At 41.4% G+C, this 576716-nt stretch overlaps 2 protein-coding genes, 1 long non-coding RNA gene, 1 other non-coding gene and 1 pseudogene across 7 annotated transcripts; 3 read left to right on the forward strand and 2 right to left on the reverse strand.

Moving 5' to 3' along the window:
- The first annotated feature begins 18135 nt into the window (after window positions 1-18135).
- Window positions 18136-19100, forward strand: TAS2R1 (taste 2 receptor member 1). The gene has a single exon (XM_016217319.2). It carries the CDS (start codon window positions 18136-18138, stop codon window positions 19033-19035), a length of 900 nt encoding a protein of 299 aa, XP_016072805.2. The 3' UTR covers window positions 19036-19100.
- Window positions 19101-35948: 16848 nt separating this feature from the next.
- On the forward strand, window positions 35949-60037 carry LOC107540541 (uncharacterized). Its single transcript, XR_001603526.2, has 3 exons — window positions 35949-36060; window positions 59712-59786; window positions 59940-60037. It is a non-coding gene; the product is annotated as an uncharacterized LOC107540541 (long non-coding RNA).
- Window positions 60038-72591: 12554 nt separating this feature from the next.
- Window positions 72592-72661, reverse strand: LOC148093445 (small nucleolar RNA SNORD123). The gene has a single exon (XR_015714326.1). It is a non-coding gene; the product is annotated as a small nucleolar RNA SNORD123 (small nucleolar RNA).
- Window positions 72662-75248: 2587 nt separating this feature from the next.
- On the forward strand, window positions 75249-437880 carry SEMA5A (semaphorin 5A). Of its 4 annotated transcripts, none has more exons than XM_087815351.1 (23): window positions 75249-75682; window positions 171910-172004; window positions 217844-218039; window positions 255426-255525; window positions 270952-270997; window positions 319634-319696; window positions 328398-328496; window positions 330098-330311; window positions 344273-344558; window positions 349118-349253; window positions 354642-354846; window positions 372496-372703; window positions 379129-379246; window positions 387362-387543; window positions 391735-391878; window positions 397177-397324; window positions 418237-418462; window positions 421275-421493; window positions 426494-426664; window positions 428162-428317; window positions 429697-429744; window positions 434128-434339; window positions 436512-437880. In XM_087815351.1, the coding sequence occupies exons 3-23, from the start codon at window positions 217919-217921 to the stop codon at window positions 436629-436631; spliced, it is 3222 nt and encodes a 1073-aa protein (XP_087671477.1). In that variant the 5' UTR covers window positions 75249-75682; window positions 171910-172004; window positions 217844-217918; the 3' UTR covers window positions 436632-437880. The 4 variants fall into 4 exon arrangements, with proteins under 4 accessions (XP_087671477.1, XP_016072803.2, XP_087671476.1 ...); XM_016217317.2 differs by lacking the exon at window positions 75249-75682 and adding an exon at window positions 76868-76972; XM_087815350.1 differs by lacking the exon at window positions 75249-75682 and adding an exon at window positions 92221-92241 and having other exon boundaries at window positions 436668-437880.
- Window positions 228790-229095, reverse strand: LOC107540526 (large ribosomal subunit protein eL43 pseudogene; annotated as a pseudogene).
- Window positions 437881-576716: the final 138836 nt, after the last annotated feature.

Here is a 576716-nt window from a genome sequence, read left to right on the forward strand (position 1 = left end):
GTGTGGGTCTCATACTAGCAGCGCTGGCTTGATGGACACCCACGTTCATGGTCTATTGAATCAGGCTCTCTGAGGATAGAGTCTAGTAAGTGGTTTTAACAAATCTCTCCTATGCATGGAAGTGTGAGAACCATGACTGTAATGGTTAAGAGCATGGATCCTAGGGCCAAGATGCCTGGGTCTGTATTTTGGCTATTCCACTGAAGGCTGGATACCCTTGGGAAAATTATTTAATCTCTTTGAGACTCAGGTTTCACAAATGGGCTTAATAGTGATTCTGACCACACGGGGTTGTTATGAGGGTTCACTGAGCCAACACATGTAAAAATGTGTTCTGAACAGTACCTGGCAAACAGGAATCACCTTCTAAGTGTTTTCTGTTATTACTACTTTTATCCCAGGGGTGATAGAGTGAGAATATAGAAGTGTCTGCTTTAGTTGCTCCGATTGGCTGAGAGTTCAGCATCTGAATGGTGGCGGGATGTAGGTGGAGGAGCCCAGGGTGTGGCACCAGAAAGGCTGGGCTTACATGTTGCCCACGCATCCGTGCCAAGGCCTTGAACAGATCATTTAATTGATCTGACCCTGCCTGGCCGGGCATGGCTCAGCAGTTGAGTGTCGACCTAGGATCCAGGCAATCGGGGTTCGATTCCCGGTTAGGGCGCATGCCCGGTTGAGGGCTTGATCAATGACTCTCTCATCATTGATGTTTCTGTCTCTCTCTCTCTCCCTCTCCTTTCCTCTCTCTGAAATCAATAAAGATATATATTTAAAAATAATAATAATAATTGATCTGACCCTGGTTTCTTCACCACCACAGGCCTGCTGGTTTCTGAGATCGCCTTTGCCTTTGAAACTCCAATCCTAAGCATCATCCCAGTCTCTTGTCCTGCTAGGGCCACATCAGGAGGCGAAGTACAGGCCAGTGCTCAGACCACTCAGGGCAGGAATATTTGTAATAGAAGCAAATGGACTCTCAAAGAAAAGAGTGGATCTTGGCCAACTGTGTTTTTTTTATTTCAATCCTCAGTAGACTAAAATGTCAAGGTGAAGCCCATCTAATAGAGATAACAGAGCTTCCAAGGCACATGGTTAGTATTTTTGGTTCTTTAAAATTACACAAAAAAGGCATGTTAATTGAAATAAAAATTAGAAAACACCAGATAAGTGAAAGGAAAAAACTGCCTATACTTCTGTTGCTGGGAGGAAACAGTAACTAATTTTTTAGATGTATGTTTCTATAGGTTTTTCTGCACATATATTATATTGACTGGGTTTTAAAACTTATAAATTATTTTATCAATAATCACAATCAGTGGTAATAACTGTAGGTTATTATACATCACTGTTCACAATTGAATGATATTTCCTTGTTAACTCATGATTTACCTAATTATTCCTTTAGGTATTTTAAAAATATTTTCCCATCCTATAACCAATGAGCAATGAGCAATGAGATCTCATGTGCAAGTATTCATGGACACGTGTCTGATAATTTCCTTAGAACACATTCTTAAAGGCTGAATAGCTACATCACGAAGATAAAGCTTTTAATGACTTCTATTAAATGTTGCCAAATTACCTTCCAAAAGGTTATACCTGTTTGTGCTTCCACCAGTGGTGGGTAAAAGTGTCACAATTTAAAACCTTGTGCACACTGGATATTTTTCTTCATCTTAATCTTTCACAGTATAAAAATGCTTCCTCGCTCAATGAAACGTTCAAGAAATGTTTCCTGAGCGCTGCACACCCCGGGCCCTGTGCGGGGCACTCAGGCTCCTTGCAGAGCTTGTTGCCGTGGTGGTGGCTGGAGGAAAGCCTGGTATTGAGGCAGCAGGGTGAGTGCTGCGCTGGGAAGTGCGGAGAGCAGGGGCTCCCGGTCCGAACTGGGCGTCAGGAGAACCACCAAAGAAGTGGCATCTGAACTGAAATCCTGAGGGTTTAATAGGAGGTTCCCCGACGTGGAGTTGGGAAACGGTGATCCTGGGGAAAGAAAGGAAACCCCAGGAGCAGGAGAAAGCAGGGGAAGGTCAGGACAAGACATGTAGTTGCTTTAATTTATATTTCCTTGATTTCTAGACAAGTTGAATACTTTAAATGCTTATTGGTCATATTTTTTCCCTCATGAGCTATGTATTTATATCCTTTGCCTATATATCTAAGTTTTCAGTGTATTTTGCTTTTCTATTTCCAAGAACCCTTTTACATTAGAGATATGATAACCTGTGGTCAATCACACATTTATAAGTGTTCAGGGCCTATGTACTTCTTTAATAAATTACATTATCATTTTTTTCACTTTTCTTTAAAGGTATAAAGTGGGTTTTGTTTTGTTTTTCCTTTTAGTTTTGAGATTTCTTTCTAAAATAAGGATATTAACTCAGTCTCTTGACATCATTATTTCTTTCTGGTTATTACTTATCTTTTAATATTATTCATGTTCTTTTAGATTCTACAGAAATTTAAATTAAGTAGTTCTATTTGTCAGTCTTTCCTTTTAAATATTAAACCCTTCTCTACTTAATCATTTTGTTAAGCTGTAATTGTCATAAGATAAGGTTTGTAGTTTGATGAGTTTTTACAAATCTGTGCGTGTAATCACCGCTGCTCTCTAGATGCTGAAAACTTCTTTCATCTCACAATGTGCCCTCACGTCCTGTTTTAGTCCATTCTCTCCACACCCTATGTCCTGACCACAGACCCCCACTGCTCTCCTTTCTATCACCACAGACTTACTCTGCTTATCCTAGAACTTGATAAAAGTGCAGACAGTAGGTGCTCTTTGTGTCTAGCTCTTTCCACTCAACATAATCCTTTGAGGTTCATCCATGCTGTTTTACCCAGCGGTAGTTTGTCATTTTAATTCTGACTAGTGATCTATTGCATGTCTGTATTTCAGTATAGTTATCCATTATGGTGGACTTTGGATTTCTTTCACATTTTTGGCTATTAGGAATCAAGCTGCTATGAATGTTCTTTGTACAGGTCTTTCCATGGACATGTGCTTTATTTTATTTCTCTCGGGTAAACAGATAGGAGTGAAATTGCTGGATCACAGGCTAAGCGTGTATTTAACTTTATAATAAGCTGACAAATCATTTTCCAGAGTTGCCATATCATTTTCTCTCCCACTGGCAGCAGATGAGAGGTCCAGTTGTTCCACATTTTCATCAACACTTGCTTCACCTTTAATTAAGTCCTACGTAAATTAGGAGACAATGGGAATCTAGCTTCATCTTTCCCTGGGGGTTAGCTACTTATCTCAACAATATTGTTCAAATAGTCCATAACCTCTCCATTGCTTTAAATACCAAAGTGATTTTGTGTACATTTTTATTTTTCTGGACTATCCATTTATTCCCTGGTGGTTGTTTTGTTTTGTTTTGTTTTAGTCAGTATCATTCTGATTTAGTCACTATTGTTTCATAATATATTTCAATATCTGATAGTGGAAATCGTGCATCTTTACTCTTTTTTTCTGGCTGTTGTTCCAAAAGATTTCTGGCTATTCTTATACATTTAATCTTGCTTGAAATTCAGGATTATTTTTTTCTAAAAATTTGATTTTTATAAGGCAAGGAATGATAAAAGGGATGGAGAATAAACTGAGATTGTTTCAGCCTTCTGTAAAATTTTGCCCCCAAAAATAACAATCCAAAATCTTATTAAAAACACACAAAAAGTTTCAGTAGCTATTATACTTACACAGCAAATGTAAAAATGGTGGGGTTTGTGTGTGTGTGTGTGTGTGTGTGTGTGTATGTGTGTGTTTTAATTCTATACCTACCTGAAGTTCAGGAGTCCTTTTAATTAGAGCTTCAGGCATCACAGAAATTCCTATGGAAAGTAATTTTGCAAGTTCTCAGCTTCCTGGGACCTATTTTTGGAGGGGAATTTACATTTCTTATTAATCTGCTTCTGATATGGTTATGACGCTTACAAGACTTGCCGCAAAAATGGCCTAGCTGAGCTGTCAGACTCAGACCTCCGCTCGGCATCACACAAGCACCCCCCCCCCCCCCCCCCGCTCCCTCCCCGCCCCGAGGAAGTGTCTGACCAGGAGATCATTTACTAACCACAAAGCCAACCACAACCTTACCTTCAAGCTCAGAAATCACCGTGTGACCACAGAGCTGGCTTTTGGAAGACAGGGTGGTTGTGGCTCACATCAAGGAAAAGCAGTGGACTTTGAATGTCTGGGAATTGTTCTTAGTTTGGGACTAATTTTCAGAGATATTGATGAAAATTTAAGACAGTAATTTATGCAATCGCGTGTGATTTCTTGATTTAATCTGGGGGTTAAGATGTTAGGATATTGAGGCTGTGGAGAAATTAGAACCTTTGTGTCATGCTGGTGGGAACGTAAAATGGTGCAACTTCTGTGAAAAACAGTATGGGTGTTCCTCAAAAATGAAAAATAGAATTACCACATGATCCATAAATTTCACTTCTAGATATATACCCAAAAGAATAGAGCAGGGACAGGAAGAGATCTGCACAGCCGTGTTCACTGCAGCATTATTCACAGTGGACAAGTGGTGGGAGCAACTCGTGTCCACTGACAGATGAATGGATAAACAAAGCGTGGTCTATACATGCAATGAAATATCATTCAGTCTCCAAAAGGGAGAAAATTCTGACACATGCTACAACATGGATGAACCTGGAAGACACTATGCTACTTGAAATAAGACAGTCACAAAAGGACAAATATAATTCCACTCATACCTGATACTTAGAGTAGTCAAATCCATAGAGACAGAAAATAGAATGGGGGTTGCCCGAAGCTGGGGTGGGGGGGGGGGGCGGGATGGAGAGTTACTGTTTCATGGGAACAGAGTTTTAGTTTTGCAAGATGAAAAAAATCCTGGAGATAGATGGTAGTGATGGTTGCACAGCAATGTGAATGTACTTCATGTCACTGAACTGTACACTTAAAAGTGGTTAAAATGATAACTTTTGTGTTATGTCTATTTTAGCACAGTTAAAATACTTTTTTTAAAAAAATAAACGAAACAAAAAAAATATTTAGGAATTTTAGATTCTGAGAAACCATTAAGGGTCATTATATTGGTCAAGGTACATTAACTGTGAAACAAACAATCTCAAAATTTGGATGGCTCAATGCAGGGAAACTTCGTTTCTCACTCATTTCAGGCCATGGTAGGTTGGCAAGGGTGGGGCAGGGAGGGTTTCTGCTGCGTGCCATCGGTCGGGTTACCACATCTTTCCATCTGTGGCCCCACCTCCTCCAGCTCCTTGGAGGGCTCTCTGCTTATCCAGAGGAAGAGGAAGGGAGTGAGGATAGTGTTTGAATAGTTTTTATGGCCCAGACCTCAGAAAGAAACTTGTAAGTCCTGGTCCTAGTCTACTGGCCGGAAGGCTGTTACCGGGACACACCTAATGCAAAGGGCACTGGGAAGTGTAGTCCAGGAAGAGGAGGGGTCTCAGATGTGTGAGAGCTGCAGGTCTCTGCTACAGCTGAGTCCCACTAGAAGGGCGTATTTGATAACTGTCTTGCCAGAAATAAGATCCGCAGTATTACTCGCAGTCGGAATCCTGTGGAAAGAGATTTCTGATGGGGAGCAGAGAGATATGTCTACATCATGGGTCCCACCTCCTTAGCATGATAATATGTAGTCCTGTGAATATACATATAATTATTTCAATTAATTCACATTTAGATCGGAAGATAGATTGCCTCTGCAACAGACCTCTAAATTTCCTCCTGACGTTCAGATGAAGAGTGACTTTTATGGTGATGATCATTACTATGATGCCATCAAGTTCATAGACAGGATAGTGTAGAACCTTGCTTAGCACCACTGGTACAGATGGGAGTGTGGAAGCTCAGCAGCCAGGGGCTCAGTGCCAGGTCCTAGATGGCTTTCCTATCTGAGATGCTCTGTCATTAAGTGGAGTGGGAGTGGATGGAGGGGCCTGGGAGGGCTTCAATGAGTCTTGAGTTGCCTTCTGGCTTCTGGAGTGTTCTTTATTCTCAAACCCTCACCAGAAAGACCTGTATCTACACAAAGCTGGAGCTGCACTCACTGAAATGGAATAAGCTATAATTTCACCTGTATTGATATTATACATATGTTCATAAAACTTTGGATGTGGGTTATAATCTTTTAAAAATGAAGCTTTTAAAATGTATAATAGATTTCACCATTAAATATGACTACATTAACATGAAAAGTCTTCACGGATGTGAATCACTTCCCAATTTTATCTTGTTTGTTAGGGCTGAATTTAACATATTGGGTGATTTTATGTAACACTCATGCTATTGAATTATTTCACATTTTTCTGCTGGATTCTTTCATTTCCACCAGTTTCTGGTTTGGCTATCCTTCTACAACCCAAGTTCTTATTTCTCTTTATATCAGCTCCTATTTAAATAATTACTGACCCTATTATTTAAAACAGAAGTCTCTGTACAGGTTTAAGTTAATTACATTTCATAGCTACATTAAGGACCAATTCAGTGATATATATATTAAGTTGGTAATACTGTCCCTCCTTCAGGCCATGAAGTTGATCATTTTGGAGCATCAGTGTGATAGGGTCTGATGATGGAGTGTGGTCAGTTCTTCCTTGTGGGACTCCTCAGCACAGCACAGCACAGTCTTTGATACGTTTCATGCTCTGAGTCTGTCAGAAGCACATAAAAGATACCTTGATGTTTCTAATTGTTCAAAACAATAGCCATTGTAGGAATTATTTCCCCCCAGTCTTCAGGCTACACTTTCTAGTGATCTTTCCACACAGTGTCATTGATGGGCAGATGTATTTTTATTTAAAATATTTAATTACGAGTTCATTCAATAAAGATTTTTGAGTATCTATTATGTAGTAAGTACCATCTAGTTACTGCAGATACATCAATGAGCAAAAAGTGTTTCCACTCTCATGAAATTTTAGATTCTAGGCAGAGGAACAGATAATAAGTGTTAATATGTTTGATAGTGATAAACATTAGCAAAAATAAAAATAAAAAATGGGGAAAATGAAGCAGGGGAAGAGAAGGGGTAAAAACGATGGTGCCAGGGGGTGAGTCATTAGATAAGGCCTTTCTGATGAGGTGACATTTGATCTGCGTTAGCAGAGGGCATGAATCCCGTGGCTATGGAAGAGTGTTTCAAGCACGAGGAACCTCAGGCCTCACAGGTGGCAGCACATGCACCTCATAGGGTCCCCGTGGTATTTGGGGCACTGTACCTAACAAAACCCAATGCAAAACCATAGGCCTAAAGTTGCACTCTCACCAGTGTAACAGCTCTGGAGCTCGGATCTGGGCAATGCTCTAGAAGTGCTAGTGTGGACCCATTCACCCTGCGTGGCCAGCAGTGTGTAGAAAATGCACTGCACGTATGTGATTTTTATTTTGCTTTCCCCCCACCGTTTCTTATTCAGTGTTTTCAGAGGGAAACACAGATACTGGTTTAGCAAAACAAACCTGACTTTTAATTTGGAAAAAAGTTTCTTTTGATGAAGACAGCCATAAACCAGTCCAGCATGTTTATAATTCTTAAGCTATGTTAGAGCAGGTTTTTTTTCTATCATCTTTGTAGAAAATACAAATTTCCCTACAGCTGTCCTCTTTATTTGTACTTCTTGGGTAAGAATTGGCTATCTCTAAAACCCCTTTTTGGCAATCATTGTCTTTTATTCCTATATAGCTAACTAATTTTATTTTTCGTATAAAAATGTCCAGGGCCAATTGCAGACTGTATAACTATCTCCACTTGGGCTGTAAACTGCTTATAATTAAGTTTGCTCTTTAACTGCATGTTTATGAGCAGGCCATTATACCTGGATTAAAACAGATGGGTGCATTAACACTGGTTAACTATCCTCAGTTTTAGATAAGAAATAAATGGCTATTTTCTTTAAAATACAGCTTTTTCCCTGACATGAGGGATGCCAGCAGTGCTGTTGGTTCTGGACCTAACTTTAATAAAATTTCCTTTTGCTCGAAGGCATTGACAACAGTGGATGCAGTTTGCATATTTTGACCTCTTACATGACAGATGCAAAACAAATGTGAACGTGGCTCCACTTTCAATACACTTTGCATAGTGCAGAACAACTCTCCGGAACACGCTTGTGCATATTTGTGTTTCATTAAAAATCCATTTGAGATAGAGGTTGCCCTAGGACAACTGACCTTTGATTGAATTATAGGAAATTGGGGAACTAGGCACCGATAAACTTACATTCCAGAGAGGTGATAGAGAAGCCACCGCCCAGGAGTATTTTGGAAAAAGAAGATGTAGCAAGAGCCTCCCTTTGATACCACACCAAGGTCATAAAATTGGTGTTGGCAAACTGCTGCACAAATATTTTGCAAATACTTCCAACTCTTGCTAACTATTACATGTCTCTACATAACATTATCTGAAAAATAAAATAGTGGCAGATAACTTACTTCATATGCAATTGTCAGCAGTTCTCTGAGGAGCTGTAGTATTTACATTCTTAATCCTGCTGCTGCTTCCACACAGTGCCATGATGCCCCGGAATAAAGGCATAGCTTAGGGGGTGCCCAATAAACATTTGTTTAACGGGGGATAAACAAGTGCAATGCCAAAGATCCAGGTGTGCACAGATACTTGGAACATCTGCTCAGTGAAGTAGTGGACCTTTGAGATTGCTTTTCGTGGTAAAAGTGTTCCTACATGGCTTTGGTGAGGTCCATTTTGGATGAAGACCCTCAGAATTAAGCAAGTGTTTCTGCCTCTCTTTCAGCAACAGGGAACTGTGAGCCTCACATCAAACTCACTCTCAGAACCGCAAGATAAAGGAGTGTTAAATTGGAGTCAGCAATGAGTGGATGGAGCAGGGAGCTTTCCGGATGAGAGAGGCTGGAGAAGAGATCCCTCAGGGATGCCCGGCCCGAGTGTGGCTCCCTCCCTCTCCGTGAGTATATGGCCTCGCTGGGGCTACATTGGCTTGAGATCCAAATGCTTGTTGGATGTCACTGGGCATATATTGTTAGTGTAGATTCTTCCTAAATGATGATACAAGTCCCTAGACAAAAGGGCAGAGGCGCCATAAGAAATTGAAGTTTTCATTTTGGCAGAACCCTGCTGTGCAAAGAATGTGTCATTCCCCGCTGCAGCGCCCCCAGCGTTAGTGAGTACGCGGCCAGTGGAAACCCAGCTGAGGTGCGTGGCCTCTGCTTCTGCTCGAGGTCACCATCGCTTGTCCCTCAAGGCTCAAAGCATTGGGACCTTCATCTGTTCATACAGAGGACCTGGTTACGGCCTCTTCCTGTCAATCTTCAGCCCACCTGAAAACATGCAGGAACAACGCAATTCAACTATATTGAAAATCTGATGGATTATTTGAAGAAAAAAAAGGCATGAAAATAGGTTTCATAAATCAGTTTTTAAAGTGGTTGGAAACTAAAATAAGGCCTAAAGTTCTGTTCTCAGCAATCTGGTCAGCATGAGAGATCTGAGCTGCATTAAATATCCGTCTATGTAATTTAGATCATGTTTTGCTCCGTGTGTTGGATTGCTCTCCTCCCGGCCTCTACCCCATACCACTGTGTTTCTATAGTCACATTTACTTTCTCTGTTTTAGATAAACACATGATGTACTTTGAATATGTCTGACAACAATTACTTTTGGAATACATTTGATCTCATCCTGTTTTTATAGCCTAAATTGTTTATTTCATGATTGTGTGAATTCTTAGGAGGAGGTAAGTTTTGTAAATTACTGTGTTAAGTCATAACTAGGGGGAAAAAAGTGTCGACTAAACCTAGGAAAAACCCTATTTCTGATTGCTTAATTGTTAACATTATCCAAATCTCCTCTGCCGCAGGAGAATCTCTGATGATCTAAATTATGTTTTGTGTCAGGCAGAAAGATGTTTTTAATTGATATGATCTATTTAACTATAACAAGACAATGTGCAGATTGGTGGATAATTGAGGAAGGATAATATCTCAGAAAATGAAACTTCTATATTATCATTTAATATCTATGTAGAAAGCCTTAAGTGTATACAATGATAGTGACTACAGAAAATTAGAATTAAAGGCTTCCTTTATGTTTTCCTTTCTAATGTATTACTGTTGCAATTTAAAATATGTGGGACCAATTTCACTTTATACAAATGGTGGGAGGGCCTTGGGTACCATTGCTGGATGTTCTTTCCTTTTCTCACAGTTTGAGGAAGGATTGTAGATTGTCATGTCTACAATGAACAGTGGTGGGATACAAATACGTGAATGCGGAGTCTGCACAGCTCTGCCTACAAGCATGGTCATTAGACGGGCCTTGGGAGGACCATAGCCATCACTGTCCCATCCATCAAGTGGATCTCTTTCTGATCCCATGGAGGCTGCACTAGGTAGAGTAAGTCCACAGTTTTCCCTCTTCTCTAATACATACCTGAATATTCCCTGGAACAGGTACAGGGGCATTATGCACCTTTTCTGAAATGCTGTTTCCTTTTCCTTCAAGCAATAAGGAGTTGGCACAAGTGATCCCTAATGTCCTTTGCAAATCTGATGTGATGTGGTTCTATATTAAGTTTACTGTATTTTTAAAAAAAATACTTATTGATTTCAGAGAGAGGAAGGGAGAGGGAGAGAGAGAGAGAGAGAGAGAGAAACATCAATGATGAGAGTCATTGATCGGCTGCCTCCTGCATGCCCCCTACTGGGGATTGAGCCCACAACGTGGGCATGTACCTTGACTGGGAATCAAACCGTGATCTCCTGGATCATAGGTTGATGCTGAGCCACGCTGGTCGGGCTAAGTTTACTGTATTGAATTAAAAAGCCATGTTTATGGTTATTTTTATTCCCTCGGAATCAGTGAGATTCATTCTATTGTCTGATCACAGATCTTATTTTTCATCCCACTCACTTGTCCAACAAATGTCCACAAAAGGTGGATGCTAGAGGGTGAGTAGATGGAATAATAACTTTACAAAGTTTATGTAATACTGAAGTTTGACTAGCGACATCTTTCTAAAGATGAAAAGCTTTATTCATTTTTCTCATTCGTCTCACTCAGCAGATGTTTATAGAGCATCCCCATGTATATAGCCACACATATAGGTCTATTCCTGGACACAGGGAATGGGGCCAATGTTCCCAAAGCACAGGAAGCAAGAAACCATGAAGCGTGGTCCCAGCTGATGGGAAAACAAAGCAAGAAAAATAATCTGGGTCTCCTAGGGATTGACAAAATTAAGTCTGGGGCAGGCAGTCTGAAAGAAGAGAGGGAGAAACAGGGTCCTAGGTAGCCTTATGCATGAAAACCTGAAATGCTCAATCTTATTTCATTGTAATTCCTAAGTAATAATTCTACCTCTGAGGGGCAGAAAAAGGAGGTCCAGCTCAAGATTAAAGAGAACCATTTGAGATTGAATTGGGGCAGAAGTGCACTGTGGGTTTCAAGCTCACATATTGCACCTAACTTACATGTAGACTCATATTGAAATGTATTGGGCTGTGCATCCTCTGGACGAGCTCATTGGAGCACAATGCAGGGGATAGTCTGCGTAGTTTGGAATTACTAAAACTTCTATGCCCATATGGTAACCTTATGCTTTGGAAACTCTTCTTAAAGCATAATAAAAATTTAAGTTTTCAAAGTGAGTGTGTGATGGGAAGAGAGCAATTAAATGTATAAGGGAGGCCCCAGAAAATAAATATGTATTTTTTTCTAAAAATTTCTTCTACAAATATGTTTGGAAAACTGAGTTTAGTGAATAGAGCAGTCAACCCTAGGTATATCTCTAAATGACTGACTTCAGGCAAATCGCTTCTCTGGCTCCAGTTCCTAAATGTGAAAGTGGAAAGCACATCTCCGCCTTTCTATGTAGCCCACAGCTGTTATATCATAGCTCCTTTCCTATACCGACCTCAAGCTCCTTTCAGCAGAAGCTAGGAATGTGGGGTTCTTTCGAACGTCAAGGCCGACAGTAAGTAAGGGCTGGCCCGGGGCTGAGGTGTTTTGAGCACTGGCCTGCTCCCTCTCCTCTGGGCACTGCTGTCCTCTGGTACAATCCATTCTTAGGCAGGTCCAAGTTCTGCCTCATGGTGGCAAGACGGCTGCCAACAGCTCCAGACAAATATCTTATCTTTGACAAAGAGGGGCGTTCTGCACCGTCTGTGCAGACAAACATTCTCAGATTCGTTCTGACTTGACAGACTTGGGCCTCGTGCTCATCCCAAATGAATTTCCTCTGGTCAAGTGAGTTATGGGTTTCAAGATCATCTATTGCAACAAATGTATATGCGGAGGCACATTGAAATATATTGTGATGTATCACTGAAGTGAATCAATTAAATGAAGTGTTAACTGTCATACCTGGGTCATGTGCCTATTCCTGGTTTTGAGATGGAGACAGTACCAAATAAGGCACATACATAAGGATGGAGGAGAGGTGGTTCCTCCAAAAAAGTCGGGGTAAAGGGTAGGCAATGAATGCTTATCGGGCAAAAAGTAGCCGTTGTCCAACCTTCATGCCTAAAGCACAGGAAGGAATATTTTCTATCATTGTGAGCCTTAACATGGGAGTCTGCGACGCTGAATGGCTAGGGACACACATAGGATTTAAGTTCAGATTATGATCCACATCTTGGAAATGCTGCTTTTTATCTGCATAAAGGAGGGCACTTTCCAACGTCTGTGCACCTCAACTTAATAATCTCTAAAGTGGAGATACTGTTGATTTCATAGAATTGTCAAGAGGGCAAATGAGACTATGTCTGTCAATTGTGTAGCATTTTAAGCACTAAATCAATGGTAAGCATTCTGCCCCTTCCAAAAAGTCTCTGGACCCAGATTCTTTCACTGAGAATTCTTTCCATCCTTCAAGAAACAGATCATTTCCATGCCATATAAATTGTTTTGGTGCATGGAAAATAAGAAAAGCTTAACAATTGTTTGATAAATCCAGCGTAGCATGGGTAATCAAATTTATCAAATATAATGCCAGGAAAAAAACTACAAACCAATCTTCCTTATAAATAAAGGAACACAGTTTTTAAATGAAACAGTAAATAGAATCAGCCATAGGTAGAGATTAGGCTACCGTGACTAATAGGGTTGACTTGAGGGGTGCAAGTGTTAACTCACGTCCTCTGCTCCCATCAGGCATCCTGCCACAAAGATATGGCATCAGATGGGGCAGTCCGGGTGACGTGAATGCACAAAATCTTCTGTTTCTTATTTATAGTGCTCATACACTCCAGCTGGCAATCTCTTCCCTACATAATCTTATCCAGTCTGTGGCTTTAAATATCATCTCTATGCCAGTAAATTTCAAATGTGTATTTCCGGCTCTTGTGACTCCCCAAACTCCAAATTTATCACCCACTGCTTAAGAACATCTCCACCTGGAGTAGACATCTCAGACTGAACATGTCCACAACAGGGCTCTGGGTTCGAGCCCTTCCTCCAATCTTCCCCTTCTTGAAAAATGGCACTGGCTCATATTGGATAATGCTAATGACCCAAGAGTAATTCTTGGTTTCTCTCTTTCCCTCACTCCGCCATCAAAGCCCTCCCCTCCCCTCCCCTCCCCTCCCCTCCCCTCCCCTCCCCTCCCCTCCCCTCCCCTCCCCTCCCCTCCCCTCCCCTCCCCTCCCCTCCCCTCCCCTCCCCTCCTCAGGTGCTCCCCCTTGCTCATGAGCCCCGACATTGCAATACTTGGCCCTTTGCCACTCTGGAAGACTTGGAGTTCTTTTGCTTTTTCATTCAAGGAGGCAATGCTCTCTCCTGCCCTCTCCACTTGGAGTGCTCATCCCCTAGACCTCCAAAGATGACTCCTTTTCATCCAGTTCTCTTTTCAATAATCACCTCCTCTCCTAGGACTCTGTCTCCCCGACCACACTCTCTAAAACAGCACTTCACTCTATGTGACCTGGAGGTGTTTCTTTACTCCTTTAATTCTCACCTTCCCCACTAAAATATAACTTCCAGGATGACAGAGGCTTTGTCTTGTTTGTTACTATCTGCTCCATGCTTAGAATAGTGCCTGGCCCGTAGTCCCTGACACACACAGTAAACATGTTCAAGTTTGGAGGGAAGGAGGAAATGAAGGGAGGGAAGGAAGAACCTGGGAGGGAGGGATGGAGAGAGGAAGGAAGGAAAGAAAGGTTTGCAGTCCCGCTACTCAGTTTAGAGCTGAAGACAAAGCCGTGGGGCCTGGAGGCTGTCCACGTGCGTCAGGAGCACCACCCTGGGTCCCCTCCTCACTGTAACCAACAGGATGCTTGTTCCTAAAGCACTTCCAGTTCTTCACCTGAAAGGCTTGGATTCATGCACCACGATTCTACATGCTGTGATGCAAATACATTTCAGAATATTGTGAGGAGTAAAGAAAAAGTGCAGAATATATGGCTGCAATAAAAAGAGGAAAAGAAGTGACAAGTAAAGGGGCGAGACCTGAATATTAAAGGCAAAAGCTTCAGTACAAAAGATCAGCTGCGTATCCAAGCGCAGAGAAGCAGATGAATGGGTGTGAAGAGCGGTTAGTCTGAAAGAGTCTGGAGCTTTTTAACCAAAATGTTGTGAATTTTAGGTGGAATAAATTCCACATAGGCTTTCACACAGGCTGAGCTATGCTACAGGGACGGTGCACAAGGGGATCTGCCTCGGGGAGCCCAGGGTCTGCTTCTGTCTCATCTGAATGATCTTACTAGATATACAGTAATGTTACTATATGGGCATGTTTCTTAAAGCAGGAATTGTTCCCTCGATAACGAAGTGGGGAGACTCACGTGGGAAAGGTATTAAAACTATCGCTCACTTTCATGATGACTCTAATCCCAAAGTAAACGCCCGTGTGCCGCCGGAAAGCAGACAGACGATGATTACAGCGCCTACCTGGCGAGAAGCTTGCCAGCGTCAGCCTAACTGCCCGTGGAAAAAATTGCACTTTCTTCAGAGGGGCTGAATGATCTGAATATAAATAAGCAACTCTTTCCGCCTGTCAGTTACTCAAGAATATTTCCTATTGTCTCTTTTAATGACTGCTCATTACAGATGAGTGTGAGTGAGCGCATTTAATCAGGGTAATATGGGATCATCGTCATGTGAATTTCTTCACATCGGGACTTGTTCCATCTGTTCCAAACCATTTGTCCATGTAAAACTGTCACCATTCTGAGCTGATGACTGACAGATGAGGCCAGACATATACGTTTTTCATCTCAGAGCCAGAAACTCTCTGATGTGTCCTTCTCGCTAAAACCAACTGCTTAAGAGACTCAAAGGGCTTCTATATTTAGGAGCGTTTTCCTCTGTTTGGTTTGTTGCATTGCTCATTAAAACATTTAGCTCACTGTCGCTCAGCACAGCATGATGGAGGCCCGTGGTTATTTTGATTGACGAGGTAGAATGCAGGGAGAAGGCTGGATAACATGACCCCGAGGTCCTCACATCAGCACTGAAATGCAGCCGCCCATGGGGTCTGAATGGGACATTAGTTTAGCAGCCACACAAGTGCTCCGCTGCCTGGACAGACATCTCTTATCCAGCCACCCTTCGGTGTAAGAAATACAAGTCCCCGGCGAGTTGGTGGCACTTGTCCAGAAACGGTGTGCCTTCGGCAGCCTTTGTGTGTGCTCACTGAAGGGATTAGTGATGGAAATTATTTAATGAAAAAAATGCAGCTTCAGCCTCATGAATTTTTATTTTTTACTCTGTGGGATTTCTGCGTCAGAAAAGCTGTTCTTCGTGAAACAAAGTTCTCTGTGAAGAGTTGCCTCTACTCCCCAAGCTAGTGCTAACAAAAATTATAATAGAATATTTGAGAACCAAATATCCTTTCTAGATGCTTGAATCCCACAGACAAGTGGCATGTTAATAAATAGGATTGGACACAGTTGTTTCCTTTAAGTCTTTGGTGTACTATGCATTATCTCTGCTAGTTTGCTGTCAGTACAGAAAGACTATATTACTATGCGAGACTCAAAATAGAATTTTTTTCACTGTTCTGCTTAGTTTTACTTTGTTTTGAAATGTTGAAATGCCCAGACCATGCTGAAATGCTCAGAACGTAAAGGTCTTGCAACATTAGAGCAACAGGTAAGAGCTGGAGGCTGGTCTTACGATGTGATGTGTCTAGGAACAGAGAGCTAGAAAGCGAAAGTTCTCTTTCAAAGTAAACTTGTAATATTGATTTCCTTTCCTTTGTTATGAAAACCCTTATTTAATTGAGTTTGGTTCTACCTAACAAATGCACCATAAAGCCGAACACCAAACGAGTGAATGCATGCTGCAGGCCCTGGGGCTGGCCCTGCAGGCAGGGGCTGGTGACCAGCATTTGGCAGCGGAGTGGCAGGCGCCGATAGAGGTTTGATCGAGAAACCACGGCAAGAGTAGTGATTGCTCTTTCGAGAGTTCTTGGCTTCATTATTCCATTTTGCTTTTCCAGCCTGCAGAACGTAACACGGGGAAGCTTTTTGGCTCCTTTTGCTTTGCACCTGAGGGAAAAGAACAAGGCTTATCTTGATGGTCATGCTCGACTCTGGACCTCTTTTGGAAGAATCCATTCATGAGCTGCCTCCCTCAGTATCTCCTTGAAGATGTTCCCGTTTGTTCCCTCCATTGCATTGAAGCTGTGACAAGAAGAACAAAGTGGGTCCCACGCTGCACAGACATCGCATATTCAGAGAAGAATGACAAGTAGCTCACTGCTAGTGCTTTCATATGGTTTTCTTTCCAGTCTTCTAAACCTAAGATTCATCTTAAGTATCCCGTATGACACCTTTGGACAAAGTAACGTGTATCCATAAGGACATGTGCTTCATTAGGGGATCTGCTGGGGACGTTATGGTCTAGTGCTAAGTTGGAAAAGCTTCACTTCCCCCAACATTTAATAAATTCTCCCCCACTTTGTGCTCTGGTGGTGAATTGTGCAAATATCTAATTTAGTTTGATGTCACGCTATACACATGGCTTACTCTGCATTTGGTATCTGATTGCGTGGAGGAGAGAAGCTCTGTTCACCTCAATTCCCACAGTGTTTAAGGACAGTGGTGCTTATCTGGGGGTGATTTTGCCACTCGGGGAACATTTGGCAATGTTGGGAAACATTTTTGGTTATCACACCTGGGGAGGGGGTGTACTATGGGCATCTATCTAGTGGGTAGATGCCGGGGATGCTGGTAGACATCCTACATCGCACAGGATGGCTCCCTCCCCAGGAGAACAAAGAATTATCCAACCTAAATATCAACAGTGTTGAGACTGAAAAAGCCTGGTTTAGCATAAGACCTGGCACAGTATACATGTTAATAAATGCTCATTTAATTTTTCCCCAATAGTCTGTAGACAGTTATAACAACACATTCAATCATGTACCTTTTATCGTTACTTCTCCCCTGGAACAACAAGCTTGTGTCATAAAATTCTCATCGTTTTGAAAAAATAACCAGGAAAGGGTTTCAACTCCTGTATTCTACAGATAACTGCTGTTGTGAATCGTGCCGAGTGATTCTCTTTGCTGTGAATTACCTTCCTTTAGGCCTTTAACCTATTGAGTACACACATTTTTGGTGCTTTCTGTTTGTCATATATATTGTATTATGTAACTGTTTTGAGTTTTAGGCTGTCCTGAATTGCTCAACCACTGCATGTTAGAGTACTACTTAGGAGCCTTACGTTACTGAGTGTGCCGCATCATAAGAGCAGAGGTGACAATTTCAAAAAATATTTAAAAAAAAACACAAACATCAGGTAGAATCTGCAGGCACAATTAAATACTCATGGTACCGATGAAGGATTGAGGAACTTTGGCTGATTATGTAATAGAGGAGCCCTTTTCCTAGCCCTGAAAGTGTCTTGTTTCCACCATTTGCTTGTGATGATAATGTTGAAAGCTAAGTAGACCTGGAAAATGCAAAAGCTGTCACAAAGAAGCAAATAGTTACTAGAGTATCTCTCTCTTATTTGACTGCCTTGGAGCTAAATTGAGAAAACGGTGCTGTAAACACATGCCCGCTACCTTCCTGTCTCACTGCCTTTCTTGTTAGAGCCGTGTACCCCAAACCCGTTCTAATCTAGTGGAAGAAGAACAGAAAACTTGACGAATTCAAACTTTCCAAAAACTATAACTACATCAGTTTTTAAAGTAACTTATTTTTTCTTGTCAACATGTTAGAGATTTACATCATCGCCCATCTTATTTTTTCAGTGATACAGTTTCTTGTAGGAATTTTAGCAAACGGCATCATTGTGGTTGTGAGCGGCACAAACTTGATCAAGCAGAGGAAGATGGTGCCCTTCGACCTCCTCCTGTGCTGCCTGGCAGTGTTCAGGATCTGTCTCCAGATGGCCATCACCTATATGAATCTGGCTACTTTTTTCTTGGTTGAATTCACTCTGGTTCCTGGGAATTTTGTAATTTTCATGTATGTACATGAATCAGAACTGTGGCTCGCCACATGGCTCAGCGTTTTCTACTGTGCCAAGATCGCCACCATCGCTCACCCACTCTTCTTTTGGTTGAAGTTGAGGATCTCCAAGTTGATGCCATGGCTGATTTTGGGGTCCTTGCTATATACAGCTCTCAATTCTATCTTCCAAAGTAAAGATAGATGGATTATTTCCCAAAATTTCTGGCTGAGCTTTTTCTCCGCAAATGCAACCACTCAAATCAAAGACATATCTGTGTTACAGTTTGCTCTCTTTGCCATTGAGGCCTCATTGCCCTTACTTATCTTTGTCATCTCTGCTCTTCTCGTGATATTTTCCCTGGGGAGGCACACCCAGCAGATGATGAACACAGCGACGGGCCCCAGGCACCCCCGCGTGAGTGTCCCCATCAGCGCCCTCCTGTCCACCCTGTCCTTCCTGGTCCTCTATCTCTCCCAGTACATGATGGTTGCTTTAGTCTTCTCTCAAATTCTCAAGATCCCAAACTTCATCTTTCTGTTCTGCATGTTGACGTTTAATTCATACCCTTCTGTACACTCTGTTATCTTAATTTTAGGAAATCTTAAGCTGAAACAAAATGCAAAGAAGTTCCTCCTTCACAGTAAATGCTGTCAGTGAGAGAGAACTTTGATCCATCCAAGAAACCCACGGCTTTATGAGTTAACAGTGCCTGTCCTGCCTCTCTCAGCCAAACAAGCCAGTCGTAAATACACAAAACATCATCTAAAGACTGTTTGTTGAACCTGAGGCATTTTTATGGATTCGCTGCTTTTTCAAGGGGTTAAACTGATTCTCAAAGCATAGCACATGTTGGTGGATTATGTCAATGTCAATGCCCTTATTGATATTATACTAATGTCCTACAAAATGTTACCTAATTAAGGAAGACTGGGTAAGTGGTACAGACATCTTTCTGTATTATTTCTTACAACTGCAAGTGAATCAACAATTGTCTCAAAAGGAAAAGTTTAAGGAAAAAGAAAAACACATTTGAACTTGTGATGTCAGAAGGATGCACAAACGCTGGAGGGTCCCTGTGTGTCTGATGCCTAGCCTTAGATGATTTATCCTGAACAAAAAGATTACTGTTCATCTCTTGTTTTCCTGTACAATATTTCTGTTGCTTGTTAGTTACAGAGAATGGAACCATTCTTCCCCATCAGATCAGAGAAGAAGCCAGGGACAGGCTGGCCTTCTATGCCCTTATAGGCATGTTCACCTGCTCCACGCTGCTGAGAGCCTCGATGCTACAGTGAGATGTCCCATCGACCGATAAAGAGGCAGATGGGTGGAGAAAGAAGAGGAATGCAGGCCTGAGTCCTCACTTTCTGTTTCCCCCAGATGGGCACACGGAACAGACAATAGCCTACGAAGATGTTTCATTTTGCTCTTGTGTGCTCAGCTTTGAGACCCTTTCAACTGAGGGTGGCAGTTTGGAACTCCTATCACATTGCATGTCTTCCCAATGAAGCAACATCTGTAGGTGGGTGGGCTGGGGGTGTCTCCGTCTGCTTGAAGTCACAAGTGCATTTTCTGTTTGATGATTTTGGATGTTAAGATGTATATATTTCCCAAACAGCTTCAGAACCCTTTGCTTCCAGTAAAGTAAAAGATGTCCCTCAGCTTGGCTAAAGATCGTAATTCAGGTGTAATGATAAAATGTGTGTCGGTTTGGATTTGCCAATCACCAGTAATGTGGATTCAAATACCAGTTTACTAGCCCAAGACAGGCAGGCCTGGTTGTACCAAACTAGCAGAGGTCTTTGTCCCTGAAGACGCAGGGCAGTATTTATCTTCTTGGGTGTGGGAATTAGCTCTGAGGATGATCTTCCCCACCCCACAGGTCTCATACTTCATTCCCCAAGGAGCAAAATAATAGCCTCCATCTTCCTGCTCTTTCCTTTTCCCACAGCCCCCTAGGTGGGAAGGTTTATAGCTAACTGCATGCTCAGGCAGCCAGCTCTGGGAAGAGCAGTTGGGTCTTGGAGGTGATTACTACCCCCGCTTTGACAAGGGACGGTGAGGGATCATGTTTATTTCCTGTACATCTCAAGTTCAGATGCCTGCTCCTTGAGTCATGGTGTGTCAGCCTGTAGGTGGATAGAGAGTGGGAGCAAAAACTTCAGGTCTCAAAAACTTCGGGAAGAAACATATACAACTCTCCTGTGAGTTTTTTCTCGGGTACCGAATTCTGACTCAAGTTCACGCAACTCCTGCTTCAATAATGCTAGTTAATGAAATAAATATTAAGGTATGACTGTATACTTAAAATTTACCAAGAGTTATAAAAAATTATTCATGCTAAAGCAACCTATTCTAGAAACATTTTCACTGCCTACTTTCCTAGAAATACATTTCTTCCAGAAATGTTGCCCGGCTATTGTGATGACGGATATCACTAATTGCTCTCTTGTCGAAGCAAAACAGACTCAGCCTTCAGACTCCCCAGAGCCACCCTTATCTGGACCCCTTAACCTTGACAAATTGTTTTGGTCCTGCTCACCTAGCATGCGGTTAGCCTCTGTAGTGGTGCGGCATCTCCCCCCACCCCACCCCTGCATGTTTAGAGATGGACTGAACACTGTGGGCCCTGGGAGCCTTGGCTGTGGGGTCACATGCCCATGGGTCAGGCCAGAGGACTGCTGACCACAGGACATGATGCTCCAGGCTTCCTCCACTTCCTGTGACTCCCTGAGGAGATCCATCACCCTTGGCCAGCCAGTAGCAAAGGAGGATGGGCTACAAGGCAGGCTCCTTGTGGAAAGGAAGCCAGCATAGTATCCCATTCCGTTTCACATAGGTCCCATGAGCTGCCCCCAACCAGAGGACCAGTGTTTCCCCTTTGTGCCCCACTCTCCATTCTGACTCCTTCACCGCCCACTCTCCAGGGATTCTCTATGATTTCCAGTGACCAAAAATGGTGACTCCAACTGAGAAAGCTAATCTATGTGCTTATTGAAAGAGATTTTTAAAAACATAAATGCGGCAACAATTTGAGTATTAAAAAACAAGTTTTAAAAATCTTATTAGCTACAGATGGCTTTTAAATTATCAGTCACTCTTTAAATTATAATCAGTGCTTGATGATAGAATAATCTGGACCTAAAAGTGGCAGGAAGACGTTAGTGTTTAATGCCTACGGGTCTCCCTTAGGCTGACACCACCCGTTCTAGATACTTCAGAAAGCTCAATAGGATGCCCTTTGTAGGTTTAAGTACATTCATACTTGTCAGACTATGAATATTCTAATTTTAGGCTTGGAAAATATGGTTTCCATAACTTTTGTCCATGTAGACCTGCATCTCTTTGGGTGAGAAGAGGGACAGGTAGTCAGAAATATCCAAGAGAGAAGGAAACCAGGCAGATCATCCAAATCGACTTTGGCAATCAGTGGAATAACAGATGTTGCAGACAGATGGCACCCACATTGGAGAAAAATCCAAATGATGGGGGCAGGGAGACCCACATGTGATAAAGAGGGTCTTGTTAGGGAATGAGTTTGGAATTATATTAAAAGTTGTATTAACTCAAACTTAGTATCAGTGGTATATTCTTTTTAAAAAAATATTCTTTTGCCACCTAAGAATTATAAACTGTCATCTGAGACCTTTATGCCAGGGAAAAGGGTAGATAGTGAGAAAATCTGCCTCAATGAGTTGAAAACAAGCTTTGGGGAGAGTCAACATAAATTCAGCTTGTGGGCATTTGTTTCACTGCCTTTCTACATAAAGCTAGCATCTCTTTCTCCCTCCTTGATACATCAAACCATCTGAGCACTCCATACCTTTGCAGGATTAAATAATGATTGTTTTTAAGATGTAATGTAAACATTTGGCTTTATATCTGTGACATCTGGATCTACTTAATCATTTTGGCTGGGGGTCAGGAGTTGCTGATTTTATCCTATAATTTAAAACATATTCAAATCAATGAAGTGTGGGTTTCCTTTTTTCTTTTGGGTGTTTTGTGTCTATTTTAAATGTTTTTCCATAAGATCATCAACATAACATAATATTAAAATGTCAACTCAGATCTCTGAAAACATGTTTATTTTTAAAATGACAACTAACAATTCATTTTGTTTAGGCCTCAACATTATTGAGAAAAAGATACATGTGACTCTGTTCTACTTTTGAAGTTGAAATGTATGTTCTTAAGTGAAATCTTTAGTTTCTATTTACTGAACTCTCTTCTTCCTACAGATTTGTGTAAGTAATTCGATATAAGCATGCGCCGGTGCATAACTGAGTAGAGTTTGAATTTGGGAGCATCTATGGTCCCAGAGCTGGATTGGGCTCAGCACTTAGTAAGCACACTCTGAATGACCTAAATTCCAGATCAACTAGGGAAACTTTAAGTTATTCTGAAGACAAGCAGGTTGAAAAGGATTTGGAAAATAAGTTAAGTAGCTAAGAATGGGATGGGATAGGATTATTGTACTAAATACGTGGAATGCCTTCTGACCATAAACCCACTCATTTGGACAGCAGATGCTGTATTTATGATTATAAATTAATAAGTTTTACTTCATTTGAAACCATGGCAGTTGGCTTCCAGAAAACATTGACCAGACGTGATCAGGAAGCTCAGTTTCATGATAAATATTCACCATTGCTTGTGTGCTATAATACTTGAAATTCTTAAAATACAGATTGTGACTTTGATCATGGAGGCATAATGTTCTTTTTTTTCTCTTTTTTTTTTTCAATTACAGTATACATTCAATATTATTTTGTATTAGTTTCAGGTATACAGCATAGTGGGTAGACAATCATTTGCTTCACAAAGTGTTCCCCCGATATTTCCAGTGGCCACCTGGCACCATACATAGTTATTACAATATTACTGACTGTATTCCCTATGCTGTACTTTACATTGCTGTGACTGTGGTGTAACTACCAATTTGTACTTCTTAATCCCTTCACCTTTTCAGCTTGTCCTCTAACCCCCCTCCCCTCTGGCAATCACCACTTTGTTCTATGTATCTGTGAGCCTGTTTTTTTCTGCATTATTTTGTTCTTTAGATTCTACATATAAGTGAAATCATATGGTATTTGTCTTTCTCTGACTGACTTATCTCAGCTACCATAATACCCTCTAGTTCCATCCATGCTGTCAGATTTCATTCCTTTTTATAGGCAAGTAATTTTCCATTGTATTTATGTACCATCCCTTTTTTATCCACTTGTCTATTGATGGGCATTTGGGCCGCTTCCATATCTTGGCTATTGCAAATAATGCTGCAGTGAATATAGGGGTGCAGATATTCTTTCAAATTAATGTTTTGGGTTTCTTCACATATCTACCCAGAAGTGGAATCACTGGGTCGTAAGGCAGTTCCATGTTTAATTTTTTGAGGAACCTCTCCACAGTGGCAGCACCAATCTGCATTCTCACCAACAGTGCATGAGGGTTCCCTTTCCACCAGCACTTGTTATTTGTTGATTTACTGATGATAGGATAGCTGTTCTCACAGGTGTGAGATGATATTTTAAATGATAGCCTTGCTGGATAGAGCAGTCTTGGTTGTAGGTTTTTGCTTTTTATCACTTTAAATATATTTTGTTCCAGTCCCTCCCAACCTGAAATGTTTCCGTTGAGAAATCATCTGACAGTATTATGGGAGCTTTCTTGTAGGTAACTGTCTTTTTCTTACTGCTTTTAAGATTCTTTCTTTGTCTTTAACCTTTGGCATTTTAATTATGATGTGTCTTGCTGTGGGCCTCTTTGGATTTATCTTGTTTGAGACTTTCTGTGCTTCCTGGACTTGTTTGTCTTTTTCCTTCACCAGGTTAGAGAATTTTCCATTATGTCTTCAAATAGGTTCTCAATCTCTTGCTCTCTCTCTTCTCTTTCTGGTACCCCTAGGATGCAGATGTTGTCATGCTTCATGTTGTCCCAGAAGTCCCTTAAACTATCCTCATTTTTTTTTTTTTTTAATATGTCTTTGTTGATTTCAGAGAGAGGAAGGGAGAGGAGGAGAGAGAGAAAACATCAATGATGACAGAGCCATTGGTCGGCTGCCTCCTGCACATCCCCTACTGGGGATTGAGCCTGCAACCTGGGCATGTGCCCTGACTCGGAATCAAACTGGGATCTCCTGGATCCTAGGTCGATGCTCAATAGCTGAGCCACGACGGCCAGGCTATCCTCATTTTTTTAAAGCCCTTTTTCTTTTTGCTGTTCTGATTGGATGTTTTTTGCTACCCTGTATTCCAAATTGCTGATTCAGTCCTCTGTATCGCCTAATCTGCTGTTGATTCCTTCTAATGTATACTTCATTTCAGATATTGTGTTCTTTATTTCTGACTGGTTCTTTTTTATGGTTTCTATGTTCTTTTTTTATGCTTACTATCTCTTTGTTAAAGTTCTCACTGAGTTTATTTATTCTTCCCCTAAGGTATGGAGCATCCTATAACCATTGTTTTCAACTCTATATCTAATAGATTGTTTGTATTCATTCCATTTAGTTATTTTTCTGGATATTTCTCTTGTTCTTTCATTTGGGGCATGTTTCTTTGCCTTCTCATTTTGGCTACCTCTCCATGTTTGTTTCTGTGTGTTAGGTAGATCTGTTATGTCTCCCAGTCTTGTTAGGGTGGACTCACTTAGTAGGTGTTCTGTGGGGCTTGGTGGTGCAGCCTCCCTGATCACCTGAGTTAGGGACTCCAGGAATGTCCCTTGTGTGGGACTTGTGAGCCCTCCGGCTGTAGTTGAGGCTTGATTTCTGTTTGCCAGTCTGTGAGTGGGATTGACCCTTAGTCTGGCTGTCAATGATGACTGCCCCTGACCAAAGTATACAAGCTGCTGTGTGGGGGCTGACCCCAGCAGGGTCTGTTTCCTGCTGAGATCTCCCTTTAGGTGTGCCAGTTGTGGAGCTAATTAGGTTTGCTCTGATGTGGTCTGAAGCCTGCCGCCAGGTATGTTGGTTCTGGGGCCTCTTGGGAGTGACTCTGGTGCAGGTCAATGTCAGATGCTGCCTGTGACTGGCCCTGGGCTATCTGTTAGGAGCTTCAAACTAATCCACATTTTGTGGCTGCCTCTGCTGAGCCTGGGTGCACATGGGAGGGATGAAGCTCTTTACCAAGGCCAGCTTCCACCAGCACTGAGCCCTGCCAACCACAGCTGTTTTGTCATTCTTTACACCCAGATCTACTGAAATGTGCTGGGAGATGTGCCTATCAGTTATAAGCTGAGTATCACTCCTCACAAAGAATTCCCATGGAATCCCAAGTATAAAGAGCTCTCTGTCTCCCTGCTTTTCCAGGAAGAGAATGAATGGATCTCTTGTGAAGTAACTCTCAAGTGTTCGTTGGAAGTTTTAAATCATATTTGAAAAAGCAAAAATAAAATAAAAGAGAAAAGTGGAGACAAGCCAGCAGGGATTCCCTGGAAAATGAGCCTCGGGCCTATAGAGCTAAACCTTCCTATAGCCAAGGTCAAGTGAGACCTGGGCAATTTCTACCTGTCAGGTGTGGAGAATATGACTGGGAGTGTGAGCTCCAGAGGAGATCCGTCGGTGCCCTCACTGGGGATTTTTACATCTCTAATTAAAAATTTTAATTTATTGTAAATAATAACAAATAACAATAGTAAAGAAGAAAATCACCCAGAATTCACCATCCTATTAAATTAGCAATTTTGATTTTCATGTTTCCATTCAAATGCTGGGAATGAAGTTATTTAATTTTCACATCACTCTAATCATAGCAGAGCCATATTTTTATAAATGTTGTTTCTCTTAATATGTTAAGCATTTTCTTTTTGATCATTTTAATGACTGCAGAATATTCTATTGAACTGATATAGCACAGTGCCCAGATATAGAAGCATTTAGTAAATAACTGTTGAAAAGATGAATTAATATATACTTTAATTTCTACTTCCTTATTTGGGGGAGTTAGTGAGTTTCCATTTTTACTATTCAAATTAATATTTAACGAGTACCTTTGTGATTATTATTTTTCCTACTCTTGCACAATTTCATTAGGAAAAGTTCTTAGAAATTTGATTCCTAGGTCAGTGACTATGAAATTCCTAAGCCATTTTCCTTTGAAGCAGATTGTATGGATTTGGTGCATTGCCATTTATCAATGCACAAGTCTGCTAGTTTTTTGTTGTTGTTTTAATATCATGGCCAGCATTTCTGGTTAAGATTTTTTTTTTTTTTTAACGTTTTCTAATTTAATAGATACAAAGAGAGAGATTTCAATTTGGAAATCTCTCTCTTCTAAAATAATTGGCAGGTAAGTTTTGCTTTTCATTTTCATTTTGTAAGCCTTTTCCTATGGCTTAACACAGAACCTAATTAGCTCTTAAGATTTCTCAATAATCCTCATTTCAGTGAGTTAGAGAATCTTCCAAGCGAGCATGTGGGGCATCCTGCACCCATTCTGTGCAGGAAAGAGGACAAGTTGGAATCACTGGATTCTCTGAAACCACTCTGAGCAGAGAGCCCGGCACATGATAGCTGCCAGTGCATGCCATGGAAGGTGACTGAAATGCTCAGAGAGCAGAGCACCCAAGGGCAGAGCAAAGGCCAATAAAATCTGAAAAGACTCAGGGCAGCTCTGGGCTGACAGGGAGGGCTCCCAGATGGGGTGTGCAGGGAAAGCCACGGAGTTGGTACTGGCCATCCTCCTTGGACAGCTAGTAAGATTGGTGACATGTTTAACATAGCCTGGGCTCCCTCCTTCATACATCATAGAAGCAATTTATCAAATCCTCACAACAGTGTGGAAGGCACCTGTATTTCCATCCTTACTCTCCAATGAAAATTAAGAAAACTTCATTACATAGTTTTTTATAAAGGCAAATATGTGAAAAACCCTAAGTCGCCAGGAGAGTGTTTAAATAAAAAACCACATGTGACCCATACAATGGAATACTCCTGCATGTATAAAAAATATTTATGTTGACCTACATCTATGGACTTGAGGATGTTAATAAAATAATAAATGAAAAAAGATTATAAGATAATATATAAAATTTTATATAAAGTATGTATGTATACTCATACATAAATGTATAGAAAATTTGGAATTACATATTTCAAAATATTGACAATAGCTATCTCTAGACTTCCAAATTCAAATGATTTCATTTCCTCTTTTCTTATCTGTATTTTCTAATGTTCTTATGAACAATATGCATTATTTGTGTAACAAACTAATAATAAAAGCAAAAAAGTACAAATAAAAGAGACTCTCTGACCCTTAACAGGCCTTGTTGCAGCCTGCCCCAATTCTCTGAACTTGTTCCTGTGTTCATGACCTTCTTTCTCCCTTCCCCCTTTTGTCTGACAGTCAAAGTTTGGCCCTGATCTGAGTCCCCCTGACTCCAGGCAACTCTCTTTCACTCTCATTCTTATCAGGGTGCACATCCCATGAAATCTGAACCCTCTCTAAGTTCTTTCTCTTTCTCTCTCTTTTCTGTACTTGGTCTGCACAGAACACATGGCTTCCTGCATGCTGTTCTTAATTCACATACCAAGTTCTCTTCCACCCCAGGGCCTTTGCATTTGCTTCCCTTTGTTCAGAAAATGCACAGCCTCGCCCTTTTCATCGCTTATTAAGGTCTCTGCTCAAATGCCACTTCCAAGAAGAAGATTTTTCTGATAGCCCATCCAAAAGAGAACTTTCCCCCATCATTCCATATTCCCCAGTTCACCTTTAATTCTCCTCATAGCACCTCGATCATCACCTGACAATTAATGATGCATTCCACTGTTCATTTGTTTATCACCTGTCCCCGGCTAGAACAAAATCTCCATGAGAGGGAGAGTCTGGCTTGTTCTTTGTGGTATCTACAGTTTCTAAAGAATATCTGATCTGTATTGGTGGAAAGAAAGAGTGGGAATAATAGTAGAAATTAATAAACTAGAAGAAAGAGGAACAAAATAAACAAGAGCAAATGCTGACAAGGCTAATTAAATAAAAGAGGAAGACATGAATAAATTAGTGATGACAAAGGAGGAAAAAAATAAGGGAAAAGTTTTTTAGAAATTAAGAGACTGCCCTGACCAACTTTATAACAATAAACTGGAAGATTCCACTGAGGGGAGGGCACTGTCCTGCCCTGAAGCCCCAGCCCCATCCTCATGGCCTCTGCAAGCAGTGGGCTAGACACAACCCAGATATCTCAGGGTTTGAAGCTATGCAGAATTAGACAGTGATATAAGAAAAAAATCACACAAATTTTCATACTAAAAAGCTGACAAACATGACAAACATAAAATCCAGAAAAAAATAACAGGAAATCATTAGTAGTAGCAGCAACTGACGGCCGACATACCTCTGTAAAACTCATTTCTCTGGCTTTTTTCCCCATACTCTTTTATTGCCTTTTCCTCTGGCAATAATTTTGTAATATCATTTTCTATACAGAGAATAGAAAGCTAATTCCATCTTTCCTCTCGCACAGTTGACAGAAATTTGTTTTTTCTTATTAATGGGTTAGAAAAGCTCCTTTCAGCGCCAACTGTTACTTGGTAATGCCATAGTGGAGACTTTCTGTGCAGTTTTTTCCTCCTTGGTCCCCCCAGCAGGACTGGAGAGGGGTACAGAGTCAAGGGGAACCTTCAGAGGCCTTGGGTCTTTCTGAGGATGGGGGTGCAGGTCAGGCCAAGCCCTGAGAGGCCTGAAAGCCTTCCTCCCACACTTGCTCTCTGGACGTGGTTTCCCATAGCCACTGCCTCAATGGCAGGTCATTTCCTCCCCCCACATCTGTTTCCCATGGTCTTCTTCAGCTCTTTGAACATATTTAAATAGCTTATTTAAAGACTCTGTCCAGTAAGTCCAATGTCAGGTTTCCCCATATTTTATTTTTAATCAGACATTGAAAGTAATATAATGTGGCAACCCTGAAAATCAGATTTTCCTCCAACCCTCCCTGCCCCCTGTTTGTTTTCATTGTTGTTTATTGTTGAAGTTGCTGTTTTTTTGCTTTGTGACTTTGCTGAAATAACCTACCAAGCTTGAATATATGTATATCTACACGTATATCTATATCTCTATCTCTATCTCTATCTCTATCTCTATCTCTATCTCTATCTCTATCTCTATCTCTATCTCTATCTATCTATCTATCTATCTATCTATCTATCTATCTATCTATCTATCTATCTATCTACTTTTTATTTTCTAAATTGTTAGCTATTTGTCCAAGTATCATTTATCATACTCTAAAACCTCACATATTTTTGGCTTGGTTTCTGGACTCTCTGTTTTTTTGCTCATCAATTTGTCTATTCCTATGCCATAGTATTTTGATTAGAGTGGCTTTAACATACATTTAGCTATCTGGAAAGTAAGCTCCCTATAATGGTATTTTCCAAAACATTCTCAGAAATTATCAAGTTTATTCTTCCATGTGAAATTTATAATCAATATGTCTATAAATTCTGACCTTCAAAAGCAAGATCAGAATACACAAACAGCCACTGGAATTCTGATGGGAGTTGCTTTAAATTTACACACTGGTTAGAGAAGCATTCATGATGTTCAGGCTCCCCACTCAGGGATATGGCATGTCTTCATTTACTCAGGCCTTCTTTGATGTCTTCTGTAAAATATTAATATAAAAATACACATTCTAGTCTTATGACTTCCTTGACAATTTTATTTTTAGTCATTTTGTAGTTTTAGTAGCTATCATGAATGGAATCTTTTACCATTTCAATTTCTAAATGGTTATTACTAGTATAGTGGAAAGCTGTTAAGTTTTTCAAATATTTATGTTCTGTAGTGACATCTTCATGTTTTTTTTCTTCTTCTTTTTTATTAGTTCTAAGAGAGTTTTTTTTAGTTAATACTTCTGAGTTTTCTAGGGATAAAATCATATCTGCAAAAAGTGATGTTGCTTTTACCTCTTTTTCAGTATTTACACCATTCACTTGATTTTGTCTTACTACATTAGCTCTAACCTCCCAAACAAGACTGAAGTTTAGTGGGAGATACCCTGCACCTTGCCCTGTGTCTAACTGTGCTGGAATGCATTTAGGATTTTATAATACTGTCAAATAATGTTTTATAATGGTTTCCAATATCATCTTAAAAAATCATTTTAGGAAGTTTTTTATTTTATCTGAAGTATTCAATCAGACATTTTATTTTATTTTAGCCTATTTAAAGACTCTGTCCAGTAAGACAACTTTAATCATAAAATTTTCTTCTTGATTAGATCAAGTTTTTTTAGGATCTGATGATATGATCATTCTTTACTCAAATTATTTATTAACATAATTAATTATTTTGTTAGAGTCCCTAAAGTTCAACCATTCCAGAAAGTGTAGAATAAAATTTTGTGTAGTAGGTGTAGTGGATGATATCAGAATTAAAATGAAAACTTAAGGGAGAAGCTTAGAGAAAAATATTTGCAACACAATACATACAAACTTCATACCATATATGTCACATATATTACATATATATACAATATTTAATATAATGTTATCTTTACCTGATAAAAATGAGAATGAAAGAGAGTTGCATGGGAGTCAAGAGGATTCAGACCAGGGCCAAACTTTGACTGTCAGGCAGAAGGGAGAAGGCAGAAAGAGGGTCATCAACCCAGGAACAAGTTCAGAGAGTTGGGGCAGGCTGCAACAAGGCCCGTTAAGAGTCAGAGAGTTTCTTTTATTTGTACTTTTTTGCTTTTATTATTAGTTTGTTACACAAATAATGCATATTGCTCATAAAAACATTAGAAAATACAGATAAGAAAAGAGGAAATGAAATCATTCTAATTTGGAAATCTAGAGATAGCTACTGTCAATATTTTGGGGCAAAGGAGAGAATGAAACCTCTGTGACCACAGAGGGAGCCCCGTTGCTCATCATGACAAAGCAGAGTAGACTCCATTGCTCATCCTCATCACTGGGTGCTATTTTCAAGGCAAAAATCTACTTACAAAGAGGCTTCACTCTCCAATTTTAAGTTTCATAGCTCAGCACAGTGCAAAGCTCTTACTCTTTTTGACTGTGAGCATCTGAGCTCCCTTCCTGTGCTTGGACAATTATAGATGCCGTTTCGGTGACTGGCTCTGATGCCCTTCCTGGGCTAGTGCCCCAGATCCTGTGAGCATTGGCTGCTGAGAATTCACTGAGGCCCCCACTTTCCAGAGCTTCTCCTGCCTGAAACTTGTATTGGTTCTAGAGCAACCACAACAAAGTACAAGGGGCTGGGTGGCTTACACCACAGAAATTTATTTCCTGACAGTTCTGGAAGCTGGAAGTCCAAGATCAAGGTGTTGGCAGGGTTGATTTCTTCTCAGGCCCCTCTTCTTGGTGTGTTATCGGCCCTCTTCTCCTTTGTTCTTACACGTTTTTCTCTGTGTGTGTGACTGTGTTCAAATCTCCTCTTCTTATAGGGATGCCAGTCATATTGGATTAGAGCCCAGGCACATGACTTAATTTGACCTTAATTACCTCTTTAAAGGCCCTGTTTCCAAATATATTCACATTCTGAGGTACTGGGGGTTAGGATTTTCATATCTGAATTAGGAGGGAACACAATTCAGCCCCTAACAGGCCAGAAACCTTAAAAAAAGAAAAGAAAAGAAAGAAAAGAAAAAAAAGAAAAGAAAAGCTTTTTCTAAAGCCAAATGGAATGTGGTCATTAACAATCTCTGAGTATTTGACACACTCACCTCTGTCTCCCACCGCCAAGGCAGTTTCCTGATCCCTAAACCTCAAGAAGTGTTCTATTAAAACTCTACCCATTTTCCCCCAGAAGGGGGCATTCTTTCCAGTGTCCACCTAAGCTGTAGCCCTGGAGGAATGTGATGTGGACAAGAAAGCCACTCCCAGGGAGCAGAAAGGTGGTCAGGAAGGCAGAGGACAGGAGAAACCCTCATAGGTGATAAGAACCAGCTTGTCCCAAAGCCTGCTCCACCACCAGGGTAGGGCTGTTCTTGCCCATCAGGGGATGGTGACACATGCCATTAACAAGTGAACGCCTGTGCCACTCATCCCTATCCTTTATGTGAGTTGAAGGTGAATAAAAAGTAGAGACTCTGCCCGGGCTGGTGTGGCCTAGTTGGTTAAGCATCATCCCATGCACCAAGAGGTCCCCTGTTTAATTCTCAGGTAGGGCACATGCCTAGGTCGTGGGCCCAATCCCCAGTAGGGGGTGTACAGGAGGCAAACCGATCAATGTTTCTCTCTTACATGGATGTTTCTCTTTCTCTCTCCCCCCCTTCCTCCCTCCATAAAAAATCAATAAAAACATTTTTTAAAAAAGTAGAAACCCTAGCCCGGCCGGGCGTGGCTCAGCAGTTGAGTGTCGACCTAGGATCCAGGGAATTGGGGTTCAATTCTCGGTCAGGGCATGTGCCCGGTTGTGGGCTAGACAGCCGATCAATGACTTTCTCATCATTGATGTTTCTATTTCTCTCTCTCCCTCTCCTTTCCTCTCTCTGAAATCAATAAAGATATATTGAAAAAATAAATAAATAAATAAATAATTTATTAAAAAGAAAAAAGTAGAAACCCTAGACTGGACCAGCAGAGTCCCTTGGTCTCAGTCTCCCAGGGTTTTTCAGCAGTTGCTTATGAAACTGAAGGTAATATCAAAGCCTTGGTGGTTCCATGTGGGTAGTAGGATGAATATGACCCCAAAAGATGCCAATGTCCTGATCTCTAGCACCTGTGAACATGTTCCTTCATACGGTAAAAGGAACTTCACAGATGTGATTAAGGATTTTAAGATGGGACGATTATCCTGGATCATCTGGGTGGGTCCAGTGTAATCACCAGATCTTTATGAGAGAGAGAGAGGAGAGGGTCAGAGTCAGAGAATACATGACAATGGAAGCAGAGGTCAAAGAGGAGAGAGGATGTTATCCTGCTGACTTTGGAGATGGAGGAGGGGGCCGCAAGTCAGGGAATGCAGGTGGCCTCTGGAAGGCAAGGAGCAGATTCTTCTTTCAGAGCCTCTAAAGGAATACAGCCAACACCTTGATTTTTAGCCCAGTGAGACTGATTTTGGGCTTCTGACCTTCAAACTGTGAAATAGTCAATCTGTGTTGTTTTAAGTCACTGAGTTTTCGGTAATTTGTTACAGGAGCAGTGAGAAACCAATGCAGCATGTAACAGGTATAAGGTTTGTGTAACAGTGCTTTAGTTCAAGAAACATCACATTATTTAATTTCTAATATGTATATCATATTAGAAATATAAAATATCATCTTATATTTGAATCTAGAACTAAACTGGCAAGAATTGGGACGATGGGGAAGTCTGTAATATTAGTCATTATTGGTCGCTCCCCTGTCCCAGCATTGCATAAGTATCCTTGAGGACTTAACTGATCCAGAAAATTCACAAAGGATCTCCTGGCTAAACCCATAGTCCAAGCTAACAGTTTAGGAGTCAGCAAAATTTTTCAGTAAAGATCCAGATGGAAAATATTCTAGACTTTGTTGCTCTGTCATTACTACTGTCTGCCCTCCTGGTGTGAAAGCTATCAAGGACAACACTTAAGCAAATGGACAAGACTAGGTACCAATAAAACTTTATTTTAAAAAGCAGTCTGCAGGCTGAATTTAGCCACTGGCCACACTTTGCTGAGTTTCCATCTAAAGGTAGGCAAGCCTGCTGTTGACAGCCTCCTCTCTCGTGACAAATTTGGTGATTTGGATGTTTTGTGCAGCCTCAAAGGTCACAGCTCTCAGGGGTAAGTCTTAAAGCCACCACAGAAGCTACCTCTATGGGTGTCTACCCAATGGCGTTCTACCTGGAGTCCAGGTCTCCCCAGCAGAACTCCCCATCACTACCCCTCCCCCAGCTCCGGTGACCCCTGCTTTCCCCAGGCTGGTCCACTCTCCTCTTCCTACCCCTCTCTACACCTCTTCTGCAAGAATTCGACTTTCTCTCCAAGAGCCCCCTTTTCCATTTGAGAAGAGAAAAGAAAAGGAAATAAGCTTCTTTTCCTCTCGTAAACACAGGAAAATAATGTTCTCACTCAGGTTATCTTGCACTTTGATATTGTTTACAGTCTGTGGGATCTATGATTAGACTTACATTTATTGCTCAGTAAAATGTAGGTAGTTTTCATCCTATATGAATGCTCAGTCATTTTCAGTCAATTTCTTTCATTGCCTTAAAAAGTCACACAAGTCACACGGTAAAGAACCCTACAGATAGCGCTGCAGATAAACAAACACCTGGACGGTGTGCCGCGTAATTGAAAACTGGAGTTCAGGTTCTAAGGCCCGAGCTGGGAGGCCGGGTGGCCGGCTTTCTTCGCGTCAGGCCCAATAACAAGGTTTACTCCTGCCTGGGTGCACCACTCTGCTGCACCCTTGACCTTTCCCTGGCCCTCCGCTCTCCTCTGCAGTCAGCCTGTCTGCTTTAGGATTTCCCACAGTGTCTGGCTCAGCAACAATTGCAGTTGTAACCGTGAACAAAGCAGAGCTGAATAGGCTTATACCGAGGAGAAAGAAAGACTGTCCCGGTCTGAGCTACCTGCCTTTCCTTAGCACCAAACAAAACAAAAACAAGCTCTTGGGTCTTAGTGAATATGCATCAATTCTTTACCTCCCAGTTCACACTAAACTGGTTGCTAATCTTTAGCATTGGGGCAAATGTGTCCAATTGTTGTGTATTGAGCTTTAATTATATTAAAGAAATGTGTAATGGGTTTATCTTGACAACAAAATGGAGCACTTAATGGCAATTTTAAGAATATTTTTATGCAACTAAGCTTCTTATTTGAAATAAATTCATGGCCTCGAAAGAAAATCTTTCATAAAGGTTATAGAAATGGGAAAATATGCTATTTTCTTTCCTTTCAGTTCTCCAGCTGGTCACCTGCTTCCCTTTCCCACTCATACTTATTGAAGAAGACGCCTTGCCTACTGGCATGCTAGCTTACCTCCCCTGGCAAGAGCTTAGGACCCACCCGGAGAGAACAAAGGCATCTGAAAGTCACAGGTATGTTTGTCATCAAATCATATTTGTTGAGCATCCAGAAGGGGGAAAGCTCTGAGTCAAGGCAGGTAGAAGTTAAGTGAATGGAAAACCTGCAGAGACTCTCAGTGGAGGCAAATTAATCTGCTGGCCAAGAAAACAAGCGAATACTTTCTTCTTCTCCAAGTTTTCCATAATTTTTCAAAAAGAAACAGTACAAATATGATGTTAGCAGAAAGAGATTTTCCTCACATTATATGTGAGAATCTGTTTCAATTAGCTTATCTGGAGAATTTGAAAACTCTGACGTTTGAAAGTAGGAATGATAGACTAGCTACTATTCTTTTCCAGTGCGCCAAGATTAAATAATTTTTCTTGGAATGAATCAGAACAAGACAGTATGAGAGAGTCATACTGACATTACTGATTAACGTTTGTCAGATATTCCTTTAAATTAGGGAGACTGATATTTCATGAAAACAAATAAGCGCTGATTGTCCTATAGAAAACACCAGCAATAAGTCTTGAACTTATTTGTGTTAACTTAAGAAAAAAAACATAGACTTGTCTTCTTTCAGTAATTGAGAGGAACTGCACTCTGCTAGATGCATCGGTCCTCCCCAGTTTAATAGATGTTGTACCAGCAATAACTGAGCAGAAAACCGGAATCGGAAAGCAGACACCGGACAACAGTATTCATTGCTCACAAGGCATCTACCTGGTCACTACTTCAGGTAAAGCACCATGTGAGGGATCCCCATTAAAAGTGCAAAATTAGCCCTAGCTCACTAGTTAGAGTTTCAGCCTGCGAACTGAAGGGTCCTGGGTTTGATTCCAGCCAAGGGCACGTATCTCGGCTACAGGCAACCAACTGATGTGTCTCTCTCACATCGATGTTTCTCTCTCTTTCCCTTCCACTGTCTCTAAAAAGCAATGGAAAAAATATCCTCTGGTGAGGACTTAAAAAAAAAAAAAAAAGTACAAAATTACCCTTTGTCTTCAAAAGAATTATTTTCCCCGTAAGGAAAATAATTCCCCTTGAGTTCTGTTTTCTTCATAAAGTACATGTAGCTGTGGGAAACAGGGTAACTTGTTTCCGTGTGGGAACTGGCCAGCTTTCTGGAATGCCGTGCTGAGGTGAGAGCGAGAAGCCCCCTGGTGACTCAGGAGGCAGAGGCGGCCAGAGGCCCTGGGAGTGGCTGCCCCAGAGCACATTTGCCTTTTCAAGTCCCATGTCATTGTGGATACTCGCCCCCTGCCACACACACAACAAAGAAAAAGTAGTTTGTTCTTTGTTGCAGTGCAGATGCCTAGGGGATTTTAATGCTCCTTGAGAAAAATTAACAACTGGGAGACATGTTTAATAAATGCAAATAACAATTTAAAATATAGCTCAGTTCTGTGTATTTGCTAAATAAGGGAGAGGGTGGACGGCGGGGGGGAATGAAAGTGGACAATGAGAGGGAGCGGGGAGAGAGAGCTCGAAGGAGAAGAGAGGGGGCTAAATGGAAGGAGAAGAGGCAAAGGCACGTCTTAGCTCCTTCCACTGGCTGGGTGGCTAGGACGACGGACGCTGACTTCTTAGTTCTGGAGTTTGGAAGCCCAAGATCAAGGCTCTGGCAGGTTCACTGTCTCCAGTCATTCCCTGGCTCATAAAAGGCCAGCTTCTCTCTACGTCCTCATGGTGGGAAGGTCAAGGGAGTTTGCTGGGGTCTCTTTTTCAGGGCACTAATCCCATTCATGAGGGCCCCACCCTCAGGACATTATCACCGCCCAAAGGCCCCACCTTCTAATGCCATCGCTTCAGGGATTACGTTTCCACGTAGGAATTTGAGGGGCACGCAGTCTAGAGCAAGGCACAGAGGCAACGGGGAGGAGAGGAGAGACTAAATGTGGAGATGCCGGCAGGAGCGAGGGGGGGGGTCAGGGAGAAGGGGGAAGCGTAAGACAAGACAGAGAGAGAGGTTCGTGGAAACTGTACTCTGAAGTCCCCACTGTCTTTGGAGCGGGTGATGACATGTCATTGACCATGACGGCACTGACTGCATGCTGAGTCATTCGACTTGCAAGATGTCTGAGGGGCCCATTCTTCGCCACGTGGGGTTCTGGGCGCTGGGACACACTGTGGCTCACATCCTGTGAGGTGAGAGACTTGCAGATAGTGCTTTTGCCCAAGGAGACACGATCCGTGTTCACTATAAAATTCTGGAGCTTATATTTTAAATAAGGATTATTTTACCACAGATTTCTTGTCTTTGCATTTTTAAGAATGATTAAGGATTCAAAGTGGTAGTTTGGGACATTAGAGAAGTCTCATTTTCGGTAAAGATTAAAAGGCTGCTTGGATATTTGAAAGCCAGATGGGTTTGTGATTTGATAAGGGGTTTGCAGGGGGACAAATCATTTTATGGACCTAAAGGTTACATTTTGAAAAGGCACCCATTTTATTGTCTTGCCCCCCCTCTTTTTTTTCCTCTAAAATGAAATCTGCATGTCTTCCTAGTCCAGCTGAGTCTTAGAAAGCAGAGTTCTTGGCCCTATTTTGCAGGGAATTAAGAGAACCTTTGGGTTGCCCGGCCGGGCGTGGCTCAGCGGTTGAGCGTCGACCTAGGATCTAGGCGATTGGGGTTCGATTCCCGGTCAGGGCACAAGCCCAGGTTGTGGTCTTGATCAGTGACTCTCTCATCATTGATGTTTCTTTCTCTCTCTCCCTCTCCTTTCCTCTCTCTGAAATCAATAAAGATATATTAAAAAAAAGAAAAAAAAAAGGAATCTTTGGGTTAAATGAAGGAGTGAAACTCAGTTCTTACTTTCACAACTGCTCTTATCAAAATGTCAAGCTTCTTTTCTGTTCCAGAGGAGCTGGCCATGGGCTGCCACCCCATATTTGTGACAGATGAGATGCAAGTGAGTTCAGCGAGATAAGGAGTCGATGAAGGCAGATCGTTTCTTTAGTTCAAACTGTGTGTGCCTTATTGTCCGGCGTCTGGGTGTGTGACCCTTGGGCTGGTGTAGGACCTGGGTGATGGTGGGAGTGGAAAGTGGGATTGCATCTTCCCAGAGGTGCCCTAAGTGGAGCATGGGGCAGAACCTGGGCAGTGAGTGTGATTTCCAAAGGAAACCCCCTGTGATTTCCTGTCCCTAGGTTTGAGAAATTATTTCAGTAAGTAACACTGTTTGGTAAAATAATTCGGGAACAGATATTCATTTTCCATGGGAAGCAAGATTGTTTTGAACTCTTAGACGTGTCCAATTTTCATCAGTAAAATTCTGGAACTAGATAGAAGTGAGGATTGCACAACATTGTGAATGTACTTAATGCCACCAAATTGTACACTTAAGAAGGGTCAAAATGGTCAAGTTTATGTTATCTGTATTTTACCACAGAAAAGTTTTAGTTGGTCGATCTTAGTATGAAACACGTTGCAGCAATAATTAGGTATGGGAGGTGGGCAAAGAGGAGGAAATAGGGGGCATCTGAATAGTGTCAACAATAAAAAATAATAATTAGGTATCAATATAATAATACTTTGGTTTTAAATCCATGGGAGAAATAAAGTGAAATTTCACCAAATTTGAAACAATTTGTTATTAGGCCTTTATTTTAGTATGATTTGATAATACAGAAAATTCTGAGTTTTTCTGATGCAAGAATATTAAAATTGGGAGGAAAACAAAGGGACAAAAATTACCAAGAAAAATCCAGAGCTCACCATTATATCAGGAACTAAGAAGCAAGGGCTCCTAGGAGATAAATCGCACCATTTTGGCTTATAATCACTTTGTTTGGGAAACACTCCATTCAGAGGGAATGATATCTGGTAGGAAAAACATCCTTTTAATCTTATCAGAACCAGCTCTGCACCTGGAGTTTGGAGCCCGCTTCCTCTCCCTTCATTAGAGGCTCAGTTTCAAAGCCTGAGAGGACTGTTTGAGGAGAAGCAGAGTTACACACAATCATTCCTCTCCCTTTGCAAGCTGAGCTGTGTGAGTCTGGAGAGGTAGCTGCCAGATCCCCAGGCAAAACGAGGGCTTCTAGAAAGTGCAGAAACAAACTCTTATGGTAAAATAATTCACTGATAAAGTTAACATCTTATATTGATACCCTACCATCTGAAGCATAAAATTAATTTTTCTTTTCTTTACTTTTAAGCTTTATAAACACAGAGACCATGCATGTACTCAGTAGTCTTTTCCTGTAAAGAAGAAGTTGAGTTTATTATATAATAAGCAAAGCCTCAGTAAATGTTTCCAAATTTGATCGGGGTGGGGGTGCACAGGGAATCCCAAAATTAATTCAGTGATACTACATGTACCAGGATCTTAACCTCTTACAAGTTCCTTAGGCCATGCAACGTCAACTATTTTTTAATTTTAATCCTCACTTGAGGATATTTTTTCCATTGCTTTTCAGAGAGAGAGAAAGAGAGAAGCATCAATGTGAGAGAGACACATCGATTGGTTGCCTCCCACACGTGCCCCAACAGGGCCTGAGATTGAGCCTGCAACCGAGGTATGTGCCCTTGGCTGGAATCAAACCCAGGACCTTCAGGCCGCAGACCAATGCTCTAACCACTGAGCCAAACTGGCTAGGGCTCAACTCTTTCTAATGTTTAACCTAAGACGGCTTTGCTAGTAAAGAAATACTTTCTTTATTATAATGTCTCCTTTCTTCATTATTTTTTTAACCCTCACTCAGTTACCTTTATCTGCCGTGTCTGGTTTCTGTTTCTCAAGGCCGTGTTTGTGACGTTCTTCCGCGTGTAGCTGCGGCTGGTTCATCGTCACAGCGGCGTAGTGCTCCATGCGTGAGTGTGTACTGTCATTTATTTACCCGCTCTATTGTTGATGGGCATTTGAGTAGTTTCCAACTTGGGGCTACTACAAATAGCGCTGCTATTAACATTTTGATACTTTCTTTTGATGGACATATGTGTACAATCCCATTAGGTACATGCCTTGCAGTGCAATTGCTGGGTCACAGGGTACATGGTATGTTCCATTTTAATATGACAGCCCAGTGGTGTTCCAGAGTTGTCACACTCTCACCGCACAGCAAAGGATCCGTATCCTTCCTAACCCTGCTGCTTCTTGCCCTTTTCGCTTTGGTCATTCTAGTAGGTGTGTGGTGATATCCTTTTGTAGTTTTAGTTCACATTTCCCTGTTGCCTCTTGAATGTCTTTTTATATGTTTCTTTGCCATTGGAGTGTTCTTGTAAGTGCCTGCGTAAGCCTTTGGCTCTTTTGCCCATTGTGTCGTCTGCCTTTTTCCTTGATGGTCTGTAGGTGTTCTTTGTATATTCTGGATACAGGTCCTTTCCTGAGAGATATTTTGCAGAACTTTCTCTCACTCTATGAGTTCTTCTTCCAATCTGTTTATGGTGTCTTGATGTACAGGTTTTTAATCTAATGTGGTTCCAAGTTATTTTTTTATGATTGTCATTTTGTGGGTCTTGTTTTGAAATCTGTGCCTACTAGGGTCATGAGTATGTTTTCCTGTATTTTTCTTCTGAATGACTTATTGTTTTACCATTTGCAATGAGGTCTGCTCTCCATCTGTAATTGATTTTTGTGTTTAGTGTGATATAGGGCTTAAGAATAATTTTTTCCATATGGATATCCAATTGGCCCAGCCCAATCAGTCAAAAAGGCAATCTTTTCCTCCTGCCTAGCAGTGTCAATTTTGGTGACTGCGTAAGTGTGAATCTAGTGTCCAGACTTTCTATTCTGAATCTGTTCATCTAACCATGCACTGTATTAATTGTCAGTTTTGTAATTATGATATATATTGCATTCTAAAATTATTTTCTTAGTACAAATTCACAGGAGAAGAAGCAATGATTCAAATGATATAGGTCATATTTGGGGAGCTCTTAGCATATATGATCAAATGCCCTCATTAGACTGTACATGCCCTAATAGTGTATATAGTTATTTTACTTGTTTGTCCTGAATTTTGGTTCTAGCATTTTTTAAAAAGTGCACCAAATGCACCCATCACCAGTGATATTAACAGCCACCCTTTACTCCATTATATACCAGGCACTGTGTTAGTGGTTCTCTCAATACGTCTGCATGCTTGAGTTCATGTTCCCCATTTCCCATGGTAGGAAACCGAGGTTCTGTGTGGCCATCTGACTCATTGAAAGCTGCCCAGAAGTAAGTGTCAGAGATATGCTTTCATTCTCTTTATCTGCCTCTCTACAGAGCCCTTTTCCTCACGGTACCATTGTATTAATTTGCAATTCTTTAATTACGATTTAGCAGAAACTGCTTTCTTATTGTGGGCCTCTGTGTCCCAGCCCCTTCTGCTCCTCTGTCTGAGTCTCGTACCCTTCTCAGGAGAAATGACAATTCATGGGGATTCTTACTGGCTGGGAGCCCTGCATATTTTACCTTCCCACCCACCTCCAGCCAGGGAAGAATGATGGTGATGATGTCCTTGCACCGATACCTATTTGTCAGGGACCAGTGGCTAAGGGAACTAGTTAAGCATGATTTAGAAAATTTATTGGTGAATAAACTGCCATTCCTCATGTGTAGGTGAAGAGAAAGGCGTGTGGGTAGCTGGTTTGCAGGGGAAATTGAGAACATGGCGAGAGGAAGCTGTTTGATGAGCATGGGAGATGCGAAGGCTTCTGGAAGGACTGGGCTCAAGGCCAGTGTTGGTTGACCCTGGTGGGAATTCTCAGGGACATGTTGCCATCCTAGAAACAGGCTCCAAAGGAGCCCGAGGAGCAGATTCTTTATCTAACATACATATTCTCTCTCTTACACACAGAGAGGCACCCACAGATCTCTCCCTGTCGCTCCCCTACACACTGACATATGAGATCTTTGCCAACAGTCTAAAAGGAATTTGGTAAAAGAGGCTCCATCTCCTTCCACGGCCTGTGACATATGTGCCTTGTTCTGAGCTGAGTGGGCAAAGGCAGGAGGAGGGCGGGAGGTGGGCTGAGCTCAGCAGAGGCCTAGCGCCCTCTTGCACCGGCTGCTTTGTTATGTGATTACCATGCATTGTGTAATTTTCCCCAGCAGATTTAATGTCATTTGCAGAAGAGGCCTGCGATGTGTAGCTAAAAGTATGGAACATGAGGTGTCTAGATTTGGGGAAAAAGGGATTTGGAAATAATCCCCTGTTGTTGGAGCAGACTTCGAGGGGCTCTTCTGCTGTTTAAATGCAGGATAGTGTTGCCCTGAAACCCAGGTTAGTTAGTACTGAAACCTTTGAGCTCCTCCAGATGCCAAGGGACAGGAAAGGAAGCGAGGATACAGAAGGGGCTCTGATTGTCGCTCATCTTCTGCGTCCCGTAGACCTTACACTCACATCTGTGGACAAACAAGAATGAAAGCGGCAGGCTGCTCGGAAGGACAGGCAGTCCAGCAACGCTCTGAACCTGCAGGCCGCCCTGGAGCTCCAGGTGTGGAGGGACCCTTTACACTGTCATGTCAAGGTGGCAGAAGTAAGCCATGGCACACCTGGAATCCTCCCTCCCTCCCTTATAGTCTGTCCCCTGCACCAGAACATGGTTGCTTAACATTTTCCTTAAATGTCCATGAGATAAGATACTCCTCCAAACAAGCAGAAAGAAAAAAGAGAGTGAGACAGAGTGGCTCAGGCTGGGCTTGATGAGGTTTGTGCTGATTACGGAACTCGAGCTTTTATTACTTAATGCATTTACCAAAATAGGAAGGAGGGAGTCAAAGTTGTTCAAGCAAGAGCATAAAATCCTGCCACGAACCTAGGGGTGTGCCTCCTGCTTGCATGAAGACAACTTCTAAACATGAAGGAAATAATCTTTTGTAGAATTTACGATGTTCAAGCCTAATTGCATTCTGACCAATTATGTTCTTTAACCCTCACAACCCTGGGATGCAGATAATATTTCCATTTTACAGATGGGGAAACTGAAGCTCAGAGAGATGAAGTCATTTGCTGAAGATTGCCCTAGTAGTAAAATCTGAAGGTATGATTTAGTTTAGGTCTGTTTGGCTCTAAAGTTGATGATCTAAGGTGAAGTCAATTTTTGGTCTCAAATATCATAATAGTCTTCAGGACCTAAATTTTCATTAGTCCTGTACACAGTCTATGGTTTGCTTCATGAGCAGCAATAAGGCTCTATTCAAGGTCATTATCGCCTTCACATATTCCCATTCTTGACAAACCTTTTCAAATAGTTTAAAAGGCTGGTTTTCAAGTCATGGAAATGGAGGTAGTCTCATCTGACAGATGCAAATTAAAACCACAATGAGGTATCACCTCACACCTGTCAAAATGGCTACTATCAACAAGTCAACAAACAACAAATGCTGGCAAGGGTGTGGAGAAAAGGGAACCCTAGTACACTGCTGGTGGGAATGCAGATTGGGCAGCAACCATGGAAAGCAGTATGGAGTTTCCTCAAAAGATTAAAAATTGAACTACCATCTGACCCAGTGACCCCACTTCTAGAAATATATCCTAAGAATCCTGAAACACTAATCAGAAAGAATATATGCACCCCTATGTTCATAGCAGCACAATTTACAATAGCTAAGATCTGGAAACAGCCCAAGTGCCTATCAGCAGATGAGTGGATAAAAAAGCTGTGGGACATTTGCACCATGGAGTACTACGCAGCTGTAAAGAAGAAGGAACTCGTGCCCTTTGGGGCAGTATGGTTGGACCTGGAGAATATTATGCTAAGTGAAATAAGCCAGGCAGCGAAAGACAAGTACCACATGATCTCACTCATATATGGAATAAATGAACAAAGTAAACTGATGAACAAAGTAGATCCAGAGACATAGAAGCATGGAACAGACTGAGGGATCTCAAAGGGAAGGTGGGGATGGGGAGTGGGTGGGGAGAGATTAATCAAAGAACTTACATGCTTATAAGCATAACCTACGGACACAGATATTGGTATGGGAAAGGCCTGTGGGTGGGGCAGATGTGGGGTGGAGGGGATCAAGGGGGGAAAAAGGGGACATCTGTAATACTTCCAACAATAAAGAAGAAGAAGAAAAAAAAAGAAATGCAGGCAGTCTCAAAGTTTCTAAATGAACCAAAACATTCTTAGCGGACTGGGTAATTTTTACATGCGTTGTTTTATCTCTGAACTTTATGGTAATAGAGCAATTGACAGCCTCACCGTATGCTCAAATGTGGCAGGAGATCCATTCTGAAAGAGAAGAGAAAACGCACTCGGCACATTTGTGTGGCAGATGAAAACGCCTGCTCTGTGCCAGCAGCTGATAATCCCAGGTGTTCTGCATTCGCAACTCAACCCAGATCTGAGACTTGGAATTGAACTTCCCAGAGCTTTGGTTGAACTCTCTTGGTTTTGTCTCATTCCACACAGAGTGTCCTGAGAAACCTGCTTTCCCAGGCCTTGGCTGCAAATGGGTTATAAATGGGTTTCTTATAATTTAAGTACATCTGAATCCAAACAAGTCCTTGAAGTTTTGAAGGTGCTGGGCCTGCAGTTTCTCAGATGTCTGGAGTGAGGAAGGCATGCCAAGAACAAGACACTCCAAATGTCCTGGCCGTGTGAACAACACTTGACTGTGGGATGGACAGGAATCACCTACACAGGGAAATTAGGGTGGACAGTCCTCAGAATGCGAGGACCTTAGGGGCTGTGTAGCAATTTCCCAATTAATACTTCCCATTACTAGGAGTACATACCCAGTGGAAGTAGCTGAGCTTTGTAGAAAGTGGATATAAAACCAAAGGCTTTAAGTAACTAGCCCGTAGCCACACAAATCAATGCTGGAAGCTGAGAATAGAAACCAGTCTTCTGACCTCTAGCCTGAGACTCTATCCATCATCCCTGTCTCCCTGGGACTAAAATACACCCTTTTCTTTAAAAAACGAATGGAACCAGCATGAAATTGAGTGTCATTACTGTAGTTGTCATAGCAACCAGATTTAGAATTCAAAATATAAACTTTGATTTTGTGTATATTTGGGAGTGGGGGTGGGACTGGGGAGAGAGTGGTAACCCCCTCTCCAAAAAAATAAACTTTAGTTTTTCTATGACTTGAATCCTAATGCTAGTACAAAAAATTTTAGCAATTTGAGTTTTAGAATTTCCAGACAGATAAATATAACTTTCTCTCACAGATTTTTTTGCTGTTTTTCTTACTTTTTAACAAAATGAACATTCTATTTTAATTCTATAGTTATCTTTATAGCATTTAAGGTTCTTTAGAAACTTGGTGATCCAATATGTAATTAGTACATTGTATAGGATTTTAAAGAATTTCTAGCCAAGATGTAATTCTATGTATCATAATAATGAATAGTCAAGGTTCTTCATTTATTTTGTTTCTAGAGTTGTATGATGATTACTTTGAAAATGAAAGTTGTTTCCCAAAAGTAGCCCCTAGTGAAAGGACTTTACATCGAAAGAGATTATAATTATATGCAGCAGAGACTCTTAGTTGCCTCTCAGTGTCTACTTCTCCCTTCTCCTTAGTAATAAGAACCCCAATTTTTAAAAATCTCTTTGTCATCAAGCCCACGTCCATCAAAGCTAAATGTGGCCATTTTGGCCAAGAAAATGTAAGTTGGAGTGTTTAGTGCAACTCCTAGGAAGTATCTCTAAAGAAAGGAGGGTCACCCTCTTCCTCCCTGGACCATGGCTGTGATGGCTGGGGCCCTGGCATCCATCTGGGACTCTGAGGTCATGGGACACATTTTGAGAGGTAGCAGAGGTATTGGCTGGACAAATTCTGTGTCTTGAAGATTTAGGGGAGCAGGGCTATGTATTCCCTCACTGCCTGCCTCTGGACAGCTTTTCTATTTTGTGTAAACCACTGCCAATCTGGGCTTTCTGTACATTTCAGCCAAAGCTACTCCTATGGGATACATTTAAAACAGTATTATCATTATTGATTGTATTATTCTATTAAAATTTAAACTTTGAAGGCTAAAGGAAGGAAATAATCCATCTGGTTTTTTAAGGCTCCCTCCCATCCACATCCCAAACAGCTTCCTGCCTGGAGCCTGCCATGGGAGTGGTTACTCATGGCACAGGCAAGAGGAGTTTGCAGCCATCTCTGCAGAAAGCAAACAGCCTTTGATAGCAAAGATGTACACCTAATAAACTGCCTGTCCAGGAAGTGTGGGGACTGCCAGCTACTTCACCAAGGTGCCATCTCCAGCCACGAATCGTCCCCAGTACCTCGATACAATTAATTTATGATCATTACTGACCTTGGGTTTAGAACAACCACAGGATGGGCTGCCTAATGCAAGTGGGCGAACACAGGCCTAATGCACTTCTTGTCTGCTCGTCACTGTCATTTAGTCCCAGCCTACATCCCCAGAACAGTGCAGGGGAGGCCCAGTGCTAGGTAACTACTTATGTTAACTGGTTATGGCCCCTTGTGTTTAGGAGCTGATCATCTTGGGAAAATGCAGAAGCTATCTTTATTAGATAACAAGTTACAAAAGGGTCTTGTTGTTAGGGAGACTGCGTCTCACATGCCTTTCATTTCCTGGAGCAAGTGGGAGAAACAGAGCCCCTGGCTGTGGCCTGACCTTGGGATAGAGGTGGAGGCGATTGTCCAGAAGTGGACAGTTATTATTAACCTTCCCAGATGCTCTTCGAGTCAAGACCTCACAGGAGCAATTGGCAGCTCTGGCACAGACATACCACTATCCACCATGCACAAAAATTTGAGTCATGCACAGCAAATCACAGGATGATTTTCACTGTCAACACAATTTACCTTTAAGATGGGAAAATCTAACAGCAAGTAACCTTTCAGGTGTCTTTTGGTACAGTAAAAGTGAGCAGCAAATAGGCAAATATTTGCATTTCTTTTGAAATTAAAAAACTCTTATTTCAGAAATAGTCTTTAAGGAGAAAAAATATTTTATCAATAATATTACCTAAATATATGACCTCTGCATGAACCTAAACATGCATTTATTACACAATGCTCTAGAGGTTAACCATTTAAATAGTAAAATGTACATTTATATATGAAGCTATGTTACAAATACTAATACAGAACCATCAACTTAAAAGCTTAGCCTCTAACAATTTAAATAGCAAGAGATTGTTGTTGCAATTCAGTGATCAAGCTGGTCTGATTTTTGCATCTGAGAGATTTTATTCCTAATCATAATTGTGGTTTAAGGGTTTTGTGGGGAGAGATTAATATCTCTTTTCCTTGAAGTCTCCAGGTGATGATTTAACTGAACCTTTTCTCTCTTCCACCTTGTTTTACGCGATTTAGCAAGTGGAATGCAGGTTCCCTTCAAAAAGTGTTTGCTCCCAAAATAAGGAGGCCAACTAGTTGTTACAGGTCCAAAATCTACTGACTTTGGAAACATTGAGCATTGCCCAGTCTCCCAACGTGCTATTTCATAATTCCAGTGCATTGCATGTTGGTTACACTTGCTTAGATACAGCTCTGGGGAGTCCCCTTGCAGGTCATTTCATTGTGTTTGGCTGTTTTTGCTGATTTATAAATGTTTAGAAGAAAAAGAATCTGGTTTCTGTAGAGGCAGGGTTATAAAATGGAAAACTCACCAGGAGGGGAGATTTTTGAGTCAGTTTCAAAGAAGAAGACAAAGGGTCAATTACCAGTCCAGGTTGAAGAGTCCCGGTGACACAAACACAAGGACAGCAGAATTAAGAGGGAGGGAGAAAAGCCTTAGAGTTGGAATGGACTTGGCATTGGAAGCAATAGGAGTGTTGAGGTCAGTGGCATCCTAGAGGGAAGAAAAAGAAAAAGTACAAAGTAAAAATATATTTTGGTCAAGCTTATATTTGAATAAGCATTACTTGGGCATACTTTGTTATTAAAGCTTGTATTTCTTTTACTTTGTGCTCTCAGTGGACTGTGCTGTTTAAAGAACACCTACTTTAATGAATACATGTTTTATCTTCTTAATAAAAGGCATGTGAGCTCCTTGACAGATGAGCTGGGGAAATCACACTCATAGTTTATTCATTCAATGATTCAACAAAATTGAGCAATATGTATTTTTATATCTGTATATTTGACTTCTGAGTGATTTCCATCTTTGCATCACCTTGAGTAACGAATACAATATTTTGATGCTTTATAAAGATTTGTGAAATGTATTAAATTTTGTAGGAAAAAAAGCACACATTCATATATAACTTTGTCTCACTTGAGAAAAGTCTACTGTCGGATTAGACAGCTCATGTGATGGTTATCTAAAATATTAAAATGCATTTGTAGTGCTACAGAGCTCACCTGCCCAGGTTCAAATCCAGGCATTGGAATTTATCAGTTGTGTGACTTTGGGAAGCGTACTTAATCTCTCTGGGCCTCAGTTTCTTCATCTACAAAAGGGGGATCCTTGTAGATGTACATCAGATGGTAAAGATGAAACATTGGAACACTGAGAATGACAAGTTTCTACCTTGCAGGTGTGTCTGGGTTCAAAGCCCAAGGCTTGTCCTGCCAGAAGGGTAAGGAAGGAGAACATTTCTCCATAGGACTCCATTTGGGCTGGCTTTGGGGGAGCTTATGACCTAACGTGGCAATAAGAAAATATTAAAAAATTATGAGGAAAGGTGCTTCTAAATGTATAATGATGGTTATGAGATGACAGAGAACCTGTGATAAGTGTTATTTGTGATAGCTTTCTGAAGAGTAGAGGGTTTCAGCTGAGTTTTAAAACTACAGTCAGATTTAAACTCAGTGTGAGTTGTACATACCCACAATCCCCAAATTTCAAATGCTCCAAAACCCATTCTATATATAATTCATGTGGCTAAAAAAAAGACCTCACATACTTTTTAATGAGAACTTGACATGAACTGATGTGAGGCTATTCATCTTTTTTATTATCCCACGTTATGACTTTCTAATTTCTCTGCAGAAATATTAATGTGTTTGATTCTAGGATGCTGTCCTCTATTGCTGTTATATACCAGTTATCTTATTGCTATACAATGAGTGACCCCAAACTTATGGCTTAAAACAATAATGACCATTTATTATCTTCCATGATTCTGTGGGTTGATGGGCTCAGCTGGGCAGTTCTTGTACTTCACCTGGGGCAAGCTGTGGGCTACTGTCCTCTGGAGGTTCACCTGGGTTGGCCCTTTTGACATGGCTTACTCACTTGGCCGGCAGCGGGGCTGAGCTGGCCCTTGGGCTGAGATGTCTCAAGTCTCCTCCACAGCCTCCTCCACTCCATTTGGGCTTCTTCATCATGGCAGTTGGATTTTGAGAGGGTGAACTATAAGGACATGGAAGAAAAGCTACAGATTTCCCTGTGCTCAGAGTTTACAGTGTCACTTACACTGCCTTCTAGTGGCCAAAACAAGTCACATGCCAGCCCAGGTTCAAGGACAAGGGAAACGGACAAGGTCTCAGTGAGAGAAGTAGCAAAGAATTTGTGGCCAGTGTTAAGTCAAGACAGGATGTTCAGTACTCCATGGTGTAGGGACCATATCACTTTTGTAAAATGTGATATGTAAGAGGTAGATGTGCTTTTAGTCCAATCTGGTGCATGCTAATGTGGAAATACACCAACATCATGACTGGCATTTTCAAATATTTTTCCTAAAATATTTGACTGTTTCCCTTTCCATATGTTTAGGTTAATATCCAAAATGTATTACCATAAATTTAAATAATTGCAAGGCTGTAATGTCAAATGTCCTGTTAAACATTGAAAACTTACAGTAAAGCCTTAATGTTTTCTCTTTTAAATATCTCCAATGTATCTAAATTCTAAAGTGATTTGATATCCACTATCAACTATTTTTAAATTACATGAACAAACTATTTTTGGCAAGAGAGGTTTTACATCATTTCTTTTGCTCATGAAATTTCCATTTCCATTATACTTTTCTACAATATAAATATGGGAATGTATTTAAATTTAATTTTCTAAAATACCACATGATATTTTAAATACCCTGCTCTACATTTTGAATAATAACTTCTGGATTTAGTTATCATTACAATAATTACCATTGCATAATGGAACAAAAATGAAAATATCTCACAAATTTTGATAATTATATGAAAGAACATAACATTTTATTGAAAAAAAAAATCATCTTTAGTTAGATGGGTAATTTTTTTCTTGTTATTCTTAATTTCTTTTAGTTTATATGTCTCTAACTGAATATTATTTATTGCTAAAATAAAAAAAAGATTCAACATCAATTAGGTTTGTATTTTTCAGTTTTATAAGTTCAAGTGCTTAGGAAATTTAACCATGTAAGTAGATGGGAATGGAAGAAAATCGTCATAACAGTGTCAGTCCTTTGAACCCTTCCAAGCTGCACTCCAGAAGCTGTACTATATCATCAACAATTATTTTGAATGTTCTATCAGATGGCAATTCAATTAAGTTTCTCCCTCAATTTGGTTTAAAGCAAAACCCAGGAAACCGATCTGATTTATTATACAGTCACGAATACGGACTTCTCTCTTCGTTTCTCAAAGTGTGGCTCTCTGAGACAGGCACATGGGAGGTTCAAGGAACAGTGACAGGTATGCTTTTGTCCAATAAAATGGCTTCTTTCCTCACTGCAAAAGGACTACAGGAGTTATGGGTCCCCTGAGTGAGTGGAAGTCAGAAGGAGTTGGGGAAAGGGAGGTGAAGACTGCGGTTTCTAAGTCTGCGAGTCACTGCTCCGCACCAGGAAAACCAGCTGAATGTTCTCACTTTGACGCATAGAGCACTGCTGAGGGAGTGGCTCCCTGGTTGACCAGCAAGCCACAGCCCTTTGAAGACATGAGTAACCAGGTGGACATGTTGGAGGTAGAGGTACAGAAGCAGTTCATACCATTTGTTTCCCTTTGAAAAATCTTTTAAAAATTTCTATTTGAAAAGGTTATAGGTAATGAAATTAAATATTTTACACAGGCAGAAATATAAAGTGAGACTTTGTATCTGGCATCTGGTAGGAGAAGATGAGTATTTTTGAAGGAAGGAATGAGACTGTTGGAAATTATCTGGATTCTTTTCTGGGGAATAAGTTTATGAGGTGATTAGATTTAATACTTTTATGGTGTCTGAGAGAAGTGTGTGATTGCCACGACACCATGTTTGTGCTCAGCCCCAAATCTTGAGTATAGACGGAAACTCTGAAAGTGGGCACAGCAGTATTAATTGGATGAATTAAGTGTTTCACAACAATGGCTTGAGAACTAGAGTACCAATTGTTTGTATAGAAAGATGGAGTCAGATGGTTAATAATTCAGTGCTGTATGTAGAAGTTACCCCTTGAATTTAAATAGAATCAACATAATATTGACATAAAATGAAGGCCAGTGTTTTTAAATATATGGGAAACAACTTTTAAAATGTATTATCCCACAAGGTGATTGTGGCAGAGAAAGCTAGCTATGAACCCAGAATGGTGCTCCTTCTTCCATAAGATAGCGACATTTTTTTGGTGGTGGTTGTCCAATTTAGGACAACTTCTAAACTTGGCTTTATATCCAGTTCCGGCCATGAACCAATTCTCCCCAATGAAATGTGAGTGGAAATGATGTGTGACACATCTTAGCCAGGGTATTTAAGAGGCAGATAAGCTTTTTCTACTGTTTCTTGCCTTTAAGAAACAGGATAGATACTCTGAGGGGTCAATCACAGTATCCAGGAATGTTGATGCCAAGGGATGGAAGGTGTTAAGGTTTTCGAATCACAAGTTAGAGGAAAACTGACTACTGCCCAGGAAATTTTCATTGGACTGTCACATGAACAAGAAAAAAATTCTATTATATTAAACAACCAAAATATTGGGTTTATTTGTTACAGCAGCTAACATTGTCTTAATAAAACAGTGGTATGGATTGAAAATATATAGAGATCAAAAGTCACTTAAATAAATTAATGCATAGTAGGTTTATATTTTATATTTAAGGGAATATAAAGTGTTTAAACCTAAGGTATGTGTGTGCTTAAGTTTTTCTTATTAGCTTTAGGAGATTTGAATGTGCTTCCTAACTCTCAGGACGCCACTCAGACATGCTAACTTTCCAAGCACCTGCCATTAAAAATGCCTGAAGCTGGCACAAATAAATTATGGATGACTATAAAAGATTTTTTGGAAAAATGTTGTCACTCCAGCATGTATCAGAGAGAGAGAGAGAGAAAAAAAGCTAAACATGCAGCAAAATGTCATATTATTAAAATGATTAAGAATTAGCAGCAAAGTCAGAGTGATGGCATTGACTGAGACGAAGAGCAGTCATCATCTGACCCTGACATCTGTTAACTGCACTTGGTAGTGCAGCCCTGGACAGCGTGTTGGCATCTACGACTGGCAGTGGAAGAGCCTGACTGGCTGGGGCTTGCCACCCATCCATCTTCATTCAGCCTTCCTTCCCAAAGGCCAAGGTTATTGATGCTCTAACAAGCACACTGACAGGCTTTATCAAACTTCTGTTCAGAGCCCACTGATCACAGGAGGGCAACAGCTTTCCCTGCAATTTATACAAATAACTTTGAATATGTGAGTTTTAATGCTGATTTTTTTTTTTTTTTTTTTTTTAAAGAGGGACCTACTGAAGTCTTCATATTTTAATTTGTGGTCAAAAGAGGAATAGAACATGAGTACCCGTCTGTCATATCCCTTCTAACACTGACCTATCTAAAACAGAAGAGAAACCAAGTACCATTTGAATCAGTTATGGGCAGACATTGCACTCTATATTTACAGATATTCAGCTAACACAGCTTTTACATTTTGCTTCGTCTTTGAAGAAGTCAGTTTTGATTACTCCCAGAGAAAATTACATGCCACACATATTAACGGTTATGTAGAGTGTAAGCACGTTCTAATTACTAGGATTCTCCCAAATTCAAAAGCATTAAGAGTTTTTATAACATGATGATTATAGGCAAACAATAGCAGGGCAGGCAACCATCTCACTTCAGCCCACATCTCAGTCTGTAATCCAGATGTTTTGTTTACATGCCGCCAAACCCTTCATCTTTCAGATTCTTTCAACTTTAATTGACAAAATCTTTTAACCATATTGACCTGATGCTTCCTAGGGCCAGCACTGCTTTCTTCTCCGTATGCAAATAATCAGCTAAACAAAGAGTTGGATAATTCCAGAATCTCTCCATCAGTTTTCACTGTATTTTGCTGCAGAAACAACCCTCAGATCTCTGTTTTATTTCTTACTCACATTTGATGTCATCTGTGGGTTGGCTTCATGTATCTTTATTCTAGGACCAAAGTGGAGGGAGCAGCCCCTTTTGGGGACATGTCACAGGGCATGGCTGAAGGAAAAGAACAAGAGAGGTGATGCAAACACAGCCCCATCAAAGAGAAAAAAACCCTGCTCAGATGTAGCATACCTCCCAGCAGCTCACTGTCAGCACAAAGCAAGTCAGAAAGTCAAGTGGGGGCAGGGAGGATAATCCTTTTACTATAAGAAGGAGCCAATAGTTGGCGATGATAATACAAGCTATTCCAGTGCACTCTTGTGGTGACAAATATTCCCTTACTCCCCTCTGCATGCCAAACACCTTACCCCCTTGCAGAGAGAAATACCCTCCAAGTCCCCTTCGATCGAAGTCCAGGATTTCCTCTCGTCTCATCTCCCTATCAGGTCAGCCTCTGATTCCTCTTGACCTGGCGACTTCGAACAGTAGCAACAACAAACAAACAACAAAAAAGTTATCTTTGGAGAAAAATGGCACAATAATCATGTCCTTTTGTCAAGGGGAAGGAATAGGAGGCACACATTGGTCACATCAGTTCCGCTGGTAAAACTTGCCAGGTCCCCCAACCTGGGGTAGGGAGCTGTGTTTCTTTAATCCTTTAGCAGAGTTGTTGATACACTACCTGAGTGGACTTTAGCAAGGCTCTTTCCAATGCTGTTAAAATGCAGACAGCTTCTTTAGCAAATGTTCCCCTTGTGCTTTAAGAATTCCTGGTTGGCTTTGGGGTGTTTCCTCAGTAGCAGCTGGGTAAGGTGTGCTGATATTTTTAATATTTCCACTCATACAGAAGCCCACAGATGGACATGTTATGTATGGCACAAATATCTCATTGTAACCTTAAACATCCAATGGGAAAATTTGTGGTCATTTTCAGGTAGTGATTATGGTTTTTTTGTTTTAATATGTTGCAGCTCTTTGTTTTAATATGTTGCAGCTTCAAAGGTAGAAATGATAACTCCCTGGTGTGCTTCTCTTTCCATTTCGTATAAAAATGGAGAAGCAGCCATGTCCCTAATCCATGGCGAACACTACAAAACTGGGGAACAGACCCAGAACAAGGGATGTAAAACTGAAGGCTTCTTCACAGCTAGGGCAAATCCAAATTTCAGAATCAGGACTATCAAATAAAGGCATTGACCTTTACGGGGGGTACTGGAAAGTGGAGGTTGGATCAGATGAACTTACTTTATTTCCTTTTTTTTTTTTTTTAATATGTTTTTATTGATTTCAGGGAGAGGGAGAGAGAAGTAGAAGCATCAATGATGAGAGAATCATTGATCGGCTGCCTCCTGCACGTCCCCTACCAGGGACTGAGCCTGAAACCTGGGCATGCGCCCTACGGGAATTGAACCATGACCTTCTGCTTCATGGGCCGATGTTCAACCACTGAGCCACACCGGCCAAGCTCAACTTCTTTTGACTCTCTTATCTTGCCCCAGTAGGCAACCTTGAGAAGGCCCATAGATCAGACAGAATTTTGGTTCAGAACCCAAATAATAAAGGAACACAGTGAGTTCAGTTCCATGGAAGTATAGTGTGGGTGAAAAAAGGGCCACATGCTAATCTGACAAGCTCAGAGAAGGCCCAAATAGTGGCCTTACGAACTCAGAGACCTAAAGTCACCAATAGGATGGTAGGAAATTAAAACATTCTAACTAAAAGCAGTTCATGGCAGGTAGACATGTCCTAGGCCTGTATCTTTCCTAACAAAGTTCAATCTTTACCTTAACCGAACCTGTTGTCTTTTTTGCATCTACAATAACATACCTGATAACAGTAACTTTGGAATATCAAAGTAATTTCTTTTTTCTAGACCCCCCAAAGCACAACCACCACACCACAAATCCCCTCATTGTTATTATTATCCTGTTGTTAACTGTTAAGTATCCTATACGTACCAATGTAGAAGAAGTATGTGTCTATTATTTTACTTTTTATCAAATCCCAGAGATTTCCCCTGTTTCGCCTTCTCCTGCCTCCCTAATCTATCACCAATGGATTTCATGTAACCCCCTTACCCTTATGACTCCTCTTTTGGTTGTAATGTATAAAATAAAGTGCAACACTGCCATTCTCTAGAGCATTTTCTCAATCTCTTGAGATTTTGGTTTCTGGTAATTGTCATCAGTTTGGTTCAAATAAACTCATAAAAGTTCTTACAGGTTTGGGCATCTCTTACATTGACAGTAGATAGAACTCACTCTGCAGGATCAAAAAGGGCCAAATACTGTTACAGGTGGAAGTAGAGTTCTTGGGGTGGCATGAAGAAAAGAATTTCCCAAGGATCCCATGGGAGGATGGGATTTCATGGAAACTTCTATTGATGATGTAAAATTAAGGGAGTTCCCCTCCAAGGTCCCATCTCTGTCCAACTCACCATGGAAGAAGTCCAATCTTGTTTCTAGCAGGACCAGAATAAAGGCCACTGCCCAGAATTTCTGCTCCATATTAAAGTCCAGTCCAGCATTTGGCTAGCTTAGCTTGTGTTCCCAGCTGCAGCCCATTGCATGTGGGGTCTCAAGGCCAATGGCCAAGCGGCTGCTTAAGGCCACATGGCTATGGAGAGACAATGCCCAAATGCCCCCGTGAGTGGGAATCCCAAGCAAGAGTGAGCAAGAGAGCACATGTGAACAAGAGAGTGGGAACTCTAGGAATTTTAACCAGGAGCCTCTTCAAACAAATGAATTAACTTCAAGATTTCATGCGCTTCTGATGGGGTCCACCTCCTAGTCAATTCATTGTTCCCCAAACGTCACTGCCCATGTGCCCATTTTTCCCTTTGTCCTGTCCTTTCCCCCAGTGATGTGCAGGGAATGGACTGGTGCTTCCCTGGGGAGTGTGACACTGCAGCTTCCTGGTGAAGCTGCCCAGAGGACCATGCTTATAATGTCTGGCCTCCCCTTTGCTCTTTTCTTATTATTAATATTCACTAGCTAATTAAGATGCTAATACCATAAAACGTGGCTATCCCAAAAGGAGATTTTCATTCAGCTCATCCCTACTTCTGACGCTTAATATACCTGGAGACCAGAAGAAAGAGGAAGTGACGTGAGACTGCCTTTATCCATAAACCTGAAATGAGACCTGAGCTCCATGTTTCCGAATGAAGGGGACCAAAGTATTGCCACCCTGAAGCTGCCTTTTGTGTTATTGATTTTAAGCTGGTTATTAAGAAACAAGAGACTCAGGAAGAACCTTTGACCCTCCCCCCTTTCTTGCCGAAGAGATTCAGACAGAAAAACCTGCTTCAGGAAAGAAATTTTAGGATGTTCACCATAGTCTAAATAGCTTAATTTGAATTAAGTATGGTAAATAGAGGATTTCTGTTAGGGGTCTGTTAGTTAATACCCCTTTGTCCCATTGTTTCTGAGTCTCCAGCAAGGATTTTCCTGCCCTGTGTTCCACTCTACCTGTAAATGGCCCATTCTCACTTCTGAAAGCTAAGACCCTCCATCCCTCCTCCCTTTTCTCCACTGTCCAAAATGCCTTGTATACGCAATGCTGCCTCACTGTCTTTGGAATTGTCATGCTTGTGTGAATTCCCCATGAGGATGTATTAAAACTGTGATTTTCTCCTGTTAATCTCACTGTTAATTTATTAGCCCAGATAGAACTTAGAAGGTGGGAAGAAAAGTATTATTGTTTTTTAGCTCCCACACTAATCAGACTCAAAGGATCAGGCCTGGCGCTCAGGGGTCTTGGGAAAGAGATAAAATCTGCTTTTAATGCCTCTCTCCTATTCCCTCCCTCCAGGAGCCCTGGGCATTTCTCCGGTAACAGCCTCTTCTTTCCGACCCCCACCTACCCCACCCCCATCATTCCACCAGCACAGGGTCGCTCTGCACAATGCCTGCATCTCAGGTTCCCTGGGGGAGCAAATCCCCTTAGAGCCAATCACTGTCCGCTTTAACAGAGGGAGGGCTACTTGAAAGTTTTCGGTTAAAATGACCCAGGGCCTCTGATGACTGCGTTTGTGAAATCAACTTTCATATGTTGCCTTTTTTTTCTGCTCAGTCACCTTCTGACCTTCACTGCTTTCTGTTTTATACTTGACAAGTGACACTTCCATCACTCTTTCCTTCGTGACTTTTTCTACTGTCTGGGGCCAGAAGCAGAAAGATGCTAAAGCAAACTTAGTGTTAAATAATGTTTAACCCTTGCAAAATTTGCCTTCTAAAGAGGTCCAAACAGATGGAAATCCTTGTCCTTATGAAGCATACTCTCTAGTGACAGTGTTATTTTAGTTATAAAAGTAAAGATAGTTTGTTATAAGGCGATAGGTGCCCTAGGGTGGGGGACAGAGCTCAGTAAGGAAATCTAGGGATTTGGGGAGGGCGCTGAAATTTTAAATTCAACAACCAGGTAGGTGTCACTAAGAAGGTGGCATGTCCACAGATTTGAAGAAGGTAAGAAAGTGTTTGTAATAACATTTCCGACTGCATTTTTTATGTTTGACTGCTGACAGCTCTCAAACCCCGCCACTCCCCTTCTTTTCTCTCTCACCCAGCGTGTGGGTGAGGCAATGGTGCCAGGGGAAGTTCAACCATGTAAGCGCTGGACTCGTGCTGGAATGGCTGTGTGACCTGGGCAATCACACGACGCCCCGTGCACAGATTGTCTCCGCATTTGGTTTAATGCTCCGCTGTCGACATCTTGAAATGCTTAATTCACTTTGAGAGAGGGCCGGTGTTTTCATTTGCACTGGGCCCTGCAGATTATAGAGGCAGGCTTTTCCTTTCTCCAAGATCTGAAGCAGAGCTCCCAGGAGTTCTAATGACAAACTCAAAGCTGGCCTCTCAGGTTATTAACCAAAGTCCCACTTGTTAACTTCTGGGGTAATTGTCATAGTAACTTTTGCGGTATATTTTGCAACAATCGTAGATTCACAAGCAATTGTAAGAAACTCTTCAGAAGGATCCCAGGTATGCTTTACTCCGTTTCATCTAATGCTAACAACTTGCATCAAAAGTGTCTTTCTCAAGGTAGGAAGATAGAGCGTCATTTCTGGAGAGGATGTGGAGAAATGGGAACCCTAGTGCACTGCTGGTGGGAATGCAGACTTGTGCAGCCACTGTGGAAAACAGGACGGAGTTTCCTCAAAAAATCAAAAATGGAACTGCCTTTTGGCCCAGTGATCCCACTTCTGGGTATATATCCTTAGGATCCTAAAACACCAATCAGAAAGGATATATGCACCCCTGTGTTCATAGGAGCATTATTTACAATAGTCAAGATCTGGAAACAGCCCAAGTGCCCATCAGTAGGTGAGTGGGTAAAAAAGTCATGGTACAAATTCACAATGGAATACTGCGTGGCCACGGCATGGATGGACCTGGAGATTATTATGCTAAGGAAAATAAGCCAGCTAGAGAAAGACAAATATCACATGATCTCACTCATATGTGAAATCTAAAGAACAAAATAAACGGGCGAACACAGTAATGCCAGAGGCGTGGATACGTGGAACAGCCTGCCAGATCTCAGAGGGGAGAAAGGTGGGGGGGACGGGGGAAGAAAAATACCTTCTACAGCAGCATTTCTGTAATAGCTTGTTAGTTACATTTAAATAGTTAGTTAACTGGGCCTCTTTATACAGTTTTTTCTGCCCACAAATGTTAGAATTCAAGCCATTACCACTACTCTGTGCAGCAAAACTTTAAAAAAGAGTCTACACTCCTCCACTTCTTCTCTCAGATGTTTGTTCCTCCAACCCCCGTGAGCCCCTGTCATCAATTCACGGGGTTACATCCAGTGGGTGACTCTCTATTCAGCTCACTTCTCAGCAGCGTCCGTGGAGCTGATTTCTGCCTCTTGCCCGACCTGCTTCCTTCTCCTGGCGTCCAGGACCCTGAGCCCTCTCTCCCAGCCTGCCTTCTGTCCCCTTGGCCACCCCGAATCCCTCGCTGGCTCCCCCTTTCCCCTGGGTGCTCAGCCCTGGGGCACACTCCACACTCTGCTCTTCCCCACCCCTCCTCTCATCTCGCCTAATTCCCTGTGGCCTGGACCCCCAAGCCCCTCTTCCGTATTTCAGACGTGCCCGTCCTCACTGCCCACCCGAGGAAAACGTCTGTCCTCGCTCTAAGGCTAAGAGAATCAACTTTGTTAAACCAAGATGAAAAGCGGTACAATATTATTGAGGCGTGATCACCTGGCCTGTTTCCAGTCGTTGCCGAGGACCTGCTAACCTGATTCTGCGTTTCCTTCTAGGTCACTTTTTTATTCTTCTACTTTGAGGGCTTCAAGAATAATTTGAGAGGCCCGTTTCTTCTCTGCCAGCATGAAGTATGTATGTTTAAACTGGATTTTCTGTTTTTGCATTATTTCCAGTCACCTGTAAGGTGTTAACATTTTGAATTAAAATTTATTTTTTAAAATACCCTGCAAATCTAATCAGCTTATAAAATGTGAAAGTTGTCTTTTTTCTTTTCTTTTCAGGCCTATTCTTCTAAATTGAAGGCAGGAGAAATGGTTCTTTTTTATATATATGAAGCCTATTCAATGTCAATTCTCCAGTCTGACTCTTTAAATTGGTGATTCAGGTTAGTAGGAAAGAATTACTATAAAAACAACCAAGTGAAAATCAACCAGTTTGTGGTCCTGTGAAAATGTTGCTCAGAGCCCAGCTAGCCCTGCCCAGCATCACTGCCTGCACAAGGCAGCCAGTTAACCAGAATTCCTGATCAATCAGGAAAAAGATTTTTCACTAAATGGGGAAGAAATGGAATCGAAGTAGGTTAAACCAGTTGAAAGTGGGGTCTATTGTAAAATACTGACAACTATTGGCACTTTCATCTGGTTTAACCTAATACGTAGGGGAATGATATGAAGAGTGATGAGATGCTAACTAACAGAACAACTCAGAAAAAGGTGATTTAGAACCAAGAAAAAAGAGAAACAAAGCAGAAAGTAATGAGAAATGCCATTCCTAATAATGGGGACCCGCTCAGGGGACACCTGGCTGGGAGGGGCCCACCTGGTCACAGAGCCTTCCTCCCCCCGAGCATTTTTCCAGGTGCACACATCAGGGAAATGGGAGAGGAAGCTCTAGAGTCAGGGAAACCCAAGATAATATTGTCATAACAACGGCTTTCCCTGTCCTCACTAACTGTAAAGTTAACCATATGAATTGTGAAACTTTCAGAAAATGCAAAAATTCATAATGGAGAAAGTGATAATCACTCATCTGTGTACATACTTCCTGTTGTTTTTTTCATGCATACTTGTGTAAACTACAAAATTAGAATTCTAACCTTTACATGTTGTTATACAACCTGTGTTTTTTCACCTATGTCATAACACCATGGCAGCTCTGGCTGCTGCTTTTACCTGAAGACCTCCGGTGTTTAAAGCCTTGTTATTTTGGGTGTCTGTCATATACAGCTCAATGAAATCCTTATAACTCTACAGAGTAAGGTTAGGTCATTCCTGATTAATTCTTTCCTGGTCTTTGTGCAATGCTTTGTTAACAGGTCTAAGTAAATTATGAGTTATCTCAAAAGAGTGGACTAAACTAAAATTTATAGCCAAACCGTTGTAGATGATGTGACCCCAACACTGTCTCCTCCCCCCGCCCCCCCCCCAACTCACACACTTTTACTTTGAAGGTGAGGCAGGGAAGGGTAAGTCAGATCCCCTTTCTTGTAAGGAGTTAGTGGAAATAGTAGAGCCTCGGAGTGGGAGGACTGGTTCACGTGCCGGGAGGCTGGGTCTCAGATGCAGTTCTGTCCCCAGCTGGCCCTGTGAATCTGGGAAGGACACCTTATCGCCCCAGACTCTGAGTCTTCATCTGTGTGATGAAGGTTAAGATCAATGATCTCAAAAATCCCTTCTGGCTCTCAAATCTTATCTTGACATTAACAAAGTAATATTAATTTTGCAGTTTCATAATCTGCAATTATACATTCTCATCTTCAACTCCATCTGCTTGCCGACCTCGGGACTGTGAGCCATTAAACTTGGAATAAAAAATGCTTAGAAGTTACGTTTGCCATTTCATTATAAAATAAAATTAGAGTGCCGAGAGTGTTTTGTCAGTTCAAATTAACATTTGGACACAAGAAAGCCCTGATGTGTGTGTACCAAAGACAGCCAGCTGTCTTTTCACACTCCTGCTGAGCTCAGTTTTTCTCAGAATTGGGGGGGGGGGGGGGGGGGAAGAAAAGTCACACTTCGAAACCAAATGAGATTCTCATTTAAAAAATTCATATAGTTTGGAGGACATTTTAATTTCCCATCCATTATTCTAAATAAAGAGAACCCTGGGGCCCTGGGGCCTGTAAGGCTCGGCTGGAGCACTGAGATTTGTATGTAGCTCCTTGCTTTACATCTGCTCTTTACCCCAAGGGGGGAATCGGTCCTGGCAGGTATCCTTTGCTCGAGTTATTTCTAGACGTGTTCAGTCAGCCTGATCCCAACCTTTTAACTCTAAGGTCCATGATTGCCTAGCTTGGTAATGCCTTTTGTGAACCTATACCTTGCAAATCCTTTTGTCCCCAGTCTCTAAGGAACAATATCCTGACAGGCAAAGGTCTCTTCTTAGGAGAATCAAACTCTGAGCAGACTATGTTTAATGTGACTTGGACAAAACTCAAGACTGTCCTAAAATGTAGATTTTCCTTAATGTGTCAACTGGGGAAAATGAGCTACGGAACAAGACAAATGCTTTCCCCACACTAGGTAATGACATTCTCTGAGTTACAGCAATTTACTCAAATCCTTAGTATTTTTGTCACATTTGAAAATTGTTAGAAATGATCTAACACAGCAGCAATACAGTCACTCATTTTCTTTTCATTCTACAAGGAAACATTTTTGAGCACCTGGTAACATAAACCACTATGCCAGGCACAAGAAGATAAAATGGGGTTCCTGTCTGCAGAGCTGACGTTCCAGAAAACAAAATTCCTGAGAATGGAGACTGCAGGGGGAGGAAGTGATAGGGATCTAGTCATGGGAAAGGCAAGCTGTATCTTAACTGTGATTTGCTTTCAGAAGATAAACACGCAGGCTGTGTTGCTAATATCCCTCTAGACAGTGGTTCTGAAGGCATGGCCCCTGACTCAGAGTGTCAACATCACCTGCAGACGGACTGCACGATGCCAGTGTTGGGTGTCCCCCAAGGCCTAGTGAATCAGAAACACAGGAGGCTTTTGGGCATCAGTTCAAGTTTAACAAACCCTCCCAATGATTTTGAGAAATGCTGTAGTTGGAGCACCACTCTTCTAGAGCTGGTATCAGCAACCTGTGGGCAAATGTGACCCTCCGCATGCTTTTTAGTTATTGAAACAACACAATTCGCTTGTGTATTGTCTACAGTTATAGCAGAGACTATGTGGCTCACAAAGCCGAAATATTTACTCTCCGGCCTTTACAGGAAAAGCTGGCCAAACCCTGGGCTAGTGCACAGTAGAGGCAGGGGTGCCATCTGATCCGACCCATGCCTCCTGGCTGTTGCATCATAGGGGAAATGACGTCACCTCTCTGTGCCCAGTGTTGTCATCCAGGCAATGGTGATAATCAGGTTCCCAGCACTTGGAGTTATCGGGGAGGGGGGGACAGGTTAATAAGAGTTTAAACCTCTGAGGCCAGAGCCTGGCAAGCAGGAAACTCCATGCATGTCAGCTCCACAAAAGACATATTACACGACACTTCACTGAGGATTGCCTGAGCCTCAGACATTTGTGACTTCATCGGTGCAGTCACCACATAGGGTGGATGAATCACTGCACGAGGCTCTGGAGAATGAAAGAGAAGACAATCCAGCCCACTCAGAGTGTGTAGCAGTGTTGATCTTGGTGGACACCGGAAGGTGTGGCCCGATTTTCTGGGACCGAGGTACTTACAGGCCATTTCCTTACCTGCCCGAGGTCCTGACATGCTTCCCTGGAGTGAGTTGGAATGACTTCTCCTGAGGGTAGAGAAAGGTGAAATAAATATTATTGCAGCTCTTATGCTGGTGTGATTAAGTAATGGTGTCTCTGCTCTTTGGTTGGGGAAGTTAGGGTAGAAGGAGAGTAAACAGTGGCCCAAATTGTCTTGTGCTACTCTGTGGGGGACTGGGGGACGCTTCCTCGGTTCATATCCCACAGAAGGCTCCTTCCCCTCATGCACAAAGCTGCGAATCTGATCTAGCAGAAAAGGGGTGTGTGGGTGTGTGCCAGAGAGAGTGAGAGGCAGAGTGACCCCCATAATATTAGCAGTCCCAAAGGCAAGAAACTTGGCAACAAACATTTTTCAGATTTTATTACAGATAAGCAAAATATTTTATAGAAATCAACCGGTAAAAGTTGATATTTTAGTGAATCTTGGAGCAAGATGAGCAACTATTTAGGGCATTCTCTGATTACAGAAGATTCTACACAGGAAAACATGCCTCTCAACAGAGTTTAGTATGAAATTAGCTGCTGTATAGGATACTCAGAGCATAACCCTTAGAGATAGACAGGAAAACACAACTGGACGCTCAAGTCCTTGTTCTCTTGGATCATTTCTTTCTCAGGACTGTCAGAACCATTTATGCTTTGAAGGCAGGTGAGCTTTTGTATTGACAATAACCTGAGGTTAATCGTTGGAACAAGGCTATGTATCAGATCATCTGGGGATCTTTTTAAAATCATAGATCTGGATTTATCCCCTAGAGAATGATTCACTAGGTATAGGATCAGCCTGAGCTTGTTTATGTTGAAAAAACTTCCCAGATATTTCCGATTAGTCACACTGGTTAAGGGTCACGTTGGCTGGCTCCATCCAGAGGAGGTACTGGAGATTAACATAAAATTTAATTGTACAGTCATTCAAGTTTACTGTGTTGAAAGTTGTAGAAGACTGGTAGGTAGAAAGAGTATGGAGTTCAAAGTCAAACACTTCTGGGTTCCTCTGGTTAATAGTTTGCACGTTGCTTCAGAGAGGCACACCCTCTCTGAACCACATTTTCAAACTCTATAAAATGATTTCAGCAGTAATCATCTGCTCCTGGCTGCTGTGTGCTGAGCTTCCTGTATCACACCGCCTTGTTCACTGAAGATCCCGCCTGGGAACTTCATCATCAACACTGGTCCCATATCTAAGCTGCTGGCCTTCTGTTCCACGACCTACCTGTCCCCTCTGCTTTCCACACCATTCACTTTTCCACCTCACCCCCCATTGTCATGGACACACCCTGAACCACTGTGAGTCCTCAACCAAACCTGGTCCCCACGGCAACTCCAGTTCACTTCCTCCAGCCTCCCACTGCAGTGATTCCTTGACTGCATCTTGTCCTCCAGTCCATTGACACCATTGTCATTTTTGTCCCCACATCCTTTTAGTTAGCTTGCATTTTACGACCGTCACATTCTTGCAAACACCATTAGCTTTCCTGCTTCTCTCTTTTTCTGTGACCTGGTGAAACCCTCTCCTGGTTGGACCCAGTCATTGGCCTTCTCCGTACCAGAGCCTGAGATGCTGAACTCTGCTGGAGAAAATCCCACTATAATGGATGGAGTTCATTTAGGATGGAGTTCATTTTAGTGACCAAGCCTCAACTGGTCACTCAATGCAGCATGGAGATTACAGTAAGTTTGTTTCCTTCATTCCCAAGATGTTGATTTCATAGTGTTGCTTCTCTAAGGTTCATGCCCTCTCCCTGCTCCCCACTCAGATCTGACCTTATATAGTTAGTTGGCCCTCCATATCTGTGGGTTCCCTATCATGGACTACCCGACCGTGGATAGAAAATATTTGAAAAAAGTGTTAAACTGTTGCTGATGTGTTGCCTACGATTCTTGCATCTGTACTGAACATGTACAGATTTTTCTCCTGTCATCATTCCCTAAACAATACAGTATAACACTGTTTACATAGCATTTACATTGTATGAGGAATTATGAGTAACCTAGAGATGACTTAAAGCATACGGCAGGATGTGCATAAGTCATATGCAAATACTCTGCCGTATTATGTAAGGGCATCTGCAGATTCTAGTACTGGGGGGCCAGTGGGAATGTCCTGGAACTAGTCCCCTCAGATACCAAGGGAAGACTGCATTTCATTAGGAAAACAAACACAAGTTCTCAGAGGGGCAGGTCTTCATCTGCACCAACGACACTTCCATTCCTCCCTGTGCCTGGCCTCCCTTGGTCCTCTCTCCAACGACAATGTGAAGATAGCCCCTGCTGTCTCCAAATACAAATTCTATTGCCTCTTCCAAGGCTTTTTTTCCTGGGATTATCTTGTTTCTCTATTGCATAGTCAATTTCTCTCTGTCCATGAAGGTGTCTCAATCAATGTATAAACATGCTTCCAATGACCCATTTTGAAAACTAGCCGTCTGTGCGCACGTCCCTCCAGCTGCTACCAGTTTCTTTGATGCTCTTCAGGACAAAACTGCTCTAATGAGCTCCCTCTGCCTACTGTCTGCTCTCCTTTGCTTCCCATTCAACTTCTCTATTGAATTACAACATTTTTTGTGAGCATACAGAAAAGGGTAATAATCTAATGAACACCCGCCAAACCAGTTCTATCCAACCTTAACATTTTTCAATATTTGCTTAATATTTTATTTTTTAATGAAAAACACAGTAGCAGATAAAGTTGTTTATTGTTTCACAATCTCTGCCTCCCCCCTCCCCCTCAGATAAACAACCTGAATTTAGTGTTTATCATTTCTGTGCTATTTAACTACTGCGTATGTATTCATATATTATATAGATATGATTTTCGGTTTAATACTTTCTATAACCTGGCAGTATACTGCATGTCCTCTGCAACTTTGCCAGCTGGGTTGTACGGAATGGACATTTTTAACTTGACAAGAGTGGCCAAAATGCCTTCCCAAGTGATTGCACCAATTTACACCTCTAAAGTTCCCCTTGCCAATATTTGATAACAGTTGGTATCGCCAGACTTTTTTTATTATTGCCAATCTGATTCGTATGACATGGTGCCATATTGTTTTAATTAAATTTCCATGAGTATTAGGGAGGTTTTGGTCTCTTCTTACGCTTATTGGCCACTGAGCTTCCAGTTTCATTTGCACACATTTCTACTGCTTCCTTCTTTTCCAGTGGATTGAAAATGTAGGAGTTTGAAAAAATAGTCTGTCTACCATCTTTTGTCAATTGTATGTGCTGAAAATTCTCCCAGGCTAAGGCTTGCTTCTGAGCTGTATTTTGTCATATGGAAGTTCTAAACTTTAATGCTGTTTGCAGTATTGATTTTTTTTTTTCTTTATGGCTGCTCTTTTATTTTGAGAACTGCTTCCCTACCCAGAGGTCATATAGATAGCTTCTTATATGTTTTCCTTAATATTTTAATGTTTTCTCACTTTAGCTTTACTTTGAAGTTATTTCTATGAGTGGCTCGAGGGAAGTTTCTAATTTAGTGTTTTTCCAGCAGGGTTGTCATTTGTTTTAGACCCGTGTGTTGAGTCCCACTTCTCCCCAGTGAGCCCTTGTCACATGTCAAAGACGGCATATGTGTGGGTCTGTTTATGAGCCCCTGTGCCAGTATCTCAGTGTCTTAATTTCTATAGCTTTATGAGCAATATCGACACCTATGACTCCCATCTATGTTGTCCATTTTCTACGGAAATTCTTTAACTACTCTTAGACCTGTGATCTTGCCTTGCTTATAAATCTTATGATCTATTTAAGTTCCATACGACCAGTTGGGATTTTGATTGCATCTGCATTGAATTTATGAATTTGGGGAGCATGGGATTTCTGAATGAATATTTAATATTCACGATATATATTGAATCATTCCATACATAAATGTAGGATAGCATCAATTTGTCTAGGCTTTCTTTAGGATCTTTAAATTTAGTTTTATAAGTTTTCCACAAAGATCCAACATATCTTTGCCAAAATTATTCTTAGGTAACATTGATTTTTTTTGGTTGATGTTATCTTTTCTAAATTATATTTTCTCATATTTGCTGCTGGTTTATGGGAACACAATTGATTTGTGTACTGAGAGTCTATCTAGCAGACTTGGGGAAACTTTTCTTCTAATTATCTGTAGATGTTCTTAAGTGCTTTTACTGGAGACAATTATATTGTCTACAATTAAAAGTTTGTTTCTTCCTTTCGTTGGGGTCTGGCGTGAGTCTCCCCAGAATGTGCACCCCTCCACCTCCCCACCCCTTGACCCCCAGCTGAGCAGGCAGATTATTTCCAGCTGAAAACAATTAAAGCCTAACAAACTCAGGAAGAGTTGTTTTTTGTTTTTGTTTTTTTACCTCCCCTTTACGTGCCTAAAGGAATTCAGGTAGAACTTGAGCATAGTCACTTTAGCACAATGAATGAAGTGTGGCAGATAGGGAGGACTCCAGATTCCCCCCTGTGCCATTGTTTCTGGGCGACACTGCATGCATTTATTTACCATATGTTTGCTTTCTCATTTACCTGTAAATTGCCCTCCTTAATCCAAAGTGACATAGTTACCTCATTTTGCCTCACTGTCTTTGGAATTTTCATGCTTATGTGAATTCCCCCTGTGCATATATTAAAATTTGATTTCCTCCTGTTAATCCGCTGTATGTCGTTTGAATTATTTGACTAGCTAGGAAGAACTAAAGGGAACTAAAGGAAGTAAAGGGAGTTTCCCTGCCCAACACTTTTCAACCAATTATTTCAGTGTTGAATAGGAGTGTTGATCTGTGCACTCTTGCCTTTCAAGTGAATATCTCTAACTTTTCACAATTAAATGTAAAGTTTCTTGTTGATTATTTTATATAGTCCATCAGATTAGGTAAATTCCCTCTTATTAATAGTCTAATAGCTAGGAAAGTTTTTTTTAAGTGATAAATACATGTTAAATTTTATCAAGGCATATTATGTAGCTGATCACATGGGTTGTTTTTCTTGATTCTGTTGATGATGTGGATGAACAAGGGGACACATACTAAACCTGACAAGTGTGGACGAAAAGGGGCCACATGCTAAACCTGAAAGCTCAGGGGAGGCCTGCATGGTGGCCTTGCAAACTCAGAGACCTAAAGTAACCACAAAGGATGGTCTGAAATTAAAACTTTTTAACTAAAAATCAGTTTATGGTGGGTAGTCATGTCCTAGGCTGGTATCTTCCCTGACAAAGGTCAGCCTTTACCTTAACTGAGCCAGTCTATTGTCTTTTTGCATCTACGATAACGTATCTCTGGAATGTCAAAGTAATTGTCCTTTTTCGGGACCCCTCAAACACAAGCACCCCTCATTGTTATTGAGTTAATTGTTGACTGTTAACCATCCTGCACCCACCTAAGAAGTGTGTGTCTCTCATTTTACTTTTTATCCAATCCCAGAGGCTTCCCCACTTTGCTTTCTCCCACCTCCCTAATCTATCACCACTGAATTTCAGTTAACCAACATGCATCTCCCCCTTTGACTGTAATCCATAAAACAAGGTGCAAAACTGCCATTCTCTGGAGCATTATCTCAATCCATTGAGATTCTGCTTCCCAGCAATTGTCATTAGTTTGGCTCAAATAAACTCACAAAAAATCTTCACAGGTTTGAATGTTTCTTCCATTAACACAAGCTCAGGGAAGGCCTGCGGGGTGGCCTTCTACATTTCTTTCCATTTCCCCCCCCTTTCCAGCCTTCTACTGGATTGATTAAATTATCTTTATTTCATTTCCCCCTTCTCTACTGTTTTGGAAGATTATATCTGTTTGTTTTTTTCTTTTTTGCAATTACATTACCATCCTTCGTATTTTAACAAGTGTGTCTGAGTTAAATTCTAAAATATTTCCACTCTTCCCTGGAATCTCACTCCCTTCCCTTATTTACTTGTTAGCCACTACTCATCCCTCAAATGTTAGCTCAAATGCCACCTTTAATGATGCCCGTCCTGACTCTCCAGACTAAGCCAGACACCCCTAAACTTGTCTTTCCTAGCATTCAGCAGGGTTTATGATTACATACTTGTGGGATTAGTCCTTGATTCCTGCCTCTCCCCTAAAGACTGTAATTCCTACAAGGGCAGGTATTGGCTGCGTTGCTCTGATCTATTCTTAACGCGCAGCTCAGCGCCAGGACACGTGCTGTGCAACAAACTGGGCTGAAAGCAGGGAAGCAGAGCAGGAGAGAGGGACGCATGGGTGGTAATGTTGAGAGATGAAGATGCAGGGTGCCGGGCCTGGAAAAGCCTTATACCTTCTTCTGTTGGGAAACACCTTCTCCTGCTAATCCCCAAACAGAAACAGTGATGGACAAAACAAAAGGGATACTTATTTCTTTCTTTCTCCTGTTATGAAGTCTGGAGGTGACAGGCCATGGCTGAGATGGGGGCTCCAGAGGGCCACCGGGGATTTGGGTTCCCCTTTTCAGCTTTCTTGTTCTTTGCTCATGTCTTATATCCTGAAGGTTACCTTACAGTCCTGGATGTTGGCTGGAATTTCAACTATCACAGTCAAGTTCCAGGCAGGAATTCAGAAGTGAGGCGTTACTGGAACCCCAATGCTTTTCCTTGGGTCTGCTGCCTGCACACACTGGCCCAAAGAAATGCATGAGCAGGACTTTGCAGTATAGAAAGAAAAATATAGTTTAACATTGAATTTTCCAACCCGCACACAGGGAGCTAACGCTGAAGATCCGACGCCCAGATGGTGTGCAGGTTACAGATTCTATGTATAGGGCAAAGTCACAAGATACCATTAGGGGTTTGGGGTCATGCTGGGGGCAGACTGATCTGAGGTGAGGTAAGGGTAATCAATCATTTCTTCAGGTCTTGAGGGCAGCTTTGAGGTCTTTTCTGGAGTCTATTTGGTCTCATGGGAATGTAGCCAGGGGGTCATTTCACCTTTAGGCTCAGAAATTGAGACATAACTTAGGTCAAGATACTATCTTTGGCCTGCCAGTGGTCCAGACAGTGTGACCATTAGTCAGATCCAGGCTACGGTCTTCTGCTGCCTTGGGGTTGCTGATTATCTGGGGGAAAGGCTAGGTCTTTGGGGTGTATATATATAGAGAGATATGATTTCTAGAGCTAGGATTTAAACCCAAATTTAATTGAAGTCATATGGACCCTTAGTTTCAGGAGGGAGAGGCAAGAAGGATCACACAGCTGGTTGCTGCCTCCTTTACAAAGCCTTCCTTGGAATCCCACTGATTTACATCTTACTGCTTATAGCTAAGTTCCATGAAAGTTGTTTTTTCTTTAAAGCCAGGCAGATTACAATTCAAATAAAATCAGGTCTGTGGGTTATTGAGGATGATTCAGGGTGGGTGCTGTTTGGGATGATCACTGTGGTATAATGCTATAGACGGGGGGCCCAAGGAGACCTGTAGACCACTAAGAGGAGGTGCTGGTATTATGGGTGAGAGGAGTTGATATTCTGAATTAAGGTGACAATGGTAGGAATGGAAAGGAGGATCTAAAATGAGAATTAACAGAAGGGTGACAGGATCCTTGACAGCTCACCTTCCCACTTATATGCTTCAGGAGACACTTTGCCTACCGGTCAATTTCACTTAGCAGACATTCTTATCAATTACCTCAAGGTCATCACAAGTTAATCTCCCTAGTAAATGATGGAATAAACTAAGACAGAGTAATTTGTATTTCTAAATCTATGTCGGATGAACAGTGTTTTTGAAAATTTCCAAATGTACTTATTTCCCCCCAAATCTCTATTTTGGAAGACAGAGGAATAAAGAGGACATTGATTAATGAGCATCAAGCATATCTGTTATAAAATTAGAGCCATTCTTTGCTTATAGACACTCAAGATATACACAGGCTTCATGTCAGAAAATAACACTCAGGAAACCATATGGATGCTTTATCTCCATGCTACAAACCATCTGAAACTCCTCTAGGTATTCCAAACATCTTTCAAACCCAGCATTTTTCCTCTCCTCAGACCATATTTATAAAAAGACAACTTGAGATGTTTTGAGCACAATTTTATTGTAAGGGAATTGGGTTGCTTGCTAGAAAAATATATCTAGAAATTTAACCATAAAGACAAGGCAAAATACTTCCAGAGGTGGTTTTCACCGGTGGAGTGAGTTCTAGAGAGCTCAAAAGTGAGCAAGCTCACCTGAGTTGGACAATGGCCAGGTCACTCTGTGTCACTCTCCATGGAACAACTGGCAGGGGCAAAACATGCTCCTGGCAGACATGGGAAGCTGGACGCAGGCCCTGGGTGGGTATGGGTGGAACTCAGATTTCAGAGAAGGGAGCCTGATGGAGTATCCAGTGTACAGACGGGCAGAGGGCTGACAGGCAGGTGCCCTTGCCCTTCAGTTTAAGGTCCAAGAGCCCACACTTTGTCCCATGCCCACTGATGCTCATTCTCAGATGTGCCATAACTATTTTCTTTCTATTCTGTTTTAGTGTCTGGCTGTTGTTTTTGAATAAAACTGGCCTGCTTACCTCTGCTATGAGAGTGGGCTGCTAAATGGGGAGTGAGCATTTCCATGGGTAAAAGAACCCCAAAGAACACCGATGAAGCTCAAGTTACTTGAGTTGGGGCTGATGTCTCCCTGAACTCTCCCCACTTGGTAATTCTTCTTTTATCAAGACTTTGGGGAACATCACAGCATTATCTCTAGCCATATCATGGGTCTTTCAAATACTTCAAACAGTATATGAACAAAACCCAGCACTAGGCAATCTTAGTGAGGCATAAAACTATGTATCGTTTTATCAATGTTTAGCCATTTTAAGAAAAAACTAATGGGGCTGATCAGAGGATTTAGCAGGTTTTTTAAAATTCTTAAATGCCATGGATCTGAAAAAAGGAAAACCGGAGAAAAAGGGAACACTTGTGGATAATTGTAATGTGTCCCCTGACTCATTTGTAGGAAAACCCAGTTAAGATGTAAGTGTCCATAGACCATGATTTCACGATACTAATACAATCTCATGAACTGTAAAGGTCACAGGTATCGAGGTTTCCCTTGAAGGTCACTTCTGACCACAGCAGCATCTGCATCTCCACCAGGTGACATTCTCTTCAGCCCTCTCCCTGCTGTTCCCCTCTGAGGCGGCAGTTTATCGATGTAGCTGAATTTCAAGGACAAGGGAGGGAAATAAAGACAAGACAAAACCAGTTAATTATTTCAGAGACATAAGAGATCCCTCGTATTACCACGGAAGTTGAGGTGAATCAGGAAATGGATGGCGTTTTTCAGGTCACATGAATCAGTGCCCCAAAATTCATCATTTTCACCGAGTATTTGTTGGTGTTTTAATCTTTTACATTGTGCGCATGGCTGACATAAAACAGTTTAGGGAGAGCTATACTTTCATTTTTAAAGGGGAACTAAACAGTTTTGTTTTGAAATTGTCACCCCTAGTTCTAGAATGTGATGAGAAGCTTACTGTAGGAAGTTCTTCATTGAACAAAACTTTAAAAAACACACACACCAAAAAACCAGCAATTTCATTTGGGACAAGGAAACACCTGTGGATTCCTTAAAATAATTTTATTGTAGAGAGACAACTTCTGTGGTGGGCCCTGGGCATTTATTTATATCACCCCCTTTCTCTTTCAGTGCTTACAGAGCATACACCTGCCAGCGGGTTCATTAAGCTCCAAGTGAAGAGAGGGCTCAGGAAAGTTAAGGAACTTTCCCTAAGTCACAAGGTGACATCACGACCTCAGTTGAGGGCCATTTTACCTTAAGGATGCACTCTAAATTATTATTTCATTTCTCATCTGTCCTCATTATTACTTTGTAATTCATTATCACTAAACACACATTTTAACAATGCTTAGGTAGGGCCTGTAAACTACGCGTCAAATTGACCTCCCTCCCCCACATACATATAAAGTTACATAATTTATTGAGTTAAATGTTATCTTATCAGCCCTCCTGGATTACGGTGTAGAAAGCTATTTTCTTCCCACTGCTAAACTCACTATATGCCAAGATTTTTTTAAAAGTGTACACGCCTTTAACTGTAATGTTGAAAGGCAAGGGCAAGGTTTAATGACACACCTGGGTCTTAGTTTCTCTCTCCCTTTGCCCTGGCGCCTGGAGACTCCAAAGGCGCCCATGCACCCAAGAGCTGGAAGGCCAAGAGTAAGGTAATGTCCCTTTTCCCCTTGCCCACACCCGCAGGAGCAGAGCAGCGGGGATAGGCTTCTGGCAGCCTCCACCTCCCAGGGCGTCCAGAGGCCTCTGTGCCACGTAAGCAAGAGAATCGGAATGTCAGGAATGGAGCTGGTGCCCCTCGTGCCAAGCACAGAACTGTAAAGCTGTTCAGTAAGGTCTCAGGAGACAGGCAGCTGCCAGGCCTGAGTGCCCCCAACACAACCCAGGGAAGAATGCTTCTCAAAGAGGCACCCAGCTCCTGACACCTCCTCCAGGGTGTCTTTAGAGAAAATCCCAGTGAGGCCTTGAGTACCCAAGCAGCCCACCACTCCTGTGAGAGAGAGACTGGAGATTTTGGGCTGGGCTAGGCTTCCGTGGAAAGCTTCAGGATTGCTTTCATTTAATTCTTTTATCAAAAAATATTTCTACAAAATAAACAAAAATCAATACCAACTTGTATTTCTATTGTTCTCTGGGATATGACCAGCTGTGACACCCCCAGCCAGTGGTGGGCTCTCTGTTGCACAGAGGAGCTCACTGGCACAGTTGTGGGCATCCTGGCCCACTCCCGGCGTGCGTTACCTCAAGGGCCCGCTCTGGAGCCCTGTGTGAACGTGGGCCATGGGGACCGCCTATGCAGTCAGCTCAGAGAGGACAGCCGTGGGGACGTCCACGCGCTTCCTCATGCAAGGGGAACGTTAAGGCCACCCTCGGAAACCCAGATGGAGAAAAAGGGGCCCAGAGATACTGCCCCCACCCTCACCGAGAGGAAAAGGGACGCGCACCGCTCTTCGGAGTCTAAACTGATGCCTTGCTAAAAAGTATCCAATTCTAGGAGTCTTGAAAGGTACTTTAATTTATAATTACGAATCTTTTCACCTGAGTACTTGCTCAATAGAGCCGAAAGATTCAGCAAAAGTGCAACAAGTAACATCTGGCCCCAGAATTGGACGAGCTGACCTAGTCCACCCGGAGCTCCTCTCTTAACGCGCAGCGTACTAACTGGGGAAGCCCCAGGCCTGCCTCCCTGGTTTGACCCCAAGTAGGCGGAAGGCCACCCCCAAATCGCTCCTCCAAGAGTCCCCGCAGCTACCCTCTTGGTCTTTAAGTAGTTTCCAGTTCAGAGCTCGCAAGGGGATGTCACACAAAAAGGAAAAAAATCACGAACTCTGCAGTCCGAGAGGGACCGGCGGCCCCTGCCCACCCCCAGACCGCACGGCCGCCAGCGGGGGGGGGGGGCGCACACGTACCTGCAGCCGAGGCCGGGACACTGGACGCGCCACGTCTAGGTCTCGGCCCGCGCCGTCTCCCGCCCTTTATACTGCGCTCCCTACCCCACCCCCACCCCCAAAGGAGCCACGTCCGAGCGGCGGGACAGGGCGGGAAGTCACCGAAGGTCCGTGGAAGGGAGTGGGGGAAGGAAGCCCCCAAAAGTCCAGGCTCGGGCGCACTGAGCCGGGGAGGCCAGAGTGGGGCTCCTGGGGTGCAGGGGCGCCCTGGGCGCAGAGGGGTCCGGTCTGGGGAAGGGGCGGCGCCGGGGGAGGGGCCCTGGGAGGTCAGGCGCGGGTGGAGCACTCGGGTTTCACTCGGGCGGGGAGGGGTAGGAGGAGGCGCGGCGGGGGCGGGGCGGGGGCGGGGCGAGGCGGCCCCGCGCGCCCAGCTCGCGCGCCCCGCGCCGCGCTACTCCCGGGAAGGCGGCGCCGGTGGCGGCTGCTCTCGCTGCGCCCGCTCCCGTGCACTGCCCTCCTGCCGCGGGTGGGCTCCGCAACCCCGGACCAGCCGCGGCTCCCGCCGGGCAGCGGCCCCATTCTCCGCATCTCCTCCGCGGGGGCAGCCCGGCCCTTGTGACCCATATCGGGGGCTCCCTTCCGGAGCTGGGTAGGACACCCAACTTTGCCTCCTTGCCTGTCGCCCCCGCTGGGAACGAACCTGCTCACTCCCCGGCCGGCCGCACGCCCGGGGACGGTGAGCCTACTGCTCAAGCCGGCACCCCCAGCCCAGAGCGCGGCAAGTGGGGTGCGGCTCTGGGGAAGTGGCCGGGGGCGGCGGCGGTTGCTGCCTCGACTTCCCTCCTCGGGCGCTGAAGAGGACCCTCAGACCTCGCCGGGGCTCGGGGCGCTGGATAACTGGCACGAGGGGCGCGCATCGCACCTGGTAAGTGACCCCCTCCCAGAGTGGCCGCGGCCGCAGCCCCCGCCGCGCCGCCCCGGGGGCGGTGTTGGTCGGCGGGTGGGCCAGGTAGGTCTTGGCTGGGCCGGTCTGCAGGCCTGCGCGGGAGACCGCGGGCGGTGGCGCGCCCAGGATTAGGGCTGCATCAGTGCGGGGCTCCCACAGTTGAGCTAGCGCACCGGCTGGAAGTTTGCGTCTCTGCCTTTGCGGAGGCCTGAGCGTGCAGAGGTAAGGAGCGGAAGCGACCCTATGGGCGACCGGTCGGTGGGCGAGACGGGACCCCTCCCCAAAACCTCGGGAAGGTGCGCAGTGGAGGTCTGTGCCCGCACCCGGCGCGCGTGCAGGCTCGCATCGCCTGGAGCGAGGGGCAGGGGTCCCGGTGGCCCGGGCTTCGCGGTCCCGTGACCGCTGCCTTGCAGCCCCCTGGCTGGGGCGGCTTTTTCTGTTCTAGTTACAGCGGTTTTGAGGCGCGCGAGAGAAACTGGGAGGCAGTGGGACCTGGGCTCAACTCCTCCAAGCGCTTTGGCTAATGAGGGAGACTGAGGCTGGGGGCTGCCCTGAACGCCGGGGCCGGGGTGCACAGGCTTGGGGAACCCACTGCCCGGTGGGCTGCAGGCAGGCCAGTCCCTTTCCGCGGGCATCTCTCCGCGGCTCCACGGATTTCGCATCCTCCGGCTCAGGGTTTCGGGGCCGGAGGCGGATCAGGGCTCCGGAGGGAACCGGTCCTCCCTAGACGTGCGAGGAGACCCCGGTGGGGGAGGGATGTTCCGCGGATCGCTGCCCGCGGCGCCTTACGCGGTGCAGATCCGGATTTCCAGGGCTTTGGCGGGAACGCGTTCACCTCCCAGCCCTTTCCCCGCTTTGTACCTGGATGCGGCGGCTCGGAGTTGGGGTTGAACTTTCCTGCGCCCGCGGCGTCCCGGGGATCCCCGGAAGGGGGCGCTGAGAGCGAGCGCTGGAGCGCGAGAGGACGCGGAGCGCGGGGGCCGGCCCGGCGAGTGCGCGGGGGTCCCGGCCAGCGACGGCGCGACCAGGCAGATCTTGCAATAATCTCAAAGGCGTGGAGGGTGGCGGCAGCTGATCTGTGGGCCGGAGGGAGCTGTCAGCTTTGCTAGAAGAAGGGACAGGAAAGGTTGTTGCCAAACGCAAGCCCTTTAAATAGAAAGGTTCCTTCCAGAGACAAACATATCACCGCAAACTCTTCCCGGCTGTGCATCTGTCTTCCTCCCTGGGACGATAGTCTTTACTCGGAAAAGAAATCGGAATTGAATGCAGGTAATGTGGGTTCTGTTTAATACTGACATAAAGTTCTGCTCCTCAGGAGAACATTAGTTAAAATGCCAGGGGTTACAAATGATTGCTGCAGATTGTTTTTAAGGAAAACAATCGTATGTCACCGTTAGCTTCTCCAGAAGAGCTCTGTCATCATGACCAAGTTTGGGAACAGCAGACAGCATGTTATTAATTATAGTTAGTCTCTAGTTTCTCCTAAGGAGGTACAGAAAGACAAAAACAGATTCTACTAGGGAAGATTTTAAACACCTAACTAGCATCGCTAAAGTAATTGTTAATTAATGCCAGCTTTATTATTAAAGAGAGGGTAAAGTTTATCTTGCTCTATTTTGAGTGACCAGTTCACAATTTCAGTTCAAGCAGATGATACCTTAAGTTGTGTATCACTTAAGTAACTTTTCTGGTCTATGCCTGTGTTTACTCCGGAGGAAACATGGCTTTTTTTTTTTTTTTTTTTTAACCCCCAAAGAGTTTTACCCATCTTGCTTTTAATGAAAAAGCAGTCCACAGTGTAACTGTTTGGGTCACTTGAAACACAGATTTCACTTTGCTTGCGTTACTCTCCTGTAAAAACTTTGCCACAAATAGCAGCTCCTCTTGGGTGTTGCAGGGTCGCACTCGGGACTGTGGGGTGATGGACTGGCACCTGCTTTTACATGCCTTTAGCCTGTATGCACTTTTCTTAACAGGGAGAGGATGGACGATGCTAGTCATTTTATGCCTTTTGCAAATTGTACTAACTTATTTGATGGTTTTAATGGCAAACAGCTGCGAGATCCCTGCTGCGAGCAAAGACTTTGCTCTCTGAGGTGGTCAAGCTTGTCTCTGTCCAAAAGACGTTTTTCGAGATGTTCAGAGTTTGATAATGATGAGCCTGTGTTCCTCACTGCCCTTTCCTTTTAAAATTATTTCTTCACCATGTCTGGATAGAATGAAACATATGAAGTATGCAGTAGCTGTGGGACCCTAATGAATAGATGCACATTCACCTAAATTTTGGCTTAAGTGTTAGAGAGTTCGTGGACTTTCTGAAGCCCCATCCATGGCCTTGCAGTGAGAAATCTTGCTTCACAGTCACTTTAGACTCTTCTTTTTTTTTTTTTTAATAATTCTCACCTGAGGATATTTTTTCCATTCCTTTTCAGAGAGAGTGGAAGGGAGAGAAAGAGAGAAACACTGATGTGAGAGAGACACATCAATTGGTTGCCTCCCCCACGCACCTGAGGGGGGTTGGGGATGGAAGCTGCATCCCAGGGCCTGGATTGAACCTGAGACCCTTCGGTTCGCAGGCCGACACTCTAACCACTGAGCCAAACTGGCCAGGGCACCACTTTAGATTCTTGATCAGGGACAAATGTTAAAACTAACAAACTTTCCTTTCTGTTGTGTGTTAATTCTTTAAAATAACAGATGCCAGCTCCTTGAGACTACGTCAGATGCTTCTGATAGTCGAGAGAGCTGCTTAATTGAATCATCACATAGGTTTTCATTAACTTGGTGATTATTTTTTAATGATTCCAAATGTCTTTTTGTTGTTTTTGTAAAGTCATTGAAATTGAGGCTTTCCTTCTGATATATATAAATTGTTCAGCCAAAGGTTTAGAGGCATTCCATCACATAAACAAGTAATCCTGAATTGTGGAGTTAACTGAGATTAGAAGCTAATCCCTAAGAAGAGGTTTGGATTACAAATCATACAGTTTTTAGGATAGAACAAATCAATTAGTTAATGATATGTCCCAGTCAAGGAATCCATTTCTGTAGTAGCATGTGTCCAGTGTTGGAGAAAAGTCCCACATCCCACAGTAACTCCTCCATACTTCTCGATTCTATAATTACACCAAGTTTGTATTTAAAAATGCTTGTGAAATTGTTGCTATAGTTACTCAAAGTGCTTAGGGTATAATTATAACACCAAGGTGAAAAATTTTTATGTTTAGTGTTAAATAATTTTTAAATGTAAATTCCTTAACAAATTGAGTTACACCAGAGTGCAAAGTGTGTAAGTGGGACCTCGCACATTTCCGCCCGCCTATATCTTTTTTCAAATTTAGAAAGAGAAAATGAGCTGTTTTCTTGAGTCCTAAGATGAGTGTGTATGTGTGTTTTAAGTTGTTTGTATTATCTCTACGTACTCTTATTGATAACACAGACATTTTCACATATGTTCCCAGCAACCTTTTAAAATTGAGACACAGAAGTTTTGTTGAAAATCGTTGGTTTTTATCACTCTGCCTGCTGCCTTGTAGAAATGATCTGCCACAGATAGGGGGCAATCTGCTGTCTCTAATCCCTGCACAAGGTGGTCGCATCCTGAAGTTAAATTCGGCAGGTGAGGAGTAGCTGACAGGCAAGCAGGTTGAGGAAGCACCTTTCGGTTGGCTTGATTCATATGCCACTTATTTCTTTGATGTACCCATCAGGTCCTGGTTATCTGATATATAAAATCAATTTCTAACAGCAAGAAAAGGAGAAAAAAAAATACGCTAGCATATACACAGATAAACTTTTCACTTTCAGCGGGCCTGCCCCAAACTTGTTTTGATTCACAATTTAAGCCAAATGGAACAACGCAAATGAAAACTTGATCCAAGAGAAGGTAGCTTATAATAAGTAATTTATTGTAACGTACTGGTATTGACACAATTACTCTTTGCCATTTGAAGGGTCTAGACCTAAGTTAAACCTGGCCCTGAATTTCGCAGAGTATTTTGAAGCTAGGCAACTTCAAAGACAAGTTGTATTTCACCTGGGGCATGACATTTAAAACGGATTAACCCAACAGTGTGCTCAAGAAAACAGAACATTTCTCAGAGGAGTTGCTGTTGTCTTTTTTTACCCTTCCTTTTTTTGTCCAACATTAATGGTTGTTTGACAAGAGCCAAGATGAGCACACTTTATTTCCCTTTTCTAAGTTTTAAAGTATACTGGCATTTGAAAAAAAATTTCATTATTTATTCTTTTTCACCTCATACACTAAAATTGGTTTCCTGATTAATATTGAAAAATATTATGTTTTAAAAGAACACATTTTTTAGGGGGCGGATTTCTTTTATTTCCGGAAGGCCATGAACTCACTAATCTTTTACGTCTCATCTTTCATCCATTATCTGCCATTGTATCTCGGTGGAATTGCCTCGCCTAGAGTTCATAGATTGATGGGGAAGTATCCCCTGGAACAATTTTGTTTTATGTTGCATTTTTATGTACATCGAGAGTAGATCACATTACTGTAACAGGTAATTCAATTACAGATACGTATGATAAGTAACCAGGAGAGTGGTGCTATCAGAAACCAGCTCTGCTGGAGAAATAATACTGTATTTGCTGAGATGTGAAATTAAATAAGTTCTAGGCAAGTGACAATCAGGATTGAGCAAGGACAAATTGTTCACAGGAAATAGAGCCTCTTTTCAATCACTTCAAATCCACCTAACAGTTGGCAACCATATATGAGATGCCTATGAAAGAGGAGCGGCGCCAAGGAAAAGTCGTAAGAAAAATTCTGCTGAGCAGTTTCCTGTGAGTTGTCTGTAAAACCAGAAAATGACTAGTGCTTAGCTAAAACTCCCCAGAAGAGATGCATTTCTCATAAGCTAAGTCCAGATAAAATTCCACACAAATAACTAACCTCCCTGTAAAAAACAACAACAACTTGGGAGATCTGACACATTTCAGAGAGGGTTCCCAAGCTGTCCTCAGTCAGCCACCACCGATGGTGGCTGCCCGCTGCCGGGGCTCCTCACACACGCTGTGGAGAGAGCACATCGGAGGCCAGGCATGTGTACGGTCGGACACCCTGCAACCAAATGGATTTTAGAATCACAGTTGGCTTCTGCGATTGCTTTTACAGGCCCGAGATTTAGATCCGCCATAAAACTTGACCGATTGTAAAGCCGAGAACGTTGTTTGTGAGTGGTGGCATAAAGCAAAAAGAATTGCTGTGGACATTAAACTCCCTTGTCCAGCAGAAATGATAATGAACCCGTGGTTCATGCCACTTGACATACAAGTATGAACTAAAGAAGGATTTGCTTCTGGGACGCCTGTCTTGTCAATTCTCCTGTTTTCTAGCTGTGGACTTGACTTTAAGAAAGTTAGTGCTAGGAAGCTGGGTGGAATAACTACCAGAAGTCCAGGTTTAATAGAGCTGGTTGCCTAATCGGACAGGGAGCCTGGAGAGGCCTCCTCTTTGAATGAGACACTCACTGGTCACGTAGAGGTCCCCAAGGGACGACAGGCCCACCTACTGTGCTGGAGAGAGGTCAGCAGTGGTGGACAGACTCCTGGCTGGAGCTGGGCAGATGGAGAGGCGTGGTGTGGCCAGCAGCGATCGACAGTGGTGTAGCTGTCCCTGTGTGACTCGGGTGTCGGATCGAGGTCCTGCGAGGGCCCTGGCTGAGTTCGTGGGTGGAATATGTGAATGGGCTTGGAGATGGCCAGATGTCAGCGGTGGGTCAGAATCCATGTGTGCATGGGGTCTGTGGACCTTACAGAAACAGGGCCTCAGAAGATAAGGGGGGTTGTGGAGACAGGAAGCCTGGCAGGACGTCTCTACCAGAGTGGTTAGGATGTTTGGTTACCAGGGTAGGGCCTTGGGAATGATGACAGAAAATACATTCCTGGAACTAAATTAGGATGTGCAGAGCAGATTGAGGGAATGGCAGGGCAGAGTCCCCTGAATTTGGATGTCGTGATAGAATCGAGCTAGCAGGACTACCTGCCTGTGAGTGTGGGTCCAAAGCTTAAGTGCAGGGTGATCCTTGGGCTGGAGACTTGCAGTGGGGACTGAACTGGTTCAACGGGGAACTGTGGGGTGGGGCGAGGCCGCTGTGCACCTGAGGCTGGGACATAGGAAGAGTCCTGTGTGACCATGGCTCCCTGACCTGACTCGGCATGGCTGACATCCCTCCCTCCTCACTCCAGTCCCTTCTGCCTCCTTCCTAGCCTTTGTGTGTTCTCTTCCTTCTGCTTGGGTTGCTCTCCCTCCACTGTCCTTGATGGCTAATTGCTTCCAGATCGCTCTGCTTTGAGGGTGGCTCCAAATCACACTGTCTAAAATAGCATTCCTTCTTTCCTTTCTTCCTTCAGCCTTCACTTCTTCTCTTCATAGCATTTTGCATCACCCACCACACTATTTATTTCTTGGCCTTTCACCAATAGAGAAGAAAGTTTAGGAGACAGGCGAGACTGTCATCTGTGTCTCCGGTGCCTCGACAGTGCCTGGCACACATGCTTCTTGGTCCATGTGTGATGCGTGAATGGATCAATAAATGCCTTTATGTAGAATATAAACAGTACAGACTGCACTGTGGTATCCTAGATAAAGGACTGTGGCCATGGAAGCTAGACACTAATTATATTCTTTATATAGATGAAAAGGTTTCAAAACCCCCCAAGCTGATTCATTAGCCTAGTCTTGAAATACAAATGTCTTTGTAAGCCAAGGACTGTATATACTTCATATATGCTAATTCAGGGCTATTTGCACAGTAAGTAAATGCTTGTTAAATGAATTGATGACCTTGCTTGAGTTAGGAATTAGCATAAAAACACCTTATGTATATTAAAAAATAAAAGAATTGAAATTCAGGGATGTTGTCTTAGTTAAAACAGCAGTCCTCCTCTCCCCTGCCCCCACGCACAAAAATTCCAGGGAACGTATTGTGTCCTTGTTACGTAATTTCACACATTATGGACATTTTAGAAATTTTAGAGTATTTTTGAAATATGGCACGCTCTCTTATTTTACTTCTGTCATTAGGCCAATAAGTCTTGTCACTTAGTTGGATTTATGGATTTAATAAGCTGAAACAGATGAGTGGATAAACACAATATGGTATAGCCATACAATGGACTACTATTCAGCAGTAAAATGAGCTCATGCTGCGATATGTGTGAACTTCAAAACATCGGGCTTAGTGAAAGAAGCCAGTCGCAAAAGACCACGTATCCTATGGTTCCGTTTATATGAAATGTCTAGAAAAAGTAACTTGTAAAGACGACAGCAGATTCGTGGTAGCCTGGGGCTCAGGATGGGAACTGGGCACTGCAAATGGGTGGGCTGGTCTTTTGGGGGTGATGGAAATGTTCTAAGACTGGATTGTGGAGATGATCGCACAACTCTACATTTTCAAAAATCATTGAATTGTACACTTGCAACAAGTCATTTTTATGGGATGTAACTTATATCTCAATAAAGTTGTTCAAAAACTAATCTAGGGCATAATCTCTAAAGGTGGTGTGCATTAAACCGCCACTGGCCTAAACAGAGTCTGCTGCCTTTTATGGGAACCATAGTCTATTTCCATGATTGTCACAAAGCCTGGTGCTGAGGCCACCAGATGCCAAGATGAGCAGCGTTTCTTTGATGCTGAGGAAGTGTGTCAGAGCTGGACCTCTGTTAGGTTGTTTCCAGATGAGACCACAATAACCGAATTTCATCAGGCCATTAAACTAATCAACCGTCCTAGTCCCTCAGTGTTTGGTTCACCCCAATTCCCTGTCACTTGTCAGAGTACATTTCTCTCCTGCCACTTTTATCTGCTACTTTTACTGTTGAAGAGCTCAGGAGGGACATGTTTGAAAACACAGAATGTCCTGGTCTCATTAGGGCTGTGGAGCATTGCTTTGCTCACCAAGCGATGCTGCTCTCCTGTGCAGGGAAAGTCCGGGGCGCCTGCCTCTGTCCTTGTGCACTTTCCTAGCAGAACATTGGCTTCAGCAGGTGAGGGGTAACTGACAGCCAGACCAGGGGCAGGAGGCCGATTTTAAATCCCCAGAGTCTGAGTCCTTAAAGGGGAGTGTGTCGTCTTCTGCTTTAGTAGAAGAGTCAGAGTCACTTCTAGCTTTTTCTATTCTGCTTTGGCATGTTTTGCACTAAGTAAAGCTGAAATGAAGTTGTGGGTAGAGCTACACGTGAATTGCCTGTAACTAACTGTCTTGCTCTTCGACTGCTGTTTCTGGGTGAAAGTGAGTGTCTTTTGTTGTTCCCTCCTGTTTGTTGCTACTTCTATCTGTTTAGTGTGTTTAGATCCTGTCTGCCTCCTGGCTGGGGGCTTCCTCAGCTCTCTTCTGGGCACCATCCTGTCCCCACACCAGTTGGTTTCCACATAGTGACTTTACATGGGTGTGTTTACTTTGGCACAGTGGGTCCGAGCTCCAGATACCCCCGCGTGGCCTTCAGGAGCTGACTGAGACCCACCACCCTTCAGAGCTCTTATGCATCTCCCCATTACTAATGAAGTGTTTTGATCCAGCCCTGTGATGTTTCCAGCAAGCATTTTTGATGATGTCTAATTTATTCAGCCCTTGTATGCAAAATTCAAAAATTCGGTAGTTGTATGCAAAAATTGCGACTGACAGAGTTTAAATCCTTGAGCAACACTTATTTTTGACGTCTTACCAATGTAATTTTGGACTAGCTTGTTCTGAATTTGCCTCATAAAATGGCCATGTTTTTTCTATTAACACCAGTTCTAAATCGTTCCTCACCCTCGGTGAGTGGTCCAGCGTTGTTTATGAGATCGCATTAATATTTAATATTTCCTTCTGCCTTCTGCATGTTAGATGGCAAAGGAGTAGCTCACATTTTTATTTTTGATGTCACTTTTGATAGTTTTAATTGGTCAATAAAACACTGTTTAGGTTGGTATTTTTTGTGTGTGTTTGTGGTTTTGTTTTGTTTTCTTTCATTTTCAATGAGTTAATGTTCTCCAGATTTCAGGGAGAACTAGTTAGGCATTCTATTAAACACACTGACTGGTTATACGATTAGAGAAATTTCCATGTTGCCAGGCCATATATTTAGTTTTGAAACACAAGGAATAAGAAAATGATGCAATTTTCTCTTGTTTTAAGACCTCCTTTAGAGTAATTGTTGATTTGTATTGGATCTGATAGCTGGAGTTGACCATAATTAAAGTAACACGCAGTGTTTTATACAGAATTATTGAAGACATTGTCCTAAGTGGGGAAAATGTATTAGATCATTACTTTAGATGATTTTACTTTTTTCTAACCATTTTCTTTTCTGGAAAGCATCCAAATGTTAACATCAATACTGATTTTGGACACTCTCAAATGGATAGGACCCTAACTTTCCTCTGGCACGCCGGGACTCGGGGAAGAGCCTGGAATGCTGACTGCATAGTCTGGAGGGCTGGTGTGTGCAGTCCCTTCCTTTCCTCTCAAACCTCCTTACCTCTTGTTGTTACTCTGACATTAAAAATTGGAACATCTTTGACAACATGTCAGTGAAGGAAAACTCCTCTAAAGTTTGAGCTGGGAGTTCAATGTAGGCATTTCATTCCTTGAAATTTAATATTTCTGGGCTGTAAATACAGGAGAAAGATCATGTTTTCTGGAGCAGGAGTCCAGTGTCCAGATATTGAACTTTTGCTCAAGGTAAAGTGACCAGCTGACCAACGTGGAAAGGAGAAGACTGGACTGTGGTTGCCTGACCTTTCTGAGAAGGCTGCTCCTCAGATGTCCTTTGATGACTTTCCCCCCAGATCTGAGGAGTTCTCCATTTCTCCCTCCTTACCATTATCCTCCCCTGGTCAATTTCTCTGCTAATCCAGCAGTTTTTTAATTATGTTCCTCCTTCACTGGAAAGATTTGAATCAGGCTGAGCTCAAAATAACTTCTAACTGACCCTATATTTCTAATAAGACCCAGCTCACTCCCTTTCCTTTCCCTTCTCTGTTTTAATACCCTCCACAAGTCAGAGGGGGCTTGCTTGGTTTTATATCTGTGTCTGATAGTGTCTGGTGTCTCCAGGATCTGGTTCCTTGCTTTGGGGCTTCAGAGTTGCTGCTGATATGACAGGGACCACCGTAGGCATGTTCATTTACCTAGAGACTTGTTCTTGGGCTGCTTGCTGTTGGCTCATGTAGACTAGACTTCATGTAGGTGAGTTATGAGTATGGCAGGAATGTGATGGCTGTTTGGTTACATCCCAACATGGGCTTCCCATTTGATGTGCTCTCAGACATGTACCTGCTGTGACTAGAGAACCACTTGCCACAAGGCAGTAGGACCCCTGCATTCCTTGGTCTTGCCTCATGATGAAAAGATCTGAAGCCTTGTAGCTATGCCTCTGGAGGCCCTTCCTCCTCTCCAACTTTGAATCCCTCTCACTTCCTTGGCCTCTGGTTATACCACAAAGGCGGTGCGGGCAGGTGGTGATACCTGAACCTAGGTGCTTAAGATGAAAATATTTCCTGTATTACCTATTCACCCTTGTTGCTTTGTTGTTTGTTTGTTTTATTATAATGCAACTCTCAAACTAATGTTTTTTCTATAGGTTTCTGGACCAAAAATGCCACCCTTGAATGTAAATTGTGCAGTGGTCAGGGGGGTGAGGCTAGGGGTGGGGCTCTGCAAGTCCACGCAAAACATGCTGGCTGTCAAGGCTTTCAAAGCAGACTCCAAAATCAGGCCTGGAGCCAAATTTACCCTCCGCCTGCCAACAGTGATGGAATCCCTAGGTCCTGTTACCAGCTTGTGAAAAGAAATCATTCAGGAAACTGCAAGCTGGCAAGTAAGAATTGCAAAGATTCATTCACTTGAAAGCTTATGCCTGCAAATATTATTTAGCTTTGAACATTTTTTTCTAGGTTCACCTGCTGGGTTTCCATCTCATGGAGGCTTATCTTGGTACAGAGGAAAACCTTTGAAGGTTCACAGTGGGGATCTTAGGGGACATGTGCCAGAGATGATGTCAGAGAAGAGCCTTTGGGGTGTCCCACACCTCACTCATCCTTGATCCAAGAATCTGTGTTGTAAGGTCAAGTCTCTAGAACTTCATGGAGTAAATGTAAATGCTTGGACTTTGGTTGCTAAAGCTATAAACCACAGTTAGGGCGAGAGAGGGGAACAGTTCGTCTTCATAGTCAGAGAGTATTGCCCAGCTGGCGTGGCTCAGTGAATGAACATCAGCCTATGATCCAGAAGATGGTTTGATTCCTGGTCAGGGCACATGCCTGGGTTGCGGGCTTGATCCCCAGTCAGGGTCCTGCAGAAGGCAGCTGATCAATGACCCTCTCTCATCATTGATGTTTCTGTCTCTCTCTCCCTCTCCTATCCTCTCCCTGAAATCAATAAAAACATGTTTGTTGTTTTTTTTTAAAAAGAGTACCTATCGATGGATTAATTGTTTATCGAGGTAGGCTCAAGGATATTAATGACTTGAACTTGGGTCATGTCTAGAGGGAAGACGGACTTGACCAGCGTGGAGGAGAATACAGAGGGTGACACACCTTACGTGTTGGATTGGGAGGTAGGGTATCTCCCAATGTCTAGACAGTATTTAAAAGGAACTTTAAAAAAATCATATAATGGAAATGACAACAGAAAATAACTCACTCCAGATTCAAACACAGTTTAGAAGCGGATTGGATTTCTTTGTTTTAGTTGGTAGAGGGAGTTGTACAGGCTTTGGAGTGAGTTTGGGAAAGAGAACAGCTGACGAACCTTCTTCACTTGGTTTTTGTGACCCTGAGAGCTCCTTCATAATCTTTTAGAAAATCTTTTTCTTCTAGGGGCCAATTACCTTGGTCTTTTCTTTCAAGGGGGAAAAGAATCATCATGACCTCTGAGCCAGTGAGTATTGATTAGAGGAGAAGCTCATAAAGGTGTAGATTTTGTTTCATAATTTCCCAGAGTGTCACCCTCAGGTCACCCAGATCCTTGCCGTCTTTCAGAAGGCCCAGTGTCATTGGTGGGTTGGTTTGGGGTCAACAGGAAGGAGGGGTACAGAAAAGAAAGGATCACCCTGAATAATGGAGAGCCCTCTGAGCTCCAGAGAATGCTGGTTCCACTTAGTCTTTATTCCCCTTCTAATGAAGCCGGCTTTGGCTTCTTGTGCCCTCCTCCTGTGTCAGAGGCAGCAATCATTATTTGTAAAAGCAGTTGCGGTTCTGATCCTTTCCACGAACAAGCTTGTGATCTGCAGGTGAGCATCATCATGAAGTATGGTGACACAATTTGGCATGGGGACACAGCCCTATGGACTGGCATCCGAGCCTGCCTTCCCCTCGGAGTTGTGGCCCATAAAACATGGCTACGAGTTCACCCCCATTACCTGTAATCAGGAATCTCTTTAATTAATGGTGTAGCACATAAACTTGGACACAGTTTTGGATTTGCTGCTAAGTACCTTTCAATGGGCTTTTCATTTGTTCCCTGAAGAACTGGCTTTGGGGCCCAGATTTCCTGCCTTGAGCTTGTTGGGGACCATGCTAAGAGTGGGAAGAAGAAGGGTTGTGATTGGAGGATTGGCAGTCATTCTTAGGAGGCCTGGACCAAGGATGCAATTAGTAAACGCCTCAGGTTGGGCACTGACGTGGGAGGCCTGTAGGGCTGAGTGGCCTTGGTGGTGGGTTCCTCTTTTTTTTTTTTTAAATTATTTATTTACTTTAGAGAGAGAGAGGAAAGGAGAGAGAGAGGGAAAGAGAGAAACATTGGTTTGCTGTTCCACTTACTGATGAATTCATTGATTGACTCTTGTATGTGCCCTGACCGGGGATTGAACCCACAACCTTGGTGTATCTGGACAAAGCTCTAACAAACTGAACTACCCGACCAGGGCCTGGTGGTTCCTCTTTAATTGAACTTTGGAGTGAACTCAGGATTGGCTACCAGGCTTGTTGAAGCCTGCAGCAGTGAACTTATGAAAACAAATCAGATGCACGTTGGGAAGGCTGCCTGCTGGAAAGTGTATGGGATTGATCCTGGTGATCTTTCAGGAAAGGCTGCTGGGTGTTTTAAACCTACCTATTGGGATAAATTTTGACTTTGACAGTTAGCAGTTTTGCCTGATAATGGCAGAGTGACCCAAATATGTCACATTTTAAAAAACCCCTGTGAAAGGGTCATCAGCTCAAGCCAATCCATCTCTGGGTCTTTCCTATATGTGGGAAAGAAAAGGTTTTGTAGGTGTATTTCTATAAAAGAGTTTGGCATTAGACTTCTAAGAATTAGTAGAAAGCTAAAAGAATTCATATAAACACATAATAGAGGTACATAAAAACCTCGTAAAATATACATGTTTGAAATGTTGGGCTTTTTTGAGCAATTGGGAAGTTGTCAGCTGTTTCCTTTTCCCATATTAGCTTCCAGATGATTAGTTAGATGTATTTAATTAAATGCTCCACATTTAAGTGGAGTGGAGGCCCGGGGAGTCCTCCGAAATAATACTGTTTTCTATTGATCTGCAATATACCACATGGCTTTCTTATACCTAGAGAAAAGGCATTCAATTCTATAGTCACAGTCTTTTAAAAAATTATTTACTGTTAGTTCTGAAGTGAAAAGTGTATTTAAAAAATCTCATGGACAATCTCAAAAATCTCAGGTCACGAAATTCTATTCCTTTGCTGCATTCCAGAGGAGCGAGCTGGGTTTGAAACAAGGAGCGTTCTGTGGCTGCCACACTGAGTTGAGATGTTCGGAGGGGTAGCTAGGCTATTTTTAACGACTGCAAATGTATCCTGTGGTGGCCGATTTCCAATGATCCAAAATTAGTCCTGGGATCTTGGACACCACAGTGTCAAGGCTTCAGACAATCAACAAGCTCAACATCTTTGAAACATCAACCTAACTCTCACACCAGGATTGGTGGCTTTGGCCAAGCAATGCATCGTTGGAGAAAACAAGGAAACCTTGTGAACAGGGAGGTCAGAATCTGCAGAATTCGGGGCTAGCAAGGGGGGTGCGGAATACAGTTGGGAGCAATTTCAAGCTATTGGAAGATATCAGGCTCGTAGTGGTGAGGACAGTTAAATACCTAACTTGGGCATTTTTATTTTATTGGGGGGGCATGAAGGAGAACAGCTGAGATTTTTTCTTCTGTTTTGTTTCCATGAAAGAAGGTCAAGGAGCAGGTTGACTGGACCCCAGAGCAGGAAAGGCTTGGTTACCACAGCGGCCTTTCATCTGTGGAGAAAAGCAGGAGAGATACAGTTACCTCTCTTCTTACACATGTTGCCCCCAATCATCCTAGACACAAAGACCCATTTGCTTTGAAAGAATTATATTTACATTTCCCCACGTCTCCAGAAACACTTCATTATTAAATACATACGCAGCAAACAGCTGTCCTTTGCAGTGTTCATTGATTACCAGCTTTCCCTAAGGTTTTTTGTTTGCTTGTAAATGAATCCATAGTTCATAGGAAGATGGGCTAATTTTTAATAGCTTTATTCTGACAAACCCTGGATGTTGTCTTAATTGAAACTGACACGGCAGACGGGAAGTGGATCTGATTGAAAGGAAGGGAGAGATGCACTTGGGTGAACTGTAGAGTCTAATTTGCTGAGTGTTGACTGCCTCCTGATTGATGTAACTATTCCATACATATCCAGAATTTGGAAGCTGCATCGAGGCTGACCAGTGCATCTCTGTCTCCAGGCAGGGCCTTTTCTAAACCCGCCTAGAGTGATGGTGATCTGTTATGTCCTTAAAGAGGGGCTTCCATAGGGCCTCCACTATAATGAGGGCCATTGGTTTTACCATAGTCCTGCTCCAGGGGAGCCTTAGGGTAAAGGATAACATTAAGCCAACCAAGAAGTATTGATCAGAAACTTCCTCTGTGCCAGACCCAGGCCCTGCCCTGAGAATGTAGTGAGTAGAAGAAAGAAATGGTTTTTGTCTTTTGCTGCCTGTTTTCCAGTGGGACGTCCCTTGTCTTGGCATGGATGCCATTTTTCTCTGGCGTTCCCCTGAAACCTGAAATGATGCTTCAGGTGCAACCAAACACCTAGGATTCCCTAGAACCTGCAGCCAGATGCCTGTGATGGCAGGTGAAAGAAAGAGTGGGCGTGGGAACAATTGGAAACGTAGTTTAGTTTCCACGCTTTGGCAAAGCTGCCTCATCTGCTGGGATGAAAAGAGTGGTGGAGATTTGGCAGGTGCATGCCTCACTGACCCATGGCTCTCGGTGGGGACCCTCCACTCACCATGCACAGCTGCACGCATCAGAGCACATGTAGCCAGGATACGGTGTCTTCGGAGATGGTTCTCTGCAAGCAGACAGGGCCTGAAAACCAGAAATGGCTTCAAGATTAAGAAGGAGAAGATAGAATATTCTAGGCTTCCTTTTCAGGATCTTAGAGAATTTCGCAGTTCCTTGTGAGTCCATAGGATCACAAAGAGCCCTTTTTGGTCAGAAAGCTAGACACTGAGACCTTTGCGTGATGAGCCCACTGTCTTGCATGGCCCCAAATGTGTGATGTTTCCTGGTGATTTTTAGGGACAAAAATCGCATAATCTACCATCATTGCAGGACAGTGTCGAGTGCACTGTGCAGTCAGGATAAAGAAAAGAGGCAGACCTTTCCCGACATTGTAGCCTCAGGATGTGAAAAGGAGAATCGGAGCCGAGTCAGGTAACTAGGATGCTCCGTGCCCCTCCTCCAGCCTTCCCTACTAGTGACAGCTCGTCCCGCCTCTCACCTTCTCACCTGTTTCCTTAGCATGGGCTCTGGTGTTTTGTGGACATTTCATTTTCAGTGATTTCCAAGAGTCCTAGTAGACTGTGTGCTTCAGCAGGAGCATCATTCCTCTCTTTTAGAATCTCCTCTGAATCCTACATGCTGCTTTTATCTGACTTGAGCCATCAGCAGCAGGGGACCTAATGTCAGAAGGCCAAAGACTCTTTCAATTTCTGGAGTTTTGTGCAAATGCAGTCGGTTCGTCATTTCTCTTGACAGTTGTTTGCAGAATTAACTCACTCCTATCCTGCCTTCTTCCTTTTGCCCTTTTATGTAAACCCGAGATGCGCCTCGTTTTGGAATCAATTTTAACATATATTTTTGAAAGAAGAGGCTACAGTAAAGGAGGTTTTGTATGTTTATACATTATGAGTGTTGTTTCCTTCTGGGTGTTTAATTTGGAGATGTATACCTGCCCATCAGGCTCTCTGCAGCCGTGAATGCCTCTACACCTAAAAATGTGGCTGTTAGTCTAAATGGGGACATCTGAACTGTCCTGTGGTCACCTGCAGCCCTGTGAGAACACTTTATTTTTTTTTTAAACGCAGGGTCTATGTCTTCATGGATTAACCAACACAGTTGAGATGCACATCTCTGGAAACAGTCACTTCCAAGGAAGCCTGGGAGGGCGGAGATCCAGGACAGCAGGGTGTGGGGAGGACGTGCCTCCGGCCAGCAGATGGCCCTGAGGGCCAGCAGATGCCCCTGAGCGCCTCTCTGCCTTCCCAGCCTGCTCCTGGACTTGCCTGCTTTGGAGGTTACACTGGCCGCTGAGCCTTTTGGATACTGTATTGAGTTTGTCTGAATGTGCACCATTAGGGTTTCGTGTTGCTTAAATTTCAGATAACTGTCCCAAAGGCCCCAGTTCTAGTGATCTGAGGGAGCACAAGCAGTGAGTATCTGAGTATTGAAGTAGAAAAATCTTAGCCATACATCAGTTGCCAAAAATATCTTTTACTTCACGAATTAACCCCACCCCCCACCTTGTCGAAGAGCTTTAAACTGAGTGAATGAATACTTGAAAGCTAGCTTCATAGTTATGTTCAAATATACCCATGGAATTTTATAAGGATTGAAATACTAGGAGAAGGCCAGTATTTGAAAGCAAGTTACTAGTTTTATAATGTGAAGAAATATATAATTCTGGCTCCAAGAAATATATAATTATGTCTTGTTGTTGGTGGAAGCCTTTAGGTCAATGTCTGAAATATTCCTGGCATAAAGAGCTTACACGTTTTATTTTGTTTTAATTGAAGTTTATTGGCCGTACTTTCGGTTCAGTAGCTCACCATGAAATAAAGTCCACAGTCCTGTATCCTGAAACCCCTGGGAAGAGCAGTGCAGCTGGTGGAGGGGAGGCGGGGAAGAGCCAGCTCTTGCTGCCCAGGCAGAGGCAGGCTGCCTCCGGGGGCTGGCCAAGCGGCACCCTGACCTCTCAGGAAGGTGCCGACAAGCCTGGCAGCCAGAGGGAAAGCTGTGAGGACTTCTGCTTAATTGCATGGGGTGGAAGTGATGTGGGGCAAAGCTGGCACACTGAGGCAGGAAGCTCTTCTCACCCAGGCCTGGCCGCCATCTGTAGATGGTTCCTCAGGCTGTGATGTCGCTGACAGCTGGCTGTGCTTTCAAAACTGTGGCAATAGGCAGGACCATCTGGATACGGCACTGCAACAGGTTCAATACTCACTGCCCTCCGCCTGTCTCTGTGGATCCTCCAGGAGTGCCAAGACCATGCAGATAAAATTGCCATATCTTATGAACTACCTAATGGCAAAAAACCAAAAATAAACAAGTGGGACTACATCAAACTGAAAAGCATCTGTACAGCAAAGGAAGCCATCAACAAAATGAAAAGGCAGCCTGTGGAATGGGAGAAAATATATCTGCAGATCACATATCTATCTGATAAGGGGTTACTATCCAAAATATATAAAGAACTCATGCAACTCAATAGCAAAAAACAAAACAAAACACCACACAAATAATCCAATTAAAAATGGGCAAAGGATCTGAATAGACATTTTTCTAAAGAAGACATACAGGTGGCCAACAGGTACATAAAGAGGTGCTCAACATTGCTAATAATCAGGGAAATGGAAAGCAAAACTATAATCGATACCACCTCACATCCCGTGCAATGACTGTCATCAAACATACAAGAAATAACAAGTGTTGGTGAGCGTATGGAGAAAAGGGAGCTCTTGTGCATTGTTGGTGAGATGGTAAATTGGTGCAGCCACTATGGAAAACAGTAATGAGATTCCTCAAAATATTAAAAACAGAACTACCCTATTATCCAGTGATTCTAGTTCTAGATATTTATCTGAAGGGAACAAAAACACTAACTTGAAAAAATATCTGCACCCCCATATTTACTGCAGCGTTAGTTACACTTGCCAAGACATGGAAGCAACCTAAGTGTCTGTCGATGGATGAATGAATGAAGAAGTTGTGGTGTATATATATTATGTATAGTATGTAGCAGCGATTTTAAACTGGTCTGCCACAAGAACTTTTAAAACATGCAATATCTGACTATTTGGTCAGGGGCACTGACCTCTTATCCCTCAGACTGTCAAATAAAAAAATGACAACAGCCAACACAACAATAGCCGCCCAGTATGTATGAATCAAAATTATACCTATTTTTGTTTGTCAGATTGGCAAAAAATATATTTTTTGGCGTGCTGCAGAATTTTGATAAATAATTTGTGTGCCATGAGATGAAAAAGGTTGAAAATCGCTGGTGTGTAGGAACGGACAAAATAAATGTGTAATCACTTGCTTAAGTCAATCACACTCGACTTCATTTCTGTAACGAAAGGATTTGGAAGCGAGCACAGCAGCCCTCAACAAGTACAGTGTGCAAATGTCAAACCTGCAAATCACAAAATGGGTGACCCTGTCACTCAAGTAGATTTTTTTAATGCAGGTTTTCTTTAAAAATATCAAGAGCTTCTAAAGCTTTGCAATTTGATTACAAGGCAGAATAAACGTAGTGGTTTTGGAGCGAGGTGATCAGATTCGTAGTTCACTTTCCTCAGTTCTAAAATGGTAAGAATAGTTCCTGCGTTGTTAGGTTTTAAAAATTGATTTGAGAGAGAGAGAGAGATCTATATGACTGAGAAACATTTATCAGTTGCCTCCCACACACATCCCAGCTGAGCACTGCCACTAGCCCTGGCCCTGACCTTGTGTTTCCTTCTCTTTATTAATGCTCCATGTTACACTCTCCTCCAGATACCTGGGATACCTGGAGAAGTGTACCCTTTGCCCCTCCTGGCCCCTGGATACCCCATCTTCAGGACGATTAGCATTTACATCCGTTTTCAGTTGGTTTTGTGATAGCTGCTCCTGCCAGCCGAGAGGATGAGAGACGTTAAGAGCTGTGGTCTTTACTACTGCCTAGCTGGGTGCATTTTCTTGAAGTCACTGAGGACCCTGAGTGGTAGGCAGCCTCCCATTATTTGAGTCACCTAAAGCTCAAAAGGGGTGAAGCAGATCATGTGACCAGAAATATGACCTTGTGCTGAAATCAGGACCTGGATCCTAGCTCTCTGCTCAACCATGCCTCACTGGCCACCAGGGACGATGGAACAGGGACATGGGCTTGCAGCTTGAAGCCAGGGCGCCCAGGGCTTCTGGGACCTTCACGTGCTGATGGCCCCTGGGGAGAAATCACTTCTGGAGCTTAATTAAGGCCTGATGGTATTTCTGCTAGAAAGTTGCCTGTGTTAGAGGTCTCTCCCCCTCCCCCTCCCCTCCCCCTCCCCCTCCTGCTACCAGCTAGGTAATTCGTGTTTTGTAAGCTGACATCTTTACTGGGCAGTGAACAGCTGGTTTACATAATTAAAGGCACCTGACTATGCTGTGACTTAGTTTTGATAAAATCAGTAAACTGTATTACCCTGGGACAGTCCTCATAAATGTGGTCTAAGATATATTTAATTTTAGATGTATAAACACACACATACCTATTTACCTACTGGCTTATGCACACACATTCAACTTGGCTTTCCAGCTTAATTCTAAACTTAAATGAATGTTATCATCAGCTGTTAGTGTGCTTTTGGGTAATTGATGTTAATGGAAAGGAGGAGAGTGCTCCTGACTCAGACAGATTTCCCTCTTCGTTTCAGTATATATACCTCCCGGGGAAGTATTTGGTAGCAAGAACTTTGCAACTCAATGCAATACAAGATTTAGGGCAGGTCATATTTTGGGTGAAGTATGTGGCTTATTAATGAGGAGGAAATGCTCATTTTGATCATTTTCTATTTGGTAATAACCCCAAATGGGTTTCCAGTTGTCTAAAACTTCACCATAGTCTTTAAAATATAATTAGTGCAATCATTGCAGTAGTTAATCTTCAATATATGACCCTACAAAGAGCCACATAGATGTTCTAAATAATATAATTTTTGCTCTAGATTCAATTATTTTACATTTATAGAACTTAGTTTTTCTAATAAAACACTTTTATTATATTTTTGTCCTGACCCTTTATTAATTTCCTGCTTACACTAAAAAGAGAATTTCTTAGACTGGAGGGACTAGTGTGCAAGGAAATTTGGCCTCTTTGAAAACTGTACCAGACTCTTCTCATTCTTGTTTCACTCTCTCTCCAGGGTCTCAGCAGAGACAGTGCCTAGTAGAAAGGGGGACATTTTTGGATGTCCCAATGACTGGGGTGCTCTTGGCATATGGGTCCTGAAGGCCAGCACAGCCATTATCATCTGTTGTCATCTCATTGTCTCCTGCAGAGCCTTTGTCCCTTCTGGCTCAGAATCCAGCTCTTTCTTAAGTCCCAGCTGAAGCCTGGCTCTCAGGGGACATAGCGCCCTTAACTTGCCTCCTCCTGAAATTCTGTTGCCTTTGTTGTCACTGCCAGTCGTTTGATGTAAATATTAGGTTAAAACAAAGGATGACAAAGTCTTTTTGGGAAGAGCCAAATGGTAAATATTTTAGGCTCTGAGGGCCACATGGTCTCTGTCGTGACTGTTCAGTTGAGCTGTTGTGGCATGAAAGCAGCCATTGGCAGCATGCAAAGGAGTGGGCATGGCTGTATTTCAATAAAACTTCATTTATACGAGCAAGTTGAGGGCCAGATTTTAGACCCCTGGCTTAAACCGTATGAAATAGCTATTTTTGTTGTTCAAAAATGGTCAACTATTGGCAATTTTATGTAATTTAAGCTATTATATCATATACTTCGTTGTAAATCTCATTATCATCTGGATGTGTGTTTCATTTCTATCCCAACTACATCTGAATCTCTCTTTCTTTCCATCTTCCTGTCTTTTTTTGGTTTTGTTTTAGCTTCCTATGATGTGTAAATCAAAGTCTTGAATATTTTGGGCATCCAATTAATATATATTTAGTATATAACTGAAGTGTAGAGCACTAAACTCCAAATTCCTGCACTGGAAGAAAGCTTATAGTTTATTAAATATTCTCTCAGGTACCATAAAATGGGTTTATGTATATATATGGCTACATTAATAGTGATTGAGAATTTGCTGAGTGCTTGTTTTGTGGCCAAAGAGATTTTCATTAGAGTTGTGGAATAGGATCTGTATTTGTTTCCTGGGACTATCATACACATACTTGGTGGCTTAAAGCAGTAGAATTTTATTGTCTTACAGGTCTGAAGGCCAGATGTCTAAAATCAAGGTGTTGGCAGAGTTGGTTCCTTCTGGAGGCTCTGAGTAAGAATCTGTCCCAGGCCTCTTCCTAGCTTCCTGTGGTTGCCTGAATTCCTTACTGTTCCTTGGCTTGTAGACAGGGTCTACCTCAGTCATCGTGTGGCATTCCTCCCAAGTGTGTCCTTGTGGCTCTTGTTATAAGGACAACAGTCATTGGATTAGGTCCCACGGTAATCTAGTATAAGCTTATCTTAACTAATTACATCTGCAAGAAACTTATTTCCAAATATCATCACATTCTGATGTTCCAGGTGGACATGAATTTTGGGGAGTGGCACTGTTCCACTATCCAACCCAATATACCATCTATGGGGGAGGAGGCAGAGTGCCTGGCATTGGAGATGCACCAGGTTGAAATGCTGACAGGTCTGTAGAGACCTTTCTGAGACTGGACATGGTCCAGGTTATTTGATTGGACCTAGAATGGAGAATTAAATTTTTGAGTGCTTAATACACATTTGGTGATGTTGGTTTACCTGTGAGCTTCCTCTTCCAGACCAACGATTTTTTAAAAAAAATATGATTTTATTGATTTCAGAGAGAGGAAGGGAGAGGGGAGAGAATCATTGATCGGCTGCCTCCTGCACTTCCTCTCCTGGGGATCGAGCCTGAAACCCAGGCATGCACCCTGACCAGGAATCGAACCACCACCTCCAGGTTTATGGGTGATGCTCAACCACTGAGCCACACCAGCTGGGCCAGAGCAACTATTGACAAAAGGGAGTTCACCTAGGAGGTGATTATTATGTAGTATTTGATGACAGATAATTGGTAAGTCACTGCTGAAACACTGATTTGTGTCACCTTCCCTTTGGTCCTTGTTTATATCTTTTTGTACATTTGTGTGATAATTTAGACTCTTAGATTGTGTTTGATGACTGATTTCTGAGCTTTTGTGAACAATTTTACACAATATATAGTGGTAGTGATGACAGTAATATTTGAAAAATATGCCATGACGTTTCTCACTTCATAAATATTTATAAATCTTGTAGTTTTATGGGATTTATGAGCATGATTAATTTTGCCATTTTAGACATTGAAACCACCTTCTTCTAAGAGAGATGAGAGTACAGGTGCTTGTGTCTCTGAAGGCACTGTGGTAAGAGAAGGCTCTGGAAAAGGACACCACCTTCAAACATTTGAAATAGCTTCCACAGCCATGGATTTTATTCAGTTCTACTCAAATTGTACTGTTCTGTGTCAGGGCTCAGTCTGGTGATTTCATAGTTCTCTCATGTAGGTTTCATTTTACAATTTCATTTTTCTCTTGATTGGAAGAGCTAATTCCCATTTTATCTAAATAAAGAAGAGATTTTTTTTCATCTTGTAATAGATTTTAAACACAACACTCTTATATTAGCTATGTAAATCAAACTACCTTTATCACTTACTAATGGCTTTATCTTATAAAATTGCTTATATCTTTATCTTAAGCTCAAAATATGCATGTGCATATGAATTTGGAAAAGAAAAAAATTACCTCTGTGAAACTGTTTAAGTAAGAGCAGCTGCATCCGTCCTAGCTACATAAAAGCCTTTGGGAATTCAGTTTCAGTTGGAGACCAATTCGATCAAGAACTTTGAAGAGATTCCACAACTAAAACATAAAAGAGAGAAGCTGAATTGTAATAGGGCTTGTTGTTGGAGACTCAACTCGGGAGATTTCACTTTCTGTTAACTATCAATTAGGTATCATGAGCCTCCAAGACTTGGTTTAACTTTAGATTAAACCAATTTTAGATTAAAATTGTTTTGGAAGCCTAGGAATCAAATTGTTCAGGAGAGTGAGGCATCCTTTGAGACTCACCTCCCGTTATTTGCACACCACCCATTGTCCTTTCCTCATTTTCTCTCTTGTGCATATAACCTGGCTGTTCAGTGGTCTGAGACCATTTATTACATTAGCACGGCCTTTCTTTTCTCCCTGGAAGTGGTCAGCATTCTTGATCAAATAATCCATGGATGTAGGGATGGTGTTAAGCTGGGAAGATGCCCAAGGAAGAAGTGAGGTCTTTTGAGAAGGTTCAATTCATGTAGATGGGACCTCTTATGCAGAGACCACCTGAGCCCATGCCCTGGATCTCTAGAGAAGGAGACAGTGGTGCCTGGGGACAGGTGTGGCAGCAGCTGTACCTGAGCATCTCATATCTATGACCCTGCGTGGATATCAAGCAGGTGCTCTTACTCCTGATCTCCTCCCTGGAAGATGCCAGGCCCCCTCCTTGGAGATACAGCAGGGACAGACATAGGGACACACACAGTTAGTGCGGAGAAGCTCAGGAGTCAGCAAAGGGAAGGAAATGCTTGAATTGAAGAGCATTTTCCCTAAATAAAGACTTGAAGGACTGTTGAGAGGTAGAAAGGTTTTCTTGTTGTTTATGCCTCAGAGGAAAGAGCTAGGACCAGTGGGGGGATTTAATAATTTAGAGTCACAAAGAAATGGAATGGGCTAGCTTAGAGGGTTCCAATAGATTTGATAAAGTACTTAGCAGGAGTATGGTGAGAGACGATAAATCCTGAATAATTAATCTCCAAGTTGTTACATAACCTTCATTTTTTGTTGTTTTGTTTTAGTTCATAGTCTAGAATCATTGTTTCTAGACAGAAGACCATTGCATATTTTTAGCAAAGTCAACTTTAAAAAATGTTAGGATAGTTTTAGATTTACTGAAAAGTTGCGAAGACAGTACAGAGAGTTCCCGTATACCGTGCGTCCAGACCCCAGTTAACATCTTACCTTAGCATGGTCCGTGGGGCCCGATGAAAAACAACACTGATGCATTATTCATATGAACTAAAGCCTGTACTTTATTTGGACTTCCTCAGTATTTCCCTCATGTCCTTTCTCTGTTCTGGGACTCCACCCAGAATTCCACACTCCATGTAGTTGTCTCCTTAGGCTAACTGTATCTGTGACAGTTTCTCAGACTTCCTTTGTTTTGATGACCTTGGAAGGTTGAGAAGTACTGGTCCAAGTATTTAGAATGTCTCTCAATTTGAGCATGTCTGATATTTTTTATGACTAGACTGTAGTTACAGGTTTAGGGAGGAAGTACCACAAGGAGGTAAAGTGTCCTTGTCACAGTGTATGAAGGGCACATGCCATCAACAGGAGTCATCGCTGGTAATCTTAAGCTTGATCACCTGCCATAAACATGAAATTACATATAAATCCAGGGTGTCTAGAGGGGCTCAAGGCCTAAAGGAGGCCTACCATATACTTCCCCTTCCCACCTCACTGCCCAAGCCCCTCTGGCTCTCCTTCCCTCAGTGCTGTCCTACCACTTCTGCTATGCTCTGTCTTCCTCCGTCCTGCACCACTGGCACCCTGTGTAGGTTGATTTGTCTGTTTGGTTGATGTCTGTTCCCTAGAGGGTAGACATTCCCAGGAGGTCAGAGAGTTTGTTTTGTTTACTGTATGCTTAGCCCCTATAACAGTGCCTGGAACATAACAGGTACTCAAAAAATACCAAATGAACAAACAAATGAATGAATGATTTGTAGGAGAAAGGTCACAGCATTCAGACCGCGGTCCTCTACATTGCAGGTTCCAATCTGGGGGTGAATGAAGACTGATGCTAGGCCACGGTCATGGGCCCCTTCATGGTAGCATTCATGGGAACATATATTGCTTGCCTTTTGTCTGCTAACCTTTCTTACACACTTATATTCTGAGAATTGTGGAGTTTGGGGGTACTTCTTTTCTCTAGCACTTTTTTTCATAAGGTTCTGAACTTCTGGTTGCTGTATGCATTGTGAGAATATTTGCAGAAGCACATTGTCTAGGAGGGTTAAAATGGGTTTCAGTCAGGGAAAGGCATCAGAATTGATCAGAAGCATACCATGAAAGCAAAAGGAAGGGGTGATTTAATAGATGTGATAGATGATGTACTAGAATGGAATGACATGGGAGAGAATTCACTGAAACAATTCGAGAGCCACAGGCCTAACACACCTGCCTGTGCTCGTGTGAACAGGGCCCTCGGCATCTCAGCCCCTGTGGTCTGAGCAGTGAATTGTTTGGATTTTGTGATAGTTCTGCTTTGCCAGTTCTTGGCTTCAATACATGCATGTCGATTGGGAACAGAGCTAAGGAATTTTTCCTTCTACTAAGATGTAGAGTGCTCAGTGGTAAACCCCTAAAAGGCTTCTTTCAGCATTAATTATGTGGTTAGAGCAAATAAATGAGCAAATTAGAGCATTAGCACAACTTACAATGACACTGGAATGGTTACTGCAGTGAGTTAAGGTTGTTTTTGCATTTTGGAGATGGAAAGCTTTTTCTCACTTCGTAAACTGGAAAGTTGAACAATGGAAAGTTCAGAGGCCTTGTGCTCTTTGAACGCCACATAATAAAGCAGTATTGAACTTAAAGCTTTTATTTTTCTTTTTTTGGTTAATCCATCAACAATGTACTATGCACACAGTGGAATGCAAACATTTAATTTTGAAAATGTTTTAGAATTCCTTTTAGATTTTAGTTGAAAGTAGGACAGTCACTTGAAAAAAGTCACAACCAGGGGGTCTCTGCAAACAATGTCAGCTTTTGTTTGCACAGAGGCTCTCTGTCAGTGCTTAATGACAGGGTGATGATCAGCAGCGACCTGTCTTCTAGAGAAAGAAGGAAAACCAAACACAGACACAAACACACAAAATAAAGCAAAAACTCACGTTAATACTATTGCTAGGAAGATTAGAGCTCAAAATTGTATTTATAACTTTATAATATGCTAGTTACTAATGTAACCCTGAGTGGTAATTCAAGGAGCAGCTTCCCCCATAGGAACCTTCATTTATCAAGCTCAAGAAATCTTTTCTTTTCTGGGGTAGAATGGAAAAAATAGGTTGAACGATAAACATGTCATTCTGGCCTGTAAAAGTATCATTGAGACTCATGTAAAATTTTTCTGTTTACTGCCTTCTGTTGTGATTCAGTGTCTTCTCTCTCTTTTGTTAATAGAGTGGTCATTTTCTCCTGTGTGTATCCATTAAGCATCAGGGAGTACACAGCCGATTTGAACAGGGAGTAAGTTCTGGTCTGAAAGCGGGGAGAGTGCATCACGCTGATAAACAGGAGAAGCTACAGAAATACACGGGGGAGTTGCTGTGGCAGTGGAGCTGGGCGCTCCTCTCCAGGCAGTGGGTAGGTTGAAGGAGTTTTCCTCCTTCATTTTCTCCCTGTAAATAATGTATACATTTATTTTTTATTTTTATTTTTTTAATCCTTACCCAAGGACATTTTTTCCATTGCTTTTCAGAGAGAGAGAAACACCGATGTGAGAGAGACATATAGGTTGGTTGCCTCCCTCATATACCTGGACCTAGGGCCAGGGATCGAGCCTGCAACCGAAGTACATGCCCTTGGCCAGAATCGAGCCTGGACCCTTCAGTCCGCAGGCCGACGCTCTAACCACTGAGCCAATCCGGCCAGGGCAATAATATATAAGCTTAGATTGATGCTTACATTGGAAACCTAGAGAGGACCAACGCAGCAAATGTATAATAGGCACTCTCCTTGATAATTCATCTTTCTTAGGTGAGCATTAGATATTGTAGAAGTAGTTACATGAATTTCTTAAGTCTCAGAAATTGGTGAGATGCCACCCTACTGATCTTCAGGAGTTAATTCACCTCCCAAAGAATAGATCTTTCTCCTAAGGAATTAGCTGGTGCAGGTAAGGGTCCATTTTATGTTCAGAGTACGTGAAGATCTAGATTTAAATTGAGTCACACCTAAGTAACCCGATTGTACAAACACGTAATTTAACCCTTCCACAGCAAATCAACAGTCCGTGGTGGTACCTGAGTAGCAAGCGTGTGCTGTTGTCTTCTGCGCATTCAGCCATGCCTGGGAAACGTTTCCGTGGATTTGCCTATAATTATTATTACTTTTTTTGGGTGGGTGAAGAGTTGCTCTGCCCTTTGTAAATTGCAAGTCATTTTTGAAGTTTTTGGCTGGTTACCATAGTTACTTATGCTTCTTTTCCGTGGGATGATGCAGATCTTGCTCCTCTTGACCTTTCTCGCCTGTTGCCACCACCAGCCATGTCCAGAAGGGAGAAAACGCCTGTGTTGGTTTGCTTTATTTGTGGTCTAAGGATTCAAACTTGAGTTGCTATGGCTACAGGAGACCAGGTTGGAGGGAGACAGCTCTTGGTAAGGTGCAGCCACTAGATTCTTCTGTGACACTTTCTTCATAAGTAGCTGGCAAAATAACCTATGTAACTGTTAATGATACACAAAAGCTCACCATTTCACAGGTTAATTACATTGAAGCCCTTGCTGTTAGCCAAGGAATTCCGGTCATCACTAGCTTCATTAATGATAGAAGTTATAGCCCACAGTTGGAAAAAGTAAACTACAAGAAGTGACTTTTTTGGTTTTGATTGCACTTGGGTGTTTATGCCACTGCTTTGACTAGTGGTACACACAGAGAGTTGGGCTTCTGTAAACCGCAGATGCTGAGCCAGTGGCTCCGGGGTGGCCCGAGATTCTGCATTTCCAGCATGCTTCCCAATGCTGCCGATGCCACTGGTTTTGGGACTCCACTTTGAGTAGCGGGGACTATGCTACACAAAGCCCTTTCTCCCGCATGGACATTTAGTGCACAGGCAAAGCAAAATTTAAGTGGATTCTCACTGATCTGTATTTAAAAGAAATGTGACTATCAATGGGCATTCACAGAATTTGTTTTCCATTGGTGTTTGGTTCTTCATGTGATGGCAACAATGATGTCCCCCCATTCACAAAGGTTTGGGATTATTTTTTGGAAAAGAATACATTGTACTTTTCCTTGACCACAAAGTCATGGATGTTCCTGTGTTAGTGGGGCTGAGAAGAAAGTAATAAGCAGAAACTGGTGTGATGGTAATGACGTGTATTCTATGTTCACACTGACATTTTTGTCTACTTTCCTCCTAAGCAGCTGCTGTGAGAATACCAGGATTTGGTAGCTGAGAGATTCTTTTTCAACTCTGCAGCAATTATTTTGCCCCCCTTTGGGGTATGATGCAGATTCAGAGTCTAATGGGTGTGTTCCTTAAGTAAGGGTGTCTATACATCTGTGGTTGGCAGATGCCCCCCCAGGGCTTCCGGTGTGTCCTATGAGGTGTCACTCCAGCTTTTCTTGTGGTCACTGCTCCTCCAGCTGTGTGTCCAGGGTAGCCGGGCCTGCTCCCACACAGCTGCCGCTGGACACCCTTCCCCACCTGGAGCTCCAGGATGCTTTGATGAGAGTGCCTTAGGGAATTGCCAACCGTTTAAGTAGGAAGTGGAAGACCGTACAAACCACTGCACCTCTTCACACCAGGTTCCTTTGGGTGGGATGGTAAAGGATTCGCATATTCATTCTAAAGTGGAGACAGTTTTCTAAATTTAAAAAATTCCCCTGGTGTGTGGACTGTCACCTGTACAACTGAATGTACAGATGGGTTGCTGTGAGAGTGCAGAAATGGTAGATAGGAGGAATCTCGTTTTTTTCTAGAGATTCTAAGTGTGACCCCAAGTGAAAGTGCTGCAAAATCCCTGTCAGTTCTCTGTCATTAACAAGGCAGCTCTTGCTCTTCGTGGGCAAGTCAGTGGATGTATGGTATGTTTATATGTGTGTACATATGGATATACATGCATCTTTCTGCATGTGTGTATCTCTGTGTATGTGTGTGGTGTGTGCAGGTGTCCATGTGTGTATCTGCATACACGCGGACATATATATGTGTGCATATATGTGCAATGCATGTACAGCACATGTAGATATGTGTGACTTATGTATATATGTATATCTGCATATGTGTGCACCTGTACATGTCTATATATGCATATACTTGTATGGTATGTATGTGTTTATGCATGCATGTGGTATGTGAATGTTTTGTGTGGTATGTGTACCTGTGTGTTGATGTGTGGTGCTTTATGCGCATATGTGTGTGTGTCTGTAAGTGTGTTTGTATGTGTGGTGTGCATGTACCTGTGTAAGGTGTGTGTCTGAGTGTATATGAGTGCACTTGTGTATATGTGAGTGTATGTGTGCATGCATATGATATATGAATATATGTGAGTGTGTATGTGATGAGTGTGTCGCATCTTGCCTTGCACCCTCTGCCTTGCATTGCATGATGTTTACACAGAGTAGGTGTTCAGTAGGTCTGTTTAGTTAAATTGCATTGACTGCTTGAGTACTAGGCTTGATGGAATAAAAAGAGATTGCCTTCATATTGAATTTATAAATTCAAGTTTCCATGGTTAAGAAAGGAGCACATGAATTAATAAGCGAACGGAACTCCTGCCACCGGTTCATTTGTGAGGCACCACCCTGACTGCCTCTGATGGAAAAGTGAGGTTTACGGTGAGCCTCTGCTGCAGGAAACACAGCCGGATTTTAGCACACTTTTTTTTTTTTTGGAGATCAAGAAATTAAAACCCCACGATTGATGTATCTTCAGATTTTTATACTCCCATTAAAATATTTTCTTCTTGCCTCTGTCTTATCAGCTGCTGCTGAGGACTCGGCTCTGGAAAGTAGCTACTGTTCCTGGGTTATCATTGCCTGGCCAGCTAGCTGCATTGCGCTCTGGCCTGGCCGGGGGCATAAAACACATCTGCGTTTTGTTAGAGCTGAAAGCGCCTCTGTTTGTGTGGTTCTCAGATGAGCTAGGAGTTATTGGCAGCACTGCACATTCTCCCATATTTTCTGTAGCCATATTAAGCATGTATTTTTCATGCTTATTTCAAGGATCTCAATGACAGTTTCCACATATTCTTATTTTCACACAAGCTGCCATATAGCAACTTTTTATGAAGCTTCTGTCCAATTTTCTTTTGCACGATGGACTTTTGAAAATTATATCCTTGCATATATGACACAGTGCATGTGTCTTAACATGCCATGTGATAACATGGAGTGTTAGATGTCCATCCTTTGCATGTTGGGGGCAGGAAGGAAGGGCTTGTTTGTGGAGTGTGTGGGAGGAAGGAAAGGGGCTCTAAGTGTACAGCGAGCAGAGAACCCCTGCAGGGACTGGCCCAGCAGGAGGAGAAGTGGTGTCTGTCCCTCTCCTGAATCTGGAGGAAAGCTGAGTCGTGGGTTCTAGGGAAGCCCTCCTCACCCTAGAATTGGAAATGACTGACTTAAGAGTGAAATTAAGTAGGAAATAGTACATTTTCCCCTCATCTGTCCCCTAGAACAAGAGTGTTGCATAGGCGCTCTGAGATTCCACTGGGCGGATTTGCACCCTCACCTTGTTTGCCGCCCGCGTCCCATTGTGTTGCATTTAGAGATGAAGATCTCCCATTGTTATGCCAGTCAGAGATGGAAATCTGTTAGAGATGGGAATCTCAACTTGACAAGGCTAGAGTTTCCTAAATGGGCACTAGGACTAGGGATCTGTAAGTACTCACAACTGACATTAAAAATAATGTGTTTTCCTGAACAAAAAAGGGGACATCTGTAATTCTTTCAACAATAAAGATAATTTTTTTAAAAAACCATATTTTAAAACTTGAATTAGATTTTAAATGTTTTTATGACAGTTTACACTATTTAAAGAACCTGTTATAAATGTATGTGCGTAGGTGAATATAATTCAAAGAAGAACATTTTCAGGGTGTGTTTTTTTTCTTTTCATTTTTAAAGCTAAAATTTTGTACTGAGGCATTTATAAATAGATTTGTACTTTCTAAATAGATTTTTAGAGAGAGAGGAAGGGAGAGGGAGAGAGAGAGAAACATGGATGTGAGAGTAAAACATCGATAGGCTGCCTCCTGAGTGTCCCCTACCAAGGATCGAGCCTGCAACCCGGGCATGTGCCCTGACCAGGAACTGAACCTGCAGCCTTTTGTGCACCGGGCGGTGCCCAACCAACTGAGCCACATCAGCCAGGGCAATCATTTTGTATTTTTAATCTTGTGTAATAGGGATGACTATAACTCTATATATCTATTTATAATTTTTCTCACAAAATGATCTGTTACGTTTGCTATTCTTTCAGGTTTATATATAATACTTATATTTTATTCCATTATGTAAACTTTTAGAATTTTTTTAATTGCTAATGCTAAATGTGTGAAATAAAGAAGTGGTTGGGGTTGTTGTTAACAGCAGGAATTCTGCACACCCATTGTCTGCACCAGCTCTGCCACTTTCCAGCTTTGTGACATTGGGCAAATGAGTTAACCTGTCTGTGCTCAGTTTCTGTGTCTGTAAAATGCAGGTGATCATGCTTATCTTAGGGATTTTTCTTGGGGTTCAATGAGTTAGTATGGTTAATATAGGAAAGCACATAGAACTTTGCCTAGTGCTTGCTATATACGTATTATTATTACTGTGATCAACAACATTCTCTTATTAAACATTAGAGACCATAGATTACATAAAACATTTGGGATGAGGGGGACTTCGTTTTTAAGCAGCTGTTATATTCTAATAATTATAATGTGTATTTTATTTATTTAATCTCAATTAGTGGTCCCCTAACCTAATGACAGTTAATTTAAAAAAAAAAAAATCTTTATTGATTTCAGAGAGAGGAAAGGAGAGGGAGAGAAAGAGATAGAAGCATCAATGATGAGAGAGTCATTGATCGGCTGCCTCCTGCACGCCCCCGACTGGGGATTGAGCCCGCAACCCGGGCATGTGCCCTGACCGGGAATTGAACCTCCATCCCCTAGATCCTAGGTCCATGCTCAGCCGCTGAGCCACGCCCGGCCGGGCATGACAGTTAATTTATAACTTAGCATCCACATAGATTTTGTCTCTGGTACCTTGGTTCTAGGAACTGCAGGATAAGAAGGTACTCTGAGCAAAATGTATGTCCCACCCTCCAGAACTGACGTTGTTGTTGAAGAGATGGACTGCTTGTTGCAGAAAGAGCAGGGGGCCATGGCTACAGGAGAGCATATCACTAAGGACAAGCAGAGCAACCTGAGGGGCAGGCAGGGACATCTGCAGTAACAGAACGAATGCAAACAGAAAGAATGTCCCTGGGGGTGATGGAGAGGGAGGAGAGAGTTTAGGCAGTGGGCAGAGGCATTCGGACATTGGTCAGTAAGTGGGGTGCAAGGACAGCTTGTCCATCAGCCTGAGCCACGAAGAGAGCAGCTCTAGACTCTCTGGTGTCTTCCTGGCTGTGACCCTCCAGTTGGAGTAAGCTGGGGCTGCAGAGTGGTTCCCACAGCTCACAGCATGTGCCAGAGTGGTTGCTTCATCTGACTGTTGCTGAAATAATTTAAAATCAAAACTGGAAAATTTTATTTCTGTTGACATATTAATTACGAATATAATGGTAATTAGCTCAGCAATAGCTTGAAAATTGCCAAGAGTCTGAGCTCAAATGTCCAATTATTTATTCTGTACCCAAAATATCCCATGATCACAGATGATTGTTTTACTCTTATATCCCATGACTGTAATGTCTTCTGTCAATTCCTTGACACCATAGGCTGGTGTTAAATTATCAAACTCCTAATTATTTTAAACATGAAATATAAAAATTACTTAATAGGATCAATTTCTAGTTGTGCTTTGGCTGCCATTATAAAAATAAAAATATCACTTGGGCATGGGAGAAAAGCATTTTGCATAATCTGACTTGAAACTTTCCAGCATCTCTGTTGGCAGAATGGAGGAACTTCAGGGGTCCTATCCTGTAAGTTTTCCCCAAAGGTTCCATAATGCACAGAGGAGTTAAGGTTTACGTTTCAGCGGAATGTAAGCTAACCAAAGGTTTCTAAAGCCGATTGCTGTGAAGGCATCCTAGAAAGGATATGTTCATTTATGAAGGTGGTTAGGAGATAGTTCAGAGGGATTGATACTGAGAGGTAAACAGACTGATGTGGTAGGCAGAAGAGTGGTCCCAAAGGTGTCCTGTCATCATCCCTGAAACCTGTGTTACCTTATATGACAAAAGGAACTTGGCAGATGTGATTAAAGGTCTTGAGCAGGGAGATGATCCTGGGTAACCAGGTGGGTCCTGAATGTAGTCAGAAAAGTCTTCATAAAAGGAGGCAGATGAGTATTTGCCACAGATGGAGAAGGGAATGGGATGTGAAGATGGGGCAGAGGGATTTGAAGATGCTGTGCTGCTGGCCTTGAAGGTGGCCTTGAAGATAGCTAACATGTGCCAAGAGATGCAAGAATGCAGCTCTAGAAGCTGGGGAAACGAGAGAGAGGGAAGACAATTTCAGATTTCTCACCCCCAGAATCTGGATACATTTGAAAGGTTTAAAGCCACCATGTTTATGATAATTTGTAAAAGCAATAATCTGTTATGTAGGAAATGGATATACCACTCCACTATTTAACTAGTTAAGCTTTTGGTTTAAGGGCATTGAGTTTTAAAAAGAAAATTAATATTCGAATGTATAACAAGCCCATGTGAAACTGGAATAGCTACAGTAATTCATATGGGGAATATTCCAATGCCTAAATTCAGAAGCGGGCTCTGGGGTGCGGATTGTTTGGAAGAGCCATGGAAGTAGACGGAATCAGTGATTCTTAGTTTCTTGGCATTTGTGGCCCAGCTCTGTGTTGTACCATCTCTTAGCGAGGGGCTGCTGCTGCCACAGCTTAGCACAAAGGTGGCTCATTTTGCTGAGAACGTGATGATCTTCCCAGTCTTTCTCCCCCTTCTCCCTGCTGCCCCCCAAAACAAACGCGTCCCCAGGGGCTGAAGTTCCCTGGAAGACTACTCTATATAGGCTGTCCATATTTTTGGTTTGATTTGATTAGCATACCCTAGGAAGAAGAAATATTTTTATTTTTAAAGAAATTTTCTGGAATCTGGAGGGTTTGACCCCTTGGATAAAATGCAGTGATTGGATTCTTTCTGGATTATTGAATTTTTCCTCTGAGGATCATAAAGCTCTTCAGTTTAATAATAATATAGGCATGAATCATTAAAGTCCTTAAGTTTATTAAAATATAGCTTTACCCCATGTGACTGATTTTGTTAATTAAATTTATTGGGGTGACATTGGTTAACAGGATCATAGATTTCTTGAGATGGGAGATTTATTTTCTTAAAAGATTGTAGGGGGGGAATTGTCACTTTGATATTTTCCCTTTGCATCTCATTTAGATGAAATAAGGCAGAACATTTTTACTACGTGATTGGCTTCCTTTGATTCTTGGTTTTCATTAATGCTTTTCTCGATTTGGCACAGAACACTATTTGGTTCACAACACTCTAGGAAAAATGCCTAATTACTGAAAAACTTCAACTGAAATTCAGGAGAAACATGCAGGGAACATATTTGTTCAGTTTAAGTTTATTTGGCTTTCAAAAATAGATTAAAATAATCTGCAACTAAGTCACATTGGTGCTTTTCCATTGAAAGGATTTGGTTGTGAGTGGAACGGAAAGAGGTGGTGTCGAAGGCTTTCTTTAGTTTAAAATGCCTTAAAAGGAGATGCAGAATGCACCCCAGCGCTCCTGCTGGCGCACGACCAGGCTCCTCTTGAGGTCTTTCCAGAACACTGCACACAGTGCAACAGAACTGAACATGACTGTTGACTTTTAAATCCACTCTTTGTGCATTGAGATTGCTCGGTTACTGTGAACACCTACTTAAAATGAGAGAAAAAGGTATCACTGGATAGGAATAGATGACCGGGATCTCTGCTTTTGGAGAGATCCACTTCTTACCCACACAACTAGAAAAGTCCCTTCAGGCACTGAGTGTCCATTTCTTCATTTGCAAAAGAGCAGTGTGTGCTTTGCTTCCCACTTAGGATTGTTTGGAGCATATGTATGTGGAAATAGTTATATAACAGTTATATAATTTTATATAAAAATAAATGATTAATTTGAAGGCGCTTTGAGCATTGTTGAAGTCAGGAAACAGTAAAGTTTTTGCAGGTGTTTATGTTTCGGGTGGTGTTGAGAAGAATCCGCTCTGCTCCCAATCTGTAAGGAAGGTGTGCAGGGAGGAGCTGGGGCTATTTCAGCTCCTCTTCTAGCAACCACAGCTGTGACCTCCTCTAACTTTCGATGCCAGGAACCTGAGACTGTTGAATGCCCCTTTGCCTCCATTCATTCCTAAACTACAAAGAATGTTTCCAGATTCTTCATCTTCAATCCCTGGCGAGGAGAAAAAGATGTCTGTGCAAGGAAGAACAAATGGGAAGAGAAATCACATTTTGTCCGAGGATGGAACTGTTTGCATCTTGGTTGCATGCTATTACTTATAATTTTCCCTCAAATCATTTGATGCCAGGTTTTTTAAAGGGTAATTTAGTTTTGTTTTCAGATTATACCTGGGATCCAGGTATTGGACAAATGAGACTGGAATATTTCCAGGGTAGAGCGGGATCTTCTGAGAGAGCTTGATGTTCTTAGGTTTTTTCACGGGAGCTGTTGTCTCCAGTACACCAGAGATACTTCTCCTTGGATTTCAAGAAGAATGGAATGATAGTTCCCAAGTCATTACAACATTGGATAGTTTTCGCCCTTGAGATTGCATCCTGAATTAGTGAGAGAAAAAGTCAGACTCTGGTAAACAGAACATATCTCCTTGACTTAGTGTAAATTGAGAACAGGACATGTTCCAATTCTACATTGCAATGAATGACATAGATAAGAGAAATGTTCTATTACCACCTCAGGAAATCTCTTGAATGTGGTACACTTTTGACCAGCTGTAGCAGGAGAGTGTTGCATGTTGGGAAACACACCTATAAAATTCACCACCCCAAGAGTTAAGGAATCTGTTTTAATTATTTACTGTACATGAATTCCGTAAGTGTTTGGATGACCTCATGAAGTATTTGATACTTGTGCCCATAGAATGTGGACTGAAATTTGAATGACTTAAGACAATAACACTTCTAATTTTGTTGGAATTGTTAGGCCAAGTGGATTATGAATCCATTTATTGTGTAAATGTGTGTGTGTGTGTGTGTGTGTGTGGTGGCTGTCACAAAAAATATGTTCCAAACTTGTGTAACTCAGTTCCTTGAATTGATATATGAAATTATAGTTTACAACATTCTCTCCTGAGGGGTTGGGAAAATCATCTTAGATTGAAATCTTGAGAGATAAATGGAAGGAATTCAAATATATATCAATATGTGCATATTGTAAACTCTGCATAACGTGGGAGAAGCATCTGAAGTGTAAAATTTTAAAATAACATGCTGTTTTATTTATTTCAGCCATTAGCTTTAAACAGAATGAGATTAACAAAGAATTCCTAAAAATTATTCAGTAACCCAGAGATGAGACTCCTTTGCAGCTAAAATGACTGAAATCTTGTAATGATATATAAATTAGTACTTACAGTGGACTTGAAAAATCAAGTTTCTAACACAGTTTACCTCCCAGTAGTTTGTCCAGAAAGAAAACTTCACCTACGAATCAGATGAAGTTGCCATTTGTAGGACAACATCTGTCAAATATTGGAGAATTTAAGTGTTCAATTTCACATTAATTCTAGTCAAGCAACAAACATTGATTATTTTATGTTGTATATTATTACTATCTGTAGGTTCTTGACATCCTACAAAGCCTCAATGACTGTTGAGGGAATGAACGAGATGGTAAGTGAATGGAAGATTGAATGAATGTGAGTTTTGGGCTATGCATTTGCCACAGGAGCTAAAATGGCATGGCTTAATCTTAAGGTTTCTTCTTTTTAAGTTCTTTCCAGATTCCATGGGATTAATTATTTCTATCATTCTGGTCCCTTGCATGTTACCTTCCAAGAGAGTCCTTCCCTGGACATCCATCTGAAATAACCCATCACTATTCCTATGAGAAACCTGCTGCTTCTTCCTCTGCCTTTATTTCCTTCCTTACTGAAGCCACTATTTGAAGTAATGTGCTTTCTAGTTTACATATTGCTTGTTTTCGTCTTCAGTAAGGTCCATGATTGGAGGCATCTTGTCTTATTCAGTAATGTGTCTGCGGTTCCTAGAAGGGTGAATGGCACTTGGTGGGTCTCAGTAAATACTTCTTGAATGAATGAATGAACCATCTCAAAGAAACTATGATGAGATCTGCTGATTTGTCCATAGTCTTACCCAGAAACTAACTATTAAGGTGAAATTGTGAGACTTCCTACAGAATTTAGAAAATTAGAATGATAAAACCTTGAGTTCTTGTGGAAGGGCTAACGCCACAGTAGAGCAGGGATCCTAGACTCTAGAAACAATATTCATTCGGCAATTTTCTGTTGAATGTGTACTGAGCGCTAGGCAGTGGATACTTAGTAGATCATGGGAGGACTTCCTGAGTTCTGTCCCCCTATCCTGTTTCTCATGTCCTTAGCCCCCAGGGTCACCACCTGCCTTCCCCTGTTAGTAATGCAGCTCTGCAGAGTGGTGGTGGACTGCTCCTTTCACCCACTCCATACCCTCTGCTTTGTCAGAATTGGTCCATGATTGCAGATGACTTGGCCTCTCTCTTTTTTTTTAATATATCTTTATAGATTTCAGAGTGGGGGGTGGGGAGAGAGAAACATCAATGATGAGAGTCATTGATCAGCTGCCTCCTGCAGGCCACCTACTGAGGATGGAGCCCGCAACCTGGGCATGCGCCCTGACCAGGAATCGAACCCGTATCTCCTAGATCCTAGGTCAATGCTCAACTGCTGAGTCATGCCTTGCCCGGCTGTTTTTGAGGCATTGATTTCATTGCCAAACACTCTTTTTATACTGTTGGATCCACAAGGGTTCTGATCAGCATCACCTAGGGTTGCCAGTGAGACTCTATCCTGACCATTTTTCTTCACTGTAAATCACTCTTCATTGTCATATATCTTTAAGCTCTCACTGTGTGATAGGTACTGAGAACATGCTGATGGACAAGACAGACATGGCTATAGAATCTCATGGAACTTCCATTGTGCCAAAGAAAGTGGAAAGACTTAAAAGTAACTTCAGTGAAATGGGAGGAAGATTATGGAAGGTAAAGTAGAGAAAATTCCAGAGTATATATCAGGGAGGAGTTGGAAATTAGACAGGGTTCAGAAAAGGTATTACAGAGAAAGGCCATTATATGGGCACCCATGGAAGGGAGAGGACCTAGCCAAGTGGGGGGTGGGAGAAGATGTCCAGGTAGAGGGAGCTGCGTGTTGGAAGGCCAGAGTGTGCGAAAGCTCACTTTTGAAGAACTGGCGACATTCGGTCCAGCCAGTATGTAATGTATCCCACGGTGGGTGGCATGCATCCATGGTTACAAACCACCCTTTCTGCAGAGTGCAGAATGAATTGGAGAATACCATATTGAATGCAGTGTAGTAGCCTCTTCAGTAGCCCAAGCCTGATATGATGGCAGCTTTTATTAGAGAGAGGTGGAGTGAGAGAGAGAGAGGTCCATTTAACAGGAGTTTAAGATGCTCAGTGGACAGGATTTGGTGGCTGCTGGATGTGGTAAGAAGAGGGGGCTTCATGCTGAAGAGGGAGATGACACTCACTGATTTTTGCTTGATCTTTAGAAGAAGGGGTGCCACATTCTAAGGTAAGAAACTGGAGAAGGGATTAGTTGTTGCTGTCAGTGGGGTGTAGAGGGATGAATTCAAATCTTTGGATCTTACAGCTCAACCCACTCGTAGTGACTCATCCCTCTCCAGTTGCTACCATAGCCTTATAATCATGTTCTAGAAACACTTCCCCATACTGCCTTTCTGAAGTTTCCCTTTGGCTGGAAGAATAGTTTTCCATGGTAGACACTTCTAGGTGGAACCTGAGTCCTGCCTGGGTCATCATATGGCAGTTACAGGAGTTTAGCCTTTCATAGGCAGACTGAGAATTTATGTCATAGACTTTATAGGTGTTGGATCAGATATGGAAACCAAGCAATAAGGAAAGACCTCAGAAGTACATCCTGTGAGAAGTAATAAGCATCTGTATCCGTATTTTGTAGGAGGCATAGGGAAGCAAATTTGACAAGAGAGCCAATTTATTCCTGAAGGTGATTACCGCATGTGTAGGAAACACGGGATGATGGCATTCAGATACACTGTTAATGAGGTGTCGTGCGGGGCCAGATGGCATCTCCTCTCTCTGAGGAACTAGTTGACATGTAAATCTGCACCAAATATTCCGGGATGGTTTTAACCTTAAAGTGACTTGAAAATAACGGAGGTAGAGACCCGCTACCCAGGGCTGTGGTGAAAGTTCAATGGCTCCCTAATCCAAAGCGCATGCTCTTTTATTACAGCCATAAATGTAATTAGATCCAATTGTGATGGAATGCACCCACATAATTTATTAAATTTATTTCAGTTCTCGTAAAATTACACCTATGCTACTTCACTAATTTCATCCCATTTCTCACAAGAATAGACGTGGTTCCAGAAGGAATCGGCACCCATTCCAATAATGAAATTGGAATAAGGTTGTAGCAAACTTAAAATAAGATCAACTTTTAACACATACTCAGAAATTATTGAATTTTAAAGGTTATCTTGGCTCATGCACCAGAGTAATTACAGAGAAGGGCCCTGGTAAGACGTGGTGATCTGGGGTAGCATGTGGGGTGGGTGGCACTGCTTCACTAATGGTGGCTGAGGTCCACTGTGTTTCAGGACCTCATAATTAGGATCTGCTATTCTGGAGGCTCCCTATTGACCTTGGGTTATAAAGACATTGTTTGCATGGATTTCATCACCTTCTCAACATCTCTACTTACCAGTTTTGTTGACAATTAGTAAGGGCACAACATAGCCACACAGGTGTCCCACCCCTGTCAGTCTTTCTCCCTTATTTTGATGCTGCAGAGACCCAGGGCCTTTCCTTCCCCCCTAACCCATGGGGATGCACTTAGTTGTAGTTAAGTATGGCCTCCTCCCCAAGTGAGAATCTTGGCAGTTGTCTCACTAAAAACTGGATCCTGTAAGATTGTCCGATGATAATTATTTGCAGTTTTCAAAAAGAGATGCTTTATATTAATGTTGGGTTTAAAACAATAATTTGGGAGTTGAGTATCTGAGCTATTTAACAGCGTGTTAGAACCTTAATTATGTATTAATATGTTTTAGAGCACAGCAATGTCGATATGAACAAACTAAGAAGCCATGTAATTTTAGCAACTTCTAACCAATGGTTTGAAGTTAAAACAATATGTGTAGCCTGCTAAAAGAGTGTCCCATTACAGCTAATATAAAATTAAACTTTTACAATGAAATTGGAACTTGTCTAATGCTTAATCAGTCTTGAAATGGTTCTGAACTATCTGGTCCCTTCTATGTCGTCTTTCTGTAGCCTTCATGTAAATTATACTGGTTGGATGTGTTAATTTACTTATACTTGGAATTTTTCCTAACCCGTTTTGTGGTCTAGGGTGCCATTTTTCTTGATATCTACTCACTCCGTCTGGTTTTATTTTCGGCATATTTCATCTGGTTCTGTGCTAGGTGAATGTGGAGAATAGCTGCTTGGGTGACAGTTAATCTACCAGGATAAATTTCTGGTTGTTCACTTTGAGGGTGTTCTTATCATTGATCACTGAAAGTATAAACCTGGAAGTCAAAGACAATGAAGAAAAATCGTGCCCCCACCCATGAGCCTGTACCGTATTTCCTTGTAGCGGTTAGAAAATAAATCACTGTCTTAGCTTTAGGAATCTGGTTGTCCTCTTGGGAAAAGCTGCCAGCAGAGGTGTTTGGGTTCCACGTGCTGAGACTCTTCCTCTCAGGGTCCCCAGGACTGGGGTTATTTGTGTGTGGGCACAGGCACCCTGGCTGCTCTGGCTTTCTGGAAAGGGGTGATTAAATAACTCCATTCAGTGCTTCAGGGATGGCAAATGCACTAGAGGAGTGCATTAACAACCTCCACCTTGTAATCAGCAGGAGTGGGGACAATCTGCCCCCTAGCCCCCCAAGGGGGATAGGAGGCTGCTATCCTTCCAGCAGACTGTGTCCTGTTTCCCCAAAGAGTGAGGTTGTACCTGAGATCCCCCACTGGTAATTAGTGAAAATCACTGATGAAGTGAGGTCGTAATTGAAAAGTTTGATTCATAGACACATGATATATAATTAAAAAAAATTATACTAAACCGATTTCTTCATTGGATAAGCCAAGCCCGGTGAGCTCTCTGTGAAAAGCTAGATGCTTTTGTCTTCAGTGAACTAATAAAATGAATGCAAGACCCAGGATGGGGGAAATTGGGTATTGCATTCTTAGTCTCCCCATGTGAAATCACTTAATCTTTATTAGAGCAGTAATGATGTTTTCCAGAACACCCCTCCTCCCCCCACACAAGTTATTATAATTGTTCTGCCCCCATACAAGATAAGCAGGGAAGCTAATTCATCAGCGTTCCGAACTTGGCTGTGATTTTCGGTCAGGAGAAGTTACTCGGTGATGAAGTTTGATTTCCGTTGGAAATGCAGCTATAGGAACGTTGCGGGTGATTGGACATCCCGCTGGTGCACCAAGTCTAGGGGAGTATGAAAACATACTACTATTGTTATTTGGGTCGGTAACTGATGCAGAGCCCAGGTCAAAAGGATCAAGGAAATGTCTCCTCTAGAGGAAAACTTTGTAATCTTGGTGGAGCAGTTTAGTGTTCTCCTGTGTTCCTTTGAGAAAATATGCAGGAATCAAAGAATGGGACACAATCTGTTGATCCCTGACACTTCCCTTCCATCCTGCTTCTCTTTCCCTCTCCTCCCCTCCCTCTGCCCCCAGGTAGAAGCATTTGGGAAGGCTCTGTACCTATTTTGTGGCCTCTGCTCTTTCAAGCAGCATGTCTCTGGTGAATTTCAAAGACTTAACTTGTTCCTCTACTTGAAGTTGAGGACTGCAGTGCCACGGGCCTCCTGCCAGGACTGGGCTCTGGTTTCACTGGGAGTGTGCCAGGTGACAAGCTCAGCACGTGTTTCCTTGCACAGAAGTAGGCTGGCTGACACTTGAGGAGTCCCGTGGAAACTCTGTAAGCCCAAGATGCAGGATGTTTAGAGATACTTGTGGCTGACAGGGCGTCCAGGCTGCCCTCTGCTATTTCTGGCATGAGGTTTTGCTGGGACACTGTCAGTCCCCTCAGGCTCACCATGGTATAGATGTCTCAGGTACTTCAAATCACATGTCCTCAGGAACGTGGCTGTCTCAGCCAGGCATGCTTACCTTGCACCAGATGGTGCCTCTGATATGCACATATATCAATGGGAACCAAGTCCTCAAATACTAGGATAACTTGTCCATGTTGCAGATAGGTGGCTGCTTCTGCTTTTATTTAAATTCCAACTCCTTCAGATGTTTCCACAATATTGTCATTTTTATTTAAAAAATGCTATTTAGGGACAGAGAGTGATAGTTTACTCAAATATGCATGAACAGGCATTTGTCTACTTTGTTTTCTGGGGTAGGTTTCATCAGTTTAAATATTGTCCCACTGCCATGGCAAGAATGCAGACACCTGAATTCCATCATATGTTTAGTAATTGTAGTGGGGCAATGTAGAAATTGAACAGGTTATGTTTTCTGTAGACAAATTAACAGAAAATGTTGTTTCCCATTTTGTTACAGTTTGAACAATATTTAGCTGCATGTGCCTGAAAACTCAATGGATGGCAGAATAGCCAGCTAAGTAGACCTATGTTTTGTCATGTAGCAAGCTGTATGTTCAGAGCTGTTGGGGTGCTGTTGGTGACCTATGGGACTCAGGTTCCTTTTCTCTTTCCCTCAGCCATCCTTGGTGTGTGGCTTTGTCTTCATGCACTGAGAGGGCACAAGAAGGCTGCTCCGTTCCAGCGGACAGCCTGTATTCCAGCAGGAAGAGGGGAATTGCAGCGGATGGAAGGGGCATGGCAGCTACTTACCCTCTTGAAGAGCTTCCCAAAGTTTCACCCAGTGCCTGCTGCTTACCTCCCGCTGGCTTGAAAGATCAAGGGCTACCCTGATGGCAAGGGAGGGGGAGATGGACATGGGGGGAGGTGGACACAGGGGAAGGGAGCCATGGGGGGAGGGGAAAGGGAAACACGAAGGGAGCTGGGCACATGGCTGCCCTGAGTCCAGTGGAGTAGGGACGGTGGTGGGGAGGAGAGAAGGGATATTGAATAGACAGCATCCGTGTCTGCTCCACGATTCTAAACTCCTCCAATTACCGACTTAGCTTTTGGGTGCTCCTTCTGCCTACTTAATTTTTTTTTATTCTGCACATAGCAAAACACCTAGAAGAATGTGTGTCTATATTTATGCATGTATACTTAATAGGGTATTTTATACAAACACACACATACACACACCTGTATACAGTCGTGTGTGGGATAGCAATGCTTCAGTCAGTGATGCGCCACATATATGAAGGTGGCCTCATAAAATTATAACGGAGCTGGAAAATCCCCATCACCTAATGACCTTGTAGCCATCGCAACATGGCACAGCCCCTTACCAATGTGTTTGCGGTGATGCTGGTGTCCACAAACCTGCGCTGCCAGTCCTACAAAAGTGTAGCCCATACATGACTAGGCTACTGGTTTATGTAGTCACTGTGCTTTACTGTTTATCATTATTTTAGAGTGTACCCTTCTTATAAAAGTTTGCTGTAGAACGGTCTGCCGCGTTACACCAGCAGCAGCCTCACACATCTGTTTACCTTGTCTCTCTCTCTCTTGTATTATTTTCTCTTGAACTTGATTTAATCTCACGTTGTTTTGTACAGTAATATACAGTACAGGCTTGTAGCCTGAGAGGAATAGGCTCTATTATATAGCCTAGGTGTGTAGGAGGCTACTGTGCATTTCTCAGAACGGATCCCTATCATTAAGCGGCACGTGGCTGTATTTTGATGTTTGTCTTTAGAGTAAAAGATAATTTATTGGCAATTTAGGTTCCCTTTTCTTCTCTTGACCTTCTATATTTTTAAATGTAATATACATGGGTTTTATTTTTCTAGGTTATAGTTAAATTCTAATAACAGGTTAGGGATTAAATTGTGTTGCAACTATTTTGACACAGTTATGTGAAACTGTGAATGTATTTTGTGAATTAAGCATGATTTAATTGAAGAAACACTGTCTTATTTAGAGTGTTTTTAATTAATTTTTCCCCTCATGATCTTCGTATTAAGTTATTATGAATATCAAGAAAATCAGTGTAAGAAAATCTAGCTTCGCAGAGTGGCCGTTAAATGTGTTAGGTTTTTTCATAAAGGCAGAGATAGTTCTTTCTTTCACTAGGGGATGAATTTAGTTTGATCTTTAATTAACAGTGTAGCTTCTGAAGATATTGATAAAAGACTCTCGTGGAGTAAGGACCCAGCTTATAAGGGATGTGTTGGCAAACGCCAAAAAGGCAAGGAGAGACTCAAGAGAGAGCAAGTGTGCTTGGAACACCTTCAAACATTTTCGTCTTTTGAAACAAATAGTGTGGACTGGGCCAGCCAGGCACAGACCACCGCCCAATGCTCTGTGCATAGGGCTGCCAGAGGTAACAGGTATATTAGTCTAAGTGTATCCTAAATGTTGCGTGGGATGTGGTTACACTAAGAAGATATCCCTTGTTATCTGAAATGCAAATGTAACTGGGCAACCTGGGTTTTTTTCTTGGTGGACCACTGGGCTCCGCCAACCTGGGCCAGCTCAGCGCAGCCCGCAGTGGAGGGGTGATCTGTGGATCAATTGGGGGGAAATGAGTGGTTCTGGTTGTCTAGAGAGGCACGCTTTGATTAAAAATGCACACATCAAGAGCTAGCATGATTAAAACCTTTGGAAGGTTTGGCGTTTTGCCAGACAGCTTTTCACATGTATCTTGTGAGCAGTTTTGGTGCCATTTGGACAGAACATCGCTTCAGAGGCTCTCTGGGGAAGATGCCCGTCCCACCTTCACCATCAGTATGTGGTGCATTTACAAACGATTGAGTCGGAACCGTGCGTTGCATTTAATAATGCATTATAATAGCCCAAAATGAGTTGAGGATTAATCAAAACTTGATAAACTGGTGCTAAATCGACTTCAGGATTTGCAGCTGGCTCTGTGTGGTCGGCCTGTTGACAATAACTTACTGGAAAAAAACGACTTAGCAATTTCTTCTTAATTGCATATGTTGTGCTGTGGGCTGATACAGAAGATACTAAAATATGAGGAACAGATGGGTGCTTGCTAATGGAGCTTCACACCCCATACATTTTTTCATTGTTTTCTATTTATGTCTCTATTTCTGTAAAATAAAACTTTTGCAGGACAGCACTAACTTTGGCCTTTTTTTCTCACTTTTCTTACATTTTATCTCACTTTCTTCTTGTCACCTTACTGTGTGACAGAGAGTCTTTGCTCTGGGATCCATTTGGAGTTTGGTTTTTGTTATTAGTTGATGGAAGTTAATGATACATAACCAGGTTGAAACACTTTGAAGGTGATATGTATTCATGCACTGGTGATGGTGGTTTTGTTATGTATCTGCTATGGCTGTAGTTTTCTAACCTATTCTAAAATAACAGAAACATGAAATACTAAATCATCAAAGTGTCCATTTCTGGATCCGAGTAAAGATGTCAAATGTTAAATGCCGTGCACTTACATTAGCTTATTTGTAGAGCCTCCTGTGTGTTGTAAGGCACTGACTGATAGTCAGAGCTGTAGGAGGCCTTTGTCTTGTTTCAAATAGCTCGAAGTTCAATGGGGGAGGAGCGAACATATATACCGATTATTAGACCAATGAGACACTCTTCATGTTCCACAGGAAGGCTTCTTCGTGCTATTACTAATGGTGCAATTCCTGCAATTTCGTAGTGTATTCATTACCAAATACACATAATTTTTATCCGTTCCCTGTCTTATTTTGGATTTGATGACTTTTTAATATGGGAAATTTGACTCAGGTGGGGACAGAAAGAGAATAAAGAAATGACAATAAACTACTTGATGTTTTCCCTTAAATTTTTTTTTAATTGCCCCACAAAAGTTTGTGAAGTTTTAAGAGTAATAGTAATGCTTTGATTCTCGTAAAACGTCTCCTGGAGGTGGATGGATGTGGGTGTGGGGACTGTCAACCATATTTATGACCAATTGTTCCAGTCTCCTTTGCTCCACCAGGTGGCACCACAAAAGCACGAGCATCTTTCTGGTCCCAGGGAGCGACTGGGACCTTCCTCGCGCCTATTTATCTTCTCCTTCGTGTTTACTCATTTGGTTGTGACATTGTCATTATTGCGGCATGCGTGCATTTTCACTATGTTCCTTTTAGCTTGCAGTAACTAATATGCCTGTTTGCTAGAGTGGATTCTGTAATTGTTAATCATATACACAAAATAAAGACAGAGTGAAAACACATGCTAACCCTGTTAAACCCAACCCATCCCAAACCCTGTTACACATTGCCTTTTATGTTCATGGTTTAAGTTGGACTCCAGCTATCCAGTCTTGAGTCATAACAGCCCCTGGCATGGCATGTTTATTGGGTCAGAGTTGGTTATTGCAGTACTTGGATGACATACCCATGGGAACCAAGCAGCTACAGAGAATTCATGCTGATAATTTTGCGATCTGAGGCTCATCCACTGTTTCACACTCTTTTGCTCCCTGGTGCCATATTGTGGGCTGGGAAATAGACCCTGTGGGCCCCACATCTCCACAGTGGCTGTGCCTCAATGACAAAGCACCTTCCATATTACAACCACCTCAGTGTTCTGAGAAAACCAAGAATAACTGCAACTTGGTCTTTTTAAATGTCACAATCTCCAGAAATTTGTATTAAGGCTTCCAAAATTTACTCTGAACTAAAATAAAATATGACACAGTTTGGCATAGTTTTCTCAAAAGAGCTGAGTAGATGGCAAATGGCAGTCATTTCATTCTTGGTGGCATTGCTGTGTTTTAGACTCTTCATTTTTATTTATGATAATGATGTTCTGAAATGATATTGTCACAATTGTGTTGCTATTCTAGAAGCTCTCTTTTGTATTACAGGTAACAAATGCATCCTTGTGTGTTGGCCCAGAATTTGTACTCTGTGGGCAAGGATTGCACTCAATTTCAGGAAATGGTTTCTCAGTTCTAGACAAATAGGTAAGACGTTTCATCAGGGTTAATTGCATATTAAGCATTGTAAGATGTGCTGGTTGATATCAGGGAGTGGAGGAAAACCTAATTCTGTTTCGGAGCATCTACCATCTGCTGGGTTGTGGAGGGAGGTAAGAGGACAGAAGCCAAGGCCAAGGCCAGGTGCAGGAGCACCTTATTACCCGGTGGGCCTTTGCCCCAACCCTAATTTAACCTCCATTCTCCATACCCTCCATTTCCTCTCCTTCCACTCCAAACCCCTATCCAAAGCAGAGATACACATTTTTGTCTCGATCATGATCTTGACCCCAAAGCAGGCAAAGCTTCCTTCTTCCTCCATTTCCCTGCAAACCTCTGCTTGAATCTTGACCTGACCCCTTCACTATTGAGGAAAGGCCAATTCAAGAAAAAAGATCGACCCAGCCTACAGAAAATAAGCAAATGTGGGAACACAAAGGACCTCCCAATGCCCAGGCTTAGGGGCCGCGCTATCTGGCTTCTCAGGAACCTGAGCTCAGGCAGGCTGTTAGTGCTCTCTGGTTCCAGGGAGGACAGGGGAGCCATGCCCCACCCAGAGCTGGTGGCCTGCACACCTCCCAGGCTGACTTCTGCCCCTATACCTCCTTCCCCACCTCCTTACCTCTCTGACCTAAAGAAAAAGAAGCACTTTCCTAGAGCACAGTGGGGGCCTCTCTTTCCTGGAATATACCTGTTTAAAACACCTTAGAACTGGAGTACTCCCGGCAGGCTAGGAAGGGGGGCTGGGAGGAGCCATGGCTATCTCCAGCCATCATCCCTCACCTTTGTCTGTCTCTGTCCAGAGTGAAGTCAGGTCCAAGGGGTCCATGACAGCCCCGGGCACATATAAGGCGATCATGAATCTCTGATAATGGTAGGATGGTGAAATATGATTCTCCAGCTGTTTAAACATCGAGTTTTTTAATAATAACAATAGAAAAATGTTTTTAGGCAATGGAAACATATTAAAGGCACAGAAGCAATTTTTAGTTACTCAGTAATTTACAAACCAACTGTTGTCTTCCAGTTGAGGAGACTAAAGGGGCAGTTCCATGAACATCACTGGCTACTTACTTGGAGTTTGAATGGACTCCATGACTCGCAGGGTTTTGGCCTCCGCCTCCATGCAGTTGCCTTGGGATGCTATCTTTGTATCCAGTGCCGGACCCAGCTTTGCACATGTCATATCCCCAGTGCTGAACACATGATGTAACCAATGTAACGGTGTGCATCTGCCTCTGGGCGCCAGCCAAGGGTCAAACCACAGGCCCGCGAATGAAGAGGGAAGTGGGACTAATGTCAGAAGCGTGCGGTTTCGGTGAGGAATGAATGAAGGCCAGTCGGCCAGTGGTAAGAGCAGCAGCTTTGCAGAGAGACTCACGGCTGAATCACTGCTCATCACTTACTTCTTGTTTGACCTTGACCAAGATACTGACTTCCCTGTCTCATATTCCTCTTCTGCAAAGTGAGGGCAATGATAGCACTTTCTTATAGGGCCGTTTCAAAGATGAACTGCCACCATCTGTAGCGTGCTTAGATGCCTGGGGTCTTGAAGGGCTGGCTAAATGTTAGCAAACACAGTCTTCAGACATTTGTTACCGGAATCCTATGACACTCAACCTCAATCCTCAGATATGGTGAGGTATACCCAATTGAGATGCACCAAAAGATAATTATCTGAGCTCTTCTGTCTCCTCCATCATTGCCTCTACAGCAGTCTCTATCCCCAACTAACTGTGTCCACACATGGTGGACTCTCTATGTGAAAATATCACCGAAAGTAGAAAGTGTAAAAAATATGCAGGGCTTTTTTTTTTTCTTTAAATAAAAAGGTACTTGAGTGTAATGGTTTTTGAGGCAGTCTGAAGAGCAGTGATGTGTTTCTTGAGAAACTACTGATGTTAAATATATATGGGCCCGTTACCATTAGGAACTCGTTTTACTCCATCAAGTGTGAAAGCTGATTGTCTCCATGTCATTATTGCTTCACTGGCGCCAGTGAAAATATGCTGTTCCTGTAAGTCTCCAGTACATGAGGCTAAAGGGGAAATGCAAAATGCTACCAGGCAGTACTCTTTTTAATAAGGCATTGCATTTGGAAGACGATTCCAGGTTAGCTAGTTTAAAAGACAAATATTGGACTCATATGCCAGGCTACGTTAAGGCCTTCTTACTCATGCATATTAAAACACAAATGAACAGTGACAGTCTCAAAGGGGCTGCTCAGAATATTGTTCTTGGTAGTGGGTTGCAGGATGCACATGGTTTTATGGGCTTTGAAAATATTGTTATGGACTAATCGGAGAATTAGTCCATTTTATAAAAACATATCCCTAAAAAATAAAATAAAAAAACTTGAAGAATCAAGGCAGCTCTAAAAACCCACCTTCTTTAGGTAAATTACCAAGTACTCCAGGACCATGATTTTGGGTTGACTTCTGGCCAGCAGGCGTATGGAGTGGACAGAGCTCATGGGTCAGATTCAGCAACTCTGAATTTCAAATGTTGACCCTTCCGTGTACTGGCTGCCTTAAATTGGACATGTTTTCTGAACTGAAAAATGCATGTGATAATGTTTCTTTTGGCTGTCTTCACTACAACTTCAGTGTTAGGAGCAGCTGCTTCAAAACAGAAGACTGTCCAGGTAGACGTTTCTAGTGCTTCCTTATGGGATAAACTTCTATAATTACATTATCTTTAAGCTTTGTCTAAAATGCATTGTATCAGGCGATGCAAGGATACATTCTTCACCAGTTGATCTTACTTTTACCCAAATGTTTATTCGCCGAAGAAGTGCCCACTCTGTGCCACGCATGCTGGGGATACAACAGCTTGCATTTGAGGGTGTGGGTAAGGAAGGGGGAGCAGATCATGAGTAAGCGACTCTTCAGTATATTGAGGGACACTATCTGTGAGGAACAATTAAGCAGGATGAGCTGAGTCTCTTCTCTCCTCCCTTCTCCAACACTGATAGTACCTTGGAAAACCCTGTTCTCTAATTGTGGAAAGTGCATAGCGTTGTAAAGGATGGTTTAATTGAATGAATTGTGTGAATTGAATGGATGAATTTTTGGTGGATAAAAGTATTTGCATTATTTAGATTGAGAATAACCACATTTTATGCTTGTCCCTATAGGATTCACCAGGGAAAGTCCTGGGGTGTGTTAAGCAAGCCTGATGGCAAAATTCTTCCTTTGCCTTTAAAATTGTAAAAGGACACGAGTGGAGGTGGTGTGATCTTCACCTGAGCGTTGCTACTAACACAGTGATAGATTTGTTTTCATTAGGTAGAGATATTTTGCAAATAATCTTTTCCATCTTATTTAAATATTTCTCCCCCATTTTCCCTCTGCTAAATTTGATATGGTTTAAAATTTGGGAAAACTCGAATTTTTCTTGGATGTTGGTTAGATGGTCTGAGAAAGCAAAGGAGTGACACATTCCCCATGTGGGGGTCAGGGGGGACTGGCCCCACTTGAGGTGAGGCAATGCGTGCAGGGCTGTCCTATTGTCTGCCCTTATAATCATTGTGCGGCGAGCAGTTTGAGGGACACCAAGTTCTGGGCGTGAGCCGAGCTCTCATCTGGTCTTACCTCCTCTGGCTTCTCTTTCAAAGATGTTCCTGTAGCCTGGCCTGGCGGGGCTCAGTGGTTGAGTGTCGACCTAGGATCCAGGAGATGGTTCAATTCCTGGTCAGGGCACATGCCCAGGTTGCAGGGTCGTAGCCAATCAGTGACAACTCTCTCATCGTCGATGTTTCAACTCTCTTCCTCTCTCTAAAATCAATAAAGATATATTTAAAAAAGAAAAAGAAAAAAGATGTTCTTGTAGATGTAGTTCTTGGAGGAACTGTGTGGATCAGCATTACTTTTGTTTGGGAAGGAAACACTAGAGATGAAACCCAGGGCACTGCCTTCTACTGCTCTGTTGAAACCACTTGGCCACCAGAAGGCCTGAGAATGCCTCAGTCATAAGGTGGGAGGAAGAGCCTTTTAAATGGCTTCTCTACTGACATGAGCTCTCTTCTAGTAGGGACCCCATTGTACTCCAGGTATGCCCAAAGGTATGGCAGTCCTGTGGCTTACAAGGAACACAGATTTTTGTTTTGCCTAAAATAGTGGCACCCTCAAAGGGAATAGAAAAGAACTTAAGGACTTTGAAATAGCCTACAATTTACTTTTGTTTTGAAGTAGGTTCGTGCACTTATGTACAAATACTGTTCTTTGCTGAAATTCCTAGCTTTTAACTTTAGAATAAATATTTTAATATATACAGGCAGTTTACAAGAATTTTTAAAGTAAAAAAACATGCCCAAGGGCGCATTTGTTATTTCTTAGAAACTTGAACATTTTAACCGGATCCTTTGGGTAGCATAACTTTTTGTATGTGGATTGATGTCACTGATATATGCCGGTGTATAAGACAAACTACTTGTTTTGATCTTGCGTGATGCCTAAGTTTAACCTGTGGTATATATTATTTACTGGCTGCAAACAAGAACATGTCCTATAACCTGTGTTTTCTCATCTAAATATGTGGCAGTGATCTCATGAGGTTAAAAATTAAGAGGATTAAGGATATCTTGCAAACTCTAATGTGCTATACAAATATTCGGTTGGTGGGGGGAGGGGGGAGGGGGGTTTGAGGAAGCTGAGTCATCAAAGACCTAGTAGAGCTCCAGGGGCTGGGAGCAGTGAATCTGAAGAACAGCCAGGTTGGAGCATGACTGGCAAGCACGTCGACAGGTCACCGGCATAGGTTTTGTTCAGATCAAGTGTCCAATCTTTGGAAACTTACCTGGAAAGCAGAAAGATGACATTTAGAAGAAGTAGATTTCTTTCACTATAGATTTTTGTCAACTTCAGACTGAATATCACACTGCCTTGAGGTTCTATTTCCTTGATTGTCTTGAGTTTGAGAGTTAGAAGATTAACTTTGTCCTCTCTCCCTCCCTCCCTCCCGTAAGCACCTTGAGGTCAGGCTCTAGGGTCTGTGTTTCCTTTTTAAAAAAATTTTATTTTTTGCCTCAGCCGGTTTGGCTCAGTGATTAGAACATCGGCCCATGGACTAAAGTGTCCCCTGTTCAATCCCGGTCAAGGGCATGTCCCTGGGTTGCGTGCAGGAAGCAACCAATCGATGTGTCTCTCTCACATCGATGTTTCCCTCTCTCTCTCCCCCTTCCGCTCTCTCTGAAAAGCAATGGAAAAAATATCCTCGAGTGAGGATTAAAAAATATATATATTTATTGATTTTCCAGGAGAGAGACATTTGTTGTTTCACTTGTTTATGCATTCATTGGGTTGGTTGCTTCTTGTATGTGCCCTGACCAGGGATTGAACCTGCAACCTTGGAGTACTGGGATGCCACTCTAACCAGCTGAGCTACCTGGCCAGGGCCAGGGTCTATGTCTTGAACTTCTTTTATTTATTGTTATTCCTAAAGCACCTGCCTAATTATGCAAAAGGAAAGAGCGCTGAGGATAGTTGCTGAGTTAATTGGGTTTTATTAAAAAGGGATAATTAAGCTCAGTCTTTATGGAGAACATTTGGAAGGACAGATTCAGCCAGGAACATGGCCCACTTATATTTAAAAAAATGTATTTTTTTATTTACTTAAAATAGACACTATTTAGCACATGCCAGAAATAGATATTGCTTATTAAGAGTATGGTAACCCTACATCTGTTGTTTTGAACTGAGGTATCTTGAGACATAAAAACAGATGATTTGTTGGCTTACTGCTAGAAAATATTCTTTTAAAAATTTTTATTTCTAGGAAGGTCAATTCTGAGCTCCTGCTGATGTGTGTGTGTGTGTGTGTGTGTGTGAGAGAGAGAGAGAGAGAGAGAGAGAGAGAGAGACTTCAACAAGTGATGATATCATGCTGACATTGCTTCAAAGCCATCATCTACTAGTTAGCATTTTTCATATTTGTTTCCTGGGAGTGATAGACAATATAGCATGGGAAAAATTTCTTGCAAGGACATAGCACACATTTCTAAGAAGAAAAACCACAATATCAACTTAACTTTGCATATTTGTAGTCTAGAGGAAGACACCTTTAATCTCATTATCAAGGACTATCAGGCCCTAATTAAAATATTTTTTTCTCCTTCCCTGGTCCCATGGTTTTCAGTGACTTCTGTTTTATAAATAGAGAGACTCTACTGACATTCTCCCCATAGAAATAAATAAGTTAATAATTGGTTATTAATGTTACCAGGTCATGAATTCTTGAGGAGTCTTGTAATAATCAAACTAGGCATTGGTGGGTAAGATGGAAGCCTTTTGAAAAAAATTTAGGATTTTGTAACTTTCTGAATAAACATTAATGTGGTGGTGACAGTATGCTTTAAAATATATATTTAAATATGTCATATTAAATATATTTTAATAATTTTATATAAGTAATGTATATATTAAATATATATTAAGTATTTTATATATATAAACTGATAGACTTTTTTAGAGCAGTTTTAGGTTCATAGAAAAATTGTATGGAAAGTACAGAGATTTTCAATATATCCCCTGACCTCCTACAGACTCATAACATCCCCCACAGAGGGGCATATTTGCCACAACCGCTGCACCTACACTGATGCATTATTATCACCCCAAGTTCATAGTTTACATTAGGGTTCACCCTTGGTTTTGTATATTCTCTGGGCCCTGACAGATGTTAATGATGTGGATCCCTCATTATAGTATCTTGCTGAGTAGTTTCACTGCTCTAAAAATCCTCTGTGCTCCTCCACCCGTTCATCCTTCCCTCTTCTCTAACCCCTGGCAACCACTGATTTTTTATTGTCGCCATAGTTTTATTGTCTCCAGAGTGTCATATAGTTGGAATCATACAGAATGTAGTCTTTTTATATTGGCCTCTTTCACTTAGTAACATGCATTTAAGGTTCCTCTGAGTCTTTTAGGCTTGATAGCTCATTTCCTTTTATCACTGAATAATATTCCATTGTCTGGATGTATCATTCACATTCACCTACGGAAAGACATCTTGGTTACTTCCATGTTTTGGCAATTATGAACAAGAAAGTATGCCTTCGGAGGATGTCTCCTTTATGCTATTTTATTTTAAATAAAGATTTCTGTAACAATGAAAAGGAAATGGAATTAGGGTGTTGCAGATACCAAGGAGAAGGCGAGGAGGAGGTGCTTGGGTGTTGGGGAGGCTGATGAGCAGTGGGTCACCTGGTGACCTGTTCCCATGTGTTAAAGTCTTACCCAGCTTACATGGGTGTAGGGTCTGGTTTCCCCATTCCGATGGTTAATGAGGTCTCTTGTAGGATTGCCCAAGTGTCTTAATAGTGTAATGCTTAGACACACTCTCTCTGATGTTACGCAGATGTGCCTTTGAATCCTTGTGCCAGCACCTCCCGTTGTCCGATTTTAAGCAAGTTTCTTCCTGAGCCTTAATTTTCTCTTCTAGAAAAGGTGTCAATAATGGCTTCATGTTAATGCGTGCACAAAGCCCGGCCTAGAAAAAGTGATCAACAGGCAATTATTACTATTATTTTTCTTATTATCATTGAACCTATTTTCCTACTTATTACAACGTTTGCTTGTTCTTTTCTCCTATAAAAATATGAGCTGCATGAGAGGAGATATACTTTCTGACTTGTTACTGATGGATCCCCAGTGCCTAGAAAAGTGTCTGACACACTTAATAAAAGCTGTAGAATGAATGAATGAACTTTCCAAATGAACCTTTGGACTTTATAGAAGCTGCCGTGTTCCTTTTGTCTGTTTTGCAGGAAGACTGGCGTCACGTTTGCCATGGAAGAGCATGAATAGTAGCTAGTAGTGTTTGTCCATGAGTTGAGGATCATGAATACTGGCAAATTAATTTTATCTATGGTTCCTTCTCTAAGTAAATATATTGAATAAGGATCTCTACTCCAGGTTGTAGAACTATTCAATTTATTTATGAGAAATTAGGGCACTATGTCCCCTTCTAATGGGTTAAATGGCAGTGGGGAGAAATTCTTTTCTTGTTCTTTGAAAATTATTTTTGTGCTTACGTTTATTTTTATATTTTAACATCATTTTTTGCAGTGGCAATTTAAGGGTGATCTGATTAATATAAAACACTAAAGTTAATGATAGAAATTTGAACCTGACTTTAATCAGAGAATTTGCCAGTGCAAATTTGTCTGTTTATAAACTTTTACTTCCTTAGATGTTTTTACCTGCATTCGCATCTATTCAAGTCTTTGAATTGTGTATACAGTCTAGGTATATAAATATAAAAGAACCTCAAAGCTCCTGATGTACTGTAGGTTGTTGGCCACCATGAACAGAGAGCTGTGATGGCCAGACAGGCACCAGCTCTCCGGTGGGGGAAACTGAGGCAAAGGGGTGTGTGATACAAGTGCGGCTCCTTCTGTCCAGTGCTGAACCGGATGATGTCATGAGCCAAGCGCTGGCTTCATTTGGGGGACACCTAAGGAGGATCGGACCACCTGTCACAGGGTTGGGACAGGAATTCCATTTCTTTCCTGTTGGCCCTGCCACTAGGTTCTGACAGCTCGGGCTTACAAGCCACTCTTTCTCTAAAAGAGCACACAGTGGAAAGGCGGGCGGTGTGCCATAGCGGGGACAACTTGAGCTCTGTTGTGGGACCCACTGTCACTTTTCAGTCTGAGAGAGAAGTTTGGAAAAAGAAGTCAGGTTTAATGTGAGGTCATTAATGTGAAGTCAAGGACATTGTCCCATGGGTGGCACAGCAGCCGCAGGCCCCAGGGCCTGAGAGGTTCATGCCAAGGAGCCGCGGGAGAGCGGGGCACATTCTCGGGCGCGAGTGGGATTAGGCGCGAGCGTCAGAGCTGCGCAGGCTGCTTATTTTAAGATCTGCACGTGACCCTGGGTGTGAGCACGGTAACTGGACACCGCTGAAGGAGGGATGCATTTACTTATTTCTTATATGTCCACTTTAGTGAATGCTTTTGAAATAAATTACTGATGCCAAGGCATAATTGTATTGTAAAATAAAGTTGTTTTTTCTGATACAGAGAAATTAATGATGGGGCACAGAAGGGAAGGTGATCTTCTGTTTTGCTGTGTTACTCTTAAAAATGTGACTTATGGGCTTCAAAAGCTGCAGTGTAAGGATGGGGTTTTGCCAAACAAATCTTGTGTCAATTTGAGTAAGATGTATTATGCTTGTCTTTGATTTTCTTCTCTGCTGTGTGAGGCCTTCGGTCAATTCAAATTGGGCCTTTTAAATGTTCTCAAATTGCCAACGTTGCCCTTTGTAAATGAGCAGACGAAAGTTGACAATCCTATTTGTTAAGTGCACTTATTTTGAAGAAATTTGCTCAGACATTTTACATATGTTCGATCATTTTGCTGATGCATTCTCACCAAGGAAATCAGTTTGTTTTGGGGAGCAAATAAGAATCGTTCCCTGGATTGTTCTACTTTCTGCTTATAAATGTCTCATTTATTTATTTTAAATAGTCTGCGCTAATCGGCTCACTTGTATATCTTTTCCCTGATCACATGGCAAGAAACAAAACACCAGCCATGTGTACATGAGGGGGAAGTGGTACCAGCGAAAACTGAACATTTTTACAAAGCTAAGAACTGGAAATCCTGAGAGGCGCTTGAAGGCAGCGTGTTTACAGTGAATACTCACTTCAGTGACCTATTAGACAGCAATTTGCACTTTGAATCGTAATGGATGATAATGGTAGAAATAACACATCCTTTGATGAGCAGTTATAGTAGCCATGTGCCTCTCCTCCTCCAAGCTCTGCTTCAAGGACACTCGTTTCTTAAGTTTTAAATACCCACTTCACTGTTTAATTCTATTTGAGCTATTTCGACCATGCTGTTTGGAGAGCAGTTTTTCTCAAAATGCCTGATACTCCGAATGATTATTATGGACCAGACATATTTGCAGTGTAATCCACAATATTCAGCACATTCGATCTAGTTGAGGCAAAATACGCTTACCACCTTCCCCTCCAGTTCCCCGCTCCCTTCCCGTTGGCAGCTTCTCCACCCCTTACATCTCTCCCCTGACAGAGAGCTTGTCTCCTAGGAGGGACTACAGAGGTATATGTTCTACGGAAAGGCTGACGTTTTGTTCCCTTTTGCACAATTTTAATTAGAATTAAAGAAACTCTTGTATCCTTGGCCAAGCACATTTAGTAAGCATTGTTAACAAGTTTTATGAAAAAGCGAACGTTTTCTTCTTTTTGACCCGTTTTCATTGGAACAAAAGGAATCCTATGATTTGTAATTTTGCTTCCTTTAGTTGGCGTTCATTGCCTGAGGCTGATAGGACTCTGTATACACTGTGCCCGGAGTCATTCAAGGCACCTCACTGCTTCTTTGGCCCAAGTACTCATACTGCTTCCAGCTTCGAAGCAGATTCTCCTGCTTGACCCAGGGTGGGGGTGGCAGGCACCAGTGTTTATCTTTCTGAATGGGGTTCCCCAGTGAATCCCCATGGCTTTAGTTTCTCTTGGCCATGCTTCTGTTGCTTCTGAATTTGGAGCTTAGAGATACTGCTGTGTTTTCTAGGAATCTTTTAGTTCATCTTTGAGGTTGTGATGTCCTGTTTAGGTGAGCTGGGTTTCTTTCTGTCTTTCAGGGATTCCTCAAGATTTATGGCCCGCATGGCACACTCTTCTTGTCGGCTAGCCCTTCATGACCATGTTTTTTTATCTGCACACAGCCTTTTGGTCAGCCCAGGAGTTGAGGGTGGAAGAAGAGGCAGCTACTTGTGCTCAGATGGCCATCTTGGTCCCACCCAGGGACAGGACTCTGTAGGGCTGCCAGATAAAATGCAGGGTGCCCATTTGAATCTGAACTTCAGATAAACAGTGCATAATTGTGTTAGCATAAATCTGTCCTGTGTTTACTCTAAAAAAAAAAAAAGAATTATCTACTGTTTATCTGACATTGATATTTAACCTAGGAAACTTTTTAAACCTGCAACTTAAACTCAATTGCAAATCCTGTTGTTTATTTGCTAAATCTGGCCCTCCTACCCATGGGTGTCTGGTGTACAGAATCCCCACTCACTCTATAGGTGTATGTGTGATGGAGGGTGGAGATGGAGGAGAGAATGACCTCCATCTTTAGGGACCCTGAAACACGAGCCTTCCCAGTGCCTCAATTCTGCAAATGCATCAGATATTATCCAGCTTAAGAAATGGATCAAATTTCATGCTAGTTGAGCCAAGACCATGTTGTATAGGTCAGGTGCTTTCTTAACGCCAACTTCACAATTGTCTTAGTCTCCTCGGGCCACTGTAACAAAGTGTCATACACTGGGTGGCTTATAAACACCAGAAATTTATTTCTCACAGTTCTGGAGGCTGGAAGTCCAAGATCAAGGTGGTGTCAGATCCAGGGTCTGGTAAAGGCCCGAGTTCTAGTTCATAGACAGAATCTATTCACTGTGTCCTTACGAGGTAGCAGGGGAAAGGAAGCTTTCTAGGACCCTTATTACTCTTATTACAAGCGCACCAATCCCAATCCTGAGGGCTCCACCCATATGATCAAATGTCCGACCTCCTAACACCATCCCCTTGGGGGTTAGGCTACAACCTAATTTGGTGGGAAAGGGCTGGGCATAAACATTCAGACCATAGCAATAGTTAAGTATATGAGCGATCCAAATAATACTCAGCTGTGAATAGATGAATTTCTAACAATATACTGATATTAATGACAAAGAACACTTAAAATGTGATACCATAAAGCCTGCTGAGTTATATCTAGTATTTGGCTTGAAATGTAAAATAACTTCATAAGTATTATCAAAACATGCTCTTTAATTACAGTTCTTCCATGTCTCCATTTAGTATCATTAACTTCAAAGACACTGAATGTTGACTGTGACAGCTCACTAACTAGCTATTTGCAGACAGCCTCCTGATGACATGCTGAATAAGAACCAGTGTGTTAAAACAAAGAGACCCCATAAGGAATTTTTAGTATTTTCCTGACTGTGGGAAGTCAATGAAATAATGTCAGTGACTAATTATTGTTGACATGGTTGTGAAATGATTGTAAGAGCTATAAACACAGCTTTCGTTTTTATGTAACTGAGGATCATGCTTTCCCTTAATCTTTGGAAAGAAACTCTTTTATAAAATGCCTGTGTTTTAATGGTTTCGAGTTGGAAGTCTGTTCCTTTTTTGTCCGGAAAAAAATTTGTGGATGTCGACAATTCATTTTCTCCTTTCATTATTTTTCTCAGGTGGCAGAATTTTGATTTGGCCCTTCCTGGGACCCCTGCATTGCAGAACGGTTCTGTGAATAGAGACGTAGGTCCCAGGAATGGTCACGTTCTGAGTCACATGGCTTCCTTTCTGTGTATGCACACGTTGGCCATGCAGCCTGTGTCAGGCAGAAAGAAGTAATTGACCTTGACATTATCTATATCTTTAATAGGTTTTTTATTCTTCGTCTAATCCTTCACAGCTGCTTTTTTCCCCCACCCCCTTAAGTCTTTGAGTATTTATTATTTTAAAGTGCACTCATTTTGTAACTTAAGCTTTTCAGTCTTTGGAGCTGATTTGCTTTTTTCTTCCAAACCTTTTGATATATAAGAATAATCTAAGGGCTTGGCAAGTACATACCCGGGCAAGGGGAAACCAGAAAATAAAAGAGAAATAACACTCAGAATTTTTATGGCAGCCTTTTTAGCTACCATTAAGTGGTTAGTAATTTACTCTCCTGTGTGTCCATTCTTTCGTGATGCTGTGCTTGGTTTTGGTACATATATTAAGTAAGGGTAACACGGACTTTTTGACACACTCAGAGCTTCGTTCACGCTTTTGTCATGGGTGGTGCTTTGCTGTGCTTCCATTCATTGATGCTTCCCGTTAGCTCTGCGGTCTGGCATGTCACTCTTAAACATGATCGGCGGGGTTCCTAGGTATTTTACAAAGATAGGAGCAGAAACCTTTGCCATGCTTGGAAATTGAGAGAAAGGGGGGGGGGGGTGCTAAGATGAGGTGGGAGGGGAAAAAGGAGGGGGAAGGAAGGGTGGGATAAATTGAGAGACAGAGATGTGAGAGAGGCATGGAGAAGACAGGGAGGGGCCCAGAAGAAAGAGAATGCAGTGGGAGAGGTGAGGAGTGACAGGGAAGGTGCCTGAGAACTCTCAGAATGAGACACTGAAAAGCCTTTGTCCGTAGATGCCATTAACAGGAAATCTCTTTATAAGTAAAGTGCTTCTGAATCCAAACACACGGCATGATAATTTCATGCAGAATTTAATTTAATATGGACCCAACAGGAAATAAATGAACGGTCCTTTGAGATTTGGATTTAAGTTGATATGTGCTCTTTATGAATTTTTAAATCCCTAAAGAATTTTATAAAGGCAAATGAAGAGAATTCAAGGAGAGAAGCCCCATTTAATTTTCTAGAATAAATGATCAGTAAAGCCCAGTGTGTCAGGAGGGAAAACCCCACAGAGTTAATCTGCAAGCCTGGGAAATGGGTCTCCTGCCTTTTCAGTTCTACTTCCTTGGCCAGTGGCGTGCTGTGCTGGATTCGGTCGTCTCACCTCCTGAGAGCCAGCTGTGTGCATCTCTGCCTGGCCATGGTGGGAGCATTTATAGGAAATGGGCAAACACTGCAAATCAGGGCTCTCTGGAAAACCAGGAGTTAAACTGACCAGTGCACCACTGGATGCTTCTCCTGCCCTTCCAGTGACCTGCATCCATGTGCCTTGTTATTGGATGCCCACAAGGGTCTGTTTCACGTCTCACCTACCTCCCACCCAGAATGCTGACCTCTAGGGATACCCGCCTGGGTAGTGTCTTGTGCTTTTGATTTCTCTCTTTTTCTTCCATCAAAATGTATTTTCCCTGAGTGCCATTGTTGTAATCTGCTGCTCTCATTGCATGGCCTCTGGTCCCCCTGATATAAGGCCCCTGTGCTTGTGTTGAACTGATAGCATATTTTTCCTTGATGCTACATGTGAAAACATGGCAGAGATCTGGATCTTCCACAGGGTCAGAAAATCCATAATCTAAATGGAGGGAATGTCAGACTCTGTTCAGCCCTCAGGTCACAGCACTGTCACTTGCATCCCTGTGTACACTGCTAGCCATGGTGAACACAACCAAAGGCACATTAAAAGACAAAAGAAAAGTGTTGGGCTGACAAATATAATTTTTGGGGTCAGTGAAATTTTATGGAGAACAGAGACTCTATGTTTTCTTTATGGAACCACTCGTTCAATTTCAGTGAAACAAAAAAGGTTTGGAGATGCGATTTCCATTTTGTCTCTGTCGAGGGCATTTCCATGTCTCTATCAGGGGCCTTTGGCGGACCTGGCATATCCAGGGAGACTGACGTAGATGTGTCTGTGCATTAGAAACCTTTCTTGGGGATGGCCCTGCTCTTTGTTCAGATAGGAGGTCAAGTCAGTGATATGGGCACCTTCTTATTAGAATCTTGTCAGTGGCCTTTAGTTGAATGGCTGGTCCCTGTAAGAGCCTGGCCTCCTGTGGCACCTCAGAGCTTTCCGGAACTTCTGTTATTATTACACCTGGCCTCTAAGCCAATGAGTGGACCAAAACATGGAAAAGGAGAGAGAAAGGGAGAAGGAATTGAAATATACTAGAAATGGAAGAGCTAGGATTGTAAATGACCAAAAAAGAAAAAGGAATTTCTAAATCTCTAACAGTTGAAGCAGAAATCTCAAGAATTTTCAGTCATTGGTCACAATGAACAGAACTATATAGGTTTAGTGGCCGTCCTCGGGGTGGTGTTTTGTGTTTTGTCCCCTAAGTTAGCCGTCATCGTCTGGATGGCTCAGAGGCGACTGTGTATGGACTGACAGCCAGAGGGTGAATGGGACACACGCCACATTGTTGGACCAAAAGAAGGCCCCGCAAAAGGTCCACTTCAAAGACCCATAGTGCTTGTACCCTAAATTGTGAGCAAAGTGTAAACATGAATGATCCTGCGTTATGACACCGGACAGATATTTTGTAACAGGTTTTGTAACAGGTTTTCCTGTCTCTTGGTGGTTAAGATGGGACGATTCATCACTAACCATAATAAACTGCCCACGTGTCCCTGGATCTAAATTTTATCTGTGATTCATCCCTGCCTTGCCCTGGATCGAGGTTAGAAAGTTAGAAAGGAGTCAAGCAGGGAAGGCTAAAGCCGACATGTAATCCACACGCTTCTCCCGCGCCTCTCTTCCCGGCGAGGTGGCCAGATCCGAGGGTGCTGCGCTTAGTGGGGCTGCTCTCCCTTCTCCGCGGCTGGAGGACCACTCCTACCGCATTCTCCCTGCTGAAAGGCAGTAAGAGCCCATTTGTGGTGTACTATTTTCCTGATTCATTGAAGAATACACACAGCTTAGTCTTACTCATACTCACAAAAGCGGGGTTTTCGCCAAAAAAAAAAAAAAAAGATTCTAATTGGCTACATAAATTCCCTAAGATGTTATTGCCTGCAGCCTGGATCCGTCTTTACATCCGCAGCAGCTGACAACTGATTTGCCTCAGGCAGAGAATATTGTCCTATTAATTGTAAATAGCCCCATGACTTATTCTGCTAACTTATAGCTTATATTACTAGCTCAACTTTCAAAACAGCTTTGGGTTCAGGAAGACAGCAAAAATTAAGTGACCTTCAGCATTGTAATTTTTTAATTAAAAAAATAGATGTGTTCTTCTATAGCCTAAACCAGGGGTTCTTAACTGGTGCTGATTTTTGCCTCTCAAGGGACAATTGGCAGTGTCTGGAGACAGTTGCAATTGTCACAGCTTGGGGGTGTGTGCGCGCTGGTGGTATCCAGTGGGGACAGGACAGGGATGCTCTCTGGGCGCTGGTAACAAATATGAACGAGACATTTCTCCTGCAATAGAGTCATTTCCAGTCTAACTTGTATACCTATTGACCAAATTAACCCCTTTTTCTATTTTTGGGATCTCAGTTACTTTGTTGCTCTGGACAATTAGGTTAAAATTGAAGTAGTCATTTGGTACTGTGCAGGTGAATTATTTTTCTGCATATTTCTCAAATAATTATTTTGAATACTATGAAATATAAAAAATGGTATTTTAAAAGCTGCATTTTCCCTCAAAACTTAATGTGTATCATGGTCGCACGTGATAGGCTCCAGGAATGTATTGATGCGTACTAAGTACTCGGTCCTTTCTTTTTAAAGTATAGTTGAGGAATCAGGAAATAAATAAGGAACAAAGACTTGAATGTGTCATTCAAATGGAGACAGGGCTGTGGAGGAGACGGGCGTGGTGAAGATTTTGCCAGGCTGTCAAAAGAGCCTCTCTGAGGACGTGACATCTCCGAGGGGACCGAGGAAAGAGCCAGCCATGCGCCATGAGGGGTGCGTTCCAGTATGTGAGCCGGGAAAAGCCGGGCCACGTTGAAGTCTCCGAAGGCAGGACGGACAGGCAGGGCCTGGACGGCAGGGGCAGCCGCCCTGCTCCCTGCTCCTGCCGCTGTGCCCAGGGGAGTAGCCGTTTCTCCCCGACGATGGAACCGATTCTGAGACGACAGGCAGATCTCACAAACTTAGAGGCAGAACAGGGTTAATTCCACAGCCCCTGGCGGGTACTCCTCTCGGAATTGCTTGGTAAACGGATCATCTTTAAAACACAGGTAGGCTCTTTCAGATGAAATACCAGAATGTCCTAGAACAAATTGGCAAGGTGATTCTCAGCTATGCCTGCTTACTCCTTGGTCGTTTTCGAGCCAGACTCCCGTTTCCTGGTGGGAAGGCCTGTCCTTGCCTTGGATGCCTGTCTGCTTCTGTGTGTGTGGCTTCTCCCTCCGAATTCCTGTGCCCTGCAGACGTTTTGGCTCGCACTTGCCTTCGGGCTCAGCCGTACCCCACACTCCATGTCCCAACTTGGCTGCAGCCAGGTGTGCCACAGGTGCCCTGACTCACTAGAGAGTCATCTCTGCCCACGGACGAACCTGGTATCTATCTGATCGTCAGGATGCAACCCCAAGGGACTGAACTCCTCACCTTGGAGAGAGCTTCTCTCCTCGCCGTCCACAGTGCGTTAGCACCTCTCCACCATTGTTCCAGTACTTCAACTTTCATATAATGCACCCTAAAACTGCTGCTTACAAATAGAGTTTTAAGTTCTTTTTTTTGGTTATTTTAAATCCTTTACATGACTAGCTGGTCTAGTAGTTCCCTGTTGACTTTTATCAGTCATGTTTAATATGGGGATACACCACCCCCCAAAAGAAACCAACAACAAAAAAACCACACCAAAACATGAACAACTTAAAATACGGAGCAAAGAAATGGCCCCGAATAAGGAAATGTAATAAAGAATGTTGTGTAAATTACATGAATATTTTGCAGTTGCTGAAAATCACTTTATATGCATGGAACTGTCTTGTATGTAACTTATTCAATAAACACCAATTTTATATAAATCCATGTATTTTATCTATGTAATATATATTTTTCTAAAAATAATTAGAAGGAGGTAAAAGACCGGAAAGAAACACACCAAAATGATAATTGCGATGACTTTTTCTTTATTTTATACTTTTATAAATTTTCTACAGTGGATATGTGCAGACTACACAAGGGAGAAGGAAAGACCTATGGACACATTAAGAACTTATCCGGAAGGCATAAGAAATGCTGCTGCTGCTGCAGTTTTGGGGGCTGATTCCCCCCCTTACCTCCCAGCTCTCTTATCCCCCTCAGATCTGCGGTTTTAGACAATTCCTTTGGCTGTTGCCCCAGGCTGAGCTAAGGATTACTTCTGTGCCTAGAGGACAGGACAGGGAAAAATAGTGATCCAGGCTCCCTAGGACTAACTCTGCTCTTTCAGCGCAGGGCAGGAACTCTTCATTTTATACCTTATGCCCACGGCGCGGCACTGTGATGTTTCTAAGTCGCGTGATGTTATCAGGGGGTGCCATAAAAGAGCAAAAATCAAAACGGAACTCTTCTAGAGCACTATATGGGTGTCTTTCTGTGCTCAAAACTGTCAAGAGGCAGATAGAAGGGGAAAAAAGCCCAAACCAAACACTGCCAAGCTTTTAGAGAAAAAGTGGAAGAAAAATTCCCCAAAGGACAGTTGCCTTTAGAAAACAAAAGACTGGCTGTGTGTGTTTTGAGAGACAAAAGCAATGAGTCGATAGCTTTTTTAATAAATTAAAAATACAGTATGGTGCTATTTTTAATAATTTGCATTAAGATCTTTTAGTGTAAAGAGTACCCCATCATTTTACTAAAAGCAGGTTGTTACTGTGCTGCATTCTTCCTTCAAGTGAAACTGGAAATAAAGATGTACCAGGGAGCACTTAATTTAGAGTAAATTCATTTGCTTGTAATTGTATCATTCAGCTAGGTATTTAGGTGTTTAATGAATCTTGTTACAGGAATACATACAGGCTGATTGGTTGAGAAAGCTTATTCAACATAATACACATGACTTATAAAACTTAGTTATGCTACACATGTTGGATATTTAAAAAAAAAATCTCTTTCGCTTATTCTAATCAAACCCAATCCTGGTTGCTTTGGCAACAGTCTCTGAATTTTCCAGCGTCATGGCTAGTTCTAAATTCAGCACTGAAGCATTTCCTGTCTCTCTGGGGTTCTGGATGGTTGGGAAGAGGCCATGTCATTTTGTCCCTGCCTGACTCAGCCAGTGATACAGAAACCTCAGGGAGGAGGGCTGGGCAGGGGCAGACATGCTCTATCTGCATCTTTTTAAATCCCAACACACTTCTCTCCAGGTGCCTCGCTGGGCAGTACCACTGGGAGATCCACAGGTGGGATCCCCCAGAAACTGAGAAATCAGTCTGGTTGTTTTTATTTTTTTAATTTATTGATGAGAGAGAGAAACATTGATTTGTTGTTCCACTTGTTTATGCATTCATTGGTTGATTCTTGAAGCTTGCCCTCTAAACCATTTGTCTGTTAGGGTTCCAATAAAAGTGCTCCGAATTCCCAAGGTTCTGACAAAGTGCTCCTTCCATTTAAGCCCATTGGGGGTTTAGCGCAGGATGAAGGTTGCTTTGAATCTAGGATTGAAAACTTTTCAGCCATTGGTAACTTGAAGAAGAGGAGGGGAAATAGCCATGAACTAACTACAAGGGCCTCTTACCCACCCTGCCTGCAGTCCCCAGGACTTATTGGATTCCCATTTATATTTCAGTGGGATGGAGCAGATAGTCAAGGGCTGACGTCCTGGCTTCATGACTTACAAACAAGTTAGAGAATCTCTTTCAGCCTCGTTTTTCTCAGATGTAAAATGGGGACACCTTCCTTGCAAGGACCGTATACATGAGATGCTTTCCTTACTTGCTTATTGATGGTGGTGGCTTTTGGGGGATGGAGAAATATTATCTTTCTCCATTCTCTGGCAACCTTCCCTAAATATCCCAATAAGCTTTGTGTAAACATGGCCCTGTGCCAAGTGCACTAGCCATGAACTGCAACCCAATGCTCCTCTTAAGCCCCATCAGTATAGAAAAATTAACCTCTTATATCAGGGGAAAGTGGAAATTGATACAGGAGTCTAGAGAACAATGGTAGTATATAAGAAAAGCTTTAAGTATGTATAAATCTATTACCTCCATGATTTCTCTTCTTCAAATTCATCCTAAGGAAATAATCAGAAAGATTTATGAGACATGTTTATGTGGTGTCAGGATAGCAGTAATTGGAAGCCACCAAAACATCCAGTAGTTGGGGATTGACTAGAAAAATGGCAACTACTATTTGATAAATTGCTTTGTAGCCATTTAAGCCATATTTTTAAATATTCCAGGATTTAGGTAAAATAGATAGAGTAACCCCAATTTTACATGACAGAAGTGAATTTACATGCATAAAAATTTACACAGGTAGGACAACCCCCCAAATGCTACCAGAAGTCATAATCCACCACCAAGAGATTACTCACTACTGTCATTTTTCTTTACTTTTCTGTGTTTTTCAAAATTAATTAATAATAAATATATATTCAGAAAAATATTATAATGTATTTAAAGGAAGATAAAGAAAACACGAAGGAAGGTTAGTACTCATTATAAACTTTTTAGATTGAGATGGAAATGAGTAGAACGTAGGGGCCACTGCCAGGGAGGAGGCCTGGGCAGCTGCTCCTGCCCTGGATGGGATTTCTCAAAACCATGCCATCTATGTCCCAGTAATGGCCAAGTCAGCCGGCATCTCAAGTCAGACCTTTCTAATTTGGCAGAATTACTGTCATTTACTGTTATTAAAGCTGCAACAAGAAACAATGTCTACTTCTTTTATTTTAAATAAAATCTAATCACAAGTTCCTCTGAGTAATGACAGGCTCCTAGTTGACCCTCCCTGCGTTGTCAGGAGCAGCCTGAGTCAGCGGAGCAAGGGGCAGCCTGCGGTTCCCAACATGGACTTGGTCGCTCCCCACGTGTGAGTAACATCGGGCTTCCCATAGCCCCGAGCAAAGCTTCTTACCTCTCTTCTGCGCTCCATAAATGGGGATAATCGTACTCATTTGCTTCCCAGCTCATGGGGGTGTTGTAAAGATTAGTTGGACTTTGTTAGTAAAAGGACTTTGAAGTTTTAGTGCCCCGAATGGTGTTATTACTAAAGGAACCTGTAAAACTTTCAGCTGCAGTGTTCCCTTATTTGTAGCAGTTAGGAATTCCGTACCGGGAACCAGCCTCCCACAGGCTTGACGCCAGACCCACGCTGGGCCAGGGCAGGCTCTGGCCTGCCTAGACCCTCCCCCAACCCCGGCTCCTACCTCTGGGCATGGAGCTGTGCTACCTGCCTTGGCTTGATTTTGGCTTAGTGGCTCCTTGGGGTTTATTATCCAAATTCTGTCAAGGTAGAAAGCCACCCATGCTCACAGCCCTCTAGTCTGTGCCAGGAAACAAAGAAACCTTTTCCATGTGTGCCCACTTGCCTAGCTGTGGAGTTCTGCAATGGAGCATGGCCAGCCAGAGCCTAGGAATCCTCCAGCAAGCGCCCTAAAGCTCTCAGTGCCAGAAGTCACAATCCAGGACTAATCAATGCTCACCCGGCCTCAGAACAGTGCATGCAACTCATGTTCCTGTCCTTGGTGTCTGGGTCTTTTTTTCTACATAGATGAAAGGGCTGGAACTTAGTGACTGGGGAGGAGAATTGATCTGGACAGTTAGCTATGAGGATGCCCTTGCCTGTTTGTTGTCTCTTGGTGCTCATTGAGAATGAAACTCACATCTGCACTGTGATTGCCAAGCCTTTTTCTCCTCTCCCCTCACCTCTGCCCACTCCTGTGAAAATCTGAGACACACAGATCTGAAAACACAGTCTCCCCCTTGGCAGTAACTTGGAAGAGTATTTTAGAAATGCTTGCTGAGTGTGGATGCCAGTTATTTAATGCTGAGTGGGAAGAGGAGGGATGAGTGAAACCACCCAATGACCCAGGTGAAACCAATCCCAGATCATTAACTCTGAAATATTTATGATAAACGTTGAAAATAATAACTTTGTAGTAACATAAGGACAGATTGTATTCATTTAATGACTCTTCAGTAATTGGATTTCCTTATCTTTGTCTATAAATACACTTACCTAGTTTCCTGAGCTAGCAATCTCAGAATCATTCTAAATTCTACCCTGTCTCACATACCCCTTCTCTAGTAGTCACTGAATTCTTGCTCATAAATAACTGCCCCCCATCCCCTCAATATTCCCTCCCTTCTTTTTTTCCTTGACCTTGAGGCATAATTCATTTACTGGCCTCACAATTCCTCTTACTCCTTCCTGTGTAATTCCTGCTTCCAGTCAATCTCCACACTGGTAACCAGATTACCCCTGTAGACAGCCGCTCAGATCCTTGCACCCCCAGCTCTCAGACATCATTTGTGTTCCATTGCCCTTGAGATACAGTAAGAAACAGACTTTCCTTATACGCAGATTACTTCAATAATGTTAAAGAAAGATTGCACTGGGGAAGTTAAACAGGTAAAGAAGACTTTATTCAAGACTGTGTCAATAGAGGGGAGAGATTGAACTCAATTCCACTTACGCTAAGCGCCAGAGCTTTAAGCAATGGAGAGCTAATGGAAAAATACTGGAGGATTTTAGGGGGAAGAGTGGTCAGTGGAGTAAGGCCATCTGTGTTTGCTGACTGGCGCTCACTGATATTAGGCTCCCTCCCTCCCACCCTCCCACTGAGACTGGGAGATAGGGCCCCTATCTTTCCTGATGATTTCATTTCAAAAGGATGGCTTCCAGGTTCCTGAGAAAAACAATCCTGGGATGTAAAACTGGCAAGAGCCTGGGCCAAGATTTATATCTCAAAGGAGCACAGAAAATATTTGAGAAGATAAGTTTTCTAAAGTAAATGCTCTAAGAAAAGGGAGGCCAGGGGCCTAGAGTCAGGAAGAAATGGACCTAAAGTCTAGTCCAGCTGAGGGGAAGGTAAGACGCTCTTGGTCAATAGCCTAGACTGTCAGTTTAACTTGTAACTGCATCTCTGAATCCCTTCCAGGCTTCTCTCCATTTAATTCTCTCTGAACTTCTCCTGAAGTTGTTCTGTTCTCTCCTCTACTCCAGTTCCTCCCACACTCCTCATACTTGAGAACCTGTTCAGATGTCACCTTGGCACTCCAGGCAGTGACTAGCTCTTTTGCCTAAGGACCTGAAGCCGTGTAAAGTAATTACATATCTACATGGCCGTCAGCCCAATTTACGATAATTGAGTATATTAAGTGTATCTTGGCACATTGTGGGCACTTTTTTTGTTTTGATGAATAAATTTCTCCCAACTGTTTCAAATTCATCCATGGAGACTTGGGGACATCTCTAGATTTTTAGCCCTTGGAGAAGTCGTTATATTTTACATACAATTCTGATTTTAACCTGAAAAAAAAAAAAATTCCAAATAAGCAATAAATATAGGACTCACCCAGTAACTTGTTAAAGCAGATACTCTGAGGCCCCATGCCTAGAGATTCTGATTCAGTAAGTCTGTAATGGACCTGACCTTACATTTTGCTGTTTCCTGGTGATTCTGATGGGGAGTCAGAACCCAGAACTAAATAAATGACTTCATGCCACACAGCCTTAGAGTAAGTTCCGGATGATGGAACTGGGACTCCTGAAACTAACAAGGCAACAGAAGGTTTCTGGAGAACACAAGGAAACTTGTGCAATACTCCCTCACCCCTCCACCCCCCACCCACTACTCCACACAGACGGGGGACAAACCTCTGGTCATGGATGGCTGCAAACCAATAGGTAGGACTTGCCACCGGCATTTGTTTCTAACGAGGCCTGAGTCCATTAGTCCTAATGATCTCGTCTGGGGCTAAAACTACCACACAGCAAACGTTCATTTGTGGGCACTTGTGGCACTTCTCATGTTTTTGCCTGATTTCTCACAACCCAGGTGGTGACAGCGAGTAGGTTTAATGCCAGGGCTGACCAAGGCTGCCATCTCCCTCAGTTGAGGCTACATTTTTGAGGTTCAGATAGATTGGAGAACCTCATTTAAACTCTTATTTGAATAAAAAACCCTAGTGGGTTTTTTTTGAAAAATATATTTAGACTTTTAAAAATGTGAAAAGTTATTAAAATTATTTTTTAAATGTTTGCAAAGGAGTACATTAGTATAGCAAACCATTTAAAGAGTAGAAAAGTGTAAACGAGAGCCCCTCTCCAGAAGCAAGCAAGCACGGTTAACAATGTCTGATGTTTCTTTCTAGAAGTTTTCTAAGGAGGTAGAAACATACATATTTATGCATATCCTTGGTAAGTCATGGGGCTTAGGTATGGTTCTGGCCCCTGCTTCTTTTATCTAACTCTTTACCGCAAAGATAGTTCTAGGACAGCGAGCAGATTTTTACCTTATACTTTTCAGTGCCTACATTTTGTGAGTTAAACTGTTACATGGACCTAGCACAGTGACTCAACCCAGGGCGATTTTGCTCCCTGGGGGACATTTGGCAATGTCACAAATTGGGGGGCAGTGCTGGGTGCTACTGGCATCTAGAGTGTAGGGGCCCTGGAGGCTGCCCGTCATCCTGCAGTGCACAGGACAGTCCCCAAAACAGAGGCATGGTCTCAAGTGCCAGTACTGCCAGTGAATGTTGAGAAAACCTACTATACCATCACTGATTTTATTTTATTTTTTAAATCCTCACCTGAGGACATGCTTAGAGGAGAGAGGAAAGGAGAGAGAGAGGGAGAGAGAGAGAGAAATAAAGAAAGGAAGAAACATCCATCAGTTGCCTTCTGTATGCACCCCGACTGAGGATGGAACCTGCAACCCAGGCATGTGCCCTGACTGGGAACCTAACTGGCAACCTCTCTGTGCGTGGGACAGTGCTCAAGCAACTGAGCCCCTCTGCTCAGGCTAGCATCAATAATTTTAAAAGACTTGGATGGATTCTGCCTTCGGAGTGTAGCTGTCAAGCAGTAACAGCAACATCAAACAGGGTCACAATACACACAGTGGAAACACTTCAAGGGTGTGGGGCAGTGCTTTTTCAGGCAGAGCTGTGTGTGGAGCGTGTTCCGTCTGGGCTTGAGTGCTGCATCTGTCGGTTTGGAACGACTATGGTGGTCTCAGCATCTACTACCTGGATATTAAACCTACCTTGTCATTTCCTATCACGTAGCCCTTTGGAGGAGAGCAAGCTGCTCTGGGACAGAGGAAGGCGCGCTGGCAGTGGAGCCCTTGGCAGCTCAAAGCACCTGCGGAACCTATAATTTCGTAGGCAAAATGAGAGCATCCGTTTTTAGCCCCAGAGGGTTTTTTTCATGGTTTATATTCTGGCTGCTTTATTTTTGTAGTGGCTCCACAGTGTTTACTTCATGCCTGGATAAAGAGTCCTTTCTTTAGAGAATGATTGCAACTCACTAAGCTTAGAAAAAAAGCAAACAAACTTGCTAGGAAAATCATGCTTAATTATTAATAATATTGTCCTGACCTCCTGTCCTTCCCCCCAAAGGCTATGACAACCTTTACTATTTAGGCAGCACTGGAAGCTTGTGTGTGGTTTTGTTTCCTTCTGGATTTAAAGCAACTCTTTCAAATGCAATTTATCACCAACCCGCTCGCTCTCTCTCTCTCTCTCTCTCTCTCTCTCTCTCTCTCTCTCTCTCCCCCCAGTTGTTCCAATGAACTTTTATTTATCAGAAGGCTTGCTGCTCACTTGAGATCCTTCCTCTGCTTTTTTCAGGCCCTGTCTTTCCCAAATAAAGTTTTCTTGTTTGTCATAAATTAATCCCCACCATATGAGAGTTTGTGAGAGCTCAGGTATAAGTACATCCTTATTTTTGGAAGACTCACAAACATTTAGTTCAGGCTTGGGGTACAGATGCTGCTGGCACCAGAGAAGGGGAAAGTCTGGTGGTCGAATTGTTCCTGGCAGCCTTCAATGCAGCCATTATAACAAGGGAAATACAGAGAGGAATGATAGACATTTGTGTTTTTTTAACTTTTATGAGGTCGCAGCCCCAGTATCTCTTGGGTGTTTGATTTTCTGATTAGAAAGGCTATTGTAGAGATTATAGGATGGAGTGGAAGCCCCTTTCTTGGCACATAGAATGGCAAATGCTAAGCATTTGGAGAGTGTGTACACATATGGAGGTTTATGCAAGCACAACAAACTGTTGAGACAGCACCTATCTTTTGCTAATTAAAAAGCAATGGCTGCTTGCCTCTTACTTGGAGGTCTGTGAAGTCTCTAGTCCCACTGGGTTCCCCATGTGTAGTTGTGGCATTAAGTATCTCTAATTACACCACCTGCTGAAGGTGCATCTTTCGGGGAAGAGAAGTAGCAAGGTGTGATAGGATGGTATTGCAGTGGTGTTTCTGAGCAGATATTCAGGACCCCAGGTTTGATTCTGCTGTAAAAGCCAGGTGACTCTGGATGTTTATTTGGAAAAGTATTCTCCAGGCCTTTCTCCTGTTGGATCCACTATTACTCTGCAGCAAAGTATTGCTTTTTTCAGTTTCCAGTGAAAGATCTTGCTGTACCTGGGCCATAAGTATGAAGGGGCTAAGCTGAGGTTTTCATGTAGCTAGCTGACTGCGACTACTGTGGACATTTCCATTTGGTGTCACCTAAGCTAGACCTTGGTCATCGCATTTGCTTTGTCCTAAGTGATAACCTTTGGTCCTCCCATGCCTCTATGACACTCTGGAAAATTCAGTGAACTTCCTCTATATGAACCTTGAGGAGAATGAAACTAAGTCTGAAATCACATCTAGAATTCAGCATTTCCATCACCATTTGAGCTCTTACTGCTTTACCCAAATAATTCTCTACCTGGTTCTTGCATAAGAGCCCCTCCCCCCATTGATTTTTAGAGAGAGAGGAAGGGAGAAGTAGAAGAGAGAGAGAGACATTGATGTGAGAGCGAAACATCTATCAGCTGCCTCCTGCACACCCCCTACCAGGAAAGGTTCGGTGGGTGGGACAGTGCCCAACCAACTGAACCACACTGGCCATGGCGCATAAGAGCTTTTAATTATGGAATTCCTTGTTTCATTTCTGTGCTAGGAAATCTCTCTGTGAAATGCATGGGTATAGATGGGAGAAGCGCATGACTAAGGAAATAAGCATTTCCGTGAATGATGGAAATGACAGCGAGACTGTGTGTATTCAGTTTTCTTAGCCATCTTTGGGGTTGGGTCCAAAGAGAAGCCATATGCTTCTTGCTCAGCAAGGTTTAGGGAGGCCTAAGGTAGCAGATAGAAGGAATAATTGTCAGCCTACTCTTTATAAGAATGTCAAAATAGATAATAGATTAACCAACCAAATTTAAGTCTTAAGGCAACAAATAAACTAAACATTTTCAAGACATAATGACAAAGGCTTTTCAGTTTTTTATCAGTAGGGGAATACATGGCTTTAGTAGAGTATTTATTTTCTTTTGACTGTATTGTACACTTTCAGTGACAAGAGAAGATGAATTTTATGAAATAAGGAATTTCAGAATTTCTAGGAGCTAGAAAATATAAACTTGGAACATTTGGTTCTGTTTGAAATTGATAAACATGTCAAGTGAGGAAAACATATCCCCCCTCTTCCCACCCAAAATGAAGATGTGATGGAAAACGTTTTGCTTTGAGTAAGCAGCAAAATTTTTCTACTTGAATGTCTAGCACACTGTTTTATTCCATGAATTTTTAGAATCTTTAACAGAATACAGATGAAATTATGTATTTAAACATACCAACCATATGTAACTTATAAACATAATTTTAAAAATACTTTAATACTTATTGCTATGGACTGGATTGTGTCCCTACCCCATTCATATGTTGAAGCCCTAACTCCTAATATGATGATACTTGGAGATGGGGCCTCTGGGAGGTAATTAGACTTGGTTGAGGTCATGAAGGCAGGGCCCTCATGGGATGATTAGTACTCTAATAAGAAGAGACACTAAGGATCTCTCCACCATTTGAAGACACTGCAAGAAGGTGGCCATCTGATATCACCTAACACTATGATCTTAGAATTCTAACCTACATAACTATGAAAAATAGATTCTTATTGGTTAAGCCACCCAATGTGTGGTACTTTGTTATGCCAATGCAAACTAATACAGTGATGTGGGCTGTTTCATATTGGGAAGTATATTTAATCTCTAGGATGTATTGAAATAGCGAGATATTTGCTTTAATGTGAACTTCTCTTTTCTGTGTAAAATATAAAAGTCTACATTCATGGTTTTATTGACATGTACTCCTGTAAATTCATTGACAACTGTTTTAACCCATGAGCTGCTAACATAACACAGTTTAGCAATAGCTTGCTCATGCCTGTTCAAACAGCCAGATCTTTCATTTATACTCTTGCTAACATAAAAATCAAAATTTCCTAGTGCTGTTTTATAGGACCTGTTGGAATTTTAAAAATATACTTGGACAGTATTTAATATGGCACTTTATAATTGAACTATTTATAGTTAGTAACCACTGATCAAGTCCTGATGTTTTGATTTTATTTGGCTTTATTTCTCTTATTTGGTTAAGGCCCAGCTTCCTTTAGAACCACTTATAGAACAGTGAGTGGAAAATGAAGATCAGCTATCTACAATGCTTCATTCTGTGCTATAGTTGAAAATAAAATTATTAAAATCAAACATTAAAAATATGTAATTATAGTTTATGATAGACAAATTCAGTTGAATAAAATATAACATTTATTTACATAAAATTAGTTGTGCTACAACTTGTGTTTTAATGATCTGCATCAGTTTTTATTAATATATAAAAATGGTACAACATACTGAGTGAGTGGAAAGAACACACATTTATGATCTCACTGTTTCAGTGAGTCTGGAGTCTGGGTTCTTAGCTGGGTTCTTTGCAATGCTGCAAATCAAGGGCAATTGACTGGGGTTGGGGTTTCATTGGAAGGCTTGACTGGAGAAGAATCTGCTTCTAAGTTCAATGGGGTTGTTGATAAAATTAATTTGCTTGTGGTTGCGGAGCTGAGAGCTTCATTTTCTTGCTGGAAACTTCCTTCAGCTCCTAGTGACTTCCCATAGCTCCATGTCATGTGGACTTCTCCAGCATGGCTGTTGGCTTCCTCAAAGCCAACCAGGGATAAAGAAACTCCAGCAAGGTAGTGCTGCAGTCTAATATAACGTAGTCACATTATCACTTGTATCTGGTTACCTTTGCTGTGTTCTATTGGTAGAAGTGGGTCACAGATTCCATCTCTCCTCAGGGAGAGGGATCATGCAAGAGCATGAACATGTGGAAGCAGGTATTGTGGGGGCCACTTTAAGTTCTCTGTCATGCATGCTCCATTAATGGCTTTCCAGGAGACATTTTCAATTTTTAAAGGAAACAATGTAATTATGGATAAATTTAAAAATTAAGATTGTATATGAGATATTAACATATCTCACTAGGTATAGCCTAAAATAAGCACTATTTATTTATTTAGGTATTGCCACTGGCATTGATAAAAATCTTCCCAGTCCATAGTTTATCTTGTGAAAATAGATCAAATCAAGGGCTGAATCTTTAACACTTTAGGAATCAGTTTCCATTCAGCATAGCTTTCCTTCTCCTAAGTGAAGGTGAAAGTAGTCTGAGAGGCTTTAAAGCAGCAATTTTCCACTGGTCTTCCAAGGCAGGTGTGCAGTGAGAATTTTTAAAACGTGATACCAGAGGAGATCCAAGATCCAAACGACACTGACACTCCCCTAGGACCAAACTGGACTTACAACTAAAATATAGAAAAACCATCCTGAATAATCCACTGCAACTGAAGACTGGCTGGAGAGCACCCTCATAACCAAGGACATAAAGTGAAGACTGCATAGAGACTGCTAGGAAGTATGGAGGCATGAGAGGGCTGGCTGGACTCCCACAGGCAGCAGCGGAAAGGTCCTGAGGGATATCTCAGATGTGGGAGTTCCCACTGAGAACTCTGGGGCCTAAACCCCAAGCTGGGCTTCTCGGCCCACAGCGCCAGAAATGGAGATAAGCAATCTATCAGATATAGAGTTCAGAATATTGATCATAAGAATGCTCAACAGGGTGAAAAAGATATAGAAACTATGAAGGAAATTAAGAATGACATAGCAGAAATAAAAAAACCAACAACATTGGAAGGAATGAACAGCAGATTAGGGAAAGCTGAATCAGCGAATTAAAAGATGGTAGAAAAAAATCAATCGGAGATCCAAAAAGAAAAAACAATGAAAAAAACCAGGAGGACAGTTTAAGGGAGCTGTGGGACAATATGACATGTAACAGTACTTGAGTCATAGGAGTGCCAGAAGAGGTAGAAAAGTAAGCAAAGTTTAGAGAACTTGTTTGATGAAATAATGGCAGAAAAGTCACACAAGTGCAGGAGGCACAGAGAGTCCCAAGCAAGAAGAACCCAAAGAGGCCCACGCACAGACACATCATAATTAAAATGCCAAAAATTCAAGACAAAGAGAATCTTAAAGGCAGCAAGAGTAAAGCAATCTGTTGCCTACAAAGGAGCTCCCATAAGGCTGTCAGCTGATTTCTCATCAGAAACTCTACAGGCGAGAAGGGAATGGCATGAAGTATTCAAGGTAATGCAAGGTAAACAAGGATCTGAAACCAAGACAACTCTATCCAGCAAGGCTATCCTTCAAAATAGATGGTGAAATAAAGCGCCTTCCAGACAATAAAAGGCTAAAGAATTTATCACCACCAAACCAGCATAAGAAGTTGAAATAGAGAGAATGAGAAACATAGGCATAAAGAAATAAAATGGCAATAGATAAGTACCTATAAATAATAACCTTAATATAAATGGATTCAATGTCCCAATCAAAAGACATGGGGTAGCTGAATGGATAAGAAAACAAGACCCAAATATATGCTGTCTACAAGAGAGCCACCTCAGAACAAAAGACTCACATAGGCTGGAAAAAAACCCAAAAACACACTTCTGGAGGACTTTGAAGGAGAGATAGACAGCAATACAGTCATAGAAGGGGACTTTAACACCCACTGACTTTACTGGAGAGATCTTCCAGACTAAAAATCAACAAGGGAACAGTGACTCTAAATGACACACTAGATCAGATGGATTTAATTGACATTTACAGAAAATTCCACCTCAAAGCTGCAGAATAAGCATTCTCTCTTCAAGTGCACATGGGACATTCTCAAAGATAGACTACATGTTAGGACACAAAACAAGTCTGTATGAGTTCAAGAAGATTGAAATCATATCAAGCATCTTCTTAGACATTTATACCAGGGAATACTATGCAGCTGTAAAAATGAAGGATCCCTTACCCTTTGAGACAGCATGGTAGGACCTGGAGAATATTGTGCTAAGCAAAATAAGCCAGTCAGAGAAAGACAAATGTCACATAATCTTACTCATATGTGGAATCTAATGAACAAAATTAACTGATGAACAAAATAGATCAGGAGACATAGAAGCATGGAACAGACTGACGAATCTCAGAGGGAAGGCGAGGGTGGGAGACCCAAATAAGAACATAAGAATTTATGTTCATTTAGAGTCACTGTTTCCTTGTTGATTTTTTGTCTAGAAGACCTATCCAGTAAAGTCAGTGGGTCTTAAAGTCCCCTACTATGACTGTATTGCTGTCGATCTCTCCTTTAAAGTCTTCCAGAAGTTTTTTTGTTTTTTCCCCCCCAGCCTGTGTGAGTCTTTTGTTCTGAGGTGTGTCTCTTGTAGACAGCATATATTTGGGTCTTAAATTTTACCCTACATAAGAATTTATATGCATATATACATAACCCATGGACACAGACAATAGTGGGGGTGAAGACTTAGGGGGAGGGTACAGGCTAGAGGGGATCAATGGGGGAAGAAGGGGGACATTTGTAATTCTTTCAACAATAAAGATAAATTAAAAACAACAAAAAAGCAAGCAAACATGCAGTAACTGACTATTTATTTATTCAGGGACACTGACCTCTTTCCCCTTAGACTGTCAAATAGAAAAGTGACAACAGCCAACACAGCAATAGCCATATGGTGTGAATGAATCAAATGATACTTTTTTTGTCAGATTGACAAAAATATATATTTAGGAGTGTCGCAGAATTTTAGTAATTAGCTTATGTGTTCCATGAGATGGAAAAGGTTGAAAATCTTTAAAGAATGTCACTGTTAATACAGATCTGATTGTAAAATGTATACATCTCTGGCACTCCCTGCCTAAGTTTCTCAGCTTCTTAAACCTGCCTGTTACCTGTCATTGGGCCCCCAAATATTGATGCTCACGCATGTTCTGCAGAGTTGACACTGTCACCCTTGGCAATTCAAGGCTTCCTGTGATATATTTCACAGGAAACTTGGCTTTAAGCATGGAGACTCAGCCCTTTGCAGAGCTTTCCTCATTAATCCTGGAGCTTCAGTATGTGGACATGTCATGCAGCCCCAGGGCAGTTTGCAGCTGCCTTCTGTGGTTTGATGGGCAGCCTAACTGTTTGTTGCTTGAATTTTTTTTTTTTTATCCTCACTGGAGGATATTTTTTCCATTGCTTTTTTAGAGAGAGAGGAAGAGAGAGGGAGAGAGAGAGAGAGAGAGAGAGAGAGAAACATCGATGTGAGAGAGACACATCTATTGGTGGCCTCCAGCACCGCACCCTGACCAGGGCTGGGGATACGAGCCTGCAACCAAAGTATGTGCCCTTGCCAGAATCGAACCCGGAACCCTTCAGTCGAGAGCCGACACTCTAACCACTGAACCAAACTGGCTAGGGCAGTTGCTTGAATTTACATCCTGGACCACATGTGGATTGTCCCTGCCATCCCGGTCTCATGAATAGGTTTGTTATTGATGTACTTACACAGTGGAGCAGCTTATAATTTGAGGAAAGTGCCTGGTTTCCAAACGCTTGTCTTGGTAAGAGCAGTTCCTTCAGGTTTAAACTTTCCATTATCCTGCAACATTGAGAAGGACTGCAAGGCTGGTCAGGTCAATTTTAGAAGGTAGAAGGCTTGGCGATTTAGAACAAAACTGCCATCACTAGGGAAATAAAAGGACATCTGTCATCAGCTCTTTGGACTTTTATACTTCGTCACACATCTCTTTTTCCCCCTATTCTCAGATAAAAGCACAGAAATGCTGATTTTTGGAGAATATGTGTTCTTTTCCTGTAATTTATATCAAAAACTTGTCCTGTGACCCTTTTTAAACATGTGGTCCTTGTATACTCCAGAGGGCATCAAAGTGATGTTTTTTAGTGTTGTCATTTTTTTTCTTTCTTTATTTTTTTGGAAAAGTAACTAGGAGGGAAAAAATGTCATGCTCATAGAGTGAGTCTTTGCAGTTACAAATACAGGGGAAGAAACCAAAGTCCCAGACAAGTAGTTTTTCAAGACCTGAAATAGGCATTAAAACAAATAATCCAACACACTAACTGCATTTGATAGATAAGCACCAAGGTCCAGAAAGGTGAAGTTAGACTGAGGATCATAGACTAGAACACAGTGTGTTGTAATTATAGCATATTAACATCAACTTTGAGCCAGAAACTTGTGTGCATAGTTTTGAAATTTCATAACTTCTCTGTAACCCGATTGCTGCTACTATCCTGCTTTTATAGTAGAAGAAACTCAGGAAGCTTTAAAACAAAGCCAAGCAAAATGAGACAGAACAAAACATGCCCATGCTACACAGGTAGAAAGTAGTGACAGGGTTTGAACTCAGTCGCGGTGCCATTTCTACTCTGGGGAGCCTCTTTAGACATTTTCTTCAAGAAAAGGGGGTGCCTTGCAGATTTGCTCGGGCACGACCATTATGAATGGATGACCAGTTATTTCACAAAAAGCTCTGAAATTGGTGCATAGCTGGGCTAATTTGCTAGGGTTGATTTGGAAATTTTAGAGGGTAACATTATTAAGACGCTAGAAACTTTCAGTGTCCTGGGGGCTTTGAGGCATATTCAGGGCGAAGGAAGTTTTCATGGGGAGATAAAAGGCCAGTTTAGTCCTTTGTAGAACAGTCTGAGCAGGGACTTCTGAGGGTTCCTCTGTTTGATCCCATTCTCTCTCTGTGGCCGGCCTCTCTGTTGTCATTTAAACACCTCATTGAAAAGCAGTTTCCAAATGGTTTTAAAAATGATGTCTGGTGAGGTCCCATGCTTCTTGAAGTTCCCCCAGTGCTGGGTTTCCTCCTTGCTTTGAATCCCAATGTTTATTTTTAAAGCTTTCATGGTTCGACCTTTCAGCTTTTGTTATTGCAGCTGGACTGACTTAGATCTCCCTCCTCTCCTCCAGCCCTTTTGTGGTTTGGGGTGAGGTTCTGCCGCATTAGGACCAGGCTGCAGGGACAGGAGACCAGATCCGTGGACACATCTGCTTTTTGTTAGCTCCCAAAGTCACAGGTGTCCCTAATTGTGCTCTGTCTGCTTGCCAGAATGTTCCTCTTTCCTCCTGGTCCTCTCACCTCTCTGTGCTCTCCTTGAATTCCCTGGGAAGTCAGGCTTTTGAATTTTCTCCCATTGTTATGTTTTGTTCTCTGCTTCCAATTACTTCCTTCTCTTCCCCAGCCCAATCCCGATTCTCACCTGCGCTTGGTGCAGAAGCAATTATTTGCAGCCAGTTGCAGAAGAGAGATTAAATGTCCCAGGAAGGCAGTGGTGTGACCGAGACACGCGTTTCCCTCCCTGGCTGGGCCGCGGACAGAGCAGCAATTTGGGTTAGCAAGGAACTCCCACCCTGCTGAAAGATGAAGGTGGTGAGTGGAAATTTTGCTGGAAACGCAGAAAGACTTACTTTAATTAGAATTTATGTCCCCATCGAAGTCCTGGAGCTGCGGGCTTCTCAGAAACAAAGAGCTGGCTCCTGCTGTAATTGGCAGACAGTCTGATGCTCTCTGTGAGCACCTTCTCTGCACGGTCCTCAGACTCTTTTGATCACCACCTCCCCTCGGTGCTGTGTGCATTTGAAGCCCTCCAGAGAATGTGTCCCCTGCTGACCCACTCATCCTTTCCAGAAGGGCCTTCTATAAGTTTTAGTCAAGTATCAATCATTTCTCTTCTTTTCAGTTTAAAATGTTAGTGGTGCTTAAGCCTTCCTTTCAAGCTGCCACCGGATCTCTCTTTTTAAAAATGTTTTATTTTTATTATTTTTTAAAAATATATTTTTATTGATTTCAGAGAGAGAGAGACAGGGAGAGGGAGAGAGAGAGAAACATCAATGATAAGAGAGTCATTGATCAGCTGCCCCCTGCACGCCCCCTGCTGGGGATCGAGCCCGAAACCCAGGCATGTGTCCTGACCGGGAATCGAACCTTGATCTCCTGGATCCTAGGTCGGTGCTCAACTGCTGTACCATGCTGACCGGGTTACCACTGGATCTGTTTAAAGCCCTGTTGCGTTATATACACACATCCTTTTTTAGTATCTAGTATTCTGAGAGATCGGGGACGTTTTATAGCCAGGTTTGGCTGAAAAGCCAGATGAAATAGTCATTTATTTTCCTTTAATTCTCACAATTTCTTTTTACGGGATTGTTTGATCCCAGTTTGAAATCCTTTGCCTGTCCTGGCTGGTTCCTGTTGGCACACTGCCTCCCAGTCTTGATGCTTTTTCTAGAAATAACAGACTGTGTGCTAACCAGGAAACTCCTGGAGAGGTGTGGCTAGTTTGCAATAATCATAGCCTAGGTGTAGGCAAGAGAAAGCCCTGCCTGAGGCTGGGGGAATTCTGGTGCCTGACTCACATCCATAACGCTTGAGCTCGATTTATTGCTCTTAGAGGTTATTGTGCTTTTCTTTACGAGTACGTTTGTGGACCCTCCGAACTTATTTTTTTGTGATCGGGGTAGAACTGCTCTTCTTGAACTTGGGGAACAGGGCAGTGCTTTATCAGTATGCTTTCTTAGCCTGAGGACACATGAACTATCTCTGTTTTCTTTCTCACTTTTTATGGACAACTAACAGTGTAGAGGTGGAGGTGGAGATAGAGGCTCGATTTATTTTTTTATTATTATAGAAGGAAAGTCATTTAAAAGGAAGCCAATTCCATTCCAAAGGTTAGTAGTTATAGTTCTTCAGATTATAATAAAAGGGGAGAAGCTGCTGGAGGGGAAGAGCCGTGAGGCCACTAGGAAGCAAGAAGTAAGAGCTTTGGATCCTTTCATTCTACTGCATTTGTGGATGGCTCTGCTTGTTTTGTGTTTTAATGCTCAAGATCTCCGTGTACTAAAAGTGACTCAGTTAAAATACAAGACTTTACTCGACCGGACAAAACAGTATTCACCATTCTCTACTAGTTTAACTTCTTTATATCCTGCGTAGCAGGAAAACACTTTCCTATTCAACACATGACAGATGAGAATATGTCAGAGGGGCCATGTGTGACGTGTGTGGGTATTTGGAAGTTCAAGTTAATAGCCTGGGTTGTCAGGAATATATTATCAAGTGTAATGAGTTGCAATCAACTCTTTAGACGGTAATCATCCCTTAAATAGAGGGAGCAAGAATCACTGTCAGATGCAGAGACGGGGGTCTGGTTCGCATTATGAGAGCTGAAGAGTCCAGCCAGCCAAAGATGGAGCCTGCATTCGGCAGGCGACCTTGCCTCTGGCCTGTCACCCCTGATACCCGCTCCTTGTTCAGATTCCTCCTTCTGAGGGGTCTAATTTTCACTGTAGGATGATTTCAGAAAACTCTCCCCCCATTGTGGTTCATGCCAGACAGCCAGGTACCGGGGCCCTGCAGCTTGCAGCCAGCACCATGAGTTATGTGCCCCGTTGGAGCAAGAGGGCCGATATTTTGTGTTTCAGGAAAGATCAAGTAGCTTGTGTCATTTGAGTTTCTCCTGCCTGACTCCCAGTCTCCCACAGTCGAGGTGGTTACTCCTCTGAGTAATAGGCACTCAATCCTACAGTCTTGCAGCGGACCCACCTTCCTGTAGTCAGCCTCTGATGACCCTGTTCAGAGCTGGGGGACACTGCTGTGGCATTTTATCTGTGGCTCATGTCCTTCAGTATTTACATGCCACCCTCATTATTCATGGTGCTCATGCTCTCTCTATAGTCATGCAAACACTGAATTAGCTAATACTGAACCATTGCTCCTAGGGGACATGCAGGGTTAAGCTCCTGTGAGCCTCTGGTCACAACATCTTCATTAAGCCATCAATAAAGAACCTTGTTCTAGGCATTTTTCTGTTTAAAGATATCTTATTTAATATGTAGCTGGTTCATTAGCTTTGAACTCACAGCACATTTTGGGGTTACAAATAAATTTTAGCAAATGGGTGGGTTCCCAACTATGGAATTCGAGAATAATGAAGATAGCTGTATTTTCTTCTTCTTTCATGAATATCAGTTACCCTATGAAAGAGTAATGGCTGGAGTTACTCAACCCCTTTTGTGCTCTGAATCCTGGAGGTGCAAAGTCATGTTTAAGCTTATCCTTGGTGGTGGCAGCATCTCGGGTGCAAGACATCACAGGTTCTGAAGCAGCTCTCAGGCCAGGCCTTCCTGGTGATGAACTAGATCCCTCTGGAAGCTTCCTTGCCTGTCGTGCCGACGGCGTTATTGTACCTAGACTTCAGTGTTTCTGCATTGACCTGGAGGAGAGCAGTGATTGTGGGGCTGTTCTAATAAATAGCAGCTTGAACAGCAAGCTGGGTGAGGAAACTGCACACATCTGCATAGCAAGATGTGAACAACAGTGGTGGTTTTACTACGTAACTCTGCACCTCCAGTTTCTCCTTTAAATTTTTGTTTAGTGAGCGTGTGGCTGCAAGCTAAAAGAAAGTTCTGTCTGGTTTGGGGTAAAGAGTGTGGCCTTATTTGTGGGAGCCCCCCATAACTTCTTTGAACATGGCTATGAAACTTCCCCTGAAACACAGGGCCAGCCTCTGTGCCCTGGTGTGTGGGCACAGTCAGGGGTGGGGTTGGAAAGATCTGGGTGGGATGCAAGAGTGTGGACCCTTGAGATCCCTGCGCAGCAGCTTGCTCTGGGAGGCACGCGGCTCCCTGACAGCCATATGTCTATCAAAGCAAATGGGGTTTGAGGAGAGGGGGCTCCCTCTGGTGATTTCAGGAAGAATGAAGATGTCTTCTGAGCAGTGACAGTGTCTGGAGTAAATGTCCTTGATGGAGGAAAGCACATGTCACTGTCATTCTCTGCCCTCCCTTTCTCTAAAGCTCTGTCATGGCATCAGGAGCCCCAGGAGTGCCCATGCTGAGCTTCAGGGCCGAGAAATGGACATAAAGCCAGTGGGGAAGGTGAAGGAAGGGGGTGAGGGAGAGTCTATTTCTATTGACACCAGGTGGACTAGGTGTGGGGCTAAAACCATTTAATTATTCAGGTTTCCCTCATTATTTTCTTCTACTGGAGGTTCAGATGGAACCATCGCCGTTACTCGGTGTTCACACCTTGTCAGGTGGATGTGCCTTGTCTGAGGAGGGGCGTTCCCGCTCCTGTCCTTGGCCGAGAGAAGAAAGAGAATGGGAAGTTGACATCTCCCAAGGTTTATGGCAGAGGGAAATCATGAAACCTGGGCCTTTCCTGACCCTCCCTTTCTCATCTCGGTGGTTACGATCAGTGTGCATTGTTTTAGCTTCTGCTGAAGGAGTCCTGTGTGCCCCAGAATATAAAAATAGGAGAGACCCAATTTGAAGGGCATGGGTAGTTTATGAAAGAATGGTCGTAAACTGCATACTATGGCATCAAATTATGTTTTGGTGATTTACCTTAGGAGTCTTTGTCAGCTGTCACCAAAATTTCATGCCACTTTTCTGATGTCCAGGTCTTTTATAGTATTTAGGAAAGGACATGGCTTGAGAAACTGTCAGTAAGTAACGAATAGCCATGACCCTTCTCCTCTTTGCAAACTGAGGCACGGGAAAAAGGGAGCTGCCAGCAGGGCAAGGCATTTCATTCCAAGTATAAGAAAGGGCCTATCACCTCCCCCCACAATGCTGTCAGCTCTGCATTTGAACGAAGGGTTTTGTTTATGGTTTAATTTCCCCAGAGTTCACAGTGACTGCTGCAGTGATAGGAAAGTGCATCATTAGATGATAGTTTCTCTGATGGGGTGTGTGAAGAGAGAGGGACAGACTTGACATTAGCATTCTTCTGAGCTGCTGGGGGTTCTGCTGATCCGAGAGTGGGGCATGGATAAGAAGCTGAATGTGACAAGAGCATCCTAATTTAACACTTGAGTCTATATAGTGTGAGAAAAAAATACCCGAGCCAGGACAGGTCTGGGTACCGTTGTCATTTTAGTTTATTTTCTGCGTCACTGTTTTGTCTTCGACACTAGAGTTATACAGGCCTTTCTTAAGGTTCTGGATTTAATTATTAGATTTATTGCTCTCATGAAGCTGTGTCATTTCTACAGGCCTAAAAAGTAGTCGGTGAGAATAATAAGTGGGAACTAACAGAGTTAAAGAACCTAATCATGTTGAGATTAAAATGCACAATTTGTGGTCAACCGTAAAATGCTTCTAAGAACATAATGACTTTCTGGTGTTTAATTACTTAAAATCTTCTAAGTTTTGAATTTGGTGAACCTCATCATAATTTCATGTTCATTTTGGCCAGGGCACGTGCATGTTCTCTAAAGCCACATGTGAAGTAGAAACCAGGACTGTGACAAAGGAACCCCTTTAAACTTGTCTTTTCTCTGCAGTTACCAGGGGAGAGGGACACAGGAGTGAGTAGGGAGGGGTGCGGCGAACAGGCAGCGAGCCCACGGTCATGTGCTTTCCGGACGCTGCACCTGCGAAGGTGCCTGAAACCCATGATTATAGAGAGAATGGAAGTCCAGGAAGCAAAACCGTGGATTGTTTTAACCGATGGCTACAGAATTGCTACACGGAAACACTCCAGGTCAAGGGAACCTCATCAAGTCAGAAATTGGAGACCTGGTATCTATGAAAACTGGCTAACTAAGGGAATTGTTAGTGTAGACATGAAGATCTACAAAGATAATGTTTATATTTCTAAAGGAGAAGTCTTTTTCTGACCAGTCACTGTTAGACATCAGATTGGCCTCCTCCTGTTTTGACTGTTCACGAGAGTAGCTGTCCGTCTGTCCATGGGGGCATCTCTCAGGATGTGGGGAGGATCTGGATGGGGAGGAGTGGGCACAGCTCCCTTAGAGAGTCTGTGGAAGGATCCTTGCATCCTCCAGTCAGCTTAATCAAGAAAGGGGAGACTTTGCTATGTTTCCCCAGGGGAGTCTGTGATAAGTTTGGATCTATTTTTCTGGGTGACTTTCACTGATATTAGATTAGACAATGTGTTCTCAAATTGGAAGAGTTTCTCTTGAAGCTGACTTTTGGGTTGTGCCCCCATCTGTTAACATTTATGCAGACCCTGGAGTGAAATGAAGGAAACATCGTCTAATGTCTTCCTTGAGCACGCTTATTTACTTGGCCTGGTCTCGGGGATTCAGAGTTGAACGTGACATAATGACTGCTCTTGACAGGAAAGGCCAGCAGATTAACAACAGAGAAGACCAGAGGCGGGCCTTGGTGTCCTGGTCACAGAGGAGAGGCAACTACATCATATGGGGACACGGAGGACACCTGCAGATCTCAGAGAGCCAGCAGGAATGCAGGACCCGTCTTAGGGTGAACCACTTGAGGGATGAGGTCAAGCCAATAAAACAGTGGAAAGGGCGAGAAAGACAGAGTTCTGGATTCAGAGTCATAAATAAACTTCCTACAGCTCATAAAATCACAGGGAAAAAACAAACCAACACCCTTGGTCATTTGAATACTGTTTTTCCAACAAAGTGGAGGTTTGTCTTCTTGACAGTTTATAAAAAGGAAACACAAACACAAACCCGTTGTTGGGGGTGGGGAGAGGGTCAGGGTAGACACTCATTCCGGGCTTTACCACATGTCAGGCCTCGTCCTATGCGCTTTACCTGCGTTATCACGTTTGCTGTCAGAGCCTGTCAGTGGAAAATAATGAAACACCATTTTGTAAAATATGGTGCATTTCAAAATGGTCTTGTTTTCTTTCCAGTTAGTTCAGAGGAGTGGAATTTTATTGATTGTGGTGGTGAGCGATGAACTGTGGCTCTTTGATAATTGGTAAGCTCAGAAATTTCCTAAGATTACCCAACACTCTCTCCCAGGTGTGATGTTTTACGTCCATGGTGTTGTTCATCAAGGAGGGGAGAGGGGTGCAGGTAGTGTTAGGCTCCTGGGCTGAAATTTTGAAGGCTGCGTGGAGCAAAGAAAATGAAAGTGGGGTCTTTGGCTCACAAGAAAGAGTTCGCTTCCCCAGCAGGTTTGCATCAGGACACGCCCGGCCTTCTGGTTCCGTTTAGTGAGTTGGATTCGATCATACGTCTCCTTGATGGAGGCTGCAGGATGGGCAGACGGGCTTCATGACTAATCCAAGGCAGCTGCCATGGTTGTTTTTAAACATGAGGGAAGCTGTGCCGGTTCTTCATGGGGGGAGGTTTCGGTACAGCCTGTGCTGAAGTGGATGACGTGACTCATTGCCAAATGTAAAAAAAGAGAATCTTTTTATTCCCCCACGCGTGTAAACACTCTAAACACAGCAGTGTTTATAGGAAGGTAATACACCAGCCGGTTCCATGCCTAGTAGCCTATTTCTTATTTTTATCACTAATTTGTATTAAAAGGATGACAAATAGAACAGAATTAGATTTCTGGTTATGCCACAGTAAGGGGGTTAATACAGTGCTAAGGCTTCTGCAGTCTCAGAAGCGTGAAACAAATGCTTGCGGGGAGCGGCCCAGTTGCCTGCTCGCTGTAACTCAAAGATGGGACGTGTCTTCTTTAGGCCTCGGTGCCCACCTTTGACAATGGAAGACCCAACAGGTCCCTGGGAGTGAGTTCAGCAGGATTTAAAAGGCTTTTATTCTTCATGTCTTCAAAGAGATGAATGTTCTGAAATGACTTCAGAGTATTGGCTGGTTTTAAGCCAAAAAACAACACTATAGTTTGACTTCTAAGACCAACACAATTTGCTTGGTCCAGATCACTGTACACCGTGTCAACCAGCAGCATTAACATCTGGGCACATAAAATGAACTAAGTCATGGAAAACCCAGATCTGACACATCTCCAAGTGCATACTGGATTGGCTCGTGTGTTTGTACTAATGTGATTGCCCTTAACGAGTTAAAGGAGAACATCTTTTCATTTCCCTGTAGTGAGCTGGAGAGAGCATCCTTTGTAGCTAGAAATTTCTAAAGAAATACTACCTGTTCTTTTTTGGGGAAAATATTTTTCTGAGTAATTGAACCCATTGCCATTTCACTAATAATTCATTGTGAATTTGATAGTCTGCCATATTTTCAGGAATCAGTAATCTCCCTTTCTCCTTCATACTCCTGAAGCCGACCTTTGTCTTAGAGAGGTTTTGGTGCCAGTGTGGGTTTAACCTGTGGCCAATATTTCCCCCTTCCTATGTAATGACCCCAACCCTTCCTGTTTGCTTTAACAAAAGTTAAGGAACAATAGTAGTTATATACTTTTTTAAGAGTTGTATCTTGATCTTAGTATCTTGAATTTAGATGTAGAGTTAAATCTTGAATCTCTTGTGTGTGCAAGCCACTGTTTACAGGTTAAGTCTTGCCTAATGTGTTGTTCTGAATAAGTAGGAATTGAGAGACCAGTTTTCAAAAAGCCTCAGACACCCTTCTCTTTCTGTGCATTGAGAATGTCATCTACAAAGGATGGATCAATTTAGCTGTCAGAATGAAAGCTGAGGGCCCAATTGCCCATGCAAATTGACCACTTGTACAAGCGCTTCAAAATTGCCTACATGAAAAGCGAGCCTGCCCTTTGAAAATTGGGCACATGGTGGCAGAAATAAGAAAGAAAGTAGTCACTCTTCAGAAACCTTGCTGTCCCCAGAGAGCTGATTTTCAAAATTGCTCATTTTGAGCAGTTGCTGTTTTTTTGGCAACTTGTTTGCTTTAATAAAGAAGTCATTTTGCCCCTCTCTTTCCTTCTTCTCCCTTGCCTCTTAGCTCAGAACACGTCTCATTGTCTGATGTGGGAGTAAAGGCCTGGGAAATATTTTACTCCAGCTTTATTCCAGTTACTGAGGCAATATATCGGTTCCAAGGACAGCAATTCCAGCCAGCTTTATATACTCAACAAAGGGTGATCTACACGAAGACTGAATGAAAAACAATTGGGTTTCTTTCTTCCCAAATGTTGTTAGGATTAGTCCACACTTAGAGAAATAAAACCCCAGTTCTGTCTTTGTTTTCTGAAGGGCTCAGCGCTGTTTAGTATTTCTAAGGCATCCCATTTCACAGTGACAACTAACTGATGGAGAGAGGGGTCTCTGGTGGATCTGGGTGTGAAGGCTCCAAGCAGGAAGCATATTTCTCTTCCTCATTGGATACAACTTCCAGAAGTGCATACCCTTCTGTTAAGGAAGGTAGGATTTGCCTCTGCTGGTCTCAGAGCCCAAAGATTACATCAACAATGACTCAAATGTGAGGTCTTGTGTTCCCATGTGAAGATGCTCTGTCCATGAAACCTCAGCCATCATGGGCTGGTCTCCATATGCTCCTACTTGGGGCCTAAGAGAGTCAGAGATTCAAAGAAAGTAAATTGTGACATCTGGCACTTGTCCCATTTAAATGCACACCAGGTACTTATCAAAGAGATTCTTTTTTAAATGATCTTAAACAATATGTGACATTATTTGTAGAGAAAATAATTAGCTGGTTACTAATTATTCTGCAGAACCCTTCCATTGTAGCTATGGCATTGTGCCACACATCATGTACTACACCCGGATGCAGGAGACAGTGTCTTATCCACACTGATATGGAAAGTAAGGCAAAACATTTATTTACTTTTTTGCGGTACAATATTTTCATATAGTTACAACTCTCAAGAATGTATATTATGTTGGTTTTTTTCACCCCTCATACATTTGTTGTGTCACACATTTTGTGTGTGTAAGATCTCTAACTTTCTAAAGCTACAACCGTTTGCACTGATGTTTCTCTAAGGAAACACTACTTGATTTAGACGTTGTTTGCAAATGCAGAATTTGGCATAGCATCCACAGGCTGGCCAGTGCAGGCAAACCTAGGGTGAAGGAATACCTTTAAAACAGAAGCCATCCTAAGAGTTGGCCCCTGACATCGCATCCCTTTCTAACCCTGCTCTCAGCATTTGCCCATTATAATGTCAAACAAGTTTCAAAATTTAGACGGGGATATTGAACAAATCAGCAGACCTATATTTAAAAAAAAAAAGTTTCAGATTTGCATCCTGGCCTGTGTTGGATATAAAGTGGTCAGCTATATTATATTCGGGGTGACTGAAATGAATCTGCTCCGTGGGCCAGCCTCTGACCCCAGCAGCATCTCCTGGAGGGGAGGGACAGGTGGCTGCTGGAATGGCACGTACAGGCCTCCCTTTTACCTACCCTTTCGTCGTCAACCTCAGGCTTTATGCCCAGCTTGCTTTTCCTATTCACATTGCTTTCTTGAATGCTGGCGTTTTTGCTCAGGAATGTGGGGGCAGCTGGGAGCAGAGGCTCCCTGCTTGCCTGCAGCCCAGCCTGCCCGTAGCTGCTTATGTCCTTGGAAGCTCGCGCCTTTCCGAGCACCGGGTCTACCTCTGCAGGCTGCTGCCTGCGCATTTCTCTCCCCCCCTCCTCTTCTCACGCGTCCTTCCTCCCTTTGCCGTCCTCTCCTCTCCTCTCTATCATTTTTACCTTCACGCCTCATCCTCTGTTCTTACTGCCAGCCCTTCTTTTCTCTTATTGAATGGCTGGGGGTTTCTGATAAGCCCCAGCCCACGGGAGCCTGCCTTTCTTTCAGGCAGCATCTTCCTTTAACCTGGAAGTCCGCTGTGATTTCTCCAGCGCAGCACATGTATGTGAAGGAACGACAGAGACAGTCAGAGGGGACAACACAGGAAGAGCAAAGTTCGGGACAGTGTCGGAAAGGGGAGCAGTGTGTACACAGAGAGTGAACAGATGGCCTTCACCGCCGTTCACCTCTGGGTGGTGGATTCTTCAGACAGAGCCTCCCGACTGAACCAGGGCCTTTGGACCAATGAGCAAGCAACAGTAATACCCTGTACTTATTTTTTATTTTAATTCCTAGTGAGAGAATACTGATTCTCATGGTTTATAGTATTAAGTTCAAAGACATCCATTCCTTATTTAGTACAGGCTCAGTTTCTAGACTGTTTCTATACAACTAATGTTTTACAAATATGGGCTATGATCTATAGCCTTTTTTAAAAAACATTTAAAATCCAAAGTTCTCCTGTGGAGCTTCAGGCCCCTGGGGGCTCCCCTCCTTGTCTGTTCTCTGAAGAGCAATGATATTCATTCTCCCAAACCCCATGCTGGCCCTCCCTCCACGGACTCCTTCTTCCTTTGGGTGAAGCCTCATCTCTTCCTCGAGTTAATGTTCTCTAAGTGTCTGCTTTGTCCTGAAGCAGCTCCTTTGAGCCTTCCTGCCGTTGGCCCTGTGCTGGAGCCCGTGTCAGGCTGCCGGCTGGCCCACCCCCTCCTGGCGCTGCCCCTCCCGGCCCCTCAGCCTCCCACTTGGAACCCATTCTGCTTGCTTTTCTTATTTTCCTCCTTGCACTTGAGTGTGAGGCCAGCCTTTTCCACCTGTGATTCTTGCCGCACTCCAGCCCTGACTTTCCACCTTAGAAGAGTTGCTTTGCTTCGCCTGTCCTTGTTCAGTCCACACACCTGCGAACTCCTGGGCCCTAAGGTTGAGGTTTCTGTTAATTCATCTGGCCCCAGGGCGGGGGTACCAGACATTCTTGCTCTGACTCAGCGTGGCTTTAGCCAAGATAGCTCTTCCTTCCACCCAAGGATTCTCAGGCTCTCTGAGTGATCTACCCTTTGCTTCACCTGTAATGCACCCCACTCAAAGAGTCTTCATCAACCCCTTTAATGTCCTACCCATCCCTCAAAGCCCAGACCACATTTCTCTTCTTCCAGGAAGCTTTTCTTGACTCTTCTACCTGGAAATAACTTCCCTTTCCTCCAATTTCATAGCTTTACTGAATTGTGTAGCACATGGATCAGACAGTGCCTGTATGAGTTACCAAGAACGTAACTGGTTCTTGCATTTGTCTTCTACCTGCCTAGAATGGCCGCGGGGGCGATGTGCTGTGCATGGTGGTTAACTGATGACTTGACTGATGACGAGATGTCTCTCAAACTCCATGGTCACTGGTGAAATTCTTGAAAGTTGGGAAACTTTAGCCCAACAGCTTTTAGGTTTCCTGAACCTGTACTGGTGGATGGGGTTTCTTCCACTCCTCCACTAAATGCCTTCATGATGCCAGCTGGTCTCATCCATTTTTACTTTATTTCTTGTTATTTAACTGTGGTTGGTTCTGTCATATATCTGTAGGGTAATGGCCACCAGCTGACCTTTAATCTCTAGGAGAATGTTTAAGTCCACATTTTTTCTCATTCTGAGTAAAATGGACTGGGGGTAGGTTGCATATTTTAGCAGGAGGCATGTGCTGAGGAGCACTTGGTAAGTTGTAACTGATGTTTAAATTTTATTCATGCATTTCAGTTTAGAGATGATTTTAAGAGCCTGTGAAGGTGGCTAAAGGGTACTTCTTGGAATGGTTTATCACTTGTAAGTTACTACACTTGCAGGGGGCTAGTTCTGCACAAGTGTGTGTCTGGGGCAGGTTTTTTGGGGGGTCAAGGCTGTAATTGAGACTTATGGTGCAGAGGACTTCCAAGATCTTGTCTACTAAAGATGATACTAAGCTAAAAGAGAAAGAATAAGAATGACATGGAATTGGGTCAGATGGAACATTCATATGTTAATAAAACATAAGCAATTTCTTATTTAATGGATAGTTAAATATCCACCTTAAAATATTTAACCCTCCAGCTGAGGCCAGCCTCTGGGGCTTCACCATTTCTGTACCTACTCCGTTTTCTAGAAAATGTGTCAGTGATTTATGATTTTTACATCAGCTAATGTATGACCTCACTGGGGATGATGGGCTAGCTCAGCCTTCAGACTTGAAGGGGCCATTGTCTGTTGCTTTAATTTAGCTTCTGTTCAGGGTCACTGCTTTGTTGCTGTGGTTTCTGCTCATACATGTGGGTGTTGCATTGAGTGATGTATGTGCCTCTAGAAGGTGGAACTCTGCCTGGGCAAGGGTTGACCTTATGGAGCAGAAGGCCCTGATGCTGTTCACTGGGCTTCATGCCCCAGGGTGGTAAAATGTCTTTTTAATCGTTGATATAAGTGCCGGCATAGTAAAACCTTTCAGGGTGTAGTGGCCCAAATCCTGCTGTTGGAACTGGTTTTTGGCTTGGACTTCAGATTCTAAAGGAAGCTTTGTTGTCCCTTGAGCCATGTGGATTCTGTGCTGGACATTCTGTCACCTGAGTGTTGCCTTTTTACAAGGAAGGGACCTGGATTCAGCAGGGATGTTCTTTTCCTGTAGTATTTGTTGTCTGGTTGCATCAAGGACTCTGAGATCTTAGAACGTCCTTTTTGGCCTCTGTCTCCTTCACTGTTTAAGAGGATGACTGTCCTCTTAGGCCTGACTTTTGGATGTCCTAGCTGAGAAGCCTCATCGGCTCATTTGTGACCACACTGGGGGAGGATGGAAACACTCAGCCTCCACACCTAATTACCAGCCCTCGGTTTTTAATTTAATTCTGACACGTGGGAGCCAATAGCAATCTCCAAGCAAACGCATTCATGGCAGCAACCAGTGGATCTGTCCAACTTTATTACTTAAATTTTGATTAAGATCCAAACAAATCCAAGGAAATTTTAGTACTAATTATCGAACAGATTTTAGGGCTCCAGAGAGAAAGTTGGTGTATTCAAACATGCTGTTTAATAAAGAAGTCTCAACTAACATATTTGTTGCCACACCCAAAGGAGATATTATTGGTGTTGTAAGAAAGAATTGGCTGCTCCTAGGAACTTTTCCTGGACTGAGGATGCCTCCTTACCTTGGGGAGAGCTCCCTTACTCCCCTTTTGGCCTCAAGGACTTGCATCTGTGCCTTCTCCTTTCCAAAGGATGATGTCACAAACTTCCAAAGGCTCTGCTGGGAACACATTGGGATCTGGGACGCTGCAGTGTGTCAGCACACCTGGGCTGTGGGCGCCTTCTTGGGCAATTCTGAATGCTTTGCTTTGAGTCCGGTTCCCCCCCCCCCCCATTTCCATGAACTAACCAAAGACACCCCCTGGAAGCAAGAGCCTCTCAGAGAGATGATGTTACCTAACCACTGACCTCTGACCTCTGAACATGGGGACTTCAAAATTGTTCTTTAGCAGATACAAAATTTTACAAATTTCCAGATGCTGTAATTCAGTTTATTTTCTGCAGGCAGATGGCCTTTAGAAAGCTACTGAAGGAGATAGTGGGAATTATTTGCATAGAGGAATATCCAAATGTTCCAGAATGTTCTGGGAAGTTCTTTTCCTTTTCTTGCCATCACTCTCAGCTGCTGCCTAAGTGTGTGTTGCGATAGGCAACATCAGTTTGTTCCAGGTTTATGGCAGCCAGAAGCTGCAGAGTGTGGAGAGTAGAAACAAACTCAAGGACAACAGAGAAAGCATGAGCCCTGCCGAAGTACAGTGTTTGAAGTCACAGGCGTCCTTAAGTAATAATGGACATCTTTCCTTTATGACTAAGAAGTGGGAAAGTGGGAAGTAACCCATTTGCTGGAACACATGGATCTAGAGAAGCTGGTGTTACGTGGTAGACTTTTCATCACATTACAACATCAAGTTTGCAGGAGTTTTTTATATTAAATTGGATAGGGAGAATGGATAGCTTGGCTTAGTTTTAGTAAAGTGAATCATTTTTATGCTTTATAATTTTTCCTATAAAAATACAAACTCAAATTTTTGGTATTAGTTTTGTTCTAAAACTTCTGCCTTTAATCTTCTATTTTTAAAATTTATTACTTAAGGTTTTATATTCCAAAAAAAGGCATGAAAAAGTCATGGTAAAATGGGTAGATTCACACAATCAACCTGATGTTTAAACTGCTTACAGTAATTCAAATGGGTTTGAAATTATGGCCCTTTCCATTGTTTTCTGTTGTTTCCTGAGATTTGTTTTCATATGTTAACAGCATTTGAATTTTTATTTCTCTTTTATTGACGAAAGAAATCCATTGGTGCATGGATTAATTAAGCCAGGACTAAACTACTTGTCATTTTTAAGCTATGCTGTGTCACACTCTGTTTTAAGTCCTACATTGCTAATGCAGCTTCATCTGGTTGTGCATGGCACTAATGGAACTTTGTAGAATTGATAAGCAATGAGCACAGCATCTTTTAAACTGGGCGAAAGGGATCATTTTCTTTCTTTTCTCTTTCGCAGTGTTGGCGTGTGAGAGTTGGGCTCCAGTGAGCAGATGGCTCTGGATCCTTAGGGTGATACATGATCGAAGAAACGCTCCAGCCTTTTCCTCCTTGGTAAGTCACACAGCTAAGTGGGAAGTGAAGGAATCAGCAATTTTACAGATTCAGATACTGCGATAGCTGGTGAGCTTCACTCATCTCCACTGCTAAAAACGGCACTGAATGGGGAAGCTTTCAGAGAGACAGATCTTTCTGGCAAAAGTATTTTGGACTAACCCCTTACTCAGGATATCCAAAGCTCTGACAGGGTGCCATGGACACAGCACCCCTGGCCCACAGTGTGCTCGTCACTTGGTTTCAGTTCTATTTTGCACCCCGGTACATACTGCTACTTATATGTATTAGGGCTGATAATTACATTGCACAAAAGTGTTCTGGTGTCAAATATCCCTCTTTTATTACGAGCAAAAGCAGATGTCTACAAGAGTCAAGGTTGAACAGGACTGACATACTTAAATCATGGGAAAACATGAGGACCCTTGCCACATACATCAAATAAAGCAATTTTTTCCCCCCTACTTTTTCTTAAAAGGGTACTCTGACACCTGAAGGCTCATTTAACAGGTTTTCATTTAAAAGAATGGGCAAAGAAAAACCAATTAATTTGTGTTTCTTTAAGGAGTTTAAGCAGGGAACTACTCTGTTCATCTGTTCATTCATTTATTCAATCATTCATTTACTCATAGAAGTAAATAATTATAGTAAGCCCATGAGCCTAGTATAGCAGAACTTCTGGAGATAAGGCCTTTTTTCAAGAGCCACTGGTTCCTATGTACTTTTTCCATGAGTAATGGAGACGTGTTCTTTACCTTAATGGCAATGATACTAAAAAATAAAATTATGATTTTAAAAGTAACGAAAAGCTATATATAGTACCTTATTAATTGCAAAAAAGAAATTGCAGAATAATATTTAATGTATTCCCATTCATCTTAAAAAATACACACACACAAACATGCAAACATATAATCTCTACCCACAAGTCATGCGTTATAAAGTCTACCAGGTGTATACCAATACATATCAAATTGTAAATAGATTAACTCTGCAATTGAGGATGGTGGCACTTTATGAGCCTTATCTTCATGATCTAAAATTTCCAATTTTATGTTTGCAATCTGAAAGAATGAAAAAAAGGATTGAAGTAGTGAATAGTGAATGCTCATTATAGACAATATAGGGTGGGGCAAAAGTAGGTTTACAGTTGTGAGTACTCTAAACATGGAGTTTATTCTTGTATTATTATTTATTAATTATTATGTTATTTTCCATACGAACAATGGTAAACCTACTGAATGTAAAGGAAGGGCAAAATACACCCACAATCCCTCCACCAAAACCAACTGCTGTTGGCATTTAATGTAATCTTTTATAGTATATTTTTGATTAGTAATTCAGAGTTGAATTAATACTGGACATAAAATTTTGCACACTGCTTTTACACTTGTTATAACATATACTTGTATATTATATGTATATGATAAAATATATTGTTGAAAATTGTTAATGACCCTCATTTAATGCATCATGCTATGTGAAGGTTCTATAATGTAATTTACTGCTTTTTTTTTTTTTTGTTGGACATATATATTATTTTCACTTAAGAAAAATAATAGACAATGCTGAAATAATCATGACAAGCACATACGCCTTACACCTGTTTCCAGTACTGCTTTCTAGCTCTTTGTAGGTCACACTATCTCCTGCCTTGTGAAAAGCAGAAATTTGCTTCATGAAGTACCTGTTTTATCAATAATAGCAGCCGTTACTGTAAAGCTTTCTTTTAGTTAAAGGTTAATTCTTTATGTTAGAATAGCTGTAGTTGACTTACTATTTCAAAGCCAAGAAGTTTTAATGAGACTGCTAATTGGCTTTGGAAGGTGTGGTAGATATTTATGTATATTTCGCCGATACTATGCTGGAGATTTTGCTTTGCTGACACCTCACTGAGTATCGACATTAATTGTTCTGTCAATTTGTTAGTATTCCTTCCTTTTAATATGTGTCACTGTTTATTCATTATGTTATTTGGTTGATTTCTTATGTGATTATTAGCCATTACTTTGAGAAAGTGTGTGTGTGTGTGTGTGTGTGTGTGAGAGAGAGAGAGAGAGAGAGAGAGGACACATGTGAGAGAATTGTTTGTTTTTATTTTATACTTGCTAAGCTTCTGAGATTCAGAATTTTTATTTCAGATTTTAACAGACTTTAAGAATATTAATTCTTTGTTGTATTTTTCTCCACTTCACTTGCAAGAAGTTTATTGCAGTGTTGCCAATTTTTTTCTTCTTTATAATTATATCAACCAGTGCTTAGAAAAATAATAAAAAATTTTTGTTACTTTCTTCTAATCTTATGAAATATACTCAGTTTTTTAATTCAGAAAAACAGTTCAGTTATATAAAAATAGATATTGACTTTTGTGATATTTCTCACAGTTTTATTCTGCCTCTGTTCTTCCTCATTGACAAAAATCAATCCTTATTTTTAATTTAATGAGCATTTTCAGATAATTAAAATATTTGTATGGGTAAAAGATCTCAGTTGCACATTGCTTCATTCTACAAATAGAGACCAAGTTTACTGCCAGGCAACAGAAATTTTTTCCATTCTTTTATTTATTTTTCTTTCGGTTAGGTAAAGAGAAAGGTTAACCTCTTCATTTTGAGATGTTCCACAGCCTTGACCTATATTTTTATAGGTAAAGATAGAGAATTAACTAGATTTTCTTTCTGAGTTGAAGGTTCACCTGAGTTTGGACAGATTGAGCCACAGCTCGGTTCTCCAGCTATACTTTTCTTGGTTTTCTAGATTTCTTGGCTGTAAGAGAAGTTTGAGACTGGGAACAGACAATGAGAAACTGGACTGAGTTTCTGGAGACAGAGACTACATATGAAAAAAATGTGTTACTGACTTGTTGGTGTTTTAGTTGGTGACACTGTGCTGATAGGAATTTCATTTTGTGGTATTTGCTGTTCACTTCTCCACGTATTATTGATACGGGTACATCACTTGCTTAAACATGCTTCGTGGTTGTATTGTGGGATAAAGATTTAGCCTGTCATTCTTAATAATGTCAGAAATACTAAAGCTACCCTATTGTCTAGTCAGCCTGATGGAAAATCTCTGTGAGGTGATCTGAAAGGGCCCGTGCAGATCTGATCTGCTGTGTCACATGCATTTCATTGGCATCAGCCAAGTTCACTCACAGGAGGATGGTCTGCTCCCATTATCCACATTAGGATGCACCGGAATTCCCTTTCTGGAAGGTTTCCCAAAACCTTGCTCTGTTTCCTTCCTTTCTCTTCCATATGGAATTTTGGCTTTCTTTCTTTTTTTTTTTTAGTGAGTATCTGCAAAGTATGTTATTGTCCTGAAGGTTGCTGGCCTTATGAATACTATAAATATTTGTAATTCACAGATGTGTGGGCAAGTTCAGAATCCATTTCTTTCCTTCTCTTTGTGTTTAAGTCAGGCTGGGAATGGCATGTGCGTCTGTTCATTCTCAGACACCCATTAGAGGGGCCGATGTGTGCGGGGTTAATTACTTGGATTTGAAGATTTACATGTGCGTAAAGGAAATTGCCCCCTCCATTAAATGGTGCATAAGATCTTTTTTGGCAGAACTTTCTAAAGGGCATAAAAATGACCTTGTGTTTGGATTTTTGGGTTTCAGGGGACTTGGGGTTTTCCTACATTATGGTCTCGAGATCAGAGCATTGGAGAGGCTTTTATAGCTGCAGGGCTGCCAACCTAGTCAGTTCATGCTTTATCCACTGGGGCTTTCTGGGTGATTTCCATGTGCGCTTGTGTCTCTTTTAGCCTCACAGGCCACAAAGGGATCAGAGTCATTTTGTTTTCTTTGCTTTTGCTTCAAGTTTGGATAGTTACCACTGTTGGTTAAACAAAAACAGAGAATGCAAAGGTTTGAAAGATGGTCAGGAGATTCTGGGAAGTAAATACCACTGTATTTTCATAGAACCATACCTCAGAATAGCGGACAGATCTTCCATTTCCAGTGTGGAAGAATTAGATGGGTGCCCCGAGCTGGCCAGTCACACATCCCATCTGGTGGTGGCCACTCTGACTAATTCTAGTTGGGCCACAACTCCTGCTTGGACACTGATATCTCATTCTTAAACAATTCTTCTCCATCCCTCCCCAGTCATCATTTTTTAATTTCCCTTCTCTACTGGACCTTTCCAATAGGAATACAGACATCTACCATTTTAGTAAAATAACCTGTTGATGCTAATTTTCTCTCCACCTATGACCCACTTCTCTCCTCTTTACAGAAAGACTCCATAAAAGTGCTTGTTTATATCTGTTATCTTTAATTCCCATGTTCCCGTTTTCACTTGAATCCACTTTGACTACTTAGTCATGCTATTGGTAGAATAACTGCTTGACAAGGTCACTAGTCACCACCATGTTGCTAAATCCAGTGGTCGAGGCTCAGTCCCCATCGCCCTTGGCAGCCAGAGTCTGCAGCATTCGTACAGTACAGTGGATCTCGCCCGCCTCCTCGAAGCACTTTCTCCATCTGATTTTAGGACACCACATTTCATAACTATCTGTACAATTTCTGCCTTCCCTCCAACATAGTCTCCGTGACAGCAGGGATTTTTGCCTCTTTTGATCATTGCACCGTCTCCAGGCATAGAGAATGGCCCAAGGCACAAAACCCTGTCAATTATTATTTGTTTCATGTTTGGGTTTGTGGAGGATGGGTGGATTCATGGGTGGATGGGTCTTTTGGGGATTTTCAAACCCAGTGACAAAACTTTATTTCTGATTTGGATACAGAACCGGAAGATAATGAGATTGTCTACTAGAGGAAGAAATGGGACAATTCCCCTCTACCCCCAACCAGAGTTTAGTGTCTTTGGTATGATTTTTCCCATATTGTCCAGTGGGTGGGTAATTGCTTGCTCACCAATTCTCAGCTCACATGTCACCTTCTTTATGGACCTTTCTCTTCTCTCCTGATGATGAGACCAATTAAGTTGCACCTTCTCTGTGCCTCAACACTCCTGTGCATGTCACTTTGAGGGTAATTTAGGGTTGTATTTCTTGTAGCATTTCTTGTGTACACATAGTCTTTCCTCTTCACACAGCAAGGCCCTTGCACTGATTGAGTTCCTCTTCCCAGTAGCTGACACTCTGACACGCAATAAGCTCCTAATGCGTATGTGCTATTTGATGAAATGACTCTGACTGAAATTTCGTTAAACATAACTTCTTTAATGGCCCTTAACAGGGTGATAAAAAGGTGCACCTCTAGCCTTCTGATTGTGCTATGTTTGATTTACTAAGTTTATTTCATGATTTTTTTTAGTAATTCAATAACTAGATTTGCTCTAGCTATTACAGCCTGTCCCCGTATTGTCCAGCTGTGTCCCCATATTGTCCAGCTGAGGTCATTCACTCTTATTGTTTTCCTAAATAGTCTTGTTGTTTTCCATATGAGTGAACATCATTAATAGTGTATCAAAGACAGGAGAGAGGGCATGATCCTTCCCGAGTCTCTTTCTCCAAGCTGGTTGTCTGTGAGTTGTGTGGAGACCTGGGAAGGAAGGCAGGGGTAATCAAATAGCATGTAGACCAAGACCCCTGTGGGCCCCCCTACACTATGAGGTCAGAAGCCAGCTTCTTCCTGGCATTTAGAATTTCTTACATTGAGCATTTGGACCTACTGTCCATGTCACAGTGGAATTTTAGCAGTATCATCTTCAAGGAGTACATATTATTAAACGTAAAAATAGCATAGCACAGCATGACTCTCAGGGCGTGGCGCTGAGCCAAGCTCAGAACCCTGGAGTAATACTTCCTGTAAATTAGTTTTCTGGTATGTACACGTTAACATTGCTGTGTTTGTAAGGAGCAGGGAGGAATTTATGGATCAATTGACTAGATAGATAGATAGATAGGTAGGTAGATAGATAAATAGATATAGACATAGATATAAATATAGATATAAGTATAGAGATATAGATATACACAAACAGATAGATACAGATATTGATTTGATATACAGATGTAGATATATGGAGAGGTATGTTTATAGATATAGATAGCACTATAATTGGGACTCATAGAGGTCACTAAGGCAATGAATGAAATAAATGTCTAAGACAGTGTACAGAAGTCCAGCTTTGCGGCTTAATTATAACTTTCTGGTAAATTAACTGATAGCTGCTGAAGGATCCAACAAATAGGGGAAAACCAGAGCTCTGCAGTGTATTTAAAATAAATGGTCTTTCACTAACTTGGTGCTACAAGCACATGTGAGCTTGCATGATGCGTGCACACACAAATGCACACACATGCACACATACACATTTTCATAGGGACAGTATGAATAATCGGCCACTTTTTTTATCAGCCACTCCTGAACACATACCTGTGTCGTGCTGACACCTGTGTTCATGGCTGTGAGCAGCAGGTAGGAGGCATCCACAGTGAATACAGTAGTTGCCAAAGTAGAAGGAACACCCTCAGTGCTTTCTTAAGCAAATCCCAAATGGTCAGATACACTTACAACTAACATTTCTAACTACAGTTGCATGGTTTGTGAAGACTTTATTGATTTGGATTTGCTTCTTATTTTTTCTGAACCCAGGCCAGTTCTCCAGGTGTGGACGGTGCAGAATGTAAATCTTACTGAGTCACCTCCACCTGCCTGCAGTAGTCACCCTTGTTTGGATCTGAAAGAGGACTGGGACCAGTTCACTGGTAGAAGTCTTTTAACAGCCCCTTGTAATGTAGCAGTGACAATAGAAATTTAATAAATATTCTCCAACATTTTATAATATAAAACATTTTATGAACCGCTGGTAATAGCCTAGTAATAATTCATAGTAATGGATTAAATGATCTGAGCACTTCCTGCATCCCAGGAACTGGTATAACTGCTTTACTTCTATCATTTTATCTTCTCAGCACCATACAAAGCAAGTTCTGGTCTTACTCCAGTTTAGAGATGTTTATACTGAGGAATGGAAAGATTAAGAAGCTTGCCAAGGTCACTTAGAGGTGACCTGGATGGCCCTGCTTAGTGGATAATAGAGTATCCAGTGTGTGTTTCAGACCCCCCTTTTTTTCTAAAGGGCACTAAGGGAGCCCCCATGGTGGAATATTACAGAAAAGAATTATCAAGCAATAGAACCTACCTATTTAAATGTTACTGCAAAATAATGCAGCTATAGGTTTCTGCAAATTGTATCTTGGTTTTATTTCACTGTTCTAGCAAATATTTTGAGGGTTGGAACCCACACTCACTGTGTAATTTCCTTGCCAAAAACACATGATTGGTGGTTCATCTCAACAAGTTCCTCATGGACAAGCATCTGTGTAAACAAATGGTGCCTCTGAAGCATCTCTTCCTGTACATGGGGTCACCAAGGGCTAGCAGGCATCCTGATTAATGTCTGATTGGAAACTGTGTTTTTATTATTGACATAACACACTGACCACTTTTCATGAAAACTGCAAGAAACATGACAAGGAGAAATAACCTGCATTCCCCATGCTCCCTGAATAGATATTTATTAAGCACATACAGTGTGAGACTTTTAGGCATTGGCGATCTATTGGCAAATAGGACAGGTTCCCATTTCTCATGGAACATACATTTTAGGTGGGAAAGTCAAATCATAATAATTATATCAGAATAAGTAACAAAGTAGCAGTAAGTGGTATGTGGTAAGATAATTCAGATAGGATCATGTGATAGAGTGTGAGTAGGGTCCACTTTAGATTGGCTTGTGTGTGGTATGAAAGGGGAGAGTGATGTGAACTGAGACCACAGTGGTGGGCAAGGGTTAGATTGTGTAGAGCTTTGCAAGGCAGGACTCAACACCTGGATGTTCATTCTGGGTGCTGGGAAGCCTTAGGAGAAGCAGTGGTGGAACAGGATTTGTGTGCATTTTTAAATTGTCACTCCAGCTGTCATGGTTACCACTGGGGAAATGGATTGTTGGATAGCAAGAGGGGAAACAGGAAGAGCAGCCAAGTTCCTTGCAGGTGACTGAATTTGGCGTGTTTGAATGTTCCTGGGCATTGGTGGAGAGAGCAGGAAAAATTAAGAATGAACTGTAAGTTTTGGACTTGAGAAAGCTGGGGGAAAGTGGACCATGCACTGAGACAGAAGTCCTGAGAAGATGCAGGCTTTGGAGGGGAAAGCCAGTATTCTAGGGTCATGTTAGCTTTGAGTTGGCAGCTTTCATTTCTCACCCAGCTGCAGAGAGTAGGCAGTTATATATGCGAGTCTGGACTGGGAATAATTGGACCCAGAGGGAGATATTCAGGGGTCATCACCATATTGACAATCTTTCTTTTAAATCTTCATCCGAGGATATTTTTTCCATTGCTTTTCAGAGAGAGTTAAAGGGAGAGAGAGAAACATTGATGTGTGTGTGTGTGTGTGTGTGTGTGTGTGTGTGTGTATGTGTGTGAGAGAGAGAGAGAGATGTGAGATGTGAGAGAGACGCATTGATTGGTTGCCTCCTGCATGCACCCCTACCGGGCCAGGCATCAGGCCTGCAACCGAGGTACTTGCCCTTGGCCGGAATTGAACCCGGGACCCTTCAGCCTGCGGGCCGACGCTCTACCCACTGAATCAAGCCAGCCAGGGCACATTGACAGTCTTTAAAGTCCGGGGCCTCTCACCTGGGATCTACTGTAGGGAGGAAAACCGTACCTCAGAGAGAACTGTGGGTGCAGGAACGCTGAAGGAGGGTGTTGGGGGAGTCTCCCTAATATCTCACTTGGTATAGTAGTGCTTTGCTGCTTCAGAAGCGATCTTAAAAGTGACAAGAGTCCCAGAGGAAATCCCCCCTTGAGAGATTTCGTTCAGCCTCTTAGCAGCAAATTCCCCGCGGTTGGCATGTAAGATGCCACTCTGGCTGCGAGGAGGCCAGATCCTACAGTGCGCGTGATGGGAGCTCGGAGCAGCCTTTGTTTTGTTTCTTCCCATCGGCAGTTCAGCCTCCTGTTGTTCTCCAAAGCACTCTCTTCTTAATTGAGTCTTGGGAGGCACTAGGCAGGGCATGACAAGTTTTCCTTGTTACTAAAATGACATAAAAATTTGCCCCACTGTTTTCTCATCCTGCTCTGTGCTCTTTTAATTATTATAATTATGTGTTTTTTCAGGAACCTTGGGCTCCTGACAGTTCAGCATTTGAGAGGCCTGCAGAACATTTTTGCTAACGGATTTCACGTTCTCAGCGTCGGTTCTGGCCGCAGTCAGCGGCCTTGTTGACTAAACATATCTGTGAATATTTGCGATGTGCTGGGCAGAGACTCTCTGACACACTGTTAATAATAATCCAGCAGATAGCAATGCAGGCAAGGGTTTCAGTTAACACCACTTGCGTTGTTAACACCTTTTGTAGAAGGATCAAAGCTGTGAAGCTCAGATGTCACTGGAGTTTTATTAGTGGCTTAGAACCTTGGTTTTCTATCAAAGAGAAATGCATTTGGCCTGGTAATGTGAAGCTGAAACCTTGCGTCTCTCAAAGTTAGTTAAAATAAGATTTGGCACTGACCATTAAGATTTCCGAGGCAGGTGTATTTTACTGTAAACCAGGCTCTGCGACTGGATGTTGAGAAGCCATGGCTTTGACCATCCAGAATCCACAGAGAGACCTCTGTGAAGGCTCATGTATAATTTTTAAGGCACAGTGATCAAGCATTTTTTAAAACAGGTGAACTGAACTAAAGAATAAGTATTTTTTCTAGTGGATCATTTCATTAGTCAAATGCCAATATAGAAGCTATTTTATAAATAATCTGAAAGGTCTCATTAAAAAAACATTTTATTGAGGTATGATTGACATATAAAAAGCTATACATATTTGATGTATAGATCTTGATGAATTTGGAGATAAGAATGTACCTCTGAAACCTTCAGTGCCACCGTCAAGACCAAAAACATATTCATTCTCCCTCAAAGTTTCCTCTCGCCATTATTATTATTATTATTTATTATTATTATTATTATTATATTATCATTATTATTTTGGTACAAATATTTAACCTAAGTTTGGACCTCTTGGTAAATTTAAGTATAAAATACAATCCTGTTATTAGCACAAGGCACTATGGTGTATAGTAGATCCCATTTTAAAAATTTGTGTTAATTTTAGAGATTGAGAACCACCTCTCATTCTGAGCAAGTCATTTGGGATCAGAAGTCAGCATTCAGCCCCCTAAGTCACAATCAGCCTGAATTTTAATGTTATACGATCTCCCTTCTCTGCTGCAGATGGTGTTTAGATCTCAGGTAATAGAACCCATCCTAGGGGAAGCACAGAGTAGTATTTGCAGCGGAAACCTCCCCAAACCAATGCTTTGCCCAGATTTAAGAATTAAGAGGGAGACGGAGTAGTAATATCCACCTCACAGGGTGGGACCAGCCACGTGACTGGCTTCATGCCATCACGTTCTTCTTGGTCAGGGAAGGGTAAAGATGCCATTTGTGTCAATGATGTAGAATGTGTTTCTGGAAATGTAATTTTACTTATACCGGATTCTTTCCAAGTTTATATTTCAGTGGATGTTATGATTCTTAATTTTAGCAGTTGCAGACTGAATGTAATTTTGTTGTCATTAAAATAAATCCTATGCTAAATGATGACATAAATAATCTTAACAAATCAAGTGTTAGAGACAATATTGACAGTGCATATGATAGGCATAATATCTCATACAAAGGGCTATACATTGATAAAAATTCAAGCAGCCTCTAAGAAAATGGGTAAAGATATGAATAGGCCATTCAGATAAGAGTACTTTTTGATTTCCAGTAAGAAGCTGAAAGATATTCCATCCACTACTGTTATGATAATACAAATAAAATATTATTCTTTTGACTGGGAAAAAAGAAAACACTTTCTGTTGGTAAGGATGCTGATAAAAAGGGGATTCTTACCCATTCCTGATGGATATGGGAATTGTTCATATTTTTGGGAAAGCAGTCTGACAGCCCCTATGAAAATATGCAAACTCTTTGACCCCCTTATGCTAGTAGCGCCCCTTATGCTGATATAGATTATAAAAGTAAAAACACCAACCTACATATATGGTATATGTATTGGATGTTTATAGTGGCATTGTTTTCACTGCGCACCCCAACACTAAAGAAACATCCTGGCACATTGACTATGTATCAATAGATTATAGATTACATATCAATTAGAGTATGAGCATGTCTCAAATCTGATGCAACCATTAAAGATTAATTCACACCTGGCTACCGTGCAGAGATTTTCATACTGTTCAGTGAGAGAAGTAGATCCCATTGTATGAAGCAGAAAGACCCTTGTCCCCCAAGTCTGTATACACGTGTTTGTACGTGGTCCCATGGACATGGAGAAGGAATTAGTAGGAGGCCCACTGGAATGCTAACAGTGGTTTTGTGGGTAGGGGGAGAGGCAGCTTCTAAGAAATGGCCCTGCAGTGGCATCGGGCTGGCAAAAGTGTGACAATTTGGGCATCAGGGGCCCATGAATTTCAACTCTGTTGTTCTGGACATAGCAGATTTCCGGATATAAGTAAGATGGTCAGAGAGCCTTTCCATTTCTCAAGGGCTTAAAATAACTCCTAGGAATATGGGCTCTTCCCCAGCCCCCAGCCATAAGTCAGGGGTCCTCTGACTGTCTTCTGATAATATTCATTTTCCCTTTCAAATGTTCTGTTTTTAGAAAATAAAAATTCACCAGCAGTAGATTAGAAATCCTAAACCTGCCCTTAGGTATTTGCTATAATATATGAAATACCTCCCCTGTCTCCTGCCCATGAGTAGCCCTGGGCATGTCAAAAACACTTCCTCTGTCTCACTTTCCTTTTCTGTGTGTGCAAATGCTATAATTCTCTTGCATATTATAGGTAGTGACAGATGCTGTAATTAAGGTAAATTATAATGGTAAGTGCCTAACTTTTTATTCAAGAGGTGTTGTATAAACAGAAAGATTGCATGTAATACAGCCCCTCCGTACCGCTCTTAGTAAATGCTGCTGCTATTGCTTAAAAGGAGGAAACTGGCTGGGGGGTCGGGGGAGAAACCTAAATACCTTGCACGGGAACATACACACCAGTCAGTACCAGAGGTGGGGGTTTCCACAGGTGTGGATGACTTTCTGGTCCATTGTTCGAAGAGCTCCAGTGCATCGCCCTGGTTCAAGGTGGAGTGCCACGTGTGCATGTGTACCTGCCAACCATGCAAAGGAGACCTGGAGGCTGCAGCCGTGGATCAAACGCCCTCCTGCTACTTAAACAGCATCTGGAACCAATGTGGCTGCCCAGGGCCCAGCAGGAGCTCACCCTGAAGCCGGGGCTGTGACTGCAGGTGTACTAATAGGCTTTGGGATGCACATCAGAAAGTGTCTCCTCGAGTCTTAGCTTTTCATTGTGTGACACCACCGAGCAACAGAAGCTGTTCTTAATTTTCCATTCTGAAACCTTGATTTGTTTTTGCTGGTTGTGGGTTGATTTAGAGGAGTTTTCCCATGTCTTCTCACACACTGATTCTGGAGGAAAATGAAATGCTCCCTAGATGAATAAGCAGAAGTCCTCTGGGTGTCATTTATACAGGTCAGTGCTGTGTGCTTGTGCGTGCATGCAGGCCCTTCTCTGCTTGATGTCTCTGTAGATTTGCACAGCATCAGGAGAGGTGGCCCCGAGGAACTTAGGAGACTGTCTTCTAGATAGTCATCATCTAAGAACTGTCATCACCTTGCCCCCTTTAATCATCAGCTCAGAAATGTACTTTTTCTTCGCTGAGCATGACTGAAATGATTTCCACCACCTGTCCTGTGCCTCTGCATGTCCTTCCTAAGTGAGGCAGGTAGCCTGGCCAACACATATTCTATTTGTCCTTCACTTTGTCCTAAATTGTTAAGACTCTTGTTACTTCCCTGAGCCCCTCGTAGCACCAGCAGGTATCTGGTACATTCTACCCCATTTCTTGTCCTCATCAACATCAGGAGCATATGCACTACAAGTTTATCACTCTCTGGTGTGTGCACACACAGATATCAGAGTTCCTATTCTTAAGCAGCTCATATTTTAGTGTACCCTCAGTATCTGTGATCTGTGGATGGCAATTGTCACCTGGGTGGCAGGAATAGTGAGCAAAGGGCAAGCAAATCGATGGCAGTCATGGGAAGGGCTCTGATAACTACATGCTGAAGCCAAATGCTGCTGCTAATGAGTCCATGGAAAATGTAGTGTGCACCCTCAGTGTGCTCCATCCTGCATGTAGGAGGTGTTATGGACTGATGGCTTCGGCCCCTAAACTTTATATTTTGAATTTATAACCCCCATTGTGATGGTGTTAGGAAGTGGGACTTTTGGAAAGTGATTAGGCCATGAGGGTGGACCTCTCCTGAATGGGATTAGTGCCCTTATAGGAGGCACATGAGAGAGAGACATCTCCCCTCCCCTTCCCTCCTCTCTGACCCTCTTCGGACACCAAATCTACTAGCACCTTTTACTTCCACACCTACAGAAATGTGAAAATAAATGTTTATTGATTAAACCACCTGGTCTATGGTAATTTGTTACAGCAACCCAAGCTAATGAATGCATGAAGGATTGGATAAATATTAAAATGAAGTTATCAGTCAGAATGGCTGATAGGCAAGGGGTGTGCAGGTTTCAGGATCTGTGATGATAAATGGTAGAGAAGGGAAGGAAGATGTCCTGAGAGGAGAATGCAGTTGTGGGATCAGTTGTATTAAACCTTCATTATCATTCTTGTCCCCTTTGAAAACTAAAGGAAGAGTCGGTTCCTACTTTGCAAATCACAGGCATTGCTGAGGAATAACTCAGGTAAAATGATATGGAATATTGAGGGGGGAAAATGCACAAACTAGGACCCTGCTTAAGGCTTAAATAAATGTAGATTTATGTGAGAAATTAAAAAAACGTTTTAGCAAAGCAGGCGATGTGCATAAGTAGAAATGGTAAATATATTCTGCACATACAAGCCAGTGGGATAGCATATTTAATTAGAAGTTTCAACTTATAATGTTAAAAAAATACTCTGATAAACAATTGTATGTGAATTGTGTCCAACTGTTGTAGTGAAACTTTTTATGGGTAAAATGTAAAAGCAGCAGCATCTTAAAATAATAAAACAGAGAGTTGACATGCTTGCTATGAATTCCCTCTCTTATTTTTTACATGGCAGAATAAAGAGAGAATCTGTATGGGTTATAAAATATAATTAGAAACTTGTCCAATGACTGTACCAGGCGCCCTATTTTAGTAGCTGAGAGAAGTTTCAGTGGTAGCAAGCTTACAGCTTAGTGTGCCCTCAGTATTTGTGAACTACGGATGACACTGTGCAGATGATAAACAACATTCCTGTTGGGAGGCAGGGACTGCGAGCAAATGGCTAGGTTTTGATTGGAATCGTTGGAGCAGGTCTGATAATTCCTTCTGGTAATTAGTCTTACCAATTCCTTTCCTCCTTACAGGGCATAATACCACCTAAGTTCGTTCGTTCCTTCCTTCCTTCCTTCCTTCCTTCCTTCCTTCCTTCCTTCCTTCCTTCCTTCCTTCCTTCCTTCCTTCCTTCCTTCCTTCCTTCCTCCCTCCCTCCCTCCCTCCCTCCCTCCCTCCCTCCCTCCCTCCCTCCCTCCCTCCCTCCTTCCTTCTTTCCTTCCTTCTTCCCTTCCTTTCTTTTTCTTTCTTTCTTATTCTTAGTCTAAAGCAGAGTTTCTCATCCTCAGCACTGTTGATACTGGGGATTGGGTAGCTTCTTCTTGTGAGGCTTCCTGGGCATTTCAGGTATTATCAGCATTTTCCAGCCTTTCCACACTAGATACCGGCAGCATCCCCCAGCTGACAGCCAAATATGCCTCCAGACATTGCAGATGTTCCCAGGAGAGGGAGTCAAATCACCCTTGGTTTTGAGCTATTGGTCTAAACACACTCTACTAATTTAAAAGCAGGACAAACCGAAGTCTTCAAGACGTGGTCTTGTGTAGTCACACATGTGATGGCAAGGCCTTGGACGGAATGCACTGTGGTTTGCATGTTGCCTTAGACAGTGTTCTTGAACTTATGCCAATAGCTTCCATCCGATACACTGTGAGGAAACCCTGGGATGGAAGTAAGGCAAGCAGGGCCCGACAGTGACTTCTGCTCTCCCTTCCCTAGAGGCTGTGGGAGGCTCACCTCCACCAGAATTTAGTTGCTGGAAAGTGAGGGGCCAGGCTTTTGATGAAGAGTGGCTTTGGGATTCATCCTGTAGTGAGATCAGTGGTCAGAAATGCTTTAGAGTAACAAACACTGCCATTGGTTAACCTCTATCTTCCATGACCTCCCACTTTTCCAGTTCTCAATGCCTTTTCTTCTCATTTATGTACTCATGGATTTTAGAATGAAAGAGTGGAATAAATAAAATTCAGCCTCCCTACTGAAGGTTGAAGAAATGAAGAGTAAATTTTTTTAAGAAAAGAGCTTTGAGAGTTCATTTATGATCTGATGACCTACTACCAGCATTTCATTTGCCTCTCTTATTTTAGTGACAACTCCTGAAAACATCATAAGAAGTAGAGTAAAATGTATGCTATTTGGTCTTATCCCTCAAACCCACAGAGTTTGTTGAGCTGAGTGAGTGCAGGTTAAGGCTGCCTTTGAAAGAATGCAATTTAAAACATTATTTTTATTATTATTATTTTTGCTGCTCAACTTTTCCAACTGTGTTCCAAGGAAGGAAGTTGCCTAACAATGGAAGATTTCACAGGCTGTATATTTGAGCTAAGTCAGAGATCTGACAGCAACTCTAACTGCACAACATTATGTGAATTTGGGAAACTTTTGAAACAGAGTTAGGCCATAAACCAGTGAGTGAATTATAATGATGCAGACAGTAGTCATTTTGATTTGATATGTGTTCAGCAGGGCTTTTAGTACATATATTTTCCATTTTATTTAAAGGAAAATTCCACCCAATTTGCTTAGACCAACCATCTGGAAGTACTTTTTCCCTTTATTGCCTTTTGACACCTTGCCAACTGAATGAAAAATGATAGATGATGAAAAAATTACAAAAATTCTGTTTTTAATGCAATTGAATGTTAAAGAAAATGCTAATTTTTCATCTTTCAACACATGTTAAATGAAGTTCCTCTAAGTTTTCTTTGGTAATTATTTGTTGGCTGGTATGTGTGACAAAGTGTTTAGATTCCCATTATTCCTCCTGCTGTCATTTTATACCTCTGAGGCCCAGCGTCTCACAGATGTCTGTGTTCAGTGGACATCATCCCTATATTAGTAGGGGAGCTCCATCCTACCTCTGTGGGGCCTGCACACTGACAGTCACGTTCCTATGGTTGGTGCAGTGTCTCTATACAGGCAAAGCTTTCCCCCCATTCTTTAATGAAATTTTGCTTAGAGAAAGCAATTTTCTGAAAGGTGCATCTTAAAAGTAACCACTCATTGGAAGCACTTATTGGATAAATCACGTAGTGATGGACTTATCTTTTGAAAGATACAAGTGTCTGATTCATCTCAGTCCATTCCCTATCTGCTTAATGAGCCATCCTGTCTCATGGTGACCAGATCTTTGCCTATCTTTGTATCAAGTGGACACAAAATTGAAACCCATCTATGAAACAGTGTAATACTTATCAAACAGTCATCTGTGAAATGGTGTCATATGTACAGCAGATTTGCTATGTGTCAGGCACTGCAATAGGTGTTTTTTGAAAGTTATGTCAGTCATGACAGAAACCCTGCAAGGTAAGGGGTTTTATTCCCTTTGAATTGATAAAGCTGAGACATAGACATTATGTTTCTGTCCCAAGGTAGAAGGAGAAAGCTGGGATTCATTCCAGGTCTGCTAGCTCAGAAGGCCATGCCCTGATGCTGGGAAAAAGTCTTCTCCTCTCTCAGTTGTGAGTGATATCTGTGGCTGATGTTTCCCTCTAATGAGTATATCTGATAGGTTTTTGGATGAGTTTGTTGTTGCATTTGTGTGAAGATTTCTAGTAAATAATGTTACCAGTGTTTTTATGTTATGATTATTAGACAGTAAAAGCATCAATCAAGCCAATGACTTGTAAACATTTTAAAAGGGACATATTTTCATCTTAATATTTATGGAGGATCCATGATCTTTACAGCACTGAATGTAGATCTCTGCTATAAAATCTAACTAGAGGGACGTTTTTAAAAATTTTATGCTCATTTAGAGAGAATATATTGGATAGGCATCGGCAGAAAGAGCTAGAGGAAAACTATCATCTTAGATGAAAGTAATTTTCTCTATTCATAGTGAGTTGCTAGATCTTGAACACAGCTGAGTAGTGTTTTCTATCTTATGCTTCATTTATTGCAAATGAAATTAATTTTTTTCGATGGTATCCTTTAAAGTCTCAAATATTATTACAATGAAATATGATGATTGTAATATCTATTTATGCATGTAATATGTGTTTTCCCCAAATAATTACATAATAAATTTTCATTTCACAGTGACAAAAGAGTTGAGTATCCTTTTAGCTCTCACCCAGTTACACAAGAGAGGCAATAGGTGATAATTTTGAATCAGATCCTACTAGATAGAAAAGATGTTAAGAAATGTTTTCTCCTAATTCCTTGAGATGAATTTTACTTACTTTATAGGAATTTTACATACCTATTTTGGTACATACCTTGCTTGCACTCGGTGAAATTCATTTAAAGGAGAAATAAACTTTGTCAAAGCTAGGCGGCTGGGGATGCTCAGAGTACAGGAATGTTTCAGAAACATAAATTATTATGGCTATATAACTTATTCAGCCTGTGGAGCTTCTGCTGTCCGTGTATGACAAAAACACTTATAATATCTGCTGTCATTTGCCTTCCCTGTTCCGTAACTATGTATATTCAACAGGGTGAAAACACTTAGTTATTTCAAGCATTTGTTCTTACCCTTTCTACTGACCTCCCCTCTTCTGTCCCCCTTCAGCCTTATCACTCTGTCCAGTTCATAACTATTTTAAGGCTTATGCTTCTCCCTTTATGAAGCCCCACTGACTCTACTGGAAGGTTTCCGCTCCAATATATCAACTTATACCGGCCTATTTATGTGAGTTCTAGCTCCACCTTGCCCAGTAGAGTGGGCATGCTGTTTAAGCCTTGGATACTCTCTGCCTAAACTTTCTAAATCTTGTTTAAGGCTTTAGGAGCGAGCTGAGTTTCTTACTCTTCTCAGCCCCACTTTCTTATTTCTAGTTTGCCCCACCTGTATCTGGTGTATACTGACTGGTACATTCGCTGTCACTAGGGTGCGTGCTTAAGCACTGCCCTATTTCCTTCCATGGAGTACTAACCTGGTGGTTTGGGGAAAGGTTCTGCCCTCTTTCCGCTTACTATATAATTTTATTTCCCATCCTCCTGGGGACATGCTCATCATTCCTAAAGTTGCCTTCACTCTGACTTCTAGGAGCCCACTACCTAGCTGCCTGACCTTGTGACCCCTACTTGGGAATGAAGATTCTGTTCATCTCCTGCTAACAATCATTCCACATGCATTTCATTTGGTGGGTTATATGGATGATATTATAGGGTAGACATTGTGGATGAAACAGCAGACGTTGCTGATAGATATAGATATGAATGCTGTGTTTTGATTATAAAGTCCTTTCATATAAGAAAACATTAACACTGGACTGTTCAATATGGAAAAGTTAGTTAAGAAGTAGATGGATCCATAAAAGCAGTTCATAGTTTTTGTTTTATATGATACACTTGATCTGAAAGTCTAAAAAATATTGTTAGTCAATCAAGATAGTCATTCCAAAGATAAGTCATTGAAGTTTAGGGTAATCTAGGAAGTAGTAGACTGTATTTTGTTTTTAAGAAATAATTCTCTAGGGCTTAATTAGAACAATCAGAAGAAGGGGGAGATAAAGGCAAAGGCACCTGGAATCCATGACAAGATTGATGATTCTCCCATCATTTACTGGGACAGGACACGGCCTCCTTGACGACCGTCTTTCATTCTAGGGAACACCTTGCATGGATTTTGTTAAGACCCCCTGTCTCATCCTAAAAAGCTCTAGTATTGACAATCGTAATATTATTTAGCCTTAAATTATCTTCCCATAATTATAACTCATGATATTTTCTAATCATGATTGCATATTTAATGTAAGTTTTTCCATTTGGTAAACACAGATTAATTTTATTTCTTCCTTTTTCTATTCCTTGTGGGGAGTTCACCAGCACAGTTTAATTCTTTGGGCTGGGGAAAGGGAGCTGTTCTGGCAGTGGGTGAGGCATGGTAGTGATGTGACTTGACTGTTAGTCTATCGGGGACTTAAGAGAAATGCTAGCCTGTTCTAGTTGGGGACAGTATCCGTGAGACTCAGGTGTTCCTGTGCCAGGATGCTGCTTGGATGTGGGCTAGAGATGCATGACCGCTGATGTGGCTGAATTCAGAGGACACCCACGGTATAGGGAAGGCACAGAGTAGACATGTGCAACAAACACTACTCTCTTGTTGGTCTGCTTTAGCCCAGTGGCTGAGCTAAATGTCCAATTAAGGAGATTTATTAAACTCGGGAGCCCCACAAGATAATCAGCAGCATAGCAGAACACACGCTGGAGACATGCCATTTTCTTTCTGTTCAGTTTCTTCTGCCTGGACTGGCCAAAATGTGTGCAAAGGTTGAGAATAATTTTTGGAATGGTGCTGTAAGCTATTTTATTTACGGTTACACAGTGTACATAGTCTTTCACATTATCACAGAATGAAATGAGAAATGACTTCGTAAAAAAAAAAGTCCAGATGGAAATTGTCATTTGCTGTAACTCAAGAATAAATATCTTAAGTACTGAATGCTCTGTTGTGAAAATGCGGGCAGCTTGTATGCGTTTTTTCTTTACTTGCAGATCGTTTTATTTACTTATAATATGTGGAAAGAATAGCTTGGGTGCTTTGCAAGATTAAAGACCAATGAGATGGAAATCCCAATCCCGGGGAAATGGACTGCTGACCGCCCAGGGAAATCAGACATTAAAACAGCCCCTGGAAATGGAACAAAATGCTTTGAAAAGGTGAATGAAGAAAGGCCCTCCCTCTTTGGAGTCCATGTGACATCAAAAAATTTATCAGTTACATATACAATATTTTTAATAAGATCTTAGCATTTTTCTGGAGCACCTTATTATTATTATTAATTTTTTACTTTCTTAATAGGTAGACCTACAAGATCATGTTGTAATTTCTTTTGTCCTATTATAGGTTATTTACACACTTTCTGTTATTTAGTGAAACCAAATGAACGATACTGAAAATAAAACTAACTTTTAATGAACAGCTTCTAAAAAAGAAAAATTCTCACAATAAAACAAAAGCTAAAAGAGGTTTTTCTTACCTAATTATTTTCACTGGGAGATACATAATAGTTTTTATTAAGATGAAAAATGCCTGGATACAGAAATAAAACAACAGCACCCTAAGTCAAGTCAAGTAAAGGATATAGTGTCACACTTCATGTCAGTATGAAATCAGAGAGCACGAGGGGCCCTCATTCATCCAAGCCGCAGTGTCCCCAGAGGACTTTTCTCTGCGTGGAGACTGGCTTGAGTAGCTGCCTGAATGATCAAGGGGAGCAGCCGGGTGGTGCCGAAGCCGCCCCATCTAGTGCCTCCGTCTCAGGCACTCTCGCTGGGAGGCCAGGTGCTCCTAATATTTCTCAGCACGTCCTCAGGGAGGGAAGTCTTGTTTTCCATGGGAGAAACTTAGTCATGGAAAGGTTTAAGTGTGCAGGTCTGAATGTCAACCTCAAATCAATTACGGAGCTGCCACCGAGAAGCCACTGTGCCTTCTCCACGCAGGTAAAGGCCCCTTCCCAGGTGTGGGCTGGGGGCGTGCACTGGACGCAGATGGACAGAGAGACAGAGGGACATGGGCTTTTAGCTTTTGCTCAGCCATAAACTCAGATCAGTGAAGTGTTTGTTTCACAGTTTCTCCCTGATTAGCTGTGAGATGGCTGCTCGGGTTTACCTGGGAAGGGCTTTGGACTTCATAGATGAGAGATACAGCCCGAAGCCCAAATTTTACACTAGGATGTTTGGCCTTGAAGAGAGGGGCATGTTTGGCTGGGTGGTTATCTTTTGGTTTTCCTGGTGAACCGTTTTCATGTGTTTTTAGCTATGTTTTTAAACTGACGCAAATTAACCTGTATTTTATATAGACCACTTATTTGGCAATTAGCCAGGATGTAATGGCATCGGAATTCCTGGGTTCTACTTTCAGCTCTGCTACCCATAGTGAATTTTGGGCAAATGACTTCCCCTCTTGGACTCAGTTTTCAGGTCTGTGAAAAGAGAAGGTTGAAGTAAAATCACTGGTTTTTAAGCTGTGTTTATAATGGCCCAGATTTTCCCCAAAGTGCTCTTTGAGAAAAGGAACGCCAAGGTCATGGCTTTTGAAAATAGTGGTCTGTTGTTAGAAAAGGTTGAAAAGACCAAGAGTTCCTGGATCTCTGTATGACTCTATGAGATTTATTTAAAAATATAATTGAAACATAAAATTTGGCCTGAAATATTTGCAGTTCTGAGTAGCCACAGAGCGGAGTTGTTCAGAGATTCTGAGAGGCTGCAGCCTGGGTTCAGATCTAAGCTCTGTCATTCACTATGACCCTGGGCACCATTTTTTAATATGTCTGTGCCTCAATATCCTCATCTGTAAAAAGAGGATAATAACTTTGGGTGATATGTAGGTTCATCAGTTGTAACAAATGGACCACTCTGATGGAGGATGTTGGTAATGGGGGAGCTATGCATGTGTGGGGGTTGGAGGTATATGAAGATCCTGTATCTTTCCATTAATATTGCTGTGAACCTAAAGCTGTTATAAAAAGTAAAATCTATTAATAAAAAAGGGAAAATTTAATAATAGTAACTGTCTCATTGGGTTGTTATAATGGCAAGATAGTTAATATTGTAAAATATTTTGAATGGCACCAATGAATACTCATCCATTGGAAAACTTACTTTTCAACTTGGAATTTCTACGATTTATGAACAGTTTTGGTATTTTCTGCATGTTCACTGAATTTCTAGATTGACTTAGTAAGTTGGTAAGTTAAGCATTTGTGTAGAGTGGATGTCACAGGCCAAGAAAATAACTTGAGCAAGTTATAGAAGTTCCAGAAGTAGAAAAGTCTGTAGGGTACGAAGTTTGTGCTGGGAAAGATTGGTGGGCTTTTTTGTCTAAGTTGGGGTTAGACTGTGCTGGAGCTCAATACAGAGTTGCAGTGTTCATTGTTATAGAGCTGAAATTTTCAGCTCATTGTAGTGGTGATGATGATGGTGGTTGTGGAAGTGATGGTTGTGGTGGTGGTGGTGGTAATGATGGTGGTGGTGAGGATGGTGGAGGTTGAAGTAGTGATTAATGTGGTGTTGTTGAAGGTGATAGTGTTGGAATTGGAGGGTATGGTGGTGGTTGTGGGGTGATGATAATGATGGTCGTGCTGGTGATGATGGAGGTGATAGTGATGGTTGAAGCAAGACAGGAGTCTCTTCTCTTTACCTCAAAGAACCATTGTGCTGACTCCTTCAGAACTTAAAGGCATCTGGCAGATGGCTGTGCCAGTTGATAAGAAATGGCTCAGCTAACTCTCAGAACTTAAGGAAAAGAAGCCACTGAGCAGCAAGTGGAGAACAGAAATGGAGGTAGGTGGGACTGAGTAAGCTTTCCTTCCTTCTGTTCTCATGATTGACCCCTGTGAAGGTCATCTAGCCCCTTCCTCAGGTGCACACTTGGCTTGCAACTTTATTACCATCTGCAAAACAAAATAAAAGCAGCCAGGTAGCTGAGGGATCAAAGTACACTTCCAGGGAACGTTCGGGCTTCCTGTTCAGGTTTTTGAAATGGATTAGGTGAAAGCTTTGCTTATAAATTTTGACAGTATTCATTTCATTTACCAAACTCTGCTGTCCTTGTTACTGTGGTAACTGAAGCTCATTCATCTGGTTGCCATTGTATAGCTGATTTGTGAGACCCACATTTCTTTGTGGTGAAATTGTGTGTCGTAGCAATTCAGGATACAGCTTTGATTAGCATGTGCAGCACTTTCTAGCTACAGGATCACTTTGGCATAATAAGTAGACAAGAAAATTGAAGTATGTAAAAGGAGATTGGAATATTCCCTTTTTAGGTACAGTCCTTTTGTTACGTCATAACTCAACTATTTCTTGGAGATTTTAGCTTTTAAGAGTGATTCCCAATGGGGGGAAGGGTGATTTGCCCACCCTCTTGCCTGCCCCAGGACCTTTGTCAATATCTGGAGACATTTTGATGGTCAAAACTGTTGTCTTGTGCTACTGAGTTCTCATAGGTAGAGGCAAGCAATATTGTCAAACACCATCCAGTGCTTTGACAGCTCCACAACAAAGCCTTATCCCATCTAAAATGTCAGTGATGCTGAGATTAAGAAACTCTGGCGTATAGTGTTTATTCTATGAGAAACTGAGGGAATGTATCCGTCATTCTAGAATCTCTTCCTTTCCTTCTTCCAAATTCCATCTGGAATTCCAACTGTCTAACATTTACCTAAAGACCTATTTGAAATCTGTGTAGAAAAGAAACCTCCTTGCACTGGGCTAATTTTATATCTTTTCTGTACATTCTCTTGACACAAACACTTCTAATTTAAGTGTTAATCCTACAGATATCTTATGCTTTCCCACACGGTATTTTTATCAGCTCTTAAAAGTCAACTTATCTATATGTTTCTTCTCCCTAAATTTGGTTTTAAGCTTCTGAATACAGTGTAAAATTTCTTTGAATTATGTTTCAAATGCAGTTTCCTGCAATACATGCTTTACATGGCCAACAAATACTTAGTGTTAAAATTTGATAGTTGATTCATTTGCATAAATCAAAATATTATTTTCTTAATATCCATTATTCTTTCATGGAAAAGAAAAACCACTGTCATCCCAACCCCCACGAAAGAGGAAAGGTATACATTCAATTCTCAGTGGATTTTAATGCTGACACGAGAGCAGTTTGTTTCATGTTTGAGAAAATATTTCTGGCTTTCTACTCTTCTAGGCTTTAATTGTTGTATTTTTAAAAAATAAATCTAAGTAGAGTCTTTATGAGACTTTTCCAACTGGCCAACCTTTTAAACACTTGTGTCTTGCTCTCTTTTTTATGATATTATAAATAGATATCCATGATTTTGCTGAACTTAGCAGTGAGTAAGCCGTTGCCATTAGGAAAATGTTTCTGTTTGGACAAATCCTGCTATTGGGCATGTGGAACCCTTCAAGATAGAGCTCATTTGCTGGTGACATTTTAACTGTCTTCTGTTTATTTGATTTCTAACCAGTTCTTTCTTCCCAGTCCCTTTATCTGAGTACTAAGGCAGCAAACATGTATTAGCATCGTTATGGGGAATTAGAAACCCAAAGTCCTTTTCTTCCTGGTAGATAAAGGAGGTCCCTTATATTCATCATTTTCGGTCATTTCTGCTGGCCAATGTCTAGCCCCTCCTGGGAGTGTATAAGATGCAGATGTGCCTGCTCACGGTGACTGAGTTGTTACCCTCCTTACAGACAATGTTGACCCAAATACGTCTTCCTTGTGTCAAGTCAATCATAAGGACTATTAAGTGACATGGAAGAGAGTCTGGCATATTTGGAGTCCCCCTTTTAAAAGGTCATGCAAACTAACTCATGATTGTTGACCATCAGCAAGGCACCAGGCACCTTGCCCACCTTGGGCAGGTGTTCCTAGCTCACCACTCCTTGCAGTCACCCACAGAGGTGGGTGTGGGTATCTTTGTTGTACCCACACAGAAACAGCACCGCAGACCTGAAGTAATCGGCCAAGGATTTTATTTCTATGTTTGACTCAGGTCTGCCCAGCTCCAAATATGGTATTCTGCGCACTCCGTCTGAACACCAAGTCTGATTGGCTTTTATTATGAACTACTCAGTTCAATGGGGTGAAGGGAGGTGACGCAGCCTTGGAAGGAACGCTTCAGAACCTTGATTTTCAATGTTGCTTTAAATGAAGAAGGTGCTGCCATGTGAATGGAAAGTTTGACAAGCCCCGAGGTAGAGAGAAATCAGGCGACTGGATGGTAGAGAAGGTTTTAACAAGAGCCCGCAGGACTGTCCCTGTTGTGGGTTCCTGTGGAATTCTGGATCTCTGGGGAGTCTTTTTCTGTGAAGCGTTTTCTGAGTGTTACCCAAATTCTCAGGAGGGACAGAAATGCCGTAACAAGCAGGGCGTCCTGAACACCCTGTTTTGTTTCCTGACGTGTACAAACACAGTCTCAGAGGACATTCCTGGAACTGGCTGCTCGGGCCTGTTGCTTCATAGTGGGATAAAATAATGAATATCTCGCTTAACATTCTGTAACTCTAGAAGTTGCTTCCAAACCACATGGCTCCTTATTAAACTGGGTGAGAGAACATGCTTGCAGGACTGCTTACCTTATATTTACCCTTTCTTTGGGTGGCTGGATAATCCGTTCTGGAGTCTAGTACCTGCTCAAAAGGAGGGAAATGACAAACCAGCTGATCACTTTTGGTTTATGGTCTTAATGCTAGTCTCCTCCTTCCGTGAGTTAACTTTTGGAAGTGACCTGAGATGGTCCACCTGGAAGGTCTTCGTATTTATTCATTCATTTCTGGCTGTTTTCTTCCTGTGATCTCAAGAGCTTGCTATTAGAGGTTAGTCTAATCACAATTTTCACTCCTAACATGGGGAAATTATTTGTCCTCAAATTGTGTGCCAGTGGGCCACTGGAAGGATCCTCTGTAAGAGGAGCCTTCTAATCATCCATCATTGCAAATATACATTTCAAAATAATTTGATTAAATAAGGAATCTAGTGATACAGCTCTAGGGACTTTGAACTGTTACCAAGTCGTATGAATGATTTTGCCGTGGCTTAAAGATTTATTGCTGGTATTGGAAACTTAAGGGCACCCAGGCTGCAATTTGAGTCCTGTTTCTCTCTCTCTCGCTCATACACACACACACACACACACACACACACACACACACACACACACACAGAGTGAAGAGTGCTAGTTGAAACCACTTGACATTATGACTTCGATTAGAAAAAAAATCATTGATGTATTTTGCTTAGTTTAACCTCATGGCAGGCAGTTACTGAAAACATGTATCACCATGGTTTGTGGAAATAAGACAGCCCTGGATTTTATAGATGGGAGAATTAACATAGGAATCATATGTACATCTTCTAAAGATGATTCACATCACAGTAGGATGCTGAGCCTGACTTTGAACTTGGATAGAAACACCATGCAGTTTTATTACCAGACCTTTACTGTGCTTCTGACCAGCTCCATTGGCAGGAGAGGAGAGCTGTGTGTGTCCAGTCTGTTTCTTTATCTCTCATTCTCTTTTTCTATTTTATTAAGTTGTTTGTTTCTAACACTTCAACCTCTGAGCACTGACAAGGAATGCTCAGCAAAGAGGATTGGCCCATTTTTCAACAGAGAATGAGATGGCTTAAAATTAGGGGTTGTGATTTTCATTACAATGTGATAGCAGGTATGTGTGAGTCAGTGTGAGATGATGCATGTAAAGAATTTAATATTATAATCTTCACAGCCATGCATGGGGAAAGTAAAATTAATATCCTCGTTTCGCAATGAGACAGTTGAGCCTCAGAGAGATTAAGTAACTTGCCCAAAGTCCCCCAGCCAGCAATTCTGGAAGCCCAGTGGAGGAGCTGGGCTTCTTAACTCTTCCAGTACTTGCCCATTGGTCTCACAAACATTGGCTGTGTCTTAAGGCCTAAGCTCTCTATTATGATAAAATGGTGTACTAACTAATAAGAGTGTTTCTGTCCATGGGTTTGTGTTGTATTGGGGAATTAAGTTTATAAATAATTATGTCATTTTGTTAGTGGAACAGTAAAGCCTATGTACAATGGGTCCTGTGTGCAAGGATGAAGAAAGAATTGATCCTCTTGGAGAATGGGGGTGGGAAAATAATAAAGCTTTTCCAGGCACATTCGAGGTGGGCCTTCATAAGAGAGGAGGAATAGGTGGAAATTCTACTTTGGAGAAGGAATTCTGAACATAAAGAGCAAAAAGGTGTGTTGGCATGAATGTGCTGGTGTCTCAAGATTGCTGAATAATGCGTGGTGCCTGGTGGGAGGTGAGGCAGGAGTTGGGAGTGAGATTGTGTTGCATCTTGCTGGCCACACTCAGGGACTGTCCACAGGATCAAGGGCAGAGGGTCAGGACAGAGTGGTTTAAGCCTTGTTGAGGGTAGAGGAAAGAAAAAGAGAACAGAGCCAGGGATGATTCAGCCAGGACACTTGCCGAGGCAGGAAGAGAAGGGCATTCAACAGGTACCATTTAGTGGCCACTTAGTACATGCCTGGTGATGTTTTGAGAGCATTAAAAGCAGGAGCGTATGTGGTCTTGACAAAAACCTTGACAGGTAGGTGTGGTACTAGTACTTAGATGAGGAAAGACAATTGGCAGAGGTTAGTAGACTCTTCCAAAGTCAGCAATTTAGAAGGTAGCAGAAAAACATCTGTTCGATTCCAGAAATTTCTCGGAGGACCTGTGAAATAGTTTCCTTTGCATGGTAGAATGGGAGATAAAGTCGTAGCTTCTCTTTAAAAAACTGAGGGTGAGACTGACACATGCCACCTCTAAAAAGTCTAGAGAAGTGTTGATAGATGAAATAAGCTGTCAAAGTCCTTTTTAGCTCCGTGGTTGAATGTTTACAGTGGATTTATTACTTACAGACCTTGGCCATGAGCAAAATCACCTTATTTATTAATTGTAAGAATATGTGAGTGTTTTGAGGATCCTCCTTTATGGGTCGGTGTTAAGTGAAAAGAGCAGACCAACAGAATAGGGGTTAGATATCTGAGTCCAGTGTATGTGTGTGTCTGGGTGTAGAGTTAATCGTTTTAAGCATGTGGTTATAGCAAATAAGGACACGATTCTTCATGCCGAGGACAAGTGCAGATGACTGTCTAGTGATTCATACGCAGGGTCCACTTGGACTGGGACAGGCTTGCGTGTGATTTATTGGAGTGTGCTGAAGACAGTGCTCTGGCCTGCTCGGAGACACTGGTATGGAGGGAATGGTGACAGTCAGGAGAAGAGGCAGCTGTTTGCTATGACTATGTTGTGCTTAGCTAGTGACCCTGGGGCAATGCTCATCCTTGAAATTCCTTAGGAAAACTCCATGGGATGAGAAGCTTGCCCAGAAAAATCCCCATAGGATGATAATCTTGCTCAGTGGTCAAGGAATTAATTGGCAAAGAGATGCTTTTTAAAGATTTATAGGATTGCTATTTGGGGAAAACATGACTATTTTGTGATCTGAAATGCTAATTTGACAGTTCACGACACACTATGACCTCAGGCTGTGGGAACTGTGGAGGAAGGGGTGATACTGATATTTAAGAGCTGGGAAGAGGACCATGAGGGACTACTGATTCCAAGTCAATTACACAAGTGTTGCATGATGGAGGCTTCACATTAGGAGGTGGAACCTGTGGTCCCTGGGATAGTCCGAGATTCCAGAAACATTCTCTTGGGCTGCCATATGGCACGAGTCCTTAGTCTTCTAAGAACTCGGTGCTCTGAGCCATGTAATATCAGAGCATTTGTCATTTACACCGAGTTGAATTAATAAGTCCACGTACTTGGGCACCGCTGTTATGGATACTGCCCATCTGCCTTCAGGTTCACTGGTTCTTCCATTTGCTCTTCTTTTTGGAGAATGAGCAGTACTGCAAAAGCTTTCCTTTAGCCATCTGCCTTAATTACTTTAACACTGGGAAAACCCTGGGAAAAGACTGGAAATTTCTATTAAGTGTTTGGGTGAAGAAGTATATATACATAGTCTCCAGGGACTGTCGAAGGGTGTGCACGGCACGCATGTTGGAGACGACAGTTCTTGGGCTTGGAGCCAGGTCTCCACCAACACAATTATTAAGTAATAGAACATAAGTAATATAATCAATTGATAAATAATATAATATAAAATAATTGAGCTAACTTCAATGATAGATAAAATAAATTATAAAGTAATTTTTAATTATAATTAGTAAAAGGTATTTAAAGTTATTTAACTCCTGACGCTGCTACTTCTAGCTTGATGATAGATAACCTGGGGCTAGAAGGTTGACTTCTCTGAATCATAATTTCTTGTCCAGATTAAACTCAGGTCTGTGATTCTCAAGATGTCATATTTTTCGTCCAAAGTTTTTCATGTCATTGCATGCAGAAAATGCTAACAGTTGCATGGTTAACTTTGGTAAATGGAAGAGACTTCTCAAGTGGAGGCTGAAGGGGATGTTCCCTGGTACACCCGAGTTCCAGGTCTTCAGTGTTCTAACCCATGCTGATGATCCTCTCCTCTACTGTGACTCTCTTCTGTTAGGAAATTTTCTCAGTGTGCCTGCACTCTTGCCCTTTCCTGTAACCTCTCTCGTTCCAATCTGTGAGAATCACCATTAACCACTGGAGAAAAATATTGGACAATAAACTAAGCTTTTGAAAGGTTATGATCTCATTGTATTTTATCTTTAGTGTGGTGTATGGAGGAAACTCACAAGATAATTGAAGAGTCTAGTGATGGTGCTTTTGAACTTGAGCTCTGACTTCCATTTAGGAAGTTATGGATGACCACCGGCCACACCTTTCATTGGATCTGGCATTTGACGCCACACTACTGTTAGATTTTTTTCTAGGCTTCTGAGCATATTGTTTTTATTGATTTTTTTTTTTTTTTTTCCTGCACTCACTTCAGTCAGTTAGTCTTTGGTCAATGTGTGGCTTAGGTAAATAAATATAAATTCTAGTTTCCTACTGTGAGTAAAATCTTTGGCCATGTGGAATTTCCTCTAGAGAAGTTGGGTTTATTATCTTGTTCTATTTTATTATTATTTTTATCTGGAGATTATAGCTCTCATTTTCAGAAGAAGACCACTCAGATGCTCTTGAGTTAGGGGCATGCCTTTTAGATCATGATCTAGCTCTGGGGAGATAAAATAATTCTTGTTCCTTTAAAATAATTACAGGTTGTCTTTGACATCATCTTCCCTGTTCCTTCAGGCATCGTCAAGCATGATCACATGTAGCCAATGTGCCGATTCCGGACTTACTAGATAGGGCTGCGTCTGTCCTCTGGTGACAGAAACGAGTCAGCAAGGGGAATAAGTCCCCAATTCATTTGGATTCTTCTCTAGTATTTCTTAGCACACATACAAATTTTGTCTTATAAAATCACACATGCTCATTTGCAGTAAACATGCAAAAACAACCCCCCAAAGTATTAAAAATATGTAGAACCCCATATCTCAGAGTGGTCTAATGACTGGGTGTATTTTCCTCCAGATGTTAATTGTAACAGTGAAGATCCCCTGAGCACTTGCAGTGGGCCCACACTGTTCTAACCGTTTCTCATTGATTAAGTCATTAAGTCCTCAGAGCCTTATGAGAAAGACACAAAGGTTATCCCCCGCTGAAGATGAAAACAGAGGACATATAACCAGCAAGAGGCGAGCTAGGATTTGCATCCAGTGTAGAGTCAGACTTACAGCCCGGGATCCCAGTGTTTGTATGTTTATATTTCAGTATGAGAACGTGTGTGTGTGTGTGTGAGTGTGTGAGCACACCTTTGTGGGTGTGGGCCTGTGTGTGTGCATTTGTTTATAGACCACACACACAGTTTAGTTTCCTACCAATACACTTAATATTGTATCTTGAGCATTTCTCATGTCCTTAGAATTTCTCTTAAAAATACTCTCCTGTCTTCCTGATATACTTAATTTGCATAGAACCGTCTCTATCCCCCTAAATAGAAGTTTCCAAATCATGATTGTAACACATAATAATTCGACTAGAGGAATATATTTCGATGTAAATCTTTGTTAACATCTCTGATGAATTCCTTCAGAGAATGTACTAGAGGTAAAACCACAAGATGCAGTATATAAATACTTGTAAGCCCCTTAAAATGTTTGTGTGTGTGTGTGTGTGAAATCAGAAAGCTGTTTTGTTAAACAGCCATAACCACCATCAACAGCCTCATGTTTGCATTTCAAAAATGGCAGTCATTAGAGCAGCACGGAATTCTACAGGGTGGAAACAAAGTTTTTTTCCAGACTTCTCAAATAGGTAGCTTTCTTCCACAACTTGGCAATTGTGATCCCTTAGATTAGCTGCTGCACTAGATAGATCTGTTTGTGGTTCAAATGGTGTGCTGTGCTCGGGATACATCGGCTTTTCCAGACTGCGCGGTTTGTGAGTTAAAGCACAGCCCCATCACCTCCAGTCTCATCTCTGTGGTTAATGAGCTGCGGCCTTGCTGCTGTGGTTGTAAACAGAGAACTGCAGGAATTTTCCAGAGCAGCGAGATTAAGCATAACATTTTGCCTCTTGTATATGATGGTGGAGAAGGCGCATCACTTTCATCTGTGCACTCAGCCGGACACACAATTACTGCTTATCGACAAAACAAGCAGGTGTGCTAACTTCCCTGGAATGATTTCACAGGTATGTTCTATTTACCAAGCTAAAGTGGTGACTGAGAACAAAAACGCAGTGTCGCCATCTCAGGATGAGCGTGTTTGTCAGTGCCAGGCGTCTGAGCATTTCTCCTCGGTATAAGCAGAGTTTTGCATAGGACAGTTTATCTGTCCAGGCCGATAAAACCACTTTCCTTTCTGTAGGTAAGAGTGAAGATTATGTCACTGCATAAAAGGAATTTAGTAAGGGGGTGTTCCAGTGTCAGAAATGTCCATCATCAACTCAGTTTACACCTGCATGTCCTGTGGTCCCATCGCAACTGCTTTCACCAGCGTTAAGTGAGACGAATAGGAGTTTCTGATTCTGCTTGGAGAAGACCTAGGGGAAGTTCTTCATCCAAGTTTGTACCTTCTGACCATCCCTCCTTTAGACCTCCCCTCCTTTCTGCTCTGCCGGCAGCAGCTGTTTCTCCATTATTTCTGCCCACCTGATGCCCAGTAAGTCAAACCTGCCTGAATCTAAACATAGACTTTAGGGCTCTAGTCTCATTAGTTAATCCATGAAACTAATCTCACCTCGTTTATTTAAACCTCGATATTTTTGCTCACTCTAAATCACAATAAATAAATGGTTGTTGAAAATTCAAGCAAGGTAGAATAGAAAATATCCCCAGTGCCTAGGAGTAATTGCTGTTCTCTTTTGCTTACAAACATGTAAACATAGAGATCCTTTGGCTTGTGTTAGTCAAAAATTGGATCTTTTTCTTTCTTCTTTATCTCTCCATAGACAGATAAATGTCTTCACTTTTTTTTTCACTCAACATTATTACTGGATTTTTATGTCAGTGTGTTGAGTCTTACTACATTGGTTTTACAAGCTGTGTAATATTTAATGGTAGGCATGTACCATAATTCATTTGATCTCACCTCTGACAACTTTGTTCCTTTCATTTCAAATAGGTAATTGCGTTTGCTACTCCCATTCTTGGTAAATTCTACCCTGCAACTTAATTCAATTTTTCTGCCAGAATTGTGGTCTTTTAATTTTCAGTCCATTTACATAATTCCCACTCTTCCAATACTCACTCTTCCCAGCCTTTTCCTGTATAGGCCTGATGCTTCTTTGCATTACTTGTTAGTAGCTGGTTGATTTATACACTCAACAAGTATTAGGTATTTCTTACGTGCAGGAAACTGTGATGGGCTGCTGGGGGCTGCAGCGACAAGTGGTGCTCCTGCTCTCCTGGGTGGCCCTGCAGGGATGCCAGGTGGCAAGGCAGGAGTCAGGTGTTGGCAGAGTGAGCTGAGGGCCACAGAGATAAACTGAATCCTAAGGAGGCCAGGTGGGGGGCTCCTTGCTTCTCACTGGGGAAGAGCTTATGGGAACGGAGGGGCTTGCTGGTGGTGAGTTGGACCTCAGAGGATAGACATGGGGGATGTGTTCTAGGCAGAAAGGTGGACGTGGGAAATTGCAGGGCTTTGGAGGGTTAGTGAATTAATCCATCTGGGTGGTTTGACTCTGGGAAGTCTGTGAAGTAGGCAACTACCTCTGCTGTTCATTCAACATTCAGGCAGTTTCACCTTAGCTCTACTGTGAAGTTGCTGTTTACATTTCCTAGCCTTTTAAAAAATTTTAACATAGTTTTAACAAATTCAAAGTATTGTTGTTTTGTTTCTTTTCCATTTTCAGAAAATATTGATTTATTATATTGTATATTATTCTTGATTTTTTCCTCCCAGCATTATGCTTCTAATACAATATTTATTTGTTGTATGTCACTCACTGTGATGTGATATACCATAACAATTTCCATTCTTTCAGTGGACACCAGTGTTATTTCTAGTTTTGTGGGTTTTTTTTTTCAATTATGAACAAGGCTGCTATGAATGTTCTTTTACATGTTTCCTGGACAGAGGTGGAATTTCCCTAAGATCCACCATCATAACTCTCATTAAACAGTGAACTGATTTTATCATCTCTTTCCAGGAGGGTACTGGTTGCTAGAAAATTTTTTCCCTATAATATTAAAAAAAATATAAAATAATTCTTAATTGTTTGTATTTATTAAAACTTTTTTTAGTGCTTCCTCATTGCTGTAGAGTACTCTGCATCCTTTCAAATTACGCATATAATTTTAAGCCATGGTTTTTATCTCCGTATTACAGATGATGGAACCTCAGGCGTAAGGTCAGTAACATTGGAGCTAAAATTGGGATGCAGGCAGTCTGGGTCCAGAGTCTGTGTTCCTACAGTCTCTGCACTGCCACTTCCTCTAAACCAGTGTTGGTGAGCAGGCGGATCGCTGGGATGTGGGCTGAGGAAAACCATTAGATAGCTCCTAACCTTTTTCCTAGCAAAGGCAGGCAGTCAGTCTGTGTTTAAACTCCTGCACTGCTAAGAGAACGTGCCAGATTGATGCAATCTGACCTTCCTTTTCCTGGACTTATACTTAGGAGTCGTTCCTTTTGTCTTTCCATTAACATATCCGCCGTGGCAGAACTTTTGATATTTTGAACTATGGAATTTAAAGCACTCAGGGATTACTTTTCAGCCATGGAGACCTTTATTGTGATGTCCTGAACGACCTTTCCACGTTCAGGCTAATGAACTGAAGAATAAAATAGCATATGTTCACAGCATGTTTGCATTTCTCAGCATCACAGCTCATGCTAATCATTCGATGCTTATGTGGCAGCTAATTCAAGGTCTTTATTGACTTGTTCTCTTGAAATCTCACCTAATAGACCAATTCCTTGCCAGTGAACTTGTAGTTCTCCATAGAAATTCTCCTAAAACTCACGGCAAGCACTATTCAGTGACACTGGCAGAAAGCATCTAGGTCTTCACAATGGTTTTCCCATCCTTTGGACAAAGACTGTCGGTTTCTGTGCCTCTACTCAGTCAGTCGCTTATTATATATGTGTGATTCTCTCTTCTAGGTCCTGAGGATGTCCAGTGAACAAACCAAGGCTTAGTCCTTTAGTTAGTTGCTTATATCCTAGTGGGACATAAATGCATCCACCTAGCAATTTTTAGTAGTTTTAAATGGCATGAGCAATTTCAAGTAATTTTAAGTGACAAGTGCTTTAGCGGGTCTTGCTGGAGAGTCTTTTTTAAGGAGGTGACATTTGAGGGAAATCTGAATAATGAGAAGGAGTCACCTTGGAAGGATTTAGGAGAGAGAGAGAGGATCTCTGGACCTATGGGCCAGGAAGTGCTGTCTGAAAGGTGATGAGCTCTGTGGGTAAAAACACCAGAGAGAAGGGGTGTGTGTGTGCGCGCTCTCACGCACAGGTATGTGGCCTGGGCACAGTGCATGGGAGCCCTGGGAAAGGTGCAGAAGTGGGTGGGGCCAAACACAGAGGAGTTCTTGCTGATTGCGCTCAGGGATTTGCATTTTTGGAAAGTTGCAAAGGGAGTTAGTGCAGGGTTTTAAACAGGGGAAAAAGTACATAATCTGATTAACTATTTTTATTTTCTTTTAGGAAATTATTTCCTTAAATATCTATGTGACTGCAATTTCCTTTTCTATATAGGAAAGGAAATTGTAGTCACATACATATTTAAAAAAACACACACAAATATTCTATTATACTTGTTTGCTTTTTCACCTTTATTGAGGTATAATTTATAAATAAAAAGTTGTTCATATTTACCTTGTACAGTGTGATGTTTTGATACATGTGTAGGTGTGAAATGATTACCACAGTAAAGCTAATTAACACATCACCTTATGTAGTTACCTTTTTGCATGTGTGGTGAGAACATTTAAGATCTACTGTCTTAGCACATTTTAAGTATATAATAGTATTATTAACTGTAATTACCATGCTGTACATTAGATTTCCAGAACTTATCCTGAGTACCTGACACTTTGTACCCCTTCATCAAATCTCCCTGTTTCCACCCCTCCCAGGCCCTGGCAACCACCATTCTACTTTATGCTTTTGTGAGTTTCACTCTTTTAGACTCTTTACAAAGACTGGATCTGGTTTGCTAGGTCCACGTTTGGTTGGAGGTAATTCTTTGTCAAGTAGAAGTGAAAAGTGATGGAAGTGGCTGTTTCAGGGGCAGGTTGGGGCTGAGATTTACACTTATATCCACCAGCTGAACACTTCTATTCATCATCATGGCCCCCCTAGGAGGGTGTATAGATGAAATGCAGAGGATGACACAAGACATGGAGAAGGCCATCAATAGTTGTCCAGGGGTTGGTTCTCTTTCATCGTTGGCTGAATGAAATCTTGGTCAATGAGGTCTCTGGCTCCAGGATCGGTGAATGATGCTGCACCCGGTTAAGCAGTGAAATTTCTATCCCCAAGGACACATATTCAGGCCCAACACAGGTCAGTTTTAGAAACAGAGCATCTGCTAGTTTCTTCAGCCCAATGATCCGCGCGTCTACTGGGGCTCCCAATTCCTAGTCAGTAAACAGTCATTGCAGATACAAAGTATAAACAAGAACAGGATCTTCAGTACAGCAAGATGATCCTGGGGCTGGGGGCCAGAGTCTTACCTATCAAAATTGTTAGTTCTTCCATTTATCTGTGGGGCTTCCTTGTGTCCTGTCTCCACGTTTGTCAAACAGGAGGGGATGAAAATACTTATTTTACAGGTTTATTTCAGGAAAATAAGAGATGTATTAATATTGTACTGAATCACAGAATCTTTGCAGTTTCTAAACTTTTATTATTCTCTGATGAGTAGAATCTTTGATTTTGATATGATATGTCTCAGTAATTTTTTGTGTGATCGGAACTTTTAAGATTCACTCCTCTTAGCAACGTTCAAATATGCAAAACAGTATTATTAACTGCAGTTAATTTTCTGTTTTAATGAAGATTTCTTATTCTTGCTTTTAATAAACTGACATAAAAATAGTAATTAGTGCACTTAAGGTCTACTTTTTTGTTTTGTTTTGTTTTGGTTTGGCTTTTTCCCTAAACCAAAGATTGTGACAGATTTAAATGGACTCCAGTATATGGACTTTGTCATGTCTGGTCCATTGGGCCTAATAGGTATCATCAGAGATCACACACAAGGGTGACTTCAAACTAAAATCTGAAAACAGGAAATCAGGGGCCTTTTCATTAAATATTCTAGTTTTTCCAAGTGTACTAGTAGTCTATTACCTGTGAATTTACTCGATAAGATTTTAAGGTATTTTCATTTTCATCTTGGAATAATGAATTTGATGAATTTATTTCTGTTATGAATTGTAACATCCTTCTTTTTGTGTCCTTTGACTTATCATGTGGATCCAGGGGATTCTGGTGTGCCAGGGTAAGGTTAACGCACTATGGCGACATCCTCCATGCTTCCGTGCTTTCGTGTTTCCAGGCCCAGGAGACTGCCTCTTTTTAGCTGGTCTAGCTGTAGTAATCCCTTCATCCCTCTGACCGTTAATTGGAAAATTATGACATTTGGAAAGGAAGTGTCTCAAAACCATGGGAATCCTTGCATTTGGACCAGATGGTCAGGGAGTTTCAATAGAGGATTAGAACACCTGTGGCAGTGAAGAGCAGAACAGAAGAGAAAGGAACATGACTAGCATTTTAATGGATGCATAAATATTGTGAAGAAGGTAGAGATGTGTATGTGGCTTTGCGTTATTTTCATTCGTTAGCTTTTGTCTCAGGTAGCGATCGATGGCTTGTCTATACTATGCCTTGTGTTATCCAGAGGTGGAGATTTTCACAGCCCTGTTTAAGAATGAGCAGGTACATAGGTGGCTGTAGTTCAGGGTGATGAAGGCTGTAATAGAAATTAGTATTGAGGTACAGTGGGGCCAGGTGGGGATGGGGTGAAACTGGGAAAAATCAGAGAGGGCTACTCAGAGAGGAAGCCTAAGGCTTGGGACTAGAGGCAGGGAAACCCATAAAAAAATTAGCTGATGTTGCAGAGGTGAGAAATAGAGGGGTGGTCAAGGTGGGGAAGGGGCCCTGATTTCAGATATGGGTGAGGTAAGGATTATCAGAGCATAGTGACAAAATGAAAGACAAACTTTGGGAAAATGAAGGAAAGGGAGATGGTGGGTGAGTCCTCAGATTCTGAGTTGGATGCCTGAGTAAATGGTGCGGCTAGCTATGAGAGGAAATAGGCACCAAGAGACAGCTGGTGAAGACGGGTATTGACGTCACCTTTAGATGACCTCTGGGTTATTTATGTGACAATATCTATTTTGATTTATGAGTTTGGATTATGAAGAGGGTTGTAGATTTGGAAGTCACCAGGTTTTAGAAAATTTGTAACGTGAATTTGAAGAGATCGGCCACTGGGAATGTGTAGATTGAGAAGTAATGAGCCTCAGGAGATATTGGGGTGCACTTTCACTTAAGAGGGCGGCTGAACAATAAGCTTTCTGGATGCAGTAGAAACACAGGGAGATTCGGGTGTTATTGAAACCAGGGAAGAGAGGGTTTTGGGAGATATTCAAGAGAAGAGGTCATTGGGCACACGTGGCACGAGGATGTTCAGTTCATGGGGTCAGCGGATTTGACAGTCGGGAGGTGACCGGTGATGTTGATGAGAGCCGCGAGGATGGAAGGGTGCACCCTTCTCTTCCTGCTACTATTGTGCACTTTCACGTGTTGGCAAAGACACTGCGCTCTAAGTCCTGCTCATCTTAATGAAAAACAAATGGGAGCTATGAATAATAATTTCAACACCACGAGAGTCATTTATAACTTGATTAGCTTATGGTGTCCATATGAGTTTCCTAACCTGAGGAGATGCCTCTGGATAAAACCCTTTAGAAATTGCTCATTGTTGCCTTGAAGACCCATTATTTAAATTTCCTTTTTTAGAAAGGCCTCTTGTTGGTTTAGCTAACACAGAAGTAAATTGAATGAACTTTCACTTAGTTTTAAAACCTGCTGACATATAAAATTAATATTGCCTTTATGTAAATAATAATTTTATCTAATGGACTTCATTTATTTTTATGATTCCTTCAGGCGATCTGGAGCTAAACTAGGGGAAAAAAGGCAAAAACGTAATAACAATTCCTTTTGAAGAGAGATATAAAATAAGGTTACTGGAGCTGAACCATTATTGAAATGTATAAAATAGTTTAGTGTTTGCTTTTTCCCATTTTATACCATGAGGTCATTTTACATAGCCATAAAATTCCATCTCATCTCCATTCAGATATGATGAAAATCTATGAGTAACAAAGCCCACTTCTCGTTCCGTCACCTGAAGGTGGCAGGAACGATGCTTCTGTAGTTAAGGCAGTCGGTGTTTACGTTAACACATTCCTAAAAATGTTTCCCTAATTCATTGATGTGAAACCTCTTTTGGCTGAAACTTGGCAGTCAAGACATGTGGGTTAAAATAATATAAAAAGGATCTAATTTTTACAAAAATGTGTGTAAACACAGAAGATGCAATATGTCTGATGAACATCCTGATTCCCTGTAGAGACTCAGCATCATAACAAGAAAACTTCAATTTCGTCTTATTTCCCAAAGAATAAAATGTTCAGTTATTGTTTTTGAAAAAGATGAGAGAATCTATTTCCTTGCACACTGTGCATTAACTTTATTGTTTTATTGATTCTTCATTTAATCCCATTTCCTGCTTAGTACCTAAAGTATCTCAACTATTGTATGGAAAGAACATAGGTTCGTCCAGCACTTTGATTCTAGCCCTGGCCACATCGGATTGATTGTTCCAGATCATTTCTTCCTGCTGCTTTAAACACTCTTAACTCAAAACTCTTCAGAACCCACAGCTTCTGCCTTCTTCCTCCATTCACAGGGGTTTCCTCTGTCTTTTGGGTTTCCTAAGACTTTATTTCTACTTCTATTTGATAATTACTTGACTGCTCTTAACCGTGACCTTGAAGGGCCCCACTGTGTCTCTTCATCTTTGCCCCCCTGTGTTGGGAGTGCCTTCCCTTGCCCACAGGTGACATCCTTCAGTGTGGCTGGTTGGTTAATGATTCCCCCTGCGACACGGCTTGTTTCCGTGCCGAGGGCCTTTCCCTTACTAATTCTGGAGACAAGGCTACGTTACTGGAGGTGATTCAGACCATCTGACCTTGTGGCCCTTTCTAAGTGTGGTTCTGCCAGTGTGAGCGGGAAGACTGAGTAAGCCTTGCCAAGAGCCAGGGGGTAGGAGCCTCACCCATTTGCTGTGGCTGCCATTACACATTGGATCTTACGGTCGTAACCTGTGAGAGGCCTTTAACCTGAGCCTTCGTATTTCAGCTACAAAGTGAGGAGAGCAAGTGGGTGATTTCAACCTTCCCTTTCACCCCTCGAATTCACTGAGACACTGACACATGTCCTGTCTCATATGTGCCAAAGGAATGAATAAACCACCTCACAGGGGTGTTTGCTCAGTGGCAAGGGATGGGTGAATGCTAAATGCTCAACAGATGACTTCGGAATCGTTGAGACTGCACATTCAGCATGTTGGGACGCATGAACTTGGGACCAGAGTGTTCAACCTGTAATTGGTTTATAATGAAAAGGAGAAGTAAAAACATAGGAATATGAACGGTTGCGTGCCTGTACGTACAACCTTTGATGAGCAATCAGACGCTGTATTTGGTACATCGGGGTTCCTGGAAAAGGGCTGCCACCGTGAACCGGAGTGGGCGGCCTCGTGCGTACAGAAGGTGGAGACCAGCCCGAGCCAAGCCCAGTGGGAAGATGGGGCAGGGGCGGGGCCCGTGGCATCAGCAGCGTGCAGCTGAGTGCGCGAGGCTGACTGGGGACCCTGACTGGGCCAGAGGGGCTGGAGGGATGCCAGTGCAGTGGGAGTAGTGGAGGTGGAATTGGAGGAGATGGTTGTTGGTGAAGGGGCACAGTGTTTTCTTTGGACTGCAGTGGAGGAACCCTGGGGGTTTTTGTACAGGGCTGGGCTGTTTACCTGGCAGCAGCTGCCAGTTGTGCAACAGGCACTGTATTTAGCTGCGCCAGGGTGTGCAGGGGTGAGACCAGGTGGTTTGTTTGGATGGTGGAATGATTTTTCATTGGTTCTGCTGCTTTCGGTTTGGACTGGGACTTAATCTGGGGGAGTGGTTTCATCAGTTACCATGGAATAGGGTCAGGAGATGGGAAGGGCGAATGCAAATACACACGTTTCAGAAGAGCTGTCCATCCCTTCTATCAAACCTGGCCATTGTGTGTCCCTGACGTTGCAATGTGCTGTAACTTTGTATATTTAAGAGACACACATGCAACAGTCTCCTCAACTTTGGCCTCAGCCCTTTGATGCTAAGGACCCTGCAGTGGACAGGTGTGGGGCGCGGCTTCCTGAGTCTGTCTTAGCCCACCTGGCTCCACTGTCCTCTCCCTGGTGGAAGTCCTGGTTTCTATGGACTCCCTGAGATGTGCCAACAATGGATCCAGCCATTTCCAGCTTTACAGTAGATCTGAAGCGCAGAAGAAACCCATCCTCCTCTGAACAGAAGTACATAAAGCTTATTTTGGGTCTGTGTTTATTAATAACTAGTTAGACTTTGTTTCCTAAGTAGACTTCTTGTGTAAGCGCTCATTCTTTTGATTTCTTTTTTTATCTGACAACAGTTTTTAAACTAAGAGGAACAGTTATTTTCTGTTCCCCAAAGCCTATTCATTTGCGGCGTGGGTGTGAATGGGAAATGTTATTTATTGCACACACACACACACACATATACGCAGAGTTTTGCTTATTTGATGGAGCTTATAGAGAGATCCTCCTACATCAGGAAACTAAAAGGAAGGCCTCAGGGGATTTGAAACAGATGCAACAAAAATGCTTCTATTTTGTATCCCAAATTGGTCTGCTGTAATAAATCTTCTGTTGGCAAAATTGTTTGTTTAGTATTAACTCGTCTAATACATTTTTGATTTTTCAGAGGTAGTGGGATAAAATTAGAACAGCTTTTATTTAAAGTGATCCTTTGAAAATGTCTTCATAATATATTTCCCAATGTAACAAATAGTTATAATTAACATGACTTTCATTCTTATTGAAGTTTTGCTGACATGACTCAATACAAATTCAGCTGGGTGATTTATATAAGTGTATTTTAAAATAATCTTTCAAGGGATGATAGCTTATTTAATATCTAAAGAGGGAGAGGTATTTTGATGAACACAAATTGGAGGTTCTCAACCAGGGGCGATTGGCAGTGTCTGGAGACAGTTTGGGTTGGCACAGATTGGGGGGAGGGGTGCTACTGGCATTTAGCCAGGGATGCTGTTAAATGCACTGAACAGTTCCAAGAACAAAGAATGATCTGGCTCTAAATGTCAGAGTGCTGAGACTGAGCAGTAAAAGCCCTGATATAACTATGCACCACCCCCACCCCTCACCTTGATCACTGAGAGGCCAGGGCTCCCTGATTCAGTGGAAGATGGAATTGCATAGGCTAGTGTGGAGGGGCCTGCTGTTTAGAGGCAAGACTGCTTAGAGTAAAGACATTCAGGGAGTTAGCAGTGCCTGGCGGATGCTCAGAAAAGCCCACTCTGTAAATGAAGATGGTGACTACCCTTACCCGGCATCTTACCATGAGGATTGTTTATAGTAGTTTATTTTAAGAGAAAAGGTAACATGTTATGTAGACTGAAAATTATAAACTTCTAAAAATCACCTGTTCTCATTAAATGTGCTCCTCTAAGTTTTCCGTGGCCAGCATGTAATTTCATGTCATCATCATGGACCCATGTATCCCATTTTAGCTGCTCTCACACTGAACACGGCACCTCCTCCTTCTCTAACGGTCACTTTCCACATCCCAGGGGAGGGGCATTTCAGTCACTTGTGTTATTTTTCTCTACCTTTCCTTCAGGAGGCAGAGATGCTAGAACTGAAGTGAGAGTTTATGGCTCTTGCTGATGCCGGACAGTTCCAATGGACAGTTGCTCTGGAACCCATTTCATAGGGGGGGGGGGTCTCTGTTGGCCTGGGCCTGACACATTGGAAAACCACGTGCAAGAGAAGAATTTTCTCCCAGTCCCTAGTTGACTTGAGCTCAGTCCGGGAGGTCAAGCCGGGGCAGTGCCCCCACCCAGCTCCTGATGGAATGCTGCCCAGTGGGAGACCATGCGGCAGAGGAACGGCTCTGGGTGTCCATTAGGTGCCAGGCATGGTATAAATGTGTGGTGTGGTGCCTGCCACAGAGCTGGCACTTTCTGAGTGTTTCCCGGTACTTTCACTATCCTTCTTGCATTATTTCTATCATTGATGATTGGTTTTGACACAGGAAAATGATAGTCTACGTCCAGGGGGCTGGTGAGGGTGTTCCAAATGCTCTTGCCCTGAACAGAACTAAATCACACCTGAAGCCCTTCTAAAGAGTGTTACTCTGAGTTAAGATATGCCATTTGATGAAATTTCCCCTTGTTAAGTCTCAGGTCAGAAGGGTAAGAAAAGATGGGCTGCTTCATGTGTTTACCTCTAGACTGGAGCCCCAGAGCATTGCCCTGTTTTGCAGACCATGACACCCCTTCCAAGAGTGAAATTAATCACGCTTTTAATTTTGTAACCAAGGGAAAAAATGACAACTGTGCCTTCATTGTCCATTACGACGCACTGTGCCTGGGCAGGGATTACGGACCCGTTGGACAGAAGCCCCCGGCTCCCAGTTTTCCTCTGCATCACTACCTCCACCTTCATGCTCAGGGTCCCTCACTCCCACAGAAGCCATGCTCTGGCCTACTCATGATTTGCGGTCCCTCCACTGTCTCCTGCTCAACTTGAGCATGTTCATCAATGGGAGCATTGAGTCAATGGGACTGAGAAATATAGAGACTGAGAAATCTGATGCACCCTAAAATGTATGTCTCTTCTTCGTGAAATCTCACCACATATTCATAGGCAAACTCCTTTAGAAAATGAGCCTCTTCCCTTCTTTCATAACCACCATCTTTCCTAGGACCCTAATAGTTTCCCACCTTTGCTTTTCCTGGATCTTCTATCTGATACCTCCTCTCCCTCTAAATCTACAGTCTCTTCCCCACTCGTCACTTCTCAGAAAAGAAGCCACATTTAATGATGTTTTCTTTAAACTAAAATTTCCCCAGCTTTGTTTAGTGCTTCTGTGATTTCATTGAATTTTCTTCGGTTACCTGGCATTCGAGTTAGCCGTGCATGTTCTAGCCCGCTTTTGCTCCCTCCGTTCCTGTTTGGTTCCTTGCTGTATGGGATTCAGTCTGTTTTGCTGAAACTGTCCCCCGCAAACTGATCATTGTCTGTTCACTGAAGCCACTGGTCTGACTCATTGGGATGCAGTTGACCAGATCTCTTTTTTTCAAAAGTGTTATTTTTATATTTCAGCCGAACTTGATCTCCATTTTCACTTGGTGAGCTGTCTCTGATTTCCTTCTCACCTTTGTGTGGTGACTGTTCAACTTGCAGCTTCTAAACAAACATACAATTTTCCTTAGCTTCCCCTTTTTTCGCCTCCTGCTTTCCCCTGGTGAATTTAACCACACCCGTGGTTTTAACCCTTCCAAACATTGTATTCAGTCTCCGACTTCAACAGCCTGCTGCTTTTCCTTAAGTATTCTCTCAGCCCCTTAGACCCAATGTGCACAAAACTAAGTGGTCATATTCTCCTCTAAACAAAATTCTTCTGTTGATTATCATAGTAAGGAAAATGTCATTTCCATTTTCATAGTCTCTTATATTCTCTGTCTTGTTCCTCTTTGCTTTCTGTTCTCCCAAATCTTGCAGACTTGAACAACAATAATTTTATTTTGTTTCACATTTTGGGGTTAGGCATTTGAACAAGGCTCACCTGGCTGATGCCTTTGCTCTCATCCTTACTGAAGTCGCTCAGTGGCTTCCACATTTACTCACATGTCAGGTGCTCTGGTGGGATGGCTGGGATGCTGGGCTCCATGGGAAATGTCCCTAGAGCTCCTCTGTGTGGCCTCTCTAGCATGGCAGTCTCAGGGTAGCTAGACTTCTTACCTGGGGTCTCGGTGCCCAGAGAACATGTGCTAAGAGATAAGAAGTGGAGACGCCAGTCTCTTAGGGGCAGGGCTTGGAAAGGAGCACACCATCGCTTCTGTTGTCTTCGATTGAGCCACACTCTCACGGAGCCAACCCAGGTTCAAGAGAGTGGCCAGAGTTTCACCTCAGTAGGAGGAATTTCAGAGAATCACTGGCCCTCTTTAATTTGCCGTACTTTCTCTAACGTATCACTTAGAATGTTTGCCTGAATTTTCATTCACATTGACACCATTCAAAGTCTCAGCTTCATTTATTTCTCTTCTGAACAATTGCAGAGGCTTATAATTAACTTCTCCACCTCTGTGCTCCTTTCTACCCAGTTTCCTATGTACACTGTTGTAAGAATAATTTTATTAATATTTCACCTAATGTAATATTAATATACTATGGTAGCTCGTCACCTAAAAATAGAGACCTCAGGCCTCCAAATCTGAACCCAGCCTACTCTGTAGGCTGCCGCCCACTATATCTCCTTTTATATCTCCTGGCGTTTGGGTCAAGTACAGTAAACCATTCCCCAGACACGTTGCCTGCTCCTTCCTCTTGCCTCTCAGGCATCTGTTCGCCCTCTTCCCGTGGCATGGACTGTGCTTCCAGAGGCCTCCATCTGTGGAAGTCCTCTTTATCTTCCAGGGTTTAACTCAGGCGTGAGCCCCTCCGCAGACACGCCCTTGGTCCCCCTAAATAGCAGCAGGACTGTCAACTCCTACTGCACTCCTGCTGCTTTTTATGGTTTTCTAACAACTTGGATTATAGTTATTTTTACAAGCCTATCTTATCTTAAAGCTTATTCATCTTTTAAATTATTCATAATCTTTCAAGTATCAGCACTCCCAGCATAGTGATTTTGTCTCACCCAGTAGGTGCTCAATATAGATTTCATTGGATTTATAGTTGGTCTCTAGCCACAAACTTGTGCTGGCAGGCTATCTATAAATTTCAAAGGATAGATTCACCAAATATGGGCAATTTTTAAGAGTCAGGTAGCATATTACTAATTGGCTTATTAGTAAATGACAACGGTCAAGGCCTTGTTAAGTAGTGTCTTTTGAATATTAAAAAGGAAGGGCAGGGCTCTTAGGGTTCCCACGTATAGATCTGGGTTTGCACGAGGCACTGAGGACTATGTTCCAAGGGAAAACCAATGGGTGATCATAGCCCTTAAGAGTGACTGTGGTGTCTCGGTCAAACTTAAACTTGAACGTTTCTCCTTTTATAAGAAATGGGTTATCTCATAAAATTATTGTGAGAAAAAGAGGTCCTTATGAGACACATACACTCATGCGTATCTGACATATAAGCTAGAAGAACGTCTGCTTGTCTAAGCCCGCGAAGCCTTTTTCTTTTGAAGGTGGTGACAGGGCATTACTAAAAGACCACCTCCAGAAAACCGGAGCTCGTTTTCATCCAGTTGTTCTCATTTGTGTGTTTTAGGCACGTTTCCCACATGACGGGAGGACGAGCTTCTGGTTAGAAGACAAGCGCGCAGAGTCCAAGCCTCCTGCCACCATGAAGGGCACCTGTGTCATCGCGTGGCTGTTCTCTAGCCTGGGGTGGTGGAGACTCGCCCAGCCCTCAGCAGACACGCCTCAGTGCCAGAGAGCAGAGCACCCGGTCATTTCTTATAAAGGTAAGGGACAGGCATGCTCAGAGTGCCCAGGCACTTTCCACACTCAGGCACAGAGGATGGCAGTGCTTATTGTTCTATTACCCTGTGACTCTTGTTTTAGACATTGTTTAAAATAGGAGCAAAAATATAAAATCCTTCATTGCAAGAATTTCTTATCCAGACACGGATCACTATCTCAAGAAGAATCCAAGACCAGAGTCATCACAGACAGGGAAGTCCCAGTGTCGAGACCACCTTTATTTAACAGGTGCTTCAAGCACCCTGGGCGTTTGAACCAGGGAATGAAACCGTGACCCATAGAAATAACACCCAAATCAAGGAAAACAAAAAAATTCTCAGGTCAGCATTTCCCAACAAATCGCCCTGGGCACTCAGCGTTGAGGAAGAAAAGTCAATGTCTTTACCCCTGTCCTCCAGGAAATCACAGATATCTGATCAAGCTAACCATGACTGTCCAGTCATCGTATTTTAATAACCCATCCAGTGGCTTTATGTTTGAAGGGATTTTTGTTGATGATTCAATGGATATAGGAGGAAGAAGGAGGTGCCGAGTATGATCCCCAACTTCTTGGCCATTCCTTCCATATGGAAGAAAGAAAGGGGAGCCGATTAGAAGGATTTGATGATTTTAGATGGAGAAGCTGACTGTGTACCTGCCATCAGGTGGAATTATCTGCTTGAGAACCAGCCATCATGGGAACCAAGAACAGAGGACTTCTCAAGAGGGAGGTGGCCATCGGGAGTATTCAATGATGCAGAGAGTTTGAGGAAGATGTAGGCCAGAAGGTGGAGTGACATACCTTGGTTTGCCTGGGACTTTCCCAGTTTAGCACTGAAAGTCCTATGTCCGAAGAGAACTGGAACACAGGGTCACCCTCCTAGAAATTCCACAAGCAATGCTGTATTAGTTTCCTGGCACTGCTGTACCAAAATTCCACAGACTGGGTGGCTTGAAACAGCAGAGATATCTTCTTTTACAGTTCTGAAGGCTAGAAGTCCAGAGTCAGGCCATGTTCTCTCTGAAGAATCCTTTTCTCCCCTCTCTGTAGCTTCTGGTGGCTGTTAGCAGTCATTGGCCTTCCTTGGCATGTAGACTCCTCCCTGCAATCTCTGAGTCTGGAGCCACATGGTCTTCTCTCCATGTGTCTGTCTTTTGGTTCTCTCCTCTTCTTATAGTGACACCAGTCATACTGCATTTAGGGAACCTCCCTGACCTGGCATGACTTCATCTTAACAAATTACTTCCCCAGAGGCTCTATTTCTAAACAAGGTCACATTCACAGGTATCCAAGGTTAGGATTTCAACATGTCTTATGGAAGGACACAGTTCAACCCATAACAAATAGCATTTATCAGAGCAGGTTTGGGGCAGTGCCGGAGGAGAAACTAGATGGTGATGAGCGGAGGGATAAACGTGGGGTGAAGAAATAGCTATGAAAGGAGAGAACTGTTGCCTCAGCCAGCAGAGACTCGAGGACAGGGGGTGGCTTTTAAGAGAACATTACTTCACCGTCCTTAAATGGTGATGGGAGGGAGCCCGGTGATGCAAGAGGCGAGGGGGAGATAATTGATTAGGCAAAGTCCCAGGCTGTAGGAGGGGGTAGGACACGGGACCGAGGCGGGGATTAGCTTACAGGAAGCCCACCCCACCTCCAGTGGGGCTGGAGGGCCAGTGGCCAGGGCACCCCGGATGCAGGAAAGTTAGCGGGTGGGTGTGGCTGGAAGGCGAGGGAGCTCCTGAGAAGCTCCCTGTCCGCCGAGGAGGAGTAGGCAGGGCCCGGGCCTGGAGGATGGGGGGTTTAGGAAGGAAGTCGACCGAAACACAAAGGCCCCTGTGGGTGCCAGCAGCCCAGACCTCCTTGGGCTGGCTCATGTTACAGCTGAGCAGGTGGCCACTGATACCCTCCGTGGTCACTTTCCTGTAACGCACGACTCCACGAGACAGTTTGAGAAAACAGGATGAAACACTGACAAGGGAGAAATAAAAGGAGGGCCGGATAGTGTTCACTTATAAAATCTTGACTTCTGTGTACATTTATGATTTCAGGATTTAGTGTGGTAACACGGGAGGCGCTCTACACAGAGGCTGTTTGAAGTGAACGGATGCTATAGTAACATCTTAATGCAGCAAGCACGTCTTATTGAAGTCTTTTTTTAACATTTTATTTATTTAAATATTTTAGAGTTAATTAAATTTATTGGGGTAACGTTGGTTAATAGCAGTATTATGTAAATTTCTGGGGTACAGTTCTATAATACAACATCCGCACGTTGCATTGTGAGCTCACCCCCCCCCCCCCCGAGTCTAGTCTCCTTTCCTCGCCATGGATTTGACCCCCATTATCTTCTTCATTCTCCCCCACCCCCTCCCTTTCTTGAAGTCTGGATTCGCTTCACCTGCCCGGCGGAAGATGCTGGCAGGACTATTTTTCCCAGCCTCTGCGGGCTTCTCTCGTCTGGCGGAGTTCATTGCTCAACACGCGCTAACAGCTTGCTGTGCTTGCAAGGTTGCTCCCTGGCTGCATGTTCGGGAATATTTATCCCTGATTGTGCAGGGGCTGCTAAACCACCCTGACCCATTACAGACACACCGTTCACACTTATGTCCTTGTCGTTTGCGTAAATGTCTGTTCCAGTTAAGAGGGGAAAAAAATAGTGACCCTTTGAGACAGCCTGTTTCTCAGCATGGTTACTGAGTCTCCTAACCATCTCTGAAATGAGTTTTAAATGTTTAATGCTCACTTAGGCGATCGTGCCATATTCTGCTTTTGTTTGTTTATTGATTAAAGTTTACCCAGCTATTTCGAGAGCATGCTCCAGTTATAGGAGTTGGTTAGTGGGGAAGAATTTTACTTTAAGCACAGAGGAAGACCACTGGTGGGGTGAGACATGTCGCACTCAGGCTTTCTTTGCCTTGGGGCCTTAGTATTGTGACTAATTTAATGCCTTACAGTGTCTTAGCTGGCAGCACTTAGTATTAATGCCTAACGTCGCTCCTGCCTGCAGAATCAGGCAGGGTACCATTAATTCCAATCCCAGGCCCCTGAGATCTTTATTTCTGACTCCTTGGTGTTCCTGTTGAGTGCCTTCCTATGTAGGGACCATTAATTGGCCTGAGAATTGTTTTGAAACTTATTTCAGAAGAACTATATGGACAGTTGATAAAGGATTAGCAATTGGTCCCAGATCTTAGGAAGGCCATCTGAAGGAATCAAAGTGGGTATCCTAGCTTGGGCCATCACTGGGGCAGGACTGGGGCATGGCACTTGTTCCTTGAATTGAAACAGTTGACTTTATCCCCACATGTCAAAGGGGATTGAAAGATCATGACTGAAAGGGTCCAACATAGGATCTTAAGCTTGGGTTCTCATCTGATACCACAGGATGAATGATTATTTTTCATGAATCCAATATTTTTCTATGGAATCATACAATTACATTTCACTGTACTCATGTCTGTGGTAAAGGCATTAATTTGTTAAATGTTTACAATAAACGCACATGACGTGTTCTGTAACTCTCTGCTGACTCCTCTTTGTGTTAACTGCCTGGGACCCCCAGCCCCTCTCCCACCTCTGGAAGCTGTCCTCTACCAGTTGGCAAGGTGGTCGTATACACGTTTCCTTTTGCTCTGTTAACTGCCAACCGCCTCTCACTGTTCCTCCTCACAGTCCCCAGAGCACTGGCTCTACTTGGCCTGCCACCTGCTCCTCTTTGGGCTGGGAAAGGCGTAACTTGGGCGGCCTCAGTTATTCTCGAAGGCACAGGGAACTAGCCTTTTAGAAGACAAGGGTGAAGATGCTGAAGGAGCCCCAAGGAACTACTTCTGTGCCTTGGCTCCACGTATGGTGCACGGCTCCATGCAAGCCCCATGGTTCCATACCTGCCCATGGCTCCCTAAGTGTCCTGTAGCCCAGGAACATCCTACAGTTCCATGCATGCCCCATGGTACTGCATTTTCTCTCAGGTTCTGGCTGTCTGGTGTCTAATGCCCCAGACAGTTATGTGGTGTCCTGGCCCTGGTTGGATGTCTCCTCTAATTTCTAGGACCCCCACCATCACAGCAGGAGCTGCGGTGATTGATTTCTAGAGTCGCTTCAAGTGCTCAGAGTTGCCTAGTATGTAAACCTTGATTAAAATACTTTCTGGTATTTCTCCCTGTAATCTATTCCCAGAGCTGCCGTTTGACCTTTGTAAATCACCATGTGCATGACTGCATGACAGTGGCCTACTTTGTCCAAGGAAGAATTAGGAAATTTACTTTAATTAAAAATAAATGGTATGAAATTGATTTTACTATTTAATTTTAATATTTTTATATGAATCCAAATAAAACATAGCAAGTCGCCACAAATTGTTGAAAACTCCACACTTTTCTCTGTAAAAACTAAGGAGGTGAGTTATTCTCCTGTGAGTTTACTTGGGAAAGAAAAGTGTTGTTTGGACCCTTAAAGAGTCCATCGCTCCATAAATATTTTGATTTCTGTTATGCATATGATTGAATGTTTCATGTAGGTAATGTCAGAATCACACGGGCGAAATACTCAAAGCAGTTTGCAAGTGAAGCGAGCAGGTACAAGCCTACTGCCTGTTTTTACTTTGAAGATGGCATTTGGGAATACATTTTTTATTTTAAATTCTGTTGCTGGTTTGCTATCTGAAAAGAAATGGAATATTCAAAAAGATACCAGTGTTCAATTCTATAACGTATGTATATCATGATTATTCATAAATGCGTAGAGGCGGTAGTGGTCTCATCCTTCATTTTCTTCTAACACCTCTGTGCGCCTCATTGAGTAAGCTGGTTCCAATACCTGCCTTATACTTTGCTGATGTGATTGATCTTTTGGCCGACGGGACCCGAGAAGGTCCCTGTTGCAGGTTTTTTATAAATAATGATTAGGTTCTGTAAGTGATTTATTGAATTTTGAGAATCATCCCAACAAAACCCAAAAACCTTTTGTGTTCTAGGGCCACCGTTGAAATAATTTATGAGCGAGCATCTATATTTTATCTTAAGATAAAATTTTCATTTTTTGATTGACCTGTCTCGGTGGGGAAGTAGTTTTTATTATTTTAAGGCTGCAAATGGAATACTTGGTAAGTAAACTAGTTCAATGTGACTGCGTTAAAACTGGGATTAAGGTTTTGCAAAGCTAGTGTCTGGATACTGATTGAAAACATTCATTTCATTCGGCCTCAAATGGTATGTTATTGTGTTTTATTTATTTTTAGGCATATTATAGTCTTCCTAAGCATTAAATGGGCAATTCATCTGTTTCTCACACTGAAGGTAGATAAAAATCTTGCCCTTATTTTATGCACGAAGGAGGAGTTGGAGATTAAACGAAGGGTGTATAAAGTTTCAATTAAGCAGTGCTTTTCTTGGATTTATGACCTCTTGTCTTCTAGTACGAAGGCAAGGTAAGCAACCGTTGTTACATTTGAGAGGCAACATTAGGCCAACTCCAGTGGACAGCAGTGTTGACATTCTTCTGCTGCATTGTGACAAAGAAAAGACTCCAGTGAGGTTTTTAAATCTCATTTAGCTTGCCGGCTGACTTAATCAACGCCTTAAGTTTTAATTCTCCGGAAGGTTTTTTATTCTGGAGGGAAAATGGCCAGAGGTCACTTTGGGAGGAGTTAAGTTGGGCTTCTCTTTGCTTTCCCATTTCCCGCCTGTGGCTCTGGGACGGCCTCAGGGAGCTTGAGCAAGAATCTTGCGTGAGGCAGGAAACATTCTCTTTCCTAATCAAGGGCTCAGCGCCGCTGTGTGCTAACCTCCAAACAGAACAGATTCCTCCAATCCATGGTGTGACAAGTTGCAGTAGAGCAATTTGACTGTTCCCACCTGGAAAGCACCCTGGGCACGCGGGAGGTAGGTGACAGACCCTATTAGCTGAAATCGATGAGGCCACATCCTGACGCCAGGCATGGCTAACCGGGTGCTCCTCGTAGCTCTCAAAGGCACCTAAAAGTTGCCATCCTCATTTGCATTTTTGAGTTTTGTGCCACTGTCTTCCTAGCTTCAGCCCCCAGAGTATTTTGGTTTCTGTTTGTTTGAAGATAAAAGCAGAGGTCCAGTTCCTTAGTAATTCATTCGCTATTAACTAAGTGCCCATTATGTGCCAGAAATGGTTTCAGTCACTGGGGTTGCCGCAATGAGCACAACGGGCAGAAGTCTCGGCCGACGCTGAGTGTACATTTTATTAGGGGAGACAGACAATAATAGGATGATATGATAGAGGGTAGGCCATCTAGTGATAAGGGCTGAGGAAAACGACAAAGCAGGGAATGGGCTAAGTGGGGGAGGGTCTTCAGGTGTGCCAGGCGTTTACCTGTTGCCTCTCAGCCCCACATGTGCCCCTTTTTAATCTCTGTGCAACTGGCCAGAGTCAGAAAAATTCCTCAGGCTCCTGTCCTAACTGGATTCCTGTTTGGATGTGCGAATGGGATGAACCAGCAGTTGCTGAGCAGGCCGAGGAGCGCAGGGCAGCCAGCAGGGCTTTTTGGCAATTCCCGCTGGAGTCCCAGCTGCTGGAGAAGAGCTCAGCACAGGACAGGCATGGGCTGCAGTCCAGCTGGTGGGCAGCTGCTCGTCTCTGTGCGCCATGCGTTCCTCCTCTTGGCTTTCCCAGACCCCAGCCTCTATTCTTACGCTTTGTGAGTTCTTGCAATACCTTTACAACCTATTCCCTCTGTTGAATTTTCTCTGTTTGAGCTACCTAAGTTGATTTCTGTTCTCCTGGCTGGATTGTGACTTATACAAAGGACCCATTGAGTGGAGACTTAAAGGAGGTGAGGAGGCAAGACCTTTGGATAACTGAGGAAAGTGTTCACGGCAGAGGGAAGAGCAAGTGCAAAGGCCCTGAGGCAGGGCCATGCTTGGCAGGTTTGAGTAATAGCAAGGAGGTCAGGATGGCCAGAATGGAGTGAGCCTCAGGAGAGAGTAACGGAGATGAGGTCAGAAAGGGTAAGGAGGGCCAGGACTCATAGGGCCTTTAAGAATTTTGATTTTTATCTTGAGTGAGGTGGGAAGCCACTGGAAGATCTTGAGTAGAGAAGCAATGCAATCTAACATGGTGTAAAAGAGTCACCCTGGCTGCTGTACCAGGATAGACTGAACTTCCCTGGCAAGCAATTTTGGCTAGAGGTAGGCATTTGGGAGTTATTAACATACAGACATCATTTAAAGCCATAGCCTGGATGAAGTTTCTAGAGGAAAGAGTGTAGATTGGAAAGAGAAGAGGTCCAGTGAGTGAGCCTTGGAGCCATTCAGTGCATGGAGTTTGGAGAGATGAGACAGCAAATTAAAATGGAGAACGGAGAGTCAGATTTCCGGGAAGCTCAGTGAAGAAAATGCTTCCTCCCTTTACAGTGGCCTAATGGGCTAAAATCTAGAGAGTTGGCTCTGAACACCAAAAAGCAGGAGGCTGATATTAATTTGCTAACAGGAGAGGGATACTAAGGCACTGAAGGGCCCCAGAGTTTCTAAGCCAAGACTGGGGTCCATTTGGCAGAAGAATATCTGTCAGATACTTCTGATTATCATGGCACGTGCCACATATGTTTAATATGAATATCCCTTCAATAGTGGCCGAAGAAAGAATTGCCCTAGTAATCTTTAAGAAACAGTGTTGTATGAGGTTTCTACGTCTTTTAGAGACGTCTCAGAAGTTGGTCTGGCTCCCTTAACCGAGGCAGTGTCAGCCAGCTGTTGAGGAATGCAGAGAGCAACATGGTCAGGAAACCAGGTGTTGGGGTTGTGTCTTGTGACTTATTAATTGTCTGACCTTGGGTAAGTTGCTTAATAATTCTGTGCCACCATTAACACTTAAAAAATGGGAATGATACTGCTACCCTCATAGTATTACTGAGTAGGGTAAATCAGAGTTAAGAGTATGTGTATTTTTGTGTGTATGTGAAAGTACAGAGAACTACAATCCCAGAGGTCATTATATCCAACATTAAAAATAGCGGACTTTGAGCTTAAATGTAGTTGTTTAATACTCTGTGAGGCACAGTAATTTGAAAAACCAGCAGTGATGAAGTGAACAAGAAATGTGAATATTTGGTCTTCATGATTTTTGTCTGGGTGTTAGTGGTAATCACTGTATAATGTAAAGGTTTGTTGAGATCTTCTCATTTAGAGGGTTAAAGGGAAAATCTCAGTCATTCCATAGCTAGTTCAAGCCAGATTTAAACATTGTCTGAATTGAAAAAAATGGACTAGAATAAATGAAAGCATAATCCATTCAAATGCTTTTATTTTTTAATTTTAAAGGATCAGCCCTACTAAAAAAAATAGTATCTATAAAAATAAAGCTCCATCATGGAATCATAAACCCTCCGTTTCACTGTGGGGACACAGAATCTTAGATTGTAAGTCCATGAATCCAGGTATAAATCTGAAACCCAAATCAATAGTTTTGGGACTAAAAATGCAAACCAAAGAAGAATATATGAATGTGAATTCTTTTTCCGTGAGAGTTTTAAACTATAACGTCTAGTACTAACTTTGGAAATTGTATACAGATTGTCAGAGAGCTTCCATTAAATATGTCTCTTGTTTCACCAAGATCTGATAAACAGATGATTGTTTATTTTAAATGGAAAAATTACACAGGGGACTTTACCATCTAACCATGATGGAAAAAAGGGGGGTGTCTTGATTTGTCCTCTTGTTTTAAACAAGAAAACCAGACAAAATATTAGAAACTACAGTTTTCAGATAATGTACCATAGGTAGAGGGCATAGCAGGATTGTAATTACTTAGAGAAAGGAAATAAATGAGTCCTATGATTGGCTCAGCTCACTGGAAGTAGTTTCTAAGATATAGCACAGTAATAGGGACTGCAAACATAAACCAGCATAAATCAAGTCTCAATACATTTAAAAGGATTAGAATTATGCCTGTGTGTTTTATGAGTACATCAGAGTCAAACTAAGCATCAATAACCAGATGACATATGGAAAATCATTTTGGACTTTAAGTAATATACTTCTAAATCACTCATAGGCTGAAGAGCAAATCAAAGGGGAAATTCTAAAATATTTCCGACTGAATGACAAAAGTACAACTTAATCTAAATTTTTGGTATGCACCCAAAGCAGAGCTTAAGGAGAAATTTATAGCAGTAATCACTTATATTAGGGATGGAGAAAAATCCATTATAGTCATTTGGGGATGCTTCATAGGGAAATAGAAAAAAAAAAAGCAAATCAAATCTATGGTAAACAGAATAAATAAATAAAATGAAGATAAGAGGGAAAACCAGTTAAGTGGAAAAAGGGGAAAAAAACTAATGAAGTTCAGTGAAACTAAAACATAGTTCTTTAATACAACCAATAGTATCAGTAAACTTCTAACTATACTGATAAGGAATTAGAGAGAAGACATATTTGTCAATATTCGGAATGAATGAAACATCACTATAGAACTTACAGAAGTAAAATGAATACTAATAGAAAACAATGAACAACTTTATATCAATAAATTTGACAACTTAGGTGAAATGGACAAATTTTTTGAAGATACAATCTATCCAAGTTTACTTAAGAGGAGATAGACCATTGAACTAATTCTATATATATTCAAGGAGTTAAATTTGTGGTTTAAAAATTTTCAACAAAGGAAATTTCAAATCCAAAGCTCTCCAGTAGTGAATTTTAACAAATATTTAAGGAAAAAAAGCACTAATTCTATTCTTCTAGTATAGAAAAGGATGGTTACTCTTTTGAGTGCCTGAATTCAAGATAATGTGGTGTTTCCACAAGGATAAACATATAAATCAATGTAATAGAAGGCAGAGACCAGAACTAGACCCACGTACATATTGTCAATGAATTTTAAACAAACTGGTCATAATTCAACAAAGAAATAATAGTTCTTTCAACAAAGTGTACTGGAAAAATTGGACATCTCTGTGCCAAAATGAGCTGAAATGGATCATAGACCTAAAGAGCTAAATTTATAAAACCTCTAGAAGAAAACCTATGGAAAAAAAATGTCTGTGATCTTAGATTAGGCAAAGACACAAAAAGCACACAAAGGTAAATCTGGTAAATTGAACCACAGCAAAATTAAAAACATTTGCTATTCAAAGACACCATTGAGTAAATGGAAATGCAAGCCAGAAGCTATGTGAAAATATTTACAATACCTATGTTTACTAAAGGTCTTGTGTCCACGTATATAAATAAATTCTTACAAGTTAATAAGAAAATAAATAATTCAAATTTTAAGACATGGACCAGAGATTTATACAGTTTGTAAAATACTAATGACAGCCATGATGAGATATCTCTATACATGCAGCAGAGTGACTAAAATAAAAAAAGACTGATAATACTAATCATGGTGAGAATGTGGAGGATCTGGACCTCTTATGCTTTGCTGTTAATAATTTAAGATGGGCAAATACCTATGAGCAAACCTGCTGATAGGTATTTGCTCAAGGGTAATGAAATGTTAAATAATGTCTACAGAAAGATTCATACCCAAAGGTTTACAGCACCTTCATTTATACCAACCAAAAATGGGAAACTCAAAAGTCCATCAGTGAGAGTAGACAAGTTAATTATGTAAAATGGAATATATGGACAATATAAAGAAACAAACTATTTATATAAACAACAAAATGGATGAATCTTCAAAGTATTATGCTAAGTAAAAGATTCCAGATACAAAAGACTCCATATTATGTATTATTCTTTTTTAAATAGATAAATGAACCCATTTATTATAGGCTAGCAATATTTCAAAGTGTGGAGCTTCCACTGGTCTTTCAATTCCTTCAGTCTTCTGATGGCAGACTTCACCGTGACAGCAGAAGTGGCGTTGCAGGTCCAGGCACCACCAGCTACTGTTTTCACGCAGGAGCCACAGTGCCAGATCCCCACAGCACGTCTCTTCATCTTGGTTTTGCCACAGAAGAGGCAAGTGTACTTGGCATGCTGGCTGATTCCAATTTTCTTCACCATTTTCCGGAGGGAGGTGCCATAACGTGTCCCGCATTTACCGACGATTCCCACCTTCTTGGTGTGTTTGGCCATCTTTCCGCAAACCCGGTTGGACCTCAAGAGCTGTATTATTCTTTTATGTGAAATTCTATAGAAGACACAGCTAAAGTAACAGAATACCTATCAATGGTTGCCTGGATACAGGGTAAGGGAAAAAAAATATCACTGCAAAGGTTTGTGAGAGAACATATAAGTTAATACATATATTTTATATCACGATTGAGGAGGTGGTGACAAGCTTTATACATTTGTTAAAAGTTGTTGAATTTAAGTCGGTAGATGTTATTGTGTCTATATTATCCCTCAGTGAACCTAACTTCAAAAATTGTATAGGCTCCAATTGTAAAGGAGTGGAGAAGCATGGACTTTTCAAGAATGTAGGATCCAGTAATCAAATTGCTTGTGAAGTAGCCTGAGTTTGTCAACACACAGTGCTACTTTCCTTGGCACTAAGGCCAAACATGTGAGAACTCTACAATGAGAGTAGTGATGAATCATATGTAATGTAACATTTAATAAAATGTGTAATGGTGTGTATATCATAAAAGCTACCTAAAATCCAAAATATTCAGGTCTTTAATGAAGACCCACCACATAAACTGTTTAATCAGTCAAGTCCCCCCCCCCCAAGTTATTTTGAAAGATAAAAACCCTAATAATCCAGGTTAACTTGATGTTAGAGAGATAATTTGTATAGAAAGTTTCTTCTTTAAAAACTGCCCCTGCCCAAGGGTAATCTTTGGAGGAAAATATTTCTGACTTAAATGTGCTTTGAGACGATGTCATCATATCTGAGCATTGCTGATTTGTATGTTACTTGGAAGGAGACTTAGGGTGGTGAGCACACCATACAATATACAGATGATGTATTACAGAATTGTATGTCCGAATCCTATATAATTTTATTAACCAATGTCACCCCAATAAATTCAATAAAAATGAATTTTAAAAAAGAGGTAATAGTACCTCTTGGAATTAACTGTCAGAACCATGGAGAGGAAATGGGAGAGGCATTTGTTTAGCCACAGTACCTTTGGTTATAATGCATACAACTCTTTTTTCCTTTCAGGACTAATTTTCTGTAGGTGGTCTTTTACTTCTCACTACTGCAAAGAGAAATGGGGCAGTAAGAGGCTCATTAGCATAAAGCAGCATTATGATGATGGAAATGTTCAAATTCTGTGCCGGCAAATGTGGTTGCCATGAGCCATGAGCAGCTATTGAGCACTGAAATGTTGCTAGTGCAACTAAAGTAATGAATTTTTAATTTATTTAATTTTACTTAATTAAAATGAAAATATAAATAGCCATCTATTGGTGGTGACTCTCACATTGGAAAGCTCAGGTATGGACTGTTGGCTTCCAGCACTGTATAAAAGTATTGGCACAGGTTGCCGTTCCTGTGTTTTGGAAAGCATCCTGGTTCATGTTTTAAGATAACTGGGCCAGGAAAAGGAAAACTTTTCCTAGAATTACTTTTTATACGTCTGCTATTAATTACTTCTCTGATGTAAAGAAAATATCTTACTGTCTTTCTGGTTGGTTTCAATTTAAGTGAAAAATGGGTATATTGGGTTATATATGAAAGGCTTTACCACAGTGATGATTCTATTGCTCTTTAAACTTGGATAATCAGGTAGCCCAAGGGACATTTGGGCAATTCTTTATCTCTTCAAGATAACTCCCTCCTCCCTTAATCATCAAACAATAACACAATCAGATTCTGTTTCATAAAAGCAAAATAGAAATTGAGATTCTCTTGACATTGTTGACATTGACAACATTTGTATCACAGTTTATTTAGTGGGAAAAATTAATAGTTTATATGAAGACTGGTTTGACATTTTCATACATTGCCATAGTTAAGTAACATAGAGTTTAGAATCATATTGCCCTTTAGACTTAGCATTTTTTCTTGCTACCTAGAAGGAAACAATTCAGAGATGAAATATTAACATATATTTTAAGTCGTCAGTGCAGTGAAATTCAGAAACTCTCTCTCTGAAAGCTGACTGGCTATTAGGCTTCCAACATCAATTAGAAATATCTGGACTGTAAGTAACAGATAACCAACATATAGTGGTTTAAAACATCAGGATACTTATTGTTACCTAACTAGAAGTAAAGAATTAGTCTCTTCAGGGCTGGTTGGGAAGTGTCAGCAAGACCCAAGCTCTGTCATTGTGCTCAGTCATCCTCTTGCCTTCTGTGTTTATTTCATGGTTGGATGGCTGCTGGCAGCACTGGGAGGCAGCCAGCGGTGGGCGGTTGGAGGGTACCCAACTTCTTTACTCATCTGTTTCATGTCAGAAATCAACAACAAAGGCAGAGCTTTCATGTGAAGAGTTGTTTACGTGCGAGTGGCCAGAGCTGTGTCACATGACTGACTCTAGGTACAAGGGGAAGGCAAGTGTCTGCCAAAGGGGAATGGAGAAAATCCTAATTTAGCCCCTGAGTCCAGTAGGCCAGGGACAAGGGTGAGGTGTGGAACCAATTTGGAATGCAGTGTTTAAGAGGTACCAAAAATTTTAGTGATAAAAATAAGTAATATATTAATAAAATATTTAAAAAATCAATATTCATGACAAAATTTATAATGAACAAACTATCTGGATTTTAAATCAGGATTGGATCAGTGCAGTCTCCTGCCAAGCCCTATTGGAGCTCTAATGTCTTTATTTAAAATATGGGTAGTTTGTTTCTTAGGGGTTTTGGGGGGGCATAAATTTAGATCTTTAAAAATATTGCATTAAAGTGTTATTTTGATAGGTGAGTTTTTTGGCCCCCTCTTAAATTTGACACTCAAGGTGAGGACTTCACTTGCCTTAATCTTGTCCCAGTCCTACTGTTTAACAAAATTGGGTTTTGTTAGGAAGGAAGAGTTGGTGGGCAGCTAACCTTGTCTCCACAGCTGGGTAATTGGTTCTGGTGTATCTGCTCCGTGAATATTCATAAGTGTGTATCCTTCTGTCTGCTCCATGGACTACGTCTGTCTCTCCTCTTATATTCTAAAACCCTGCTTGATAAACAGTGTCTACTCTGTCTTGTGTTTCTTTCTGAACAATGATTACTCAAGATACTCTCTTTAATTGAAACACTGACTAGATTCGCTCTTGCCCAGAAACAGAAAACGTACCCCTAGCACTGTGGTTTTCAGCTGGTGTGCTGCAAGAATTTTTAAAACATACCTGACTATTTAGTCAGGAACACTGATTTCTTTCCCTGTAGATTGTCAAATAAAAAGACAGGTAGTACAGCAATAGCCCTCCCTTGTGAATGAATCCAAATGATATCTCTTCTCTTGTCAGGTTGGCAAAAAGTATAACCTATATTTTGGTGTGCTGCAGAATGGTAGTAATTAGTTACTTGTGCCATGAGATGAAACAGGTTGAGAATCGCTGCCCTAGCAGATCATTCCCAACCAAATCTGAGATTCAATGAAGGAGAGCAAGAATTCTCCATTCATGTATTTTCTCATTAAAAAAAAAAAGTATTCTTGAATGGCTTGAAATTTAAAAGATGATGCATGAAAATGTGAGGGAATAGAAAAATCCGTTGGTGCCTTTTCATGTGTCCTGAAATGGGCAATGGGAATTTGACGGCCTTTGAAGATGACTGGGTAGGTTCTTGTTCTCAAGGAACTCATGTCATAAAATTGTAGAAATGACAATTATGCAACATGGAAGCTGGCACAGAAGAATCCATTCTTCCTGCAATTTTAATCTCATTCTATATTTGCTCTGATTAACTACTAGTAATTGATGCTGATAATTTGTTTATTTGAAACCTCTTAAGCTCTCCTTCCCCTCAAGGGACATGATAAAGGCAAGCCCTCTCTCAATGGGAAAGCTTTAAAATTCTATCAGGGTGTTTTGTGAATATAAGTAACTTTCTTCCAATGAAAATTTCATATGAAAAAATTTATCTAGATCTATGAAACATGACTGATATAGACATGTAGTAGGAATTTCATGCAAGGCTATGAAATATGTTTGTATTAAGGGCCAAATGTATTATTTACACCATTGAAAATATATAAATTCTTCAGTCTCAAAGGTGTCCACACAAAATGCTCAATGTCTTCTCTGCTCAATGTCTTCTCTGATTCAATTCAGTTTTTAAGAGTTCTTGAGGCCAATGTTTGGAATTTAGGGGGGAAAAGGGAAGAACATGTGGAAATAATAAATTTACATGGTTGGTTGTTAAAGATGGCCACTATGAGAAAAGTTAACGTATGCAGCAGTGAAAGTAAAAATGGAAGGATCACAGTGAGCTTTGCATGTGTTTATCATTACTGTTCTTATTTAGGACTTCCCTTTCCTCCTGAGCCAAACCTGAGCGCCCCGGTTTTTATGGCAACCTTTTTCTTTAAGCAACCAATGAAATATTGTTTTTCTCTCAGCCATATCCTGTTTCATGCCCTGCCTACTTCCGTATACCCCCGTTTTTTTTTCCTGGCCACTTGAGATGCCTTTTTATTTCATTTTATGTTTTGATTCAGTCACCCCATTGCATGGATTAATAGCTGTTTTTGTTGCAACCGAGCAGCGGACTCTTTGCAGGTCTGCATCTCTTGGCCAGAACCATGTAACTGTTCCTGGGCAGGGGGCTGAGGGGTGTAGCTGGCTAATACTCTGTTTGTGGTTTGTTTTGTAATTCTCAAACACTCTGGGGTTCCTCTGCCTCCATACCTATGTGATGCTTCAGTTGATATCGCCAAGAATTTCACACTCCAAGTGAGACAAAGATATCTCCCAAAAGATGTGTAATTCTATTATGCAGCAACAACTCTTTCTAAGACTTCAAGCCAAGTAAAAACATTTGCTAGGGCTGGAGCAGCTCTTCAGCCAGTGCAACCATGTGACCTTCTAGATCTTCTCTCCTTGCAATTTGCTTTTGACCCCTGCGTGCCCTGCCATAGAATCGTGCCCCCCTCTTCTGCTGCGGTAGGTGGAGTAGCGGCCGTCCTGTTTTCTAGGGCAGACCCAGCACATGACCGCATCTGCCTCCCTGCTCTGTTTGTTTTTATCATCTGTGGAACATTAACGGGCCAGTGTGCATTTTCAGATGGAGTAAAACAGAAAAGATTATATCAGCGCTTTGCAATGATTTCCTGTGTGCTATAATTGTTCATCGTAGATTAGAAGGACTTATGCCTTTTATAGTCTGAGATGAACTCCTGGCTGCATAACCCCACAAACAAAGCACTATTCGAAGAAGCACACACCACTGTAAGAGCTCATGAAAATTCTGCTCTAATGAAATGGACTGTGGAGCACTGGAATCTTTAATTAGCGGGGTTTTCTAACTATATTAAAAGAAATAAAAATGCAGAACAAAAAAATGAGACACAACACAAATATCATGCCTCGATTTCCTGCTGAGGACCCCCCAGGTGACGTGCTGAATGGTTTTGGGGCAGGTCATGATTTTTGTAATCATTTTCAGATGGTTTTGCACATAAACATTAAGATTTGAATTGGAAACTAAAGAATTGTTTTTTTAAAAAAATATATATTGATTTCAGAGAGAGGAAGAGAGAGAGATCGAACCATCAATGATGAGTCATTGATCAGCTGTCTCCTGCATGCCCCCCCCTACTGGGGACTGAGGCCGCCACCCGGGCATGTGCCCTAACCAGGAATTGAACTGCTATCTCCTGGATCCTAGGTTGATACTTAACCGCTGAGCCACGCTGGCCAGGTGCGACTAAAGAGTTTTTGCTTTAACCTCAGTTACTAACCACTGAAATCATCTCACATTTGGTATTTCTCTAACATGGGGCCTAGGACAGAGGTTAGGATGTGTGTGGGCTGAATTCCAAAACCATGGGGCAAGTAGATTAACTGTGTTTACTTAGTTTTTATGTTCTCTTTTTTTGGCTATAATTAGCAGTTAAATTAGATTTACTTTAGTAGTTTAAATTCTGTTTCGAAAAGGAAGATGTAGAATAGAAAGTAGGGATTGAAAATTATATACTTCTTCCCTGAAGATTTAAACTGTTAATATTTGTCAACAGGAAAATGTTGGGAGAGCATTCAGCTAATACTCTGTTTGTTTAAGGTGGTATTCCTGGTTACTGAGAAACTGATGAAAACATAATGAAGACAGTTATTATAAAAGATTGCCAGCAAAACAGCAGACTGAGTTTATGGGAGAAGTCCCTCACTCTCATATAATGGTGTTACCAAATACAGAGCTGCCCAGAAACTATAAAGGGAAAATCCCAGGGGACAGCTATTGAAAACAGGAGTCAAGTCTGGAATCCTCAGTATGAATACACATTGAAGGGCCTTAGGGGCTAGAGTTTTCAGACATGCTTAGAGATGGGAGAAATGGGTGGTGGGGGTGCTGATAGGCAGGGAGAGCTGGGGCTCAACTTCCCGTATAAAGCTACACCCCCAATGGGCTGTCCTACCTGAGAAGTGGAAGTCTGGAAGGACTGCATATCATCCCTATAGAAGAGGGAAGGAGCTGGCTGTGGGTGGAAACAGACTCATGAAGGAGAAATTGCAACACCAAGCCTGCTCTATGGGCTCCCATGGGGGACCCAAACTTGCACTATCCTTGTCAGGGAGGAGCCCTGAGTCAAGAAATAGACAACTGACATCTAGACACAAAATCTTAGACTCTAAGAGGGCCTTCTAGTCTTCTACTCTCTAGCAGTGCTCCTGATAGTTGCTGGATTGTGGGCTCTTGTGAGAGTTATTCTTACCGAAGATGAGCTCAGAGTTAAAGACTAAACCTCAACGAGACAATCAGTGTACAACTTACATCCCCCAGCCCATATGATAGACCAATTCCCACCAGATTTTAAAGTGTATAAAAGAGAAACACAAGTAGAATCAGGATGGCCAGAGCAAGAGGCCACGATACATAAGTGACAGAGAATAGATGTAGTAAAGAAGACATGAGCTGGACAAAAATTCTGAGGAAAGCTGTGTGAATGTAGTAGTTAGAGAGGCATAGATCAATCCATATTTGAATTCAAAGTAAGGAATTCATTTAAGTGTTTATCTACAAGTCATAACATGTAAGAAATATAGGAGCCAGTCTTGGATCACAGAAAAAAAAAAAGAGGTCATGATGGTCTAATTTTGATCACTCCTTTGCTTTTCTCTCAAAAAGAGCCATGTATTCTTCCCTTATTTTCAGTGAGGAAAGTGCACGGTCCTGCATCGACTTGGGTTTTTGGAGGGCGAGATTTCTGCTTTGTTTATTGTTGCACCCTAAGCAAGGACTTCACAGGTGCTGGTGGAGAGAATGCCTTCGTATTTACTTCCCTGCTTCCCAACAACTTACTCTCTCCAATAGGATGAAGGAAAAAAAAGGCATTCAAAAGATAAATCATAGACGGATAGAGAAAATTGTACAATTAAAAGCATTCGTCATTTGTGTTTCTTGCTCTTCTTTGCCTTTTAGCTCCTTGAGTTCTAGTATTCTTGCATGAATCATGTGAATAATAATATCTGTGTTCAAGGCTTTTGCAAAGATTTGGGAATGTATATATAAAATAACCACAGGGTTGCTTGGCTTAATTCTTAGAATATTGTATGAAATCAATATCTACCCATACTGGTGTTATTGTTTTCATCTCAGTTTTATTATTTTCACCATCATCTGAAATAAAATTCCTGAAGGGCGTATGCTAAAGCTTCATTACTTTTGATAGCTATTGTCTTGTTATCTAAAGCAAGGTATGGGATGTAATAATAATTTGTTTTGGGGAATAATATTGAAATAGGTCATCTTTCCTGCGTCTCTGTCTCTTAATCTAACCTCTCTTTATAGATGCCTTTATTTTCTCAGTGTAAGTATTTTGAAAAACACCTTTACTGGTATTTAGACTATTGACATCTTGTCTCTTTTGAAATATATTCAACCTCACAAATTTTTTAAGATTGTGAAATCTGTACTCTATCTGGGTCTGTAACAGAATCAAAATCCCATTCTTGTGGGTAATGCCCTATATGTTATCTAAGTGTGTGCCCATGCTCGATGGTGACTTCTAATTCACCTCCAAACAGTGTAGATCAGAGATATGATGACCCACTACCGAGGTGAATTGTGGTTTATATGGTGACTAGTTCATTGAACAGCCTAAAGGGCTCCAAGGCAATTGCTGACAGATGATGTCACTGTCGAAATTCTTGTTTATATTGAATTTAGAAACTAAACAAAAACAGTCTCTTGTTACCATCCTAAATTCTGTTACCCTGACCCAAAGTCCTTGATACAGTTAGAGCCCAAAGTGCGTGTTGGACAGCAAGGGGAAAGGGGTTGGAGCCAGATCGGTGTGGTTTGCTGAGGTTTCATCTAAGGGTGCTGATGTGAAGTCAGCGGCAGGGGACACTGGGTGGCCCAGGCACTGAGAGAGTGACTATTGGCATAGCCAGGTGAGCAGTGGTGCAGATGAGAGAGAGAGTGGTGGCCCGAACCAAAGTTGTAGCAGAAGGGACAGAGGGAAGCATGTTCAAGAAGAGGAAGTAACAGGGTTCTGTGAATGGCTGGGGCGGGTGTCCCTGCTCTGTGCTCCAGGATGATTCACTCTCTTCAGGCAAGTTAACTGAAACTCGACTGTCCCTTCTGTTTTAGTTGAATTTCAGTACTGAAAAAGGTATTCTCATAATTTCTGTCCAAATAATGTGGGTTGAACAACTTTAGTTTAAAAAGTGAGATTAGCGATGTATCCGTAAACATTCATCCATATTAGACTATTTGACCTAGAGATAAATAATTCTACCTTATATATTTTAAGACCTGAGAGACTCAGACGCCCTTCTAATCTTTGCACAGGGTACCTGATCAGCCTGATCAGTCCTCAGTCTGATCAGTCCTCTGTGTGTCTTCTTTAGTGGGAGCTACTTGCACAGTCAGGAGAGGGCTCCCCTGGGGCTGTCATCTTGACATCATTGAAATGACAGCTTCTTGGGTAACAGTCCTCCTACCCTCTCTTGTCACCCTAATCCTTTTAGCAGACTCAACATTTGAAAAGAGGTTTATATCTACCCCAGAGTTTATAAAGATATTGCCAGGTTCTCCTATTCCAGGCATCTTTAATGTAGTAGTGTTTATGTTTAGGGTAGAACAGAAATAGAAATGTTTGTACCCAGTGGGGTGAAAAAAAAAACTAATGCAAGCTGGCGTCATCAGCTTGGTGGATCCTGTTTGTGCAAACAATTCTCACTAATCATAGCCCTTCCAGACAGACAGCCTTATTATACTGACCATATGTAATTAACTTGACTTTTCTTTCTCTAGTTATGAAAATAGAAGCCATTGCAATTTCCCCCTTACATGTTCCTAAGCAAGGACTGCACATCCTTTAGTGGACACAGTCTAGCATTCATCTTTTCTCTTCAAAAGTTCTGAAATCTCTGTATGGCATTAAATTTAATAGGCTTGTATATCAAAAATAGAATTATAATTATGAAAAGCCAGTTAAAAGGAGGGTGAACAGTAAAATGAAATGAGATTTTTAATGGCTTGTCGACAGTTATAATTAATGAGATGGAGCTTGGGCCATGCATGTGACCTTCAGGTAGGAATGGGACTAAGCCCTGTGTGAGTGGGCCCAGGAAGGAGAAAGATTTTTCAGAAGAAAATTCCTCTCTATATCTTGCTAGCCTCAGCCTCTGCCTCCCCCTTGTTCAGGATTTTTTCTTGAAGTGGGGCTCATAGGTGTGGACAGGAAGCTGTGGTCATATCACTGGGTGTATGAGAGCATCCCTGGAGGAGACAAAGCAGGCCCCGCCATGGAGGCCGGGAAAGAAGGCAGTTCTATAGCTAGATGCGACTCCTGTATTTGAGAAGCCACTTGATATCTTGCTCATAATAGGAAACTCCTTTTCATGACGATGTTAATTCACCGGTTGATCCACTTCAGTATATGCTTTACACAGTGAATTTCTTTGAACAGCAGTTGCAAACAAAGAGAGTAGGATACAAAGGCATGCTGGCTTCAGTGCCTGATACCATCCAACTGCACAACTTCCTCGCACACCAAGTGGGTTCCCGAGGCTATGAAAATTGTTTTTGTCTGATTAAACACAGGTCCCTTTGAACTTCGTGGGGGTTCTTTTCCACTGGCACTTTCTTATAACTATATGCAAAGTCTTTTTTTTTTTTTTTTTGGTCTGATTTGGAATCCAAAGAGCCTACACGCCAGCCTCTCCACCTCCTTCCCTTTGTTAAAGCATGAAGCATTGTAGTTACTGTAACATCTGTTACATTTCATACCCCGAGGCACAGACAGGCAGAGCTAAACGGTCTGCACACCACACGTGCACACACACGCCCGCCTCTTTTCCTGCTCATGCACATACAATGGGTTGACTGGAAGGCAGAACAAATGAGAACAACTGTCTAGTAACTGGTTCACAAAGGATGTTGGTTACCCATCTGATTACTCCCAGCAGCCTCTGTCTTGCAAGGGAGCCTGCGGAGAGGAAGTGCGCGTTCGGTGAGGCTGGGATTTACCTGGGATCACAAGCCGTCCCTTCTGTGGCAAGAGTTGGGGTGAGAGGGGAGGTGAGAACTTACATTTATGGCACGAGGAACAGTATCCAATTGGGACACACGCAGATAAATGGCTTATTGGTCTCAGGAATGCGGTTAAACAGTGAAATTAATTCTAAGATCAATAGCATTGTGGCTATTAGCTCTGAAATTCTGCAGTGACCTCTAGGAGTTGGAGAGGGTTGGAGAGGAGTAACATGACCCCGCTCGGGAAGAAGAGGGAACCGTTCATTCCTTCCTACCCGCATTCATTGCTCCTTTGCTCGATATTCCACCAGTCTTCCGTGCCGGACCCGTTTCCTTCCTGTCCTAACCTGCTTCCTTTACTATCCCAATCAGAACTGTATTAACTGTCATCTGCGTGTTGACGGCTGTCACATTTTTATCTCCAGTTCAACCGCACCTGAGCCACAGAGCCACCCTGCACCTACCTACTCGTCTCTCCATTGGGATTTCCAGAGGGCATCTCCACTTAGGATCCATAAAAGAACTGTTGGGTTATTTTCCAAACCCCCAAACCCCCAAGCCCGTTTTTCCTCCAATCTGTCCTATCTCAGAACTCGCCTCAGAGATTGAGTTGCTCTAGTAGAAAGCTTGGGTGTCATCCTTAAGGCCTCCCGTCTCCTTATTTCCCCCATCAGTTAGCTCAGACACCTCCGAAATGTGCCCGGAATTCCCTTCTCCCTGGACTGCATTCTGTCCCCTGTGGTCCATTCTCCACACAAGGGCCACAGGAGCTTTTAAAGACGCCAAGTGCCCTGGCAGCTCGGTGGGTCGGAGCGCCGTCGCCTTGTACCTCGCAAGGTTGCGGGCTCGATCCCTGGTCAGGGCACACGCCCAGGTTGCGCGGGTTTGGTCCCCTGTCACGTCCTGTAGGAGAGGCAGCCTGTCCATGTTTCTCTCTCCCGTCCATGTGTCTGTCTCTCTCTAAAATCAATAAATGTATTTTCAGATGAGAGTAAAAAATGAAAAATAAAATAAAAAAGCAGAGGAGCTCATGCGCCCCCTTCATCTCCCCCTCCTGCCCCCCACACCTCGGCCCGCAGCCAGGCCCCCGTCCCCTTTTACTCTCAGTATCTTCCATGGGCGCGCAGCACAGCGGCTCCCTTACATTTGTCTGCGGAGGGGGTCTGTGACAGAGGCCACACGGTCTGCAAAGCCTACAGTCCTATTTGTCCTTGTACAGCAAGGGTTTTCTCATTGCTTCCACAAAAGAAGATCTAGACGTTTCCGCCTTGAGCTGCAAGACTCTATCTGAAATGTCTCTGCCTCCCTCTGGGCCCCCCTCAGCTCTCCTCTCACACACACCTGCCGTGTTCCTGCGGCTCCTGATCCGGGCTCACCCCTAGCTCGGGGCCTCTCCGGAGCCAGCCCCCCTCCTGCAGTGCCCTTCTCCCGCTGTGGCTTTTTCTTATCACTCAGACCTCAGCTTAATGTCTCCTCAGCAGAGCAGTCTTCCCTGGAAACGGCATAATATCTCTCCGAGCCACACTCTAAAAATCAACCTGTTTTATTTATATCGTGGCACTCATTCTTGTATTGATTCTGTCCTTGTCAGTAGAATAGATACCTAATGAGAGAGGAGGAACCTTCCCTGTGTCCTTTCCTGCAGTGTCTCTAGTTCCAAGCGCAGGGCCAGACACAGCATCGTTCAGCGTGTTCGCCAAAGCAGGGCTGTTGTGCGCCTGGCTGTGGATGGCCCAGTGAGGGGACATTAATGGGATCGAGCAAGTGATTAGAGGTAACCATGATGAATGACATGAAATTGGGCACAGAGCGGAAAGGGTCTCTGAAGTCTTTTGGGGATAACATCAGGAAACGAGTACAAGAAAAATTGAAAACAAGATTAGAAGTGTGGCTGTGACACTGAATTCACAATTCGCTGCAAGGAATTCATAAACACAGCGCCTTCTTTGTCTACACAGGGGCCTCGTTGCCTGCTGGGAACGAGAGCAGCTATTAGACAACTGGGTTCTGGTCTGGGTCAGGTTAATACCTGGAAATGCAATAACCACAACTTCACCAAAATGAACCAAAGTGGGCAAAACAAAAGGAAAGCCAGCATATATTTTCCCTGTCTCCTGTGACCATATACCACCTGTGAACCTGTCCTTGTCAAGGTTGGTGATTTGAAGGTGCGCACGGCAGAGCTCTCCTGGGGATGCTGGGACATTCACCTCTGTTGGCAGGAGCAGCCCTCAAGCCATAAATGTCAGCTCGTGTTGCTCATTTAAAACATACGCTTTTAACATCTTGAGTGTTTGACTTGGGGCTGCTGGTACCTTAGTAAGCCTGTGAGTGAGGCCTGTAAATTTTATGAAAGCATAGATAGTTAACAGGCCACGCTAGGAATTCCAGAAGGTTCGCTTTTTCTCCAGGAGGAAGTGGAAGTATAGTAATTAGCTGGGGTTTCGACATGATTTTGTGTGACTGTGTAAAGAACATTCAACATTTGTCCATGAATTGGGTAATGATTCCCTTTCCGTTTTAGTGGAAAGAAACTAGGGCCATATAAAGCTAATGGAATAAAATATTCTGGAAATGTCATTACTTATCAATGCCAAGTGATATATTGTAAATTGTGTACTGTGAGGGATTGGGCTCTGTCTGGACCAGACTAGGCTAATGTCTGGCTTGGTGAATGTTAGTATTAATGTCTGGCTCGGTGAATGTCAGTAAGTCCTTTTGCTCTTCTGGACTCCACATTTCTCATTGATAAAATGAGGCATTATGTTCAGAGGTTCCTTCTTTAAGGTTGTTTATTATTTTTGTCTCTGTTACTAAAGGTTTATACTCAGTATGTTTGGTGATCTGTAATACATATTTTTAAAGCTCTTACTCTGATATTCTAGAGCAGAGAGTCACACTTTTTTTTTCTCTTTTTTCTTTTTTTTTCCTGTAAAGGGTCAGATAGTAAATATTTTAGACCTTGGAAAGTAGACAATCTACATTAGATTATGCCAGTGCAGCACAAGTGCAGCCACAGACTATATATAAACAAATGGGTAGTACTGTGCTCTATAAAAATTTATTTACAAAAAACAGGTATGGGCTGGGTTTGTCCCATGGCCCATCATTTGCCAATCCTTGTTCTAGAATCCAGGCTAACAATTATATTCTATACATATTAAAGATGACTTTTAAAATTAAATTTACATTATTTGGATCTAAACTCGTTCACATGTAAACCACTTAGAAGAATGATAGAATATGGTTTGTAAATGCTCCTTAAGTGTAATCGCCGATCGATATGTATTCTCGATTGAGCAGAGGGATGGAGCATGGCGAGTGAGGTCATTAAGGAAGGATACAGGTAGATTCTGGGACTGCCTTGTGCCTTGAAGCTTTCAGCATTATAGTCATTGCATATTCATTCAAGGCCTGTTGCACTACCTATTAGAGCACAGATATTAACAGACATACATGATACTCTTAAGTGGTTCCTGCCTGTTGTATTTGTTAGAGAGCAGGAGGGATGCAGGAGGGAAGATATTTGGAAAGGGTGGAATCATGTTAGCAATGTGGGGAGGTGAGAGAGTGAAGAGCTGGCCGTGGGGTGACTAAGGGGTCTGAGTTGAGGAAAAACAGAAGAGAAGTGATGAGCAGGTGAGTTTGAGAGGGACTGGCAGCCAGGCTGAGGCAGTTCGAGGGCCCATGGAACCTTACAGGCAGAGCACAGCTTTGCCACTTGAGATTGGATCGCTTTCCAGAGGCTGTGGTTGAGTCCACATGTCTGGAATTTCACAGGGACACTGTAAGCTAAGACTGCACCTTCATCTGTGTGTACAAATTTCACGAGAACTGGGACATGCATGACTCTGTCTGACTTTTCTGAAGTCTTCCTAAAAGATTTATCCAAAGCAGATGGCATTTTGCCTTTCTTCCTTGATTATCACCGTTAATTATTCAGTAGAACAATGTATAAGATAATGGGATGTCCGCCGCATTTGTTAATCTGTTGGCATCTTGTTGGTTTCTGGTGCAAGGTAAATATTCTTAAGAGAATATTCTTAAATAAGAGAAACTTCTTATGCTTGCTTAGAAAAAAAATGAGGTGGCTGTGGGCTATAAGATATGTAAGGAAAGATCACAGTGAAATGGACTGGTTGTATTATGAATGATATTTACCTGTTTTCCAGCCATATGTCTCTTACAACTTGTATAAAGAATTTGGCAAGCTTGATCCTAGGAAAGAATTGCCTCTTTGGACAAGCTGTAGACTGGCCACCTGGGAGATTCTGATGCTATCCAGGGGATCTCTTCTCAGATAAGCAGGTTAAATAATCCCCTGATAAAGAGACAGTGATCCTGTCTTTCTGACTCATCCAGACCAACCTATCTGAATAGCTTCCAGGAAAATGTATATAGGTTTTATTATTTTACTCATTGGCATCACAAGGAGAATAACCTCTGAGTTAGGGGTCCCCATAACCACCCTCAGGTTCAGTGATTACACTAGAAATGTTGTTATACTCATAGTCATGGTTTATTACAGAGAAAGGATACACATTAAAATTAGAAAAGTTGAGTGCATAGAGCAAAGTCTAGGAGAGTCCAGGTGTAAACTCCTATTTGTTCCCTCATAGTCGAATCATCTGGACAGCACTCAGTTCTCTTGGCAATGATGTGTGACAGTATGTATGGAATATTGCCAACCAGAGAATGTCACTTGAGCCTTGGTGTCCAGGTTTTTTTCCCTCAGTCAGTAGGCCTGGGATGCCTATGTGGCTGACCTTACTTATTCAGTCTCGAACCTTTGTAGAGGTCAATCTGATACAACATAGTCCAAGGTCCCACCATCAATCACATTGCTAGCATAGAGGATCTGCCATGGCCCAGGCCCCCAAGTATACAAAGGCACTTTTATCAGGCAGGATATTCTAATGCTTAGAAATTATCTCCCAGGAGCCAGTCAGAGGTTAAACTTTTCTTTGAAATATGCAGGGTTTGAACACCCCAGACCTACGGAATCTCTCACTTGATTGATTGAGTTCTGCCAAAGAATGGGACCTTTCCAGATAGTTTTGAATGGCTTTCCTGATTTGGTAGGGCTTTTACACCCTCAGCCGGTAGACTGATTTACATGAAATTGTATGCAGACTAAGAGGAGGTTGATGACAAATGTTCTGCCTGATACTTAGGATGTTGTCAGAGATATACTAGAACTCTCGACATGGTACCACTGTGGGATAGGCGAAAACCCCTTTACTGCCTAGAGTGGCGAGGGTGGGAACTGGTATTGCTTGAGGACCCCTCCCCCCCATGCTTTAATTACTCTGATTAATGCTTTATGGGAATTAATTTACATATTCTCAACATCAACTATTGTTTTCTTATTTTCCCTCTGTTGTATAATTTGTTAAGAAAAAGTGAGGCAACTGGTGGTGACCTCACAGTCCCACAAATAAAAAAGTTCTGCATCTGCCTGGCCAGTGTTGTTCAGTGGTTGAGCATTGACCTATGATCCAGGAGATTGTGGTTTGATTCCCAATCAGGGCACACTGAGGACCAAGTTACTTTCATTAATTATTGGGTGAATGGGGGACAGTTTTGTTGGAATCAGCCTCTGATTTATTTGCAGTGTTAATGGCAGTTGGTTCTGAGAAGATCCAGAGTTCATTTGTTTCTCAGTAATGGATATAATAGAACAATGTCTCTATATTACCAAGGCAGCCCTGCTCTTAGTACCTTAGATATGTGCTGTCCAGTAGAGTAGCCACTAGCCATGATTGCCTATTGAGCACTTGATATGTTGCTAGTCCAAATTGAGATGTGCAGTAGCATAAAATACACATTGGATCTTGAGGACTTAGAACATACTCATGGAATGAAGGTATCTCAATTTTTATTTTAATAGCATGTTGAAATGATATCCTGGATATATTTGGTTAAATAAACGATACTGTTGAAAATTAATTGTACTTGCTTCTTAACATTTTCAATGTAGGTACTGAAAAATTCAACATTATCTACATAGGCCATATTACTTTTTTATTGAATAGCATGCCTCAGAGCATTTATCACTGCTCCCACTTCCCTTGGGAGCAGCTAGCATTTCTCTTCTTCAATTTAGCTCTGAGTGTGTATGTCACATCTTTTTAGCTAAATTATTAATACCTCAAAGGCAGAGTTGTGTCTTACATTGCTTCCTAGCCAGTACCTACAGTGGGTTCTTCCATGTAGCAGGTGCTCAAAAAACGTTTGTTGACTAGAGAAATACATCACTGTGCTGCCCAGCATTCTTGGTGCATACCACCCTAATGCTTAATCCTAGAGTCCCTAGAAAACCCTGGCTCTGTCTTGGAAAACATTCTATTTATGACGTATAAAGTCAGTACTTCTGCAAAAAGGCTCCCTTGGGACTTATTGGAATTTCTTTGGTAAGGAAACTTTTTTGCACAACCCTGGCTTGTCTCCTGAGTTCTTGCAGCTTCATCCCCCCGAACCCTGAGGTCTGCAGAAATAGTGGCTTAGGTGAGAACATAATGATTTTCCACTAGCAAACAGAGACAGAAGAAACTGAGTGTGAACTGTGAGAAAGAGGTATTAGCTTCAGGAAATAATTAATTTTTTAAAAGCCAAGGTCTGGCAATTCCTGGATGTGTGGCAGAACCAAGTGCAAGAATATTTTAAAGCCAAGTGCCCTGAGGTTCTAAGCGATTCCTGAAACTGTCTTGTGCAGTCCCTGCAGTTACTCAAGGCCAAATGGTCATCACTGCAAGCATGTGACCACTCCTGGAAGAATCTAAGTGCCTGTCGACTAGAAATTGTTCATTTTTATATTTTTAGTCATATTAGCACCATTTGTAATTCTGAAGTTATAAATCCAAAGGAAATTACTTTTTAATGTCCTCTGGCACAACATTAAGATTTTGCAATTAGATTTTACAGCCTACAGTCATATGCTGCAGGTCACAAGGCAAAATTAAGACTCTTTGCACTAGGAAAGTTTCCTGTAGGTGGTGCAGGTACTTACAGGCCACACAGCGTTTAAGGCAGCACAGCCCTGGCACCAGCTTCGTAGCCTGGAGGGCAAAGCTGGTCGTAGCCCAGGAGTTTTGGGGTCTTGGCCTATGAACTTGTATAATCTTTTAAGGAAAGTCTGTCTCGATGGATGGATAAGTAGAAATTGCTCCTTGTGTGAGTTCTCCAGCAGTAAATACCAGCCACTGATTAGCTTGGTTCTTACCCTGGAGTTACCGGGAATGATTGCTCCATGCGGTCTAATGAAACAGGAGGTTTCCAGGATCTTAAAAGTTACAGACAAAGGGAAGGCAGTGCCAGCCGGCCAGGAGGAGTTTGAACCTAGCTTACTGACAGCTTTCCAGAAGTTTCTTTTACACCTTGTCAGGTGTGTCTCAGGTAACCTTGGACAACTCAGAATTTCTGAGTTGGGCTGGAGTAGCCTGAAACCCACCTAATATGGACATTTAGATTTGGAGATTGAACAAGTGTTTCTAGCATGGCCAGAAATTCACAAAAGCAAGTGAAAACTTGGGGAAATAGTGGAAATCATGAATCCTACTCTTATATGTGTGTGTGTGTGTGTGTGTGTGTGTGTGTGTGTGTGTGTTCATATAGATTTCAGAGAGAGGAAGGGAGAGGGAGAGAGAGATAGAACCATCAATGATGAAAGTCAATGATCAGCTGCCTCCTACATGCCCCAGACTGGGAATTGAACCACGATCTCCTGGATCGTAGGTCGATGCTCAACCACTGAGCCATGCCGGCCGGGTGAGTATCCCACTCTTGATTCAGAATGGGAGTCCATATCAACTGGTCATGGATGGTTGTTGATTCCAATGAAATTTTGTTTCCTAAACAAAATTCCCTTAAAATACATGCTTGGGAAATATATCAAACACATTTATTTAGTTCTGTATTATCCTGCAATAATCTTAACTTTGAAAAAACGATATGCCCGAAAGTCACAAGAATCCCTTGTCTGAGTGAAGGCTGCCCCCAGCCTGCCCCAGCTGACCTTTATCTAACCTCAGCTTCCCATGCAGGCTTGTTGCTCCTGCCCCTTCTGGAGTAGTGTAAGCATTCTTTCCTATAATTTAACAGATTTGTGGCTATTATTTTGTGCTTATTTATATTCTGAATATATAGCATCCTGTGTTTCCAGGCTGTAAAACAGCTTAAAATGAGACTTGTGGTTTTCAAATTATGTTTGAGTTGAGAAGACCCAGATCAGGAACTCCAAGTGAAGTGAACTCTCACAGATTTGGTTTCTTAGAAATCCAGCAGGCAGGCTGTCCAAGCGGAAGCGTGAACTTCAGAAGAACCAATTCCAGAGCCCAGGTATTCTGCAGAACTTGCAGGATGTGGGTTTTTCCACGTGAAGAATGGATGAAGTGTGTTCCATGTGACTGCAAAGAGAATATGAAGGGACCTGACAGAACACCTGACTCAGAGCAGATGTGCCACTAAAGACAGAAGGATGTGGAAAGGCACTGTTCGCAAGTTAAAAGACTCGTTTAATGTGTCATGTTCACAAATAAAAATGCCAGTGAAAGATGCTCTATGCGTCCTTGATATGTCGTGTCCTCTTTCCTTTTACTGATATAAAAACATTCTAATTTTTTTAATTGGTTATTATTGAATAATTTTATTTGAAAGAAAGAGTCACATCACTGGAACATTTTGATCATTTCCTGTAGCAAGATTTTGAGACCATTTTCTGACTCCACTGTAGTCTTTAGTGCGTGTTTTATATATGCAAAATTTATATATGTAATATCTTGATATACACTTATGCAAATACACATGTATACAAGCATATATACATATATGAATGAACATACTGATGACTGTATTTAGACATATCTATGTGTAACTATATACACATCTGAATCTAGATATGAATATATGTAATATATATATATACATATATCTATTTACCTGCGCATGTGTATATGTGAATAAACATATATACATAGATTCATACATACATATGTGAATATATTGTACCTAAATATACATACAGATATTTTAGTCCCTTAAAATACTACATTTAGAGAGTTGTATGTGCTCTGGTGGAGGCCACCCCGTGGCCTTCTCACTTAGTCGTGCTGGGAGGGGGAACATACAAAGTCACAGGACAGATTTTCCACTGTGCCTCTCATTGGCACATGGCTTTAGGAGGTTGTGTAAATTCTCTGCCCTCAGCTTTATCAACTGTAAAATCCAGGGGGTCGATTGCGGGATGGCCAGTGTCATGTCCTGCTGCAACTACTTTGATTCTGCTAAGTCCTAGATAAGAGTTATAGTGAAAATAATTGAGCTCAAGCATGTGGAGGAACAAAGCTGGTTTGATATTTTTCAGCCTTTCCACAAAGCTAAAGTTAGGCAGAGTGTGTTTGCTTGTTTCTAAGTGAGCTGATGTACCCAGGACCTATCTTAGAAAAAACATGATGAAGGAGATAAATTCTCCCCCGTTGGGATCTTCTTCCTCTGGATGCCTCGTTGGGTGTGGTGGGCCCTGGTTTCCGTCTGCTTTGCTCTGGGACCTTTCTTTTTCTAGCCGTCCCTGCCCAGTGGGCAAATTGGACTGTCCTTTCCTGTCCCCGTCTGAAAAACACCACCAATTTCCTTCTTTCCAATTTTGCTCTCTTTTGGTGGGTGGCAACTACTCTTTTCAATAAATTATTCCATGCTGCTATATTACTAGGTGCTAAGGATTAATGTATTTCCTACATTCCTTGGAACATTGATTTTAAATTTGGAACTTATGGGAATATTTCCTTCGTCCTGTCCTGGGTTTGAATTCCAGCTTATCTGCTTACCACGTATGTTACATTTGGCAAGGTATATAACTTGTAAAAACCTCAGGGTTTTTAACTTTTATTTTTTATTTCTACAAGCAAGATGATAGATCTGGCTTTATAGGATTATGGACCTTAAACAAAATAGGAAATTGTTAACATGTAAAAATATCTAACCAGTTCCTAAAACTAAGTCAACACTGAAAATATAGACAGTAAGAAAAAAGTGATTAAGACACATTGGTTATCCTGATTTATCTTTGTTTTACAAGCATCAGTGTTTGTGAATGTGCATATTTCCTCTCTGATGAAGTGTTTTGCCTTAGCCTGTCACTCACAAACACAGAGCTTTGGGACTGTTGATGTAAGAAATGCCAAAACCTGTAGAAAAAATTGTATAAGATTTTATTTGAGCCAAAGTCACAACAATTGCCAGGAAGCAAGATCTCAAATCCTGCATAAAAGAAGTTTTGCAGCTTCTTTTATGCATTTGAAATTAAGGAGGGAACGGAAGGAAGATTCCATGGAGGTGGGAGAAACAAGGCGGGGATTGGGGTACAGGGATGTTAACAAGATTACGTGCTCTCTCGAGGGTGGGTGCACTTATTTCAGAGGCGTGTTAACCTAGATGCCCAGAAACAATGGGCAGCGCTTGACTTGCTGGGAGTTTCTGTGGGCGGGACAGGCCTGGAAAAGCAGTAGGCAGGCGGCAGTGCAGTAAACCACACAGTCCTGCCGGGCTGTCTCCTTCTGGTGGCCTCTGAAAATGCCTCTCCTTTGTTTTCCTATCATCTTCTTAGCTCAGAGAGCATTGGCCGAATGGTTTATGTAGTGCACTGAAGCCGAAAATGAAGCCCGTAGAAGGGAGGTGCAGGGCAGCTTTAAAGAGTAATTGGTATCTTTGAGATTGGACGGTTCCTTTCACCACCTGGGGAAAGGGCAGGCAAGGAGAATTTCCAGAATGCCCCCCAGAGCACACCCTGCATTGCTCCTCCTGCCCCCCGGGCCCCGGCACAAGTGCCCTTCTGGAGGAATGAGGGCCCTGCTCGTGCATTTGCAGAGCAGTGTCCTGCCCGCCCAGGTCACCGCTGGTGGCTTACACTGCTTAGCAGTCCAGCCAATGCTCCTCTCCTTCTCATTCCCCCTTTTCACTCCAAAATGTTCTTCACGCCAATACAGCAGATCGGCGGTGATACTGACATTTTCTTCCCCCTTACTCACATAAAGACCCTTAGATCATAAAGCCTTACACGGGAAAATGGTGAATGCTTTTTCTTATAGAGTTTAACAGACTTGTAGATTATGGTTATTAATAATAACAGTAAAAACAATTAATGTTGCATTTACAGGTCGACAGAGTAGCTGTCTGTGGGAAACTCCGCCTTCTGATACTGTATCGTACTTTCTCTGGTCCTTAGTTCAAAACCCAGTGGGTGGCAATTTTTAATTCACAGTATAGATCAGTGAAAATAAACTCACTTTCCAATTGAAGAAGGCATAGATTTTTCTTTTTCCCTGTTACTTTTAAAATGTGTTGCATAGGGAGGTACATTTTTTATTTACTGCAGTGTAAGAGTGTAGCATAGTGGCTAAAAACACCAGCTCCGAAACGAGGAGCTGAATTTTACTAGCTGTTGACCGCGGCAAGACTTGGTTTCCTCACCTATAATCGGGTGGGTGTGAGAAATGCAGGAATTAAAATGTGTAAAGTACGTGGAATAGCATCGAGCAGATGGCATGCACTGGTTTACGTGTTAGCTGTTTTTGTTAGCTGCTTTACCAATAATCATGTTGTCAACTTTATGATTATCTCCATGAACGGTGTTAAATCAAAATATAATTTCATGAGAATTGGAAAGAATAAGCTTTGATTTGCACTTATATTTTTTATATTTTATTGCTGCCTGTACTTCTGTGGCTTTCCCCGCCATCCCCAGACCCCTCTTAGTTTAACCTGTGACTCAGTTTCCAATATAGGTTTCAAGTTTCCCAAAGAAGTTTTGTCACCCTGCTTTTTGGATTCCTTAATTGACTGAAGTTTGAAGGAAAAAGAATGAAACTCAGGCTACTCAGAGCCACCCTGACTCCACCAGAGGTTTTCCCGCCCAGTGTTTGCCCACAAATCAGCCGGGCCCCAGACGATCAGCCCAGCCTGTGCGGAGCCATCCGTCTGATTTTTGGAACGACTGTCAGGTTTTGGACAGGTGCCCTTCTTTATCAGCACAACCTCCTGTGATGCTTACTTATCAGCCTCTGAAAGGTTTTCTTGACTTATAATCATCATTACCTTGGATATCTGTAGAGTGCTTTTTTTTTTTTTTTTAAGTAGCAACTTTATTCCTTTTCTTTTTTTTTTGAGGTGGGGGTGACTATTTTGAACCTGTTAAGCTAGTCTCTAGTTTATATATGCCAATTACTTGGGCCACATTTATTAATACTGGATATATGTATATAAAAGTAATTTTCCTATAGCTGTGACACTAGGTTCTTTTAAAAATTGAATCAGTATACTTTTGATAGATGTTGCTAAGCAATCATGTTGGTGCCCATATAAAAGTAAGAGAAGGCAATATGAATCATCGCAGCTTGTTTTGCAATAGAAAATCATTGCCAGAGGCATTGCATCTTTCTTTTAAAATAAGTTTTTATTGACTTTTTTTTTTTTTTAGAGAGAGAGAGGAGTGGAGAGGGAGAGAGAGAAAAACACTGTTGGGTTGCCTGCCGTACGCACCCCTACCGGGGGATTAAACCCGCAACCTGGATGTGAGCCCTGACTGGGAAACAAACGGGATCTTTTGGTGCATGGGCTGATGCTCAACCCACTGAGCCACACGGCCAGGGCTGCCAGAGGCCATATTTCAACAATCATGTTTGTGTAATGAATGGATTGGCTAGGGTGGTTACTATCAGATATTCAAAATTAGCTACAAAATATTCAATTCAAATATATAGGTTTTATGTTACTATTTAATTTCCAAACAGTTAAGTTCCGTTTCACCATGTGGTTCTTTCAGTAAGATCAGAAGAGAGGGATAGGAGGAAAAGGTGAGCCCATTATTTGGAGGAAATGAGCAGGTATTAGGAAAGTCAATGTTACTGCCTGGCTGGCGTGGCTCAGTGGTTGAGCATCGACTTACCGTCCAGGAGATTGCGGTTCAATTCCAGGTCAGGGCACATGCCTTGGTTTCGGGCTCAATCCCCAGTCAGGAGTGTGTAGGAGGCAGCCGATCAATGGCTCTCTCATCGTTGATGTTATTGATAATTACATGTCCCTAACCCACCACATTCTGTGTATTGTTCCCTAAGCTCCTCACTTTTCCTGACCTTTCTTTGGCCCCTGATGAGCTTATTCAGCACCACCTGCCCTGGTACTCTCTCCTCTCCTTACTCTGTACTCTCCTAGCTCTTCTTTTGAGCCGATAACTATTCATTTTCTGATTCCTTAGAAAGCAGGATCGATAAATCTTCATCCTACTATTGAACCTGGTTATTGTGGTGGTGAATTCTACTGATAGCTCTTCTGACGTTGAGCTTTTCCGAGCCATCCGTGTTTTTCTGAATTACGCCTTTCCCATATGAAAGTGTGTGTATGTGTGTGTGTACACGTATGACATACTAATCCAGTTATCCTTAAGAGTGTTTTACCCGTGTTCTTAAATGAGATGGCCTCAAATTTTTCTTCCTCATCATGTGTTTGTCTAGCCTGAGTATCAAGATTATGAAGATCATAATAGCCTCAAAGCTGCAGGAAGAGAAGCTTTACCTCTTGGTCTATTCTCTGAAATAATTTGTGTAAAATTAGGACTATATGCCTCTTAAGGAGTTGGTGAAACTTAATGTGTAAAACCGAGCCTGCAGCCCTTTCTGATCTACTGTGCCTGGGAGTTTCTTATGTATTTTGTTTGGGTGTTAGAAACTCTAATAACAAAAGAGTGTAATGAAACAGTATTTTAAATGTGCTTTTTTTGTTCCTTTTAATGAGGCGGGTGCACATATTCTTATAGGCGTAGGGGAAGGGGCTTTGTGGAGGACCAGAGAGGTGACTTAGGGAAGGGAGGAGGTTGGACTGAAACCAAGTCGCAGGGAGCCGACCGATCCTCGGGAAGAGGGTAGAGCACGGCGATTCTGATCTCGTAGGGAAAGGGGAAGCGGTGGGCGCCGATGCAGCTGTATTTGCAGTGAGACACATGGGCTGATCCGGGAACTTCGTCCGAAAGCCCTCCTGGGATCCAGTAAGGCAGAAAGAAGGCCCTGTGACATGCAAAGCTGAGCTGGGCAGACCCTGTGGAGGATGCATCCCGAAATCAAAAGGGGAGAACCTATGCAGATCATCCACCTCAGATCTAGAGTCAACCATAAAAATACACAGCTTTAGTGGGGAAGCTACTTAGCGATTTAAATAAGGACGGTTGAACCGCATTGACACAACTATGTACTGTTGATTCATTTCTCCCTCTCCGCATGACTCCTCTTATTAGCTTAGTGTTTTAGGAAGTAGTTTGACTGTTGCTCAGGGCAGGTTTTAAAACCTGAAATATGTGTCTTCATCCTGGGTTTTGTCGGTCACTCTCTTTCAATTCTTTTAAATGGAAAGAGAAATGCATGGGAAACAGGTTAAATCTTTCCCTTGGTTTTACCTAAGCCCCAAACCCTCTCTCTTTTCTATGTTTGAATACTTCCTGTAACAGTATAAACACCCGTAAACACCTGTATTTATAGATACTGTGTTTAAAGAAGATACTAGTGCTAGTTCCCTATCTGAATTAATAAAATCCTGGAAGGAACTGTTTATTAATAGCTTTTTATAGCTCCCGTGCCTTTTATATACTTTCCTATAAATAAGTATTTTGTTTCAATCGACTTGCTTATAAATGAAGAAATTTATATAAAGTACTAAAAAAAAATCAAGATACTATACACATGAAAAATTTAAAAACCAAATACCGATCTCTACATAGCTCAACCTTGGTTTCCTTTAAATTTTCAGGTTGTCATTTTTTTCTTCAATAACCGATAGTAGAGAAATACCATGTTGTTGTACAAGCTTGAAAATAATCCACTTCATTTGCATCAACAAGGGCATTGTTACAGGACGTGTTACAGGACATGGGTATATTTCCGCATAGATCTACTTTAGCATCTGCTTTTCTTGAAAGAGATTTTTCCTGCCCTGCACATTTTTTCCTTGAACCAGTAATTTCGTTGATTTGATAGTTATGTGCCTATTTAATCAGTGTGATATCACTCAATGTTTAATCCGAGAAAAAGAGACACTCAGATAACATGGTTAACTGTGAAGGCTGATGACCAAGTATGGCACAAATGGCAGGTGAATCGAATATTTTTTCAGTGTCAGAAATGAGCTAATGAAATTTACAAAAATGGCTCAGGAAGCACCATTCGAGGCCTCTTCAAATCCTGTCATTTTATAAGAATAGGACTCTAGGCTGGAAACCCTTTAATAGGATGTATTAGTGCTTGTAAATAAAAGCCAAAAACCTGTCTCTAAAGAGTAACTGTTCCCTGATTTCCCTTAGAAAAAAATGCAAATGAGGCCAGAAGTAACTGTGGATATCTTATCTAGGAAAGACACGTCTAATCAAGGGGCCCAAACAGGAACGCGGAGGGTGGGATGTGGAATGGCACGTCCTCCCTGAAAGGAGGCAGATGGTGCTCTTGCGTTTGTCTGTGTTCCTATGGAGAGCTTTTGCGATTTTGCCAAGTCTTTGGCTCTTTCCTGTCAAGTTGCACAGGAAATGGTCTTTTCTGTGAATACCGTGTTATTTTCTGCCCAGCACAGAGTCAATGGGAAAATGCACATCTGGTTCGTAAATCACAACCACGCATCCACGCCCTGCTCGCTCTTTATTGGGTGGCCGTCCACGTGCTTTACACATTCTCTTTGTGGATTATGTGACATCCTGATGGAAACCTTCAGTGGCCCCTCAACAGTCACATCGGGGAACCTGTACATCCTTTCTGAAATGTAATGTTTGCTACCTGAAGTGCACTCTCTGTGGTCCCCAAAAGAAAAATCATTCATTTTTATCTTTTCATTTATTTATTTTTCCTATTTAGAAATTGGCCCCTGGTTACGGGAGTTCAGAGCGGAGAATGCTGTGGATTTCTCGCAGTTAACATTTGACCCAGGACAGAAAGAACTTGTTGTAGGAGCAAGGTGAGAGATCTTACGTTTTGCCACCACAGATATGTTCGGACTTCATTTTATGTCTGTGCAGTTACACATGGGCTGCTCTGCCACAGTTGACAAGTGCTAAGTAATGATTCTTCCAAGTATGAAGTACAGTGTGAGTGTCATGCAGTAGACTACAAATGGTAGGACCACACAGCAAGCGTTCATTGGGCCCTCCCCGTGTGCCAGGAACTGTTCTAACCTGAATTCACTCACTTTTTCCTCCCAGGAATCCTGAGAGGTAGGTATTGTCAACATCCCTACTGTAGCGATAAGGAAATTGAGGCAGAAAGTGGATAAATACATTGCCCCGGGAAACATTTATTATGTCTAATAAAATATGGACCCAGGTTTCAGAGCCAGGTAGTTAGACTCCAGAAACCTTCTTAACTTCTCACTAGATTCCTCAGTAAAATTCTGGAGATCAACAGACCATATTGTCCATTCTGGCTCATGTCACCTTTCTTTGTGACCATGATTAGGCCATTTTCCAGCCAACTGAGAATTCAAGGAAGTTGTTACTATTTATATCTCTTAAGATGCACAAGTTCCTGTTTCTAGGTCAACATTTGACATTTCAGTTTGACACTGAAGCCACCGGAACACAGTCAGCACAGATCTTGTTTCCCCGTCATATTTACCATGACTTCCTTAGAAAATGTGCATAATTCCTGCACTCAAATCATCTCCCCTGTCAGTGTATTTTGAGGATGATGTATAAAAAACACACTACGTCCGTCCCTTAGGGCTCACTTAGTGTGCTTTTTCTTACTTCAGCCCATTGGGAATACATGGCGGATTTCTGATGCTAATTTCCATTTAAATTCCATCACTGGAAATCTGGGCTGTTTATTGCAGGGATTGTTATTGGTTAACTGGCCTTTAGATTTTCTCTTCCTTCTTCATACTATGGCCAATGTCATCTTTTTAAGTATCCCCTTACAGTAGCTCCCATTGCATAAATGCTGGCTCTTTGATGTGGTCCACCACACCCAATGCCTTGTGGGCCCACATCTCTTACACTCACCTTTTTTCATTCTCACATAGTCCAGGCATGTGATATTATTTATGTTCCCCGCAAAGTAAAAAGTTCTCTTTCTTGCCTCTGGTATTTGGTTACTGGAGTATTAGCTACCCACCCAGCCCACCCAAAGTTATCTGCTTGATGAACTTGTAGTAAGGATCTGGCCCAAGGCTCCTCCATTTGGCCTGAGCTGGTGCATTCCCTGGTCTATGTGGTCTTCTTAGAATTTCTGTTAGATGAGACCTGTCATCTGCCTTCATTAGTTCACTTAATGTATTATTTCTTGTCCAGTTTCCTCCAGCACCCATGATCAGATAGTGACTTACCAAATGGTGGAGCCATTTTTTCTCTAGAATATAGCAGTTTCTCCTGGTAAAAGCTCAGAGATGTCCGTTGTTTCAGTGTATATATTTCCAGGATTTGATTTGTATGTGCGCCCCTCTGCACCTGAAGGGAACTTAAGGGAAAGGGGTTAGGGGTCGTAGCGGGTTTATTCCAGACACCTACGTTTAGGAAAGGACAAAAGGGAGTGGCAGTCTCTGTACCCCAAAGCCAACCCTTTGGAAGGTGACCCCTTTCCCTTAGCCAAGGTGGAAACATGCCCCCTACTGGGACGGCGCGTGCAAATATCACCCCCACTAGTGTAGCTGGCTCACAATCCCTCATGGAACTCTAAAGAACTTTGGAAAAGTTCTTGTGAGTTTCACTCAAAAGACTCTCCAATGTTTCTGGAGGTTGAACAGGCAGCACCCCACGTGCACATACACTTTGTCGGTGGTTGGCATTTGGTCGATGACACACGGTCTCCTAGTGAATGTGAAAAGCCACTGAGCAAAATGGGACTTAGATATCTCATGGTCCCTCTTGGCTAGAGGCCGTGTCTGAGAATTCTTCCCAGGGGACACCCATCCCTGAAAGTCTCCATCCTAGTGGCCCTGGACGTTTCCATCCCAGCATCCCTACAGATCTCCATCCCAATGTTCCTGGAGGTCTACCTCCTAGCATCCTTGGAATTTTCCATTTCAGTGTTTCTGGAAATCTCCATCTGCCTCATCTCACCACAGTCCCAGCCCAGCCAGGCCAGGAGGGATTGGACTAGCCATTGAGTCAACCTAGCATGTTATATGGCATGGTGACCAAGAGCAGTGGGATCTGCACACTTAGCACATAAAAGTCCAGGATACACAGTTAAATTTGAATTTCAGATAAGCAATCCTAGGACATGGGCTATATTTTCTAATCTCATACGGTGCATGGTGCTTTGTAGACTCTTGGTAAGTAAAAGAAAGGATAGACTGGACTTGCTTAGGAGCGTGACCTTGAGCCCATTTCAGAGTCTAATTTTTTCATCTTTAAATTTGATGTAATTATTTCTATTCCTTTCAGCTGTTGTGAGGATTAAATGAAATAATCCATGAAAAGTGATTGTCACAGTAATAGGCACCTAGTAAGCACGAAGCGCTAGGGAGCTCTGCGGATATCTATGGGTTTTGGCATGCATGTGCATATGTATTTTGGCAGATATCACTGAGTAAGAATAGGAATTTTACCTAGAAAACTTGGTGCGATTAGGCTCAGAATGTTTTGGAGGGAGTGTGAGCCAATTATAAAACTTTAAAAATAGCCCAACCCTCAGATTCCTGTTTGGGAGGGCTTGACCCACCAAAAGAAGTTTAGATAGCAGGTGTATATTCTACAGATCTGTAAAGGTTTAAATATATGCTTGGTAGAAAAATACAATGAGAGTAGGTTTTTGTTTTGTTTGTTTTTTTTCATAGTTGCACTAGGCATTGTAAAATTGTTTATTGGATGGTTTCACTTTATACCAGCGACACTTTATCTTCTGAAATGGAATTCAGTTCAAGATTCTTTGTGCTCTTTGCCAAAGGAACCTCATTGTTGCTGCAAAAGAAAAACCTTTCCACAGGGGATTTGGGTTGGGTAACGCCAGAAGGTCCTTGCATCTGAATTCATATATTTTCTGGAAGGACCCCTAAATCTACCATTTCTAAGGATCACATTATCTTTCATAATATTTTTTTAAAAAAATATATCTTTATTGATTTCAGAGAGAGGAAAGGAGAGGGAGAGAGGGAGATAGAAACATCAATGATGAGAGAGTCATTGATCGAGCCCACAACCCGGGCATATGCCCTGACCGGGAATCGAACCCCAATCGCCTGGATCCTAGGTTGATGCTCAACCACTGAGCCACACCTGGCCGGGCTTTCATAATATTTTAAAAGCATTCACATTCATATCCTGTTTGCCCAAGCCTCTTTAAAAATTAATAATTTTGGTGTTTTTAATGATGAGACTCAAGCATTTTTATTCTAGAAAATATGGAAAATACAGTAAACCATAAAGAATAAACACAATTTCAGAAATAATCACAGTTAACCTTTTTAGTTATTTCCATGAAGTATTTGATTTCTATTGGTTTATGTTATTGTGATAATATTTTATGACTGATTTTGATATTTTTTAATCCAAAAACCTACTAAAAGCAGCTCCCAGGATATATAGACAAAAAGAACAATTCCTTAATGAAAGGATATGTTGTGGTTAAGAGCTATTTGAATAGATAATTATGAAAATAAATGATAGTACAAAACTGACACAAGTGTAAATTTCCTGCACTTAGAATTTAACACCAGATGCAAGGGAGTGTGTTTACATTTTAATTCTCCAAATGAATCTTATGATCTTTCATGTTTCAGGTCCATTGTAAGGATGGCAGGAGATTCGGTGGGGCATTTAAATATTATTCCAAATGGGGACTAACTTGGTTCACACACAGAGCAGGGTGTTTACAAATCAGCCATGTTTTTATAAAGCGTAAGGCCATATAGCAGTAATGAAAAGAGTGTGTCATCAGCGATAATAGGGGTTGATTTCAGCTTTTTTTGTTTGTTTTTTGACCTTTGAGTTATTATGTTCCTATAACTTTATTTCTGATTATTTTCATTATCTCTGACAAGGTCAGTGTCATATAAACATATAAATTGAAGGGCATACTCACCTGTAACTCTCACACATGGAAGCCCTTACACCCAATACTTGGGTCAGGTAATCATCATAATTGATGACAAGTATAACGATTTTTGTCACTGGAAATTTTAAATTTTAATTCTATTAAAATTGCATCACAAAATGGGAGCATTATACGGATATCAAGAGAAAGGGCAATGGGGATGCCCGAGTCTCCTTGCACACTGGCCTGATGTGAGTACCAGCCCACCGTGCGCCTTGCATGGAACTTGCCGTTATAATCAATGAATTATTTCCATTTATTGGGGGATATTTCTGTACATGTGTTCATACAAATAGTATAGATTTATTATCAGCATGTTTCTTACCAAAAACTAGAAGTAAAACCCAAGTGCTTCCAAGGCAGAGCTTGATATTTCTAACAGTTACAACAAGCTTGTTTTGAAAAATTTTATTGTATTATTTTGAATCAGTGTTTTGTTCATGGTTTGAATCTACAAAACTAAAGATAAAAAGGAAAGATAAATTACTTCTGTTGTGCTGGGACTGTATTTGCTTTAAGTATTCAAAGAGTTTATTCCCATAAGAACGCATGGAATGAATGGGCAGGCTTCTATTTAATTCAAATGAGTTCCTTTATTCAAAATGACTTTGTCACTGGTTCTAAACAAAGGACGCTAAATTTTAGATTCATATAAGTCATTTTTTAAAAAGTGATACAATTCTCTCCTTTTGGTGGATATAATTCCTCTACTCATTTTAAAGTTTTAACTTAGAACTAATTTGTTGGAAGCAGCATGCAATTAAAAGGAAACTGGAGATTTTTATGAGATTTCTGCCTCTAGTAGCCACAGCTTCTGTTTCCAAGGGCTATATTTTAGTCAAGTTTGTACATTAAAGGTAACTCCTGCTGAATGGAATGAAATCAGCAATTAGGAGTGAATCCAAAAAAGCAGCAGAACCCCATTGTGCAAAGAAATCCCAGGTAATGGTGATGTTTATATTGTATTTACATTAATTACAACTTAGGAGAAGCAGCTGGTGATGAAGAGACAGGCGTGCTCTTCATTCCTGCTCTGCTTTTCCACCCCAGCCACCTGGAACTGCTTTTAACCTGTATTTCACGGTTTAGCTACTCCTCTCTAGCCTTCCCTTCTCCATGTTGGCCCCAGGCGTGTGTTTTTCTCTTAAGATTCTCTCTATGTATCTTTCCCCTCCTTCCACTGGCTCTCCCCCTTCTTCCAATAGGCCTATTTGATTAATTCCCTGAATCTATGTTAAAAAGTCCGCTCTTTGTCTGCTGCCTTGTGCAGTATTTGCCACGCAGTGTACCTAAGTATCACCAGGGGCGTTCACTCAATGTTCAGCTTTCTCTGCTCCCCACTCCCTTCCCCTCTGATTCAGTGGCTGGAAGGGGGTCCTGGAGTGTGAGCTTTTAACAAACAGGTGGTCTACAGACACTCTTGCGGGAAAGACTTCTAACCATGTGTTCCCTTCACTGTTGTGAAAAAATCATCTCTTTCCTTTGTTCCCTGCTGGAGCTGGAGAGTGCATAAGCCTAGCTGTGTAGTTATTTAGTTAAAAATATATGCAGTTTTCCGTTTTCCAAATTACATGAATAAGCCAGCATAGGAGTGTGATAAAAATGAACCAGCCTCTTTACTTTGAGTGTGTGTATACGATGCAATATTTGAGTGTTGAGACCTTTTCTCCTCGTGGGTCCCACGTGGCGCCCATCAAAATTTATTAGTTCATTTGTTGCTCTTTCATTCATCAAATATTTATTGAGCCTACTTTCTGTCAGGAAGCATCTTAGGCATTGGGAAAACAAAGATGAAGACTTTATAGCCTAGTGCAAGGGCTGGCAAGCTAAGGCCCAAGTCTTTGTAAGTAAGGTTTATTGGAACACAGCCACACCCATTTATATGTATCTTACCTATGGCTGCTTTAGAGCTTTTGCTGCAGAGATAACTACTTACAACTGAGTCCACAAAAGGGAAGTCTTTGCTATTGGACCCTTAACGAAAAAGTTTGCTGACTCCTGGACTAGTGGGGTAGGTCAACACAAGAAATTAAATTCTCTCAGGGAGGTCTAAGTTAAGGGCTCTGGAAACATCAAGAGTAAAGGAGCATGATGGTCCTTGGGGGTGAGAAGGGTACACGGAGAAGGTGCTGTACCCATTGGGCCTTGAGGATGAATTAGGAGTCTGCCAGAAGGACCACAACACAGGGAAAGACCCAGATCATGATGAGGCATGACTGGACCTGTTGGTAGCTGAGAGAGAACTTCCAGTAGGTGAGGCCAGAGCTTTAGGTGAGGGCAGGTTATGGAGGAGGTTGGATTTAACCCTCTAGACCCGTAATTCCAATTCCAGTGGTCACGAGAGTTTTCTGAGAGGCCCTTCGAGAAAGCAGATGCCCAGGCTTCTCTTCACATCACTCAGATTAGACTTTTTGGAATTAATGTTGGAATCTCTCAGTGATCTGCTGGCCTGGCAAATTTGGGAACCTCTCCCAGAGTAATCTGTTACTCGGGAGATATCTAAGTCTACCTATTAACTAGCTCAGATTTGCATTAGAAAGATACTTTGCCATATTGTGTGCAGAGTGCCCTGGAGTTTGGAGACTTTTGGAGGTAAGGATAGCAGTTGGGGGCTGTGGATCAGGTGACAGTAGAGACAACTTAAACTTAGTGATAGTGGAAATGGAGAGAAGTCAGATTTGAGACCTAGTTCAGTGCTGGGTTTGACAGTGATTGATAGTGAATAGAATGGGGTGGCTCAGGGCAAGGGCCAAAGGTCAGATTTGAGAGCAAGATTTGGGAGTGTGGCTTGTGATGGCATTAGCTGAGGTTGATCACGTGGGGAATGAGTTGTAATTCTTTGATTATTTGAAGAAACATTTAAAAAAAACACAAAACCCTCAGATTTTTCTAACTCTGAAGATAACCCAGAAAAATAATTGTATATGGAGATAATTTGAGCAGTGAATATTTCTAGGAAAACAGAAGTTAAAAGAATCATAGGACAATTCCCTTGGTATTTTGTTTTAAAATGAAAAGTGACCTCTATTAACTGAAAAATGGAAAGGAACAAAATACCCAGTGGACATACAAAAAACAAAAGTCACCAGTTAAATTTAGAGCAATAAGTCATCACCTGTAATCCTCAAAGCACTTAGAGATTTGCAAATAACATTTAGAGCGTAGTAAAATTTAAATTATCAGTGTGATTAACAGTATTGATTAATAACTATGTCACTAAATTTGCTCATGGGAAAATGTTTTTCTGATTTTATATCTCTGAAATTTGCTAACAGCATTGGTCTTAATTTTAGCATGCCACTAAAAATCCATCTTTGTTTTTCATTCTAATTGCCAAATACCAAGAGGCTATCCATGTACTTCTGTGACTTTTAATCTTGGTATTGAAATGGACCAGGGTGCTGTTGAGACTGTTTGATCGTGATTTTGATGCATTCTTTGAAACTTATTTCTAATAACCAGGACTTATAAAGGGCTTGAAATAGGCTTTTAGAGAATGAAATAAAGAATGAAATAAGCCAATAAAATTCTGGGATAGTGATTACCAAACACATATGGTAACAGCAACAACAATGAAATCAAAATTATTTAAAAAAATTTATAGTCCAAAGTACATATATTTATTACTTTTGAGGAGAGTACGAAAAAGTTGGACAAAGGAGGTAGCTCATAACATGAGTATATTATACATCTGTCTCCATATTTAAAAGTATATTAGTAAAGGAAAAAAAAAAATTCAGCATTCAAAGCCATGATCTAAATGGGATCCAACTACTTAAACATTGTGCTATATATTTGGAATAGATTGGTAATTTTAAAATTTAATCAAGCTCCCCCAAACTTGTGGAAAATGTACATGAGCGAGGTAATTTTGGAAACGTCATAACCACCACAAAAATAAAGGCTTCTGGAAGGTGTTTTGAGTCAACCAGCGTAACGAAAATCTTAGAAATAGCAATGATAGCTAGGTGGGTGAACTATATAGGATGGTTGCATGAGGAAATTAAATCTCATGTTTCTTAAAGCTATGGATATGATTGACATAATAAATATTTACATTTAAGCAATTCATTTTTTAAGCAATTATTATAAAAATTGTTTTTGTGTTTTAAAGGATATAGCTGCTACTTTTCCTTAGCTGCAAAGTCACAGGCTTATATTATAATCTTCAAGTCTGTCAGTGCCATTGAAAATTTGGGCGTCATGCAGGATGTCACTGTTTTAAGCTCTGTGCCAGTGGATATGGGTAACAGTTAGAATGGAATCTGGAGCAGAAAGAAATCATGAGGGGATGAGGCTGGCGCAGGTCCAGGTGAGGCTAGCTTTTCGCTGCTGTCAGCTCTCAGATTTACCCCAGCGGTCACAGGTTTCATACAGTGTGTGTTTTGTCTTCAGACTGTTTCATGATCAACCATGGTCTAAACTTTGACATAAGTTTTTCTCATCATTGCTTAAAACATTTTCTTACAGATTTACTCGCTTTCTGTCTCCATTCTCCTTTTGTGCAAAATGCACGTCCGTGTTCCTTATTTGGTATTCTCCCTGTCCTCAAGAAAGCCTCTCACCTACCTGTTCAGTAAGAACTTGGAATTTCATCTTTGATTTTATAGCTATATTCATCAGAGACCAATCGAGTTATTCTAAGAGAATGTCATTTTAAAACACCTGTGTCTTTCATAATTAATGGAGGTCAGAGTTAAGTTTTATAGTGTCTCTAGATAAAATGAGTCATTTAGTTAATATGCTCATGATGGCTCAACCTTTTCTTTAATGCCAGCTGAATTTTATTACTTTGCACGAGGACACAGATGAACTTCGACTATTAAGGCCCATACTGCTCCCTCAGAGAATATCTTGTTGTGCTTAGTGATTTGCTGCTAATAGGCCACTGGGGGATGTGATGGGACACAGGAATGAGTTATTATTCAGTCCTGCAGTCAATAAGAAATAAACCCCAGTGAAGAGGGAGGCAGTGCACTCAGATGCCTAGTGAGTGAGGGATGTAGGGGCTTCCAAGCTGTCACCTGGTGTCTGCTAAATTTAATGGCTCTGTGATTTGAGTTTCTCAGGCTATTGGGCCTGTGTATTACCCATATATTAGCACTCCTAAACGTAATACGGTAATTACATGTGAATGGGCAATGTCAAATTTTATTCCAGAACATTGGCAAAAGTAGGTCCATACCTAGGGGAGAAAAGCTCATATTTTTATTTACCGCAGCCATTAAAGTGAACCTTTATAGCCCAGTAAACACTTGCTTTGTACTTCCATAATGAGAGGGGGAAATGGAAATGGAGAGCAGCTCCCCTAAGCTGTACAACGATACACTCCGAGAATCTAATCTCTGAACCTCGTGCACCACTGCCTGTCTCCCTAAAGAATGCTAATATTCCTCCTCGCTCCCTGGTTGCATCTAGGGGTGTTATGAAGATTAATGAGACCACTTAAACGCTTTGGGTTGCTCAGAGCATTGCCCTGCTAGAGAAACTGACCCTGTGTGAAACATTTGGTTAGCATTCCCTGTTGGCGGGGAGCCAGGCGCAGTACTCCCTCACGCTGGAAAGGTTGGTAGCCTCTCTTGTGAACCTCACATATATGATTTTCCTTCCTCTGTGAGCTCACAACTGCAAGATAAAGAGGTTGCCTCTTCTGTAATGCCCTGGAGAACTGCCACTTGCAGGGGACCATAGATCTTACTCTACTGTGTGAGTGGCCCAACATCTGGTAATATCAATTTTTTATTCCCTTTAGAAGATTTTCTTTCTTTTTGTAACCTTTAACTTCATAGGTCGTTGACCTAAACTCCAACGGATCAAGCTGTCTGGGGAGATTTCAGGTCCCTCATCTTGCTAGCTGGATTGGAATTTTTCCAACAGCAAAAATGCACTTTTACTTGTACTTGGAGCCAAATAGTTTGAAGAAAGAGGTTTGAGAATAGTAGAATCCACACTGTGTTTTGTCAGATTCTTAGATTCCAGCAAGGAGACTAGGGAATTCCACAAATGTTTCATTTTTATTTCATCTTTTAAAATATTTTTCAAATTGCTGAAAATTATGATGGATAAAGTGAATCCTGAAATGTGTAATATTACATATTTCTAATATGAAAAGATCCAGCAAGGCATTAAATTGCTTCCTTGGGGTTTGTGTAGACCACAGTCATGTATTAAACAAATATTTGAAAACATGTACCAATTCTTTGTCTCCAAAATCAAACAAATAAAAAAAAGAGGCAAAAAAATGTACCCAACCAATGGACACACAAATAGGTATTGACGCGATGCAAGTTTATGGATCTGGTAATTCCAGTTTCAAAACTTTCCTATCAGTGTAATCGACTGGCTTATGATTAGCAAACATTATAGGTAAGTACTTATCAGATACATTTTCACTAATAAAGAATTACCTTACTTTTTTATATGCTGAGATTTCAAGTAAGATTATTTTGAGCCCTAGGCAGTGTGGCTCAGTGGTGAGAGCCTTGGCCCTCAGACAGAAGGGTCCCAGGTTCAGTTACAGCCAAGGGCACGGGCCTCGGGTGCAGGCTTCACCCCCGGCCCCAGTCGGCCTGTGCAGGAGGCAGCCAATCCATGCGTCTCTCTCACATCGATGTTTCTCTCTCTCTCTCTCTCTCTCTCCCCCTCTCCCTCCCCCTTCCACTCTGAAAAACAATGGAAAAAATATCTTCAGGTGAGGATTAAAAAAAAGATTATTTTGAAATGTGGTGCTCATTTGCAAAAAGTAAAAACACTTGAAAAGTATTTTTCATGAATTTATTGAAATATAGCATAATAATGCCCAGATGGCCATGGCTCAGCGGTTGAGCATCGACCTAGGATCCAGGCGATCGGGGTTCGATTCCTGGTCAGGGAACATGCCTGGGTTGTGGGCTCGATCCCCAGTAGGGGGCGTGCAGGAGGCAGCTGATCAGTGACTCTCTCATCACTGATGTTTCAACTCTCTCTCTCCCTCTCCCTTTCTCTTTCTGAAATCAGTAAAGATACATTTAAACAAACAAAAAGAAATATAGCATAATAGGTCTTTTGAAGCCTATCATTATATGGACCTATATTTATCCAACTCTGTCGGTCATTTCTATATCTAAAAATGGTGACAGTCTTGTAGCAATTTGTGTTATTTAAATATACAGGAAGATTGCATAGTCCCTCATTTCATAAATGAAGAAATTTGGGCACTCTTAAAAATACGTCTGGGTAGGCAGTTTCAGGAAGCGTTTATGAGGAACGGGGAAGAAAGGAGGCACCATCTAATCAGGCAGGCCAGTGGGTTAACATGTTCTCTTAATGGGCAGACACACAGATCATAGTCCTAGAGATAAGAATCAGTGACCTAGAATCAAAAGGGTGTCGTTAGCAGTGCTAGGCCTTGAATCATCTCAAAATGATTTGTAAATGTACCGGTGACTGAACAATGAAGGCATGAAATAATTGTACTGTAAGAACTATTGCTCTGTGTGTGTGTGTGTGTGTGTGTGTGTGTGTGTGTGTGTGTGTGTGTATGCATGTTTAGTGCCAGTGAAATTAGGAAGGGGACATACATTGGATGATTGATTGGTGAGGCCAAGGGACACTAAGGTGGGGGGCGGCCCTTGTTTCTAATTCTAGGACTTTCTCTGAATCCTAATAATCTTGGATAAGACACACTGAACATCTTAATTTGAAGACGTTTCTCCCTCTACAAATTGAGGGGTATATTCTCTCTAATGACAACCCAGCTCTAGAATTCTTGGATTCTGTGATTTTTATTAGGTAAAAAAAAATTGAGGATGGGTTAAAAAAATTACCAACTTGCATATTGTAACCCAGAAGATACCAAAGAAAAAGTTTAAATCTTTGGTGCTCCTCTTCTGTAAGATGGTGGTGGAGGTGGAGGTGGCTGTGATACTATCTCATAATTACTGCGATATTTCTCCTAGTAAGAGTGCTCCTCCTCTCTGCCCTTTCCATTCACCTACTCAGTGCCTCTCCCATGATGATTCTTTACTGATGAGATGGCTGTGAGGGCACCGGAGTCTTCGGGTTTTTGGTGAATGCAGAGTAAATATTAAAATCCACAGGTAAAGGCTGAGGTGGAGAGCATTACCTTTATAGACAGTTGGGGCCTCGGGGGGCAGGGCAGAAAAAGATGGTCAGCAGAGTTAAGTTTGCTTGGGACCGAGGTGTCATGTTCCCCATCATAAATCAGTGTCTTCCTATCTAGTCCATCCGGGCTGCTGTAACCAAATACCACTGACTGGGTAGCTTATAAACAGTACAAATGTATTTCTCATAGTTCTGGAGGCTGAAAGTCCCGGAGCAGGGTGGCAGCAAGGCTGGGTTCTGGTGGGGCCCTCTTCTGAGCAGCCGATGGCCAGCCTCTAGCTTTGTGTTCTCACGTGGTGGAAGGGTCTAGGGATCTCCCTGGAGCCTCTTTTATGAGGATAATAATTCCATTTATGAGGCATCCACCCTTGTGGCCAAAACACCTCTCAAAGGCCTCCCTCCAAATACCATCACCTTTCCGAGTTAGGATTTTTAACATATGAATTTTGGGAGGACTCAGATATTCCAAGTGTAGCACTTCCCCTATGGAAAACACCTGAAAACTGAGCCCAGAAATCAGTGAACAATCTCTGTACCTTCTCCAAGCATCTGCCCAAGTAGAGAGGCCTCTGAGTGCTTCTCTCCGGTTGTCTTGCCCAGAGCTCTGCAGAACATCAGAGGCACTACCGTCCCCTTTCCTCAATGGTGTCAAGGGACTTTTAGCTATTCCTCTGGGTGTGAGAGCTTCATTTCTCGAAAGTTCCCAGTGATAGATACTATAGTGTGGGCATGCACATGTGTATGTGTGTAGGTGAGGGTGTGTGTTTTTGTGGGGGGGGCGGGGAGAAGCAGGGATCACCTTGTAATATCATCAAAATCCTCAGGTAATTCACTGATTGAAAATTTGAATGGTTTCTTTCATAGGAAATATTTACAGAGCCAGTGAGTTGGAAAGAGTGTGATGACTGGGTCCCAGAACTGAGACAAGATAAACAATGTTGTTATTTTTTTTCTAAAAATCTAGTCATGATAAATCTGTTGAAAATTTCATTGTGTCTGGAAATTTTAATATATTTATAAACTGTCTAGCAGTAGCTATATTAATTGCATTTTTACAATGTGTCGGACACCAGTCTAGGTGATTTCCTTATATTTAAACCTCACCACCATCCCAGGGGGCAGCTATGACTATTAAACTATTAGCTCCATTCCACAGATGAGAAGACTGGGGCATAGAGTGCTGCATCTTCCTTCCTGAGGCTGTGTGGTGGTAGAGCTTTGGCACAAATATTCTGAATCACTGGGCAATGCTGTCTCCCGTAACAGGAGAGCAGTAACCACTGGCAGCTTCCTACAGCCAGGAGGCCACTTAGAAAACCAGCCTGAGAGTCAGAGTCAGGGTCAGGAGCCCTGGTACTGTGTTATGGCCAGTAATTGCCTCTGGTGCCACTTATATGCTCTGCACCTGAAAGACTTACTCTCTGTGTGTATAGATTTCAAACTTCTCTTAGAGGAGTCCCTGCTGGTCTCTATTTAGCATCAGGTGAGATCTTGGCAACTCTTCAAATGCAAGCCAGCCTCCAGGGGCTCTTGTCGGGCAGCTGGTCTGCAATCTTCCTTGCGTGCACTGAGTTCATGTTCCTCCCCTGCAGGGAGATACTTCTTTTGGAAACCTTGCCTCTGCAGTCTAAATAAAAATAGACTCGGCTGCCATACTCCCTCCTTAATCTGATTCTTCATCGCGGGATGCGACTCAACTGTAAGAAAGAGAGGGGGCGTTTTCCCCAATGGCTCTGTGGTAAGGTGTCAGGTGCCAGCAATACTTCCAGGGTTATTTTCAGAGGTTAACTTGGAGGGACACAAAGAGTGTGGCAAAGAGGCCTTCGTAGTGGTTGGAGGAGGCAATTTTCACTGAGTGCAGAATGGCTGTGCCCCCATGGTGGGGGACACGTTGCGTTGTGAGAAATCCGAGCGTCCAGGTGCAATCCCTGGGATGCATGAGACTCCCCTAAAGGGGAACTTAGTCCCATTTCTTCCTCCAGCGGTGTGTGCTCCTGCGCTATTGGATGCCAGCTTCCCTACTGCGCGGTCCTCCTCATCTTGGTCCACCCCATAGGCATGTCGCTGGGTCCTCTAGGCTTGCCTTTGGCCTAATTTAACCGGCACTTGTCACTTCTACTGAGACAGCGTGTCTGCTTCTGACATCTATTTACCTCCCCATAGAGTTGAAGTAATCTACGTTTGCTTCTTGCTGGTGTTAGAAAAATTTTATTATTTTAGATATAACCTGGGGCCAGCTCATTATAACAACCTCAGCTTCATCGGGACTCCTCCCCACCGCCCTGCATCCTTGGGGTCCGCTTTCCCTGATTTTGTGCCAATTCCTCCTGCCTTTACTGTCTGCACCTGGGCTGACTCCTCCCTGCGCCTCCCTGGAGTGCTGCTCCGCGCTCCAGCTCCTCATCTGCGTGATGTTCCTTCCAGCTTTGAGTGAGAGCCCGAGGCATCGCCCATGAGGGAGGCCCAGCCGTTCTTTCTAAAAGCCGCAGCCCTGGGGCCTAAAGCCTAATGCGACCGATACGTACGGCAGTTTGCCCCTGTGCCCTGCTGGCCCCGATTGCGTGTGTATTCCACTGTCCTGCCCCCTCACTGTTGAAAGCTGACAGTTTCCTTCTCTCTGGTTTCCTGTTTCCACTTGGGCAGACAGGGCTGATTCTTCACACCCTTGATGCTGGACCGAGTTTCTGCTTCTAAACTTCATACACTAAATCCACCTAACGAGACAGAGCACTCTAATACTCGGACTGTTGTTGAATTCAAAACCTGGGCATGTTCTAATGATAAAACCTGGCAAATGCAGGCGACCTGAAAGAAGGCAGACTCATGAAGAACGGTTTTGTATCATCTTACTTACATTCAGTTCCTGAAGGGAATGCCCATGTCCTTTTGTCCATTTCACATAGATCTAGATAGCCAATTAGTAATGTAGGTTTACCTGAATCTCTCTCTCTGTCTCTCTCTCTCTCTCTCTCTCTCACACACACACACACACACACACACACACACACACACACACCCTTGTGCCTGAACTTTCTCACCGATCTCAAATGTGTGGCTGTCGTGTTCCTGAATGCCCTTGTGAACTCTGAGGTCCAAGGAAAACTGTGCTACCCTCATTCTTTGCAGGAAGATGCTTTGGAAGCCAAAAATTATTAGTTGTGTGTTTTTTTCCATTGTTCTCATGATTTTTATAAACTGCATTTCTTTGGATCTATTGAAAATAAAACTGCTTTCTTTTTGTATTTTGTAGAAACTACCTCTTCAGGTTACAGCTTGAGGATTTGTCTCTGATCCAGGTAGGTGCAATTTATTTTCCTCGAGCTTTCATTTTCCGCCCCAATTAGCTCACTGTTCGAGGGCATGAAGACAGATGTGTGTAAAGGTGTTCATCAAGGCCCTGCAGGGGTTCATTGCATCAGGAGGTCAAGCTGCTTGGACTCTTGGCTGCCCTGTGTGATAGGAGTCACCACCTGCTTTATTTCGCAGTTGGCCCTTTTCTCCCTCTGTGCAGCTCCCTCTTCCTTTCATGGGCATCATCTGACTTTCTCTTCTTCAAATGATAGACCACTCAAAGGACATTTTCTCAATGTCCTGTCCCACCCCAGTTAGAATACTCATTGATTATTTAGTTTGATGCTTTTAGCTGTCATATTATAAAAATCAACCCCCTTAGAAAATCATTGTTTCCTCTTTATAATTAAGTAAATATGAATATATGTGTTCAAAACTATATATAGCAACAAATAAGTGATGATTGATAAAAATACAATTTACCCACATCTATGTCTATTGTTTGGAGAAGGGGTCTGAATGGAGTGTTTATTTTATTGGCGGAGCTGAACCACAAAGGCCCTCTTTGCCCTCCAGGCTTTTAGAAGGGTCTGATGACCGAGGTCTCCTCAGAGAAGGAGAGGGTTATGGCACAAATATCTCCTTCCCCTAGGTTCTGGACCTCCCTGTGGACATGCCAGGATTTTGGGGCTCTGTAATTTGGGAGAAGTCCTGCAACCAGTTTTAATGCCACCCTCATGTACTAGAGTTCTAAGAAGTGATTGGAGACAAGTTTATATTATTTTATTCTTTTTGTGATGCTGGTGTTAATGAACATTCAAGAAACTTTAGAGCTAGGGCTCAATATTAGATCTTTAATTTACCAGGGCCTTGAATAAGCCAGTCCCACAAGCAAAGCTAATGTTGGTAGAAAGCAAGGGCTTTGAAGACAGTAGACTTGGTGGTCTGTCTAGCTCCACGACTCCCAGCACTGGTGGGTTTCCTCATCTGTGAAATGGCCACAAAACACTCCCTTTCCCATCCTGTCACTGCTAAAGTGAAATAAAGTAAGGCATGCCCAAGAGATAAGGCACAGTGCTTTCTGAACAAATGCCAGTTGCTTATGTTTTTTAAATGGAATAATAATAAATAATGTATTACTATCCTACTTGTTTCATCATGCTGGGCAATGAATTGTCTTTCCACTAGCAATTTAGATATAACTAAAGTCTTTAAATGAATTGATTGGTTGGCAAAATTATAATGTATTAATAATAACTCAGAATGATGAGCAGTTTAACCAATATACTTTAAAAAAAATTAAAGTTATTGGGGTGACATTGGTTAATATGATCATATAGGTTTCAAGTGTGGTTTTCAATGTTACAAGTTCTGTATATTAACCAAAATACTATTTTAAAGTTCTAATTTTGAAATCATCTTTTGTAAAAAATATAGACCTTTCAATAGATGGGCTCTGTATACTATGATCGTTGTTATTCTCATAGTATGGTAATTATCTGGCATATCATGTGTTAGAAAAGTAGAATGTGCAGATATGTATATGTACAAGTGTATTTGTGGATTTCCTAATCTCCTACCTCTCTTGGGTAGAGGGCCTGGAAAGCAGCCATGATCATACAATACACAGGACTAGCTTCCCAAATTTCATTCTCCCCTGAAATAAACCAAGGTTTTTCATAAAAGTAGCTGATTCTAGGGCCTTGGGAATGAAAGCCCCAGCTAAGCCTAGAAGGTTTTGTTGTTTCATAAATTAAGGAAGTATTCAAAGAACTATGAGAGCATGTCAAAGGAGCTAGGGGCCAGCTTGTAAACGGCTCACTGAAGAAATGTGGGACAATTTGATTGTTAAAATAAGGGATGATCATAACACATTGAATAAACTAAGAATCCATGAGTATATACTAATATAAAAAATGAATGAATAAATAATTGAGGCAGAAGGGACTGCTTTTTCTTACTGTAAATTGCCAAAATGAATGCTACAACTGATGGATAAGAGATTGTTGATGACCATGATACCTATATATTCTCAAAGTATTTACCTATAGAATACTTATTAATTATAAGGGGAAACCTTGTGACTTGACAGTGAACAACCTGTTCAATCTCACCATAACCACTTAGTTGAACCTACTTTCACTGGCGATGGGACAGAGAGCTAGTGTAAACCTCCTGATTCAATGCACTGAGAAGGACAGTAAGATTTCCATAATACTTCAGCCAGAAATCGTAACAAATTTCACCATGAGGAACCATCACACAAACCCAAACTGAGGGGCATTCTACAAAAACTTGCCTCTACTTTTCAAAAATCACCAAGTCATGAAAAGCATAAAGAGAACGAAGACCTATTCCATTATAAAAGAGAAAAAATTAGGCATGACAAAGAAATGAAACACTTGATCCAAATTGCATCTTGAAACAGAAAAAATAATGTTTGTGTTCTAAAGAATGTTTGTACTATTGGGACAACTGGCAAAATTTTAAGGTCTGTAGATAAGATAATAGAAATGTACTAATATTCATTTACTGATTTTGATATCTGTAGTGAAGTTATAGAGGAGAATGTCCTTGTTCTTTGAAAAAACCTACTAAGGTAAGTAGGGGTAAAAAGTATCCCTGAATTTCTGAAAATTATTCTGGAATGATTTTGAAAGTTACAATGTGTATGTGTGTGTGTGTGGAGAAAGAATGATAAATGTGATTAAAAGTTAATACAAGGACTCATTAAAAATAACATTGAATGTAAAGTATAATTGAAAAAGCAAAAAAAAAGTTAATAGAGGAAATCTAAAGGTCTGGACGAGTAGTTTATGAGATTCCATTGCCCTTTTCCTGCAGCTTTTCTTGATGTTATTTCAAAATAAATAGATGCAAAAAACTGGGAGATGCATTTGCCATTAGCCCATGTATGACATTGTTGTGGGGAAGGGAAACCTCTTTTCTCATCCTTGCTTCCCATCGTCACGACTGCCTGTGGTGGAAGTCAGGTTTAGGTTATTGATGGAATTGAACTGTTACTGAAGTATGGAAAACCCATCAGCATCACCACCACCACCCAGTCAGAGATTATAGTGTGTGACACAGAGCCAAGCAAGAAGACAGGGCCTTTCTGAGTGGTCGCCTTGACAACACAGCCCTAATAACAGATGTCAGACATCACTCAGCCCTAATATTGGTGCAAACCGCTCAACTCCCTTTCGTATTTTTGGTTGTGTGTGCTGCTGGTACCCTACTGTTAACTCAGTGTGGAGAGAGAGAAAGCTGGCAGGTCTTCCCATCAGACTAGTTTTTTCTTACATGGCTCCAATAAAGTTGTCTTGTTGAATTCTATGAATATTTTATTTTAATCTGCATGACTGTTTCCAAGGCTGACAAAAAAGAGTAGGCACTCTGATGAAGAAAGGGCTGTACTGGCGTTAGAAACTGTCCAGTAGAAACACAGTGTGATTCTCATTGGTAATTTAAGATTATCTGGTGGGGCTCACATTGAAACAAGTACAAAGATACAGGAGAAATTATTTTTAATAATATGTTTTACCTAAGTCATTATATCAAAACCATCATTTCAACATGCACCCATTACATTACAAGAAACATTCTTTCTTTTTCTTCTTTTTTTTTTTTTTTATATTAAGTCTTCAAACTCTGGTGCGTGTTTACTCTTGGAGCACACTCCTATTTGGACCAGCCAGAATTTGAAAGCTCAGTGTGGTTAAGTGCGACCCAGTTGGACGGTGGCGTCCTATCTAGATCATGAGTAGCAAAGCATTTATGAGTTGGATGCCTTCAGTTGCGTTATAGAAATGTTATTTTCTGCAAAGGATCATCTGGATTGATTTGGATATATCAGGCTAATAATTTTCTCCTTCTGTCTCTCTCCAAAAATAGAACATTTTTTTAAACATGGGAAAATGAGGAAACTGAGTCCAGGGAGAACAAGCAGTGAACAAAAAATGGAGAGCATCGGAATTGAGAATCAGCAATAGCTCTTTTTTTTAAACACCAGACGAGCTTTATTTGGTCTTGCCATTCTCTGCCTAACAGCAGGACCCACGTCCTAGTGGCAGCTTCCATGATTCCTGTCTCCCCACCAGCTGTACCACCTTGGGACACTTCCACCTTGTCTGGAAGCTGCTGGTAGCTTCCTGAACTGCAGGTTATTCCCAACTCTAAGAACTTGCTCTTGCTGTCCTGTCTCCCGGAGACACTTCTACCCTCTCCTCTTCTCAGTCTAGAAAAGAATGGCTGATCCTGAGTCTCACGTTAGCCGTCCCCTCTTTGCAGCCCATCCTGAGTCTCTTTGGGCTGATGACCCTCTGATGTATTTTATAGTCCCTGAGCCTTTATTTCTGACTAGAACCTATTGCCTCACATTGAAATTCACAGTGTGCGTTGTGAGGAGCGTTGTATTTCTCTGTCTCCTCAAAACTAGGTTAGAGCAGGTCATTAGATTAGGTTACCTGGCAGGTGGTAGACTCCAAACAAATGCCTGTGGATGTTTTCACCCCTTGATATTTAGTAACGTGTTCACCCTTTACCTTTGTAAACTTACCATTAGTGGAATGTGGGTAAACTTCATATTTTTGTCCCTAAAATGAGCAAGGATTGGGTTAGTATACCTTTATTCCACTACTCCAAGTGAACATTATCTGTGTGAGTTAGATCTCTTGATATCACCACAAAAATATTCACAAATAAATATACCACGAAGTAAAATGGCTGTATTTGGAATATGTACCATGCTTTTTGCTTTATCAACAGCCATACTTTAACGTATTAAAGTGAAAGACCAAGAGTTGCTTTTATTTTAAAGAAATAAAACCTGGTTTTCATCAACCACTAGAGAATCAGGTATTAATGCGATATCATTCATGAGGGAAATTCCCTCGCAGCTCACAACCACGCGCTGAAAGTTACCCATCACATCTCAGAAACTGGTCATTTTCAGGCACCCTGATAGAAGACGTGGCCGTTTACTGTTATGTTTCTCTCCTACTTGTCATAGTAACAGATTCAACTCTTCAGTATCACTTTTCTTCTTGCCTTGATCATGGAGGTTATTTTGCAAGAACAAAGCTTTTTGAAAAATATCAAAGTGCAGCTGATCTCCAGACTGGTTCCCATTTGCCCATCTGGGACTGTATCCTAGATGGCCCTGTACTGCCTCCTTGAACAGCCTCCTGAGAACACAGAGGGACTGCAGCTCATTTAACCTCACCATCTTTCTAACGTTCTTCGGGGAAATAGCTCAAAATCCATTTCTATATTGTTTTGTTACTGAGGGAAAAGAAATTCACAGCCTGTTTCTCACTTACAACTGCAGGAGTAAGCGGAAAAATTGAAATCTGTGTTCCACTTTGCCACCTGCCTCTCTATGATTTCTAAATTGAAAACTGTTAAATCTCTACCTGGTCAATATCGGTAGAGAAGTCTCTGGAAAGTGAACATAGGTGTTAACTTTGTTTCCTGTATATTTGGGCTTGGGGAATTGAGTTTCAATTTCTAAACCAGTGTTCCTCAACTAGGGGCTATTTAACCCACTGGAAACATATGGTTGTCAACATAGGCAGGGAAGTCTGCTACTGGCATCTAGTGGGTAGAGACCAGGGGATGGGGGGCATTGCTAAAAACCCTGCCATGCACAGGGAAGCCCCTCCATGTTCAACTAAGAATGTCCTGGCTCCGAATGTGGATAGTATCAAGGTTCAGGCACCCCATGTAAGGCTATTGCAAACTCAGATTCCACGTATTTTGCACGAGCCACTTTCCAGTTGGCAGGGTTAATATCACTTGATTAAATCTATACGATTTTTGATGTGCTTAGGGAATTTTCCTCTTTAAATTTCTTCATATATTTAACCAAACACATGTATAAATCCTTAGGGCCATTTCTAAAGAAACTGCTGGGAGCCTTGAGTTTAAATTGCTTCCTTTTATTAATATGAAATTATATTTAAAATAAATTGAATGAATTTATTATACCAATACTCTCTAATGGTTCATAACGATATAACTCCCCTCTGTTGGAATTCATCTGTATAATTTAAAAAATGATATATTAATTATTAATTTAAAATAACTTCAAACGAGATAATCACATTATTTCACTTTTAAAATTAAGTTTTATATTCATATTGAACAAGAGGAGACTGGTCTCTCCTGTAATCCTCAAAAATCATGATTCTAAATTTTATTTAATTTCTACCTTTCTTTATTAAATATATTCTTAAAATTATAGTGTTGTAGAAGTAGAAGGGATCTTAGAGATAATCTTTATTAAAACCTTTTAGGGGTCTGCAAACTAAAAGCCTGTGTCTCAGTTAAAATTTTACTGGATCACAGCCATACTTTTTTCTTTGCATATTGCCCACTGGTGATCATAGTTAATAAACTTCATTGGAACAGAGACATACCCATTCCTTTATATGTTGTCTGTGGCTGCTACATCAGCAGGGCTGATCAGTTGTAGCAGAGATTTTCTGACCCATGTAGCCTAAAAAGTTGGGCACTTGTTATGGTACCTAGTGCAGTTCAAGCTCTCAATGAGTGTTTCCTGAATGGATGAGTGAACTCAATGTGATGCGGGATAATTCTCTGTTTTTGTTTTTGCTTTTTTCCGACATCGTCGGGTTGATGTGTTCATTTTGACTCCCTGTGCAATAATTTCATGGTCTCTGGTAGACCGTGACTCATGGGTTGGAAACCTAAGATAGTGTAGCGATTCGTCCCCAGATTCTTGTCTCTTACATTTGCTTCCTTGGTGAAAATTCCCTGTCAAGAGCTATTTTATCTACTCATTTGTTCAGTCACATTTACTTTCCATTTCTCATGACTTTCTGGAAGATTTAAAGGTGCTCACATACATTTTATGTAGGTGAAGACTAAGGTTTTACTAATTTCAGAGAGTATTTGTCAGGTTGCTAACTGCTGTTAACAGAGCCCTGCACTCTCAGTGGCTAAACACACAGACAAAAGCCTTACTCAGTCGAGTGACAAACCAGTGTGCAGAGTCTGGGGCTGTGTTCCATGCTGCCATCCAGGGGCCCAGCATGTTCTTCTTTATGGTTCTCCACCTTTAGCCCACCCCTCCAGGGGCAGCACTGAGGATGATGCAGAGGAAATTTGTATGGGCCATGCCAGGGAGTGGCACACCTCCCTTCTGCCCAAATTCCAGTGGCCATAACTTAGCCTCATGGCCTCAGTCAAGTATAAGGGGGCTGAGAAGAGTAGTTTGTCTGCATACCCAGGAAGAGATGGAAAACTTAGTCATTTAGATACTGGCAGGTATTAGCATTTTGTCCCAGACAGCACAGAGAAAAACAAGACTAGCCCCTAGGGATGCACTCAGCTGTTCCCTGTCCTCTCCTCAAGCTCTCACAGCCAGCCATTCCAGCCATTCTAATTTCCTACTACACACAAACAGATTTATTTATGCCTCCAACATTTCTGTAAATAACAAAGCGGGGATACTTTGAACAAACCACTTAACCTCTTTGGACCTCAATTTTCTCCGTGGTGCGTTTTGGAGAGGAGAGTCAGGAATTATCCCTGAGGTTCCTTTCGGCATTAAAATCTTAATGTGCACCATTCTTCCACTTACTCTCTCTCCTGCCATTGCTTAAATGCTCCTGGATTCCTCCTTCTTTAAGGGAAACTTACCCTATAATTGGAAACCTGGCATTATGCTTATTTGATGTAACTTTAATGACCTAATTTGTCATAAAATAATGGTGACTCAAGAATAGTAACAGCAGACAGCATTTGCTGTGCCCTTACTCTGCACTCAGCTGTTCTCATGCATCATCCCATTTTTGTTTTCTCAGCAGCACCAAGGGGGAGGAATTTTTTTCAATATTTTACAGAGGAGGAGTTGAAGCTTGGACAGTTTATGTGACTTACCCAAGATCACCCAGTTGGTATGTGGTAGAGCTAGGCTTTGGACCTGGGTGTGCTGAGCTCCAGAGGAAAGCCTGTAATCTCTAACCAATATGCTATTTTATTGTACTCATCCCTGCTGACTGCCACACCACCTATGGTTGACGATGGGCTCCCGGTGGATATAGTTGTTAATTTATAATGTAATTTATATCTGGGTTTTAGGTCAAGTTTCCTGTAAGCCTGAAACAGGGATTCCTGTGTTTGTGTTTTGTTGAGAGCATGTGCTCAGCAGAGGAAGGGAGGGGGCAAGGGTTTGCTCTCAGCTGGAGTCCAGCGTCAACCTGATGCCAAGGGCACTCTGGAGTGTGAATAGAATCTCATTTGGTTCCCCTTTGAGGCAAGGGGGGTGATTTATACCCAACCCTTCCCTTGCCCTTCAGGCGTTAGTTAAAGCTTTTACAGTTTGGAGGGTGTGTTGACATAATCTCTTGATCAGCAAAGAGCAGTTCTCCAGAGAAGAGCACAGCCTTGAGCTGGTATCAACCAACAATGACAGCAACCAGAGGAAGGCGCATCCTGCTGTAAGGAGAGCTGGGAATGGCACCAGAGCGCCCATTATGGTGTGCATTACTTAGTATTTTATTTAGGCTTGTCCTGATGTTCTAGACCCTGACTATTCCCAACCTCTGAAGAAGTGAAATGTTTTTACGTCTTTGAAAAAACATGTAATACATGCTTGGTTATTGAATGCATTCTGTTGTTTGTACATGCCTTAGTTTTTAATAGTTCCACCTATTCATTCCTGAATGTATGCTTCATTTCCAGTCTCAAGAACTAAATTGAAGATGTATGAATATTTTTCTCAGTCATGAGTATCATTTGGTTTCATGAAACAAGATCAGGAAATTTCTGTAAGACAATAGCAAACACTGTCTGACAATCACAGGCTGCTAGATAAATGGAGGGTCCATTTCATTTATCTCAAATACAATTCTCTTTCTATTTCATAAGTGGCCCCAGAACCTGACATAACTGGTGAATGATGGGCATGCTTAGAATTCTCTGCCCTGCTTTCACTTTCCTTATTTGTGCGCCTCTTCCAAAATGCTGACACAAATAGATAAACCAATGTGCCAGAAAGTCCTTTGTTTCAAATATAAGTAATGGATTTCTTGTTTGGGTAAAAGATTATGTATTCTGGAAGCTGAAGTCTCCCAATTACCTCGGGACCAAGTGGAAATAAATGGCAAGGGAGAAATAGAAATGAAAAAATGTGAGTCACATTGGCCTACCATTCTCTGGAGTGAATGGACTGAAACTCTAGATTTGATGATTCTTTAACATATAAGCCATTTGTCATCCTGAACTTATTCAGTAACTGTGATGGAGTTGGATAGAGTAACTGTGGATACAACTAGGACGGGCGCTTCCTTGTTTAATATATGTCCATCAAACTCTCCTTTTGCTATTCTCTTGTAGCTAATCTAGAGTTTATATATTATTACTTCTTCATTATGTCACAGTGTTTAATCTGTTTGCATTAGTTCTTACTGGCCTTGAAGCTACCCTCTTTCAAATGATAGCATATGACCTCTGCTATGATTTTACATGGGTTGACAGAACAGTTTGATTCTTGGAGTTCAACTTTATTTTCAGTTTTTGGAGATACTCAATTGTTCCCTAGAAAGTACAGAGGAAAGTTGCCCACTCAGATGTTTACTATTAGAAGTAGACTATTTAATAAGAAAATAGATGTAACTAGGTATGAAATTGTGTTAATAATTGCATTCCAAAAACCTCATAAAGTTTTTTTGCTGTAAAATTATTAATCATTTGAACAAAGGAGCTTAAAAGGACTAATCAAAAGTAGTCTTAAAGTATAGCCATTAGTTTCTGGGTCAAGAGGGTGAAGAGAATCCTGCATATGTAAAAAACAGCACTTATATGACAATAATTATATATTTAAAAAAACTATGAATACTAGAAATGGAATATTATATATACCCTGATTTGTACACTTGTGTTTTTTTTTTTGAAAGAGAGAGAACACCCTTTATTTGAAAATTTGAAAATATACAAGAACAGAAAAACAATCCAAAATATGTTGATTACAGCCCAAAACAACTAGAACTAATTACTTCAGATGAAACAGTAACATTTCAAGGAGTACAGTATGACATTATATAAATTTTACATATTATATTCAGTGAGAATTAAGAAAATATTGTAGATTTTCTCTAAAACATGGAAGATTGAAACACATTCCTGATTACCTCAGCTTTTTCCTGAGACATTTTGAGGACAGAAGGCTATTTTTAAATGTCATAAGCCCACAAGAACAAGTGAAATGCAAGAGAAGATAAAACTGCTTTGGGTTTAGCTGGAGGCTGAGCCTCCAGTGATGACTGCTGCTCAGAGAGAGAGAAATGGGCAAATATTTTGGCAGTTATACAAAGGTCTGGTTACAAATTAAAGATTTAATGAGCTTCAAACACATGGCCAGTCTTCTCCCTGAAGATGTTTCCCAAACTTTGATGATGCGTGGGTCATGGAGCTAAAGATCTAAGCTAATATAATGTGGAATGGATCTCCCATAGCCTTAAAGGGCTGAGGAGCCAGATTCCCACCAGGTTCCTGATCGAAAGCCCTAGAAGACATGTCCTAGAAACAAAGGCGAAATAGAAGTTGATTGAATGTTTCCAGATTGCACCTCAGCCCTGACTCAGCACAGTTTCTGACTTAATATACCCTGAAGGAAGACCTTTTGGTAGAAGTAGCAAAATTTGGTGTCTCTACACTTCTTTTATCCACAATTGTCAGCAAACAATAACATAGGAATGCAGCAGCCACCAGAAGCTGGAAGAGGTAAGGAAGACTCTCTCCTGGAGTCTTGGGAGGGAGCATGTCTTTGCTGACACCTTGATTTTGTCCCAATGATATTGATTTCTGACTTCTGGTCTCCAGAACTGAGAGGACAGGATTCTCTTGAGTTAAGCCACCAAGTTTATGACAATTTTATGACTGCAGCCTTAGGAAATTAATACACATGCCATCTATTTCTTGTATTTTGCAGGCAGGCCAGTGACCCAGGAAGACTAATTAGAGTATCCCATCTCCTTGGTCAGGGTTCTGTAGGTGATCCAAGTGTAGTTCTTTAGTATAGCCTTTAAGGACTTTGAAACATGAACTGAGAGAAACAGGGCTAATCTCTTTTCTTTTCAATTTTGAACTCAAAGAATGTCAATTGTTGGCTACTTGCAGCCGTCTTGTCACCATGTGGTATCTGCTCAAGAACAAGGCCCCACAGAAGCTAAACAATTCAAATAGATTCATGAAGAAGGAAAAAGGGGCCAAATTTTAAAACCTGGTTTCAAAACTTCTTGCCATAGAATAATTAGCATCAACACTCTTGAATTTTTGTAGCAAACTTTGACTCCCTTGGCTAGTCTGTGCTTGAATCTGGTATTTTCATGTATTTCCCAGTTACTAAATATTTTTAAACTTTTCTTTTTGGCTTAAATTAGTTGGAGTCGAGTTTTTATCACTTGTCACAAAGAGAGTCCTAAGGGCTTGGTTAACATGATTGTACTTCTGTCTGCTGCTCACATTTAAACTTTTCAAAACACGTCTGCATGCCAGTGTACACTTACTTTGAGACTCCTGGTACTTAGGGATTTGCTGCCTAAAGTTTGTCTGCCCTTTGGGAGAAGAGGTGGTCTTCAGAGTGCTGAGTCTGATGCATGTACCAAGTATGTTTTTCTTCTATTTAAAATAAATGTTACCATTGCTTGAGGGAGTCATTTAGCTCATGAGAAACATACTTGGGTTATAAATACAGATCTCAAAATATCCATTTGGAAGTCACATTTAAGCCAGGCAGTTCTTTCCTTTAGAATGGACTCAAATTAAGTCAGAATGTATTATCCTTTCGGTAGTGTGTGGTTTGCTAGGGCTGCTCTAACAACCACAAATTTAGTGGCTTAAAACAACAGAATTTTATTCTCTCACATTCTGCATTCCAGTGTCTGAAACTGAGGTGTCAGCGGAGCCACACTCTCTCCAAAGGCTCTAGGGGAGCATCTTTCCCCTTCCCCCAGCTTCTGGTGGCTACTTCCATTTGTTCAATGGTCGGTGCATAACTCCAATCTCTGCCTTTGTTTTCATATGACCTCCCCCATGCGTCAGATGTCTCAAACCTCCGTAGCCTTTCTGTTCTAAGGACACTTGTCTTTGGATTTAGGGCCTACTAGATAACCTGGGGTGATCTCACTTTGAGACCCTCATTTGGATTGAAAAGATCTTTTCTCTGAATGAGGTCGTGTTCACTTCTGGGTAGATACATGCTTTGGCAGGCGACGCTGTTCAACCCAGTGCAGTACTATTCAGGGTTCTCTGTAGAAGAAAACCTTCCTGAGTTTATGCTTTTTTTTAAGTAGCTCTTACCTATTCATAGTGTCATGAGGCTTTTCCTGGTATTATGGCTGCATGATTTTTTAAATGACTACTTAGCTTTTCCTCTGTCTCAGGGATTCTTAGCCTCAACACTAGTGACAGGCAGACCAGATAATTCTTTGTTCTGGGGCCTGTGCTGGGCGTTGTAGGATGTAGGACAGAGGCAGAGGCTCTGACCTCTGTTCCTGATCATTCCCAACTTGCCTGCTTCCTGAGTGTTCCCCTGATCTCCAAACGAATTCAAACCTCCCACCAGTGTTTCTACCTGCTGTCTCTCCTGCTCAGGTCCTACCGCCTTCTGTCTATACTCCCAAGGTCAGCCCCTGGCAGGTATTATTTTAATTGTCCCCATCTGTGGCAGGCTGTTTCTTCATCAACTCTCCTGCCTCTGTTTTCGTTTACTTTCCTCCATCCCACCAGGATTAGACCAGATGGGCCGGGCCCCTTTCCGCTCTAAGATTCTGAGATTTGCACACCCAGTCACTGTGGATGTCCCCTTCTTCTGGACAGTCACACTTACCCTCAGTGTTAATTAACATTGAGGGTGCAGCAAATCTAGCTCCCTCTGTGTCTTTAATGGCCGGTTGACTGTGTCCTTGATTATCAAGTCTGTCCAAATGACTAACTGGAGAGAGTCCAGGCTCCTGACACACCCATAAGGGAAGAATTTACTCAGGCTAATGACCTCCATTCAACAGTGTGCAGAAATGAAGGCTGAAATGAAGGCTGTGAGCTCAGTACTAAAATATTAAGATAATGATTGGAAAATCATACAGTAGGGCCATTTAAAGTGTTTGAATGTCACCATCCTTCTGTACTAAAGATGTCACTCTAGGTATTTAAAGCTGCAAAAATGTCAGCTACTGTCAATCTTGGACAAGAATCGTCATCATAGATATTTTTCTTTAAACCCCGTGTTCAAAATTCTGTGCCAAACAGAGTACAGACCTTATGTTTAATATGCTTAGCAAAATAGAATCAGTACAATACTAGGATATTAAACTATGTAAATCTTTATTATTTATATATTTTTATTTATTTAAGAAAGAATTGTTCAAACACTTTAGGAAGACTCAATTGTGATGCTTTTATTCTAACTATTTGTGTTAGTTTCTTAGGACTGCCATGACTGAGTGGCAAACACTGAGTGGTTAAAAACAACAGAAATGTATTGTCTCACAGGTCTGGAGGTCAGAAACCTGAATTCAAGGTGAGGGCAGGGCCTGCTCTCACCAAAGGGTCTTGGAAGGTTCCTTCCCTGCCTCTTCCAGCTTCTGGTCTTGGCCTGCAGTCCTTGGCTCTGCTGGCTTGTAGCTGTGTCACCCCAGTCACATGGCCTTCTTTTCCCTGTGTGTCTTCACATTGACTTCCCTTAGTGCTTACCCCACTCCCTGTGCCAATTTCTGCTTTTTTACAAGGACATCAGCCAGACTGGGCTAGGGCCACCAGAAGAACCTCGTTTTAACTTGATTACCTCTGTAAAGACCTTATTTCCAAATAAGACCACACTCTGAGATACTGAGGGTTAGACCTTCAACATATCTTTTTATTTGAGGGACACAATCCAACCTATAACACCATCAATATAATTTTTAGTGAATAGATTACATTTTTGTCACATAACTTTATATATTCTTTAATTTTGTGTGTGTGTGTGTGTGTGTGTGTGTGTGTCCCATGTAAGTGTATTTCCTCCCTTTGTGGAATGTTTTAGCTGATGATATAGAATATGGGAAAAAGTTTTTTTTTTAAGGTCAAACTTGTCAATTTTCAAAACTCAGCTTCATTAGATTTTCTAAGTTAACCACATGCACCTTGATGTTCACCCTTTCCCCAACCCTTTACTTTTCTCACAGTGGAGCATCAGTGATGCTGATTTTCTGCTATGAACTTAAGCTGAGCCTCTTGCTCTTTCCCCATCGTGTGTTGCTTCCCTGTATTGTCTCCTGTAGGGAAAGCCTGAAGCTTCTGCCAGAACTCAGGAGAGCAGGAGAGGCCAGTGCTTTTACATATATATTTTTAATTGATGTTAGAGAGAAGGAGGGGTGGGCGGGGGGAGAGAACCATTGATCGGTTGCCTCCCATGTGCACCCCGACTGGGGACAGAACCTGCAACCTAGGTATGTACCTTGACTGGAAATGAAACCCACGACCTTTTGGGGTATGGGGTGATGCTCCAACCAACCGAGCTATGCTGGCTAGGGCAACCTTTACGTATTTTTTTGAGCCCACGTGGTTTGGAGCCTGATGTCTTTCACTTAGAAAATACTCTTTTCCTCCCCTTATCTTTTTTCCTTGCCCAATATTGTTATTGTCCATACTAATTCTGAAATTTAAAAATATAAACATTTACAGAGGTATCATTTCATAAGCTAATCCTGAAATTCAAAAATTATAAGCTATTAAATCTGGATCAGGTTACTTTCTATATGATGTTTTCCATGTATATTTGGCCCCAGGCTTTCTAAAATGTAAATTTTCTTTTGTAATTGTAGAAAAACAAGTAACTAAATTAACCTTGAGTGTAAAAGTTGTAAAATATAAAATTAAAAACACACACACAGGCATTATAAGATCTGCCCAAGCACATAATAGTACGATGCCTTTGGCAACTGAGTATAAAATGGAATTACATATAACCATAGGTGTAAATGTGTTCCCTGAGTCAGAAAAGAATTTGAAATTTATTTACCTTGGTAAATGGAGATTTTTACATTGATGGCTTTTTTATTAGCCTTGCATGTATGACTAACAGGATAGTTCTAATAATAGATGATATTTTCCCTGAGGAAATCATAATTACAATGACCCTTATCATTTTGAAGCATGATGGGGGTAAATATATATAATTTTAAATGCATTCCCATGGTCAAGGACACAGGAAGGGTTTCTACAAAAAAAGATGATGTATGAACCAGGATCAGTAAACTTGAGAAGATAGGATCTGCTTGAGGTAAATTGGAAAGGAAGGGAAAAGGTGATTCAATCTGAACAAAACCGTCTAGTGTCTATGCATCTATGCGGTACGTACATTTCTGGTGAAATTACTTCTTAATGTAGCATTGTTTTCTTCCTATAAATTTCAGTTATTTTTTTTACTCTTTTGTTAGATCATAAGTCAAATTTCTGGCCCCAAATGATTAATTTTCCCCATAGCATTCAGTTTTCCCATAGTCATTAGATTAGAGGCTTACTGGCTTTTTAACACAGTGACACTAGAATCTGTTAGGTCATCAGATTCAGTTGAACAGACTTTTAAAAATAGAAATCCCCAAATCCTTCCTATGCCTAGTGAATAAGGGTTTGGGGTCATGGGGATTCCAGCTTTCAACATGAACTTTGGGAAACTAAAATATTGGTGTTAGTCATACTTTGTGGGAATTGGTCCAAGCATGGGTTTTGAAAATAGTGCATTTGATCCCAGAAACGCTGGGGAGGAACAGGGAGAGTAGGGCTGTGAGTTGCTGGGTATTTGGGTGGGTTGAGGGGATGGAAGGTAGGAAGTTTGGCTTTGATCCTAGTGACCTTAAGTGATGGTGAGGCATCCAACTGCCTGTCCATTGGGTATTTGAAATGGCAATTTTTTACCCTGGTAGGGGAAGAGAAGGAGGGGAGGGAAGAAGGTGGAAAACAGAGCAAGTGAAAATGGAAGAGTGGGAGAGAAAGAATGAATAAGTGAATGAATGAATGAACCGTGGTACCCGGTAGGTCTAGGAATGGTGCCTGCTCAGGGGCGAAGTGTCTAGGAGCCAGAGTCCCTGGACAAAGCAGATGACAGGGGTGGGGTTTGCAGTTCTGAGAGGTTAAGCAGGTAACCTTGTCAGTGGGTCAGTGAAGAGCTTTCTGTCAAGTATCTGGACAGCACCAGTATTTGGATATTCCAAGCAGAGAGTTTGGTATCAATAGGTGTTGATATGAAGGAAGCATCCTATAAATCTTTGTGCGAGGAATAGCAGAAGGAATCCAGGAAAGAATGGGTGGAACTGAGTCTCAGTGTCCATCTCATGGTGTCTGGCAGAGCTGCGACTTTTAGCCACAGGAAAAAGCCCACTGTCCCAGCAACTTTGCTGATGTCACTGGAAAAGTTCTCATGGGTGTGTGACTCCTCAAAGTGACGCAGGTTGCATGTGCCAAGGCTTACACTCCAGGCTTAGCACCTACAAGAAATCATGACACTTCTAAATCTCAAATCCTGGGCAGCTGCAGTGGAGCTGAGCTGGGCCGCGATTATGTGCAACAGGGCCCCTGCATTGCAGATGTGTGGCCAGAAGCCCAAATTGTTGTCTGGCCATGTTTCACAGACAGAATGGCAGAATTTGGGGGTAATTCACTGCCGTATGTGATCTGAGCTTCTGTTCCCAATTTCACTTTCTTGTCTCATCCCTCCCTTCAATTCTATGGTTAATTAAAAGCCAACATGTTGTCAAACCACTTATACCTCTGTCAGTAGAGGTACTACAGGTGTAAGACAGAGAGGTTGAACTATAGAGACCGTAATTGTGATATTGCAAATAAAGGGATCAGTTGCTATATATATTTCTCTTTGTTAGTATACAGCTAACACAGATGCCAACATTAATCTTTTTATTTACTTATTTAATGACTTTTTGCAAAAAATACAAATATCCCCTCCACTTTCACGTGAGTATCAGTTACTAATCTGGGTTAACAGCTTCTCAATTCCAAATAATGGGTGTAGTAGTGCTAACCCAGGCATATGGCAGATCGATAATCAATCTAAATGAACCTAAATATTGGAGGAGGAGAGAAAAGAAAAGTGGAATAAAAGAAAGAAATTAGATGAGTAAATATCTAATTTCAAGGAGGAGCAGACTTGGAGGAAAGTTATATAAATACATATTGTGATACACTGGGACCAAGAGCAGTGTAGAATTTAATGACATGCCTTAGATTCACCATTATTATTGCTGAAAAAGCAGCAGTTACTGGTTATCCATGCAGTAACATATAAAACAGCTGGAAATTCGGTAACTAGATGTTCAAAAATGCACATTTGTGCTTCTGTGATAATTTTCTCTTGCAATTTAAAGTTAGAGAATATTTGCTTTTCATATGCCCTGGCGGGTGATGGAGAAAAGACTGCCTAGTAAACTCTTAAGAGGTAAAATGCTGTTTAATGAAGACATGTTCTCAGAAGGAAGCAATTACCCGATTGTTTTGAGTCTTTCAAGTTTTCAAGAAGTAGAAATTATGAGGTAAATCATATTGACAAATAGATATCAGGGACTGACTGCGCTGCATTCTGCCTGGAAGGAGGGGCCCCGAGTGCACACTGGAAACTCATGTCCTAGTTGACAGGGTAAGATTTATGCTCCTGAAATAGTAGCGATAGTGGGGGGCTGTTCCAGGCACTGTGATTAATTGCCGGAGTGTAACATATACAGTGTTAGAGGAACTCAGAGCAGGGAGAGAGGATGGCCAGGGACAGAGACAGGGACGTGCGGAGCAGAGAGGGCGCAGCTCTGATCACCTCCCACGCCAGGCTTTTCCAGCCTCGGGTTGTTGATACTTTGGGCCACATAATTCTTTATCATGTGGGTGCTATCTGTGCACTGTAGTATTTTTAACAATATCCTTCTTGACTTCTACCCATTAGATACCAGTGGTCCCGCCCCCTGCCCCCAGTTATGAGAACAGAAGGTGCCCCCAGACATTTGCATATGTTCCCTGGGGAGCAACCCCTTGTTGAGAACCACTGGTCTACACCAGCAGCAATGGCTTCACCTTTCGAATTACCCACGTGATACAGTTGGCTACATTTTATATTACTTAGGAATTTCAAAAACGTATTTTCCATGTCAGTTTCTGTTTAATAAATAAAGCACCATGAAAACGGATTGTTTCAATTTAACAAGCAATTCTAGACTCTTTAATTTTTTTATAAATTCACAAAGTTTAGTTATCTGGCATTCTATCTGCAACTTCTATATTCCTGAAGGCAGTGAAGGAGAGGGTTTCAGAAAATATTCTCTGGGTGACCATTGCCTCAGCTAACTATATGTGGTTTTGGACAAATTACTTAAACTCACTGTGCCTCAGTTTCCTCTCAGGAGTAATCATAATTCCTTCCTTCAGGTTTTTATGATGGGTAAATGAGTTAAAGCAGGTAACGCTCTGAAGACAGCCTGATATATCAGAAGCACTGAATGAATGTTACTGTTATTCTGTTGTTATGATTATGAACTTTACAAATGAAGTTTATACTGGTAAATGCTGTAATTTAAGATCCAGACCATAAACGGGCTGGAGGATTCACAGAATCCTTTTGTAAATGTGGGGCAGCAGGCATTTGCTAAGGGGAAAAGGGGCTTAAACATTTGCATGCATTTACAGAAATCATTATTGTTATGTTTGGCATCTTCCAAAAGCCACTGTTGCCCCCACACCAGTTCTCCTCTGCCCAGCTGGGCAGAGGGAGCCTGAGCGGGCTGATGATTGCGGGACAAAGGACAGCCTGTTTCCAGTGCTGCAGCTTGAGTCACAGATGCTGGTACGAGAGGGGGCGCGATGCATATGGCACGTGTGATGAGCAGGGAAAGTGTCTCTAGTAGGCATCTAGACTCGTGACAAAATAATTACTCCTTGTTTGGGTGATCAATTGCTGCTTAACAAACTACCACAAAATAACTTTTATTTTGCTCATGAGTTTGTGGATCAGGAAGGGATTCTAAAAAACCTTGGCTGGGGAATTCACTTAGGATCATGGTGGCATCTCATGAGGCAGCTGGGACTGGAGGTTTCATATTCAAGCTGATTTATCAACTCCTATGTCTGCACATCAGTGTTTCTTGGGCTCTACCTTCTGTCTGTGTGTCTATCTATCTGTGTCTGTCCATCCATCCCTCTCCCCACCCTTCTCATCTAACCCCATTCTCCCTCCTTCAGTCATTTTATCATCCAGACCCCTTCTCCTGGGTAGGGTTCTTATGAGGCAGCTGGCTTCAAGAGGCAGGAGCTAGGTGTAGGCTAGTGAAGGCTGAGCATGGAACAGGCGGGGTCGGGGGCACCTCTGTCCTATTCCGTTGGTCATAGCAGTCACAGTCCTGCCAGGGGAAGTGGTGAACTAGGCTCCAGGGCTGGACGGTGATCAGCTGATGACACTGAAGAACGCCCGTGCAGGGGGATATTGTGGGAGTCATCTGTGGAGCGCACAGCTGGCTGCACCCCAGAGCTGACTTGAGTCCTATGCTCTGTGACTCTCCCCCCATGCATCTTGCTCCACCCACCAAGCACCCTCATTTCTAACAAACACCTGGAGGTGAGTCCCATGCAGTGAGCCTACAGTCAAAAGCAGTGATTTCAAAAGTGGGTGGGTAGAAAATACGAGAATTCCCGTTTTTATTATTTTTTATATAAAAGTCAGCAGTGTAAAATTTACTAATATTAACACACAAGTTGATGGCATCCTCAGAATGTCAAGCTGCTGACAGGTGTCAGTCAATTTCTGGGGCTGAGGGAATCATGGACAAATGGGGAGGATTTGGGTTTATAAGTGCCAGTAAAGTGGATGTTTGCATTATGATTTTTAATAGCGCAGGGTCTTTAAAATGTTCTGTAATGAAGGGGGGCGGGGGGAGACCATTCCATTTTGTTCCATACAGAGGTTCTCTAGGCGTCACTAGTCAGCATATTTAAAGAGTTGTATATTAATCTAACATATTAAAGTGTGTCAAACTTAATATGTGGCTGTGTGTTTATGTATATACCCACATATGAATGTGTGTCTGTCTATCCTTTTTGAAGAGACTAGTGATCCAAATTTGCTGAACTTTCTGTAATTTTTAATGATATGATAAATAGTAGGCACTTGAGGAAAACGTATTTTTTTTAATTTCATGAATGAGTGAATAGAATCTGTTTTGTAAGAAATCTCATGCAATGGAAAAGTGATTTTTCAACCATATGCTTAAATATTTGTGAATTTGTGTTGAAATTGACATAGAGGTGTCACTATAGTGATTTTATCTATACTTCAAATTTGAAAATTTAGAAAGTGTTTGAAACATTTTTTTAACCTATACTTTTTACCTGGTTATAAAAGTTTCTATTGTAGGTTTTCAGTGTGTTTTCTGCTCATTTTAAACTTTTCTTAGGAGTTTTGAAGTACAACATTTTGACATCAGTGAGGATGGAAATGTACTATGCAAATTTCAACAAGAAACTGTCTAATTGGAAGATAGGTTTAAAAAAATAGAGGAATAGTCAATGATACAGTTAGGTTTGCATATCTCTTTGTGGTATCTCCTTCAGTGGTAACAGTTTTAATCTAAAAATGAAAATAAAATGAATGTAAAAACAGACTTTCTAAACAGAATTTTAAATCACTATCACTATATCATTAATTATTAAACTAAGATATAAAAAAAACTTGTCCCATTAGATTATAAAATAACATTTATTTAAAAATATATTTTATATGATTTTTAAAAATATGTGCATTCTAAGGAAAATATGCACATATACATCCACATCTGTGGGTGTATGTAATATAGAAAGGAAGAAATAAGTATACATGGACAGTGAGTGAGTGCTAGTGGCCTTACTGATAAGGGTGTATTACCAGAACATTTGGGGAGATGCAGTGGAGTCCTGCTGAAGGTGTTGTGTGAACACCACAAGGCTCGTCTCTAGTGGGCTTAAACTATGGATTATAATAGTCCTGGAGCTCGGAGTCTCTTTTCAGAGAAGAGTCATTTAATTGAAAATAGTTTTGTTTTGGAGAATAAAGCCTTTGTTTGGAGAGCTTGATGAAAGGGTTTCCTGCTCTTCCTTTGTTTTGTTTCTCCATTTCTGCTTTTGTCAAATACCACCTGGTAAGAATTAGATCTAGGGTACGGCTTATATATTAGCTATTGCCATGTTAATTGGGACCTTATCCAGGCTACCTTTGGGTTTCAGCCGCTTCATCAGACAACCAGGTTTTGGTAAATTTGTTTTTTGTTTATTGTTGGAAAAAAGAATCACTCTTAGTCTCACCCTGGCTTTAGAAGATAAATTTCATTCATGAGACCGCACTGCTAGTCTTATTTTCTCCTGCCCCGTCACCCTTAACAGCACACGTGCCTATGCTAGGCATCTTCTCCCGCCCTTCCCATACACCTTCCCCTTCTCCATTGGGCCCTCCTGTGCCGTTAGGTGCCCAGTTGGATGGGCCAATGGAGAGGGTGCATGGAACTGCCAGAGAAAGGTAGGGGAGGTCAGAGTTATGATTCCCTTCTCCTGCCCCCATAAAGTCACCTCCGACCAGCTGTGGCCCTTGACCAAACGTCAGCTCAACACAAGGACACTGCCTCACTCTCTCTGTATGGGCCCAGTCTTCTCCTGTTGTCCCTCTTGACCCCCTGGTGGCTACTGGGGACTCCTGTTTCATAGTTCTTTGTTTATAGTTCTCCCCTCGATTAGTAAAGTGTCTTATAAATGCATCCTATAAATGTATGTTGAGTTTCCTCATTTTTGAAAGTATTTTAGAGCACAGCATGTATGTGCTGTGTTTCCTTTACATATGTCAGTGGATTTGAAGAGAGACAGGTTTTAAGAATCTACATGTTTTTTGCTGAGTTTGGTTGAATATGATGATGTCATTTCATTTTTCTAAGTTAAGGTTTGAGAAAAACGTGCTTTGCTGTGCTTGACTAGAGCAAGGCTTGGCAAATTGTTTACTGGAAAGGTTCAGATAGTATAATTCGAAGTTTTGCAGGCCATGTGACCTCTGGTGCAGCTATTCAACTGCCACCTTGGTGCCCAACCAGCCATAGACAATGCACGAATGACCAGAGATGGCTGTGTGCCAGCAAAACTTTATGTGTAATATCGATGGTGGCCAGGTGGCCTGCTGGCTGTACTTAAGTCCTGTGCTATAGTCACACAAATTAGAAAATATGTATTATTTCTTTCAAAAGTATAGGATTTCTAAAGGTACATAAATTATAAATCCTTAAAGTGGGTGAAATTATAAATTTTTGACATTTACTCATTATTTAAATTTTCTTTAGTGAAAATTCCTAGTTGTATTCACCTAAAAAGAATTACAATGTACAAGGACATACTTGGCTCTAAGAATTGTATACATATGAAATAACTTGAGTGTCTAGCCTGTTTGAATTGAATAGTACTTAGCGTGATGCCTAGAATTAGAGTCTGATACCCTTGCCGATTCTAAAACCTCTTAACAGACACTTAATTAACATTAGCAAGTGCTGATACAGATGGTTTTTCAGATCCTCCTGGCATCTAAGTTAATGCAGAAATGAGTGTCCTTGTTCGTTCTATACATGTGTGTACATGCGTGCACATGTGCTTGACGAGGGACCAGGGAGTGGCCCGCTGACCCCTGAGTTCCTGGGCTCTGCGTTGCGGGCCACTGCAGAGTGTACACCCTCTCCTTCCTTGCACAGGGTGCCCGTAGACAAAACCGGTGGACTGCAGGTGTTTGGGACGGTGTTGACTGCAGCTAAAGAAGGGAATATATTCCAAGACTGAAGGGTGTGCAGGAGGGCACTGGTCCAAGGCAGACCTCAGGAGGCTCAGGTTTCTCATCATGTATTGTATTTTCCTCTGCTGAAAACAAATAACTGAAGAATATCCTATTGGGACTGAAGTGGGTTACCTGTCCATCCCTGGTGCAATCAGCTAGGACTCGGAAGCATATGGTAGTAAGACCATGTCCTCCCCCTGCCTCCCCTGAAGGGGTGCTTCCCCGGCAGTGATCATGGTGAGCTGAGGTCTATCTACCCTGTTGCCCAAATCATGCTGCAGAGAATGCTTAACCTTACTAATTGATTGGACTGGGAGATAGAGAGAAGGGTGAGGGTGGGCACTAGATTCTTTGGAAAATTAAACTATTAATAAATGTTAGGAGAAGTTTGTCCTATAACATATATTTTCAAATGAGCTCTTTCAGCATTGTAGCAATTTGAAAATTTGACTTTATGTTGGAACAATCACGTGAAGGAGCGTAGGTAGTCCACTTACATGTAACACAGGTTCATTTTCAGATACAGCTTCTTAAGAAATATCTTTGTAATTTCTTTTTATTAAAATATTACAGATGGAATTATATCACCTTAATTTATTATCTGCATTTGGTCAGGATGATGGGACAAAGTCCTAGTATTCTTGGAGGCTCTATACAAAAAGATAAATATCATTCAGTGCCTCTCTTTGAAGATTTGCCTGACAGCTCCTACCTCCTGCCTTGGTTTTCTTGCAGCCATGCATATCTTTTGATAGTGTTTCTCCCACTCCCCATGCAGCAGACCCCAACAGAGCACCCGGGTCAAAATTCATTATAGGGCACCACGTCTCATGGGTGAGGAGGTCGACCTGAGACCTTCCTGGGATTGTGTCCTTCACCTGTGCTCCTGAAATCAGGCCTCCCTTCTTCAGAGGGTGCCACTGCCCTGCCCAGGGCCTACTGTTGGGCAGAGTGGTGCATTGGCATCAGAAACAGCTGTTGTGGAAACTTGCAAGCTGATGTTTAAGTTTGACTTAGAGAAGAACCGAATCTGGCTGGTTTTGAGTCTTACGGCTCATGGCTTTAACAGGGTGACTGTGGTTTGGGTTAAAGGATGTGTTTAATTTTGTGTGAATATGTTAAGAGACTAAGTAAGGAGTCCCTTCTTAATCCCATGCCTCTTTGGGCAGCTAAGAGCTCTAGGTATTTTGGATCTTTCAAGTCAACTCACAGAAGCCACTGTCTTGGCTGGTTCTTGGCCCAGTGGTGGACCCGTGGGATCTGCTCTAAGGTGGATTGCAGAATCCAACACTCTACTGTGGAGTTAGGTCAGTTACATCAAGAAATGCAAGCCTTTTGCGGACAGAAACACTTTCTAACAAGAAATGTTAGAAATCCTTACTAGAGCAGAAGCCTTCCTAGACAGTGCATGGAAGGAGAAAGGGACTGTGCAGTGATGCGAAAATGCTTCTAATTAAAGGGAGGGGACTTGAGGAGTGTCAGAGGCTTGAGGAATTTAGCACATAACCACAGATGTTCCTTTCTCCCTTCCTCTCCTTTGGTGTTTATTATTAGAATGGAAGGATCTGTGAGTGGCCTCGCTGTGCCAGCTGCCCCAGACTGGCAGAGTTTCTGTGGCTGTCCAAGGGGTGCCCTCTTCTTGCGCGGCCAGCACATTTCCTGTCCCGGGCCTGGCTGTCAGGACCGAGCCTTCACTCCTCCCCCCTTGCCCCGTGTTGGAGTAGAGCTTAATTGAAGCAATGTGTGGTGTGTTGGCACAAGGAGAGCGGGATATTAAAGCAAATCCAGTTAGTAGTGGTAGCCAGGCTTCTTGCAGTTGAAACCTGAAAGAACAAGTGAGAAAGCTGTTCCTTATTTTATATAAAATCACTGTAGGTACACAGCGCCCATGGTCAGGGAGTCCATTCCATTTGCAATTTTCTAAAAACTTTACCCCGACAAAGAGATCTTGAGTTAGAAATAAAGAGGGGAAAATCCATCACTGGTGATTGTTAAAAATAATTGATAAATAGTGTTGACTTGGAATTGGCCCAATCCGTCATAAAAAAAGGAATGGAAATAATTATATTTTCCTCTTTCCTTATTTGCCGGCCCATTGTTAACTCCCACATGGCCGCTTTCTCTACATAATTCATTCAGGATGTGTCTGCGTTGATACTTTTCAGGCAAGCAAATCTAGGTTTGAGTTTACATTATGAAAATGAAGGTCTTTGGCTTTCCCCTTGTCACTATTACTTTGTTTCAGAATTCTCTATTAGCTACTGCTTATAGCCTACTGAACATTACTGCATTGCTAGATATTCATTATGATGTGCTTTCATTCAGAATTGGGATATTCAATCAGGAAAACATTGGCAGACAACATCATTACATATACATATGTAGTAAATCTGGGGATCATGTGCATTGAAGTGTATAGTAAATAATTCCATGCACCCCACGTTCTGTGTCAGGGACCGTGACCATGAAAATGAGATGAAGTTTGAATTCTTTGAGACAGGTAAGGGCCAGCTGGGGATGCAACCCAAGGGCGATCACTGCAGAGAGAAGAGGGCATCCTGAGGTTACACGCGTTCTGTGTAACAGTGAGCATTTTCCAGGCAGTGCATACAGCTCCCTAACTTGCCTCTGTTGAGGGATTTGGTGAAAAATTTGGTGTGTTGGGGCAAGCTGCCAAATCCCCTAGTTTTCCCAGCCAGGGAGTATGGCGAATAGTGTTCTAATATGGTTCTCAGGACGCTGCCCCCTGGGGACCTGCCCCATGTAATCATCTCTCCTTGAGGGTGGGCAGGACTGGTAAATACGGTGGGGGATTCGCATCCACGATGAGGTCACCTATATGCTAAAGGTGAAGGGATTTTACAGAGGTAATTCAGAACACTAATCAGCCGAGTATAAGTTAATCCACAAGGAGATTATTTGACCAAACCATTTGAGCTCCTAAAAGGTATGCCAAGCAGCATCAGAAGCTCTGCTGTTGACCTTGGAGAAGCAAGCTTCCATGCTTTGGAAAGTGCACGAGGCAGGGGTGGATGGGCAGCCTCCAGGAGCAGAGGGCCTCAGTCCTAAAATCACAAGGAACTGAATTTTGCCACAAGCTGTGAGTTTGGAAGAGGGTCCTGAGCCTCAGATAGATTTCAGTTCTAGTGGACACCTTGACTCAGGCTGGTGGGATCCTAAATAGAGGCCCCAGCTGGACTCCTGACCCATAAGAACTCTGGAATAATAAAGGGGTATTGCTTTAAGTCTCTATGTTTATGCAACTTCATAGAAAACTAAATCAAGGTGTGCGTTGGTTCCTTGTTGCTGCAGTAACAAATTACTTAGTGGCTTAAAACAATGTAAATTTAGCGAATTTATTATCTAAACATTGTGGATGGCAAAAGTTCAAATTGGGCCTCACTGGGTGAGTCAGAGAGTGAGTGGCTAGCGAAGGCCCAGGATGTTACTGTAGAGCACTGTAGACCTTATAAACACGGTACACTTAGGCTGTCCTAAATTTATAAAAATTACTTTTCTTCAATAATAAATTAACCTTAATTTATTTTACTATTAACTTTTTCAATTTATAAGCTTTAAATTTTCTTTTTAACTTTTTGACTCTTCTGTAATAACACTCAGCTGGAAAAACTCAAACACATTTTACGGCTGTACAAAAACATTTTCTAAGACACAAACACACCCATTAGCCTGGGCCTACACAGGGTCAGGATCATCAGTAGCACTGTCTTCCACCTCCACAGCTTGTCCCTCTGGAAGCTTTTCAGGGGGAGTGACAAGCATGGGACTGTTAATCTCGTAGGACTGCAGCTCCTTCCTCCAGAGCACCTCCTGAAGGACCCGCCTCGGCTCTTCTTGAGGGGCTGTCACTTAGAAAAATGTCCATGGTGATTTGCTTGGGTTCTTTCCTTCTTCTTTTTATAAATCATAGACTTGCTTGTAAGCAGATCAGGCACCATGAATATTCCTCTCTGTTAATGAAGGATGGCCCCAGGTGACAGGAATTTGGAGCTCCATTATGATCTTGTGGGACCACCCACTGTCATTTGTGGCTTGTTGTTGACAGAAACATTGTATGTGGTGCGTGACAGTATTTGTTGGTCTTTGTGATTTTATTGTATTCATTATTATTAAAGGTGTGTTGGACATTAATCTGTTTGCTCAAATTGAACTTCATTTAACCTAAATTTGATGATGTTCTTGTGTTAAGAGTGGGGAGAAACTGAGACATGAGCCAACCGTCTCCCATGTTACTTAAGAGGCCCCTGTAGTCCTGATGAAAGGTTAAGGGACCCGACAGATGTCAAACAGCTGTCTTCTCCCGTCGGGGCCAACAGTGTATCTTAGTCCCATTTGAGCAGGATCCATGGCTGCATTTGCCTTACCCTTTTTAGTGATCTGGAAGTCTATAAGAATCCAGATACTGCTCAGTATCCCTCCATAACCCTATCTAGAAAGTCAATAAAATTATATGGATATGGCTTTGCGTTTTGTATAAATTAGAGTTTCTCGTCTTTGGTGCAGCTCCCAGATACCAGCTAAGGGCCATCTTCGCAAGCACGCCTTTCTAAGGATCATTGAGCATCGGCCCTGCTATGCTGATTTTTTTCTGTATAGTTACTTATTCAAGTGGGACTGAAGTTCATTTTGATGTGAAATTTAATAGCACTGGTTGCCTGAGTCAGGAAAGACCCTTAGAAATAACCCTTATTTTTTGCCCATGCGGATTTATTATATTTTGATAATGTATTAGTAAAAGTAGAGAGTGTAAGTTGAGAAGTCTTATAAAATTTATAGAAACCTTAAGATCGCCCTTTATCATACAAAGTCATACATTCTGTATTTTTTGCCTTTTGTGCTACTCTTAGAAAGGTTATAATGAAAATGTTTCTATTCTATTTTTGTGTTAACAAGAGTGTTTTCATGGACATTATCTCCTTTGAACTCTATGGCACCACTTATTATTTTTTCCATACTTCCAATGAGCAAACTAACTTGACAGGTTAGCCAGTTTGCTCAAGGTTGCGTAGCTAATAAAAACAAAGGCAGCACACAGATTGTATTGTCATATTCTTTTATGAATGACACAGCCACCTCTAGTGTCTCGTTACTGAATCAGAATAGTCACGCCTCCAACACAATAGATTGTTATCATTAAGATCCATTTTTATAGCTTCCGTGACTATAGAAGATAGCATTACACTTTCTCTCCTATGTTTACCTGGCTACCTCCTCTCCCCTCCCTGCCACCAAGGTGTCTCTGATGGGGGGTGGGGATTCTGTCCCAGGTAGTTTGTTGCAGGTGAGGGCCTGGGGTGAGTCAATGTGCATAAGGCTCTCAGCTCTCCATCCAACGGTTTTCCTCCCTGTTTAGTTCCCTCCCCATATGACCTTCTCTCATGTTCCCAGGGAATGCATTTCTAGTAGTTTCTTTAGTCTAACGATCTAATCTTACAACTGGAGGAAAAAAAATTGCATTTTTGCTTAGCATCCCAGGAGGTAATTGTATGATGCAAATGTTGTGTGCCTTGCCAGCTTATTTGTCATGAAGTTGTCATCATTTCTAAAACAAATTGAAATATACCTCCTTCAAAAATAAATTAATATGTTTAAGACAGAGCTTAATATAATTTATCCCCTAATTATTAAGCAATTACAAATTAAACAGTTGGTGCTGATTATCTTTATACAAGACAGCATTTTAAAAATTCATGATAAATTACAGCAATCTGTCGAAGTGTTGAAGGTGATTATTTATAAAGTGTGATGTAAACGAAATTTGCCACTGCAGAAGGAAAATAAATTCTTTATTAATATCTAGTTATCTATTTCTCTCACTTCTGGATTCAATGCGTCCTACCTCTACATCAAATCTTATTGCCTGGGGGAAAATATTTATTAAGGTGGCATTTTTAGGCATCATTAAGGTTTTTCAAATTCTAGATCAGTGTTATCACATTACCATTGACTGACAAATTCTGAACTTTATTGCAAAAAGGCATAAAAAATAAGCTTTACATTTCCTTTGCTCAGGGTTTCATGACCTCATATCTGTTTTTCTCAATAAATGGGTGATTTTATCACCGTTTGTTTAATAATCACCCTTTCAGACTGAATTGCTGTGTACATTTTCCACACAAAGAAAATATTTTGCAAGTTCCTTCTCTGCTTCTAACCTCAGACTATCTCCATATTTTTATCAATGATTCAGATTCAGATTTAAAGGGCGAGCTGAAAATATTGGTGGATAGTTGCAAGTGAATAAGTTGATTGACAGTTTTGACAGTTTTAGGGTCCATTGGCTCTGAACAGGTGAAATCTACCAATATAATATTTTCAAGGACAAATAATCAGCTCTTCAATGGGAGCTAAATCCATCAACAATAAAAAAAACACACAGCAAGACTCAACAGTGTTAATCAAGAACGGGAAATAGAATAGGTGTATCGGAAAACACAGCTCAACAGATTTAGGTGGCTCTAAAAAAAAATAATCATAGTTTCCAGTAATCAATATTGTGATACCAAATGTAGTGCCCTAGCTTTTTCTAACTAATCTTATCATATCTGAAGTACTGTGCTTGAAGTAGCATGCTTTTTCATGCTATACTTTTAAAACAACTTTTGAATATGGGAAATTTCAAACATCAATAAAGGTAAAGAGAGTAATATTATGATTAAAATTTATCAATATTTTTGCAAATCTTGTTTTATCTCTTATCTTACCTACTTCCCCCATGCACGCTCCAGCACCAGGTTATTCTGCAGCAAATCTCAGACATGCCGCATCACCTTTGAGTTGTTAAGTTGAATTCTATACTTTTGAGTTATAGCCAATCAGAGGGAAGAGAGAAGAAAGGGACTGGAAGAGCCCAAGGCATCCGATACCATGTCACCTGAGAAATGGGCAAAGGAACCTGTGCACACTGGCCCAGACAGGAGAAGATCCAGGAGGACGGCGTAGGGGCTCATAAACAGAAGGAACCATGATGTGGAAGAAGGTTTAGACTGTGTGTGTCTCCAACATGTAGAACCAGAACTAATGGGTAAAAGCTATAGGGTGGTAGATGTCAGCTCAGATTAAGAAAAAGCTTCATAAAGTCAAGTGGACCAAAAATTCAAAAGACTGTCACAAGACATTGATGTTTTTAACCAATTGGATTTACCGAGCTGACTGGACAATGGCTTGGCACTGTGATACAGAGGGGAAGGTAGAAAGGGTTTAGGCCAGATTTGATGTCACATGGCTCTCTCCAAATCAGAGAACCTGGCACATGCACTTGGATTCTTAGCTCAGCCTCTTCTTAGTATATATGAAATGAGAATTAATTTTTTTCTGAATTTGACAGCCATGTAAGAGCTTCATTCTACTGTTTGTAGTGTGGACACACAGGGCCGTGGGAAGATCCTAGTGTTTTGAGCAGTAACCTGGGGTCCCACCTTGATTTTGCCATTTTTTAGCCGGTCAGAGCTCAGTGAGGTGTTTACCCTCAACTTGAACCTCAGCCTCCTAATCTGTAAAACAGGAATCTTAAGGAGTTCTCTGAGAATTAAGTAAAGGATCGTAATTAACGTCTCTCTCCTTTATTCTCTTTTCTGTTAGTTTCTTGGTAATAGGTATTTGAAGCTATTGTTCAAATGTTCAGAACCCAGCAAACCTTCCATGTTAATATTACTATAGAAAATTTCAAACATAGACTCTGAACCAGTGCTACAAAGATGAGACACACATGGTCTTTCCAGAACGAGGCTAGAGTTTGGGGGCATTTGGGAGCATTTGAAATTCTCTTCATTACCCTAGAAGACATAAGGATATTCTTATTCAGCCATGCTTGCTGCTTCCCAAAAAGAAATACTTACAATCGTTTCATTGCTATGATCTGCCTACAATCTTTCTTAAAGGGTAGAAGAAGTTGTTTTAAAGATGAAATATTGTTTTTTAGGACTGTCATAAGGGACCTGATAAAAGTTTCCAATGTAGCCTAAAATTACACTAAAACTAATGACTTATTCATCTAAGTGGAAACATCATTATTTTGATAAAGACTGTATAAATGTGTAATCAATTTATGGAACAATAGCCCTCTAGAAATTGTCACAAATAACAGGATACCCCTCAAATCATGTTAGTATTCATCCTCTTTATTATATTAATAGAATTTACCAGTAGAGGGATGTCAACAGAGTCTATTTATAGGATACCTAGAAAGTACAGAAACCCTCTTGTGCTTTGAAGTATGCCCTGGCTGACTCTGACATCTCACGTTACCTGAAATATCAAAACGAAACACAAAACTGGACAAGACTGTTCTCTCCTTGGAATCATCAGCCTGTATTCAGAGACTTATACCTCAAATCCATGTTATCCTAAAATGCCCCCAGGGAGACCCAGAGCCAGCAGCATTTGGAGAGCACACAGTGTGGATTTGAGCACTGACACCCTCTGTTCGTGAACAGGTTGGGAAATGTGAGATAAATGGATTTTTTTGTGATAGTGGGAGAAAGTGTGGGAGAGGCTGAAAAGGAGGGGGCGCTGGGGGGCAAGGAATGTTAAAACTTTCACAATTTCTTTTTGGTCTTCCTACGCAAAATACTGCCCTTTTCCTTCCAGCATTTTTCAAATGCCAGGCCCTCCATTCCCCTTGAGCGCGGGGTGGGGAGCTGGCTAGTGTTTGCTGCGCCTGTGTCTGGAGCCCAGATTCTCAGTGTGGGTAGAAACCAGTCCTGTGCTGGCCTGAAAGGAAGCCCAGGGGACAGCTCCCTTGAACCTGGTTTAGCATAACCCAGAAGCTGTATTAATTGCCTTTTACTAATCCAATGGTGACAGAAGGGATCCTGTGTCATAAGGTTATGGAGATGGCTGAACACAGAACATTCGACACTGAGCAGATGAGATGACAGCAGTTGGTCACATGTACTCACAGCTGGTGAAGGAGGACACCGCACACCTCACAGGGCCACATGGGGAACAGAGGGAACAAGCTGGGATGTGGGCGGCAGGCTATGTAATATCAAGAGGGCGGGGTGCCCCTTGGTTCCCAAGGGAAGATGTAACTGGATTGTCTGAATAATTGCAGGGGCTGGCAGAGAACTGGAGCCAGCACTCAGTGCTGAGTAGGACCAGTACCTGGTCCTGCAATCCAGCAGGGCTGTTTGGCTCAGGGACTTTATTTCTGGGGACAGAGCATGGAGGGGAATGCACACTTAGGCTATCCAAGACCCTTCCACTGTCCCCCAGATATCCAGGCAGCACAAAATAGCGGGCCTTAGCTGTAGGCCTGACGCTACTATGTATGAGAAGGAAAAAAGAAAATGTACTCATCTGTAGTCACAACAGACCACTCGCCCACTGTTCCGGCCACTCGGCTCACGTCGCATTCCTAAATATTGAAGTTTCCGGACAGTATAGGAAAGAACCCCCAGAAAAGATGAGAAGGGATTTCCAATCAAAGACAATTCCTAGCCGCCGTTTGGAACTCAAAGGAAGCGATAACAAATTACTTAGTAGGTAAAAGATTCCTGGCCCCACACCCTCCTCCCTTACCGACCCCTCGTCCAACCTCAGGGCAGCAAGGAACTTAGGTGGTGCCCAGGGTTCTTCGTTATTCCTGTTATTAGAGAGCTACGGTCATGACCGGGAGGAAGATGGCTTTCTTCTCCTCAAGCAGGATATACAAAATTGTGGAACTAGAGATAGGCTTTCTGCTGTGCGTTTCCGTTCTTGGGCCCTGGGTCCACGGCAGCAACCATGGATGGTGCCCGCACATGCACAGCAAGGATGCGACACGAGGATGCCACGCTCTCACCGCCCGGAGCCACAAAGCTGAGGCCTTAGGGTATTTTCTGCTCCAGGGACTCATTTACATCAATTTTGACTTCTTTGTAAAGTGGTTCCCTGAATGCATGGCCATATTTGAACTTTAAGTACTTAGAAGATTATTCAGGGGGTTGCCTTGAACAACACTGGAACGAGATGTGGGCTTGGAGGTTGTGCTTCAGCGCTCTCCCCTGTGTCCTCGCCACCACCCCTCCTCCCAGCGCACCCATTTCCCTGCCCTCCCTGCCTCTGTCCCCTCCGTCACCGCCCTGTGCCTCTATTCCCCTGCACAGGTCCCATTTGTCTTGGTTTACGGAAGCGTGTTGGGCAAATGTGCAGCGTTTAAACAGGAAGCAGCAGAGCTAAGCTAAAAGTGTTCTGTTTTAATGATATGCTTTATTCCCTTCCAGTCTTACAACATGATTCCCCCAAATAGACTTGAATTTCAGTTTGTTTACATCTTTCATTACAGGCCATATTTCCTACAAAGAAACTAGGCACTTAGCCACGATTCCAGTTTCCAAGCCTAAAATTAGCCTAAAGACAACAACAGAAATAGATTTACAAGCTAAATTCACGTCTTGTCAATCTCTGCAGGGGAATTAGGGAGCTGGCAGGATACAAGTGTTCTGAGGACACCAGGGAATCTGGGGGACAGAGTGAAAAAGCAGGGGGCAGTTTTATTCTTTCCGTTGTCCAGTTCGTTTCTCACGCTTCTGACATCAGATGAAGGTGTTTTCCCACACCCCTCAACTGTCCAACTCTGCACACTAACCGGGAGTCCTACAATGCCTTTCAGTTCTGACACTCTGTAGTTTCTCTGACCCACAGATTAAGGTACTAGTCTCACAAGGCTGATTCCCACTTCAGACATCAGTCACAAATCCAGATAGTCACCTGTATTTCTGACTAACTGGCTATAAACCAGGGCTCCTCCAGCCCCACCCCACCCCGACCCCCAGCTCAATAATTCTTTAGACTGGCTCACAGAACTCAATGAAACACCTTCCTTACATTTACCAGTTTATCATAAAGGATGCAACTCAGGGACACCCACCGAAACAGAAGAGATGCACGGGACAAGGTAATGGGGAGGGGAGGGTGTGGCAGGCCATCCGTGCTCTCTCCTGGTGCACTCTTCCAGCACCTCAATGTGTTCACCAACCTGGAGGCTCCTTGAACCCCTTCATTTTTAGGTATTTTAATGGGTGTTTTATTACATCAGCATGATTAATTAAATTATTGGCCATTAATGATTGAACCCAATCTCCAACCCCTCTTCCCTTCCTGGAGGCGCAGGGGTGGCCTGTAAGTGCCAACACTCTACCTAATGAGGTTGCTTCCCCTGACAACCAGCCCTGATCCTTAAGCTATCTTTGGTGTCCACCAAGAATCACCTCATAAGCTTAAACTCCAGTGTGCTTGAAAGGAGCTTGTTTTGAATAAGGAAGGAAATTGCAAGCGTTTCAGAGCTCAGGGCAAGGAACTGAGGGTGGAAGAGGGTGGATACACAGGCATAGTTTATATATTTCACTATATCACACATGAATAAGAACTTTTCAATGACTCCTTCATGTACATTCCTTAATGGTTGTTTCAGCTTTCTCCAAATATTGCAATAAGCAGACATCTGTATCTTTCCCCCCACCTACTGATTGAATGGATTTAGCTGTTCAAATTATTTGGAATTTCTTAGGCATTTATTTGAAATTTTATTTTCAAATCTCCCCTAAAGCAAAAAACAATTTCTCATCAACACGTGTGGACATACTTGGTACTGTGAGCCCTTTAAGAATATTACAGGCCACCTTCTGCTCAGTAACTGCTTGCATTTTTCCTTCCATTATAGCTGCACAGTAGTTCCCCCTTACCTGTGGTTTCACTTTCCACAGCATATTAAGTGGAAAATTCCAAAACTAACAATTAAAGAATTTTAAAATTGCATGCTGTTCCGAGTAGTGTGAATACACCTCTCCCCATCCCACTTTGTCCTGCCTGGGACATGACCCATTCCTGTGTCTGTCGTCTGAATGCTGTAAGAGGTATAAGCTACCTGCCTATCCGTCACCCCTCGTCACTTAGTCACCTGGATTATCAGATTCACTTCCTAGTACAGCAGTTTCAAGTAACCCTATAGTAGCCTTACTACATCACAATTCCTTTATCATTCACATCATTTCTTTTCACCATGTAGCCCTTGCGTCATCTGACATCATCACAGAAGGGTGAGTGCAGGACAGTAAGATATTTTGAGAGAGAGACCATATTCACATACTCTTATTACAATATATTGTTATAATTGTTCTATTTTATTATTAGTTATCGTTAATCTCTTACTGTTCCAAAGTTATTAAACACTATCATAGCTATGCATAGATTGGAAAAATACGGTATATATAGATTTTAGGCATCCATGGAGAGTCTTGAAAGGAATGGGTCATGTCCCCAAGGATAAATGGGAACTACTCTTATTTCCAAATTAAAAACAGGTACCTGAAGGATTAGAATGGGGTTAAGGAGGATTTTTCTTTAAAAAATTGAAAGCATTAGTTAACTTTGCAGGCTTACTATGTGCAGGCTTTGTATGAAATCCATTGATAAATTCTTTTGTATTTTCCCCAACCCTTTGAGGTTATTGCTATTTTCTATTTTAATTTAATTTCCAGGATTTTTTTTTTTCGTATATACAGAATTTACAATAGAGACCGAGAACTGGTAATAACTAGTTTGTCTAGTGAGTTACAGAAATGATGATATAGCTTTGCAGTGAACAACAATATGGCTATTAGCTGAGTTCAGCTAAACAGTGTTCCCTGGGTGGCCTCTCCATGCCAAGTTCATGATGTGCAGAAGATTGATGAGCCCGGCCCCTGCTCTCATGATCAAGATATTTATGAAGTTTGTATAACATCAGGAGGTTGTGTTATAATGTAAACCAGAATAGAAGATAGGAAATGAGATACACAGCATCATCACAGTCAAGGGGAAAATGCACTTGAGTCAGAAAGAACAACCCTACCTTCCCTCCAGATAGGGGGGCGGAGGAAGAGGCAAATGACCTGCCTGTACTATAGTCACATATATATTTTTATTGGGCATTGTTAATAACATTACATGGGTTTCAGGTGTACAATTCTATAACACATCATCTGTATATTGCATCGTGTGTTCCCCACCCCGAGTCGAGTCTCCTTCCATCACCATCTATCCCTCCTTTCCCCTCCTCTACCCCCCCACCCCCTGTCCCTCTGGCAATCACCATATTGTTGTCTGTGTCTATGATATATATATATATATTTTTTTGCTTAATCCCTTGACCTTTTTCATGCAGCCTTGCTACCCCTTTGTCCTCTGACGGCTGTCCGTCTGCTCTATGTATGAGTCCCTCTCTATTTTGTTTGTTAGTTTATCTTGTTCATTAGATTGCACATATGAGTGAAATCATATGGATGTTGTCTTGCTCCGACTGGCTTATTTCACTAAGCATAATGGTCTCCAGGAATAATGAAGGAGAGAGAAATGAAAAGATTCAACTAAGTCACATAGCCAGCATACAGCCCAGTTCTCCATATGCCCAGATAGGCCCACAGGTAGTTGGAGCAGGATTCTTATTGTCTTTTACAAATAAGGAAAGAGGGACCTGATGATGTTAATAACTTGGCCTTTGACCCCGAAAGTGGAGAAGACAGACTGACAGACAAACCTGCTGTCTCTCCGTTCCTCCTTGATTAGCTGAGCTACCCCACCAGGACTGATGCACCCATTTTTTAATAGACTCAATTAAAATTGGGTAATTAAAAATTATGTGTTGGCTGAGTCACCTGGTTTATATATTAATATGAACACAAATCTAACCAATTACGAATGACATTTGTCAAAGCACCATAGAAAGTAAACCAATCAAAATGGTATAAACAGACTGATAAGGTCATTGAAGATGCAAAGGGAAATGATGAACACACTGGGATAGAGGTAATTCTCATAACCAGAAATCATTCTCAAATTAAAAAGCAATTAAATATTTTATAATTGTTATTTGAATGTTTGTGGCTTGATTTTCGCAGCTACAATAATGCTAAGAAAATAATTTAGAGACCTAATGATCCATCACCACAATCCATTAAATCAGTTGGCCTTGACTGAGAGTATATATAGACATGTATGGGGAAAAAAGTTATCCTATTTAGAAAAACAAAGAAGGAAAAGCAGCTTCTCAATTATCCAGCCTAATCAGATCTCTGGGCCTTAGGAAATGAGGGGATAACTGTTAGCATTACTTATTTCAGAGATGTTAGAGCTCCTTTAGGATTTGACTGCCCGAGAAAATACTAAACTTAAAGCCCAGTGTTTTTCCACAGCTTGTGTGATGGCTTCAGAAGGTTTGTTTGGCTTCCCCCTTCAATACTGGCATTATTGTCAGCCTTGAGACCATTTAGGAAGACTGTAAAGGCCCAGATCCTCCAATAAGAGGATAGCGGGGGGAATTGTAGACCATTTGGGGGCAAGGAAGAGTGATGTTCTGGGAGAGAGCAGATAGGCTGGCTCCTAGCCAGTGTAAAATTCCAGAATGCACCAGCCCCAAGGGCTCCTAGTTTGTCTTTTCCAGGCTTGGTGTCACCTCTTCAGTGGTCTCAGACTGTGCTGTGCTGTGTTATGGGAGAAAGGGGTTGGCCGACTCCCTTATTGCAGGTGGGGTGGTGGGGACCCACCTTTCACTTTGATAGGAAAGACATGGAATCTTAGAATTTCATTGGCTGTGCCTGCATAATGGGCGGGTCTGTCATATCCAGGACTCAGCTCTGTTGACCTGACCTATGTGCTTATCGCCTGGCATGGTATCTCTGTGGGACAGTTTTTCCTTTATTTCATCAAATCCAACTTATACACTCACTTTGGGAATATAACCCAAAGTTTGAATGACCTGTTTGTAGTTTAATAATCTTGACCCAAATGTGATGTGTCAGAAGATGGTATTATAGATGCACCCGCACATACTTGCTGTTTGTCTTGCCTTTGATATTATTTCAAGCAGGTTTGAAGGATTCCACAGAATTTCAGAGTGATAGACTATTCTCAGTAAAGTTACTTTTGTGCTTTTCATGTACTTTCAGAGCTCAAGCAGGAGATGAGACTGGGGGAGTGAGTGCCAGGTAGCCAGGTACTCCTTTCAAATGAATGAGTTTATGGAATCAACATTGAAACCTTAACAGTTCTGTCAAATTCTCAGTAACGATGAAATGAAGAGGCATTATTTCTTCAGACAAACCATTTTATTTCCTATTTCCCCTCCAAGGGTCTTTGCACCTTTTATTAGAAAGAGAAAGCAGCACATTTTATTTCCTCTAAAAAGTTCAAAGCAAGATGACCTTTCAATGGGACTTTGGTGAGGCAGGAAGGACTTAGAAATCTTGCAAGTTCCTGGCACCCACTCACTGAAAGAAAGGGCCATAGTACACGGGCTAAGATTCTGTATGCTGAAGCTGTGTGTCCTGGGTTCAAATCCTGGGTCACCCGTTTAATAGCTTGGTGACTTTTGGTAAGTTATTTACCTTTCTACCTGCTATGTGGGACAAATTTAACACCAGTGCCTGATTTGCTGGGCTATTGGAAAGGCAGCGTGTGTAGTGATGGGCAGAGAGTGTAATGAAGTGCACCAGCCATCATCCCATCGAGAATTCTGGAATGTTTTCCCCAATATATCTCCCTGGCAGCTCTTTTAAGGTGTGTGACTGTCACACATTGCCTAATTTCTTATTCCTGTTGTTGCATTGCTCCTGTATGTGCTAGTCACTCTTGGAACAGTGTGTCAACTCCAAATGACTGAGTGCTTTCTGCCCGCCTCATTTTTGTGTCTGGTTGATCTCAGTTTGTTCATCCAAAAGGTGGGCCGTGGTGATTACATTCAGAGTCACAACTGGAAAAATCAGAGTGAGATCCAACATGTTCCCTAAAAACAGCCTTAAATTTCTTCTGTTGATATTGAGAATTATAGTTGAGACCCAAGTATACCTAAAACTCTAGTGTGAATTCTGAATTTGGCTGGTTTGGAAGCAAAATAAATATTTTGTTTTTAATAGCTTGGGGTTTTTTCTTCAGAATTTTCCACATATGTGAAAATCAAAGAGTCCTGAGCTGCATGCCAACCTGTAATGCCATCTTCCTCTTCATTCCCTATCCCAGTGACTTCTTAGTTTCTCAAACAGATGCACTTTCTTTCCATTACAGGCCTTTCCACGGCTAATTCCTTTGCTTTTCATGAACACCCATCCCTCCATTCACTAAGCAGTTATTTCACAGTCCAGCTCACGCCATCAGTACTCCTCATACCACAGAGTAGATCTCTCTGAGAGCTCTTTGATATCAGGGACTATGAGCTCAGATGTTTGGCAGGATGTGGAGGTGAATTTACCCACCTGATGACATTAAAATCATTTGTGTGTTTGCACATATGTGCATAATTCATGTGTACATATGTCTGTATTAGTTTTCTGTGGCTGCTGTAACAAATTACCACAATCTTGGTGACTTAAAGCAAACAGAAATTTATTCTCTTGCAGTTCTAGAAGCTAGGAATCCAAAATGATTCTGTGGAGCTAAAATCAAGGTGCAACCTGGGCCAGCTCCCTCACTGCCCTTCTAGGAGAGAGTCTGTTCTTTGCCTCTTCTGGAGTCTGAGGCTTTCCTAGACTTGTGGCTGCATCACTCCAAACTCTGCTCCGTGATTGCATTACCTTCCCCTCTCTGTGTGTCAAAGCTCCATCTGCCTCCCTTTATAAGGATACATTTCATTATAATCCAGGCTAATTTCCACATCTCAAGATCCTTAATCACATCTGCGAAGTCCTTTTTGCCTACAGGTAGCATTCACAGGTACCAGGGAATAGATGTGATTATCTTTTGCAAGGGTCATTACTCAGCCTGCCACAATGGCCCACCCCCCGACATATGCAATTTGTGTTTCTGGATACTACTCAGAGCCACAGAGCCAAATAATTGACTTCAAAATCAAATTCCTTCCCAGGAATTTAGGTAAAGTTGCAAGATTTGCCAGTTACTTGTCAGCTCTGTCTATTCACATATCAGAAGATCTGCTAATACTACAAGGAGAAGGGTGGAAGAGACTGAGTGTTGTTCACTTCCATTTATTGTAAAGTATAACAAAAATATCCATTTTCAATCAAAATATCTTAAACATTATAAATATCATAAAATCACCAGCTATTATTGTCATACTTAACACTTTTGGACTTGTTTAGTAGATAGAGCTCTTTTTCTTCAAGGAATTTAGGAAGGATAATATTTTAGGACTTGCCCCTGGCATGTAAATAAACCGATTATACTATAGAAGAGAGAAAAATGTTTGAAGGAACAAATGACAAAATCACAAATTGATGTTTAATGTTAAATTATGTAGTTGCTTTAATAACTTCAAGCAGCTAATCCTAAAATAATGAGAATGTTAAATATTAACTGAAAAATGAATGTATCGATAACGTTCATTAAATCCACATTTAACATTGTGATATTATAAATAATGCTTCTTGAACAGAAGTATAGCATCTTGTTACACATTTTATTTAAGAGTGAAATGTAACTGCCCAAATGTACAGCAGAAAACAAATTTGAATGTTCATTTCTCTCCGCTGCAAGCAAAAATTTATGGAAATAATACTGATAAGGCTCATAAAAGGCTTTTCAATATATCTTGTGATCTAGCAAATAGCTCAATATGTTCTAAAGTTGGAAATAAAGTTAATCTGTGTAGTGGTAAGATGAATCTTAGGAAGCAAGTGTTTATAATGGAAATAGTAAGTACATTCTGAATGGTCCTGTGAGTATAAAAATCCTCAGTGAGCATCTAGAACCTGAGCTTTATGAGCGCTCCAGTGGTTCCAGCACACATTCAAACTCAGGCCTGCCGAGAAAGTCAGGTATGAAGTGTTGTTTGTTTTTCATGATGCTCGTTTCAGGAGATCGGAAAATATTGATGGAAAACTAAAAACAAACACATGTATTTGCATCTCTGTTGGCCGGTCAGCTGGCAGTTTGTATAGAATGTCATTAGCATTTAGCCAGGATAATGAATAGCAGAGCCCAGACTGATGACTCCAATATAGGTGACCATACCCTTCAAGCAAGAGAAATCCAACACAAAATCACCATAGGATAGTCACTCTTGAAGGTGTAAAAATATTTTATTAACATCAGTAAAATGGAATTCTAAGGCAGACAAAGAATTACAGGGCATCTGCATCCTCATTTGCATCCATGCTGCAGTTGCTGGGGTCCCTTTATCCATTTGTTTCATGTTGCTTCACAATAGAAATCCTACTGCTTTGTGTGACCTGTGAGGTGCAGTCCCTTTCGAACTCTTTAACTGTATTTCCAACTGAAATCTCATCATATGACTAGGAAACGCACTTCTGTATTAGGGCCAGAGTAGTTTCTCTTCACTTTCCCAATGGTCCTAGAATGTGATTGCCAGTAGTCAGGTGCTCTGTGCAAGAAGAAAGCATTGGTCAAAGCCATACTACAGATTTAGTTTTGTGGAGACATTTCCAAGAAAACTTTCATTATATCAAGTTGTTCGTCCGCAGAGTTGGTCAAGGTCCTACTAAGCATCGCATGCCAAAATGCTCTTCCTCCCTCCCTCCCTCCCCCTCCCCCCCTTTTTTTTTTGCAAAACTTCATGTCATTGTTCCATAAAGTCTTCAAATAGCCTTAACAAGCTCAGCACAGTCTGATAATTTTCATGACATTCTATAATCAACTTATTCCTTTTGGGGTATCTCTTTGCATATGCAAAATAATTGGTGCATCAGCTAAAATGTCTAATTTTAACTTAATTGGGATATATCCACTTAGCTTCTAGAGAACATCATGATTTCTGTTGACCATTACTGATACTGTGATGCTGGAATGACATCTTCTCCATAATTGTATGTTCTAAAAAATGGAAAATATGACATTAGAAGCAATAGTTTTCTCGTGAAACACTTTTGGGAAATATTAGGCAAGTCCTTGAGAAGTCAGTCCACGCTGATGGCAACACTTCTATTCTATGCTTGATTGACTTTGAATTGCATTCCTTAAACACTAAGACTTTAGGAAATTTATGTTGAAAATAAGCATTCCTCTAGTAATTGGATTTTTTCACTACATTTTGGCTAACAGATTGGACATTAAGCCACTTTTCAAACCAATCCGCTTGGATCCATGAAAGTGATTTTTTTGAACTCAAGAGCAGCTGCTCTTACTAACCTTACTTTCACACATCACTTTCATTAATGGCAACATTTTTGAAGTGCAATAGTTGTTTGAAGCCTCATTGTGACAATTATCATTGAAAATTATACCAGATATTATAATGTCCTTTAATATTGGACTCCTTTCTAATGCATTGTTTTTTCATAAAATCATCCCAGTCGGGCACATCTATGCTCAGGGCTATTAGAACTCTTCCTCCATTATTTTGTTTTTCTCCACCCTTGGGTCCATTCCAAACCCTTGCAATTGCTTATCAGACACACTTCGTCCCTTAAAACAGTAACTTGTTAACATTTGTTTCATATAATCTCAAGATTCTAGAGGTGCTCAGGGATTTTATATGTTATACACATTTTAATTTTATTATTTAAAATAGAATTTACACTGATGTAGACCATATACAGCATTATGAACACATTGGAAATCTTTAGTGAAATAACTTTTATTATCATATTACCTGGATTACGTGGTTCATTGTAGAGCACGGGATAAAGTGTCAGCTCTCATTTCTGATTATACTCCAAAGTAACTGAGATTCAAAGGTTGCCTTATTTATTACTTAATTTGTATAATCAGTATTATTTCAAAATTAGGCAACAAAACAAAATGTAGAAATAATTACTGAGAGCACTATGACTCAGCAGTCACTTGGGTTCACCCTTTTTAATGATTTAATGTTATCATCTTGCCCTTAAAACATAACTTTAGTAAATGCCATGTTTATCTTCTTTTAGATGATATTATGCACAAGAATTTTCTTAAAGAAACAAGTCTACTGCTGAATAAGTGTGGAAGTCCCTGTTCGCATCCTTCCTGTCCCTCTTTAGAGAGATGCCACCTTCATCGTTTCTCTTCACACTTCACGGCAACATGAAGTGTTTAGAAGAGGGATCCTTGGGGGTATTTACCGTAGAAGTGTGGCTCTGCTCGGCTCACCCAGCCACTCAAAGTTTCCAAAGCCTCACATGCCCATTCCGCATGGGGGGGTCATGTAGGGACATCCCGGAGCCAGTTCCAAGGCTGTGTGTATGGAGTATTCTGTTTTCATTCATTTATCCAACAACTGTCTGTGGAGTTCTTGCCTCCTGGTGGGGATTGAGGAGGCAGATGTGGCTTTACGCACATACTTACACACATAGGCCACAGTGGAGAGATAACAGGTGAGCAAAGGCATACAAGAGGCACGGCTGTTAGCCAGGTGGGTATCTGGGACAGGAGTGTTCCAGGAAGCGGGGCATGTGGGACGTGTCTGCGTGCTCTGAGGATCACACCAAGGAATCCATGTCTCCTGGAACAGAGAGAGAGAGAGAGAGAGAGAGAGTGTGTGTGTGTGGTGGGGGGTTACTAGGAAACGAGCAAGTAAGTGGCTGGAAGGCAGAACATTGCAGGCGGCTTTAGTTTGTACCCCAGGTTGCTGAGGGGCCCCTGCAGATTGTAGCAGAGAAGGGGATGGGTGATACTTCAAGATTCATTTTGAGAGCACAATGTTGTTGCTACATAAGAACAACTGTCTTTTCCTGTTCGAGATTGTTTAATTTCACAAAACCAACCCGGGGGACCCAAACCTGTGGACACTTTGAATTTAGACTTCTGGCCTTGGCAACTGAGAGAGAATAGATTTCTACTGTTTAAAGCCACTTAGTTTGTGGTACTTTTTTACAGCCCTAGGAATCTAGTACACTATCTACTCAATTAGCAAACAGCTCTCACTTTAAAAACCCAATTAAAAATACAGAAAAGCCCAATGAGCATTTAACAAGTTGGGAGCTCCCTTGTGCAGTTCTCAAAGTAAATTTGATTTGGTAGTATTATGTGGAAGAAAATCTTGGGCTTTAAAATAAGGTTTAAAAATGACAATAATACATGTTTATGGGATACACTAAGGTTAAGCTTTATTTCTAATTCTGGAGGATATCAGTGTAATGAAAATAAAAAACCAGTAGTGAGATACTATAACTAAAATCCCCTCCCAATTCTCTGATTCTCAGAGGTCACCCATAAGAATGGCATGGACTTTCCTTTTTTTGACATGGTCATAAATGCAAGTATATGGCAAATTAATATTAAAAGTAAACAAGCATGCTTCATATCCACTCAGAAGTGAAAGCAGAGAGAAAAGTTGGACAGATTCTTCCAAAGTGACTATAGTCACTCTATGCCTTTCAGTGCACAGCATGCCACCTGAAGTGCCACTTGTTTTAAACCTGTCACAGGTGGCCACTGAAGGTAATTAGCAATGACGTCTCTGCTCAAGGAGAGCTAGATCAACACTTTATTCAAGTCTCATAAAAACCATGATTATGTCAAGTTTCAACTTGTTTGTGTTTGCTTCCGTTTTGAACTAAGGTATAGCTTGTGCTCCCTGGCAATTTGTTTATAATCGCCCTGACAAGTTGGCATTTTCCAGCATTTCACAGAAATGTATGGCATAATAATATGAACGCAAACATATTAAAAAAAAGCCCTCAGGTGGTTGTTAATTTTTGGCACTGTGTAATTACACTGGGTTTCTTAAATGTTATCTTTTGCCAGCATCTAATTAGCAAAGCCATCTGCTGAAAGAGTAGTGGCCCATCTGCCTAAGAATGTTGTCTCTTCATTTTTATGAAAAGTATCTGCCTTTGCTGGTCGCTGTCTAATTAACTTCTCTCATCGTGGAATGTGATATACACAGCTTTGTTTATATACTTCTGAGAACGGTGGATTTATATGTATGTAACACATACATAAAAAGAGACAATCATTTTTCTTTCCCACACCTGCTTTGCTCCTTAGATCTCAGCTCAGTTACCTGAGCCTGGGTGCGTGTGTGTGCAGGCCAGCGAGGCGTGCACTGTATCAGGAGACACTAGGTGCTCCCTTGTATGTTCAGGGCTTCTGCATATAAAAAATGACTTTGGGTAAAGCCACTCCATTTCCCTTTAGGTCTGTTTGTAACAGTGTCACTTCCTGGAAACCGATGATGTAGTAAGTCCCAGTCTATCACTGGATCTGAGATGAGCATGGCTCCTGTAACAATGCAAGCGAGCACTGTTGCTTTCTCATGATCTTGTCTGGACTCATGGGAGACACTGATATTTTATCTTAAGCTAATATCTGATGTGTGCAAGTCTTATCTATGCCTCTGTTTTCCCCCCATCAATCATTATCTATCACAATGCCTTGCACTTGCTGGGTACCTACTGAATATTTATTGCCTGAAAGAGAGAATGAATGCATGCGCATAAAGCAAAGCCTTTGTAAGTCGTTGAAGACCACAAATGTTATTTGTATCTATTTACAGACAAAAAACTGCACCCCAAACAGGAATCTTCATGTTTTTTAAAATGTAGGCGTTTCAAACTCTTTGCCTTCGGTGTATAGGCTTTGGCTGCCCAAGTAATGGCCATATCACTGCTACGAGGCTGCTACTGAAAAATATAATGAAGACTAAATGCAGAGTGGAATAGGGCGTTAGGATCCCTTTTCTCTCCTGGGCTGTTGGGCAATGGAAAAAGACAAGAGATGAAAACAATTAAAGACTAAAACATCCAGAGACCCTGGAAATTAGGTCATGAGTGCTGTACTAAGACCTGGAGTGTAGAATGAAGAATATTTCCCCTTTTGGTTTGATAATGAAGATAGGTTTGGGTAGGTAGAAAAGTATCTTAAAAGGAATCCAGTCAGTAAGATGGCTTCACAAATTGGCAGTGGGATACCTTCCAAAATTATGGCTCATGAAAGAATAGTCGAGAATCTCCACTGAGAACAGAGGGTGGAGGCTTGATTACAAGCTTAATTGATTTAGAACAAATCTTCTGGAATGAAAAAAGTTATGACTAGGTTCAAACGTGATCTGTTTTATACAGCATAGTGAGTAGCTTTGAGAACTAAGGTCTCCTACCGAAGGGTTTCATTGATATTTATATTTCTCTCCAATGAAGCTGGGGTTTTTTTTGTTTGTGTTTCCCCACAGTGGTCAAACGGGTAAAGTCTAGTTCACTTAGGGAACACCCACTTTTAGGCCAGTCTGGAAAAGATACATTTTCCCACTCTATTCTTTCCCAAATTCTGTGATACCTGCTTTTTTTGAGGTTGTTCAGATCCGCTGCTGATGGAGTTTCCCTTTATCCTACCACAGATACAAAGTGAGTCAACAGAAAAGCTATACAGTCATGGTCTTTAATTAATTCTGGATTTGAACATTGTTGGGAAGTTGGTGATAGTGTAATGAAAAGGCCTCAGGAAAGTAAATTTTACTACTTTTAGAAACTGGCTTCAGAAAAATCTGTAAGATTTGCCCTGTTTTCTGTTGGTTTGGTAAACTTCTGTGAGCAGTGCTCTTTCTCAGTCAGCTGAATAAAGTAATGAAATAGTTTTGAGATTTCTCACATTCTTTTTCCTATTACTTTCCCCTTCCAGTCGTTGGCCAGTATTTATCTTGAAATTGCAAAGGTTACCTGAGAATTAGGTAGCCGTGGGAAGCTATTTGCTTGCCATTTCAGCAGAAGGATCTGAACAGTTTTGATGCCCTTTGATAAATAATATTCTTCTCATGACCCTGAGACTACCCTGCTCCTCTTAGCTCTATGTTTACTGAAGAGAATATTACTATTTAACGTTCAACAAAATCGCTAGACCACTGAGGGCCACTATAAATACCTCTTTATCTAAAGCATTTCACTGTATAGAAATTAATTTCTCTCTGTGATATATAACACTAAATCCTCTTGGTAGTATAAAATTGCAGTTATAGTGAGGTCTGCTTTGCTAAAATAATATATCATAGTGGATCAATTCTGTTTTGAGTTTAAATGAGGGCAAAGGCATTGGTATCTTTATTTAAATAAAAACAAGCGTAGGCTTTTATAAAGAGTTACAAGAGCCCGGCTGGGCCGTGGCTCAGCAGTTGAGCGTTGACCTAGGATCTAGGAGATCGCGGTTCGATTCCCGGTCAGGGCACATGCCCGGGGCTGCGGCTGGATCCCCAGTCGGGGGCGTGCAGGAGGCAGCTGATCAATGGCTCTCTCATCATTGATGTTTCTATCTCTCTCTCCCTCTCCCTTCCTCTCTCTGAAATCAATGAAGATATATTTTTAAAAAAAAGAGTTACAAGAAAGGAAAGCTCCACTCAGGATGACAGCAATGTATTTATTCTTTCTGTGCTTCGTGGATAGACAGTTATGCAACTGTACGTGAAGCTCTCATCACTTTTGGAAGTGCCGTCACATTTCATGAAAGTATTTGTCATCGTACCATGGAATTCAAGTCATTTGTTTGCATGAGATGCTGATTGACTGTGACTTTATTGTTGCCATGAAATCTTAGGAACAGGAAAACATCACAGAAAGAATAAAATTCTCTTATCAGATGCTGACACTGACAAACATCTCTAAGTCTGCACCAGGGAAACAGTTGTAGGATTGTTTCTCTTTGAAAGGCACTGAAGTGTTCTCTCTAGAACACTTATCTTATGGACTCCTACTTGCCAAGTTAGATAAGTTATACAAGATGCCATGTTTCATGTTTTCATCTTTGCTATGTAGCATTCTTTGGAGGACAAGTAGAAATTAGATAATGGTGTTAGCACGACTTTGTTTTTCTCCTAAGTTTAGGAGAATTAGAAGAACATCCTTTCTAGAAGGAAGTAAAGTCACTATTCTTCATAATATTTAACATTAGTTAATTTCTGGCTAATTTAGTTTATTATTTAACATTAGTCCAAATTAACAAAAAATTGCCCCACGCTTAATTTTTTTCTGATTTTGATTTAACCAGTTCTTCAGAGACCCTGAATTCTTCAGAAATTCAGCTCTAATATTAAGACAGAGCATATCTATAATAACATGTGTACAGATGGAGAAAACACTTTTACCCCATAGTAGTCCACACTCCCTGCGGTAATAGAAAAGATAAACTGCTCAGATTCATAACTGTGTTCAAGGAATGATTCATGGCCTCAGCACAGAGCTCATTAAGGTTTGCAAGCATCATTTCCTACCCTGAAGTAAGCCCCGTGTGTTATCTTAGCTAAGCACAGGCTCCGTGTGTGAGTTAGCATCCGATGTGCAAGTACCCACATCGACTTGATCAGCAAGAGTTAGATTTGGAAAGTCTAAGAAAAAATACTTAAAAGTTTAGCTATAAATATTTAGTCAGAGCTAATAATAGTGTTAAGATTACTGGGATTTGGGGGAGGAGAATAGTAGATGTGCTTTTTGCAAGAGCTATTTATTTTATTGACTACTTACCATTGATATGTATCTTGGGAGTAATGATAGGCAAAATCGTCCTTCATTATGAATATTGATAGATGACATACTGTTGAAATAAAATGCAAACACCTGTGAGCATGTAGATCATTTTGTTTGCAGGCTCCTCTTTGAAGCGTGGTCCTGGTTTATTCTGTGATGTCGCAGAAGTGACATTTTCTGTAATTGTGCACTAGCTACCAACACACTGGATGTGCCTCTTGCACAGTGACTAGACCTAAATATCACATGATTACTGCTTCAAGGCAAATACTTAGGGGGTGAGCCCTTTAAAATTCTTCCATTTTAAAGCTCATTTTAAGCCCATATGACTGAATTTTATGTACTTGGTCTAAATTCTATATTAGTTTGAAAATACCGTATTGATGTTATGTTGTGCCCACATTTCCTAATATGGTTACTGGTGTCTTATTTTTTTTTTCTCCTTTATTCAGTCAAAGTCATAACAGTTGCTGTCATTTTTGTGTTTCCTACAGGCTGTGGAGTGGGAGTGTGATGAAGCGACCAAGAAGGCCTGCTACAGTAAGGGCAAATCGGAGGTAAGGAGGGCGCGGTCATGGCGGTCACCAGCTTTGTGAGGGATGGAACATAAAGCATGTTAATGTGAAGGCTGATCCTGATTATGGTGCCATATGAAAAAAGCAAGCTTTGAAATATATGTGCAGTAAATTCTCCAGGTTTTAACATTACATTAGTTTCCAAAAGGGATTTAGAACATAAGATTGGATCTACTTTGCACTCTCGGTCATTAGACTAAGCTGTGAAATTAATTGGTTATGATATCATTTAGAATAATATGGGCCTGAATTTTTTAAATAATATTTTAATTTCTCCCAGTTGCTATGGCTAACTCCAGAAAATAACTATATGACATCTAAAATAATGGCATCAAAAGTGATTTGAGATTTTTTTATAATTTATCTTAACATGTTTTTAAAATAAGCACTTTCTCCACAAGAAAATTTCCCCCCCTTCCAACCCCCAAGTTCCTAGGAAACTGGAAAGAACAGATTATAGTTACAGCTGGAAATGCGTGTCTTGAGCATTGATGCCTGTGGCAGGGTACTTTCACACAGTTGGGTGCCCGAGAAGAGTATTGTGGTGAGTCCTACTTCCGAGGAAGTCTTGCGTTTCTGAGAAAATGATACAGGATCACCCTGAGGAAGTCTCCTGCCATTGGCTCTCAGGCTCATCTGTCTCGTTGTATTGGTGATCTTTCTTTATTGGAGCAAGGGCTTTCCAACATCAGTCACGCCTCAGATTCTGGAAGAAAGTCGATCCACAAAGAGCAGCGAAGAGGGCTCTTTGCCAAGTGTGGTCCCAGGGCAAAAAAATATACATCTGGGAAAACATCCTCACACCAGCTGGGTTTGTAAAAACCTGTGCTGCGCTTCATTTTACCCAGTTGCATTGCCTGTTTCTCTGTCTTTGAAATCAACAGTTTTGAGGGTCAGACTTGGGGGTAAGTCTCAGCAAACTTAGCCATCGGGCTCCCCAAAGTTGAATAAAGAGCCAGGAAGAGGGAAGAGGTGGAGGAAGAAATGCAGCCATAGCTGGGGAGCACTTGCAGATACAGAAAAAGAAAGGCTATTTAATGAAAGATCTCTAACTTCAGAAACTGCCTCTAAAATAAGTCACCAGGGATACAAAGGCACAAGAATCAGAATACTGTCTCCTAAAGCACCCCGAAAATAAGTCAGTGCATAATAAATGTATTTACCTCAGTTCCCTTACTGAGCTTTTATAGATTATACATAAGCCTCTTGGAAAAGTGCTTTCTAGGTGGCTTTCTTTCTCCTGCCTGTGACATCTGCGCGTCTCGATGCGACAGGCGACTTGTACTTTTGCCCCTCATGTGCGAGCACAGGAGGTTCTTCAAATAAGATCACCTGTGCTCAGGAGTAAAATGCGGGCAATCAGATTTACCTGGGGCTGGGGTGGGAAAAATCGGCTTGCTTTCACTCTACCAGCGAGACTCACTGATGCAAAACATCCGCCTTCCTTCCCATGGTCCTGATGCCAACACCCTCTCCTTTGCCAGGTGACGTCGGCTCCTTCCAGGGTCCCAGGGCACTGCCTGATGACCTCAGGGCACTGCCTGATGACCTCTTTCTCTTTTTTCAATCCTCACCCTAGGATATGTTTTTCATTGGTTTTAGAGAGAGGAAGGGTGGGGGGGGAGGAAGAGAGAGAGAGAGGTGAGAGAGAAACATCCATCGGTTGCCTCCATATGCGCCCCAACCAGAGATCAGGGATCAAACCCACAACCTGGGCATGTGTCCGGACTGGGACTGGAACCCACCACCACCTCTCAGCGCATGGGATGGTGCTCGACCAACTGAGCCGCACCAGCCAAGGCTGCTTTTTTAAAAAAAATCCTCACCCAACGATATGTTTTTATTGATTTTCATAGAAAGGAAGGCCGGTTGGGGGAAGAGAGAGAGTAACATCGACGTGAGAAACATTGATTAGCTGCCTCCCATATGCGCCTTGACCAGGGGGTTTGAACCCGCAGCCTGGGTGTGTGGCCTGACTGAGAATCGAACCTGCAACCTTTTGGTGTATAGGGAGGATGCTCCAACCAGCCGAACCATCCAGCCAGGGCTCTGCTGCTTTCTTAATAGAGCACCTGACACAGGAACCTTCTGCTGCGAGCCCCGAGCCCAGCTCCTGGGCATAGGAGGGGAGCAGCGAGGTGAAGCGCACCTGCCCACGGGCTCACCCCTGATTTCAGAATTCAGACACCCCCAATTTCCGTGCTCTGACAGTGCCAGGGACCAAATCAGAAAACATTCCTGAGTCAATTTGACTAAAAGGCCACATGGGCTGAGGGGAGTGCAAGTGAGACTTTTCTCCGTAGCCTTGAATTTAGAAATGAGAAAGTGACTGTTTCATATCTCTCTTTGTGCGGTAGTATTATGAAACTTGACACAGAATTACAAAGTGTCCCTTCTCCCTAAAATAAAAAGAATAATGTGAAACGCGACATCTCAAAAATGAGAAAAATGCCAGTTATTCTGACTGAAGTAGTCTTTTTCCTACGCTAAGAAAAGTGGTCTGTGCTGCTCCACACAATGGGCGTTACTGCGGAGCCGGGAATGTGGAGCGTGGACGAGGGCTGGCCTTGCGGGGCTGTGTGGCCCGCGCCCACTCGCTCCCATGAGAGCCTTCCTCAGCGGCTGCAGAGCAGGAGAGGGAAGATGACATGTGTCCCCTTGCTTCCCTGGGGTTCCTGGACTGACACGGACATCGTTTCATGTATAGTCCATTCCAGTGATAATTTAGGGACTCAGGGTCAAGGGAATGTCACCAAGTCTCTGATTTAGGCCTGTTTAGAAGAGAAGTGAGGCACTGAGGCCGATAATTCCTCCTGAGGTTTGTGTTCTATTTTATTTACCCAATTTTCAGCTCACTTTGGAGAAGGAGGGGGTTTTCTATAATGGCTTAAACATTCCATGTATTAAAAGGGGGGGGGAATCTGTTTTTATAAATCCCAGAACCTTTTATAATAAATTCTGTTATATTTAGTTCCTCTTGAAATACCATTATAGAAATCAGCTTTGAGAACTATTTAAATGTCTTTTACACAAATATTATTTTAAACATAATAGTCAATTCTCTATGACCTAACAGGAGCCCCTTGTCTGTTTGGGGTTATTATGTCTGAGCCAAAGCCCTTCCCACCATGACCTTTAGGGACTTGACAAAGGAAACACAACTGATTATTAAGGGAATGAAAGAGCTGCTTTGTGTATGTGTTGCACTTTATAATTTTCAGAAGTTTCTTGTTCATGATCTCATTTCAGTCCTTTCAACACCAAGTTCCTAGAATTATTTTGCTAGTTAGTGGGAGAGTTTTGATTAGGATCCAGGGCTTTGTGTACTGTTCCCTCTGCCGTACCCTGTCCTGCTCCTGAGTTGTTAGCCTGTGCAAGTAAAGAGTTAACCTGTACCTGAGTGACCGAAGAAAAACATGACACCATCCTGCCTGGGAACCTGGTGACTTGGGAGTTAAAACTTGGCATTTCCACTTGAACTAGCAGTATTTAGAAAGCTAGGCGTTAATCAATGCCTGTGGCAAACTTCAGCCCTGCCTTTATCCTATATAACTGCTGCAAAAATTGAGGGTTCTGTAGGTGAGCTGCTAACAGCCTGTGCAGTTCCCACACACCAAATTTTGTTCCTTTCCTGTTGAGGTTTCCAAGCAAGCTTCCTACGCAGTCAACTTCACTGAAAATAGTCACGTTATGTAAACATAAATATATAAATTACATTTTAATTTATTAATACTCTATGCATTATATAACAATGTAATTTTAACATATGTATGTGTATATACATAGCTATGTATTTATAGATGTACTTCTATATCTCCATTTATATGTATATACAGGGCTGGGCAAAAGTAGGCTTACAGTTGTTCATATGGAAAAAAACATGCAGGTGATGATTATTACAATAGTTTTATTAACTCAAAAGAATGTCACAATGGCACAGTCCACCTAGGTACAATCTAGTAAGTGCTCAAATTGCTGACCTTCATCATTTTCGCATTCTTGTAGTCTTGAAAATCAGTAAACAAAGCTGAATTTCAGTGTCTTGGTGGCATTAGTCCCACTGCCTCCTGACGTGGTTGAAGTCAAGCCTACTTTTTCCCACCCCTATGTTTATATGTGCTTCTGTAATATGTTTGCACATTCATACATATGAAATACACAAATATGTTTTATATACTGATATATATACATCCGATTTGATCAAGATCAAGATCAAATCGGATGTATATATACATACGGTTTTTCAAGATCTACCTGGTAATCATGACTTTGGTTGGTGTACATTGAACCTAAAAGGCACATGCGATTACTCTAAATTGCTCCTTGGATGCTCACAAAGGTAATGCATCATTAGGAGACAGACACACTGCTTTCAGTGGGAGCATTGTGATTAACATAAAGGCTGTCAGGCTCCTGGCCCTCCTTCCTCCTCCCTAAAATTGATGGGTTTGGTGATGGGCTGGCTGTTGCTGAGGCATCTACCTTGTTTACAGTTTAATCTTTCTACACAATTACAGTTCTCCTTCAAGCAGAACATAACTGTTTGAAAGGAAAATGATGAAATGCTATAAGACAAAACCAGTTAATTCATTAAGAAGATGATCCTAAAACATGTGTTTTCTCTTCTGGGGCCAGACCTTATGTCCTTGAGACTGAGCAAGCCTTGGCCAGTCTCATCGAAAAGCTCTCAGTGAGTCAGCAACTATGCATCTTGGCTTTCAATTCAAATAAGAATTGCTTCGAAGTCAAGGACAGGTTGACCAGCCTGCAAGAGCACAGGCGCACATGGGTCATTTTAATGTCCAGGTGGTATTATCAAAATGTAGATAGATGGTTCTCATTATCAACAGCAGAAGCCATGTGGTGGCAGGCTGCTGGTGGCCATGGAAATGAGCACTATGGCTTCTTGGGAAAACAGAATTCATTTAATCCCCCGCAACCATTTTGAAGATGGGATAAAGGAAAAAAATTCAAAGACATTTAGATAAGCTGACTCATAAGAGAAACCGGTAACAGAATCTCCTAAAGGGGCTTCTATATTGTGTATATTTTAAAACAGGTGATTCCATGCTGTCCTTCAGCCAACCCATGTGAAGGCCACAGATTTTAGCAGAGACTTACAAAGAGGTTTACCAGGAAGTTTTCTATAGGAGAATTTGGGTCTCAGGGTCACCACCAGCAGGAGACTAATTATTACAAAGCCTGGCACACAGACCGTTTTCATTCATTCTTAACTTTTGACTCTTTTCATTCCTAAATGTGTCTTCTGTTCAAAAGCTAAGCGCCTCCACTTTCTCCCATTTCTATGTTTTTACATTCTTTTTTGTTTGAACTTGCCCCAATTCCTCTTAAAAAAACACACACACACCAAAATAACCCCCAAGAAATTATTATTTTAAATGTATTTCTTTATTTAGGATTCACACTGAATGATTCTAGAATCAGTTGAGGCAGTCTGTAAGTTCAACCTAAGAGAAGTTCTAAGTCAGCAAGACTAGGGAGTCCCTGAGATGAGATGAGCCACACTTTTGGGCAAATGAGTTCTGCTCTTGACAGTTAAGAAGAAACAAAATGCCACCTGCCTCCAAAGGTTTCTCTTGTAGGATACCGTGCTCCCTCCGATCTTGCTTATTGGACTCATCTAGAACATTAACCTCCTGAGGTCCCACTTATCATAATCAGCCTGGCTTCCATAGGGTTGTGTCCTTTAGAAAGGACTGCACAGGCCTCCGTGTCTGACTGTCCTGGTTCCTGACGTTTACCTTCTTTGTACACCCTCACGGATTGGGGGAAGCCCATCACGGGCACATGGCCCTCCTCAGGTAGCAGAGCTGCCCAGTGTGTTCTCTGGTGATCCTGATGACCAGAACAATACCGTTTCCCCCTTCATTTATTTTTTCCAAGATTAAAAAACAATTACCAGCCTGGCCAGGCATGACTCAGCGGTTAAGCATCGACGTAGGATCCAGGTGATCAGGGTTCGATTCCCGGTCAGGGCACATGCCCAGGTTGTGGGCTTGATCCCCAGTCGAGGGCGTGCAGGAGGCAGCCGATCAATGACTTTCTCATCACTGATATTTCTCTCTCTCTCTCCCTCCCCTTTCCTCTCTCTGAAATAAATAAAGATATATTTAAAAACAAAAAACAAAACAATTACCAGTCGCAGTTGTCCTGCCTCCCTGGCACAGGTCTCTGCCCTAACCCTCTCTCTCCAGTTCTTCCTCTTGTTTGGGATGGGCCTTCGGGAATGTTAAGGACCTAAAGTTCTATTTTCTTTCTTTGGGGAGATTAAGATAAACACCACCTTAGTTATCTTGATTGTTTGCCTTCCTGTAAGTGATTAGAGGCCTTGCTTCCTCTGCAGCAGGTCAATAGAATTCAGCTTTGAGTTTTCATCCTTTCAATCTGGATGATTCGCTCCGAATAACTTGCCCTTGTCCTTGATCACTGTTAACAGGAGCTGCCTCTAGCACATTTCTATCCTGAGTCAGTTTCGTGCTTCAAAAAAATAAACAACATCTCCACTCATTCTTGAAAGACTCCTATAAGCAGCAGCAGAGAACAAACGGGACCCCGCCTCTCCCCACGTGTGATTCTCCGTCTCGCTCTCTATTATAGCCGCGTGTTTGTATCTGTTTTGTCTGTTAATGCGTCAAGCCCTCTGGCCCTGTGTTCTCCCAGGTGTCTTTTCGGACTCCCCCTCATACAAGCTTCGATTTTGTGTTTTCCTACTCGTCTGGATCCTGTCTTTGTAAACCCTGTGCCTCTCTGCTCCCTGAGGTGGCCGCCCCACGCCCTGTGCTCTCTGTGTGCTCCCAGAGCCCAGGAAGGGTGACCATGTGGTTCTTTGAAGTCCTGTTTTGTTCTTTCTCTCTAGAACTCTTTTGCCCTCTCCCCAGCTATAAAAACAAAACAGAACAGAACAGAACAAAACACAGCACACCTCCCCATCTAGTGCACCTTTTGCACTTACCCAATTTACTGTCTGCTGTTTACCTTCCTTTCTTAATTCTTCTGATAGTTACCTTAGATCTTTCATTCTGCGGTCTTCCCTCACTTAAAGTGGCACCTAGTGATAACGTGTTACTTTTATTGCTAATACTAGTATTAGGAGACCTAGCTACTCTTGATGTTTCACTTTACATTTAGAAAGCAAATTCACATAGCCCAGCTCTTCTCATCTGCACAGCCAGCCCACCCGGCCGGCGGAGTGGAGACGAATCATTTCCTGGAAACTGGGGTTACATCTGGATGAAGGAGCTTTGCTGTCCCATTAAGTCCAGATCTTCCGACTCCAGACAATGTGTGATTCAAGTCATTATGTCATCTTCTGGGTCCAACTGGTTGGTCAGGGCCCACATCCTGTTGATCGGCTGGATCCTGGCTTTGCCTTTTCACACCTCCCACGTGGTTCAGGCTCAGGATGCAGAGGAACTGAATTATGGAAGTGGTTTCCTTACCTGTCTCCAAATTGTAGTCTCCCTACCTCCAGTTTAACTTCCATATTGATTCCCCAGGGGTCTTATAATCACATGTATCAGATCAGGTCAGAACTTCAAGCAATAGCAACACGTAATGGGTCCCTTCACAATCAGAATAAAGTGCAGATGTCTCCGCCTGGCACAGCTGGCTTGTGTCTGGGTCCCCAGCTTGTGTCACCTCCTCTGTACAAAATGAAAGCACCATGATTTCTCTAGCCAGCGTGCCTTGGCACAGTCTGTTTCCCTGCCTGGAGTGTCTTTTCCCTCCTTTGCTCAGTAAAATCCTGCATATGTCAGATAGTACCTCCTCCAGGAAGCTTCAGTAAATTCTGCTCTTCCTTTGGAATTTATGTAAGGTGCCACCTCCTCTGGGAAGCCTTCCTATATCTCTTTCCTTCCCCTCCCCTCTGGAGTTAGTAACATGCTGTTCTTCTGTGGATAACTCTAAAGTAATTGTTATGGCCCTATATTTTAATTTTTCTGTTAAGAGCCTAGATTGTGACCTTCAGCACAGTGCCCACCAAAGAGTATTGGATCAGTAAATGCTTTCTCATAACCCATGCATTCCTATGGCCATGCAATTGTAAGAAATATTCAGCTCTGGGTGATTCCCCAGCATTGGCTTTTTTTCTCATATGTTTTAGACATCCTTTCTTTGTTAGTTATATTTTTACTTGCCCATCAAAGAATCTTGCTATGTGTATAACGCAGTTAGAGAACTGAATATAAAACTCGTTCCAATTTGTATATAGAGTTTCACATGTGAAACCTTTGCCTCAGGAGAACCGTTCACAATGTTTTTCAAGGTCCTGGGGAAGTTTTCCAAGATACTCTTTTATGAGCAGCATTGAATATGTTCCTTTTATTTACTTTCCTAATACATGTCAAAGGCAATTTAGGGTTTGTATTGATATCAGATATCATTCAAATGAAACCATATTCATAAGCAGAAGGCACCGGCTTCGAGATTTTAATTGAACGTAGTATCCTCTGTTGGACAAACATGCAGATAGTCAGATTATTTAATAGCTTTGTTATTTTTTGCTCAATATCCAAGAGTTTGTGTGTTGTTGTTTTTTTAGTGGTCAGTTAACATGTCCTTTGTTAGCCAGACAGATTGTATTTAGAGTCACTATTCCCTTTGTGCTAAGGCCTTGTTAATGTATTTCTTGTTATTTTATTTATTTTTCAATTTTTTTTAGGATGAGTGCCAAAACTACATCCGGGTGCTTTTGGTGGGCGGCGACCGGTTATTTACCTGCGGGACCAACGCTTTCACCCCTGTCTGCACCAACCGCACGGTACGGCTCCCTGTTGAGAGTTGACTAAACCAATACCAGGGAAATCCAAACCTTTTATTAAAACGCAGGTGGTTTTTTGTGTTTTTTTGTATTTCTGTTCTCCAACGAGTTGCTCTTTAATTAAAAAGAAACACCTTTCGTCAAATTGAATAAATATTTGATGTATCGATTCATTCCTACTCACCGCTCTCAATTATATAAAGAACTGGAAATAACATAGCTTATATAATTAAATTGAAATAGGTTTCAAAACTCTTTCTGCCAACTTTTTCCCCACCAGTGACTCTAAACATTAATCGTAAGCATGTTCTTTCTTCTTACCTGCTTTACTCCAGAGACACTGTGTCGAAGGGCCTTAGACCACAATCCCCATGAACAGAGATATTGCACATTGGATATGAAGCATGACAAAGCATTAAAGCAAGGACACAAACAGCTGGAATTCTAGGCCAAGGAGTTAGAACCCATCCTCTTGGTTTCTCTCAAGCTGTCGTTCCCGGCAGGGTTTTCAGCACCCGTGTCTTACGCCAGGAGAGCAGCAGGGTTTTGGAGCACACCTGTCATCTTCCCAAAGTGGGCTGTTCATTTGATCTTCCTCAGGGAATATAATGGAGAACTGTCATCAGGTTAATTTCCTGGTTGCACAACTTCTCTCAAAACCAGAATTTATCGTCAGCTTTTCGTTTCATTATTTTTGAATTAACATTCAGTTACTGGAAATAAAGGCAGGATGATGGTAATTAGAAGTGATGCTTGTTGAGATCTCCAGATGCCATGCCCTGTTCTAAGAGCCCTATGTCGGCTTAATCATTTAATCGTCACATCTGCCCCATGCAGTGGTTATCCTTTGGGTCCCCGTTTTATAAAAGAAGAGACTGAGGCATAAAGACTTTGAGTAACTTAACGGGGCTACAAGTCTACCTGTAGAGCAGGCAGTGGCCCGGGGTGTCCCCCTCCCCTCTGCTCTCTTGCCTCTCAGGAGAGAGGGAAGGGACAAATGGACCCAAGACTCCCTCACCACCCAAAGAGCTTTTCTCATTCAGTGATCGACAGGCTGGATTCCCACCAGATGACAGCAAGAGCTGGAGTCATCTCTTTAAAATCTGAATAAAGTTTTGGAAATTTGGGCCACATGTTGCTATAAATATTCACACATCCTCACCTATGAGCACAGTTTTGGACTCTTCATAATAAGCTTATGTTGGTAAAATATTACTTATATTGATAAAATTGTACATAGTTCTTTATTGTGGTTTATATTTCTGTAAGTATTGAAATCGGCCTTTATTCAAGCAGAGGGATCAGCAGTGCCCCATGCATTAGGGATAGGAGCCGTATACGATAATCTCCAGGTTTTATGAGGACTCCCTGGCACGAGCTTCTGTGACTCTAGTGGGATGAAGAGAGAGATCGATTCCTTGGCCCTTTAACCATGACTGCAGCACACAGTTTCCTCGGAGACAGAGTGTGAAAGTTGGCTGTGTCTTGTCACGAGCCCCAGAAAGCTTGTTGCCCACGCTTCATTAGCAGTTCAGGCGTTAACGCTATTAAAGGGCTTGTCCAGGGGATAATTGGTTTCTCTCTCCTGTCCTCACCCACAGTTGAGTAACCTGACCGAGATCCATGATCAGATCAGCGGCATGGCCCGCTGTCCCTACAGCCCCCAGCACAATTCCACGGCTCTCCTGACAGCCAGCGGGGAGCTGTACGCTGCGACGGCCATGGATTTCCCGGGACGCGATCCTGCCATTTACCGAAGTCTGGGCGTCCTACCTCCTCTCCGCACAGCCCAGTACAATTCCAAGTGGCTCAATGGTAAGTCCTACAGTCTCTCCCATTTCCCATCTCCTGTGTCTGCGATGCCTGGTTACATGGTGCTCAGAACCAAACTGTCACATTTTCTAAAGAAAAGCAAATTATTCTTTTTCTAGAGAAATCAAAATGTAATGTGTTTGGTACTTCTGTGTAAAAGGGTATCATTATGGCTCTTTGGTGATAGAAAGATGAGTGATATACCCAACAGTGTAGACCATGAGAATTGGATATTCATCAAACTTATGCTGGTTTTTAATATTATTGTTTGTCATTTGGAAAATGTGATATTGTGTCAAAGATATATGTAGACTCGTGCATTTTTTCTTAATGTCTTTATTACATATCTAAAAAGAGATTTATAATATATAATATCTATGTAAAAGAATGTGTGTGGCTACTGGTAGCTCCAAATAGCTTGTCCAATTTAAAAAGAAGGCTATCGAGTTATATAACTAGATGGTTGGGGTAGATGTCTTTGCAGTTGCTTATATCAGTGGTTCAGAAGTTAATAAGGACCCTGGTCCTGTCACTGGTCTCTCTGGCGTCCATAGCCTGTCCGGTCAGGTTGGTCCTCAGGCAGGCTTTGCTCATGGATGCTAATTCACTGCTGCAACTTCTGGTCCTGCATCCAGACATGACAGTATCTAGTGGAAGGAAAAACCACATTCCTTGTATCTTTTTTTCTTTTTAAAAGAAATCATAAACCCCCAGAAGACTTCCCTTCAGTCTTGGGCTAGAACTTGGTCACCTGTTCACTATTGAATTGGCTCTGTACCAGGTCCTGAGATATGGCAGCCAAAATTCAGCCCTTTGTATATGTGTATGTTCATGTGTGACTGTGGACATACACACTCACACACAATGCTGTGGATAGATATCTGTACCATATGTAATCCATTCCCTCATGAATTTGAGTGTTGGCACTAAGATGAAATCTTCAAATTGCCATTATCATATTTGCTATTTTGAGCTTTCAAGTTCTACAAAAATTTACTGGCTGTTTGCCAAGTACAAGCTAATTTTATATAGCAGTTTCTCAACATCAGCACTATCAATGCTTTGGGCCATATAATTCTTTTGGGTGGGGGAGGAGTTGTCCTGAATATCCTAGGTTGGTTAGCAGCATCCCTGACTTATACTCACTGGATCCAATACCTCTCACCCCCTGGTTGTGACAACAAAAATTTCCAAAAGTTACTTTTGATTGAGAACCACTGGTTTAGACCTATTGCTTATGAATATTTACGTATATGTGTATATATACACACAGCACAGTATTTGGTCAAATAATATAATCAAACCAACCATTACAATTTGCCTTTTGAAGACTCCCTTGTAGAAAAGAAAATGTTTTCATCAGATTTCTCCAGGAAGTTGAACAACTGTATGCTTTCAAAGGGTGGTATGGATTGATTTTCCAAACCAAGGAGTAACTGGATTCTCTCCATTGGCATTATTTCTGTTGAACTGGCTTCATCTGAACCCATCCACTCTCTTTGGAAGGTCTGCTTTGATCCCTGAAGCTTTCATCTCCTACAGCTCAGAGATTCTTCCTATTTATTTGTTGATTTGTACTAGTCAAGCAATGTTTCCAGTTAAAACTCAAAACTCCCCACCCAAAGGCATTGCAATTAGAGTTTGCTGAAAGCAAAGTAAAAAGTAATTAGGAGCAGAGTCTCTTTCTTTTCCCTAAAGTGAAACCCTTAAGAATATCCTGGAAAAATAATTTAGGTCATAGCAAGAGTTATAAATACTGGCTGTTTCTTTACACATGATTGATACCCACGGGCTGATCAGATGGTCAGATTCTCCTAAACCTCTGGATGGCATCTTTTCCATTTGTCAGGTGGTAGAACAAGTCCCTGGAGAGCTCACCCCAGTGAAGGGAGGCGTGCCATCATAATTTGTTGAACACAGGAAGTTTTAGATTCTCAGCTCATAGTGGCCCTGCTTTCCTCACAGAGCAACACTCCCCACCGCTCCCCTGGCCACACAAGGGAGGCCCTGACTCCTAGGGCAGCGAGCCCAGAGCCTGACTGAGGTTTCCCAGTTCTTGCATGCTGGCTGTTTGTTCCCTCTTCTGGTTTCTGCTGGGGCCGTTCCTTCTTCCACTGAACCCTGAGATACCAGTTCTACTCCTGGTTGGCTCGCCCTGGTGTCTGCTCCTATCAGTCCTCTATCCAGGACAGATTCTGGCTTCTGTGCCCCGCTTAGCTCTGCTCTGTCTTCCCCCGAGCCTGGGTACAGAGCCATCTATTATCACCGACCTAACTGGAATCCACACGTTGTACCCCGTCTGTTCTTTGACCAGACACTTGGTCTCAGTTCCTTCTGCCGAGTTCTGGAGTAATTGTCTTTCAATAGATTGTTGCGTTATCCATTATCCCTTCTTTTTGGTCATGGCCTTAAATTTCTGCCACTCTAATGATGATCGCTCTCTTTTTATAAAAATGCTCAGATTTCTTCTTTCTTAAATGAGACAAGAACAAATAAAGAAACCCAAACAGGCTGAAACAAACACCCTTAGTTCTGCCATGTCCAGGAAGGCTCCCGTTTTCCATATTGATTTTAGGGCCGCAGTAAATGATGCTCTTATATCCTCCTGAGTTTTCAACTGATTGAGAATCAATGCCCTTGAGCCAATGAATGGAGAGCAGAGAGTTGGATTTCTTTGCTCTGAATAGAGCTTAGTGGGGAGCAGGAAGCAGGCTTCATGCGGTGGACCGGTGAGGCCTCCTTCGTTCCCCCTGCCCTTCCCTGTGTTTAAGGTCTCCTCAATTCTCTTCTGAAGTTCTGCACTAGGCCCTCTCAGACCTATTCTCCACTTACCGCCCAGGGTGGTCCTCCCACACTGTTCTCCAGGTCATGCCAGCCTCAGCCTTGGACCTCCCGTAATGCCTCCCCTCTTGTGGGAGAAGAAGCTGCCTGCTCCCTTCCATGGTGCTCCTGGGCCCTGTACGCCTGCCCTGGGACTCATCTCTCCTGGCCCTATCTCCCCTTACTCCCTCATCTGCATTTCTTCTCATAGGTTGTGCAACCCCCACCCCTGTGGTTAGGGACTGTGCTCGGCCTGGGTTTAAAGCCGCAGCCTTGCCTGCCAGCTTCCCATCACCTCCGTGTCCTTACTGCAGACCCCTTGCTCACTCTGCTCCAGCCTCTTAAATGTTGCATAGGCCACTGGCTCTTCCCTCTCTCCAGAGACCAGCAAACTTTTTCTAGAGAGGACTAGAGGGGAAGTGGCTTAGGCTTTGCAGTTCATATGGTCTCCGTTGCAGCTTTTCAATTCTGCGATTGGAGCATGAAAGTAGCCATCACCAATGTACCCATGCAGGCAGGGCTCTGTGCTCACAACACTTTATGTGTAGCCAGTGGGTGGGATTTGGGCTGTGGGCTGTAGTTGCCCAGGCCTGTTCTTTCTGGAAAGGTCCTTCTCGCACATAATCCACCTGGCCAGCTGCTTTGGCTCCTGCCACTTCTCAATGGGACCTCACCTTATTTGAAATCACACCCTCCCCCACCTGACACTCTTGATCCCTCTTACCATGTTCAGGGTTGATCCTTAGCTGTTATCCTCTTTATTACATTGTCTCTTTATCTCCATTAGAATGAAAGATCCCCAGTGGCTGGGTTCATCTGCTTTGTCCACTAATATATCCCACATGCTTTCAGCAGTGCTGGGCACATAGTGAGCACCCAATACATATTTTTTGAATATAGGAGTTAATAGATGAGTAGTTCTTTCTCTTCCTCACAAGCTCGTGGATTTCCTTGAGGGCAGGGATTATGTGTGAGCCATATTTGTGTGCTCAGCATCTCACGTAGTGCCTGAAACACACCTGAGTCTTTATGAATATTTATTCAGAGAGCAGGAGATGATCACACTTCACAAGAAGCAGAAATATGAATGATGGGCCTGGCCGGCGTGGCTCAGTGGTTGAGCATTGACCTAGGATCCAGGAGATTGTGGTTCGATTCCGCGTCAGGGCACATGCTCAGGTTGCAGGCTCCATTCCCAGGAGGGGGTGTGCAGGAGGCAGCCAATCAGTGACTCTCATCATTGATGTTTCTATCTCTGCCTCTCTCTTTCCTCTCTCTGAAATCAAGAAAGATATATTTTTAAAAAATATGAATGATGGTGTTTAATAAAGGGAACATTTTTTACTAGTTGTAATCCAAAATTTAAAAAAATAAAATTTGCGTGTTTGAAACCGAGTCAGGTCTAAATATTTTTAAAAATCTTCCTTTTGCCCCCTTCAATTTTCAACTATTATTTATTCAGTTAGTTATCAAAGGCAATATAATCAATTGGATAATGTTCAGGAGGTTTTCAAACATTGAGTTTATGTGTTTGCTAATGAGTATAAATTTTAAAATTACATCCCCCCCCTGTGCAAAAATCACTCTTAAAATAAACATATGTGTTTAGAGAAATACCTTAACAGCTTTAATGCATTAAAATACTAATTAATAACCCTTATTAAATGATTATTGTAAGGCAGGATAATAAATGTTTAATGGCTGATGCTTAAAATAGAGAAGCTGTAAAACTTGCCTTTGAGAAGTTGGCAATCACATTGGGGAAACAATAAACCCATGAAAAGGGGAAAAAATGACATTTCCAAATTAATAGTGTGCAAATTGAGTTTGTGGGTTCTGAGGGAACTGTATGCTTGCACATAGAATAAACCTCAGTAGGAACTTAGAAAAAGTAATTCATAAATTAGCCTTAATAACTCAGCGAGGACATCTGCACAGACATAATCTCATTAACACTCAGCGACCTGCTTGTTTCCTTCTCTATTGAAAATGTTGGCTTGTCTACCGGGTTGTCCTGATGAACTTTGCAGCTTCCTCCATTCTCTGAGATTCCAGCCATGACCTCAGGTGGAGGCAAAGGCACTTGGAATCCACAAGGGTTCTCATTTTAATAGTGTCACTTTTTTTGAGCTGTTATGATTTTAGTTAAGGAAACTCTTACTGTAACAATCTCAAATTCTGTTGGTGCAAAATCCTTTAATGATGTTTTCCACTCATTAAATAGTCTTTAAAATACAATGATTAACCTATTAATGATTAAAGGTAATTCACTTGGAGAGAGAAAGTCCTCTCTGTGCTTAACTACAGGAGAAATTATTTCGCCTCATCATGAATACATGGGCTTTAGGCTTTGAGGAGTTGGGTGCTTCTCCCTGGGAGGAGACAGCACCCTTCAGCAGTCCAGGCATGGCCAGTCTGGGGTGACTTTGTTGGGCTCTGTCCTGGGGAGGCTGGGGGTCCTTTTGGCAGATGCTGCACAGCACCTTCTCTGAACTGTCTGTGAGGCACTCGCTGGACAGATGACATTTGTTAAGGCAGGAAATTCATCCATGAAAGCAGAGTTCACAGAACAATCGACAACAGACAAGTGGGGCTTGGGAATCCACTATGTTTGTGTAGGAAAGTGAAAGTATTTGTCAAAGAAAAGAAGCTTGTAAAACCAGAACAAAAATAAGACTGCATAGTCAGCAGCCAAGTGTTGTATTTTACCAAGCAAGCGTTTGGGGAGATGCTTTAAAAAGGGTGTCCTTGTAAATGGTGGGAGCTTTTCGGTACCGCAGCTGCAAGACTGAAGTCTGGCACCTGGCTTATGGGGCTGAAACTTGCCCAGTGACGAGTCATGGACTTCTAGCATGCCGAGCAAAGCCTGGTGACATGTGACCCAGCACGACGAGCCCTTCTTTTCTAACTTTCAGGCTTTGTCCAGCCCATCAGAGGGCATGGGAAGGTTGTCTGTCTTGTCTGGGATGGATGCATTTGAAAGTTGTGTTTGTAACCCAAATCTGATTTTCTTCATAGGGTCAGAAAAGATTTTAAAGAAACAGCCTTCCTGCCTACCATCTGCCTGTTCATGCACCTGCTGGTGTTTCTGTTTTACCTCCAGTTATTACTCCAGGTGCAAGGGAGAATCACATGGCTATTTATAAGTTGCCAGGTGCATGAGAGACTCCATACACGTTATATGTAACCTTTCATGCAGCCTTCCACAGGAGATGGCATCACCTTATTTTACAGATGTGCAAGCTGGGCTAAGAAGGATTAGCCACCTGACCTAGAGCCACACAACTGATGCATACCTGAGCCAGGATTTGCAAACAGGTCCCACTCCAGAGCTTGAATCCTTCCCCCTCTACATGCTCCTGGCCTCCCCTATGTTTAGTCACCAGCTTGGGAAACACCAACCTCCTAACCTGCCTCCATCACTCTCCCCTATGTCTGTTTTTATGCCCAATCTGAGGTGGAAGAGGAATAGAGGAACTTTGGAAACGGTTGAGAGTATTTTCTTATAAAAGCTTATAATAAAAGCTTGTAAGAGGAGATGGAATAAACTGAGATTATTAAACCCAAATCAGAAGAGCCTGTGGGCTAATTTCATACAGCCCTTTATGGGCACAAAAGTTTGGCAAGTGACATGAAGCATCACTTCTTGCAGTGCTCTTTGAAAATAGTGCCCTGCTCTGTCTTGGTCATTCAGCACTGAGTGCCTGAAAGTTGGGAGCCTCAGCATCCCTCAGTCTCTATACTTGCCAGTAAGTCATTTGGAATTTCAGTTTACACATTTCAAAAGAGAATGGGTGAATGAGCTCTTCCCTCCCCCACCAAGATATTATGAGGCCAAAGGCACCAACTATATATACTAAGTCCTATAGGGACTTGTATTCCCCATCCCCCACCCCCAAAATAAAATAAAGCCACACAGAGATGACCTGCCCTATTACAGAGAACACAATATATTGTGTAGAAGTTTACTAGTACTTATATAACCACTCAGGAAAGTGGCTTAATGCTCACTGCCTAGAGACCATAGCAGCTTCCTTGTGACAGTCCTGGGTGACCCTGGCATCCTGGCATGAATATTAACAGTGTTCTTTTCATCTCAAAAGTGTTGCAGTTTGGACCATAAATCCTACTGTCACCCAGTGTATAAGATATTCAGTTCTGTCTTTCAGTAAATTTGTCTTCATATTATCCTGTGAAACTTAATTTTTTCTCTGTCAGTGGCCTTTCACAGTTTTTCACTCACTGCTACATATTGGGTAGTTCATTCTCTGTGTTTTGTCTTCTCTCTTTGCCTGGCTCAGATCATCTCAATAGATAAAGACCAAGCCAACATAAACATTTAGTTATTCCAACTGCATGCTGGTGTAGCCCAGTATCTTCTTTCAATTAAATTTTTCTTTTTTTCTTCTTAGTCTTTTAAGGTCTTTTTCTGGATACTTTATAGGTATCAAAATATTTCTAAAATCTTTGAATTCAAGTTAATATTCCAATGGAAAAACTCCTAAGTTCTGATTCATGATTCTGCAGGTTAAATGATTAGTTCTTTAAAGAAATGAAGCTATACATTTAAAATATAATTGAGATAAAATGAACATGGTCAACAGACGCTTCTGTTTTCAGAACGTTCAGAAATACATAGTCGTGAAGTCACTTGTAACTAACTGAGCCGAGGAATGTGTGATTTGGTGGAGTCTTACTGGAGACTGGAAAGGGCCCTGGGGGCCTTGTGCTTGGATGGGGTGAGAGCAGAATAGACAAGGTGTCTGTGTCCCTTTGAGCTAGAAAATCTAGACAAAGAGCCGGTTAATGAAGCTCCTACAGACATAAAGAGAAGGAGAATTCCGGGTGAGAGTTTTGGGCTCCTAGGGTGCGTGCTGATACAGAGGTGCCGGTTCTCATTTAGGGAGACAGCATGTGTCCCCGTGGTACCAGCCACTCCTACTTGAATCAGCAGATCCATGTAAATCGCTCATTTCAACAGGGCCATTCCCCTTGAAGAAGGAAGGAACCTAGTTTCCTGGAGCCATGTTTCTAGTCCTCCGAGTAGGCAGTGGTTTTGGCAATGGCTTTCTTTCTGCCAGGTGCTTAGGAAGAGAAGAACCTGGGATCCCAAGCTTACTTTGCTGTGTCAATGACACTAAAGACATGCTTGGGGCCACCGCTCCCCCCCTTTACCTGACCCCTGCCACCACCACACACACAGGAATTTGGATCATGCACTTTTCTTTGAAACCGTTCAGTGTCTCCCATGGCAGTGGGAATTCAGTCTCCTCGCTATGGGTGGCTGGCCTGGCCCTCTACCTCCTGTCCCATTGATTCCTTCTGTGCTGACACTGGCTTCGTTCCATGCCAGGCCACCCTTGGGGACTTCCCTCAGGTTGCCCTTTCTCCTGTTCTTGACCTGGTGGCCCCTTCACAGCATCCTATCAGCCCTGTCCCTGATCCCCGCCTTTCTGATTCTCAAGTTCACCTGGCTGCCCCTTGGCGCTCATTGTCCTCATCATTGTTATTGCTTATTGGTCTGTGTCTGGTTTGTCTGCTCACACTGTCCTTGAGGGCCTGGGCTGTCATGTTCTGTCACTTTACCATGGAATTCTCGGTGTCCAGGACAGCCCTCGCTGTGAGTGGCCAGTGAGCTCCTGGTGATACAGGAACACTCTGTGTGGCATCAAGGCTCCATCTATAGCATGGTCCCTGCACCTGTTTAGGTTCCAGATCTGCCGAAAGGAGCACGGACCCTAATTTGACATACAGGATGCCACACTGATGAGTCAGCTTGCTGATTCAGTACGGTGACACGTTTACCAATGTGTGTGTTTATGTTAACTTATATATTTATGTATATATTTATTACTTATGTATTCTTTTATGTAATTGCATAAATAGAGATCTATGTTGTGATAAATAGCAGTCAAGTGCTAGGCACCTGGCATGTGTTGCCTTTGATCCTCACAGTGAGGCTGCACATTGGGCATTGTTACCTCCATCCCAAAAAGGAGGAAACTGGGAATCTATGCTGTTGAATAACTTGAAAAGTTCGTGCAGCCAGTAGGTGGAAGTATTGAGCCATAGATACATAGACTTCAATGCTTTATGTCTGTGTCCTGAACACACACACACACACACACACACACACACACGTGTCCACGCACGTCTGTATATCTATCCATCCAGTACTAGTAATATTAGGGAAAGAACTTTAGTACACTAATGGCTTTTAAACCGCATTGCACTTAATGAAATTTAATTTTAGTGTAATCATCCACTCATAATAAATGCCTGAAGGAAATGAGAAGTACTTTGTTAGCCTCTGCAGCACATTTTCATGTAGCTATGACAAGGGAAGCAATATGCTCAATAGGACGGGGTCTGAACTCTAGGACTATATATGGGAATGGTTTTAATAGTGACTGACACCAACACAGTAGAGAACAGAAAGTCAATGGCTAAGTATGAGTCCCATGTAGAAATTGTTTCCACTAACTTTTTTTTTTGGTGGAATAGCTTGCTGTTTTAAAAACGCAGCATGTGTGGCTGTATTTATGTTCCTTAACTTCTGATCACCTTTAAGCTTAATATCTGCATGCTCAATTATTATTATCTGAAGTTCTACTAAATATAAATTGTTAAAAGGGGAATCAAGAGTAAAAAATGAAATAGTTATAACCACTATTCATTAGAATTTTACTACGTAGTCATCTTTTTAATCCTTATAGCAAAGTAGGTCTATTATGCCCTAATCATCAGGATAAAGGAGCATTCTGGATGCCAGTGGTCCAGCCCCGGGTTTCAGGCTGGGGTGGGTGGAGCCACACCCACATGGTCTGCGTGCCAGGCATTGGCCAACCTGCCTCTGGCAAGCATATCACAAGATGGCCTTTGTTTGCAGAAGAATTCATGATAGATTTTGATCCTAGTAAGATTTTTGTAGAGTTGGAAACTGGAATTCCTTTTTGTCTTTAATATTCATTCTCATTAATGTAGACAAATACGTCTCTATCAAGAGCCTATCAGTGACCTGGCCAATCATGCAATTGATCCATTGGACCTGGTGCACCTCCAGGCCCATGCGGTGGCACTGGGATGGAAAGGATATAGAATGAAAGGGTGCTTTTGTATATTCAGCGTCTGGTGGTTTCATGTGGTCAATATCTTCTCAAAAATATTGATGCTTTTGTTTTTCCCATGTTCACTTATATTGTGGGTACTCACCTCTGCTGGGTCACTCTTATGTAAGAAAAGGTGTGAAATCAAAGTTCTTATATCACGAAACATGATTCTTCTGATAACATGACACATTTAATAGAATACTGTAGCCCATAACAGTATGTTTTACAAACATGCGATAAAACAGCTCTGTGCATGTATCTATAATAACCTGACATATACTCATGTTTGTTTTCATTTCGAATTAGCAGCACACCTCCTGTTCCTTTGTAGCTCTGATAATAATAGTAATGAACAAAGGACCCCTCAGGTCTGTCATCCACGTACTCCTGCACGCGTATTCATTGTAGATGATCAGGCAGTGCCTGATTTATGACTTGTTTAGCTCACTCAGGAGTGACAGATACTGGCTGGTGGTGAATTGCATTTTAACCAGAGACAGGATGTGAATATTGCAAGAGAAACAATATGCATCTTATTATCCTGCCTGATGAGAATCACACGTCCCCTCCCTCCCTCCAGATTTATCTCTGTATCTGCAGGAGATACTTGGCTGCCTGTTGAACAATTATTCCTGCTCTTTTTCTGTCTTTGGAAAAGAAACAGGATGTGGGCTGAGTTTCAAAAGGCTCTGCTTTCCAAGAAATGGAGCTTCCTGACTGCAGCAGGTCACTCAGTCCTCAATCAGGGACCCATCAGCATCCTGAAAGGGACTCCTGCAGGGTGGCAGGCTGTGTGTCCAAATGAAGGTTAGCCCCTAAAGTGCCCCGTGCTGTGTGGTGAGCTAGAGAACCGCATACACTACCCACTAGGCACACATTCTCCCCTGCTTTCTCCGCAGATGATATTTGGACATTTCTGTGTAAAATGTACTTTGGCACCCTATGGTAAAATTGGTTCAGGGCAGTTTGCAGAGACTGAGGGGTTGTCTGTGGGAAGAGGAAGCTGTGGGCCGATCGGCTTGACATCGCTCTGTATCCTTACATGGGACACCTGAGTGAGATTGTTCAGCGGGTTGGACACTGAGCCTGCAGTAGACGCCCTAACAGTCACTCCCGGGCACTCTGGGGCTATGGTGGGTTCCCTGTGGAGCACCATCTGGGGCCCGGGCTGTCACTTCCCAACCAGATTCCTGCTTTATAAGCCCCTGCTTGGATTGCTGGCTCCTTCCTGTGCTGCTTCCCGGGTGGTTCCCGTGTCTCTAACAGCTGCAGGGCCAAGTTTCATCGGGGCATTTCTCTCCCCATCTAGTTGGTGATGAAACCCTCCTCATCTTGATCCTGTGTCAACATGCTCAGCATTTGGGTTTCTAAAGCATTGTTCAGAATTCCAGGTCCTCTTCTTGAATATTGTTGACACAATCGATTGTCCCCACGCAGCCCGTTTTTTGGTGCAGCCTGAAGACAGGGGCAAAGCTGTGAGGTCAGACTGGCTGGACTCAGGACATAGCCCAGGCCTACCCTCCACTGCCAGTTGTGTGAACTTGGGCAGATTACTCACCCCTGGGCTTTAGTGTCTCCATCTATGAAATGGGAAGAATGACCCAGCATCTGCCTCTGAGGTTCCTGTGAGTTTAAGGGGCACATGCGTGTGAAGCTCTGAGCACAGAGCCTGGCACGGCAACATCAGCGCCACAGATATTGTTAAACTGTAGACCTGACCTTGAGCTGGAAGGAACCACGACAGATCTTTTTACCTTTGTCGCTTCTCATTTTTCTGCCCGAGACTTCCTGCATTCCAGAGGTGTTTACTGTGTGGTTTTCAGGCTATCTGTCCCCAAGTTGGTAGCAGAAGTCGGTGGTTGGAGGGTGTTTGATGAAGCCTGTGGTCTCTGCCTTACGCTTCATCCGCGTGTGCTGGTTACTGCAGCCCTGAGCCAGACGTAACTAGTCCTAGACCTTCTTTCTTTGTTTTCTCTTTTTCAGATAAGGTCTGTTGTTTGTTGTTTTTGTTGTTGATGATGAGGATGGTTTTCTGTTTGTTTTTCAGTGCAATGATCAAATTGTAGCCTGGGTCTAGGAGCCTGAGTGCAGGACTAATTCTGAAATGATTTAATTTGTAATTGTTCTGTATCTTGGTTTTGCGGGTCTGCCTCAGAAGTAATTCTGATTGGAGACTCATAGTGAACATGGTTTCAGATTCTCCCCCAATATTTTGCTTTATGTCCTAAAAAGACAAGTCAGAGATATGTAGCCTCCTGTTTCATGAGCCCCTCTCTAGGATATAAAAGCATGTTGTAACAGTAAATATATTTAACTTCTATCTCATACATTGTAATGCAGTCCAGGGTTGGTTGTTTGTTTGTTTGTTTGTTTGTTTTTAAATATCTACGTCAGGTTAAAGCAACAGTTATCTAACAGTATGTTTGGTGGTTTATAAATTAAAATAATTTCTTATCAAATTCTCTTTTGTATTACTTGATATTCTTAAATGACTTAAGAACAATATAAAAGGCTGAAGAGAAAATACATCACATACATAATTTAGAATATTTGTTACATTTTTAGAATGTAAAATTCAATTAAACTGAAACATTTTGTAAGGACATTGAATGTATGCCTTGATTGAAAAATAGCAACAGTCTTTCTGGACAGAATAGTAGAGTCCTTGATGCCACCTTCACGTCAGTCTCAGAATCAATGTCTGCATTTCAGATCTCAGGTGAGCCTGCTGTGTGTCTTACTTTTAGCATTAATGGGCCCTGTTGTAGCCAAACATATTTTTAGTTGTCCTGGCAATAACATGTCTATTGGTGCAATCTGATTAAATTTGGGAAAGTACAAGGCTAATTGAATTGTCCCCAAAACTAATTGTCCCTGAAATGTGTACTTGTGGACAGTGGTTATGTGAATCTTTCCATTAATTTTGACCACCAAAAGTTACTGCTATGTTATTCTTATTGCACCATAAAATTAAAACACTTTCTGATTGTATGAAAAGCTCTTAGCAGTAGGGGAGAGAATAAGAATGAAACCTGTTTATTAGAGTTTTTAAAGATGATTATTAGGGCATATCTGTGTCTGAAAGGGTATCATCTGTATTACTGATGGACTTAAACAGAGAGTGATAAATACAACATTTCCAATGCTGTATGTCAAATTCAGTGGACAATCTATATAATTCCTAAATTCCTCATGAGCTTAGTGGTTATGTAAAGGTTTTGTCATACTTCTGTTATTTATAAATCCCTGTTTTTAAGCTAATTATGATACCAAAAAGTGCAGTGTGTCTCAGCACACTGCCTTTCTCTAAGAAGAAAGAAAATAAGAGTTAATCCTCACAGTTATGTGCTTACCATAGTAGTGGGAACTGCTAAAGCTAATTCAGGACACTAACCTTACAGTTCCAGTTTTCACAAATAAAAAACATCTTTAAGGTCCTTATTAAAAGCACGTAAATTATGCCAGTCACACATGTGTATATTAGTAAAATTAAGGAATTTTGTTGTCCTATTGCACAAACATGATACTAGACTTCTATACAGGGTGAGACAAAATTTACAGTTGTTCATGTGGAAAATAATGCAATAATTAATAAATAACAATATAAAAATAAACTGTGTTCTCATACAACTGTAAACCTTCTTTTGTCCCATCCTCTATTCTGATTCACATTTCATCGTTTTAATCTTATTTTCTCTCTGAAGGTTATGTAAGATTATATAATTCTGTATTATATACAAATAAAGTAACAGGTATTCCTTTAAAGTGTACCGCATATCTTTGCTGCCCATTTTTTATGGCGTTAGCGTCATATCAGCTTGAGCCTGCATTGACTGAGGATGCTCACCTGTGGAATTATTATGGTCATTTCTTGTCATATAGGACTTGTGTACGGAGTTCCACCCAGGAGCACAGCCCCCTACGATGCCCCTAGGGCCCCCCATTCATCCTATAAGATGCCTACACAGAAGCAAGCAAGTGATAAAGAAATATCATAGCGATGTTGAGACTTTTCTTCTCTCCTGCTATTTCCAGAACCAAACTTCGTGTCCTCCTATGACATCGGGAACTTCACCTACTTCTTTTTCCGAGAAAACGCCGTGGAGCACGACTGTGGGAAAACCGTGTTCTCCCGAGCCGCGCGGGTCTGCAAGAACGACATCGGAGGGCGGTTCCTGCTGGAGGACACCTGGACCACGTTCATGAAGGCCCGGCTCAACTGCTCGCGCCCCGGGGAGGTCCCCTTCTACTACAACGAGCTGCAGAGCACCTTCCTCCTGCCCGAGCTCGACTTGATCTACGGCATCTTCACCACCAATGTGTGCGTACGAAACCGTCGCTTTCCCTGCTCTCCCGCTCACTCTGAATGAGCCTATTGTTCTTTGACCCTTGTGGCTTAAAAGTTGCTTTAAAAAGAAATCTTTCTTATTTTACTGGGCTAACAGCCCAAAATAATTTTTTTTTTTTGAGTAAGAATTAAATGGTACTCTAAGATCTGTGATTTCTGAGACTGGTATTAGGAAAATAAAGCTGATCGAAAAGTTTTGCTCGATCCTTATTGTAAGAATAGCACCCAGTTGTTCTACTGTAAGTTTTTCCTTCCTGATCTGCCAGTGCGTTCTCGGCGCTTTCTGAAATGCCGGTATGCGTTAGATGTGTGTGTTTTTTTCTGTTTTTCAAATGTTATGCATTTGCGCATAATGAAAGCACTGTTGTCTGGAAAGTCTGATCTTTGAGATAATGTAACTCTTGACTAAACTGCTGCTCATATATGAAATGCACGTTCTCATTTCCCCAGAGTTGCATTTCAAGCCATCGTTCTAGAAAATGGCTGTCTGAGGCAGGCAATTCTAAAATGATGGTCATGCTTTTAAAATATTTTTGAAAAAAATGATAGCTTTTTTTTTTTTTTTCTTTTGTGGAAGATACTCTTAGCTTCAGAACCGACAATATTTGGTGTGTGAAGTTTTCTGATCTTTCATTCATTCTGGCCTGGTGGCCTGTAGCACAACCCCATGCTTAGGAGAGGTGCTGTGATGAGACTCAACAAGATCACACCCAAGCCCAGGAATCACAGATGGCACTGCCACCAGCCCCCACCTTTCTCAGCATTGGCAGTGAGGAGGAGGATTCCTGAGCATGGCCTCTGGTTTAGATCACCTTTGAAATCTTTAAACTGTTAACGTAAGAGTTGGACAAAAGCTCAATATTTGTATCCAAAGTAAATGATCTGAATCAGGATGGGTTTAAAGTGCTGATAAGTGGGGCAGGATGACCAACCATCGGGTTTGTCTGGGATTGTCCTGCTTTTGGATTGGGGAGAGCCCTGTATCCCAGGAAAACCTCTCAGTTCTGGGTGATCCGGAACTGTCCCCCCCATGATGTCTGCTCGGCCTCTAAGTCTTTTTACTTTTTCAGCTCTCTGAATCAGAAGCCTGCCCATGAATGGTGTTTCTAAAGAGTCACTTTATCTGCATCTTACTTCCCTGTTGATCTTTTCCTTCTGATCTTTCCCCTGCTCAGCTGAAGTGTTAACATTCACTTGATAATAACGTTTACTCCGTGAAGAGTCTTCTTTCTGACATGAAGTTAGAAAAATAAGACTAACATGGATGGGTCCCCACCCACCCCCACTCCACCGTGACCATCTTTATTGTAAATCTGGTTTTCAACCCCAGAGGTTATTTTCCCTCCATGATAAGTTTCTTTTAAAAAATCAATTTACAGTTTCTCAAGTCGATTTGCTTTCCAAAACCTTTTTTAAGAAATAGTGTAGGCTGCACAAGATGAATGTTCAGTTGTTCAGTTGACATCAATTTTATACACAATGGGACCTTAGCTTAGTTAGCTGTTCATTCCCCTGGCTCGGGGCTAAAATGAACAATTTAAAAAGTTAGATATGTACTGTGCCTGGGCCATTCCAAGGTGGTGAACAGTCAATTTAGAGACTCACAAAAATAAGTTTCAGACGATTTGTTTTGTGTTGTAAACATCCCTCATGTTGGAAATGGCCTGGTATTTAGCATCTACACTAGCAGAGGCACAACTTCTACACCTTTCCTTTCTTTATTGAATACTGTTCTCGCTCGTCTTGGGAACAGCTTTCCAATACATCTGCCTCTAACCCCACAGTGTGTCCCACTTCTCCTCCCTCTCACATCTCAGCCTTGATCTTACCCACTCAACCGATGACCACATTCTTGACAAGACTCGTTTCAAACAGGAGTGAAATGATGATCGGGGGAGCCAGTTATTTCCTGTCTCTGAAGTGGATGCTTGTAAACACTGGGGCTAAACTTTCTGGTGCTTTCGCTCATAGTACAGGTGTGGTTCGATTCTGTGTGTTCGTCGAGGCCTCAGCCCTGGGGAGTGGGGATAGAGGCCACTGTTCTCACTCCCTCTGTCCCTGTGGGTGTGTGGTTTTCTCAGTCCCGTGGGCCCGAGTTGGCTGAAGGACATGGCATAGTGTTGCAGTGGAGTTTCTCAAGGTTTTTCCTTTGTGTTCTGGGATACCTAAAAATGGTGGCTTACAGATAGTAAATGATAGGGGTAGGGATGGGGGACTGTGAAGGCTTTGATATCTTTTCCCTCCTTAGGGGGTGAGGAACTAGGAGGAACATCTCTACTTTTCTCCCAGTGGCTTTCAGCACACTACGGAAGCCAACTTTATGCACCACTATTGTTGGGCTCATGAAGGAGGACCTACCTCCACCTTCACCTGCCTGGGCTCTGTGAAAGTTAAGGGATGAAACTAGCATTAAATGAAGGCCATGGTATGACCGTGATTACTGAGGGAGGCCAGGTTGAAATATGTGGTTGATGGTCTGTTTGCCAACCACAGACCCAGTTGATGGTACTGATCCCAGCTTTAAGGACACTTATCTACAAGGTCGTGATAGGCTAGGCCTGGCATGGCCTCACCTGCCTGCAGGGATGGGGCAGTGAAGGTTGGTACGTAATTTCAGAAGCCAGGAAGATGGGGAGGAGGGTCTACCTTGTGCCCTTGTGCCCCACCCCCTCACAGGAAGTAAAAGGGAAGAGGGAGGTAAGAGGGTGTGTGTATAAGTGCATTATAGCAATGGTGCTTTGCTTACCAGGGGTTTCAAGAAGAAGTGTCCCCCAACACCTGTCATGTATGCCCAGACTCGCTGTCACTGGGCTCACCCCAGACACAGATCCCAGCCCTGTATTGAGTCATTGAATGCAGTGAACAGAGAAATGGGATGCCAGCAGGAAGAGGAGAGAGCACAGCAATGGAGTCATGGGTGGGAACTCTGGGGCCCCATGCAATGCAGATGCCAAGTCCTCAGCCTGTGACTTGGGTTAAGTGACCTCCCTGTGCCCCTGTCTGTTTGTCGGTGAAATCAGGCTGGTCTCAGGACCCATAGGTTCCCTGTGAGAAATGAGGTGACCCTTATCAAGTGCTGAGCAGCATACTCAGGGGACAGTATTATTATTAACACTCTTCCTGGCCCCACGTGGCCTCCCCTGGCTCCTGGCACACACCATGCTCTGCATGCTGCTGTGCTTGCTCTAACACAGCCCTTTTCTTGCTCTCAAGCCCAGTCTTGTGCAGAGGCTAATCCTTCCTTGCACTTTTTGACTTCTCACGTTCTCCTTTCCTGAGGAGAAATAAGAAAGAAACAGCCACATGAATAGTTCGTATTTAGCGTCTATCACTTCGTTCCCCAGCAGTGGGGACAGGCCTATTGCCAACCGCTCTCTCCTCTGTGCTGGAGCTTCTGGAAGGAACACATGTCCCTGCCCTCAAGCTCCTACCCTCCCACAGGGTGGTTTAATACTGTCCACATGGAGCTCTCAATAAGCATTTAAAATCCTGGTCTTTGGAGTCAGACAGCATAGGATTCAAGTCCAATTCCCCCACCTAGTAGCTGGGTGACTTTGGGAAGGTGTATTAGCCTATGTCCCGTTTTTCTTATCAGTGACTGTCCCTTACCTTAGGATGACTAAGTGAACTGGAATTTGTAAAGCCTCATGAATGGTGTCTGGCAACAAGTCTGTGTTTGTCAAATAAACCAAGTGTAAGGCAGATATTTATGTTTTAGAGTTCCTATGAAATTCCTTTGATTCAGGAAACTCAATTGATAAATCAACTTATATTGGCTAAGACTATTAACAAGAAAATTTAAATCGAAGCTGGCCTCAAAATGCAGATTTATTTAACCAAAAAATTTCTGCTGTTTCCACGCTAGTAGAAGGCCACTGAACATCAGAGGGCCCAGCATGTAAGCACCTCTGCGGAGCCTGAACTCTGTATTACAGCTTCAAGATGTCAGTGTGTTCTCAGATTTTTCTCTCCCATCCTTTTTAAATTATTTAAAAAAATACATGAAAGGTGTCTGGCAGGCACTTTTTGCCAAATGCTTTTAGGTGATTATTATTTCAAGGTTTGCAAATGCACACAAATATCTGGGGATTGAAACAGAAGCAGCAGCTTGCCCCACTGCCCGCTAAAGTAACCAGATACCAATGGATAAGGACCCGCATGGGTGCTGAGGGACACCAGCCGCTGGCAGAGAATCTGGCCTTTTTCCTCCAGAATTTAAAAGGCGTAACATAGCCCATCAAAGTCCTTGTCACTCCGGTTGTGGCTGAGTGAATTAATCCCATCTGGCAGGATTACAAGTGTCATAACTGCTAAAGAGCCTTGTTTTTGTGCTGAAGTGTTTGTTCTTCCACAAAGAAACCACAGGGCGTTCCAGCCAGGGCTCCCTCCTCATGCCTGGGGTTTAGGAGGCTGGGACCTTGAGGTTCTCTAGAAGACCCTTCCACTGGGTGGTGAACGAGCATCTGTGGGGAAGGCAGTGGGTTCTTTGGGGACTCTGACCTTCCTTCTCCTTGCTCTTCCTCTGCCCCCAGGAACAGCATCGCTGCATCAGCTGTGTGCGTCTTCAACCTGAGTGCCATCACGCAGGCCTTTAACGGGCCTTTCAAGTACCAGGAGAACTCACGCTCCGCCTGGCTGCCGTATCCCAACCCCAACCCCAACTTCCAGGTAATTTCAGGGCGCATTAGGGCGCGGGATCGGTCATCCCCCTCGGAAGCATGCCGAAACCTTGTGGAGACGGCTGGGACAATTTAATCCCCTGGTGGCTGCACAGGCCTCTGTGAGTTCCCCAGGCCCCTCATGGACAGTCCCATGCTGGGCTTGGCTCATGTGAATGGACTGAGCTTTTTGTCAATAGAGGGCCCTGGACCATAAAGGGCGTTTTATCAGCTGTGAAACCTCCGGCTGGACTGGAAAAGGCCGGCATAATGCAGCAGGTTGGGAAGCAAAGCTCCAATTAGTGCTAATGATGGTGGACTCTGTCCCCGAAGCTCTGATCCCTAATGAATGGTGCTCCTGTGAATGGGCTCCAGGGCACAGCGGTGGAGATGCACAAACAGAATTTGAGCTCTAATTGGCGAATGTGACGAGATTTCCTTTTGGGGTAAATGGGATGGCTTGGGGCAGCTGTGGGAAAAGGAGAGCAGGTGGAGACCATTCATTCATAAATCTCAGAATTACAGGGTGTTCAACCAATAACAGGCCCTGTACGTCATTTAGTCCCATCTCCCAATGTACAGAGGAAGCTGAGAGACCCAAAAAGATTTAGCAATTTACTCTTTGGTTGGTCGGTCAGTAAGTGTATGTGTTTGGTGGGCTGCTGTAACAAAATACCACAGACTAGATGGCTTGAACAAAAGAAGCTTATTTCCTCACAGTTTGGAGGCTAGAAGTCTATGTTCAAGGTTCTGGCAGATTCTGTTTCTGGTGAGAGCTGTCTCCCCAGCCTGTAGATGGCCATGTTCTCGCTGTGTCCTCATGTGGCCTTTCCTCTGTGCTCCTGGAGAGACACTGAACACTTATGACCTCACTTAACCTGATTACCTCCTTAGAGGCTCCTTCTCCAAATACAGCTGCACCGAGGGTTAGGGCTTCCACATAAGAATTTGGGGGAGACACAGACCTTCAGTTCATGACAGCAGGCTTCCCTTGAGGGCCCCTCCTCTGCTAATCTGTCATAGGATCATCACCCCCGTGGGTGTGTGTTTAGTGCCATCCAGCTCCAGACGGTGCTCAGTGCCTCACTGCATCATGCCACATGCTGGCAGCAGGGCTCTGATGCCTAACAGCTTCTCCGGGGCAGTGATCCTACCAAGTACACTGGGGGTTAATGACCGCGCTGGCTTCCCAGCGCAGCCCTAACCTCTTCCCACTAAAGGACTGTTGGTTACCCCGATTAATCAGTGCCAGACCTGAGTCCCCTGCAAGGCCTCCAGATTCTGGTTGGTTTATCATCCCAACACATAACCTTTGGCCTTGAGAAAACAGGGGATGTGGAAACATTCAATAGTGTTACACTTTGGCAGGGACCATTCCATTTTAATTGCTTTGAAACTGGTGTTTTTAAAAATTTTTTTTAAAAGATTGGGATCGAGAGTAAGAAGGACGGTTTACACGCCCTCTTCACCATTTACTGCTTTACTTGGACAAATCACTTAGCATCTTCCATCCCGTATTTTCATCAATAAAATGAGGAGGCAGTGACACAAATGCACAGGCATACATTATTTAGGAGTAAAATGTCATAATGTCAATTAATGTATATTGTTTACTGGATAATGTAGACGATGAAGATGACTCTTAGGGACCATTTATTAGGTGCCTTCCTCATGTCACATATTGTAAGTGCTTTATAGATTTTGTCTTGTTTTCTCCTCTCAGCAACTCTGTAAGGTGGGCATCTGTATCCACACTTTATAAGTCAGGAAATTGAGGGATCAGATTTACATTTATTTTCCCAGGCTTGCTAATGGGAACATTCAGTACTGGACAGAGAAATTCATACTGTGGGTCAGGCCAGCTAACCATTTAGGGGGAACCAAAAATGCAGTAGTCACTTTTCCTGATGGCATATATAGTTTCTGTTAATTATTAACCCATCACTGACTCTTGGCCTCTTTGTTGAGTCTCTGTATCTAAATCCCACCCATGTTCCTGATGAAATATAACTGTTAAAGAAGGCCCTTTGTAAAACCCAGAGGTGAAATATACCATTCCCTTTAAGAAAGTCATTGTAAAATCCTGAATGTTAAGTACTTTTAACAAAGATGTGCCCTATATTTATAGTGTACTTTTAATTCTTGATGCTGCTATTGCAAAAGTGTTCACAAAGAACAGACTTAATGAACTCTGTGAAGCCTCACTGCCTCTGGCAGTGAGTAACTTTTAGCTCCTTTGTCTGGATATATTTGTAGCCCATAGCAAATCCGTTCATTTCCTAAGGCCTTGGGCATCTTATAAAGCCAGTGTCACTCTGAAGAGCTTGTTCACATTTATGAGATGGGAGAGGTCCATGGCTTTCACTTCAGGCAGGAAGCTTGCATAGCTGAGCTTGTTTTCTTTGGGTGGAATTTAAGATTTGTGAGAGGCTAAAGTTATAGATTATGGTGGTTCTTTGTTAACTCCTAGTACAAGTAAATGTTTTCTTCTGGTTTACCTTGTTTGAAACCATGCTAGCTTAGGCTTTTTCACTGACATTCCTGGAACCATCCAGGCTGGCATAGAGTGGAATAGGTTTTGAACTAAGGATCCCTCTACTAGTCATGTATAAAGGGCCTTCTGTTTGCAATACCAACAGTGAGAAGTAGTTAGCATTTTAAATTGAAATTGAAATTTTTATTTTTAATCTTGTTTGCCTACCAACATTTGGAATTTTATGCAACATGTACACACTAGAAGTAGCAATTAATTAGAGGAGCAGAAACATGATTCAAGTTCAGGAAGAAATATGGGTTAGGAGGACAGTGTGTAATCTTTCAAGATTTAATACAGAAATCTCAATTAAAAATGATAAAGAAACAACAAAAACTATTTATTTATCAATTACACTCTAGAAACCACTGTAGGTGGTGCTGTAACATCCTGCCCTGCAGTCCCCAAAGCTATCCAGACACTTCCTAACAGACAACATCATCCAGACCCAGTGACACAGCTGCCGTTGTACAGACTGGAATTTTCTGTGCAGTTTTAGTTACCACCCATCAGAAATGATGGAGCGGAAATGGACAATACACCCTCTGTGGTGGCCAAGCAGATAAAGACCCAAGGTTCCAGCCCTCTAATCACAGAGCTGTTTCCTCTGGCATCCAGCTCACATCCTTAGACGCTGTCCAAAAGTCACCACATTAACATACCAAAAGACACCTTGACCGCTGTCATCACTTAGGAAATTCCTATGGTTTTAGGGGCTCTGTGCCAGAAACAGGAAGAAGACCAAATGTATTATTCTTATTATAAATCATAATATCACAAGTTGATGACTTAAGTAGGATATGGGGTCCAGGACTAAAAGGAGTGGGTGGTGTTTCTGCTACTCGGCTCCTGTCCAGAGGCCTCTTGGTCCCCCAGATATCCAGATTCCTCAAGAGCAGCAAGCTCCTCAACTTCATGTCTCCAGATTTTTATGATGCCAGCCTTTAAAAACACTGTGCACACAAAACAAAACCTGTGTGCAGAACCTCCCCCAGCAGACAGATAGTAATTGCCACCTGTACCTTAAATACCACCACTGATTTAAGGAAAAGTCAATGCCAAACATGAAGTCACTCTCAGGACTAGAACTCACCTGGATAGACTTTAGACCAAGTCCAGCAGAGCTGTCTTTCAGTTTGCAGCACATTAGTTAACAGGCAATGCCCTTGTCTTCCAAGTGTTACTACTGAGTGTGATAATTATATAAAATTTCCAGCACAGCCCCCTCTGGCTCAGTAGCAACTGCTGGTGTATTCACCCATAGATTCCTTCCTTCCTTTATTTATCCATTCATTTCCCTCTGGCCTCTGCTGCTCAGTGAACCAGAGAATTGCTGTTCTGCTACAAGACAGTGCATTGACCATTTACTGTGCCAGGCACACTGTCTCGTACCGTGGCATTTACAATCACTTGCAATTAATTTACAAATGCTTCCTCTGGTTAACTTGGTCAGTCTCACTGTGAAGTTAGCACAGTATTTTTCTAGTGACTTTGTAGGCAGAGACAGGCTGAGAAGCAGTGCCTCACCTGAGACCCCATGCCTCCGGGGTGGCTAAGCTGAGTCCTTCACCTGAGCGCATGTGGTCCTATTGCAAGGATGTGGCTTTAAGCATTGGACCAAACTCAAATCTGTTTCATTCCAAGATTCTCCAATTCTACAATCCGCCTATCATTTTATTCCATGTAGGACATTTTTTCAAGAGCTACAAAAATATCATCTGTTTTTAAAAAAGCAATTTCCATCTTACACTTTGCACCTCTAACCTGTTATAAAATCAGGTATTAGAAATGGCATGTTACAAATGGTAGTTCCAGATGATAGGAGCAGGGAAGTTTATTTTCATCAAACCGACTTACATGAAGTTCTGCAGAGGATCAGCCTGTATTGGTACTGGGATTTATAGTTTGTGAAAGAAATGAGAAAGATCGGTGGTATTTTTCTGATTCTGTGCTCTGCCCCAGGTAAGCTTTGTTGTCTTCCCCACTTTTTTATCTCACCCTTGCCAAAAACCATCCTACCTAATACCCCCTCGTCTCTTGCAGCACATCTCTGAATTTAATTCTCAGCAATTTTTAGGCCCTCTTCCCCCCTGTATATTCTAGGTTCATCTTTATATATTTTCATAATCTGAAAACCTCTTTCCTCACTTCATTCTTCCTTCCCTTTCTTCTTTCCCACTTCCCTCCCTCCCTCCCTCCCTCCCTCCCTCCCTCCCTCCCTCCCTCCCTCCCTCTCTCCCTCGCTTCTGGTCCCTCTTTATTCCCTCTCCTTTTGCAGATTCGCCAGGTTATTTCTCATCTTACTAGGCTCTATAAACAGCTTTGTTTTCCTTCTAGCTTAGAGTATGAGCACAAAGCAGTAAGTCCAGCACAGGTTCTCGCAGCCCTTGAGAAAGACATTAGAGTAAAATCACACAGTTTTCAGATTGAAGTGGCCTAATTCTCTCTCCATGGAATCCATGTCGCTGCCCCAGCAAGAAGACTAACACATCTGCGTGATGTACTTGCTGGCTGCGCTTTTCATCTGGGCACCTGCTTGGCGGACAGATAGAAGAGGGTGCCTTTAGCCAGACGGCTCCCAAGTGCCTCAGCAACGATGTGGACTTCTCGTGCATACACTGTTCAAATTAAAGTTAGCAATGCCTTCCACTTCTGATCAGCCATTTATGATGAAGTTGAGAGACTCCTCAAATGTAAATTCAAGTCTAAATGGAGAGAGACACTGAGGGTGGGGACTTGGAGGACAATGGAGGCGTGGGCATGTTTGCACAGTTCAGTTAGTGTCCAAGTCAGCCCCCAGCCGGGTGGCCGGGATCAGTGGGCGTCCAGGTGGTGGCTCCAGCAACGGCCTGTTTTCCCTTGCAGTGCGGCACAGTGGACCAGGGAATGTACGTGAACCTGACGGAAAGGAACCTGCAGGATGCTCAGAAGTTCATACTGATGCAGGAGGTGGTGCAGCCGGTGACTGCAGTGCCCTCCTTCATGGAGGACAACAGCCGCTTTTCCCACGTGGTCGTGGACCTGGTACAGGGCAGGGATGCCCTCATCCACACCATCTACTTGGCCACAGGTAGGAGCTCTCGCTTACCTTCCTTCCTCACCCTCTGTGCTGCTTTTGAGAAATCTTGACTTTTCTCTCTTTTTTTTACTATATTAGTCGTAATTTTAATTGGAAAAACAATGTTTCATTTCTTACCTGTTGTTCTTTAACTTCCTTTAAAGTAAGTCTTTTTTGGCAAGTTTTAATTTGAATAACTTAAGACAATGGAATTTGTTGGGGTACATTGCTGAGTGAAATATTATCTTAGAAGCTTCTGCCCTCTTGGCAAGAGCCCCCTTCCTGGCTTATAGATGGCCATCTTCTTGCTGTGTCCTCACATGGTGCAGACAGAGATCATCTCTCTCAAGTCTCTTCTTATAAGGGCCCTCATCCTATACATGAGGACTCCACCCTCAGGACCTCATTATCTCCCAAAAGCCCCACTTCCAAAAATCATTGCTTTGGAGACTAGGGCTTCCACATGAAATTTGGGAAGACACACACATTTAGTCCATAGCAATGAGCAGTTTGTTCTACCACTACTTAAACTTGCTCACGGGAATGAAATATGTACTATATGTTTGAACAGAATCTAAATCAAATCAAAATAGACCAACTTAGGTAAATTATAGATCTGAGGTGAAATTATAGTCAACATCCATGGCTTTTTAAGCAGTACAGCCTTCAAGAAACTTGCTTGCCCAAGTCTGGAATGCTCTCTCCCTACCACACTGTAGCCAGGGAATTCGCTCAGGCTGCGTAGGTCCAGCTGTTTCCCGCTGTCCTGTCCTGTCTCCAGGTTGGCAGTTGTGATCCTGTAATGAGACACTATGTGCCATTCAGCAGATATGTCTTTCAGAGATTCACTTTTTGTTTTACAAACCTTATTTTTTGCTGTTTTATTCTACTGCCTATTTACAAATTGAATCATGAAATACATGGTATTGCTCCCTCGAGTCACGGGTTGGGATATGGGGGAAGAGTCCATACATGGAATATTTCTGCAGTTTCCATGTCTTACTAGTCAGGGTGTTTGTTAAACTCAGGGGAAGAGGAGTCTGCAGTGGGTGAAGGTCCCTTCCAGCAGGGAACAACCATGGATACTTGGGTCCTAAAGAGAGTCCTGCTGCAAACCACATGCAGACTCAGGCAGACACACAGATTCACTGGCGGCCAGATACACAGATGCCATTTAAGTTTGTTTAGACTAGTTGGGTAATTCTAACTTCAGGACTTCTATAAATTACGAATGCCATGTCTCAGCCGAGTTCTGGATCTTCTCATTTATATCTGAGGGCACTGATTAATACATTTAGAAGGAAATTTCTTCTTTAGCAAGTTTTAATTCATAATAAAATTTAGTTTTAAAGGATATATTTTTTTAATGATTCAGCATATAAATTTCTTCTTTATTTCCAAGGTTTGGAATTATAAAAATGGACTATTTAAAAGAATATCTGAAAATCCCAGTGAGTTTTAATTAAACCTGTTAAGAGCTGCACAACTCCTGACAGTAGGGACCACAAAGACTAGAGGTTTTGATTTTTAAAATTCAAAAGGCTGATGTTTACATTGACTTTTATTTATATCTTGCCCTAGTAAAGTTAAATCAAAGCACACCAGGTACAACAGGTCCTGGAATAATGCCATTTGGTTTTGTTTTATTATAATGATGAGAAAAAAATTCAATTCTCCCCCTATATTCATGAGTTTTCTTTAGATGTTCTGGTTTCCTCCCACACCCCAAAGATGTAGGCATGAGGTGAACTGGCTCTTCTCAGTTGTCCAGCCTGAGTGAGTGTGGATGTATATGAGCAGCCCTGTGATGAAGGGGTGTCCTGTTCAGGGTGGGTCCCTCCTGCACCCTGAGCTACCAGAAGAGGCTCAGCCACACATGACCCTGAACTACAATCAGCAGATTAGAAAAGAATCATTTTACTTATTTTTATTAATCTTTCTTAAATGTATATATAGCTCACATTTATGTCAATGTTTAATATTAGAAATTATATTTGGGCCTCTATTTAGAAGTTTAGTGATGTTTTTGTGACCAGAAATATGCCATAGGCATTTGGTTTTGTTACGTTGTTTCATTTAAAGTCTGTTTCCAGGAACCTGTCATGGACTTTGAGGATGACTGTGTAATCATCTTCCTTGATATCAAAGCTGATATTGAGCTCACATGGCTAGGCTCCTTCCAGTCCAATTGCACATGCTGTACCTTTTCCAGGAAATGATAAATACTCAGCTGATAGACCATGAGTGCGACATTTACCGCAGTGAATGTCAAGCTATAGTACTTCCTAACGTGATAATAAAATCAGTTTATTATCGTGGGTTTGGGAATCCAGATTTGGAGATAAGTTTATTTTCTCCCATCTTAACTTTACTTGAATAAACACAAATTGGAGAAAACCTATCAATGGCCATTTGAAAGTTGGTTTATTTGTCATTATTATCTAGATGTCAACAAGAAATAGACCTCTGTTAATTGTGCAGTTCCTGGTGCTTCCCACCGCTTGAATGGGTTACCCTGCTGGCTACTACCCTGAGGATCCAAACAGCCTTTTCCAGACACGTCCTGCGTCTGATCTCTTGCTACTCCCATTCTCTCTCATGGGAAATCCAGCCAGGGCTAAGCACATTATCTGACCATTATCTGTGCTGATATTTTATAAGTTATTTCTTTGAAGGTCTTCTCAGATCCGGAGTCAAAATGACAGATGGTAGCTCCTTTAGAATGTTTATGCCGGGGGTTCTCTAAGTGACTGAGTCTTTTATCCAAATAGCTACTCAGATCCCCTCTACAGAGACAGAATCACAGAGGTGTTGACCATTCATGTATCTGGAGATCTTCTCCTTGCTTGCTATGCAGAGCACCGTCTCTCTGCTGCTTCTCCTACCTCGGTGCTGTTCCTTTGCTGGCTCCATGTATTCTTCCTGCCCCTCCCGTGTGGCTATTGCTCTGGTTCTGGCCATTGCTAAGGTTGTTCTAATTCTATGTTGCCCTCATGGCCCCTAGAAATACCACTAGGCTTAAGAGTTTCTTCTAGGATGAAATATATTACTTTTATTTTCACTTTGCCTTAATTCCCATGTGTCTGTGACTGAATTTGTATCTTTTTTGCACAACTCTGATGCTTCCCGATACTCTCTCTCACTATTGTTCAGGCACCACATCCTGTAGATTTGAACCATCTGTCACCTCTGCTAACCACTTATTTTATTTTTCTATAACTATTTATTCTTAATTCAAACCCTTATTATTTCTGGAGTACTATTTTAGATCAGTGTTTGTTCAGCCTGAGCATGGATAAAATTCACCTGGAGGGCATGTAAGATACTGGTTCCAAACCCAACCCCATGAGGTTCTGGTTCAGTGGAGAGAGCTGCTATTTCTAAGAGGCTCCCAGGTTAACATCACTCTGGGCATTTCTGGACCATATTGAAGTAGTGCTGTTCTAGGTGAAATAATGATGTTCTTGACCTAGAATCTCTCTCTAAGGGGTGCACCTTGCCGCTCTCTGTGGTTAGCCACTTACATCATTGTGATGCAGATAAGAAATCTGTTATGGGACATGAGCCTAGTAGACATGTGTACTCTTCATTTCAGTAGTTGCTGGTATGAATTGCTATCTAGGTGGCAAAAGAGCTGTGACTTGAAACAAAATGCTTTAAGATGCAGAAAGCTAATACAGAATAATTAAAATATATCAGGCTAAAAAAAGTGTCATCTATTTTCAGTAATAGAAATTGGTGATCTGGGCAGGGACAGGCAAAGGTTCCAGGAATGATTTCCCTGCAATAAAGGAAGAAGTGAGTCTTCAAATTTCAAAGCACACCGCATTTCAACAATATTGATTCAGAATAAATAAGCACTAGATGTAGCCAGGCTAAGTTTTTAAATTCCAAGGGTAAAGAAAGAATTATTTAGACATTCAGAAGACAAGGAATTATTTAGGCATGCAGGAGAAAAAATACCAAGAAATGGAAAAAAGTAAGATGGTCTCTGAATGCTATCACCTACATAAATCTGTGAAACATAGTCTAAAATATAATGAGAAAAACAATATGAATTAAGAATATTATACTCAGCCCGGAATAAAGAAAACAGGCAGATATTCCTCAAAATGAAAATCTCAGGCAATAGAATACCAGGGATCTCTTTTACAAACACAAAACAAGACTAATTACTGGCTACATGCAGCCCCTTTAGCATTTGTTTGGAGAAGCTTTGAGAAAGAAAGGGTAAAAAATAGTGGAGTACCACTTGAAATACCAGATTTCAAGTAAAACTATATATATGTATTTTAATTGGGAAGTGTGACTCGAGAGTTTTATTCTAGGTTAATCTATCCTTTAAAAAAATAAAGGCACATGGAAAATTTAGGAATATAGCAGTTGTGATTCCAACTTTAAAGACAGAAAATTGTTATTTCTAGCCAAAAATGAAAATCAGAACAAAAATCTCAGAAAAAAAGTCATGGAAAAAGGATGGGTGGGGAGCTGAGAATTCATCTTAACTTCATATACAGTAAAGAAAAATTAAGGTGTCTATAGAACATGATGGAAGGTAAGGGCTCAGAGAGTTGGTGGAGCACAGTATGTTCAGACCCATGGAGAAGGTCTGTGAATTTGACATGTCTTAAACACCTCCTCAGACTCTGTTGGCCTTATGTTATCCTGGGCCCTCAGCCATTTGTTCTGTCTCATGTGCCTCCATGGCTGATAGATTCCTTTGCAGGACTGCCAATTGATGCCAACTAGCTGGTGGCCAGTCCTCTCCTGCCACTTCTGGACTTGGGTAAGAAAGCACCCCGCTGGCGTGGGATCTGGCTTCTCAAACAGATGCTAAAGGGGTGTGAGATGCAACCCAGAAGTGCATAATCTGTGAGGTGAGCTTCAACCGGTGAGAGGCAGAGTATGAAAAAAAAATGACTAAGAAGTTTTTTTTCTCTCTCTGCCTCCCTGCACCCCAATGCACTGTTCAAGGCGATCTTTCCCATGTAACCAAGCAGATGTCCATTTGTGCCTCAGCATAAAGGAGTGGCCCTGTGATGACACCTCACATGGCATTACTTCCCATCTTTCCCGCTCCCTATCTTCCTCACTCACACAGCCTTGGGAATGTACCCTAGTAATGCATGAGCTCTTAATCCTTGCTCTCCACTCTACTTCCTAAGCAATCACAGTAAGGGATAATTGACTCATCCCTGTAGAGCTGCATGAAAAAATTATAAATCAAGGAAGTAAGATGAAACAATAAATATTTTTGAAGATTACTGTCCATTATTCCTAGAGAATGAATTGGAGGGTAGCACAGCAGTAGAAACAGTAAAAACTGAGGTAAAATTTATTTACAGCATCAGTGTGATTTTGCTGCAAGATTTGCCAATTATAAAAATAAATAAGCATTGTAATGACATGTCATTGCATTGTAATTATGTGTTGCGGTCTAGTCTGTCTGTGGTCAAGGCTATTTCAGTCATAAATGAAGTCCAGAAGGAGATGTGTGTGGTGGGCGTGGCTGACAGACAGTGTTGTAGACTAAAGTATGCATGCTCAACTGGGTGATACTGCCTCTAGGAGGCAATAATTAGTTCTTGAGGGATAAAATGTGTGTAAAATATAGACATACATGCACTACACAAACAAATATATAATTTTTAGTATTAAAATTTCATGGGTGCTAGGATAATTCCAGGAAAAAAATGCAAAAAATCTCTTTGTCATATAGATAATGAAAAAAGTTTGAGAAATACTGTTCTTGGGCATTTTCATTGAGAGATGGGAATCTCACTGAAAAGGAAGTCTGACAGAGCAAGAGAAAGGGTCCCAAATAGGTGAGATTCTGAGGGTCACCATGGGTCAGAGGTCAGGGATGAGAAAGGTGGTGCCTCATAGATGCAGATGGGAGCCTAGAACTCATGCCTGCTGCCTTTCACTTGGCTGTGTCAGGAGCACCATGGTGAAAATAACCCATGGCGCTCCCCTCCCCTCCCATTCTTCTCCTCCAAATATATTTTTAATACAGAACACAATATTATTTTTGCTACTTGCTACTAGTTATTGTTAAAATCCAGAAATCAATTAATATTTCCAAAATGAGCAGGTAGAAAAAACAAATAGACAATCTTCTATGTAGTCTAGAGCTTTCTTCTGTAGTAGTAGCAATTGGCAACTAGCTCCACAAAAAGTGAAATCCCATTCCTGACTTTATCTCTCTGTGTATAGTTTCTTCCAGCACCTAATTCTCCTCAGGCCTTTCAGCTCCCTTTCTAAAGGGAGGAAGAGCCTGCCAAGTGAGGGACAGACCTCAACATTCCCTTGGACTAAATACATAAGTTTTGAGAAACCCTAAGGAGATCCTTTTGGGCACCCAAACTTAAGAAATATATTTCCTGTTGCCATTATTAGCAGTGATCTACCTCAGTATTTATAATCAGTTTGCAACTACCTAAGGGCCCCAAGCAAGCATTACATTGTGAAAATACTATACTGCAAATATCGTTTATAAAATTCTGTCCTTCTCAGTAGAAATTGGAAATCTAAACCTAATTTGGATTTGTTCTGTATGTGCCTGTTTATATAAGGTGTTCCCATAGTCTGTTAGGTAACATTATGTAGTTTGAATGCTTACTTGATAATATTTAATGAATGTTGAATTTAATGATAGTATAATTTCAGTGAAGGAAAATCTGTTATCTGGTGTTATGGATTAAATTGTGTCCCCTCACCAACAAAAGATAGGTCTAAGTCCTAATATGCCAGTATCTCAGAAAGTAATGTTATTTAGAAATAGAGTCTTTGCAGATGTAATTAGTTAAAGGTTAAGTTATACTACTGGAGTAAGGTGTACCCTTAATCCAATATGACTAGTTTTCTTATAAGAAGAGGAGAAAGACACACACACACACAGAATGACATATGACAACAGGCAGACATTGGAAAGCCATTGACAGTAGCTTGAAGAGACAAAGAAGTTCCACTCAGTCTCACAGGAGCATGGCCCTGCCACCTTGGTTTCAAACTGCTGGCCTCCAGAACTGTGAGGTAATAGATTTATGTTTCTCTAAGCCATCCAGAATGTGGGATACTACTCCAGCAGCCCAACGCCACTAATTCAGCTGGGTATATTTTCCACTTTGCATCTGGTCTTGCAGCCAAATTTAAAGTGTAGCCTGCTTTCTGCTGTTCCCCTGACATTTCTCAGTGTCCTGAACCCAATAAACAAGACTAGTTCTTTAGTATTAGTTTATGTCAGGTCCAATTAGAATGAAAATTCTACTCTTGAAAACAAGTTAATATATGCCAAACCACTTAAAATGGCATAAACACAACTAATTATTTTATTTTACTAAATATAGGAATATAAATTCTTGCATTTTAATGTGTTTTGTTTTTAACTATGTTTTCCTAATAATTTTAATAGCTAATTCCCAGTTCCCTAACCACAAAGTAATATTATGAAGTTATTTAATATGAATCAGTAAATATACCAATTTACTCTAAAAGTGATGCAATTTTCTTCTCTTTTTTTTAACGGAGTAGCTGATTTTACAGTTTTCTTGGTCTGCCCTCTCTGTTCGTTTTCTTTTGTTTTAGAACCATGTATATCTTTCTGCTTTCTCTGTTGTGTTTCACATGATCAGTGTTAATTGAATGTTGTCCCAGGTATAAAGCAGTGTGGTCTGTGGACAAAAGAAATACAAGCCGTTTATCTTTACCTCGTCTTTTCATATAAATCTTGCCTGGTGCACATGTTTTGCTAGAACTCCTTTAGGTACCATGGAAGTTATTGGAGTTTAAGCACAATAGTCTTCTTTTCTGGACCTGCTGTCCTTCTGTTTATACAAAAACCTATTAGTATATTTTTGTTTCTGTGTGAAATGTTGATGTCATAACTCTAAAGAGATTTTAGTACTGTCCACACAGTGCCCCAGGTTTTCTTGTTTGGTGATGTCTGAACCTTCATTTCTGCAGAGGGACATTCAAGCCACTTTCTACATGAAAACTTAAGTCTGATGGAGAGCTCTGTTATTGGAGCACATAACTGAGGAACATGCTTAAGAAGTTTTAGCTGATATTTTTATGATGGACAGTTCAGTTATGAGAAGATCCACTTGTCTGATAATTTGATGATGCATCTACAAGTGTTATAAGAGAATTTTTCTTATTGGTCTTACTGTCTCCATTATTATTCATTTCCTTGGCTGTGGTAAATATATTAAATACATTTCACAATTATCATTAACACTTGTTAACTGCTCCTTTTCATACAAAATACTCATGTCTTAAAATAGATAGATTTTATGCATACATGTTTTACCCTAGGGGTCGCAGTGGTAAGATCAGTTATACTGAATAAAACTAAAAGTATTTCCTGTATCCAGTACAGGATGCAAAAATATCAAGAGAGGAGATGCTATGAGTGTTTGAACTTGAATAGTAAAATTCTGTGTTTTTTAAAAATATTTTCCATGATGATCATGTGATCACCTAAGTAGTAAAAGAAAAATAACTTTTAATGAAATAAACCCAAGTTATGTCACTATGAGACCACCAATTTTATTAGTAATGAATGCGGCAGCCTACAAGTTTCAATTTATCTGATTTACCCTCATGTAAACTCAAATTTATGTGAGATCTTTGGGGTATTTATGGATAGCAGAGCTGGAATTCAAATTATACTCAGAAACATAATAAATCCCTAGTGCTGGATGCTTAGATGGGATTGCAGCCCTGTGTGCTCTCCCCTAGGAGGCGCTATCTCTCTGACACCCAGTTACTCCAGACCCTTGGAGAGCATTCAGGATTCCCACAAGGAAAGATTGTCCACTGCTCACAGTTGATGTGGACCTCCGTGATGAGGTTTTGTGTGGGGTTTTTTTGCGGGGGAGGGGAATGCAAGGAGCAGAAATTTAGAACTGCACCACACCACCACATCGCTGGTGGGCATTAGAATAATATGTGAAGTTGCTGTCAACTGGCCCCCTCACAGCCTTCTCCAAGCTGTTAAGTCAGAAAACAAAATTCTTCCTAGTGCCATAAAACCTGGAATCATTTGATTGTTATGATGTGTTAACAAATTGAAATTTGTCACTAGGAAAACCAGATTCCTCTCACATGGCCAGAGTGCTGTCTTCTCATCCCTTGAAGCGAAGTCTGTCTTCAGAGTAAATCTTTCTGTAATGACTTCATCTAACATTTAGGATGCAGTAATGAGGGCTTTGCAAAGGTGTCAGGTTGCTGGGGCCAAAGTGGAGCCACGTCTGATCATCTGAACACAGGAGACAAATTATTTGTAGGATTGTTAGTGTCTTAGTTTTGAACACCTACCTTTTTTATTCTTCATTCAAGCACATTCCCCTGTCCTTGATAACTGGTATGTATGACCCTTGCCTGGCAATAATGACCAACCATTACTAAGCAGATTTAGCCCTTGGCCTCTAGGTAATTGGATTCTAAAGCAGACAGCCATGCACTCAAGGACTGGGAAGGAGTAATTGCAGTGTCCACTGCCTGATGAAATATCATCAACGATTTTATTCTGTATGGACTTTCTTCCAGAACTTGTTACACAGCAGGGTGATTGGAAGAAAAAAACCATCATTTCTTTGCAAATAAGCCTTCGCAGAGGAGATGTTGGTAGAGAAATCCCTTATTGTCCAAGGAAGAGATTTGACAGACCTGCAAGGGCACTAAGGTGTGGGCACTAAGTGCGGGCACTAAGGCATACCTATTAATGGGTCCCACCTGGAACCCATTAGATGAAATGGGTTCTCCCCAAACCATCCTAGTGAATTAACACAGTGCATTTCCTTCCACCAAGATGCCTGCAGCTAACTGATTTGGATCAACAGCTGATGGTGGTGCAGTTATTTACAGTGCGTGATGTACAGAAACAGTATTTGCCATTTGCAGAGGTGTCAACATCAGAATTTCTTTTAATTTGGTTCATTGAAAAAATAGTGTAATCCCAAAGTGAGGTTTAAAAGCTGTCCAATTATTTGTTGGTTTATAATATTATCCTCCCACTTTCCTTTCTGAAACAGAGATGGCCAGGTTGATGTTTCTTAAGTAGGGTATTTTATGGTCTTTATACAGAATGGTCTTTACAGAAAGATGCTGCAGAGGCTCTTTTCAAGGAACCACACAATGCTCAGTGTTCAGAATGGATGATGTTTTAAGCTAATGTCCTTAGAAGCTAATACTGTTTATACCTGATCCTATCTGACTTACCTGTTGGATAAATAAGCATTTCTTAGGAGAAGCTGAGGGTGTGACTTTTGCTAATGACGTTTTATATGAAGAATCAAGGCGGCCTGAACTTAACCAACTCCTGAAGTCAAGAATGCCTGAGATTATAATGATGGAGTGACAGTTACTCTTCTAGACCAAAGAAAAATGAATGTGAAGGGAAAAAAAAGCCCCTTTTCCCTGTGTTGCATCGGCCAACCTCAGTGAGTGCTAAAAAAAATACTAAATAGATGGGTAAATGGAAGGCAGAGAGCCACCTGCCTGTCTGTCCATCCAGCCATCCTCCCAGTCATCCAGTCCCATTGTCATTATTTTGACTGACACCAAATATGAAAGAAAAAAATCTCTGAGCCATTTCAGAACATTCAATGCAAATGAATTAACTTCCCATCCAAGTGAATGATTATCATTACCTTTGGATTTCCAAAGGCTACAAAAGCTTAACTCTGTTTGAAATTATTAAAGCATTCTGAGATTAAAACAATGCTTAGAAGGGCAGTCTTGTTATCTATTTTTAGTCCAGCTCTTGAATTCAAACTGAGTATAAGGAAACTGATTAAATATGTGATTTTTTTACTTGAGAAATTAAACTTGAGAGGAAGGAAAGGAAAATTTGCTCAAGAAAGATTTCTTTGTTTAACTAGAAATATGTGTGAGGCTAAAATATTGAAAGTTGTCTATAATTAGTAAAAATCCCTTTGAGTAATTCTGAGTTAAAATCAGCAGAAACTGAGGTTTTGTAGGCTTCGATTTTTATGTAGTTGTGCCAATGATAACAATTCCAATAATTGTCTAAATGCTCAAATGCATTTATGGGATTTTGAAATAATAAAAAATTTGCACCCTTAGTACTGAAAGTGACCCCTAAGGTAGGAGCTTCATTTAGGTCCTCACTGATATAATCACTTAATTAATTTGTAAAATCTGACCTTGACCATAGAAAAAGAGCCCTGACTCAAAGTGCAAAACAGCCTCAGCCATAGAGGCCTTGAATTGTCCTTGGTGAAATGGGTCCTTTAAGGCAGTCTTTATAATGAGCTGCTGTTCTTTGAGTTAAAGTATAATTTTTGCTCTCAATTAGAAATTGTATTGATTACTCAATGTTAGTGTTGTGTTTTAATTTTTAATATTTGTGGGAAGCAATAATTTCTCTTCATGGATTGAATATGAGCCAGCTGTCTTGGTCTTCACTGAATCATTGGCCTGTTGTGATTCACCAGACAGCTTGTCTTCAGGACTTAACCTGCACCTTTGGGTTCTCAGATTCTGGGGGCCCTCCTGGCCTTGAGCACAGAGTGTGCCAGAAGCACCAGGGTGCAGGCCGAGGGCCAGCTCACTTAGTCCTGACTGGCCTCTGATCCCTCACCTACTTTTAGTGATGAGACCTTTGACATCTCTGCTGACTGGTGATCTCATCTTTTCTCCATGTTTGAGTTTCCATGTTCTGTATCCTCTGACACACACCTTGAATGGCATAGCTTAATTTTATACGCATATTCTCCGGAGACTTGCCTTTTGAAATCGTGCAGTACTTTTTATGAGTGACCCATGTTCGCGTATATAACTAAAGCCCCTTCATCTTTACTGCTATCCAGTTTTCCCTTGTTTGCCTGAACTTAAAGTCATCTTGTTTGGCATTCAGGTAGTTTCCAGTATTTTGTTGTTCTAAGTGGTGTTGCTAAGATGCTACCTTGAGGCATTTCTTGGAGTCTGTGTATAGGACTTTGTTCAGGGCAGGGCTTCCCAATCATGGCAGCCATAGAGAATGACATTCTGTATATGTCACACTGGGGAAATCAAGGTCACTTACTGCCATGAGCGTCCAGCCCAGCAGGACCTACCTACCCTGTCCCATGAGTGGGGGAGATCTATGCCAGTGTGTTTATAACCCATTCAGAGTCCATAGGTTGGGAAGCTGAAGTTGCTACTTCAGAGTACTAGAATCTCTAACTCTGCTACCTTATTGCAAATTGCTGACCGGCAGCTTTTTGCAAAACCCAGCACTTTTTTACCCTTAATGTAGTTTGTAGCATTGGATGAGCACAGGTAAACTGGACTGTTTCCCAACTGGCTCCAACCCAATGCCCCACCCTTCCAAGGAACATTAATCCTGCATGTCCATGCACCACAATCCCTAACCTTCCCTGCTTTGGTCCAGCCACCCTGCCTGTCTTCCTCACATGCTCTCACTTCCTTCTCTGCATGGCAAATGCCTGCTCATCCTTTGAGGCCCAGTTGAAAAGTGTAGTCTTATTCTTTCCCACCCTTTCCACAAAGACTGGTTAAGCATTTCTTCCTCTAGGTCCCAGAGGCATGGGGATTTGGGACCAATGACCTGAACTGGGAGAGTCAGGAATCCCCCCCCCCCCCCAGGAGAGGTGTGGGAACTGGCTCTTAGAGATGGGGCGATGGTTGCCTGGTGGAGCAGGTATGGATGGATGTTCCTAGGAGAAAGCACAAATTAGGCAAAATCTGCAGATACAGAAATGTGTGAATGTTCTGAAAGGTAAGAAATTTAAATTAGCTGGAGTTGTGGGTGGAATGACGGGAGATAAAGATGAAAGATAGGGATAGGTCAGTTTGAAAGTTTTATTCTAACACACGAATTCAGGATTTCAGCTAAGTTCTGGGTATGCTCAATTCCAATTGCAGGTGTATGTCTGATAGCTGGTTGGAAATCCTCTGAAGCTAAAGGAGATTTGGGTTGGTAATACAGACCTCAGATCAATTTGAAGCCGTTAGAATGAATGAAATCATGCCTGAAGAAAGTGAAAACTCTAGCTACCAAAGAGCTTAGTACCTGAGACAAGCTGTAGTTCATAATTGTATAAATATGAACTACTAGTTCATAATTAGTCATATAATGTAGCAATTCAGAAAAATGACAAAATAATTTTCTTATTCCATCGAGTAAAGAGCTCTCTTTTTCTTTTAAATTAATGTTGTGAAAGTACAAAAGCGCTTAGCATAGATTTTTCTCAGCCATCTCAGTCCACACCTAATGGGAACAGATGCAGTATAAATTTCACCCCTGGGGGTGAGAGGGTAATTTACACTCTGTATTCCTGCCTGGTGACTGTCAGGGAAGGGCTGCCAACGTTGCCAACTGGGTGGCTGTTTTGTAATTTAGACACTGTAAATCTAAGGCAAGTAATTTCCTTCTAGAAATTTGAATTGCCTCCTTAGCAGGATGATGAGAGTTAGCTTTGAGCTGTGGGGTTAGATGAGAGCTTTAGAAAAGATACCCAGAGGACTCTATTAATTGCACTCTCATTTTAAACGTAATATGGTTTTTATTCACAGGAAACTTCGGTGGTAAATTTCCTATAAGCATCAGCTTATGATTTAGAGGACTGAATGGTGCTTTTGAGGTTTAGTTCAGCAGGCAGTAGAGGCTGTAATAGAGTGATCACCTCCTCTCCTGCTTCGTGTGTGCAGGGCTGACAGGGACAGGGAGCTTGCTTATGTTGGAAAAAATGTGAGTAGGGCTTATAATCCATCTATAAGCTAAAAGTAGCCAGAAAATAGTAATAACCCATTTTTACATAGCAAACCGTGTCTGGCACCATCTGAGCCCTGCATGAATGCACTCCTTGCATGACCCTGGGCCTGTGAGCTGGGCCCCAGGGTGAAGAAGACACAGAGACGTGAGTCACCTGGAGCCAGGAGTCTAACCAGGGCCATTGGGCTCCAGGGTCCACACACTGAACCATGTGCTCCGCTTGAGCACCTACTGTGTGCTAAGAACCCTTCTAAGGTGAGACCACAGCAGACTATGGCCCTTCGGCGCCTGACTCCCTGAAGCTTATATGCCAAGGGTCAGGATGTGGGAAGATGATTTAAAATAATACTTGAAGTAAAAGAATGTTGCGTGAAGTTTGTGACTAGGATATTTAAACTGGCTAACATATGCTTTTGGGGAATAAGCCATTAGTTGCATCTGATAAACGGAGTTCATTAAAATCTTCTTTTCAGGCATACACTAGCCAAGAAGACCTGTTTTTTTTTTTTTTTTTACTATATAAATGTAATGCTGAGCTCCCAGTGCCAAGACCAATTTAATTCATTTGCTCAATTACAATTTAAAAGAAAGAACTTTCGTAACATATTAGCTGTCTGCTACTTTGGGGTAATAACTGGCTGAATTGATGAACTTTATATAATGATCTGTTGCTGTGGCAACATGCTGCCCAGTGAGTGGAAGAGGGCATTTCATCATTACCTTACAGATAATGGTTGGAACAGCAAAGGATGCGTACACAAAAGTTTCCTTTTACGCGGCAGTAACTCTGGGTCAATGAGACAACACTAAGAACGGCTCTCAGACACAGTGTAGGGGAATCAGAGGCCGATGCACAATTAAAATAAAGTAATTTAGCTTCCCAGGTGAGCAGCCTTGGTATCTGCCCTGACTCTCCAGCCTGCCACACGTAATACCATTGTCAGAATTGCTGCTTGGCTCTTCCAGAGTTTTAATTTCTGTTCTGAATTCAGCATGTGGAAAGCTGAATAATAACCATTTCTTTAAAATAGGACAAAACTAAGAGAAACAGTAAGAGGAAAATGGAGTCAAGATTACAGATTTCACTGTCTAATGCTTTGCAATAACCCCTATATCTTTATATCACATTTTCCTGAATTAACTCTGTTACTCTGTGACTTTTCTTTTCTTATAAAACAAATTTTATATAACAGGTATGTTGCCACTCCACCCTCTAAGTTTTTTATTGCACATGAAAGGAAATGTATATATTTATTATGAGTTTTGGAAATGCTTCAGGCTGCTGTTCTTAAGAAGAATTAATTTCTCTGCATGTTTTTTCATTGCTCAGGGTTCTCAGAGTTAATAGAATTGGGGTCACTCTACACATAGGGTATGATGACTTTCACTTTATTGTTTGTTTCATTGTTGAAGCTATAGTGAATGGCGGAAAGCTGTCCGATCATCTCCAAGTATGAAGAGTCAAAAATTACTTAATTCACAGCAGTAGTAAAAATTTTATTGAGTTGACCATGTTTTTTCCCCATCTCTCCCTCCCTCCTTCCTTGCTGCCCTCCTTCTTTCCTACAAAAGAATTTTTTTTTCTCTCCAAAAAATCTCAAATTTTGGTCAGATTGAAATTCTACAAATCTTCCACAAAAAATAATTCATTATAATCAGCGACCTTTTCCTCAGATACTTGAAAGTTCATTCCTGAGCGTTCATTAGTTCTCTGATTTCCTCCAAAGATCACCAGAGTCATTAGTCTAAAGGTCGTGAGCAACAGCATCAGCTATATGAATTATTGTGTAATGTTTATTAAAATGCATCAGTTCTTCACAATGTTACATGTCCTGTGTTATCTCCCATTCTTTTCTAACCTATAGCCATATGCATAGGTTATAGGCACTAAGTAAAATAAATGTCAGTATCTGAAAATACTAATCTGTTAATAATGTACATCTTATGTTACGACCATATACCGTAAAAAATTTTAGTCTAACATATAATTTATGACACTTTTGCATTAGAATTTGAGTCATAATATTTTAGGGATATAGGGAAAATAATATACAGTGTATTTTTGAAATTGCTTTGAGCAAATTATCTGGATGGCAAAATCTATTTTTTATTTCCTACTCTTGACCTGGAGTCTCTGTGTTAGTTTGCTGGGTGCACATGTCTGTATCCTAATTTCCTCATCTTATAAGGACACCATCCACATTGGGTTAGGGCCCACCCATATGACCTCATTTTATTTTATTTTAATTACTACTTTTAGGGCTAAGTACAGTCACATTCTGAGGTACTAGGAATTAGAACTTCAGCATAGAATTTGAGTTCATAGCAGAACCTCCCTCCCCTCCCCTCCCCTCCCCTCCCCTCCCCTCCCTTCCCCTCCCCTCCCCTCCCCTCCCCTCCCCTCCCCTCCCCTCCTCTCCTCTCCCCTCCCTTTCCCTCCCTTCCCCTCCCCTGTTCCATGGGCTGCCCCTCTCTCCCCCCTCCTTCCTCCCCTTTTCCCTTTCTCTCTCTCTTTCTGCTCACAAACACATACCCCCCAAAGACAGGTCCTATGTTTTTAATCATCCCAGCATAGAGCATAATTATGCTTTTTGTGCTTGAACTTTCTCAAACACATTTAACCAGCTAGTTAAAATAAAATTAAGCAGTGGTTTACTAATGCTGCACATTACTTTGTAGTCAGTTCATAATCAATACATGTTCAATGGAGATGTTTCAGCTACCCATTTTTAAATAAAGTCAGGATAATATATGTCTGCATATATATTTTTCTTTAAATGTAAGCATCTTTTCTCTGTAAATGTAAACAATTTTAAAGATTTTCACAAAAACCAGAAAATTGAAAGGTATTTTCTGTCCAGAGCCTTCCGAGATTAATGATTGACAGGAGGCTTTGGAGCCAAAGGTTCGTCTTCACTCGCTTCTGGTTTTAGGTCGCTTCTTAGCCTCATTTTCTGTGTGTGCAGAATGAGAATATTGGAAACTTTGGTCTCTGATGGTTTTATTCAGTCAGTGCCTGAGTGATGATTTAAGGACCTCACGTGTTGGGGAGGTGCTCCTAGAGGGTTGGGTTCATGGCCTGGGCTTGCGGGCTGGTAGCAGGGTCCTCCCCCAGGGCACCTGGGACAGCAGCGTGTGTTTCAAGTCAGTGTCCCTGACACATTGCATTGACTGTGCTGTGCCCCACACTGGCTGAAAGACCCTTCTTTGCCCCTCACAGCCCATCTGGGGAGTCTACATGGTTCAGAGATGCTCATCCTTGGGCAGTGCATATAAATAAGTGAGCAGGAAAACTTCGGATGGGAGGGGTCCAGGTCAGCAATGGATGTCTATTGTACAGGAAAGAAGAATTTGTGAAGTTGAGACCAAGAAATGCATCCCCAAGAAGAACATCAGAGATAAAGAGGAGGGAGGTGATATAAACAGGGAGTTGAGACAGGGCAGGATGGAAAAGGGGCGGCTTCGCTGTCCTGCATGTTTGCAGTTGCCCGTGGCGGGGTGTCTGCCCTGCTGGGACAGCAAAGTCAGCCCCTCTGACACTAGACATCCAAGATTGTCCCTTAAGAATTTCTGGCTCCTGATGTTGTGCATGGGATGGCACAAAGCTGGCTCCTTTGAGCCACAGTAAACCCTGGTGTCTAGACTTGTGCCTGGACAAGGCAGATGGTAGCTGAGTGGGTGGTTCTCTTCTCTGGGTGCCTGTTAGGTCTGCTGAGAGCTCAAAAAGTGACTGGTTCCTGGGCCCACATCCAGCACGGCTGCCTGACTAGGTCTGGGTTGGGGCCTAGGCATCAGCATTTTCCAAGCTCTTTGGATGATTCTCTGTGGGGCCAGACTGGAGAACCACGGCTGCTTAACGGGTCGGTAACCTGGGAGACCTGCTGGCTTATTCCCTTCCTCCCCTGTTGCCTCTGCAGATTACGGCACCATTAAGAAGGTGCGGGCGCCCCTGACTCAGACCTCGGGGAGCTGCTTGCTGGAAGAAATCGAGCTTTTCCCCGAGAGGCGGAGGGAGCCCATCAGGAGCCTGCAGATCCTCCACAGCCAGAGCTTCCTGTTCGTGGGCCTGCGGGAGCACGTGGCCAAGATCCCGCTGAAGAGGTGCCATTTCCACCGCACGCGCAGGTAGGGCAGCCCCGGGCCATCCCGTTCGCTGGTGCCCCTCGTAGCTGTGCCACCAGAGAGAGGGCACAGGAGGAGAGGTCTTTAAATTCCCTGTGGTCGAATGGCAACAGGGCCTAAATGTCCTTCTGAGTCCCGAATCCCAGGACGCAGAGTTTTGATGCTGTTTGATTTACTGTGATGAAAATGACCCACCAGTGTCCAGGGAGGAGCAGCCACATTATGACATCCGCTAGTAACTGTCAGGGTTACAGCAGATTATTCAGTGCCTTAGAATACTCAGTGATAGCGCTGGTAGTTGGTGTTCCTGCATTAATTTGGCACAACTTTAATTTTATTTGCATAATGCGTGTGTGTGTGTGTGCGCATTCTCTCTAAATATGTGTGAATATATATCAGACAGAGAACAATATGAACGGTATGTCCCTTTAGCCCAAAGCTAATCCCCCTGAAGAAGCAATGACACCCCTTTGCTGGTAGTCCTCACTGTGCTGTCCTGGGCACCAGCTGTCTTGGATGGATGCTGTCTGTCTCCTGGGCTCCAGGAACACCCAGGCCGCTGGGAGGAGGGAAAGAAAAGGGAATTTCTGCAGGTTCAGGGAAGCCCACATCCATCACACTTTTTCTCAACCCTAGGCCAGTCTGTTCATCTGCCATGCTGTGTCCACTGTTGACCCAGTGATGTTTGAAGCTCATTTTGGAAAAACGTAGGCCCACATGCTTGGAAAACTGAAAACTTCTGTGTATACCATACATTTGACCAGCACTTTAGCGTTGGAATATCGCATGAATGTCTGGCCCCTGATGCAAGATTGCCCCCGGGAAAATCATAACCTTAAACGTCCTTAGGCATCAGGGCTCCTATTAATTCCAGTCCTCACAAGGCATCAATACAGACTTGTTGTAGAAGTTTGGATATATCACTCACAAACACCATACATAGGCCATTCTTTCTCAAACAGGCACCCAGTGACACTAGCTTTGGGTTCAGAGGCTGGGAGTCATGTTACAGACCTCCACATGCCGTTTCTTCACCTGGTCACTACAATATTGTAAACCTCACTTTCTTATCTAACACACAATTACTGTAGAATAAATGGGATGATGTTAGAGTGCAACATTTAAAGTGCTCTGCCAAGTGGATATTCTTATGTAGAAGGAGTGTTTTATGTATAATAAAATTATTACACTGTCTTCTTCTGGATGATTCTAGAAAATGACATCTATATTATGATACGTCCTTTGGCATTCGGATGTTGAGATAACATCAGGGACCTCCTAGCTAATCACAAAGCTATCATGAGCATAATACCAAGTGGTGATATTTATTACCAACTATCTTTTATATAGCACATTTTCCTAATTTTAACCAATGGTTGCTTAAAACTTGTTTGGAATTGTGTTCCCTGAAGGACTAATTTAGGGCAGGAATTATTCTTCCCAGTTGCAGATGACTCGGTGGGGGACAGGGAGGGTCGGAATCTTGCTAACAGGGATGTCACAAATCAGAATGCAGTTAGAAGGGCACCCATCTTGCAACTCCATCCCAGTGAGCTCTGAGTTCCAACAGCGGCTTGTCTGGGGGCATGACCCAGGTTGCTGTGCAGGAAGACACAGGCCTGTGCTATATGTCGGGTGTTTCTGGTGCGGGAGTGGGAGACCATGGATTGCAAAACATGAGGCCATTGATCCTTTCATGGCTCTTTCCTTCATTGGACCTGGGTTACAGTGCTCAGCTCCTTATAGGTTAGGAAGCTAAGTCCTGCATCAGATCCAGGAAGCCAGGCCTCATTGGGCCCACCCTCACCTCTTATAAGACTGCCACTAGGCACTGTGGCCAGGGAGCAGTTCATAGCTCCCTGTCAAGGAAAATAAGGTCTCTTGTCTATCCTCATTAGGCTCCTGTGGGGAGAAGATTTTACTGTAACATCCAGAGCTGCATCTCCCTGTTTACTTGTCCACTCACTCAGAGGAAACAGAGAGATTATGACTTCACTGATAACCATGGTCTGTGGTATCTGTGCCCACAGTCAGCGTGGGGCACTTTGTGTCTGACCCTTAACAATTCCAGTTGAGAAAAGGAAATCTTTATTTTAACTCAAGAGTTTCTCTGGAATGTTTTCAATATGTTTCTCTGCCATCCTTCTATAGAAAGACAAGAACCTCCCTAGTGAAAATTAACTGGGGCAAATAATCCATTTCTAAGAAACTAGTATCTACGTGACCAGATTTTCTTTTTATGAATTATGGGGGGAAATTGTGTTTTTTTGTTTGTATGTCTGTTTGTTTTACAAAAGCAATGTTGATTTTCCAGAAACATGTCTAAGGAAGTACACTAAATAGGAGTAGAATAACAGTTGAGTAACACGTCGTTACAGATTTCTTCTTTAAATATACTTTCTGTAGTAGAATATATAAGTAATTTTAGCTATTACTAGAAACTCAATTTTACTAATGAATTTTGAAGTGTTTAAGAAGAAAAATTGAGCTTGACTAATCATATTCCCATTTTTTATTTTTTGCCATATCTATTTTTGAAAGGCAATGCACAGTTTCATGAATATTTATAAATGATTACTCTTGATACAATTCCACAAGTTTCTCTTACATCTCCAGCAGTGTGCTAGATTTTATCTCCACTCATCATCTTACCACATCAATCAGATATCCTGAGTATAAAGTCACATATTATCTCAATTTTTCAAATGAAGAAATGGTGGCTTAGATTTTTGGTGTCCGGCTCAAGGTAAACATGACTCTAGTGACATGAAACCCAGGTTCAGAGCTGAGACTTTCTGCAGCTAAGGCCCAGGCTTTGTCTTTGGTTCTCTGCCTCTTTCCTCTCTGCTATTTTACTTAATAAGCTCAAAAGAAAACCTGACTTCTTGTGCAGCAGTAATACTCCCTTTACAGAAAAGTGTAGTGAAATGAAACATTAGCCAGAAGATTGAAAACCCTTGGGCCTTAGGTGTTTGTTTTGTTTTGTTTTTGCTTTATTATAAAAACTAATTGAGGAGAGAAGAAAAATCTAAAACTGGAAGAATCACAGCCTCTATATAAAACAGAAGATACGTGCCTTTTAAATTTTGCTTGATAAAACTGGAGGGAAAAATAAAACCATTAGCAAAAGGACCTTGGCTCTATTTGTGACTTGGTGTCTGGTTCATTCTTAATTCATTTAACTTGCACTAGCTATCATTTAGTTAAAGAAATTAACACCTCATTAAGAAAATTAGTATGGAAATTAAGATATTTATTGCTTGAAAGGGCAAAATTTTAAAAGTAGGAGTTAATTGGTTGGCACCTTTATTAATTAAATATTCTCTAAAGACAACATCTGCCTGATGGGAGAAATATACACTTATAGAGAGAAATTGCTGAGTCCCCCTCTGTCCCCAGCAAGATAACCTTGGTCATTCAGCCATGAATCACAAACATTCACAAAGACGTTTTGACATGTATTCATTTTACAAACTATTCTCCCGTTGATATCAATTTTATATTTTCCAAATCTGAATGTCTTGAGCTTTTGTTTGTGTTGGCTTTGGTGTGGCCTCTAAAGACTGTGGATTTTCCTTAGTTAACTCATTGCTAGTATATTTCTTGAACTTAATATGCTCCAAGCACCAAGTCAGGCCCTGAATGGATGAAGACAGATGAGGCTGCCCTGACCCTGTCTTCATGGCGCTCAGAATCTAATGAGAAATTCGGGCATAAATAAAATCTCCCGAATATCTATTGTGATTCGAGCCAAAGGGCCTTGAGTTACCTTAGACTGTAACTCACAATCGGTTCATCATTACAGCTCATCTTGGATGGGCTACACTAGGACTTAATCTCTGAGCCTGACATCCAATTACTTTTACAGTTATATCTGAATCACAACCAGTGTTACAGCTCTAAATTTCCAATAGTAAAGGAATTAATCCACAAGTTCTGATACATGTATTCAATGGCTTATTTGCTCAGTGGGTTATTCTGAAGCCATTAAATGACGACTACGAAGACATCTGTGTGACATGATAGTAATTGGAAAAAGGAAGACGCGTATGTCATCATTACAACTGTTTAAAAAATAGAAGGGGAAAGACAAAGCACATTCATCAACATGCTAACGATGATTGTGAAGAACACATTCTAAAAGGGTCTAAGGTAGAGCTGTGTTTACTGACAAGAAAAATGTGTCGTGATATATAATTATGTGTAAAAAGTAAAACGTGAGGCTGTGGGTATAGTCCCCTTTGTATGCGTTACATACAATTGTTGTATATATAAGCAACAATAACATAAATATATATGTTGAATGTATTTAATACTTATAGATATATCCACACATGCTCACTTATTTGTATAGAGACTATCTCCAAAATATATGTGTGAATAGTATCTACTTCTGAAGAAGGAAGGCTATTACTTTGTCCTTTATTACTACCTTGTTTGATTTTTATTTTATATTTTTCATGAAAGTAATATATGGGTGTTAAAGTAATAAAACAAGGAGGCCTTTGGACTGGAGTGGCACTAATGCCTTGGTAATCTGTTTAGCAAACCAAAACCTAAGCCAGAGTCAATGTGTTGGAAGCCGACACAATGAAACTTAAGAACAACCTGTCACACACAGCCAACCAGGCTTCCCCAAACAAGGCAACCATTTAAGCTAGAGCCAATCAAATAATTTCCTTGCTTTGCTTCCATGTTTTCTCTATAAAAACCTCTCCCCTAGCTCATGTATGTGGAGCCTCTTAATCACTGTCAGTTTGATGCTGCTTGATTAGAATTCATGTTTGCTAAAATAAACTTGAAAATTTTAATATACCTTAGTTTACCTTTTAGCATGTGCCTCGTCACTTACGAAAAAGTACTGTTGAGGTTGTGGTGACAGGTCATTGTTTCCCACCCCTTCCCACTTCAGCTTTGTCCTGCTGTGAGAAGCACCCTTTTAACCATTCCTGTTTGAACTGTTTAGGTGGTTAATAAATAATAATTGCATAGTAAGTTAAATAATAATTTTATACCTCTGTTGCTTGATTTATTACCTTTATCTTCCCCAGCTGTAGAACTACCTTTCTCAGCTTTAGTTTCTTTTTTTTAAAGTGGGAATAAATGTAGTAACTAATTGAGGTATTATATTTATAAGGTTCTATGAGTTTTACTTGAGTTAATAGAAGTAAGGTTCTTATAACAGTGCTTTATACATGGTTAACATATTTGGTGTGCTAATTAGTATTATTTTATATCATTAATGTTAACCAGATTATTATTTATACTACCTCACTGGTCCTATGTTTGACTAATTGGTAACTGTAACATTCTCCCCTCTAACTCTATAAAGAAATTAGACTTCCACGCTGTACACACACCTTCCTTTCCTCACATCCATTTCCTACATATCTGACCTCTTGGTCCCTTCAAAAAGAGAATTTCCAGGTGTTCAATATCCTGTTTGCCTGTGGGGTGAACTTGTTTATAATTTTGGCTCTCTCACTGTTATCTCTGTCTGCTTCCTATAGCCCTCCATCTACCTTCTATTGTGTTTATAACGTTGGAGCCAAAATCTTCATCTGATAATGCCCAGGTTGTTATGAACTCCTTCACTGAGATAAAGTTAAAAAAATATATCCACTGTCCACAATACTTCTGAATAATATGGTGAATATTGTAGACAACTATATTAAACTATTAAATTAAATTTTAATACATTTTTAAGCTATGGTACTGAAAGGAAGACTTATTTATTAAATCTGAACTAACCACATTGCATTATTTTGGTATATATGCTTGTCCTTAAGCCAATTTCATAAATTTTGTTTGTTTTCTTTGGTGTTTCATTGATACCTCCCTCGGTAGAGCTTCAGTGTCTAAAGGATCTAATAACTTGCTATATCACAGTAGGTGTCCAACAAATAATACCTGTTACTAAGGTGTTGATGATAGTGATGATGATGGTGGTGGTGGTGATGATTATGGTTATGATAAAGAAAGTGATAATAATAGCACTACCTCCCTGTCAAAGTTTTTGTGTCTAAATGAGATAATTTGGCATATCACAGTAGGTTTTCAACAAATAATACCTATTATTAAGGAGATGATGATGGTGGTGATAACAACTAGTATTTTTGAACATTGTAAAGTTCTGACTTCAGCTCTGTCGATGACACCAAAAGGCTCCTGTTGGCACAGAGAGTCATTTAATTGTCTGCCTTCTATCTTTAAAAAAAAAAAAAAAGTATTTCAGTGAAAATTAGTTATTTAATTTTACTTGGATACTTCCAGGTGTGTGGGAAGAGCTATGTTCTCTCACATGCAGACTGAAACTTTATTTTTGATAACTACTTCCCATGACAAGTCGTAAGGGCCAGGCTCGCCTTAGGTTGCATCTTTGTTTCGCTAAACTACCTGTCTGGTGACCCTTGGGTGTGTGTTCCCAGTGCCTGCATCGGGGCCCAGGACCCTTACTGTGGCTGGGATGTGGTGATGAAGAAATGCACGAGCCTGGAGGAGAGCCTGAGCATGACTCAGTGGGAGCAGACCATCTCCGCCTGTCCTGTAAGTATCCACGTTCTCGGTCCTCTGAACGCACTGTCCTTAGTCACCCGCGGTCCTACGATCCTAACCAGCGCTTTAATGAAGTCCACGCATTTTTATCTTAGAACCTTTCCTGCACACCTTGTCTGTGCTCTCTTAACTTATTCAGCTCTTAGCTTGCACAAGAGCCACATAGGATACTGGCATAGGCTTTTTGTCTGTTGTTGTTGTTTTTAAATATGTCTTTATTGATTTCAGAGAGAGGAAGGGAGAGGGAGAGAGAGAGAAACATCAATGATGAGAGAGTCATTGATCGGCTGCCTCCTGCACGCCTCAAACTGGGGATGGAGCCGCAACCCGGGCATGTGCCCTGACCGGGAATTGAACTGCGATCTCCTGGATCCTAGGTCGATGCTCAACCGCTGAGCCACGCCTGGCCAGGCTTTTTGTCTGTTTTGATGAAAAGTATCTTAAAGAAAACAGTGCTGGTTGGAGAATGGGGTATAATATCTCTGTTTTATTCTTGGATTTTTATCTCCAGAGTTTGATGTGAACTATTGTACCTTTTGTAGCATTAATAAAATAGTACCTTCCACACCCATCAGTTTCCCTTGGGACCTATAGTTCCAGAAGCCGAGAGAAGTGGAGCTTTTAAAAGAATGAACTAAAGGCTATTACCATGGGAGCCCATGTGGGACAGTCTTGTAGATCCTGCTCAGGGTCACAGCAAGGTCTGGGAGAAACAGCCCAATGTGCATTCCCACAGTGAATTCTGCAGAGCCAAGAGGAGCTTGCTTGCATTTGAAGTCAGACTCTGAATCCAAGAAAACAGTTTCCACTTTTCTGTTTTGCCAATTTATTTGTTCGGGTCCTCACTTCTACAAACCAGCTGCTTTTTTTCCCTGTTGTCTTTTTGATCCTCAGGGAATATGATTAACCTCTATTAGCTTCTATGCATTTGCACATTTATTAAGTTTCTTTGCTGTCACATAACTGCTGATCTCCGTGACTGTCAGCTCTGGCATTCTTCTGCAAGACAGGGCTCAGAAGGGAAGCGACACGTCCTGTGATTTGAAATCTGGGCTGTTTCTTCCAAACAGAACTGCCTGAGGCGTGTGAACTGGGGGTCTGCCTCCTATCAAGGAGGCTGCTAATGCTCTTATCTAAAGCCTTGTCCATGAAGACTGTCCTTCCATTTTTAAGTGGGAAAATCAGGCAAAGTGACATGAGCAAGGCCAGGGCTATTAAAACCCGTGTCCTTCCCCAAGTGTTGGCAGTAGATCAAGGCTTTTCACTGCAACTGTGAATGTATAACCCCATCCAGGCTGCAAGCAAATCTTTGCAAGGGGGTTAACTGCTAGTCCTTGGGGGTATAGCTTCAGGTCTCTGATTTTAGAAGGAAACTTTTCTGCAGTGCCCCTTGAAATTGATTTTAAAAATGCTGGCGTTTGAAGTCCCTTTTCATTTCTGAACAACCCTCAAGAAGTACAACGGTGTTCACCTTCCATTCTTTTTTTTGCTTTTTAATTCTTATCTGAGGATATGTTTTTGTTGATTTTAGAGAGAGTGGAAGGGAGGCAGGGAGGGAAAGAGAATGGGGAGGGGGGAGAGAAACATTGATCTGTTGCCTCCTGTATGTGCCCCAACGAGGGATCAAATCCACAACCTAGGCATGTGCCCTGACCAGAAGTCGAACCTGCGACCTTCCAATGCATGGGACTGTGCTCCAACCAACTGAAACATCCGGCCAGGGCTCACCTCCCACTCTTTGCTGCTAGAGAAAACTGCAATCTCTGAAATGCAGCTCTGATGTACAAAGTGTACTTTAGAAAGAGTCAGCACACCTTCTTCTAGATATTTTGACCTTGACATTTTAATGGTACAAAGAGCAAACCAATGTAGTAACAATTCTTCTTAAGCAATGAGGCCATTGGTCTAGGACCCATGGTTGTTTTATTAGACATGTGAGACATACTTACTTATGTAATGGAAAATGCACATGCCGCCACTTGGTTTATAGTAAATATGTGTGACGTGTATTTCTACCTTCCGAAGATGGAGATGATCCAATGTTTAAGAAGTGACCAGAGGGTTGTTACTAAAGTTGTCACTGCTGCTGAGAGGAACGTTTCTGTTGTACACTCAGGAAGGGCAGAGGGCAATGGGGGTCTGTCCTGGGGTTGGAGCTGTTTCTCCGCCTCCTCTGCTTCAAAGTTATAGCTGAGAGGTGACCTCTGATTCACTGTCCAGAAAACACATTACAAGGTCTTTTTTTTTCTTGTTTGAGGTGATTTCTTTATACAAAACCATCCCTGTCCTCTCACTCTATATAATGTGTCATATTCAAGCTACACTTTTAATAAGTTAATAATATGGGAAGCAGCCAACAACAGAATATAAATTATGTCACTTTGAGCAACACTCAGGAAATAAAACAATGTATTTTTCTCATATGTGAAAGCTACCATGTAGAAAATGGGAAATTTTGAATAACCCAGGAACTATTTTAATTATATATCCTTTCTAACAATCTATTTCTTAGAAATGAACTAGATGAAAATTGTTAGCATTTATATAGAGCAGTCTTAACTTAGGTATTTTTAAAGGCTATTAAAAATGTAATTTGCTTCTATGTTATTTTTTATTTTTGACTTAAATGGAAGAAAGGCTTAATTTCATTTCCCAAATCTACCATATTTCATCATTTCTGATATGCTATTGGCTGAGAAGTATACTACTGTTTTATAAGAAAAAAAAATGCTTCCGTGGATTACAAGATGCCAGTTGATTTTAGAGATGTTAAAAATACATAAAATCTTATAATGAGAAAAATACATTTCTTTTTTTATCTACATATATTTAGTTGAAAGAAATTAAGCTTTATAATCTGAGGGATTTTTAGAGACCAGTGCATCTTATATCCAATATAAAAGCCCAAGTTGAATAATGAGAGGAAGTCCTGTTCAGGGGAGCTCTAGGTTAGAGGGATGATGAATGTGCTGAGATTGATATCACACCCTCTGTGGGAACTTACCTTTTAAATCTTCACAAACCATGAGCAAACAGTGTAGCATGGCTGAGTTCCCCAAAGTTAGTTTTCCAGTCACACCTCACACACAGGCTGCCCTCTGCTGCTTAGCTGCTCTCCTCTCCAGCGAGTTGAAGTTGCCCATGAGACCCCCAGAACCTTCCCAGGGACTTAGCAACTTAAGATCTGTTTTCCACTGAATGGTCCCTATTTAAAAATATTTATGGATTTCTGTTGTCCAGGAGACAGGGCAATTGTTGACTGACTATTGACTAAAGTTCTGTTTGCTTTTGTAAATGTCATTGAAAACATTGTTCTCAGTTTAATAGATTTGAAGTGCTTGAGCAAGATCTAAATCAACATTTCTAGCGTGATTCAAAAAATACAGACATATGTCCTGCATAACTTGTCATGTTGCTTAACAAGGGTAATATAGTTTGAAGCATCTACTTGGGCTTTCTGCATGAATACTGTCTACATCCTTTGTGGGTACATGATTACCAGCACATTATATCATATGGTGAGTTCCTGTTCCAAAATATATCATGCAATAACTAGCAAAATGCAAAGACCAAATAAGTCTCACAATTACAGCATTCTTCCTGGGCTATGGAGTAATTAGCATCTTCAAAGTGAAAGGGGACTTTAGCAATAATGGAATCCAAAGCCCTCCGTGTAGAGGGCAATATCATAGATCAGAGTCTAAAGAGTTTGCACAGGTTCTAAAACTACATCGGGAAAGGAATCAGATTTAGATCCAGTACTTCTGATCTCCAGCGTAGTTTCCTTCAAAGGTGCTGTTTCCTTTGTGAAATTCGTTTATAGAGAGACTGAGGGATGATATCAAGGAGTTTATTAATATCATGTTTTGTTCCAATCTCTGACAAAAGGTACAAGGAACTTTGAAAATAAAGGAAGATCTTTTAACTTCTGAAAATATGTTTGGATAGAAACTATGAGACTTTGATGTAGTTAGAATGATGTCTGGAGTACTGTCAGGACCTAAACATGTGCTCCAGGGACCTCTATACACATCAAACGCATCTCCATTCTGGGTCATTTGGGAATCAATTTAATTGAACATGAATGAATTGAAGTGGGATTTTGCTTGTTAACAAAACTTGGATCTTCCTTAGCTAGCTCTTGGAAATCTGTTATTTCCTAGGTGAGGGGAACTTTTCTGTTACAGAATTGGGGGTAAAAGAGCGTGAAGCTGATGCTCATGAGACTCCTACCAAAGAAGGGTCTAAGAATCTCTTTACAGAATGAAATAGCTGAGATCACAGTCTCTGGACTTAGTTTGTTTAGAATGATCTTGGTTCTTTTAAAACCAGTGTGACTTTGAGCAAATTGAGCCTCATCTGAGTTTCAGTTTTCCTACCTATAAAATGGGATGTAGATAGTAGGATGTTGGGCAGATTCAAGGAGTTAAAATGTGTGCATCACTCAGAACAGTGGCTGGCCTACACTAAACTATCTACATACATACCTGCTATAAGTTTTACTATGACTTAATATTTTATAACATAAAGCACATACCCCAAATTGCTTGGCAGAAACCCAGAAGATAGCACCACTACAGAGAATTTATTCTAGATAGCTTTATTTCTGATGTCTGTTTAATGACAGCTAAGAAAATATAAAAATACCTGGAAAAGTAAAGTCGCAGAACCTACCCCATTATTTATGGATCGATTTCCGAGGCAGATTCTCAAGGTAATATACTCAGGATCAAAACAAGCCTGTGGTTAAATGCAATACAGAGAGCCCACGTGCTTTTCTGAATATTGCATGCTCTTCTTGCTCTGAATTTAATAGAACCAACAGCAATATCTGTAGATTGAAAATATTGCCCCTCAAAGTGTACAGCTACCCTACCCATGGCTGAAAAATAAAGCCCACATTCTTACCCTGCAGAATTATATCGCTGTATACTCTCAGCAAGGATTTGCTGAGTGCAGTTGCTTTCCAGTGTTTGCCTTACTCTAACTGTTCTGTTTTTTTCCACTTCATTTCTCTTCCTTCCTTCATGAGCTGTCACTTATTTCAAACTCATTGTCTCTTTTCATCTGTCATTCATATGAGCCCACGTCTGCCCATCCATATGTTTGGAAGAACTTTTATACCATCTCTTTGCCTAAGACTCTGTTATCTTACACCAGTGCACAAAGGCACATAAAAAGGGATATCTAATGAAAGTAGTGGTTCTTCATTGGAGGTGTCCCCAGGGACCTTTAGCAATATCTGGAGAATTTTTAGTTGTCACAACCTGGAGCAGTGGGACACTGGCATTTAGAGGGTAGAGGCCAGGATGTCAGTAAATATTCTGCAATGAATGGGGCAGCCTCCACAACCATGACCCAGCCCGGATGTCAGTAGTGCTGCGGTTGAGAAACCCTGGTCTCGTGGTAAGGGAAGAGCAGACCAGCCCTTCCAATTACATCTTCCAAATCCCTACTTGTGCAGTCTTTGGCAATCTCCTGACTATTTCCTTAAGTCTTAGTTTGCGTTTTCTGTAGAAATAGTATGTAAAGATTTTGTCCAATAGGACAGCATTTACTTAAAAGAAATTGAATTCCCTGTGAGTAGGGCCTTAAAAATGACTCTCTCCCTTCTTCTATGATGGGAGACAGCAGCTTCAGGGCTGATTCTGTTCAGTTTGGGGAGGCGCTGGGTGAGCGGGTCTTGTAGTCCCCGAGCCTTCTCTGCCTCCCCCCAGGAACGTGAAGAAGCATCACGGATGAGAAGTTGCAGAGAGTTTTTGTCTTATCTGGAGGAAAAGCATTTCCGGAAGCCTTTCCCAGTCTCTTGTCCTGTTTCCCAGGGTCAGGTCACATGTTCATTCTCAGACCCAGCGCTGGCCCAGGGAGTGGGGCTGCCCTGACTGGTTTAGACCAGGCGGGATTAGCCCCCTGACCTGGGGCTTGTCCTGTTCCAGGGCGAGGCTACTGGTGTCAACACAGCCCTGGCCTGGATGCCTCTTCTCCCTGGGCAGTGATAAGGAATGATTCCCTCCATGACTGCAAAGCCTCCAGAGCAACCTTCCACCCTGCTGACATTCTTGCCTCAGGCTCTCCGGGCTGCAGAAACTGACAGTCTCAGATTCCCTGCCCAACAGGAGATTGGTTTTAAGGGAGCACATGGATTGGAACAGGAACCTCAAAACTGTCAGGAATCGGGGCAGCGACTGTGACTCCTCCCTGTGTCTGTCTTTCCTTCTCACCCTTGGTTTCTACTTCTACCTTCCCTGTATTCATTTATTTCTATGCCCTTATTGATCAATGCACCTGGTACCAAGGCTGACCCATGATCTTGTAGTTCCCTTTCCACAAGTCATGGCCTTATTTTTTCAGTTTGCCAATTTCTGAGTATGTTCCCATCGTCATGTGTCCTCTTGGAACACTCTGAATGGTCCGTTTCCATCTTCATTCATTTGTCACCGTATTATATTTTCTCCTGGCCTCACATTCCTCATTTTCCAATATTCAGATCTCATGACTTCTTATAGCTAAAGAGATCCCAACAGTCTCTGTGCCCATTTCCTTTGGGTTTTGATGAAGAGATGGAGGCCAATCTGCTAATCTGTCTCCAAATAACCTGATGTTTCAAAAGTCCCAGTCAATATTGGGAGAGCACCTAAATCTTCAAAAGTGACCACAGCGTCCTCCTCAAAATCATGGGGCACAGCTCCTGTTTCCTGCCAGGGCCGTCCTGTATGTGGATCCTTAAGACTTATATCTTCCTCCCTGGGACCCCACCTCTGCCATAAAGAAAGCCGTGTTATTTTATGCTTTGTGGCTTCTGGGGCTCCCTTTCCCTGACACATCAGTAACATTCAAGAGGCTTCTGGCTCCTTCTGAGTGGGGTTGAAGGCTGGTCTGCAGAAAAGCAGGCCCGTCGAGAAGGAGGTTTTTTACGAAAAATGTTAGTGTCAGCATGATGTGTTAAAATACATGGATATTAATATTCTGAGTAAATATGCTATTTTGGTTGTTTTTTATGTCGTTTTGCTTTCAGAATTCACTTTTAAGCTCTTTAGGTTTTTGCACCATTTTTAATGAGCTGTGCGTGTGTACGTGTGGCGTTAGGAGGGACAACCGCCTGCTGATGTGTCATACGCCGAGCAGCCCCACGGTGCCCACCTGACGTAGTCCAGTCCTGTGCTCTGCAATCCATTCTTTCCATAGCTTATCGGTTCCCCAATAACTGGCTCAATAGGGAAAATATCATCCTGTACAAATCCAGCCACTGAGCCCAACCTGTCAGCAATTTGAATAAAAGTTGTGAAATCTTTTCCATGTGAAAATGCCCCAGAAGTCGAAACTTCCAGTCTTCTTATGCCTTTGTGAGAATTTTTTGTCCCCAGTTCCCCCTTCCAGACAAACACCTGTCTGCCGGGAGCAGGAGGGAAGGTTACATATCTGTGGGCAGCCGAGGACTGAGTTCCTTGTCATCTGCACCTGGGTCTTGTCTGAGTAGAGCATTGTTTAAATGCCAGAAGGAAGGCACATGAAATGATATTTGGGTTTGTGAAACCAAAATGGAACTCAGCATCATTTCCGCATGATCCATGCAACACTTATTTCTAATGGGCCCTTAACAAGCCTGTAGTTACAGTGCCAGCCACTTGACAAGTAAAATAAATGTTGTTAGTTTTAAATGACATTTGAGCCAGGCCTGGTCCTAAATGACAACCAGTTGGTCAAGCTTTCATTTTTTTAAGCTACATAAAAATGCAACAGGATTATACCTCTCTGGTTTTTCACTCCAGTTATTCTTGCTCCTTGCTTCCTCACATTAGTGGACAATTCTGCCATCGCCAGATTGTCAAGCTCTTAGCACCCTTGGATCCCACCTTCCCCCACTCCTCCTCCTGCTCCCCCTTCCCCTCTCCTGCCCTCTCCTTTCGCCTCCCCACCTTCTCTGTCATTATCGGCACTGCTGACCTCTGCTGCTTTACTTTGAAATATTACCCCATTCATCCCTTTTTATTGTAATACTACAAAATCCTCTAAGTGGGTTCTGACTGTCTTGTGAGAGACCTTCATTTTTTCTTCACGTTTGCAGCCTTAACCCTTTCTGACATCCTTCTCGTATCTGCTCCCTAGACGAGGAATCTCACTGTGGATGGGCACTTTGGCCCGTGGTCCCCATGGACACCCTGCACTCACACAGATGGCAGCGCCGTGGGAACCTGCCTCTGTCGCACCCGCTCCTGTGACAGCCCGGCCCCCCGGTGTGGCGGCTGGGAGTGCACAGGCCCCCGAATGGAGATCACCAACTGTTCTAGGTACGTCACTCCCGACACTCGGGCCTACTTTCATGTGTAAACCCAGACTGTAGAGGAGTTTGGGAAATCATTCCTAATATATACCTTTCCACCTCAAGAGAGGCAGAAAAAGACAGGGACACTTACCACTTCAGGATTGCGTGATCTGTAGCAGGAGGTTTTAAACTTCTATAAATTTGAACCTATTCTTATGTCCCTCATTAGATTAGAAAAAATCTTGCTCCTGTCTACAATATTATTGGTTTGTTTGAGGGAAACCTCCATGTCAAGGACATACTTTTTCTAGAATATGTAGACTAGTAGCCCCTTATTACACAACTCAGTGCATTTGTTGTGCGCTGGCCTAATCCACTTGGCTCTTCACAACTTCTTCTTTCTTTTGATGGCATCAGTGATCCCCAGTGGTTAGAAGTGAGGGCTGTAGGCCCCACCCTTCTAACTTTGCCATTAAGTGGTTCCTGAGAATGAAAGCAAGTCTCGGATCAAATTTAAGCAGACACTGGAAACTGTGACATTGCCTGTTCTTGTAAATGATGGTGTCTCAGGTCCCTATCCCTCTGGCATGCTGAAATGCACGCCCAGGACAGGTTCACATAGTGCAGATGGGCTGCTCTGGCAGCCGGTCAGCCAACCTTCTGGTCAGACCAGGGCAGGCGCCCTCTGTAATTAGGCAGACACTTTATCAAGGGTGGCCCAGCTTTGCACCCACTGTGTGCATGAGCAGAGATGCACTCATAGTATATCAGCTTATCTCTTGGGTGCCAGTTAATTTATCAATCAAAGATCATTCCTAACTTCCCATATACTAGTTAGTGACCCTCTGGTGGAGATTTAGAAAGCAGTGTGCACTTTTTCAAGCAGCGTACCCTGGGGTGTAAGCACCAGTATCACACAGTTTTCGTAGATTGAGAAGCTACCTACCTACCCATGGAGCTGATTTTTCTGAGTCTGGAAGGGACACATCAAAGGGAGCAACTAAACCTCACATGTCCACATGTGTCCCTCGCACTGTGGGGGACAGTTCTCATTGGCAAAGTTTGTACTTGGACAGGAGGGTTTCCTGGCACAATGGTATTCACAACCCATTGCTTACCTGGCCCCTAAAATAATCTTGATAAATGAGGTGTTCCCTCAAGTATCTATAGATTAGCATCAAATTTATTTCATCAAAAGGTTCAATATTTGCAAAGATATAATTTGTTATATCACTCTTTAAATGTGTAAATGGAATCTAACTACCATAGTCATTTGTTACCCACCTTCCCCTAAAAAAAAAAAAAAAAAAAAAGATGAGCAGGCTCTAATTTAACATTCAGAAATTTTGTCTGTATTTCTCTTTAACTTCCTAATAGGTTTGTTTTTATGCCTGAAGCCTTATATTGCTTACCCTATTATACTTCTGCAACTACCACAAAACAAATTATATGAAAGGAATTGTTTTTAAAAATTATTTCTGACAGCCAGAGGCTTTGCATTTTAAATATGTATTTCAAAAATTAACACACAATTAATCTGAACATCATGGATATTACACATTTTGCCTAATAATTACTTAACATTGAAAACTGAGATTTTATTGAAATTTCATCTCTTAATGCTGTTCTTTTTAATTCCCAATTCTTGTTACCATTCAGGCATAAACGAAGCTTCTTGCCTGAGTCAGGCAGGAAGCACCAGTTCCATTGAAATGTTTTATTTTTCTAGTTCTAAGTGCTGACAGGTCTTAATTATGTAAGTAGTTGGAAATAGAAGATCATAGCATTGTCACTCACTTCTCTAAGTTTTCTCAAAATTGTCTGCCAAAATTATGATAATCTGACATCAAAGACTTTTTAAATGTCCTATATTAATGGATAACCTGTTTATGTTGGCCTTCGATTTTGTTGGAAGCAAAACATTGGAAACCACCTAATTTGTAAACTGAATTTTTTGCTCAGTCAGTACTGTCAAATGCTTTCTCAGTTTGTGCAGAGAACATCAAAGAGCCTCTAAGAAGGCCATTCAAATGATTCTAAATTCAACCTGCTATTCTTTATGCATAGGCACCTTGTTTAACCCAATACACTCAGACAGTGCTGGAAAATTTGAAATATTGCTAATTTAATACATTTTAGGAGTATAATGTTTTTGTTTATACACTTTATCTCATCACATTATTTAAATATGTTTTCTCAATACCTTGGAGTAGTAGGACTAAAAACATTCACTTTTTGTAAAGAAATCTACAATATAAATTAATTAACTAAGCTAGACTTGATTATCAAACCAGGGCCAAGCCAGACTTATTATTGATCAGAAAAATATGGTTTTATTTTATAATTAAAATAAACATTTGAATGTGCATCCTCATGGCATTATGTCACTTCTGAATTCCAATTCTTAGTAGGGAGCGATGGAGGGAGAAGAGGAAGAGAGAGAGAGAGAGAGAGAGAGAGAGAGATCTTGATTGATTGATTGATTAAGAAATATAACCAGCTAATAGGAAGGTAGGAGATCAAGGGAAGGCCCAGAGTGTTGTTGTTGTTTTTTTTTTAATATATCTTTATTGATTTCAGAGAGAGGAAGGGAGAGGAGAGATAGAAACATCAATGATGAGTCATTGATCGGCTGCCTCCTGCACGCCACCAAGTGGGGATTGAGCCCAAAACCCAGACATATGCCCTCACCAGAATCGAACCCCGATTTCCTGGATCCTAGGTCGATGCTCAACCACTGAGCCACGTCTGGCCAGGCCCAGGCCCAGGCCCAGAGTCTTGACAAGAGTTTATCATCTAAATGCACTGAGCCTGGCAGCCTTCCATTTTTCCTACACAATACCTTCCTTTATGGAACTTCAGGAGCAAAGCCTGTGTTTGTCCTGGGATGGTCAGGAGTGTCACTGTGACAGGCGATCTCTGTGCAGGAAGGAAACTGGAGGGTGCGCCAGGATTAACACCTGTGAGGACTGGAAGGAAGAGACCTTGGCTGAGCGAGGACTGACCTGTGCTGCAGGCCCAATAAGGGACGCAGCTGAGTTCTATGGGGAACTCCGTAGCTGGGAGGACCCCTGATGGCTGATAGAACCTCTCAGAGGAGTTATAGCCACCAACCTTCTCGGCAGCTGGAGGAAGGCATGCTCAGTCGTCTGGGCACGCCGTGTGGCATCCATCCACTGCTGTGTGCTATGACAATAGCTGAGGGGTAGGAGAAGCCAAATCTTCATCGAAAGGCTCTCTGCTCTATAGTATATCTGAGCTCCCAACCCCCAGCTCTGTAGCATATGATCCTGGGTACCCTGAGACCCTTTCAAACAGTGTGATCTATTGAGTAGGTTTCCTGTGTCTTATGCTTAGTGTTCTGTTGTTTCTGGTTGATTTTCTTTTATGATTATGCTCAATTTTCTCCTCCGTCCCCTGCCCCTGTGGCACCATGACCACAGTAGTATCTTATATTTTAAAAGCAGTACTTCATATTTTATAAAAGTGGTTTATTTTACTTTTATTGTATTTTAATATATCTCCCTAACTTTATATAAATATTTAAATAACATAAATAAATTCAGATGAGCACAATGTGCACTCCCTATTTATACTCTATATGTTTGTCAAATTGCAAGAAAATAGCCAAGAATCTGAGTTTAAAATATCCTTCCTTCATTTTTAATAAAGGTTTTTTAAAGCTCTAGACATTATTGTGTTTGATATCATATGAATACTACCAAGAGAATTACTGATTTTCATTGATTTTAAAAGTAAGCATTACGTATAGTCTTGGATGATTATTTTGTTCATATGTGCACTTTAATTATAACTGAAATAGTGCAAGTCAAGTAAAAGCATATAGTCTAGAGGTTCAGGGGTTCATCTTTAATTGCTTTTCAATGAATTAACATTTCTTATTAAATGTATATTTTTATAACTAAATAGTTTCTTAATAGTTTCTAATATTGCCCATTTTGAATTATTTATAGAACACTTAAAATGTTACTCTTAAATTTCCTACCTTGACTTTAAAATCAGGTACCTGGGAGATAAATCTCACAGTAACTGAGATTCCCATCATGCAGTTCATTCAGCCCCATTGCCCCAGTTCACTTTTTCTTCACAGCCCGTAATGGGGTGGCCCGCGTGGGGAAGCCCCTGAAGTGGGAGGTGGGTGCCAGCTGGCCTTCGAGCCGGTTTGACTCAGTGACCGCATTGCTTCCTCCCCCAGGAATGGAGGCTGGACCCCGTGGACCTCCTGGTCTCCCTGCAGCACCACCTGTGGGATCGGCTTCCAGGTGCGCCAGCGGTCCTGCAGCAACCCCACGCCCCGACACGGGGGCCGGGTGTGTGTGGGACAGAACCGCGAGGAAAGGTATGGCCCGCTCTGCCCCAGCATCGCCATCCCCCACCTACTGTCATCCCAGTGCGGTCGGAGAATGTAGCTTAACCTATCTGTGGCATCCCTTTCTGTTGAGCTGAATTGTCCTCCTCTTATACTGACATCCTTAAATTTTGACCCAAGCCTTGTGTTGATAGATAGCATCGCTGGGCTGTTGTGGCCCCTGTGTGGTTGGCTCAGCTGAGCAATTCCCAACGGAGTGGAGATCCAGGGACTGGGGGCCCCCTGTCCCGATCTGTGCTGGGCTCCCTGGAGACTCAGCAAGTGAGTCTGCTGGATAAAGCTTGTGTTCCTTAGAATCCAGCTCCACCAGTCTCAAACCTACAGTTCTGGGTAGGACCGAAGGCGGCCCTGGGTCCAGATGAGTTGGCCAGATGAAGTAAAGTTCTCCATCAGAACTATATTAAGCAGCTGGGGCTTAGGTGAGGACATATTCACTCTTCTACTGCCAGATACCCTCCGTGAAGCTACAGTATCACCTAGAGTGAGGCCTTCTTTTCCATGTGTATTTGAAGCTTTCAGCATATCATGCATTTGACAGTTTGTTAGAAACAGATTTATAGAATCAGACGTTTGATTTTGGCCTCATGAAACTACCCTCGTGATATTTCACTCTTTCTTGCATATTTAAAGTACATTTTCATTTATGGTTGTTGGAGAATATCCAAGTAGGTAATTTTCACATCACTTTCAGGATTCTTATTCTGCCATATTCCCATAAACTTATTGTATTGATCCCATGTGAAAGAAAATGACTTTCAATACCTTTTAATTAAAATGTAGTAAGGCTCATATCTAGGGATATGGATTCAATGGGAGCCTCATAAAATACTGTATGCAGTCATTCACTGTGTGATATATATTTATATAGACAATATAATATTTATATATTAGATTTATATACATTCTTATTGTACAGATAGTTCTCTACTAAGTATTTATTACAACCTCAAAACAACCAGACAATCATTTTTCTTTCTTCACTGTTTTCCTAAATTACCAATTAAGGTTTTATTCCTCTCACCTCAGAGGGGATGAAAGATGGTTTTTGCAAAGCAGGGTTGGTCATTTTTGAAGTAGTTCCCCCATGATACTCTTGCGAAAATATGTCATTTCTGAGCTGACGCTAGTTGATAAGTGAAAAGGCTGACTATAGGAGAGCAGTTTCCCTGCTATTTCTAAGCCTTGCAAGATTTAAAATTGGTTGAGAGTAAGCCAGTCAGAGAAAGACAAATACCTCATGATCTCACTTATATGTAGAATCTAATGAACAAAATAACCTGACAAACAAAATAGAAACAGAGGCGTAGATACATGGAACAGACTGGCAGCTGGCAGATGGGAGGGGGATTGAGGGACTGGATGAAAGAAGGCGAAGGAATTAAGCCAAAAAACATATATGTATAACCCACAGACACAGATAACAGAGTGGTGATAGCCCTTTCACATTTTTATGTATTTCTTACAGTAGCACCACATGTCTAGGTACCAAAATCTGTTTTACTAGTTATTATATAATAATATTACCACAAACTCAGCTGCCTAAACCCCACATGGTTATTAGATCACAGTTTCTGTGGGTTTGTAGCCTGGACACAATTTACCTGCATCCTTAGCTTCAGGATCTCATAAGGCTGCATCCAAGGAGTCGACCATGGCTGTGGTCTCATCTGAAGCTCGACTGGAGAAGGGTCTGCTTCCCAAATCCCATGGTTGTTGGCAGCATTTGGTTCCTTGTGTGCTGTTGGACTGAAGCTGTTAGATGCTGCTCTCGATTCCTTGCCACCTGAGCCTTTCCAACCTAACTCAAAGCCAGCACAGGAGAGTTTTCCTGAAATAAAAGCATTACAATCTTATGTAACATAAGCATGGAAGTGATGTCCTTTAATTTTTGCTGTATTCTATTAGTTAGGAGCAAGTCACAGGTTCCCCAACACTGAATGGGAGGGCATTATACAGGTGTGAATTCCAGGAGGTGAGGATCATGGGCACCAGGTTAGAGTTAAGAGTGAAAGGATTAAATGGGGGTTATTATATGATTATTCTTTGTCTTCGTGAATAATATGATTATTCTTTGTCTTCATGTTTTTACTTAATCCTTAGTGAGCTCTTTGCAAGTCATTTCTCTCCCCTACTGGGTTCTCTTACCTTTTTCTTGGGGTAAAAATAAATAGGATGGTGGACACAATGTATATAAAGATTCATCCTCTGGTACCACAAAAGATACCATTATTTCAGTGTGGCTCAGCAAAGGGACAATCACTTAGAGAGACCAAGTTGAAAATAGTTCTGACGGGGCTCCGACTGATTCCAGCTAACACAGGTTGTAGTGAGAAGCTGCCGTGGACCTAACCAGAACAGAACACAACTTATAGCATAAAGAAATATGAAAAGAAACATGATACAGTGTTGAGAATCTAGTCTGTATGAGTTTATGAAAAGCATTTCTTTTCCCAGAGACTAAGTTTGTGGGAAAATGGTTAATTTATGGAGAAATATTGCTGGGTTATTAATTAACTTTTAAATGCAAAATGAGAATGAGCAGTCATGGGCAAAATTAAAATCTTAATTTTTAATGCATAATGAAATGCATCTGTGACCGTCAGTGATTTAAGATGCTAGAGATCCAAGAGAGCCCATAAAATTTCAAAAATATGTTATTTGGTAAAAGCCAGCTGCGTGTAGAGAACTAGTGCGATGAGGACCCAACAGCTGGCCCACTGTGCAGGTATCTGATCCATTAATAAAATTCCTTGAACAAGCAGAGTTTCCAGGATAACTAACCTTCAATTTCCACTTTTGTTTGTGACAAAGAAAGAGTAGTTTAACAAGGTGCGTCTCTTTGGAGCATGTGTTAGTTGGGGTGGGAGTCAAGAGACCAGGGGGGCACTTTTTCCTTGACATGGCAAAAAATCAGAGGTAGGGGCTTGCAAGGGTTTTGCCACTAAGCAGGCTCTCTCTGCTGGATTTGTGAATAAAAACCCAGACATAACAGGACAGAGAGAGCCTATGAATGTTGCTTTCCTTCTTACCTCCCTGGCAGAGGGTGACACAGTCACAAAACCATGGCGTAGCTTTTCTCCTGGGACCACTGTAGAGGGAGAAGAGAAAGAAAAGGAAGACCACGTTGTGGTCTACCTTCAAATACAGCCAGATGTGGGACTGAGTAACACTGGTTGAAAGTTCTATGCTCCATGCAGTTTTCAGATTCTCCTGAAATGGATTTTTAGCTGTAACCACACGCGGGGCATTCTCAAAGGTGGCCTGCTACAGGCAAACGTGAGAAAGTTTTGTACACTATGTATGATTCATTTTGCTATGGGGAAATGGTAGCTCAGCTTTGTGCTTCTTATTAAAAGTCAATGGTCTTATATTTCCTTTGCTCTCCCTACTCTTTTATTGTTTGTTCGTGTTTTTGAAAGCTGAAATTAGGGCCAAGGCCCCTAGGATCTCCATCCCTTTTAAATGTTGGTGGATCGGCGTGGAAGCAGGAGGTGGTTATCTACTTCTCATTGAGAGAAGCTGCACGTGGAGATTTTGAGTTACATGCTGAGAGTTCTGATGTTCTGAGTTTTCTTGACTTACTGCTTCCAAATATGTTCTTAAAATAAACGGCAATTTCCTCTTGGAAGAGTCCATGCACTAACACATATGTTAGTAATCTCTAAGCAGCCAGGTTCCTTTACTTATTGTAACTCTACACATTTGCACGGGCTTCCTAGGGTCATATTCCTTTAATCTATTGTATCTTTAATAGGATACAATATTCCTTTAATCTGTTGTACCTCTTTTATCTAGAGGTCACACGCTCTCTTCATTAGAAGGTCCTTCCCTTCTATGTCCTTGACCCTGAGCTCTGAGAACCAGGGCTCTGGGAGACTGTATGTGACTTCTTAAAGAGGGAAACCCAATGTTTCTTTTTGCCTCAAAAGTGGAAAAGATGAAAGAAGAGTGATGACTCTTCGGTTCCATTGGCTATTCTTTTTTTATTTTTAGGAATATTTTATTTATTTTTAGAGAGAGAAGAAGGGAGAGGGAGAGAGAGAGAAACATTGATGTGAGAGCACATCTGTCAGCTGCCTCCTGCACGCCCTCTCCTGGGGATCAAGCCTGCAACCTGTGGATGTGCCCTTGGCTGAAAAGCAAACCTGTGACCTTGTGGTGCACAGGATGACACCCAACCAACACTGGCCACACTGGCCAGGGCCCATTGGCTACCCTTTTGTGTGAAAATTTAGAGAAACTAAACCCTTTGCCGGATTGGTTCTTGTCTTTCTGGAGGTTTCTTCTGCCAGGACCTAGCAACGCTGTCTCCTGGGAAGTAAGCATGCCTCCCATTTTCACTTGAGAGGCTGACTGCTGACCCTGCTGTCTGCCACTTTTCCTGTACCTTCACGCAGGTGCTGTATCTTACTCTCACTCTGCCGAGCCCCGTGTGCATCCCTTCCTCTCCTCCCGCCACCACCACCATGTCTGGCTGACTTGGACTGTCTCTCTTCAATTATTCCAATCTAAATTCTCCTGGCTGTTACTTGCTCCATCATATGCAGCTTAAGAAACCCTTGTATATTGGCTAAAAATCGGCAATATGAATGTATATGTAGAATTATAGAGGTACATTCCATCATAAAAATAGGACCAGTATTTGTAAATAGCAATTCAGCTCTTTTTGGATAACAAGTAGTCTTAAATTAAGGTTGGACATCATTCTGGGTGTGCGTAAATAAATTTTAAAATGCAGTAACCTATGCAATATATAGCATGAAGCTTTATGCTTAAATCAGGCTCTAACTTTTCTTTAACTTATTGTATAATAAAAGTATGAGCCTTATTTGCTTCATGGATGAGAAATGAAATCCAAATACACTTGGGCTGATTCTATATTCATAACCTGCTTTATCTTTCAATGTTTGTGTTTAGAAGATAAATGCCCTACCTAGGTATTTTCTATGTGTTCTCATTTTTGGGTGTCTATTTGAAGGGTTTTGTTTTGTTTGTGTCTCCTTTAATTGGCTGCACAGGAAGATCCATTCTGCATTGTGAGTTTAGCATTTTCTTCATTGTCTCCCGTGCATCCCATTGTCTGTGCACACACGGCATGGCCAGCGCCACATCTGCCCCCTTTACTGAGCAACCACTTCAAATGCAAACGCCCCTCCACACCGAGCATGCCCATGTGTCCAGCATCTGGTGCAGGGACGGAGCCCGGAAGGCCTGGGGCCTCACGTTACACTAAGCAGGTTGCTTTTCGTCTTGGTTTCCCCATTACAGATACTGCAACGAGCATCTGCTGTGCCCCCCGCATGTGTTCTGGACAGGCTGGGGTCCTTGGGAGCGGTGCACCGCCCAGTGCGGTGGCGGCATTCAAGCTCGCCGCAGGACTTGCGAGAACGGGCCTGACTGCGTGGGCTGCAATGTGGTGAGTAGAGCCCCCCTCATGCCCAGCCCACAGCCTCGACCCGCGGCAGCAGAGCCGGCACACACTGGATGTTTTCATGCCCCAGTGCCCCGAACACACAAGATACACGCAAGCGCTTAGTGCCCCACAAATACTAAATGACCCGACAGTGGATGCTTGGTACACACTAGATATTCTGCAGACATCAGGTTTTCAATAGACACTAGATGTTCTGTAGACACTGAATGCCCTGTACACATGACATGTCCAGGCACTAGGGGCTCTGCACGCACTAGATGCTGTGAGTCAGACAGGCTCCTCTGGTTAATGAGAATGTTTGCAGGGAATACTGGAAATTCAGAGCATCCTGGAAGCTTCTTGAATTAAATATTCTCAGATGGGATAGGCTGCCGCAGGAGTTTTTCAGTCCCCATTTCTGAGCCATGACAATAGCTTCCTCCTGCTTGACTCTGGTCAGTATATTTGGTTTGGGGACAGGAGATGAGGTCCTTATACTGAACTCACACTGAGGTGTAGAGTGCAGGGTGAACCCAGGACCCTGAGGAGTGACAAACTCTGTGGGATCATTGTCAGAGCCCAAAGGTGCCAATTCAGAGGGAATGAAAGATAACTCATGGTTTTGTTTCTCTTCTGCCTGAGCAGGTCATATTTCTTTTAACACTTTAAACTCTCAAATAAAATTCCCCTCACACGAGCACCTTCCCAAAGCCCTGTTACTGCTCCTCCTGCACCATCTGTCGGGGTGACTGGGCCCTGAAGGCTGCTGGGCTTGGACTTCATTTGCCATCCCTTGGGGCTGACACCGCAGAGTGGATGCTGAGATGGTGGGGGCATCTGGGAAACGTTCAACATGAAAAGGTCTGGCTGGGCATCCCTGCGGGCTGATCTTCCCAGGTGGTTTTTGCAGCAGTCTGGTCCCTTAGCTGAGACGCTGAGCGATGCTTCTGTGCTGCTGTAAAGCTTGTTTTTGTGAGAAGCAAAACCCACGCACCCCAGACAGCCTTGGGAAATTCGGAGAGAGGAATAAGGTTATGAGGCGCTTTGTCAGATATACTCCAACCCAAGGAGACCTCTGTTCCTGGGCCTGGCAATTAGATTTCTTTCCTCTGCACTGGCAGATGCTGCAGTAGCTTTAATAGAAGCTATTACCGATTACAGAGGCACTTCTTTCCAGGTCAGCCCCAACTAAATGTCAACCATGAAAGATCTTAGTGTCCAATTTGCGATGATATGTTTATTGATAATTCAGATGCTGATATTTAAAATTATGTATTAATACATAAAGGGTAAATCTGTGAACATTCTCTTGTTCTTGGAAAACAGTTCAAATGTGGTAGCTCTATTCTTTGCTGAAATATATTATTTCCTGTTCCCAGAGGCTTGGCACCAGAGCCTGGGATCTTCATGCCCTTATCAGGCTGTGTCCTGTCTGCTGGGAAACCACAGGGATGCAGACCAGAGCTGATCTTGCAATTTAGTTTCTAAAACTTTGCAATATAAACAACTCAAAAAATTTCAAGTCATTCATTTTCTTATCGCCCATTCACTTCAATAATTCCATTTAGAACAGTTTAATGAAAGAAAAATTATATTAAGGAAAGTGTAGCATATCTTCAATGTAGTCACTGGATGGTGTGTGCATGTGTGTGTGAGATATACCTGGGTATAAATGTGAAAATTGAGTGTTTTCCAAAAATGTTAATGTACTTATTGCTTTATTTGTGTCCAAGTTCACAGAATTATGGTTTATGAGAAAAATATAACACAAATTTTCAAATCCAGAGAAATGTCATGCAGATCTTCAGTGAGCCTAATGTCAGTTCTTCAGTAATTAATTAATTAGTTAATGCATTCATTCATTTATATTTCCCACCAAAGTTACTCTGTTGGCTGTGTACTGCCAGGAAGGCGTTGTTTTGGCACAATCACACAATCTACTCTTTTATGGTCGAAGCACAAACTTTATTTTCCTTCCCACTTGGCTTTTCCTATTTATCCCAGTGTCTATCTCCTCGAAGGCAGGAACGCCAGCCCAAGCCCATTGGGGAACATAAGCAGGGTGAGGGAGGGGCTTGGTTTCTTTGGATTGCTTAGAAAATGTACCTGATCAATTAAATAATAGCGATTTAAAGTGATATGTTGATCTTTGCATTCTAGCTGCAATTTATAAAGTTTTGGCCACAAAGTATGCTTCCTTTTAATGGAGGTGTTTGTCAAGATTGTAGCTGTAAGTATAAGTAACATTGATTTTAGAGTCATGAAGTTGATTATCTGTTGTCAGTATCTCACTGGATGACCAACAGGTCGGCTGGTATTTCTGAGTCTCAGTCTCCTCTAAGAAGGTTGTGACAGCTCCCTCCCTCCCATAACTGCTTAAGTGTCATATTCGGTGAAGGCGTGAGGTTCCGGCTAATGTCTTACCTTTCCAGCCTTTCCAGCTTATTAAAAATGGTAGCATGCTAATGAAATGTTATTTATATAGTAAAGGACATGTTTGTGGAAAGTAAAAGAACTTAAATTTCTTGAGTGTTACAGCAGCTTATAGAGAAAGAGTTGATTTTAAGTTCAAGTATGAACAGTGTACTTGTGAATCTTTTCTTGCTCCGACATTTTAGAACAAATTTTACAAAAAGATTTTCCAAGTTTCACCTGTGAAACTTGTATGTCCTGTCTGAACAAATCTCCAAGACTTTATTTAAACATCAGTAACAGAGGTTCAGTTCGGACAGTTAAGGACCCTCATTGAGAGCTATTTGTTTTGTGTGTGAAATTCTGCTCTTTAAGTGCTAAATGTTGATATCTCCTCAAGATCCTGATTTCATTTCTTTTGGATAAATATGCAGAAATGACCTTGCTGGTTCATATGGCAGATCCTTTTTTAATGTCTTGAGGAAGCTCCATATTATTTTCCCTAGCGGTGCATCATTTTGCATTATTGGCATCAACACACCATTTCAGGGGAGGAAAGTTCTATTCTTGAATGATATTACAATAAGGACAACTGACATTTTATATTTTATTTAAAATTATTTTAAAATTAATACTTTATATTGATGTTTTATATGAAATATAAATATTATTTTATATTAATTACATTTGACATTGTTTTGATAATATCTAGAAACGTAATGGTAATTGTTAGATCAAGTCTTACATATCCTGGCACTGCATAAAAAACTGTAATTGAGTGTACTTTAGTTATTATTTAGGCCTGTTATCTTTGTGTTATCCTGTTTCAGTTTACATTGAAATCTTGTGTTATATAGCAAAATACTTAACTTTTATCAAGACCTACTGTATACCATACACTCTACTAAGAGCAATTAAAATTTATTATGTTTATGCTTCCTGTACACCTGCTAGGGATTGACACTTTTTACATTATTACTTCTACTTGGGGGTGGGAAAACTCAACTTGAGAAAGGTTAATGAGCTTGGCCAGTAATAAGTTGTTAGTAGGTGGCTGGGCCAGCCTTTGAGATCTGGATCCCTGGGCACAAATAGAATTTAATTACAAGACTCCATTTGCATAACTTTTGTGCTCAGTGTTAAGTAATAAATGATAGGTCTTTATTTTATTTATTCTTATTGACTACTAAGTGTTTCTTAAAAGAAAGAGGAACTTTACTGTCTTTGGAAAGCAGTTCTCTCATTCATTAGCACCTCGATTTTCATACTATTGTGATCATGTGTTCTCAGCCAACCATGAGAGTACCAGTAAGAGACTGCTATGAGCATGGAAATTAATCAAAGATAAACTCCTAACAAGTTTAATTTGTATGTTTAGCCTGAACATTACAACACATGAAAGGGAAAAAGACGTAAAATGTTATGTTATATAAATAGGATTGCTTCTGAGGTTAATGTAACTCAAGATTTTCTCAAAGGCTTAGCGGATGTGTGAAAGAATAGAGTTGAAACCGTGTCAGATACAGCAAAGGTCATTCCAAAACAGAAACAGACTCAGTATTGCCAGCCCCAGCCCCATATTTATGACTGAAATATCACACACAGTGTAAAACCATTGACCAAAAACTATGATATACGATATCAACAGGCAGCGTAGGAGAGATACCTAATTCCTACAAAAGATCCAGTCCACAGAAGGCCCGGAAAGGTCAAGGAGAAAGATATTAAATTCAATACACGTTGTCAAAGGGATTCTATGGAGGTTAAATCAGAGTTGACATAATGTACTAAAAATTGTTTATGTCACTATGGACAAATTTAAGAGCAAGTGAAACCTGGCAATTGGAAGTTTAAATAGGTTAGGATGTATAAAAATAATGACAGTGTTACAGAATACCTCAGTTTGTGCAGGACATTGGAGATTGCAAAATATTTTAGAAATGTCATCTCATGCATTCCTGATTTTCCAAACAAGAAAATCAGGGCCCAGAGAAAACTAGTTACATACCTAAAACTCTGTGGCTAGCAGAGTAAGACCCCATAGCCAGGTCTTCTCCCCCTAAGGTCCTTAAAGGTCCAGGATACTGTAGCTTCCTCAGAAAACACTGGGGCAAGAACTGTGAGATTGACCGTCAGTAGCTAATATCCCACACCCACAAAGCCAGATGGATTCAAAGAGCAGTTATTAGAAAGACTCATTTCCTTTCCTCTGAAATTGATAAAGTGATCTCTGATGCCCCCTTTATTATTATTATTATTATTATTATTATTATTTTAGTATTAAAATTTCTTTAAGAAAATCGCAGCTTCTTGCAATGACACCTACTTCTATTCAGATGGGACAGCTGGCATCTCATTTCTGCATAACATATAGAGGAAATATAAACTGTGGGGAATGAAAGTTTTTAAAGCTGAACAAGTAGTTTTTACATTGGCTGCATACTAGCTCTGTCTCTCCATTTCTTTTTTATTCATAGTTAGTGTTTCTTCAGTTCCAGACTGGTTTTCTCGAGCCCCATGGTCTTGCCATGGAGAAGGGACACATTTCTGTGCGCAGGTACCTAGGAAGTTCTCTGCTTGTGCAACTTGTGCAATGAGTTTTATTTGCTTTTGTTCCCTTTATAAAATATAAGCCCAGCATATGCTAGACGCCAGGTACTTGAACCTTGCCAGTTTCTCACTAAATTATGTGGTTAGTTAAAAGTGTTATTATTTCACTTTGGGCCAAGATCCACTTCCCCGCATTTACTTGCTGCCCCTAACAGTACCCTGAGAGCTCAGTCCCAGATGCTGGCCTCTTGCCGGGCTCCTTGCGTGGGCTACTTCTTGAGGTGTCTACTTTCTCCTTTCCTTCCCGGCTATGGAAGCTGCCTCTCCAATGCCACTTCACAACTGACAATGAAAGGCATGCTCTTCCTTAATTGCTGTATCTGTTGGCGACGATCTAAAACTTTCATGTGATCCGTTACCAGCAGAGCTCAACAAAGGACCTTGATCCTCATGAAGAATGTCACAGTATGAGCTCTTCCAGGGCACTGTGCTTGTAAAATGCATTTGCTTATATTTCCAAATATTCTTCTGCCTGGGGAAGGATTGGTCTCCCTGGCTGAACCTTGCTATGATACCTTCATAAGTGTGGGAATGAAAATTTGCTTTCTTTTTGTTATATGTCAAAAAGAATGAACTTCAGTTATTAAAGATGTTCAGAGTAAAAAATGTCACATTTTGTTAAAAGAAGCTTGATTATCTTGGAAGAATTAATATCAGTTCATAAAATCAAGTGGTCCAGCGGGTAGCCACAAAAGTGTAAGTTTTCTGAAATTCAGCACTGGAAGTCTGGCAATCAAGTTTAAGAATGATGCATGATGCAGAGGGAGAGGAAAGAAAAATGATGGATTATAGGAATTAATCCATCAAAAGCCTGTCTCTAGAACATATGAATTATCTGCAATCTTGGAAATTGCAATTGATATGGAGGTCTGGAGGATTTCACAAAAATGTTTTATTTATACAGTTTTAAGAGTCTGTTGCACAGATTTCTGTGGTTCTACAAAATAACAGGCTTGTTTCTGCCTATAATAATTCCAATACAGTAATTGCAAAGTTAATTGAAAGGAGACGCTGTCATGAATAGAGGTCTTATGCTATAAAAGTGACTTAAGTGAGACACAGAGAAAGATTTTTCTTTTACAGTTTACCAATAGCTTCCCTGATAAAGCTTTTCCTATACCTGACACTAAAACACCTAAATGTACTTAGGGAAACACCAAGTCAGTATTCTTACTTATAACAATTTCCACTAAATGGCCATGAGTTTAAAAATCTTTTGTAGGTCTACATGAATACATAGTATCCACAGAACAAACAAATTTTTTAAAGGCATAACAAGTGCCCAGTTGTCATTATTTAAAAGAGGCAACCCCAGGTCTCTGTTTTAAATTATGCCAGATTTTTAACTGCTACAAAATGAATAATTAAATATGGCTTTCTAAATTTAAAAAGCCTTAGTAGATGTTCCTCCAAACACAGTCAGAGAATATTCTTTTCTAAATGCATCTTCCATCTTTAACTGTAGCCCTGCTGACACTATTGGGCTAATCATGGATTATCTATCCATAGAGAATGTTCCTTCAGTCGTCTGGTTGATTTGATGTCCCTGCTAAATTGGGCACTTATTTTGGTCAATTTCGGTAGCTCACCTTGTCTGCTTCTAGTTGCGCTGAGCATTTGCCACTACAATTAAGGAGAAGGCAGTCTTAATTTTTAAAAAGCAATTTGGTTATCCAGGCAAATTGGCTTTTCCATGATGTGCTAAGATGCTGTGTCTCTCACTGGAAGACAAGGGCTTCCTGTGGGCGGTGAAGGGGAAATTTGCAGCATCAAGTTGGAGCTCTTTCATTGATTTGCTTCTTTGGGTACTTCTGTCTCCCCTCCAATTTTTAAAAATCCTATTTCAGTCCAGCACCACACTGCACAGGCTGGAGCTATGTTTCCAGGCATTATCATGCATTACAGCAGCTTGGGCTGTGACTGTGTGAGAACATTCTCCGACTCGGCCATCCCAATCTGAGACCTGTGGCTCCACATTGGTAGTAACTGCTCAGCCAACCTACAGAGAAGGTGGAGAGAAGCAGGGAGCTGACCCATTATAGGTACCATGTTAGAGAAGCCAGCATTGCATCAGCTCTAAAACCCTCTAAAATCAAGGAAATATGCAAGCAAACAAAACCTGGTGAGACATCCCTTTAAGGAAGGCTGTGTCATTTATTTAATTGATTGTGCTGCTGTGGGGTGGTCTGCCTTTGGTTTACTCAGGCTTGCAAGATCTGCATACATCACAGTCTGGGACGATGTTTGCCTGAGCTCACGCTGATATAACCAGAACCTGAGCATCTTGATTTTTTACCCATATCACTCCGTCATTGTTTAATAAGTATTAAGATTAAGCTTCTCGCCCCTGATGGGCCTTGTGGATGGCAGGGGGAGTAAGGGAATCACGGTGCGTACTTAGAACTGAGGACAGAGTCCTCACTTGAGGAGCTTGAATGGAATTGGTCTGTGTATCACTTTGTTCAATGCCTTGTTTTTATTTTAAGTGCTGTTGTTCACAATATACTTTAATACCAATTTCCACATGGCATGGAGGGGCGTGTTGTAGAATTAGTTCACATGTATACAGGTGCAGCCAGAAGATTTTCAAATGAGCTTCGATCACATTATACATGTCTTTTGGTTTGGCTCATGGCAGGCAGTTCTTCCTTTTGGAGAGGTAAGCTAAGTGTTTAATTACATCAACGATACGTTTTAATTAGTGTTTTACTTAAGATTTGCATTTCACATTTTATTATTTCATCCGAGTGCCTCCAATGAAATTATTGAACATGTATAATTTCAGTTGTTAAAACAATTCACGCACGTAATAATTTTCAAAGCAACTTGTAATTAAGTAAAGAAGGAAGTGACAGATGTTGGAGCATGAAAAAGTGGTTTAAAAACATTGAATATTTTCACAGATACCATCATTTCTTTCTTCTCAAGTGCAATCCTCTTAGTAATCCTAGAATTTTCTAAGAGCCTTAGCCTACTTCAGACCTCTTCTGTGTGAATACAAGAGGGAATATAAGAAGCTCGTGCTACACTTAGATATTATAATCTTTGTGAATGGAAACACAGTGCTACAATTAGAAGCTTTCAACATTTGTCAGAAAAGAATAAAAGCCTAATTATTTTGCTCTGTGGTCCGACGATGTGCCCCAAAGAGACATTCTTTAGAACAGTTGTCTCTTCCTTTCACTCCACGGCATGTTTTTTCTAGATCTCTTTGACTTGCAGAATCTCATGAGGTTCTGGTTTGAAAGAAAGAGTTGCAATAAAGACACTTAAAGTTGGAATTGGCTCAGACCATGTCACATTCTCGCATTACTTTATAAGCCGTGCTGCGTGAGAAAGTAACATCTCACACCCTCCTCTTTGGCATCCTGCTCGTTGCATGATGTGAAACATTTCCCACATCTGTTCCAGTCCATCCTAGTCCCATGAAACCGCGCAGTTTGAGGCGATTAGAGAGCAGTCTTCCAAGGAGCTCTAGTGTCATCCTGTGGGGGAGAGAGAGGGCAGGGGCTGCAAGAAGGAAGCTGTGGAATCTACTCATAAACGGATTCAGGCTCCGCACATGAAACCAGAAGCACAGGAGCCATAGCTTCTCAACTGAGAGTGAGAGAAATAGAGGAGCAACCAGATGGAATCCAGGCCTCATGAGGAGCCCTCTGATGCTCTCCAGGCAGTTTCCCTTATGAAGCTTTTTAAATTGATTTCTTTCTCTTATCCTTTTGCAACTGCTAATACCATTTAGTACGAGGACCCTGACATCTGAAAGGGAAAGGAAGGAAAGAACTGCCTGCTGCGTGAGCCTTCTTTGAGAATTAATGTGTCTAATACTTGGTGTGATCTCCTATGGCATTGTTCATTTCTAAATAGTTTTACATATAGAAGGAAAAAACATCCCCAGTGACTTCGGTTACTGGTCCATGTCTCTCACCCTAGTCTTTGTAGAATTTTCAGATCTTTTCACCTGTGTACCTAGTTCACCAAAAATGCTGAATACCTATTATGTGTACACAACTGTCCTACGGACTATAGAGGATGCACAGATGCAGTCACTAAAACTCCTAACCTCAGAGACATGACTTTCTAGCTTAAGAGAAAAAATATAAATCAAATGCCTAGAATGTAAGGAAGAAGCTAGGAATGCCAGTGGAGCAAGGAAGAGAAAACAGCTAGTCCGCAGGAGGGAGAGAGGTTATCTGTGGCTGGGTGGGTCAAGGCCACCCACGAGGTGTGGCCAGGATTTGGCCAAGTTGAAAGGGGAGTGGGAGCTTCTGTGCCAAAGGAACATGAGTGGAGAGTGTGGATCAAAGGATGTGAGGTACACACTGAGAGCCCTAAGTGGCATCGTTTGGGTGACTTGAGGATCTGTAAAATTATGTGGCCAGACAGATTTGGAAAATCAGTTGTTTCATTTCTAAAGGTCTTGAGCACCAGGCTGCAGGGTGCATAGTCATTCAGCTCTCACCGACTTGCAATTGCAGTTACATAATTAGAGATATGCTAACTTTCGTCGGTTAATACTTCCATGGTGCAACACTATCCATGATTTCAAACATGCAAGCTCCGGCATGCTTTTTAATTTTTTTTCCCTTTCAGGGGGATAAAATCATGTTGGTTTTCTGAAGGAAGCTATCTGATATATACAAAACCCTAAAGACTCCTCTAAAAAACTATTAGAAACAATAATCATACACAGTTAAGTTGCAGGATGCAAAATCAATACACAAAAATCCACTGCATTCCTATATACTAACAATGAAACTTCAGAGAAAGAAATAAAAAAAAAAAATTATCTTGCAATTGCAACAAATAGAATAGAATACCTAGGAATATATTTAACAAAGAATGTGAAAGACATATATACTGAAACTACAAAGCATTATTAAAAGAGATTGAAAAAGACACAGTGAAATGGAAAGATATTTTCTATTCATGAACTGGAAGAATCAACATAGTTAAAATGTCCATACTACCCAAAGCAATAAACAGACTTAATGCAATCCCCATCAAAATCCCAATGTCATTTTTTAAAGAAATAGAACAGAAAATCATCAGATTTGTATGGAACCACAAAACATATCAAATAGCCACAGCAATCCTGAGAAAAAAGAGTGAAAACAGAGGTATCACACTATGTGACTTCAAATTATGCTATAGAGCTACAATAATCAAAACAGCATGGTATTGGCATGAGTCACACCATGAGGGGATTCTGGTCAAGAGAAACCCCATTTTGTCTTGAACCAAATTGTTAACTTTTAAAATTCTGGCACTTGACCTTTTACTTGTATCTTTGCAAAAAAATAATATAATTAATGGGAGTTATAAGGTCTTTCCCAGTAAACATTGTACCTTGTTCCTTCAAACGATTCACAACTTCCTTTTTGTTGCTTTTAGGCTGATATTTGCGTAGGAGAGGCCTCTGAGTAGGTGTGGCTATGAGTTTACTATAAAATTACTGGGTTTTACCTCATTTGCTTGAAAGGAATCTGAATTAACTTCCAAAAAAGTGATAAAGTTTAAAAATACACATTTTCCACATAAATATTTACAACAGGATGAGTGCTCACAAGAAAGTTTTGCAATCCTTGCCCTTTGTGGACATTTTATTTACATCTCAGTGGAGGGCACATAATTTGCTTGGCATCATTGTGAATTGCTAATCTTGTCCTCCTAACTGTCAGGGTGAAATGAAATCATTGGTGAGCCTGAAGCTAGAGAAAGCTGGAGGATGCTTTTCCACTAGAGAGATGAGGTGCCCCAGCAACTTGGGGACATTTGCAGAGTGCACCCTGGGATTTGAAGTGCCCAGGTACAGGCGCTCTGTCTGTGTGGCTCATCACTGCATCCTCAGCAGCTTCTCAGTGACTGGCACAGAGTAGCTGCTGAATGAATAACATAAAATGCATTGGCAGCATTCAAATTAAGGGAGAACCATCACAAATTCTGACAAGTGGCAGAGATCAAACATTTGCTCAGGAAGTCCCTAAATGATCATCATCATTTTTGTAGTAACACATGCAGAGAAAGGACGGTTCTTCAACATTTTAAATTTTATTTGTATCTCTCTCCCTCAAACATTTGGCTGCCTTTTCTCATGGCCACCTTTTACAGAGGGGACAAGTATCAAAAGCTAGAGCTGGATAGAACGGCAGGGGGCCTGAGCAGTAGACCAAGAGGGACATTTGTTTTGAAGCGAGGTTTTCTGTAGCAAGTTCCCCCACGCTCATGTGTCCAGTGGTTGAGTTGTTTGGTGAATGATGTTGACCCTGAGGATAAGAAATGGTTAATATCCAGGAGCACAGCTAACCAGTAAGGTATTTTTGTGTATGAATCTGAGCAAGTTTTCCTTCTGAGGGTCACAATGCCACAGGCTCAGGCCTTGGCAGACAGCCAGCATGATTTTATGCATAGAACGGTGCCCCTTCCTCTAAGTGCAGGCAGCCCCGTGCCAAGGCTTGCAGTTAGGAGAAGATGCCGGCAGAATTGCAGCCCTCACCCCCCCGCTGCCAGGATCTTTTGTGCAGTGGGTATATTGTGCAACTTTGTGCAACGTTAATTCATTAGGATTTAAGTAGAAATGAAAATTATACATAATATTTACATTTCACTTATGTTCATATGTTCATATTCATAGTATGACATGATCGTCAAGTGGAGAATCTTGTAAATAATACACTTTGTATTAGGAAGATTAGGAGAGAAAGAATGTCATAGGCATTTCAATAGATGCAGAATAAATGTTTGATAAAAACTCAACAGTCATTCATAATAGTTTAAAAAAGTGAACAAACAGAGTGGATGGGAGCGTCTCTAACCTTTTGAAGGTTACTCTTAAAGCATTACAGCAGACGTCATAATAGGTGGTGAAGCATCAGAAGCCTTTTCACTACAGTCAGGAAAGAGCTGAGGGTTTCTCCCAGCCCCTCTAATATTCCCTGCTGTACCAGAGACCGCAGCCAATTCAATATAGCGAGGCAAAGAAATAAGAGTTATGAGGTCAAGAATGGGAATGATTTACCCCAGGACTGCTGCCAGCTCTCTTACCGTGTGTGAAAGGTCAGGCGCTGGTACTTAATGACTGATGGCTGGATCTGGCGTGGCATCCACAGCAGTGCTGGGCAGACAGCACCGTGCTGAGCCCCGCGGGTGGTCCTGCGGGCACTCAGGGCGCGGGCCTCCACCCCGCTTGCACCTTAGCCCCCTGACCTTTACCGCTTTGTACACTGTCTACGGATGGAACGGTTATTCAGTACTTACGAAGATTCTGAACACCACTGAGGAAAAGTTCAAAAATCACACACGAGACTGTGGCATGTTTCTGGTGCGTGGACCCCGCTGGCGCCCGTTCGAGGAGGTGCGGGGGTCCGGTGCTGGGGGAGTGTGAGACCTGACAAGTGTCCGGGGCCCGGCGAGGGGGCGAACAAAGGCATTGGCAGCCGCTGTCTGCACAGACCTCACGGTCTCAGGAGGGCCCTGTGCAAGCCAGTCACTGCAGGGGGCATCCTTCATCTGCCCCCGCCCAGGGGGCAGCGGCGGCACCAAGGAGGAGGCGGCGCTTGCGGGTAGATTTAGGAGATGGCTTGCAGATTGCAGGAAAGGCGGCAGCCGCACGGGCAGAGAGAGGCCTGAAGCCGCAGCACATGTCTCACGTCCGGGACGCAGGCTGTACGGTGGGAGGGACTGAGACGGGGCCTTTGATCCGATTTTCTGAGTTACCTGGAAAGCTGAACGCTTTCCGGTTTACTCTGCCAGTAACATGAGCCGTGGAAATGCAATGAGACACGCTGATTCGCCCAGCGTTTTTCTAGATGGCACTGGGACCCACCATTCCCTAGAGCCTTCTCGGGTACTAGTTTGATTAGAATTTCATGGAATTATATATATTTTTTATAATTAGGTATTACATATTGAGGCGCCTAGCTGCTGGGGCCGTTCCTGCCTGCCCGTGTAAACTCCTGTTTGCACAAACCTCACGCCTCGCTCCCCCGACTGTAGTGTTCTGCCTGGATACGGGTAGAGCATTTCATGGTGTAATAAAGACAAAGAACCTCTATTACTGAGGGGCAGTCTAAAAGAAGAAAACAACTCTTTTTCCATCTCATTGTAAGAGAAAAAGTTAGATGTCTACAGTCACCCTTATATCACTTATTGTTTTATTTTATAGACTAATATTTGTAAGAAAATAAAGCAATTTAGAGACACTCGAGTTATATTTTAGAAGAGCAGGCACTTTTACTCAGCCACCTTATGGAATTTTTTTGGCTAAATGAATAGAAGTTGAAGCAGAAAGCAGTCAATACTCTCGCTTTAATTTTTTGCAATGTGTCCAGAAGAGAAAAGTGAATTTTAATGTCATCCACAGTACAGAATTCGAAATATGTGAACTGGGGCATTTTCTGTAGGCCTGAAAGATGGCTTTGAATAAGAAACGCCCTTGCCTTGTTGATGGAAAGAGGCAACATTCTTGAACAAGAGCTTTGTGGCTGCATTTGTAGATAATCTTAATATATGGATTTCCAAATAAGTGATCTCCATTCCGTGTCCATGTTTTCATATATGGAAGTGCATTTATATGGTGGTGGTAGTGGAAACAAAAATTAATGTAGTTAAAAACTAAGGAACGGCTGTAACAGCATGTGCCTGTGACCCAACTATGGATTTGGAAGAAGCTTGCCCACTTCATTATTTAATCACCTTTTTGTATTTTAGGAATCTATAGTGAAATTATTTTCTAATCACATTTAAGTAGATGAAAATTCGTAATGTAGCTCAGTCTTTAAACATTGATCTGGGCATTTTTTTATTTTTATGGGAAACTTCTAGATAAACCCTATTATATCATTGCCATATGTTAAGTATATTAAAACCTAGAAATATTTAACTTAGAAGTTTGATTCCAACATCTTGAATATTTTAATTCTACTGTAGACCTCATTTGTGGGAAAGCAGCCATACAGGGTGGGAATTTTGAGTACAAGGAACACAGAGTTTATTCTTGTATTATTATTTATTTATTATTGTATTATTTTCCATATGCACAACTTAAACCTACTTTTGCCCCACCCTATGTTAATGCTGGCAGCCAGGCTCAGGGCCAAGCTCAGAAAGCAGGTGAGTGACAGGGATTCTGCTGTTCACCTTTGTGACAAAGACTTCGATAGCATTATGATGTCTGACTGTTCTCTTTGATACTTGTTCTAATAAATTTAATCATCTGCTTTCTGAACTATCACATAGATGAAAGTAGAGAGAGGACCATGATAAGTGGAGGCAAAGAAAATAGCAGAGTTGTGGCCCAAACTTAGGTTAAAAAAAAAAAAATTCAAGCAGATGTAAGAAATGTTTTTAGGCTGTGGGGGAAAAAATTCTAATGCATCAATAGTATTGTCAGTAATAAGTGAATTTAATTATAACCCCAAGACATTAATAAGCCATAAAATTAAATTCTCAGAGAGAAGGCTATAAATCTTAGAAATAAATCCATCAATAGCGGTCATAGAAAAATTACCGTGTTATGATGTTTTTACTTCATTTAGACAGAATATTTGCTTTTGTGATAGTTTGTTGGGGAAGAATCATATGAAAGCCATTATATATTTATCTTACCATCAAGATGGTGATTCTGCAAAGAAAAGACAAAGCCTTTATCTTCAGGTTGGAAACACATCTCTTGTTGGGAGAAGAGGGCTTCTGGTTAATGTTTCTCCCAGCTTTTGGAGACAAGCCAATAGAATGGTGATGGCAGACAGGGAACCCCGCCCAGGCCTAGGCCTTGGCCTTGGGATTAACCTTGGCTATCAGTTGTGGCCACAAATTCTCAGCACACCACCTTCATACTTTACTCTTTCCATTAGGATTATTGCAGGGACCCTGTGCATACATTTGGAACATGGGTAAAACTGGGGCACAAGCACTTTTAACTGTATTTAAGACTGTATTAAGAAAAAAATAAGGATGGTACTCAACTAATTTAACAGCGTATATTTTAAGCAGCAGGTCTTTTCTCTGATCAAGACTTTAAACTTTTTTTAAGGTGGCTAAGGTTGCACTAGGGTTTTTTGTTTTTTGGGGTTGTTTTTTTTCTATTAACAATGACATTCTATAACTAGGGCATGGATCATTTTTCCAGAATTGGTTACTCAGGCAACTAGATTGGTGGGTGTGTCCCACCTTCGATGCATGATTGAGGAGGACAGTGCACCTTGGTGTGAAACTGGTCGTTCAAATAGAGAATCCCAGAGGAGTGACTCACGAGATTGACCACAGTGTCACTTACTGTGCCCTCTTATTGAAGGTCAAGTCCTTCTAGCATCTTAACTCTCATAAGACATAGTTGGTGTGGGGCTGATGGCACGTTCATGTCTCCCTTGAACTTCATGCGCTTATTTTTATCATTAATATTTGAGATCCCCTGAAGAGGTATAGATGCTCCAACAATGATTATTGAAAAATGGACAAATGACTGAGTGGATGGATGGATAACATGATACTTCCATTTTCATAACTTTTGTTAATTGAAAATGTCATTTGGACAATAGTATTTTGACTTTAGTTTCAAAAATATAAATGTTTAAATTAAGATATTTAGGTCAATACCCATAAGTTCTGGCAGGAAACATTTATGAGGTAATAGGAATCTAATTAAATAATTTGAATTATAAAAAGGAAGTCGTTTAAATATCTTTATTTAAGAAGAACATAATTTCCCACAGTAAATTGGCCAAAAGAAGAGCAAAAAGTGCAATTTCTTGTGAAAGATGCTGATAAAACACACATGTTTTTCATTTCCCAAATCCATTAAATGATGGGATCCTAGCTTAGAGAGCCAAGAAAACACCCAAGAGTTCCAAATGTTTCCCTACTGGTGAAATGAAATGACAGAAGGACTTTGGCCTTAACAATGAATGTTCCAAATACATCATACACGATATCGGGATTTTAGATTACATAAATGTTCTTACTGCTATCTTTTAGGGCATGAAATCTTAGCTAATTATTTAAGGAATAAGAACTGATAAAAAGTCAGTTTGATATAAACTCAGATAACGGCACATTTAGAAGATAATTTTCACTAGATGATTATATTATAGAGGGAATGAAATAATATACATGGAAACTTGGGTACTCTTTTCACCAGTTAGATACATCCATTCTCCTATATGTAACCCTGCTAGGATAATTATGGGTTCTTATGACCATCTGAATTTTTTTTGGAGAGAGATTGCTAGCAACCAACTTTGGAGAACTAATATTTTTGTATTCTGTACCCATCTTTGTTTCCAGGCTTCTGTGCAGACCAACAATGTCCCATATACCAAGCTCTCTGATAATCACTATAAATGCATTACCTGGTTTAACACTCCCAAATCATCATGATGTGTTTCTTTCTGTGCCCATTTATCAATGAGAAATCTGAGGCACTAGGTTATGGACATGAGGGGAGTAGACCCCCTGCACAGACCTGGTAGGCCTGAGAGGTGCGGGGAGCGGGGCGGTCAGTAGAGGGAGAAAAGGGGACATCTGTAATACTTTAAAAAATAAAGACAAATTAAAAAAGAAAAAAAAGAAAATGTCAAATAGTTTTCAAAGTGATTGTGCAATTTTACATCCCTACCAGCAGGGTGTGACTCCCTGTCGCTCTGCAAGCTGACCAGCATTCGGGAGTGTCAGGTTATGGTTCCTTGGGTTTTGTTTTATTGTAGCCATTCTAATATCTAATAGGTGTGTGGTGACTTACTTGTGGTTTTAGTTCACTTAAAAAAAAAAAAATCTTTATCATTATTTTAACATGTGCTTTTTTGCCATCTGTATGTCTTCTTCAATGAAATGTCTCTTCATAACACTTGGAAGTTAATAGTTGAGTTTTAATTTTTCAAACATATAATGAATATGAGTCTGTTATCAGATAAATGACTTGCAAACATTCTCTCCCAGTGTGTGGTTTGTCCTTCGTTCTCTTAATAGTGTCTCTGGAGCAGAACTTCCTGATTTTGATTAATTCAACTTATTTTTCCTTCTGGCATTGTATCTAGGAATCCTTTGCTTAACCTAAGGTCGCAAAGATGTTCTCCTGTTTTCTTGTAGGTTTATAGTACTAAGCATTGTCCATTTGTGATCCATTTGAGTTTATTATCATTGATAAAGCAAGTTATTGATCAAAGTTATTGCATACGGTTATCCAGTTGTTCCGGCACCATTTGCTGAAAAGACTCTACTGTCTTCACTGCATTGGCTCTGCACCTTTATCAAAAATGAATAAGCCACATACATGCAGGCCTATTTCTGGGCTTTTCATTCTCTTCCTTTGCTTAATTTTTATATATTGATGCTAATACCACAGAATCTTGATTTAGTTTTTTTAAAGGAAAAATCAACAGCAAAATGGGTGACTCCACTTAACTATCAAAATTTGTTCACAAAATTTATGCAGATTCCCTTTGAATGGACTTATTTGTGAATTGATCAATATGGTTTATCCGTTCACCAAAAATGTGTTACTATACTTAAGGTTGGTAATGTGAAATAAATATGACAGAGCTCTTGCTCTTGACAAACTTGCTGCTTATTAATAGAGGCAATCTATAACTAGACAACTAAGCCAGTATAATACAGGCTTTGACTGTATGAAACAAGCCTGCGGTGATGGGTGATGGTGGCCTGACTTAGAAAAGAGGCAGTTAGAGTGGGGAGGAGAGAAGGAACACAGCCAGTCCCATCTGTAGCACTTGACCGAGAGGTAAGGGATTAAACTTTTAAATGGATGGTCTTATCACTGTTGACTGACACAGAGACTGGGGAAGATATTTGGAGAATTGTTTGAAATTGCTTTCGTAACTATTTTTTAAATTTGTTTTCCTTGACTATTTTTTTTGTTCTTGCATCAGTTTTAGTTTTTTAAACTTTATTCTAACTTTAGTGAGATAAACCACACCTTCTTTATCCATTCATCCATTGTTGGACACTTAGGATGCTTCCATATCTTATCCATTGTGAGCAGTGCTGAAATGAATATGGGAGTGCATATATCTCTATGACCTCCTGGTTTTATATATATATCCCCAGAAGTAGGATTAATTTCAGCAACCATTCTTACTTAACATTTTCTACCAGAATATTAAGAATCCTATGTGGCAAGTAATAGTAATTATCTTCCTAAAACTACTTTTAAAATAACTTCTTTCTGTAACATTAAGTGTAATGCTGCTCAAGTTCCATTCAAATGTGGGGACTTATAGCAACAGTTCAACAGTAAGTTGTAGCAAACAGACTCAGTTAAGTCATAATTGCTCACCATTGACTTGAATAGCTTCATAATTTTGGTCATTGATATAAAACAGATTGGTCATATCATTCTCAGCATTTCATAATATGATATTTTAAGTGACTGGATCATATGAAACCTCAAAAAGCAGTTGAAAAGAGAAAGTCCTGTGTATTGTGTTAAAATCTGTGCTATGAGGAGTTATGAACAAAAGAACGGACTTGGTTATCTGAGGTTTAGGTCTAATGAGCCTGGTTTGACCTTCATCCTTGAGCTGTGTCCACCTCTGGCACATGTGACCTCTGCCTGCTGAGCATGTCGCCATCACACAGATGCCAACTCAGGCACATGAGCCAGCTTTAAAGTATATTTGTCACTCATGTATTTCACAAACAAAACTTCATCTCCATAGAAAAGATTAAAGCTAAAGAATCATTGGAAATATCCTCTGTATTTGTTTGTTAAGATGTAGGATGATATGATTTTACAAGTGATATCGAACTTATTATTACTTAAAGACCCTCGTTTTTTAAGCAGGGGTCCATAAGCAACATATGCTTTATGTTCATTTCAGCAAGGAGAGCTGGACAGTGGCCCAGCAGGCGGGTGCAGAGTCAGGAAGGGGAGGACAGTGGCATGTGGCATTTTCAATCTGGGGATGGCAGTGCCTCCACACGACAGGCCTGGGAGATCCCAGACAAGGTTTATTGCATCCCCATCATGTGGCTTCCATTTCGAGTGAAATAGAGAGAGCTCATATGTGTCCTGTCTAGCTTCTCACACGATTGGGTTTATGGCCTGAATTGGGGCTATTTTTTCATTCAGATGGCAGCATCCAAAAGATGCCATAATAAAAGATGCTATAAAGAGAGGAAAATGCCGCCGTCTGTCTTCCAGGATGCGTTGTTGGGGAGATGAGCAGCACCCGTGGGCCAGGGAAGGAAAGGTGAAGGGGGCATTACATCGGAGAAGCGGCGATGATCCCTTCACATGCTTTCTCTTAAAAGCCTTTGATGTCACCAACATGCAGAACTCCCGAGTATTGTCCCTTGTAAAAATAATAAAAAGAATGGATTATGAGTAAAGAAACCTAGTTAGAATAATTAGAATAGTGACAAAATCATGATTTTAATAGACATTCAGGTAAAGCTGGTTGTGTGGACACACATGGCTACTTTCTCTCTTATTGGAAGTTCACTAATATTAAAGTGATAATTTTTTCAAACTAGAAACTTACAAAGACAATTCTTATTGTGTCTGAATACATGAGAGGGGTGAACTAGTGATATGCTCATAGAAACTAAACAACCACCCCCCAAAAACAGAGAAGCCCTTGACCCAAATTGGAAGGGAACTGGACAAAAAACAGAAACCAATCATGGTTTACACCACTCAAGTGTGGATAGTGTTCCCCCAGTGCTAAGTGCAAACACTGGATTTTGACCTGACCAAAAGTGTAGCTTAACCATATTAGGATGACGGGAGATGGGGGGCTGCATCAGTGTTGAAGAAATGGGGGAGTTAAGAGCTAAACCCTCATTTTCCATAGTGCACAGTGACTGGACAATGCCTGGTGGAAAATTCTTGTTAGCTCTGTGGGATAAATATCAAAATGTTTAACTAAAAATTGATGGGGGAAGGATGGAACAGTCCTCTTTTCATAATACAGCTTAGAGGGCAGTTTAACTCTTATATGTATGTTTAACACTGGTAAAAATCATTTTAGAAGTATGGCTATAATTGAGTGTATTGTGTGTTGTGGGTTTTCCCTCTAATGAAACATCCCTTGTTGTCAAATGGAGGAATTGTGCTGTTGTGCTCTGTCCAGAGTCAAACCCAGTACCCCTTGTATTTGGCCCTATTCCTGGAGACATGCTGTTTAAAAATTTTACCAAATAAATATTTTAGTGCTTCAGATGGATCTTCTTAATTGTAGTCTTAAATTTCAACCCCACAACACTCACTGTGCCCCATTTGCCAACCTTCAGATCTCTCTGCCCGGCTCCCAGGACCTTCCAACCTGTGTACAAGGGAGGTAGCTGGTAGTGAGGGAAGGAAGGAGAAACCGACAAATGTCATTGAGGTATTAACCAGGGAAATCTTGGGAAATCTTCTTGTCCACTAAAAGTTATTATATATTGTGTTATCACTGGGATAACTACTAGTCTATCAGTCTGAATCTGTGATTCCAGAGCTTAAAATATTCATTAATCACAGACTGAACATACTGTGGTCCAAAAAAACAAGTGATGGTTCCATCATTTTAACTTTAATCTTTCAAAGAAGACAGCTAAATTTAACATGGGAATAATGATCATTCTGGGTTACTTATTATGTGAAAGGAAGATGATTTATACGGGAATCACGATTTTTATTCACATACAATTACATTCATTGTCTCATTTTCATTGTTGACGCAGGAGAAATTGTGCAGATCCTTTCAGAGTTGAGTTGAAAATGGAACATTCTCTGAAATGCCTAATTTAACAGAAATGTGTTTCAGACCTCGTACAGCAGCTGAGGGGTGTCTTAAGATGTGAAGTTTTAGAGAGCCCTGCCTTGCACTAGGAACAAGACCCCTGGCTCTATTCATGCTGTTTGCTGAGCACACACCCCACGTTTTCTCTCCCAGGAGTACCAGCCCTGCAATACCAACCCCTGCCCTGAGCTGAAGAAGACCACGCCCTGGACACCCTGGACCCCTGTCAACATCTCTGACAACGGGGGCCACTATGAGCAGCGATTTCGGTACACTTGCAAAGCCCGCCTCCCTGATCCAAATCTGCTGGAAGTGGGGAGACAGAGGATCGAAATGCGCTACTGCTCCAGCGACGGGACCAGCGGCTGCTCCACGGATGGTGAGTAGGGACTCTGTAGGGACTGTCCCACTCCCATGGACAGGCATGTGGCCTCCTCTCTACATTCATAGGAGAGTGGGGAGAGGGTGTTGATTTTAGATTATTATTATTTCTTTATCAGAGTGGTGTAACAATCTAATAATGATCCCTCTAGAGCAGAACCGGCTGCATAGCAAATTGATAGTTAACAGCCTTACTATAAAAATTTAGTTACATATTGAGATGGTCCTGTAAATTCAACTCTCAAAAGAACACTAAATTTATAGCAGCTCTGCAATAGTTTGTGTGAGATTTATTTAGTATCAGAAAATATTACGGAAGGGTCAGTTACCTTCCATAGTTCTTTTGGCACTAAGATTTGCAATAAGCTTTGTTTCATTCATGTCTAAAGTGGACAAAGAAAACAGAAGTGCATCTCTGTGTTTATATATATAAAAGAATTTTTAAGAGCACAGCAAGTGAGAACCCTTTAATAGTCTTTGAAGTTGCTTTGGCCCTTTTATGTGTATAAATCCCTTCAATGACATATTAATAGCGTGGGGTAAGCTCTAGGGTAGACCAGAAAGTCCACCCTCTGCCTGGGCATCTCTGCATCTTTTTTCATCTTTCCTATCAGTTTCATCTAATGTAACAAAATCTGGCCAATTCTGAAAAGAAAACAAGTGCTCACAGATGGGTCCTCACAGCATGGTTTGATATGGTTTGATGAGAACAGTGATAGTAATATCTTGCACTCGACCACCTCCCCACATTTCTCAGCACTTTTCTTTATAATTCTACCTTATTTTCCCAATATCAATGTGATAGAGAAAGCAGTCACCAGCAGTGTCATTTTAGAGAAGGAGCTTTAGACCCAGGGTGGTTGGCCTTGAGGCACCACAGAGCTGGTGAGTCGCCACGTTGGACTAATGCGGGTGGAATAAATTCATGGAGGTGCAATAAATCTCCTCCCTCACTGCCCGAGGGAGGCTCCTAAACAAGTGGCTGTGAGTGAGGGCCACCAGCTGCACACAGGTCGCAGAACTCCAGGCCTCCTTCTGGGAGCTCAACAGCCAAGACAGCTCAGAGCTGGCAGCCTGGATGCTTGAAGGACCAACGCTTGCCATCAACGTCCACTTTTAGTCATATTGCTTTTGTTGACATTAACTATCTACTGAGTTGATGATATTAACTCTCTCTTCTGCTTAATGTTGTTCAGCAACTAGCAAGCTTACTCATTGTTTCTTCGGGAAAGGAAGAAGTCTGCGTTAGTAAAGAATTTTGTATGAATAAGTCTACAATTTAAATAAGACAAATAAATACCATTCACTTATTCTCTTATTTCAGAGCTGGCTGTGAACTATCTCATTTTTTATGACATCAAAGTAAAAAGAAAAGAAAAGAGTAACAGTGTTTCTCTGTATAATAACTTTATTCTCTTTTCTGAAAACAGATTTTGTATTCCTTCCGTTCTCAGATACATAGAAAACCAAAGCTAATAATTGTCTTAAATGTTAGTCATATAAACTAAGGATAAATTTAATACACTCATATAAAATATATTCTATATTTCCTCCAAAAGTGTATCATAGGCATGGCTTGAAAAAGAATTCGTCTTTCTTGTGTCTTAATGGCTTCAGGTTCTAAAGACCATCTGCACGTTTTTGGTATCGATATCTTGAAAATACAAAATTGGACTTACTTGCCTCTAACCACCAAGATGAGGCTTAATTGTGAATAGCTGTCCTTTATTGATTAACCACAAAGTGCTGGTTCGTCATAGAAAGTTCTTCTAATCCATTTTCTCTAAAGAGCATCCTGCCTTGGTTTCTGGTTCAGTTTTTAAATAAACAACAAAAGTATTTCACAGTGGATAGAACAGTTGGCATATATGCCTTCCACACTTAAACAGACCTTCTGCGCATAGTTTGAGAGATTTTTTGTTAAAACCTGTTTCGCTCTGCCTACATTTGAGAAAATTATTGAATGTTTTTTAATATGATAAGTGGGTGGCATGTTCACTAAAATGAATAGGAATTTTGACTCTGGGTAATAAAGTGACTTAGGTGAAAAGCGCTCGGAGCAGACCTGACACACAGTATTCAGGGTCTGTTTCTACCAAGATGACACCCTGCCCCCAAACTTCCACCACAGACTGCTTTTGCCTCTGCATTTACCTTTGTTCCTGGGGCCACATGTCTTGCTAGTAAGTTCACTCTGAACTTCATGGGAGCATTTGCCACATGACAAGGTCACTCAGGGATGTGCCAGGTGCCGGGCCATGAACTCAGCCCCGTTGCAGGGTCCTGGAGCAGACACGTATCTCCACGGCCTGAAATTCAGAAGCATTAACTCCACATCTTCCACCAGCCTCACTTCACTTTGCAAAGGTGAACAGGTGAAGGACCAGGCTTAAAAATGTCTGAATCCTGTTCTATTTTTCCAGACTACATTCTCGACAGTGAGTCCAAGGGCAGTGCGTTGTAGAATTCCCACGGGAAGTGAGAAACTTATGTGTTCTTTGTTAGAAGTTTCTCAGAAAAATGACTGAACTACAAATACAAGGCCCAGAACCTGTGTGAAGACTTTGCCACATTCACAAAGTGGGTTCTCATTTGCACCCGTATTTAATAGCATCTCCAGGGAAAGATGCGTGAGTTACGGGAGGCTATCACTCTGCTTCTTTTTTTAATATTGGGTTTCGAAGTACAAAAAGTGTTCAACTGAATTTGAGGTGTAGTTATAGAAGCAAGGCAGGCTGCTGATGCACAGTGAAAGTTAGCTTAGACTCTGGTTGCCCTGAGAACTGACACTTCAGCCTTTTCCTTGGCAGGCCTTTCTGGTGATTTCCTGCGAGCCGGGAGATACTCTGCCCACACTGTCAACGGGGCCTGGTCAGCCTGGACGTCATGGTCACAGTGCAGCCGTGACTGCAGCAGGGGCATTCGGAACCGGAAGCGCGTCTGCAACAACCCTGAGCCCAAGTACGGGGGCTTGCCCTGCCTCGGCCCGTCCCTGGAGTACCAGGAGTGCAACATTTTGCCCTGCCCAGGTGAGTGGGTTGAAGAATCTGGAAAAGATCTGAAGAAATCAAGTGCCTTGGAAGACCTTCTCATCTAGGGAGCTTAACCATCTTCCCTGGCTTTATGTTTATATCATATATAAATATATATATAAACATATAAAAATATGTATCTCATATATGTGAGAGAGAGAGAGAGAAAAGCATATTTTGGAGATATTAAGGATTCAGCTCCAAACCACTGCATTAAAGCAAATAACACAATAAATCAGGTCACATGCAATTTTTGTTTTCCCAGTGCATATAAAAGTTATGTTTACATTATACTATAGTCTATTAAGTGAGCAATAGCATTAGGTCTAAAAAAAACTGAAACATTGTACATACTTTAATTAAAAAAGACTTCATTGCTAAAAAATGCTAGCATCATCTGAACCTCAGCAAGGTGTAATCTTTCTGGAAGAGGGACTTGCCTTCAACTTGTAAGCCCAATAAAGGCGAAGAACAATAAAATGAGGTATGCCTGTATGACACATACACATACAGATATATAATTCAGAGGTTATATCTTCCAACTGTATTGGTATAAAAACATATAATCTAGGCTGCATTATATTCATTTATTTCTTCCAATTTAAAAGAAACTGAAACATTCTCATGAGCACCTATGAGGATCATGGGCCCTAGGCACTGTACCTAAGGGTTTCTTCTTTCATTCATTTTACCAGCAAACATTTTTGGATAGCCCACTGTGCAGCACTTACAGCGTAAAGAAAGGTCCAGGCCAGAAGGAACCTACAGTTCCGTGAGGAGGCATCCTGTGAATAATGCCAACTCAGTATGGTCACCAGCTATTGGGTTGGTGAGAAGATGCAGTGGTTACATCAGCCAAGGACCTATTGAGCTGAAATCAGCTACCCTGAGCAGGTTGCCCCTTAGCTGAGTCTTGAGGGACAGAGAAAAATTGGACAAACAGAGAAGCAGGGATCAGAAATGGGGAGGGAGGTCATTCCAAACACGAGGTACAGTGTTTTTAAAGATAGAGAAGCGTGGAAGTGTAACATCTTTTTCAAGTAGGTAAAAGCAACTTCCTGAGTTCTTTGAACATGAAAATGGCTTGAAGCAGTGCTCAGTGAGCATTTGGTGGATGGATAGATGGATTGATGGATAATGGAAAAAGGATGGATGGATGGATGGATGGATGGATGGATGGATGGATGGATGGAAGGAAGGATGGATGATGGATGGGTGGATGGATGGATGGATGGATGGATGGAAGGATGGATGATGGATGGGTGGATGGATGGATGGATGGATGGTTGGATTAATAGATGGATGGTTGGATGATAGATGAATGGTTGGATGGATGGACAGATGAATAGTGGGTGGATGGGTGGGTGGATGATAAACGGATGGATGGATGGATGGGTGGGTGGGTGGGTGGGTGGGTGGATGGATGGGTGTGTGGGTGGATGATGGGTGATGAGTAGCTGATGAATGGATGGAGGTATAAATATGCATGTTAAACTGAAAATGAACAGTTCCCAGCTTCGTAGCTGTGGCTCTCAGCAATGTCCCTGCTGCTCGTGCAGCTGCTCTGCTCCTCCTGGGTTGTCTCTGCCAGAACTTCTCCAGCCTCAGGAGACTCCTCTCTGACCATCCAGCTTTCCCAGCCAAGTGGTGCTGAGGGGTTGGGAAAGGTCACAGAGACAGCTTTTTCCCACAGCCCAGCACCGAGAGTGGAGGGTTCCTCCCCCAGGGCCGGGAGGGAGAGCATGGGCATCATTAGATTAGGGTCCACGCTGCAAACTGAGCGGGCAGGGTGACATGGGAATGTCAGGATACCTCCACGTACTCTGGCCTCCCAGGCTCCAGACATGAGTCCTTGTTGCCGTCAGCAGAACGGGCAGACTCTCCAGATGCCAGCACGCCTCCCTGTCCTTGAGACCAGGCTCAGAGCCCATGTCAGAGACACCCATTAGCATGATCTGGTCACTGTTTTTGTTTTAGTTGAATTGATGGTTAAGACAGTATTATGTGTATATAACCTTAATGTCCTGAAATAGCTCTATCCTTATTTTCTTGATGAAAGCCAAGATTCCTAAAGGGTTGTGAAAATATTCAGAGTGGCCCTCTTCACATTCTACTTGGGTGTGGGTGGGTTTGAGGGACTGAGTTGGGCAAATGTCAATTCTCTGTCCCACCTCCTAGAAAATTCCTGAACATGTGACAGCGTGTATTTCATTGTGGAGGGTCAGAGCCTCAGGGCTCTGGATGCAGAGCTGCTCAGCCACCAAGAGGTCCAATTATAGGGCTATTTTTACCTAATTTCAGACACTCTCCTCCCTCTGAATTTACTCTCCCATAGCCCTATTGGGTCCATAGTACACATGTGCAAACAGGCACTGTATTTTATAAAAAAACAAGCTTCCTCATTATGATTAAGTTTAAAAATAAATCTAAGCAAACTAGGTGAATGTAAAATATCTTTTAAATTTGCTCTCCAGTTCTAATGTGTATGATAAATTGCAACAAGGTAAAATTAGTTTTTTCAATTTCCTGTGGGATGATCCTTCTAGTACCTTCACCTACATAACTTATCTACAACAGAGAGAAACAGCTCGGTGTTTCTCCTTCACTCCTGTCCAGTCCATGTTTGATTCAGAACTGTGGATACCAGACCTTGGCCAACCAAGGCAGAGACTACGGGTGGTTCTTTTTACTAAGTAATATTCAAATTCAAGTAACATAGTTCATTATGTCTTTTTTATTAAAAAAGTAAGTGTGAGTGAGAAAGAACAGAATGAGGGTCTAATGTTTGGATCAAAATGTGTTAACAATAGTGTTGGAGCTCTGGGCACAGCCTTGCACAGCAGATTCATGCTGTATGACAGACGTCATACGTGTTGAACAGCATCTCTTCATTCCCCCTCCCCCAGCTCCTGGCAACCACTATTCTACTCTCTGCCTCTATGAGTCCGACAATTTTAGATTTCACATATAAGGAGAACCATGCAGTATTTGTCTTTCTGTCTTTCTTTGGCTTATTTCACTAGCATAATTTCCTCCAGATTCATCCCTGTTGGGAATATGACAGGATTTCCTTGGTTTTAATGGAATATATCGTTGTACATATATTCCCCAGTTGCTTTACCCATTCATCTGTCAGTGGACATTTATGGTGTTTCCACATCTTGGGCATTGTAAAGAATGCGGCATTGAACATGGAGGTGCAGATTTCTTTCTGAGATCTTGATTTCAATACTTTTGAATACATGCCCAGGAGTGGGATTGCTGGATCATATGATAGTTTTTTAATTTTTTCATTTTCATTTTCACTTTTTTAGGAACCACCACACTGTTATTCATAGCAGCTGCACCATTTTACAGCCGCACCAACAGAATACAAGGGTTTCCATTTGTTCTCCCCCTTGCCGACACGGCTATCTCCTGTTATCTAGCATTTGTGTTATAATAGCCATCCTGACAGGTGTGTGGTGATATCTCCTTGTGGTTTGGATTTGTATCTCCTCACCTATTAATGATGTTGGCCATCTTTTCATATGCCTACTGGCCATTGCTCTGCAGGTTCATTATGCAATAGAAAAGCGTAGGATCTTCAGATCACATGGTTGTGTCTAAGTCTGGTTCCAACACCAATCCAGATGAGGCAGTAGACCCTCCTGAACCCCAGGCTGCCTTGCGTACATTCAAACATCTGAGCTCTGTGACAACTGCTGTTCGAAGGCACTGTGACTTATCTGTGCCTCAGTGTGGGGTGTGCACGTGTACCCACTTAAGACCAAGCCTCAGCTCGACTTACAGATAGAGGAAACCTGCCAGCAAGTGTTCCCCCAGTGAGAATAGACATGGCAGTGGGTGTTAGAAAAGTTTAAATTTCTAGGCAAAACCATACCCGCCTTGTTTTTCTGGTATTGCAGCCACTGTCAGATATCACGCTTATTGCCTATTGGGGAAAATATTAAATTCTCCAAAACTGAATAAATGATCAAATCACAGAATTCCCAGTTACATGTCAAAGGTTTTTTTGCTCTGTTTTTGCTTTTGACAAATTAAAATGTCATCATAAACATGGTATTTCTACCTATGCCTGTATCTAAAGAGACATATAACTACATAAAGATGCATTAAATCACAATGAGTGTATTGAAATATAAACTAGGTCATTCTAGCCAAAGCAGCCTTGTGTCTTTAACAACTCTGGCATTCCCTTTCCTGGTTGCTTCTGTTTTATTTTGTGTAGGACATGGAGAAAATAAAGCATAATACTATCTACATATAGTGAAAGTGAGTCTTTCATCAGCTATTTTATGTAGTTTGCTGTGGTTATAATTGTTTTTGCTAATTGGAGTCTAATGACATCTTGACAAAGTCCTGCAGCTTTGCTCTGGGACCAAGTAAAACAGGGCAGGTGGCTGGCAAGAGGGAAGGTCAGCAAAGAGTTAGACAAAAGGCAGATCATATCTGACAATGACAGAGCCAGCATGAGGTCTCAGTTTAACAAAGTCACCTAATGTAGGAGGGAGCACTGAGATCCAGGTGGGTCAGCTGACCCAGTGCTCAGGAGGCCCGTCCACAGATACCGGGAGCCCAGCCTGGAGAAAGCAGGAGAACTGCACAAAGTCACAGGAAAGGCCTGGCAACAGTTCATCAGGAACTAGTTCTGCCTAGTGTTGGAGTTACAAAACTCCCTCATATCCAGCCTGAAATCTGGCTTCAGGTAGCAGCAGGTCCTCTGTATAGTCTGCCACATAAACATGCCAGGGGCTGCATGGTGTGAACTTAGTTTGGCGCCTGTATCAACGGAGAGTTCCCACAGTCCTTCCTCACAGGACCTGCTACCGTTTCTTTCTCTCTGTCCTGGAGCAAATCAAAACACAATCAGTAAGGGAGGCTGTGAGTGGTCAGTGGCTTCATGGATGTGGTCCTGCTGCACCTTCTATCTGCAGCCTCATGAGATTGGTTAGATTTGCATTTCAGAAGCAATGTGGCTTTGTGTCTTTTCCCAGTGGATGGCGTGTGGTCTTGCTGGTCCCCCTGGTCAAAATGCTCGGCGACATGTGGAGGTGGACACTACATGAGGACCCGCTCTTGCACAAACCCAGCCCCAGCCTATGGGGGAGACATCTGCCTGGGGCTGCACACGGAGGAGGCGCTCTGCAACACGCAGCCCTGCCCTGGTAAGCAGTGGGACTTCTGGGCAAATGTGCGTCTCTCCTTGACTGAGAAATGGTGACATGGATGATGCCATATCACAGACTGAAAGAGGGGAACACATCAACCCCTCTCTGTCACCCTGGCAGTGACTTCCTAACACGTGCTCTGCAATAAAATGGTTCTCATCTGCCATGGTGAGAGGAGCAGAAACTGGTTAGAGCAAAGCTTTCATAAAATATTTAACCTCATAATGAAATCTGAGATTTTGTAGTTGAGAATCAGGGTGAGGAGCATGGAGGTACCGTGCGAAGCTGCTTCACAGGAGTGGCCTCAGGGCCCTGGGGGTGGGGGTCCGAGGCTGCCTGATGCTGGTGCCCACTGGATGAGCGACTGCAGCCTCCCCATTCAAGAATCAGCTTCATTTTATGACATGTGAGAACCACTTGGGATAAAAATGAGACCTACCTTTGACATTGAAAACACTTTTACCTTTTTAAAACTTGTTCCTACAGATCTTTCTAGAGGGTACCATTTATATTGAAAAGTGCCTAGAAACCAGATTCTCAGAATCATTCTGAAAACTGGCAGATTTCTAAGGGAAAATTGTACCCTTTATGTGGATCTCTCTTCCCACTTGATCAAGGAACAAGTGTGATTTCCAAATGTCCCCAGAACTGCAAAGATGATGCTTATATCTTGCCTTTAAAAAGGGGTGGGGGGGAAGCAAGCTTCATAGGTAATATTTTTATGTTGATTAATATTTCATAAATAATATTGAGAGTCCATATTTATAAAGACTTCAAATATGAGTATTTGTCTGTCACACTTCTGCAAACCTGGGCAAATTTAACAAATCCTAGAAACTCACTTCTGGGAGAAGGGTCCTGTTATGGCTCAGCTCTTGGCCTTCACGCAAGACTTGTGCATTGATCTCATGAGCTTCCGTGACAGCAAACAGGGACCGAGATGAGTTCTGCCTCAAGTATAGCCCGACTTTGGGATATTGATAGTGCGGAATTGTTTTTATAAGAGAAGAGACACTTGCAGTGTGGGTTTCTCGTGAATGCACTGCTTTCCTCGCCCGAGCGCTGAGGGTAGGGGAGTCTCTCAGGAAAGCCTCTGAGGGCTGCTCTTGGCAGAGGAGCGTGGCCCTGGCAGAAACAGTGTCTGTCTCGATGATTCCTGTTCCCCCGCTGCTGATGGTTTGTGCACAGCTGGACATCAGTGATTAGCTTATTGATTGTCTAATTCAGTTGCTTTAAAGCATTAAAATAATGTGGTTTTGGCAAATGTAATTTAAGAACATTATTTCAGGTCAGTGATACACCAGTTCTTTTATTCTTGCTCATGTGTATCTTATCTATGGGACTTGTAAGAAGATAGGAGTATGTCTTATTTATATACAGATCCATTAAACCTGGTAGGAGGACATCAAATCATATGTGAAAGTCACACTGCTTCCCGGTTGACTGATCTGAGCGGGTCTTGTTTTCTCCTGTCCCCACTGGCGGTCACTGCAGAGAGCTGGTCCGAGTGGTCAGACTGGTCTGAGTGTGATGTGTCCGGAGTCCAGGTCCGAGCCCGCCAGTGCATCCTTCTGTTCCCCATGGGCAGCCAGTGTTCTGGAAACACCACGGAGAGCCGGCCGTGTATTTTTGATTCCAATTTCATCCCAGGTAAGGGCAGAGTATGAGCAAAATCACTGCCCACATTCGAATAGGAAATGAGTCGTTGGTTAGAGTTTTAATTGTCCTTTGAGGTCCCTTTTGGTGAAACAGGTGATTCTATCAACTCTTGTGGTTTCAGGGTGATTAATGTTTAGATTTATAGATAACTGTGTTTTAGACTTAAATTTAGTCTATGCATTTAAAAATTTTTTTAACCCTGGACATATTTTTAACACAGCGTGGTCTTCTACAATTTATTGACTGTAATGCATGCAGAAAATTTTGCTCAAAAAATGAAGGTGGTGTGTTTGGTTTTTAATTATTAAGTAAAGTGTTTTGATGATGCTTATGTGCATCTGTTTGCATGGAGAAGGACCATTCTCTTTATGAAGCCTTAACACATCTGGGAAAGGGTAACCCATAACCACTGCTCTTATCTTGGAGAAGAGGTCACTGGCCCTCTTGCCACTGGCTTTCCATGTGAAATTGATGTTTAGTTATTAGGGGTAGGAAGTCACCTGTCACCTGCTCACTGTAGGTCTGGTGTATATACTGACACATCATTTCACGTGTGCCCACTGTGTGGGTTAGGGCTCAGACATGGACCAAAGCAGAGACCAACCTCTTACAAAGCAATAGTAGGTAATAACTTACTTTTCTCCATTTATGGAAGAAAGAATGTTTTAGAGAAAACTATTAGCCCTATAGGGTACTTTGATCATGTGTGGTATAAAACTGCAATATTTATTATTGCTGTTCCCCTTTTTCATCATAGATATATTTTCAATTCTTGTTATCTAATGAAAAATCAGTACAGGAGAGGATAACGTTTCTGGCCTCCTGAATTGATGTTTCATTGTTTAGGTGGATTTCTCCTCATATTGGTGTCTCATGTGTGCCCGGAGAACATGAATGGTCTTTGAATAGGGACTTTATTTGTTCTGGCCATTTCCGTGGAGCTCTGGTGCATTGGTCCCCTCTGCAGGGAATGTGACACCAGGGGCTTTGATGAAACAAAAGATCTGAGGCAGGCATACCACAGGCCAACACTGTGGGGTTCCACAGCTGGCAGGATGTATTGTAACAGAAAAGCAGCACATTCCCTGGCCTTCTTTTGAAGCTAGTGCCCTGGCTTTAGCTCTGGGGACAATTGCATTTTCTATCTGTGATAATGAACCTCACCCCTTCCCAATCAAGATGACCTTGACCGAATACAGCTCAAGTTGGTTAAACAAAGAAACAAATATAACTTTATTTGAAAAATCAGGCTTTTGGAACTTTGACTTACATAAAACTCAAAATCATTAGGTGTTTTGTAAATGAATCAGTAATATGACCTTTCTTCCCAACACCCTTTACACATTGTGATTGGATTTTTGTTTTTCCAGAAGTATCTGTGGCAAGGTCCAGTAGCGTAGAAGAGAAAAGGTGTGGAGGTAAGTTCTTTCTTTTAACTACATTCTAATTGATTTATGATATTTTCTGCTGTTGGCCGAATGATATTTCTGCTGTTGGCAAACACACACGCACACACACACACATACACACACACCAGGCTAGAGAAACCCCTGGATCCCAAGGATTAGTGGATCTCAAGTTGAGTCCCTATACAAGCATCACCAGCATCACCAAAGGTCCTGAGAGTAATATAGATTCTCAGGCCCCACCTTGATGTGCAGAATTAGAATCTCTTTGAGTGGACTTTGCCCTCTGTGGTTTAATAAGCCCTTCAGGTGATTCTGCTGAATACTAAGCTTTATGAACCATTGATCTTGATATCTTGGTACTATATGGGTAGTAAATATAGGTATTGGAGTTCCCACGAGTAAAACAGTATTCAAACATTTTGTTTATATTTATAATTCATGGCAGCCAGCCTCAAATCTCTAGACTGCTGGAATGACAAAATTTTAAGGGAGCATGTTCTACCTCTATCTCTAGACGTATGTTTCAAACTTCCCAGAACCCTGAATGACAAAAATCACCATTTTCTGGTTCAAGTCTATGATAAATTTGGACTTAATTATCTATGACTATCTTGTCTGGATGGGAAGGACTGACTGTCCAAGCCCAGTTCTTGTCCACTGGGCTCAGGTCACTGAGTTCACAGACTGGCAGTCACTAACTTGGGATCCAGCTGTAAGGTGAGTATATGCCACTTTAAATAAATGTAATCACAAGAATCCCTTCATATTTTGAGATCAGTCACTCTGTGCCAAACACTGTATTAAATGACAAGAAGGAACCTATCTGATCCTCACAAAGAGCACCCATGTAGGTGCCAAAGTCCACAATTTTTTTTTATGTAAAAACAAACAAACCTGAAGATAGGAAAGGGTTTTGGAGTTGAATACTTTTCAGGGTATAGATGGGCCGAATGGGGCATGTCCTGTATATTACATAATGCACCTGCAGGGTCTGGGGCCACACTTCATAACCAGTTCCTGTAATGAAGCTGCTGTGACGTGGGGGTCTAGTGAATATGCTGATGCTTCTCCTGGCAGTTCTGGTCAGTTCTGCAGCAAATGGTCAGGTCATGCTTTGCCGCTTGGTAAGTGATGAGAAATCACTTGTCAGAGATTTTGGTTTTGGGAATTGTAGAAAAGTGTTATCAGCCATGGGTTTTTACCTGCATGTTGTAAGTGGGGGTTGTGAGGGTCAGAGAGATGAGATCCCTGGCTGAAGTTCACACAGGCAGTCCATAGAGGAGCCCAGGCAGTGGGATCACAGTGTGAACTTGAAGCTTAGAGCGCAGGAAAATAGGATTGTGTCTGGGGGCTGGAGCTACAGCAACCCTGGTCAGGGGACCCTCTTGGACAACACCAGAGTCCATGATGTCTGCTGCCCTCAGGAGGCAGTGAAGGTCCAGAGTGTGTGGTGTCTGTAGGGAGTGATCCTGTCCTGAGGGAGGCCACCAGCTGATGTCTCTACAGAGTCGGCAGTCCCTTCGCCTCTGCCACAAGTTTGAAAACCACTTTCCTCAGCTGGCCTTCTTGGGGTTAGGAGATGGGAGTACTTCCAAGGCTATGAGTACCCAGGAAAACATCATGCAAAGCCGATTCCAGTCCTGAAATGCTACTGTTGTGTGTCTGAGCCAGCTGTGCCAAATGACTGCATAGAATTGAGCCTTGAGGCGCGATTGATTAAATCATAGAAGCTTCAATGACTCTACAATATTCAAAACTAATTTTTTAGATCTCTAGGCTGCTGACATTGACACACCAGAATAGTTGAGTAAGAGGTCAGATGGATTTGATTGTTAGGCTGATAGGTAAAAACAAATACGTCACAAGGATGTTTGGGGAGATAACATGGATATCTTTTTTTAGTCTGTTGCAAAAAATCAATCACATTTTGCACAGGAAATCAGGCAGTTGAACCAACTGGGTAATTGGTTTCTGTTCCAGCTTTACTGACCAAAAATACCAGCCTAAAAAGCGTATTCAAAGAAAGAGTCAAACTAGGCAAATTGAAGAGATTTAATAGGCACTATTTTCCCTTATGCAGAAAAATGTGAGTCTGTTGAAATTTTTCATCTTAGAGAGCTGTTTTTACTTGCATGAGACACACGGACTATGTAATCGTCATAAAGATGTCAGTGGCCCCAGGCTTCCCCAGGCACCTGCAGGAATGATTCATTTGACTAATGACGAAGTATCTGCATGTGGATAGAGTCATACATCTTCCCTGTGTTATAATAAAACATGTTATCAGTGCAGCAGAAAGTACTTAAATCCATACCTGGAATTGACCTCAGGGAGTCTGAACTCTAAAGCATGAAGAAATAACAACACTATGAAGTCTGCACACAGGGGAACCTGCAGCACGGCTTCTGTTACAGTAAGACCTGTAGTGGTCGCTGGTGGCGCTTACCCGGGGCTTTATCCAACTGTCCCCAGTTGGGAGCTGTCCACCCTAGAGGCTTCTAGCAAAATCAGGAAAAGCCAAAGATTTAGGAAGTCTTTTCACTTTGTCAAACCACTGGCCAAATAATCAAGAAGTGAAAAACTGAGGTGTATGGCGGGAGTGGGTGACACCTGTGGAATGTCCTAGTGACATCTTCCTGGATCACCCAGCCTGGTGCTGAGACTCTGGACCTCTGGGGTGGGGATGCCTGTCCTTTGGAGTCTCAGTGGGGGCAGGAGCACGCGGATTGTGCTCACAATGAACCAAAGAGGCAGCCTCAGTACAGTGACCATCCACCTCAGAAGGAGGACCCACCTCTCAAGGCCCTGGATCCCCAGAACGCAGTAAAAGTGCACAGCCTAGAGGAATAAGTCAGGGGTTAGGGACAGGTGAGAGATATTCAGCCTCTGCTGCGGATCACAGGTGAGGTAAAGGCTGCTTGAAAAGTCCTTGGTGCGGAGCCGGGGTGGTGGGGACAGACCTGCATGTCTCCTCTCCCTGAGAGCCCTGGGGGCCTCAGTTTTGCATGTCTCCTCTCCCTGAGAGCCCTGGGGGCCTCAGTTTGCAGCTTTGCAGACTCACCTGGGGTTGATGGTGCCCAGCGGGCATTTCCTCTAGTTACATTTGGGGCAGTGTGGACAGATTGGGGAGGAAGGGGGTGTTGAACTTGAGTGACAATGCACCCTTTGGTGGCCAATGGAGGGGACACCCTGGGGGAAAGCCAGGTCCTCAGGATGGGACTTGTGCAGGGGAAACAGTTAAGGCCAGTAACCCACAAACAACTGGCTAGCCACACGGGGCCAACACAGCAGAAAAATCAGGTTGTGTTCTGATTTACCTAATTTTCCCAAAGTGCAGCTTCACCAGCACTGCCCAGATGTTGTCTTTAGTCCCCAAAAGTCTTCAAACTGTAATTGTAAAGTGTCTTATAAACACAACATGAATACTTTTTTTTTCTGTTGTTTCTCAGACTTTATGCAGTTTTTGCTTATGTTACCTGATGTCACTCAAGCCAGTGCTGTATTAGAGTCATAAATCCATGCCCGCTCACTTTGTCAACACTGTGTACTCATAACTCAAGGAAAATAACTCAAAGATTCTATCAAAAAGAAAAAAATGTAAAAAGAGGGCGATTTCATGACCATTAAAAGATCATATTTTATTCCTTTGACACAAATCCTTTATTTCTCCAAAATACAATGTAAGTGAAAAAAAAGTGGTACCCAGGATAATATGTATGCACACACACACACCACCACCACCACCACCACACACACACCACAACACTGCAGAGAATCTCGGAAACAGCACACCAGAAAGGGGTTATAGTCATCCCTCTAGGAAAGAAAAAAGACTTATTCGTATGTTCCCTTTTACACTTTCTAATGTTATATAATGTGTTTATATTCATAATAAAATTATAATGAAAACCATGAGAATTATGTAAGTGGAACACATTTTAAAATAAAATGAAATAATAAAGGGAAGGGAGAAATAGCCTGGCTTGCAGGCGAGCAGTGCTGGAGGCAGTCAATGCCCTCTGCCTTTGTGGGAGGGACCCCAGCCTGTCCAGGAGCTTGGGAAATATGTTTCCTAGAAACCCCATAGACCACAAAGCTGCACTTGAGACAGAAGAGCATTCTTGTTTAGGCCTTTAAGTAAGAAAACATGATTCTGCTAGCGTATTAGGAGATCTCCAAAACTCTGATTATAGTGCATTAACTTAAAATATGCTGGGCTCACTTTGGAGAAGTGTCCCGGTGGCCATGCCATTTTAAAGGAATTGGCATATGGCTTAATTTTGAATGGCTATGGGGTTTTCCATTCTGTCTTTCTCTTTTCACCAAAGCACTGAGCTGTTGTGTAGCGTGTTCCTTTCCAGTGTAGCATCACTTTCGATGCTCTCTTCCCAGAGTTCAACATGTTCCACATGGTCGCCGTGGGGCTGAGCAGCTCCATCTTGGGCTGCCTTCTCACACTCCTCGTCTACACCTACTGCCAGCGGTACCAGCAGCAATCCCACGATGCCACTGTCATCCACCCCATCGCACCCGCCCCTCTCAACACCAGCATAACTAACCACATCAACAAACTGGACAAGTATGACTCAGTGGAGGCCATCAAGGTAAGGGATGGGCAGTGACCACAGCAGGTGGACCCAGGGACTGTTGGCAAAGTACAATGGCAGGGGTGCAAGTGACATGGGGACAAGGTAATGGACTCTTGCTTTTGATGAACTGCCTTTGTAGCATTGCTTTGCCTGTGAAAAGGTGGCATCCCTTACTGGGAATGTAGTTAAAAATGGCATGGAAACAGCAACAAATAAATGCTAGAAAATATTAGGTCATTGGCTAGGGTCCAGGTCTGCCTTCACTGTGCCTTTTGCATCCAAAGGGAGGTCATGCCAAAGAGAAGAGCTCCAGGCAGAGGACCAGTGCACACTGGGCAGTGTAATGAGAACCAGGGCTGGGCAATCGGATATGCAGGTCCATTTCAGGAATCACAGGATGACAATCTGAGAAAAATTGTTATGGCATTATAAGGACTGTCTTCAAATAATTTTCAAGCACACTGAAGCTGTGCATGATGTAAAGGGCTCTGACTGGTGGATTTTGTAAATTTCCCCAACAGGTAATTAACCTGGTGTCTGCCCCAGAGACTTAGGGTGAGTGACCAGGCTCCTCATTCCCAGGAAGAAGGGACAGGAAGGGTATCAGCGTTGGAGCTGGCAGGCCTGGGTTCCTGAGTCACTTACCAGATGGCTATTCACACTCACTGAGCCTCCGTTTTCTGCTCAATAAATTGGAAACAATACCACTGTTGTGAGGTCTAAATACTCTAAGGTATTTGAGGCCCAGCACCCAGCAGATAGTAGCTCTTGTCCTTACTGTGTCTACACAGGAGGTCAGGGGTGTAACTGGAAAGATATCAGGGGCCCTTATCTACTCTTGCCTACTGCACCCAGCCTCCTTGCTACCCATGTGAATGAAAGAAATTCTCATGCACTCAGTTCCCTATGTTTTTATATTCCCCTTAATGTGGTGATTCCCCTTCACATTGTTAGGGAGTATTTTGGTGCACTCTCTCTGCTATGATGGTTTCCTTTGAAGTTCCTTTTCCTTCCCATGTGGGCCTATGGAATATCTTCAGCATCAGGTGGCTGAAAGGTCGTGTCCTGAGAGCCACAGTGTCCTCACTCGTTCCCCCTGCCAGGAGGCTCATGTTCTCCACCACTTGGACAGAGGCAGAACCGATGACTTTCAGCCATGGACCCTGCTTACACCACACCCAGCACCCATCAGCACCTTGTCCTAGTCCGATGGCAGAGGTGGGGAGGGAAGCAGCAAGAATTAATAACATCCCCTCACATCCCTGCAGAACTGAGCTCCCCAGCATGAGGAGGAACCTGGGCTCCTTCTGTGAGCAAGAACCTTTCAAACAGTCCTTCAGAACCAAAGAACGGGGCTTCTCTAACTTGATTCCAACCTTTCAGCTTATCTGTGGTCACTCTTAATACTTCAAGCATCTGAAGAAAATTAATTGATCTTTTTTAAGATCCAGTAGCCACTTAAAATAATCAGAAATCTTGCTGCTATGAGGACAAAGGACCTGGAGCACTGACCACTGCCTAGTCACTAATGAATCCTCCTAGAACTTTTTTCTGATGCCTTGTCCATCTAGTCCTGGACAGTTAGCCTCAGCCTACAGTCCCTCACCTTTATTTTGGTTCTCTCAATATTTACCCTCCACCTGGTGTACTTCAGCTCTTTGGAAGTGCAAGTGTCTTTAGTAGCTATTAATAAGGAAGAAACATCTGTGTCCATGCCTGCAGCAGCCACCTTCTAACAAGTGCAGAAAAAGAAAGGAAATTGTCATTTGAAATTCCATGCATTTACTTAAATAAATTCCATCAAAACGTCTTACCACTGTACCTATCCACGGTAATCAGAAAGCCGCTTAAATATGTACTCAGTTATGTGTGATAACATTCCACGCATTGTTACTTTGAATTCACTATAGTTTTAGGCTTCTTTGAGATTTAGGTTTAGGTTTTCTAACTCTAGGAAACTTCCTGCCTAAAACTCAGAAATAGACTGGAAGATGCCAGAAATTGCCAACCTCATTGTAGGTGTGAGGCAGATCCTCTGTAAGGCCGATAAAGTTAAGAAGCTGTAAGCGAGGAAACACACTTTCCAGTCACTGACCCTTAGAAGAAGCTCAAATTCATCATAACCGTCTCCTAGTTATATTCTCTCTCTGAAATAGTACTTCAATCTTTTATTTTTATGTTTTACAGGCATTTAATAAAAACAACCTGATACTAGAGGAAAGAAACAAATACTTCAACCCACATCTCACTGGGAAGACTTATTCTAACGCCTACTTTACAGATCTCAATAATTATGATGAGTACTAATAGCTTTTATATTTTTGGCTTCTTGTAATTCCCCAGTTCCTCAAGGCCTGTGCTCCATGACTGCCCATGTCTCTGAGACTTCAGAGATGAAGTTTGGATACATTTCAAGTGCATTTCAAGCCACGAGTGTCCCATTGCTGCCAAAAATAGATGTCCTTAAAAACAACAAAAATCTAAATATGACATTGTGAAAATCTGGTCTACACTATTTGAACATTGTTGAGTGAACCATGGTGTGGAGTTTTTTTATTGTGTTCAGTCCATTTTTCTAACAAGTCAATTGTTTCCTTGAGCTTTTTAATAAATGTACCACCTACATTGGAAGGAGTCTTTAGAAATAGGAGCCTCTTCTTGCTCTTGAGCATAAGTCTTCATGATGTTTTAATTCAAGAAAGTAGTCCCTTTACATATGAGAGCCCCCTACACACACACACACACACACACACACACACACACACAAGGAGTGCTTCGGTCCACAGTATTGATTAGATGAAGAATATGATGTAGCCATACAGTGGTTCGCCATGGATCGCCCGCCTTCTCAGTCTGGGGAATACTGTGGAATTCTTAGAAGCAACTTGTGTGTTTGGACGTGGAACGATTCCTGCCTGAGGAGGCCCAGGATGCAACCTGGCCTGCATCTGCAGAGGCGATTATCTGAGGTCTGAGACACTCTCCCCTTGGTCTTGATGCATTTCCTGTGTCACCGCTCGGGGAGTTGAGCGAGGAGAGCAGAGGCACAGACACGATGAAGGGGAAATCATCCTGCAGGTTGCTGCGAAACTAGCCTTATTCTGACTTCTGGATTTCATGGCACTCCAGGGAGCTCCTGGCCACCCACTTGGCCTGGATGCCCACCCGTCCGGTCCATCGTGACGTTCCTGAAGAGCCAGTCTGTAAAATAACCATTTGTTCAGCATTTGGATAGACTGTACACCTTCTCTCACCCCACAAAGAAAAAACCTTGAACATTAATGATGCCACTGAAGAAAGTATTTACAGTACTGACATATAATTGAAAATAACTTTTAAAAAATTTTCCGTGTTATGGAAACTTGAGAGAACTGACGTTTAATCCAAGTCGACTTTTATTTCCCATCTTTCTGATAGAACTCATGTGGCGGCACGCCCCTACCAAGAGCATTAATGGTACGTAGAGCTCGCTTCCTGCTGCCCGTCGCTGTATATAGTGAACTGCTCCCCAAGTTCCGAGCTGCCTCCGGTCAGGTGAGGAGGAGATGTTTAGCTCTGGTGCCTTTTGGTTTTAATCTAGTGTTGCCTTCCCACCCACTAACTCCCACTTCTCCCTGCATGAGGCGACAGCATTTCAAGATGTATCTTGAGAAATCAGGGTATCTGGATGTAAAGTTTTTAATGATCCTGTGGTTCTGAGCATTTCAGAGTGTTATACAATTCATAGTGGTCCCCATTAAGGAAAAAAGGAAGATAAATTACTCACCAACAACTGATACATAACACATGACAGTTGGTTGAATAATTATTGAAAGTAGGAACAAGATTGAACATCTTCATCGAATGCCTCAGGGCATTGCAATAAAGGCGTGGGTGGACATGGAAACACATTCTTATTGATCAATGAACCTTCAGATCTGTGAAAATATATAGATTGGGCATTAAGGAACATGGACTTATTAGCATATATGTGTTTGTACCCTACCCAATTTGAAGAAATGTTGAGATAATCTTACGTTCGGCATTATTGAGTTTAAAATATTCTTATATCTCCAAATTTGCAAAATGGCTCTGGAATTAAAATTTAAATGGCAGGTGGGCACTGGGAGGCCTGGTAGATTATAAATGAAGTGTTCGGGGTCGCTGCAGTGGGGAGTTGGGGTTACAGCCCTGCGTCCCTTGTGTGCTGTGCGGGATTGCTCTGTGTCTACGCAAAGTCCACAGTCTGGAGGTGAGATGTAGCCAGATGGTTTCCTAATTGTTCCTGGATTGGATTTTCACTGGGTGCTTCCACCCATATCATCACTCTCCTATAAGAAAAATGTTCTCAGTGTGTATCGTGTTAGCCGCCCTTTCGAATACCTCCCACCAATATTTTCTAAGCTTAAAAGGTCATTCTATTTCCCTGAGAGGAGGAAACTAGTATTTCAAAAAAGCATCGCTGGGCTTCAGGGGAAATGCCTCCTAAATGATGCCTTCTGAACGACATCAGAGCTAGTCTGTAATCAGCCTTATACAGTGACTGGGGAAAACGCCCTTCGCCTACCCCAGGATTTTCATGTTGTTGATTACATAAGCCTTTTTGATTATCACTGCAAAGAATCCACTCACATTTGTTCCCTGACACTCTATTCAAGGGAAAAGTATTCTGGCTTTTCTGGCTTCTCTCTCTCTCTCCCTGTATCTCTTTCCTCTCTTTCTCTTCTTCTTACATAACAGATTTTCAGTTGGTTTAGAGTAATTTCAGCCTTAATCTAAGTATTTTAATTATCTGTGTAGTAACTGTTTTTCTCTCACTGTAGAGCTCTTGCTCACTGTCTGTGCTTCACCTCCACGCCCCTCCTCCTGGCAGGAGCCCTCCTGTGTGGGCTGTCGCAGGGTCACCCACCACTCCTACTGGGACCGCCTTCACACAGCAGCTCTTCTTTAGGCTGAGACGTTTGGGATTCCTGCCAAAACCTTCTGGGGACACTAGTCACATTTTTCATTTCTGTGTGACTTTTTTAACTCTCTCCTTGTTTCCTTTTACTATAAGAAGCACACTTATAAATTAATATTTCACGCTACACCAAGCAATTTAATCCCACTAAAGGAGCCTGATGTCAAATGACATTAATCACAGGTTAATTTTTAGGGTTATTTCTGGATGCAGTTAAAATCTGGCTGGTTTTCATTAGGAGATGACTTTTAGCTTCATTGAAATTCTTTGGAAGTGGTTCCCAGCACTGTTCCTTTCTCTAGACTAGACTGGTTACCATCTATCCATGCTACAGTGCACCCACATTTTAGAGGAAGGAGAAAAACAAAATATCTAAAATGACTATTCCATGCCCCCTTTTTTAAAGGATTCATGTTACAGGTGCATCATACATATTTTTTGGAGCAAGTGGATCAAAATTTTATTCAATGGTCATGTTCATTATCACAAATCTGATACATGTTACAGAAGCATCAGAAATGGAGACCTGGTCTCTTTTGAAAATATAGTTTCACTCTGCCCAGGGACTAACAATTTTATTAGGCAGGGAATAAAATGTATTCCACCACGTTTAGTCAGAAATATGACTATGTGTTTCAAACGCAATCGTGTTCTTTCTCAGCTTATTGGCGATGTAACTCCAGGGGGTCCAAATATTAGATGAATGGTAGTTCGAATGGTTCACACATTAGATAAATTCAAGCTCAGAGCAAGATCTGAATTCTGGAACATCCAAGCTATTCAGTCATGTCACTAAGAAGAGAGCTTTTTTAGCCACCCCCTGTAAGTTCAGGTATAGTTTAATTTCCTATAGAAAGTTGCCAGTGCCTTGCTTAAAATGATTTATCATTTCATCTGGGTGTGATTGGTTTCAATTCAAAGCAGAGGATTGCCTGGCTATTTCTCTTTGAACTCAGGAGCAGAAAATGGCTAGGAAGCAAACCTTGAGATGTGATTTTCACCCCCACTGGAGGCCGGACCCAGCCCCAGCCTTCCGGTAACTGATATCACTTTAATCTTACATCTTCCAGGAAACACCTTAGCGTTTGCCCTGCCGTAGGAATGTCAATGCAGTTACAGGTTTTCATTACTGTCCTTCTTCAGGCAAGTCCATAGATATAGGAAAATCAGACACAGGCTGGTGACAGTTGCCACAGGTTAGGTGAGTGCAATGAGAACCACCTAGAATATTCCCTCCCCTCCCTCCCTCCCTCCCTCCCTCCCTCCCTCCCTCCCTCCCTCCCTCCCTTCCTTCCTTCCTTCCTTCCTTCCTTCCTTCCTTCCTTCCTTCCTTCCTTCCTTCCTTCCTTCCTTCCTTCCTTCCTTCCTTCCTTCCTCTTCAGTGTCAAAACTGCTTCACAAGTTCACAAAATTGTCACTCTTAATTCAGGTTGAGAAAGTTAACGTGTTTTCTCTGCTAAAGTTGATTGCTTTTCCTCTATACCATGACTATTGGCCAAAATCAAACTTGACCTTCCACACTGAAAGAAAGCACAGTATGAACCTTTTATCTAAGCACCTACCTTCACCACCAAACACTCCTGTCATCCGCAAAGAAAATGCACAAACTTGGTCCAGTGTGGGATTCTTCAAAGGTGTGTAACAAAATGTTTGTGTTATGCTACTTAACGTGACTCTTGAAAATGTTATGAAGTGTTAAAAGCCTCATTCTGTATTAATTTGCTTTTGCTGTTTTGTGATACAAAATAAACTTATTTGGGATTGTTTCATTTTTTAAAAGGCCATATATATGTATTAATCGTAATGGAGCTTTTCTAGAATGAGATAGCATCGCCTTCCTTCATTTGAGTGAGAAAGTGGAGCTTTGGTTGCCCTGTTGGAATGTTTGTGGATTGCTGAGTGTTTCCTCACCGGCCAGTGAGCACAACCACCCTTTTCTTTCAGTTCTTACACTCAATGCGAAATACAAATTTCCAATGGTCTTCACTTTTTTCTGGTCATCAGTTAGCCAGTCTTAAATGCTCACTTGAGAGCTGTCCCGGTGGATATCTAAGAAAGTTGTTTAATGACACCTGACAGATGCATTGTTTTCAAAAATCAGTTGAAGACACCAACTGTGGTGGCCCAGGCAGGGAGCTCATGGCCTGTTTCGTTGGATCAATTATGGGAGTTTAGAGAAGGCAGGGTGTTACCCAACTAATCAACAAAAACCAACTCGCTTCTCTCCCAGCCTCAGCTCTGAAGAAAACAGCATATAAGTGTAAATGAGCTGTTGTTGCAGAAGTGAAAATGCCGTGCTCACTCACTGCTCTTGGTGAATCGCCAATTCCTAGAACCCAGACTTATTCATCTTTTTTTAAACAATAAATCCGTGAAGAATGATCCCAAGTACTGCTAACAGTGCCGCAATCTTCCTTTCATAGCAACCCCCTCCTCACCTCTGTCTGGGACAAAATAAGAGAATCCTGATTATGTACAGTATAAATTGTATTATATTTTTTGTACTTAGGTTTTATGTAAATAGTTTGTCTCATTCAATTGTATGTGAGCATTGAAATAAATCCTACCATTTAGGAAACAACTTAGTGGTATTTTTCTTTGCATGGCGTCAAAGTCCCCTCTGCCCCCAGATGTGCTGAGGAGCAGTCACTACTCAAAGGAGAGTGTTTCGGGAAAGAGAGACTGGAGGAGCACCTGGGTAAATCTCATAACATACTCTCGTTGGTTCTTCAGACGCTGCAGCTCTCAACTGGTGGCGAAGACAGGGCCAGTAAGCGCCGTGATTCTGTGCAGCAAAGAACTTTTAGAAACGTTTATGTGGACAGTAGCAAGTGTGTGACAAGGAAAGCCAATCAGGTTTTTAATTTACAAGTAGTTGTCATCACATACTGCTGCTGATTGATCTGTTAAGCTTTATTATGCTCACCTTCCCTCCTGCACACCATATTTCATTCTTCTTTGCATAAATTAAATTTTCTCTGCCATGAACCACTGTCAGTCAACATGGATATAGCTAGAAAGATGCCTAGCCCAGGAAAACTACTGAGTGAGATCTGTATTTCAGTATTCACACACACTCTCTCCAGTATATATATCTAATATATATACACAAAAATGTATATATAAATGTGTATATAAGTTCATATATATGTGTATATATATATATATATAATTTTCATTTGAGCAAAAAGCTGAGAAGCATTTAGTATAGAGGCCAAAAATGAAAATAAAACTGTAACATATAAACTAGTGAAGCATGTTATAATAATTATACTGTTTAATCACCACTAATGAAATATTACTCCTTTAATTCTGTGTTTGCCCAGATGACCCAGTCTGACTATACTGTTAAGACTTCTCTCCTATTGGAAGGTTGGATGTATTTTAGTGTTAACAGGCTCCCAGACGAATAACTTCCTACAGCTTCATGGGTTGGTCTATTTCTGACCCACTGCCCCATGTCCCCATTGAGCAGGCTGACAATCCAGGGGATTATTGGCACTGGCTGCATATTAGTATTTTCTGGGGATCTTTTTTTAAAAAATATTGCCCAACTCCCATGCCAGACCAGTTCAATCTGGATTCTGAGCATCTGTAGTCTATGAAATATTAAAATTTTTATTCCATGAAGTACATACATTTGGCTGGTAGTTTAGAAAGTGGATAGAATAAATAAGTACCACAATTTCCTTTCTTGTTATTTTTTTTCTGAATATGTATTTATAATCATATTCTAATATTTACATGTTCTCACACATTGCTATGTACCCAACTCCTTTTTATAAATATCACATGTTCTTTAAAATTGAAATATGATTTAAAATATCTTTCCAGACCTATTTGAATTATACATTATAACTCTCCATTTCAAGTGTCTCCTTGAGCCCAGCTTTTGAAGATATAGCAGGAATGATTGAGTGTATCGACTGCCGAACTGTAGATATTTAATGTAAGAAGAAATTGTCCTTAAAATAATACCTGAAACAGTATTATTTTTCTGGAATTTTACATGGTTTATTTTTTAAAGTGATTTGTTTATAAAATTCAACAGAAAATAATGCCTGAAATGGCTTTTCAGTTAGCTTGGCATATGTTTTCCTTGGAAAATTTGAGGTTCTCACCCCTGCAGTCGCAGCCAGAACCAGAACTGAGAGGAGCAGGACGACGTTTAACATACACCTGATGGTTCTCGGTGGTGCAGAACTCTTAAGACTAGTGGCTAAAAACATAACGGAGGAAATAAAATGAAATAACCCTTTGTAAAATGATTCCTCATACAATACACAGGAACTGCAAGAGTTCATCCCTAGTTTAAAAAACTTAATATTTTGAAAATGAGTCTTACCATAGAACACAGAGAAAACATTGGTGAATTATGGTTTTTCATTAATGTGTGTGAGCTTGATGATATTAGCCAGGTATTTGTGATGGCCTCTGCCAGAGGGTCAATTGTTTATCACAGTGGGGGCTTCATGGGCCGTCTTTCCTTAGAAAATTAGGAATAGTAAAGACAGCAAGCGCTTCAGGGCTACGCAAATGCCTGTCCTCAGAATAGCTGTCCCTTCTGTTTCCTGCTGGTCGTTGCAGTTACGGGATCTCTGTGCCCACTTCTGAGACCTTGTGTCCCCTGGTGTTCAGGAACCACCCCTCCCTCAGAAAATGATTTCGTGGTGGCAGCAACATGGCACCAGGGGAACCCATCAGGAAGACAACGGGCAGCTATGACCAGCCGTTCAGAGAGGATTCGCGTGCGCACGCCCACAGGTGAGCAGGAAAGTCACTGTGAACCTAGAAGGTGCTCCTGCTTGCTGACGGGACAAGGGAACAACAGCTGCAGGGCTTTATTTTGAATTTGGAGACACATTTTCCATGGGCTTCTAGTCATTTCAACTTAACTTACTGTGACATGCATTTTTTAGCACATACTCGGGATAGATCCCATTTTTAAAGCATCTGAAGCTTCTGTAATTTGGAGGGACTTTGAAAGAAAAGGAGTACAAAATACTATGAAATCAAGTATGAAAATATTCAGATTTTGAACATAAGTCACTACAAACTAAAAAAGTATGATAGAAACCACATATCTAATACATTCAAGAAAAATAACGGAACACTCATGTTAACTACGAAACACACATCTGGAATATTTCTCCTCATGTTTCTTGTTTGTATGCACTTTGACCCATCACGTGATAACACTTCTATAATATATTTTTCTATTGCAAGAATAATTGTTAATTAAGGTTAATTTATGTTTATCGATAGGAACTTGTTATGTGTAATCACATGTAAGATTTGAGGGTTTTAGTCAGATTTGGGACCAGTTCTATCAGCCTGCATTTGTGTACACACAGAGCTATTAGGATGATTACCTACGTAGACCAGTGTATGGCTCTGTGTTTCCAAAACTCTCCTCCTCTACCTGCAGGTTTCTGGGGCTGTGCACCGCAGTAGAGCCTTCCAATACCACATCTTCATGCCAGCACATGGATGACATGACAGAGGGAAGTGAAGTGATTAGCAACAATAAGATGCCTACAATAACACTGTACATGGAAGTGACTGCAGGTCAAACACTCTCATTTCTATAAGCCCAAACTAAATGCATCATCCACTTCAGTTTCCCTATAGAACCTTCCAGAAATGCCCACAGCCACTCCATCATCACCTAATACGACGGAAGATGTAATGGAGAGAGAGGGAGCCAGAATGGAAAGACAAAGGGGTCTTTGCTGCTGTTGAATCATTGATCCGATAACCTTTTAGAAAACCACATGACATGCAAAGCGACTGTCCTGGCACCCCACCTCTGCACTGCTAAGTCTGGGGTTTGGGCTGGATAATGAGAAGACAGAGTTGGCTGAGACAGCTGTGCATGTGGTTCCCCTTCCAAGGACCTAGAAACCCTGATGGCAAGGAGGTGGTTTGGGGCTGGGTTCTAGCAGTGACTCTGCCTTCAGTAGCTGGTGATCTTGGGGCTGTTCCCTTCTCTGTGCCTCAGTTTCTCATCTGTAAGTAGAGATGAGTATCTATATTGTTAGATAGCAAAAAGCCTGGCCACATACAAATAAGTTGTTGCTGTTATTGCTTTTATTATAAACGAAAGAATCATGTGAGTAATATTTAAATAAGCACTATTTCATTAAAGACTCCTTATGGCAACTGGATGTTGAACAATTAAACAGAAAGAAAAATCCCACAGCATTTGAAGAGGGGAGATATGCTTTCAAACCAAGTGATTATCAGAACAGATATGTGTCCATTACAGGGAGACATTGATTCAGGTTGGTCAGATGCATATTTGGTGGATTGTTGGAGGGTTCAACAAACTGAGTTATGATTTTCCACTATAGAGGTGCCAATGGAAAGGGAAAGGTTTAGATTCTCGATTGCTCTGTTCTGTGGAATACAGAGCAGCCTCTCCTCACATTATGGGGGAAGGACTTGCTCAAACACTATCTGATAGCTCTTAGGAAGGAGGGAAGGCTCTCTGTACATCTAAGGTAATATTCTCACTGTTAGTATGTAGTATTAACCAAGGAGCATGAGGTTCTTTAATTTGTTCAAGAATTATGGAAAAGATATATTTTCTGTGGTCTGTAGTTGAGGTTGCTAATTAACGTAGACTCTGAGAGGATCAGAAAAAGAAAAGTTTTTAAACAAGTTGTTTTGAGTGTTTTGGTTGTTTCCAATATATTTTTCTTTTGTTGAAAGGGACGATTATGGAAATCCCTAAAGGGTAAAAAGAACTGAATTCCAACCTTTCAGCTTCTCTTCAGAAAATGGGGACCAAGGTCCTCACACTGCACAGGCTTCCCTGTAATGTGAGAGGAAAACTGCCAGTGGAAATATATTTTATGACCAGGATTATGTTTCCTCAGTTGATCTTGCAGTGTATTTTTTCACTGTTTCATATTTTCGAAAGTTTTATGGAAAATAGGATTGGGAAAAGTTGTAAAACCACCATTCAGACAGCGTGGGTCCTGGAATTTCCCAGAAGCGTTTTCCTGGGTGGAGGGAGGAGCAGGTAACGGGGATACGTGAAAAATGAAGGGCAGCTGGAACAGAAATGTGCAGGTCTCATTCACATAGGACTCAAAGACCACGTAGGAGGATTTTACTTGCACACACTAATGTAAATACAGAGTAGCCTTTGCCAAATTCTGGTGTTTGAGAGCAGTGGAAAAGAAATTTTGTAGATAACAAAACTAAATGTAAACAAGTGCTTTTAGCTATTGTGATTCAGTCCAAAGGAGAGCCACCAAGAAAAGATCAAAAATCTAGAAATTCACAGCCAGCCAGGATTGCAAGCATGCGGTGGCTCACTGCAGACGCCATTCTCACCTGAGGACACAGCCTGGTCCAGACCCAGGTGGGTGACTGGGAGCAGCACCAGCTCCAGGTGCAGAGCCAGTCGCCAATCCAGTGGTAAGGCCTTTGGCAAATGACCAGTAGCTGGGAGATGAGATTTCTTTAAAAGGAGACTGATGTACCCATCACACCTCATGGGAGATCAGTGTGGGAATGCAGGTGAGAGCCCTGATCCAGTACCTGGAAGGGGGCCCATGGTTGCTCTGAAAGAAACAGGTAACAGAGGTAATACTTTTGGAATAACTCAGTTTGCATTTCTTCTCCCCATTATTGCGGTTTTTTCCCCTTGTCTTCTATTTCTTTTGAACTAAGGTTGGGCTTTGAGACCTATTGGTCCAGCCAGTAGGTGTGTGCAAGCAGCAAGAGACCCTTTCCTTTCCGTGCCCCTTTGCCCATGTTCATCTCCAGGTGCCTCACACATCGGTCAGCGTGCTCTTTGAAAATAACTCGGTGTCCCTTACACTTTATCCTGTTTCCTTTTGCTCATGCTCTTTCATCTGGAATGCTCAGCATCCTCACCTCCACTAAGAAAGCTCACACCTGTTCCTTCTGACTCAAACCAAAAGCTTCTCTGGTTACTGATCTTGGCAAAGATGTAGCATAACCATTATCACCCCTGAGTTGTAGGTAGAGCTTGGTGTACTGGGCGGACGTGAAAATCTGCATTTCAGTTGCTGACTCTGCCCTTGGGGGATTTGCCTGTACATCTTCATTGGTAACTTAGGAACAGGAGCATCGACCCTCTTCTCTTCCACAGATTTGTGGAGAGGATCCACAAAGTCAGTGCTGACGAAAGAGCAGTGTGGACCCAGAAGCACTGCTATGCATATGCTGCTCTCAGCGCATTGTTTGTGATTATTTCTGGGGCCATCAACTCTCACGGACTGTTACTCTTCAGAAGAAAGACCGAGGTGGCACCATCCTTAAGTCATCTCATAGAGAGTGCCTTGGACACCCAAGTGCCTTGGGACAATCTATTGCATCAGTAATTGAATCACAGAAGACTATTACCAAAAAGGAGCGACATCTTATACCTAAGAGTGCTGATATTTTACACATAATAGGTTTTAGGGATGTGTATCTTTAAAAAAAACCTTAAGTTCAAATTATAGGTTACAAAAGTTTTATAATCATTAGGAAGAAGAGATTGACATCTGTAACAAAATCAATGTAAATTGTTTAAAATGCTTTAAAATGACCAAGCATATAATTAACATATTTTGATAACACTTCTTTGATTTTTTCTATCACCTTATGATTTTTCTCCTGGATTTCAAGCTAATGCATTTTAAGGAAACTAAAAACCTTTCTCCTTTTAAAATTAAAAACAAAAACAAAAAACGCAAAAACAAACAAACCTGTATTTACCTGCCAAAATTTGCATTCACAACTCTATTTCAATAATTACTCGGTACCTCCCATTGTGCTGCTTTGGGGCTCACCCCTCTTTTTTCTGTTGAGAATAAATCTCTGAGCCTTGGCTTCTATAAGCTGTTTGGAGGAAAACAGGATTCCTGGGGTGCTGTGTGCCTTTGTTTCTCCTCACAGGCCTGCGATCATTGCAATCACCCACAAGCTTCTCAATCCCTGGCAACTCTAGCTGCAGTTGCACGCATCCCATTTTAACTGTCTTAACCTCCTAGACAGAGACACACCCTTTACAGTCATAAGACTCTTGGGCATTGGACAGAACTCAAGATGACCTGTGTTTATCCCTAATGTTTTTAGAGAACAAAGTACCAAAGCTTGCACTGTCTTTGGAGCTAAGCTAGGTACAGTCCTCTCATTCTATCCTTGAGGAAACTGAGGCAGGAGTGGCAAAGTGACTTTCATGTCACAGACCTCTCTGGGGCAGAGTCAGGACTGGGACCCCAGTCTTCTGTTCAGTGTCTTGAGTGAGGTCTTCTGAGTGTTAGGAGAAATGCCCATTCGGCAGCCTGTGTGTGAGAGTCCATGCCGTTGTCTCCCTTCTGCAAGTGTCACGTAAGTCCCTAAGATTCCCTGTTCCCAGTTTAACCAGGATATGAAGTGCTCTGAGCTGCATGAAGCCACAGTCACCCATTTGTCATAGCCTATGCTGGGCCCTGGCATAGTCTTGCCCTAACTGTTTACAGACAAGACTGATCTTCCAGCCGGATTAGGGAGATGTATGAATACAGGTCTCTCCCTGGGTCATGCCCGAGTTCATGGAACTCTGCTGCACTTGGTGTGGGTTTGGAGTGTTAGAGAGAACAGGAGCACTGAGATAAAGAGATGCCATCAATAAAAGATGACAGGCTGGGCCAAGTATATTTTATCAGCAAAGCAGAGAGCAGATCTTTACTGCACAATTGTGCATTATGATCAGGGAAAATATCAGCTTTTTTCCCCCATGTCCTGGAAGAATTTCATTGCTTAAATTCAGGGGAACTGTTCACAGTGCTGCGATTGCCCTGCTGAGGGTGGGGATGGGGATTACAGGCATCACTGAGGATCCCAGGACTAATCCTTTCACATTCAAGAAGCCATTTCGGAGAGTCAACCTCGGGCAAAGCTTTGTCATGGGGGTTGCTCGGGATACGAGATGATGACAGGGACTCATAATTCATTATGTGTTTAGGTAAGAACACCAGGGAAACATCGATCTGTTCCCAGAGAGTGGTTGAAAGTGATGGCTTAATTCAGAGGAGGCGAGGGACAGCCAGCTTCCCACTGGGTCCTGCAGAAGGAAAGAAGGACCATTTCTGCATGTCTTTTGATTTCAGCAAAGTGATGTGAGTAGCTTATTAGACAGGGCTAACTTCACACTGTGTGCTTTCCTGTGACTCAGTGGGGAAGAAAGGTCCACCTGTGCATTTCAATTTCTAACACTGAAATGGATGGATGCTCATCACAGTTCTAGAAAGTCATCGCTTCACTTAAGTATAGTTGTTCCTCTCTTGAAAATGATTATCTTCTGGAAGTCTTGTATGAGACTGTGAATTAACATAATTTGAAGTAAACAAACATTAAATACTTAAAAATTAGGGAGTATATTTTAATAAATTGAGATTTTTAAATATTAAGATTTTAAATTTTAAGCTGGATTTGAAAAGAATATCCTTTTTTATTTGTCAATTACAATTGACATTCAATATTATTTTATATTAGCTTGAGGTGTATAGCATAGTGGTTAGGCATTTATATAAATTACAAATTGATCCCCCCAATAAGTCTAGTACTCACATGGCCCGGTACACACTTATTACTATATACTGACTATATTCCTTATGCTGTGCTTTACATCCCAGTGGCTATTTTCTAACTACCAATTTGCGCATCTTAATCTCTTCCCCCTTTTCACCCAGCCCTCTCTCCAAACCCCTCCCCTCTGGCCACCAGCAGTCTGTTCTCTGGATCTATGAGTCTGTTTCTATTTAGTTTTCTACCCTCAAGGTCCACCCAAGTTGTCACTAATTTGGCTTCTTTCATCTTTAACCATGATTTTCCCCCAGGCTTCTTTGGTGACCACCCCATTTCCATCATAGATGTCACTCTTTCCCACCTTTAATAATGGGCCATCCGATGTGTTGGAATTAGGTTACAAGGACCCCTAACTCCGCCTAATCTGACCTGCACAAGCGCGCAGGTGGATGGTTTGTTCCAACTGCTGCACTCGGCTGGCTGCAGACCCCTGGGGCGGAATTGCCAGTGGTGCACTTGGTACTGGGCAGTAGCCTGCCTTTTTGTAAATAAGATGTAGTTATGATATTCAAAGTTTCCAGATTTTTGTTTAATTAAAGGAAAAGAAAAACGGAAGCATGAAACAAAGAAAAATATAGAAGTCTGGAGAAAATTTAAGCTGACTTGTCAAGAGGCCAGGACTACAGACAGTGAAATGGATAACTTACCACAGGGACGATACCTAATTAGCCACAAAGAAAGACCCTGTTAGGCATTAGAGGGACATTTTATCATACAAATTGGGAAACTAGAAGACCAGGCTTCTGAACACCAAGGACAGCTTGACTTTCCCTCCATCTTCATGACTCCGATTAGGCTCTGCAGGTGTTCAATCAGATCTTACTTTATATCATCGTTTCTGGTAAATTACAATACAGTGACATTAAATGGGCCTCACAGAACCCATAAGAACCATAAGTCAGCACAGCACTAAAACTTACCCCCTGAAGGCTGCTCGAAGGAGACTGTGTCTCACATGATTGTCTGTGAAAATCCATGTTTGAGTGAGGACAGCAAATGGACACGATGTGTGAAGTCAGTGGGACAGAGAGAAATCCGAGCGTAGAGAAAAATACTAAAAAATACAGGCGTGAGGAGCAATCGAGAGAGAACCACGGTATTGCTGTTCGTGTTGCCATCTTGATGATTGCATTTGTAATTTGGCTTCAGGAAAAAGGACAATGAAAAATTGCTGAATGACGCCCCAGCTGTTAATCCATTCAGAGAAATAAGCTGCCAAAGATGCCTCCAACGCGTTTCCACCACGGCAGAGCTGATACAAAAGCCTATTGTCAAGCAAGCGAAAAAAGAAAGAAAACTATGCATTCAGACTTGAGCTGCGTTCCACATACAGCCTAATTTCTGGAAATTACTTAGACTTGATCTTAGAGCTTTACTTATTTTGACAACGAGACTTTATCTGTGGAGCCCGGCCGGGTGTGGCTCAGCGGTTGAGCGTCGACCTAGGATTCAGGTGATCGGGGTTCGATTCCCAGTCAGGGCACATGCCCAGTTGCGAACTTGATCAATGACTCTCTCATCATTGATGTTTCTGTCTGTCTCTCCCCCTCTGCTTTCCTCTCTCTGAAATCAATAAAGATATTTAAAAAAAAAAAAGACTTTATCTGTGGAGGGAAATGGCACATCGGTGTGGCTAGGGCCCCGGGCTGAGCGCGAATGTAGAAGTAGAGTCTCATTAAACCTTGGACTTGGGGAGAACATGCAAACAGGTGTGAGGTCACTCCAGCTCAGCTACACCTCACAGATATAATATAGCCTGAAACACCCTGGAGAGGAAAATGCCTACAACCTATTTACATAAAGTTAAATAACAAGTGCATATTGGCAGATGATACCCAAGAGAAAGGTCAGTAGAGCGAGGGATGGTTGGTGTCTGTTTGCATGGTTCCCTAAGGAAAAAAAATATTGAGGGAGAAGTAATGTCATATTCTTGTTCTGAGCTCTAGAGGCCAAGGAAATCAACATTAGGTAAATTATAAAGAGATAAATTGTGAATGGTTATGAAAGACGTTTAACAGATGCCCTAAAACTCAGCAGCGTACAGCAAACATGTATTAGGATCATAGATTCTGTGGGTTTGGAATTCAAACAGGGAACAGCAGGGACAGCTGGTCTCTCTGCTCCATAATATCCGGTCCCCAGCTGGAAGACCCAAAGGCTGGAGCCATCTGAAGACGCGCTGGCTCACATCTGGGCTGCGTGAGGCTGGCTTGCAGCTGGGGACTGGATGCTACGGAAGGGGAGCCTTTCCTGCGGTCTCCTGGTGGGGCTCAGGTGGGCTTCCTTATGACGTGGTAGTGGGACTGCAAGAGCATTTTCAGCTCCTGCTCTTGTGTTTAGTGGCTGTTTCTGTAATCAAATCATATTTGAACCTCCCTCTCTTCTACTTCTAGTGTTCTTTAGGCCTAAATATTTGGCTCTACTCCACAGATATATTCACTGATATTTCACCTTGTTTTTAAGTGTATGTGTTGTGTCCAGTCTTCCAAATTTTTTTTGAGTGGAGAGCAAAGTTATTTGGCCACATGCTGTTCTTTTGACTAGAAGTATAATCTTATAAAACATAATGATTCACTTTAGGAATGTAGGGGGAGGAAAGAATGGCTTTTTGAAGGGAACCTGAAGACTATCCTCAAGGGTGGATCAAACCTATAAGGAAGTTTTCCCTCCTGTCAATGTAGGAATGCATGCACAGATTACAGACCAGAAGATTCAGTAGTGCTTTATTGCCAACGCTCTCTTGTTAAATACATTGGAGAGTGATATAATGAATGCCTCAAAGTGCTGGTCAACCCATTTTAGGTTTTGACTGTTGGGTATTGAGTAGCACACCTGTGCAAGTTTAGAGATGAGCTTCTTTGCAGCATATTAATGAGAAGTAATCATAGCCTTGTATATGTAAGTGGTAATCCACATATTAAACTTTATTGTTTTTATTTTTTGATAACATAGATGTAATAAAATAGCTAAACCCACACACAGGCCAACACAAACACTCACATTCACATATTCACTCACTTTGGAACAAATAGATAACCACATGATTTTAGTGCCTGTATCATATTTACAATTCAGTGGAATTCATCTTTAATAGTGACAGCATAAATAGTGGAGGCCAAATGTCAGGATTCGAGTTTCAGCAAAGAGGGGACAAATGATCATCAAAAGCAACAACAATCTTACATTATGTGAATATTTAGAATGCTTATTTTTAATTTTTGGAAAATGAATTTCCACTAGATCATAATGAATTTTACCAAAAGAAATAAGTAAAAAAAAAACACCATTCTGTTCAATTGTGTGTTTTTTTTGTTCTCAGCAGTGAACAAAACAGCTGTGGCCTGGCAAGTAAAAGTTGTCCAAATGACTGTGGAATAGAGACTATTCCATGGAACATAAGGTATCATTTCAAGTTTCCTTTGGTGGGTCAATCGTCACATGAATGAATGATTGATAGAAGGGGGCAATGACTAGAAGCAGGCCTCCTTAGAGCAAAGGTGAGATAGGTTCCATTTTGTGTGTTTTCTCGATGTCTAGTTTTATTTAACTTATTTTATATAAACAGAGGCAGGACAGACACAGGTCATTGTAGGTTCCATCTCATGCAGTGAGCAAGGTGAGCCCTTCCAGCTCTCCACTAAAGAGTCTTCTGTCCTAATCCAGCAGTGTCCTCAGAAGGCCCGAATTAAACACAAGGGATAGTTTCTATGGTCTGGAATGATAACAGGGCATGAGAAGGATCACCTTCAAAACAGACAAAAGACAATCAAACTTATAGGGACAGTGTATTGGCAACAAAGACCCTGCTGAAATCTGGAGAGATCTGTCTTCACACTTCCGCAGTTGTGGAAGAGAGAGTTGGAACTGACTTTTCCTGAATATTAGGAGGTCAGGGAAACTCCTTTGACAGTGGATGTCCTCGTCTGCGTTAATAACCTGATCACAGTCAGCCATCTAAGTCCCATTAAACTCAGGGAGAGTCGCCATTGACTTCTCCCTCCCCCTTGCCCTGCACCGCTTCAGCGCTCTATCTGCTGTTTCCCCTGACCCTTCAGGCTCATTGCCATGTGCTGGAGCAAATTGCTTTGGGCATTTTAAATACGTTCCTTCCTCACAAGCTCCATGGATTTCTGGGCCGAGTCCCTAACGATTGTGAAAGTGCATGCAAATGGATTCTTTGGCAATTCATTCCCGTATTTTTATTGACTTTGACTTTATGCCTAGATTTTTTGAAGGTTTTCCCTTTAGCCATCTTTTTCTTTTATGAAAAACTGTATCTTTTTCTGTGCTTTTAGCAATCTCATGGATCCTATATGCTTTTCCAAAGATAATTGCTAGAGACCACACAACTATGTTTTTATAGGGATTATTGTTGGCAGTCTCACAAATCAATGTTCACTTGGGGCTCACTGAGGTTCCTCAGGTATTATATGCAGGTGAAACCCTAATACACACACTCCAGATGCCCCACAGGTTACCTTTTCCACCCCAAGTAGTGCTGTCTTCACTTGGACTGAAGTTATCTTCCAACTTGAAACAATCTGTCTGGCCCCTAACTGGCCGCATGACTTCCCACCATGGAAAGAAGAGCAAAGAACAATTTGATTACCTTTTAATCTAACACAATAACCTTTTCTGCCTCCCGAATCCCAAAAGAAAACAAAACAAATCACTGAATGTGGTTTTGACAATTGGTTCAGAAAGTGTCAAATTAAGGTTGGTAATTTTCATCAGTGATTTAGTTAAATGGTTCTTAACAATTAGGCACAGAACCAGGTAAAAGTGGCAGTGATGTGGCCTGTGAACTGCTGTTACATTTGACTAAGAGCCAGCTGAGGGAGCCTGGTTGCTGGAGAACGTTCTGGTCAGAAGGAGCAGCTATGGGAGACACAGGAGATGATTAGGAGGAATGTCTCATCGTATTTCATGGTTATTATGATTGTGAGTTTGGTAAAAAGGAAAGAGATATTAAAAGAAAATGGAAAACTTTTCTCCCTATTTTCTTTTTAGAGAGATCAAAACAGAAATGGCACGACAAAATTAGAAAGTACTAGCCTTCTTATAGTTATCTTCACTGTCAAATGCTAGACTGAATGATTTTTCCATTTGGTTCTCTTAAAGGAAAATTGTAAGGATCAGTGAACATTGGTAATTGAGGCATGAAATGGAGGCCATTTTTACCTGAATTATCCATTTTCCCAATTATCATCTTCGATAGTAATTGCATGAGTGCAAAATTTCTCCCTCAATTTGATCTGGATAATTATGAGAAGTCAATATGAATTGATCTGTATGAATTGATCTATATGATCATAAATGTTTAATATCTTAACTCATCAACCAAACATGTTATTAGGATTCTTTGTGCTACAATCACATAGGGACTAATCAGAGTGGCTTCTGTATTTAAATTAGTTGAGCAGATTTTACCATTCTGAACACAACATGAATCAGACATGAGTAATTTTTCAGCATGGGACTTTCCTTTTTATCTGTGCTTATCCCCTCTTTTCTAAGGATCTCCTGTGAGGGCTGAGGGGATAGAATATTGAGCACCAAAATGCGGCATCATGGGTCTCTCCTTTTTTGTCTTTATTTTCATAATGGTAGGGGTTTGGAAGAAATAACAGTGATAGTTCACTTTTGCATACCCCTACCCAGGAACTGCAGGTGTGTTCACCTCACTACAACAAGCCATCCTGGGCAGATCATAATCCCAAGTATAAGCTTAGATTTCCCAGTTGCTCGTGCTGTGTTTTTTATCTGCATTGTCTGATAGAGGAAGGAGTGTCAGGGAGACGGTGCTCTGATTTCTGCTTCTCGAACCTGCTGCCTTTCTCCTAATGGGCAGTGTCCAGTGACGCAGGTGGTCCCAAGAAGCCCCTTTCTCTCCAGGAGTCTCAGAAACCCTGTGGTAAGTAAAGAAAAGGTAAATGCCTGATTCTCATGGACACTGGGGACTGATGTTACAGCGTGCTGCTCAGTTCTGCTCCCCGCCCCCCACCATCTAATATGGAGAAGCAGCAGAGGGACACTCATCAACGTGACAGGTCTACTCAAGTTGGATACACTAGAAGCACCTCGCAGTTCCCTAGAAAGTAAGGCTCCCTGCCGAAAGACTGACTAAAATCAGTAACTCTGAACTTCATTGAGAAGTGACATAGTGTCCATCCTAGAATAAACTAGTAAGATACTCAGGGATTTTCTTCAGCCTGAGTAAGACCATAACTCATTGGCCTTATAAGTCTCTACGCAGCCTAAAGGCTAGGTCTAGATGATGTTGATATTTCATTATTGACGATTTTGTGATTTTCTACCATAACCCTGAGCTAATTTTATCTGATTGTATTCAGCATATATGTATGTAGAGTTAAAATAATGTATAATGTGGGTATATTCCATTGGCAAACCAAACTTATTCAAAAGCATCATATAAACATTTAGATTGTGTGCAAACCAACCGACGAGAAGTTGTCATAACAGAAAGGAAATGAGCCAAGGATTAAAAAATGCAACCCCCCAAAATACAAAGGACAGTGGCCCTGTGGGAAAAGATTCAAGTCTCACTGAGATTCAAAGATGTAAAACACCATTTTTTCACTCACCCAATTGGCCCGGGCTAAAGAGAATGAAAGTATTGCGATGGTGCAAGGTTGGACTTCTGGACGCTTCTAGTGTCGTTATAAACTGACACAACGTTTTCACAGGTAAGTGGCAAGCGACTTAAAAAGCATTGAAATCGTGCTTAGCCTTTACCTCGCCCGGTGCTCCTCGCCAGGTCTCTGGCTCCCACAGCTGCGTGGAAACGGTGCCACTGGGGAAAGGATCAAGTTTGGGTTGGGGGAGATGGGGACAGGCAGTGGGGACGCCGCATGGAGTCTCTGGGGCCTTCGTGCAGTGGGAGAAACGAGGCGTGTGAGTTGAAAACGAGCGAGAAACAGATGTAGGCAGGTTCTTAGGAAGCCTTTGCTTTCCAATGAGAGGTGCGTGGGTAACGGGAAGAATTACGTAGGGTCAAGGGCAATTTTTTTTTTTTTTTTAAGACAGGAGATTCTTGAGCATTTTTAAGTGCTGACAAGAAGACAAAGAGAGCATTTAACTGCAGAGTAGAGAGAAACAGTTGCTAGCTCAGGGCTGCTGGGAGCGAGGAGGTGGTGTGCATGAGGCCGTGGGGAGCCGGGGGGGAGCCTGGCTGAAGGCAAGGACACCTGCCCCACGGGACAGGAGGAAAGAAGGAAACGATGAATGCGGATGAACGCAGCTTCTGTGTCAAATTGGTGATAAAAATACGACATAGATCAGGTAATAGTTAAATCCCCAGAGATGAGCTTCTGTAGAAATGGAGGTGGAATTTTAAGACAAGAGACATATTTGAAATAATCCACAGATCATGGAAAACGGTTGCAGTTTATAGAGAATTGTTATAGTTTAGAGACTTAAATGAGTTGGGAGGAAATAAATTCTCATTCCATGATAGAATGTTTATTTTAATCTAAAGATATCTTCCCTGCCTATTTGCTATCTTTACTGTAAAAGAAACTGGTTGTTTAGTTTATAGAGTTTCAGCAATGATCCTGAGCAGAGAGAGAAGCTCCCCCGCAGAGTGAGGCGGCGTCTGTGTCCACGGTGACCCCTTCTCCCGTTTGCTGTTTCTGTAAGAACCCTGTAGCGCTTGGTTTGCATGCTGACTGCCGAAGCCCTGGGGGTTCACGAGACAAACACGTAAGAGACAGAAACAAGACCGCACAATAACATAGTTCAATCTTGAATTTGATTTGGAGGAAAAGCTTTTTGGTCATTTTCATTCCTCATCACTCCATATTTTAAAAATGGCAAAGGGAAGGGTGTTTAAAAGAATAAGGAAAAGTAACTTTTATAAAAGTATTACTCACAGTATTCTAGTGAGAAGCACTGGAACTTGTATGTATTCTCTATGTTATATTTTGCTAGAAATAATCCCAATCAATGCTTGACTTCTGATCTTTAAAAACAATTGCTAGTGAGCTGTAAACTCATTTTAACTGAGTCTTGCACTTGGGATAATGTCCCAGGGGACATAAATTTACATAAGTGAGTAATGCTGACATTGTTATAAAGATGACCAATACTGCTCTAATTGATAAAGTGAATTTTGAGACACTTTATGTAACATATACCAAATGTATTCTAACTTCTTTATACACACAGCTCTCGAGCAGGGAGGCTTCCTCCATCCAGCTCACACAATACAATCCACACAGGTCCTCAGGCTTCCTGTTCAACCTCTTGCTTCTGCCCTCCAGCACCCCAGTAAAATATAAAATATTAGCATTGGGAAAACACGTACGAACTTGCTGGAAGAAGTTTAGGGAAAGCAGATATTTTAGGTCAGTAGAGTTTCCAACCTGGTACAAATATTTCTACCTCCTGAAAAGGGTCACCAGATATTACTCTGGGAACCAGGGGCCACAGATTTTTATTACTTGCTTGTTTTTAAAGATATCTTTTCTTTCTTTCTTTTTTTATTGGAGTGTTCCATATGTATAGAAAAGTGAAGAACTCATAGGTGCTCAATTTAATGAATTGTTACAAAGGAAACACACTCATGGAAACCTCACCCATATCAAGGTAGAGAGCATGCCCAGCACACCAGAGGTCCCCCTCTACCTTCCCTTTCTCTCTTTCCCTGAGTTCCAATTATCATCATTTCACATGTCATAGTTAAGCTTTAATTTTTGAAACTTTATAAGGAAAATCATGAAGTGTGTTTTCTACTGTGCTTTGCTTCTTGTAGGTCTATGAGATTCATCCATGTTGTCCATTCTCACCCATTGGATCACTGAATAAACCATCCTTTGTTTAGACATTCTACTGTTGGTGCCCATTTGGATTGTTCCCAGGTTTGGTTTTTTTCTGTTATAAATAATGCTGCTCCTACATTCTTATATATGTCTCAGTGTACATATGCACACATTTCTGTTGGGTATAACTCTAGGTGTAAACTTGTCAGGGGATAATACATGCATATTATCAGGTTTTTTTCTCTGATCAATCTGTAGTGGATACTACAGAGCAGGTTTCTCAATCTCAGCACTATTGATTGACATTTGGGGCTGAAAAATTTTTTGTTGTTGGGGGCTGTTTGCAGTGTAGAATGTCTAGCAGCATCCCTGGCCTCTACCAAATAGCAACTAGTAGCAACCCACAGTTGTGACGCCCCAGCTGTGATGACCACAGATGTCTACAGAAATGTACATCTTCTGGGAGGTAAAATGAGCCCTGGTTGATAACCACTGCTTAAGAGTTTACAACCTGAATCTGTGATTTCTACTTTTACAACTTCAAAGTTGTTAGAATACTTAATCACTTTGTGCTTTTCTTTCATCTTTTGTGCTATCGTTGTCAAGTATTTTAATACTACAGATATTTAAAACTCAAAAAAACACTACAATTGTTTTAAAATGTCGATATTCATTTAGATTCCCCCCAGATATTTGTTATTTTTCCTGCTTTTATTCTTTAACATTAATATCTTGGTCTCTGATTTTTCCTCTTTACTTTCTTACATTCGGTCTTATCTCCTCGTGTGCTAAGTAAATTTTTAACTTAATGCGACACATATTTTTTTAAAAAGTTGTAAAGATGATTTGTTATCATCCTGATAAAGGATCAGCTTTACTTCTGACAGGCAGATGATTCATCTTTAAGCACCTGTTTTTCCTCTTAGATAGCTGTGAATTAAAAATCTCAGAGCCTAGTGGCACAGAAGCCAACCATAAACTGAACCTGATCATGGGTTGACTGGTTAGAGGCTGGACTTCATTATTCTTAGGGTTCGGTCCATTTTTGTTTACTCTTACTTATAGGACGTGACCTTTTCAGGGTTTCCATTGCATGCCTGGGCTAATCGCTTTGTGGGATCTAAACTTCATTTTTGGTCTCTCTAGTGCAATGAGACTTCTAAAAGCTCTATTTAGCTTTTTTACCTCCCAGCATTAGCTTCTGAGCCAATAAGAACTAGCCTTTTAATTCAAAATGGCTCAAGGGGAAAATGGTACTTCATGGTGAGTTTACTTCTTGGTGCTTCCTTTATCTCTGGTATCTTGGGTTCTATGGCCTTGTAGCTCTGCAAAGCCTTCAAAGAGGTATTTCCTTATATTTTATCAGTGTTTCCAGTTGTTCTTGGTGGTTAGATTACAGCAAGCTAATCTACAAATATCAGAAGAGCGAAAATCCACTGATAACTTGTTGGAAAACCAGCCAAATCAACACAAAGAAATATAATGAAAATAGGTATCAATATCATTTGAATAAATTTGTGACTGGCACGTACCTTTTCCCTTAATCCAATAGAATTTACATGAATTCCCTGCTCTGAATCACTCTGGGCCGATGGGCAGTAAGGAGCAGTGAGGAGGCCCTTGTTGCTGTGGAAAGAGCAGAACCAGAAGTCAGAAGTCTTAGCTTAAATCTGACTCTGCCACTTTTAAGCATTGAGCCCTTTAGAGAATCACACATATTTCCTGTCTGATGTTTCTCATGTCTGAAATATAGCCAATAACTATTCCACCTTTCTTACAGCATTGCTACATGGATACAATAAAAATGAGAGATTCAGATGAGGTCTGTACCAACTCTGCAATTATGCGAGGGGCATTCATAATTTTGATCTGTATCTCCAGTAGCTTTATGTCTTTAGCAGAATAGAAACTGTACAATGTGTCTCTTTATAATTGGGTTGTTCAACAGAGAAGATAGAACTGTGAGAGGAAACAAAATTGGATTTATTTCCCAGGTACCTTTATTTTATTATGGAACCCGCACTACTTAACATGCCCTATTCTTACCCCCAGTGTTTGAATTACATGGATTTTAAGGGCTCCAAGGGATGATAAACACATATGGCATCATAGCCCTAAGCAGGGTGACTTAAGGTTCAGCCGGTTCTGACTAATCTGAAAATATCTAAGAGAAGCAAAGAGATATCATTTTCTGGTTCTTTCTCCCCTGAGAGTGCCCCTCGGGGAAGGCTGAGCGGCTCAGCCAAGTCATGGGCTGAAGCTTTTGGGCATTTGGAAGCACTTTCCTGCACCTTAGGGGGCTTCATGAGAGTCCCCGTAAATAGGATCACTCATCTTCAAAGAATTGATTGGCTCTTAATTATTTACTGCTTTGGCCACAATTCAAGACCTTGAGACACACGAAGCTGACATAAAACCTTGTCGCTGTCGCTGCTATCGATGTATTTTACACGAACTGGCTGATAGGCAGCATCTCAGTGGAACCTAAAGCCACGCGCTGTGCCCGTTGCCGACGCCGTGGAGCAAACTGCGCGTTACCTTCCCACGCGCCTGGGTGAAGGACAGGCTCCCGCGGGAGGACCGGCGGCTGGTGCGCTGAGCGGGAGGGAGCATATGGGGACATCGGCTGCGGGAAAACCCCCGAGACGACGAGGGTACAGGAGGCTGGGTGCCCCATGTGAGGGACAAACGTCCTCCGCCGGCCCGACTCCCCAGAAGGGAGAGACACCCGGGGAGCCGGTGGCGCTGGAGGAGGGGTCCTGGGATCTTGTCCGTGATGCAGCGGAGGCGACGAGATTAAATTTGGGGATGACTGAAACCTGCAGACCTTTATCCCAGGTGCTGCTAGCTGGCCAGCTTAGTGTAAAATTCTGTATGATTTATGTGCATGAATTATGTATGATTTCTTCACTCCCTTCCTTGGCAAACTGGTCCTAATGCTATTATTACTGTATTAAAGTTACCTAGAAATATCATCCTACATATACCTACTTTAGAATGGTTGTGAAAACCTGCCATTTCTTGTAATGCCCTTCACATAAAAGCAAATAATACAAAAGAAAATCGGATAAAAATGCAAGTGGAGGTGTGGGTAATATGGGGTTCTTCAGGAAAGTAGAAGCAGCAGATCAGAATGTCCAGGGTAGCTGCTGAAATCAAATCACGAAACCTTATAATGATAAAAATAATTATGTTAGAATTAGGATAATAGAAGCTCAACGTTTGGATAAATGAAACAATAATATTGAGTAAAATGATTATTGATCATCTCTCTTAGCATTACCCAATGCTTTTATTTGTTGAAAAGTAGCTAGAATTTCACTTTTTTCTATGAGGAGAAGAGAGAGTTATTCAAACTTTTCAAATCATATTTGCAAATAACTTTCAAAAGCCATTAGTCCATCAAAAGTTTCTTTTGAAGATGATGTGACTATAGTTAACAACACTGTATCGCATATTTAAAAGTTGTTAGGAGAGTAGATTTTAAAAGCTCTCATCACAGGAAAAAGCATTGTAACTCTGTGTGATGATGGGCGCTCACTGAAATCACTGTGGTAATCATTTTGTGGTATGTACATGTATCACATCATTACGTTGTACACCTAAAACTGACCCAATGTTACGTGTAAATTATAGCTCAATGAAAGAAAAGATTCATGTTATTTCTTCCTGCTTGTACCATTTCCTTGTCCACAGAGGGAGGTGAAGGTGCCGCCTGGCTGTTATCATTCTAGCAGACTGACTGGCCATTCTACCTGCAAAACAGATCCTGACTCCACCCACCTCCTTCCCCCTTTGCGTCCAGTCTTCCCCCCTCATTCCCCGTGCCCAGGATGCCGTCCTCCCTGTTCCCTTCCCAGTAGAGATGCTGACCTTCCTCCCTCCCACCCCGTGGCTGCAGATGCCATCATCACTGCCATAAACCACAAGATTAAAAACGGTATTCAATACTTGGAATATTTCAGCACCACTTAAGTTTTGTGCCAAGCACTTACATACTAGGAAATATTTCTTGATCATCTGGCGTTCATATTTGACACATGTAAGGCAAATAAGCAAGTCCTGCCATATCTACAGATCTAGCCATGTGTTAGGCAAAGTGCAATTCTGTCTGAGATATTAGCTCAGCCTTTGTGTTTGTAGCAAAATGTGTAAACCCACAAGTTACTGTATTGCAGGACAGTGAGAGTTTTTTACGTTGGATTTCGCCCAGCAGGCATTCGGTGGCGTGTGTCTCCACTATTGCTTGTGGCCTCCAGCCAATGCAAGGCCATGGCTCACCCTGTGCTTCCTGGCCTTCCCCTCTGTGGGGTCAAAGTCTGTAACAATTTGTTCCTCTTAAAGAGCTCATCACATCCATGTTTAGTATATTCAATTCTGCTTTCTTTAAGATTTGAATGATTGGACTCAAAGTGATGCTGCAGCTTCTCTGGAACCATGATATTATTCAGTGTTCTACTACATAAGATGGCCTATGGTAACTATGAACATCCATGAAACCAGAGGAAAACTTGTTCCCATTGTGTTTTAATTTCTTGTATATTGTTTTACCCAGTTCCTTTAGGTTAAATTCTTTCAAAGTCAGAGAATGCTCTGCAGTGTCAGCTCCGTGTTTTTCAACATCTTTAGATGTAGACAGTGCTGCTGTGGGTTGAGAAAGTGCATCTTATAATCCCTTCCTAAATCAGTGATCAACCCTAAATACAAGGGCAACATAATATAAAAAATTATCTAGTATTTGTAAATAATACATTGTCAAATTCTAAAATAAATAACAATATAAATACAATTTAAAAATTTTTATAGGTTTCCCATAAAATATAAAAATATGTTGCAAAAGAAGACAAGTTGTACTTGCCTCTTGGTGCATTTCTGCACATGATTAAGACATATTCCCAGATATTAAAATAACTGCTTATTGAACAATAATGAGGTTGAGGAAAAGTTAGCTGGTGTAGTTGATAATAGTCAGTAACAGAGAGTAGGATTACTGAAAAGAGACTGAGCTCACCTCTGAAAATGCACATATTTATACTTACATACTAAATGCACTACACTATGAAACTCTAGAAAGCACAGGAGTACAGAAGCACACGCTCTCTTAGTGATCAGAGTGATAATGACATCATGTCACGGGGCTTCTAGAAAACTCAGCTCTGCCTTAACCGGAGAACGAGAGTGAAAAAGGCAAAGAACGGCTTAGAATTCCTGTGAAATAGTCTCCACCTTGCATACTGCCCAACGTGGGTCCCCCGGGGCCCCCAGGTCCATTTCCAGGACCCGTCATATACACTCCTGACCATCTCCACTTAGGGGTGAGGGGTCAGCCTCCTCTCGTGGGGATGGTGTGGTCCAAGTGAAGACAGGTTTCACCTAGGGAGCAGGAAACCTGCGTGTTGTGACACTTTCCGTGCAGCGTTATAGAAAGTCCCAGGCAAGGAGTCGACAGGAACCCAGGCCACAGGATCCTCTTTCTTAAGGGACAAGATAATTCAACTGCCCAAATTTTTTCAGATGAGGAAAATAAGAGTCCCCCCAAAAACCGAGTATCCCAAAGTTATAGCTAGTTAGGTCAGGAGATGAGATACTGACCCAGTTTTGTTTTTGGTCCAGCTTGTATTATTTGTAGTATTAAAAACACTTGAAAATACACTCATGATTCCACCCACAGTATGGAGGTCTTTTGAGTGCATATGCAAAGAACTACAAAAAATTAAACTATCTCCCAAAACAACCTTCGCCTGCCACACACAGGAATGTTGTGTGACCTACATGTAAAAAATTCCTCAGCTTCTGCTTGTATTAACCACAGGCCCAGTGGAACCTATGACAGAGTAAGAACATGCAGAGTTTCATGTGTGTGCTCTAACTTTGGGAAACGGTGGAGGGCAGCTCAGGGAGTCCTCCACTTCGTTTTATGATCCAGTCCTATTTAATTCCCTCTCCTCCTGAGTATGTTTTCTCTGTTCATTTATTATCCCCATGCCACACTAATTTACAGGTTGCTCAGAATAACTGAAACTCTTTGAGTGTCCACCAAGAAACTCTCACTTTGCAGAAAATTCTTCCTAGAAATAGAAGGTGTTCCTCCAAAAGGTATACACATTTTAACAGCTGAGAGCTCCATTTTGAAAATGAAATGTATTTTAATAAACACTGCCTTTATAATTATTCAGTGTGTGTATAAAATTTGGAGGAACACCCTATATATCATTTAATCAGGCGATGGCAGGGAATGTCTTGCAATTATGACATGCTAATTTTCGCTACCCCCTCATTAAGCCAAGTCTCAAGTCCCCTGCTCCTCCTTGTTGCTGAATCCCGCCTTTCTTTCTCTGAGAAATCCTAAAGATTCAATGAGGCATTCATGTAAAATCCTCAGCACTGTGCCTGACACATGCTAAATATGCAATTTTCATGCACCATTACTGCTTCTTTTTTTTCTGAAATTGCAAAGATGACTGCTCTCATCTCTCCATAGGATCAGCACAATTTCTTCATGACTTCGACAAAGATGGCTCATGTTTCATGTGCCATAGCTTTTCCATCCTGGGCATACCTTTATCTGTTCTTTCTGTTACCTGATTTCATATACCTTAGACTAATATTAAAATATAAAACTCCAATGTCAGATGTCTTATTCCATTGTATTCAGAATTTATTTTAAGCTGTAAATGTCACCTCTGTGAAATCACAGTATTCCAAAACTCTATGAAAACATTTATGCCATAGTATCCAAATTGTCTTGTGTTTATTTTACTCTCTTTATGAGAAGTGTTCCTCAATGCATGCAGCTGAGATGCATTTAAATCAAGAATTCAATTATAAATGTTTAATAATAATATATGGATGAGACAATTGATTGTCAAGTTTGATTTATAAACCATTCTGAGGCACAGTATCTAACCACAATCCAGACTTTGATTGCAATTTACTAAACCAGGACTTCTGAATTTGGCTAAGTTACAAATCATAATATTCTTGGTTTGAAAGACTTTCATTGCTGCCAACTAATGGACTCTATATAGAAGATAATTTCAACCGGAAAATAAATTTTCCCATAAGAGTATTCTCTTGAAACATCCAGAATAAATTTAGTTTTCTATGATAAATGTTGAAATGAATATTATAAATTGGCCAATTTTCTGTCCCATTTTCTATAGTTTCAAATTCACTGAATTAATATTTCTTTTGTTCCTTTTCAGCAATGAAAAAGAATCTCTGCAGTAAAGATATGCACTTGTACTGGCCAAGAAATGTTTTGGCAAAGGCTAAGGCATGACATATGGTGGAGGAGGCAGCATTTTACCAGGTGAATGGTTTGGCTGAGACGCATTTCATCAAAACCTTCCCCTCCAATGGGCCACCTGTCAATTAGGTCTGAGCTACAGGAGCTGGGCATCCCTCTGCTGGTTCTGAATCCTCTGTTGGCTCCAAGTTCCAGAAGGGAGGAATGAAAAAGACCTTGAAAGGAAGAACTCTTGCCTGTCCCAACAAAAGAGATACTCCCCACAAGCACAAGCTTTGTGGCTCCACAGGTAACATGGTGCCTGGGTGTGGGCTGGTCGCCTCCTTTTTCATGGAGATCTGAGGTCTTCAATCTACCCTGAACCCAGCCACCCATGATTGGTGTACACTCTCTGTGGGACTGTTGGAATGTCACTCATCCCTCCCAATTTCTTCTTTCCTGAAGGAACAATAACCTCACTCAGAGTGCCCCTGGAGAAGTTTAACCAAAACATGGAAGTAAGTGTCTGGTGATTATAATTCTTTCCATCCCCTTTCTTGATCCCCTCTTTACTCTCTACTGCCTCCAGCAGGAAAAGGCTGAGCTGCTCCCCAGTCCCTCACTCGGCAAAGTCCAAGAAGACGCTTAAGCGTGGTATCCTATGAACTATGTACTACCTAAAAGAAAGGAGCCCTCATGGCAAACATGCAAATAGACGACAAGCTTTTTCATAGCAGATACACCTTTTGACACCTCTCCCAGCACAGGGCATCCCGGAGAGTCCAGGGCCTGCAGTCAGGGAGTCTGTGTCTAGGGAGGTGCAGAGGGACTGGGATGCAGGCACAGATTCCCCATGGCACTGTCTGTGAATTTTCATTTAATCCTGATGACAGTGCTGTGCAAGATGGTCCCATCACCTCCTGTCATACACGAGGTAATGGAGGCCTGGAGAGTTCGAGGGCCCAGCCTCCACAGCGACTCTTCAGGGGGCAGCATGTGAGCAGCACAGAGACTCAAGTGCCCTGCTTTCCTCTGACTTCTCACCATCTCCTGCCTCACGGTCCTGGTCACAGCAGGTCAGTGTGACAGAACCACACAACTGCTGCACTCCTGTTCTTACGGTGCGGCAGAAATTTTGCCGGACACAGAGAACTGAAAAAGGTAGTAAGACTTAAAGATCTAGAGCCATGTGCATTTTTTTCTGCCTTTTTAATAATTGTTGAATCACTCTTTTCTAGCAAAAGCAGGTGTCTTTTCTCTGTGGTTTTCCCAGAAAGCCTAGACATTAGCATATATGGCTCTGTGTTTTGTTCCTACACACAGACACACAAGTCAAAATTGATTTTCTGATCATTAATTTTAAGGAGATTTGAAAGGAAAAAGCCACATTTTATTTTATTATCCAGTTTAATTTAAATGTGAATTCCAAAAAGCCAGCCTTGTAACTGGACTGTAGTAACAACCCCTTACTTTGTGAAAACTTTGAGCAGTTGACACAATGAAAATCTGTCTCCGGGACCATTTTAATTTGGTGTAAATCTAGCTTTCTGATAGACCTTTGTGTTTCTCTGATAGGCCAATGTTCTCACACATCTTTCACATAAATTATTTCAATCTGAACTCTTAATAAATACACTCGGTAGTGAAAGTAGCTCTTTTATTTGTGTTGTATTAAATAAAGACAAGGAGGCTCTTGAAGGGAAAGGACTTTTTCTAAGTTCATGCGACCAGTAATTTTTCAAGCTGAAGTATCTCAATTTACTAGGCTAATCATATCACTAATTAAAATACAAATGGAAAGAAATCAAGTCATAGCATATGAAATATAGAAAGTAGAACGTATTGTTTGGAATATGTTATACTTTCTGGTTTGGAAACTTCTTTGCTGTCAGTGGGACAGCTGTGGGATTTGCTTATACCAGAAGATGCCCATTCCCAGATTTTTCCAGTCTGTTTCCCTGTTTGAGAGAATTGGAGTAAATAATCCGTTGCTTCGCCCCCTAGCAGATAGCCCTTGTCATTGCACAATGCAGGGCTCTGACGTTAGCGAGCATGTGACACCTACAGGGCTCTGTTCTAAGCATTTTAGGGGTGTTCATGCCTTTGATTTTCACCCACAACAAACCTATGAGGCAGGTATGTCATCATCACATTTTAGAGATAAGCGTATGAGGCTCATCAAGAATAATTAAGGAACTTGTCCAAGTCACACGATTAGTAAGTGGAAGAGCTCAGCTGTAAACCAGGTGGTCTGGACCTCCAACCCACCCGGTTAGCGTCAGTGCTCCCTGGCCTTGCCCTCACAGTGAGACAATGACACGCTCTGGAGGCAGGCCCGACGCAGGGCTGCGGCGTGCGGGAGAGGGCTTCAGAGGAAGCAGGCTGCCTGTTGGGTCGCCAAGGTCTGGAGACCCCAAGAGGAGGAGAAGCCTGCAAGGGAAGGGGAGTAGTGGGGACAGAAGCATGGCTTGAGATGGCAGCACACGGTGACTGGGTGATGGTTCAGAGATATTTCTGGGTAGAGTGGAGAACTTAGGAGAAAAATTCAAGGTGAAGTTCAAAATTAAGCTGAAGTCAAGTTGGGGAGAAACTTGAGCACTAGAGCGAGCAGATGTTAGTTTAGGAAGTCCGTGAGTAGCAAAGGAGGGGAACACAAGCAGTAACTACACACCACCTTTGAGACAGTCTTGGTACTGGGTATTGTGACCTGATCTCACTGAACTCCAGAGATCTTGAAACTGGTAGGTTGGTCCCCATTTTGCAGAATGGAAAGCTGAGGCATCAAGGTGAAAATTAACTTGCTCCCGGTTCTCGACAACTAGTAAGAGCCGTGTATTGAAGCTACATGGTTGCTTGACTTTTTTGCACTGTTGGAAGTTAAGAGATTTGACTGTGACTTTGGGAAGATGTATATTACTTCAACGAGTTCATTGGAAATACAGCCAAACAAGGATCAACAGATTGGGAAGCAGAATTTAAACACATTTTCTTCCAAGGAATTTTGCTGTTATGCAGTTTGAAAGAGGCCTATGGAAATGCGAAGTTATTTTATCTCCTCTTACTTTCGTAGGGGAGTTCCTCTGGCTAGCTTCCAAAAGAAATGCATTTTAAATCACAGCCATTGGCTGGTTATTAATAGTGTTTCAAGGGAAGGATCTGGAGACCAAAATTCTAGAAGTAATTCAAAGTTGTGTGGAACTCTACCATCCCATAATGAATCAGACCAAGGCAGAAATGTGATAAATTTAATCATAATTGACTTTGTGTGGATGTTGCCATTTACTTGCATATTCATCAAGTCTAATGGATAATTTTTTTAACCTTCTTCAGTGTTAAGACTGAGGAAGGGCTAAAGCACAGACAGGGCAAATAACAAGTTTGCTTATAATTACAAAGCATGATTTCTCTGGGACCAGATCTCTTATTTAAAATAAGAGCAAACTTCCTAGACTTAGTACACAGGCCTTTCTCTTTACAATGTACATGGTGTATTTAATTAGAAACAACCTGATTTGTCTTAGCTTGGAGGGCCTGTGAACATGTGGGGGTGTTTCCAGCAGCTGGAAGGAAAAGTCCACCCCTAACTGTTCAGTAAGAAGCCCCAGGCTCACTCCCTGGAAGGACAAGGTGCTGCCAGCCTTAGTGTTGATGGGTCCCCTGGCTCAGTGAAGTTACCTGGAACCCAGGCTCTCTGTCTCTCTAGTCCCTGGTCCACAGACCAGCTTCTGTCAGGAGTGGTTCCCTGAAGGTGGATTCTCTAGGATTTGAGGCTTTAGGATTCCTCACTTATACCTGGGAATGGAGATGGCTGCTCCTGGGAGTTTCCCAGGACAGTAACAGGAACTTCCTTTGAAGCCGGTGAAACCTCTCCTGCTACTTCATTGGTCCAGATGATGCCATGTTTCCACCCTAGATCCAAATGCTAGCCGTGAGGATGGGCTGAGCCTGATCAGCTCAGGTCACTCAGGGGCACGTCTGCAGATGAGGGTGAGTTATTGAATTACTATTTCTAAAAATACCTGACACAAAGTAAGGGCTGTGGAAGCAGTTGGTGAGTGAACGATAAATGAATGAATGAATGAATGAATGAATGAATGAATGAATGGGTGGACAGAGTCAGCTTCTGACAAAGGCCCTGAACATAATGGCCGCCTGGACAGAGCTAGAGTTCTTTTAAGGAGGAATGAATAAAGAAATAGATACCGGGCATGCTATTCATTAAATGTATATAGATGTATCCATCACTATGTGCATGTGACTGAGTTATCATAGAGAAGAAAAACTAACTAGTGTTGTTTGTATGGTGGTGGTACTGGGAAGCTGGGAAATAACAAAGCAGCAGGATCCCAGCGAGCAAAGAAGAAATGTTTGCAGGCTACAGCTTTAGTATCACAGAGAAAGGCAGAGAAGACTATTTGGAGCTGAGGAGCAATAAAATGATATATGAGCAATCCTTTGGCTTCTCAGCTTCCGTACGCACATATCTGAACTTCTGTACAGCAAAAGCACAACTCCGTTTCCATCTAAAAAGGTGCAGCTGTCCTTTGTATAGCTGAACAAGTTCTTGTCCCGGCTCTAACAGGAGGAGGCACACAGTTCTAGCAGCCATTGTGTCCTCTGCTGCCTATATTAATTACTCCTCAAAGTCAGCCACGACATCATTAAATATTCTGTTGCCTAAAGACTATATGGTAAAGTTACCTCCAACAAGATATCCAAAAAATCAAAAGGGGAAGGGTAGAGAGCAGCATATACAAATACTGTATCTCAAATATGAGGAAAAATGCCAATATATGATAATCTTTATTTTCTAAACTGGTCATATGATTGTAGTTGATATCTGTGGACTTTTTCTTTCAACTAATCATTTCACATTTTTTGGCCTTTAACCATAACCTAAGCTGATCATGGCTTCCTATCTAGTGAAGTGGTGGAAACGTTCATTTCTGTATAGTATTGATGCTCAAAAGTGCTACCATTTTGATTATTGTAGCTTTCCTTTAACTTTCACTGGTGGGCATGGAAGTATTACGTGTTAGCCCAGTGAATCCTTATGTGTTGTAGACTCAGTCTTCCCTGTCTGCCATTGTGCAACAGTGATCTAATTTCTCCTTGTTAATGAAGATCATTACCCCTTTTCTCTCTGTTGCTTCTATGGCATGAGAAGACCAAAATGTCCAGATGGCAGTCTTATTTTCTAATTCAGTGAACCATTTTTGTATTCTCTGGTACAGCCATTATGTTTTGGGCAATAAGACCTCAAAACTAGTAGAGCTCACAGAAAAGCCAAACAACCTGATTTAAAAATGGGCAGAAAATCTGAATAGATATTTTACCAAAGAAGACAGACAGATAGCCAATAGGTACATACAAAGATGCTCAACATCATTAACCATCAGGGAAATGAATATCAAAACCACAATGAGATATCACCCCACACCTGTTAGAATGGTCATTATCAAAAAGTCAAGAACTATCAAGTGTCAGCGAGGGTGTGAGGAAAAGGGAACTCTTGTGCACTGTTGATGGGATTGTAAATTGGTGTCACCACTATGGAAAACAGTATGGAGGTTCCTAAAGAAAATTAAAATAGAACTGCCATATGATCCATCAAGTTTCAATTCTGGGTATTTATCTGAAGAACACAAAAATATTAACTCAATAAGATATATGCACACCCCATATTCACTGCAGCATTGTTTAAAATAGCCAATATAGGGAAACAGTAAGTGTTTATTGATGGATGGATGAATGGATATCTAATTTTGCTACATACCTATGATGGAATATTACTCAGCCATAGAAAGAATGAAATCTCACCATTTGTGACAACAGGTATGAACCTCTTGAGGGCATTATGTTAAGGGAAATAAGTCAATCAGAGAGAGACAAATACTATATGATCTCCCCTATGTGGAATCTAAAAAAGAACAAAATGGAAACAAACAAACATGCTCATAGATACAGAAAACAGTTTGCTGGTTGCCAGAGGCAGGGACAGGAGGTGGGAGAAATGGGTGAAAGGGGTCAAAAAGGTAAAAGGAACAAATAAACCAAAACAAAACCAGTAGAGCTCAATGTGTCTGGGACAGAGAGCATATTTGGGATAATATTGAGAGGAGACATACCGACTTCTACCCCTTAATTCCCAGACTCAATTATTCTGACCATGGGGAAGAAAGCAACACACAGTGGTCTCTGATTCGAAGAATATATTGCAGCTTGTAAGGAAGAACAAAATTGTCTGTCGGGTATAGTGTTCAAACTGGTGCCATAACTGAGTCCCTAGTAAACCATTCTGCTATTTAGTTAGGGCATCTGCTTCCAGGTGATGGGTTATGTGATAAGACTAGTTAATTCCATGTGATAAGCCCATTGCTATACTTACTGCTATGAAGGGAGCTGCTGATCAGAAGCATTTTATGTGCAGAACACCATAATGATCGATAAGGATTCTGTGAGTCTGGATGGTGGGGCTGGCAAGGCAAATCCAGTCCAGAATATGTCTGTTCCAGTGAAGATGTTTGCATCATTAGGCATTTATACATATTTTTATAAAGATGGAGCTAAGTACTTTTAACTGTTTCTCCTCTCTTAACCTTGTACTTGAATATGTCCTATGCAACACACTATCAGGTTTTCTTTTTCTTTCTTCCTTTTATCCTTTCCTTGAATTTTGGGGGTGACATTGGTTAATAAAATTTTATAGGTTTCAAGTGTACAGTTCTATGATACCTCAAGTCTCCTTCTGTCACCATTTATCCCTCTTTACCCTCCTTCCACCTGCCCTCACCCCCGTTTCCCTCTGACAGCTGTTAGTCTGTTTTCTGCATCTATGAGTCTGTTTCTGTTGTGTTTGTTTCTTTTGTTCATTAGATTCTACACATAAGTGAAATTATATGGCATTTGTCTTTTTCTGGCTGGCTTTTTTCGCTTAGCATAATGCTTCACAGGTCTATCCATACTGTCGTAAAAGGTAGGTTTTCCTTCTTTATTGTGACTGAGTAGTATTCCATGGTGTATATGTCCCACAGCTTTTTTACCCACTCATCTACTGATAGGCACTTGGGCTGCTTCCAAATGTTGACTACTGTAATCAACACTGCAGTGAACTTAGGGGTGCATATGTTCTTTCGAATTAGTGTTTTGGATTTCTTCGGATATATTCCTAGAAGTGGAATCACTGGTTCATATGGCAGTTCCATTTTTAATTTTTTGAGGAAACGTCACACTTTTCCATAGTGGCTGCGCCAATTTGCATTCTCACCAACAGTGCCCTAGGGTTCCATTTTCTCCACATCTTTGCAACACTTGTGCATTGATTTATTGATGATAGTGATTCTTACAGGTATTAGGTGATATCTCATTACAGTTTTGATTTGCACTTCCCTGATGATTAATGACTGTGATCATTTTTCATCTGTCTGTTGGCCATCTATATGTCCTCTTTGGAGAAATGTCTATTTAGGTCTTTTGCCCATTTTTTAATTGGATTGTTTTTTTGGTGTTGAGTTGTTTAAGTTCTTTATAAATTCTGGATATTAACCACTTATCTGATATATCATTGGCGAATATGTTCTCCCAGTCAGTGGGTTGTCTTTTCATTTGCTGATAGTTTCCTTTGTTGTGCAAAAACTTTTAGTTTGATGTAGTCCCATTTATTTATTTATTGTTTCTTTTGTTTCCCTTGCCTGAGGAGACATATCAGAAAAAAATATTGCTATGAGAAATGTCTGAGATTTTTCTGCCTCCATTTTCTTCTATAGATCAATGGAATAGAATAGAAAGCCCAGAAATAAACCCATGCCTTTATGGTCAATTATTATTTGACAAAAGAGGCAAGAACATACAATAAGGTGAAGAAAATCTATGCAATAAATGGTGCTGAGAATATTGGACACATATGTACAAAAAATAAACTAGACCATCTTCTTACACCATGCACAAGAATAAACTCAAAATGGATTAAAGACTTAACTGTACCAGGCGGGGCATGTCTCAGCAGTTGAGCATAGACCTAGGACCCAGGAGATCACTGTTTGATTCCTGGTCAGGGCACATGCCCGGGTTGTGGGCTTGATCCCTACTTGGGGACATGCAGGAGGCAGCCGATCAATGACTCTCTCATGATGGATGTTTCTCTGTCTCTCTCTCTCTCTTTCTCTCTCTCCCCCCCTTCCTCTCTCTAAATCAATAAAGATATATATATATATATATATATATCTTTACTGTCCTTTTATATATATGTGTGTGTGTATATAAATATATATATAAATATAAAAGAAAAAAGACTGAACTGTAAGACTTGAGGCCACAAAAATATTAGCTTTGCTTCTTCATCTTAAATGACTCCCTAGTTTTCATGTCAAGAATGTAAAATCTCTGTGGGAAGTTAGGTGGTTTCCAAGTGTCTTATCACCAAAAGGGCTGTGATGACTATCTTTGTAAGTATGTCTTAAGACATTTCCAGTAAATGAAGTTACTGGGTCAGAGTTAGGCATGTATTTGAAGCTTTTGATTTGACTTAATTTGTTCTATGGTAAGGTTATCTAATTTAAATTTCTGTTCTGTTTCCAAATACCTTAATTAACGCAAGGAGGATCACCTTTTCTTTTCTTCTTTAATCTTTGCCAATTTTAGGAGTGGGACCCTTCTGAAACTGTGAGGGATGCTAAGAGCATGTATGTAACTTAAGAGAAAGTGAAGCCTGTTTGTGTAAATTGTATAAACCATCTCAACCAGGAGATCACAGGAACTGCTCATGGTGCAGTGTGATGGTTGTGTGAAATTATGACATAGAGAGTAGCCGTTGCATTGATAATTTCCTTCTTTGTTGGAGATGGAACATAAGTCATCCCCAAGGGTCCTCCAGTTATCTCTGGAGTTCTCAGAGGGTGTCCTGTGTGTCCCCACAAATACACAAGCCTCCCCTTTTATCTGTCTTTCTGGGTAAGTTCCCTCTGGCTTATGAGCTCTGATTGCAAAGCCTTCTGGAGCTCTCCAGTCTCATGAGAACACTAAACACCCACAGCAGGCCTCAGAGCTGCTGGACATGAGAGCGGCTGGTGCTGGTAGAGGCCGAGAGGGAGAAGGAGTACTCCCCAACACTCAGAGGTGACCTTGAAGGATGGAGGTGAACTGTAACACTGTAGCAGTAACTTTCCTGTTTCCAGTATACTGTGTGGATCCATTTGTAAACGAGGCTTGAGTGTTTGCTTTCTCAGTTAGCTGGTCTTAAGAAATTACCCAAGAAACAGTGGGATTGAACTGAAGGAAAGGAAGTGATGCAACAGAGTCAGGGATGAAGGATTCTGAGCCACCAGCTCTTGGGAAAAAACTATTGTGAAAAAAATTGTTACAGAAAATGGTAGTGACTCATTAAATGAAAATGATGTACAATACTCTGCAGTCTTTCAAAGAAAATTCCAAGTCAATTAAAAGGTGAGCAAAAGTAGCCTATACAAAACAATTCTTTGAAAACTAAATATCCAAATGAGGCCAGTTGTTAGGATGAAAAATATTACCCACAGAAGGAGAGAAATGCACATCTCTTCGAACATATAATACTGGTTATTTCCTTCTGTACCCTCCCACTGGCTCTGACCACACTGTGACCGGGAGCATTTGGAGAAAGGGCTGATTCTTTTCAGGAAGAGGCAGAGGACGGCTTGAAGAACAGTTAAAAATATGACGCTCATCTCATTTCCTAGATCCCCCAGGCAGGCAGGACATGCCCTCAGCACCAGGTCATAGGGAGTAACAATGGTTCATCTGGATATCCTTCTGAGTTAGAGAGTCAACAGATAACAGCAAAAACACAATTATCCCAGTAAACGGCAATGGTTAAGCTCTGAATTAGGAAGCAAATGTGACTCTTGTCGAAATTGGACTGGAAAAAACTATAGGCAGGGAAATGAAAGACGTGCAGGCAAGTTCAGCATGGAGAATTTTTCTCTTTACTTCATTTTAGAGGGTTCTGTTTTTGTTGGAGAAACAAGGTAATGCAATGCAGTGGTCTTTAAAATGCAGGCCACTCAGCGGCTGACTGGTGTCTCTAGTTCAAAAAATCCTTGACAGAATTCCAGGTTTATACGTGCATGAAACAGAGTCAATGCTGATGGGTTCCAGGCAAGGCAAGTTCACAGGCCCCTTGAATACGTTTTCTTTTTAAAATTTAAGTATAGTCAGTATACAATATTGTATTAGTTTCAGGTGTACAATATAATGATTCGACATATATATACCTTACAATGTGACCACCACAGTTTAAGTCTAGTAATCAGCTGTCACTGTGCAATCTTATCACAATATTATTGATTATATTTCTCTTCACTCTTTTCACCCATCCCCCCGACCTCCTTCCCTCTGGCAACTATCAACTTGATCTCTGTTTCTATGAGTCTAGTTTTGTTTTGCTTAATTTCATTTGTTTGTTTGTTTAGATTCCACATATAAGTGAAACAATATGGTATTAGTCTTTCTCTGTCAGATTTAGCATAAAACACTTTAGGTCCATGCAGATTGTTGCAAATGGCAAGATTTCATTCTATTTTATTTCTGAGTAATATTCCATGACATCTAGGTTGCTTCCATATCTTGGCTGTTGTAAACAATGCTGCAATGAATTTAGGGGTGCATATATCTTTTCAAATTATTGTTTTGCCTGTTTTTTGATAAATACCTAGAAGTGGCATTGCAGGAGCATATAGTAAAAGGACTAGGTTTTCGAATTCATTCTCGTTTTATTGCTCTCCTTGTGATTTGTATGGACACTGCACCTGAATTTTCCTGTTGTTAAGAGTTTCCCTTTTCCTAGATGGACTGCGATAAGCTCAGCTATTGACTGCTCCTTATGTATATTACATTATCTCTAGATTTTACTTTTAGTCTTGGCAAGAATATCCAGCTAGTTTTCTCATGAATCTCATTTAATTGCTCCCAGTTTGGTTTTTTTGTGGGGTTTTGGGGTGTGTGTGTGTGTGTGTGTGTGTGTGTGTGTGTGTTTACTGCTGTTTGACCTTCACTACCATTGTATTTGTTGTGGGTTTCCCTTTTTTTAATGTAGGCAATATCTAAAGACTTAAAGTATACAAATTTAGACTGCCATTTTTCCATAAGTTAAGTTACTTGGCAATGAACTCATCTCACATCCTCGACTTCGAATGGTGTAGATGTGCTATCAATATGTCAATCACCTTGTTCCTGGGTGGAAAGTACTCTCTATACTAACGTCCCACTCAGAGTCCATTAGCTCAGAGTTCACAGCAGTCAGGTGTGCTGTGCTCAATATTCTTACTTTTACAGCCTCTGTAAGAAAAGGAGCCCCTGGGGGAAAATAATGCAATTAAAGAGCATTTTCTCCAAGTTAATAATGACACCATACAAGTTTACCTGGCTTTGCTTTAATAGTATCTCAAATTCCAACATGGAAGCATAACATGAAATAGAATGTGAATGCTCAACAGGGGTAAACCCCAAAAGTTTGCAAAGAGTTGATTATATCCTTGGCACTATCCTAGGCCCTGGGAATACAATGATGAAGATCACAGCACCCTCAAATTTGGGGGGATCATATTCTAGAGGGAAAATCTGACAGGTATGTCATTACTTAGAATACTTTCGCTGGCCCCTTTTGTCTTAATAGAGCCACTGACTTCTAGCAAATTGGTTGTGGGCAGATGTAATATATGCTTTTCCTAGGCCTGATCCTTAAAAGCTTCCAGACAGAGAGACCATCCATTCTTTCCTTCTATCAGCTGAGCGGTCATTAAGTACGGGGTGACCCCGGGAGCCATGCGCTGCACGCATGGCTGAGTTTCCAATGACATGGACCCCTGAGTGGCCACACCAAGTTGAACACGCCTCTTATCCTCTACAGGAGCAAGAAATAATTTTCTGTTATGCAGAGTCACTGAGATTTCAGGTTCATCTCTTCTTCCCTAAACATTTGCTTGTCTTACTTGACTTAGTTGTAAATGGCTCGCTCAGAATACTTTCTCCTTTCTCCTTGCAGGACCTTCCATTTACACAGCAAGGACTCCATACATTACCCTGCACTGGCTAAGTAGTCTGTCCCTGAGTCAATCATTGTAATCTACAGGAACCTTCAGACCTGTCCACTTAGTTAAAAGCCTTTTATTATCTTGCCTGGTAGGTAGAACAAACAAACCTGCCAGGATGGAGAGAGCCTGGCAATGGGTCAGCTTCTAGTCTCCCTAAATGTGCTTCTGCTTTGCATATTTCTTGGGTGCAGCAACAGTTAAAGGTGAAAGGTTGGTGGGCATCTGTTCTCAGAAAGGGCACTGACCTCTAAGTAGTCCATGATCCATAGTGATTCTGATCGTTAAAACTCTGCTGGCGCATAAAACCTACGTGTGGCATGCTGGTGGGAAGTGATGTGTTCTGCCATCAGATAGCGTGTAGCTGTCACAAATAAAGCCCGACACAGCGTGCTCCTGGGCATGCTGCTTGGAAGTTCAGCAGGCGGTTGCTGTGCCTTTCAGCAGAACTCCGGGGCTGGGTGGTGGGGACTTTCTTTAATGAGGAAGGATTTTATTTCTCTCCTCATTAAATTCAGTCCCACATGACCACTGAGCTGTGTGATAACGCCAAGCCTGCCTGCTCCTTACCCTTATTGGTTTTAGATCTATTCGAAAGAGGAAAGAATCTTAAAGGACACTAAAGTAGTTCCAAATTTAACTTAGCATTTTTTTTCCAACCAGTACATCTAACCCCTAAAGTGACTATATTTGGAAGGAGGGCCTACATGTATGTAAATGAGATTAAATGAAGTCATAGAATGGGGCTCTAATCATTATAAAAAGAGAAATAGAGACCAGAGATCTTGCTCTCTCTCTGCACATGCACAGAGAGAAGGCCATGTGAGGACACAGTGGGAAGGTGGCTGCCTACAAGTCAGGAGGGGAGGCCTCACCAGGAACCAACCCTGAGGGCACCTTGAATTTGGACTTCCTGCCTCCAGAACTGTGAGAAAATAAACTTCTGTTGTTCAAGGCACTCAGCCTATTGTATTTTGTTACAGCAGCCTAAGCAGACCAATACAGTGGTAATATTAGTGTCTCCTTCCTTTTTCTTTTTTTATTAGTGTATCCAGAGTTTTATAAATTTTATTTGTTATGTTCTAAGATCCAAATTTTGGTTTTATGGTTTTTCTCTACTGCTTTTGTTTCCTTTTTTATTGTTTTAATGCTTTATTGTTTCCTTCAGTAGTTGGTTAAACTTGGTCTTGTATTTCTAGCTTTTTAAGGAAGAGGAAACTTAGATCATTGATTGTAAACCTTCTACACTAAAGTACTTGCTGATATTGTTGGGTTCATGGGCATTTTTCTATTATGTGTTTTCTACTTGTACTGCATATTCATGTTTCTTTTTACTTTTATTCCTGTCTTCTTTGAGAGTAGGTGATTACTTTTTTACTATTTGGTAAATCTGTTTCATTCATTTTCAATAATTGCTCAAGGGTTTACAATCTATATGTTCACATTGTCATGCGCTACTTCTAAATTATATTATATCATTTCAGGTATAGGGGTACATCGTGTGTGATAGTTCAACAGAATACATGGGAAAGCAGATATAATACTTTAGCTGTCTTTTATTAAATTTGGCATTAAAGAAGTTTGCACAAATATAAAACAATCCCACCCTGTTCACAAATTTTTTTCTCTTTTGGAAAATGTAGTTACTTTTGTTAAAAAATGTTATTTTGTTACTATAAGATGAGTACTTTAAAACAAGTTAATAAAGAAACAAACACCTATTAATCTCTATTAATACATGTATGTCTTCATTTTAATATCTAACCTAGCAAATATTGGTAGATATAACCCATATAAACAAAGCTCTCAAAGGTTCTCAATAATTTTTTTTCCTTTTAAATTCTCCTTGGAGGATATTTTTTTCATTGCTTTTCAGAGAGAGTGGAAAGTAGAGAGAAAGAGAGAGAAACATTGATGTGAGAGAGACACATTGATTGGTTGCCTCCCTCACACACCCCGCCAGGGCCAGAGATCAAGCCTGCAACCGAAGTACGTGCCCTTGGCTGGAACTGAACCTGAGACTCTTCAGTCCACAGGCTGACACCCTAACCCCTGAGCAAAACTGGTCAGGGCCTCAATAATTTTTTTAAGACTGTATAGGTGTCCTGAGACAAAAATGTTTAAATTTTTAAAAATCTCTATTTGCTCCGATGTTTGCCATTACCAAGGCTCTTTATTCCTCTTTGTAGATACAAGTTTCCATGTAATATTTTTTCCTTCAACCTGAAAAGTTTCTTTACCTTCTGTTGTAGTGAAACACTGCTTGCAAAAAAATGTCTGTTTTTGTTTGACTAAACATGTCTTCTTTTTGCCTTCCAATGGGAAATTTAGCTAGATATAGATTTTTTAAGTTGGCATTTTCCCCATAGCAATTCATGCTGTTCATTGTAGCATGCTCCCCTGGCCTTCTTCTAACTTCTGGGAACAGTTATTTGAGAAGGTCAATGTGAACTGCATGTTAAGAAAAGAACCAGAGAGTAGGTTTAAAAAAAAAAGTATTAACTCCACATTTAATTCAATGTGAGAACCTGCCCTTTTTACCAATTCATGTTCCATCAGCAGAAGCTAAAGTATTTCAAGTTGAATTGTATTATTAAGTTTATAATTTTCACCTAACCTCAATTCTTTAAAACCTTTGTTCAACCGTCCAAAGAAATTTTTAGTTGAATTAAAAACCCTATCTTAGTTCGGTGGCATTATGCATTTCTGTGAAAAATATATAGAGAAGCAGTTGGGTCACCTTTCTAGTCCCTCCACCCAGTATTTATTCTGCTAAAATAATATCAGAAAGCCTTCTAGAATATGAGAATTCTTTATAGAACATCACATTATTATACAGTTGGCATTTGAGCATAGAAATTTTAAAGGGGACTGACTTTTCTCCTTTGATACTGGCAACTTTGAACCTATTCTATCAGTAAATGCAAATTCCAGACCTTTCAGAAGAAGGAACACAAAACCGTGTCCTGAAACAGAAGTGGCACCTACCCATTACCACCAAACAGCAACCAAATATTATGAGAAATGTTTAGTAAAGTGTGTGATTTTAAATAAATGAATGTTTAATAATTTATATGTATGGTGTATATTGGAGCTTCAGACTCTCCCTTTAGAGGAAGCAGAGGTGCAAAACCACTGTAAAGATAAAATATATACATATTTCAATGAGTCCCTGTTCCATTTCAGCTTCATGTTCTGTGTTGTCCTGGTAACAGCTGTCCCACTGACATGTCTATTCCTAGGGAGGCTGTGGCATAGACTACTTAGGTTTACCCCTGTTAGGAAGGGCGAGAGGGCCTGGCATCAGCCTGTTCTTCTGTTGAAATAACTCTGATCAGCTAAGTCACCTCTGTGCTGAGCTCCCCAGGAAAAGAGAGTATACACCTCAAGGACCACCCAGATGTGGCTCCTTGAAAAAAGGCTTTGGCCTTGTTTATTTTTATATCTTCAGTCCTAGCACATAAGCACACAATAAATGCCTGTGGTGACCTGAGTGGATACCAGGATCCAAAATGTCACTGACTCTGCTCCTGTGGACAGAACCCTGCATGCAGAAGCACAGAGCTAAGGTTTAGGACTATAAAAAGCCTTTGATATAAAGTTTCATAAGATGTTTCAACAGATTCCTGTCTGAATAAGTACCCAATGAGTGAGGCTTCACAATCTTTGTCCTTGGACTGAGACCTATTCCTGTTACCTCAACATGCCATGTCTGTCCAGTGCCACCTCATTGACTCAGTTGGCCTTTCTGTATCTCATAGAGTAAATTCACACAATCTTCCTAAGATATTATTTGTGATATATTACATATTATTTTATATACTATATCAGATATTTTATATATTATTTATTATTGAGCTTATATATTAAATATATATAATATTAAAAGACATATAAATATAGAAATTATCCAATCTGAAGAATAGAAAGAATAGATTGAAAATGAATGATCAGCTCTTTAGAGAATTAGAGATAATATCAAATTATCTAGAATACATGTAATTGCCCCTCAAAAAAATAAAAGTATAAAATTGGAAGTGAAAAAGTATTTAAAGAAATAATATCAAAAACCTTTTGAAATTGATGAAAAAGTTTACTTTTATGTATGCAAGAATCTTGGTGAGACTCAAGCAAAATGCATATTAAAAGAACCATACCTAAGCACACCACAGTCAAAGTGCTCTACACCAAAGTTAAAGAAAAGGAAAGAGACCTTGAAATCAGACAGAAATAAAGGGTTGAATAGCTGCTAATTTCACAGAATAGAAATACATTTTCTTTTTTCTTTTTTTAAAATTTATCTTTATTGTTGAGAGTGTTACAGGTGTCCCATTTCCCCCCCCCCAATTGACCCCCTCTACTTCACTCCCACCCCCTCCCCAGGCCTTCACCCCATTATTGACTGTGTCCATGGGTTATGCATATATACGTATAAATTCTTTGGTTAATCTCTTCCTATCCTCCACCCCCCTCCCCTCTTTCCTGTGAAATATGATTGTCTGTTGCATGCGTCAATGTCTCTGGATCTATTTAGTTTGTCAGATTCTTTTGTTCATTAGCTTCTTCTTAAAGAAGACCCTTCAACTTTTCCTGTAGTGCTGGTCTCGTGGTGATGAACTCCTTTAGCTTTTTCTTATCTGTGAAGCTTTTTCTATGACCTTCAGTTCTAAATGATAACTTTGCTGGGTAGAGCAATCTTAGTTGTAGTTCCATGTTTTTCATCACTTTGAATATTTCTTGCCACTCCCTTCTGGCCTGCAAGGTTTCTGTTGAGAAATCAGCTGACAGTCGTATGGGTGCTCCCTTGTAGGTATCTAATTGCTTTTCTCTTGCTGCTTTTAAGATTCTCTCATTGTCTTTAACCTTTGGCATTTTAATGATGATGTGTCTTGCTGTGGGCCTCTTTGGGTTCCTCTTGTTTGGGACCCTCTGTGCTTCCTGGACTTGTAAGTCTATTTCTTTCCCCAGGTAGGGGAAGTTTTCTGTAATTATTTTTTCAAATAGGTTTTCAATTTCTTGCTCTTTCCTCTCCTTCTAGTGCCCCAATAATACGAATGTTGGGCCTCTTAAAGTTGTCCCAGAGGCTCCTTATACTATCTTCATATTTCTGGATTCTTTTTTCTTTTTGCTCTCCTGGTTGGGTGTTTTTTGTTTCCTCATGTTCCAAATTGCTGATTTGATTCTCAGCGTCCTCTACTCTACTCTTGATTCCCTGTAAATTATTTTTCATTTCAGTTCGTGTAGCCTTCATTTCAAATTTGTCCTTTATTATGTCATCAGTTTTCTCAGTTATTTCCCCAATAGTCAGCTTAAACATCCTTATAACCAAAATTCGGAACTCTGTATCTGTTAGCTTGCTTGGATCTATTTCATTTAGTTCCTCTTCTAAAGATTTCTTCTGTTCTTTCCTTTGTGACATGTTTCTTTGCCTCCACATTTTGGCTGCTTCCAGGTGTTTGTTTCTATGTATTAGGTAGAGCTGCTATGTCTCCTGGAATTTGTAGAGTGGCTTTCTGTAGTAGGTGTCCTGTAGGGTGGAGTGGCTCAGCCTCCCCAGTCACCTGAGCTGGGCCTTCTAGGTGCTCCCCTGTGTGGGCTGTGTGCACTATCCTGTTGTAGTTGAGCCTTGGTTGCTGTTGGCATCACTGGGAGGAACTGACCCCCAGGGCAATCGGCTGTGAGGACCAGCTGCAACTACAGCCAAAGAGCTGCTGTGCTGGAGACACCCCTATGGAGCAGGATTTACTTCAGTGGGGCTTTGGTGTTCACCAAGTGTGCCCCTTGAGTGTCACTCGTGGATGTGGTAGGGTTGTAATCCAACGTGGTTGAGTCCGACCACCAGGTGCACTGTCTCTGGGGCCTCCTGGGAGGTGCAAAGTCAGCCTGTGCCAGTGCCTTGGCCAGGGCCACCCAGCGTGAGCTACACAGCAAACCATAGTTGGCTGCTCCGGCTTGGAGGTGCCCAGGAGAGGCCAAGCTATGAGCCAGTGCAGCTGCCGCTAGTGCCAGGCCTGGGGCCGCTTATCAAGCCATGTGGGGCAGCTGCTGCTTGTTTGAGAGATTCTAGGAAAGTCCTAAGCATGAGGCTCCAGAGGCCACTTGCACAGAAAAGCCCCTGGAAATGGCCTGGATGAGCTGCAGGTGGGGAGGGGCGGGGCCTCCGGGAATCACGGGGCGGGGCCAAAGGTGTGAGTCAGGTGCTGGCGATTCAAACATGGCGCCTGCCTGCCCGCTGTGTGCGGGACTCAGCAAAGAAGCCATGGCCTCTGCCAACCCTTCTGCCTGGGAGGAAGCCGCCCTCCGCCTCTCGCCCGGATCTCAGGCAGGTTAGTTCCTCCCCGAGTGTCCCGGGTCCTTTCCGGCTGCTGCCCGGCGCTGGGCTCAGAGGGAGCGTCCGAGTGAGTCCGTGCCGGGCCCTTTAGAGGAGCTGCTGGGGCTCCCGCAGCCTCCGCGACCCTCAGGGACAGTCCCCGCTGGTTTCACAGCCCGAAGGTGTGGGGACATCTCTTCCTGGCCCTGGAGCCCTGGGCTGGGGGCCTGCTGTGGGTCTGGGACCCCTCACTCCTCCAGGACACCCCCACCGCCCAGATTCCCTCCCGGGTTTACCCGCGGCACCGGGTGTGGGCCCGCGGCCGCATCTCCAGGATCCAGCCCGGATCCTCCCGCGTCTCCGCCCCTCCTCCCGAGGTCTCGGTGCTTCCTCAGCTCCCTGGTTGTGGGGCTTCTGTGCAGCCGGATCTCAGGAGGCCCTGAGTGACGGTGGGTCTGTACTTCAGGTGTAGTTTTGATGTGGCTGCGGAGGCGGTGGGCGCACCTGTGACCTGCGCCATCTTGTTTCTCCGCAGGCACACTATTCAGAAATACATTTTCAAGTGATGGAAGTTAAAAAGCTAAAATTTCTCAGCCTAAACTATCCTCCAGGAGTGAGAAAGAAACACGGTGTCGTCTGTTAACAGGAGCCTGGGTGGTTTGCTGCCAGCCGACCTGCCCGGGGGAGCCGACGCCGTCCTGCAGGCTGGGGGCGTGAGGCCGCCTGGAAACCTGGACGCTCAGGTAGGAACGACGGGCGCTGCGAACGGCAAAGGCACGATTCAGTACGAAAGGCAGCGTGTCCTTTCTTCTTGTATTTAATTTAAAAGAAAGTTGCCTTCAAATTACAGTGCGAAGTTGGTTTTTAGGCATATTTAGAGGGAAAACGTATGACAAAAGTAGCAACAGTTAACAATCCTCTGAGGTGAGTACTTGGTTATCCCCATTTTCCAGGAAAAGAGAGTCAGCAGCCCGAGTTCAGTGGCTTATCTAAAATCACACAGCAAGTAAGCGGAGTCCAGACCAGAATCAGACTTAGCACCTCGGATACCTCACTCTTCTGCCACTCTCGGTGATTAGTGACTATAGCCATTGTGTGATTAAGTCCTCACATTATGTTCATATGGTGAACGTGGAACTGTCAAAATACTAAATGTCACTAAAGGTATTTCGTGTATTTCATTGGTTATATTTTATACAACATTATCTATGGAAAGGAGTGATATTTTTCTTCTGTTTCACTAAGCATTTTCAATTCTTCAGAGCCCTCCAGAATTCACTAAGATTTTACTATAATATCTGTTACAGCTTGAATTTCATCCTCAGAAACCATTCAAGCAAAACAGAAATTCTATAAGCCAAGGAAGCCTTTGATGGGAAATATTTATCTACATTTGTAAATCATAGAAAGTAATTTCTCTCAATAAGGACTTATTTCAACCAAAGGAACAGTAAAGGGAACATTTGCTCCCTTATAGGTGTATAATCAGAAGTCTTCTGGCAGTTAGTGACCATTTTATATTACAAGAAATATAGAAAAATGACCCTTCAATTGATAATATCAACATCTAAAAAAGAGCTTAAAAGTATTCCATAAATCCAAGTTCTTTGGCAATTTTTAAAAAATACTTTTGATACTTTCATGTATCAAAATATCTTTACGGTGGATTCCTAATGAAACCCAGAGCTGAAGTTTCAGTGATTGCTTGAGTTGCTTAAAAATATTTTTGCCAGTTTATTCCTTTATCTCTCATGTTTAACCTTTAATTAGGCTTAATTTGTGATTGAAGCTAATTGTTCTGCTAGTGTCCTACTGAGTAAAAGTGGTGGTGGTTTGGCGGAGCCTGCAGATGTGAGGCTCTGCTTTGTCGTAACTCCAGATAAGTGAATGCAGGTGGTGGTAATTTATGAAAGAACAAGCCTTTATCTAGAGTCTTTGGTTATTACGGTTTATTTAGTGTAGTGACTAAAAGCTTAAATTTCTACAGTATTTAGAAAGGAAGTCCAAATCCTTAAGTGGAATCTCATAAAAGAATCTATGTAGTTTAAAATACTTTATACATTTTATAATACAGCTTTCTGCTCCCATGTCTTAATATTAATCTTGAATATTGAAAAAATTATCAAATAAAAATGGTTTGGGGTTGAAAATATGGCAGTGACTGATTCTCATCACTTTCTTAAGTGTAATGATGAGTATTGTGAATTAATTGCCTGTATAGCGTGGGCTATGCTCACTTTATTTGTATTTCTCAACTTGGGTTTAGATTAGAAATTAATATCTCTGATGTGTTATATCTTACACTGTGTTCTTACCTGGATAGTCCTAGTAAAAGAGAAAAACAAAACCTATACTTTTTCAGTCCTTCCCATTTTAAGGAGCATTTATTTTTTAAATAAACATTTAACTTTACAATAGTTTTATATTTTGAAAAAAGTTGCAAAGCTAGTTGGAACAGTTCCTTTAAACTCTTATTCTGCTTCTTAACATCTTATGGTCTATGGTATGTTTGTGACAACTAATGAGTCAGTATTGATACATTTGTATTAACTAAACTCCATGCTTGATCTGGATTTTCTCAGTTTTTCCCCAATGCCCTTTTTCTATCCCAGAATACCATCTAGGATAAAGCATCAGATTTATTCATTTCTTCATATAAAGCAGGCTCTTCCTACTGTTGAGACATAAGCTTCCTTCGTGAATTGCACTCCCTGCCCTGGTTTTGTTCAGTGGAAGAGCACTAGCCAGGAGGTGTGCATGGCAACTATCTGGTTACTTCATTATCTCAGTATAACTGTAGTTAGGTGTAATCACAAAATCTTAGAGGCATCTAAGACTTTAGAAATCATCTAATCATACATTTGAAATATCTTAATATATTCACATATTAAGAGTGAAAGGTATTTTTTCTCCATCTGCATTCAACATGCTAGTCCTTATAGAGCATTTTGGAGCATCACAAAACAGACCATCTTGCCCTTCCAAGCACAGGTCCCTTTAAGTCTGTGATGTCAGCTGTGAAATTCTTCTTTAGTCTCTGCTCTGGGTGAACAGATCTCGTGTTGTAACTGCTCCACTCTAATGAGGCTTCCAGACCCATCCTGGTGTCCTGCCCACCTTCTCTTGAGGCACTGTAGTTGTTAATGATCCCCTTTTATATGGCGGAGTATTTCTCCAGGTACATTCTAATTTCACCTCATTAGCTTTTGTCCCCATAAGAACCTACATTTCTGTTTAGCCCAAATGACACAGACCCCAGTAGGGAACCTATTTTGGTACTTTTATTGGATTTATTAGGTGTATTCAGGTTTTGAGCTAAGATGCTATGACAGTTTCACAGCATCTCTCAGAAGTGGCTATTGAAACTCTGATAATTAATCTGGTCTAAAAACCTGAGTGCACCTGGCTGCGCATGGCTTAGCGGTTGAGCGTCGACCTAGGATCCAGGCAATCAGGGTTCGATTCCTGGGGTTGTGGGCTCAATCCCCAGTTGGGAGTGTGCAGGAGGCAGCCAATGAATGACTCTCTCATCATTGATGTTTCTATCTCTCTCTCTCCCTCTCCTTTCCTCTTTCTGAAATCAATAAACATACATTTTTTTAAATAAGTAAGTAAATAAATAAATAAAAACCTGAGTGCATTGGTCAGTGCAACAATGAATGTCACACCTAGGCAACTAAATGCATGTGGAAAAAGAAAGTGGAGAACTCGTATGTGAAAATAAAGACTGACCCAAAGAGAAAAGCACAGGCTATTAATTCTGTTTCCTACGGTAAGGGAGTCAGCCACTATCACTTGCATTTTGGCAGAGACTCAAAGGCAGCCAGAGGAGTAGAAAGTTTTCTAGTGGAAAACAGGAAAGGTTGGGGGCTGCCCTGACTGGAGGCTGTTTGCCTCAGGAAGCTGAAAGGGGGCCAGCTAAAAGTGGGGCATCCACTGTGATTGGTTAGGGGAGAACATTTGATTTTCTCTGGTTGGTCCTAAATTGGAACTGGGGGCAAAAATTAGGGAAGCTGTCAGTTATTAACCAAGTTCTAGTTGTTTTTGACCAATTGTTACCAGGGTTAGTGGTTGGCTTCTGGGATCATTCACTAGGGGTACTGGTCTGACTTCCTACATGTCTGACTTAGAGAGAGCAGACTGGCTTCCAAGGCTGGTTATGGAGATAAGCGGTTGGTTTCCTGAGCTGGTGGCTGCAGGTTGTGGGTCAGAGTTCTATTTTTATGTATCATCTGACCATTGTCCACTTGTACATTCAGTCTCTCACATAATTGACTTCTAAAAATATTCTTGTGTCCCTTCTTTTCGATTGTGCTCAGAGCTGAGGATCATGGAGGTTTGTCCGGCTCTCTAGTGACACCCCAGGTGCTGAGGTGATAAACAGATCATTCCCAATCTCTGATTCTTTAAGGTTTGCTCCACCCTGTAGCATTTCATAGAAGATGTGGGTCACAGCTTACACTGCAGTTGGCTTTTAAATCAAATGAAGTATTGTATTGGTGGTATCCAGATACATCTACAAAATATCAAATTTAAATGTATTTCTGCTCTGGGTATATTCTGGGAATAGGAAAAAAGAAACACATAATGCACTCAATTTTAAACTAGGTCTTGCTATATGGCTGCTCTGGCACTTTTGGCAGAGTGCACACTTATTTCTTGTATGATAAATCAAATTAACACAAAAACATGGATGCTAGTCCCCCAACAGCTGGGAGAATGCAAGGCTGGCAGGACCAGGCATCAAACAAACTTAGGAAAGTCAAACAGAAGATGTATAAAACAAGAAATTTCAGTAAAAGTAAATACACAGGAGATAATAAATATTTAAAAAAAAACATTTCTGTGTTTTTAATGAGAAATGACTGTGGGGTCCTTCCTTCTCCAGCTGGCATTGCTTGTGCATGGGGTACAGAACCTGGCTGGAGTCCTAGTAATTATTTGTTTATTGTCTCCTGCAATTGAATCTAACCTCCTCAAGGAATCATATTGGTTGAAATACAATCTCCAAATGGAAATACATTTCCTATTAGGGTTTGTTGGGGAATTTGGCCATAAGTAATTTATCAGTGAAAGTGTAAACAAGAAAAAGGAAACCATTCTGTGTGTTTAAAACAGAGATAATTTAAACAAATGTTGCTCATATATGAGATGGAAATGTTGAGAATCCCAATGAGTTGGTGAGGCCACTCAGAGATGGACCACACAGGATGCTACTAACCTCAGACTGGGGGCTTAGAGGCAGGAGGCAGTTACCTGAGCTCCGGGTTGGGGTGATCCAATGGCAGGGCCAAGCACAGAATTCTGTCTGGATACACAGAGGAGACTTTGTTTCTGCCAAAGACTCCAAAGACAGGAGGAGAGGAAGATGCTCTGTTTTTTCCCTTCCCCTCACCGTCCCATTACTTGGTGGAGCCTCCTATTGGCAGGATACTGCCAGAAAAGGCTGTCGCGGGAGACTGGGGCATGCAGCTTGCAGGATGGACCCTGCGATGGAAAGTAGGGCAGGGAAAGGGTGAAGAATGGATGAAAACCAACAAGTCCAGAAGCAGTCTGGGGCGAAGAAGAGGGAAAAGTCAGCGGTCACTCACCCTGAGTCTCATGTAACTCAGATGGCTGGCTGAGATAGGTTATTAACTTAGATAAGAGGATCCACTGTGAAAGGAGTTTTCCTGACCTCTTAATATTAAAAAAAAAAAAAAAAAAAAATTGATTCCAACTCTCTTTCTAACAACTGTGAAAGCCTGAAGACAGATCTCTCCAGATTTGATCAGGGTCTTCATTTCCCCCTGCACCTTTGCAGTTTGGTCTCATGTCAGTCTTCAGCTTTAAGCTTCAAGCAATCCCCTCCTTGCAAGAAAAAGGCTGCACAACCTGGAGAACAGCTTTTCCTCAAGGACCTCTGAAGAGCCACGTGAGCTCTGTTCTTGGATAAATATTGTCTTTCCAACCGATGAAGGGAAAAGCCAGGCAAGGGCCCCAGGGAGCTCAGAGGCTTCTCAGCTGGGAAGTAGGGGCCCTGCCTTCAGGACTCAGCACTGTCCCCACTAGCTGGGTGGTCCCAGGCATGTCCCCAGTGCTTCTTCCTGTTTATGTCGAGTCTGTGGTTCTCAAATCTGACCTGATGAGAGCACTTAGGATTGCCCTTGACATTCCAGCCCTCTCCCTGATGATCTGATAACAGCTGAGTGTTCTGATGTTCTCTGTGAGGTGGGGTCTCGCTCTGGACCTTTGCCCATGGAACAGGATGACAGTCACCCAAAGCTCACTCTGTGCAGAGAGCTGGCACCTCCTACAGCAGACCAAGTGGCAAAAAACTCCGGCATAGAACAGATGAAAGTCCAGAGGTGACCCAAAAGCGATGCAAAGGAAAAGCTATGACAGGAAGCTGTGAATATCAATGCGGAAGTCACTGCCCTGAGTTGGCTCAAGTTTATCACAAGAAGCTCTTCTGTTGTGATTCACTGTCAGTGGGATTTATGACACAGACCCCAAAATAGTGTCTCTGTGTAAAACCATTAACTAAATAAAGGCCATGTTGTGGTTGGAGTTCTTTGTTTCAGCAAACAGGACATCATTTCCAACTAAAAGAAATGCATGGACACCATTTTGCCAGCTGGGAAAATTTGATAGTAAACTCCCAGGACCTCAGTTCTTCTCATTTGTACACCTCACACAGTTATGAGATGATCCAATGCACCGCTGCACTGAACAGTGGCTGGGGATGCTACGTGTCCTGTGGAGGGCTTGTCATGCTTTTTTTAATGTTTCAGGTTTGGAGGAATAATTTAGACATCTAAATTTCAGAATTGAATACTATAATTGTCTCAGGGTTTAATAACCTGTCCAAATGTGACAGGGAAATCAGTGGGACTTTGGTCTAGCCAGTCATCTGCTGAATGTTTCATTGAGTTCCCCAGGAGCTGTATTGAGAGATGCTGGTCATACTCTCATTATCACATGAGCTTTGTGAGTGTGGACTCTGACCATTTCATTTAGCTCTTCTCCTGGAGAATTCTTTTCTTCCTTCATTTGGGGCTTTTTTTTTTTGTTTCCCCATTTTGGCTGCCTCTTTGGATTTGTTTCTATATATTAAGTAGATCTGGTAGGACTCTCAGTCTTTTGAATGGTCTCTGGTGCAGGCCAAAGTCAGACGCTGTTTGTGACTGGCCTTGAGTAGCTTGTTTGAAGTTTTCCACACTCCACAGCTTGTGATTCCCTCTGCTGGGGCTGGGTGTGTTTGGACAGGACCAAGATGTACACCAAGGTCTGCTTTTCCAAGCGTTGGGTCTAGAAGCAAATCAGGCAAAGGCTCAAAGCACCCAGAGGCTGTTATTCAGTCTCTTAATGAGCCTCAGGCTGTAGAAACTCCACAGCTAGGGAGAGAAGTTTTCCAGCAGGGTGGGGCAATTGCTTCCCCTTCAGGCAAAAGCTGTTTGGAAGGTAAATGTCTGCCTCTGCAGTATGGGGGAATGACTCGGCACAGGAATCCAGATGGCCTCCTTCTGAGCTCTGTCTCTGTCTCCATAGCCCACAATCCTAGACTCTCCTCAAACAGCTCCAGTCCACTCTGCCCCCCCTCTGCTGGAGCCCAAGGCGAGTGGCTGCACATGAAACTTTGTGCGTTGGCTCTTTAAGGGGGTGCCTGCGTTTCTAACCGTTTCTCCCTGGCAGACAGAAACCCAGCTGCTTTTCACAGCCTGATGCTATGTGGGTACCTTTCTCAGTTCTGGTGCTCTGGGCTGGGAAGCCCAGCCTGGGGTTTAGGCCCCAAATTCCTCACTGGGAACCCCCCCAGCTGAGCTATTTCTCGAGACCTTCAGCTGCTGCCTGTGGGAGCACAGCCCTCTTGTGCCTCCACACTTCCTACCGGTCTCTATGCCGTCTTCACTTTTCCTCCTGGGTTATGGGGGTGCTCTCCAGCTTATCTTCAGCTGCTGTTGATTATTCGGTGCAGCTTCCACTCAATCCGCTGCCATCTTGGAATCTCCTGGTGAGTTGTTTTGAGGGGGATGAGATCCAAACAGATGGAGTGAGCAACCAAGGCTGTGAGGCTGTCAAGTGTCTGGACAGCACGTCGTGAGGCCCACTGCTGTGCTCTGTACCCCTCCCTGCCCTGCTTTCTCTGTCCATCCTGGGAATCTTGAGACTCACTGGCAGTGAAATAAGGAGACACAGGACCTTGATTCTACACCAGCCAGAAGCAGTGATGACTGTTCACTGATGGGCTCCCCATGCTGTGAACACTCCTTGTGCTTACAGAGGAATTTCAGAGCCAACCTTAGGACTGTTTCCTGAGGCTGTGGTCTCTGGAGTGGCCTTGTTTTGCCTGAAGGTGTCATTTCACTACCATGCTTGAAGCCCCCGGTTGAGGAATGAGGGAGACTGGGCCCTTGAAGGTGGGTCAGGACCCCAGTGCATTCTTCCACAGAAGGTGACACAAGGTGTCCCCTTCACCCAATACAAAGAGGACTTTTGTGAAAAGGGAAATGAGCCCCACTGCCTGCCCTGCCTGTGGCAGCTCTCCTGTGTGTCAGGTGGAGATGGGTGACCTGCCTCAAGTCCCTGTTTCTTTGGTTAAACTACTTTTAGTTAGAGTGAGTTAGCAACACTCATTTTATAAGCATGAATCCCTTCAGACTCCTAGAACTAGCAAAAAAAGAAAAAAAGAAAAGAAAAGAAAGAAAGCTCTTATGTTGCAGGTGGCTAATCTAGTGATTTTATTATCTCACCCTTTGTTTCCAGATCCACTGTGAGTCTCATTCCCTGAAAACACGCCCATAAATTAGCACCCACTCAGATGATTTGACCTGTGCCCATTTGTACCTTCCTCTTGTCCTAGTGCTTGTTACTGAACATTCCTGCGTCTTCAGTGGCTCAGCACATGGTAAAGCACAGACCCCACTGGCCAGCCCATGGCCAAGGCCTCACACAGAGCATCTAATCCCTGCTCTTCTTGGGCCTCGAAGCCTGGTCTCCCCTTCTATAGAGTTTGAAATTGTCCCTGCTGCCCATGGAGAGTCCCCTGCCCTGAAAAGGAGCTTTGGTTCTGCAGAGATTCACAGATTTGTCTGGCAGCCAAGGAGATGCTTTTGGACTATTTTTGGAATTGTCCTCTCTCTTGGGAAATTCAGCTTTGTAATCATGATACTTCAGATACCCTTGGAATTTAACACAAGGCCACAGAGCTTTAGAGGTTTCTGGAGTAATTCCTTTGTCCACTTACAACCAAAGAACAAGGTCAGAGGGGAGAGACAGATCCCTTCATTGTGGATAATTTATACCAGGCCGCATGTTTTACCACATCTCAAAGAGACACCTTTCTTATCTGTGATAGAGGCAAAATGACATTTCTGGTTTCCAAATAAATCACTCAGTAGTTTTCTTAATTGCTGGTACTATTCAAGGGTCTTATAGATTCTAAGCACTGGCCTGGCCCCCCATTTCCTGGCAGTAACTAACAGTTCCTGAAATTTCTACGCAGTAAATTTAACCTACTGACTCCAAGAGACATTTCAATTATTTAATCCTTTCCTGGGAGCAAGAAATAACAATGTTCATTGCCCATCTTACTCCCTGGTTCCTCCCAAAATATTAATAAATATTAAATAATAAATGAGTCCCTTTTGTAATTAAGCTGGCTTCCTGTGCAGTGCCTACTCGATGACATATCACAGCTCTGGTCTGCTGTGTAATATACATCTCTCTAATTCAAGGGAGTTGAGCTGAGAACACCATTAAATTAAAAACCCAAATTTATGAGATTCTCTCATTTCATCCTGCTGTCTTTATTTAGTAATTAAAGAGAACAAACATGGGCATTTATTGATGGATTCTATCTCCCCAAGGGGCCTGGTGCATGTTCTGTTATATACAAACTTTGCCTTCTTTGTTGTATTTTAAGTATGTTTAATTGGATGCCCTTTATGTGATATTGTATGATTTGTACACAAAAGACTGAGAAATACATGTTTAACTTGATAGCATTCTCATCAGTTATCCATGAGCCAGTGATTTCCATTCAAGAGAGCTGGTAACTACTCTAATATTGAACCTCTGCTCACATGGGCTTGGATGGGGGTCCATGGAGGGGGGCTTGTCACTGCAGAAAATGAATGTTCTTATGACTTGCCTCATCTGTGACAAATGAAAATGTGGACTTGATATCTCAGAAAATTATTGCAACCGTGAGTTAGTTGATTTCACTCCTATGAGCCTCCTTAAGCTTTAACACTCAGTTTATAACCATGATTCACTTCAGACTTCCAGAGCTAGACTTTAATGGGAGCAGCAGTGTAACAAAATAGGTAAAACTGTGTCCTGGGTGTTACATTTGACACTTTTAGTCACCCTTCACCCCTTGTTGATGTCCATTTCTCATACAACCTGTCAAACACCCCAAGGATTCCTAGCAGATCTGTCTCTCTTGGGTGAACTCTCTGGGCTGAGGCATCGCCCTCTTCTTCATCATTGTTGGATAGTACTCAGTGCAGAGATCTGCCTGTACCCAAGTGCAATGTGGGAGCCAGACTGGAGCCTGGACTTTATGTCCCCTGCCCAGCTCTTGTTGTGGAGTGCAGAGCCTTCTATGTTCCACACCCTCCCTAAGGGTAAAAATGCACAACAGTAGCACTGAGCATTATGTACTTGGTGTCACAAGACTGAATTACTATGGGCTGGGGAGAGAGGAACAGACTCGCTGGGCAGTGTGTGAATAGACATAAGCAATGACTTGGGAAGCAAAGCACTGTACCTGGAAATGATGAAATTTCAGACATATCTTAGCAATACAAACAGGAAGGCCAATGCCACACACTCACCCCTGTCCTCCAGTACTCTGCTTCTAGGTAGCCATGAAGTAAAATTGTATTTCCTTGGAAGCAAAAGGATGTCTCTAATTTTACAGGACAATTCTGATGTATCTTTTAATCCCCATCATGTAAATATTTACACATTTCATTTAGAACACTCTCTGTAAGTGGCCAGAGTGAGAACTAGACCATCCCATTCCAATGTTTTTTGTGGGGTTTTTTTTTGGTGTAATTATTTTTGTATGTGTCCTGGAGTTTGAGAGGTTTTTAAAAAGCCTTTCTTATCCGAGGAGTTCAAGGACCTGTTGAGCCCAACAGGCGATAAAAGAATCTCTGTCCACGACATTTATAGACGTGTTACAACTTGGTGCGCTGCCAGGGTAACAACTTGGCTGATAAACACTGTAGATGGCCTTTCTTTATCTCCGCTGAGATTCAGATCTTAACAGACAGGTTAGTGTCTCTTCACAGTGTGGAAGAATTGATAACAAGTAATTCTTCTGCTTTCCATCACATGTAGAAAACTAGAAATTAAGAAATGGGTTATAGGAGAGAAAGGGAAGCAAAAATATCCCAGCAGAATGTACACACTATAAACCCGGTTTATTTTCCTGACTTTCCTTGGTAGTTTCCCAATAAATTCTCCACTTGGATTCTGGAAGAAGGTCTATAGAGAGGTCACAGGGCTACAGAAACTGCATCAACCCAGCACTCAATTCTGTTTTTGATTCGAGCCAGGTCCTGCTCCTAACTCCTGAAGGCATCAGTACAAAACAAGTAATTTCGCCCCCTTGTTTCAGAAAATGAGGCGGGTGTTTGGATCAGCAAGTATCTAGCGTTCTTCCTGTCCTAAAATTGTGTGCATCTAAGTCAGTGCCTTTTGACTGATTGCTTATGTTTTTCCTCCCAATTTTCCCCTTTCAGATAAATATCAGGAGCTGTAATTACTATGGCAAAGATAAAATAGCAATAATAGTTTATCGGGTCTAACTATATGCTCACTATTATTCTAAGCACTTAAATGTGTGACAACACAAGATGGTGGATACTACACATTGTGCCCATCTTAGAAATGACAAAGCTGAGGCACAATTTTGGGGCTCAGCAAATTGCCCAAAGTCCCCTCCAGAGGTGATGAATAAAGATTTCAACCCTGGCATATCTCCAGAGCCTTGGTGCCTCTCCTCTGCTGCTCCAGCTTTGGGAGCAGGAGAGGAAAGTGACCTGGCTGACATGTCAGGTTTGGAGGGTTATTGGTTATATCACTTACTCTTGGCTTCTTTAGATTTCAGAGAGGGGCCTCAGACACACCAAGTCCCAAGAAGCCATGTGGGAGTCAGGGATAGTGGGGTCTGTGGATACATTCTCTGCTCCCGCCCACAAGTCTCTTCACGAAAGGGCATAGATGTGACCCTGCGTGTCCTCCAAAACCACCTTGTGCACCTCTTCTTATTATTCACTTCCTCCTTGAGATTGAAGCTGTAGCTTTATGTACCCCGTCCTCAGAGGTTGTATGAGCTTCCAATCACGGCTGTAACAAATGACCGCAGACAGTGAATGGAAACAACACAAATGTATTGTCTCACAGGTTTGGAGTTGAGAAGTCCATAATAGGTCTCTGGCCTAAAGTTTTGGCAGGGCTGCGTTCCTTCTGGAGGCTAGAGAAGAGACTCTGTCTTCTTTTTAGGTTCAAGAAGCTGCCCATATTCCTTGGCTTGTGGTCCCTTTGTGTTATAAATTTTAAAAATTCATTCTTTTCTGCTTCCTCAACCCCCCCCCCCCCCCCCCCACACACACACACAGGCTGTGAGCACTCCTACTGGGTTTCCAGATGCTAGTCACAGGCAAGAAGGGACTTAGAAGATGCCCCCCTTAACTGCCTGGTGTTGGTGTAAGACATGCCGAAACCTGTAGAGAATTTTTATGAATTTGAGCCAAAACTAACAACAATTTCTGGAGAGCAAGATCTCAAATGCTCTGGAGAATGACCCTTTGTAGTTTCTTTTATGCATTTAAAATTGAGGGAAGATACACAGAAGTGGGAGAAAGCAAGGCATGGATTGGATTACAAGGTAGTTAAAAAGATTATGTGATCTCTTGAGGATGGTAAAGCTTATTTCAAAGGTGCCTTAACTTATAGTCACAAAATCAATGGGGCAGGGTTTGTTTAACACAAAGATAAACCTTTTACTAAAAAAGTTATCTGCCCAGGCTTGACTACCCACTGAGACTTGCCCATTTAGTGGAAGCTTTTTAAGCAACACCAGTCTGTTGTTCTTGTGTGTCTAGGTTAACACACCTTTGAAATGCCAGAAGTAATACTCCTTGAAGGTGTATACTTAAATAAAGCTTAAAAGAAATTACAAAAAATGTATCCGTTAAAGTTCTTTAGCAAAGATTGGCGGATGGTATTTTTCTCACCTTTTGATCATGTGAAATATATTTCACTCTTATTTTTAAAAAAATGCAGTCTTGCTGCATAGACAGTTCCAGGATGAGATTCATTTTCACTCAGCATTTTGGCAACATAGTTCTCTGCTTTTTGGCTTCATTTTTGTGCCTGAGGAGCCATTCTTAGTATTGTTTCATTAGGTGATCCTTTTATCTTCTTTTTTCCTAAGAAATTTCTCCAACTTGTTTTGTATCTTTCATTAAAAAATGAAAAAGGTACATTTTCTTTATTTTAAATCCTTATTGGTATAGGTTGTGATTCCTGTGTTGGTAGGTTCATGAATTCCATCCCTGTGAAAAACCCTCAGCCACTTTCTCTTTGAAGATTGCTTCTCTGCCATTGTCCTCTTTTCAGGGATACTGATTATTCATATGTTAGACTTTTTCAGTCTCCTCTATGGAATTTAACCTCTTGGGACAGAGTATGTTTTCTGAAGATGGCACAACGTGCTCTTCCATAATGTGACCTTGACACTCATGCCGGCCAGTAGTGGGATGTACTTAAGTTCCTCGCCTTTGAATTTGGATGGATCTTTGTGATTGAATCAACCAACAGAGTATAGCAGATGTGATGCTAGTGACTTCCAAGGCTAGGTCGTAACAATGACACACCCTTTTGGAACACTTGTTCTGGGAGCCCAGATTCCACAGCACAAGAAACACCAAATTGTTTTTTCTTGGGGTGTACCAGTAAAACCCCATGTATAAAGGCCACATATAGTTATTCGGGTGGACAGCCCAATTTGGGTACAAGCTGATAATCATTATTATTACCCTTCAGACACGTGGGTGAAGGTGTCCTCGTATGAATTCAGCTACTAACTAAAATCACCCCCAGTTTTGGGTCTTCCCAACTGAGGTCCCTGACATCCTTGATAGGAAACAAACCATCCCACACTGGCTGGAGTGGCTCGGTTGGTGGGAGCATTGTCTCATACGCCAGAAGATGGTGGGTTTGATTCCTGGTTGAAGAGCATGCCCAGGTTGCGAGTTTGATCCCAGGTCTGGGGGCGACTGATCGATGTTTCTCTTTCTCTCTTGCTCTTCCTCTCTCAAAAATCAATTAAAAAAGAGAGAGAAAGAAACAAATCATCCTGGCTGTGCCTTTAACACTGATCTTCAGAATCCATAAATATAATAAAATAATAGTTTTAAGCTGCTAAGATTTGAGATGGGCTGTTAATGCTGCTATAGAATCTGGAGCACTTCTGTTTTATCCCTTACTATGCCTGGCCTCACTATATTCTGCATAACTTCTTCAATTCTATCTTCAAAGACACCAGTAACTTCTTCAGCCTATGCCTAATTGACATTAAATGAACCAACTCAAGTTTTATTACTAGTCAGTATATTTTTCATCTCCATGTGCTTTATTTAGTTATTTTTCAAATCTGCCTTGCCATTTCTGATAGTACATCTCTGTTTATTATTTGACTCTATATTTAATTTTAGATATTTTATACATAGCATTAATTTTATAATTTTTATATCTGAAACTTTTGAAGAGAGTTCACTCATTGGTGGTTTGTTTCTTTTTGCAATTAGTGATATAAAAGTTCCCCCCCTTTGGTTAAACTTAGCCTCAGAAATGACAAGGGCTTCCAATGTACAGCGTATCTTAAAGAAACAGTCTTATGTTTAAGCCTTGACTTTTTGCAGGTACTAGGCTTAGTTTCCTAATACCAGGGCTAGGGTTAGTATTTTTTCTCAGGGCAAACCCAAGTTTAATACTCTGAGATATGTTTTTCCTACAGTTTTTAATTCTCTCTTTGCTCCTTTAATATTTGCTTGACATCCAGGAGCCCCAGAATACATTTAAATTGTATTTGTTTCAATTCATCCAAAATCCAATTGTGTTCTTTTAGTTTGCCATATTGCTAGGAGTAGAAGTCCAAGGAAATCATTAATATAGCTGTAGACATATAGATACAGGTACAGTTATAGATAGATATAATCAATACAAAACCTTTAAAAGTGAGTGTTATTTAGATTGGTTTATAGCTTTACATCAACAAGGAACATGTAGAAGAATTTTCTAATGCATTTAGCAATTACAAATTAAAGTTCAATAGCTTGTTCATACGAATTAGTAAAGGATAAGAGTTTTAATCAATAAAGACAGAAGGCTAAAAGCTTGAAAGTCCACAGATTAGAAATTTAATATCAGCTTTACTCTTTAATGATTTCTGATTCCTTCCTCATAAATTTCTAAGGGAACTTTTAAGAGAAGCTGAATTGGATAATAAAAAATGGATTATAAGACTCACTTCAAATGTTCCTCTAGTTCATGGTTTAAAACAAATAATTATCTTCCTCCCACTGTGGCATTAGACAGTTCTCTTTTAACTTATTTGTATATTTTATAGATTAGCTTTTAATTGTGCATCCTATTATGTAAGATATTTAACAATTCTTTAATTTAACATTTCAATTATACAGGAACCTAGAAGCATTAGTACTGCTGTTTGGGGAGATGTTTAGTTTGTTATTATAGAAAATACTGTTCTGTCCATTACATGTAGTTCTGAAGAGTAAAGGCTGTTTCCTGCCTAAAATAATAAGTAATAAATTGCAACAGTTAGGGTTAGATTTTCTTTGCCCATTTCAGCCTTCCAGAACCACTTACAAAGCAGAATGGCTTTGCGCTGGCATTAAAGAATATAGACAGTTTCTCAGGTAAGCTGGAAGACAGAATTCAAGCTATAAGAACTACATCTGCTCCCTCCAGAAATCACCACTAGAACGCGTTTTAAAGTACACAAAACACAGGAGAGGCCACAAGAACAATAGAGTTTTGGAAGCTGGGAAAAAAAAGCCAATTCGATACTGGGGACAGCCAAGCTTCTAGGTTACACTGTGGCTAGAAGAGACGTGTTCTGCCTGGGGTGATGGGGACAAGAGCTGGACTCCAGCTTATTCCATTTGCACGGCAGGTTCTTCAAGTGGCTTAGAAACTGGCATCACCCAGTATCTCAGAACAGGAGGCTAAGGGGGCAAAATAAGGAAGGCTGAAGGAAAACTTTCGATAAATAGTTTGTATTCTATTAATATAGACCCATGCTGGACACTCTGGTGGGAACTGTGGTCAGAGAGCCCCAGGAGGACTGTCCCCAGGGGAACCTGAGCTGCAGAGATGGTCTGGGAGTCCTGAGCCCATGTAACACCATATCAAGAAGCACATTAAAGGCTATTGGAGAGTATAAAAATAAAAAAGCAAAAAATGGTCCAAGAAGAAAAAATATAATTACAGCATCATCTTTGGTTGAGCAGCAAACAATAAGCAATAAAGTTTTAATAATGAAAATTCAATAGACAGGGATATAAGTAAGTGAAAGCTTGGTTATAATCAGAGGAAGTTGGTAGATAACATGTGACAGTGATGAAGTGAGCTGGGAAGGGACAGAGGCACAGGGCAGGCCAATACCAGGCCCAAGACCACACTGTGAGCAGCTGAGCTTCCACCCATCCAGCTTGGATTGGGCCAAGTCTGTGTTGAAAGGCGAAGGTCAGAAAGACACAGCTCAGACCAGAGGGAGAGGGAAATCGGGTGGCGCTGAGGGGCGAAGGGAATTAGTCTTTCTTACCCCATCCGCTTGTAAAGCGAATGAATTTCATGTAAGAAAAAAATAGACCCATGCCAGGCTCATCATTTTAGAAGGGAAAATAAAGACTACTAGAGCTAACGAACAGAGAGAGAGAGAAGGAGGGAGGGAGAGGGAGAGAAAGGGGGGGAGGTAAATTGTATATATACACAGACACACACACGAAATGCTATGGCCCATGAACAGACTTATTTTATCTGTGTGATCCACATGGAAATTGATAATTATCCAGAGAGGCCACAAGGTAATAGTGATTCAGTTGCTGCTGCTCAATTTTACCCACCTGGATGTAAGCATGAATAGTGAAAAAAAAATTATTTTTTAAATCAGACTGCAACCATGCCAACTTGAGGGCAATTCAATGGAAACCTTTTCAGGTTACTCATAAACAAAAGTATTTCAATGTTATACTTTTTATCTCAATGTATGAAGAACCATATTGGTTTAAATATTAATAACTGAAAGTTTTTTCCCCTTTAAGCTTTCCAAATAAAATTTATTGTTGGCATGAAAACAACAAGAGAAACTTTAGGCCAAAAGCTATTTTTGTTTTTAAAGAAGTAATAAGTGGCCAAGAATGAGAGCTTAGCACGAAGGTAACTCTGCAAACATAGTCGGTCATATTCCACAGATCTTTCCTGCACTTTAGTAGCATACGGTAGACAGAAAATTAAACTAGAAAAGAGTCAAAGGAAGAAAACGGACCATTTTTGTTATAGAATGAATGTTTTAAGATTTGCTGATATGTCTAAACTCATGTCTACCTCTGTGTTGCAGAAATGTCACATTCATTTTTCCAATAATAAGTAATGAAATTCCATTCAACACAGAAGAGTCTCTTGTAAGCAAGAAGAGCGCACTCTGTTAAGCATAGTATCCTACAAATGGGGTATGGAAACACCACTTTCTAGAAGCTAAAAAGCCCCTTTTTTTTCTTTAAAAATATTTTATTTCTTTGTTATTGTTTCTTACTGAATTCATTGGGGTGACATTGGTAAATACAATTTTAGGTTTCAGGTGTACAATTCTGTAATATACCATCTGTATATTGTACTGTGTGTTCCCCACCCAAAGTCAAGTCTCCTTCCATCACCATTTATTCCCCTTTACCCTCTCCTACCTCCCCCACCCCCTTCCTTCTGGTAATTGCCATACTGCTGTGTCCACGAGGTGTTTCTGATATTGTTATACTGTTGTTGTGTTTTGTTTTTGCTGCTCCCTGGTTCTTTGTGGTCTTTAATGATCTGATTTTTCTCTTAGTGCTATTGCGTTTTATTGCATAAATGTACAAAACACTTTTTTAATCAGTCTCTAATGGGAAGACATTTAGGTTTCTAATTTTTGCTGTGATTGAATATATTACAATGAAATCATTTTGGAGCAATTTGGGGTACTTTTTCAATTAGGTGACTAGAAGCATAATTTTTGAGTCAAGAGTCAAGTACATTTTTATTTTTATATTGGAATAATATTCATCTTGTAGTTTTCTTCCAACCTGCTGTCTCAACCTTATCCACCCTACCCCCCCAAAAAACACAACCATTATAGTGGTTTCAGATGAAAGGTCAAAAAAACCTACAAGACAATCCAGTTAGAAGCCAAAAACTCTGTCTCTAAAGAAATGTGATATATTTATACAACTGCGGCAATTTCCGTATGTACAAAGGCCAGGGGAAACCCAGGAAGCCATGGGAGGGCTGGGCTGAGGTTGCAAAAGATAACAGAGATGAGCAGATTATAGGTTTTTCCATGCTCCATCATAATACTGATTTCCCTCTGAAGTCTAAGGGGAGACTCAGCAGGATTGTCTACTCCAAGGGTCATGATGCAACGTGTGCTTTAGAAGCACCACCTTGGCAACAGTGTGGAACATCATTGCTGGTGATGGCTGTGGGGGATAAGATGAAGGGCAACAAGTTGGGAAGAGCCTGTTGCCATAGAATTGATAAGGGATAGGGACCTGGAAGTGGAAAGACCTAAGACATTTTAGGTGAAACACCCACAAGCACCAGATTACATCACTCAGAGGAGAAGACCTACCTTATAAACCCACAGAACACATGACTGAATATAAACTGAGGTGGTTTTAAGGCTGTAAGCTTTGGTGTGCTTTACTGCACAGCAATACCTAAAATACAGGCATTGCTGTACAGTGGGTCAGGTTGGCTCTGTCTTACCCTCCTTTTGTCATGGAGAGAAGAACATTCATATTAACAGTCCCACCAGGCACCCTGGGGTGGGAAGAAGGGAGTCCCCCATGCGGAGGTGGACATTGTCATCAAAGATAGAGGAAAGAAAAAATAAACATGGGACTACATCAAACTAAAAAGCTTCTGTACAGCAAAAGAAAACAGCCTCAAAATACAAAGGAACCCACGGTCTGGGAAAACATATTTGCCAAGGATGTATCCGATAAGGGGCTAATTTCCAGAGTGTACAGAGAACTCATATTACTCAGCAAGAGGAAGACAAACAACCCAATTAAGAAATGGGCAAAGGACCTGAATAGACACTTCTCCAAAGAGGACATACAGATGGCCAAGAGACATATGAAAAAGTGCTCAACATCGCTAATCATCAGAGAGATACAACTTAAAACCACAATGAGGTATCACTTCACACCTGTCAGAATGGCTGCCATCAATAAGTCAACAATGACAGGTGCTGGTGAGGGTGTAGAGAAAGGGGAACCCTAGGTCACTGCTGGTGGGAATGCAGACTGGTGCAACCACTGTGGGAAACAGTATGGAGGTTCCTCAAAAAATTAAAAATGGAGGTGCCGTTTGACCCAGTGATTCCACTCCTAGGAACGTATCCTAAGAATCCTGAAACATTACTGAGAAAGAGTATATGTACCCCGATGTTCATAGCAGCCCAGTTTACAATAGCTAAGATCTGGAAACAGCCCAAGTGCCTGTTAGTAGATGAGTGGATAAAAAAGCTGTGGGACATTCACACCATGGAGTACTATACAGCTGTAAAGAAGAGACTCTCATACCCTTTGGGACAGTATGGATGGACCTATAGAAAATTATGCTAAGTGAAATAAGCCAGGCAGCAAAAGACAAACATCATATGATCTCGCTTATACATGGAATCTAAAGAACTTAATAAACTGATGAATGGAATAGATTCAGTGACATGGAAGCATAGATGAGACTGACGAATGTCAGAGGGATGGAGGAGGGTGGGTGGGTGGAGGGGGAGAGAGTAACTAAAGAATTTATATGCATATATGCACAACCCAAGGACATGGACAATGGTGGGGAGAGGGACTGGGGAGGGGGAAGGAACGGGGTGGAACGGGTCATTGGGGAGAAAAAGGGACATCTGTAATATTTTAAACAAAAATAAAATTAAAAAAAAAAAAGAGATGCTGGGTACACAGAACAAATGTTCACCACCTCGTGGAGAGTGGGAGACAAAGAGGCCTGAGGATCAAGTCCTATACTCAGTAGTGCTTAGGTGGCAGAGACAAAGAAAACAATAGAAAAATAGAGAACATACAGTGATGCCCTCAGAGAACACAAATCCTGAAATAGAAGATAATATAAGCTCCTTAAATTGTGTATAGCAGTGTGTCCTCATCAGAACAGCCTGTGACTCCTTTCCTTTTCTATCATTCACTCCACAAAAAAATGTGAAAGTGAGAAGTGGGAAGGTGGGGAAGGTGCCCCTACGTGGAGATCACAGGAATTTTTAATGTACTTTCAGTAGCTTGGTAGACTGAATTGAATCCAAAGATGCTCTCTAAAGACATATACCCATAAATTCTGTAAACATAGATTAATATAAAAAGCATCATCTAGGAAACCTTCAGTTTGAAAAACACAACCTATATTCCCAGACTTTGTGGATACCCTGACATGTGCTAAGTAAAATATAACAGAAATGACCTTAATCAGTTGCTTAGCTCAAAAGCAAGGGAAAACTGAAGCTGAACCCTCAGCAGCCACGGTGATACAGGATCTGGATACAGGCACAAGGCAGATGGGATTCTAAATTCTATGGGAAGGCAGGTTTTGTGGCCTTGATTCTATTAAGAAGGGGCAAGAGAGCTGACTTCCTGGCACAGGGCCATTTCAGTGCTGCCAATCTAAGCAGGCAAGGAAAACCACCACCATCCAGGTGTGGCAATAGAGCTGCTTGCTATCATCCTGTGACTCCAGGATAAGAGCTGTATTCCCCTCTGAAAATTTAAGCTGCATGAGGACACTGTTTATGACCCTTTGGGTCACTGCCACATCCGGCACCTAGAACAGTGCCTCACATATCATAGGTGTTAAGTAAATTGTTGAATCATTAAAAACTATATATTGAGTCCTTGCCACACAGGGCTTTAGAGTCTAAATTTGCATTACGGCATGGACCAAAAATGCCAGCCTAAAACAATACCATAAAACATGGCCCTGGGTTGATGGAACCGGCACCTCTAGTAGAATCAAAGGTGAAACCCCTCTGAGCAGGCCACAGACACTCATTAAGAGCTTGGAGGTAGGCGAAAACGCCATGGCCTAGTCACCTCTGCCATGGCATCCTGGCCCTTCTATGGTCCTTGGGTGGATTCCAGTGGTACAGGCTAATCTCTTGTGAGACTGGAGTCCAGGCCTGGTTATTATGCAGTTGCCTCTTTATTAGCCAGTGTGCGGAAGATGTGGTAACACTTCTGTTACACTACGAGTGAGGGACGCCATACTGGGTTATCAACACTGTGCCATCTGTGTTTTCATCTGCAGTTGGACCACATGAGAGCATTATCTTTTTCCCATGGCCCCTCTGAAAGGGTGTGGCATGTGCCTGGAGGGGCTTTTCTGGGAGAAGTCCCAACACGAGTGGGCAGGCTCTGTGTCCTTGCTCCCACGGTGGACAGGGCAGGTCTGATGGCCCCCTCCCTGTAGGCCTCAGGAGATTAAGGACAGTTTACCCGCCATGCCATCTATACCTAGGCTGAGTTTCTAAGAATTCTGATTTTAATCAGGATGTGAAAGTTGTTCTTTAAAAAAAGAGGGGAGATTTTAGCTGACCCTCTCAAAAAGATTCCATTTTGGGGTTATCTTTTGATGACTTACTAAAAGTGGCATTTTGCAGATTGATTATTTGGATGTTTTTAATAGGTTTTCATCATGTGTGATTTATTTTTCATGATGCTGTGAAACCTCTGGCTATTAAACTTCTGCAAATTAGTCTAGATAACACATCAGTCCCATAAAAAGACACATCATGGGCTTGAGAATCAGTCACAACAATGTCTAATTAACTCCCCTTTAATGCTCTCAACAGAAGTTGTGAAATTACGAGTCTTAGGAGACTCAGCAGCAGCTCTGTTTGGTGGCATTTCCCTGTCCCTTCCCCCCTCTCTCTGAGGTGACAGGCTGATGGCAGCGCAGGCGGCCCTGCTGAGGGAGGGGGCACCCCGGCCTCTGAGGCTGGTGGAGATGCACCCACTGTGCTCCCGCTGGGGAAGCTCTGGGGCCCGTGGGCACCCACGGCTCCTGAGCATGTTCAGTGCCAGAGAATGATCGGAGTGACAGTGACAAATTAGGGGGCTCCTGCTTCAAGCCCCCCGAGTTCAGTGTTCTGTAGGAACCACTGCAGCACAGGGCCTTTCCAAATGAAGCACAAGGCAAACCGCCCTCACCAAACAAACGCGACACTTTCCGGAGTGGCGTCTGTCCAGTTCTGAGCAAGGACCGCAGACATGCAAATGTAGCTGTGTGGAGGAAGGACAGTGTCTCACAGCCACTGCTGTGGCTTCCCCCCCTCCGCCTAAACCCTGACACCCACAAACGGAACAGGCTGGGGCGACATTACTCTTTTCTTAAGTGAATGTATTTCCTTTCTATTGCTTAACACACCAGGTTGTTATAACAGAAAACAAAATGGTAGCAATGGGGAATAGGGAAGTTTCATTTGTGTTTAATATTTCCCAAGCACTGTAATTTTATAGTGGAAATAGAATATGACTGTGGGAAAGGAATCTGTGGAAAATGCGTGAAAAGGACTTTTGGAACCTCCCTAAAGTAATAGCATGAAAGTGATTTAATCGCAACACAGGCTAAACTCCCAAGGTCAACGATTTCATTTCCATCACTGTACAGGCTCACCACCTGGAGGCTCCCAGGCAAAGGAAGCGCCCCGCCACCCCACTGAATCACAACTGAACTTTTTTGCTTACATTTCAGGAAAAAAAACATGAAGTTCACAACCCACTCACAGCAACCCTTTCCAAGAATAATTTACTGAAATCTGTTCAAGATAACTTAATATGATGGATACAGAAGGAGAGTGACTTCTGATTCAATTTAATGTGCAGAAGCAAAACTCTGGCTGAACCCAGGGGACCCCTAATGCGCCACCTCCTGCTGCCCCCAATCCACATATTGCATGAACCTCCAGGAAAAACACGGAATAGCCACTGTCTGGACGTTGACAGAAGGAACACGTGGACTTCGGAGGCACTGGGGGTGAGAACAAACTCTCCATTGCCTTCCTCCTCGTCCAGCCCCAGAGCATGAACTTACTCCCACGGCATGTGTCCCTTTAGGAGAGTCATGGAGCGGCCAGACCTCATACAGTAGACACATTGGCTGAGAATGTTCACAGCCCCAATAGTGCTTTGTTTCCTTTTTTCAAATGGGAACCTACAATGGCGGATTTAAAATTTGATTTAAAATGCAAGTCAAAGGAAATTTTGCTTAATCTTTTCACATTTTTCACTCAGTCCCCCAAACCCCCCTCCCCTCTGACAGAAAAATCAATCAAAAACACAATCGAAAAGCCTTGTAGACACAGCAGTATGGTGCCTGCCACAGGGAAGAGGGGGATAGAGGTACGAGAGGGTAAGGGGGCGGTAAATGGCGTTGGAGGGAGACTTGACTTGGGGTGGGGAACACATAATACGAGGTACAGATGATGTTTTATAGAACTGTACACTTAAAACATAATTTTATTAATGTTGCCCCAATAAATTCAATAAAAAACAAAATTTAAAAATTTTTAAAAGAAAAAGAAAGTGACTTTTTAAGTCATAGAAAGTGAGTTCTCATACCCCATTTGTAGGATGCTATACTTAACAGAGGGGTAAGCTTTTCTTGCTTGATCTCTGAGCCACTCTAGCAAAATAATTGAGTCCAGTAAGGGGGTTGTTGGGGATTCTAATCTATAACCAGTTCGAAGCATAGGCGATAATCTGGATTTGAGATTGGGGTCTGAAGGTGGGGGGACAATCTTGGAGGACAGAGCCCAGAGGGCTTACCCTGTGGGACCTGACATCCAGGTAGATTGTCTTAGAACTGAGTTGGATTGTAGGACACCAGCTGGTGATGGAGAATTGCTTGGTGCGGGGGAGAACCTCTACTTTGGAATTGGTGCAGAATTGCGGCCACAGCTTGAGAAGGTCTAGTGAAAAGAATTTTAAAAGTTTGTGTGTCATCTTTAACAGAAAGATCGCCAGTATCAAGAACACTGTGACAGAAGGAAGGTTAAAAATAGCACATAAAGTTTCCAGTCCCTTTGTCATGTGCTACATTCTGATGCTGGCCCACTTGTGTTTACACTAGTCCAAATCTGACTTTTTAAATTTTAAATTCTTTTAAAGAAATATCACTGAAAAATAAGAAACAAAGAACTAATTAGGAGGAACACTCAGCTTCTGCCCCTCAGATCCTTTTGTTACTAAGATCAAAAGATAGGTGAATGATGAAAGCTTTTAGAATTTCAAAAATAGTACTCCATAATAGCATATGCCTCACATGCTATGAAAAATACGAGTTATCTGAAGTTGCTTTATTCTAAAATTTCTCCACTTTATTCCCTTAATGTTTGCTGCTCAGGGACAATTGGCAAAGATTCTGATCAGTGCTGTTCTGTGCAGAGTCAAAATGAGATTCTGCCCCGTTTCCCACAGCAAGAGCGGGAGCATGCTGCCTGAGTTAAGTGTCCACCAGCATCAGGCCCGCCCATGACCCCAGCCCTGCCCGGCAGCCTCTAGGAGCCTGGACATTCTCAGGAGCCTGGAGTCAGTGAAATGAACGATCCGTTTATCCCTCTTCTCCTCTGTGTTCTGAGTTCAGAAGGAAAACCTGTTGTGATCCGTTTACCCTTGAGAGTGACTGTTACTCCCGGTCCTGGCCTGGTTGCCATGGTACCCAGAGCTCAAGGAAGCTTCCAGATCTGCAATATTCTGCTCTGTTGTCCCCAACTGCTTCACTTTGGACAAAGTAATATCTTATTTCCTGACTGACACCTGAAGTCCTATTTATGATTTATTGTCCCACAACTCATCTTCAGACAGAGCTCGTCTTCATTGACAGGCTGGCATTTGCCTTACACTCTTCAAATAACTCGCTCCAGCTTGTGTCCTTCTACGGGCTCCCTGGGGCCCAGGTTCTTACCTGCTGTTTTCCTTGGAGGGCCTTTTAACCCAACTATATTGGAAATATAAAAAATCCTCTGGGGGACACAGACATCTCTCTTGAGAGCTTCCTCACCACACTCGGGAACTGCAGTGTAGAGGAATCATCCAGTAAAAGGAAAATACTAGCTGTGGAATTTAACTTCCAGGCCAGTGTCTCCATCCATAAGCTCTGACTATTAGTAAGCATTTATTAAGCTTCTGCTGTGAGGATGAAACCAGTAGGCAGGCCTGTAATCATTCAAAATCTTTCAGGCATTGCTCAGTGCCGAGTATCCTATATCCAAATGAGGTCTGCTGGCATTTTACACAAGAGAGGAGAACATTATAACATATTTTATCTATTCTAAACAAAATAACTTATTTTGCTTAATTTATTTTTATCACTAAGAGTTAGTCATATCTAAAAAAAAAAAAATGCAATTATTGAAATAGAGATTTTTCAATTTTCCCCAAATAACTGGTATCACAAATTAAACCATTGGATGGTCAAATGAGTGGCTGCATGGGCCACAGAACCAGTGAGGTCAACATTTTTTCCTACATTTCTCCTCCCTTACACTCTGGCCATTACTGACTCAACAGTGAAACAGTACAAGGTTACAAAACTCCTTGAACCGATTAGGAGGCAGACTTTTTTTGGAGGAGTGTGAAAGTCCAGTTCATTACATAAATTATGGAAACTTAGCATCCTTTAGGACTTTCCAAGGGATTTCCACCCAGACCCTTGTTTGGATAAAAATTGCTGACTTATGTGGTGAGCTTATCTCCTCAACTGTGCCATTGATTCTGCCAGGTGAAGTTAAACTCATCTCTCACCCTGTCCTCTCTAAGCAGGGCACAGTAACTTGATAAAGATCATGGTGTGGCATTATCAGTGAAAAATGACCTGGGTTCAGTCACAATCACAGAGAGGTGATTTTCCATATATTGGCAAAACCAGTTTCACAACCATCTAGTTTTATACAAGTAGAGTTATAATTTTGAATTTGTAAAAATAACATGACATTATTCATAGTATGATAAACTTTCTGAGAAAGATGAGAGATCTACCTTATAAAAATAAGCTCCCCAGTGCAATTCAAAAATTTACACATCGTGATTATAACCAAAGTCTTATGTGTAAATGTGTTCATTTGATGTTCTATTTCTTGTTTTTATAACTCAGTTCTTTAATGTATGATTTCTTTTATATAAACTGAGGTGCTTACTTTTTTTCTTGATAGTCTGACACTTACTAACCACTCAAGTGTTGCCGAGCAATTGAATTGGTATGACCAATGTCTCTTCATTTCCAGGTGCCTAGTGTGCCTTTTCTCTACTAAATCATCTATCCATTAGTCATGTCATAAGTGCCTTTTTGTGAACCAGTCCTTGGTCTTTTAGTGCTGAGGTGCATCACCACTGTTCAGATTTAAGCACTTTGGTAGACAGAAAACATAAAACAAAAATATGTGAGTCAATAAGACACACCAAAGACAATTCCATGAAGTCGGTTGTACCAGTCATCAATTTATTGAAGCTCTTCTCCAATGCACCCTCTGTGATAATTAACTGATCTCACCCTGTCACTGCCTGCCCGTGCTCCGACTGTCTGTGGTGATATTTTCCTTGATGTTTCTCATTTGCAACTCATGTCTACATATGCTACATTATTAAATATTCTCATTTCTTATGTGGCCTTTTCAGCAACATTATTTCCTAATCACTTCTCAGGGTTTGATTCCGGAACCTAGAACATGCACACCCACATATAATAGTTACCATCATGGGTGCAGTGCCTCATGTGTGAGATGCCTACAAGGTTGTCAACTCTCTGGGTACAAATCCCCATGACTCAGATATTTCTTTACAAGAACTTCCTGACAAAATAGAGGAGGCAGCAACAGCTAGAAAATACACAGTGGAAGCACATATTCCTCATGGTTATATTAAATAGAACATTATTTCAGAGTGCAAAAATTTAACAACTTATGGAAAACACAAATGAGAGGTCAAGGCAAGCATGTTTTACATCATCAGTCCATGTGGTTCTTCCCATATTAAAATACTCTATTTAGTAGGTGTATTGACCTTAGAAGAGCAGTTCTCCAGAAGCACTGACTCAACTCAGGGACTGCCCTGGTTTGTGATGGCCTTATTTTTTCAATGATATTAACCTTCCAGCCCCATCGGCAACTCCTCTTGTGGTAGGCAGTTAGATGGGTGTGAGCAGAGCAAGGATGATAGACCAGGTACAGAAGGTCACCAGACCAGAAAGGCCTGGGTGCCTAGCAACAGGCAAAATAGGGAAATCAAGGATGCCCAGGGTGACCTTTCCTCCCCTAGCATATCACTAGTCATGTGGTTTAGACTTCCTGACCTTTCATCTCACTAGTCATGTTCAGACCCTCCCCTTACTTTTCCTCCCCTGGCATGTTGCTAGTCATGTGGGTTAGACCCCCTTAGAGGGAGAACGAAGGGGGGGCTGGAGAATAGCCCCTAAGCATTCAGTCCCTAGGACAATGAGGTTCTGAACCACATTAAAAACATCTAGGCCTCAGTGTGTTTCAGCTCCAGACCCAGAAAAACAGCAAAACCAGATAAGCTGAACCTCAGCTGCATTGACTAACGACCCCTTGCCCTGGCGCTGACCCATCAGTAGAGACCATGACCCTGAAAAGACATACCTGAAAAGCTGATGCATATTAAACTGAGATCCTCCCCTGAAACCTCCCCTAAAATCCCCACCCTTAAAAGCCCTTAAGATAGAGGACCCAAAAACCTTTCCTCTCCGGAGCACACCTCTATCTTTTCCCTCCCTCTTAACTCCCCCCATCCCCAGGCATGTTACTCTTACCCTTCTCTCTCCTAAGCTCCAAGAGCACCTCTTTTTTTTTTTTTTTTTGCCTCTGTAACTTGTTTCCTGAGCCCATTTCTTCTACTGCTCACTTTTTCTACCTCTGTGATTTTCTAAATAAACTCTCTCTTATAGTTTGAGTCGTGGCTCTGAATTCTTCTCTAGCCAGAACTCAAATATCAGGGTTGCTGAATGGAGGTCTAGTCTGACCCCACTGGTCTAACACCTGGCACAGTTCTTGCCGCCATCAACAGTTTTAGACTAACAAAATGTTGCAAAGGTAGTATAGAGGGTTTCTGTAAACCCCAGCCTAGTTTTGCATATTGGTAACATGTTATTTTAATTAATCACAACTAATGACCAGCATTAATAGATTATTCTTAATGTTATTTCATGCAAATGTTCCATTTTTACAAAAATTTCCTTAGTTTTTATCTAATGTCTTTTTCTGTTCCAGGATCCCGCCCAGGATACCACACTTAGCCCTCATGACTCCTTAGGCTTCTCCTGGCTGTGGCAGTTTCTCAGACTTCCCTTGTCTTTTGATGAAGTCGACCGTTTTGAGGAGTACTAATCAGGTAATTTGTAGAATATCCTCAGTTTGTGTTCGTCTGACATGTTCCTCATGGTTAGACAGGGGTTATGGGTTATTGAGACAAAGGTCACAGAGGTACAGTGCCATTCGCATCACATTGTATCAACGGTGTACAATATAAACACGGTTTATGGCTATAGATAGTGACCTTATTCAACTGGCTAAGACAGAGTTCGTCAGATTTCTCTCTCTACTATAAAGTTACTCTTGTATCTCCTCTTTCTAGCCTGTACTGTTTGAAGGAAGTGGCCATAGGACATTTCATTGTTCAGAATTTGGGGGAGTTTTTAATATAATAAAGTGAAGTTGATGTTCTATAAAATCATAACTGTCCCAAGATTATTAAGTGCTATAATTTAAAAGTTTAAGGAATGACATTCTTGATGAATAGTTTCATCAGTACTGTGGGCTTCATCTCCATTACCCCGTAAGCATGTGCTTGGAGAGGACATCTGAGAGGCTGTGCCTGGGGCTCTGCAGACGTACTTATCCAGCAGGACAAACAGGGCCAAGAGGTATTTATTATGGTGCAAGAGAATCTTGACCAAGAGATAGTGAAACAGTTGTAGATAATTCTTTACACTTCCTTACTACACTGTAGCATGTGTGTGCAAGCTGAGTCCTCTCCTCTAGTTGCCTAAACCACGTCCACAATTAATAGATCCTAGGAGTCCTAGGGCGTGAATCATAAAAGATTGTGAATTTCTTTTTAAGTCTTAGGTTTAGTTTTGTAAAAATTACAAGTTATTTGGATACTAGCTGCATTAATAAGAAAAGATTCTAAAATTTAAAAATATCAGAAATTATGTCTAAGAAGATAATTGAGATAGTTATATGACTCTCTTTAAACAGTTTTGACCTATGTTGATAAGTCCAGGCTTCTCTGTGTCTTGATGCACTAAAGTTTTTCGGTCAACAGAGAGGGATCTGTTAGCCACTTATCAAGGATTTTTTTTAGAAAAACGCAATTGTGATGACATATTTAGGTTAAAGGTTTTACTGATGTTGCTAAGTCCACATTTTTCAAGAAATATTCATCCAACACACTTTTATGGAGTACCCACAGTGCACCAGTAGCTGTTACATGTAATTGGAAAAAAATTGGTAGAAGTCCCAAACCTCAAATCATTTAAAATATAATAAAACACATAAACTATTATTTATGGCTTCATTACAAGCACCTCTCACAGATACCAGAGAGGTATTGCCTGACAGCCCCCTGAGTCAGAGGGAAAGGGCTGTCTCCACCTCGGTTCTTGCCATGCTCGTATAAATGAATTCAAGTGAGAGACCATGATTGCATTGTGATAAAGCCAATTTATTAAGAAAGTAATTTATTAAGTAAAACATGCAAATTTATTAAAGAAGCAAGGCAAGCAAATTTATCATCTAGCATAACTCACAAATAGGCTCTCAACTAATCTGAAGAGCTAGTGTGGTGGGGGTTTCTGCTTTGTATACCCTCCTGTCTATAGTGTTGTTTATTTTAATTCCTCTGCTAGATATCCTGGTATGGATTAATTCTGAAGGTCTCCCCTTTTCTTTGTTATGGCTTTTCCACAATTTATGAGAAGTACCTGGCAATTAAATCCTGAGACTGTTGGCTTCTCTGTTTAAACAGTGGGATGAGATAAGACTGCACTCTTCCTTCCCCCTCCTCACTCCTCTCTGCAGTCTTTTAGTTGGTTTTAGGGTGATTTAAATGATGTATTCTCTAGTTTCATTAAGATTATTCCTCCTGTCCCCCTTCCTTCCCCCCTCTCCAGCATTCTTTTGTGAGAAGTTTTAACCCTTTGTTCTTAAGATAAGGTCCTGCTACAAGAGGCCTGCAAAGCTTTTTGGTTTTGTTGAATTTTCCTGTCTCAGTTTTTCTATTCCACTTGTCCCAGAATTTTCTTAGCTTTTCGTTTTCTTACATTTCCCCCTCAGAGACTTCCATCCCTAAAATATTTTAGGGTTGACGAGGGACCACAGTAGCTACTTACTGCTGGCATTTGGTCTTAGACCCTGCCTGTGTTAGGGTCTGATCTCCCTGCCTGATCTAAGGGAGACAAGGGGATGGGATTTGAGACTGGAACAGAGGCCATTGGTTGATTCTTCTACAGTAGGGAAGGGCTGGACTCCCTACATCATTTCGACATGGAATTGCTGTTTCCTACAAGTAACAAATTTGTCAAGAAGATTAGAGGAGTGGAGGACAATTATGTTAATGCCCAGTCATTACATTACTTATCTGTAATAGGTTTTTGTTTCTTGAAGAAAAGCTTGAGGTCCTTGATGGGTTCATAAGAGTAGGTCTTAGGTACAGGTTCCTGTGGGGACTTACAAAAAATAGATTTAATTCGAGATAAGAACCTGTAACTTTTCCTTGAGGTGTAATTCTTCTCATGAGACCTGTGGGTAGCATAGATGCCTAGGACTTTGAAGTTTTGGGCATAGCTTGGCTAGCACCCTTTTTTCTAAAACCTGGTATCCACAGGTGGTAGAAGTCGGCTATTCCTAAAATTCCTCAGTGCTGTTACTTACTTTGTGGGACCCCTAGAGCCAGTATGGCCCATTTCCTTTGGGGAAATTGGTCCTGGCTCTAGAGGTAAGTAAGTACCCTAGATATTGGACCTGCCAGGAGGTTATTTGGGCCTTTTTGTTAGTACTAGAAATGAATAGGCCATTAACATATTGTAGGAGGGTCCCTTTGGTCAGTTGAGGTTTTCCTAATCCCCTTGGCTAAAGCATTTTTAAACAAATTGGGAACCATCCCTAAAGCCCTGAGGGAGTACAGTTTGCATATATTGACAAGTTTTCCTAGTTTGGGGTTTAATCCATGCTAATGTGAACAAGTACTGAGAGTCAGGGTGAAGAGGGGTGTGGAAAAGACAATTTTTAAATTTACTATAGTAGAACACTTGGCTTGGATATTTTAGCAGCGTCAGTGTAAAAGTGTGTCCTCTGTTTTTCCTTTTACAAGGGGAGGAGTGTGTGCCCTTCCACCCCCCACTGCGGCTTTTGTAGTCTGCACAAGGGCACCACTTTATTTCCCATCCTTGTTAACCCATAAGGAGGCTGGAGAACAAGTTGATTCAGGAAGCACAAATAGTTCAATATTAATAAAGCCGTTAATGTGAGACAATATTTGACAGTTTACATAAAAAGCACGCTATACCCATTCTTGCATGTAACAAACATTAAAAAACAAACAATCCTTCTCACCAAGCCAAGAGTATCAAGAACATAAGATTGCTACACTAAACTATATCTAACTTGCATCTCCTCTTTGGAGACCTTTTGCCATAGAACCCACACCTGGGATTGTCCAGCTGCAGTTTGCCTATAAACAGAAGTATCTATTCTCAGCTACATGAATTGAACTGCACACCAGGTCTCAATATAAGAGCACAAGTTTGCATCAAACCCACATTAATAAGAAATAACTTTATCCAAACTAAGTTAAAAACAACATCTTACAAGTCAATTAAAATATATAAATTTTAATAAAAATGTACTACATTCTATATAAATATACTAAGTTTTAGTAGCTTTATGATATTTCTTTATTCATGTGTTGATCATTTTATACATCAAATATTATGCTAAATGCTGAAAGAGGTCCTTTCGATTTGGTAGTTTCCATAGCAGATACATAACAAATCTCAAACTAGATTGAGAAGACTATTCCCAGATTTCTTTCAGTTAACTTATGAAGAAAATATTCAGACAAGTTGTGGATTTCAGATGGCTCAAGGAACTTCAAAATCTTTAGAGAATCCAAGACTCAGATAATACACAAACTTAATATTATTATTTTCATTATAATGCATGAAAAACTACTTTGGCATGGATTTTATGAATTTCAGAGTGTTAAGTGAACTTTCCCCTTGGCACAAAAATATTTAAATGGGTTGAATAAGTTAAGTGGATAGTACTGCTTTGGGTGATTTAGTCACTTTATTTTAATGGCAGATTCAGTGCACTAATTATGGGTTTGTGGCAAAAGCATGTGGGGAGAAACATGCTAGCAAATCATGAATAATTTACACTGTTGTTACTGAGAACATTATTACTTCCTCTACAAGAATATCCATTTAAAGGGCTCCATATTTCACTAAGATGCTCAAGTGCTTCATAAACCATCTATTGGGAAATCAACAGCTATTAAAGAAAATTAATTTCTATGAGTTGTTGACAATTTATAACTACTTAATAGTCCAGTCACTATAAACATTATGCCCTGCATATAGATAGGTATGGATATTTTAATAAATCTTATGAATAAATAAATATGCAACTTTAGGAATAAGTCAATTTACTAGGGTTATTGACATGTTAAAATATTAATGGTCCAAATATGTTATAAATCACTGGTGATGTACTTTCTTATTGCTGGATATGATCAATTGACTGCTAATAAAAACATATGCAAGTCATACTTATTGATGCTATAGACCATCTTTAGTTCATTACCATTTTTGGCAAAAGTAACATATGAGGTCTAGCATTCTTAAAAAGGGCTTAAAATTATCAAAGGAATGATTTTTTAAACCACAGTTTTTTACAACCAGGTTTGCAACCTAGATCTGGAAAACTTTTTTCCTATAATAAAATGAAATATTTTTTAGAAACCTTAATATTCTCCAAACATATCTTTAAATCTCAATACTTTATTAAGAATCTTAGTGAAAGAAATTTGTTTCAACTTTACATTCATTTTCATTATATATGCTTGTCTTTATCTCTTCAACATTGGTGTCCACATGGGGAATATACTAACGGCAGGGTTTTTCCTGGAAAGAGTGTTGATGAAATGGGCATGAGGGCTGCTGTCCTAGCTGTCATTCTGGTATGTGAAGTGGTCTTATGGCTGGAAGCTTTATGTTAATGGTGGCAGATAGATGGAAAATTACAGTACAATTTGTGGAGTGACAGACAACTTTCACTTTTCTGTGAGAAAATGAACCCTTATGGGCAAGACCTCTGAAGTCAGGTTTTGGTTGCTAAGAACTAAACGTAAATTCTAAGTGATATAGAAAAGTCAGAACACTGTATATAGAGATTCATGTAAAATATGATCATGACTGAGCCCTAGCCAAAAGGTTGCAGGTTTGATTTCCATTCAGGGCAGGGCACATACTGAGGTTGCAGGTTTGATCCCAAGTCGAGGTGCAGCCAATTGATGTTTCTCTCTCTCTCTCTCGCCCCCTTCCTCTCTCTAAAAAAAATATATGATCATGACTGAGATGAAGTCAAGATATTTTCAATTAGGAAAGAAGAGAGGGAGAAAAACTAGAAGCTAATTAAATAAGTGCAAATCACTGGCATATGGTGGCCATAAGTCACTGAAATCATCAAACTAAAACATTACCTTGTTGAACATAAAATGTCATGACACAAAAACCTTGAATAAGTACCCTAAAAATCATTTTTACCCTGAATTTATAGTGGTTATATGATGCATTCAGCAGTTAGATTGTTTCCCTTCATTATTTTGGAAAACTATAGAGTATCTGTTCAGAGAGACATTACTCACTCACTAGGGGGAACTTAAAATGCTACTGCAGGAGGAAGAATTACAGAAGAGATTCCTGCATGGACATCCTTTGATGACATTGCATTAAAGGATGGCGGTGTGGGTATTTATTTTCTTACCCCAATATACAAAGACTAAGGTGCCTTAGCGTGTTCCCTGAAGACAAAGGAGTGAGGCAGGGAGTTTGACATTGCCCCGAATTTCAAAAGTATGTAGTCTAAAGAAAGATTTTATTTTGAGTCCTAGAGAAACAAATGATTTTTGTCCATTCGCTAGCCCCTCTCACTTTGCCATTAAGAGTCATAAGAAAGAGCAAACTTTTATGATAGCACATAGGATGGGAAACATCATAAGTATCATGTAACAACCTGTATATAACCTCATTTGAGCATGAAAAACTAAATTACAGAATACCAGTATTGAGACACTAAGAAAAATTTATAATCCAGCCATTTATTGAAATTTCAGTCATTTCTGTATATGTCATTCTTAAATAATTTGAAGCAGTTTACAGCAAACAATAGCATTCACAAGCAAGTTCTTAAAAAGCTAAGTATAGTGTGTGAGAGAAAAATTGAACATTTTATGAAAGGAAATATCTGCATCTGAACACAAAGCTTTGGTCTGTCATCAGGGCAGTCGGAAATCTAGTTAATTTTTTACTCTTCTTGAATGATTTTTCCAAATCAACCACTTCCTAAATTCAATTTTAAATTAAGTAATAAATCTTATTTAAGAAGAAAATATTGAAAAATATATAATTCTAAAAATATGTAAAACATTAAATATTTCAATATCTTTCTAAGGAAAACTAATAGAAAATCAATGAACTAATAATATACCAAAGTGTTCAGATTTCCATTTAAACATCTCATGGTGGTTCATTAAATGCATTTATTTTGCTGTTACAATGGCAAGATCAATCTTTGAAAAGATGATTTTGAAAGTAAAATTACATTTTCGATATCTTGGCAAATAATATAGAATAGGAATCTCTTTAGATAAGAGCCATGTGGGAAAAATTGTTCTATATGTCTCCAATAGGCAAAACTTACCTCACAAAAATAATGCATTCTAAAGAGTTAGACTGATAATAAAAATAATAAATGCACACATAGGGAGGTATTAAACTCAGTAGATCAGCCATTTGCAGTTAGTTTTCTTCAGTTTTAGTTTGCAATGATTTCATGCAGATCAGAGATGACACTGGTATTGATTCTGATACAGCACTTACAAGCTGAGCTGCTCATTCTGTCTAGACATTTCTGTAGACTTTCAATCACTTCAATTGATTTGTTTGAAGAAACCTTACTAGTTTGTTTTATTATGAAAAATATAGAACTATAATAAACACTAAGCTACTATTTCATTAATCTAAAAATCTGCCAAAGAACAGAAAGTTGGAATATTATATTTTAGTGTAGTAATGGAGTTAGGCAGAATTTTCACTGATATTTTAAATATCACCAAATGTGGATAATATGTAGATCAACAATTTGGAGTATTAAAAACATCAATTTCCACTTTTTCTTTGAGACAATATTGTTATGTTCTATATGATGTTATGTGATTGCATAAATGCAAAACATATACCTTGATGGACAAAAATCAATTTCCTACGCTTAATTAATAGATAAAATAATCTGTTGTAATGTTTCCTATCATATCTATATTTCCTTTATTAAATTTTCAAAATGCTTAGTCATCTATGAAATAAGAGGACAAGACTTAATTATTACTGTGAAAATTCTATAATAATTTATTTTTCCATAAAATAATTAGGGAAAAAGCATAGGATGTCTCAAATCTGAGGCCATGGAGGCCTAGTGACAATTAAAACGTGTGTCAGTGAGAGAAAATATTATACATTATTTTAGGTTAAAGTAACAACATTAATTATATTTTAATCTACTTAATACATTATTATTTTAAAATGCAGTATTTGTTCCATGACCAAAACTTACATTGTTGTAATTCAAATGGAACAGCTGATTAGTACCGTTGCAGGAAAGTCAAGGATGCTGCCGTCTATCCTGAGAAACTACCTCTGTGACTGCAGGTCACAATGGAAAATACACTAGGAAACCTACCCTACCTGAGAGCACAGACCTGAGAGGGCTGCAGGGTGCACCTGCTCTCAAGGTCTGAACATACGCGTGCACACACACACCCCTCATGCTCTCCTCTTGAAGAATTCCACTTAATCTCTATTGCTACCTTTAGTCTAGGTTTCCTTTACAAACACAAGTGGCAAGTACTCAGTGTTTCCCAACTACCTAAAAGCTAAGATCATCCCTGACATCACTATTCACAAATCCTCTCTCTGCCACTTCCATGTGGCGTTGTGAGTTGCATTTCACAATTCCATTTGAAAATCCCCAGTATGAAAAGTTGCTCGGAAGAAAGGAAATTATACTACTACTCTAAATCTTAAGTTATATGGAAATGTGCTTTTTATTATCTCATTTTAATTCACTTTTTAATCCACTTTTTAATCCACTTTGCCTGGACTTTTTAGATAACGCATCTACAAGACGAGCTCTTTTGTCCTAAGCTTGTTTTTAAATAAGTGAATAGTTTGGAAATACATGATCTGTAAAATATCTTTGTCAGAGCTGTAATTATTGCCTAGCACAGTGCCAGCATTTCTGTTAATTGTTCTCAAATTTTAAACAAATTGCAGATAGTCCCTGAAGAAGCTATAATTCAGGCAGCTACTAATATTACATCTATTTAGGTAGTAACTCAGATGACTTGGAGACATACAATAAAACTTTTCTTCTGCCTTCAAATAGTAATGCGTCTTTGGGGAAGCATGTTGTAGCTTTCTAACTTTTTTCCTGCAATATAAATGCATGTGATGTTGCAAACTAAGTATAGAGTAGGTGACTGGATAATATTAACAGTATGAATTTCATTAGAATATTAACAGCATGAGGGGACAGTAACATAAGGGAAGTAAATTGGTGTGATGGGAATGTGTAATTAAGATCCTTTGCAAGAAGAAATATTAGCATTATCAGTTGAGAAGAAGAGGGCTGGTCAGGCACACATGACCGTCATTTCTACTTTTATTCAGTCACAAAAATGAATGAGGCCGGTCTTGTTAAATGCAGGCAATACAAATATCTGATTTTAAGAGCCTGGTATAGAGACTGAGATGTAATCACATTGCACAAATAATCTACTTCATTCATACATTTATTTAGAGACTATTTAATGAGACTTATTTAGGTGAATAAAATGTGTATCATGATCCTACTTAAGAAATTCCTCAAATCTCCTTCCAGGCTGAAGTTAATAGAAGGTGCTTCAGAAAACATAAATGTGTTCATTTTCTCATTGCTCGCTACAAGTTTCCAGCAGAAATTCTGGTACCTTCTAATATTTTCACAATAACGAGTGAAAGCCAAGACTCTATTTTCCAGCCAAAACAAGGTTAAGAAAAGCATATGTTTGTAAAACTTCACATAACCTACCACGTATGATTTGAGTGAAACTCAGCAAGGTCCCCTCCTATGTTTGTATAAAAATTGTGTTTTACCAGCAAACTTCAGATCCTTCTGCATTACTTTTCAGCAGAGGTCGGCTCTCAGAGAGTCCCCAGCAAAGTGACCATTACTTTCAGGACAAGACCAGTGTGACTGTCAGAGAAAAGTTAAAATATTAGTTCAATACTTTCATACAGCAAAATTAGGTATTATTTTGGCATTAATATTTGTATCCTAGAAAAAAAAAACCTGGCATTTTCAAAAGTATTGAAAGTAATTATTAAGTAAATAAGAAACTCTAGGGTGACAACAGTGTTATTTATGTTGATAGACTATTATTTCATGTTATATACTGCACCCAGTATTCATCTTTTCAGTTCTAAAGGTTAAGTGAAATTTTATTTCAGTTCTTTACTTGTTAAGGTAGCTTTTCACCCACTGACTATTCCTCCTAACATCATACGCAGTCCCTGAGGCAGCTCTGGCTGTAGCTGGACGGGGCCGAGTGACCAGTTCCTGTCAACGGAAAAGGAGTGGAGGAAAGTGAATGCAAATGGACATGGAAGTGACATCTTCACCCTCCCAACGACCAGGCTGCACACACCCCGTGGCACCTCCAGGTGAGTGCAGCCTCTCTGCTGCCCCCCTCCAGGAACGGCTCTGCGTGGCCGAAGCAGAGAGCCCCCCGGCCTGTCTGGGTCCAGCTGAGTGGACCTGGGCCTCGGAGCCAGCTGCGGGCAGACTCGGGGCACATGCAGGGTTCTCTGGGGTTTCCCAGTGGTTTCCCGGTGACCTCCAGAGAGGCCCCCTCCTCACTGCCACTGACTGGGACAGCGGACGGAGCTTCTTGGAGATTCGTGGGAACGGCTGCAGCTTCCAGGTGAATCTGAGAAACCCCCACTGGGTTGCATCAAGCCGACTGAGACGGCGTCAGCTTCCCTGACCTTGGGCGGCACTCTCCAGATCTTCAGAAGTCACGTAAGATGCTCTTTCTTATGTTAGACCTTTTATACACCAAATTAGTGTGGCCTCTGTTATCCTGACTGAGCCCTAAAATGCATGAACATATTTCCATGGTAAGCTATTTTAGGTGTATTGGTCATCACCTGTAGCACTAATCTAGTAAAAAAAATCACATTATTTTACAAAAATTATTTTAAAAATTGAAATAAAATGAAAATATTTACCCTGTTAATACTTAGCATATCTGCTTTATTTTAATTGTATTCTTTTTAATACTCAACATTAGGTGATTGATATTTGAATTTGAATATTTCTCCAAGCCATGTACTTAAACTTCGCTTAATAGAAATGATTTACGTTAAGCCTGAATCTTTAATTTATGAACACCTAGTTTAAATTCTTAACACACATAAATACACTTACCATTTTTATGTTACAATCTATTTTTGAATATTTGTTATTCAAACATAACATATTTAGCACTATGCTAAATTTTAGTACTTATGTGAAATTTCTTTCTTAAGCAGTCTTAGTTATTTTAAGAGAATTATCTTATAGATTTGCATGATACTTTTGAAGTAGAAAAGAGCTAGGGAAGAGTAAGGAGAAATTCTCAATGAGATTTAGAAAATCACAATTTTCTAGCTGACATGGTAAAAATAAGAGGTAGAACCAGAGTCCAATGAATTTATAAAAATGATGGTTGTCATAAAGCATAAGGTTTTATGCTACATGCATACTGAAAAAAAATTTGGAAATAGGTATCTATGAAAGACATGACTGTGTGGAAAGATAACACAAATATTTAAGTGAAAATATTTCAATAAATAATAGAATTTAGTAAGGATTTGGGACACAAAGTTAATATGCAAATATCAGTAACTTTCCTAACTAAAAACAGCAGCTAATAAATAATAAAATATTAGAATTTATTTTCAAAATCATCAAAAGTAGATAAACGTCTAGGGATAACTTTAACAACATATATATACAACCTATAGGAATAAAATTTAAAACTATTTCTGAAGAACATGTACAGGATTTGAATTTTAAAAGGTATATTTTATTCTTGAAATATGAAAACCTTGATTGTATAGAAAGTATGTTTCCATAAATTAGCCCATGCATTTCATGGACGTCAATAAACCAAAGAGGATTGTTGGAGTGTAGAGGTTAACTGGTTATAAAGAACTTATGAAAATAAGTGTGTATAAATACATAAAACATTTCTAAAACTGAAGTGAAATGAACTTGAGCTAGACCTACTGGTGTTAACCACATAATAAAAAGAAACAGTGATTAAGACAGTGTGGTACTTGATTTCTGCTTCTGGCCAAGATAGAGCAAAAGGAAGGAGACTTACCCTCCTGCCTAAAACTATCAAAACTCTTAAATAAAATATGGTGAAGTAAAATATATAAAATTGACACTGAGAAACTAATCGCAAGGCTAATATTTACTGGTCTTTCCTAATATTTCCTCTACTCTTGTTACCTAAACATAAATTATTTACTAGATCAAACTTTGTCTTGACTGCTATGTAACATTCACCTATGAAACCAAAAGTTCTTATGAAACTCAACCAAAATCTACCTATGAAACCAATAGTCTACAGGTAGACTTTTAATAAGTAAGGAGGGGTAAAACATGTCTTCTTGCCCAAGGTGTGGAGATCCCATGAAACAACTAAGCAGGGCACCAAGGGGTTTGGGTGCCTGTTCAGCACCTATCAGTCAGATGAAAACCAGCATCATATGGTTTGGCTTTGCTTGGAGACCACCTTGATGGAGACAACTCAGATGTAGAACTTAAGGAAAGAGCAGCTCTGGGAAGAACAGAATCTATTACAAAGTTAGGAGCCCCATCTTCATAAAAGTTCAAGGAAATGAGAGACCAGTATGGACTGGAATTTCAAAGAAAGGCTGAGAAAAAGAAGGGGACATTCAACTGGAGCATGAAGATGTTAAGGTTGCTCCGAAATGGCAGGAACAGCAGAGGTGAGGGGGACAACTTGAATGATAGTCAGCAACATGGGAATATAGGTAAGTCCTTTGCATGTTCTGATTCAGCTCATCTTTTCAGCAGCCTGGGAGACAGGAGTTATCATCTCCTTCAGACACTGAGAATTTGGTTAACTGATTTGCCCAAGGCCACACAGATGGTGACTGGGTCAGAGCCTACACGTGTAAGAAAAAGTGGCCCATGGTTATCATATCAACACCCAACACAAATTTCAAGGTTGGGCAAAGATGCAGAACAGTGATAATGAGGATGAGGTATGGACACAGCCAGGGGAGCCTAATGTGACTGTGACTGAGACAGTGACTTCACATCAACCCTGAGGAGGCTGTAGAGCAGAAGTCGAAAGACGACTGGATGATACATAGGAAGATTCCATCACAATTTAATGAGCTGCCCCTTTTTGAAGCCATCCAAGCTTATTAACATATTGCATTCATACACAAGGTGAGCACCCAGCACCATGCGTGGCAGGGTTAGTCCAGAAAAACATCCAGAAGCTAAACCAAAAGGATCGGGTGAACAGAATGCAGAACCTGGGGCAGGACCATTGAGGATTAGTGCTGCAGTAAAATTGGGATAATATGCCTGGTTAACTACCTTCCTCTTGGCTCATTCAAGAGAATTAATAGTATCGAGATGAGCGGAGTACCCCATTAACTCTATTTTTTTACTAGAAAATTTCTCTCAGCAATGAAACAATCACCAGTGAGAAGTGCTTCTGACCATTATGCTGCTTACACAGTTTATTTATTTACCCCAGCTGACTCTATCTTGAGGTAGAGCTCCCATGTAGTGGGGCATTCTAAGCAAAATCCTTCTAGCAAAGTCATGTGTAAAAGTGAGGTTACATACTTAGCCCCATTCTAATTTGGATTAGGAGTGAATACTCTCAGGTTTCTGTAGACAGTTGCTCCCTTAGATCAAGATTAACATGCTAAAGGGTAAATTACACAGTTTAATTTCACTCAATGGGTTCATATGTCTCCAGTTTTATTGATGGAGGTTTGGTCTTAAGATGAATAAAAGGTGGTGCTTAGTACTCCATTTTCCTTCCTGCTTTGCTTGCAGTCCATATAGGAAAGTGACCTTCCTGAGTCTATAGGGATGAAGTGTAGATTTCCAGACACAAGAGCTTTGCAGGAATAGTCACAAAAGTTAATTTCATCAGAAAGGGTCAGGCATTGCTCCCCTGCCCTTAGGCTGGCCTCCTCTTGACGACTGTGCTGCTTTTCCTGGACGGACCCTTCATTATCACCAGAGTTGTCATTAAGATCCTCAACCCAGGGGCAGGTCAAGATGGAAAGGTGTAAAGGAAGCAGCTCAGGTGGCCCCAACCCTGTCTCCAGCCCTGAAAAATATGTCACATTTCCAGTTCCTAGAAGACACTGGACAATGCTAGGACCTTGATATGTTGACTTTATGGTATAATAAGTATCCTCTTACCAGGATTGTCCTCTGCAGGTCCACAACTTTCTGCATCTTCTCCAAGTTGCTGTGAAGAGAGTTGATAGGATCAGGAATTGAAGAGCTCCATGACCATCTGCAAAGAATTCACTCAGTAGAGGAGCTGCATCCGAGAGATGAACTCGGGCGGCCCCTGGCTAGGGCGTCCTTTCTAGGTTTAGGGAGGAGGCTGAAAACAGAATAATCGGAAAGTTCAAAAGGATCCTCTTGGAGATTGTTAGCGCTCACAAAGACCGTCAGTGTTGAAAATGCCTCACGCCCTGGGTCCTTTTAGCTCAGGGGCCCGAGAGTATCACGTGGTTTTGTTTTTACTATAGACACTTAAGCCTTTAATTTATTTTATTAGAATTGAAGAAAGGAAAGTGAACTAATAAAATGCCTAATAAAGTTTCTAAAGATTATTCTGAGCAAAATTGTAACTACATTCTGGTAACTTTGCTTGAAAACACCGTTAGTTAACTATTCAGTCTTTTTTCATAGAAAAGTAGTGAAACAGAAATGCTGATAGCTTATCAGAATTTTACCTTGTCTGGGTCCCCTTTTATCTCTTGGATTACTTTCATATATTTCTTATCTTTTCAGAGTTGCTTTTAATGTGTGATAAAAGACTATCTGATAAGGAAAGTTGAAATTTAGAATATGACACCAGGAAGACTAAGCATTCGTGAGCTACGCTGAACTTGACTTGTTTTAACTTTGCCAAGAGCCTTCAGTCAGTATCCCATTCAAGGACCATAATGCGAAAGTTTAAAATTACTCTTATTGCATTACTTTTTATGCATTTGTTATAACAGCTCTAATAAAGTAAGCTATGAGAAACTGAGGTGTACTGTAACATTGCTAATATCTCTAGGGGAAGTATCTAAATGGTGTCCATATTTAGATGTAATTAATTGCGTGAAAAACCCAAATATGAACATAATTACCTTTTCCTGATATGTTAAGCACAGAAGAAAAAAAAGTCAAGGAAAAATAGAGTGAAATTGGCTCTACACTCCTAGTTTTCAAAAGCTGATTAATTTGGACCATCTTTTATTCAACCAGAGACTGAGCTAACATTTACTGCATTTACATGGTTTTATTTGCAACAATCCTGTGCTGGGGAGGTGAACATTTAGCTGATGTAATCTACTTTTTGTTACTGCAATAACGAGTAAAAAATGCATCGTTATACTGTATTTTAAAATATTAATCTTTAGTAATCTGTCATTTCTATAAAAATTTACCCATAAATACTTTTATAGTTTACAGTACGTATAAGTAAAATATATTAATTTAAGCCGACTTGAATCTCTCCTTAGTCTCTGAAGAATTTATGGTTGGTAGTAGATACTAATTCTTATTAAAAAAGATACAGAAACACAAATGACCTAATTAAAAAGTGGGCAGAAGACAGGAATAGACACTTCTTCTAGAAAGACATACAGATGGCCAGTAGACATATGAAAAGTTTGCTCAACATCACTAATCATCAGAGAGATGCAAGTCAAAATCAGTGAGATACCACCTCACACTTGTTAGAATGGCTATCATCAATAAATCAACAAACAACAAGTGTTGGCCAAAAATGTGCAGAAAAGGGAACCCTAGTGCACTGTTGGTGGGGATGCACATTGGTTCAACCACTATGGAAAAAAATGTGAAGGACCCGCAAAAGATTAGAAGTGGAATTGCTTTCTCCAATTCCTAGTAAAGTTCTTCTAGGGCAGTCTTTAGGACACTATTTACTTTGGAGAAGGCTTCAGAAATCATCTTGACAGAGGTCTTATCTGCTTTTGTTTTATCATATTTTGGCTGCAGGATACATTAAATTGTCATCCATATACCATCAAATTGTGGGCTGTGGCCTTAGACCAGGGGTAGGTAAATTGCGGCCTGTGGGCCAAACCTAGCCACACACCTTGGTTTTAGATTCCTGGTCTCCAATGGCTTTGAATGTTGCGGTGACAGAGTTGAGTAGCTGCAGTAGAAACTGAATGTGACTCCCAAAGACTAAAAGATGTACTATGTAGCCCTTTTCAGAGCAAGTTTGGCAAGCCCTGTCTTAGATCAAAATGAACCATCACATTGCTATCATTATTACCAGCACCACCACCACTGCTTCAAAGTGAATGTGGGCAAAGAAGTTATTATTTTTATTTTTATAATAACTTGCACATATTGGAAGGTCAATTAATATTTCTTATTTACTAGCACACACATACATATAATTTAAATTAGTTGGTCATTAGGTCGTAGAAATGAGTTGCAGGGGTACTGGCTTCTTGGAGTATGGCTGGGAAAGCATGAGGGACAATGGTAACTAAATTGCTGTAACTAGTGCTATAACTAGGTAAGCTGATATAACTAGTGTACAACTAAAAGAGAGTGAATGTAAAAGAACAGAAAAGGGAAATATGTCAGTATTTTAAAGCTTTTGGTTCTTCTAGTCCAAACTGCTTTCAACAGTTCTAAGTTTTTGCTTAGACTTTTTAGAACAATAAACATCTGATTTTTCCTAAGCATTTAGTAATAACATATGAGTCAATATAAAAAACTAATTTGAGACTTTGATTACTTTAAAAATAATATTTTACCCTTTTTGCAATCACATAAATTTCACAGCTTTTTAAGATTCACGATATATTTGAAATTTGTACTTTAATTTTATTTTCTTTAATAACCTGAATATAGTTTCCATTGGATAAAATTAAAAGTAATTTAATAATGGAAAATCAATAAAGTTGTGTTGGGATAGGCAGGAATTTAATCAATTTTAAAACTTTAAAGATAGTACAGATAAAAAATAAGAATCCAGGGAACTATCACTTTGCCATAAAAATGAAAAGTAATTTCATGGAAAAAATATAAGATTTTCTTTAAAGTATGCAATTTGTTTTTTGAGGGATTAGGAGTGCTCTTTTTAGAAAGAAAAAGTAATTTTGCCATAAAGTGAAGTACTTGGCATGATATTTTAAAATTTATAAACCTACGTCCCTTCCTCTATTTCACCATGCAGAGTTTATTGCTTTGGGCAGGGAAAGAGAGTTCTCCAGCTACACCTCTAGACAAGTCTTACCATTGCTCACCTATTCATCATCGTCTTAATGTTAAGTTTTCTGTCTCTAATTGGTTCTGACCAATTCATCATTTTACTAAATGACCACTGCAATTTGTTTCACTCTAATTACCATATCTGTGGCTGTAGTACTTTGGGAAAAGTAATTTATTATATGTATACTAGAAAGTACACAGGAAAGTACTACAAAGACATTCAGGTTTGAAGATAGATGTGCCAGTTGTAGAAAGTCTTATGTGGTCTGTCTTAATTCTCCTGTGAAAACAAGAGGAATGTAAGTACAGGCCCAAATAAATCATGTGTTCATGGATTGCCATATATATGTTAATTTTCCCTACAGTCTATGAAAACTTAAAATTTACTTTGAAAAGATTGAAATAAATGCTGACTACCACATGCCTTTGAGCATTTCTTTCAGTGATTCCTTTTCTATTCCCCATCTCTGAGTAGGAATATAGTCTTGTAAAAGCTCCTAAGGAGTTCATTAAGAATTGTAATATAAATCATTTGTTCATTTTAATATTCAAATTAGTGGGAAGGATTAAACTGATGTCCCTGAATTTCCATACAATAAATACTTCACAGCAAAGACCTTAGTGCAATTAAGAGATTCCTGCACTAACATAATAATGTAGGACTTTAACCTGGGTCTCCTCAGTATTTTCTAGACTATTTTTTCCCACTCTCTTTCAAATCTGTACATATATATTCACTTAAAAAAAAGGGTTAGTCTGAATATTGCCCCCCAAAAAATCATATGATGGTTTCATTTAAAATTTCTGTTAAACAGTACATTACTCTTGTATGTTAGAATATTAATTAAATAATATGGAAAATTAAACCCAATTTATACATTTTTTTTCTGTATTTATTTTAGACTTACTTGCCTATTCTTTGAACTCTCTGAAATACATGGAAATCTAAGATACTGAGATCAAAATACTTTGGGTGGAATACATGCTGGTGATGATCCCTTGTTCAGGAGGCTTTGGGTTCTTTATGGTTATCAAAGGCCCAATCCACATGCAGCCAGAAAAGTCCCTCTCACTATAAAGTTAATGTCTATATTTTTATTATTTTATTAATGATTCTAGAAATGTTTGCATTTCAAATCCTTGTTTCATATGCTGTGCTAGATATTGTATGACCTCATGCAAGTTTCATAAGGTAATTGTTTTATTTATTTAAAAAGAAAGAACAACTTTGGACCAATAAAAAATATACCAGAAATGACGTAGATATTAGACCTACAGCACAGATGGCAAATACAATCCTTAACCATTTCCAGCCCCTCCCACATCCTAATATCTAAATGAGACCAAATCCCCCTCTGATTCTGAATGGAACATCAGAATCCTGCAGAACCACAGTCACGTCACCCACATCTAACTGATCACACCAAGAGGCTCTGGGAAAATTTGTTGGTGAGCCCAGGCCAGTGTGACAGCAGAGACTTGGGGAGTAAGCTTTCTTGCTAGTATTAAGCACAGGGAAATTTAAATCAATAATCATAACACAAGTATCTGTATATATTAAAGAAGATCAGGTAGGCTTTATGAATGTTCTATTAATTTTTTGAATATTGTAATTATAACATTTCTGAACTTCGGCATCTGTCAGATTTTACTGTATCTTTAAAATGTGAGATGTTTCCAGATGCTTACTTTATGAACTCTGATTTTTCAGCCCTTCACACTCACCTGAATTCACCAACATTTAGCTCAGTGAGGAAACTCATATGCTACCTAAAAATGTACATTAAATTCAGTGCTCACCACCAACTCATCTGATTTTCTTTTGCAAGGAGGTTGTTGAATAAAGATCTCAGCTTTTCATAATGTTTACTTAACCAAAGTTATTATTCTTTTATTATTGCTTCCATTTTTCAGATCTTTATAGCTAAAAATGACTCTGTCATTTCTGGTATATTTTTATTTATTGGTCCAAAATTGTACCTTCTTGTTTTTTTCATTTATTTTTATTATTATTATTTTTTTAAATCCTTACCTGTGGATATATTCATTGATTTTAGAGAGAGGAAGGAGAGGAGAGAGAGAGAGAAAGAGAGAAAGGGAGAGAGAAAACATCGATTGGTTGTCTCTGGTACAAGTCCCAACTGGGGACCTAACCTGCAACCTAGGTATGTGTCCTGACTAGAAATCGAACCCATGACCCTTCAGTGTATGGGACGACACTCCAACAACTGAGCCACACTGCCCAGGGCCTTCTCATTTTTTTTAAATAATAAAATGTTATTTTACCTTATGAAATGTGTATGAGATCACAAAACTGAAATGTCAGGATCATTCATGCCCTTATTTTTTATTACTCTCAATACATAATATTCTAGATTTACTCCAACTCAACCACAGAAATAAATTATTGTATATTCTTTGACATCCTGCTTTGAACAGTGAACAATAATATAAAAACATTATTATAAACAGCTTCATCTGAACTGAATATGAATCATTCACCTTATTTATCTGACTGCTGGAAATAACTCCACAATATTTGCCTGGATATATCTATATCAAAAAGGAATGAAAATAACATCTGGTTTACATTACACATATTTTACAGCTTTACTTTTACTTTCTGCTGAAAATTGATGATATTTTTCTTTTCCTGGGTATTAATGAATCTTTATGATGAAGAGCGTAATCATTTAGTCATCAGTGATGCTCATGTGCCTGATCCAGGACAGCGACTGGGTTGGCAAGAGTTGCACTCACCCCTAGGATGTATTACATACAGCAAGAGAAAATTAAGCAAAACCAGTAAAGGTGAAAGGTGTAGGGAAATAAGCTTGGAAGAAACCAGGCTCGAGCTTTGAACAGCCCTCTCCCGTGATGTCACATAGGATGTGCTTAATTCCTCCGGCAACAAGTTGGGATAATACGGAAGTGCGAAATGCTGCCTATCAAGGAAGCAAATTAGAGGCTCAGGGCCCAGGGTTTTTATAAGAGGATGGTCACACACGTGTTCTCTGCCCTGCACATTTAAAAATTCCTGACTCCCAGAAGGAAAGAAGTTGTACAACATAGACCATGCTGTTTGTGCACGTAGCATAGGCACAGTGATGCACTCTCGTTATTATTTTTTTAAATTTTTTAAATTGAATTTATTGAAGTGACACTGGTTAACAAAATTATACAGGTTTCAGGTGCACAATTCTACAACACATCATCTGTAAACTGTACCCTGTGTTCACCCCTGGACCCCCACCCAGTCACCACACCATTGTCCGTGTCTATAAACATCATGAATAAGTTTGATGGATCCTAAAATTTGAGAATGAAATTTTTTGATAAACGAGAACTATATAAACAAAAACTGTTGTCATGTGTCTCATTACTAAGGGAAAGTGTATGTCAGTGTAGGGAACTGTGTACAAGCCCAATTACCAGATGCCAGCCAAGAACCAACGTGGCAAGCGAGTCCTTCTAAGAACAGCAGTCTCAGGTCTGCTGTTAATGTCTACACAGTGAAAGACAGGAAAAAAGGGTTGGTGGCTGGATGGCCCCGAGGGATGAAAGAAATTGATAAACCGAAGGTGATGATCACGAATTCAAAGAATAATACCAAGGCTTCGACCAAGCATAATGGACTGAAACTGTGTCATTAGGAAGAGGGAAGAGCGGGAGGGGAGGGAGTTAGACAAGGAACCTGGTTCTGAATTTGGTGAACTCTAGGTGAGGGCAGTAACCCGAGTGTGAACATCCAGCGCTTAAGTGCAGCTTTGGTAAGAGAACCAGCTGAGGCTGGGGCTTAAGAACAACTAGAATGCTGTGAGGCACCGGCATCCGTGTTGGCTGAAGGAGGCGATGTTCTCATTTGTTTACATTCTGTTTTTAATACTCTTCAAATGCACTAATGATTATTTTTGATGTTCTCATTTCAGTGATATAATTGGTGGCAATTAGCCTGGAAACGGATTTTAGCACATATCCAGAAAGAGCCCTTTGAGGCCTAAGGCCTAAGTATAGGCTGTAAGAAATAAAATCAGATGCGCACTAATGAATTGTGTTTGTTCAGTTTCCTTTTATGTGTAAAGAGATCACTTAGGTACTTTTGTGCCCAAAAAATAAAGAAGGCATTCAGTGTGTATTCCACTTACCAATGAATTAGAATTGCATACCGCATGCGAAAATAAGTATAAGGCAACAGAGGCAATATCTTGTGTTCCCTTAAATTTGTCAAAGTTCTTAGGGAGAGTCAAAGCCAGGAGAGTTAGTTCTAATTTAAGATTCTTATTCAGAAAATGATTCAGAAAGTAGACAGTTTGGGAGCTGAGTTCATGAAAAGTTTCCCTTGAAGCAAATACAGGGACTATGCTGAAGAAATGGCAGAATTCAGCCACCTCTCAGGAAAGATATTTTGCTTTTGATCCAGCAGCAAACAAGGGAAATAGTCGCTAGATTCTTTAAAGCTTGGGAGTGAACCTTGAAAGAGCCAAGAGCTTTGGCCCATTGCTTTTTATTAAATAGTGGGCTTTTTCTCCAAGCTCTGTTTATGGTTATCTACATGTGCAGCTGGGTTGGCAAAGATGGCACCCTGAGTACTGGAATTTTCCCTGCTATTTTCCTGGCCCTTTTTTTTGTTGGTTAATCCTTGCCCTTAGGATATTTTTTCCATTGACTTTTAGAGAGATTGGGAGGGAGGGAAGAAGGGAGGAGGTGACAGAGAAACATCAATGTGAGAGAGACACATCAATTCGTTGCCTCCTATATGCACCCCGACTGGGGCTGGGGTCAAACCAGGTACATGCAACCCAGGTACATGCCCTTGACCGAGAATTGAACCTGAGACCCTTTGGTGTGGTGGCTGACGCTCTAACCACTGAGAACCACCATCTAGGGCTCTTGGCCAGTTTTTTAATTAGCTTGTTTGGTTTCTTATTGTTGAGTTTTAAGAACTTTTTGTCTATTTTGAATAAGAGGTCTTTATTAGATATGTCATTTGCAAAAACTTTCTCCCAGCTTGTGGCTAGTTTTCTCATTCTCTTGACATTGTGTTTCATGGAAACTGAGAATTAATATGTACCTCTCAAGAGACATTATGGAGGAATTATGTGCCTTTGATTGACACTGTGGTTAAAATGCTTTAGAAGGCTATTATACATTGTATCACTGCTTAATTAATTTAAGAAAAAAGAAAGTTCGGATCTTTATATATATATATATACACATATGGAAACATCTTGTCTCATGGTTCTGCTACTTTAAAACGAGTAGATTTTTGTTCAGGGAACTTTTAATACAGAGAATCAAAAATTATTTTATGTTTACATTTATGAGGAGATAAAGTCCTATTGTTCCCTGTCATTTAGCTGTTATCATAGGCTTAGAGCCATGAACTGACTCTGTCAGGTGATGAGGGTTCTTACATGCAGACTGCTATAATAATGATGCTGACATTTCACAACAAAAAAATGCAAGAGAAATTAGTTTGAATGTCAAAGGAATCAAAATAAGCAATGTTCCTGATAATTAGGCAATAACAAACACACACCTTATCTATTAATTATTTACAATTAGTTGTCCCATATATTATTATTATTAAGTACTCTCATTTCTCTCCAACTTGGCCAGCTAATGTATCAAAACAGACAATTTCATAGGCACTGCAGGAGAAAAGAGAACAACAGACTTGCCCAGGGTCTACAAAATAAAAGTTATTTTCTGGACAATATGTGTCTCTGAGGGCTTGGAAGAAGTGCTTAGATTCTACTGTTCATCCATCATAGCTAAGGTGGTGTGTAAGATGCTTTAATGTCAGCTAAAGAAATCTTGCATCTCAAGAGAAATCAGTGAACTTACGCTAATGAAGAGCAGGACTTTGCAACCTGATTGCAATATGGAAGGACGCCAGCATGTTAGCATGACAGGTGGTGCTCCAGGTGACTAAAGTGCCGAATGCCGACAGGCTGGATGCTTCCCAGCTCATGGGCCATCAGTTGGATGTGCCAACACACAGACATTGAAAATGAACTACACAAAAGACCTTTCAATTCCCTGGGCTGATTTAATGCAGCAGCTTTGTTGTAAATGATGAGGGCATACATTTGAGAGAGAAAGGATTATTGCAAAGTCTTTAAGAGAAAGAAAATGGCTTGCAAAACAAGATATATAATCTAATAGTATTTAATGTTTTAGAATTGCTACTTCAGGATATGTGATGGATAATGAATTAGATAGTTTCTTCAATTCTAATATGAAAATTCCTTGTAAATTATTTCAACAGAAGCAATTGCAGGTATTTAAAATTGCATTACTATTTCCAAAAGCATTGTACTCATTGTTTTTTTGAAATAATCTGTAAAGCTTCTGTAACTACCTTTCCTTGGAAACAATCTTTCCCTGGGTAATTTCTTGAGAGAATAAATGCAATACCGTATTCATAATCTCTACTCTTTTAAAATAAGTATTGAAAATACTTAAATCTTATTTTCCAATCATAAAATTGTTAGATTTTTATTTATAACTCATTTTGACTTTTTACTCAAATACTATAAGAAAAAAATGTACTACTATCTACTAGAATCAGGAACTACATGTTATAAAATTCCAATGATGCTACCTAGCTCTGAAACCTTTTTTTAAATAATTTTATTTTGAAGTAGTTTAAGATGCATAAGGATTTGCAAAAATAGTACAGAGTTCCTGCATACCCTCTACCCCACTGCCCACAGTAATAATCTCTAACATAACCATAGTTCAATGGCAAACTTATAACAGTGAGATTGGTATAGTAACATTAAAAATGGCGTAGACTGTAACGATATTTTTCCAGTACTTTTCCATGTCCTCATTTTTGGGGGTGATATATAGCTCTCTGAGAGTTAAGCACATGTATATGTTTGATTAATCCCAAAATCAAGAGAAAGACCTAGTACATCACCTAGAAGAAACTCGCTTGAATTATCCCTTAATAGCCACAAGCTTCCTGCAGTTCTAATCCCTGGAAGATACTGCCCTGTTATCCATCTCTGTAATTTTGTCACTTTAAAAATAATACATCAATGAAATCACACAATATGTAATTCAATGATAGTGGTTCCCCCTTCTCAGCATAATTCCCTTAAGATTCATCCAAGTTACTATGTGTATTTATGTGGTTCAACATTCCTTTTCAAGCCCTCATAAAATTACAGCTCAAAGGAACAAGATCTTGGTTTTATACAGTAAAATTATACACAGAGGATCATAAGGATTTAGGAGAATTAGACCTCATGTAGAGATCAAGAAGACAGAAAGGAGATGGTCTAGGATCACACAGCTCCCTTTAGTCAACTTAAAGACTTGGGTCTTTGTCCTCGGATGGGTGGAAGCAGTTTAAGCAGGAGAATGTTATCAAGCTTGCATGCTAGGGTCACTGGTAGCCTGTGGAGAATGGTATGGAGGAAGAGCACGGAAATCAACACTGAGAGATACTCTCGCTGACAAGGTAGGCGGGTGTCATCTTCCCTGACAGCTGACTGAGATGAAGAGCACCCAGGGCCTCCCTGGTCTTGGTGGGAGACTGTGTAAGTGGCAATGCTTGCCATGGCCACATACATTTATCACCTGTTTGTCATTCCTGGACTAGGAATACCAGCATCCTCTCATTACCATGGTCTCACTTAAGTGCTGGTCACTCAACCAGTGTTGATTTGGATATTAACCCTTATCAGATTTCTCATTGGTGAATATATTCTCCCATTTAGTAGGTGCCACTTGGATTTTATCATAGTAATCATCTCTCTTCTCTCTGTATTGCACACTAAAAAGGCCAGATGGGTTCGTAAGTCTCTGTTTAGTTTCTGAGTGTGCAAACCTATCCTCTAAAGATTTTGAGATTTAACTACACCATAGGAAATATAGTCAATAATATTGTAATAACTATGTATGATGACAGGTGGGTGCTGGAAATATGGGGGGGACACTTTCTAAGGCATATCTTTAACCACTATCCTGTACACCTGAAACGAATTCAAACTAATATTGAATATAACTTATAACTGAAAAATGAAATTAAAAAAAAAAAAATCGATACCATGGAAGAAATAAGAAAAAAAAGCCAAGTGTTTATAATGAGGATGCCAGCCTAAAAACCTCCTTAGAGAACTCCCAGTTATAAATATGGAGATTCCTAACTTGAGCTCATGGGCCACTGAAGGGTGTTTATAAATGGAGAGCAAGGGGTCTAAGCCCAAGCTGAAATCCCACCCAAAGCCCTGAGTGAGTGTGGAAGCATTTTCCACAGAAGATCGCCACTGATTTCCATCAGGTTCTCAAAGGGGTCCAACATGGAAATTAAAAACAAAAACAAAACAGGTAACAACTTAGTTAAACAGTAGTGTGTTTAGTTTTGCCACTGAATTTATCTGAAAGTATTGTTGTATTCACTTAAGCTTTTTCTGCTGTTTTGTATAGAAATTGTTTCTAATTGCTGTCAGGCATACATATTGCCATTTTGAACTTCCGGCTGCCAGGCTGTGAATGTACAGAAGAGGACCCTTCTTTAAAGAACCCAGCTGCTGCTCTGAAAATTGGCTTCAAGGTTTCTATAACCAACTTGGAATAAGCCTGATATTCTTTTCCTGCTATATATGTATTACTGTTTGAGTTTCCTATACCACTAACATTAAAATTTTATAAGTCACCGAACAGGTAAATTGAAAAGGGAAAGCGAACTTCTCCAGAAAGTGATAAAATAGTAATTGCATTAGGGAACATATAAATTTTCAAGGTGTTTCTGAAAAATTTCTTCTCTGAACATCTTTTTGTCTCAGTTTATATCTTTTTAATTTGAGCTAGCTCAATTAAAACAAATGGGATATATGAAGTAACACATTCTCTTATTACACAGAACTGTATGCATCTGCTTCAACAGGAAGCTAATTGCTTCGACTCTGCTTGCTTAACCTCCTAAAAAATATTACCCGTGTTTTACATTTTTAAAACCTCCCTTTACTCTACCTTTCCTTCTGCTACTGTCCTACTTGCCCTAATATCCTCAACTAATCTGCATGAGAGTTGTCTACGCCTTCTGTCTCTATTTCTGCATTTTCTACTCCACCCTCAAGTCATCACCACCTGGATTCTACCTCTCTTCCCAATGCAACCACTCTAATCAAAGTCACCCTTGTGTCATTACACCCCATGGACACTTACCCTTTTCCAAACTCAGCCTCTTTGCCCCTTCGTCTCGCTCTTTGGTGGACTCTGTCACCATCCTTCCCTGGTCTCTTAGTTACACGCCCCATCTCTCCATCTTTTGCTTCGCCCTTTCCAGTAAATGTTGAAATTCCAAAGGTGTTGAAATTCTAAAGGCTCTTCAGTCCCCACACACTCTATCTAATCTCAGGAAACCCTTTTGCTTTCATTATCATCTCAATGCTGAGATTTCTCAAGCACCCATTTTCACGCCAACACCCTGAGTAGCAGACACACAGGCATTGACTATCACCTATGTCTATTCAAACTCAAGCCATGCAGCACTCATCTCATCACTTCTCCTTGTCACTGCTACCCCTACTCATCTACTTATCACAAACCCTGAATTCCCTCCACCTGGCAGCAAATGGCACGTTTGCATTTGCCCAGGACAGAGACCAAGGCACACTTTTTCATTGTTGGGCTCTCAGTCTCTGCCATATTGCACAGCTTCCTGAAGAGACTCCCATGTAGATGTGATGGTTGTGACACCCCTGAGTTTCTCCGTGCACAACCTGCACAGCTATATGGGTGTATTGGTTTTCTCCTTTCCCTTCATTGTCACCAGTCTTCCTCTCCAGGGTTTGGACTTGTTGACTTCCTTCACTTGTCCCAAGGGCACCATACTCTCTCTCACCTTTTCCTATGACATGTGCTCACATCTCTCACTTCCCTGTGCTTCCCTCATTATAACACTATTGAGCTTTACAGGGACGCCAAGTTTCATTGTCTCTCCCCCAAGAAGTCTCTCCCCCAAGTCTTGTTCAACCTGCATATCCCCAGAATCTGCAACACTTGACACATAGTAGATATTTAAGAAATCACTGCTGTTGATGAAATGTGTTCTGTTATTTCCTTAGAATCTCAAATATATGTGGAAATCACAGAAATAAAAACTCTCAAGATTTTAGGATGCTGTAATTTCTAAGGTATTATTTAGATGGCTTAACATGATTTTTTTCCTTAAGAAACAATGGCTTCTAGAAAAATAATTTTAAAAATTAAAAATAGCTGGTGTTTTAAAAGTTAACATTTACAACCTGCAAAGTCGAGTCTGCAGTAATGTGTTTTTGCTCATGCAGGGAATCGCGTGGCAGCTTTTCTGAGGAAGATAAAGTGACGTCCTTTTTCATTTTAAAATGTGCTACCCATTGAAATCTGTGAGATTAACTTTCCCCGAGGGAGGAAAGTCTAGATTAATAAGTGAAAAGACTCATCCTTTACAAATGTTGTGAATTCTAGCATATTTTTACTGTGGCCTGCAGACACCTGGCACTATGGTGACGCATATGGTGCATTACCTCGGGGTTGCTCTGCCCTGTTTTTCCTGGCCAGGGGGAAACTGCTCGTATTTTCTGACACCTTCTCTCTCTTACTTCCTTCATAAACCATGCTCAGAATCTATAAATGAACAAATGTAAAATTGCATCCTTGCTGAATACCGGATTTTAAAGGGGACATAACACACCTGCCTTAAAATGCAATAAAACATTTCTCAAATGAGAATGATTTTTTAATTTAAAACCCTTGGGTAATTCTGAGCTTCAGAAGTGTGAACGAAGACTGGAGCCAATCACATGTTATCTAAAACAAGTGTATATATATATTTGAATGCTTTATTTGGATTCTGACATTATTTCATCTCATAAATTTTAATGAGAGCCTTGTTAGATTCCCAGGCTCAGTGTGAGCTTCTAGTTCAGAATCCTCCTGGCCATGCTGTTGTGCAGAGAAGACAGGCTAGTACACAGGGGCCCCAGCTCTTCTGTTCAGGGCTGCAGGTGCCCAAAGGCCTGCCCTTTCTAGATATGATCTAGCCACTCTGACAGACAAGAAAGACCTGGATGGACCACTGGAAACAGTAGAAACTAAAAAACAGCACATGACCTGGAACTGGGTTGCATTGGAGTAACTGTAAATGCTATAGAAATTAATAAAAGTAGGGGATATTTGGGGCTGGAATGAAAAGGCATTTTGGAAAAAGACTCTTCAGTCTTTAATATTTGCCTTAGCTCACCAGGAACAGTGGGATGCATTTTCAAGCAACTGGTTTGGGGTATGACAGTGACTGGAGCGAGGTCAGGAAGTGACCCCAACCTTAGCTTGGAGCGTGGATGCAGCAGCACTGCAGGGAACTGGCAGTAAGAGAGGAGGGTTGGAAAATAAAGCTGTGTGAGAGTGTTGTCTAATGAAGTGGCTCAAAATAAAGGGTTTCTATTTCTACTGAGAACTTGTAATAATATTTTAAAATAGGCAACTTTGTGTAAAGCTCTTTAAAACTGGTAAGAAGTAGGAGTATTCAAGTCTCTATTCTGAATTCACTTTCCAGAGTGAATTATGGAATAGAAAAACAGGTGGCTTTTTATTTTTTATAAAGGAATAAATTACTGAGATTATTTTTGCAAAATATTTAGAAATAAATAGATCTAATAAAATTTAAATTAATTTATTTACAAGTTGCAGAATAGAGCAGTAGTATTGAGGCTAATTCTGGGAAGAACATCAGCCAAAGCATTGGAACAAATCTGACACAAAATACGAAAGTCAATAGAAATCACGTAATGACATAGGATGCAAGGCTCACTCCCAAACCATTCAGGCAAATTTAACTGGCTGTTTGCAAAGCTGAAAAAAGTTAACTTTCACCTTCATATTCTGCATAGATACATATTATTAATATCTGCATGGGAAAGAGAAAAGACCATATTTAAGGCCACTGTTTCCTGTAATTTAGATATTTGTGACTTCCAATTTCTATGAAATTATCATTAACCACTCCATTCACTCTCATTTTTCTACTGGAAGAAATTCTATACAGGGTGGGGCAGTTGTTCTTATGAAAAATAATACAGTAATTAATAAATACTAATAGAAGAATAAACTCTGTTTTGTGTACTCAGAACTGTAAACCTACTCTTGCCCCACCTTGTATATTAACATCTGTTTCTTAAAATTGACAGTTACCTACTCATCACCAAACTAAGTCTATATTTCTACTCTTAGAAATAAAAAAAATATATATATAAAGATTTTTTTAAATATTCCCTATACTTAGAATACATATTTTTGGCATATTAACTTTTATTTATTTTGTTTAATATAATCAACCATTGAAGTGGCCTATGGTCATTATAGAAAATTCACATTTCATAACTATAATTTCTCTAGCTTTGTAAACATGTAAATTTAGTATTAATTCAAATTTTATTTCTATAGTTTTTAAAATATCATATGAATATATTTTTTGCCATTTTTAAATGAAATTATTACTCAAACTTTTATGTTTTCTCAGTCTCTAAGCCATTTATTTGATTTATTTCTAATTGAAAGAATTTCATTGTTAAGTCAGTTTTATTTTCAAGGGCTTCTAACTTTTCCAGATCTATTTCAGGTTTGGCTATGCAGAATATCCTCAAGTCACACATACCCAGAACTTCATAGGTATTGCCCCTCAACCAATATTCCAATCTAGACAAGTAGTCCAGCCTTCCCCCTGAATGCCTCTAGAATTCTTCCTTGAAGTTTAATCATTTAACTTGACTATGAACTGGTATTTTGCATTTTGAATCAAAATACCTTGGAGTATGATGTTATCAATTGACTTGCTGATTTGGTATTTTATAATTTATGGAGAATAATTTAATGTATCTTTAAGAATATCTATTTAATTTGTTTAAATTTATAATGTAGGAACAACAATCACCTTTTATGTTTCATATCTACCCACATTTTCTTATTTGTGGTTTCTATATATGTTCTATTATATCTCAAGTCTTTATATTAGTAATTTTATATTTAATAGGACTACTCTGTTCCTTGCTCTCACAGTTTTGACCTATAATCATGATATTTTAATTCTAATTTTATTTCTCTCATTGGAAATCTCTATTTACATTTCATTTTTCTATTATCTACTATCTAAACTCTTTTTTTTTTTTTTTAAATACATCTTTATTGATTTCAGAGAGAGGAAAGGAGAGGGAGAGACAGATAAAAACATCAATGATGAGAGTGTCATTGATCAAGCCCGCAACCCGGGCATGTGCCCTGACCGGGAATCGAACCCCGACTGCCTGGATCCCAGGTCGACGCTCAACCGCTGAGCCACGTCCAGCTGGGCTAAACTCTTTTTAATGTGAATATTTTTATTGGGCTTCGTATTATGAAACAATTATGTATGTTTTCCTTTTATCTCTTCTGACTTAAGTTTTCTTCTAACTGGTTCTGCTGTCCCCTGTCCCCTTTGATGCCCATTTGCCTGGGTCCTATGAGTTGCATATTCAGCATTCTGTCTTGTCCCTGATAATCCAACTGGGCAGACATTCTATTGGTTCTTTTAAGGTGATAAGCCAACTTCCCGACTCTCTCCCCATCCTATTGGGTAGCAGTTTACTATCTCTCTAGAAATGCCGGGCACTTGCATGTAGCCTGTGGGCATGACTGGGTGCTGGAGGTGAGGGAGCCCCAGTGTTATGGTCTCTTCTTTATTTAGATCACTTGTCTTCGTCTTTTCCTCTAGACCAGGTTCATCACCATATATTGTGCTGTATGTGTGAGTGAATGTGTGTGGGTTCCCAATGGGTAATATTCTAATATTTTCGATCATATCTTAATTCACATGGAGCTATAGAGTCTCAAGTCAGAAGAGAGCAGTCTTCTTGTCCACTTTCTTTAATTTCACCCATTTTCCTCCACTCAGAAGACAAAAGGTTCACCATGAACCTTCAGTGTGACTATTTCCAAGTCTGGTGTTTTAGTGAGCACTGCTAGGATTTAATCAATTCATAGTACAGCTCTGTGACACGAATGGGGTTGAGGTTAGGGAAAAAGCCATGTCACATTATCCGCTCCCCTCCAGATGTCTTGTTCTTTTCCTTGGTCATATTTTTTAAAATGTTATTATCAACATGAGGTTATGTCCCTTCCCTGGTTCAGCTGCTGCAGGTGTTTATTTTCTTCTCATTAACCTTATCTCAGTTCAGAAACATCCTTCACAAGTAGCTCAACATAGAAAAGAAACATAAACTCTGTCTTAAGGATTAATAATATATACTCTGAAATAAGGAAAGTCTGGGTAAAAGCAAGTGAGTCTGTAGAGGTAGATTTATGCCCATTAGAATTCCTTTTTTATACAATAATGGGAAAGCTTCCCTCAATGAGCTTTCATCATTCAACATTCCTAATATCCTCTGAGGTGAAAACTGCTATTTCAGTACCTCAGTATCATCCAGGTGCTGTACACCTGGAGTGCCTTGCATGATGATGTATATTATCAGCTGGCAGCTAAAAAGAACAGGAACTTCTGCCAAGATAAGCAGCCCAACAGAAGTGTGCCACAGTTTAGCAGTTAGCACAAATGCTATTTTTCTGACTTCCTTGCCATTATGCACATATGAAAGGTGATCCACAGGGCCCACATTTTAATATGCAAGGTGTAAATCATGCACTACAAGGCATGGGTTAATGCATGGATCCAAATATCAGTACTGTCCATTAATGACAATTAATAGCAATGGCAGATACATAGGTGAGTTACTTGACACAATAATAAGAATAAGCCCAGCCGGGCGTGGCTCAGCAGTTGAGCATTGACCTAGGATTCAGGCGATTGGGGTTCGACCCCAGTCAGGGCACATGCCCAGGTTGTGGGCTCGATCAATGACTGTCATCATTGATGTTTCTCTCTCTCTCTCTCCCTCTCCTTTCCTCTCTCTGAAATCAATAAAGATATATTTTTTAAAAACAACAATAAGAATAAACATTGCAGCATTATTCAATGGCCAAGACATGGAAACAATGGAAGTGTCCTTTGATGGATGATTGTATAAAGACATGGTATATATACACAATGGTCCATTGAGATGAGGGTAAATCCAGTAATACTTGTGACATTTGTAGGTCTGACCAGAACCTGACTGTGCTATCCTTCAAGGGGTATTATTTCTACCACTTAACATCTAAAATATACTCTAAATAAAAAGTCATAGCTTTGTTAAATTCTCATAAATTCAACTTTGCTAGATTCTTTATAATATCCTTACCCTCATTTATACTGCCCTTCACACATTGTCATGCACTTTATCTAACTTTCAGTTCTATTTTTAATTACTATGTTAAAATCTGCTTGTCTTCATTAATTTAGAATTGAATCTCTATCATCAACTTTATTTCTCACTATGGCATACACTCTCATCCATCAGTTCATGGACAGCTTTATTTTTTGTCCTTTGCTGCATTTAAAATTTTTTTTTAAAATATGTTTTTATTGAGTTTTAGAGAGAGGGAGAAGAAGAGAGAGAAACAGCGATCAGCTGCCTCTTGTACGCCCCCTACAGTATACCGTCCTCTCATTATTAATAAACATATGAAGAGATGCTCAAACTCATTGGGTATTCTGATTTTTTTAACTATGATTTTCCTTTTCAAATATATCAACAATTTATCTACTTGATCATGTTTCTTGATCCATGTTGATTTTAGGAGTTACTAGGATATTTTAGATAAGCCATTGGTCCATCATATAAGAAACAAATACAGTAGAAATTTCTGGTTGATCACTTGACTTTTTTTTCTGTTAGTTTTGTTTGCTTATGTGTTATGTTGTGCGTTTTTTTCCAGTTACAAAGCACTGAATCTCTAAAGATTTTTATTTTAGATACTTTTACTTAATACCGTTATGAAAAAAAGTAAACATCATAAGGAATAGGAGGAAAAAGGCAAACACTGTCATTATCTGCAGGAAATATTTAACTATACATATAAAACTCAGAAGAATCAACAGGAAGACTAATGATAAAATGTGAGTACAAAGTGACTGCAAAGATCAAAACAAACCTAAGGCGATGCATAAAACATACTTAGAAAATGCAAGAAGATAGTGTTTGCATACACATTAGGTTCTCACATAGCCAGAAATTACCCTAGGTAATTGGCTCCTTAGAGAGTAAGTTTGAAGCTAATTAGTGAAATAAAAGAGTAAATATACACAGACAAACATTGTTATGATATCTACCCTGCCCAAACCAAACAAACAAAACAATGAATGTGACTCTGATAGAAACCAAAAAGATTTTAGGGGGGGATTGGACAGTTTTCAAAATTTATGATGGTGCAAATCTCGCTGGATTTATAAACCAATTCTGAAAAAGAAAACTAGAGGGCTTATTCTACAATATAGAAAATACTACAAAGCCAAAGTCTGGCATTCTGGAAGATACAGATAAATAGAGCAGTATGAACGAATAGAAGGAGTCTAGATTGCAAACCAGAGTAGTCTAGAGCCTAGACACTATGAATCAAGTTAGCGAGGCTGGGAAAACTTGCCCACCGCATAAACAAAATTAGATCAGTATCCCAGTCTAACATTGTTATAAAACCCTCCAGGTAGAACATGGTAAATGCACATAAAGGGAAAAGCTATGACACACTTGTGAAAAAATATAGGACAATATTTTTAAGAAATCTTCCCCATCTTAAAGTCATAAACAAGTAGCAAAACAGAACCTAGAGAAATTGGCTGAAACTGTTATTTATCTTATCACTTCACTGAGAACAAGGCTTTGGAGGTATCTCATTTCCTACCGGATTAAGTTAGAAAATTAAACCTATTTCTACAGAAGGAACTAATGTTCCAGACTTGACCCCGATCTCAGAAGGAATGAGCTCACTGTGGTTGTGAAACTCTGAGCCCAGCAGCATCATTTCCACACCAGGCCCAGCTAATCTATTTATTCCCTGAACCATATGCTCATTTCTTAGCTGAAATAACCTGTGAGAGGTTGTCAAGAACTAAGATCTGCTAAATTGTGTATTTTTGCCTTTCTCTTAGCTCAAATTAGAAACATATGTTCATTACCTTCTCTATGGATCATTCAGCGTGAAGTGTTTTCCTCATTTCAGTCAGAGCAGATCAGTCAGTTACTTCAAAGTTGACCTGCAAAAAAATAGGCATGCAAAACTTTTTATTGTTCCTTTGCAAACTAGCAAATAAACGGAATTAACTGAGCTGTGTCTGACATCTTAGTGCTGTCATCAGAGCTGCCTTCCAGTAGGAGATGCTGATGTGTCATTAAGGTGTGGGAGCCACATGAAGAGCCTTCAAGTCCCAGGGGTCATGTTTGAAGTAGGGACTGGAGATGGGATCCAGGCCTTTTCATCTCTAAAGTTCTGTCCTTAATGGGGCCATGAATGCCACAAGAATGATTACTATCTGAAGACAGCTCCCAGCAGGGTCCCTGAAGGGCTGGAGGAGCCCACACCAAAATCGCGCCTGCGTGGGCCCAGTGGACACTGGGAATTGAGCACAGCCTGGAAACAGGTGCTTCTCTTCAGGGCTGGGTAACCATGAGCAATGGAAGTTATCAGAAGCTCAGATGTCATTTACGGGCATTTAGAAAGGCAGATGGACACACTGTGGTTTAAAATTGGTGCTATGGGTGGAGTGGTCGTTTACAAAGCTAGGACTCAGATGACTTAAGAGTTAGACAGTAATTATCCTGTCCAGGGGCTGAGAAGAAAAGAAAAAGGTAAGTCAAAGTTATCTATAATGAACTAACTTCTTACGTGCTCAATCTCTCTCTCTCTCCCCCCCTCTCTTTTCTCTCTCTCCTTCTCTCTCTCACACACACATGCGCACACACACACACACAAACACAAACACACATATTAGTAGTGCTCCCAGAAACCCTGCAAACCTTCTGGATAAGCATTTATATATCTTAATTTACCACCATGTGCCTCAACAGGACTACTTGCTCTCATTATTTCTGCCCTGGATTATACATTCCAATGAAGGAACATTCTTCAACTGCTAAGGCATCACGGGGCTGCCATTTCCCTGCTATACAAATCAAGAATCTGCCTACCTAACCTCTATTATATGACGGGGCCGTGCTTACAGGAAGACATCCTACAGGAGGGTATGGCATAGACCCTGCTGTCCAGAATGTAGTATTCCCTCCTGGAGCTAATACTGAGCACCTGCCACACAGAGGGAATCATGCTGGGTGCTGGGGACACAGCATGAAAAGCACCTGTTGCCTTCAGGAAGCTTCCATTCCACTGGTGCCTGTTTCCAGCTATTTCAGCACAGCCACCTCTCTATGCGATGCATTTGCAGAACACATAAAATTCAGCAGTTTCGAGTATTTTCAGGACCTGTGTTGGTTGTCCTTGTCAGAAACTGAGATGAAAGGAGACCTTGAGAAGTTCTTTGATTTCATAGAGCCTCTACCACTGAGACATCATGATAAATTACTTTATCTCTTCACTTTAATACTATTTTGGGTTGTCAGTTATTCTTACAAAACCCTGCGAACGCCATGGCAAATCTCAATGGAATGCTCATATACTGTATAAATTAGCTTTTCTTCTCTTTGGAATTAGTAGAACACCATTCATAAATCTCCTGATAGCTCAGGGATATTTGAGACATGCTCAGGACTTGGAATGTGACTGCTACTCCATAGTCCTAACTGAACGAGTCACAAAAACACTAATTAAAATATAAGCGTGACTGTGCTGTACACCTGAAACTAATACAAAATTATATGGAATATAAACTGTAATTGAAAAATATTAAAAATTAGAAAACAAAACTGAAAAAAATAAAAGTGTTGTGTTAAGTGAAAGAATCTCTCCTCTGCCAAAAAAATTAGCATTCCTGAAAGTCACATATGAAGCGTCTTGGTGAAACATGGAGAAGAAAGTGACTTTTTCTCTGCTGAACAATGTCTATTTAGAAGTCTTTGCTGTCCATTTATTTCATGTTTCTTGCTCTTATTGTCAATGTTTATCATTTATTTAAGTAAAAGAATGAATGAATTAAAATAAATAAATGATTGTGTTCCTTTTCTTTTTGGCTTCAGGTTTATAGAGCACATTAATTAAAATAACTAGATTAGTTATTGACAGATATAAAGCAAAATTTCCAATAAAAAATTTAGCAATTAAATTAAAAATATTTGTATGTGAGTATAAGCATCTTCAGTCCATTTTCCACTCTTCTCAGATTAACTTGGGGTAAATTAATTAAACAGGAATCTTGCTGGGCAAAGTTCTTTCCTCATTACTCTGTTTTGCCCTCTCCTTTTCTATTGTCACTGAAGGACCTTGAGACCTAAAATAGATACTAATTATTTTCCACCTTTACCCTTCACTGTTCAAAGGTGCATGATGTTTTGACTGTGAGGCCCATTAACGCAGAGCTCATTAAAGCCACACAGAATGAATGAACTCACAAGAACAAAGATTTTGTGCTCAGGGTTAACACTGAATAAATAACACTATCTCTGCAAAATTAGAGTTCCAGGGCCAAAATCAGTATAATAATAATCCTGGTGATTGCCAGAGGGAAAGGGGGTAGGGGAGGTAGAAGAGAGTAAAGGCGGGATAAATGGTGATGTAGGGAGACTTGACACGGGGTGCTAAACACACAATACAATATATATGTATTATAATTGTCTACCTGAAACCTGTGTAATTTTATTAACCAATGTCACCCCAATAAATCAATAAAATTTGAAAAAATCTAATGAAAAAATATATCATTATCATGTTGCAAATAAGCAGCATGATCAAATAAGCATATTGCATAGTCAATAAGCACAAGCCTCTGTGAGATCATGCAGAAAATACAAAAAGATGGCTCTTAAAATATTGCTGCTAATACTCAGAAGGACAGCGTTGGGGAAAGGAAACCACAAGTCAATCTCTCTTGAATACAAATACAAAAATTGTAAACAAAATGTTAACAAATGAATTTACTAAGTTAAAACAAACAAACAAGTAAAATACACACGATCAATTTGGGTTTACCCCAGGAATTCAAGCTTGGTTTAACAATTTAAAAATAATCTACACACAGATGCATACATATATGCTTGCATACATGTGTGCATGTGCACACATACACACACACACACACACACAGAGACATCATTCTCCTGTGCCTATAGTTAGTATTTTTGAAACCCAGGTTAGTACAAATAAGGAAAAAAAAACCTGTATGGGCTATTATAGGAATATTTCCACAAGTTATTAAATAACTCAAAATTACAAATTACAAAACAATACAGTTAGTAAAATGCCTTGTGTTTAGAAAAACATTTACAAGGCAAAATTATATTTGCATATATGTGTTCATATGCATATACTTGTATGTGCATATATACAAATTTGTACGTATGTGTACACATATATTTATGTGTTCATATGATTTTCAAATAAAACTCTGGAAATGTTATAAAGTCCAAGGAAGACAGACACCACACTAGCCTGGCTGCCTTTGAGGAGCCTAGCATTGGGGAGGGGTTGACCAATGGGAGGCTGCGCTATAGTATTTCAAGATGCAGATGCAGATGCAGGATAGTGGAACCATTCCCTTGGAGATGAATGTCAAGGTGTTTTTCCCTCATATTTTAAGTACAGTGGTACAACAAGAAGTTTTGTGATGGTCTTACTGTTTTTCCCTATATGAATATGTTTTAAGGTTTGATACTGAGAAGCAAAAATGATGGGTCAAAAATGAAGTACAGAGGAACAACAAGATGGCGGCACAGGTCACAGCTGCGCCCGCCGCCTCCCGCAACCACATAAATTACAACTAAAATACAGAACCACCGTCACTCAGAGCCTCCTGAGATCTGGCTGCACAGAGGCCCCACAACCAGGGACCTGAAGAAGCACTGAAACTGGTAGGAGGGGCGCAGACGCGGGCAGATCAGGGCTGAATCACGGAGACGCGGCTGCGGGCCCACACCCGGTGCCGCAGTTGAAACCCGGAAGGGAATCTTGGTGGCGGAGTTTTCCCGGAGGAGGGAGGGAGTTCCATCCCAACAGCAGGGCCCAGCCCAGGGCCCCAGGCTGGGAAGAGACGACCCACAACTCTGGGCTGTGAAACCAGCGGGGACTGTCCCTGAGGGTCGCGGAGGCTGCGGGAGCCCCAGCAGCTCCTCTAAAGGGCCCGCGAAGGGACTCACTCGGACGCTCCCTCTGAGCCCAGCGCCGGGCAGCAGCCTGAAAGGACCTGGAACACCCGGGGAGGAACTAACCTGCCTGTAATTCAGGCTAGAGGTGGAGGGGCGGCTTCCTCCCGGGCAGAAGGGCTGGCAGAGGCCATGGCTCCTTTGGCGAGTCCTTCCGCACACAGCCAGCCGGCAGGCAGGCGCCATGTTTGAATCGCCAGCACCTGACTCACACCTTTCGCCCCGCCCCGTGATTCCCGGAGGCCCCGCCCCTCCCCACCTGCAGCTCATCCAGGCCTTTTCTGTGCAAGTGGCCTCTGGAGCCTCACGCTTAGGACTTTCCTAAAATCTCTCAAATAAGCAGCAGCTTCCCCATACGTCTTGATAAGTGGCCCCAGGCCTGGCACTAGCGGCAGCTGCACTGGCTCATAGCTTGGCCTCTCCTGGACACCTCTAAGCCCAGCACAAGGAGCAGCCAACTACGGTTTGCTGTGTAGCTCAGGCTGGGTGGCCCTGGGCAAGGCACTGGCACAGGCTGACTTTGCACCTCCTGGGAGGCCTCAGAGACAGTGCACCTGGTGGTCAGACTCAACCACGCTGGATTACAACCCAACCACAGCCACGAGTGACACACTCAACGGGTGCACTTGGTGAACCAAAGCTCCACTGAAGTAAATCCTGCTCCATAGGGGTGTCTCCAGCACAGCAGCTCTTTGGCTGTAGTTGCAGCTGGTCCTCAGCTGATTGGCCTGGGGGTCAGTTCTTCCAGGTGATGCCAACAGCAACCAAGGCTCAACTACAACAGGACAGTGCACACAGCCCACACAGGGGAGCACCTAGAAGGCCCAGCTCAGGTGACTGGGGAGGCTGAGCCACTGGACCCTACAGGACACCTACTACACAAAGCCACTCTACATATTCCAGGAGACATAGCAGCTCTACCTAATACATAGAAACAAACACCTGGAAGCAGCCAGGTGGAGGCAAAGAAACATGCGGAGGCAAAGAAACATGTCACAAAGGAAAGAACAGAAGAAATCTGTAGAAGAGGAACTAAATGAAATAGATCCAAGCAAGCTAACAGATACAGAGTTCAGAATTTTGGTTATAAGGATGTTTAAGCAGATGGTTAGGGAAATAACTGAGAAAATCAATAACATAATAAAGTACCAATTTGAAATGAAGGCTACAGGAACTGAAATGAAGAATAATTTACAGGGAATCAAGAGTAGAGTAGAGGACGCTGAGAATCAAATCAGCAATTTGGAACATGAGGAAACAAAAATCACCCAACCAGAAGAGCAAAAACAAAAAGGAATCCAGAAATATGAAGATAGCATAAGGAGCCTCTGGGACAACTTCAAGAGGCCCAACATTCATATTATTGGGGTGCCAGAAGAGGCAGAAAGAGACCAAGGAATTGAAAACCTATTTGAAAAAATAATTACAGAAAACTTCCCCTACCTGGGGAAATAAATCGACTTACAAGTCCAGGAAGCACAGAGGGTCCCAAACAAGAGGAACCTAAAGAGGCCCACAGTAAGACACCGTAATTAAAATGCCAAAGGTTAAAGACAATGAGAGAATCTTAAAAGCAGCAAGAGAAAAGCAATTAGTTACCTACAAGGGAGCACCCATACAACTGTCAGCTGATTTCTCAACAGAAACCTTGCAGGCCAGAAGGGAGTGGCAAGATATATTCAAAGTGATGAAAAACATGGAACTACAACCAAGATTGCTCTACCCAGCAAAGCTATCATTTAGTTGAAGGTCGGATAAGGAGCTTCACAGATAAGAAAAAGCTAAAGGAGTTCATCACCACCAGACCAGAACTACAGGAAATGTTGAAGGGTCTTCTTTAAGAAGAAGCTAATGAACAAAAGAATCTGATGAACTAAATAGATCTAGAGACATTGACACATGCAACAGACGATCATATTTCAGAGGGAAGGGGGGTGGAGGGTGGGAAGAGATTAACCAAAGAAGTTATATGCATAACCCATGGACACAGTCAATAACAGGGTGAAGGCCTGGGGAGGGGGTGGGAGCGAAGTGGAGGGGGTCAGTTGCAGGGGAAAATGGTATACCTGTAATACTCTCAACAATAAAGATAAATTTAAAAAGTGAAAAAAATAAAAATAAAATTAAAAATAATAATAATAATAATAATGAAGTACATTGATTATGTCAATAAATATTCAAGTTGACCTTTGAAGACTTGACCAGTCCATCACCCAGTGGATGACAGTAACTATCCCCCTACATCGCAAACAAAATTAGATGGTGCCAGTCTTATATTTTTGAATTTTTCAAATCTTGTGGGAGAAAAAATGGTATCCCAGTGTTATTGTCACACATCCAACTCTCAGGCAGTGGGTTGGACGCTGTGCATGTTTGTAGACCCCTGGGACTTCCTCACTTTTGAATTTCCCCAATCTTCGCTCCTAGCTTGCTAACCTATTATTTTTAAAAATATGTATAGATTTTTAAATATACTCCAAATATTAATCCTTTATATTTATACATGCTGCAAAAACTTAAGTCTTTACCTCATTTTAATTTTATAATGACTTTGTTACATTGAAGCATATTTTTATGATGTCAAATTTACCTGTGTTTCCTGTATTGGTTTTTGCCATAAAGGGAAATACTATCATTTCTGATTTGCTTGCAAAGCTATTTTCTATCCCAATATCAAAAAATGAATTCCTTTTATTTTTTCCCCATACATTAATAGCTTCATTTTTTTTAATGTTTATCACTTGGATGTTTCTGGAATTTATTTATTCATCACTGATTTGAAATATCTTTATGATAAACTGCTTTCACATATACATACACATGATCCATTAATATTATCTACTGTGTTTCAATGACAGCTTACATATTTCTGTATTAATATCGTAATGTTTTAACTACTCTGGTATGTAATGTGCCTTGCTACTTGGTAAGGCAAGTCCCCTTATTGTTTACATGTGTTTGGTTATTCTTCGGGATTTTTTCCAGATAAATTTATAATTAATTTATCAAGGCAAAAAAAAGAACTAGAAAATTTTTAAGAAAATTTGCTGATTTTATAACCCAAGCATCAAAAGTGATCTAATCATGGACATGCACCAGGTAAGAAGAAACTCTTCTTACTCAAACAGTTTCAAAGCAGTGACTGACAGCATACAGGCTTCTATGAGCAATGGCTCTTGGAAATACAAATTTTCTTCAAATAAGATAGGGTGGTAGAGAAAGAACCTTGTCATGGAGGAATGATAAATGTGTTAGTGACAGCAGCAGCATGGATGCTGATAAAGCTGTGGGTCAATGTTCTTTGCCCCATTCTTAGAGTTCAGAGGGGATTTAATTACTGCGCCCTTTTCTTCTTTTTACTTTTCCTGACTTAGACATTGAGTTTCAGCAGTCATTTTCAAGCCTTCTATAAATCTCTGAGGGGAGGAAACAGCTAAGAAAATCTCTGTGTCTGTCATAAAAATAAATTTAGAAAACACCTGAGTCACCATTGACTTATTTATGATAAACATTTAGCTACTTTTTAACAGCATCATATATTTTAAATAAAGATGGTGTAATTACATTCTAAGTCTTCCTGGAGAGGAACATAATGAGGCCTGGAGAGAAACACCTCATCAGTTATATTAGTAACTCAACCTCTGCCTAGTAATTCAAGATAAACGTCAAGTGTTCTGTTGGTTAATTAATATTGTCGAAAATGAAAGTATTGTTATTTTCGACCAGAAGAAAAGCATAAGGAAATTTTCTCAAGTACAATGAGCAACATGCATACACAGAGCATATTCTAATATAATCATTTTGAATCTAAATTGTACCTTCCTTTCACTGAATAAAGGACTTCGTCATTTTATGGTGGACCACCAGGAATGGAGAGAGTTGAAGTCAGTGAAACAGAAGGTGATAGAGCTAGAAGCAGATAGAGCTAGAGAGGGAGAGGGGGAGAGAGAGTGCTTTTGTTTGCTTGTCTATTTTTGACAGCTTACTGGCTTTGTAACAGCTTTATAGGCCCTATGCAAACAACATTTCTCAGGAACATGGGACCTAGAAAAGGCATCCCCATAGTTGTGCAGGAGGCCATCCCACTCAGGGACATTGTGTCATATCCAGTGGTGCCCAGGACTTGAAGTCTGTTGGTCAAAGCCCTTCCTTGTCCTTGGCTCTCCCTTCGCCCCTGACAGTGCAGCCGGAGACCTGCTCTCAGACTGAGCTTCCCCTGCTGAACAAAACCTTAATGGGGCAGGCAGATCAAGGAATTAGTCCTGATCAGGGACTTAGCGAGAGAGGCAAGGGATCAGAGGTTATAGTGGAGCGGGGAGGCTGAGACAGGACTGGGGGTGAACTGTGGTGATGAAGGAAGAGAGGGGCCCAAATGCACTAATATAAAAAAGAAGTCAGGTTGTAAGTTCCCTGCAGCCACCCTTCCCTTTCTGAGCTCTAAGCTGCTGCATGGGTGTCTTGGGCCTCTGGTCTCCCAGTGGGAACAATGCAGGAAGCTCAGGTGAGGTCGTTGGTGGCGGTGGCTCCATCTGGCTGGAACAGTGGGTCTAGGGCTGCAGGTCCTGGGCAGCAGGTGGCTGCCAGCACCAGGCCTGCTGAGTGACAAGAATGAGGAAAAGCCAGGCTGGCCAGGGGCAGGACACTCAGGTCTTAGCTGAGAAGCGAGAACCTCTGGGACAACATCCCAGGGAATTCCCAGCTGTCCTTCTGAAGGGACCCCTAGATGGCACCGTGGTCTTGTTGGAAGGTGCAACACAACCCCTACTCAGTAATGAGAAGTGTGCAGACTCATGTAATACCCACCCGGGGCCATGAGCAGGTGGGAAGCAGGAAAAAGGGGCAACCACCTCTACAGTGTTCCAAGGCCCAGCTTTCACCAGGCTTCCTTCACCTTCTGACTGCTGTCCTCTGCCTTCCTGCCTTCCACCCACTACTGAGTTCTCTCTTTCTCCTCTTGTGGAGCAAGAAAAAAGCATGAAGGACAGAGCCTTCCTTCCTCCCAGTGTCACAGGCAGCCTGGGGGTGCCAACTCTTAAACCCTGGCAAGAGGCATCAGGGGAAAAATGCCCCCTCCCCACATGTACCACACACATACATACATACATACATACATACATACATACATACAGTTCAGTGTTCTACGAGGTTCTTTGGAGACAATAGAGTTCTGTTAATGTTCACTTGGGAATTTTTAAAATGCAGCTTATAAGTATGAGTTTTATTCTTGTTTTTGTTTAATTTTTTTGCTTACATAGGACTGCAGCAGTCACCTAATTCTTCAAAAATTTCCTGAAATGCCTTGAACCAGTGAGTCTCCCCACCTTTCCTGAGGGGCTCTATGTACACGTTGGGGCTTTAATTGCCTCACTCTTTATCTCGGACCTGTGCAGAGCCTCAGGGCTGGCCACGAGTGAGAGGTTAGAGCCTTCTCAGGTCATCTCTATGCATGTATCCAGCTGTTCACATGTCCATGGATTTCTAGTTCCCCAGAAAGGTGTGAGACCTGTTCAAACTCCCAGTGGGCATCTTGTTTCACAGTTTTTCATTTAAATTATGTGGTCAACTTTTTTTCCCCAACCAGATCACCCCAGGCAGCCACAATGTTAAACAAATTATGCTGTTGTTTTTGTTTGTTTGTTTTAAACATTCCATGGGAAAGGCTGTTCTTACTGATTGAACTCTCCGGCAGGGGTAGGTCTGTGAGTACATGCATGCAGTGAACTGACAGGCAGGTCAAATAGTAACAATTCTCAGGGGTGGGGTTTAGGAAACTCCAGACCTGTTCTGCCCCTTTAAGTTGCTTATAAAATGTTACTTTTCATTGCTACCATGGTTTTCACACTGCTGGTTTTTAAGGCTTTCAAGAAGCTAACAAGAAGGCTACAGGAATGCAGCAGTCAAAATACTACAAATATCACTGTTGTTACCAATATTCAGCTATTTTCTGTATAATAAATGCTCCTTGAACATCTTAAACATTTTGGTTAATTTACAGAGTTTTGAAAATGTTGGTTTTGACCATTTTTTTGCCAGTCTTCTTGTTGCTTATATAGAGGAGCAGATTTTGGAGAGTTACTGCCGTTACAGCATGGCCGTTACTAGCTGATTTTTTTAAAGCAGGGTGCATTAAATTTCCGTAATGCCATCTTCCTTATAGATCTCCAGCACCAGATGAATCACACACCTGATGAAGAGCAAAGAAGAATCATTTGCTATCTGATTGTACACAATGCTTCCCTTCTGAACAACAGCAAGTGCAACATCTACAGCCTGCATTTGCAGAGGTGCTGTCACCTCTGGAAAACCTTGAAACTCTGAAAAAGCATACAGCTTAATGTTCTTCAGTTCTGTCAAAATAAAATTCTCTGCAATCACAGCTCTAATGCCTATTTCCTTTGCTCTTATCTATGAGAATAATTTTCTCAAAAGTATTGCAAAATGTTTGAATTCTGGAGAAAAGAAGGTGCCTGAAAATATTTTTATCAAACTTACAGAAAGCAGAAATAGCCTTTGTAGCTACAGAAACATAGTTGTATTCTCAAAGGAGGAATTTTAAAATAACATTATTCTTCTTAAGGTCAGCAGTTAAGATACTGAGTGGATATGACTTTCTGTACCGCAGAATATGTGCTTTGTTTAGAAAGATTTAAATATCTGTTTTTGATCAAAATTGTAGTTATCTATTTTATTTTTCTTACATGAGATTTATGACGATTCTTTGTGAGTAAATCTGTGAAGTGAATGATTATCGGGCTGTCAAACATTCAACACTAAGGTCAACTTAGGAAAAATTAAGTTAATTTTGGATTTGTATCTAAATTTTAAATCTTGGTTTTTATCTCACTCCATTCACTGTATCAGCCCAAAGAATGTCAGTGTGTGTGTGTTCCTGTGTGTGTATTTTTGTGTGTGTGTGTGCTACCCTGTCATGTAGATAATTGCACTTTATTTCAGTTTTCCTACCTAAATTTACAGAATAGTGTGTAGTTCCTTCTACAATAAAGTGTAGCTCAGGCATCTTCCTGGGAACTTACTGTACTTTCTTTGCCAGGAGGTTCAAAAGACTTGTCTCCAAGGCTTTGAAACACAAAAACATTAAACAATTTGCTGTTCGTCATTTCAACTTAGTCTGCAGTGCGGACTAGAACATGGGGCGTTTTCCCATTTATGCACATGTCTTAGGGGCTGTGAGGGACATTCCAAAGAGCAAGGCCTCAGGTGGGCGACCTTCCAAGCCGAGGGCAGGAGCCAGTTTTGCCATCACTCACGTTGCAAAATGAGCGGGAGGGGGTGTCTTCTTGTCTGTTTGCTTTTGCTTTTTTTTGCTTTTTAAAATGTCTTTTGAGAGAAAAGATGAACTGGTGGGAAAGAGATGCCCAGAGGAAAGTGAAGTGCAGCGGGCACGGGAGAGGAAGTGTTTTGGCCACCAGGGTCGAGATTTGGGAGGCGCATCTGATTCCATAGAGCCCAGCTTTTCCCGGCCGCGCAGCCACACGGCCTCTTCAGCCTGCCTCTTGAAACTGCCTGCACTTCTGCTAGGTCTTCATTACAGAGTTGGTTACGGGGCCAGGCACACAATTTCTACCCGCCGGGCAGTCCTGGCAGCCGCGGTGCCGGCAGCAGCAGGAGAGGAGGTGGGTGAGGTTACCCGCGCCCAGCGCAGCGCCTTTATTTGGTTGGCACATGGCAGGATCGGCACATTTTCTAGCGCAGAAGCTATGCTGGCAACACCTCTCATACTGAAACGCGACAAGTCACATCATAGCAATTTTTGTTCGCCGTGCCGCTTATCGTGTCAGATGTCCCACTGTGCTGCTTTGACACAGAACGTGGAGCAAGATGCCAGCGTCGTGCCTTTGTTATTCCCCTTAAGGAAACAGAGTCTATGTCACGCAGAACTTTGCACCGTCTTTGGCCACAGTCATCTTAGCTTGGACCACTCCATTCTGCATGATTTATGAGGTGAACACTCGCCTCTGAATATGGAAATGGGACGCCTCTCTTCAGCTACGCTGGGAGATCTCAGAAAGGGTAGTAGTTGGAAAAGGGAAGCAGAATGTTCGGGAAGGAAGGCTTACATTGCCAGGATAGGGATGGGCCAATCTGCTAAGGTAGAGGGTTGGTGAAAAGAAGGAGCACTGTGCTCAGCGTCATTACATACGCTTTTGTGTTAATTGGGGAGCCTCCTGCTTTCTTCCTGGGTCATTCTCTCATGTAATACTTTTCTATATACAGAATTAAAGTGCACACGAACACCAGTCTTCCCTTTGCCTGCAACATATCTCTCTGGCTCAAGAGCACTCTTTCCACACTACCTGCCGCTGGGGCCTCCCTGGATGCCCATCCTGCTTCCGACCAGCTGGTCTTTGTGTTAAGTCACAGCCATCTCTGATCATGGGGGGTGACAAATCTACCTCTTCACTAAGAACCACATTTACTAAGACCAAGGGCAGCTCTGTGGTGGGGTGGGGGGAGGGGCGGGAGGGAGTGTAGCTAAGAAAGAAGTGGGAAATGCTGATGATAAGGGCAGCCCAGTCTGTGAAAGAGTAGTAATTCAGCTCTACAAGAAAATACAATCAGGAAGACTGATTTAGACACAAGGAAATTCATTGGTCCTTATGACAAATTTTTTTTTTTAAGTTGGGATGAGCTAAAAGAAAGAACTTTCTAGAAGGAAAGAAGATGCAATGACAGTTAAGGTCCTCCAGAGCCGACTGTGTGAGTCCCATGATTCTAGAGCACCAGATCTGGTCCTTCATCCTGCAGCAAACATCCTGTTGTTCACAGCCCTGGTTCAAACTAACTCAAGCATAATTTGCATTTAGCTTATAAAAGATACTGGCATCCCTGCTCTATAGACAGGGAAGATGAACAAAAGACAAGCTTATGTGCCCAGTGAGCTATCACACCTGAGACTCCCTGTGAAGTAAACACCAGAGAGACCTGCCATTCCGCTACCCTGATCTGGGCCCATCCTGCCTCTGACCAGCCGGTCTTTGTGTTAAGTCACAGCCATCCTGCCTCTTGTCTTGTAGTGACAAGACATCTGCAGTGGTGTTTACAAATCTCAGGATGTTCTCAGGTCTCTGCTACAGATGTCCTCAAAGTAAAAAAATACCTGGAATGACCTTCCTGTGTCCCAGGTTTCCATTAGGAATATAAACTCTGGTTCAGTCAATATTTCATTAATGATAATACTCTATTTAATGAAACAAAATATTTGCTGCTTCTTTATCTTAATACAGAAACTTTGCTTTCAGAAGATTCTTAATATCCAGACAAAATATGTTCTGAAATGTTTTCCCAACTCAGAATACCATAACATAAAAGGACGCTTTGAAATCCAGCCACGCAGAAGATGGCTAATGTATTTTCCTGCCACAGAATAAGGTACTTTTAGCCAAGCTCTACATAACAAGCCCTCAATTTTAAAACTCTAACTTTTATTCCTATAACCTACATGAAGGCATGGTTGATGCCTGGGTCCAGAAACGTCCCCTATAGCAGAAATACCTGCAATATTGTTCAGCTTATTTTGATTCTAAATCTGCTTAAGAAAGAATTACACAGGTGTCTGGTTCCTGAGACAAATATCCTGGCTAGAAGGAGAACTTGGCCAATTTAATAGAAATATTCACAATAGAGAGCAATTTTTAAAAGGAACATATTCCAAAGTTATTAAAGGCTACTGTTTCCCTGGAAGCCAATATGACAAGCTATTGTGCAGAGTTTATATTTATGGGGTTGTTAAAATACATATTGGCCTTTAAACATTGCACTTAGGTCCAATTTATGGCCCAAACAAGAAAACACATTCTAGGATGTGGCTGATACTAGAAACTCTTTAAACCTGTAATTCAGTACAGGCCAGCAACACAGGATTATGGACACAATAGGTTATAAGATTTAAATAGTGATAATCCATAGATTCTTTTTGCTAAAAAACAATGTTCAAACTCTTGTAATTAGAGAATCTAATTGATACCTAAAAATGCAAGTGTTTGTCCAACCAGAGGTTTGAGCACACAGTTATGGCTTCAGTGTATCCTGGACCAGTGAGGTTTGTCCCTTGGGCAGGTGTCCTTCTCAAAGTTTCCCCCCAAAGCCCTGTTTCTCATCACTGTGGCCCTTACTGAGCCACTACCCTGGGCAAGGAGCCCGATCCTTCAGAATTCTTCCATCCACATTGGTTACAGGGAGATGACAAAATCCCACACCTCATGGGACTGTTGTGAGGAGCAACAGAGAAACTCAGGAGCAGCCTCCTAGTAACCTTGACATTCTCTCCCTGGACCTTCAGCTCATTTGCCTCCCTGACTCTGCACCCCCTTTCTAAATGCATTTTAGGTCTCAGCAGTGAAACTGTTTGCATTTTGCATTTTTAAAAGCACTATGACCTCTTCCTGACCCACCTGTCTCCTTCCTCCACTATAAATGTATGTACCACTAAGAAATTGTAAATATTTCAGACAGATAGAAATAGTAAGATACTTGGTTTAAAACGAACTATTTTCATCTTTCCAATAGCTTTGAATTTCAATTTTTCCAAAACAACACAGTAGAATCAAAAGAGGTATTGAAGGTTGAGGGAGGGGGGAATTAAGAACTTAATCTGATTTTTATTTTTTACTCTCTACCTCAAAAAATAGGTGTTGGCCTCTGCTCTAAAATATGTGGCCCCCAAAAATGGCCCGATAGCTTGACCATCACTCTCAAACTTACATTGTAGAATCAAAAGCATCCATGTGAACATGGGTTACATTTTTGCAGTTTACTGGAAATGTAATATCAAAGGAAAAATCAGAATGATTTTCTGTTACGTGGGGGAAAATATTTCTTTTATTCAGTCTTTCTTACACTTTTCTTCTAAGTCTATTCTCTTTGATCAGCTTAAAGGCTGCTGTTTTTCTGTTGTTTGCATTTACTGTGATTGTCTCAGGACAGTCTTTGGCTGAGGTGACCTGAGTGTATGGTACTTTTCTTTGCCTCCTGTCCCCAATCCCTGCCCTTAACACCAGCCAGCTCATTCGCTAATGGTCTCGATGCCCTTGCAGAGAACTTTTGACTCCATCTCAGTAGCCTTTAGCCTGTGTGCTTTTGCTCAAGTCCTCCTGGAAAACAGCAGCCCATCAATGTGCACACAGATGGTCACCACAGAGGTCAAGGTACCAAAAGACAAAAGACGTTTTAGCCTCTCATTTCAGGTTATGTAGTTAAAAGTCAACTACACAATTTTAGAAGGCCATCTTTCCCAGTATTGACTTAGACAAACTTCTAAAACCAAAAGCACCTTTACACTCACTCAAGTTCAAGGCCAATCTTCATTCTGAGCTCCCAACAGGAACCTCAGCCACTGCAAAGGATGTCCTGGGGCACCGTGATTCTAGGGTTGCCCACAAAGCCCTGCTCATGCCTGCTTTCATGCATTCATTCAAATTTCATGTGTCCCAGAGCTAGTCTTCAATGGAGAATTATTTTTTAATACTCGTAATAAAATAAGATGGAATTGGTTTAGTAGATAGCAGTGGTATATGCCCATCTTTGCCATGGCTTCATCTCATAGGAAGTAGCAGAGACATGCCAAAAAGAGAGTACTCACTTTACACATGGCTAAATCTAAAAGGCCATCAGAAACAAACTTTGCCTTGAACTGGTAATTCTACCTCTTACATAATAAGATTCTAATTAGAAACCCTTATTTTGGCCTCTTAATCAATAGTTTTTATTCTGGGCAGAGACTTGGGGTCTTCTGAGAAAGTTTCCCTCTAGAAATAAAACAAGCAATGTTAAACTAAGTACCTTTCTGAAATTTACTTTTTACAATTCAACTTAATTTTATTTTTCTGAAAATGCTGAAGAATAAACATACATTGAAACTCCTAGAGTTTCAAGACCTTGCATCACTCATCTGTTGGTGCCCAGCTGCTGACACTGAGTCTGACTAATACGGCATATTCAAGACAAAATACTTTAATAAAAAATGCATTTCCCTGATGACTAGTGAGACTGAGCATTTTTTATATACCTGTTGGCCATTTGTATGTCTTCTTTGAAGAAATGTTTACTCAAATTCTTAGCTCATTTTAAATCAGGTTATTAGATTTTTTTGCGACTGAGTTTTTAGGAGTTCCTTAATATTTTGGCAATTAACCCCTTGTCAAGTATGTGGTTTGCTAATATTTTTCTCCCATTCTGCAGATTCATTTCACTCTGTTGATGTCCTTTTGCTGGGCAGAGCACTTTAGCTTGCCATAGACCCATCTGTCATTTTGCTTTTGCTGCCTGTGCTTTTGGTGTCATCTCCATGAAATTGTTGTTAAGACCAACATCACGCAGCTTTTCCCCCTATGCCTTCTTCTAAGAATTTTACAGTTCCAGTTCTGGAACAATCAAAATCACAATGAGATATTACCTCACTTCAGTCAGGATGGCTATTACAAAAACAAAAGACAACAGGAGTTGGCAAGATGTGGAGAAACTGGAACTCTTGTGCACTGTTAATGGGAATGCAAATCAGAGCAGCTGACACTGAAAATATCAAAAAATTGACATTTTTTGATTCCTCAAAAAATTCAAAATGGAACTATCTTATGATCTAGCCATCCTACTTCTGGGTATTTGTCCAAAAGAATTGAAATCAGACACTTGAAGAGATATTAACACTCCCATGTTCATTATAACAGTATTCACAATAGTCAAGATGTAGAACCAACATAAAAGCCATAAACAGGTAAATGGATAAAGAATATATGCTGTAGACATACAATGGAATATTATTTTAGTCTCAAAAAGAAAGAAATTCTGCAATATGTGGCAACATTGAAGGACCTTGAGGACATTATGCTAAGTGAAATAAAGCATTCACAGAAAAACAAATACTACATGATTCCACTTATATGAGGTATCAAAAATAGTCAAATATACAGAATCAAACGTGGAATGGTGGTGCCAGGGGCTGTGGTGGAGGGAGAAGAAGAGACTTACTGATCATAAAGTTTCAATTAAGCAAGATGAATCTCTTCTTGAGATCTGCTGTACAACATTGTATGTCTAGTCAACGATGCTGTATTGTACACTTAAAAATTTGTTAAGAGGTAGATTTCATGTTACATAATTTTACCAAAATGAAATAAAATAAAAACAAAATTTAATGTAATTTTAAAAAGAAATATAATTTGGAAATCAATCCCAAATGTAAAGACTTTTAGGAATGTCTTAGTCAATTTATTTCATTTTTATTTTCCTTTTCCGTTCTTGATAAGAATGATATATGGCAATTAGATATAAGTAAATATAAAGTGTTCTTTTAATAAAATAGAAATTTAAATGAAAAGAAATGCAAAGTTGTTGTAATCAAGTACTTGCCCACATTTCTTTCATTCCTCCTTGAACCCCACAACAGTACCCATGCTTTTAGTCCAGGAATTAAGTCTATCATGGTGGTTCCATATGCATACTAGAGTATGACTAGAAATGGTGATAGAGGGAAAAAATCAACATCAGAAATTAAAGTATATTTTTACTCTAAATACTGAACAAATTCCTATTTCCATCCTTACCCCCAGCTTTTCCTAATCTCATTATGTACCTTTCTCTTGGAAATAAAATCTGTTTCTTTAATGCTCTTTTCTGGTTGCTATTTTCTAGTCCTAAAGACTTTCACATAAATTTGGTTCTAAAAGTCTCTTTTCTTCCCTAAGTATTGATGGTTTTCTGAAAAGAAAAAAAAAAAATCACATGCTTGAACCTGATTGAGACACTTTGCCATACCCCTACTGAATTAGGGTCCTTTCTTGTAATCTATGTATTAATCTGTAATTAATATTAGAGCCATTACATGCCTGTGGCAGGAGTAAAAATGAGGCAAATTAGCTGAAACATCAGTGAATCCATCAGGACAATCTAGAGAGCCTAATAAATTTAAACAGATGATCAGACATTCCTTTTACTTCAATTTAAATTTGTTGGTAACTCATAGATCTTAGGTAAAAGACAGTCTTCTATATAGTAGGTGTTCAAATAAATTATTGAAGAGGGAATGAATATAAGTTAAGGTAAAATTACCATTTCCAAATCTAAAAGACTACTTTTAAAGAAAAATATAGAATTTAAAAAACACCCCGAGTTACACTTCAAAGTTATATACAAAGGATTTCTTTTGACTCACTGGAAAACTTTAAAAAAATAATTATATATTTCATTTCTGATGTCACCTAAAAATGTACAATTTTTGTCAGGCGTGGCCTACTTTTCCAATGAAATTTGTCTTTGGTAACAAAAACTCTTCCTAATAGAAAGCTCTTACTAAGAGAAACTACAGAATTAATTATTGTTTGTCAAAAAAAGCAGCTATTGAAGAAAAGAAAGGGCACCTTCCCATTTTAGAAACTCACAGAACTACTTTAAAGGGAAAAGCAACTCATGCTCACATACCTGACAAACAAACTGGACTAGATATTCTTTTTCCTCCCAGCAATTCATTTATCCTTGGGGCATGTTATAATGGTTAATTGACTCTGAACACTGAAGTTGTTATATACTACATATCCAGGATTTTTATTTTACTTCTAGTTATGGATTATAAATTACTCAAAAGGTCAGAAAAGTATAATTCATACATGACCAAATTTTTAAAAACTCTATGTTCATTGCAGCATTATTTACAATAGCCAAGATCTGGAAGCAGTCCAAGGGCCCATCAGTAGATGAGCGTTAAAAAAGCTGTGGTGTATTTGCACAATGGAATACTACTCGGCCGTAAAAAAGAAGGAAACCTTACCTTTGTGGCAGCATGAATGGACCTGGAGAGCATTATGCTAAATGAAATAAGCCAGTCAGAGAAAGACAAGCACCATATGATCTCACTCTTATGTGAAATATAATAAACCAAATAAACTAACAAAGAACAGAAATGTATTTTCTCACAATTATGGAGGCTGGAAGTCCACCGACATGTTTCTTCTGGAGACTTCTCTCCATGGAATGTCAATCACTGTGACCTCCCTGTATTGTCACATCATCTCTCTGTGTGCCCATGTTCTAATCTTGTCTTCTTATAAAAACATCTGTCATACTGGATTAGGGCTCACCGTTATGACCTCCACTACCTACCTCTGTAAAGACCCTATTTCCAAATATAGTCACATTCTGAAGTACTGAGAGTTAGGACTTTAACATATGAATGTGGAGTTGTGGTAGGGACACAATGATTCAGCCCATTGTATCTAGTAACATCATAATTTCTAAAATTCCCAGTAGGCTTATTTTCTTTATCTATATCACTGGTTATAAAAATATTTGAAAAATTAATTAATTCAATTAGAATTTCTCATATGCAAAACAGCATGGACAAATCTCATAGAAAAATGTTGAGTGAAAATTACCATACACTAAAACATCCACATGGTATGGTTTTATCTGTATAGAACTAACCCAGAGGAAAAAATGGGAATGGCAGTTGCCTCTGAGTGCGTTCAGGATTGACTGGGAAGAAACAGGAAAACATCTGAGAAGGTACAAATGTTCTATAGCAAGGCAGAAATGTGCATTACATGTCTGTATCCACTTACCAAACTGAGCTGTTAAGATGTGTGCTTTTCAATGTATAAAGTTTTATCTCAACAAAAGTAGTATAAAAAATAGGAATCAAACTGTGATTCTTATTGCTTCTATTTAAGCATGAAAGCTCACTGGAACCCGTGATAGTTTAGCATGTGTGAAGCGTTCCAACATTAAAGCCACCTAAAATATTCAATAAATGAGAGTCTTCTCATAAAACTCACCCTCCATACTACCCACAACTTAATGAACTCAACAAATTTCCACTTTTCTGCCTCTGCCCCTGCTCATTCCATTCTTTTTCCTTGGAATACTGACTGTTCCCTTTCCCCTCTTCTGCCTGTTAAAATCCATCTCATCTTCAAGGCCTGTCTCAAATACCACCTCTCCCAGGATTATCAGATTCTAGTCCTTGTGAAGCCTGAAACAAGCATTGTTACCCCCTCTCCAGTATTTTTCCAGTTACATTCTGTCCTAAAAAAGACAGTGGGACAGATTCCAAATCATGATTTATGGTATGTGAGTCAGGAGTGTATCTGGTGTTTAATAGGAGCACGTAATGCATGCTGCTGAGATGTTCTTTTTGATCACAATCTTGAAGGCAGGATCCCACCTCAGGGAGGTCAACGTGAGGTCACTGCCACATCTCAGTGCACGGGCCCAGGAAAGCTTCAGCCAGTGCTGCAGTGCCTTCTCTGGAGACACAGCTCACAGAAGCACAGACAGAAGCAAGCCAGTAATGAGCACCATCAAGACCTGGGGTCAAATATTGTATCAAAATGCCAAGTGGGTGAACTTCAATGTGTCTGTGATGTGGTCAAAGCACCTTGGTATGGCAGCCAGGAAAACAAACAATGACCTGCTGTGCTTAAAGTCAAGGGAACAATGACTTAATTACATATGTAATGAAAATAAAAATTTCAGGTGATGTGGGGAATGTAAATTAGAACACACAAATCAACTTAATTTTTTCCCCTTGAAATGAAGTAAGTTTGTTCTTCACTAACAAAACCAGATTTTGCTGTTTTGAATTAAAACATTATCAGTAAAATTTATCAATGTCTCAAAGGGAAGAGGAAATTTTTTGTCTGCCATCTCTTCAATCTCTCAATAAATGCAGCATTTGTATTATTTCCTTTGCCATAAACAGACAAAGATTAATAATAAACTCTTTTTAGAGAAACACTTTTCCAGGGCAACATTTTTGAACCAGGATAAGAGAAGTTCTGAGATCTTAGATGATCAGTTTGCAAAACCACAAAACCTTGTTTGGAGCAGTGATGGTGAACTGAGGGCAAAGTGATGGAACCCACAGTTTGTGATACACATGTCAGGGCCAATTTCTGTGCCTTGTGGGGGTTACACAATCTTCACTTTGAGAAGCTGAGTACACAACAGACAACAGCCAGACCATATATAAAGACAGATAGAAAGGAAGTTAGTTTAATAGCTGGTAGCCACAGAATATCTCTAATTATTAAATTTTAATTTGCTCAATGAAAGAGGAGTTGATTTCCTATCTTTCCTAACTTCAGCAGAGCTCTTAATTTAATGTAGTGCATTTGCATAAAATGAAGTGAGAAACACTGGCTAAACTCCCTTTCACTTGTGCTATCCCTTAAGAAAACTTTATGTTTAGATTAGTAGACCCCAGGGCAGATGTTATATTAAATAGTGAGAACAAACGTAGAAAGACTGATTAATTGTGATCTGTTTGTCAAAACATCATCATGAGGTTTAAAAAACAAAAAGAAACCATGCAATCATTTTAAAGCAATCCTCTTACTAGTGCCAGAATCTCTTAAGCCTTACACTGTCTAATATATCCTCAAATGTTCTTTCCAATTAAACACGCTGATACTTGGAATTAAATAAAATCTATGGAGAATAGTATGCGCTGTTGCCTTTAATGTATTTTAAATGCAGACATCCCAGATTTACCAGTTGCTACTAATGCTTTCATAAGATCAAACACATCGCACATAGGACAGAAAGAGAATGTAAGCCCACAAAGCTGCTGTGCAAAAGTCGAGACTAGACAGCAGTAAAGTGTACAAAGTTTTCTCTCTTTGGGAGACCTAGCTGGAAATTCAAAGTAGCCTATATAGAAGCAATGATTTATGATTCCCACCTTTAATCTTCTAGCCTACAGAGATGGTTCCTATTTACTTATTATTTTTGGCTTCCTGGCATCCATACCTCTTTTGTCTGGAAACAACATCTAAATTTTTTTCTGTCATGGATATTAACTGTTTTTGGCCAACCCAACATTCATCCTGCCTTTGGTAGAAATTCCTCAGTTTTTCTATGAAGAGCAAGCACTCCTTAGGGGGAACTATTGTCCCCACTTTTCATGGGGACTAAGGGGGTCCCCAGGGTGCAGGACTTTTAGTAATAAAACTAGATGATTACCAAATTGGGAAGAATTGGTAACCCCAGTTCCCCAGATCATGCACATTGAGAATATCTATCAAATTGCTCTCTCCACCCCTACCCCCAGTCCCAGGCCCACCTCAGGAGGCATGTGACTCAAACCTGGCCAATCTTTCCTTTGTGGAAATTGAATCTTGATTGGAAGATACAATCAAGGATAAAGATATTTGAAACTCTGCACCTTGAAGGGATTGTCCATTGAGTCTCACTTCCCAGGACTGCTACGGTCTCTGGTTCTTGTTCTGAGGATTAGTTGTTCAGCCACCCTGACTCAGTTCCACTAATTTCTCCTTGGCTTGAATTAACCAGAGTGGGAGTATCCCACTTGAATCCAGACAACTCTACCTGATCCAGACGATGGCACCTGGGATTGAGGTGGGACAAGTGAGAGATACTGACTGTGGGGTTTGTGGAAGCAAGATTAAGTGGAGGCAGTAAAAGTTATTTTCCATTCCATGCATATCCCAAGGAGAGAACAGGAAAGCCTGCTAAGGGACAACACCATATTTTGTTATATTGTTTTCTGTTGTGTCTTGGGGACACACACCAAGTGCCTATGGTGGCTGAACTCTAAAGGGCTTGGTAGAAAAATGTTAATGCTTTCAAAATATATCAGCAAAGGAGGAAAACACAGCTTTCCTGAGAGAGGAACTTTTCCCTAGGACCAGCAGTCTAAGATTCTAGGAAGACCTTTGAGACCACAATATTTAATGTTGGAAAATCCCAATTCTTCACTCTTAAACTAAAATTGGTGCCAATTGAGGCATAGGGGCAGGAGATTTACAACCCAGAACACTTTTCCTTATCTTCCTCCAGCTGTTTTCTCTTCCTCATTTCTACGGTGACCAGCACGAGATGGTGAGGTTGGAGATGTTTTGCTTGTAAGCTTTTCCCAGTTGAAGATGGTAATTTTCTCTCAGTCTCTTTAAGCTTCTGGAGAGATTTTTAGTGTGGTTTTAATGATAAGGCTCAGACAGAAATTAATTAGCAAACAATGTAAATCAATTATAAAATTGATAACCCACTAGTAAATTGTGTGGATGACATAAAAAGCCAACAGATTTTAGAATAATCAAGAGCTGATGTGCATGAGAATATTTGCAAGGCCACAGGAATCAAGCAAAGTCATAAATTTCATTAGTATAAGGGTCTAAAAGATTTGTAGATGCATTTCAAGAGCATGAATTGCTGATGCGCTGCAGACTGAGGGAAAATGGGAAGAATTTATTCATGTGTAATGTAGAAAAGGCTCAGCTAGTGAGTCTTGTGTTCTTATGGCTGCTGTTTATTTTTCTTACAAAAATTGTTCTGCTTGTTTGTAGACAGAATGGGAGAAAATTCTATCCAAGTTTCTGGCTCATTGTGTCACCTGGATAGCCTATCTGAGTAGGCTTTATCTTTAGTTTTTACACTTTGCAATCAAATTTGTCACCATCATATTATAAAATATGAATAATATCCTAAGGACTACCCACTAAATTACCAATAAGAAATTTAGGGCTGATTCTCAATTTGGTTAGTCTAAGAAAAGGATCATGACAGTGCCCTATAAAACTCCTAGGTTATGAAGAGGACTGGATTCAATTCTAGCTCTGCTACTGGATTACACAGAGCCTCAGGTGCTTTCCTATAAAATAAGAATGGCAATACCAATTGAATATAGTCAAATTAGCATTAAATACTTGTATAATCATCAAATAATTATGTTATTATACAAATGTAGAAACTGATGCTCAGAGGAATGAAAGGATTTGCAGGAGGCACTGGAACAAGAAAAGCAGGTCTACCTGAGCCAGAGTCAGGACTACCCCCTTCCCCCAGGTATTTGACTTTAAATAAGAGCAGAGAAGGGCAAATTCTCTGCAGAGCTAAAGGCCCAGAGCCTATGTGCCCATTGCTATTAGATAGTTCAGTCAATGGGGACAGTGAAGTCTTAAGGAGAATACAAAGTTTGTAGAAACCTTATGTGACTCTAAAATAAAATAAAATGTGTGGCTCTATACTGAGAGCCATTCTGTGCTTGGTGGGAGAATAAAATTCAAAAGTGTGTGTAGTTAAGAGCAGGTTTTAAGTCCATTCAAATGTCTGTGGTTGGCTCCTTCTTACTTTGTAAGTTTGATCTATGTTTCAGAGTTTCATTTGCTTTCAAATGGCTGTGGTAACTTTATTGAAATGTTTGAGCTACAAATGTCTTTGAAGCAGACCATTTATGCCTTAAAAAAAGAGACTTTAGTAATATACTATATGACCTCAGTAAGCTATTGCAAGAATCCTAAAGATCAAAATTCTCAAAATCCAGCAGAACAGAAATTGGTCTTTTGGGTGGGCCCCCTACAAAGTTCCCAAGATGCAATGCTTCCTCTCCTGGTGTTTCAGGAGTGGCTGGGGCTGGGCCTACGATGATCTATTTAGATAGAATAGTGATCCAGGCCCAAACCAGGCCCTGGTCATGGTGTTTAAGGACAGGAATGACCATGCCTGGATTCACAGAATCCTATTCCTGAGCCTATTCCACAGATGAGTGGTTGAAAATGTAGAGACCTATGTCTGTACATGCTCCACAGATCCAGATAGCTGTCCATGGACAGCACAGGAAAAATGCTGCATAAGGAGACCTCTCAGGGCTTGGACTGGCCAGAGCCCAAGATGTTGGCTTTGAGGTTCCATAAGATTTGCTGAGGTGCTGCATTGCAAAATTTATGTGCATTATCTCATTTGGTCATATTAAAACGTCAGTGATTGTATTGTTTAAGTGCTATAGGCAGAATCCTATGATGGCTCCAACATTCCCACTACATCAGGTACACGTCACGTGTAATCATCTCTCTCTGATCGAGTGCAGAGCAGGTGAGAATGATGAGATATCACTCCCCTTGCATGACAAAGGTAAAGGCACTTTGCCAATGTAATTACAGTCCTAACCTCAGTTGACTGAGTTAATCAAAAGGGAGATTACTCTGGGTAGGCTTGACCTGATCAGTGGAACCCTTCAGATGAGGGTCTGGAAGAATCAGCAGTAGACTCTATCTTCCCTGCTGGCTTTGAAGAAGGAAAGTTTCATTTTATGGAGAGTGCCACATGGCAAGGCAGGGGGTGTGGAGCAGCCTTTAGAAGTCAAGGGCTTCAGTCCTACAAGTGCAAGGAAGTGAATTCTAACCACCACCATGTGAGCTTGGAAGAAGTTCTTGTGCCATATGTGAGATGCCAACCCTGACAAACACTATAAATGCATTCTGGTCAGACCCTGAACAGAGGAACCAGCCTGACTCCTGTCTGACCCATGGAAATGGTGAGATAATAAATGTGTTAAGTTGCTAAGTTTTTGATTTGCTACACAATAAAAGAAAACCATCAAAGTTGGAATTAGCAGTTTCATTTCATAAATGAGAAAACTGAGACTCAGAGAGTTTAAGTAGATTTCCCAAAGTCAAATGGCTTTTAAGAAAAGAGAACAAAAACAGTAAGACTGATCAAAGCAATATGACAAGAAAACATTTCAAAGGAATGCAATGTAGTGTTTTCTGCAATGAATTTGAAAATTTGCAGGAAATAAATTATATAAGAAAATATGTCTATCATCCAGCTATCTATCATCTCTTGGTCTCCATGTATGCATGTGCATTTCCATACATATATACTCAATTGTGTTAAAATCTGAATGGCTACTTAGTAGCCAAGTAAAATCCCCAGGACTGTCCCCTTTTCTTGCTTTCTTGAGCCATTTCAAGCTTATTTGGTAAGCCTGCCCTTTTGTCCTCATAAAAGCCTCAATTATGTAAGCAATACACCTTGTAATACCCTTTGGTCTGTGTGTGTGATCATCAATCTCAACATCTAAACCAATTATGGGCGTGGGTCGACCCCAACTATGCTAAGTGGTTAGGACAGTTTACAACACAGACATTTTCAATATTGGGAACTCTATTATAATTCATCTAACCAACAATTTCTCCCCAATCATTCCTCATGAGGACATTTGTACAAAAAAAGTATTAACATCTAATTTATGGACATATGTCTTTATTTATTTATTTTTTTTACCAAAATGACATTTACTTATATTTTTATAAATTTATTCACAGCCTCCAAAAGATTGAAGTTCTCCAAAGGGTCAAAACAGTTTAAAGATTCTTATTTCCCAAGGCCACAACCAACTAGATGTTCTGGTGATTGAATTTTCCAAATAGGATATCTTTCTCAATGCAGGGCATCATAAAGAGGAAGGAAAACCTACCCTAATTCTGTTTCTGACAAGTAAACTCTATTAGTATTTTCTAGGCATAATCACACTTATATTTAAGTAAGGCTATTTAAACATGCTTATTCTTTTCATCTAATAATATCTTGCATTGATGCCAATTAATATAAAAGTATAATTCTATTTAGTTACTTCAATGCATTGATATCCATCCCTAGTGTTAAACTGATTAAATAATATGCAGAATGTGTCTGTATATCAATTAATACTCTAAGGATATACATGCTTTGTTGAAACAGATAGTATTATAGGCATAGAGAGTAGAATGCAAAGAAACAGTAGCTACTGACAAATAAAATTAGGCTGATATATGATATATTTTGAGGCACATAAGGCAGAGCAGTAACATGGAATGAAAATCCACATATTAGGCATGGGACTGCCGCTATGCATACATTTTTGTTTTAATGAGAGTGGGCAATGTATGCCAGACCTAAAAGTTGTACAGGACTATAAAATTGAAGCATGGCGAGCTGTCCTCAGAGCACCTGTATGCGTTCTGGCAGATTCGGGTTTTAAAAGTTGCCCTGGATAAGCAGTAATTCAAGCCATTATCCCCAGACATTGAGACAGAAGGATTAAAACACAAATCAACAGTGGAGATAAAGCATCCAAAACATTTAGCCAAACAGGATACTCAGTAGATAGTAGGTAAAACCAACACCGCAGTTAGAGATTTCTACCTAACAATACTGTAGACGTGGAGGGAAAAGATGCTAACAATAAAATAAAGGATTTCTGATATAAGTTCAATTTAATGGCCATGCCCATGAATAGCCTCAGTACTCACCATAATACTGTAATTAAAAAGAGCACGAAACATGATATTTTCAAATGTATTAGAAACTGAAAACACTATTTGGAAACAATTATTGTGATGCCATTTAGTTTTACTCTTATTGACAGAAAATTTAGCAAGCCTCTCAGTGCATTTTTACTAAGACTTTATTTTTTAGAACAATTAATTTTCACAGAAAACTGGAGAGAAGTACAGGGACTTCCTTTATACCCTGCCTTCACAGATGCATAGAATCCTCCATTAAAAACATTCCTCACAAGAGGGGTATATTTGTTGCAACTGATGAACCTACATTGACATTTTAATCAGCTAAAGTCCATAGCTGACAGGGTTCACCCTTGGTGTTGTATATTCCATGGGTTTGGACAAATGTCTAATGATATGTATCTATCATAATTGTATTACACAGAATATTTTCACTGCCTTAAAAATCCACTATGTTCTACTTATTCATTCCTCTCCTCCCCAACCTTTGGCATCTACTGATTTTTTCCTGTCTCCCTAGTTTTGTCTTTTTCAGAATATTATATAGTTGGAATCATACAGTATGTGGTCTTTTCAGATTGGCATCTTTCTCTTAATAACATGCATTTAAAGTTCCTCCATGTCTTTTCATGGCTTGATAGATAGTTCATTTCTTTTTAGTGCTGAATAATATTCTATTGTCTGAATGCACCACAATTTATCCATTCACTTACTAACGGACATTGTTGTTGTTTCTAAGATTGTGCAATTATAAATAAAGTTACTATAAACATCCAACTAGAGGTTTTTGTGTAGACACAAATTTTCAACTCCTTTGGATAAATACAGAAGGGTGCTGGATCCTTTGATAAGAATATGTTCAGTTTTATAAGAAACCTTTGACTTGTTTTCCAAAGCACCTGTATTATTGTGCACTCCCATCAATAAAAACATATCCTTCCATAAGTGAGAAAGGCTTATGTAAGTTCTTTTTTCTTTGTACTTTTCTGGCCTGATTTTGGATTTCACATTATGTAAGGTAATGAAATCTTTTCATTTGTTTTAGTCTAAATTTCAATGTAGTTTTTTTTCCTAAAATATTCTTTGACAGCTTTATTGAGGTATAATTGTATGGACCCTGAGAAGAAAAACCCTTACTAAGAAGGGTTCCTTCCTGGTGGCTAACTGGGCTCAAATTTTAAAAAACAGGGCCCTCTCACGCAAACTGCACTTCAGGGAGAAGCCTGCACTGAACTACCTGCCTGCACTGTATTTCTGCCACCTGAGTCAGCTCTTATAAAGAAGTTCCTGGGATCCTACTTAACCAATAGGATTGAGGCTTTTCCCATCCACTCAGAGCTATCTCCCCATCAACACCTTCATCAACCAATCAGAGTAGCTCATTTCTGACCTACCAAGAAAGTGCCTGGGCCAATCAAACTGTGAAGGTTTGGAGTCTCCTTTGCATGAGAATGGACCAATCAGGGACCACCGCCAAGGAATTCTGTCTATAGAAGCCAGCTCCCTTCTAGCTTGGAAAGCACACTTTCCCTTTCTACAGAAAACTGAAGATTGTGTTTCCCTGGCTAAGCTGAAACACTGAGGATGTCTCCTTGGAGAGCAGTGGAGCAGAACAGAGAATAGCAGAGCCTAGCTGTCTAGCCCAATGGGGGCCTGGCCCCAAGGCTGCCTCAGAGCCATGCTCTATCACAATTGAGCTGTTTTGTACTTAATAAAGTTTTCTTCCTTACTGTACCCAAAATTGGGGATTCCTATTGACATTGAATTGGTGCCAAGGACCATTGGTTGACAGTTGATATATAAAAACCCTGCAGATACATAATGTATACTATTTGAAGTATTTGGGCATATGCATATGCCTATGATACATTTATTACCTTCATTGTGGGATGTTATCATGGGTATGTGCATGTGTCTAAACTCCTCAAATTGTACACATTATCCAGTCTCATGACTAGTCTATGCAGCACCTGCTTTCTGATCTTGAACTCCTCTAAACTTGCCATTTTAATAGCTCATCCTTTCCTGTATTGACTATTTCCATTCTCATACTGCTCATTTGCCTGTTCAATGGCTTCAAACTCCCAGGGCAGGTGCTGTGTTCAGCCAAGATGACTCCTGCCATTTGTCTGGCCAAAGCATTTTAAAATGTCTATTTTGATTTATTTTAATGCCCTTTGTGGTAGTCCTTTGTGATTTCTCTTACCTATGATGCCTGGTGCTTTCTTCTCTCAAACCACTCATGGGTCATTGGTCATCATCTGAACAGGGGGTGAGCAAGGTAGACCTCCTGCACTCAGGTGTGACTCAAAAGCTAATGCTGTTTTTTCTGAAGCTGGTAATAAAGAATCCAAAGACATTCACCTAAGAAAAGCTCGGTAGAATTGTGTAGGAAAATATTGAGGCAATAATATGTGAGGATTCATGACTGAAGGTCTCTAGGATCATTGCAGCCATATCTATAAAAATATACTGCCTGATATTTGGCACCAAAGATAATAGTCATTGACTATTAAGGAAGTTAATGGAAAAATGATGGTCCTTCAACTTAAGAACATCAGAAACATCATCTTTTATTCATAGAGGGAAGGTCAAGAGGAACCAGGGAATTCAGTGAAACTCTAGAGTTGATAATAATTTTGAAAAATCTCTCTGTGAGTAGCAAGCTCAGATGTGAGCTTTGTTTGACTCTTTTGTTGTGATGTATGCTTATACAATCTTTGAAGGGGTTTTCATTCATGCATTCAACAAATATTTATCAAGGCTCACTAAGAGCTATATACTATTCAAAAAGCTGCCTACAGCAGAAATTCCCTCCAACCTTGCCTACATTCTATGAAAGGGTGGCAAAAAGCAAATAATCAAGTAGGTAAACAGTAAAATATCAGATCAGAACTATGAAGGCAAGAGTTAGTATTGTATTTTGCAGTTAATATGGAATAGCTACTTATTTATTTTTGAAAATTAACTTTTTAAAAGATGTAAATGCCTATTAATAACCTTTTTGAATTCATTTTAACTAGAGTCAAGGTTTTT

Source organism: Miniopterus natalensis, chromosome 3 (assembly GCF_054644295.1).
Source record: "Miniopterus natalensis isolate mMinNat1 chromosome 3, mMinNat1.hap1, whole genome shotgun sequence".
Classification (NCBI taxonomy): Eukaryota; Metazoa; Chordata; class Mammalia; order Chiroptera; family Miniopteridae; genus Miniopterus; species Miniopterus natalensis.

Excerpts from the sequence above, each read along its gene's own strand:
- TAS2R1 (XM_016217319.2), top strand. The coding sequence starts at position 18,136 with ATGTTAGAGATTTACATCATCGCCCATCTTATTTTTTCAGTGATACAG.
- SEMA5A (XM_087815351.1), top strand. The coding sequence starts at position 217,919 with ATGAAGGGCACCTGTGTCATCGCGTGGCTGTTCTCTAGCCTGGGGTGG. Across the intron at positions 218,040-255,425 it reads CCCGGTCATTTCTTATAAAG|AAATTGGCCCCTGGTTACGG; the intron begins GTAAGGGACAGG and ends TTTCCTATTTAG. Across the intron at positions 379,247-387,361 it reads AGACCATCTCCGCCTGTCCT|ACGAGGAATCTCACTGTGGA; the intron begins GTAAGTATCCAC and ends TCTGCTCCCTAG.